At 45.7% G+C, this 415,813-nt stretch overlaps 30 protein-coding genes and 4 long non-coding RNA genes across 89 annotated transcripts in view; 16 read left to right on the top strand and 18 right to left on the bottom strand.

Annotated features, from left to right (window-relative positions):
• Positions 1-4,264: 4,264 nt before the first annotated feature.
• Positions 4,265-16,926, bottom strand: LOC144054043 (zinc finger protein 609-like). Of its 3 annotated transcripts, XM_077569083.1 has the most exons (9): positions 16,544-16,925; positions 13,852-14,551; positions 13,660-13,806; positions 10,986-11,202; positions 10,300-10,387; positions 8,073-10,221; positions 6,792-7,164; positions 5,949-6,281; positions 4,265-4,896 (listed from the first exon to the last, which is right to left on the bottom strand). In XM_077569083.1, the coding sequence occupies exons 2-9, from the start codon at positions 14,419-14,421 to the stop codon at positions 4,826-4,828; spliced, it is 3,948 nt and encodes a 1,315-aa protein (XP_077425209.1). In that variant the 5' UTR covers positions 14,422-14,551; positions 16,544-16,925; the 3' UTR covers positions 4,265-4,825. The 3 variants fall into 3 exon arrangements, with proteins under 3 accessions (XP_077425209.1, XP_077425207.1, XP_077425206.1); XM_077569081.1 differs by having other exon boundaries at positions 8,073-10,200; positions 13,660-14,551; positions 16,544-16,926; XM_077569080.1 differs by having other exon boundaries at positions 13,660-14,551.
• A 3,125-nt stretch (positions 16,927-20,051) lies between these two features.
• On the bottom strand, positions 20,052-24,147 carry LOC144054062 (myoblast determination protein 1 homolog 1-like). 2 transcript variants are annotated; one of them, XM_077569124.1, is made up of 3 exons: positions 23,356-24,147; positions 21,238-21,322; positions 20,052-20,712 (listed from the first exon to the last, which is right to left on the bottom strand). In XM_077569124.1, the coding sequence occupies exons 1-3, from the start codon at positions 24,130-24,132 to the stop codon at positions 20,480-20,482; spliced, it is 1,095 nt and encodes a 364-aa protein (XP_077425250.1). In that variant the 5' UTR covers positions 24,133-24,147; the 3' UTR covers positions 20,052-20,479. The 2 variants fall into 2 exon arrangements, with proteins under 2 accessions (XP_077425250.1, XP_077425251.1); XM_077569125.1 differs by having other exon boundaries at positions 23,557-24,147.
• Positions 24,148-40,906: 16,759 nt separating this feature from the next.
• On the top strand, positions 40,907-66,809 carry LOC144054255 (voltage-dependent calcium channel subunit alpha-2/delta-4-like). 8 transcript variants are annotated; one of them, XM_077569514.1, is made up of 41 exons: positions 40,907-41,087; positions 41,192-41,282; positions 41,427-41,851; positions 45,129-45,210; positions 46,116-46,232; positions 46,980-47,039; positions 47,119-47,281; positions 47,358-47,489; positions 48,004-48,064; positions 48,147-48,297; positions 48,384-48,458; positions 48,543-48,632; positions 49,261-49,374; positions 49,442-49,520; positions 49,594-49,727; positions 49,856-49,873; positions 49,982-50,059; positions 50,956-51,036; positions 51,141-51,215; positions 51,479-51,565; positions 51,629-51,700; positions 52,206-52,267; positions 52,340-52,407; positions 52,474-52,519; positions 52,968-53,065; positions 53,130-53,220; positions 53,286-53,378; positions 53,454-53,575; positions 53,652-53,720; positions 61,002-61,063; positions 61,674-61,688; positions 61,793-61,837; positions 62,111-62,173; positions 62,989-63,067; positions 63,222-63,274; positions 64,536-64,591; positions 64,999-65,019; positions 65,138-65,255; positions 65,685-65,805; positions 65,916-65,993; positions 66,297-66,809. In XM_077569514.1, the coding sequence occupies exons 3-41, from the start codon at positions 41,763-41,765 to the stop codon at positions 66,626-66,628; spliced, it is 3,450 nt and encodes a 1,149-aa protein (XP_077425640.1). In that variant the 5' UTR covers positions 40,907-41,087; positions 41,192-41,282; positions 41,427-41,762; the 3' UTR covers positions 66,629-66,809. The 8 variants fall into 8 exon arrangements, with proteins under 8 accessions (XP_077425640.1, XP_077425648.1, XP_077425644.1 ...); XM_077569519.1 differs by lacking the exon at positions 40,907-41,087 and adding an exon at positions 62,597-62,667 and having other exon boundaries at positions 41,143-41,282; positions 66,297-66,556; XM_077569522.1 differs by lacking the exons at positions 49,856-49,873; positions 64,999-65,019 and adding an exon at positions 62,597-62,667 and having other exon boundaries at positions 66,297-66,556.
• Positions 55,120-60,839, bottom strand: LOC144054258 (trophoblast glycoprotein-like). The gene is made up of 4 exons (XM_077569527.1): positions 60,468-60,839; positions 58,417-58,507; positions 56,793-57,446; positions 55,120-56,111 (listed from the first exon to the last, which is right to left on the bottom strand). Exons 2-4 carry the CDS (start codon positions 58,472-58,474, stop codon positions 55,633-55,635), a joined length of 1,191 nt encoding a protein of 396 aa, XP_077425653.1. The 5' UTR covers positions 58,475-58,507; positions 60,468-60,839; the 3' UTR covers positions 55,120-55,632.
• Positions 66,810-67,877: 1,068 nt separating the features above from the next.
• On the bottom strand, positions 67,878-81,535 carry slc7a10b (solute carrier family 7 member 10b). Of its 4 annotated transcripts, none has more exons than XM_077569523.1 (11): positions 81,326-81,535; positions 79,840-80,044; positions 75,604-75,755; positions 73,288-73,413; positions 73,022-73,175; positions 71,625-71,748; positions 71,344-71,447; positions 71,187-71,283; positions 70,876-71,025; positions 70,533-70,710; positions 67,878-70,206 (listed from the first exon to the last, which is right to left on the bottom strand). In XM_077569523.1, exons 1-11 carry the CDS (start codon positions 81,405-81,407, stop codon positions 69,839-69,841), a joined length of 1,740 nt encoding a protein of 579 aa, XP_077425649.1. In that variant the 5' UTR covers positions 81,408-81,535; the 3' UTR covers positions 67,878-69,838. The 4 variants fall into 4 exon arrangements, with proteins under 4 accessions (XP_077425649.1, XP_077425650.1, XP_077425652.1 ...); XM_077569524.1 differs by having other exon boundaries at positions 71,187-71,262; XM_077569525.1 differs by having other exon boundaries at positions 70,002-70,256.
• A 757-nt stretch (positions 81,536-82,292) lies between these two features.
• Positions 82,293-84,725, top strand: LOC144053064 (5-hydroxyisourate hydrolase-like). The gene is made up of 4 exons (XM_077567083.1): positions 82,293-82,361; positions 82,846-83,001; positions 83,680-83,815; positions 84,083-84,725. The coding sequence occupies exons 2-4, from the start codon at positions 82,871-82,873 to the stop codon at positions 84,170-84,172; spliced, it is 357 nt and encodes a 118-aa protein (XP_077423209.1). The 5' UTR covers positions 82,293-82,361; positions 82,846-82,870; the 3' UTR covers positions 84,173-84,725.
• A 376-nt stretch (positions 84,726-85,101) lies between these two features.
• On the top strand, positions 85,102-92,515 carry afg3l1 (AFG3-like AAA ATPase 1). Of its 2 annotated transcripts, none has more exons than XM_077568231.1 (16): positions 85,102-85,355; positions 86,184-86,268; positions 86,380-86,477; positions 86,958-87,107; positions 87,184-87,258; positions 87,398-87,522; positions 87,596-87,866; positions 88,160-88,297; positions 88,861-89,014; positions 89,121-89,228; positions 89,657-89,782; positions 89,872-89,982; positions 90,051-90,166; positions 90,224-90,424; positions 90,505-90,699; positions 91,560-91,701. In XM_077568231.1, the coding sequence occupies exons 1-16, from the start codon at positions 85,242-85,244 to the stop codon at positions 91,569-91,571; spliced, it is 2,079 nt and encodes a 692-aa protein (XP_077424357.1). In that variant the 5' UTR covers positions 85,102-85,241; the 3' UTR covers positions 91,572-91,701. The 2 variants fall into 2 exon arrangements, with proteins under 2 accessions (XP_077424357.1, XP_077424356.1); XM_077568230.1 differs by having other exon boundaries at positions 85,103-85,355; positions 91,666-92,515.
• A 2,270-nt stretch (positions 92,516-94,785) lies between these two features.
• dus2 (dihydrouridine synthase 2) lies at positions 94,786-103,268 on the top strand. 3 transcript variants are annotated; one of them, XM_077567975.1, is made up of 16 exons: positions 94,857-94,921; positions 95,664-95,794; positions 95,871-95,916; positions 95,998-96,089; positions 96,157-96,200; positions 96,289-96,349; positions 97,054-97,101; positions 97,207-97,272; positions 98,157-98,227; positions 98,299-98,385; positions 98,790-98,958; positions 100,826-100,947; positions 101,193-101,339; positions 101,411-101,498; positions 101,577-101,650; positions 102,622-103,268. In XM_077567975.1, exons 1-16 carry the CDS (start codon positions 94,885-94,887, stop codon positions 102,815-102,817), a joined length of 1,479 nt encoding a protein of 492 aa, XP_077424101.1. In that variant the 5' UTR covers positions 94,857-94,884; the 3' UTR covers positions 102,818-103,268. The 3 variants fall into 3 exon arrangements, with proteins under 3 accessions (XP_077424100.1, XP_077424101.1, XP_077424099.1); XM_077567974.1 differs by having other exon boundaries at positions 94,786-94,867; positions 101,411-101,650; XM_077567973.1 differs by having other exon boundaries at positions 101,411-101,650.
• LOC144053483 (uncharacterized) lies at positions 97,753-102,872 on the bottom strand. The gene is made up of 2 exons (XR_013294444.1): positions 101,704-102,872; positions 97,753-101,616 (listed from the first exon to the last, which is right to left on the bottom strand). It is a non-coding gene; the product is annotated as an uncharacterized LOC144053483 (long non-coding RNA).
• A 900-nt stretch (positions 103,269-104,168) lies between the features above and the next one.
• Positions 104,169-113,479, top strand: LOC144053945 (nuclear factor of activated T-cells, cytoplasmic 3-like). Of its 5 annotated transcripts, XM_077568903.1 has the most exons (12): positions 105,006-105,073; positions 105,610-105,677; positions 105,753-106,041; positions 106,228-106,542; positions 107,258-107,629; positions 108,283-108,445; positions 108,734-108,939; positions 109,832-110,004; positions 110,075-110,215; positions 111,261-111,316; positions 111,401-111,728; positions 113,230-113,479. In XM_077568903.1, the coding sequence occupies exons 1-12, from the start codon at positions 105,021-105,023 to the stop codon at positions 113,349-113,351; spliced, it is 2,286 nt and encodes a 761-aa protein (XP_077425029.1). In that variant the 5' UTR covers positions 105,006-105,020; the 3' UTR covers positions 113,352-113,479. The 5 variants fall into 5 exon arrangements, 4 of the variants coding, with proteins under 4 accessions (XP_077425030.1, XP_077425029.1, XP_077425031.1 ...); XM_077568904.1 differs by lacking the exons at positions 105,006-105,073; positions 105,610-105,677 and adding an exon at positions 104,169-104,832; XR_013294554.1 differs by lacking the exons at positions 105,006-105,073; positions 113,230-113,479 and having other exon boundaries at positions 105,180-105,677; positions 108,709-108,939; positions 111,194-111,316; positions 111,401-111,502.
• Positions 113,480-113,692: 213 nt separating this feature from the next.
• Positions 113,693-115,796, bottom strand: pdcd2l (programmed cell death 2-like). Of its 2 annotated transcripts, none has more exons than XM_077568912.1 (2): positions 115,241-115,796; positions 113,693-114,614 (listed from the first exon to the last, which is right to left on the bottom strand). In XM_077568912.1, the coding sequence occupies exons 1-2, from the start codon at positions 115,752-115,754 to the stop codon at positions 113,989-113,991; spliced, it is 1,140 nt and encodes a 379-aa protein (XP_077425038.1). In that variant the 5' UTR covers positions 115,755-115,796; the 3' UTR covers positions 113,693-113,988. The 2 variants fall into 2 exon arrangements, with proteins under 2 accessions (XP_077425038.1, XP_077425039.1); XM_077568913.1 differs by having other exon boundaries at positions 113,693-114,599; positions 115,241-115,793.
• A 401-nt stretch (positions 115,797-116,197) lies between these two features.
• Positions 116,198-119,151, bottom strand: immp2l (inner mitochondrial membrane peptidase subunit 2). Of its 3 annotated transcripts, XR_013294557.1 has the most exons (6): positions 118,205-119,151; positions 118,021-118,124; positions 117,877-117,942; positions 117,248-117,276; positions 117,042-117,210; positions 116,540-116,594 (listed from the first exon to the last, which is right to left on the bottom strand). XR_013294557.1 is itself a non-coding variant. In XM_077568915.1 (5 exons), exons 1-5 carry the CDS (start codon positions 118,412-118,414, stop codon positions 116,457-116,459), a joined length of 621 nt encoding a protein of 206 aa, XP_077425041.1. In that variant the 5' UTR covers positions 118,415-119,151; the 3' UTR covers positions 116,198-116,456. The 3 variants fall into 3 exon arrangements, 2 of the variants coding, with proteins under 2 accessions (XP_077425041.1, XP_077425042.1); XM_077568915.1 differs by lacking the exon at positions 117,248-117,276 and having other exon boundaries at positions 116,198-116,594; positions 117,042-117,144; XM_077568916.1 differs by lacking the exon at positions 116,540-116,594 and having other exon boundaries at positions 117,187-117,276.
• Positions 119,152-119,425: 274 nt separating this feature from the next.
• znf277 (zinc finger protein 277) lies at positions 119,426-126,923 on the top strand. Of its 4 annotated transcripts, XR_013294555.1 has the most exons (14): positions 119,426-119,490; positions 120,220-120,442; positions 120,725-120,813; positions 120,891-120,973; positions 121,036-121,127; positions 123,067-123,177; positions 123,252-123,384; positions 124,611-124,678; positions 124,774-124,870; positions 124,970-125,012; positions 125,105-125,279; positions 125,650-125,759; positions 125,894-126,421; positions 126,711-126,923. XR_013294555.1 is itself a non-coding variant. In XM_077568911.1 (12 exons), exons 1-12 carry the CDS (start codon positions 119,463-119,465, stop codon positions 126,889-126,891), a joined length of 1,323 nt encoding a protein of 440 aa, XP_077425037.1. In that variant the 5' UTR covers positions 119,426-119,462; the 3' UTR covers positions 126,892-126,923. The 4 variants fall into 4 exon arrangements, 2 of the variants coding, with proteins under 2 accessions (XP_077425037.1, XP_077425036.1); XR_013294556.1 differs by lacking the exon at positions 125,650-125,759; XM_077568911.1 differs by lacking the exons at positions 125,650-125,759; positions 125,894-126,421.
• An 800-nt stretch (positions 126,924-127,723) lies between these two features.
• On the top strand, positions 127,724-146,074 carry ankrd27 (ankyrin repeat domain 27 (VPS9 domain)). Of its 11 annotated transcripts, XM_077568898.1 has the most exons (27): positions 127,724-128,008; positions 130,419-130,526; positions 131,940-132,050; positions 132,133-132,459; positions 133,850-133,909; positions 134,629-134,682; positions 134,752-134,817; positions 134,887-134,963; positions 135,665-135,786; positions 136,357-136,435; positions 136,524-136,656; positions 136,738-136,818; positions 136,914-137,035; positions 138,006-138,088; positions 139,029-139,144; positions 139,270-139,362; positions 139,845-140,078; positions 140,468-140,533; positions 140,648-140,773; positions 140,841-140,885; positions 141,462-141,569; positions 141,665-141,889; positions 141,952-142,071; positions 143,419-143,779; positions 144,093-144,156; positions 144,265-144,325; positions 144,482-146,074. In XM_077568898.1, exons 2-27 carry the CDS (start codon positions 130,425-130,427, stop codon positions 145,592-145,594), a joined length of 4,149 nt encoding a protein of 1,382 aa, XP_077425024.1. In that variant the 5' UTR covers positions 127,724-128,008; positions 130,419-130,424; the 3' UTR covers positions 145,595-146,074. The 11 variants fall into 11 exon arrangements, with proteins under 11 accessions (XP_077425024.1, XP_077425025.1, XP_077425021.1 ...); XM_077568899.1 differs by having other exon boundaries at positions 139,881-140,078; positions 141,695-141,889; positions 143,419-143,592; positions 143,686-143,779; positions 144,093-146,074; XM_077568895.1 differs by having other exon boundaries at positions 141,695-141,889; positions 143,419-143,592; positions 143,686-143,779; positions 144,093-146,074.
• Positions 146,069-148,960, top strand: tmed6 (transmembrane p24 trafficking protein 6). The gene is made up of 4 exons (XM_077568914.1): positions 146,069-146,488; positions 146,640-146,766; positions 146,933-147,084; positions 148,263-148,960. The coding sequence occupies exons 1-4, from the start codon at positions 146,069-146,071 to the stop codon at positions 148,488-148,490; spliced, it is 927 nt and encodes a 308-aa protein (XP_077425040.1). The 3' UTR covers positions 148,491-148,960.
• Positions 148,961-150,393: 1,433 nt separating this feature from the next.
• On the top strand, positions 150,394-160,512 carry rfwd3 (ring finger and WD repeat domain 3). Its single transcript, XM_077568907.1, has 13 exons — positions 150,394-150,872; positions 151,976-152,247; positions 152,988-153,232; positions 153,310-153,362; positions 153,608-153,799; positions 154,627-154,718; positions 154,819-154,933; positions 155,012-155,243; positions 155,733-155,883; positions 156,901-157,077; positions 157,575-157,789; positions 158,618-158,832; positions 160,025-160,512. The coding sequence occupies exons 2-13, from the start codon at positions 151,976-151,978 to the stop codon at positions 160,166-160,168; spliced, it is 2,103 nt and encodes a 700-aa protein (XP_077425033.1). The 5' UTR covers positions 150,394-150,872; the 3' UTR covers positions 160,169-160,512.
• A 1,242-nt stretch (positions 160,513-161,754) lies between these two features.
• Positions 161,755-186,734, top strand: LOC144053944 (Golgi apparatus protein 1-like). Of its 2 annotated transcripts, XM_077568901.1 has the most exons (26): positions 161,755-162,233; positions 167,393-167,422; positions 167,493-167,579; positions 168,603-168,818; positions 169,289-169,492; positions 171,150-171,221; positions 172,226-172,412; positions 172,474-172,685; positions 174,124-174,245; positions 174,458-174,559; positions 174,631-174,784; positions 175,491-175,532; positions 177,798-178,022; positions 178,816-178,878; positions 178,945-179,058; positions 179,197-179,285; positions 179,794-179,911; positions 180,234-180,326; positions 181,041-181,178; positions 181,252-181,375; positions 182,440-182,582; positions 182,671-182,772; positions 182,848-182,955; positions 184,418-184,538; positions 184,773-184,879; positions 185,415-186,734. In XM_077568901.1, the coding sequence occupies exons 1-26, from the start codon at positions 161,904-161,906 to the stop codon at positions 185,580-185,582; spliced, it is 3,471 nt and encodes a 1,156-aa protein (XP_077425027.1). In that variant the 5' UTR covers positions 161,755-161,903; the 3' UTR covers positions 185,583-186,734. The 2 variants fall into 2 exon arrangements, with proteins under 2 accessions (XP_077425027.1, XP_077425028.1); XM_077568902.1 differs by lacking the exon at positions 175,491-175,532 and having other exon boundaries at positions 161,756-162,233.
• Positions 186,735-189,630: 2,896 nt separating this feature from the next.
• fem1b (fem-1 homolog b) lies at positions 189,631-194,893 on the top strand. Its single transcript, XM_077568908.1, has 4 exons — positions 189,631-190,694; positions 191,556-192,519; positions 193,271-193,594; positions 193,674-194,893. Exons 1-4 carry the CDS (start codon positions 190,447-190,449, stop codon positions 194,016-194,018), a joined length of 1,881 nt encoding a protein of 626 aa, XP_077425034.1. The 5' UTR covers positions 189,631-190,446; the 3' UTR covers positions 194,019-194,893.
• Positions 194,806-197,051, bottom strand: LOC144053953 (uncharacterized). The gene is made up of 2 exons (XR_013294558.1): positions 196,797-197,051; positions 194,806-195,911 (listed from the first exon to the last, which is right to left on the bottom strand). It is a non-coding gene; the product is annotated as an uncharacterized LOC144053953 (long non-coding RNA).
• A 435-nt stretch (positions 197,052-197,486) lies between these two features.
• On the bottom strand, positions 197,487-213,566 carry LOC144053922 (troponin T, fast skeletal muscle isoforms-like). Of its 6 annotated transcripts, none has more exons than XM_077568832.1 (14): positions 213,328-213,566; positions 209,047-209,087; positions 208,348-208,361; positions 205,676-205,792; positions 204,217-204,234; positions 202,269-202,287; positions 202,139-202,184; positions 201,061-201,177; positions 200,758-200,835; positions 200,571-200,684; positions 199,148-199,260; positions 198,421-198,511; positions 198,293-198,333; positions 197,487-197,716 (listed from the first exon to the last, which is right to left on the bottom strand). In XM_077568832.1, exons 1-14 carry the CDS (start codon positions 213,382-213,384, stop codon positions 197,680-197,682), a joined length of 903 nt encoding a protein of 300 aa, XP_077424958.1. In that variant the 5' UTR covers positions 213,385-213,566; the 3' UTR covers positions 197,487-197,679. The 6 variants fall into 6 exon arrangements, with proteins under 6 accessions (XP_077424958.1, XP_077424959.1, XP_077424960.1 ...); XM_077568833.1 differs by lacking the exon at positions 213,328-213,566 and adding an exon at positions 211,535-211,625; XM_077568834.1 differs by lacking the exon at positions 205,676-205,792 and having other exon boundaries at positions 213,328-213,565.
• A 499-nt stretch (positions 213,567-214,065) lies between these two features.
• Positions 214,066-222,648, top strand: prr33 (proline rich 33). Of its 2 annotated transcripts, none has more exons than XM_077568999.1 (2): positions 214,066-214,140; positions 219,777-222,648. In XM_077568999.1, exon 2 carries the CDS (start codon positions 219,792-219,794, stop codon positions 222,504-222,506), a length of 2,715 nt encoding a protein of 904 aa, XP_077425125.1. In that variant the 5' UTR covers positions 214,066-214,140; positions 219,777-219,791; the 3' UTR covers positions 222,507-222,648. The 2 variants fall into 2 exon arrangements, with proteins under 2 accessions (XP_077425125.1, XP_077425126.1); XM_077569000.1 differs by lacking the exon at positions 214,066-214,140 and adding an exon at positions 217,234-217,330.
• LOC144054002 (uncharacterized) lies at positions 218,513-245,587 on the bottom strand. 2 transcript variants are annotated; one of them, XM_077569002.1, is made up of 13 exons: positions 245,138-245,587; positions 230,648-230,788; positions 228,291-228,552; positions 227,685-227,815; positions 227,348-227,612; positions 226,539-226,652; positions 225,255-225,298; positions 224,623-224,704; positions 224,403-224,543; positions 224,224-224,301; positions 224,032-224,118; positions 223,850-223,952; positions 218,513-219,049 (listed from the first exon to the last, which is right to left on the bottom strand). In XM_077569002.1, the coding sequence occupies exons 1-13, from the start codon at positions 245,194-245,196 to the stop codon at positions 219,027-219,029; spliced, it is 1,530 nt and encodes a 509-aa protein (XP_077425128.1). In that variant the 5' UTR covers positions 245,197-245,587; the 3' UTR covers positions 218,513-219,026. The 2 variants fall into 2 exon arrangements, with proteins under 2 accessions (XP_077425128.1, XP_077425127.1); XM_077569001.1 differs by having other exon boundaries at positions 224,224-224,319; positions 245,138-245,583.
• On the top strand, positions 231,715-240,095 carry LOC144053085 (uncharacterized). Of its 2 annotated transcripts, none has more exons than XR_013294324.1 (2): positions 231,715-233,600; positions 237,210-240,095. It is a non-coding gene; the product is annotated as an uncharacterized LOC144053085 (long non-coding RNA). The 2 variants fall into 2 exon arrangements; XR_013294323.1 differs by having other exon boundaries at positions 231,715-234,181.
• Positions 245,588-250,596: 5,009 nt separating the features above from the next.
• Positions 250,597-254,983, bottom strand: LOC144053170 (troponin I, fast skeletal muscle-like). Its single transcript, XM_077567299.1, has 7 exons — positions 254,719-254,983; positions 253,757-253,789; positions 253,619-253,655; positions 253,001-253,129; positions 252,581-252,670; positions 252,337-252,510; positions 250,597-250,830 (listed from the first exon to the last, which is right to left on the bottom strand). Exons 2-7 carry the CDS (start codon positions 253,762-253,764, stop codon positions 250,753-250,755), a joined length of 516 nt encoding a protein of 171 aa, XP_077423425.1. The 5' UTR covers positions 253,765-253,789; positions 254,719-254,983; the 3' UTR covers positions 250,597-250,752.
• Positions 254,984-255,602: 619 nt separating this feature from the next.
• LOC144053167 (troponin I, fast skeletal muscle-like) lies at positions 255,603-262,717 on the bottom strand. 2 transcript variants are annotated; one of them, XM_077567297.1, is made up of 10 exons: positions 262,460-262,717; positions 262,287-262,333; positions 261,890-261,942; positions 260,128-260,211; positions 259,427-259,457; positions 258,172-258,211; positions 257,978-258,106; positions 257,018-257,107; positions 256,466-256,639; positions 255,603-255,790 (listed from the first exon to the last, which is right to left on the bottom strand). In XM_077567297.1, the coding sequence occupies exons 5-10, from the start codon at positions 259,432-259,434 to the stop codon at positions 255,713-255,715; spliced, it is 519 nt and encodes a 172-aa protein (XP_077423423.1). In that variant the 5' UTR covers positions 259,435-259,457; positions 260,128-260,211; positions 261,890-261,942; positions 262,287-262,333; positions 262,460-262,717; the 3' UTR covers positions 255,603-255,712. The 2 variants fall into 2 exon arrangements, with proteins under 2 accessions (XP_077423423.1, XP_077423422.1); XM_077567296.1 differs by lacking the exons at positions 259,427-259,457; positions 260,128-260,211; positions 261,890-261,942; positions 262,287-262,333; positions 262,460-262,717 and having other exon boundaries at positions 258,172-258,307.
• Positions 262,718-263,252: 535 nt separating this feature from the next.
• On the bottom strand, positions 263,253-270,949 carry LOC144053166 (troponin I, fast skeletal muscle-like). 2 transcript variants are annotated; one of them, XM_077567294.1, is made up of 7 exons: positions 270,908-270,949; positions 266,193-266,225; positions 266,072-266,108; positions 265,445-265,573; positions 265,057-265,146; positions 264,485-264,658; positions 263,253-263,404 (listed from the first exon to the last, which is right to left on the bottom strand). In XM_077567294.1, the coding sequence occupies exons 1-7, from the start codon at positions 270,925-270,927 to the stop codon at positions 263,327-263,329; spliced, it is 561 nt and encodes a 186-aa protein (XP_077423420.1). In that variant the 5' UTR covers positions 270,928-270,949; the 3' UTR covers positions 263,253-263,326. The 2 variants fall into 2 exon arrangements, with proteins under 2 accessions (XP_077423420.1, XP_077423421.1); XM_077567295.1 differs by lacking the exon at positions 270,908-270,949 and adding an exon at positions 267,334-267,429.
• A 511-nt stretch (positions 270,950-271,460) lies between these two features.
• LOC144053169 (troponin I, fast skeletal muscle-like) lies at positions 271,461-275,862 on the bottom strand. The gene is made up of 7 exons (XM_077567298.1): positions 275,759-275,862; positions 273,269-273,304; positions 272,932-272,968; positions 272,691-272,819; positions 272,528-272,617; positions 271,969-272,145; positions 271,461-271,776 (listed from the first exon to the last, which is right to left on the bottom strand). The coding sequence occupies exons 2-7, from the start codon at positions 273,277-273,279 to the stop codon at positions 271,696-271,698; spliced, it is 525 nt and encodes a 174-aa protein (XP_077423424.1). The 5' UTR covers positions 273,280-273,304; positions 275,759-275,862; the 3' UTR covers positions 271,461-271,695.
• A 281-nt stretch (positions 275,863-276,143) lies between these two features.
• LOC144053165 (troponin I, fast skeletal muscle-like) lies at positions 276,144-291,512 on the bottom strand. Of its 5 annotated transcripts, XR_013294346.1 has the most exons (9): positions 288,493-289,468; positions 288,334-288,414; positions 287,033-287,223; positions 281,157-281,192; positions 280,580-280,708; positions 280,424-280,513; positions 278,326-278,502; positions 276,363-276,517; positions 276,144-276,292 (listed from the first exon to the last, which is right to left on the bottom strand). XR_013294346.1 is itself a non-coding variant. In XM_077567291.1 (8 exons), exons 1-8 carry the CDS (start codon positions 288,566-288,568, stop codon positions 276,419-276,421), a joined length of 879 nt encoding a protein of 292 aa, XP_077423417.1. In that variant the 5' UTR covers positions 288,569-289,468; the 3' UTR covers positions 276,319-276,418. The 5 variants fall into 5 exon arrangements, 4 of the variants coding, with proteins under 4 accessions (XP_077423417.1, XP_077423418.1, XP_077423419.1 ...); XM_077567291.1 differs by lacking the exon at positions 276,144-276,292 and having other exon boundaries at positions 276,319-276,517; XM_077567292.1 differs by lacking the exons at positions 276,144-276,292; positions 288,334-288,414; positions 288,493-289,468 and adding an exon at positions 280,990-281,026 and having other exon boundaries at positions 276,319-276,517; positions 287,033-287,132.
• Positions 291,513-292,005: 493 nt separating this feature from the next.
• On the bottom strand, positions 292,006-296,420 carry syt8 (synaptotagmin VIII). Its single transcript, XM_077567288.1, has 8 exons — positions 296,272-296,420; positions 295,266-295,438; positions 295,097-295,192; positions 294,869-295,036; positions 294,127-294,294; positions 293,220-293,337; positions 292,429-292,562; positions 292,006-292,349 (listed from the first exon to the last, which is right to left on the bottom strand). Exons 1-8 carry the CDS (start codon positions 296,378-296,380, stop codon positions 292,113-292,115), a joined length of 1,203 nt encoding a protein of 400 aa, XP_077423414.1. The 5' UTR covers positions 296,381-296,420; the 3' UTR covers positions 292,006-292,112.
• Positions 296,421-298,879: 2,459 nt separating this feature from the next.
• dld (deltaD) lies at positions 298,880-308,599 on the bottom strand. Its single transcript, XM_077567287.1, has 15 exons — positions 308,499-308,599; positions 304,775-304,894; positions 303,849-303,924; positions 303,660-303,739; positions 303,346-303,414; positions 303,190-303,259; positions 302,995-303,095; positions 302,782-302,925; positions 302,601-302,702; positions 302,324-302,514; positions 301,350-301,520; positions 300,903-301,092; positions 299,859-299,996; positions 299,693-299,782; positions 298,880-299,336 (listed from the first exon to the last, which is right to left on the bottom strand). Exons 2-15 carry the CDS (start codon positions 304,811-304,813, stop codon positions 299,271-299,273), a joined length of 1,527 nt encoding a protein of 508 aa, XP_077423413.1. The 5' UTR covers positions 304,814-304,894; positions 308,499-308,599; the 3' UTR covers positions 298,880-299,270.
• A 2,004-nt stretch (positions 308,600-310,603) lies between these two features.
• Positions 310,604-356,340, top strand: LOC144053162 (receptor-type tyrosine-protein phosphatase zeta-like). Of its 4 annotated transcripts, none has more exons than XM_077567284.1 (30): positions 310,604-311,004; positions 325,132-325,194; positions 326,623-326,802; positions 328,269-328,420; positions 328,502-328,597; positions 331,958-332,027; positions 332,112-332,269; positions 333,920-334,070; positions 335,663-335,847; positions 336,560-336,686; positions 340,543-340,583; positions 340,931-343,391; positions 344,730-344,868; positions 345,372-345,451; positions 345,539-345,624; positions 346,859-346,879; positions 347,183-347,279; positions 348,138-348,223; positions 349,175-349,309; positions 350,037-350,171; positions 350,338-350,501; positions 351,136-351,271; positions 351,510-351,656; positions 352,236-352,329; positions 352,415-352,488; positions 353,269-353,400; positions 353,501-353,659; positions 353,738-353,880; positions 353,949-354,084; positions 355,451-356,340. In XM_077567284.1, exons 1-30 carry the CDS (start codon positions 310,926-310,928, stop codon positions 355,646-355,648), a joined length of 5,925 nt encoding a protein of 1,974 aa, XP_077423410.1. In that variant the 5' UTR covers positions 310,604-310,925; the 3' UTR covers positions 355,649-356,340. The 4 variants fall into 4 exon arrangements, with proteins under 4 accessions (XP_077423410.1, XP_077423409.1, XP_077423412.1 ...); XM_077567283.1 differs by having other exon boundaries at positions 310,605-311,004; positions 350,335-350,501; XM_077567286.1 differs by lacking the exon at positions 346,859-346,879 and having other exon boundaries at positions 310,605-311,004.
• A 258-nt stretch (positions 356,341-356,598) lies between these two features.
• LOC144053863 (uncharacterized) lies at positions 356,599-367,417 on the bottom strand. Its single transcript, XR_013294536.1, has 3 exons — positions 367,285-367,417; positions 365,743-366,159; positions 356,599-358,443 (listed from the first exon to the last, which is right to left on the bottom strand). It is a non-coding gene; the product is annotated as an uncharacterized LOC144053863 (long non-coding RNA).
• On the top strand, positions 357,398-366,651 carry slc13a1 (solute carrier family 13 member 1). Of its 2 annotated transcripts, XM_077568710.1 has the most exons (14): positions 357,398-357,523; positions 358,284-358,412; positions 358,973-359,288; positions 360,218-360,251; positions 360,339-360,489; positions 361,062-361,204; positions 361,299-361,418; positions 361,484-361,582; positions 361,858-361,959; positions 362,025-362,116; positions 362,250-362,344; positions 364,197-364,358; positions 365,855-365,992; positions 366,063-366,651. In XM_077568710.1, exons 1-14 carry the CDS (start codon positions 357,419-357,421, stop codon positions 366,195-366,197), a joined length of 1,821 nt encoding a protein of 606 aa, XP_077424836.1. In that variant the 5' UTR covers positions 357,398-357,418; the 3' UTR covers positions 366,198-366,651. The 2 variants fall into 2 exon arrangements, with proteins under 2 accessions (XP_077424836.1, XP_077424835.1); XM_077568709.1 differs by lacking the exons at positions 357,398-357,523; positions 358,284-358,412 and adding an exon at positions 358,458-358,600.
• The window catches only part of LOC144053861 (calcium-dependent secretion activator 2-like), a 92,380-nt gene continuing 43,800 nt past the window's right edge, over positions 367,234-415,813 (top strand). Inside the window, exons 1-13 of the mRNA XM_077568717.1 lie at positions 367,234-367,916; positions 379,500-379,613; positions 385,401-385,733; positions 386,442-386,522; positions 388,303-388,536; positions 389,486-389,607; positions 393,143-393,254; positions 393,330-393,469; positions 396,634-396,700; positions 397,575-397,683; positions 397,763-397,966; positions 404,262-404,401; positions 414,829-415,016. Of these exons, the coding sequence (XP_077424843.1) occupies positions 367,251-367,916; positions 379,500-379,613; positions 385,401-385,733; positions 386,442-386,522; positions 388,303-388,536; positions 389,486-389,607; positions 393,143-393,254; positions 393,330-393,469; positions 396,634-396,700; positions 397,575-397,683; positions 397,763-397,966; positions 404,262-404,401; positions 414,829-415,016 (2,510 nt within the window). The 5' untranslated portion in view covers positions 367,234-367,250. The remainder of the gene's footprint in view (positions 367,917-379,499; positions 379,614-385,400; positions 385,734-386,441; positions 386,523-388,302; positions 388,537-389,485; positions 389,608-393,142; positions 393,255-393,329; positions 393,470-396,633; positions 396,701-397,574; positions 397,684-397,762; positions 397,967-404,261; positions 404,402-414,828; positions 415,017-415,813) is intronic.

Here is a 415,813-nt window from a genome sequence, read left to right as displayed (position 1 = left end):
TTATTCATGTCAAACTATCGGGCTCTCTTTTTTTTTTTTTTTAATCATTTTAAATTATGCAAGTAATGACCTGATTAGAAAAAGGAGGATGAGCATGTGCAGTGGGTAAAGTTTTTTGAAGACGTCCTCATGACATTAAATGTCGAAAAAAAATCAACACGTAACAAGAGCTCTTTAAATTTGGTGGGCAAAAAATGTTGATGAAAAAAACCTTTTTAATTAAGCGATAAATCATGATGAATCAAAATTCGAAAATGTGATGACTGCAATCGTTTGACGGCTCTACTTTAAATCGAATTTCTTCCGCATGCTATTAAAGGGATACTCGACTCTTTGAGCCATTTTCAGAAGTAAAAAGTGAATATTTTGCAATGCCTTTCTACTTTTCACATTCATACCTTTAGAACAGGGGTGGCCAAGTTGGGTCCTCGAGAGCCCCCATCCAGCCTGTCTTCCATGTCTCCCTCCTTCAGCGCAGCTGATTCGAATGATCAGCTGACAACTCGTGATGGGCAAAGGAAGCTTTGGTCAAGCACTGAACCACTTGAGCCAATTGTTTTGAAAATAGCTTCATTACTCCAAGCTTCACTTACAGCGACCTCTACTGGTCAACTGCAAGGCTGCATCTTTGCTTTGAACATTCTTTGATGGACTCCCACTAAGACCGAATAGCACGTTCATGTTCTGTTGACAAATAAAGACGGATGAATGTGTGCATTTTGTTATTGAGGAGAAAGTGCTGGTCAAAGATGCCATAGTTTGGGTGTGCTTGTGTAACTGGCAGGGGGTCATGGGGGACACTCAAAAGATTTTTATTGAGGTGCATTTATTTTCCCACTGTTTTTGGATTGAGCCGGCTTCTTTTTTTGCTCACAACTTCTCCACATTTAGAGAAAACTCGCTCGCACGGGACCGACGATGCTGGCGGGCATCATAATTACATGTACGGTTTCTACACGTGCACCTGACTGAGGTCAAATCAATTGAAGAAAGTAAAAAAGGTCAAGCCTATTTACAGAAGCTTTACAACCAAACCTGCCACTCGGGTAACTCGAGTTCCATTCCCGTCCAAGTCAAAACGTTTTTTTATTTCATTTGCGCCTCGAAAAAAAATGCCCTTCGAAAAAATCAATCAATAAATAATTGTCCCCAGGGGATAATGAAAGTTTTTTTTTCTGATTTTGATCTATATACATAACTTTAAACAGCCAGCACACCGACCTTATCAGGAGTGATCGGATTGAAGTGTTCCCGCATTTCAGAACAACCTTCCTTGCTGCCTCCAAATGTAACAACGCAAGGCAATGACAATTCAACAGCAGCCACAACCCACGAATAGTACATTGTTTAGAGCGGTCATAAAGGGTTGACGCTCAAATTCAAAACTGCTTCAAGCTGTCAGCTGTCAGAATCGGGAATCACGTGATTGGACCGCGAAGCAGGCATGTGATTCATTCGGGCAACCAATCAGTCGCTGCTTCGGACGTCACATGTCACGTGATTTTTTCCGCACCAAAACAAGCTTTGAAGCAGGGGTTCTATGGAATTGTAGTTCAGGGTTTGAAGCTTGTATCGAAGCTTCAGTGTCGCATTGCCGTCACTAGTAAATGCTTCCCTGCCGTGGTTTGCGACTCCGCCCACCTTGATGTCCTTCCCGAACAGGTTGGCGTAGAAACACAACCAGTTTGTGGAGATGAAGAGCCGTCCTTGCAGGAGCGCGCACGAGTAAACGACGCACACACACACACAAGCGCACAAGCGCACAAAATTGAACACACGACATAAGAAGAGAAAAGATGAAAACAAAACGCACCTTTCATTAAGATCTCATCTTGAGGGAGCAGCTGGAAGAGTTTGTGGTACTGATTGTTGTACTTGTTCACCGTCTGGACACAACAAAAAGCACAACAAAGCCAAATGACAACAACAAATGATGACAAAAGGAAAAACAAGATGGTGTCAAAAATCCTCTTTGAAATATTGGGACACAGGTTGGATTCCATGTTGATTTGTCAAGCGCAAGCCCATCTTTAAAACTGCTCTTCAAATACATTCGGTAGTTTTGTCATGTTTTTGGTCTTATTGTTTGTTTGAAGTGTATGGCATATTTTTTTCCCTCCATTTTCACAGCAACAAGCGCTTAAGAAAAGAAAAAAAACGTCAAGTCCAGCTGAGTAAGCCACTGCGGGTGTCACACCGCGGTGAGGCTGTCTTGTCATTTCCTGTTTTATTGTGAAAAGTCTGACTCCTCTCGTTTCAGGTCACTTGCCCTTCCTCGTGTGGTGTCTGTGTCAACCCTGATCCCTGATTGTTTCCACCTGTTCCCCTCATGTGTTAAATAGTCTGCGTTTTCCCGGTCTTGTGCCGAAGTGTTTTCGTTTGAGCCACTGAAGCCTGCCATAGACCACAGCCTTGATACCCAATTGCCTTTATTTGCCTTGTCTCGTGGGAGAACCTTTGTTTGTAATTTTGTATAGCTTAGTTTTGTTTAGTCATAGAGTGATTTTTGTTTTTGAATGTAGTTTTGAACTTCCTCCCTTTTGGAGCGCTTTCAGTTCATGTTTGTATAGTCTTTATTTTCTCCCTCTCATTGAAGAGCTTTTGTTTTGTTCATTAAAAGCTGCTTTACCCTCCACCTCTTCCTCTGCGTCTGAGTCCAAAAACAGCCTCGTTGTGTCAGCGGGGATAGAAACGTTGCGCTTCGGGATAGGAAACAAAAGATGAACTTGATGAAAATGTCTTGCAGCAAAAATTCTAAAGCAATTGCTCCTAAATAAAAGGTGTTTTTTTGTTTTTTGTTTTATCTCATGAAAGAATGGACCATATGCCACCGAGGAGGCGGGACTTCCGACTTGCGGCTTTTCACCCATCAACTTTGTTTCCGTTTCCGGTTTGCGACGTGCGGGCCGCGTCCCATAACTTGCGTTTTCGCCTTTGTGCCCCTCGGTTGCGCGTTCCCGTCGACGGGTGCGAGGGTGCGAGGCTGCGAGTGTGTAGCGTCCGTCTCAGTGTCGGCGTTTCAGAAAGCCGAGACTCCCTCCCGCCGATGAGCGGGGGCGCAGGGGTGGGGGTGCGAGGGTTGGAACGCGGCCAGCAGTAAACGGTGCTGATGTGTAGAACCCGGAAGTCCGCGCCATCGACCCCACTGAAGAGGGTGAAGGCTTTTTGTACGTTTCCCTGGCGGACCACTAGAGGCCGCTCGTTTCCAAAACTTTTTTTCCTTCATTTCTATTCAATCATCTACACTCACTAGTCATTAGAAACGCAACAAAAACATAACTCAAACTATTTCATGATTCGAATAAATTGCTTTACATGTTTCATGCTTTTTCAAAGAATGAGCTGGAACGTGAATTGAGTTTTAAAAACCAAACAGGGACCCTGAGCACAAAATGAAATCCAAAACTTGACTTACTCTCTGTAACACTTTTTCACATCCTCCGTGGACGAATCGTCGATCACGTGCAGCCTGAAACACGCACACGCGCACGCACACGATATGCAGATAAATGCAAATGAGGTCGTTGAGCCCAAAACAAATCAGCATGCAAAGAAACCATTTGTGACTGTTTGTGCTCAAGCAAAGAAAGGAGAGTTTTGTGCACACTGCAAAAGGAGACGTACACGTATAAGTTTAATTAAATAAAACACTTAACATTTTTTTGTCGTCTTCACTCTTTGTGTGAATGTTCGACCATAATGTGACGGAAGTTGCTTCATCGATGACGTCAGGTCAGGTCATTGTTCCACAACGGAGCTTTTTGGGCGCCACGGGCCACTCTCACACATACTTGTGAGAGAGAGGCAGAACAAAAACAAAAAGTTGACATTCAAAATAGTACAACTCGCCAATCCAAGACTGAGATGCCAAAAACTGCATTTAAGCAAAGACCATTTCAAATGGAGCAACAAGTTTGCAACTGCTTTAATCTTTCAAAATTGATCATCTTGTCTTCTAATTGTTCGTCACTGTTTAAAGACAAAAAAGGTTTTCATTTATTAGTTCCAGCGTCCACTAGTAAAGCTAGTACAGTAAACAAAAATACTTTTTGTTGAAACACTATTTTATTAACATGTCACAATTGTAATGAAAGAAAAAAAGGATCAAATTTGTCTTCAAATTGCAAATTGTACGTAAAATTTAAATCATGTATCAGAAAATGGGCAGACTCAAAATAATTTGTCGCTTCTGAAAATAGTTGTGGATTTCACGCTTGAAATGAATCGCTTGCATGTCGGACGCTAAATAACGGAAGGCAAAAAGTAAGAGGCAGGCAACAGCTTTTATTGAGTGCTTGCTGGTGACATCACAGTGATGTCATTGAGGAGGCGGGGCCTGGGCTTGGTTGGCCCAGCTACATGATTTTAATAATATGATCAACAAGAGTAGAAAAACAACAGACAACAACAAAAAAGTAGGAAATGAAATAGCATCCAACCTCTTAAAAATTATTCCCCTGTACACTATTTACATGCACACACACACACACACACACACACACACACACACACACACACACACACAACTACAGTACAGCTCACACTGGGAGGAGGAACGCGGCAGCGGCGGCGTGTCAAGTTTGTAGTCCTGATGGCGCTTGACAGCGTCTCTTCTTCCTGTTGTTTTGGGTACAAATGACGAAGGAGATGAAGAGGAGGAGCAGGTTCCGTCTTCCAGCAGTCAAGCTGTTGATGGGGGCGGGGCTAGCTAGCCTGCTAGCTAGCTAGCTGGCGCCAACCCGCCCGCCATCTTCGGCGGCCGCTGCGATGGCTTTTCCTCGCGCGGCTCGCGCTCACGTGAATCCCGGCGGCCGAGAGGCCTTCCTCACCTCCGCGGGGGCGGGTACATGGACGGCGCCGACGCTTGCTGACTGGCCACCATCGCCGACGACAGACCTGCACGACACACGACGTCACCACCATGCTAGCCAAGTTGGGCTAACGACGTGACAGGACAAAACGTCTCGTGGTCACGATGGGCAACGTGCAAGGAAGGACGGAAACATGGAGGGAAGGACGGAACATATACGTCATATTTGCTTGGAAAAAATTTTTTCACTCAGAAATTCAAAGTACATTTCTGGGAGGAGAATTTTGAGTACGTTTGACTAGTTTATTAAAAGAAGAGAAAAAGAAGCTAAGTAAGCCTTGCGGAACAAGCTCATGACCTCCAGCGAGTTTGGTCGATGCGGCCAAGCAACCCGAGTCATGCCACTCTTGCCGGAACCCGAGTCATGCCACTCTTGCCGGAACCCGAGTCATGCCACTCTTGCCGGAACCCGAGTCATGCCACTCTTGCCGGAACCCGAGTCATGCCACTCTTGCCGGAACCCGAGTCATGCCACTCTTGCCGGAACCCGAGTCATGCCACTCTTGCCGGAACCCGAGTCATGCCACTCTTGCCGGAACCCGAGTCATGCCACTCTTGCCGTTTGCCACCACACTGGCAAAATGAGACAAAAGCCGTCTCTTGGAGGTACCACAATTCCTGACTGGAGTGGCATGGCTCGGGTGGTAGAGGGGCCGGCACCCAAGCTTAAGGTCATGGGTTCGGTCCTCAACGCTTACGAAGATTCTTTGTTTTTAAAACTCAGCCTGTAAAAAAAGTCAATATTATACTTCTTCTTTACAGTGAAGGAAACTAAATACGGAGATCAAGTGAAGCACGAAGAACAAAATAAAGTGTGAAGGAAAGAAAGGAAGAGAACGAAGGAAAGAAAGGAAGAACGAAGGAAAGAAAGGAAGAGAAGGAAGGAAAGAAAGGAAGAGAACGAAGGAAAGAAAGGAAGAACGAAGGAAAGAAAGGAAGAGAACGAAGGAAAGAAAGTGAGAGAACGAAGGAAAGAAAGGGAGAGAAGGAAGGAATGTCACAAAATACGGACGGATGGAAGACGGAAGAAATAAAGAAAAGCAAATCGCAAAAGGCGGGAAGGCTGCGGCGACGTCACCTGAGGCGTAGGCCAGGTCGTACTGCCCGGCGAGGAGCGGGTAGGCCAGGTGGTGGTGATGGTGGTGGTGCGAAGCCGGCGGCGGCAGCGCGCGTTGAGCGGGCGAGGAGCGCGGCCGCTCGCCGTCTCGTTCTCGCTCGTGCGGCGTCTTGTCGGGCGACTTGCTCTTGTAGTGGCTGGCGTGCTGCTGCAGGAGATCCAGCGCTTTGGCCTCGCCGCCCGCCGCCGCCGCCGCCTTCACCGTGGGGCTGGAACGCGACGACGCCTTGTCGCCGGCCTCCTCCGCCTTGCCGGCGTACGGCGAGAAGGAGTAACCGGCGGGGAGGTAGGACCCTGGGGAAGCACACGCGGCAGGTCACGCCCTCATTTCTCATCTCCTTTTTTTCCCGCTTCCCACCAACCAATCAAATGCAGGTAGCAAATATGACATCATCACAAAAAGTCAACGGCTGTCGTGTCAATTTCAACCCCCATCGTGCTTTTTTTAACGCATCATATCACTTTTTTCCCTCCGTTTCATGTCTTTGTTGTCTTTTGTCATCGTCATCTCCGTTGTGTTTCCGTGCAGCCATTTTGATTCCAATTTTTCAAGAAATGCAAAAACGGAACCAATTTCGGCTTTCATTTTATTTCGGCCAAATACCGAAAATGCTCATTTTTGCCATTTTCGACGACAAAAATTCCGGTCGCTGCGAAGTCTCAAAGTGTTGAACGAGCGAATCAGTCTGAAAAACGTTCCCAGTTTTGAGCCCGTTTTTTGTGTGCGTTTGATTTCCATCATCATCAACTTCCTGCTCATTTTTGATCTTGTGCCGAGTGTGTTTTGCGCGGCGTTTGTCTCACCCGGGTAATTCTGCATCATGACGGCCGGCACGGCCCGGTAGCCGGCGGGATGTCCGGCCTCGTAGGCCTGCCCGTAGGCGTAGGGCCCGCCGTGCATGTACGGCACGTAGCCCTGGTGCTGCGTCAGCGGGGCGGCAAACTGCACGTGCGGGGGGGGCCGCGCCTCCTTGGCCCGTTGCGACGCCGGCGGCGGCTCCTCCGGCGGCCCCCGGACATCCGGCCCCTCCTTGGCCTCGTCTTTGTGCGCCGGCTCCTTGGGCCGCGGACGCTCCTCTTTCAGCTTCCTGTCGCATTCGTCCTCCTGCGCCTTGGCGGCGTCCGAGTGCGAGTATTTGCTGGGGTAGACGTACGGCCACAGGCGGGCGTCCGGTTCCTGGCAGAGGACGAACCGCGTACAACAGTTACAGCCGGGAATTGGTTCTGATGGCGTCACATCCTCCCGAAAATCCTCAATATTTCACTACGGCGTGAACGCAAACAAATTGATAGAAAGGCTGAAGTTCAACAATCACATCAATGATCTGTCCATGAATGTGATCGGCGATTAATCCAGAAATTCTGGTAAGGTTCCAGGTCCAGCAGAAGCTAAAGCTAAGCTAACGATTTCCCCCCTAAGCCGCTGCCAGCTAGCTAGCGTGGCTAAACAACCTCACTCGCCATTGTGACCAATCAGCTACACTCTGGGGCGGAGCAGGCGGCAGATTGGGACGGTAGGATCATCTGGAGCCAATTTCAGGTCTTCAATGGATTCTTTTCAAACTAAATCTATTTGAGCCGCTCCGGCAAAAAGCTGCCAAAGGTCACCATAATGTGGCTGTGGACTGCTTCAAAGTGTTGAGCGTCAACCACGACCGTCACAACTCCCGCCAATCTGCGTCCAGCCAGGAACGCGCCCCCAAAAATTCCAGGAAATGCGACGACACCCTCACATGCAGTTCATCAGCTAAGAGACCAACAATTGGTCAAAACAAAATCACGCATCCGCTTTCCCGGCTTTAAAGGTAAAAAAAAAAAAGCCTCTAGTGGTAGAAACGCAGTACTGCACTCCCAGCCTAAATGTTTGATTGACTTAATCTAAGCTCTCACATTTTCTTCCCCTGATTTAGCAAATGTTCAAATTGAGTTAATTGGACGTCGTGGGCAGCTGGCACGACCTTCTCGGACACAGTTTCATTTTTTTTTTTTTTTTTTAAGTGTTTGCTGCCTGTTGCCAAATAAGTTGCGTTGGAAAATTTTGGACTTTTGGTGCGAAGCGATTGTCGAGGCGGCGTGCGGCAATACCTGTCTGTACCACATGGCGGCCTCGTCCTTGCCATGATGGGCCGCCTCGCTCAGCTTCATCTTCAGCCCTTCGGGCGGGGCGGCGGCGGCGGCGGCCTTGGGGTCCTCGCCCTTCACCATGATGACCGACTTGGCCTGGTCGGGCCCCGTCGGCTCCTTGGGCTTGACCTTGGCCAGCTCGGCGAGGGCGGGGGCCGGCGTCAGCGTGGGAGGTCCCGCCGAAGATTTGCCCTCCGCCTTCTTGTCGGCCAGCCGGTGGCGCTCCTCGCACTGCTGCCGGTAGGCGGGGCTGGAGGCCAGCAGGTGGGCGTGGTAGGCCTGGTCGGGCGAGTACGAGTAGGGTTGGCCGTAGTACTGGTTGTAGTAGAGCGGCGGGGGGGCGTAGACGTTGGCACGGTGCTGGATGACCGACGGCTGCGGCGGTCCGGGTTCCGGCTTCCGCTCCTCCGGAGGCTCCGCTTTCACCTTGACCTCCTCGGCCGCCTCCGCTTCCTCCTCTTTCTTGGGCGGCGGAGGCGGGGCTGCGGCGGAAGCGGGGCTGGCGCCGGTGTAGGCGGCGGTGTAGTAGGCGTCGTAGGTGGGGTAGTAGGCGGCGGCTTCCTTGGCGGGCGGCGCTTGAGGGGGGAACAGCGCCTTCTTGGGGTCGGGCTCCGTTTTCACCTTGACGCCCTCCGCCTTTCCTGCGCCGTCCTCGCCCTCGTCAGAAATGTCCGAGTAGGCGGGGCTGCCGGCTTGGCCCGACACGCCGTCGGCGCCCTCCGCCCTGCCGCTGCCTCCCAGGGAGGGGCTGGGCGCGTTGTCCGAGAAGCTGTAGACTTTGTCGGCCGCCGCTTTGATGCTGGCCAATCGGCTCTGCTGGGCTTCCGAGGAGCCGTTGAGCAGGGCGTCGCCCGCCTCGGCGCAGCCCTCCTCTGGCCGCGCCCCCTTCGGGCTGTCGCCCTCCCGTCTCTTCTTGTCTTTCTTCTTCTTGTCTTTCGGGAGGGGGCTGGAGGCGGGCTCGACCAGCGAGGGGGGTTTTGATTGGCCGTTTTTCGGGGCCGCTTGCACCAGCGAGCCCGGCGCGGGAGAGGCGGCCCGCGGGTTGTAAGAGAGGGCCGCGGTGGGGCCGGCAGGCGGCGAGGGCCGAACGGACTTGCCGCCCTTCGGAGTCATTTTGTCAGTTTTCCCGCCGGCTTTCTTGGCCTTCCTGTCATCCACGCCGTCGTTACTGGCCTCGTCCGTCAAACACTCGCCGTCGGTGCCGTCGGGGTCGCCCTCGCCCGTCTTCTTCTTGCCCAGCTTGGGCGGCTGCTTTCCCGGCGAGGGGGCGTCGAAGCCCCGCCCTTTGGGCGTGGCGGAGCGGGCCGGTGAGATGGCGGCGCCGTTGCAGGAGGCGGCGTCAGGATGGAGGCCCGACTCGTCGCCGTATTCGCTGTCGGCGTCGTGCTCGTGGGGCCGCCGCGGCTGGTACTTGTCGGCGTCGTGGTGCAGGTGGGCGCTCGGGGGCTGGTACTTGTCGGCGCTCGGGGGCTGGTACTTGTCGGCGCTCGGGGGCTGGTACTTGTCGGCGCTCGGGGGCTGGTACTTGTCGGCGCTCGGGGGCTGGTACTTGTCGGCGCTCGGGGGCTGGTACTTGTCGGCGCTCGGGGGCTGGTACTTGTCGGCGCTCGGGGGCTGGTACTTGTCGGCGTGGTGCTCGTGGTGGGCGCGCGCCTGGTGGTACTTGAGGCCGTTGACGTGCTTGTACTTCTTGTTGCAGTTGGGGTGGGGGCAGTCAATGAGCACGGGCGAGGGGCACGTGCGCTCCAGCGGGTTCGACTTGCCCGCGGGCAGCGAGTGGGCTGCGCCGGTGGAGTTGCTGCGCATGCGCTTGGATGCTTTGGTGTCCTCGGAGCTGGAGGTGGGCTCCATGTCGGAGGCGGGCTTGCTCTTCCTCTTGGCGGAGGAAGGGCTGGCCTTGGCGTCCTCCACGCCACCGCTTGCCGCCGTCTGGCTGCCGCGCCGCCCTTTGCCGTTGGTGCCGGCGCCCCCGCCGCGGGTCTTGCCGCTTCCTTTGTTGTCCGACGACGTGCTGTTGTCGTTGGCGGGCACGCCGCCGGCCGGGCGCATCCGCCGGCCCCGGCCGCGCCCGCCTCGCATCTCCACATCGCTGGTGGGAGAATCGCAAAACCTGAAAGATATCGGCAGCGCGCGCTCAGCACGTGGCGGCCGCTCGGCTGTCAGCGTTGGGCCGGCGCCGCAAACCAACCTGGGCGGGGCCCAGTCGTGCCGGGTGCAGTCCAGCAGGGTTCCCACGTACGTCTTGTTCCTCCACGTCACGTTCACCACCAGCATGCCTGCGCCGCCGCACAAACGCAGCAACATATTTGATGGCGACATTTCTGGCAAGAAAGTACGCAAGCACGTGGAATGACGTGATGTCGGACGAGAGTTGCAGCAAATGTGGAAAATGGACGTGAGCTTCATCGAGAAAAATGTTACGCTTTTGGGACACGCTTTGAATAAGCTCAAGTTGAATACGGAATTTGGAGGTCATGCGCAAAAAAAGGTGGAAATTGGAATGGATCGAAATGGGCGGGGAAATGTTGAAGAGCAGAATAAGGTCAAATCATGTGTGAAAAATGTGGATTTTTTGGTTGGAAATGTGAACTGAACATTTTGAAGTACGAATCGAGTGGCGTTGAACGGCTCGTGACGGAATTTGGGAGTTTGAGGTTGGAATTGTGTCAATTTGGACAAAAGCCAAAACCAACATCACGCAAACGTGCGAGCGAGTTGGAAGGATTTCGAAGGGGTGGAGAAATGTGAAGAACGCCGTGTGAATGCTTCCAGCATCGGCAGGAAGACGCCGCGACGCCAACGAACGCGAGCAAACGAGCCGATGGACGGACGAGCAAAGCAATGGCGGCGGCCCCCGACAGCGTTTTCACCGACCGTCGTCCGTCTCCTGCCACACGATGCCCTCCAGGTTGACGCTGGTTCCGGGCTCGCAGGGTCCCAGGCACTCGGGCTCGGTGGCCTGCGCGGCGTCGGCCGTGTTGACCGCCAGCGAGCGCGTGCGCACCATGATCTGCTCGCACGGCGACGAGATGTCGCTGTTGGCCAGCAGGTGCAGGGGGGGCGGAGCCGGCGTGGAGCCCGGGGACTCCATCTGGAAGGGGGCAGACGCACACAAAACACCAGCAGGGGTGAGGCTCGACCCAACTTGGAAGTCGCGACCGCCTTTCCATCACATGACGTCACTTCCTGACTTTTCATTAAAAGGCCGACTGTTTTGCTATTACAAGTTGGACACGCTCTGCTTTAACGCGGTACCAAAAAGTGTCACCAGCACTTCAATTCATGTCGTTGTCAACGTTAGCCGGTTAGCAAAGCGGTTAGCATAGCGAGGCTTCTACGTGGTAACCTCTTTGTGAGAATTTTCGATCCTCGGAACTGAAGAAGCTTCTCATGCGCCGCCACGGAGGTCGAAAGCGACTAACTTTGGAGGTCGAAAGCGCAACGTGTTCATGTGCAGCGTTAGCCAGCCAAAGCTAACCAAGCTCGTTGCTAAGATGCGACGCAAGTGGTAGAAGTGATCTCGCCTCGAGCGCTTGCAGGTGTTACGAACATCCCAGCCAAGCTTTTGTGTTCAATTTCCAGAAAAAACTTTATTTTTTTATCCGTGTTTTAATGATGTTAAAAGTGCACATTTAAATCCGCAACCTGCTTGACACAGCTGTCGCTATTTCAATGAGCCGAAAGGAGTACCCAGCATGCTTCGGGTTAAAAAAAAAAATAGTCATTTAATAATTATGGGTTTGTTATTTTAGTAAAGTTGTTCAAAGTAGTAGTATTTGTTCTTTGCATGTGCCCACCCGGTATTCGATTCATTTTCATTGATTGCAAGCGCTTCCGATAACGGTGGACGTTTGGTTGACTTTGGCACCGGAAGCTTGTCACGTATGGCGGCTGCTGCCATGTCCGCTTGTTCAGGCTGCCACCTGGTGGCAGGTGGCAGACAAACATGCTAATGCAATGCTTTCGTCCGTCCGTCAAACTAGCGTTTTCTCTGTCACGTCGTCTTTTTTTTCTTGTTATAGAGATTAAATAATAAGAATAAATTCATTAATTGTGTGCTTTATATAAAACACGCATTTGAGAAACAAATGCAAAAAAAAGATCATGAAAATTGCCATGCAATTTTAAGGAAAATTGCTATATATAGAGGTCTTTCTTTAAAAAGTCTTTTTTTTTTTTTAATCAAAGATACTACTGGTATCAGCACTTGGTATCGGTGACTGCTCAAGCGTTGGATGACTCGTAGTGGTCTCAATCTACTTGGAGAGCGGATCTTTGGGAAAAGGCGGCGCCTCCTCGATCCAATGGCAAAGTTAGTTGTCGCTTGCCACGCACGCTCCTCAAGAACTTCGACTAGCATTCGTGCGCTTTTTTGTTGGCAGCCATGTTGTTGCAAGTGCAAGGCTCAAAAGGTTTTCTTTTTCTTCATTTGGGAAATGACTTCTTTTTATGATGAAAGGGTTTTTTACTCAACAAAAAACATGTTTAAAAATGAGAATGAAAGGATGAACAATTGCTTTTGTTTTTCATATAATCAACAGTTTTGAGTTCTTAAATTCACATTGTGTAAAGCAGCCAAGTGTGTTCTTGTCTAGAAGCAAAGCCAAATACAAAAGCTACGCCAAATTCATTTTTGTTTGACAGAAACGTGTTTGGATGTGGACACAGAGATCGCACCAATACAATATTAATCGGATTTATTTTGTGTTGATTGTTATCTCTGCGGCATTTTTATCCTGTTTGATTTTTTTAGGGGCAGATACCATAAGATTCACTTCTCTCTCTATCTCTCTTTTTTTTTTTTTTTAAAAAGAATGAAATAAAAATTTGAATTGAGGTTAGACCTTGCCATGAAGTGTCTTGATTTGGTGCTTCATAAAATGTGTAATTGTTGAACTTTTGATTATTTCTTCTATTTTGTAGTACTCGAGGCGTAGGCACAGAAATGAAAAGTCTTTCGGTTGTATATTTATGCATGGAATTTGTTTTTGGACCGGGTTCGATGCTTTTTGTGCCAATGAACCCAATACATTTTCATTCATAATTGAAAAAAAATCTACTGACATTTTGAGATTTGAATGTGCAGACCCCAAAGGTCAAAACTGAAGGGTTAGGGTTGACCCCAACTAACCCGATTGCCCCCCCCGGCAGCTCTTTAGTGTCTGTGAGCTCACAGAGCGCAACAACATTGTCCGACGACGACAACATTGTTTTCATCTCGCCGCGCTGCGTTGGTGCGGCTGCGCGCGGCGTGCTAAGAGAAGCAGCGCCACAACGACCCACTCCAGGCTCGACGACCTGCAGTCGGTGTCGTGAGAAACGCACGTGCGTCCAGCAACTTTTTGGGACTGCCGATGATTCGGACGTTTGCGACTCGGTGGGTTTCCGCGCGCTGTACAATACTCGTCTTAAGAGTCGCTTATTTGGAGCCTTGTTAGCGGAGGTGGTTCACGATGGCGGGGAGGCGCTTAAGGCGCAAAAAGACCACAAATAAATACAAAATAAAGGCTCCCTCAAACCCCTCTAGTCGAAGGGGCCGCGGTCTCACCTTGTCCCCACACAGCATCTTCTTGAGATTGCCACATTCGCCGCCGTCCATCTCCTCCTCCTCGTCGTCTTCCTCCTCCTCAGTCGTCATGGCGACAGGCTGGCCCATCCCCACAGAGTCCAGGGCCATGTGGCCCACGTGGGCCACGTGGCCCACGTGGCCCACGTGGCCCACGTGACCCACGTGACCCAGGAGCTCTGAAGCGGCCTCGGAGTTCTGTTGGCGCTCAAAGAGCCCGCCACGGGGCAGGGGGGCCCCGACCGGCGGCTCCTTGTCCACCTCCATTTTGTCCTTCTTAGTCTTTGCCAACACGCCGTCCTTGTCCTTCTTGACAACCGGCAGGACCCGCGAGACTTTGCCGGACTTGTCGCCCCCCTTAGTCAGGGAGGCCGAGTTGAGGTTGTGGGCAGCCGCGGGATCTCCGGGGGCCCGGCCCGGAAGCTCCTTCTTGACGGCGTCAGGCGGCGGCGCGGCCGCTTTGCCGCCGCCGTCTTTGGAGTTCTTAGTGCGCTTGGATTTGGATTTGCTGTCTTTTCCCTGCCCGCCACCCACAGGACTGACAAATTTGATGTTGTCGGGCAGAGCGGCCACGGCGCCGCCCTCCTTGCTGCCGGACATCTCCAGTTTGTCCTTCTCCAGGTCGGCGTCCAGGTCAATGATCAGATTCCCCACACCGATGTCCCACTCATCGCCGCTGTCGTACGCGTCCACCGCATTGGAGTCCACACCTTTCCCGCCTGCAGGGCCGCTGCTGAGGGACATCTTAGTAGGGGCGTCCCGGAGCGCCGCAAGGGGAGGGGTGCCGCAGGAGGACCGCGCTGCTCCCGGTCAGCCGCAGGACGCCTGCTCAGGGCTGGACCCGGCGCCGCCGCCCTGCTGCCCGCATGGCCTCCTGCGGGACGGACACAAACATTTCAATGCAACTGCGCCTCATCCGCGGCATTTTCTACTAAATGGATCCTGATCACGTGCTTCCCTTAACATGAGTGCCCATTTTTGGGTGATCTTTTCTCCATTTACTTTACGATACTTGAGGTGCAACATTGAATCAATGAAGCCACAACCAATCGATGATGTCATTCATGGTTAACAATTTTGACCAGTTTCCCCCCCCAAAAAGCCCAACTTTCCACCACATAAAAAAAATTCTAGTTCTCCAATATTTTTGGTGCGTTGTATTCAGCTTGCCAAACAAGTGGCCAGTCCAAGCAGACGTTGCATTTGGACAGACTTTTAGGAAAGCTTGACACAACGTTAGTTGACGCATACAAAGTTGAATTGTCTGTTTTTACGTGTCAAAAAGTTTTTTTAATGTCTTCCTTTTATTTCATCAAAGTGATGTTTTGCAAATTGTCGTGAGGGAATACCCGAAAGTGACTTTTAACAAGTTAAGCGAGGACTTTGTACAGACTGGTGTCAACAAGAAACTTTTAGAGTGTATCCGTCGATCATTAACATTTCTTTGTACCTTCTGATACGTATTTGAATGGCGAACATTTAGAGGTGCTTCACTAAATTGTTGTTCAAATAACATCTGCAGTCCAATGTTGGAACTCAAAACAACTGTTGACATTTTTCACGTCAGCATCTTGTAGTTTGAGTACTTTCATAAGTGAATATTTGCTTTTTGTGGGGATTCACCTTTTGTCACTATTCTCGAGACAAATGTTGAGGCACTTTCACGCCGACTAGTCATGTTAAAACATTAACACAAGTTAAACGTATGACCAAGAAAAAGAATCAAGCTGAAATACTAAAATGCCCTCAATATGACTTGAGAAAGTCGCACATTTAAGTCACGTCGCTAGCGTCACATTAGCCACGTTTGGAACATTTGAAAGGAGCATTTTGCTCACAGGGGAACGAACCACTTGAACCGTCAACATTTTACCTTGCGTTGGCAAAACATGGCAAGTAAGTGCTAACGTGTGCCTTACTACCGCGGATGCCAACACCCAAACAGCTCGCAAGCTAAGTGGCTAACCGTTAGCATGCTAGCCGAGAGGAGCCGTCGGCCTCGCTGTCATTAATACGCGAAGCCACCGCGCACGCCGAGAAAAGCGCACGACTTCACCGGGAGTGCACTGCTGCCTTCAAGCACACGCAGCGATGGCGACCGATGCGGCCAAAATGGAATTTTGCCCCGGGATGCGGCTCCGTTTACGGACGCTTCCATCGAGGCCCGCGGCGGCCCGCTACACGGCTAGCGGGATCCATTATCGGACACGTCTGTTTGGCCAAAACATTCCAAGCTGAGCTTGCCAGTTGCGCAATTATTACACCAATTCCACGCGGTCGCATTTGGGCACATCAGTTGACGGTTTAAAAGGCGTGACAAAAGTTACATTCGGGCGTGCGCACGATATGTGAACCATCATCTTGTAGTCGTTTATGGCGACGTGACAAGCTGTCGTCACTTCCAATTGTGGCCATTCAACAAGCTCACAATTTAACTGTTAGGTGTAAACAAATGTTTGAACTTAGTCAATTTGCTCACTGGTGATGGTTAAGACAAAAATAAGTGCGCGTTATCCACCAGAGACACAACCGAGCAGCTCGCAAACTAGCGCGAGTGCTAATTTCGGCCCAAATACACCAAGTTGCCTTCACGTCATGAAGCCCGAGTGGCCCGTTCGTTTCCGCAAGACCCCACGCGGACAAATCGCACTGAAAACCCAACAGAAAGTGGTACAAAAGTGGAAGCGTCTAGAGCACGTATCGGGTTAGACGAGGACGTGTCCGACGATGGAATCATAGCCCTTAGCTCCCCGGCGTCTGCAGACAAAGACGGCAGCGGCTAGCGAGCGAGCGAGCGAGCTAGTTAGCTAGCTAAGCTAGCAAGTGAGCATCGACCGCCGCCTGTAGCCCGCCCGCGATCACTTACCCCGCTCACAATCCCGAAGCGCTTCGCTTCACGTGCACTCCATAAGCACCGGACAAGCCGGGCATGGAAGATGGCGAAGGTGCTCCCGGTTCGCTGGCTGGCCTCAGTGGAGCGCAGCCGTCACACGGCCACGGGGCCCCCCCGGCCTGCACGCCGTCGCCAAGCCGCACATGATGCCGCACTCACTCAGACGCAACGACGCAACGGGGGACGGAGCCCGGGTCCTCCATGGACGGCTTGGATGGTCACCGTGGACTCCAAAGTGCAAATATTCCCCTTGGAAACGCCACAAGTGCGCACGACAGAATGCAGCGCGGCGGATCCGCTCAGGACAGGTTGGTTGCTACAAAGCGAGCAAAACCCGGAACGGATCGCGTGAGCCACACGGATCCTGATCCACATGGCACCGGCTCACCCTCTCGCTGGAACGGATTCGACCGGAAGTTCATACGCGATTTTATTTTGGAATGAAGCCCGTGCATTTCCTGTCCTAACAGTCGAGCCGACCTCATTGCGGAGGTCTGCAGCCAAGTCCGGATTGATTCCAAACGTGGCTGAAGCCGCAAAATAGTGATGGAGGAACGACACAATTGAGTGTGGCGACATCTGCTGGATAAAATGATGTTGTGCGTTTCCATTCAACAAAAGCGCAACTCGGCAGTGTTTAATGAAAAAGTCAAATGGAAACTGCGATGACAATTATCAAATGATTTGGGGGGGGGGGGGGGCAAATCATTTCTGCAGCATTTGCTTTCAGTCAGTTCCTCTTCTTGCTGGTGATGACCTCTCCAGCTTTGGAGAAGTTCCTTTTGGTGATTTATGTTATCGATCCGTGTCTCGTGTGTGTCAATAAATTAATCTATTACAAATGAATCTATTGTGTGATCTCATCTATCTTCACGTCCACTGTAAAACATGGGGAGTGATATTGACTTGGGAAAAAAAACGAGGCAAGTTTTAATTTTTGTATTTAAATGATGTTTTATAAATATCCATTCTACAACGAGTTTTTTTTCTTTTCTTGTTTAAAGTCACTCAAGTGTTGAGGAACAAAGCCAAGCCAGCCACTCATGTGCCTAAAATCAGACTGCTGTCGGAGGTTCGAGGACTGACACCAGCAATTATACGAACACACCGCAGGGATGGCGTGGTCGTCCCGTAAGCGTCTTTCAAAGCGCATGCAGCCATTTTCAAATCATCCGCTTGCATTGAACGTTGTTTGGAATTTTCAAGATGCTGTTGACGCCCAAATCATCCTCCATAACAACACTGATTCAGTTGGGAAGGAGTTGCCGGGTCAATTCCCTCAAATGTCTGCCCTTTCGAGAAGCTTGAGGACGGACCCTTGCTTGGCTCTGGCTCCGCCCCTTCGTGCCGTTGGCGGAACTTGACTTGTTCTTGCTTGCCGCTTACTTTGAAGACAAGCCAACATTTCGTGGAATGTTTTGTTCGTTGATTCTTTGCGCATCCCTCGTAGTTCTCAATGGCATGCGTCACATGACACAATTCTCTGTGGCTCGTGAAAGCCCCCCAATGACCTCCTCAGAAGGAAGGAAGGTGGTTGCTGCAGTACCACGGCAGGCCGCACGGTGGCAATGTTGTCCACCAGACTGTTCGTTCCTTGCGACGTTGACAAATGAAAACACGCTTACATTTCTTTTGCTATTCATTTGACATGTATTCGTTTTGATGACATCATCACATCCAAATAAAAACATTTTCATTTCAATCTTGACTGTAGTAACAAGGATCATATTCCATCCATTTTCTACCGCTTATCCGGTGTCGGGTCGCGCAAGCAGCCCAGACGTCCCGCTACCCATTTGTTTATTGATTTCATTTTAATTTTAATTTGGGTGTGTATCTTTGTGTATTTCAGCGTCAAATCTCAATGCATTGTTTGTAAAATTAATACTAGTACCTACAGCATAGTCTTAAGTGCTTTCTAGCATCTTCAATCAAGTGGAAATGCAGAATCTGTATTTACCCGTCAAACGATCATTTTTTAAATCAGATGAATCACATTTTAGAATTTTCATGGATCACAAATAATCACGTCATTATAAAACCTTTTTTTTTTATATCAACATTGTTTGCCCGCCACATTTGAAGAGCAGCTGTTATGTGATCATTTAATGTTATGACATTTTTGGATCCACTGTGCACTCTCATTCTCTTTTTTTCCTAATACTTGCATCATTTAAAATAAAAACTATTTTTTTCCTAATACTTGCATCATTTAAAATAAAAACTATTTTTTTCCCTAATACTTGCAACATTTAAAATAAAAACTATTTTTTTCCTAATACTTGCAACATTTAAAATAAAAACTATTTTTTTCCTAATACTTGCATCATTTAAAATAAAAACTATTTTTTTCCTAATACTTGCATCATTTAAAATAAAAACTATTTTTTTCCCTAATACTTGCAACATTTAAAATAAAAACTATTTTTTTCCTAATACTTGCATCATTTAAAATAAAAACTATTTTTTTCCCTAATACTTGCAACATTTAAAATAAAAACTATTTTTTTCCTAATACTTGCAACATTTAAAATAAAAAGACGACCCCAGCAGTTTGACATGAACATATATTCTGAATGAACATTTATTAAATGCTTTATTTTAAAGCATCTATAATATTATTTTTATTGCTCAAACACAACCTGTGCTAACGTAACCATTCGCTGTCAAGCTAAAAGATCATCTGCGGTCAAAATTAATCGATTAATCAGTATTAATACATGATTAATGTCATATTTTTCAACAGCGCTAATTACAAAACAAATTTAGAGTGCAAACATTTAGCATATGCGTGCACTTATGAAACTATTTTCTTTCATAATTCCTAATACAGTACAGTAATCAAAGAATGTCCATGATGCAAATAAGACGCAGAGTAAGAGAGAGTTTAGTATAAATAAAGTATCGTTATTTTATTTTGGAGTGTCACTCGTTTGTATAAATAAAGTTGAACATTTTGTGTCACGACAAACAAACAAAAGCATTAAATACTTTTAAACAAACGTTCTTATTTACAACATCAGCTCATATGTATAAAAATGGTCCGTTGCTGCAGTGGAGCCAGCAAGCAGTCAAATAATCAATCAAGCAATCAATCAATCGGTGGACGGAGAAACTTTTCCAATTTGCAAGCAAACATCAGGACGCCTTTTTTCCTTTTGTTGTTGAGTTGAAGTCAAAATGGAGGCCGCGAAGGAAGCTTGAGGAATGTAAGCAACAACGGCAAATTGGCCTTTGCTGACACAATTGGCTGCGTGACGTCACCATCCAAATACGTCACGAGCAACAAGTCACACTTTCAATACATGATCATTTTTGGACTTTTGAAAACAGGTCACGTGCGTCATTAATGCAACCAATAATTCCTCTTTCAATCCATAGACTGCTCTTGTGACGATGAGGATTTTCAGGACATCAACAAGCCGGTCTTGCTATTTTTGTCGCTTTCAACAGGAAGTGACGTGTCCTCACGCATTTACAATTCACGCACACTAAGTTAACATTTTGTAGTTATGACAATTTGTCGTTTTTAATTTGCATTTTAAGGACAGGAATAATTGGTGTCATTTTTTGGAAGTAAAAAGAAGCGTTTGAAAACATTCAAGCGCGACAAACAACTGAAAACATTTTGACAAATATTAACTTCGTCATGATAAAAAGGTCGTTGCGCCGTTTGAGTTTTTGGACGTGATGCTTGTGCATGTGCGCATGCGCGTATGAGATTTTTTCGCAGTGAGCTATGCTAACAATGTAGGCCTTTATAGTTTCATAAGCAGAAAATACGGAAACATTGAAAAACGTGGAAGCGATCATTCAGTTTAAATAATTAAAATTTCAAATAAAAATAAAAAGTCAGCGGGTGAAAACTGCTCCTTTTCCTTGTCGTCGTCCTCGTCCATGTTGCGCCCCCTAGAGGACCTGATAGATGAGGTTGGCGTCCCTCGGGCCGCTCGGGTGGTCGCGGCTGTCCGCGGGGGGGGCGTCGGCTGAGGGCGAGGAGGCGTGGCCGTGCGCGTCCCCGCTGCCGCCGCCGCCGCCGCCGCCGCCGCCGCCGGCCACGATGGCGTCGGTGGAGATCCTCTCCACGATGCTCGACAAACAATCCAGGCTGGAGACCACCGACGCGCGCTCGCACTTGGCGCCTGCGTGTGCAAATACGTCATTCGGGATTGTGCATTTGGTCACTTTGGCTTCAGCGCGCAGCCAAAAAGGAAGAGCTGCATGCGGGACCACCTGCCGGAATGTTGCTTGATCGAAAAATTGTTAGCCGGGTCGGCCGAAAAGAGCGCGCAGTGTTGATATGATTGGCTGCAGGTGAGAAAGGGCGCCACAACTTGCGCTGGTTAAAAAGGTTCAGATTAGTCTGCAATCAGAAAACGTATAGTTGTAAGAAGTCGTTGAGCTGAAGAGGTCACAAATGTCAACATGTGACTTGATCTTCTGATTCAATTGAAAATGACGCACTCAGCTTCGCTTTCGATTGTGCTCAATTATTTAATAGCTTTGAAAAGTTTGCGAAAACGAATTTGCTTGGAAGATCACACACAGGCACGTGCAAGTCAAGCAGAAGCTTCGCATTAGTCGTGCTTAACGAAGCATGACAAATATTGAGAATGATAAAACAAATATTGAAAACGGAAGGCGTGAGTGACGTCATCGGGTCTTACCGTGCACGCTGTTGCCACTGAACAAGTTGCTGGCGTCAAAAGGGGCTCGCTTGGACGAGGGGCGGCTCGGCCCGCTGAAGTCCGCCTGCACGACCACAAGCGCTCTTTTCATCATCATCATCATCATCGTCATCAATACAAATTAAAAACATTCGCTGGATGAACTTTTCTCACACGTCAAAACTGCGATTTTCATTATTATTAGAGCTGTCAAACGATTACATTTTTTCATCAGATTAATCACATCTTAGAATTTTGGTATTAAAAAGGCTTTTTAAATCAACATTTTTTGCCCACCAAATTGAAACAGAACCAGTTACGTGTCAATTCTTTCAACATTTAATGATATGAGGACGTCTTCAACATTTTTTGAATCCACTGCACGCTCGCTCATTTTCCTCTTTTTCTAATCAGTTCATACTTGCATTATTTAAAATGGAGAAAAAATGACCCCGATATTTTGACATGAACAAATATTCTAAATGTGATACGCAAGCATTCATTAAATGCTTGACTTTAATACATGAAATGATGTTTATTGCTCGAACAACCTTAAACGTTGCCATCCGCCGTCGCTAACGTCCAAATTAATAGTGCGATTAAACTGCGTTAATTCATGATTAATGCGATCTTTTTTATTATTAATCAATCAACGCTTTAACTTTGACTGCGCTAATTATTATTAAAAACTAAAATACACATACGGCATCAATGGAAAAAAGGTTTCTGCTAGCTCATGTGCATTGTTTTGTAAAATCGACTTTCTTGACTGTCTTTAGCGACGATCATTCATTTTGATTGCAAACCCTCCAATTACCCAACAGCATCAGACTATTTGGTGTTCTTAATATACACTTGACTCAATATTACCTCTATAGTCATTTTTCATATTTTTCTTTTCGTCTCAAGGATCATGAAAAAAAAATTGACTGTTATTACCTTGGATTTGTATTTTTCTGCAAACGAACGAAAAACCCAAACTTTTTTTTACGATCCACTGTTCATTCAAGCACCTTTATTATATTATTACTTGAAAAAGACCAGTAATTGATCGATGATTGATCGAAAAAAGTCAATTCAGCGCTCGGTGCTGAATTTCTTCTGTTCAATCATTCAAAGAAAATCGTTTTATTTATTTTTGTAAAGAATTTGTTAATGGTTTGATCTTCAAATAAATAAATAAAAAAGTCGACCTAAAGATACTAATATTACATTTTATTATTAAACTGTGCAGTGTATTGACAACGTGCGATGAAGTTGGCCCCGTTTTGTTTATTAACTTGAAAATGAAATAATGGCAGCAACATTTTCAGAAGAACTTGGTATCATTATTCACAGCAATTAATTAAAAGTAATATATGAATCTTCCGCTCAATTGAGAAAACAGGCTAGTTTTTTCTTCCTCTAATTTATCGAAAAAAGTCAGCGGTATTGATTGCGATCGATTCTGCAATTGGAAAAGGAGATCCATCTTTGAGTCAACGTCAAGTGCAAAGTTTATCATGTCAGCAATTTAATAACGTGATTTTTGGGCGAAACGCAACAAATAGCGGCGACGTCATTTCTTTCCCTTTGAAACGAGACAAAGAAGAGCAGCAAGGACTGAAGGCCCTTTTTTTTCTTCCGTGAGAGGCCCGTTTCCGCCAGTGCATTTTTTGGATTGAAATAAAAATAAATACTAAAACTGTCAGACCTTGGCCATCTTCAAAGTTACAGCAAAACGTGAAACACCAACATAACGTGTGGATGCGGTTTACGTCCACGTGGCACTCAACGGGAAAGTCGAAAGCGACTTGAGACGTGCAGCAAACATTTGTTTTCTTGGTGTCGCGCCAGGCAAAATGGCAGGAACGGCCTTCTGACGTTTAAAAAAAGAAATCTATTTATACACGGAAACGGTCAAAAATAAGAAAAACTGGACTAACTCATTTTCCGTCCCTTTATATATATTTAAAAACGAAACAAAAAAACCCATAGTGGCATCAAAAGAAAGAAAGCAACATTTTGCCCTGCGCTCTAACGGGCTTCATTGTAAAAAAAATGTTTTTTGTAATTCCGCCGGGATCCCTTCCGGGTGAACTTCTGAGCAGAACTTGGCGTTTGCTCGCTCGCGCTCACCATGCCGTCGGAGCAGTTGGAGCGCGGGCTCGAGGCGTCCGAGTCGGCGCCGTAGCGCTCGACCAGCGGGTAGAAGGCGTCGCCGGGGGCGGCCGCCGCAGCCCCCCCGCCGCCGCCACCGCCCCCGCCGCCGCCGCCGCCCGCTCGCAGCAGCGCCTGCAGCGCCTCGATGTACCCGATGGCGTTGCGCAAGATCTCCACCTTGGGCAGCCGCTGGTTGGGGTTGGCCGACGTGCAGCGCTTGAGCGTTTCGAAGGCGTCGTTGACTTTGCCCAGACGGCGGCGCTCTCGCAGCGTGGCGGCCTTGCGCCGGTCGGCGTTGGTGGTCTTGCGCTTGCACGCCTTGCACGCCCACAGCAGGCAGCGGCCCGCCTGGTGGTGGCCGCTGGGCGCGCGCACGTGCTCGTGCTCGTGCTCGTGCTCGTGCTCGTCGTCTTCGCGAGAGGAGGACGACGACGACAACGACGACGAGTCGTCGGGCTTGCAGGCCGCCAGCAGGCCGGCCGCGTGCGCCAGGCGCGGGTCCAGGTGGGGGTCCAGGTCCTCGAAGAAGCGCATGTCGCTGGAGTCGAAGCACGGGTCGTCGTAAAAGTCGTCGCCCGGACAGGCCGCCGCCATGTTGAACGACATTTCCGCTTGCAGCTCCATGCTCGCCGCTCGCCGCCCGCCGGAAGTCGGCAGCCGCCGCCTCAACGCCTGCTCATGTGGGCCCGCGGGCTGGAGGGGGAAGGGGGGGACTCGGGGGGAATGTCCAGCATCCGCTCGCTCGCGCTTCATGTGGACCCCCGCGCCCGCCCGGGGTCTCTTATACCTGCGAGGTCAAACGAGGGCGGGATTAGGAGAGCCACGTGCGCCTGACGCGGGCCAATCAGGGGGCGGCGGGAAAGTTGTCACCGCTTCACGCCAATTAGGGTCCAGTTACACCCCCACCTCCTCAAAACAGCACACGCGCACACACGCACGCGCGCGCGCCTCAAAGTAAGAAAAGGCCTTCACCCGAAATTCCTTCGCAGTATTCGATCCATCCTCTGATGGACAAGAAAAATGGGGCCCATTTTGAGGGTCTTTGGTATATGAAGAGGTTGGGGGATTGAACCCACCGCCGGCTCCATGTCTCAGGTTGGACAATTCTACTATAGACACTGAGTTATGGAATTTCCACAACGTTTGTTAAAGTCCATTATAATTTGTCGTTTTAAAAACGTTATTTTTTTTACATGCACTCTAAAAATCAAAATAAGACCAACTTTTTTTTTTTACTTAAGATTTTAGAGCGAAACCCAAAAGCTTCTATAATACATTAATATAAACGCTTTCCACTAAAATGGAGGTTAGCTCCCAAAAGTAAAGAAATACAAATAGAAAATTAAAATATTCAAAAACATTTAGTTAGTAGTTCGATTTAATTGTGTACTAGTAAGCCAAAAGTGTGTGAGTGTGTTTGTGTGTTGGGGAGCGGTTGTCGTTAAATAACTACACACTCAAGCGCACATTTATTTGCCAGCTTTTATTGTGATAGAATATGAAGATACTGGAACAATTAATATTATTGTAGTTGAACATTAAAAGTCATTAAGAATAGAAAATCGCACTGTTTGTAGTCTTTTTTTTTCTAATCGGTCGTTATTTCTGCATTCATGACAATATTTCAAGTGACATTTTGACCCTCAAGATCAGTGAAATGTCTCAAATCAAGTTTACAAGAATAAAAAAGAAAGAAAGTCAAAACTAAAATGTAAATTCGACAAAGTTGAAGAAATGTTGACAATGATTCTAAATGTGAAAATGTCATTTTTCATGAGGTGGCGTTTGATTTTCTGTGGCCTATTTTGCAAGAGTTGAACTTTTTGAGCGGGCCTACGCCTGTGACGTCATCACCACGCTGTGCAGGACGGTGTGAGTTGCTGCCGCTCGGGGGCGCTGCAGAGACTCACGGCGGCATCCCAACGCTGCCAAAATCCCCCAATATTTTTTCATGCGTCGGATATCCACAACGTTGTCCTATTGTTAAAGCAGGAGAACATGAAAGGAGAGCAGCAAAGTAAGACGACAAGATGGTTTAAGACCAGGAACATGATGACAAAAAGAATAAATACATGTGGCAATATGACATTGAACTAAATGAGAACGCAATCATATGACGTCATAATGAGGAAACAACAAGAAAGCTTGCCATTATGACAACGTGATCGATCGATCGATCGATAGATGCAGAATTTTACAGGAAAACAAAGCCAACATGAAAACATGATTATTAAACATCACATACAAATGCTAACATGCTATGCTAACAGCTTTCGGATATGCTACCAGCATGCTATGCTAACATGCTATGCTAACCCTATCTGGTCAACACCACCAACCTGCTATGCTAACATGCTATGCTAACAGCATCCGGATATGCTACCAGCATGCTATGCTAACATGCTATGTTCACGCCATTTGCAAACCCCATCAGCGTGCCTTGCTAACATGCTATGCTATCACCATCCGGATACACCAATGCTAACTTACTATGCTCATAGCATCCTGATATGCCACCAGCTATGCTAACATGCTATGCTAACATGCTATGCTAAGTCAAGTCTGATGTCATGTGATCACTCTGATGAATGTTCATCGATAACACTGGCGATCCTCCCTTCTGGAACGTGTGGACATCTTGATGACCATGCGGGTGTGCAGAGGGATGTTCAGCAGCTTGCGAGGACCACCAGGGTGACGACATCGTTAGGGTTCTTCAGCTGCCCCCCTCGTTGCCCTAAAATGGACGCTCCCCTCTGGAGCTCAGCTGCGGCTCAAATGGCTTCCACTTGAAGGTAAACGTTGCGCTGCTGCTGTCACGTCACCCGGTCGAGGTGCACGCGCTCGCACCTTGACCGGGTGACGTGACGACCCGCCGCCTCGTTAGACGCGCGTTTCTTGCTACTCGCCAGCAAGACGTCCAACAAGACTCAAAAGGATCAAAAAGATCAAGCCTCGCGTTGCCACGGCAACGCCGGCAGACGACCAAAAAGAGTGTGTTGACTCAGCCTGGAGAGACTCGTCACCTGCGGGTTCAAAGGTTACAGACCACACAAGCGCCCGCCACCGCCACATGAGCGCGCATTTATTTCGCTCATGTGACTAGCGTGCTCACACACACACACACATTTTCTTTTTTTTTCTTTCCCATTTGAGTGTGTGCGTGGGGGCCATTTTGTGGCCAATGAGGGGCCGCAGAGGCGCACTGGGGCCGCCTCCCCCATTGCCACCCAGACAAGCACGTTAAAGCCAATCGTAACGTGCACCAACACGCCTTAACAATCATCTTCACGACCATGATGATGATGATGATGATGATGATGATGATGAAGACATGCTAAAGTGGTTAGCATGTGCGTGCGTGCGTGTGCTTGCAGTGGCCAAATGTGAACTGACGATCTTCATGAAGATTGTTCACACAACAGCTGAGGACCTAAAACCATCACAAGGCCCCCAAACAGGACCACCCAACATCGCACTACGCACAACTACACACAACTACACACAACTACACACAAGTACACACAAGTACACACTTTGGCCAACTTTTGCGGAATGAAGCGCAAGTTGAAATCCAAAAGGTCCCGTTTGTTGAAGCGTTATGAAAGAGCAATCGGATCCGTTTGTGACACGACGCCATCTTGTCCGACGCGACTTGAAGTCGAGAAATGAAGTTGCAAAACGATTGTGAGGGAAATGAAAGCAAAGGGCTTTTACATTTGAATTTTTAGATAAAATATTATTTAAATAAATTGAATGTTTCGATTTAAAAAAAGAATAATAAAATATTCAAAAATGTCAGAGTACACTCACGGAAATATTTCAAGCCTAATTAAAGATTCATGTAATTTTTTTACATAAATTCCCGTGTACTTTTTTTTTTTACACACAAACCTACTTACCAATTAAAACTGACATGATATATATTCATTAGTCTAATAAAACATATTTATTTGAAATACATATTCCATAGGTTTATGTAATTAGTATTTATAAAGTATAATTATTCTTATTATTTTTTCATATGTTCTTGGGTTGTCCGCATTCAGTTTCATCCCAAAAACAAAACAAAAAAAGCAAAAAAAGAGGACATAAGTGTTTTTTACATAGCAGTATATTTATCGTGTAACCTGATAACCTGATTATTGTGCAACTCAAACAATCTACTTTATGTATTTTGAATACTCTCATTATTATTAATTTAGTGCAATTTTATTTTATTAATGCTAAATACTTTTATTTATTATGCATTTCAAGTACAATCCATTAGTTCATATCTTTCAAATTGACGTAGGAGAAACATACGGTAAAAATACTTTTTCCTTTTACTCGAGTACATTTTGGAGCCTGTACCTTTGTACTTTTACTCGAGTAAGTATTTGAGTGAGTGCTTTTACTCAAGTAGAGAATTCCCATCTCTGCTCACCATTGGAGGAAGTGAAGCAAGCAGAAGTGACTTGGCGGCCATCTTACGTTGCTCTTTTCCATATAATACCTTGTGGCAATTTGGCAACATATGCTATGTTTGTAGCAACAAGCCTCCAAGTACGTTCGAACGTACTTCAAGTAGGTTTGAACGTACTTGGAAATGCGTTCCAACAAAAACGTTGACTCCGCACTTTGGTGCCGATTCACAAAATGACTCGGCAAAAAGATTTTGTGCCTCACTTATCGTATCTTCAAGACGACTGCTTTCAATGGTGTTGTGCGGGTCAAAGGTCACACGACCTGCCATTTCATCATGGGTGTGTGGACTTTTGCAATTCAGCGCGTGTGTGTGTGAACAATGCAATTTTGTGTGGCGACGTGGGCGCGAGTGATGCGATGTTTTCGTTTTGCAAAACGCAAGTTCAGCATTCGTCTCATTGGCAGAATAGAATCCATTTTTTTTCCCTCCCCGCCACCAGTTGGTTGACGTTGTGGCATTTGTGACATTTTTCATTGCCTGGCACTTCGACAAACACTTTTGAGGAGCTTGCGAACTACTCTTCGGTGTGTGCGTGCGTCAGCTGTCACTTCCACGCGGTTCTCTTCACACTCGGTGTGTTGATGGCGGCGCAGCACGCACAAGGCCTCACTTCCCACAATTCCTCTCTGACTGACCCCCCCCCCCCCCCACAATCCCCCTCCTCCTCATTTGCCGGCTTTGAAATGTGAAATGTCCCGAGGGTCCAAGCGAGACCAGTTTGCTGCCGGACGCTTCCCATCAGATCCCATTTGGACCAATCAAAACGCAGCTTTTTCAGTCACATGGACAAAAGCTTTGCAATGCCGACGGTGCTAATGCTAAGCTAACAGTGCGACTTCACGTCCTGGTTAGTGTTGATTTTGTCCGCCATTTTTAAATGTAGTCTCTGTTTTAGTCCAGTTTCAATCACACTTGTTCGAGTCAACCTCATCCTGGTTTATAAATCTAGCATTTTAGTCTTTATTTTAGTCCAAAGAAACACTTTTGTATTCATCTATTTTTAGACAATCGTTTTGACCCCCTTCCGAGACACTAGTTGACTTTTGGTCTCACGTGTACGAGTCCAAGTCTTGTGACGGCGGACTGCGGCGAGCTCGTGCGCTTTGACTTGCCTTCGCAAACATGCCGCTAATGAGTGTAAGCGCAACGTACACCAGCACGCTAGCGTGTTAGCAGCGCCGACGTGAGGTCCGCGCGCGGTTTCAAGCGAGCGCTCATGTGGGCTCTTTGGCACATTTTGTGGGGGTGCCGGACGAGCGGCCGCTTCGGGTTTCAGCGCATAAGCGCCCTCCGACACCTGTTGCCGGCCGTTAGCCGTTAGCCGTTAGCCGCGGCCGCGTTTTGTCTGGCTGGTGCCAACAAATATTTTCGGCGTTGTGTCACGCCGCTTCCCTGAGAGCTTCGCTTCTCGCTGGATTTAGTCCGAGCGCTGCGTCTAATTGCATTTTCCACTCTGGAGCTGTGAGGCTGGCAAGGAGCGCATGCAGCCCCCCCGTCCCCCCGTCCCCCCCCGTCCCCCCCGTCCCCCCCAACCCCAACCAGGCACTCAGCCGGGACGCCTGGGGGGTCCTCGGGGCAAGGAGGGCCCCCGAACACGCAACGTTGACAGACAAGAAGAAGCTGCCGCGACTTTTCATCTTTAAGAAAGAAATCCAAGATGGCGTCGTCAAAAAGCTTCTTGTTGCTCAACGCGAGAAACCTTTCAGTCGTCGCCACAATTTTCTTCCGCCGTCAAAATCAAAACGATGGCCTCAATATTTGGGCTTTTATGGACAGGAAGTCTTTTCATTTTTGAATTTGTACAAAGAAGAAGACGTTCGTGTGCGTCGAATCCCAAATCTCGCTGTCGTCATTTTGATATTTCCAACATTTATGCAATCGCGATGTCCAATTTTGCTAAAGTTTTCTGACATCACGCGACATTTTTCATGCCGTAGCGCTCATCAAATCCAAAATATCGGGCCGATGACATTTCCTGACAGATTGAGTGTGTTTGCGTCGACGACGGCAATTTGCACGTCATCATTTTACGGCGTGAAGCGTTTCAGGCTCCCCAAAAAGCGCTCGCCGTCGTTCCAACGCAGCGTCGACGACTTTGCGTGCTTGAAAAGTCGCCGAGTTCGGCATTGAAGGACTTCACAATAAACGCGTTAGCAGGCACTTCCAAAAAAAGTCATTTCAAATTATTTGGATTTTAAAATAATAATAATAATGCTGATGATGAGGGGGGGTCTCATATGTGTGTGTGTGTGTGTGTGGGGGGGGGGGGCATTTCTTCTGCTGACTTCACCAAGCTTGCGTAAGTTCCCGCATGTATTTTTAGGCCGGCGCCGTCTCCCGGCGACCGGGCCGGCCCCGATCGGTCGCAGCTGTCCTCGGAATACGAGCGGCCTGTGACACGTTGAGACGACGGCTCCGAACGCGTCTCCTACGTCATGCTGACGGACCGCCCAAATCGGCGTCCTGCACACGACGAAGACGCCGTCGTCGCTTAGAGGCACGCGTTGACGTGGGGTCCGCCGCCGACGCGTGCTCGATGACCGCCGCTAACCTGAAGTCCATGTGGCGAAAACCGGCAATTTGCGCTGACAGCGTCCGTGCCAACGCAACGCTGACATTTACCTGTCGTCTGCGTCAGCGTGACTCCGCCCTCTTTTCCAATCTTGTTCCCGTCTGGTGGACCTCAAATCTTCAGCAACGCAGCTTGGAAAAGGAAGACGGGAAGAAGTTGGAACTCCGAGAAGGTTCTGGATGGGTTTTCGCGACGTCACAAACAACATCCGACGACAACATCCGACGACAACATCCGACGACAACATCCGACGACTCAAACGTATTCTTGGCTGGTCGTGTACTCTGTGTACCGAATGTGTGCGCTTTTGTCTTTGCTACATTGTGGGGCCCAAACAGGTGTGTTTTTCCAGGTTGACCCACTATTGTGGGGACCGACTTGAAATTGTGGCGTTCCAAGACTTGACATTTTTTGTTGTCTCGAGCAAAATGAGGCTCGCGTTGACTTTCCGACACGTTCTACTGCACTACTTTTAGTGGTTGGATCGAAAATGGCTGCCGACACACCCAGAAGTTCAGTCGGCCGCTCCTGACCGGGTCAAAAAGTTCAATGACATTTGATGGCAGAATTTTGTTCAGGTACGTCTAGAAGTCTTTCATGTTTTTATTTTCCAAGCCACAATTTTGAAAACAGGCAAATATTGCGGCAAATATTGCGGCAGTTCTCCAAGAAGTGTTGAGCAGTCTCGGCCGTCACGTGACGACGAACCCGCGCGACCTGCTAACGCCCGACTCGCCACGGAGGAGAGACGGCGCAGACGGGCGGAAGCTCGCTTGCCGCTTCTACTTTGCAAACTGACATTTGCAACAATATCTCCATGAATTGAAAAAACAAGTGTTGTCTTGAAGCCCCGCCCACTTATAATCCACCGTCTGCTTGACACCTGCGTCATGAATAATGAGACTCACCTGAAAAGAACGTTCTGTGGGGTGTGCTCATTTTTGCAAAAGCCTCATTTGTTGTTATTCACTTTACTTGCATGTTATTCGTTAAAGCGACAAATTAAGTCGCGTCATCGTTTTGCAAATTGTCTTGTGCTCGTTGACATGTTGTGCCCTTTTTCAAAGGGGGTGTGCTCACTTATGCAGAGCACCGTCCAATAGTGGAGTAGAAAGTGCAGGATTGGCCTCACAGATCAAATCCTCACATTTCTACATTTGAGCACTTAACAATACCACTGAATAAGAAGCCTTCATAATAAAATACAAATAAGTTTGTTTTCACAATGAGAGCGTTACAAAATGATGTCATGCAATGTCAAGGGAAAATTCTTATTCTTTTAGGAGGGAATTTTTATTTACTAGTGGTGTCGATATCTGTGACTACTCAACAGTTGAGTATCGGTATCAGTCTGAAATTATTATTTTTTTTAAATGTTTGTATCTGTCTTCTGATTGGAAAAAAACCCAAGCCCGCCTTTGCCTGCGGACCCAAATTTCTTCAATCCGGCCCTGGTCGACCCTCATGAAGGGTGATTAGACCCAAAAAAACGGGACTGGTCGCCATCATTTGAGCTTGTCTAGGCTACATGGAGGCTAACATAACACACACACACACACGCACGCACACGCACGCACACACACACACACACACACGCACACGCACACGCACACACACGCACACACACGCACGCACACACACACGCACGCACGCACACACACACACACACACACGCACACGCACACGCACACACACGCACACACACGCACGCACACACACACCTGTCAGCCTGTCCGTCATGCCACGTCAGCACGGTTGACCCCATCAGAGGTGAAAGGTGACTTCCTCTGTGGTTGCGTCCTGGCCAATCGTCGGCCTTCCTCCCCCCGACACTTCTCAAGCCCCGCCCACCACCTGCCCAGGTCATCCACGACAGCCGCCGGTCTCCATCTTGTCTCCGTGGGCGAAAGCCGCTCCGGACCGGTCGCCAGCCTGTCCCAGAGACAAACCTACGACCGGTCGCTTTGCGCTTGTGACTTTCTTTCCGATCGGGATTGAAGGCAAAAAACATCAAGTCAAAGCTCGCCTGGAACTTCTCGCGCCTCAGCGGGACTGAAGGAATGCCGTTGACTGCGCACAGACAACTGACTACGTGCACACGCACACGCACCGAGTGCCCCCTGATTGGTCGGCGCTGTCGTCACGGAGACAACAGCTGTCTCCGGGCTGAAGAAGCTACTTTGAGGGTGCCAGCCAGTCTGCAGGCCTGCAACCCGAGAGTCCCGCTGGAGACGCGCACACGCACGCGCGCGCACGCGCACACGCCGCGGGGTTCGCGCCCTCCACAGCAGGTCTCGGCAACCGATTTGGTCCCTGATCTCAATTCAACCGTCGGTGCAAATAAGGTTTTCATGAATGGAAGATGCTTTTCCACCAACAAACGAAAGCCGTGAAGAGCTGACGGGTGCGTTTGATCAGCATTTTGCGTCACGTCACATGACTCAGGAAACAGATGAGCCGTGATCGGTCATGAGCGGAGCACCTGTGATGTCCTTTTCAGAAAATGGCAAAAATGAAACCTCAAGCCAAGAAAACAAAGATGAGCCGAGCTGGCTAAATTTCCATCTTGACCTCAATTGAAACTTCTTTGAAATGCTTCCATCTCGGGCTGTTCAAAAATAATAATCATCAATTTGGCGAGACGGCGCACAATTCTGGCATCGATTCAATATGCGCAATGCCGAAAAACCCCGAAATGAATGAACACAATCCAAAATCAAATCCAAATGAGACTTTTTTTTTTGTGTCAAGGAGCAAATATTTAAATGTGAAGAGTATGAAGTAGGAGGTAAAATATCTTCTCGGCAAATACTCCAAATGTGTACTCAAGTATTTGGACTTGGTCATGTGACTTGTTTGACGTTGCTGTTGTTTTGTTGTTCCAACTTCGGCATCGCAGGCGGCCAAATCGTCACTCATCGGAAAATGAAACGTTCAATGAGATCAGCTGAGAACAAATCCAAAACTGTCGTATGTGCGTGCGTGCGTGCGTGCGTGCGTGCGTGCGTGCGTGCGTGCGTGCGAGCACAATCATATCCCGTGTGTTGTTTTCCAGATAGCACGCGTTGCAACAGAACGCATTCCCATCGGCACCCGCCGCTGACGCAGCAAACGTGCACACGCACACACACTGAGGAGCCGCCACGCGGAGGCGAATGTCCGACGGCCCCACAGCAAAGCATGCTGGCAGCCATCTTGGAGTGGTGACCTGACAGGAAGCGTGACATGCAATGTGATGACACACTCTTGTCACACATCTACACAACACAAACACGCACGTGCACGTGGGGGAGGGACAGGTCAGGGGGGAGAACGAGCGAGCGAGCTTCAAGTCAACAGGTGGGACGCACACGCGCACACGCGCACACACGGGCCACCTGCCACACCTGTCAATCATCTAGCAGCTGCGGCGGGCATGTTTGCGAGGCTAGTGAGTGTGCGTGCATGCGCGCGCGTGTAATGTTCATCTGCGTAAATGCGACGGCAGCCATCTTTTCAAAGCGATGTGAGCGACGTCGACGCAGACGATTTCTACTCAAATCGCCTTCGGTCGTCGTCGTGACGATATGAAAGCAACCATCACGACAACCGTTTGGCACAAGTCATGACTCGGCAACTTTTCGTCACTCATCTGAACATATAACTTTTGAAGCCGCCATGTTGCTCCTCCCAGGATTTTGGTTTGCGATTTTGTGGCAAAGCAAAGCAGAGCACAAAACTTGCGCTTGCTAAAATCAAGTTTGGAAAGAAAAGCCTTTGACGGTCAAAGTTCAAACACGATTTGCTCCTTGGAGACCAAACAGCATCGGCGCGACAAAAAGAAAAGTTGCCTTGTGGGCGGCGGCCTTCAAAAGTCAGCGCAAAAAGTAAGCAAAAAAAAGCACCTTGCGAAAAGCGACCGGCAAAAAGCGGCCGCAGTTTGTTTTCTTGGCCGAACACGAGAGAATCGCAATTGTTGGGCGAGCTGTTGCCTCCCGGCAGCACGGGGGCGCCGTTGCGCACAGGATGTCATGATCGCCAAACGTCACCATCCCATAAACGGCACAATGTCAAGCTCGCCATACAATCGGAAGTTTTCACATCGCTTTTAGGCAACGTCATCAGCAGGAACGCCAAACGCGGCGCGCCTCCTTTTCGCTCGTCTTCTTGCGCTCGTCTTCTTCGTTGCTCATCTTGCGCGCTTGCTCGCCTTCATGTGATGCGAGAAGGATGGAAACGCTTCCAAAATGGCGGCTGACGTCATCTTTGCTCCTGAAATGACGGCAAATAATGAGTTGTACACAAAGTGTTGATATTTCTTGTCGCCGCCATCTTGAAACACCGAAATAAATGACCGCGTTCACGTGCAATTTTCAAGCCACGCCCACTTTGTGGAAGAAAAGAAAGTTGCTCGGGTCACTCGGCCGTTGAAAGCAATTTTCCGCATTCAAAGAAATGGTACGAAAATAAGCTTTTGCGTTTGCTGGGAAATAAACGCAAAAGTTCTTGATTGGAATTTTGCTGACATTCACAAAAAACAAGATCTTTTTTAAAAAAAAAATTTTTAAGATTTCCTCCCCAAGTCATATTTAGAAAATAAATGAAATATAATTGAAGATGTTGGCGACGTGACTTGGACATGATGCGCTTGATGCCCTCCCTGAACTTTGACCTCGCCTAACCATTCGAAGGGACGTCCCTCGTCCCGACGGTGCTTTTGTTTTGGTGGGGATGAAATGAGTCTTAAAGGGTCAATGAAGGACACGGACTCGAGGTGACGGGGTCAGCGAGGGCCGGGGGGGGGGGTCAAGTGTAAACTTTGATGTCTGCACCTTCAACGCTCACACGAATGTTTTCGTTTTTCCCAAACGATGTTGCTTTCCGATGTTGGTGCGTGACAATGCAATCTGGCATGCGTTTTTCCCGCAATGGCAAAGAGAGAAAGTGGGCGAGCGAGCGCCGACGCCACAGCTGGCGCCGACACGTTGGCCTTTGAAACACGAGATGGCCGCCGGCTAATTTGGCACAGCGGCGCGGACGGGGAGGACGGGGAGGACTGGAGGAGGAGCGGAACGGGGACAAAGCCAGAACTGGCTCCGGGGACGCTCGTGTCCCCTGAGGGACGCGCTCACTTACGTCTTCTTTTCCCATCGTAAGGACGACACAAAACAGACAACATTTTAACAAAAAATGGCATAAGAATTGAGATTTCATTTGGGATTTTTATTTAGTATAATTCTGAATAGATTTTTAAATGTTCCTGTTTTGGCCACTTGGGGGCAGTGTGGTTGCGCGTGTTCGGGTACAAGTTATGCCGATAAAAGTTGTTTTTTTGCATCGTCGGAAGAGCAGACGCCGGCGAGTCGCGCTAACACGCTTCTCCGCACACATTGCTGATGTGTTTTGCATGAATAGCCGTTTTTTTTTGGAGTGATGAAAGAGCTCATTAGCATTAGCGAGTCAGACTGGAGTCGATGATGACGATTCCTTGCGCATCAATAAATTGAAGCAGAAATCATTGTCAGTCAAATCATTGAGAATCGGAAAGTGATTTGAAATCCAAAATCGGTTCTGAATCAAATCGCATAGCCAAAATTTGGGAAGGAATGGCGAGACAGTTCGACATTCCCGCCCACACTCACTCGTGCCGCCATTACAGTTTCCACAAAGCGTCCCTGCTTGTACTTTTCCGCAAGATGAAAGAAAAGCTGAAGGCGTCTCTTCATGTTGGATGTCCAAGACCTTAAAAAGTGGACCTTTTGCAAGAAGTACACGAGGTCATGCCCGCACGCCAAAACCAAGCCCCGCCCCCCCTCCTTCTCGTGATCCCGTGCAGATGTTGGCGGGTGAGCGAGGGTGCGAGCGTCTCGAATGACGGCCAACTAATTGATAGGACAAGTTTGTCCGGGAAGCGCTTAAGCCCGTCTGAGCTCTTGTGTCCACAGAGGAAGACCACGACGATCCGGCCGGGACTTAAGCGGACCATGCGGCGCTAATAAATTGAAGAAGTCCTAATCCGGCCATCTGGACCCGCCCATTGTTCGATATTGACGTGGTTGTCTCTTCGGGGACGGACGAGTCCTGGTTTGTTTTGCTTTCATTTGCCGCCGACGAGCGGTCATCGCGTCGCCACGGGAACTTTCGAAACACAAAAGTTCGACCGCAATTTGGGATAGGCGCGTTCCAACAGCGGGTGTCGATCGCTGTTGGGATGACACAACCTTCTTTCAAGGTACTCGCCAAGATACGGGAGACAAAATCCTCCTCGTCAAATCATCGATTGAAAGAAAGAAACGTCTGCTGCCATTTACACAAGTGGACATTGGACACGTCAGAAAAAATGCATTTGTACTGATATGGGTCTGCATCAAACATCCTGCAATGTTTCAAAACAAATACAGATGTCGGCAAAGGTCAAAGGTCAAAGCAAGCAAACGGCACTGAAGCAGCGATCCTGTCGCATACCACTAGAGGGAGCCCATCGTACACTTTGACGATCGTTGGATCAGCCAATCCGATTTCAAAATTCGTCCTCAAATGGCTGCTGATGACATCAGCGTTTTCCCGTCCACTGATTGGTTGGTCGCCGCAAAGCTCGTATCTCCGTCCTCGATTGATTTCCGCCACAGCAGTTGCGACGCAGCGCGAACGTGACAAAATGACAAAATGAAGGCAGAGAGCAAAAGCACCCAATGTTGGTTTGAGTGGCGGCACCGTTTGGAGCGCGTAGCACGACCGCCGCTTCTCCGCTTTAAAAGAATGCACTCGGTTAGCCGTTAGCAACGAGCTAGCTTGCTCCGGTGGGAAGTGGCAAACTCCCGTGAGAACCGAATGGACGCCGTCTTGCCAATTGGAAATGCTCCATCTTTACATGTCAGGCCTCACTTGAGTCTTATTCTTGTTTTTATCCTTTTAGTGAAAAACAAGTGGTCGAAATGGCCCAGAATCTCGACTTGGGTGGAAAAAATGGGCTCCTTTTGTGTAAAACAACTCAGAAAGTTGAAGGTGAAAATGGAGCCAGAAAGTGGATGAGTCCTTTTTTTTTTTGGGCCCAACTGTTTTTAGGTGTGCAGAAGTGCTTCTTTTTATTCATGATATATTTTTGAAATGAATTTTCCATTTAATCGTTATTGGACTTTTCTTCTGACATTCGGAGCACATAAAAATCCTCTTGAATGACGCGTTCAAATCTGCTGCAATGCTCGCTGCATTTGGATTTGTTGGAGTGGCGTGTGAATGTGGAGTTCATTCGGGACCCCCCCCATCATTAGGACCCCGCCGCCCCCCCTGGGCATTCCGTGGCTTTTCCCAGTGGCGTGATGGACGACCCTGTGGCACTATTTTGAGGCGGCTGGCGCTACGTGACCTTTGGCGGCGAATTTCTGGTCCGAGCCTTTGGCGCACTGGAGCGCTGCTTCGGACGGCCGTACTCTCCGCAACATTCCGGATTCTTCCCCCGGCGGGGGCTCTTCCTGATGGCCGAACGCTTCCTCGGCCTCCTTTTGGACTTTCTCGCTGTTGCGTTGTTTGCCGACGCGGCCTCGGCAGGATTTCAAGTCAACGGGAGTCCACACTTCACTTCCTCAAATGATTTCTTCTTTTCCGGCTTCCCAATTTGACGGCCGATCCCAGGAAGAACCTGCGTCAGGGTTCGATGTCGGCGACGCCGTCCACCGCGGCAGAATGCCGACTCGTTTCCATTTTTTGGGGGAACAATTTGGTGAGCAAACCTTCAAGTGATTCTGTACACGGCAAAGCAGCGCCACCGCGTCCGTCACCGTCAGAGGCGGAGTTTGCCGTTCGGCAAGGCAGGCAATTGCTGGGGGCCCCTTAGCCAGCAGGGGCCCCAAGAGGGCCCGCAGACAAACCGCAAGGCCTTCACATGAGCAGTGCGGCAATGACAAGTGACCGCCTCAGATTACAAAGTCACGTCTTTTTTTTTTTAAACAAACATGTATCGTAAGGCTGATTATTTTTTGTATAAATGAACATGAATAGTAGTAAAGCTTTTATTTAAAAAAAACGAGCAAACGTTTTCTTTATTTACATTTTTTTTGAAAGGCTTTTTTAAATGTATTTTTACAAACGACCGTGTAAAGCGTTTTTTTTTTTTTGTTTTTTTGTTTTAAGCGACCATCCGATTAGTAATTTAATGTTCCTGTTTTCTGACTGACTTGTTGCTAAAGTTAAACAAACTAAAACAATGAATGAAGCACAATGAATGGCGATTGTTTCTTAAAGCTGCAGATGTGCAATTTGAAAATGACGAGCTACGAATGTCCGCCGGGCACCCCCACACCCCCCCGGGGGCAACCCCCCCCCTTCCCCAATCCCTTCTTGCTACGCCACCGATAATCATGTTGCTCTTTTTTCTTCCTTTTTTTTTGTCGCTACCAACCACAAATACTCAAAGAGCAGAAAGACAATTGAAATATATACATTATTTTTTCTTACCGTATGTATTGAAAAAGTATTAGAAGGAACATGCAACTTTATTTCTGCCTCTCGTATTGATGAATGAAGCAAAGCGGAAGTTCAAGCGCCCACAAGACAAAAAAGAAAAAGAAAAAGGTGTGTTCCGTCATCATGTTGGAATTCAGAAGGATCGTTACCAGGATTATCACATTTGAGATTGACAATCTCAAATGTACTTGAGATGGTTTGATTTTTTGGCACGAACTTGAAGACACGTGACGGCGCTCTTCTGTTGTTGTAATGCGGAATGTCAGCTGAGGGGGGCGCCAAACCTTGGATGGAAAGCTGAAGTCGAAGTATGACGAAAGAGGTGTGGGCGGGGTCAAACTTTTAGCCGAGTTCAAAAGACAAAAAGTGGAAAATTGTTTGTGTGATCAGTGCTCCAGGTCCGTCTCACAAGTTTTCTTTTTGTGTGTGTGCTTGGGCGGCCATTTTGTTGTTTTTTCTCTCCACTTGTGACACGTTTGTTCCCGCAGCTGAACTTGAGCGCACAATTTGTCCATTCTTGCGCCAGCGAACAGCTGCAGTGTCCGTTACACGCAAGACGGGGCCCACTTCAGGGGGATTACGTGCTGTGCTGTTGGGTTTGTGCGCCGCTCTTTGCCAATGAAAGTGTCAGCCAGCTGCACCGTGAAGACCAAGCGGATCGGGTTCCGGTTCCGATTCTGATTCAGCCCGCAAGGATTTCTCGTCTCCTCCGACAGCACAGATCAAAAGCACTTCAGGCATTTTGCTTTACAATCGGAGCCGTTTCAATTCCTGATCTTGTTCTGTTCACGTTGGCCAAAACTGTCGATTTGGAATTTGGTTGCACACAAAATGTGTCTTTTGATTGACAGCCGCCGGCACGTCAGCCGAGCGGGTGGCAGCTGGCTAGAGCACGTAGTCACGGGTGAGGCCGGCCTTTACCCCCCCTCATCCATAATGCCCCCCTTTCCCCCAGATGCCCACTGCTGACAGAATGGTCCTTAGTGGTGCGTTTGTCCGTGACATAAGACGCCCAGCGCTTCTCCTCACGGCCGGAGCGTGCCACGCAACAGCTGCCGGGTCTCCCCCTGCAGGCGTCCCTCTTCATGACCCCCATCCACACCACACGTGCCGAACTTCTCCTCAACGCAACTATTGTTCATCGCAACCTCCCTGTGACGCATTTCAGGACCACTTACACGTTTGCTTGTTGGAAAGGCAGAATGCATTTGCTAGCCCCGCCCCCAAAGCCCAACCATAAACCAATTCAAAGATAAACTCAAAACCCAAGTCTTGACCCTCAAAAAGAGGTCTAAACTTGTGGGGCCCTCCAAAATGGCTCCACAAGTCTGTAAAATCCCGGAATATATAATAACACACGCACGCACGCACGCACGCACGCACGCACGCACGCGTCGCAAACGGCAAGAAAACAAAATAAGATAAAACAAAACGAAAAAAATACAAGTAAAAACACAAATGGAGACAATATTGAAGTTTGTACTATTGAAAATATTGCCGCCAATCTTTTTCCTTTTGCAGCAAATGAAAATGTTCTCTTGTCGTCATTGCGTCATCGCGTCTGCTCGGAAAAATGATGAAGGTTTTGCGGCGCCACCGTGGAATGAAAAACGCCAAAAAACAATCAAATGATTGGTCATAAAAGTTAACATGACAAGATTGCCAATCAATCAATACGAAACACTTGCAGCTTTTTACTGGCATTTATTCTAAAAACAAAACAAAAACAAACCTACAAAGCAACGCTCCTCTTTATATTTATGTTGACATCATTTGAGTGTGACTTGAAGTGGACTCATTCTGACTACACGATATAAAAATAAAAAAGAAAAAAAAAGAACTGGAAAAATACAAAGATGTGCTCCAAAAAAAGTCGTGGAAATGACATCAAAATATTGTCCCTAAACTAAAGAGGAGGATTCATTTGGTTGGAGGTGGCAAGACGACATTTTGTCCTGTTTGGCCAAAGGGACGTTTGAATGTGGACTTTGTTGTCCTCTGGCGCCCCCCTGAGGCCAGCACTCCAAATGAAGGCAAACTTTCGGGCTCCATGACGAGCAACTTGCTCCGGAAGCTCTCGTTGTCACGGCAGCTTTCAGGGCGGTGTGCTTTTTCATTTTTTCTTCTTCTTCTTTTTTTTCAGTCTCTGATTGAGCAAAGGGGGCGTGTCCTCCTGCGCCGCACCTGATTCCCATCGCCAATCAACGCAATATAAGCAGTGGCCGAGTGAGCTCATTTGATGACGTCTTTGTTTATACGGATAAATAGGATTGATATTAATGATTGTACGGTCCAAAAAGTAACGGACTTTATTCTTCTCTTCATTTCAGATGTTTGTAAATATTAAATATGAATGCAACACGTGACATGTTGACGCTCGTGGCTGACAATGAGGACGTCTAAAAAAAGATGTGGACGCAGGTGTGTGTGAGGGGACATTTAAAAAAAAAAAAGCGTTTGTGAGGACATTTTGTGTGCGTGCGTGCAAAAACAATTAACAGTTATTGAATGCACAGGCGTGTGTGTGTGTGTGCACGCGCGTGTGCGCACGTGTAATCCTTTTAGATGAAAGGGAGCGTCTGTCCAATGAGGCGTTGCGTCCCGTCTGGTCCCGCCTGCCGCTTTCCCGCCACGGAGGAGGGCTTTTTAATCCAAGTGGATTATCAGGCAAATTGGGTGAGCTGCTGCAAAATGTCCAGCGGGACGCCGGCTTCTGTCTGATGTGGGGAGGACGAAGCGGCAGGAACCCGGAAGAAGACGCCCGAGACCTCCAGGAGCAGGAAGACGACGATGACGGCGATGAGGTCCTCCAAGGAGCAACAAGATGGAGCCCAGGTGACCAGGCGCCGTCCGTCTCTTTAAGTCCTCCTGACGAAAGCCCCTTGGTGGTCGGGAAGCAAGATGGCCAGCGGCTGCAAAGCGTACCCAATTCTGGGATTCTTCTTTCTGTGGATCGGCGCTCAAACTCAGATGAAGATTCCGCCAGAGACGTGAGTTGTTGTTTTTCTTCTGCCCAAATGAAGGAAATGGCTTCAATTTGCTTTCTGCTGCGTGTGAATGAAATGAAACCCCAAATGAAGGAATCCCTGAAAACGGCTTCCGATGTCCAGCATGTTTCCTGATGTGAACGCGTGAACCCGCTTCTGATCCTCCTCTCGACGTTTGACACGGACTCTGAGCTTTGTCTTCGTGTTTCTGCGGTGGAAGAATTCAATTGTAATCTTAATCCTAATGTAAATCAACCAAGCAGGTTCTAGACCTCAATTTTCCAAAAAACGGATTGGAAGTTTGTCTGGCAAGCAGTTGAGGGTGAACCTCGCCTATTGCCGAAGCCAGCTGGGATAGGCTCCAGCACCCCCGCGACCCTTGTGAGGGCAAGCGGTTAAGAAAATGGATGGAAGAAACGGGTTCTTACCTGGACCTCCATTTCAATGAATGCAATCCGAACCCTAGCCCTGCTGTGACAATCAAGTTCCAACTGGTTCTGATCTAGATCTTCTTGTTTCGACTGTGGAGAATTGAAGTCCTAATCCTGACCCTAACTCATTTTCCAACTAGTTCTGATCTAGGTGTTGAGCTTTCTAGTTTTGCTCTGCTTCAAATTGTTTCGTACCTGCAGTACATCCTCATTTTTCTCATGTGAACGAATGAAACTGGTTCAAATTTGTTCTGGCCCTGAACTAGAACGTCAGTACTTTAAATGACTGAAACTGGTTCTGACTTTGCTTCTTCGCATTTCAACTGCAAGGAACCAAAAGCCTGATCTGAAGTTGAAGACGTTTGTGATCCAGATCTTTGGCTCTTATGGTTCGGATGGACTTCTATGAATGAATGAAACCTACTGAAAAGGTTTCTGAACGAGAGATTTGTGCTTTGAATGAAAGCGGTTCAAAGTCCGTCAAGTTTGGACTGAGAATGATTTGAGCTTCCAACCCCGAAATGGGATCAAACCAATTTGGATTCCAATCACCGGAAGGTTGTTGTTTTTTGAACGCCATCGTTTTGTTGACGTGGGCTTCCCCAGTCCTGGTCCCGGAGGGCCGGAATGCTGCAGCTTTTGGACGTTAACGCCGCTGATTCCGATAATCGGCGGATCAGCAAACCCTGCCGAAGCTTGATAATGATCCCGATCTTCAGAATCAAGTGTGTTCTCTCCAGGACCAGGATTGGGGAATCCTGCTGGAGAATGTAGGATATAAAAATTAAATCAGTAATCGATAAGCTGCCTTCATCGTCCTAATCGTAACGATGGAGCGATTCCTCGTGGAAGTCAAAATCAAAGTCACAACGTTGACAAGACGCGCGTCCGCGTGGAGTTCGACATCCACTTGCACCCGTGGCAGGTGGGCGGCCTGACTCCGCCCCTTGCCGGCTGGTTAGGTCAGTGGCGGGATTTGGAAGGCTCCAACTGTCCCACATATTTAGCCGCCTCTTGTCCGTCTGCCATCTTGTCCACTCATCCTGCTAATCTGTTTAATCTGCGTGAGCGCGCCGCCGCAATCTGTGGGCTCTTGGCCTACTCGCAATTTTGGATATTCACAAGTATTTCACAATGTCCCAGCCATGTTCCACAATGAGCACAGAATGTCAACATTGGATTCTAGCAATATACAAGATCAATGCGTTGTTCTTATCGTATCAACATCGATCAACTGGAATGCTTCCAAAATGTGTTCTAGACCGAGGTAGCAAATCCTGGTCCAGAACGTAAAAACCCTGCCACAATTCGGCTCATATAGCTTCTAGCTAGCTAGCTAGTAGTCAGCATCATCGGCTAAAGTTAAACTGTGGCAGGGTTTTTACTTTCTGGACCGGGATTTGCTACCTCGGTCTAGAAAACCCTGCCACAGTTTAACTTTAGCCGATGATGCTGACTACTAGCTAGCTAGTTAGCTAGCTAGCGAGCTCCCTAGCAGGTTAACGAGCACCACGGGAGCTAGCTAGGGAGCTACCTGGGGCTAAAGCCAAACTGTGGCAGGGTTTTTACTTTCCGGTCCTGGATTTGCCACCTCTGGTTCTAGAATGGTGCAAGAGAGTCCCTTAAAGTTCTGCTCCAGAATTTCTCAGAAGGTTACATCATGTCTTGCAATGTTGTAGAACGTCTACAGAACGTCCTTGGTTGTAAAACGCATGACCGTTTTCTTGAATGGTTCCACAGCATTCTAGAAGAGTTCACAAGAGTTTAGGCTAAAATGGTTCCAGAATGCACCACAAGGTTGTCAAATGCTCCGAGCGAGACAGTGTCTCACAATGTCCTCAAACGGCGTCCAAATGTTCCGGCCTGGGTCCAGGATGACTGGGAACGTCCTCAGATGTTCCACAAATCTCCACAATGCTGCGTTGCGTGTGTCATAAATGCTGGCCACCTTCCCACCATGCGTCTCGCACGCTGATGCTACGCTACACGCTAACAGCCGCTTAGCTATCAGGGATGCGTTAGCCGCACCCTGTGAGCCAACGCGGCTGCTGGACTCGCGCCAGGCGCGCGGGTCACCTTCTACTGTCGTGACCCACTTTCACCATCCCGGACGGCCAATGCTGCGTCAAGCTAACACGCTAATGTGCTAACTCGCAGCAGCCTTGCCAATAGCGGGTGTTTTTTTTCCTTTCCCTTTTTTGTTCTTTTGCTGGCTGATGTGTAAAGTTGAGCTTGTGAGATTCGAGGATGAAAATAGCAAAAGTGAAAGATTCCACCCAGCAGGCACATTTGGCTCATTTCACGTGCACGCACGCGCAAGCGCTTCCGGCATATTCGTGACGACATCATCATGATTCGTTTCGGCGTCGACTGTCCGCCGTCTTTCTCGCAAGCTGTCAAACTGACAGTTGTGAAATTTTGTCTTCTGCATAGATTTGAAGACAAGATGAACCTTTTTAACTGGTTGTGATGACTTTTGCAATCTTTGTGTCTTCTTATCACGCGCGCTGCTGCTTTTTGTGGTGTTATATTTCATTTCTCGATTGTCTTAGTTTGTCTTATGTGTATTTTTTCCGTTGCGCAGCATGTCTTGTGTTGTCATGACATTGTGTTGCGTCATTTTTGGTGTTATTTTATACCGTGTTTTCGTTCAAAGTCAAAAGCCTGAAAGATTTGGACTTCGGGCGCTCGTACGAGCTCGTTGACCTGCCAGTTAAGTACGAGCACCTGCGGCTAAAGTCGCTCTGTGGTTGGGTTTGGACTTTCCAGGCCTGGAGTCCGCAACCCGGAAAATATTGCCGAGCGGCGCAGATGAACGTTGCCTTTTTGTTGTGTTTTTTGTGTCCCAGCGTGCAGCAGTGGGCGTCGACCTTCTCGTCGCAGCTTCGAGATCTTTCCACCAAATATTCGGGATCACTTCTTCTGCAGAAGGTACGCGTGGCCACGCCGTTGATCCGCTTCCACGCGGCTAACGGCGAGAAAGTGAGCCGACGACGGGAGGTCACGTGACATCCGACTTGGCTGACGTCTCAAAATAAGCGACACAAATCCCCGCTGCCTCACTGAAGCCGGCTAGCGTGCTTTGTTTAGCGCGCTGATAACTAGCACGTCTCGGCTAGCTAGCGCTATTTGTTAGCCAAAAAGCATTTACTGCAAGTATAAGCAGCGACGTTAACCTGCCCTCAATTCAAAAACTGCTTGGAGCGACTTCATTCAATTCTGAGTATGCGGCTGCATCCATTCATCGTGGAAACATTTTCGATTCGGGAAAAAAAGCCCAAAATTGGCAAAAACGTTTTTACGCTTGAGGAAGGAAAGGAAAATGCAAATTTTGGCCATGGAAACAGGTTTTGCGAATAACCGCTGGCAAGACCGCATATGACGTCACACGTACGTTTGTTTTCACAAAGCAACGTTTGGGGGGGGACGAACCGACAGAAATCTTTTTGGAATTCATTAATGAAGCGAATATTCATGAAGTTTTAGATGGAAAACAGCAAGGAAACGCTACCGTTTATTAAGAATGACAAAAGCAAAGTCATACGACGACGTCATCGCACGGCGCACTCGCTTCCTGGTTGTCTTCTTCTTCTTTTGATGACTGATGGATCCCATCTCTATGGTGTACAGCGCCACCTGCAGCAGCGGAGTCCCCTCGCAATATTGGCAAAAGAACAACAGATGGAAACGGCCGCAAGTCGCGTGTTCGTTTTGCGCAATTTGAGTCGATTTGCTAAAAAAGACGCAACAATTGGATGCAAAGCTGACTTGTGTCTTGCGTGTGTTGACGAGCGTCAAGCGGGTTGCTGCTGTGTCTTTACTCTGCGTGTGTCCAGAAACTGAAGGACGTGGAGTCCATCGTCAAGATTGTGGACGTGGACGGAAGCGATTTGGTGGAGGACTACGCTGAGCAGATAGAACGCATGCTGGGCAGCAAAATGAAGTCCGTCAAGGTGCTTTTTCGAATTCATGCACAAGACTTTTTCAAGCTCATTTTTGATCGGCCCGCGGTCTCAACTGGCGGGTCGGGGGCCAAACGTGGCGAAAAATGACGTGAAAACGTTTGGTTTGGACTTTTCTGCCATCATTGAAAGTTCCCACAGAATATCTTAAGTCAGGGACAGCAAAGCTGCCACTGGTTTACTCGGTAAACAAATGCAGTGCAGCTCAGCCTCTGCAAAGTGATGATGTAGTGCACTCTAGTTAATACAGAGCATTTAGTTTATGAATGTGTGAAAATGTGTCCGCTTTATTTCATGCACAATTGACGTCAGTAAACACACATTTTTAAAAGACATTTCAAAACAAAGTACGCAAACGAAAGATAGCTTACTAAAGTTATTGCAAGAATTTTATTTTTAAGAATGAACCTTAAAAATGCTTTAAAAGACGTTGAACCCGGACTTCAAAGCCTTCATATTTCTCTTGGCATCTTTTTCCATTTGTGTGCAGCATAACAGCTAAATGCTGCTTCGCCATGTTTGCTTTGAACTCCGGGCTCCACCGGTTGACCCGAGTGTTGCCATTCACCATCCAATGTGAAAAGCCTCTGGCTCGCAATCAGTCTGCCTAGCAACAAGTTGCAAACACATGTGAGGAGATTTTTTTCCCTCCCGTTGCAATCCAATCCTGATCGGACGATTTAGCGCACTCGTTAAAACCAAAACGTCGTCAGTCATCGTGATGTTTTTGTCTTCCAGAGGTTAGCCGAGTCGGCGGAAGATGCTGACCTCTACCACGATTTCAACACTTCCTTGGAGGTGCGTGCGTGTGCGCGCGCATACAATTGATCCTCAACGTGGAGTCGGACGGACGATTTGTCCCCGTTTTGTTCTTTAGTTTGACTACTACAACTCCATGTTGATCAACACGCTGGACGAGGACGGCAACGCGGTGGAGCTTGGCGGCGAGTTCCCGCTGGAGGAGAACGAGCACTTCAACAAGATGGCCGTCAACACCCAGCAGAGCACCGTGCAGGTGCCCACCAACGTCTACAACAAAGGTCGCTCGTTCGTTCGCTCGCTCGCTAGCTAGCTTGGCTTTTCTCACATCCGTCCGTCCGTCCGTCCGGCCGGCAGACCCCAACATCCTCAACGCCGTCTACAACTCGGAGGCCCTCAACGACGTGTTCGTGGGCAACTTCCTGAAGGACCCCACCCTCACCTGGCAATACTTCGGCAGCTCCGCCGGATTCTTCAGGATCTATCCTGGTAAGACGCCACACGGTGGGTGCGTGCGCACGCGCGCCACAAACGGCAAGTTATTTATTCATGTATTCATTTGGAGCGGACAAATGTCATTCATAAATGAAGTCACCCAAAAATTCCTAGATCATGGAAAGTAAATAAAAGAATGAATTTTGAGTTTTTATTCTGATGAATTGATGTCATTAAAATGAATCAACATTGTGTCTTTCAATAATAAATAAATGATTGTTTTATAAGAATGAATTCCGTTTTTCGTGCTATTATTATTAATGGTGTCCATTTAGAGAAGTTGTTTTTCTATCAAATGTAAAGTGGGGAAAAAAGTCGTTTTCTAATATTTCGGTCTCATTTTGTGAGTTATAACTAATTATTCATCAAAATGGATTTTTAAATTACGGCCTTAAAGAAACCAATTGTTATTTTTATAAACAATGGAATCAGAATTCATCGAGCAAAAAGCGTCTCCTCTCTTGCTTAGCGTCCGTTAGCTTAGCATGTCAACGTTCGTTGTTTCCAGGCATCAAATGGACGCCGGACAGCAACGGCGTGGCCGCCTTCGACTGCCGCAACCGAAACTGGTGACTTTTCATGAAGAGTTTCACAGGCAAAAGTCCATTTGTAACCTTCTGGTGTGGTGGCGCGCGCGCGTGTGCGCGGCAGGTACATCCAGGCGGCGACGTCGCCCAAAGACATCGTCATCATGGTGGACATCAGCGGCAGCATGAAGGGCTTGAAGATGACCATCGCCAAGCACACCATCAACACCATCCTCGACACGCTGGGAGAAAACGACTTTGTCAACGTCATCGCCGTGAGACGCGCGCCCGCCCGCCCGCGCACGCACACGCGCACGCACACGCGCAAGCACCACCCTCAGCTTTATTTGTGTGCGTGCAGTACACGGATTACGTGCGCTACGTGGAGCCCTGCTTCAAAGGGACTCTGGTCCAAGCTGACTTAGACAACAGAGAGGTGAGTTCCTCCTCCTCTTCATCATCATCATCATCATATGACGCATGACGTCATGCCTCGCTGTGGCGTGCGTGTGCGTGTCAGCACTTCAAGATGCTGGTGGACGAGCTTCACGTCAAAGGAGAAGCCAAGATCAAGAACGCCATGAAAGAATCCTTCAAGATCCTCAATGAGGTTCGTGTCGTTGGTTCACCTTGAAACTGCTTTTATTACTCTTTAGCATGAAAAAAAACCTCGATTTTTGAGTTGGTGACATGTCCACTAGAGTGGACAATGTGCATTTGAGCAAGTGATGAAATATGTTTGTAATAAATACAAATATAAATAACAGAAAATAATGTAAAGACCATAGAAAATGGCTGTTTGATTTTTAACATATTTAAAAACTATGGGGGTTCGTAATGAGTAAAGCTTTAGCTTGATGCTCCAAACTCGTTTCCTAAAGAAACTTCAAATACGTCCAAATTAAATTAACGGTACAAACATTCAAAAATGAATAGACGCTTATTCCTCCCTTGCACGTCCCATCTGAACTTCGGTCGGCCATCTTGTCTTGTCTCGGTCTTTTCTTCTTCTTTTTTGCACATACAAACGTTGACCACTGGATGGCAGTGTATGTCACGACTACACTCGTGTCCACTGGAGTGGCTAATGGCCGACTGTGGCAAAAAGATGCATTTCTAAATTGAAGAGAACAACAATTATTAAGATGGTTGCCCACTGTCGTCGCCACCATCCGTGAAAAGGCTTTTAAATGTCACCGCACGCAAGTCGTACCTTTTCTGCGTACGTGTGCGCGCAGGCGCGCGTGTTGGGCCAGGGCAGCATGTGCAACCAGGCCATCATGCTGATCACGGACGGCGCCATGGAGGACTTTGAGTCGGTCTTTGAGGAGTTCAACTGGCCCGAGCGCAGGGTGAGCAGCCCCGCCCACACTCGGCGCTCCGGACTTCCCTTGACGTCGTCCGGCTTCCTCGTTTCAGGTGCGCGTCTTCACGTATTTGATTGGCCGAGAGATGACCTTTGCGCAAAACACGAAGTGGATCGCCTGCAACAACAAAGGTCAAGGCGCTCTGCGCGTGTGCGTGTGCGTGCGCGTACGAGTTGATGTTTTGCGAACTGTGCGCGTTTGCAGGCTACTACACGCACGTGTCCACGCTGGCGGACGTGCAGGAGAACGTGATGGAATATCTGCACGTGCTGAGTCGGCCCATGGTCATCAATCACGACCACGACATCATCTGGACCGAAGCCTATATGGACACCGTGGTGAGAACCCCGACCCCCGACCCCTCAGAAAAGCCACCTCTCGGCACCGCCCCCATCCCCATGGTCTTCATCATGACCTCATGTTTTTTCATCTTCATCCTCATCCTCTTCATCCTCCTCGTGGTCAGCTTCCCAAAACCAAGGAGGTAAACGGCGTGCGTGCGCGTGCGTGTGTGAGGTTGATTTTCCCGAATGTCCCGCTGCGCGTTCGTCATTTGTGACGTTGTTGTTGTTGTTGTTTTGCGCCGCGTCAGCTGTTCAGCACCAAAGCGCAAAGTCTGCTGCTGATGACGTCGGTGGCGATGCCCGTCTTCAGCAAGAAGAAGGAGACGGTCAGTCGGGCGCGCATCATCATCATCATCATCGCACGCACGCGCTTGCTTGGCTGATATTAACCTTCAAATTTGGCCTTTAAACAAAATGAAGCTTTCAAATAAAGCTACCATTTAAAATGAGGTTATGTTTTATTTTTATTTTCTAAAAGTAGGCTTCAAATGTGTGTTTGAACCTTATAATGCCAAACGTATCCTATTTTAAAACCTCTATTTCATCATTGAGTTTTCCCTTTAAAACCCCGACGTGTTTGATCTGACACATGCATTGCACGGAAAATCCACTAGAGGGCAGCATCAGTCGGCAAGCTTGCAAGATCACACCAACTGAGAAAGCGTCATAAACTTATTAATAGCAGGAGATTTTTGGAAACGCTAACATGTTCATGATATGTCTGTTTATGTTCATATTTTTGACATTTGTTTGAATTTAAAGCATTGTGAGTGGACATATCAAATATGACACAAATCAAAAGTCATATGTGGAAGTTAATTCCAAAAAAATGGAGGACCAATAAATACTCTATTTACAAAGAATCTGAATTTTCTCTCATATAATTCTTGGCTCAGGCTTTATAGAGTAAAACTTGGGTTTCAAATGAGTTGTAAACGACAGTGTTATTGTTTCCAAATAGACTTTCCAGTTCAGGTTTTGAATTGGGGTTTCAAATGAGTCAGTTTCAAATTTAGGATTAGGGTTTCAATTGATGCTAAGGGTTTCATACTAGAGTTAGGGTTTGTGGTTTTAAACTTGAATGTGGATTTTTTAAAACAAGACTTTTACTTTTGAATTCTGCTTTAAAGCCAGGCTTAGTCTGTGAAAGTAGGGTTCGAAATCAGACTTAAGGTATCAAGTCCTAAAGTGCATCATCCGTATCGTGTTGTTGTGTGTCCAGCTGTCGCACGGGATCCTCCTGGGCGTGGTCGGCACCGACGTTCCCCTCATGGAGGTCATGAAGCTGGCGCCCCGCTACATGGTGAGACCGCGTGCGCGCCCGTCCTCGCCGCCGTCCCTCGTTGCCGTCCCCGCCATCCCCGCCATCCTCACGTCTTTCTTGTTATGCTTTTTGCGTCTCCTCAGCTGGGCGCTCACGGCTACGCCTTCCTCATCACCAACAATGGCTACATCCTGGCGCACCCCGACCTCCGACCTCTGGTGACCGGACACAATCCTTTTCTGGCAACAATAAGCATTAAATGAAAACTAAAGTACAGCACAAACTGTAGAATTTGTCATGAGTGGAGCTGTCGAGAAATAAATAAAAGTAAAGTGTATTTATTTTGACTTTGTAGTTGTATGAAAAAGTTCCAAACCAAATGGAAAATAGTAGTAAAAATGCCCAACTCAATTGTACCAAAAGGATTGTGAGAATGTTTGAAAAGCAAAACAATGGTCAAAAGGCTGTTTGCACTTTGCAGTACAAGGACGGCAAGAAGCTGAAGCCCAAACCCAACTACAACAGCGTGGATCTGTCCGAGGTGGAGTGGGAGGACGCCGACGAGACGGTGGGTAACCGCGGCGACGCTGGCCGGCAAGTCAGGCTGACTCTCCTTCTTGTGCGGCGTCAGCTGCGGACGGCCATGGTGAGGGGCGAGACGGGAAGCCACGCGCTCAACATCCGCGCGTCCGTGGAGAACGGGGTCAGCGACGAAGTGTCTTGCTGCCACGACCCCCCCCCCCCCCCCGAAAAAAAAAAATCTAAGCTTTGACATGAGAACGTCGGAACATTCACATTTCACGGGCTGTGAATATACAAAATGTCCGGCAGGTTCAGTCAACCTAAAACTTTGAATAAACAATAGACAAGGAAGGAAGACAAAGGACTAGAGTTCTTTTTGCTCATGAGGAGAATGGACAGAGATGTGCACAGATCACAACCTCCTTCCGCTCTGAGACACATTCTCCCGAGCCCTCTCTTTGAACTTTGTCACAGCGCGTGTAGATAATAATACAGACCAATCTTTCTTCAGCGCTCCAACAGCAAAACGTTTCAGTCCTCGTCTTGTGATACAAACGCATTTCCTGTTTTGCAGGATTTACTTTTTTTTGGGGGGGGGGGGGTTGGCAGCAAGACTGAGGCTTCCCTACGTTGTAAAAATGAGGACTCGTACCAAAGCAATCTTTTGTTGTGTCCGACATGAACAGAGGCGACCTCTCTTCCTGGTCAACGAATATTTCTACACAAACATCGACGACACTCCCTTCAGGTAAGATCGTTTCGCAGATCCACTAGAGGGCAGCATGGTGCCGCTTATTGTGATGTGTGTGCGTGCGTGCAGCTTCGGCATGGTGTTGACCCGAGGTCACGGGAAGCTGATGTTCGTGGGAAACGTGTCTGTGGAAGAAGGTGGGCTGGATTACCCACAATGCACTGACTGGCTCTCACGGTGAACTTTGACCTTTGCACCTGCAGGGCTGCACGACCTGACCTCTCCTGACCTCAGCATCGCGTCCGAGTGGTACGATTGCAATTTTTCATTCAGCCTTTTCTTCCCTCGAGTTCATTTCAATTCATTTATTGATGATTTGGATGAAAGAATTTGTTAGTTGATTGATCATAAATCATTCAATCACTTTTTTTCGATGTGCAGTTGAACATTAATTCATCCTCTTCCAAATGAGATGAAAGCTGTGCTAGCTAGCTTGATGCTAACATCTATGGTAAAGTGAATGGCAATGCGCAGCTTAGCAAATGCCGTCAACGATTGTAACTAAACATCGTTGAACGCGACAGCGGACGTAAAATCACGTTGAGCGCCGATCGCTTTGGGCAAAATATTTGTCCTTCATCTTCTTGCTGTCTTGAGCTTTGTGACTCGTTGCTTTCGGCGCCACATGACAAATACTTGCACCCGAACGTGGCTTGACGTTTGCGCTCACCTCCTGTCGCGGTCTCCGCTCTTTGAGGACGTACTGCGAGACGGACATCGACCCCGCCCACCGCAAGTACTCGCAGCTGCAGGCGGCCATCCGATACCTGCTGGGCAAGGAGCCCGACCTGGAGTGTAAGTCGCCCCCGTGCCGCCTCACCCTTGAAAAGCGTTTTCACCTGCCGTGTGTGTTGCCAAGGCGACGAGCTGCTGCTTCAGCTAACCTTGTTTGATGCGGTGGTGACGGCGCCCATGGAGGCTTACTGGAACGCCATCATGCTGGATGACAGGTCGCCGACCAAGCGCACGGACTCAAGCGGTCTGGGCGGGAATGCTGACGTGTGCGTGTGAACAGGGTGGAACCCGGCATGGAGACGGCGTTTCTGGGCACGCGTGCCGGCCTGATGAGGATGATGAGATTCGCCGGCGTGGAGACGCGTGTGGCAAAGTCAGGGCGCTTCCTGCCGAGCTGCGACCACTCCCATCGCACGGCGCATGACCGGGTGTGTTTGTCCCGTCGCAGGAAGTTCCTCACCCCCGCAGACAAGGACAACCTGTTCACGGTGGACCACTTCCCGCTGTGGTACCGGCTGGCCGTGGAAAACCCGCCGGGAAGTTTCTTCTACTACCCCGTCAACGAAAAAGGTCGCAGTCCTCCTATTTCTAAATGATCTAAAAATATGTAAATGTGACGCATACGTTGCCGTTGTCATCCTCGCAGGCGTGCGGTACGTGGTGGCCGCCACCTCGGTCACCGTGTCGGCGCAAGGGAAGACGGCCATGGCTGGAGGTGGGTTGGCCCTCCTCTTGAGAATGGTGCTTGGGTTCCGTCTGGTTTTTTGCACCCAACCGGGGTCCATTTCACAAAACGTGTTCGAGCCAGACTAAGCCTGAACAGCGAGTTGACATCGATCGAGAGAGGAAAGTCCGCCTTTTCGGTTCCAGGACAGCCGATTTGAGGTCGTTGCTAAAATAGTTTCACCTGCCGTTGCCAACACTCTAAAAAGCAAGGGTGGGCAAACTCGGTCCTGGAGGACCGGGCTTTTCTGATTCCAATGGACAGGATGGTCATCGGGCTTCTGCCGATGAGCTCGTCATATGTCAGCTGGAGCGTCCTGGAGGTTTTGCATGTTTCCCTTCTCCAACACAGCTGATATCTGCTCATCAGCACAAGCCTGATAACCATCCTGCTGATTAGAATCAGCTTGTGTTTGAAGAGGAAAACCTCCAAAACCTGCAGGACCCGAGTTTGACATCCATGCTATAGACTATAGTGTATTTACGCAAAAACTCGCCGCAGCAGACTTAATGAATAAGGAAATGAAATGTCATGTGTGGCTGAAAGGAGGCGGGGACGGAGAAAACCTCGAGGGTCGTCCTCTGCTTTCACTGACCTCCCTTTCTGAAAGGCAAGACGCAGAGTTTCCCGCAGAGTTTCCCGCAGAGTTTCCCGCAGAGTTTCCCGCAGAGTTTCCCGCAGAGTTTCCCGCAGAGTTTCCCGCAGAGTTTCCCGCAGAGTTTCCCGCAGAGTTTCCCGCAGAGTTTCCCGCAGAGTTTCCCGCTTCTCACTAAAGCTGCTTTGTGAACTCCACCCCTGATGTTTGCTTCCACGTCTCGTGTTTGCCGGTCCAGAGTGGATCCGAAGGCAGCTGGGAAAGACTCCAGCTCATGCAGGACTCGAAAAGGAAAATTGTTGGACCAAATTAAGATTACAAATTGAATTGTTGACCAATTTAATCAAATTGCTTCAATTGGTAACACATGATTAAACCATGAAAGCAAAGTGAAAATATTCATTCATTAAACTTCATATGTATTCACTTTGGAATCATTTTGCTTGAACTGAATTCAAGTGACGATATTAACTTTCATGAACTCATAGTTCATTGAATTTAATATATTCTCTTTGGTTTCATCACAATGAATGAATGAATTGTGTGTTACTAATTGAAGCATTTAAGTTGGTCAGCAATTGAATTTGTAACCTTAAATGAATTCCGCACTTTTCCCTGTACGGACAAAAACGTGCGCTCCCGTCATGTGAAATTGCATTTTTTGCTCCTTTTTTGTTTGTCTGCTTCCAACTGGATGGCAGGCAAGCAAGCTGATTGGCCATCACGAAGCTCCTTGTTCTTGATTGGCCCAAAACGTCGACTGGTTCAACTTTGGAGAAGAAAAGTCGCTTGAGACAAATAGATTTTATTGATGGAGATTTGTTCAGGGGGACAAAAATGGAGACTTTACACAGCGCACACTTTGTGTCCCACACTTGCTGGTCGTCGTCACCGCAGGTGCTGCTGATTGAAGCTGCAGTAGCTCAACGCGGGCTGTAGGTGGCAGTGTTGCTGCAGGAGCTTGCCGCAGGGTCAAGATGGGAGACGTTGGCGATGGTTGCCCACTCTACGCTCTCTCACTACCTAAGGATGAAAGGTCAACCCTGAAGCTGAAACCATCCCTTACGCCTGAATCACTACCTTGGGATTCGATTCAGTTGAGACACGATGATCCGCCGAGGTGTCATAACCTGGTCCAGACAGTCCAAACCCTGCCACAGTTGGGCTTTAACCACAGATGCTTCTTTCTACTCGACTGGCAGGTAAAGGAGGTCTTGAGTCGGCCCACCTGTGGCTGTGGCGAGGTCTTGACTATCTGGACCTGGTTTTGACACCTCTGATGATTTACAAAGAGAGATGTTGAGTCCATCAGAAGCTGCTGATGCGGTACCCGTGCACCACGCAGGCCTCTTTGGGCGGCGTCTCCTCCGGCGGTTGCCCGTCTTCCGGGTCCCCGTCCAGTCCGGACTGTGCCATGAGCGGCTGCCCGCGCTTCTTCAGGTGCCTCTGGTAGCGCGCCATGAGCGAGGCGTAGATGCAGCCGTAGGTGGCCGCCACCGCCATCATGACGCATACGGTCCCGCACACCACGCCCGCCACGATCTGCGTTCCGTGAGCCCGCCGGACGCTGAGCGGACGGTAGCGCTGCCGGACGCACTCGTCGGCGCCGCTCAGGCGGCCCGGCGGACACGAGGGCCGGCTCGGGTCTCCTGATGCCGACTCCCTGTTGCTGGAGTTCCTGGTGGCGCTCTGCGTGCAGTGGGCGAACATCTCGGCCGGCACCCCGCGGACGTCTCGGCCCAGCAAGTTCCGCGGGAGTCTGCAAGTCATGGTGTCTACCAGACCGTCTATGAAGACAAAAGAGAGCGTGGAAGCTTGGAAACAATGGCGAACAGAACTTTTCCCAAGGATCAACTCGTAATCCTAACGCCAATGAAACAAAAGCGGCCATGAGGCGGACCGCGCTGGCGGAAGAGTCCGCTTGCTGGGATTTCGTGCTGAGATACTTTAGTGGGTACTGAACCAAAAGCAACGCATCTCAAACACGAGAACGCCAACTGGCGCTCATCCACGGGTTCCGCTGAGCTGTTGCTTGGGCTTCGACCAATTGAAATGCTGGATTTAGTCTCAGAGATAAAAAGCAGGTCCAGAAAGTCAAAACCCTGCCAGAGATTGGCTTTAGCCACAGGTTCTTCTTGTAAGCACCTGAAGCTCAAGCCAAAGTCTGGCAGGATTTTGACTTTCTGCACCTGGAATTCCATCTCTGTTTCGTCCTAGTTTGGGAAAAACTGGTCAGGATCCAGTCACATGATTGTGAAGATTGCTAAGATTTGTCATTGGATGAGTAAGTGCACCTTCTGCTGTGGGCTTTGTTTGCGTGTGAGGTTTTCTTAGAATATATTCAATTTGGTGTCGGAAAAGTAAAAAAAAAAAATGGCATTAGGATTATGAGGAGGTCCTTCGACAAATGTCTCCATGGACCCAAAACATTTGGAAGACCCAAAACATTTGGAAGATCTGAGGCCTACCTCGATAAACCATCCACTCCATCCAGTGTTTGAAGGCCCTCATCTTACAGTCGCATTCCCAGCGGTTCCCAGCCAGGACCAGCTGCTTAAGTCCCATCAGAGGTTCAAAGGTCACCCTCTCCAGGACAGCCAGACGGTTCCTGGCCAGGGACAACCACGACAGCCTCTGGAGTCCGTCCAGCAGACCCGTAGGCAGCCAGGGGAGGCCGTTGGAAGACAGGTCCAGACCTCGGAGCCACCACAAGCCTTTAAAGGCCTCCCTGCTGAGACCCTGCTCCGCCTCCTTGCTAGTGTTGGCCGCCGTGGTCAGGTGCGCTCCGAGAAGGTTCGTTGACAGGTTGAGCCAACGCAGGCCGCCCAGATTTGAGAAGGCTCCCGAGGGCAGGCCGGAGAATCGGTTCTGGGAAATATCCAGGATCTCCAGGCTGGTGAGGTTGATAAAGTCAACGGTCGCCAGGGTGGAGAGGTTGTTCTGGAGGAGACGCAAGGCCACGCAGCCCCGACCCAGCAGAGGCAGGATGGAGGTCAAGCTGATCAGGTGCAGACCCGAACAGTCGCTGGTGTTCCCGTGGCAGGTGCACAAGCCAGGACAGCAGTGACCCGAGCCCAGCAGGACGGCCAGAAACACAGCCAGGGTGGGCGTGACGGCACCGGCTGAGAAGCAAACACAAGCGTCTCATGTTGTAGCGCCACGAGTGGGCCTGGCAATAAAAACCCTGCAACTGGCCGTGCAAACAAGTTCTCATAAAGCGGCGGGCAGACGAATCACACCGGACACACGAGTGCACAAATCGGACATCGAGTAGGACCTCCTCCGCAGAGGTTTGACACAAAGAAAGGAAAGTCTTACTTCACAACTTTTTCTACTTCTCTTAAAGGAAAACTGAAGTACTGAGCAGAGGTCACCAACTCCGGTCCTTCAGGGCCCTATCCTGCATGCATTTGATGTTTCCCTCCTCCAACACACCTGATTCAAATGATCAGGATCGTTCTGCAGAGCTCATCATTTCAATCAGCTGTGTTGGAGGATGGTCAACATGCAGGACAGGGACTCTCCAGGACCCAAGTTAGTGACCGCTGTACTAGCGGTATCGGTGCTTGTTGTCGGCGAGTACTCAAAGATTGAATACTTGTTCTGGTATCGGTCTGAGGAAAGGTGGTGTCAAACACCCCCAAAAAAGAATTGCAGTTTGAGAATCAATTTCACAGTCCACTATTATCAAGTCCTTTTTGTAGTGATCAGGGTTGGGGAATCCAGAAACCCTGAAACTTCGACTCAGCAGGTGCTCCAATGAGCTCGTTTTCCTGCCGCTTTAATAGAAGCGCTTGCGGCTGAAGGCAATCGGTGGCAGGGTTTTGACTTTCTGGACCTGGACTCCCCAACCCTGCTGGTGATTCATGTGTAGGGAACCGCATGAATCGGAATCATTCATTTGGAATCGTTTTCAGCGCGACAAGGACGAACATGAACAAGGTCCAAACTTTGGAAAGGGAGGCAAGAGAAGCCAAACATGTCAAAGTAGAAAAGCCGTCTGTAAACACAAGAGGAGGTTTGAGGTGGAAGAAGGTCCTGACATGCCCCCCCCCCCCCCCCATCATCATCATTGTGGTCCTCAAGACGCACCCAGAAGCTTTTGGTGGTTCTGTCGGCGCCGGTCCAGCCACCTCATTTTCGGCCACATGGATCACAGCAGGGTCCGGTTGAGCAGAAGATCCTGCCGAGCACACAGAAGCACATTTCAAGAACCTTGAAACAGAACCGCTCGACGTCCCACCGTCGTGTGTCATGGACATGCTACACGCTTCAACGTGGTACTGCGTGGACAACTAAAACTTTAGACCGCCTCCCCATTCATTGGCTACTTTCACAGCGCAGGCGGGCCAGGAGGTCCAATCCTGATGAATTTGTTTTGTTCAATCTGCAGCCAACATTTTCTCGTGCAAATCATTTCACGTTTTCTGCTCTTTGTCCGCCGTCTGTTTTGTTGAACTTGTTGTCACCTTTTGGTGGGACAAGCGCCATGTTAGTGTCCAGCAGCCACTCGGATTGGAGACCAATCGGATTCGTCCACATGCGAAAGTGGCCTGGATGGGATTTGAAAACTTCGGAATCGTACGGTTGCCATTAGAAATGAAAACATTCCCATATGTGACCCATTGAGCCCAAAAGGGACTTGACCTTCAGCCTGCATTCTTGACTTGGGTCCAAAGTGGACCATTTTCAACTCCCTCTTTGGATCTGCTACATGCTAACGCTAGCAGCTTGCCCCTTCCGGCCGAGTGCCGACCCTGCAATAAATTGGCGTCGCTAATCCTGAAATGAATTCAATAATCCTCGGAAGGCTTTTTTCCCCATCAGCCTCTGAGTGAGGATTTCAAGCGCTGCAGTTGCTGAAAAATCGGCAGCAGACGATTAAAAGCATCATCAGATTAGAAAAAATAAATAAATAATCCACTCGGCCTTCTTGCTCCATTTGTAAGGTGAGCCACTTGAGTGACGCAGCCCGGAGCGCTTTGCTTTGTGGCCGTCTGGCTTTGTCAGCCTGCCACAAAGGGTCCATCATGGCCGCCCGCCGGGGCCGCCATCGCCATTGAGCCACGCCGTCGCCGGAATGCAGACAAAACATCTGCCAGGCCCAAAAGTGCCGGCGGACGTCACAAAGCAAGCAAGCCTCACAACAAGACGGACGGATGGACGGACGGACGGACGGACGGATGTCACAACATACAGGACGGACGGACGGACGGATGTCACAGCATACAGGACGGACAGACGGACGGATGGACGGATGTCACAACATACAGGACGGACGGACGGATGGACGGATGTCACAACAGACACTCCAGATGGATGTCAGAAGACATCGCGGAATGATAACGCTGCAAAAAATGTGCTGGAGACCCCCGCAGGTTCAAACACGATCTGCCCCAGAAATTTGGGTTGTTGGGTGGATGAACCCTCACCCGAGTTCAAAACCCTCATTTAAAACTTCAACTCTGCATTCTTCATCCATCCTGAACACTCTCAATTCATTTGAACCCCACTCACGAACCAACACTAACTCTTGTTTAAAACCCTCATTTGAAACTCTCGCCATACATCGAAATACTAGTTTAATACCCGAACCCTATTTTCAAAGCCTACATTGAAATCTTTGTTCTTGCTTAAAACCCTCAATTGAAACCTTAACGGTATTTTCAAAGGCCACTTTGAAGCCCTAACCCAAGTTCAAAACCCAACTTTGAAACCTGACTTCAAAACTAAAACCCAGGTTTAAAACCCTCATTTGGAACCATAACCATAACAATCCAGCTGCTGTTCTGTGACACACACGACGGACGGATGTTGTGGCACACACGCGCAAGCGCACACACACGTTTGTTTTACTATCTTTGTGGGGCCATCTCATTGACATAATGCATTTGCTAGCCCCTCCCCCTAACCCCAACCATCAAAAACGATTGCCTACCCCCATTTCTTACCCGAACCTCAACCATAAGCCAATTCAAACCTAAACTCTAAAACCAAGTCTTGACCCTCAAAAAGAGGCCCAGCAAAATGTCCCCAGTTGGACGGGTGGGCCCCACAAGTCTGTGAAATCCCAAAATGTTGGCAAAAACAAGACCCCCCATTCCTCGCACACACACACACACACACACACACTGGTCACCCACCATGTGCTGAAGCCCCTCCAAGCAGGAAGTTGTCGTCACATCCTTGTGTGGTCGCAGTCTAGAGTGGATCTCCAAGACAGGAAGTGCTTCTTCAGGACAGGAAGTGCTTCTTCAGGACAGGAAGTGCTCCTCACCCGATCAAGTCTTGATCCACTTGCTGCTGCAGCTCAAACGCAAGTGCGCTTTATCGCTTTAGTGATGCTCCTCCTCCTTATCCACATCATCATCATCATCATCCTCACCATCATCATCATCATCGCTGCTCTCTCAGCTGCCTCACACACAGACACGCACGCACACACAACCTGCTGCCCGGGGGTGAGCGAGCGTCATGTGATTCAAGAAAAAAAAAAAGGGAGGGAGAGACGACATATGCTGACGCACAGCTGCCATTAATGGTGTGTGTGTGTGTGTGTGTGTGTGTGTGTGTGTGTGTGTGTGTGTGTGCGTGTGTGTGTGTGTGTGTGTGTGTGTGTGTGTGTGTGTGTGTGTGTGTGTGTGTGTGTGTGTGTGTGTGTGTGTGTCTATTTTTAGCTGTGGGCCTGCAGATGACCTTGGACTTACTGGAGAAGACTTTCTGGGCCAATACCAAGCAGGTGAGTGGGCACGCACGCACACGCACACACACAGCTGTTTGTGTGGCAGATGTGAAGTAGGCGGGGCTTAATGAGAGCAGACAGCTTGTGATTAAATGTCTGACTTTACATTTTCATGCTCCTTCTTGCCGCTCACAGCAAGTTGTTGTTTTCCTCCAAGCCAAAAGGGGGCAGCGTTTTTCCTACCTTCACTTATTACAGTGGAGCCCCGAATGGTCACAGGTTGGATTCACCGAGCTGCAGACTTTGTTTTGCTTGTTTATTTATTTATTTTTAGGCTTTATTTGAGAAAACGCATATTAGAGGTTTATCAATCTTTTTGGAATCATTTCTGTTTGAAAACAAAAAACGTTCTTATTGCATTTCAATGGGCGTCAATTATTGGCATACGTATTGGTGGGCGTTTGTTTGGGGCACTTTCTTTTTTTTAAATTTAATTGAATTTTATTGGTGTTCATTTTTTCAAATGTGTTTTTAATTTGAAGAGTAAATGTTAATTCTCAGTTCTGCCCCCAGAGGCACAATGAGGTACTGCATTATCTCAAAAGTAGACAAAGTGTCATAAACATGTGATCACTATCATTCATTTCTAATTCTTTTTTCCTATTAGGCGAGCGACACAGACGTGAGTGTTTCCCATTTTGTGTCTTTGATTGTGTCTTGGCTACAGAGTTAGCGCACGCGTGTCGCTAATCAACGGACATGTTTTTGTTTGCGTGTGCGTGTCAGTGTTCAAACGTGGAAGGAGTGTGTCCCCTCAACTGTGAACGGAACGTAAGTCGCGACACGCCCATCACACGACGATGTGTCAAAATTGCCACCTCAGAAATCCGAGTTGCATTTGCATGCATAATACGTTTGTGATGTCATCGTCTGCCGTTAGGACTGAAAGCGACAGCAAAGAGTTTGTTTGCATCAAATTAGCAAATGCATGAAATAGCTACGAGGCTAATTAGCACATTACAGTGATTTAGCCCCCCCAAAAAAAAGAAAAAACAAAGTCCCGTCACATGAGCCGCCCCGGTTAACACGATGTGTCGTTTTCAGGATCTGAGGTGTTTGTTGGTGGACAATCACGGTTTCATCCTGCTGTCCAAGGAGAGGAAGGAGGTGAGAGGTCAAAGGTCACAAGTCCAAATGAGGAGGATTATTTCAAAACAACATCTGGATGATGAGGCGGGATTCGCTGAGCTAATCTTTACCGCTGGATCGGCCGCACGACCTTCACGCTCACCTTGGACTGAACACACGCACGCACATACGCACGCACACGCGCGCACGCACGCACGCACGCACACACATGAGCGTAACCGCCAATAGAATGAGATCATTTGATTGGTTGGGATTACGAGATGGCCACGTCACAGCAGATTAACCACATGCCGTTAAAACACGCCAACGCAGACTCGGGCAAAGTTATTGACCGCCGTCATCCTGTTAAGTCGACAAAATAAATGAAGAAATAAGAAATGACATTTTCATCTTGCTGATTCTTTTTTTGGCATCGCCTTTTGTTTGTTTTTGTTTTATCAGGTGGGTCGTTTCATGGGCGAGATTGACGGCGCCGTCATGGCGACGCTCATCAAGATGGGCGTGTACAAAAAGTCCGTTTCCAGGGAAACCGCTGCACACACGCACACTTCCGTTTTGATTGATTGATTGATTGATTTTCAAGAAATGCGTCACTTGACACAGGAAGGATTTCCAATTTTTCATGAGAAAAAAAGATCTTTTTGACAGTTTACTTGGTAGGTTTGTGTTGAAATGATGTCTAAAAAAAAGTAAGTGGGAATTTGTCATGTCCAAAAATGACATCAATCATTTTCGGCTTGAAATATTCCTGTGAGTGTTAATGACTGCCGAGCGGCGCCGGAGCCGGCGTGTGGGCTCGACGTGATTGTTGCGGATCTTGCTGTGCTTTTCAGAGTGTCGCTGTTCGACTACCAGGCCATGTGCAAGAACAGCCATCATCACGCCAGCGGCGCTCCCAGGCCTCTGCTCAGCGTCAGTCTGCAGCACGCACGCACGCACGCACGCAAATCCATAATCAATTGTCTGACTTTCATGTTGACGATGGCGGCCGTCCTTTGGGCCGGTTGACCCTCGAACTTGCGCCGGCTGCCGATGTTGACGTCTGTGGTTGTTTTTGTGTGCGCAGCCTTTCTACGGCCTGGCGGCCATCGTCCGATGGATCTTCTCCAACGCGCTCATGTGAGCAAGCAAACGTTTTGCTTCGCAGGCAAACCGGTCACTTTGCTGCCGTACAGCGGACAAACGCACGCAAACACATTCACACACTTTTTGTTCAATATTTTTAAAAAAACAAGTCACACGTTTTGTTTGTGGAAAAGATTTCTTGAATATATAAAAACCTAATTCAACAGGAGAGGTTAAACACACAAAGAAATGTTGCAAATACTCAGGGATGGTCGAGTACCGATGCCAGGTATCGGTATCAGCCAATACCGAGCCAGCCTTATTTGAAGGTATCGATACTCGCAGTTGCCCTCTTGTGGCCGTTTTGTGATCAGGAGCCAGAAATGAGGATAGAAAATAGTTCTTGATTTCATGTCATTTCAGTGGCCATTATTCAAAAATTGCTTCCTCCTACTAAGAATCAATGTATTCAAAAATAATAATCCTGATGTACTTCATCATAAATGTGCATGAAAAACCTATTTAAAAAAAACTATATATATATATATATATATATATATATATAGGTCTTTCTTTAAAATGAGTTGACATTGGTTGTTTTTGGGGTGGGGTGGAAATGTTAGGTATCAACAGTACTAGAGGTATCTGTGCTTGGTATCGGTGGCTACTAAAGAGTTGAGTGCTCGTACCGATATCGGCCTGAAAAAAGTCAAGTGGTAACTATTGCTAATGATGATGGGTGTCAATTAAATGGAGATTTGCTGTTTGTGGGCGGGGCCTGTCATTAGCGGGAGTCCAATCTATCACAACACCCTTGCCCATTTTTTTTAACTGTTTTTCATAATATATATATATATATATATATATATATGAAAAAAAAATATTAGCGATATTTTTTTGTTTAGTTTTTTCATTTTATATGTACATATATTTATATTTGGGTGGGGGTTATGTATTTATTTTTTTAGGCCCAACTTTGTGTATGAAAATTTGTGTGTGCGCGCGCAGGTTTATATCACATCATGGGGACCATTTCTGGGGTTTTACTATTGTTTTTACTATCATTGTAAGGACCGCGTATCCTTGTGGGGACATTTCAGTGGTCCCCATGAGTCCAAACCTCTTTTTGAGCGTCAAAACTTGGTTTAGAGTTTAGGTTTGAATTGTATTTTGGTTGAGTTTAGGATAAGGGTTCAGGCTAGGCGATCAATTGTGATGGTTGAGGTTCAGGTCAGGGACGAGGAAATGCATTCTGTCAATCACATGTCCCCACTAGAAATGTAAACCCAACGTGTGTGTGTGTGTGCGCCCCAAGGTTCGTGTTGGACTTCAACCTGTGCGGTTTGTGGCACTCGGATTACTTTGTGGACGGTAATGGTCGATGGATCGTCATCACGTTACGATCATGCCTCGACATACGAGCTCGACTTCTCCTGTGATCACGCTTGTAACTCAAAATATAAAAAAAACACATATCATAAATGATGGTTCCACATTGACATGAAATGAATCCGAAGACCACACGCATTCAACTGATTGAGTACCAACTAAATGAATCTCAAGTCCGCCATTGCAAGTTGAAGCAAAAAAAGAAAAAAAGAATGACGACTCGCATTCCGAAAAAGTTGGTTGACTCGTATGTCGAGGCAGCGCAATATTCCGGAAAAAATGCTCCCGTTCTGTCCTTGTGTGCTTCGTGTCATCGCTGCCCTCATATTTTTGCAACTATGATGTCATCATCATCATCATCATCATCATCATCATCATCATCATTAAAGCCAAGGCTGGATATCACACCAGTGAGTTCAACATTGACATCATATTAGTACGCCCCCTGCTGGATTTCATTGTGTTTCAACACGCGTGTGTGTGCGTGCGCTCATGTGTGTGTGTGTGTGTCTGTGTGTGTGTGCGCAGCTCACAAACAGAAGAAGGTGGAGGCTCTGGTCCCGTGCGAGACGGCCTATCCTGGCTTCACGTACGACGATTCCGTCAAGGAGGCCAACAGCATCATCAAATGCGGACGCTGCCAGAAGTACACACACAAACGCACACACTTACACACTCGACTGTGTCGAGTGCTGACGTATTTGGGGGAAGCAAAAGTACAGATTGAGGTGCAAAAAAAATGGCTTACAGCTGCTGAATGCAGAAAATTGAATTTCGAATCGCTACTGCCACCTGTGGCCGAAAAATGAAACTCCACACTTCACATACACACATGCGCATGACGTCATATCAACAGACAGAGGGCAGGATATTCAAACCCGAATCCGGTCCAGTAGCGAACGTGGTGTTTCCGTCAAGGTTGCACAAAGTCGCTAAAGGAAATCTTTGGGAGCACAAACAGCAAAGCAAAAATACACAAATAGACGCAATCCATTTTTTCACTGCCCCAAAATGTGTGTACCGCCGCCGATGACTTTTTTTTTTTTGTTATTGCGTTTTTGTTTTTGTCTTGCAGGATGTTTGTGGTGCAGCGCGTCCCGGACAGCAACTTGCTGCTGGTGGTGACGGAGGCCAACTGCGACTGTTCCCGCCAGTACAGCCCCATCCCGCTGGAGCCCAAAGAGATCAAATATATCCTTTCCAAGCACGCGCTCACGTGTGCGCACGCGCCCGTCACGGCGCCGCCTTGTGGCCGCCGGACGCAAAGCGACAGCGCGGCGTTTTCTTTGACGCCGGCCAACATAACGCCACCGTCAAGTGCAACCGCATGAAGTCGCAGAAAGTGCGGCGGCGCCCCGAGTCTTGCCACGCCTACCACCCCAAGGTCAGCCTCTGATTGGCCTGCTTGCTTTCTTTCATCATTTATCATCCTTTATCATTCCATAATTCCTATGAAAGATTCAAAGCGTTCCAACGTCAAACTGAAAAGTTTGGACCGACGAATGCCCGCCAAAGCTAAAAAAAAGAAGTGTTTTTTTTCCATTTTCTTCAAGTGAGTCTGACGTTGGATGTTGTTTCAACATTTCGATCCATTTTGTCATCTTTTCAGCATTCACTCGCATCTGCAGAGTTGCCCTCGTGGAAAAACGTTTTGCTTGTGAACATCTCGTCTTTTTGTGCGTGTCAGGAAAACGCCAAGGATTGCGGGGGCGCGTGCATCGTCTCTCTGTCCATCAGGCTTTTCTGCTCCTGCCTGCTGCTTTCGGCGACCCGCCTCTTGATGACGTAACAACAACAAGCGGCCAATCAGGAGGCGGCAGCAGGGCCCGAAGCGACAAATCCATTCCGAGGAATATTTTGACAAGAACACTCAAGCAGCTGATGAACAAAGATGACATTTTACAGGCGATATGGCGCCCTCTGTTGGACGGATTTCTTCATAGCCTTTACTTCTGCCATAGGCTTCATGTCAAACACCAGAAATTATTGGAAAGAAAAACAGGGGTTGACTTGTACTAAAATCAAAAAATTTTAATCTGAAGAACCAATGGGCCAGTAGGTGAAGTCACAGGTGCTGAACGCCGAGTATGCAGGAGTTGGTCCACTGTCTATTTTTTCTTCTTCTTGTCATCGCTTTATGCAAACTATTTTTGAGTAGCTAGAAAATTGCTATAAATAAAAACAATATATTTATATCATACCAAGTTGAACATATGACTGAGGTTGTTCTTTTTCAATTCTACAATGAACCTTAAGCAAACCACGCCCCCAAACGGCCAAGGTCCGTCAAGCTCGTGTGCTTGACATTGAAATCCATTGTAAAACTGCCGCGAGGTTCTAAAATAAGGATGGCGTGGCTGAAAAGTCCAATGCAATGTCCCCATTTATTGGAAAAGAAGTCACTAAATTCACAAAATGTTTCTCTGCCAAAAACCTGATGCTGGCCCTTTTTAACCACTTAGGCTCCTCCCCTAAACCAATTCGTTCATAAAACAGCCGTTTTAGCCATCAACACTACATTCCAATAATCAACAGTAATATCAATAATTATAGAAAAATACGATTGTTTAACCTAGCGTATCCCTGCACTCTCAGACCGCTCAGGAACAAAAAGAAAATGATAGTGTTGTAAAACCCTGTATTTCGTATGCCGGTAGTGACGTCACATCGACGTCACTACCGGCTTCCCGCACACGGCGGCAAAATCCGAAAGTTACCGACAGTCCAGGCACGTAAACGTCGGGCGGATACTAAGAAAAAGTTTGTGCAACTCGAGGACAATGGCGAGGACGGTGGTTTAATAACGGCTGGACTGACGTGGCCACATTACAGATGATGTGCGGAGAAACGTAATGGCCGACCGGGAGATGACGTATGTGGAAAGCAGGCGTGTGGCGCGCGTGCGTGCGTGCAAATGTGTGCGTGCTGCGTGGACTAAATGTGGTTGGCGGCAGCACCTGAGCGAGCAAAAATCCATCCAGGAAATGTATGTCATCTTAAATAAAAACATAAACGAACAAAATGGTGAAGCCGGCACGTGCCCATGGATTGTTTCAATTGGACATCCTGATAGTGATGGCAAAATGAAGCTTCATGAAGCACTTGTGTTTTTTTTGAAGTCCCCTAGATGGTGCTCTTGGTTTAAATATAAAGCCTCGTGCAATGGAAACGTATTCAATTTCCACTGCATCTTCCAACCAAGAACACCATCTAGAGGACTTGAAAAAAAATCACAAGTGCTTCATGAAGCTTCATTTTGCCATCACTACTTCCTGACAGTTTGTCAGGTGAAGTCTCATCTCATCCTTGGCCAAAAACAAAGCCGAAGCCGTATGTGGACGTGACCTCGGCAGCCAGTTTGATAATCGTGATTGACTCGAGGGACTTCTTCACATAATCAATCGGGTACTTCACTAGGCAGAGCTGTTCGGGAAAGGCGGGACTTACTGGACAATACTTGGAGCTGATTGGACGATGCGGCATCTTTGCACATTTTGTTTTGAACAATCACGGCGACGGCTAAAAACCTCGTCTTCCGTCTCGCCTCATTCGCCTCAACCCGCCGGCCGTCTCCAAGAGAAACCAGCATTCCTACGTTTGCTCCAGGGTAAGAGCCTGTAAAGTGGCTAATGGGCTAAGCTAACGCCATATGGCAAGCTAGCAACCAAGTAAGCCGTTGTCAAAGTCACTTCAGCTCTACAGGCAAGAATATGCACAAAACTGGACGCCAAAGTTATACTTAGGATGATTTAATACGATCAGGAAATCCTCATCATCCAGTCATCACTCATTTTTTTCAAATCAGCGAGCGCTTCCGCATTTGACGCGACGCGGACTCAGAAAAAACATCTTGACTCGACGGACGTCAACTTGCTGCAGTCCGTGAATTTTTGCCAATCTTTGCAACATACTCGCTAAGTTTGTCTTGACGGTTGTTATTAATGTTAGCTTAGTAACTAGTTTACGCTTGCTCTCATCATACGAAGGCTGTGACGATTCGTCAATTGACACAAAGTGGACATAGCATCGTACAAGCAGCACACGTAGCATTTTGGCTTGCAAAAAACACATGTAATGACTTGACAGGTACATTTCTTAAAAATAGGAATTCTTTTGTGGGATTACAATTTGGGAGAGAGACTCCGTTGTTTACTTCAGACTTATCTTGAGACTTTTATGCTTTAGCCTCAATCGTTGTCAAGTCTGATTTAGATGGCGGACCAGGAAGCGTCAACTGAGTGGGGCGGGGCTTTTGCGAAAGGTCAAATGCCTCATTTTGGATTACCAAATGCGGAAGTTGAACTTGTCGGGTTAAAACGTTTAACTTATCACATTAATTCAGTTAATTATTTAATGAATTAAGTTGCAATGTAAAATGTATTATGATAAAGTGTGGAATTTATCACTTTGAAACATAAACTTTATCACGCTACTAGGGATGGGAATCGAAAAGATTTTCCTGATTAAAATTCCGTTTTTGATTCTGCTTAACGATTTGATTCTTTATCTCTTATCGATTTTTTTTTTTTTAAAGGGTGAATAAAAAACATGGATTCGCATCCACTTGTTTAGGTTTTAGTTGCATCTGTAAACAAGAGACGTGTTTAAAAGTAACACGGCCTTACAAACCCAACAGTGACGTTTTAAGAGGTCCACGTTCGAGGACTCCTCAACGGGGGTCCCCAGAAAAAAAAGATTTAAAAATGAAAACATAACTACTGTACATTTTTTTCCAAATGACCTTCTGTAGAAATGTACAAAATACAACCTAGATTATTTTGTGACAAACTCCAGTAACATTTCAACACTAAGATGACCTCCAAGCACGGAAAAACTCGTCCTTCCTGCCTCAGCCATTAAAACAGTCGCAGCCAGTGGAGTGAAAAATAAAAGTTGAATAAAAATCACGTGGTTAACTGAGCAGATCAATTCTGCCAGTGAGCTGGTTTGACAGGGAAGCAACGATTTCCAACCACTCTGCATGTTAGCATTAGCATCAGCATCATCACATGTGCCAAAGTCAATTAGCCAATTTGAATTGGCATCGCGAAAAAAAAAAAAAAATCACATTTGTCAATTAATTGAGCATGATCATTATTTTAGTTGATGTACTTTTTGTTATTTGTTGTGCTGCGGGATTTTTCTGGTCAAATGTGCGCCGCCTCGGCTTGATGTCGTAACGCAAGGCAATGTGGCTAACTTAGCATTAGAACTTGGTCTAAGTGCCGTCTAGAAGGCTGACAAATTTGCCTGCACTCGTTTTCTTGTAAATGACTTTTGCGTGGAAACTCGAGTGCGACGTCGAGGCCTTCGTCGGGATGCCGCGCGACTCCTTCGTCTTCCGTTTGAGGAGACGCTGCTGACGTGAGCAAGTTGAACTTTGTGCGCTGGCGAGGAAAACAACATGCAAAAGTCTGAGGAAGCAAAGTCGTCCGCTTGGCTGAAGTCCGTCAATGTCACACGGGGACGCTTGGGCGCAGCGCAGGATGAGGCGCCTGCGAGGAATCCAAACAAGATGTGCGCACGTGCGTCCATTTCTAGGAGTTGGCGGACGAAGTGGACGGCGGTGAAGCCTCGGCCGCATCGATGGGGTCCAACTGAGGAAAGACCACGAAAAACAAGCGCTGGCCCACCAAGGTCGCCGTCTCTGCACCACAACAGCAACGTTACCACAATTGAGTGCAATTTGTGTCTGTCTCGTGGACATGGGTCCAAATCTGACACAACGTCATCATCACCATCACGAGGCCAAAATGGCGGTTTGAAAGCAAAATGGCCGACTTCCCCTGTCTTTTTCAGGAATGGCTTCTGGTTGACAGCATTTCACATGGCAAAGTGACGCTAGCTTTGAGGGTGGAATTTTCCTATCATTGTTTGAGTAACTTGTGTTGGTGCGCGCAGGTTTGTTGTCACGGCGACTCACCAATCAAGCGGTTCAGGCACTTTGGTTTTGCCCTCCAACGCATGCCCAGAAAGTAGACGGGCACGCCGGTGAGCATGATGACAAGACCCACGCCGCACACCAGCGGCTCCGAGTAGAGGCTGAAGCCCAACAGCAGCGCCCAAAACATCAGGTAGCACACGGGCACCAGCAAGCGCACCTGCGGGCGGAGGGGGCGCCATTCGGGAGATTCACCGCCGGCAGAATAGTCGAGACGTAACAAATGTCAAGCGACGTTCTTCGCACGGGGGTTTAGCCACTACACGCACGTAGCCACGGACGGAAGGGAAGGGAAAAAAAAGAAGACGAAGAAGCGTGACGGGACCTTGATTGGGCGGTGGAGGTCGGGCTTCTTCCAGCGGTAGAAGAGCAGACCTGCGATGGTGACGCCGTACGACAGGTAGTTGATGAAGGACACGTAGTTGATGAGGTTGTGAGTCTCGCCGATGCACAGGATCACCATGGCGGCCGCGCACTGCAAGCGGCACAACGTCCATGAGATGGGGCGGGCGGGCCGGCGGGCGGGCCGGCGGGCGGGCCGGCGGGCGGGCCGGCGGGCGGGCCGGCGGGCGGGCCGGCGGCAAGTGGCCGGCGGCAAGTGGCACGCTTGCAGGCCAACGGCGAGCTCGAACGTACGCAGACCAGCAGAGCAGGGATGGGCGTGCACTTGTTGACGTGGATCATCGCCAGCAGGCTGGGCAGGTGACCTTCCCTGGCGCCCGAGAAACACAGCCTGTCGGCGCCAAGGAGGTCAGCGTTCTCGTGACGGACGCAAAGGGGAGGCGGCACTCACCTGGAAGACGTGAACAGGTAGCCGTTGATGCCTCCAAAGGTGGACAGCGCCACGGAGATGGGCATGAGGACGGAGAACATGCCGAGCAGCTTCTCTCCGAATGTCTGAACAAGAGGAGGGCTCGGTTAAGCCAAGCGTGGGAAAAAAAACGTCTAGAGAGTCGGCTACTTGGACCTGCTCACGTTGACAGATGTTTCATTAGGAAAAGCTAACTGTATTATGATGATGATATTATCTTAACTGCCGTGCTAGCATCGATGCTAACATGCTAGAAAACTCACAACAGCGACGGCGTTGGAAGAAAGCAGCTCGTCAGAAGACATGGACGAGAAGTAGGCCATGTTGGTCAGCGCGTAGACCAGCGTCACCAGCGGGATGGAGATGTAGATGGCGCGAGGGAGGTTCCTGAACACACCACCGACAGGAGCAGACGGCAAACATGAAACCAGAAACCTCATCCAGGTCTCCATCGTCGACTGAAAAGAGGCAAATGGAATCCTGTTGGATATTGAAGACGTTTCGCCTCGCAAACAAAAGTCTTCTTGAATCCAGAGTTGGGCGAATTGCAAATCCTGGTCCGGGAAATAAGTTCGACTCTAGCCACAGGTGCGTCTACGCCACAGGTGGAGACGAGCGCATTGACCTGCCAGTTGAGTGGAATCACCTGTGGCTAAAGCCAAGCTGTGGCTAAAGCCAAGCTGTGGCTAAAGCTAACCTGTGGCTAAAGCCAAGCTGTGGCAGGGTTTTTACTTTCTGGACTTGGATTCCCGAAGCCTGCAAATGGGACATGGAAGAAAAATACTTGACTGACTCCACGCGTTCAACACAAAGGTCAGTTCTTCACCATCCATGATGTTTCTGGCTCGACCCGCTTGGGTCAGGTTTGACTGCCTTTTGCATTAAACAACACAGAAATGGGGAATGGCTCCAGCAGACTGTGAGTGAGGTCCAGAAGAACTTACAGCCCACCACTTCAGAATATTTTTCTCCCTTAAGTGCCTTGCAAATGGGGCGGGCAGGTGGTCTGGCGGGAGTTGCTGACAATGCTGCAGTCTGGCCGTCCTTGCCCAAGCATCGAAAACTTGGCTCTCAAACGCCGGACCTCCAGGGCCTCAGTTCTGCATGTTTTTAGAGCTTTACCTCTTCCAACACACCACATTCAAATGATCAAGATCTGACCTATGACCTAAAGTATCTACACTCTTCTACAGCAACCAGTACTGGTAGAGGAAAGAAGTCCCCCTTATTGATATTCCGGGGGATGTTGACGTCTGTTGATGGTCACGTCGGGGTTGTTGTTGTTGTTGTCAAGTGCAGCTGGTCAACAACAGGGTTCACCAATTCCGGTCCTCGAGGTCCAGACTCCTGCAGGTTGTAGATAATTCCGCCCACTAGCACACCTGATTCATATAATCGGCTCATCAGCATGCCTGATAACCATCCTGATCTTTAGTATCAGGTGTGTTGGTAGAAGGAAATATCTAAAACTTGTGGAACTTCAGACCTTGAGGACCGGAATGGTGAACCCTGCTGGATAAAATCCGGTCCGTCGTTCACCACCAGCAAGAATGAAGGGAAGGTCACACAGAAGGGTTGGCAGTGACGAAGGCTTTTGGACGAGCAGTAAAACGTGTTCAACACGAGTCCAATTCCTGCAAGAAGCAACGGCAGCAGTCACCTTCTGGGATCCACCACCTCCTCCGTCACATAGTTGAGGAAGTTCCACCCGCTGAAGGCGAAGGAGGCGTGCAGGAAGGCCAGCGCCATCTGCCCCAGCGAGGGGGTCCGCTCCATGGAGAAGACGGCCTGAGGAGTCAGCGCCTCGAAGTTCCCTAGAGGGTCCGGAAGACGATGGCGGCCGACGGTCAGCTGGCGGCGGACGCTCAGCTGGCGGCGGACAGTCAGCTGGCGGCCGACGGCGGCGAGCGTGACGAGAAAACTTACCCTTGAAGATCTGGAGCAGCCCCACCGCGATGATGAGGCCCAACGCCAGCAGCTTGCCCACCGTGAACACGTCCTGGATCCGGGTGGCCATGCGCACGCTGCAGCAGTTCACCCACGTCAGCAGAACTGCACAAACACACACGCAAATGCCGACACACTCGTGCCCACTTCGACACGATTCTTAGAAAAGGACAAGGTGCCACGACTGTGAAGTTTTTTGTAGAAGGAGCTCCTCATGTGGTGGGCGGAGCTACCACGTTGGTGTCTGTCCCACTCACACCATGACAAATAATAAGCGGCTACTTTTGGGATTGGGCGTGTTGCCAGGCCGGTCTGGAGGGCGGCGGTGTGCAAATGGCAGCGGGCGCCCATTTCGCTGCCCCCAAACGACGCCCACCCCAGCTAGAAAGGACAACTGGACTCCTTCCTCCTCAATCCTCGCCCCCTCCCAACATGCTAACCCTTGTCCATCCTAGCCTTCCTTTGCGCCATCCCTCCATCTTTCCTCCCTCTGCCCCGACTGGAGCCCCGACTGGAGCCCTAATGTCCCCCCCGCTCCATCCATCATCGTCTCTGAGATGCTGGCCGTGTCCCCTGTCGCCGCTTCATCCCTCCATCACGGGGGTGTGGCTTGCTGGTGTTGTGCGGAGCGGGCGGGTCTCCATGGTTGGAGGAATGCGCTGTGCTCGGGTCTCATCCATCAGTGTCATGCGCTCTCACGGTGGCCCGGCTCGCCGGCACAAAGAAACGCTTGTCTGCCTGGCCAGACGGCTCGTTTCCGTTGCGAAGGACCAACAAAACGTGAGCGCCCCGCCACAAAGCCCGCCACCGGCACCCGAGGGAGGCCATGCTGACCTTTGGCTGCCAACAAGACTTTTCAGCCATCCAAAGAGGGATCGGCGGTCCGCAGGTAGCAATTGGCTGAGGTGGGGACCCCCGTCACACCACCAGACTGCAGCCAGGATCAGGAGTCACGTCGGAGACACGTCAGAGACACGTCGGAGTCACGTCGGAGTCACGTTGGAGTCACGTCGGAGTCACGTCGGAGACACGTCGGAGTCACGTCGGAGTCACGTCGGAGTCACGTCGGAGTCACGTCGGAGACACGTCGGAGACACGTCGGAGACACGTCGGAGACACGTCGGAGACACGTCGGAGACACGTCGGAGTCACGTCGGAGTCACGTCGGAGACACGTCGGAGACACGTCGGAGTCACGTCGGAGACACGTCGGAGACACGTCGGAGACACGTCGGAGTCACGTCGGAGTCACGTCGGAGTCACGTCGGAGACACGTCGGACCCACTACCCTTCATTGGCTACGGGTGAGTCCGCATCACACAGCTGCAGCTCACACTTCATGCTACGCTCTAATAAAAGGTGAGTCAAAAATGGACCCAGCCTCGACTTGGGTCAAGTTGACCCAACTTTGAGTCAAGAAATGGATCTTTTAGTGTAAACCAACTCGTAAATGTTGGACAGATCCTTTACTTGGGTCAAAAATGGGGTCATTTTGTACAAAACAACCCAGCAAGTCGGACCCATAAAGTGGATCGCTTCATTTTTGATCCACAATTGGGTTACTTTTGAGCCGACAGTTTTTAGAGTGTGCTTAATAGCAGAGGTGTCAAACCCAGGTCTAGAAAGCAAAAACCATGCCAGCGTTTGGCTGTAGCCGCAGAGAGAAGAAGCACCGAACGCTGGCAGGGTTTTTCTTTCCTGGACCCGGTTTTGACCGTTGACACCTGTGCTTATTACCCACGCTGCTTTGCGCTTTGACATTCAACAGCAGCCCAAATATCACCGAATGTCTTCCAAGTGGGTTTAGCTTTTTTTTTCTCGGGAATCCTGCGGGTCACGGGTTCAGCCTCTAACACAGATGAACCAATATCTTGGTCAGAACAATTTGTAGCGGTTGGCCCAATCTCCAATAGACATCGCTTGAAAACAGCGATACCATTCAAGAGTTCTTCTTTTAACCAAATGATCTGTCGGACACGCATCCAGCAGCTCGATTGGTCGGATGTAACCCTTTTTTGGGGGGCGGGGGGTCAATACCTCAACACTCCACTCAGGGAGTCCATCCAGGGATCATTTCACCAACAACCAATCAGAGGAAGGTTTTCCATCTTCAAATTGAGCAGAGCAGCCGTCCACTCACAGCAAAGCAGATTCCCGCATCAAAGGTTATTGAATGAAGGTTTTCTGCAATCGCTCGAAAATGCTCATTTGCTACTTGCAAAAAGTGCGGCGTGGGACCTTTCAAGGTGACCTATGTGCGTTTTTTCCTGCCGGCAGGACGGCCGAGGGGACTCACGGAGGCAGGCGGCCGACAGCACTCGCGTGGCGGCGTACGGCGGCGCGCACTCGGGGAAGACGGGCTGCAGCACGTAGCTGGAGAAGGTGAGCGCGATGACGGCCAGCGTGGTCGGGTACATGATCAGCACGGCGCTCCACAGCAACAGGAACCTGCCGGCGGCACAACACCGCAGCCACAAGGCAGGCGCTTTGTTAGCTAGGTCGGCGGGTCGCCACGGAAACCAGGACCACAAAATCAACTGTTTACACGTGCGGTCAAGTCGGAATATCAGCGCTGAATAATGAAGAATTTACTCTTTACTTTAAACAACACAATAACAGACCCAGAGGGCCGATACATTATTATTCAGGTGACTATATTTAATCAAATATATACACTTGCTAATTTATATGCCCCTAATAATGATGATCCGGCCTTTTTCCATGAATTTTTCTCTCAGCTGTTTGATTTAGCAGCGAACTCTACTATTATTATTGGAGGAGACTTTAACACAGTCTTAAATCCATTAATTGACCGTTCTAATAATACAACATGTAGACGATTACAATCTACTAAAGTAAACGGGGAATATATGGATGACTTTGGCCTCGACGACAGCTGGAGACTTAAAAACCCAAATAAGAAGGAATTTACCTTCTTTTCCGCTGTGCACCGGTCTTTTTCAAGAATCGATTATTTTCTTACAAATAACTCTATTGCTGATAAAACTGTTACAAAAATACATCCTATCATTATTAGCGACCATGCACCAGTCTCACTTTCCCTACAAGTTGATTATACCTTTAAACCACCACCGACATGGCGGTTTAACATCTCACTGCTAAACGATGCAGAGTTTGACAAAATTATAAGGAAAGAATGGGCAGACTTTTTGGAAATAAATGACTCTCCAGACCTATCGCCATCTCTGGGAAAGCTGGAAGCTGGGAAAGCAGTAATTAGAGGTAAAATTCTATCATATTCATCTTATAAAAAGAAACAGGATCAAAAATCAGAAAAAGACTTGGAAGATAAAATTAAACAACTGACGGATGAGTACGCAATAAACCCAAATAACCAAATATGGACTGACTTACAAAATACAAAAATACAGTTAGATGATATGCTAACTAAAAAGACAGAATTTATAATACAACAATTGAGATATAACAACTTTGAATATAATAACAAATCCGGTAAATTTCTTGCAAACCAACTTCAACGCAATCGGGAAAAGTCTCTTATAACGGCTATCAAAGGGACAACTGGTGAATGCACACAATCACCGGAAGAAATTAATTACATTTTTTATAACTATTATCGTAACCTATACTTAGAAACTAACAAGCCTAACCCTGAGCATATTGAGGCATTCCTCAGTAGCTTAAATATGCCTCAGTTAACTACTGAATATAAAGACATGTTAGATGCGCCACTTACTATAAACGAGTTGTACAGTGCTCTAGATCGTATGCCTAATGGCAAAGCACCTGGCCCGGATGGTTATCCGGCTATATTTTTTAAGCACTTCTGGTTAATGCTTGCTCCGCTATTCTTAAGAGTAGTAACAGAAATTAAAACTAAGGGTTACATACGCCCACACATGAATACAGCAGCAATTAAACTTTTATTAAAGCCAGAAAAAGACCCCACCCTTCCATCAAGTTCCCGTCCGATTTCACTAATTAATACTGATATTAAAATTATCACTAAGGCTTTCACATCTAGACTAGAAACAGTAATCTCGACAATCATTCATAGCGACCAAACAGGCTTTATTAAAGATCGGCACTCTACTAATAATATTAGGAGACTCTTTAACCTTATTAGCATGTCACAGCGGCATGATAAAAAGGCAGTTATTATATCATTGGATGCAGAAAAAGCTTTGGACAAAGTTAACTGGTCCTTCCTCTTTGCTGTTTTAAATCAATTTGGCTTTGGGAAGTCATTTATCCACTGGGTGTCAGTATTATATGAGTCTCCCAAAGCTACAGTTACTACTAACGGGATTATATCTCAGAGCTTTACTTTACAGAGAAGCACAAGACAGGGATGCCCACCATCCCCTTTATTATTTGCAATATTTATTGAGCCACTTGCATTAGCCATACGCCAGGAAAGAAGGATTCAAGGAATTCACTCTGGGGTAACAGAACATAAAATTCATCTATATGCCGATGACATCTTACTTTATTTAGAAAAGCCGGCTACACATAACAAACGGAATTTTTTTACATTATCTGCAAGTTAAAAATATGATAAAGAAAAAAATTCCAACACTTCGGGGTACGCTCCAACCGCCGGTTTTAGCTAAAGATATTAACAAGCTTTCTCCGACAACAACCAAAAAACTTTCAAAAATATATAAGCTACTTTCATATACGGATAAAATGTCTTTACCCATCTCGAAATGGGACACAGACTTGTCTATAGCTCCGGAATCTGACTTTTGGATTCAAGTTTGTGAAAACGCATTTAAAATGACAAAACACACAAATTTACAACTTATCCAATATAAATTTAATCACAGAACATACATTACTCAATATATGATGAAGAAAATGGGACTCTCAGACTCCGACATTTGCCTCCAGTGTTTACAAAACACTACAGACACTTATGTTCATGCTTTATGGTTATGTACTCCGGTTATGTATTTCTGGACTAAAGTCTTAGAAAAACTTTGCGCTATTTTGGACTGTAGGATACCTTTATCTCCAAACTTGTGTTTGCTAGGTGACCTAACAACAACTGACTTACCACATAAACAATTTCAATCTACACTTGTAGCCCTTACTATCGCTAAAAAAACAATTCTTGCAAACTCTGAATATCGACCAATGGTCTAACCTCCTCATAAATCACATTTTAATGGAAAAAATATCGGCCTCAAATAAAAACCAAATATCGAAATTTATAGAAACATGGTCTACGTATATAGAATTTTTTTAACCTAATTCTGGTTACTTAATTCTGTCTTGTTAGCGAGAGCCACTACATCGTGATAACTTACATTGATGTTTCTGCATTTGGCAATTTATTATTACATTATATTATTAGTATGGGATTTTTTTTAATGGGCTTTAGGTGAACTGATGAATACACACACGCTCGCACGCACGCACACACACACACACGCACTTACACATACTCACCCACATACAAAAATATATATATATATATATATGTGTGTATATGTATATATATGTATATATATTTAAAAAAAAAACATTTATTAAATTTTTTTAATTTATTTGTTTTTTTTAAAAAAGGAGAGCAATGATGATGTCAAATCGAATGAACAATACTGAGCTCTCCTGGAAGAAAAAAAAAAAGGAATATCACCGCTGATTGGGTTTTTGTGTGAAGTTTTTCCAGTTAGGAGCTGTCACGGGTTCGATTTTTTTTGCTTGCCTGTATGTGTATTTGAATCCAAAATACCTGATAAAAAATGTAGTCATGACATCATTGAAAAAAAATTTCAAGACGCTGGTGTGCGTGCCTTGGCCACATGGGGGCAGTATGAGACAGGCAGATCCGATTCTGTTGTGCTGTTGTGATGAATCCCACTAGAGGTCTTGGCAGGACACGACAAGCTGCAATATGATTGGTTGCTGAGCCGCTACGCCCGAATGGCGCTAGGATTCATAATAAGTTGTCAGTACGGTCGTTCTGTGTAGAGGATAAAGAACATATGTTAACATGTGTTATTATATTGTCATAGTACATGTTGTGAAGTTGTGGGTTAAAGCACTGCAACATCTATGCTAATTGACGCTAGCATCAATCTAGTGGACTGGAAGTCCAAAAGTATGGAAGATAGGTTTTTGGTTCCGTTTTGGAGTCAACTTCAGCTGGGAGTGGCTCTGAACAGTTGTTGACTTCACTGCCACCGCACAGCGCTCGTATCTTAAGTCTGAAAAATTGGCCAAATGACTGCTCATATCTGGAAAAACTCTCAAGCGGATTCCCTCACATCTCAAGGTACTGCTGTGCGAGTAGATTGAGCTATGAGCTTGGTTCTTCTCATAAGTCAAGGCTGTGCATTGGATCAATGAGCTCATCGGGCCCAAGTCCGTCACACTTGAAGAAAAGACGCATGATGGATAGTCTTTTTTTTCTTTCTTTTTTCCCCAAAACAATCCTTCATTCTTTTCCATCTGGGGAGGTTGTAAATTGTGCACAAATTCACGCCGCCGCTTTTTTTGTCGCGATGCGGGTTCGGCGGCAAATGAGGAAAAAGCAACTGACCCCACCAGGCCTCCGAAAATCTCGCTGACGTAGGCGTAGTCGCCGCCCGACTTGGGGATGGCCACGCCCAGCTCGGCGTAGCACAGCGAGCCCAGGGCGGCCACGCCCCCGCCCAGCAGCCACACCAGCAGCGCCGCGCCCACCGAACCCGAGTGCTCCAGGACGCCTTTGGGCGAGATGAAGATCCCCGAGCCGATGATGTTCCCTGCAGGGGCCCGTCCCAATTCGACACGTCAGCCACAATTGAGACATGACAACCGTTTTCGGCATCCATTTATCCTTTTCAGACCTTCTTCAACTTCAAAATGGTCCAAATCCTCAACAGTAAATCCTTAAATCCCTAAATCCTCCCTAAATCGCATTTCTGTCGTCCTCCAGACGGATTCATTTTGTGTTTGGATTTGAAAAAACACAAAAAAGTTTGTGCATTTTCTGCACGGCCAATTTCAAATTTTGTCCGTAAAAGCGACTTTCTCACCAGCTGCTTTTCTAACGCTGCATTGCGGGACGCAAAAGTTGTTCTTAGGAGATGGATGGGGGGCCCAAAACGATACGATATGAAGCTCACGATATGATAATTATCATGAAATTGTGGGAAGGTTGGCGATATAAAAAAAGTCACAATTTTGTAAAAAAAAAGAAGAAGATAAAAACAATTTCTAATAACGCTTTATATTGAGGCCCTCATTAGCATACGTCGAGTTGCTCCACAAACGTCTTACGTTCCGCTTCATCTGATGATTAGGGTGGATTTTAAACATAGAAGGACCAAAACATGCCTGATGAAAATGTCAACGGCTCTAAAACAACAAAAACTAACCACCAGGGGGTGCTAGAACTGCACAAATGGAAATCAACCTGACTTTTTGAGCAGCTTTTAATATCGTGGCATGACCACGACGACGTTTTATTATCACGATATTGCTCTTATGGTTACATGCCTAATATAAAGTATTCAAAAGTGCGATTCACACGAGGGGTGCACCGATCACAATTTTCTGTCTGATCACTGATCTTTAACAAGTCTTCTTATTTATTTATTTTCATAACCAACAGCATAAACCTTCAATGTCGAAGACTTTGAACAACATACGCGAGATCATACCGGCTTGTTTGAACTGCAAAGCTGTCAAATGAAAAAGAAAAATCCGATTAGTCGACTTACTAAGAGAAGACAGTGGCGGAATTTTTCAGACGTCTGCAAAGGGAGATGAAAAAGTTGGCTTTTATTTTAAGAGATCGGCCGATCCAAATGAAGGAAATCGGCGCCTATTCCGATCTGTGCCGATTGATCGGTGCACCCCTAATCCACACGCGGGACGTTTGCACATCCGCCGGTCGTTCATTCCAAACGAGAGCGGCCTCCACCCGGGCGCCGTTCGCCATACAGGAAGTGAGCGAGTTCCAACTTTGCGACTTCCACGTTGGCCGTGAATGGAGAAGCGCTCGTTGACTAACGGCGAGGAAAAGAGGAGGACGAGCTCACCGATGATGACGGTGCAGGCGCTGAGCAGGCCGATCTCCTTCTTCAGGGTGACGCGGTCGGGGACCCGAATCCTGTCGTCCATGGCGGCCCGGCCGGCTGGGCTGAGCTGCTGCTGCTGCTCTGGCTCGCACCGTGGCTGGTCCCGCGCGGTCTGGCTGGTTGCTTGGCTGGCGGGGGCCACTGGCGCTCCCAGCGCTGCCAGCGCTCCCCTCTCTCGCCATTCAGGCCTCCTCAATGGGCCGCGCTTGCGCAACAACCTGACGCTGCTCGGCCTTGAATGTTAAGTAGCCGCAAGTCGCCGGCAGGCGTTCAGGGACACCTCAGGGGGAGACGGCGTGTACGGTGGAACCTGGATTGAACTACCGATTCAACTGACAGAAAATGGCCATGACTGGACGGGAAGTGTGCGGACTGGTCGCCATGATTGGATGGGACGCGAGTGACTGGTCGCCCTGACTGGACAGCACGTGCCGGTTGGGGGTCACCACAGCGCCAGGCCACGGCTGCTGACCTTGCCGGTGTCAATCATTTGACTGCATGCAAGTTCCAGATGCGTGCGGTGCTTGTGAGTCAGGGACTCGGGTCCCGTCGTCACGATTGAACTTTTTTGTTTTGTTTCTCCTGTAGCCACCTACGGCACCCTAAGCATTCACCAATTTGGCCAAATGGCTGCGCTTTTGTTTTGCTGCGAGGTGGAAATGAAGCGCTAGCTTTAGCACGTTTTCAAAGCTTGCAAGCAAAATGGAAGCATGTCATGATTTTGAAAAGTAGAAATTCAATTTCCACGAGAAAGTGTTTAAGTTTAGTGATCACAAAATGCGGTTGAAGGCCAGAAGCAAACGCTTGGGATGACGTGAGTGTCATTTCCTGAAAAAATGAGCTAGCATTGATGATTAAACCGACGAGCGCTGGCTTGTTTGTTGACTTTTCTGGGGGGGGTTCCATTCCAAAGACGACGACCTTTGACAGCAAACAGTGCACGTCTGGCCGTCACGCACCAACGGCACAGTTTGAGCAGCAGACGACTCATCAGCAGGTAAACACACTTTTTTACTATTCACCTATTTGGATCTTGGTCTTGTTTTCAAATGGACTTCTCGAGGCTGTCAATTCGTCTTCTGTTGTTTTCGTGCGCTCGTTCGTGCCACGCTTTCATTTCGGATTTGGCAGCAAAAACGATCAGAAATGTTGTTAAACGAATCTGAAAAACCAAGAACAAATGAAAATGTCATTTCTTTTGTGCTCCCTTAATGAACACTCGCAGCAATAAAAATATGAATATTTGACTTTTACAAGATGTTGGTTTAACGTGAATTCAGAGAAAAAATTGTCTTTTTTGGGGGGGGGGGTTAATGAATGTGTTCATGTGGAAAAAAAGCTACTAAAACTGACTTTTAACAACACAGCTGCTTTATTATAACCACTTAAAGTTTTTCACATTTCGCTTCACACAACATTTGCTGCCTTTCCTTTTTGTATGCGTGTTGATTTGCCAACGCATCCATTGACGCTTTCTGGAGGCGGTTGCTGTTGCTGCGGTGGACGATGACGTCAGAGCGCAGCCCGCTCACCACGCACGTGCTCAACACCAGCGACGGCGTTGCGGCCGCACGCGTGGCCCTCAGCCTGCATCGACTGGACTCGCAGCTCAAGCTGTGGAACCTCCTCAACGTGGGGTACGCCGCGCACCCCGCGACACGCACACGCGGCTCCCTCTAGTGGCACACAAAAGAATCACATCAAGGAAATGTTCCAACATGTCGCGGTGACTTTTTCTTCAACCGCGCAATACATTTACGTTTCGTCTTTTACTACTTTACCTCAATACAATTATATCTTCTTCTTTTTTTTGAGTACATTGATGGTGGTAGAACATTTTTTTTGCATGTTATTGAAATCAATAGTAGATTTTTAAAATGAATTATTAGTTCACCGTTAGATGGCGCAAAATTTTACACACTGAAGGAATACATTCAATGTACAGAATATTGATTTTTTTTATTTACTGTACATAAAATAATTCATTTAATTAAAAAAATAACAAAATATATTCATAATAATGATCCAAAAACAAATGAAAGCTAATCTTTTTTTCTTTTTTTTAAACACATGCTTGGGCTGGCTCATTCATCGACTTCATTAAAAAGAAAAATGCAGTTCAATTGCGTTGTAAATTGTAAACAGAAAAGGAATAAATAAATGTGGACTGAGCAGTTTGAGCGGCAAACGTGCAAATGACATTCAATTCCGTCGTAAAATGGTTTGTTGGGACATTGTTTGCCTCCTGGTGCGATGCCGTCCACGTTTCCAAGACATGATTCTCTTTGTTTGTTTGTTTGGATGTCCTATTTCAGGACGACGGACGAAGACGGACGCTGCCCGGGTCTCATCAGCCAGGAAGCGTTCGTCCCGGGGATGTACAAGTTACGCTTTGAGACCGGCTCGTACTGGACCCGCCTGGATCGAGACTCCTTCTATCCCTATGCTGAGGTCACATTTGCAAGGAGACAGTTTTTGCCCCCCACCAATTAAAAAAAAAACAACAAAAAAGACCTTTTGTCCTATTTTAGGCTTGGGTAGGAAGCCAAAGAATTGACAGCTCATTCTTTGGCGCTCACTGAACTGCACTTTTGTATGACTTGAGGCCAATTTGAACCGAGTTCCCAATCTTGCGATCTCAGGGGTGTTGAGCTTTTCGGCTTGAGTGTCGTTCATAACGATTGTAATCATCTTTCTATCCACGTGTGTGTACCACAGGTGGTGTTCACCGTCACCGATTCAATGCAAAACATTCATCTGCCGCTGCTCATGAGCCGCTTCTCCTACAGCACGTACATGGGAAGCTGAGGACCGCTGACACGCACACGCACACGCACACACATGAAAAACAATACTTTTTTTCTGTTTGCCATGTCATCAATAATACATATTGATGAACTTGGATTTGGAGCCACCACAGCAGTGTGTGCCACTGACCCAATTGTAAACTTTGATGTTGTGAGTGAACACACGCCGTCCGAGGGCCAGTCGGTGGCCAGGGTTGACCCCGACAGCGACAGGGGGCCACCCATGTGGACTTGGTTGCCCCCCCGCTACGAGCATCAAGTTACCCTGCTAATCATGTGCTGGCCATTTTGATTTTTCTAGTCAACAAATGGGCCACATGTTTTGCAAATGAAGCCTACAAAAGTATGTAAAATTGTACAATTGAATTGAGTTCTCATTTTCTCTTGTGATTATTGATAATTAATTTACTTTGAAACAATCAACCAATTTTATTTTATTAAATCAACTAGTTTTAGAGAGGGGAAAACGTGTTTTTTTGTGTCGTGGCCTTCACGCTCACAGATGACACGAACGTATTGTTTTTGTGATTGTGCTGACAATAAATATATTTCATTTAAAATAAAGTTTTATTTATTTTTATGTATTTTTTTTTTTACTTTGAATGGATTGATGTTGTAGTCTGGGTATTAAAAAAAAAAAAAGCACAGTCACGTTTTGTTGCGTTTCAGGGGCGGGCGATTCTTTCTCTCCACCAATCAGGGATAAGTTCCACAATGAGGTTCCCTTGTTGATTTGTTGGTGCCTGGTCTAAATGAAACCAGGTTAGACTAGAATAAAATCTTAATATAATTGTACAACACATAAATATGTTGTAAAACAGCGAATAATCAATGAATAATCATTAAAATAGCTTAACGCGGCTATATATGCTTTTTATTTCTCTATTTCTCGTCAGGCGTCCGAGTAGGCCACCCCTCGGGTCTTTGCCTGCTTTCGGTTGACATTTGACGTTGCTCCTCGTTCAATAACAGCACAACGATGAGCTAAAGAAGGCGAGCTGCGTCTGAGCAACTTCGACCTTTTGTGTGCTCCCGTTCGCTCGGAGCTCGCACGGAGCTCGCACGGAAGGATGTCGCCGCTCTTGAGGCTTCTGTCGGCGGCCGCTCGGCCTCTGTGTTGCCGGGCTGCCCTTGTCGCGACTCGGCTGCGCTTCGTCGGCGGATCCGCGCGCTTCGCCGTGCCGGTAATCGACTCTTGGCGCTTGTTAGCGGACTTTTCTGTTTCTGTTCAGAAAGCATTTGCTTTTTCTCATGCGGTGACTTCATTTGGAGAAGCGATGTGTCAAAGTACAGGGACGGTCAAATGTCTCCTTTTGCTCCCAATGGCTTCACATTTCGCAACAAGGAACGAAACGAAGCAACTTGAACGTACACGACTTGATGAAATGTGAGGGCGGACGTTTCGTGTCCATGAAGCGAATGACGGATGATTTCATCTCAACTTTCTTCCCCCTCCTTCATATGCACTTTTGGACGCCAGCAACTCGTGACATGCGATCGTGTCACATCTCACTTCATTGCGCACCACAAGCAAATAAATCAATAGATGTGCAAAAGTTGTATTTCCGACTTGGCTGACGTCACTGCCAAGCGGACGCAAGGCAAGCAAAGTGCTGACGTAACAGCTCATTGATGTGGAAGGTCACGTGACGTCAGCGTGGTAGCTCATATGGAGAAATGAAGAGCTGCCGTCCTTGTCCCGATCGTTTCTTCCCGTCATTAAGCAGAATTAGGAAGGAATGTGATAGCTCATGAATGAAATGGAATTCGGTTCCACGCTTGTCTTCGGGTTGGCAGGCAGTCCAAAGCGTGACTGTAGCTACTAAATATCCAGATGTTGTTGACAAACGCCGTTGAAGGATTTTGTTTGAGTTCACATCTCGCGCTTCAGCTTTAAAGATTGGATGTGCAACTTCAAATCAAACACATTTTGTAGGATATTAGAATACATTTGTTATTCTCTGCAGATTGCGTCAAGATTTGAATGGGTCTCGGTTCCGTTTTCTTTTCAGAGCGCGTGTCCACCCGCGGCCAATTTGGTGTCCACGCGCAGCTTCCGGCTGGCTCAGCGACGTCTTTATTCCGGCGAACCCAAAGGTGAGCGCCCGCCTGGACGCGATCCGGCGCGGACGTCTTGCCGTGTCTGGCAGCTGCAAAAAATGCCTTTGAGTACATGAAAAAGTCAGCGGCTTTGTTTGTGATTTCCAGATGGCAAAGGAGAAGGCGGAGGAGGAGGACGAGGAGGACGGGCGGGAGGCGGCAAGAAAGGAGGAGCAAAAAAGGACTGGTGGAGTCGAATGCAGAAGGTTCGGCGCATGAAATCCGTGTCATCTTTGATTGCGTCTCGGCCTCAGCAGACGGGAAAGCGCAGGCTTGCCTTCGCCCCCCCCCGTTTCCTTCTACCTTTCACACAGCGTAGTGACCAGGAAAATGGGTGGCGTTGATAAGCAGTGTGAAAAGGGATCATCGTTTTTCAACCATAATAGCATTTGAGAGAACATGTATGAAATGGATCTTATTTGAAAAATGGCAGCAAAAAGAAGAAGTGAATCACAGAGGCAAGTTTAAAAACACAACGTGTGCAAATGTTGGATTTTTGCCAGGAGCGCGCGATGACGTTCGTCTCGGGAACCAATTTCAATATGTGACGCATTTGTTTGCAGTCACGCCGCATGTCAACTTGATTCAAATGTGCAAAATATGCCCGAAAATAAACAAAGACGCCAGATGACGACTCTCAAGTGAACTTCCTGTTGATGTTGCGGCACTTCCTGTTTGTTGTTGAGGGCGACTTCCCGTGGGACGAGAAGGACTTCCGCTACCTGGCGGTCGCGGCGGCCGGCGCCGCCTCCACGCTGCTCTACTTGTACTTGCGCGACAACGGGCGCGAGATCAGCTGGAAGGACTTTGTGCAGCGCTACCTGGGCCGCGGCGTGGTACGAACGCCGTCCTGCTTGGCCCGCCACGTTGCGCTTGATGGCCACTTTTTTCTTTTTGCGCGTGTGCGTGCAGGTGGATCGTCTGGAGGTGGTCAACAAGCAGTATGTGCGCGTCGTCCTGTTGCCCGGCGCGGACGCCGCCGAAGCGGTGAGGTCACGGACGGAAGCGATGAAGGTTGAGCTTCCGCGTGGATATCTTTTCTGTCACTTTTTGACCTTGATGTCCTCATTTTGGCTTGCGGCCCAGCTCTTTTTGACCTTTGACCTGATTGTGATTGCGCGTGCAGAGCTACGTGTGGTTCAACATCGGCAGCGTGGACACGTTTGAGAGGAACCTGGAGACGGCCCACCTGGAGCTCGGCATGGAGTCGTCGCGCCGGTGCGCCGTGGTCTACGGCTCCGAGAGCGACGGGTGGGCGCCGCGCCGCGCCGAACCGCCGCAGGTCGCCCGCCCGCCGTTGCCGCAAGGTTTGTCTTTTGCGCAGGTCTTTCCTGATGAGCATGATCCCCACGCTGCTCCTCATCGGCTTCCTGCTGCTCACGCTGCGCCGCGGCCCGATGGGCATGGGCCCCGGCGGCGCCAGGGGCGGGCCCTTCAGCATGAGCGAGTCCACCGCCAAGATGATGAAGGACAACATCCAGGTCAAGTTCAAGGACGTGGCGGGCTGCGAGGAGGCCAAGCTGGAGATCCTGGAGTTTGTCAACTTCCTCAAGAACCCGCAGCAGTACCAGGACCTCGGAGCCAAGATCCCCAAGGTACTTCCCATCAAATCGGGTCTTGCCGGCATAAATCCCGTTTCCAGCCCAAGCCACAATTGTGTACTTTGAGACGACATTTGAAAAGACGGCTTCGAGTTCCTTTCAAACGCATTTCGCAGGAGACAAAAAGCATTTGAAGAGAATATGAAAATCAATCAAGCGATGTTTTCAATCCGTTCTTTGCTTTTACTGTCGAAAAAGAGGACGTGAATGTAAGTTTGTTGTTTTGGTCCAGATGTGCGCATAAACACAATCCTTAACACGTCCATCAATTGCGTGTCTTTTCGTAGGGGGCCGTGCTGTCCGGACCTCCCGGTACCGGCAAGACTCTTCTGGCCAAAGCCACCGCCGGCGAGGCCAACGTTCCCTTCATCACCGTCAACGGCTCGGAATTCCTGGAGATGTTTGTGGGCGTCGGCCCCGCCAGGGTGAGCGCGGGAGGCGGGACGGTGCACCTTCAACAAAGACAGACTTGACTCGTTGAGACAAAATTCAATTCCATTCTTTCATTCTTTATAAAAGATGAAAGGGGACAGAAAGGAGCCAAACGTCCGATATCTGTCCGATATCGATATCGATATCGATATCGATATCGGCACACAAAATAAATGACCGCAAGCAGTCGACATGTTTTCAAGGTGACAATTCAAGAAAATGATTCAACAGCATGACATTTCCGCAGCACAGGTGATGTCATCTTCAGCAGGTGGGGGGAAAAAAAGAAGACTTTTTAAAGGTGTTAATGATTTTTGGATGAAAAGTGACGTTTTGGACCAAATCCGATCTCCTTCCTGTTGAAAATGCGACAATGAGTCCAACGTCTCCCTTTGAACGTATCCTTGTTAAATGATCCTTTCAAGCTCAAATAGGACAAAAGTGTGACTCGGGCCACCGTTATTTAACCGGCAAATATCCCTTTGAGATTGAAAGCCTCGTTTTCAACGGCGTCCTGGCCTACGGGACGCCGCTGACAGGAAGGCTTGATTGACAGGTGAGGGACATGTTTGCCATGGCGAGGAAGAACGCGCCGTGCATCCTCTTCATCGACGAGATCGACGCGGTGGGCCGCAAGCGAGGAGGCGGCAACTTTGGCGGCCAGAGCGAGCAGGAGAACACGCTCAATCAGCTGCTGGTGGAGATGGACGGTCAGTGGGCGTGGCCGGCACGCGTCCTCACCGCTGGCGTCCTCTCATCGCTGGCGTCCTCTCATCGCTGGCGTCCTCTCACCTTGGCCGTCTTTGCCGTTGTCAGGCTTCAACACAGCCACCAACGTGGTGGTCCTGGCCGGGACCAACAGACCGGACGTCCTCGACCCCGCCCTCATGAGGCCCGGACGCTTCGACAGGCAGATCTACATCGGTGAGACGGCGACGCGCGGCGACTCGTGGGAAGGAAACTCTCTCTCTCTCTCTCTCGTTCTTTCTCTTTCTATACCTCTTTCTCTCTAACTCTTTCTATGTCTCTCTCTCTATGCTATCGCTTTCTCTCTCTTTTCTTTCTATTCTCTCTCTCTTTTGCTCTCACATGTGGCCTCTGTCATCCATTCTCACTCTGTCTCTCTGAAATTGTCACTCTCTCACATTGTACCCTTTCGCTCGCTGACTCTCACACGCAGACTTGCACGCCCTCTCTCTCGGCGCCCAATTGTCGCTTTTTCTCTCAACTCCCAAAACTCTCCCACGCCCTTCCAGGCGTGACACGGCACGTGTCAAGCAGCATGCAGTTAGCGGAAGCAGCCACCAGGGGGCGTCAGAGTAAAACCTGTGCTTGTTGTTGTTGGCGTTCAGGTCCTCCTGACATCAAAGGGCGGGCGTCCATTTACCGAGTGCACCTGCGACCCATCAAGTTGGACCCCAACGTGGACAAAGACATGCTGGCCAGGAAGATGGCGGCCGCCACGCCCGGATTCACCGGCACGTAACGGCGACGAGCGCACGTTAGCGCCCCGCCCGAAACGAAAGGTGACGATGAAACGTCTTTGTGTGTGTGCGTGCGCGCGCAGGGGCCGACATCGCCAACGTCTGCAACGAGGCGGCGCTCATCGCGGCCCGACATCTCCACCCGCACGTTCGCCACAAGGACTTTGAGCAGGCCATCGACAGGGTCATCGGAGGTCAGGTCGGGCCGCCGCCGCCGCCGCCGCCGTTTCCTTGCCTCCTCGTCCTCACGTTTGCGTTTCAGGTCTGGAGAAGAAGACGCAGGTTCTGCAGCCCACGGAGAAGAAGACGGTGGCGTACCACGAGGCGGGCCACGCCGTCGTGGGCTGGTTCCTAGAGCACGCCGACCCGCTGCTCAAGGTGACGTGATGCGGCGGAGGGTGGGCGGGGCTCCCGCTGACGCGTCTGGTTGCGCAGGTGTCCATCATCCCCCGCGGGAAAGGCCTGGGCTACGCGCAGTACCTCCCGCGCGAGCAGTTCCTCTACAGCCGCGAGCAGCTCTTCGACAGGATGTGCATGATGCTGGGAGGTCGCGTCGCCGAGAGCGTCTTCTTCGGACGCGTCACCACCGGCGCGCAGGACGACCTCAAGAAGGTCACGCAGTCGGCGTACGCGCAGGTACGTGCGCGCGCACGCACGCACATGCTAGCAGCGGGCCGTGTTTTGAAGGTGTCCCGTCGTGCGGCGGCGCCGCTCAGGTGGTCCAGTTTGGGATGAGCGAGAAGGTGGGCCAGGTGTCGTTCGAGCTGCCGCGCCAGGGCGAGATGGTTCTGGAGAAGCCGTACAGCGAAGCCACGGCCGAGCTCATCGACGGCGAGGTCCGCGCGCTGGTGGAGCGGGCCTACGCGCACACGCTCCGGCTGCTGCAGGACAAGAAAGACCTGGTGGAGCTGGTACGTATCGCAATATGGGACCGGGCAGCCGTCGCCATCTTGCTCCTCCCGGGAAACCTTTCTCGACATATTCTGAACGTTTACGGAATCCAAATTGATGAATATTTTATTTGCAATTTGTTAAACATCAACAAGAGGACTTCAGACATTTGACAACTTGTCTTAAATACATGGATAAATGATATACTTAATTCACTTGCGGCCATTTTCACTGAAGCAACCCCCTTTGCTCCCGGCTGTTTTGCTGGATTTGGACTGATTTTGCAACTACCGCACAATATTGTGTTCTATTGCTCTCAAAACATGGAATTTAGCAAAACAAAGATTAGAGTCTCTTCTTTCATCAGGAAAAAAAAGTATATTTCTATCTGTTTCCGTTTTGCAGCAATGAGCATTAAAATATAGCTCGGTTTTATCATTATTCACAAATCTGTTTAAAAACATTTAAAATAGAACCTATTTATACGTTTTTGGGAGCAAACGAGTTAATGATGTTTCCGCAAGGAATCATTTTTCTTAAAGAAAGAATTAGAACTAATTCAACCTAAGATGCCAAATCTAATATTAGGCTCGAAGGTCTAAGAAAAAGGGGGTCTTCAAAGCAGCACATACCGTCCACATTTTTTTTTTTTCACTTGTTAAAAACTGGTGACCACCCCCCCCCCCCCCCCCCCCCCCACACACACACACACACACACACACACAGCCCTATACTGACTGCCTATGAGCTGTGTATGTCTAATCTTTTAAAGTTTATAAAGTAGTCTGCTCGCGGGATAGGAGGAGCAAGATGGCCGCCCTGTGGCTTCAACGGCTAGCATGTGCGTGCATGGGCTTCGGCTAACCAGTCATATCTTCAGATCAGTGGTTGAAATCCATCAGCGGCATTATTTTCAAGATGGAGTGCAACTCAATGGACAAAAGTGGGCGTGGTTAGTGGAGTTGTGTGTCGGCTGGTGTGCTCAGGTGGGCAAGCGTCTGCTGGAGAAGGAAGTTCTGGACAAGGCGGACATGTTGGAGCTGCTGGGCCCGCGACCCTTCGAGGAGAAGTCCACGTACGAGGAGTTTGTGGAGGGCACGGGCGGCTTGGACGAGGACACCAGCCTGCCCGACGGCCTGCGGGACTGGAACCGCCCGCGGACCCACGCCAAACCCGACGAGCAGCCCGACGAGCAGCCCGACGCTCGCGACAAGCGGCGGGCCGCCGAATGAAACCACCGAGCGCTCGCGGCGATTGAAGGACGCGTCCGACCTGTGGACAGTTTCTTTTTTTCTATTTTCTTATTATTTATTGTCTGGAAGTCGCTGAGCGCGTCGGACTTGAAGCGCAAATGTTGTCAACCCTTCAAGGCAATTGAAAGCTTAAAGGTGACTTCTTCTTCTTCTTTTTTTCCATCCTTCCCTTCAAGGATCAAGAATTTTGGACATTTCATTTAGTTGTCGCGGTGGCGAAATGGGCTCGTTTTACGGGCGGTTCCGCCTCACGATGCGCCAGGCCAAAGGCGAGGCTGGATTGGTGTTGACGCTGCAGCACTGCTTACCTTTTGCTTTTGGCTTTTACTCAATTCACCCGAAGTGTCTTTTTGGCTCCGGAACGTCATCGTGTTCATGATGTTTGCTGTGGGGGGTTTCTTGACATTTGCTCCGCTGTGATGTCACAAGCGAGCAAAATCACATTTTCCAACTTCACAAATGATGATTCGGGGGACGTTTTCTCCACATGATGTCACCTTTATTCAAATACTGCATTTTTTTTAATGTACATGGACTTTGTATTTAGTGCTCCATTTTTCAAATAAAATATGTGTGACCGCCACTTTTTTTTGGACAATTTGAACATTTTATTTATTCAAGCTGTTTTGGATTCCGGATTCCAGAATCAAAAGTCAGTGACAAAACATTATTTACTGCAACAGAACATTCAATATACTATAAAATGGTATATATCGGGTGGGCAAACTTTTTGACTTGCGGGCCACAATGGGTTTGAAATTTTGACAGATGGGCCGGACCAGGAGCATTTGGACCTCGTAGCACAGTAATAAATGTACAACCCGATTTACTTATAGTGTGCACTACGGACTGCGTTTTTCAAATGTGCAAAATCCACATATTTAAAAGAGCTTTTCCAATAGCTTCATTTTTATTGTTTTAGCTCAACTTTTGCTGTGTTTTTATGCTTTGTAAAGTGACCTTGGGTGTTCTGAAAGGTGCTGTTTTTAAATGAAATGTATTATTATTATTATTATGATGATGATTATAAAATAGCCCTAATCCAGGTAGTACGTTTGCCTCAATGAATATGCGAGATGCGGCATTTACACACTATTTGGCAAAGTGGGAGCAGAAATGTAAATAGATTATAATAGCTCATACACTGTGATCTGTCAAACCTGGTGACTGCATCTATTATTAATAGATTTCAATTCAAGGCGTAAAGTTACAGAATTTTTTTCCATTGGCCCACCCATTTTGAACCCGGGCCCACAGTACGTGTGACACCTGCGGCTGCACGATAGCCGCTGCTGCCTGTCACGCGCTGAGGACAAAGCGCGTCCATCCAATCCGTCTCTGACCGCTTTTCCATCTCCGTGGGGGACGCATAGCACACGCGGTGTTTGTGCAGCAGCTCAAAAAGAAGCCAAAAGCCAACGAGGAAACGCTCATAGAAGTGCTCGCCGCACGCCCCGGGGATGTCTTCACCGATATCAACCGTCTCCTGCATGCGCGCTCCTCACCTCACCCATGACAACACGTAGAAAGACAATCTTCAGCTGTCAAAAGGATCAAAACACGCAACAGTGCCACAATGTTGACTGATAGACTGAACTCTTTGTCCCTGCTTTCTTTCAAAAAAGAATTGACAGATTCTCTGGACTATCAGGACATTATTGCTGTGTTCAACACAAAACCGTGCCGTCTCCTGCTGTAAATGTCCAAATCCAATAAGATAAGATCCACTGATTGTCACACCCACCTAAGTGGGGCGAAATTCGTTCTCCACATTTGACCCATCCCCTGAGGGAGCGGTGAGCAGCAGCAGCGCCGCGCTCGGGAATCAAGTGGTGATCTAACCTCCCAATTCCAACCCTTAATGCTGAGTGTCAAGCGGAGCGGCAAATGGGTCCCATTTTTATAGTCTTTGGTATGACCCGGCCGGGAATTGAACCCACAACCTCCAAGTCTCAGGGCGGACACTCTAACCACTCGGTCACTGAGCTGAACAAAAATATAAAAAAATTAAAATAAATAAATAAATAAATAAATAAATAAATAAAGTAAAAAAAAAAATAAAAAATTGAAAAAATAATAATGAATAAAATTAAAAAAATAGAATTTTTTTCTAGCCTTATTGGATAAGTTCGGCGGGCCGGATTGAAACGCATAACGGGCCGTATTTGGCCCGCGGGCCGGGTTTTGGCCATGACTGGTATATATTCATCCAAGAAAATAAAACGATTTGAAAAGGAAACAGATGTTTGTTTGTTTTTTTTGTGGCCAGATGTAACCCCCCCCCCCCAAAAAAAAAATGCTACCTCTCACTATCATGACTTTTTCTTGACTGAAAATGAATTTTTATGAACGTTTTCTTAAAAACGTCTAGTGACAGCAACTGTATAACACTTGAATGTATTTATTTGAGATGTTTTCAAAGCAGTTGCGATTTAAAAGGAAGGCGCACGTGCCCACAATTGAACTGCTTTGTTTAGTTGAATATGGATGACAAACTTATCACCTGATAACTTGTCATGATAAAATGTGAAATGTATTGTATTGTAATGTGGTCGTGAATTATTTTTTTCTGGTGTGGCAGCAATAAACTTTCCTAAATGTGCACATTTTTTCTACTGTAAATTATTTCACGTCTTAAAAACGCAATATTGTTATTTTTTGTAAAACGAGTGCAATCACATTCTATTTATGCTTCTAAACAGGAATGGTTTCAAGCCACATTAAAATTGCAACTATTTACATTTACGACGTGTTCTTACTTTAGTTTTGATTACTTTTCCTTTTTTAAAGTAAACTTGTTGAGATCAGTCGTCTCGATGTTTGTTTTTTGTAATCGACAGTCTGCACGCACAAGCGTGATGACGTCACCTGACCAGGAAGTAGCGCAGCGCTGCACGAGTGCGCCACTTTTGCCCAATCGGACGTTTTCATGTTGGTGAGTCTGCGAAGCACATGCAACATCGTGTCGACGCTCTTTTGTACCATTTGTGTGAGTCTGATGTAACGTCGTGTCGCTCCGGTGCCAATTGAAGGAGCTCAAATGCGAGCATTTAACTCGAACTGACTGAGCCGCCAAACGCCACTCAGAAGAGTTCGACTTTTGATTCCGTTCGAGATTCGACTTGCGAGCAGACAAAATCTTTTTGACAACGTTACGCCACAGTTGTTTTGGCTTTTGCTTTGCTTTGCTTTATCTCATTTGATTCCGTTGAAATGTGATTTCTCTTTGGCAGAAGTCTCATGTTCTGATCTGTAGTCAAATGCTTCTACTGTTGGTAAAAGAAATATAGATGTATTTATTGATCTATTCATAATTGGCACGTGTGAGCAAACGTTCCTACTATTCGGCGTAATTGAACTTCTATTTCAGCAAATTACAATGATGTGGTGCGTTCAGGGACGCGACGAGTTTTGCCCGGATGTTGTCATTGAGATGAGGATGAGCAAAGTTTCGCCGTGGTTGTGACACGAGACCACATTTGAAAGGTCTTGGTCTTGTCTCGGACGCCACTCCTGGTTTGGACTTTGTTCATGTTTGGTCCCAAAAAAAATACAAAAAATCGTCGTTTCAAATTTTCAATTCATGTGTTCCAACGTTTTGTGGTCTGAGGCAAGTCTTGTTGGCGGATAATGCGAGTCTGCCTGATTGGTTGACCTCCAGTTGGTGAAATATGTACATTGCGATCAAACATCCGACTTGAGTCCATTTTATGTTCTGGTGCTGCGTTCAGGGACTGACGCGGACATGGCTAACAGGCTGAGTTTTGCAAACATCACCGCCTTGGCCCCCATGGTGCGGGTGGGCACGCTGCCCATGAGGTTGCTGGCGCTGGACTACGGGGCTGATGTGGTCTACTGCGAGGTGAGGGCGGAGACAGAGGTCAGAGGTCAAGGGCCGCTTCCAGCCTTCATCTGCGTTTCTTGCGGTTGTCTTGCAGGAGCTGATTGACATCAAGATGGTGCAGTGCCGCAGGGTGGAGAATGGTGAGTGACGGCGCCGGGAACAGGAAGTGTGTGCGCGGGCGTGTGTGACGGGCGTGGCCTGTGCGTGCGCATGCTTGGCAGAGGTTCTGCAGACGGTGGATTTTGTGGCGCCGGATGACCGCGTGATGTTCAGGACGTGTGAAAGAGAGAAGCGGCAGGTGGTCTTCCAGATGGTGAGACGAGACGTGACGCGACGCGCACGCGTTCCTCTTGACGGCAGACATGTTTGTGGCGTTGCAGGGTACGGCTGACCCGGACCGAGCCCTCGGCGTGGCCCGACTGGTGTGAGTTCTTCATCTTCCTTGGGGGCGACGTGTCATGAAAATCCAAATGTTTCTCCATCTCATCAAGAAAATTGCGATTGTGTTTCAGGGAAAAGGACGTGGCGGCCATCGACGTCAACATGGGCTGTCCCAAAGAATATTCCACCAAGGTCAGTTGAAGAGCGTTCGGACCCAGCAATGCATCGCCCCCCCCCCAAAAAAATCTGATTTCTAATTTGAATCCGTTCATTTTGTTGTGAACACGCAAAAATGCAGACTTGGGCCTGGGCCATTATTGGCGCCGATATTGGGCATTTTGACAATTTTTATTTTTATTTTTTTAATCTGACGGCCGATGTAAGGTCAATCGAAAAGCATTTCTTTCAATTTGGAGTTTTCTTTGGATGCTTCCGACCCGAGGAACCTTCGGAACCATTTGTTGTTGTTCGACATTAAAACTAAGAAATGCGCACGTTTAAGATTTCAGCTATTTGTATTTTTGGGCCCAAAATATTGACTTGCTTTAAGTTTCCTTTGAACTTTTGAGGACGTTCTGATAACGTTGGGAGCTCTTTTGTTAGAAATGGAAAAGTTCTACGTTTGGAAAAGTCTGACAACTTGTTGACTAAACAAGCTTCAACAGAGTCAAGATTGGCGTTTGTATTTTGGAAAACGAATATTTTCATGCCCTTTTTTCAAATTTTTATTTTTATTTTTTACTGCAAATGAATATCGGTCTCCTTGACTACTAATAATCGGCAACGTATCGGCCCTGAAAGCAACCCATAAGGTTGTAAATGTTTGTCTTGACGAATGTGGCCGGATTTCAACGCCACCGCTTTGCCGTTGACGAGCGCGCCGTCTTGTGTCGCAGGGCGGGATGGGCGCGGCTCTGCTGTCGGATCCCGACAAGATGGAGGCCGTGAGTGTTGTGCGCTTTCCGACAAGGCGCTGGTCGTCGCTGGCCTCCGCTGGCCTCCGCTGGCCTCCGCTGGGGACGTTGTGACCTCCGTCCCTGTTCCTGCAGATCCTCAGCAAGCTGGTGGGCGGCGTGTCCTTGCCCGTCACCTGCAAGATCCGCATCCTGCCCTCGGTAAGCGCCAGCGCTCGCAATTCTCAACACTTGGTTCTGTCGGGTCGGCGCTGCGCCTCGCTGACCATCAATGACAGCAAATCGGGCTGATGTCACCGTTTTTAAACAGCACGGCACAAAATGAAGCTTCGAGAGAGCAGAGGCCGATCCAGTTTCATTTTGAGGAAAAACAACTTTTTCAGTCTGTCAACAAGTGGCTACTATGGCGCTATGCTAGCAGCTAGTAAGTTAGCCAGCATTAGTTAGCGGTCGGATTAACATTCTTGTTGGGACGTTCTAGCCATGAATCCGCCCGCTGTCGGTCCCATGTGTTTGGGCATGTTTTGAAAGGGGGGGTGTCACGTGACTGTGTCACGTGACAGATGTGACAGATTAGCAGAGACAGGATTTGACAAAATCATATATTTCTCGTTTGTCTTCATCAACTAAAACGTCCATAGGTTTAAGTCCAGTTTTTATGAAGTCACGTACGTTTTCGTCTCGTCTTCATATTGATTCAGTTCCATTTATTGTTTATTAAAATAAGGCTTTTAGTCTTGTCTAGTTTTAGTCCAATGAAAAATGTGTGTTGACCAAATGATTTTTGTTTGTTTTTTGTTGACGAAGACAAGTGTGTTTTTGTTTTTGTGTTGTTTTGTGGCTTTTCAAAGCGATGGTGTTCCAATTGCCCGGCCCAAAAACTTGCTCAATTTCACATTTGAAGGCGATAAGTTTGACTTTGAGCAAAACAAAAGCAAGCGATTGCAGTTCAAGTCCTTCCTATTTTTGATGTCTGCTACTAAACGACTTCCGAGCTACGCGACGATGCTGCCCTTCTTCTCGATATCGTACTTCCCACACGCACACACAAAAGGCATATTTCCAAAAAAGACCCACGATTGCAGCTGGAGGACACGCTGACGCTGGCGCGGAGGATCGAGAAGACGGGCGTGGCCGCCATCGCTGTGCACGGCAGGTGAGCTGACGGCGGCGCAGGCGCAGGCGCCATGACGCCGCTGATGTGTCCTTGCGCTGGCGAGCGTGCAGGTTCAAGGACGAGCGGCCCAGACATCCCGTCCACTGCGACTTCATCAGCGCCGTCGCGCACGCCGTCTCCATCCCCGTCATCGCCAAGTAAGCGCACAAAACGCGCCTCGGTCACGCCGAGAGAAGAGAAGCGCAAAATGAAAACTGAAATGGGGAAGAAAAAATGAAATCCAAGAAAAATGAGAGAAAATGTTTGAAAAACAAACAAACTGCAATGACATGAGTTCTGTCACTGTTGAATCGTTTTACAATCGATTCCTCTACCAATTATTCAATCAATGAATCAACTCAACGGATTCATTTTCGTTTTGCATGAAAGTATTACAAAAGCATATTTTTCCCTTTATGAACTAGTGATAGATTTACTTTACAGTAAAAATGCTCTTTTTTAAAACTCCGCTTCTAAGCTTAAGGCATGAATGTAGACATTTAAAGCCCTTTTTTGTTTTTTTAAAGGTGTAAAAAGATTTCCCACGTGTGTGCGTTTTCAGCGGGGGCTCCCTGGACCTGGTGAAGACCCACGACGACATCCAAGCCTTCAAGGAGGCCACGGGCGCCTCGTCCGTCATGTTGGCGCGAGCCGCCATGTGGAATCCGTCCGTCTTTCGCAGCGCCGGACCGCTTCCTCTCCACGACGTCATGATCCACTACCTCCGATATGTGAGTCCGTGGAGCGACACGTCTTCTTCTTCCTTTTTCTTCCTGTCAAAACAAAAACTTTGGAGAAAACGCAATGCTGATGAATCCGATCCGATATTTTGCTGCTGCAAATATTTCATTTTTCATGTTTGGTGTCAATCGGCAACGTTTGTGGCCGACGCGCCAAAACCAACGTAGGGTTGATTTTGCAAGATTGATCGGACCCTCGTCTAATGTTTGTAAAAAGCTAACAGACAATAATTACTGTGTACATGAAAACCAAAATTCAAAGCAAAACAATTTTGACAATTTCCCACAAGCCTTTAGCTGCCCAGCCGAGGTGCCTGATGTCAAATACACAAATTACAAATGCAGCAATGACTCATTGGGGCAGCGTTTTTTCCACCTGTGATATTTCTGTCCGCTATCTTCATCTCCAACGTAGGCTTCCATGTGTTTAACCCCTCGGCGCTAATTTTATTTTGATTGAATTCTTGTAATTTTGCCAAAATCCGGCATTTCCTTTGAAGTGAGATAACTTAGTCATTTATGAAGTGTTCACTGGCATCAGAACTATCTATTCATATATAGTTTTAAAAAGAGAGTTTTTTTTTAATGCCCCCTATGGACAACAATAGCAGTATTATGCTAATAGCAAGACTAACTATGCTATATATATATATAAAATAAAATAATAATTTGAATATTTCATATGACATATTTAGAGGCTTGAATAAGTCCATAAGTCATAACACTAGAATTTTTTATGCATGCCCAGTTTTCACACAATGGCAGTTTTCCGAATAGCACAAAACTCTTGTAATTTTGCCAAAATCCGGCATTTCCTTTGAAGTGAGATAACTTAGTCATTTATGAATATTTTTTCACTTTCAACCTCTCAAAATGTTCAGTGGCATCAGACCTATCTACACATATAGTTTTTTTTCTTTTTTTTTTAATGCCCCCTATGGACAACAATAGCAGTATTATGCTAATAGCAAGACTAACTATGCTATATATATATATAAAATAAAATAATAATTTGAATATTTCATATGACATATTTAGAGGCTCAAACAAGTCAATAAGTCATAACAATAGAATTTTTTGATGCATGCATTTTGTATTCATTTATTAGCCTTTGGCGCCACCTAGTGGATTTTTGTGTTAACACTCTAAAGACACAAATTCCTCTATTTTCATGTTTATGACTCGTCAAAGAAGCGATTGCATCAGTAATCACGGAAAATGCATTATAACACATCAGGTTTACAGCACATCAAAAACTGTGATTTATAACGGGAGTCAATGAGCCAAAATCGGGCATTATTACAACAACTTGGTGTGAATCTCTCCCTCCTGTTTGGTAATAATTATAAATGACAGCATGGCGCCAATTTGAACTTCTACATTTTTAAACAATCCTGGTAAAATGTCAGGTCCCTAGTGTATTTTTTTCAAATGCTTTTTCTTAGATGAAACACAGAAAGACATAAAAAAAATGCCAGAAAATGGACAAATAACGCCCACGGGTTTAAAAAAACAAACAAAAAAAACGGCGACCACAAAATCCACGTCGGGGGAAAATAAAAAATCCACGCCGGGACCATTTTCCCAAGGACCTCTCACTTTTTAAAAGACACCAAATTCAGGAATTTACAACAATGACCTCTTGTGAAGAATCCATCTTTTGCCAAAGTGTCACCACATTGGAGGGGCAACGCTCTGTTCTGTTGTGGTAATATCAAATTATAGCCTAGGGGGCGCCAAAAGTCACACGCTACAGTGGACTGGACTGGTTTGGATTTTCGCCACAGAAACTTGACTCAGTTGAAAGCTGCGCTGCGGACGCCGTGATGACGCCGTCCCTCGACTTTCCGTCATGCAGGCGCTGCGCTACGACAACCACGCCTTCAACAGCAAGTACTGCTTGTGCCAAATGCTGCGGGACAAAGTGGAGTCGCTCGTGGGGAAACGCGTGCAGGCCGCACAGAACAACCGGGATCTCAGGTCGCACCCGTGCACAATCTGCAATACGGGAGCTTGCGAGGTGGCAAGTCCACATCCAGAAAGTCCAGAACTGCTCATTTACCTGCTAGCTAGCGAGCTAAAGCCAAAGTGTGGCAGGGGTCGGACTTTCTGGATGTGGGTTCGCCACCTGCGGCGAACCCGTTTTTGACCTCCTTCAAAGCGCTAGCAGGAATCCAAAAGTCTTTCAGGTGTCAAACGTGCTCAAGTGTGCTTGCGCGTTCCAGCGAGGCGTACGGTCTGGACGACTTGTTCGAGCAGACGCAGACGGAGCAGGAGGCCCGACGCGACGCCCTGCTGAGTCCCGAGCGGCGGCGCGACGACGTCGTCGCCATGGACGGAGACGTCGCCACCATGGCGCTCAAGTTCCAACGGTACCGTTGCGCTCGGAAGGAGGAAGAAAAGCAAAGCCTTGAGTGACGTGATGTTTGTTTGTGGGAAGCAGACGAGAATATCCGCCTCAGCTCACGCCCAAGATGTTCCTTCTGGAGTGGAGCCGGCGGCAAAAGATGGCGCAGCCCACGTATCAAACTGTAAACACAACAAAAAAGAGCACAACTTCATTCAATGAGAACAAAAGGCAGCAAAATCTTTTCCCAACTTCCATCCAGGTGCAGCGTGCGCAGGATCGAGCATTCCAATCAACTGTGACTGTGGAAGACAAAAAGTACAGATCGTCGCTCTGGTCAGTACGCGGCGTCGCCATCGCGGCAACAGTTGGATGTGATTGCGCAATACCTTCGTTCGCGCGTGACTTGTGTCTACTTTGGGACGGAAAAACATTTGGAACTTGCTCTAGCGCACAGACACAAATTGATCAGTTGGCTTTTTAAAAAAAAAAAAATTACCCAAGATGCACATGGAAAAAACGTGACGAAAAATAAGACATTAAGGATGGCCAGCAGGTGGCAGCATTAGGTCTCTTAAAAGAGACAATGACATGCTCAACAACATGGCGGATCTCTAGAATTGTCATTCTTTACCAGCAGCTTGTGATGGATCAAAGTGATTGTCATGCTAACAAACGAGAGAAAAGATGACAGCGATGAGTGCAATTTGGAAGTGATGACGTCATGTACGCACATACGCACGCTCACACGCACTCGATGCATCGTCGAGGTCTCGGCAGATACTTAAAAACAAATCACTCGCAATCGACGGGGACGTCTCTAGTCTAATCTTTCTTTTTGTTGTGTGTGTGTTCGCGTATGTGTCATAGAAGATCAGTCGGTACGTTCCGTTTTTGTTTGTAAACAAGCGTGAACCGGACATTTGGCTGCCGTTGCTTTGTGACTTGCGTTCTGTCGAGTGGCAGTTAGCCGTTGAATGACGTCACTTGGGGCTCACCAGGCCAAAGCAGTCGAGCCAAGCAGCATCCACCCAACGCCAGCCACTCTTGTTCAACTGGACCCTTCCAATCGATTGCTTTGGTCTGCCGTCTCTCAGCGAGCAAGACATGACGTTTTGTAGCGCCAGATTGAATTGACAGCCGAATATCGAAATGGCATCTGAATGGCGAACGTTTCAAGTTGTACATTGAATACTTTGATGGTAGTGAGATTCCGCGTTGGTGAATTGGATGGCACGAATACGCTTCGGTCGAGAAGTCAATGGAGGCGGCCACCGTTTGTTTTTTGTTTTTTTGTCCTCTCCCAGGGAAAAGTCAAAGAAGTTTGCCGAGCAGGCGTCCGCCGTGGTTTGTCTGCGCGCTCTGGGAATTCCGGAAGGTCGCGTGGGCGAGGAAAATGGCGGACGGCGGGAGAAAAGGAAGATGGCCGACAACCGCGACTCGGACGAAGAAAAGCGGAAGAAACAAACGGTGGACGGCGATCGGGACACCGGCAGCTTGTGAAGGCAGAAACGTGGAGCCAATGCTGCACGTTGGACTTGTTTTAATGTCCTATCATACAAACAAATATGGGCAACATGAAAATGCTTTCCATTTTGTCACACACACAACTTGAAACTCTCACTCAACTTACTTACGACTTGAATTTGATTTCGGGAAGGTGAGATATGTGTGTTTGTGTGTGACCTAAATGTCAATTGCGTTGTAAGCGTACAAACGGCTGCTAGCGTTTGATTTTGCTGGAACTTTTTGTTGTGCTTTAGCCTGCAATGTGCACATGTGGCCGACGGGGGGCAGCATCATTTTGTGTGGGAGAAACCCCAGTTGAGCTCTCAAGTCAACTTCATAATGCAACAACGGTCGAAAAAGATCGATTTATTTTTTATTTTTTTTTGGTCTAAATCGTGTACCAACATCTGCTGAATGTTATGTTAAAATGAAATCCTCCGTTTGACTTGTTTTTCTTTTTTCCCCTTCTCCCTATTTTAGCAAAAAGTAGCTAACGTAACGGTGTTGTAATCAAACTACTGATCTGAACATATGAGTGGCTAGCCGACAGGCCGCCATTGCTCCTACCAAGAAACGTTTTAGCGGCATACCGTCCTATAAGTTTACAGTATCCAAATGGCCTATGTGCCACGGAGGAGGCGGGGCTTCCGGGTTTTCACCCATCAACTTTGTTTCCGGTTTGTGACGTGTGGGACTTGTGCCCCGCAATTGCGTGTTCCCGTCGACGGGTGCGAGGCTGCGAGTGTGTAGTGTCCGTCTCAGTGCCCGAAGCATTTCAGATAGCCGAGACGAGCGGGAGCCCCGGAAACGGCGCTGACGACGTGTAACACCCAGAAGTCCGTGGCATCGACCCCATTGGAGAACAGGCTGAATAGGGGGACTCCAGGACCGGGGTTGAGAACACTAGAGCAGTGGTAGGGAACCCTGGTCCTCGAGAGCCACTGTCCTGCCTGTTTTCCACGTCTCCCTCCACCAACACACCTGATTCATGAACAAGATCGTTTTCAGGCTTCGCTGATCATTTGAGTCAGCTGTGTTGGAGTAAAGAGACATGGAAAACCAGCAGGACAGTGACTCTTGAGGACCAGGGTTCCGAAGTCCAAACAAACCTACATGGGAAATATTTACCATTGATGAAAAGAAAGGTGCAGAGAGACTAAAACATTTTTTATTCTCCGTTGTGAGGTCATCTATATTTCTTTTTTGTTTTGTTTAAAGGTTAACGATGATACGTCACATGACCAAACTCAGACGGGTGAGCCGTGATTGGTCCTTCCCTGTTTCCCGAGCACCTGGGATGTCATTTTCAGTCGACAGGGAGTGGCAAAATGTGTTTTTAATTATACGTGAAAACTAGTGAAGTTATCAAAGTACTTCTAGACAAAATACGAACTTTTTATTGCTGAAAATGGCTACAATGAGTCAAGCACACTTAATCAAATTCTGATCGGAGAACACGCCCGATCAATGACGTCACTGTCGGGCCGCTTCGCGTGGCGTTCACACCCCTCGGGACTGTCAAAGAATGTCGCAGTAAAATGAGGACAAACGGCTGAGTGAATATTATTTAGAGACAACGTGTGATGTCCTTCACATTTTACATACATGAGATACAAAGTTAAGTTGGCTCGTGTAGCTAAATTGTAATTCAATTAATTCCACGCTGAAGCGAGTGTTAGCCGACCGAGCCGACCTGAACGCAGCAACTCAGCGCGAGGGGTGCAAATGAACTTGTGTTTGAAGTTAGCGTAACAAGTCAAGTCATCCATTTGGACGTCCCTGCGACCTCAAATTGGCGTCACCGCCATAACAAAGTTGCCACTGAACCTCTTGGAAGGTCGCACATCGATTGACGTCACGTCCCACGTTGTCAGAAGTGAGAAACGAGCGAGACCGACACAAACTTTTGCGTGTGTTTTGGGGACTTTCGGCTTCGATGTCCTCCTCAAAGTGCGCGGAGGAGTTGGACTTCGGACTCATCTTCGAGGAGGACAGCGGACAAAATGAAGGTTAGTCCGTTTGGGGTCCTTTTTCCAACTCGTTTGAATTCACGTCAAGTGGACGTCACTTTGCCTTAATTGGGCCGGATCTTGCAAATGGGGTCGTCGGCATAAGGGAGAACCCCGAAACAAAAATTCAAAACGTCCTGAACCTGTTCGGTGCGTTAGTTTACATCAAACTATTCTTTTGGGGAAATATGTCCTGCGATGTGCTCGTCTGCGCGGCTCCTGGTCGAAACACGTCGTCCAAGTATGCTTACGATTTATTTTGAAAGGTAGAAGAGGAAGTGCGGAGGTCTTGTGTCGTGAATATGACACGTCCAGCTGTCAGCTGTGGAATTCTGCTCCATTTTTAAATTGCGACTGGTGGGGGTTGACTTGTCACTTGTACGAGTAGTTTGTTTGTTATGATTGTCTTACTTGACTGGTGGATTGTTCAGTGAACTTTCTTGCATTTTTGCACGCTTGTCAACTGAGCAGGCGGACAAAAGCAAACTTGCAGATTTGGCTCCAAATATCACAACTCTCTCAAAATTCATAGGACAATGTTTTCCATGTTATAAATTCTATTCCATCAGTCAGAGCAGAGCTTATTTACAAATATCAAATCATATCCAAGATTCTCGGCCTGTTTGAGATGCCAGATTTTTTTGACCAATTAAACAGCTTGGAAAAGCACATTTTCTGGACATTGTCTGTCTTGCTTACCCAAATGATTTTGTAAAACTAATGAATGGACATCAAAGGTTCTAAATCAATAAACAAATGGTGTCATTGGATGTTTAGGGTTATTTGGCCCGGCGCCAGTTTGTCAACGCACTACTTGTGTTCGATTGTCTCCAGGATGACATCATGTATGTAAATGTCGCTCCCTGCTAAGCCACAAGTTTGCCATGCAAATGTTGACGAGGGTTGCCGTCTCCTGCCAGGTCTCCATCATCATGTGAGGACGCCACCGTGGCCTACGCCGGCCCCTCCCCCCTACGGGCAAGACGCAGGGTCGGCGTTCGGCGCCCAGGGGAGCCCGCTGGCGTTCCACTGTCCCAGCATCCAGATCACCGCCATCGGCGCCCCCAACGGCAACAACGACGGTGGCGGCGGCGGCGGCGGCAGCGGCGGCGGCCACCCCCAGTTGGGCGCGCAAGGCAGGGCGTGGCCCAGAGACCAGCTGTACCTCCCCATGGACCCGTGCTACCGTGACTCCACCTTCTGCCCAAGGTACAGTCAGATACAGTTGACCCTCAGCAACATCTGCGGATTTGCATATTGGTCGATAAAAACAAAACAAAACGTATCTTCAAATATTTTGGATTGTTTCCCCCGTATTATTCGAAACTTTCCAAATGAGCCAACTTTCTCGAAGATGCACGCCAAGTGGAATGTTGTGGTTTGTCGTTGCCGCAGCCCGTGCAGCAGCCTGTCGTCACGCAGCTGGATGTCGGACGTGTCGTCCTGCGACTCGTTCTCGCACGCCGTCAACGAGGATGTTGACGGCGATCTTCGTGACGCCGCCCTGCGGCTGGCGATGGGCTCCCCGGGTGGCGGCGGCGGTGGAGTAGGAGGAGGAGCCGCCTTTGGGGTGGAGCTGTGGCAGCAGAAGTACCAGAACCCCCAGAACCCGGCCTTCAGCCCAGCGCTGTCGCCTTACCAGTCTCCTCAGCACTCGCCTCGCGCCAGCGTCACCGAGGACACGTGGATGAACCGCTGCCCGTCCTCCAGGTCGCCACGGTTACGGCTAACATCTTTTTAACTCTGTGTTGCTAATCGTATTTTATGGCGCTGATTCCCAAATATGACGCTGTTGGAAATCATCCAATTTCACTTTATTGATCCGAAACTCGTATCCTTTATTTATAACGATATTTACCGGCATATCTTTTGTTATCATTTGCCAAAACCCACACATTTTATTGCAATTCCTCATTTGGGTGTTATACTGCCCCCTGGTGGCCAAAGCGAGAACGCCAGAGCGAGCAGCACAATGAACTGAATTGCAGAACTAATTGCAGTTTTTCATTAGTTTTATTGTCATGGATTTTCAGATAAATCATGTATTTACTGTAATTAAGCATTAGTTTTGGTTTGTGATTTAATTGAAACGTTCAACATTGAAGAAGAATTTGTAGGCACAGAAAGCGAGTACGGTTCAATATTTTCTGTACATTCTTAATAGGGGGGGTTAATTTTTTTTTTTTTATTGACAGTCATGCATTAAAAAGGTAATGAAGCGTGTATATGAAAACCACTTTCATAAAAGCAGAAAGCGAAGATGCTTCATCTCAAGGTGCGACTGCGCCGCGTTAAACGCCAATTGGAGTGAAATTGGATCCTTGTGATCAAAGTTGAGCCAATGAAAACTCTGATTGAAGCAGACAGTGACGTCATCTTGATGAAGTAAACATGGTCCGTCCCTCCGTCCGTGTCTCCCGTGCAGACCGCGCTCCCGCCCCACGTCACCGTGCGGGAAGCGTCGTCACGCCAACGCCGACGCCTTCTCCCGCTCGCCGTCCCCTCAGCGCTCGGCCAGCGTCGCGTCGGGCGCGTCACCGCTCGGCAGCGCGACGGACGACGCCTGGCCGGGACCCTGCGGACACTCCCAGCATGAGCTGGACGTTCCGTCCAAGACCAGGAGGACGTCCGGGACGCAGCAGGTGGGAGATTCGCCGCTGGAGGAAGTGCGTGGCGGCGGGGCGCCCCCAGCAGGTGAGGAGTCGCATGACAGCGGCGGCCTGGCTGAGCTCTTCCTGCAGGTTCCCGCCCACTTCAGCTGGACCGCCTCTAAACTTGGAGCCGCGCCCCTTTTCAGGTACTCAACTCTTTCATGTGGTTCATACATAACTCCCATTGGCTCCTGTTCATGGCCAGACGGGAAGCTGAAACATGGCGGCACAGGAAGTAGAAACTTGAAACTTCAAAGAGGGAGAAAAAGTCGACGGGAGGCAGAAACGTAACTAAACAGGAAGTCAACGGGATGTAGTAATACCACCAGACAGTAAGTAGAGACATGGTGAGACAGGAAGTAGAAACATTGCACGAGAGGAAGCAGACAGGAAGAAGACAGATAACAGGAAGTAGAAACACAAGCAGACAAGCCAGAAGTAGGAACATTATCAGACTGGAATCATAGCCAAAACTAAACAGGAAGTAGAGAGACTGCCAGACAGGAAGTAGAGGCAGGAAGTAGAAACATGACTAGAAAGGAAATTGGAACTTGACTAAACAGGAAGTGTAAAGACTATACCTATACAGGAAGCGGAACCACAGCCAGACAGGAAGTAGAGGCAGGAAGTAGAAACATGACTAGAAAGGAAATTGGAACTTGACTAAACAGGAAGTAGGAACTTGACTAAACAGGAAGTAGAAAGACTATACCTATACAGGAAGCGGAACCACAGCCAGACAGGAAGTAGAGGCATGCCAAGACGGGAAGTGTAGTGATTCCCGGGCCGCTTCTCTCAGAGCGTCGTCTCCTCCCCCTCTGGACTTTCCCCTCCCGAGCGTCTTCGGGCCCAACCGGTTAAGCGTGGAGGCGGAGCCTAGGCCGTACCACCGCGCCCACTACGAGACGGAGGGCAGCCGAGGGGCCATCAAGGCCAGCGACGGAGGACACCCCCGAGTCAAGGTGAGGACCGCGGCACGGGCGAGTTGTCGACAAACGCGACCGGTTGCCGGGCAGCTTTTGCGTAAACCAAACGTCTGCTGCGATTGGCCAGCCTGCAGGTTTTGCCATTTGCATGCCAAATTGTCTTTTGGCCGCTTTCCATACGGCCCCGCCTTCATTTTTCAGTCAGCTCAACATGAGATTGCTGCGTTTGTCTTCATTCCGACAACCTCGCCAGCGTCTGCCCTTTGAACCTTTTGTCTACTTGTGGGACGCCAACGCAGGTCTTTTGCGGTCTTTTGCGGGCAGCTGAGCGGTCCGTGCTGGCGCGCCCCCGCCAGCCTGCTGCTGTTTATGGGCACGGCAGACGAGCGGCAGGCCGTCCGCCCGCACGCCTTCTACCAAGTCCACCGCGTGACGGGCAAGACGGTGAGCACGGCCTGCCAGGAGAAGATGCTGGACGGGACCAAAGTCCTGGAGATCCACCTGACGCCCGACAAGGACATGACGGCCACGTAAGTCCACCTGGCCAGCACAACAAATGTCCCTCCTCCCTTCGTCAAATCACGTATGTCCCTCGTTATGTCTCACATATTATGTCTCCTGTCGTGTCCCCTTGAATTCAGTTATGGCTTCTAATCCATTTATTTTGTCCTCCAATGATGGCCCACGATGTAAGTCCCCGATGGACCGTCATGTCCCATTGTGTCCCCCATGATCACGTTCCCAAAAATATCCAAAATTGGGAAAATTGTTCACATTTCACACAATACCAAAATTCCAACATATGTGAAATGTCCCAAATGCGTGTCATCTACAGTGTTTTTATTGCATTAATTTGCAGCCATTTTGACTGAAGCAACCCCCTTTGCTCCCGGGTGTGCATTTTGACTGATCTTGCTATCAAAACACGAAACCTACCAAAAGGAGGATGAGTCTCTTCTTTCAATAGTTTCGTCATTATTCACCAAACTGTTGAAACCGTGGGGGAAAGAGCTTTTTTTGCAAAATGGCCCTGGTTGATCTCTTGTACTCGGCTGCCTCCTGCTGGCTGTTTTTTGTAAGAACTACCACTGCTTGAAGCGACTTCTTCAGGTCTGATGCTGCATTGAAGCCTTCTGTATGCTCTTGAATAAAATCGATATGAAAAATGTATCAATCCGATTTGTGATTAATGATAAAACTTGGCTATATTCTAAAGCTAATTGCTGCAAAACGGAAACTGATAGAAAGATCCTTTCTTTCCTGATGAAAGAAGAAACTCTCATCTTTCTTTTGGTAGCTTCCACGTTTTGATACAACACAATATTGTGGGCCTTGCAAAATCCGTCCAAATCCAGCTGGGAGCGAAGGGGGTTGCTTCCGTCAAAATGGCTGCCAGTCAACGAAACGTTTTGTGTTGTTCAGCATGGACTGCGCGGGAATCCTCAAGCTGCGCAACGCCGACATCGAGCTGAAGAAAGGCGAGACGGACGTGGGCCGCAAGAACACGCGTGTTCGCGTGGCCTTCCGGGTGGCGCTGCCGCGCTCGGACGGCTGGACGCTGTGGCTGCAGACGGCCTCGCTTCCCATCGAGTGCTGTGGGTGGCGCCGCCGGCGTCGTCCGGCCCCATGGCCTCCTCGCCGCTCACGTTTGTTGACGCCTTGCAGCGCAGCGCTCGGGTCAGGACCTCCCTGGCGTGCACGAGTTTGCGCCCGGCAGCTGCCGGCGGGAAGGAGGACGGCGACTCGTCATCCGGGGATCCAACTTGTCGTCTCGCTCCAGGGTGGTCTTCGTGGAAAAAAGTCCCGGTGAGCGCTCGTCAGCCGTCGTTGGCGTTCTCAACATTTTTCAGGAATGGGCTCTCACCTTGACGTCGGTTCTGATCGTTGGCAGAAGCAAATGACAAAAAGCGCAGACATTTCAAACATCTTTTTTGCTGCCGGTATTTAAAGGCATACTCGGCCATTCATTTATTATTATTATTTTTGACGTACAACGAATGAATACCTTCAAAAACAACCAATCACGGCTCACCCGCGTTCTGGATTTGCTCATGTGACGTTTGCCAGCCGAGCCGTGATTGGTTGTTACCTGACGGTCTGTGATGTCGTTTTCAGTCGACAGCATTGCAACTATTGACTGACAATTTTTTATTTGCTGGGTTTTACAACAAAGACGAAGATTGGGAAAAAAATTTTTTTTGGACTGATGAATTATGGAGCAATTAATTTTCTTGTGTTGTCAACGTATTATTCCTATTTTTCCAGGGATTGACGTTTTTGCCGACTGACTACTTTCCCATTTGATGCAAACCGTTTCAACTGAAAGCGATTCCAGAAATTGACACATTTTTCACCTGCAAAATTCCCAACCATTCCCAATGAGACATTCAACAACTTGTTGCCCTCCCAAATTCAAAATGTTGAAAATTCATCAGCGTGGCAAACATTTCCAACCGTCCCAAAATTGCAACGACAAAAAATCACTTGTGCGTCTTATCTTTTGGATTTTTATTGCTCTCCTCCTTCAAACGTGCCAACGACGAATTCGTCATCGCTTTTCCCCAAATTGTCCCAATTTCCCAATTCACAACCTCCGATTTTCACATTTCATCCCTGATGATTCGTCCACAAATGTCAACATCGCGACGACGACTTGAGAGCAGCTGGGCTTTTATTTTGAAAAGCCTTGTCTCAAGCTTTTACGCTCAACGCGACCACATTTTTCCCCTTTCTTGCTTTTCGCTGGACTGAATTTTGAATTTGGGGTCAAACGGGTTCATACAGAAAACAGGACGCAAGTCAAGTATGAGCTCTACAAGGGGCGTGTCCTAACTCACTCGCTTGCTGGCAGATGGGCGTGTCCTTTGGGAGACGGACGCCACGCTTGTGCCTGAAACCAGCAGCAGTGTAAGTGGCGCTCAAAACATGGACGTCCGCTACGACCGTCACCTGATGATGACATCAACGTGTTTTTGTGTGTGCGTGCGTCAGTCCAGCCTCACAGCGTTGATTCCCGCGTATGAGCGCGACGCCAGCGTTCCGGTGCACGTGCTTTTCTACGTGTCCAACGGCAAAAGGCGGCAAAGTGCTCAGCAGAGTTTCACATACCTGCCGGGAGAGCCGTCAAAGTTGACGCCTCCCGCCCCCCTCCGCAAACAGGAGCCCTGGGAGGTGGGGCCGGCGAACTGCCACGGCGGGGCCCTCCGTCAACACCCCGGCGAGCCGCCGTGGCACGTCGTTGAACGGGAAGCGGAGGACGCTCTGCCGGCTTCTCTGCCGGCTTCTCTGCCGGCACTGCAGGAGATCACGCTCGACGACGGTAAGATGGCATCCTGCTCGTCATCTTCTTTTTCACAACGTCGTCCTTTCAATGTGTGACGTGTCGGTCGAAAAGAAGTCGCTAAGTCAGCTGACGGAATTCACATTTCAACGCAGGTAACAAAATCCAGAGCGCCAACGTGATTAGGGCCCGACCGATATGCGTTTTTTGAGGCCGATGGTGATTTTTGGCAGAAATAAAAATATGGATTGACGATGACAAATTAATCTGCAGATTATTAACCAAATGCATAAAATGATCCCCCTCCCCTATTCCTTTTCAATAAATATCACTTACGCACACATTTTCGCTATTAAGATTCTCTGCTTTGATGACAAGTCCATATGACCTTATCACAAAATTACTATACAAGGTTATTGTATAGATTTGTGTCAATAATCAAACCATTCTTACTTGTTCACAACTACTGTTCTTTGAATCCTTGAAATATCAACTTTAAATATAACTTGAAAGCACAATGACAACATACAACACTAAGAAAGTGAAATAAGAATGGAATAAAATAAAAATAATGGCAACTGAAAAAAAACGGTAAGAAATAGACTGTTCCTGTGCGTTTTGGCCTCTTGGAGGCAGTGTGGTGCCGTGCAACCATGATGTACACACTTAATGTGAGTAAAGAAGATAGAAATGGAATTCTATCAAAATAACTCGTCTTTTACACATTGGGAAGAATTTGTGCCCTTTGTGTAGTGTTATCTCACCCGTGGGTATGTAGTCCTGCCGCATTTGTGCGTAAATATTCGTTATTTGAAGTAAAAACACTCCCGAAGTCTATGCTAACTTCCTGTTAGCATTTGAACGGGATCCTCCCTTTGCTTTTAGCATTAGCGCCAGGCTAGCGCTGTTTTAAAAACGAAGCATGTTTTGTATTTAAATATACAATGAATGTAATTATTATTGTCGTGTGTTTAGTTTTACAGTTAACTCCAAATGCGGTGTCATTAAATAGCTTAAAGGATGCTTAGGGACAACAGAATAACCAGAATAACATACGCTACACACTTACTAGTTGCTAATGTACGCAAGAAAAATGGTACATTCAGGGTACTTTCACAGCGTCGGAAACTTTCGGTTTTTTTCTTCGGTAACGTTTTAAGGGGAAAATAATTGGCCATTTGGCCGATGTTTGAAGGCCAATGATTGTCTGATTATAATTGGTGACCGATTAATCGGTCGGGCCCTACACGTGATGGGGACTTTTGGTGGCTGGAAGTTATTGGCAGACTTCGGAAGTTACGGCACATTCATCGGCTAATGATAGCTCGCAGGCAGCTAGAATGTTCTGCTAACTTGCTACATGGGAGAACATTTCGTTCCTAATCTGGACTCCTCACCGACATGCATCGCTGTCACGTCACAAAAGGAAGACAAAAACAAAACATTTGAACTTGCAAATCAATTTCATGTGAATCGTTCAACTTATTGATGAGATTTTCATGTGAAATGGATCACAACGTCGTTTCCATTTTGCGTGCAGTCAACGAGATCATCGGCAGAGACGCGTGCGGCCTGACCGGCGTCGACCCGTCGGACCCGTCGGACCCGTACCGCCAGAGCGACTGGGACTGCAAGTCCGCTGACGCCGCCTTTCGTTTCTAGCGCCCGCTGGCGGCCAAACGCTTCCAACTTTTCTATTGGCCGCTTCCAAATCCCTTTTTCTACTCCACTTACTGTTTGTGCGCCTCAACTGTTTGCTGTGTTCACAGATTAAAAGCATTATTTCATTACCTTTGCGTGAAATGAATGACAAATTTCCATTCTTCTCATTTCTAGTTTCTGATATCGGCCGCTGTCACGAGTACCGAGACCTTGAAATAAGTGCTGGTGTCGACCCGATACAACTTGCCCATCACTTTTTGAAACAAGGTTCTTAATGTTACATTCAAAAGAAAATAAGTCACACTGCAAACAAGGATGTGTGAGAGACTCTTTGAAAAAAATTGGATATCACTCTACATTTCCAATTTATTTGATCAAGACATGATAAAGTATCAGTTTCAATCAAAAGTAGTTTAAATAAGAGGGGACATTTTAGAAATGTGCACTTTACCAACAAAAGATACAAATAAATAATTGTACACATTTTTAAAAAATCTTAGTATTTGCTGGTCAATCTTTGATCATATCATCACATCATCTTATTTCCTTCCACGTGTGTTTCAACAAACAGGATGTGAAAGCGCGACGAGCTCTTTTGAAAGCAGGCAAAGCAATCTGGCCACCGACAGGCCTGCACTCATTTAAAGAGCTTGTGGTCGGGGTCCATCTGGATCAAGCAGAACTCGGGGATGGCTCGCCGCTCCGGCGCTGCCATCCAGCAGCTGCGAGCGCAGGTGTAGACCAGCACGGTCCCAAAGTCAGGCGGCGACCGCTCGCCGCCCGCCGCCGCCTCCTTCCAGCTCAGCAGACTGACCAGCGCCGGCATGAGCTGCAGCTCGAAGGTCCGCGGGCCCCCGCAGGACGCGCACGTCGCCGCCAGCCGCCGCTCGTCACACGGAGGTTCCGAGATGAAGAGCGGTCGCCCGCCGCGACAGTAGCGCAGGATCTGCCGTGGGCACGTGGAGATCCTTTTGCGGAACCTGGCGAAGGTATGGTCGCCGTGACGCGCTCGGCTCTTCTCGTACCTCTCGCCGCCGCCGCCGTCCGGCTGGCCCGCGACCGCTCCTTCCCTCCTCTCGTAGTCCCTCAGCAGTTGCTCGGCGTGCGACCGCTCCTCCTCCTCATCTTCTCCCCACGCGTCCTGCTCGTCCAGCACGCTGATGAAGAACGGTCGCAGGACGGGGACGTCTGGCGGAGGGTCTGCAAGATGGAGGACGTCCAGTCGGCCGCTGATGACGTCCTCCGGAACTAAAACAACATTTGCTTAAAAGCGTACACAGTCAAGTCAGTCGCTCAATTTGTATTTGCTGTGGTTGGCTCCTAAAAAATATATATATATATATATTCATAATATATATTTTTTAAGCTGTATAAAAGTACAAAAATCCATATAGAAATATTCATAGTTTGATACATAAGCCAATTAGCATTTCTATCAGGTTTTGGTTGAAAATGGGGTAGATGCCACGGACTTCCGGGTTTTACACATCAGCGCCGTTTCCAGTGGCCGCGGTCCAACACTCGACCCCACCCCCACCCCCACCCCCACCCCCCATCGGTGGCATATAATCCATTTGTTGTCATCGTCTTAAATGGAATTTGACATCAAAAATACTACATAGATTGGTGAATATTCAAAGAGTATGAATCACGTATCAGTAACGAGTCACTTTGAGAGAATCACTGGCCTACGTATTTTTTTTCTATCAAAAAAAGAAACACTAGCTAAAAATGTTACATTTGTTGTTTTCCAGTAACATTCCTATTTAAATGAATCAACGTCCTGATTGACGAGTATGAGGGCAACTGGCTTTTCGCGCCCCCTGCCGACCGTTAAAGGTGACGCAGTAGTAAACAAACTGCGGCGGGGTTTTGCGTTGCTTCGTTACCTTTTTGTTCCTCCGGGACGGGCTGGACGTTGTCGTCGTCGTTGTCCTCCTCAATGCCCCAGTCGTCGGCGGAGCCACACCAGTCACTAGCCGACAGAGGAGCGTCCTTCGTCGGCTCGGGCTCGGCGGACGCCCGCGCCGCTCTGCCGGCGACGTGCAGGCTCTGAGAGCGGAGCGCGGTCCAGCTCTCCTGCCGGCCGGCGCACTCGGCGGTCGGGCAGGCGAACAGCTGGAGGCTCCTGTGGTAGGGCGACTCCTCCAGGGGGCAGTACACCTGCACCACGTGCGCCAGCGGGGCCGAGCAGCGCCCGCAGCGGGGACTGGCGCGTGGCACGCCGGGTAGGGCGTCCGGGAGGCCGCCCACCTTGTTGGTGAGGAACGACGTGCGATACTTGGACTCGTCCAGCTCGCCGTCGCAAACGCCCAGAAGGGGAGACGACATCGTCACGCGTTCCCGGCACACGCACGACTTGTTCGCTCTACTGAGCTCACGAGGCCAAACATAACATTTCATTTCTTCGCTTGGTGCTCACTGCTGCTAAACGTACGCTGGCGCCATCTACAGTACACGAGCGGCATAGATGGGAGTATGGTACTTGCTGTTTTGAGTTTCATTTTTGGAGGAGCAAAATCAAACTTTGAAATAAAAATACGTATAAAAAAAAAGAGTTTTAAAGCATAAAACAAAACAAAACCCATTTAAAAAAAAAATACTAATCAAGTACACGGTGCAAAAAACATTCAACACCTCCAAAAATAGTCCGTGCAAAACAGTTAGACTTTAAAAACAATTGTGAATTAATTCTACATCTCACAAAAATAATGTAAAATATGAAACTGCTCAAAAAAAATAGCATAAAGAAGTCAACATGAATAAAAATGCAGTCACATTCAGTGTTAGGAAAATTCCGTGGTGGAAAAAAAGTCAGACCCAATTTATGACCATCAAATCAACTTGATTTATTGTCAAAAGTGAGGTGGAGCGGTCTAGAAAATGGATGGAAGTCAACATGATGATCAAATATCTTTCCTCCCATCCTGATAAAAACAAATAAGTGTCGATACAACAGCAGCTTGTCCCTCGAAGAAACAAACAAGCAGAAGACGTAAAAACGTGGTCTCGTCGTACCAAATGATGACTTCGCCGTCATCGTGACAACAGAGCCTCCCGCCAGCAGGAGGCGCACCAAGTAGATGCCGCGTTCGCTTGATGCGTTCACTGGTCTTCATCACGGTCGTGCTCGTGGGTGAAGAGCGGCGCTCGGTTTGGCGGGAGACGAGCTCGGATGCGCTGCCAGCGGGCCGGAGGCCAGATGATGTGCGACGCGCGGCCGTGCAGGAGAGCCAGCGACACCTCAGGAACGACAATAAAGTTCCTGGATTAGGCAGGGTGTGTGCAATTATGCAAACTAAAACATGTTCCCCCGCTATATCACAGTTCCTCATTTTATGTGTGAATTTCCGTTTGGAAATTTAGAAGCGATGCCTTCATGAAATACCATGTTGGGCCACAACAGGACGAGTGGCAGCACTGAGCTCTCGCAAACAGCCCAAAATAATTGCATTCAAGAAGATGTTTTTTTTATTTTCTCCACTGTAATTGATTGACTATTCCCACGTTAGCGGGAAGCAATGGCGTATATTTTACCCTTAACACAATTTCAAGCAATTTCCAGCATTCTTTAGTGTCGATCAGACAATTCAAGAAGAACACGTCACCTACATTGTTCCATGTTAATTGACTTTGGAATGGGTCGGAGCCTAACAGGAGGCACCGGGTTCATGTGGCAGTTCCGCTTACCGGGCCGAAGGTGTTGCTGTCTAGACTGTGACCGTGGTGGTCCCCCTCGATCCACAAGTGACCGTCAGGAACGCGCACGTGTCGCTTCTTGTAGCTCAGAGTCCTGCGCCACAACAAAGTCCATCAAGGTCGGCTCGCCGTACTTTTGCTCGTCTTCGCTTTCGGGTCGGCGTGCGTTCAAAAAGGGTAGAGGCGGGCCACATGCGACATCAGGCCACGTTTATTTGCAAGACTCCTATAGAATAGTTGATACATTTACTTGGCCGTTTCTAAAATGGCTCAAGAAGAAATGTATTTATTATTTTGTAATCATTTGTTCATCATTCATTTTTATTGTTCATAATGAAAATGTTAAAATTGTGTGTGTGTGGGGTGGGGGGGGGCACAGTCAACAACAAAAAGAGAAAATTTGTGCATTTAAATACATAAAAATATTTTACAAATAATTTGAACATTATAAAAAAAATTGTTAAATGGTAAGAAACAGTGTCACACATTTAACCTTTTGAAAATGTATTTCATAAAGTAATTTGTACATGTATTGATTGTAGACAAACAGCTATTTTACAAATACATTTTCAAAATGTGAAAATCATTGTGTTAACTGGTCAAATCATTTGAAATGAATATCATGGTTCAAAAGAGAATGTTGTAAAAGTGTTCGAATGAAAGAATTTAAATGTGGCTGTTTGAAAGCTCAAAGTTGGCCCCGCCCCTTACAGGTGCAGCTTTTGACAGGAAGAGCCCTTCCACTGACTTCCCGTTCAATGCTAAGCATGCTATCTAGCTTAGCATTCCATGAAAGGAAATGCATGGCGGTTTCCACGGCAACTACCTGATGAAGTCTCCCTCTAGGCCGATGACACGCTTGATGATCTTCTGCTCGGGATTCTTGGGAGACCTGAGAGGACACGCAGCAAGCCTCTAGCGCCATCACGTCATCTTCCAGAAGCTAACATCACGTTTGGAGTGGACTCACATGATGGACACGATGTCTCCTCTCTGGACGTGGTAATTCCTGACGTTCCAGCGGTTCAGCAGAACCACGTCACACTCGGACGCTCCGTCCGGGTTCAGGAACGGCTGCAACAAACAGGCACAGTCATTTCCTGCTTTTGTTACACTGATGTATTTTTTTTGAGGGGGGGGGGGGGGGGGGTCACCTGCATGGACGCACCCTCCACCCTGGCCACGTAAGCCAAGCGGTCCAGGACGGTGACGGTCACGGGCACGGCCACAAAGAAGCCGCTCACAAAGGCGCGCAGGTAGCGCCGCCCCCATCTGGCCCCCTGAGCCATTCTCACCGGGACAGGAGGCAGACGGGAAGCTGCACAGGAAATGACATCACAGTCAGGCCAAGCACAGTCCTGCATGTTTTCGAGGTTTCCCTCTTCCGACACACCTGAATCAAATAATCAGGATCATCATGAGGTTTTCTGCAGAGCTTGCCGATGAGCCGATTCTTTGAATCAGGTGTGTTGGAGGAGGAAAACATCTAAAACATGCAGGACTGCAGCCCACCAGGACCTATGACCTAGGAATTTGTGAGTGCCCGCTACACTTGCAAAACACCCTGTATCTATCTATCTATCTATATCTATCTATATATATATAAATATAACAACAAAGAAAAAAACACAGCAACAGGTTTGAAGTTTGCAAAAGAGAGCCTGTTTTTTTATGTTTCCTCCAAATATTCATAAAGTACTTTTCAAATTTCACAACCCACTTTTATTTTACACAATAATATGAACAATGATTCGTTAACAGTTAATTAATTAAAATAATGAATGTTAGGACAAATCTTTGACTTTTGTTGTGTGTGCGTTTTTTTTTAATAAACTAATGTGACCGTTTTGACCTCAACATCATGAATGTATGTGCATTGTGTCTTAGGAGCTAACAGTTAGCCACGTGGCTAACAAGAGCAGATGGGAGATTTATTTATCAAACAGGTCAAATAACATGGAGTAAGTAAGATACGGATAGCTGAAAGCGACGCGGATGTCATTTTACTATCAGTCAACTTTGACAGCAAAAGAAAATCAGTGACAACTAATAACTAAGTATGATGAGCTCCACTATGCTAAGGCTAAAGCTAACGCTAATACACTCACCAGCATGAACCCCGGCTTCCTGATGCCGCGGAGGAAGTACACTCAGGGTCCTAAAACCGTCAGAGGCTCGTCCTTCAAACTCACATCCCCCCGTCTTTTAATAAAAGAAAAAAATAAGTCAATGTATTTACATTATATATTTTACCTTAGTGGAAATTGACTACTATTTATTAAATAATGTTTAATTTATTTTACGTGACATGAATTTTGGTCAAACTGGCAGTGGGTGACGAAATAAATCGTGTGCGTTTCGTGGCCACTGATTGGTCAAGCCTGTTGCTGTTTGGTCACGCGGCGCAGCAAGATGGCGGCCATCGACAGCGGCGATGATGGTTTGTTCAACTTTTAAAAGTCATTTGAAGCATCTTTTCGATTTTTCCTGGGGTCTTATTAGAAGAAAGTCGAATGACGAGATATTGGGTACCGAAACCACCAGAGACACCTTCTACATGGCTTGTGTTTTCGACGTATTTAGCTGCTTGTGCTAGGATAAGCTAACTGTTTACCGTCTCCAAAATTAGCTCGATGGTCAAAGTGCAAATTTGTTATTTTGGACTGTAAACCATAGCGAATACGGGCAGCTTTTTTGTAGCCTCATCATGTAACTCATGTCATACCATACAGTTTTTCCGTATTTATGTCAGCCTTTATTTTGTTTCGAGAATCTCTGTTGACTTTCTTGGATAAATAAAGGTGATTTTTTTTTATTAATATCTAAAAAAACAAACAGGACAAGCACTCACTTATTTAAAAAAGAAAAGAAAAAAAAGCGAGATTAATGTCAATCAAGACGTGCATTCAAGGACACGATTGGAGTCGGAACACAAGCGGGCTGGCGGCTGTGAAGTAGCGCCTGACTGCATGAAGAGGCCGTTTTTTTCCTCTTGCGTCCCCCAACACACAACTAACACTGTCTCATAGTCACTTGATAGAATATCAGAGGGAGAGAACGAGAGAGAAACAAGCTGACCCTCGCACCAGTGCAGCAGAATGTGTGTGCTGTTAGAACTTAACAGAAGAGAATGCATACGTTCCCGACTGCAAAGAAGTCTTTTTCTCAGGCGCGGGCCACATCCTGGAGCCGCTGTGTTTCCCCGAGCAGCCCGAAGAAGCTCCTTATCCCGGCGATCCCGACGGCCCAGACTGTGACGGCGCCGAGACGCTGCCTTGTCTCTTCTGCTCAGAATCGCATCCTGTCCCGCAGAAGGACAATCTCCTCAAGCATCTCCTGCTCAGGCACAAATTGGTCATCGCCGATGTCAAACTCATTGCGGACCTCCCCAAGTAAGCGTTGCACGCAAGCCTCACGTGTCCATAGTGTGTGTATGAGGACCGACGTGAACACACATGCCGGCATTTGGCTGAAAACGCCTCTGTCAAGCTAAATGTCCACGTTTTCACAAATCTGCACCATTGGTCAGTCCACATGTTTGTTGAGGACGTTGGAGGTTGCCTGGTGCAATGATGTGCATATTCAAGTCCATCCGATATGCAAAGTCTTAGTCTGTTGTTTTAGCAACGTCATCATGACTTTGTATGCATATTTGGATCATGTCCGATGCGCAGGTACCTGCTGTACTGGAAAGGTCGATTCTTGGAGCAGCCGGTCAGCGATTTCTGCAGTGAGATCCAGACCAACTCCACCGGGCCTGTCGGTGAGTGCACGACGGCGCCTTCTGGTTCCCGCGTGTGACATCCCGTGACGTGACGTGAGCGTCCAATGACCCTGCAGAGAAACGGGAGCGTTACTTCCTGCTGTGCGACGTGCTTCCGGAAGACCGCGCCCTGCGAGAGAAGCTCCAGCAGAAACGTCTGGTGAGAAGCGCCGCGGCGCCGCGATCCGAAGCGTGATCGTTCCTCCTGCTTTGCGTTCTCAGGAGGAGGCGCTGGAGCAGCAGCAGAGGGAGCGAGAAGATCGCAGCTTCCATCGCGTGTGCATGTTCTGCAACGACGAGTTCACCGGGAACAGGTCAGACGTCACGTGACGCATCGGACTGAAAACAAACAAACTTGTGTATTTGAAACGACGCAAACAAACACACGACGGGAATCAATGTTTGTTTTAAGATCGTGGACGCTGTCAGGTTTCCGTTCTGTCGGGGTTTTGTCTCTTATGGTTGTTTTTGTCTGCGGTTGGTGGTTTTTGTCTTGCGTTCCCGGTGTCTTCCCTTGTCTCGTGATGTCGAACCACGTCCACCTGTGTGGGTCTTGCCTTCCTCGTTACCTGTCATGTGTGGATGGTTGTGAGCGTAGCCTTCGTCACTGCCAAGTCATTGCCACGGTCACGTCATCGGCACGTCATCGGCGTCGCAGCCAAGAAGCCGTAGCCCGGGTCGTCGGGTCACTCCACAGCCAGTCAAGTCCAGGTGACCAGTTTACCCGCATCCCATCCAGTCGTGGCGACCAGTCTGCTCGCGTCCCGTTCAGCCGTGGCGACCAGTCTACTCATGCCCGTTCAGTCGTGTGACCAGTGTACTTGCGTCCAGTTCAGTCGTGGCGACCAGTCTGCTCGCATCCAGTTGTGGCGACCAGTCCAGTCACATCCTGTCTACTCGCGTCCCGTCCAGTCGTGGCGACCAGTCTACTCATGCCCGTTCAGTCGTGTGACCAGTGTACTTGCGTCCAGTTCAGTCGTGGCGACCAGTCTGCTCGCATCCAGTCGTGGCGACCAGTCCAGTCACATCCTGTCTACTCGCGTGGCGACCAGTCTACCCATGCCCGTTCAGTCGTGTGACCAGTGTACTTGCGTCCAGTTCAGTCGTGGCGACCAGTCTGCTCGCATCCAGTTGTGGCGACCAGTCCAGTCACATCCTGTCTACTCGCGTCCCGTCCAGTCGTGGCGACCAGTCTACTCATGCCCGTTCAGTCGTGTGACCAGTGTACTTGCGTCCAGTTCAGTCGTGGCGACCAGTCTACTCGCATCCAGTCGTGGCGACCAGTCCAGTCACATCCTGTCTACTCGCGTCCCGTCCAGTCGTGGCGACCAGTCTACCCATGCCCGTTCAGTCGTGTGACCAGTGTACTTGCGTCCAGTTCAGTCGTGGCGACCAGTCTGCTCGCATCCAGTCGTGGCGACCAGTCCAGTCACATCCTGTCTACTTGCGTCCCGTCCAGTCGTGGCGACCAGTCTACTCATGCCCGTTCAGTCGTGTGACCAGTGTACTTGCGTCCAGTTCAGTCGTGGCGACCAGTCTGCTCGCATCCAGTCGTGGCGACCAGTCCAGTCACATCCTGTCTACTCGCGTGGCGACCAGTCTACCCATGCCCGTTCAGTCGTGTGACCAGTGTACTTGCGTCCAGTTCAGTCGTGGCGACCAGTCTGCTCGCATCCAGTCGTGGCGACCAGTCCAGTCACATCCTGTCTACTCGCGTCCCGTCCAGTCGTGGCGACCAGTCTACCCATGCCCGTTCAGTCGTGTGACCAGTGTACTTGCGTCCAGTTCAGTCGTGGCGACCAGTCTGCTCGCATCCAGTCGTGGCGACCAGTCTGCTCACCTTTTTTCCCCTATGGTTAACTTAAGTTCCATGCATGGAACTTGATTATCAACCAAAGTTTCCCTTCACATACCTGAGACCAAAGAAGAATCTTAACGCTCTTAAAAGATGTAAGAGAGTCTGTTGGTGTTTGTCTTCCTTGGTCGGGACAAAAGGAGCCCATTCTGCGGTTATAGTCAAAAAGGAATGAGAAGAATCCGACCTTTATGTCTCCGCCACTGAAATAATCAAAGGAACGGACGGACGTCCACTTTGTAGCCGTCACAAGTTTGTGAACGCTCGCCATTTTCAGCGTCTCTAAACTTTTGCCGACCGGCATGATTGAATTGATGATGGAGCGACTCGGTCCTGCCGACTCGGTCCTGCCGACTCGGTCCCGACTCGGTCCTGACTGCGTCCTGACTGCTTTCCAGGTGCGATCTCCTGAACCACATGGCTCACCAGCACGCCTTCAGCATCGGCCTCCCCGACAACATCGTCTACTGCAAGCAGCTGCTGGACACGCTGCAGGACAAAATGGACAAGTGCGTCGTCCTTTTTCCTTTTGAGCGCTCGGCCCCACGTCCGTCCCGGTCTCACCGCGGTCTGCTTTTGTCAGCCTGCAGTGTTTGTACTGCGAGAAGACGTTCAAGGACAAGATGACGCTGAAGGATCACATGAGGAAGAAAGCGCACCGCCGCATCAACGCCAGCAACCAACAATACGACCGATTCTACATCATCAACTATCTGGTAGGCGGAGCCTCACGTCATCGGCGCTCGCTCACTCACCTGGCCGCCGGGTTCCACTTTTTGAGCCTTCCATTAGCGTTATTTCTAAGGAAAAACAATGTCTGAATCTCGGCAACGCAAAATTTGAAACGTATGATGTAAATAAATAAGGATGAGCAAGTACGATACCAGGCCGGTAGCAGCCCTCATTCGTACAAATCGGTACTCGGAGCAACAGCCGATATCAGTATCAGCTGCCCTCCTACAATCAGAAAATCTTCATGTGATTTAAATTGGGATATGAACAGTAGGTCTTAATTTAAAATGATCTGTTATTGTTTTTTTTGCGGGAAAGTTGTATTAAAAGTTCTAGCGGTATCTGTACTTGGTATTGGTATCAGCAGTGGGGTTTCCACCTCCCCATTTTATTTGAAGCAATGCAAAAATAAAACTGAATGGAAACACTAGAAATTCATAAAAGGGCCCACATTTTATTTTTAGGCTTCGAGGGGGTGAATTTGGAAGCGTATCGAAAAAGGGAAAATGCCGTTTTTGGCTATGGAAACAGCTTTTGCAGCTACTCAAGAGTTGAGTACTTGTACTGGTATCAGATCGGGTAAAAAGTGGAATCGAGTATCACAACAAAAACTGAAAAATGACAATCAGACTTGTGAGTAAAAAAAAAAAAAAAAAAGTGATCCATTTTCATGAAACTTTTTGTTGTTTACCATTTAACCGGTCACAATGAATTGATTGATGACTTATCAATTGAACAACGGTTTTGACAATTAATCGTTAAAGACAAACTGTAAATATTCTCCCATTTCCAGGAAAGCAGATCGATTATCTTTCATTTCATCAAACGTGTTTTGAAAACAACGCTCAACATTTTTGCCGATTTTCCGACTGAATTCACAAACCAAAGCAGTAACTGGATCGTCATCAATTCATGTTTGCTGCATTTTTGACAACAATAAAGAGATGGAAATTCCAACGGTTTTTTTTGTTAAGTTATTGGGAGAAAGAAAAACACGTTGAAGAATCCTTCACTGCGAGAAAAAGTGTTTTATTTCCAAAAGCGTGCGCATTTGAACTTGATCCCGTAAAACATCTCGTCTTGTGGACCACTTTTGGATTTCCTCTCAATAAAAAGTGCAAACGGCTCCCAAAAGCGCATCCATTGATCACGTGACTTGCTCCCGCTGATCATGTGACTCGCCGCTGACGTGTGGCGGTGTGGGCGGCAGGAACTGGGGAAGACGTGGGAGGAAGTGCAGAGCGAGGACGACCGCGAGCTGCTGGACGACAAAGACGAGTAAGCGGACAGGTCGCCGGCGGGCCCACGGGCCCACGGGCCCACGTCCTCCGTGTGCGGCCGGCGCTCGTCTGACCACGTTTGTCTCTCGCCAGCGACTGGTCCGACTGGCGCGCTTGTCCCATGTCGGCCGTCTGCTTGTTCTGCGACGATCGGCGCCACACCATGGACCACGTCTACGCTCACATGAAGGTTTGAGTTTGCCACTAAACTTCAGCTGGGACCGGCACTCGACAGCTTGAAGACACGTTGAAGCTGCCCAACACTTTTCTTCCGGTTTGTTTGCTGCAGGAAGTCCACGACTTCGATCTGCCGCGTCTGAGGACGGAGCTCGGTAAGTCCGTGACCGTCATTGGCCTGCGCGGCCCCGTGCGGCACCCGTGCGTGTAAACGTGCGCTCCTCCTCCTCCTCCTCCTCCCGCTCAGGTTTGAGGTTCTACCAGCAGGTGAAGCTGGTCAACTTCATCCGGCGGCAGATCCATCAGAACCGCTGCCACGCCTGCCACGACAAGTTCAGCTGCCGGGACGAGGTCCTGCGACATCTGCGGGAGCGACGGCACGCCATGACGCTGCCGCCCCGACGCACCTGGAACCAACCGCAGTGAGTCGTCCTCAAAAGTCAACGCCGATGATTCCCATTCCCTTGAAATGACGCAAATGTCATCCGGCCAGTCGGTCTTACTGGGGCGATGGCGGGTTCGGGCCACGTGTCGTTTTATTTTTTTTCAAAGGGGAACAATATTCGGAGGGGAAAAAAACTCAAAATTTTGGGGAAAATTTGCAAGAAATCAAATGAAAAGTAGGTCCAGCTTGAGGAAGCAGAATGTCCGTATCTGCCAATAGCAGAAAAAAGCTTCCCACTTCTCCTTAAATGTCTTAATGCAGCCATGGAGTGAAAATCGAGTTTTTTTCCAACTTTAAATGAAAAAGTACTTCCTTCATCCACAAATCATGCGATGCTGGCTGACAAGTTTCCACCTCCAACGAGCGAGTCCAGTGCTAAAGGCTTCTTCAGGGTCTGCCCGGTACGGGTCTGTCGGGAGGAGCGCCGAAGAGAACCCGCAGCCAGTTTGGACGGAAGGTTTGGCTCGCTCCAAAACACGTCGACGATTACAAATGTCGCCAACCGCTGGAGACGTTTCAGACCAGCTAGCTTTTGTGTCACGTATTTGATCAGAAAAAGCACAAATTGAGGACGAATGGTTTCATTTGCAGATCACATTCCGCCGTTGCTCTTCAGATACGCAAGTCGTCTTTTCGACTTCTTTGAAAACCATCCACCGCCTTTGAAATGATTCCATCAAGTCGACTGAAATGCTTGGAGTCTGCGGAGGGTCCGATCCCAGCGCGGCATCCAAAGCGCTTTGTGGAGGTCTGCTGGGAAAGTACGGGGACGCTTTCTTGACGCCATCGCCAGCCTGTGGATTAAAAAAAAAAAGAAAGGAAAAATGTGAATTTGGTAGATCACACTTGGATTATAGGTCCAAAAAATATCTTTCTCAAACCAGCTCATTGGCCTTGTGGTACAGTGTCCGCCCTGAGACTGGGAGGTCGAAGGTTCAATTCCCGGCCGGGTCATACCAAAGACTATAAAAATGGGACCCATTGCCGCTCTGCTTGACACTCAGCATTAAGGGTTGGAATTGGGAGGTTCGATCACCATATGATTCCCAAGCGCGGCGCTGCTGCTGCTCACCGCTCCCTCAGGGGATGGGTCAAATGCGGAGAAGGAATTTCACTTAGGTGGGTGTGACAATCAGTGGATCTTATCTTTATCTTATCTTATACAAATCCCAAAGTTCTTTGTCATACCAAATTGTGAAGGCGATATCACTAAAGTTACACTTTTAGTGTTGGGCAAGTTTGGTCGTGCGTGTTTTCCGCGTCTCCAACCCGCTTTAGAAAGTTATTTTTCTCTCTGAATATTGCAAAACGTGATTGATGAGCCAACCCGATACCGATACCCGATACCCGATACCCAAGCGGGATGTGTGAAGTTGACTTTGCGTTTGGGGCGTTGCGACCCGCTCAGGTATTACTTCCCCACCTACGAGAACGACGGCCTGCTGTGCGCGCTGCCCGACAGCGACGGCGAGGAGAGCGACGGGCGGGCGGGAGAAGACGGCGTCCCCGTCATTGCCGAGGACGTGTCGGACGCCGGCCTCGTCAAGGAGAACAGCGTCCTCAGGAACCTGCTCAGGAACGCCACATGACTTTTTCAATAAACACACCCACTTTGCTCTCATCACTTTGCGTGTGCGTTTTGTCACATGTTGGCGCCCGCGTCAAGACCATTTTGTGCTGAACATTTGACACTTCCGTTGGATCGTTATGGAAATACATTTGTGTGTGTGTGTGTGTGTGGGGGGGGGGGGGGGGTTCATTTCACGCTAAACTACGTACAGTAACTATGCTGCTCTTTTATATTACATTTATTTTAATTTTTTAATAATAAGGTCAAGTGTTTGAGATTTAAAAAGCTGCCACAGCCATAAAACTTAATAGGACTCCGTCAGTCACTGGAACTGGAAAGAACTTCATTTTGGTTTGTGAATGTGGAAGTCAAACTTAACATTACAAACGATCACTTCTTTTTTTTTACGAGAAAAAAAAAAGAGTACATGAAGTCAAAATGTGAAAGAAAAAGTCATTTGACATAAATAACGTAAATGCAATAAAAGTTGAAAAATAGTGAAATAGAATGAAGTGATGATCGGAGAATGAATGAATGAAAAAGTGAGATAGATATTTATTGGCGTGGTCCTAAAACTGACGTTGCAGATATTTGCAGGCGAGTCGTGATTGTTGGGACAGATTCAAAACTCGACTTGATCAGAATGACGCTATGTAAGGGCAGACAGCTTTCACTTCTCTCTGCCTCCTTTCTTAAAGATGAATGATTAAATGAAACGATACCTTAAATGTGAAATGACAAATAGTCGCAAGACATTGTATATAATTCGATTATTATTATTTTTTTACCCCAACGAAACCAGACCAGAAAGAAACGAACTCGTTGTCCCCATGCAAGCCGACAGAGGGCGCTATTGCTATTTGGCCATCTGCTCAGCGCTTGTCATGGCGCGTCAAGTGCTGCTCGGCTCGCTTGATTTATTCGACGTGTTTAATGGAAAAAGGAAGGAAGGACTGAGGCACGTTTTCCTCCTCGAGTCTCCTCAGGCCAGGACAATAATGGCGGTCACTCAGCGAGAGGCGACTTGACTGCGCGCGACTCGTTCGCCGCCGCTGAGCTAGGCGGCTAACGGAGCCGCACCCGCCAGCGACGTGACGTGCTAGCAAGACGCCGGATGAGGCGAGGACGTCGACAAGGTAACGGCGAGCGAGTCGACAACCTTCTTTTGTGTCTCGTCGTCTTCACATCACACACGTTGCGGTTGCCCTTAGGTGGGTGCTAACGACGGCGCTTTGGTTGTTAGCTGCTGGCGAAGCTAATTGTGCGCACTTCCGGGCCCGGTTCGGATTGGCCGAGTCACAGCAGCCGACAACACACAACAAAAGCAACATCATGTCGTCCGAAATCCACATTCGTCAACATCACAAAGCAACTCCGCGTCGTCCTTTGGATTTCACTTGACGTGGTCAAGTCTCGACGAGCTCTGCCAGAGAATTCATTACACAGAATAAACTTCAATTCATGAATGTCAGACGTATTCGTATTAAAAATCCTCGGCAAAGCAATCGATCAGCTTTATTTGCATACAGACTCGAGGTTGCCAGATACACAAGCACATTATATTAAGCAATTCTATGCAAATATATACAAATAAGAATGCTAATAAAAGAAAGCACTCGCACTCACACACACACACACACACGCCCACGTGTGCCCAGATGTCTCATATTGGCGAATTGTATATATATATATGTTATAATCAATCAGATTTTTCCTTCCACATTTCATAAACATGAGGTGTAACTGTAAATGGTGCAATTAGTCCTCATTGAATGTTTAGATGACTTAGGCCCAGTACTACACACACACAAACATACACAAACATTTTTCTCATTTTGTGTTTCTGGGGTTGATGAAGATAAAAAAGAAAGAAAGAAGAAGGCAACAGATTCAGTCTCATTGAAAGTGTGTGCCGATAATCTCAACGCGCAACACTACATGCATGCTGCAAAAGTTCTGTTCCAGCGCCAATATTGAAACTTGAAAGTCCTCCAAGGCACAAATCGCATGTGATCCAACGTGATCGCACTAAAGACAAAGACGAGCAAACATGACTGGAAATGTTGCGTTCATGTTCCTTGAGTGTTTGTGAGAAGCAGCAGGAGCGTTTTAAACATCAAACAAAGACTTCTTTATTAAGTAATTGAATGGAAGCGCTGACGATCAATGAAGTCAATGAATGAAACTGTGAAAGCATCTTACAGAACCAGCTGTGATCATCATGTGATAATAGCAACGCGGTTGCCAAAAGTAGTTGAGTGGCGCCTGCACAAACGCCACATATAATTGACGACGGCCATTATAATGGCAGTGGATCCGATTTTTTTCTAATCCCCCCCAAATTGTTGACTATATTTCCTCAAACTGCTTTTCCCCTCATAAAACTGCCTGTAGCACCCCAAAAAACGTGAACATATATTTTTCATTTTAAAAACCAGCATTTGTTCTCAAGACAATCACAAATCCCAAAAGCAAACCAAAAAACGAATTGTTTTGAATGTTGAATGTCAACCCCGTGCTTGCGTGGCTTTTCACCGGGAACTCCGTTTTCCTCCCACATTCCAAAGACACGCGTGGCAGGTGAATTGAACACTCCAAATTGTCCATAGGTGTGATTGTGAGTGTGGATGGTTGTTGATCTGTGTGTGCCCTGCGATTGGCTGGCAACCAGTTGAGGGTGTACCCCGCCTCCTGCCCGAAGCCAGCTGGGATAGGCTCCAGCATCCCCGCGACCCTTGTGAGGAAAAGCGGTCAAGAAAATGGATGGATGGACGGATGGGAAAGATTCCAAATGGAAAAGAAATGTGTTTTGCTTTTGTTTTGTTTTTGCGCGGGAGGAAACAAAAGGGAGCTTTTCATTGAAGGCCTCCTGTGAGGTCACCAGGAGGTCACGTGGCATCCACGGACGTCATGGCTGGTGCGAGCGTGTCCCGTCACGAGGGCTTGGGACATTCCGGGCTGGCCGTGGCGTCACGTGATCTCATTCCTCACTTTGATCCCAAGTGAGGAGCAGGAAGCAGCTCAGTCAGTTTGTAGAGGACGGTGGTTACAAGTGTGTGCGTGCGTGTGTGTGCGTGACACGATGACGCTGACGTGTGAGGAGGTGAGTGAGCGCACACTTTGTCGTCGCACTTCTCAGTGTCACGTCTTGCTTTTGGTGGACTTCTCCATTTCCTGCTTCCTCTTTGCGTGTGTAACAAATGGTTGCATTCATTTATTGTGTGTGCGTTGGAGGCATTTCTTTTGTCGTTATGTTCAACGAAAACCACAACATATGTTGAAAGGTTCCTCAAAGAAGTTATTTTCGAGCCCGTTTGGGATTTTGATCAGGCAGTGTTGCTTATCTTTGTCAACTTTGCTTGTCAAGTCCCCTTTGATGACGGCCTACACAAATCAACTTGGCTAACTAATATTTCGATATAAAACCACGCAAGATGCTAAAAGTTAGCAAGCGAAAGTGTGCCAATGAACCTGCGTGAGGAAAACTCCCGCCCCCTCCAAGGTGCCCCCTGCACTGATTAGCACCCGCATGTGTCTGACTTGCAGCCCCCCATGGCGGTGTACGACGAGGACATGGCCAAGAACCCGTTCTTCGTGGCCTTGGAGAAGCTCAGACCGGACCTCTGCGACCGCGTGGCCCAGCTGCATGGCATCGTAAGAACTTCATGTCCGACACAACCAATCAACTTCTCGTATTTTTCTCATTTTCAATTCAATCTAATCTTGCGGTCATCTTGTAATCTTTTTGTTGTGTGTTTTTCCCGGGGTTATACGTGAGCACGGCTCGTTTTTGGGTCCTTGTACAAACCGTGACAGATCAGAGTTTGTCCCGCCTTGCCGGCAGAATGTTGGGTTGGCTTCCATTGAGGTTTGGCCACTTCTGCCCTTTGTCACGCGTTCTGTTCCGTTACGCACACGATTCGCAGGCGCAGTCGAGACGTTGAGGTTCTCCCATTTGGCAGCCTCAGTAACGGATCTCGGGACCCAAGTCTGGGCTACCCTGTGAGGGCAGTCGTACCACAAGCGTATCGCTCCTTGAAAGCGTCCCACGAGCAAGGCATTTTGTTGCTGGGAGCTCAAACATGAGTTTGTCATTTCCCGGAGGTTTGATTAATTGTCCTCATTTCCTCTCTGGCTTTGAAGACTCGAGTTCAAACAGTTCATTCAATGAAGATAAGATCCAAACGCGGCTCTTGGCGGCACTTGAAAGAACACGTCGGCGTGACACCGAAGCGTCCCGTCATCCAAAAAGGCGCGTTTCACGCCGCCAAGCTTGGAAGTTACGAGCGCGGTTTTGCTGCTTGACGGTGGCCTGCCGGTCTGGAAAAAGACATGCGCGCAAGCTAAATGCGTTTCCGCAACAAACTGGCCAATATGGCCGCCTTGTGTCACAGAAGCATCTTGTTTTTCTGGACGTCGGCTTCTTTCTCGCTTCTTCTGACGTCGGCGCCTTTGGTGTAGCGAGCGAGCCGCATTAGCTTACCCACAATCCTTGCGGCTTTTGCCTGTTGGTTCGGCCGCTAGCTAACAAACGCAACATCATCTGCAATACTATTTGTTTGTTTGCACAATAGACTGCTGAGTTTTATCTTGAATTTTGAGATCTGTACAACAAATGTTCTCAAAATCACATTCTCGTTTTTTTGGGAATCTGTTTAACTTTTGCTAACGAAACCATGCAATTTCAGAAATACTTATTTGACACATTGCAGTGAAGATATGTCCAATATCAAATCTCAAATAATATCAATGTCCATCCCTGGCCTTATTTGAATAAATCAAAAGTGAGAAAATATTAAGCAGTCACTTAAAAAAAAACTACTAAGCTAAATATTGGTGCTGTTGTGTTTGTGTTTTGGCAAACAGAAAATGCCGCTGCCGAAATATCCAGAATGTTCCCGAGAAGTGCTGAAAGTGTCGGCATCTCTGATTCTGACCTAGCATTTGGCTACATTAGCTTGTCGTTGAAGTGTTTCTAGCCATAAATGTCGCAGCTTAGCGACGTTAGCATGTTTGTAGCGCTACAGTGGACTGCTAGCTGTATTAGCTTGTGGCTACATGCAACAGGTTCTGGTTCCGTGCTGCGGAAGTCTAGAGGGCAGCATGTTGTCGGAACTTCACTTTGACAGCTACGTGCTTCAACCCGCGGACGACGGATACCAGACGGCAGACGGGAAGGTCGCCATTTCTTTTCTTTTCTTTTTTAAATTTATAATAATCCACTCTTAATCCTCAACATCGTTTGCACTTTTCCTCGCAGGAGGTCCGGATCCATGACAGGCAGGTCCTGTTGGGGTCGGACTTCCCGTCCCCGGTCTCGGTCCCCATCCTGTTTGAGGAAACCTTTTACAACTCCAGGGAGGAGAGCTACAGCATCCTGTGCATCTCCAGGCCCGTGGACGCGGCCCAGCCCGACCCGGCGCCGGCGGCGGTGTCGACGAGGGCACCGGGGTCGGCGTACCACCTCAGGAACCTAGAAGAGGTCAAGGAGTTCCTGGGCCGCCACAGCCACAAGTTGGACAAAGTCCTGGGAAACTTCAGTCAGGCCTTCAAGGAGCACGACAGGAAGGGACTCCGGCACCACATAGTAGGACGCCTTCTCAGCCTTTTGTCACGTGACGGCTCAACAATCACACGTGTATCTGTCAGCTGATGTGGCGAGACAACGTGAACTACGATGTCGATATGTCGCATGAAGTGGCCATAACATGAGACGATGTTGATATGTCACATGGTGCGGATGCCACACCGCACACGACCACGACACAACATTTCTTGACAATAATATGCTACATGTTAGCTCACAAGTCCGAACATGACATTCGGATGAATATGCAGCAAAATCCAGCCCTTTTTACGCATCTCAGGCGGCGGCCATTTTTGTCATTTGCTGTCGACTACCGATGACATCACAGTTGCTCAGGCAACAAGCAATCACAGCTCACCTGTTTTCTGAAGCTGAGCTGTGATTGGCTGTTACCTGAGCATTTGTGATGTCATTTTCACTCGACAGCGAGTGGCAAAATAGCCGCCTTACGAAATGGATCAAAACGGCTGGATTTTGCTGCTTAACTCATTAGGGAAGTAACGATAACGGCAATATCGCGATATCGCGATATTGAAACTGCCACATTATATCGTGTCGTCAGGTCACGATATTAAAAGCAGCGCATCTTTTCAAAAAGTTGGCTTAATTTCCATTGATGCAGTTCTAGCACCCTCTGGTGGTTAGTTTTTTCAGTGTAGTTGAATTTTCACAAGGCATGTTTTGGCCCTTCTGTGTTTCAAATCCACGCTAATGGTCGGATGAACGTCGTATGTCAATACGATGTTGTCCAAATTGACAAGGCTGGGTCCTCGGAAGGCCGAATTTGTCGGCTGCATGACGTCACTCCCAACGCAACGCGACAGCACCGACTTATGACGTGTGCTGGCATTAGCATATATATATTTATATATTTTTTATATATGATATTTTTCCTTGCTGTAATGTACAAAAGCACAATATTGTGTGTTTTTTTTTTTTTTTTGTATGAGCTCTTTTTTTTTTTTTTTTTACAATATTGTGACCATTTTTTGTGTCGCCAACCTCCCCACAATATTGTGATAATTATCGTATCGTGACCTTCATATTGTGATAATATCGTATTGTGATGTTTGGATATATCGTTACATCCCTACAACTCATATTACACTAACCAGAATGCCGTAATCAGACTAGCAGGGCTGCATAGAACATATTAGTGTCAACACATTTTGAGAGGGTTGACTCCCCCTTTACTATATTTAGCCCCTCCCCCCCCCACACACACACGCACCTCAGTATGGCACCATCTGTGACCACATACCGTTAAAAAACAAATTTTGGGGATGAATTTGGTGACAGTAAGTCAAAAATGACCCCATGCTAACGATGTGTCACATGACGTGTGTGAAATGTTTGTCCGGCTGATGCTGTTTTTTTTTTTTGGTGTCAGGACTCGGTCCACGGCTTGTACACGCGTTGTCTTCAGTGTGTGCTGCGAGACGCTCGCTTGGTAAGTACAAAAAAAACGAAACAAAAGCTCAACTCGAGTTGACGTGCTTGCTGATGTTGACAATCACCATCTCTGTCGCCGTGCGAAAACCTTGCGACGCCGCACAAACAAGTTGCACTGTGCTCTTGATTTTAGATGATTAAAAATCATGTGAGGCTTCTTCATCATCATCATCATCATCATCATCATTGACATTTCATCTTATCCTTTTTTAGAATTGAGCCTGAAAATGATCACGTGGATCCAAACGGATCTTGGCTAGAAAACGCTGTCCGTGCAGGTGGTCGTTTGGCTTCGTGGAAACGTCTTTTGGGATTCTAACCCAAAAGTCCGAATATCCTGACGGGCAGAGGTGGCAAATCTCGGTCCGGAGAGTAGAAACCCTGCCGCGGTTTGGCTTTAGCCCCAAATGCTAGGCTAGCTCGCTCCATTGGTTTACTTGCCAGAGATTAGAAAAGCAGGTCAAGAAAGTAAAACACCCTGCCAGAGTTTGCCTTTGGCCACACGTGCTGCTCGTGATGATCTCGTGTAGCTGCTGGTCGAGTACAAGCGAGAGTGTTGGCAGGGAGCGCGAAAATCAATTAGTGGCGGCCCGTCACAGATAAATGGGTCATGTTAAAATGCGCCGATCTCTTCAATGACATTACAGCCAATTGCACAATTTGTTGATGATGATGATGATGATGATGATGATGACGATGATGTCATGCTGTGTTCAGAAAGTCCTGGCCAAGCAGGATCTCCAAATGACTCTTCTGAAACAAGCAGTGGAGGTAATGAAGAAGAAAGTCCGTCAAGTATCGTAAGTGGCGGGCTCAGCGTTCTGTTTGTCTTTACGTCAGGTGTACGTCCATCACGGCATCCACTCGCTCATCTTCAACCTGGTGGGCACGCTGGAAGCTAGCCAGGTGGGCGGAGCCTAACTCTGTCAAGGCGACGGCCACCTGACGCGCCTCGTTCTTCCGTGTGTCCGACAGGACGCCGCCTTCAACAAGACCACCAGGAGTCTTCACGAGCTGCAGCACGAAGACGTCGGCGTCAAAGCGCACTTCAGGTGGGCACAAACACAAAATCAACCGGAGGACTCACCGGCTGATTATTTGCTTTGCTGCTGAAAGCAAAATCATTCCGATAAGATGTGATGCGCCATCCAAATGTATTTTTGTTGAGCAAAGGTCGTACGTGGTCGAGGGCCGCCATGCGCTTTTGTCTCGGGCCCGACCGACCGATCGATCAGCAGGCCGATTCAATTGGCTCATTTTGGCCTTTCGAGCAAAATCATCTGCCAAATGGCCATGTTTGTTTTTAACTTGATGTACTGTAACCATTTACAGCACTTGTAACACTAGCCTCGTTTATGACATAAGATTGTATTTGTAAATACTGACAATATGATGAAATGTGCTGATAAGGTCATTCTATGGATCAAAACAAAGCAAATCTTTCAAGGTTAGCAATACAAGTTGTGCATGGAATTGACCTCGATGTCAACATTTTACACGCAGGCTAACGTCCGAAAAGCAGATCAAACACAAAATGTGCTCAATATAATGACTGGTAAGACAAAAACACATTTGAGAAGGATTGGTGTCCACCAATAGACAAACGATCGAGCGGTCGTCACAAGGCAAAGCCAGCTGCCTGTTGTGTAGGATGCTAGGTGCTAACGAATGCTAACAGGTGCAGGCGGTCCCAGGTGGTGACGCGTGCCGCCTTCTTCTCTTTCTTCTCCTCCTCCTGTCGTTGTGCTTTCAGCATCAACTTGTCCGCCGCCAAACGGGAGCTGAGTCAACTCAACCGGCAGACGTCGCCGCTGCTCAAGCTGCTGTGCCTGCGCAAAGTGGCCTTGACCGCCACCCGCACGCCGGCCTCCGCAGGTAGCGTGGCGCCACGCGCGAGCACGTCACGTGCCTCGCAAACCTCACAAGCAAGCTTTGGAACCCGCATCCCTTTGGATTTCACGTTTCCACACACGACTGCGATCAGCACGTCGCCAAAAGAAAGATGAGGCCGAACGATGATGTGCGTGGGCGGGATTATTTAAATGAGTCACATTTGCGACGTCAAAGTGAGGCCGAGTTGAGAAGAAGGGCACGTTCTCAGTCACTTTTGTACGACGACGTTTTCAAATTTCAAATGATGTCATTTGATATATTTTTGAAATTTGCCACTTTATAAAGTGGCAAATGTGTGAAGAAGAACTTGCGAGAAAAACCTGCAGCGGCTGCGAACTCGTCAGATGTTTGTTGGCACCCTGGAAGTTACAATCCCCTTCAAATGATACATTTTCTCCGTTTCAACTTTTGACCTGTCCAAATATTGAAATTTGGCACTTCCACATCATTGTGTTGACTTTTTATTCACTTTTCGTGAATTGTCTTTGTATGTATTTTGCACGTGCGTGTTTGACTTTTGTGTGTTGTGTGCGCTTGTTGACATTTGTGCAGTCAGTATGGAGGCGGTGTGCGCCGACGACCTGCTGTCCGTCATCCTCTACCTGCTGGTCAAGATGGAAATCCCCAACTGGTGAGTGGGCAAGACGCTGGAGCCTGGAAGGTGCCTGCAGGTCATGACCTCTGCGTGCGTGCGTGCGCGCGTGCGTGCGTGCTTGCAGGATGGCCAACCTGAGCTACATGAGGAACTTCAGCTTCAGTCAGTCCAGCAAAGACGAGCTGAGTTACTGCCTGAGCACCTTCGAGGCGGCCGCGGAGTACATCAAGCTGGGAAAGCTGCAGCACGCGCTCTCTGTGCGTACACGCGCACGCACACACACGCACGCACGCACACACACGCCTGCACGTGCGGATGAAGGTGCGTGTTGTGTTCAGGGTTGCCCCGATGCCAGCAACAAGCTGCATATGAACGTGGACCTCGCCGGCGCCTCGACGCCCATCAGCCGTTTGTTGGAGGTCAGCCGGCGGCGGGACCTTCCGACCTTCCGACCTTCGAGCTTCCTTCACTTCCGTGGCGCCGGTCACTCACGTGTGTTTGCGTGTGCGTGCAGCACGTGGCCAACGGGAACGAGGCGGAGGTGGAGCGTCTGCTGAGCGAAGGCGAGAGCGAAGAGGACGTGCGGCCGTGTCATCCTTTGTGCTCATGTGACCTCTGTGACCTCCAACTGTCCGGGTCAGTCTTTTTGCAAATGTGCAGTACGCAATCAAATCAAGCCAATGATCTGTCTTTTGCGTCATGAAGTTGCAAATCGACATTTGTGTCCCGCTTATTGTGACAAATCATCAACGTGAGCAATTTCTTCACGCAAACGGATATTGTTGATTCTTAGTTAAAGGTCATTTGAGCAGAAGCGTGTTCGTGTAACTGCTCGTCTTGGCATTAGTCAGGACCCCCGAAGATGCTTTGAAAAAGGTTGCTGACCTCCCGATCAACTCATTTCCTGAGTTCCCGCCGTAATGCTAGCAGACGCTTTCAAAGCCTCTCAGCATATTTTCCACGCTCGCAATAGAAGCAACAAACGTGGCAGACAAAAGCCTACGCGCTCTTCTTTCGCCAGGAAAAAAAAAAGTTTGTTTCTAGTTAAGGTTTTTTTTTTTTCTTCTGCAGTAGATGATAAGGTTGCGTTTGTCTAAAAATGCCGTTTCTGACCAGAAAGCAAAAAAGGGAGCCGGTTGTATTTCATTCAAAATTTTGGCCTTTTGGGACCCTTAAACCAGCATAAACAAGACGAGCCTCACACACTGTGTGTAGGAGTGTGAGATGCCTAAACATGTCTGACATCCAACGCGATGACCTTTTTATTTTTGACATGAAAATTCCATGCATCGGCGCCATCTTCAGGCGTGTGTCAGCCATTGCAGTGCTTGTCAAAGCTGAATTTGACCAACAAGCTGGCACCGAATGAGTGAAATGTGGAAAGTATTCTCCACACTGCCCCCCCTTGATTTGCAGCGGTACTGCAATGTTGAGTGGCGTGATCGCACCTGGCCACCTAAGTGGAATGTTTTCTCTGAAATTTCACCCCAAAGCCAAACGTTCCCAATTTTGGGGCGCAGTCGACGGCGCACGCGTGACGTGGAATGCGATGCGATTGGTCGCTTGTTAGTGGCGAGCGTTTGACTGTCTCGGCTTGTGTTTGCAGGAAGTTGAACGACCCGTCCATCGTCACGGCGTCCTCCAGAGACGAGCGAGGGTACACGCCTCTGCACGTCGCCGCCATCTGCGGTCAGCTTCATTTTTATGTCTGTGTGTGTGTGTGTGAAAGGGCAACTTCTTACACTAACATGGGTGCGAACTAAGGGCCGCTTGAGTTGTCGGGATGCAATTCATCGCAAATGTTTACAATATTCCATTATTTTTTTCTCACTGGCAAACAATCATATGCAAATTTGATGTCCTTTTTTTTTTTTAATTAGCCAACATGAGTGCAATCATTGTCATTTTTTGTGTTTGATAATGTAGGCAGTCATGAAGTCATTGACTAGCAGCCGGTTTGACTGAAGCAACCCCCTTCGCTCCCATCCGTTTGATTGGATTTCGACAAATTTTGCTAGGCCCACAGAATATTGTTTTCTATTGCTATAAAAAGAAACATGGAAACTACCAAAAGAAAGATTCGAGTCTCTTGTTTCATCAGGGGAAAAAGTATATTTGTGTTCTTTTTCTGTTTTGCCTCAATTAGCATTAGAATGTAGCGAAGTTTCATCGTTATTCACAAACCTGTTGAAAATACTTTTTTGCCACATGGCCCTAGTTGAACTTCCACCTGCTGGCCGTTTATGTAATAACTACCGTTGCTTTAAGTGACCTCTTCAAGTTAGAGGCTGCATCAAAGCCTTCTGTATGCTGGAGCATCAAAAACGTCTAAATACGTTTTTGGGACCACGGTTATATTTGAAATAGAACGCATTTATATTTCAATCTTTCATGCAAAGGTCAGAAATCTGTTTTTTTTTTCAAGAGGAGAAAATCTTTCTGGAAGTTTGCTCTCGGGAGAACTACAGCAAAAAATAAAAAAGACGCAGCAAAAAGTCCATTTTGATGACGTCGTCGTCTTGATCATGACAAATGTGGATTTGGGATTTTGAGAAAACAATTTGACATCCGATGAGGGAACATCCCCCCCGCTGCCCACGCGACATCACGTGTGTGCGTGTGTTTGTAGGTCAGGCGCAGCTGATTGACCTTCTGGTGTCCAAAGGAGCGCCGGTCAACGCGAGCGATTACCACACGCTCACGCCGCTGCACCTGGCGTGTCAGAAGGGACACCAGGGAGTCACGGTACGCTCTCAAGGCGCACTCTTGCGAATCGGCCCCGAGCCACACGTCGCCCCCCCAGTTCGGCAAACACTTATTTAGTGTGCGTGTGCGTGTGCGTGTGCGTGTGCGTGTGCGTGTGCGCGCAGCTGCTGCTGTTGCATTACAAGGCAGACGCGGACGCTCAGGACAACAACGGCAACACGCCGCTGCATCTGGCCTGCATGTACGGACACGAGGACGTGAGTCGCACCTTCGTCACACTTTCATACTCGCCGTCAACGGGAAAAAAGATGTGCTTCTTTTGCAAATGTCACATGACATCCAAACGGACTGTTTGAGGTTTGAGAGCTGCGCAAGCTTTGAAAGTCCAAACGTGACCTCGTCCGAGCGTCTTTGTCCTCTTTTGCGTGGCGGCTGATCGGCCAGCGTCACTTTTGAGGACATTCGGCTCCACTTTTTGTCCTGGCTTGCAAACAAAAGCAGAGCCGCAAAATGTCAATGGCGGTCGGCCACGTTTCCACGGCAACTGACGGCATTGATATGCTCACGGCCGGTCGCCGTCATCGACCTGAAATGAATCGCCATCGCTCAATTTGCTGAAAACAAAATGATGGACACGAATATGAAGATCGTTTGGATGTGAAAATGAAACAAGTTAAAAACGTAAAAAAACGCACGTGCATGCCCGGCAGTCGTGTTGTGTTCTTCTTGTCATTGAAAGTGTGTGACGGCGCTGACGGCCATGTTTGCGCGGCAGTGCGTGAAGGCGCTGGTCTACTACGACTTCCAAACGTGCCGCTTGGACCTGCCCAACGACAAAGGCGACACGCCGCTGCACCTGGCGTCGCGCTGGGGTTACGAGGCCATCGTCGGCGTTCTGCTGGAGAACGGCGCCAGCGTGCACGCGCTCAACAACAACACGCACACGCCCGCCCACTGCGCCCTCAACTCAAAGGTCAGCGCGCGTTTGGAAATCCAAGTGAGGCCGCCTCCCCAAAGCTTGCCGTTGCCAGTCGATGCCACAAGATGGCGCCAAAGCGGTTCCAGTGCTTCGTTCAACGAAATGAAAACCGTGCAGAATTTTGAATTTGACTTTTGAGATTTGGACGGTCAACGTTCTCCAAATCTCATCTTTTACTTAAAAAAATCAATCAATTTAGCTTTCACAAATACTGCAAAGCCATTTTGAGCACTTTGATATGGCGAGACTTTGCTTGCGCTCCTTTTCATGATAAGAAGTCGGAATGCTACTGGTCCAGGCACAGATCCTTGGGGGACGCCTTAGCAAAGTGCAAATGAGATTGCAGGCAGTTAGTTGAAGTTGACGCGCTCGTTGGTGTGCAGGTGTTGACGTTGCTGCAGAAGGACGAGGAGCAACGCTGTGGGAACGGCGGCGGCGGCGGCGCTCATGTGAGGACGCCACAAACACACACGTGACGACACGTGACACATTCAGCTCGCTTCATCCGTCTCGTCTGTGGCTGTCTTGGCCCCGCCCACCCCCCACCCCCCCATCCCCGTCAGTCACCCGCGCGAGTTTCCCCTCAGACGAGCGAGCGCAGCGGTCGGCGGTCGTCCACGTCGAGCAGCGCGTCGTCCTCACCGGGCTGCGAGAGAGCGCCCGAGAGAGCGCCGGTGCGACATCGCCAGGTGACGCCGGCGTTGGCCCAACTGAGCCGCTTTGTTGCCGTGGTGACCGTTGCTGTGTGATTGACAGGTGGAGAAGCTGCTGCGGGCCGTGGCGGACGGAGACGTGCAAATGGTGACGGCGCACGCACGCTCGCACCCTCGCACCCTCGCACTCAATTTTGTTCGTTTTTCTCTCTCGCTGTCACACGCTTTCTCTTTCTCTTTTCTCCCAATTTTCTTGCTCTCTTTTTTGCTTCTTGCTCTCTTTTGCTTTCTGTCTCTTTTGTTTTTCTTTCTCAAACACATATTCTCTCCATTTCTGTCTTTCTTTCCCTTTTCTCTCGTTCTCGTCCAATTTCTGAATTTCTTCATGTCCTTCGTCCTCTCTCACTTCTTTTCACTCATTCTTTCGTCTCTTTTTGTCTCCGATTTTCTCTCTTCCGCACTATTGCTCTCTTTTACTGCCATCTTAATTTCTGTCTTTTTTTTTATATCTTTCTCTTTATCATTCTCATTTACGTGCTTGTGTTTGTCTCACACTGTTTCTTTAAAATGTCTCCATCTTTCTCTCTGTAGGTCTCTTATTTCACTCTCTCCCATTCCCTCCGTCTCCATCTGCTTTTTCTTCTCTCTCTCTCGTTCCTCTTCATTTCCCTCTCTCAACCTCTTCTCTTATTCACTCCTCCTCACTTCTGTGCGTGTGTTTCAGGTGCGTTACCTGTTGGAGTGGACGGACGAAGACGAGGCGGACGCGTCGGCCGAGGCGTCTCTGTGTCATCCTCTGTGTCAATGCACGACGTGCGCGCCGGCGCACAAGGTAACGACGTTGCAAACGTTAGCATTAGCACGAGGGATGCAACCGTCTCATGGTTCGATTTTGTTCTTGTGCTAAAATGCTCATTTGTCGAGCAGCCGCCATTGATGTGTGTGCGTTGTCTTCAGGCGCGCGCGGTCCCGTGCGGCGCGCTGTGCGTGACGAGCGCCAACGTGAACGGCGTGACTCCCCTCCACGTGTCGTGCATGTACGGTCACGCCGAGCTGACGTCGCTTCTCGTCCGCCGCGGCGCCGACGTGGACGCGCGGACCGACCGCAAGGCCACGCCCCTTCACCTGGCCAGCCAGAACGACCACCTGCAGGTGGGCCCGTCCCGTCTCGGAGCGATTGGCAGCCGTTGACACACCCGCGTTGGCGTGTTCAGGTGGTGAAGTTGTTGCTGGAGTGCAACGCCAAGCTCAACAAGAAGGATCGCTACGGCAACACGGCCTTGATACACGCCTGTCTCCATGGCAACCTGGACACGGCAGCCACACTCATTCAGGTGGGCGTCGACATGGCAACAAACGCGCCATCCGACAGCATCGGCGTGTCGAAGTCGCTTCAAGCGCGTCCGCGCGCGTTGTCGCCGTCAGTCGGAACGCTCGTCTGCGCAAATCGGCTCCATTTCTCAAACGGACGCCATTTTTTTTGAACTTGTGTTTTGCCTCTTCCTTGACTGCACGGCAGCTGCGCCGCATTATGTGGCCTCAAGATCAAGGTTGTTCTTCGAAACAAAAACAAAAGAAAAGAACTCAAACCAAAGTCGAAACAAACATTTTCCTTCATGTAATAAAATGAGGTCAGCCGATTAAGATTTGTGATCATAATTGATGGCGTGACTTCAATCAATTCATCTCAAATTTGATATCTGTTCTAAATGAACGAGTAACAAGTGCTCTCCGTTTTTATTTGTTTTTGCCAAAGTAAGATGTGAGCCCGTCGGAGCGAGGTCCGTCAAGCCACAAATGCGCGCGGGAACGGAACAAGCGCTGGAAAGTGCGAGCGATCGAGTCCGCTTGAAAACTTTACGACGGACGTCAGCACGCTTGCTGGACTTGAGTCTGTTGGACGCGACCTGGATTGGATTTGGGGATGCTGAAAGTAGCACTAAAGAACTTTTACACCATAATCAAATATTCTCATAACGCTTGTGATGAAACACGGACTTCGAACCAGTTGAAGGTTCCTTTGCCGTGGTTTGAGGGCTTCGGATCATTTTTATTGGCACGACGCCACTTTGAGGAGACGAACGTGCTTGATGGCATCCGTGACCGCTTTCCGCATTCGTTACAAAACCGGAAGTCCGTTTGAATGTTAACGCGTGATTACTGCAGAAGCTGCAAAACAACTGAAAAAAAGCAAAAAAGAAGCGACCCAGACAAAAGGACAGTCAAGGATCAACATGGGCCCGGATTTCATCCTCTGGCGTGAGCTCAAAAAATGCGCCTGTCCTCATGGGAAATGCGGTCTTCCTTTAAACATAATGATACCGCTTTTGTCCATATGGTGCCGCCGTAATCAAGCTCAACTCAAAGTTACTTAGTGTTGCTTTAAGTACCTCGGTGATAGAAAAGCACAATACTCGAGAAAACACGTTGACATCCAAAGGAAAAGCTAAAAAAGCTCAAAAATAATCACAAAGCAAATTCCAAAAGTGTTTGAACCTCGTTCAGCGCTTAAATTCTGGATTCTTTTTTTTTTTGGGGACAATAAGCCAGATTTGTGTTGTGTTAAAAATGCGTCGTTGAGACCAGAAGGAGTCGGTCGGCGCGGTCGGCGCGGTCGACGCGGTCGGCGCATCTGGCCTTTTGATGTTCTCATCTTGTGCCGACGTCGACGTGTGCTTCAGAGCGAAGCGCTGGTGAACGCGCGCAACCGTCACGGCAACACGGCGCTGCACTGCGCCGTGCGGGCCGCCCACCTGGTCTTGGTGGATTTGCTGCTCAAGGCCGGAGCCTCCCCGCACCTGCGCGACAAGAAACACAGGACGCCTCTGGACGCCGCCTGCCAGCAAGGCGGGAAGGTGACAACCCCGCCCCCCTCAGGCCCCGCCCCCTCGCTGGCCGCAAGCAAGCGCATGTGTGGGCGGCGTCCAAACTTTGCTGTGCTTTTGCAGAACACGGAGATCGTGCGATCGCTGCAGAGAGCGGCGGGACTTTCTCCCGATGACGAACCCATCAAACTTCTCTCTGTGCCCAAAGGCACTCTGGGTAATCCACAACACAAACAAACGTCACCTCTCGCTTTGTCCTCTTCTTTCTCTTCCGTCCTCAATTTTTCATCTCTCTTTTCTTTCTCGCTCTCTTTCGTTTGTCAGAAGTGCAAAACTTGAACGTGGACTTCCTGCATCGACGAGCTCTCATTTGTGCCAGTTTCCAATTCAAAACTGCCGCTTTGATTTTTTGAATGCCGATAAGAATCAATAGGAGAAAAGATATTGTAATCTTTTCATTTTTTTGGCCGTCAATTTCTTGCGGAAAACCAAACGTTTCTTTCTCTGCTTTTCTGTGTGCTCGTTTGCAGCTCACAACTTCGTTCAGCGTCTGCGACTCAACGACGCCGCTCGCCACAAGTCGGCCTCCGGCAGGTCGTCGCCTCTTCATCGTCGTCCTCCTCTTCATCGTCGTCCTCCTCTTCATCGTCGTCCTCCTCCTCATCCGCGTCCATTCATGTGCTTTGGTGTGCTTTTCTGCAGGATTCAGCAGATGAAGAAAACGGCGTGCAGTCCAACAGGGCGCTCGGCGGCACCCGAGCAGGTCGGCCGCATCCACTACACGCACACACAAACGATGCGAGTGACAGGTTGTCACGCCCGCTTCGACTTTCCTGGACAAATGACCACAAACAGAATTCAACCACAAAAGTCTGTTAGCTTAATGCTCGCTTGGAATGATGTGCATGCACGCGCGCAGGTGAGTCCCCACGTGAGGAGGCAGCGGCTGCAACGCGGTGGCACAGTGGACGTGGTCGGCCCGTCCGCCAGCGCCGACGGCACCCCTCGCTCCAAGGGGCGGGGCCTGGCCCGCTGGCACACGCTGGACTCGGGAGAGGAAGCGCCACAGCCGGCCGTGGACGTGCGAATGTGGACGAGACGTCACCACGACCACGCGACGCACGAGGGCCTCGCCTTTGTGATGACATCACCGTTATCAGACGGACGGACGCCGCACGCCGCCGTGACGGAGCGCTCATCAGACGACGACGGCCGCCGCTGTGACGTCACCTCCTGTTTACCCGCAAGGCCCCCGCAACAGGTGAACGCCAACAACTCGCCTCACATCAAAGACACATCCATTTCTGGTGACACGTCTGACATCAAAGACAAAAAGCTCACGCGGGACACGCCCCTTGCCAGTGAAATACTCAATACCAGGGAAATACTGCAGATCCAAGACACGCCACATGTCACATTCAACACCAAAGACGCGCCCCTCCCCTGTGTTATGTCTCACATCGGTGAGGAAACCCGCACTCAAGACACGACCCTTTCAGGTGATGTACCCCACACCCAACACACACTTATTTCGGTTGACGTGCCCGGCATCAAAGACACGAGACTTTCTAGTGAACAACACAACCCCAGTGAATCGCTACACATGCCAGACACGCCCATTTTCAGTGTCATGTCCGACATCAAAGACACAGACCCTAAAGCAGACATGTCCCTCTCCTGTCACGCATCCCGTAGTGAAAACACGCCCCACAATTCGAGTCATGTGGCCTCCATCCAAGACACGGCCATTTCCCATCACACTGTCAACATCAAAGACACGCCCCTTTCCAGCGGCGCGCCAAGCTCCGGCGACACGCACCACATCCAAGACACAGCCATGTCAAATGACGCCAACATCAAAGACACAGCCCTCACTTGTGACACGCCCCTTTTCAGGGACATACACCGCATCCCAGACATTTCCACAGTCTTGCGTGACATTAAAGACACGCCCCCCTCAAGTGACACGCCCCCCTCAAGTGACACGCCCCCCTCAAGTGACACGCCCCACCTCAAAGACGCGATGCAGTGACGCGCTCAACTCACCTGCTCACATTTGGCTTGCTCGCGAACCTCAACATTTGGAAGCGTGTGCATGACGTCCACAAACAAACAGGAAGTGGCGAAATGGTTGCGCTGCCTTCCCATTGGTCCGTCACGTCAAGCCAGTCCACCGGTTCAAGTCTGAAGGGGGCGCTCTCACAAACCGGGACTTTGCAAACTTTGTAGTGTTTGCCAACAGGGACAACAAGGGATGGAGACGTCTACTATGTCCTTGGTCGTCTTCGTCTTGTGTGTCCTTCCTGGTGCCTTATTTGATTGACGCCTCAATAATAATCTTGACAAAAGCCCAAGCGGGAAATCAGCTCAGTACTTCTGCAAAACTGTGAATACTTTGTTTTTGTTTTTGTTTGGAAAGGCACAAAATGTTTGAAAAGTTGTCCGCACACTAACGAGTTTTCTTCTGGTCGTCTCGTGTTCGGACTGCAAATAAAAATCATCTTGCATGTTGCGCCTTTGCTTGATTTTGGCCATCAAAGTATTTGTACTCAGTTACTTGACACTTGCGAGTGAAAGTGTGGTTTGTGTTATCGTTGCGTTTGAGCGGCTGTCGGGCCGCTCGGCCTTCCCAGCCCGTTTAATGATTGGCTCGCCACGCGGTGGCGGCCGAGCGAGCGAGCGAGCGAGCGTCTTCAATCAGTCAGACATGAATCGGCACGCGCTCGTCTGCTTCCTGCTTCCAGTGTTGCTTTGGGCCTCGGGGGCCTGCGGGGGGCCCCTGAGCGGCCCCCGCCCCAATATGACGGATCAGGAGCTGTTCTGGGGCGCCGACCAGTACGACTTCTCGGTGCTTCTGCCCGCCGCCGGCACGGATTGCTTCTGGCACTTTGCCCACCACGGGGAGAAGTTCTACCTCAGCTTCATGGTTAGATGACGGACGGACGGACGGACGGACGGACGGACGTTCTTCGCTTGCATCACCCACCGCTACTAGTGCCACTTGCGCTTAGTAGGCTGCAAGTGGCACTAGTAGCGGTGGGCGATGCAAATGTTGTTGTTTTGCGGCGTTGTTGCAGGTGCAGTGGGTGACGGGCGTGGGCCACGACCGCCACCTGTCCGTCACCGTCAACGCTCCCGACGGCCTCCTGCTGTCCACCGTGGACGACGCCAACGGCCAAGTGGAGCTGGACGCCCGCGAGACCGGTACGTCGCTACTTGCGTGCAACGCGTCCCGAAGACGCTCGCAGTTGGACTCTGACGCGATCCGAGCGCGCGGCAGCCGCTCGCGATCCCCTCAAGGGGGCGCCGGCGTCCACTTGCAAGTCCTCTTTGACATGTTTTCATTTCATTTTGCCTTTGTGCACATCAGGCTTCTACCAGATGTGCTTCAGCAACTTCCACAACCTCTTGGGCAGCATGCAGGTGTCCCTCAGCTTCGGCGTTTACTACGAGCGCACCCCCCAAAAATTGCAACAGGACCACAACGCCGGCGAGCTCAACGGCACGCTGAGCATCATCGAGGTCCGCCGTCGCAAACTCGTGACAAATGTTTCACTTTTTTATCCGGCCTGAAAATGACAACATTGAAAAGGTTCTGATTTGAATATCAAATTGCTTCAAGTGAGAAATGGAGGTCGACGGTCTGAAAAATCAGGCGTGGTGTCATCGACGAGCGCGTAGCAACATCGCTAACATCATGAGAACACAAACAAAAGGAGCTTTTTTCCATGTCCAGATCAATCCAAATCCAGGCGTTGTTCCACTTTTGACATGTAGGGGGCAGTCTGCACTTTTCCAGAAGTTCATATACTGTACACCCAAATCCCTTTTTGACAAGTATTGACAGTTTTATGAGAGTCGTTTGGAAGTCGAATATAGGCAATCGTATCAATGTGAAAGTGTGTGAAGTTGGCTTTTGGATTTCCATACTTGCATTTATGAACACATTTTTTTGCCCTAAGTATTAATTAAGAAATGAATTTGAAAAAAAGTTACTGTATCGTCATTAACGTACTTCCTCAAAAAAACCAAACTATATTTTCCCATTTCAAGGAAAAGTCTCTGTAAAGATGCGCGTCGGCAAATGCGCTCAAATCTTTCCAGAAAGTCCGAGTGTGTGCGACGATCCAGAAGAGACGTTGAGCTGTCACAAAAACAGCAACTTTAATATAATATTGATGTCAAATTTTCAAGCTCACTCACACTTCCTTGACTTTATTTGCATGTAAATACATATTTGAAATAGACCGGAGCTTTTTCCAATTAATGTCTGCAACAAAACAATTCCAAGAGGACGAAGTGACAATATTCCTCCGAAAGACAGCACGGATTTTCTCATGACCGTCTTTACGTCGAGTCAAAGCGAGAGGATCCAGAAAAAGGACAGGACATTACAAAATGATTCTGGACTTTGGCCAACTCTCTTTCGGCAGGGTAACAAGATGGCGTCATGTGACCAGCCCGATCACAGGTCACATGACATTCGGACGCCATCTTGTTACCCTGCCGAAAGCGAGTTGAGCAAACTCTATCGACGGCTCTTCCCGACACTCCAAAATGCAGCAAATTGAGCAAAATGCCACAAACGGCCAACACGTGCTCATCACTGGCGCCATGTCAAGCGACTGCTGCGAAATGAGCGCAACGTCGTTGGCCCAACGGAAGTGAACGGACGCGCACTGACTTGCTTTCCCTCTCAGGCGTGGAGCCGGCGCGTGGAGAACGCCGCCTTCCACATGTTCCGCCACTACAACGCGGGCCGCCTGCGCCGCGGGGCCGACCACTTCCTGCTGGCGTCCAAGCAGCGGCGGGTGGGCTTCTGCTCGGCCGCCCTGGCCCTTCTCGTGGTGCTGGCCGGATATCTGCAACTGCGCTTCCTCAAGAGCCTCTTTGCGCCGCGCCAGGACGGCGAGCCGCGCGCCTGCTGACCCGCTGACCTCTTGGTTTGCTCGCCAACAGTCGCCTCCAAAATACAGGCCTGTTTTTTTTTTTGTCCATTTTTCTCTTGTGGCAAAAGCTCATGACTTATTTTGGCTCCCAAAATGCCATCTCTGCCACTGACGATGACGTCTAGTGACAAGTGGAACAATGCCATTGATTTCCACTAGATGGCAGAAGAAGCAATGAATTTGTATACTCACTAGTTGACGTTCACGCAAGGGTTCGATAGCAGTTGGAGTATTCAACTCTTGAGGAGTCGTTCATACACCTTCTACTTTGGATTCATCAAATTTCTAAAAAGCAACATTTATTGTCAAATAAAACAGATTTTGTTTTAAAGAAAGACATATCCGTCTCTAAATAGCATTTGCCTTCAAATTGCATGAAATGGATGACTTCAAAATGATTATAATTCATGATCCTAAAATGGCGGCTGATGCTCCAACGTACCAATACCTTGAAAAAAGGCCTCATTTATTTCCCAACTTTCTTTCTCCTTTAACAGCTGATGCCAGAATTTGCTTTCATCAAGTTCAACGGAAACAGTCTTTGATGGATACGGTTTGTCTCCGTGTGTCTTTGAGGTGCCAAGAACGGTTTGAAAATGCCTGTTTGATCAAAATCATGCACATTTTCGTGCGCTCGCATCTCATTTTGGTTTGCCGTGACTTAGCTCAACTTGTAACAGGAGTTTTGATTTGCTCTCTCCCGACCGTCGCTTTATTGCCTTATTTTTGTGCAAATGACAGAAAAACAGAAAATGCCTTTCGGCTTTGTTCTTTCCATTTGTTTGTTTTTTAAAATGCACATCTAATTTGACAAGCGCAGTTCAAATTGGAATTGTTCGCAAGCCGATTCAAATCACGTTTTTGCGTCAGGGCTACCTGAGCCAAAAAAGGCCGCTTTGTGACGACATCACTTCGCAAGGGCTCGTAGCGCGCATGCGCTATAGGACCCGCCACAGGGGGCGCGATTGGCTTCTATACAATTCCAATTTGAACTGCAGGTATGTTATGCAGGTCTCAAATATGTGCACTTAAAAAAAAAAGAAAAGGAAAAGAACAAAGCTAAAAGGCGTTTTTTGCTTTTCTGTCACTGCAACAAAAAAAAAAGGCAATAAGTCTCGATCAGTCCTAACATTGCAGTCAATAGAGCACACTCAGCACGGACTTGAAATAACTGGCGATTGCTGCACTCAATTCTCAACCGATTTTCATTGTTGTTGTTCGATATCATACCACAGCTATGCTGCATGTAGAGAGAAAAAAGTCCACGTGGATTGTTTTCAATCAATCCGTTTGTAAATCTGTCAAGAATTCCACAATTTATGAGTAAGAGCATTCCAAAGAGAAAAAACAAAACACAAATATCAACGAGAAATGAAAAACGTCTTCACTTTGGTTTTGCAGGATGATGACGTCAAAATATAGTGATGGAAAAGTGTGGTGGTTCTCGGGCGTCCTCTAGTGGTACGAAAATGAACCGCTGCCCAGGTTGAACCTTTTGGGGGTTTGTTTTCACGCTTTTATGTTGAATTAAAAACGCTTGTGTGTGATACATATCAATTTCTGCAAGTCGCGTGTTCATGTCCAAACATAATAAAACCACATATTTTCATAGCAGCTTAATCCCAATCGTGTAAAATATCTTTACCTGCCGGCGGTACTCGGAAAGCGACGCCTTTTTGGGGTTGAAAAATGTTGGCGAAAGTTCTGCTTGAGCTTTTCGAAAACTGATTTTTCGTCTCGTTTTATTATTGTACACCGTGTTTTCTCGTTAATATTTTGACTTTATTTGTAGAAAATGATTATTTTTTTCCTATAATTTGACTTCATTTCAAGCAATGTGACGATGATGCTTGATAAGAATACAAATCATTTCCGGTCCCTTTTTTTGCTCTTTCTTTTGCGTGCGTGTGAGACCTGCTGCCGATAACAAGCGATCTTCGCTGCAGACGTAACAGGAAGTGCACAGCAATTGCGAAGCCCGCGAGAATCCCACTTCCTTGTGCGAGCGACTGGCCACTGTTGACACTTTTGCTTCGGCCTCCGGTCCGCTTCATTCCGTCAGCATCTCCCGCGGGCCCGCTCAAGCATGAGCGGAACGGCACGAGCTGAACGGCACGAGCTGAACGGCACGAGCTGAACGGCACGAGCTGAACGGCACGAGCTGAACGGCACGAGCTGAACGGCACGAGCTGAACGGCACGAGCTGAACGGCACGAGCTGAACGGCACGAGCTGAACGGCACGAGCTGAACGGCACGAGCTGAACGGCACGAGCTGATGGTTGAGGTCCTCAACCGCACCGTCAAGGAGCGGCTTAGCGGCCAACATTGAGCTGGTGTAGTGAAGAGCAACTCGTTAGCAAGTAAGTTTAGCGGCTCTTTGGTGGAGGTTTTGACGACGTTTGACTTGAATTGGTCTGATCCTGTTTACGGTGGACCCGCGCATGGATGCATTCGCCCCATTTTCAATGCACTGTTGTAACGTATTCCCGAACGCCTGTGAATAGCGGGGACGAAGTGCACAGATAACATTTCGGAAACGCGAAACTGTCTTTACAGTAGACAACTTTATGAAAGAAAAGCTGTGCAGCCACTTTGGCCTGTCCGTTTCGCATTCATATGAATGCATGCTTTATGGCCAAACAAGATGGAGAACACCAGATTGGTCGTCTCACCAAGCTGTTTTGTGCCGCAGATGCCAGTTTTGCCGATAGTGTCCTGCTAGCGTTGTTTTACATGTAACGCTCTCATAGCTCGATCAGGTGTTCCCACGGCCCCGTGGTTGGCTACCCCTGGAGCTTTTCTCGCTCAGATGCGGAAGAAGGTCTAAACCGAAATGGTTGTAGCCACGCCCACATAGGGGGGCAACTCCACCTAGCATATGTGACGTGGGCGACTCAGTGCTCTGAACTAGATTCCACTAGTCACATTGCCAAGAGTGCCATACACAACAGCCAACATCACGTAAGCTACTATATGTAATTATATGTGCCGAAGAGGCCAAGTCTCTCATGCTGTGTCAAAAAATGGATTCTCATTTAGTACCATTCAGAATCGATTTTTAAAAGTCCCCAAATCGATTTTATTTCTATTATTTGATACTGTCTTGCCCTTGTTTGTGTGTTCCTTTATTAGAAGCCTTGTTCCTGTTTTACACAATTTGGCCACTGAGGGGCAGTGTGGTTAGAAAGTAGAAGCAAAAGTCACACTCAAGTTATGCCAATGAAAGTTGTTGTTTTTGTGCAGCGTACGAAGAGCATGTGCCGCTAAGATGCGTCTCTGCATACATTCCTCAAGCATTTTGCATGGAAAGTGCCGCCATTTTCACTTTTGGCCATCCAAATATCAGTCATTGGCCTCCTCGACTGTTAGAAATCCGCGCCGGCCCTGAAAACCAAAAGCATGTCGGAGTTATTGCGTATTTGAGCAAATGGCGTGCAGCTGACATCATCAATGTATTCATCAGATGGACGCCATGGAGGTGGACCCCGTCCAGCACAGCGCGGCTGCCGTCCCCGCCACCGCCGCCACCGCCGCCACCGCCGCCACCGCCGCCACCCCACTCATCATCTCGGACTCGGGCAGCAGCACGGAAGTGGACGAAGATGAGGAGGAGGGGGGGGCGCGGGGGGCGGCCCCGCTCACACTTCTGGCCACCTGGGCCTTCAGTCACAATCAGAGGAGGGCGGGCCGAGGGAGCGCCGCCGCGCGCTCGTCGCCCGTGCACAGGCGGGTTAGGTGAGTTCCGTCCTCCCCCGACCGTCGGCCGGCTGCGACTCGTGGCGTTCTCCGATGCCAAATTGATGATCTTGTCACGTTATGTCGGACACGATAACGGAACAAAAACCTTCGAGGCGGGACGACTACAGATGCTGCAACTGATAATTACTTTTACAGTTGATTGTGTTTTTGGGGGATTCATCGACGAATTGGACAAAAGCATTTTTTGTTTTTATTCTTTGATCAAAAAACAGATCGTGCAGAAAATCGAGGAACCCGAATTGATGATGAATCATCGGAATCGGTTCATTTGAATCTACACGAACGGGAAACGGTTGCGTGCCGTTCATTCACTCGTTCATGGACACCAATAGCGTCTCTGTATGTTCAGTAAAATCCCGCCTCCGTCTGACGCCGGCTGCTGATTGGTCGCTCGCCAAGCTCGCCAGCATGACCGCGGCGGAGCTCAAATGAAGCGCGAAAGCATTTGTTCTTCTTGAACAAAATGTTTGTGAGCGACAGCACTAGAATCACTTCCTGGTTTGTTGGAAATGACTCCAAAATGTTGATGATGATGTAAACGCTGATGTTTGCGAATGTTATTCAAACAAAAAAATGCAGTCTGCTTTCATGGCGGGCTCCAGAAAGGAGAACGCTTGCGCCTGCTGAGTCCTCCGTTGTCTTGTTTGTCCAAACGCGTCGTCCTTGTGGACGGGTGACGCCACCAAATGAGATGTCCGTTGTGACGGCGCCTCCAGGCAGGGCTTCCGGGTGCGTTACTCCAGCCAGACGGCGACGCCCTCCAGAGGCTTCCCCGACTTTGTGCTGCGAGCGCCCGCCGCCGCCGGGGCCGAGCGGCCGTCCAGCGGCACCGAGGCCAGCGAGTCTGACGAGGAAGGGCGTGCTGAGGCGGCGCCCGCCGCCGTCCGACAGGCCCCGCCCACTCCCCGGCGCATTCTCCATAGCGCAGACGAGAATGCGCCAGCTGCCGCCGCGTCGCCTGGTGAGTCACTGGCGCTTTCTGATGGCAAGATGGCGCCCGCCGCGCTCTTTCCCTTCAACTCGTCTCGTTGTGTTCAGCTGCCGACGACCGGAGAGAAGAAGAAGGAGACGACGGACGTCCTGGTGTGCAGGTAACATCATCAAAAGATCAATTATAGACAGAACATGCGACTGCTTTACAGTATTTTGTCCTTTAGTTTTCAAAAGAGACAAAAATCGGCCTTGCTTTTCCCTCCACTTTTTGGCGTCGTCATCTTTGTCTTATGTTGCCAAACGGCCCCAAAAAAACCATTTGACAGGATCCGATATGGGCCGATGATATCGTCCCGCCGATGAATTCAAAGTAAGTCTCAAACGTCCTGATGTGCGCTTTCAGCCGCCCGCCGCGCCGACGTCCCCAAGCCAGGCGGGCCAGGCGGGCCAGGCGGACACGTGCAGCATCTGCTTCGAGGCGTGGACGGCGGCGGGCGAGCATCGCGTGGCCGCCTTGCGCTGCGGCCATCTTTTCGGCTTCGCCTGCATCCAGAGGTGGTTGGCCGCTCAACGCTCTGCTGCCAAATGTCCGCAGGTCGGTCACGTCGCCGTCTGCATTTCGAGGCTCGCTGCGTTCCGTCTGCCCGCCGCGGGGGGTGTGTTTGGGGGGCGGGGGCATCAATGACATCATCAATTGGTCAACATCAACTCGCCTGTCATCACCTTGGCATCGACTGCAAAAACTTCACCCCAAGTGCAGACGTCGGCAAACTGAAAGCGACTTCTTGGCCGCTGATGATGCAAACCAGTTTGATACAAACTTTTCAAAACAATTTGATAACGCTTTAGCATAGCAATACTGACCTTTCAACTATACTAGTTTTGAAAAGCTTTATTTATTTATTACATTTCCAAAAAACAAGAGCAACAGCTAAAAAAAAAAGAAAAAAGTGTGACGCAGCTCACTGGTGAGCTTTGTTGTTGTTTTTTTAGAATAGTTTATAAATACAAATATATTTATATTATATATAAAATATTTATTTATATTTTGGTTATTTATATGAATAATTAATTATGAATATATTAAATGATATATATATATATTAATGTTGTTTGTGAAATTCGAATATCATAATAAGTATTATATTAGCAATATATATCAAATACAGTTATATTAATATATAATATATCACAGTTCATATCTAATAATTATATATATATATGTATTATAACTTTATTATAATTTTTTTATTTTTAAAAGGAGAACAGCAGCTAAAAAAAAATGATAGTTTGACGCAGCTCACTGGTAAGTTTAGTTATTTTATTTTCTGGAATATGAAGGTCAAGCAATTTCCGTAGGCGTGTCCTCAATGCGTGTCCTCAATGCGTGTCCTCAATGCGTGTCTCGTGTCCACCCGTCAGTGCAACAAGAAGGCCAAGCGCTCGGACATCGTGCTGCTTTACGCCCCCAAGCTGAGAGCCGTGGACAACAGCGAGCACGAGCGCCTCAAGAGGTGAACGCACCACGACGGCGCACATCGCAACATCTGCCTGATCGCCTTTTGCGTGTGCGCATGCGTGCGTGTGCGTGCGTGCGTGTGCGTGCGTGCGCAGGTCGCTGGAGGAGGAGCAGTCGCTGAGGAGGAAGGCCGAGCTGCAATCGGCTCAGTACAAACTCAAACTTCAGGTGATCACCAACAAATACGGTCAAGCCCAGCAGGAACTGCAGGTATCTACTTCCTGTTTCCACAATAAAAGCTGCGGTCACGTGCGGACGCCTGACGGCGCGTTTCTTTGTGTCCGGCAGCAAATGCGAGCGCAGGTGGTGCAAGGCGGCGGGAGCTCATTTGCCTCCTCGTCCTCGTCCTCGTCCTCGTCCCAGCCGCGGTGTTTTTCCGGCTCCCAACCGGCGGCGCCGTACAACTTCTACGACGCGGTGCTGGTGTCCGCCAACGGGGGCTGCCGAGTTCTGGCCCACTGCCAATCGCTCAACTGCCTGCTGGCCTCGCAGCCGTCGCCGCAAGCCGCGCTCGTGCCCGGTCAGAACGCCAGCGCTTGTTGTGCCCAACGCTCCCTTTTCGTTCTCCTTCCTGCACGACTCCTCCTCCTCCTCCTCCCTTTTCTCCTCCTGCTCTTTCTTCTTCCAACTTCCAGTTGTTGCTCAAAGATATGAATCACACGTGTCTGAATTTGCAGGTTGCCTACATTTTCCTTTTCCTGATCTTTTTTTTTATATCGGCGGGCAAGAAAAACAATTTGCAGGCGGCCTCAATTTTCCTTTTTCAGTTTTTTTGTCAATTGTTATTATTTGCTCGTCCTCCTCGCTCTTCTCCATCTTTTCCTTCTTCACCTCCATGTTTTGTCTCCTCCTCCCCTTTCTCCATTTTCTTTTCCTCTTCCTTCTCTTCCTCCTCTTTTTGTATCTTCTCCTGCTCCTCCACCGTTGTCATCCTCCTCCGCCCTCTTCTTCACCTCTTGCAATCTGCCGGTGTCGCAATGCTGTTTGTGTGTTTGTGTGTTTGCGTCAGGTTGGGGCGTGAAGAAGGTGAGCCTGGCGCACCTCCGCTCCAGCCAGTACGTTCCCATCCACGGCGCTCAGATCCGAGCCTTGTGCTTCAACCGGCAGAGCGACGGGCTGCTGCTGTCGGCGTCTCTGGACAACACCCTGAAAGTCACCAGGTGACGTGCGCCTCGTCGCCCTCTGTGGCGTGGAGGACCAAAACTGATAACGTTCAAAATGCATCAATATACCACAAAATAAATGACGTGAAAAGAAAAACAGATGTCAAAAAATCTAAAATTAATTACAACAAATAAATATAAATGGAAATGAAAACAACAACAACAAAAAATATATATATATACAGGTATATCCCTAAATAAATACAAAAATTACAAACGAGATTCAAAAAATAAATATAAAAATGTCAAAATAAATAAATGACTAGAAATGAAAATAAAAAATACAATTAAAAAATGTAACACAAAAAATGAATAGAAATAAATAAAAGTAAAAAATAAATACAAAAATAAAAAACAAGATTTGAAAACTAAAAATATAAAAATAAATGTCTAAATAAATAAATGACTTAAAGTGAAAATAAATATGGATGTAAAAAATATAATTCAAACATTAAATACAAAAAAATAATATAATTGAAAATAAAAACAAAGCAAAAAAATAAAAATATATATATACAGTATATCCCTAAATAAATCAATAGAAGTAAACCCACGACACACTTAGGACCGCCCCCTCAACTGAATAAGATTTCGACCTGACAGAGCGATTGCAGCATGAAATAAATAAATGTGAGAGCAGAGCCTTTTTATTGATTGATTGATATTTAATTCTATTTATATATGTATTTGTGTATTCATTTCGATTTTTTGCATCTAGTTTTTTATTTTTATATTTTTACATGTATTTATTTAGGCACATATATTGTATTCAATTCTGGAGTTCTATTTTTTATATGGGTTATTATTTTCACTTCAGGTCATTTATTTCCTTAAAATTTTGGCCGTTTTGCTCCTCCAACCTCTTGTGGAGAGCAACTTCCTTTCCTGCCTTTGAGTTCTTTCTTTCTTCCTGTTACTTGACGGCGAAAATGTCCTTGTGGATTGAGTTGCCGTGCCTTTTTTTGCACGAGACTTGCTGCCTGCTTGCCGTGACTGAGGCGTGCGTTCTTGCAGCCTGCCGGCCAACGCGGCGGTGCAGACGTACAACGCGGGCAAGCCGGTGTGGAGCTGCTGCTGGTGCGTGGACAGGCCCAACTACGTTTACGCCGGTCTCAACAACGGCTCCATTCTGCTCTACGACATCAGAGACACCACCGCGCACGTGCAGGAGTTGCGGCCGCTGCGCTCCAGGTCAGATCGCCAGCATGAGTTAGCGCCGGGGCTAACGTTGTTGCATTCACGGTCCCTTATAATCATCATTTCTTTTTCAACCTTTCACCTGCCTGTGCCGTGTGTTTGTCATGTTGCGCTCGCTGGCTGCAGATCTGGAAGGAGGTGTGTCCGTGTGTGTGTCACATGACAGATGAGCAGAGACCGCATTTGACAAAATCCGATGAAAACGGTCTCCTTTTTCTTCATGAACTAAAATGTTGTCCATTGATTTTAATCCACTTTTTAAGAAGCCAAGTTCATTTTCATTTCAGTCGACGAAAAATGCATACTGACTTAGTCCCAGTTATTCATTTTTAGTTGAGAGTTTTAGTCCGGTGAAAAACGTGTGTTGACGAAATTATTTTTTACTTTTTCATTTTATTGATGAGACTAAAGTAAGAGAAAGTCCAGTCCACTTCTTAATTGTCGTGCTCGTTTTTTCTTTTGGATCCAAATGTCGAAGTTGTGTTCTTTAGGACCCCGGTGGCGTCGCTGTGCTACATCCCTCGCGCGGCATCCGGCTCGTTCCCGTGCGGCGGGCTGATCGCTGGCACGCTGGAGGGCGGCTACTTCTGGGAGCAGCTGGACGACAGCACGTACAAGCCGCACATCCTGCCGCTGGAGGCGGGAAGCTGCACCGACATCCAAGTGGAGACGGAGAGCCGGCATTGCCTGGTCACGTACCGAGCCGGTGAGGCGCCGGCGCCGTCGCCGTCTAATCCCATCACTTCTTCCGTCCAATCGGCATGAGGAAGAGTTACGCACACGCGACCACTTTGCAGTAATACGACGCCAAGTCTCATGCCGAGTCAAAAGAGAAAGAAAGAAAGATTGTTTTTTTTTAAGACGAGTTCTAAAAATAGACAGAGAGGGGGCGTGCCCAACATTTAGTGGGAGGGGATTCCAAAGAGACCTGAGATGTTTCTTGTTTGCTTTCACGTCAATAATCAGACAACAATGTGAATAGCGGCTAATGATTTCATTTCATTGAAATGCAATAGAATAATAGCAATAATAATTCAGTGTTTTCGTTATTTTAATTTAAAACAGTAATTACAAATATTAGTAATAATTGAAAATATTAGATGGGAAAAAAATAGACACATTAGGACGAAGCATATAAATGCAAAAACAAGAGAAATTATTCAAAAGTATTCTATCAAATGAAATGATTTAATTTAAATGTGATAGAATAATAATAATAAATAAATGTTTATATTCATCTTAATTTCAAACAGTATGTCATTACAAATATTAGTAATAATTACAAATATTGGATGAGAAATACGCACATTAGAGCAAAGAATGTAAATACAAAAACAAGACAAATTATTCAAAACTATTCTAAATATTACACAAAAAATACAAATCAATCAAAAATGCAAATGTTAGACCAAAACATGCAATTTTATATGCTATAAAAATATGACACAAAATATTTACTGAAAATACTCACAGGAGAATTTTTTGTTATTATAATATATATAAAAGTCAGTCATGCAGATTTGTTCCCACGCAGGTCGCCTCCACCCGACCACGCGCGCCGTCCTAATGGCGCTGACACGCACGCCGCCGGGGGACGCCGGCGAGCCGCCCGGCTGCTCCTGCTCGCCCGTGCAGACTTTTAGCGCCGGCGCCTGCTGCAAACTCCTCACCAAGAACGCCGTCTTTGCCAGCCCGCATGGAGACGGAGCGCTGGTGTGCGCCGGGGACGAGGCCACGCAGTCCGCCATGGTACGTCCCCACAAAAGCACTTTTGGTGCTGCTCCTTTGGCAATGTCTTCAACTTGACAACAGAAAAGTCTGATGGGATTTTTTATTTTATTTTTTCTTCTGAGGGGGGGGGGGGGGTGTCCTTACACTTGAGGAACAAAAACATGAAGTTAAAAGCTGTTGACATTACATTGGTGCAACAAGTGAAGTGATTGGCCACAGGAGTGACACTAGTGGGCTTTCCATCCAATTGTTTCCCATTTTTTAAGCAAATTGACTGAAAATGCGCAGAACGGACGATGATGCCACTTCTGCCCGTTTTCATCTGTTCTTCTTTTGCGAATATTGATTAGGGGACCTCCGCCGCTGTAGGTGGCGCTATACACCATACGGATGTGATCCAGCAGTCATTTAAAAGAGAAGAAGAACGACAGGAAGTGACTGCACCATGCGATGACGTCGTATGAGTTTGCTTTTGTAATTCTTGACCAAGCGTAGCGTTTCTTTGCTGTTTTGCATCTGAAATTGCATGAATATTCGCTTCCTTAAATAATTCTGTTTGGTTGTCCCTCCAAACGTACCTCACTTTATCGTCCGACATTACAAACGCACGTGCGACGCATATGCGGTCTTGTTGGCGTTTACTCGCAAAACCTGTTTCCATTGCCAAAATTTGCATTTTCCTTTTTCCGATACGCTTCCAAATCCGCCCCCTTCTAACTTTTTTGCTAATGATGGGCCCTTTTTGGAATTTCTAGCGTTTCCATTCAGTTTTATTTTCACATTTCTTGAAAATTGGAATCAAAACGGCTGGATGGAAACCCCACGACTGTCAAGCTACCACGGCATGTCCTCAACCTTCGCTTCCTGTTTGAGCGTCCACTACTTCCTGTGGCTGTCTTGAAAGAATATCTCACAACAAGCACAGGAGCAACCTGTCAAAGCAGCTCATCAGTGAGAGGGCATTGGGATTTACTAGGAATGTTGAAAAGAAAAATCAAGCATTACCATGTAATATTGATCTGTTTTCTAAGAAATCAGTGTCTTCACATCAAATAATATTTTTCATGATCAAAAATAACCAAATTGAAGTTATTTGATTGATTTGCTAAGTGTGTGTCAAATTGGTAGCCCTTGAAATGACTGGCTAGGCCCAGGGTGCAAAATGTTGCCAAGGTCTGACCTGCTGGAATCTTTTCATGTTGCCGTGGAGGTGTGGGAGGCGTCCAGCGGCGCTCTCCTCCAGAAGCTTCCGGCCGACCTCCCCGTGCTGGACATCTCGCCGTTTGCCGTCAACGGCGAACACTTCCTGGCCACGTTGACGGAGAAGATGCTGAAGCTGTACAAGTGGAAGTGAGAAGGCGCCCGCTTGATGACCTTGTTCATCATGTTGAGCGTTCAGAGGCCGTCAGTTCCCCTGGCTTTTAATTTATGAACATTTGTTGAATGTTTGAACGCCAGCAAAGAAAGTTTCAGGCACGTCAGAGCGGCCAGCGTTAAAGTGCTGATGGCCGCTTTGGACAAGAAGACAGCCTTCCAAAATGTTCCAAATCATTACGCCAAAAGTGACTTTTGCCTCACAACTTGAAATCCGAACAATGTACAGTGTGTATGATGAGTCATGTTTGTTTGTTTTTTTATGTGTCATTCATTCAGGTGTTTGTTTTCCAAGTGAATAAAAAAAGATATTTTTCAGTTTGACTTGGTTTGAACTTTTGATGGGGTACATTTACAAAACATCATCCGCTAGTTTAGGTTTATAAAAGAAATTGAGAAATTCAGACCGACTTTGAAAATGATTAAGTTAAATTTGATTTCTAAGGTTTTGTTTGTGTTACTCTTTTAGTTATACTTTTCTTAAGTACTGTTCTGTATTTTCCATGTTTCACTGAGAAGAGTTTTGCCAGCTCTCAGATGACTCGGGTGAGGTGAAGACGCCACACTTCCTTCCTCGACAAGACGCATGCGCAGACACGATTCCCATCGCGAATGGGTGACCCGCCGCCTTAACAGAGTTGGAGGCAGAGCGCAGTTCGAGGCGTGCCTCAACGTCGGGCGGATTTAAACGTTTGACTCCGCCCACACGGATTTTCGACCTCAAAGTCTTTCTTTCTGTCTGTCTGTGTCTTTCTTTGTTAAACATAACCATAACCCTACCACATAACGATTACAGTATGTTTTGAACATTGAATTGAACAACAAAAATTAAAAATTAATCAAAACCCAAATACTAACCTCAACCGTCCAGGGATGCGCTTTCTGCTGGTGACATGTAGTACTGCACTTTTCGCCTCTTTCTTAAACCGTTTAGTTAGCTCCGCCCCGACTGACTGAGGCTTGAGTGTTTGTCATTTTCGATGCTCCTTAATGTGTTTAAAATAAAAATAAAAACAATAACTTTACGTCATACGACGGCGCGTCATTAAATCTGCAAATTCTGTTTGAAAAAAAAAATGTTTCAACCATTTTTAAAAAGTCATGTGGGCGGAATCAAACCTACTGCTGCCTTCATGTGATATCGAAATGATGGTAAATACCACATCTAGAGTAGAAAATTGCACGTGAACGCCCCCTCATGTCGTATTTTCTACTGGACAACTGGGAATTAATTTTGATACCCGAGTTTCCGAGTTGAGAGAACTATTCAAGTTTCAACAACATGGCGGAAAGAGCAAGATTTATAAATGGCAAGAAATATTAACACCTAGAAGGGCGTTAACTTCCGCTAGCACATCAGGTTGTTTTAGAATCTACACAATTACGTAGCATACACAATTTTGGTATAACGACAAAATCAAATGAACAGAACTCGGTCGTAATTAGGAGTTTCCGAGTGCTAATGTCAGTCTTTCCCATAGCACGTGAAGGCAAGAAGTCCACCAGACGCAGAGACACGCCTCGAACTGCACTCTACATCCAGGGCGACTTGCCCGAACCCACACGCGCACGCGCTCTTTAATTATTCATGAGGCTCCTCCCGTCAGCCAGCCTGGCTAAAGAGCGGAGAGCGTCCGTAGCTCTTCCCACAGCAGGCCGCCGGGTACCAAACATTCCCAAGCGGCCCTGAACGCAGCAGCAGGAGCGGTCTGAAGATGGCGGACTGCATACGTGTTCCTCACCTCTTGCTTCTCTTGTGCGTCTCGTCGCTTTTCCGGCCGAGTCGAGCGGAAGGCAACGTGCCGGCCAAAGTGTGGCCCGTCGCCGCCAACCTCCAGAACCTGCCCGGCGCGGCCAACGCGGCAGCTCCCGCCGCCGAGAGGAACCCGTTTGGCGGCGGCGGGGCCCTGGCGCCTGGGAGGCGATCCGCCGTCTGGAAGTTGTCCGAGGAGGCGGTGTGCAGGGACGACCTGACGCGCCTGTGCGCCAAGGAGACGTGGAACAACAACCTGGCGGTGCTCGAGTGTCTCCAGGACAAGAAGGAGGTTGGTTGGTGCTCGTTTGGGGACTTTTTAAGATGCGGGGAGCGGGGAGTGCCAGCTAAAGCTTAGCTGCTTCTGTTAGCCACCTGCTAGCCCACGCACACACAAACCCGAGCGCCATTTGGACCATTCGAACTCTTCGGCGCTTTAGCACGACTAACATTACGCGGGCAAGTTTGCTCAAAGCGTCCCACAGGTGTCCACGCTCCTCGGTTCCGTTCGGCCTGATTCCATTCTCACCAAAGGCTTTCCTTGCCGTGTTCTCGACGGCTCTTCGCCGAAGCAGGATGCAGGATAAGCTTGATGAGAGACGAACGAGACGTCTCGGCTCATTTGGCAAAATGTAGACACCGAATCGATCCAGCCTGTACGCGATCGTGTCTGTTTTAGGCCGTTTTGTGACAGTAGCAAACTCGTTCAGGAGTTCGCTGAGCTCGAAAGTTTGCGAAAGATTCCAACAGGACCGTCGAAAATGGTTCAAAAAAAAAGAAAAAGTCCTTATGTCAGAAAACTGCCATCAGTCGTCACCAACATTCACGTGCACGTCTCTCTACTCGTGTCCATTTTAACCTCTCAAACGATTAGAACGGTCGCCTCAATATTTCGGATTTTATGTACAATAAGCAGAAAAAGCTTGACATTGCTGCAAATGTTCACCAAAGTTCATGTGGGCATCTCTACCGATGCCCACTGCAAGTATTACAACAATATTTTATGATTTTATATCCGTTCATTTTTTTCAATGTTATTTATTAATTATTATGATTTTTTTCTCTTCTCGCATTCAATCACACGCGCGCGCACACACAAACTTGGTCTCCCAGCCGGGGAAGCGAACCCACGCCAACCTGCATCGAACGGTAATCGTTTTCGACTGTCCCAATGGAACAGGACAGACGTCGAGCGAATGTGCTGCACAACATGTCACGTGACTTTCTTTCCAAGATGCAAAAAGTTGTGGCAAATTGTTCAACTTTTCAAATGTTTAACATGAAGCCAATCGTCAAAGCGCGTAACGTGACGATGACAAACTCCTGACTTCTGCCATGTTGACCACGTATTTGTGACTTGGCTGCACATACCAGAATGTTAGTCCAAAATCTTCTCTTGCTCTTTGTATGCGCTCGATTGAAGAACGCGCATTGTATGCATTTGTCGGTGATCGCTACTTTTTGCTAACGTTGAGATTCGAAGGAGAAGATTTTTCTGTGCCAGCAAAATTACGTTGAGAATGCCAATATAATCCGTTATTGTCGTAAATGTTGGCGGACAGTCACGTGACATCGTCTCATGAACGATGTGCATTGGGTTGACTAGAGTCAGAGCTCCATCTAGTGGACAAATGGCACAAGGACACCATTCGAAGTACGCTCCACAGCATTTAGCGTTGCATCAAAAAGTAACAATCTAGTGGTTAATTCGCAAAACTACTGACGATTATGATTACTTTCAAAAGGGTTCATATCTGCTGAGAAAATATGCCAAATGATTCATCAGTGGACACTGTTGCCCCAACTCCATACAAGCCAAGCCTCCAATACACGTATTACGTGTTTTGAAAGCTTTCAGCTTTATTTACAGATCAAGGTCCAGGACACACAATACACAACCCAGAGCAACTTACTGGACAAATATACGAAGAAAGCACACTTGGCAATGAGTCCAAATGTTGACGGTGTTGGGCACGCCCCCTTAACGGTGCAAATGTTGACTCTGGCACGCCACGTTTACGGCGGAGCGACTACGGCAACCAACATCACTTTGTGGCTTTCTAACAGCCCAGGCTTCGTTCGGAACGTCGGAAAGTGGATGCAGAAATCGCAAGAAGAAGGAACAAAATGACTCCTTTGACGCTGGCTGACGGGCGTTCCAAACTCCAACTTTTGTTGTTTGGCAAATTGTTGCAGTGCAACATTGCAAGGGTTTTGTCGGTTTTTGTGTAATCAGTTGACTTCAGGTTGACGGGAGGAGAAAAAAATCACAGCAATCGTGTCAATGGGATTTGATTCACAAAAACTTCTTGAGCCGCATTTGGAATATTTTTAGAATCGAAACGTTACCAATGATCTCACTTGATTCATCGGATATTGTGATTAAAAATCGATTTTTCGTATCCAAAATACATGCACGCGAGCTGCAGGTCTTTTTTGTTTTGGGCCACTTGGGGTCTCCCTCCTCACGTCGCACTGTCGCATCTGTGACTTTAGCGACTGCTTTTCCCGCTCTGCTTTTGTTTGCAAGTTGAAGAGCTAAACGGAAAATAATGAGGTGAAGAAGGCCCGACGTCAGTTGAGGGCAGCGAAATCCACGTCAGCTGTGACTTGCCGTGCGTCAGCCTGCCAATTTGATGCCGTTTGGACACAAGCAGTTCCTCGCCGCCGGCCGGGTTGCGTGGCGGTGGCAAAGAACAGTCGCCACGACCAACCTATAGAATCATTTGACCAACACGTAGCATTAGCAGTTGAGCCACTGCTAGCTAGCAGTGCAGCAGTCAATCGTTTTGTCTTGTTTGCCAAATTGCGCAAACACACAACACGTAATTCACGTTTTTCTTTTATATTCTTCTACATGTGTTGTGTAACAAATATTTTTCTATATTCATCTTTTTCATTTTCTTTTTTAACAATATACCTCGTATGGAATACTGTTGTAGTAAAAAAAAAACAATTTTTTTTTTTAGTGCAGATGCTTTAAAACTGACAATTTAAACCAATCTAAGAAAAACAAATTTTGTGATAATGAAGATCCGACAATCTGGAAAAATAATTGTGATCTTTTTTCTTGCTGGGTCCAAGTGAAATGAATGGAAGGGCAGCGAGCGAGCGAGCGAGTGGGCGGTCAGGCGGGCGTGGCGTCTCACCGCTTTTAGACTTTTGGGTGTGTGTGTGTGTTGTGGTTTGGTGTACGTGGAGTCCAGTGGGAGGAAGACGATGAAGACTTTGGTGGCGAGAAGGCGTCTGCTCACATTCTCGGAACGATTTCATCATGGATGCAAAATGACCCGCTTTGATGTTTTGGTCACTTTGTGCAACAACAACTGATTTCTTCGACACACATTGAAAGAGTCGACGCTCCTATTTTTAAATGCGTTTATGACTATTTCTAGCCACGGCGAGTCGGCAGAGTGACGGAAGAGTCACCAAACGCAACGAGCGTCATTTTCAACAAAGACGAAGTCGCTCGGTCCGTTCCGAAGAACAACGCGATGCAAATGCTGGCGTTTCCACTTCAAGACGGCCCATTGGCTCATTTGGATGCGTTTGATGTGCTTGAGTGTCGATGTTGAGATTCGCACACTCAATAAGAACAAAACCTTTCTTGTTCTAATCTTTACCTTTGGGATCTGCCGTAGAGAAAATCTGGTTTTCCTCCTCAGCAGTAGTTGGTGCGACTCTGCGGCAGTTTGATACATCAGCAAAAAAGAAATAAAAATCAGATAGACTGATTTTTAAAAACAAAAACCAAAAAATTTAGGGCTGATGCTGATTATTAGTAGTCAAGGAAGCCAATAAGCGATATTTGAAGCCGATACTCGTTTTAGTAAAGAAAAAAAAGAGGGAATGCGTGAGGACAATCGGTGTCAAATGATCTAAATCTACAAGATGCATTATTGATTATTGAACACATTCTCAGACTTTTCCAAATGTTTCAAAAATATAATAATCATTTTTTTGTCTTGGACAATAGACTAGATTGCTAAAAAAAAAAAAAAAAAAAAGGTTCAGGGACTCCCAAGGTTATCAGTATGTCTTAAAAAGTTCAAATGAAACGTAAATAAGTAAATATTGTAGCTCTTTATAGTTTTCTACAGCAAATATTTTTTATGTCCAAATGTAAAAAAGCTTGAAATCTTAAATGTTCCCATTTCTTTGTTTTAATGTGAAACGAAAACAAATGGTTCGGAAGGTTCTCAGGGTCAGGTCAGCAGCAGCTCTTATAAAGCTACCTGAAAATGTAAATAAATAGTTCCCTCGGATTAAAATGGTTTTATCTTTTGAAAAAAGCCCAATATCGACACGTCAGTCTATCCCCAATTTTTTATTTTTTTTTATCTGCCTCAGAACGAAAGTTTGTTGTTCACAATTGTTTGTCATTGTGTTCAATGAAAATGACATTTTATATATCAAAAGTACGAGCGGTATTGGTACTCAAGGAGTGAATACTTGTACTGGTATCGGTCTGAAAAGAAGTGGTATCGAGTGTCCAGCATTGTTGGCGTGCTGCATCAAAGTCGTCCCACCAGTTTTTCATGATGAGAACTTTTGCTCCAAGGGCTTCTAGCATGTCGTCTTTTTATTTTTTATTTTTTTTGGAACAGTATATGAGTTTGTTTATTTTTTTTTCTATCCCGTCATCCGGCTGTCTTGCCTTTGCAATTGATCGGCTTGCGATTGTGTCGCCTTGTTGTCGAAACTCGTCATCGAAATGGCCATCGTGTGACTTTGCGCACGAGGAAGTCGTCGGTACTTGAGACAAAAGCGGAATGACTTCTTTCTTTTTTTCCAAAATGGACGCACGCCTCATTGCAAGAATGCGCCAACATAACTTGACCTTTTGTGCCTCCAACACAAACGGCAACTAAGATAACTTTAGTTGGAGGAATTCAAAAGTGGCCTTTCCCGTTGTTCAGTTGCAAGATTCAATGATAAGTCAAGACTTCTTTCATTTTGAAAAATGTCTTTTTATAAACAATAACTAGTATTTGCTAACACAATGATATGAAAGTAAACTTTTGTGCAAACAAAGGATAACTTTTGTTTTTAGTATTCGACTATGCTGGTTTTTTTTCTTTTCAATGAATCTGATGAAGAAAAACATTTTCAATTTTCATGCCTTCATTCAAAAACTTTTCAAAAATTCACAAGCATAAATTGATTATGATTCAGTTATTGCTTGAAAATGTTGATCATTGTTTTCCAAAATCAAAGCCCAAGTTTTGGAAAATGTACAAAAATGATCAGCTTTCATGGAAATTGCGTGACGTTAAATGAATTTCGTGCAAAGTTCGGGAGACGTTTCATTGGTGCCGCATACGCAGGCAACTTTGTTGAAAAAAAGCAAAACAGTTCCTCATCGTTTTGCGCGAGCAAGTTGGGGGGCTTAAAGAAGCTTGTGGAAGCTTGGCCCGTCGCTTGACTCTTTGTGTCTTTCTTGTCTTTCAGGAGACGGACATCGCAGCCGAGTGCAGTCATGTAAGCGTGCGTGGACGGAAGGGCTCGCCGCCACAAGGCTCCCTTTTCAAGTGACTTTTTTTTGCTGTAGCTGCTGTGGAACTACAAGCTGAACCTGACCACCGATGCCAAGTTTGAATCTGTGGCCGTGGAGGTGTGCAGGTCCACCATCTCCGAGGTCGGTCCACTTGCCGCGTTGTTGTGGGAAAGCAAAATGAAAAGGACACGTGAGCAAATGCAGATCGCTCGCTGGGCTTTTTGTTTGTTGTGGTTCGAGTTGGGCGGTAACGTGGCGTCGTTGTCAAAAAGCTGTTGGCCGAACCTTTGTCAAAATGGGGGCGGCGCCACGCGGGGACTCGGCAACATTAGCACCGTTCCAATAATTCAAATCAATCTCTTTCATATATTGTTAATGTGTAGTGACATTTATTTGGAATAACTCTACTAGCCAGTTAATTTATGCAAAAGTATCAACTATCATTTTAGTAACATTTTTATCCAATCCACTTAAAGTCTATAGCACATTTTTATAAACAAGCGTTTCCAAAGTGCTGCACATCAAATCCAGTCAAACCAACTATCAAAATCAAAACTGCCAATAAAATAGGAAAATACAAGAGTTAAAATATAAAAGAATACATTCAAATAAAAATACAAGTTAAAAAGAGCCCGAGGACCTCACAATTCACAATTTTATTGCGTTGACAATGAACCAAAAATGAGATGTGAATAATAAATCAACAAATGAAAACATGAATAAATATATGTTTAAGTTCATTAAAAAAAAAAAAATCTAATTTTTGCCTTTTACTAAAGCAACCAATTGTTACAAAACTGTAATAGAACTTATTCTCTTTAATTGTACTATTGAAAATTAAATACCCTATTTATGTCATTCAGTAAGACATTGTTAAATAAATACTTAATGTTTTTTTGCTTTACATTTAACCAATCAGACAGTTATTTATTGGGACAATTGAATACAAAAATAATTGTAATTATTGATAAATGACTACATTTTAGTCAAGCTAACTAACTATGAAATAAACGGGTGTAAAAATGACAGCGCTTCTAAAGCGGGCCTGATGGAAAAAGAACGGCGCACCCTTGTGGTCATCCGTTGCAGCTGCGTGCAGCGGCTGAAGTCACGTTGCGTGTAAATGGCGTGACGAGGCGCGCGTGCTCGCTGGTTGTGCTGCAGATTAAAGAGTGCGCGGCGGAGGAGCTGGGCAAAGGCTACCTGGTATCGTGCCTTGTGGAACACCGCGGCAACGTCAGCGAGTACCAATGCAAGCAGTACATCACCAAGATGACCAGCGTCATCTTCAGCGACTTCCGCCTCATCTGCGGCTTCATGGACAAGTGCCGGGACGACATCAACACGCTGCACTGCGGCAGCATCAGCTCTGGAGACAAGGTGACGACCCATTGACCTTTTGACATTGAGGAGCACTTGCCGGGGACATAGGGGCAAATCCAGGTCCAGAAAGTTAAAAGCCCTGCCGCAGTTTGGCTTTAGGCCCTGGTGCTAGCTAGCTAGCCATTGATGCTAGATAGCTGGCTAGCTCCCTAGCAGGTAAACGAGCACCATGGTAGCTGGCTAGGCAGCTAGCTAGCTAGCACCTAAGGCTTAAAAAGCCAAACTGTGGTAGAGTTTCTACTTTCTGGACCTGGATTTGCCAGCGCTAGCTAGCGAATCTTTTAGCCGTCACCCTCATTTGGGGATGGCGGCTCAATCTGGTCAATTTGGGAAAGTCATAAAGCAAAAGAATCCCTTGAGCTACTGCGTTGGCTGTATATTTTAATATCAAACAATTCATCAAAGATCAAGAATAATGATTGATGTCAATTGTGGCTTCCTGCTGGCGATGTTTTGTTTCTGTGCAGGACGTGCACTCGCAGGGCGAGGTGATCGCGTGCCTGGAGAAGGGCCTGGTGCGGGAGGCCGAGGAGCGGCCGGGGGCGCACGCCATCAAGGACGAGTGCAAGAAGGCCATCATGCGGGTGGCCGAGCTCTCCTCGGACGACTTCCACCTGGACCGACATCTCTACTTCGCCTGCCGGGACGACCGCGAGCGCTTCTGCGAGAGCGTGAGTTCGCCGGCGCCGGCCGTCTGTGTGCACGTTGCGTGACCACTTGAGCAACTTCCATTTTCAGAAGCCCACTCAAACTCGAAAAAAAAACAAAACAATTCTATTCAAAAAATCAATGTTGCCTTCCAACAGATGCTCATGCGTGTGCCCATTGTTTAAAAAATAAAGAAATAAAAAAGTTCTACCGATGCCAATTATTAATAGTAGTGATGGCAAAATGAAGCCCCATAAAGCAGCCAAGCCCTGCAGGCAATACTTCACACACGTCGGGGCTTCAAGATGATTCATTTCCTCGACTACGCCATCATGTGGACAGAAAAATGTATAACATGCAATCAAATGGTGGGGTGTAAATCATGCTCTGAATACAAAGAAATTTATATTTGAAGAGTGTTTTAACATGAAATGTTCTGTGTTACTTTGTCTAAGTTTGTGCTTATGCAACAAGTGAAATAAGGAGGTAAAAGAAAGTGCTTATTCATTTTTATTTAAAAAAAAAAAATTCCCAAAGTTTTATGACTCAGGCGGTTTCTTTTTTTGCAGAGAATTTCACCTGCTTTTGAAAAAACTCTTTCACATGGTACTGATGAAGCGTTTGTTTGCCGCTTTTATTTCGAACTGCACTCAACCCTAGCGAATCATTTCCTCAATCAGTCACGTGGTACATCGGCTTCGCGGGGCTTCAAACGTCACCACGTACGTCATCAACACGCGCATCGACTCGCCGTTCATGAACCTCTCATCTACATTAGTCGGCACACGCTTCAGGAATTCGACCCGAGAAGCACATCACTAGTTAATAGTTAAGCAGGCCAATAACTGATATTTGGAACCGATATGCATATGCAGTTAAAGTAGTCCCTGTCAAATAGGGGGCGCGGTATGACGCCAGGGGCGGCGGCACGGGTGGCCCAAGGGAACAAGGTTGCTTGTTTGTTTGTTTTGGGGGGCTGGGAGCTATTTTTATTATTGTATTTGTTTGATTGTTGTTTTTTGCTTTACCAGAATCAAGCGTCATTGCACATCTACTGCAGTAGGTGGCAGTGGCACTTTCATTGTCAGAAAGCGTTCAAGGAGCATTTGAGGCGGGTTTGCAACAATTTAATGTCTTTTCCAACAACAATAGCAGGGAGCTCTCAGGCAATTAAAAAGTTGAAATATTAGAATACTTGAATGAGTAACTCACATTTTTGAAGGTCACTTAAAGGGATACACGCTTCATTGAGACATTTTCCGTAGTAAAAAGTTCATATTTTGTCCAGAATGAATTTGATAACTTTATTGTTTTTCTTGTACAATGAATACCTTTTAAAAACTAATTTCCCTTTTTGCTTTCGACTGAAGATGGACGACAAGCAGAGAAATGAGTTTTGAAAGCTATTCATTGTTTACGGAAATGATGAAGTTATCACATTAATTCTGGACAAAATAGGAACTTTTTACTATTAAAAATTTTTTAATGTCTTCCCAAATGTCCTTCATGACTCTCGCATTACCAATTCCGACTCTGACCCCAGAATAAAACGCCATTGAGGGAATTCATGCGCTTCATCTGCAAACGCTTGACGACAAATTTGAATGCGATCCAAGTGGAATTGTGTGTGCGTGTTGAACTGGCGTGTGCGCGCGCCGCCTCTCTTGTGTGTATGTGCAGACGCTGGCGGGCGAAGGTCGCGTCTACAAGTGTCTCTTCAACCACAAGTTTGAGGAGGCCATGTCGGAGAGGGTGAATAAAACGCTTTTCAAATTGATTGCTTGCCAATCACACATTCAACAAAAATCGTTACCGTTCAAAATACCTTTGCTATTTTCATGCATTCAATTCTCCACATTTATGCTTATTCTGCATTCTTTCCTTCTTCCACATTCCAAAAATGGCCACATTTCCCTCATTGCTCATTTCCCACTTTCACATTAGCGCTCATCCTGCGTAATTTCCTCGTCCTTCTTGACCAATTCAAAACTTCATCCAGAAAATTCCCAAATCTTTTTCCTCATTTCATTCTTTTGACTTGACTTGAGCTTTGCCGCATTTGCACGCAATTCCTTGACAAATGTCGCGATGGCGTTGACGACATGTTAAGCGTTTGGTGTCAGAGTCCGGTCCTCGCATGTTTTCGAGGTTTCTCTACTCCAACACACCTGATTCAATGATCAGGATGGTTATCTCATTGACTGGCAGCCATTTTCACGGAAGTAACCCCCTTCGCTCCTGGCAGTTTTACTGGATGTTGACTGATTTTGCAAGGCCCGCAGAATATTGTGTTCTTCTTTCATCAGGAAAAAAAAAAGTTCTGTTTTGCAGCAATTAGCATTCGAATATAGCTAAGTTTCATCATTATTCACAAATCTGTTTAGAGCGGCGGGGAAAAGAGCTTTTTGCAGCATGACTGTGGTGGATCTCTTATACTCTGCTGCCACCTGCGGGCCGTTTTTGTAATAACTACCACCCGTTCTCTGCAGTTGAGGCTGCATCAAAGTTTTCTGTATGCGCCACCATAAAACAAAAACCTATAAATACTGTGTCTGTGGGACACATTTGAATTGGAAGGAATTGATAGTTTTTTGGGGAGCAAATGAGTTATCGGGCTCCTGCAGAGCTTGCTGACGACCTTTAAATATGAATCAGCTGTGTTGAACGTGGGAAAAGCATGCAGGACTCAGGCCCCCGAGGACCGGACTTTGACACCACTGGACTGTAATAACGTGCGTTCCCTGGCGTGCGTTCAGTGTCGCGAGGCGCTGACCACCAGACAGAAGCTGATCGCTCAGGACTACAAAGTCAGCTACTCGCTGGCCAAAGCCTGCAAGTTGGACCTGCGCAAGCACCGCTGCAGCGCCGACAGCGGCGTGCCCCGCGCACGCGAGGCGCGACTCTCCTACCTGCTCCTCTGCTTGGAATCGGCCGTGCATCGAGGTACACGCCCGCCCGCCCACCGCGGCGCACGAGGCCCCGGTTTGATTGTGTTTGCGGGCAGGTCGCGTGGTGAGCGGCGAGTGCCAGGGCGAGATGATGGACTACCGCCGCATGCTGATGGAGGATTTCTCGCTCAGCCCCGAGATCGTGCTGCACTGCCGCGCCGAGATCGAGGGCCACTGCTCGGGCCTGCACCGCAAAGGCCGCACGCTGCACTGCCTCATGCGGGTCGGCCGCGGCGACGCCGCCATCGACCCCGACTGTCAGCGCGCGGTCAGTCCACGCGCGCTCTCCAACCTTCAGGCCGCAAGAGGCCAACGGGAGCCCAAAGGCATCCGAAAAAATATGCGTCGGCGACAAAAAACTCACGCACAAAAAAGCCACAAACTCACAAAGGAAAAGAACACCACAAAATGACACGTGCATAAACGGAAAAGCCCAAAAGACGAGAGGTTTTCTGATCACTCTTTCATCCTGCCAATTCCAATAACCATCATCCGTCCATATGTACTAATAATCTTCTCATACGATCACATTGATTAGACAGTTTTCCATTTTTAAAGAGGCTCACTATTTTTGATCGGTTTTTTTCCCCCCCGTTAATTAACCCATTAAGGCCTAAAGCGCCTGACAAAAACATGCCTCTACAAACATCGTCATTCAGGACGTTTACAATTTTGATTGATTTTAATCGAACAAACATTTATTCATTCAGTCATTCAAAAATAATTCCTGTGCACAATGTTCAGACAACAATAATGTATACTGATTGTAAATTAGATTTAACTTCAATTTAACATTCATCGTTTGTGTTTAAATGTGACAATGAAGTCGTTGGTAGCTCTTGTAAACATGTCTCGCTAAGCACCCATCCAGCATTCTGACCATTTAAAACCCAGAAGAGCATATTTGGATTATTGCGCGCGTTTACGTGGCCTTTTTGAAGGAAGGCGTTATTGCCTGCATGCAAACGTAGTCCGTGGCACATCTGCGGGTATCTTTACCCGAAACACTGGATCGGCGCATCCAGTGCTAATTATTCGTCGTCCGTTCCGTTACAAAGCCCTCGAAATTTTCAACATCCTCAGCGTCTACAAACACATTTCTTAACAAAATGTCACTGTTGACTGGTTCGAAGTCTTTCCGCGTCATCATTCTTTTCATAACTCCTGCAAATTTACGTCTACTCTATAATATGCGAGCATAATCTGATGCATTTCTACGGCTAAGAGGCCAAGAATTGGTCACAACAAAACGAAATAATGTATGCGCTCTCCCGGCTTTAAAGGTAGGTAGAAGAGCGCTCTAGTGGTAGAAATGCGGTATTGCGCTCACAGCCTAATGGGTTTATGGATCTGATTATAAAAAAGAAAAGTTCTATCCAAATGTCCTTTTTTTCTTTTAAATTGCTAGTGCCAAAAATGCACAAAGCTAAATTCTGATTGAGTTACTAAAAGTCAAACATGGACGGACGGCGTGCCAGTCGCATACTTTCCCATGGAAATCAGCTGATCACCATCAGTGGCTGATCAATGGGAACGCCACTAAATAAAATAGTCACACCCAAACAAAGTTGCAGAATGTTGAGGCTGGCTTCCGTTCACCTTTTGCGCCTCCCGTAGACAAACATCCGCCGCTTGCTCGCTCAAGCTTACTTGATTCGATTGAAGGACTTTTCTTTTCTTTTTCTTTTTTGGTGTTCCTCCCTCAGCTTCAGACGCTGATCCAGGAGGCGGACCCGGGCGCCGACTACCGCATCGACCGCGCGCTCAACGAGGCCTGCGAGTCGGTCATCCAGACGGCCTGCAAGCACATCCGCAACGGCGACCCCATGTCAGATTTCGTCCACAAAATAAGAGCCGCAGAAAAGCCGCGTCCGTGCTTGTTCTTTGCGTGTCCTTTCCTTCGCTTTGCGTGCGTGTTAAGAGTCCTTCCAGATTGGATGTGCAAGTGTGACGGGCGCCGGCGTGGCTTTTCTCCGGCAAACGTGCAAATTTGACAGGTTACGGGCTGCGCCGTCACCTTTCTTGCCGCTTGCTGTTCAGGATCCTGTCGTGCCTGATGGAGCACCTGTACACGGACAAGATGGTGGAGGACTGCGAGCGGCGCCTGCTGGAGCTGCAGTACTTCATCGCCCGAGACTGGAAGTAAGCCCCGCCCCCACAGCCCCGTCCCGCTAAGTTCCTGCAGCCACTAAGCGCTAACCTCCCCCGCGCAGGTTGGACCCCATCCTGTACAGGAAGTGCCAGGGCGACGCGGCGCGCCTCTGCCACACGCAAGGCTGGAACGAGACCAGCGAGATGATGCCGCCCGGCGCCATCTTCTCCTGCTTGTATCGGCACGCTTACCGATCGGTGGAGCAGGGCCGCAGGGTGAGTGAATCGCTCGCTCGGCCAGACGGGAACTCCCGCTCGGGACCCAACTTTTAAAATGGCTACAAATCAGCCACTTTGATTCATTTGTGCCGACTTTTTTATTTTTTTATGAATTTTTTTAAACGCATTACAAGCTAAGACAAAGCTAATGACATTCAAACAAACAAAAATTTGTTGATGTTTTTTCTTTTCTTTATCGCAATGCTAAATACTGAAGCGTTTTTTGAAAACAATTTTGAACATGCGTAGGTTCAAGTACAATATAGTAAAACATCCAAAACCGTTAGAAATAATCAATACAACGTAGGAAGGTCATAATAAAATAGCAGCTTATACTTGTTCCAAAAGGAGTAGGAAGTATAAACGTTTCTTTTCTTACCCACATATATTTATTTCGTTGTTAGTATATTTCAGTATTTTGGAATAATCATATACATAAAGTATAATATGATCCAATACACAATATTCCTCTTTACAATACATTTAGTTGATTCATATCATATTTAACCAGCATATGTTCTGTGTGTAATTAATCTGGAATTTCATTCTGTGAAATATGGGCATGGGCCCCAAGAATTCCATATGGGCGGGACCCAACAATTCCATATGGGCATGGGCCCCAAGAATTCCATATGGGTGGGCCCCATGACGTAACCTAGCAACCGTGTCGTGTACGCATATTGACCGCCACATGTTCTCGTAGCTCCCTGTCCGTGTCCGTGTGACTGAAAAAGAAAACACCACCGTGAGTACTTCCTGCTCAAATGGTGGTGATGATGATGATGATGATGATGATGATGATGGTGCGTGCGCACAGTATGCAGTGAACCCCGGTTTATTGCGGTCTACATCCCACAAGCGAAAAAGCAACATTGAGCCCATCCTCTTGTTGATTGTCATTCGACGGAGCCTGAAGGCGTCGTGACGAATCGAGGAACGTTTGAGTGACAGCACTCGGATGTCGTGATGGCCGATGATGACGACGTCTTGCGGCCTTGCTGGATGAAAGCTCGCAACAAAAAGGCTCCCTGTGGGCCACGACCACGGAACAACAACGCAAACCGCCGCGTTCCGTTCAGCAGTCCGTCAATGAAAACCATCTTGGCGGTGTAGCAACGTCTTTGGCCTCTCACGCCCCCTGGTGGGGAGAAAAATCCCAAAATACCCACGTTAGGTTCAAATCGGAATCGAAACAATTGTCATGCCAACCAAGAGGCGGGGCCTCATCAATTCATGGCTTCTTTCTAGAGCAGGATTGTTATTTGTTAGTTTGCGTTTTGACTTTTGCCAACCATGCAAATGTTCTCAAAATGACTTTATTTGATTTGATGAATTATTCAAAAAAAGAGAGAGGAGAAAAAAAGCAATTTAGCATTGCTAGCATTGCTAAAGGACCACACGGCCTTGTATGCATGCAAACGTTGCAAATGTTGCTGAGACGCTGGCATGTCTGCTTCCAGGGGAGCTCAGTGCTGCCCCTTGTGTTGTGGCACAGAGTGGTACTACACGTGATGGCGCGCCATGAACCGCAATATATCGGGGAACACTGCAATTCTTTATTTTCTCTTTTTTGCCGTTTGCAAACTCAAATCAACTTTGAGGTGGCTGATAAATGACTTCATTGTGTCAACACTTGCCAAAAGTCATTTTTCAGCATTTATGGTTTTCTTGTGCATTGAATGGAAATGTGATTCTGGAATCCGATCTTCAGGCTTGCGATTGGCTAAGATGCTTTTTCATTTGAGGGGTTCACTTGACTTCTCGTGTCCAGACCATCTTTTTGTGTGTGGTTTTTGTTTGTGTGTTTCTGGCTTGAATTCAAATTGATCTTGACGCTTGGGAAACCAATCGGTGACTCGTAATTATGGCGGTGAGCTTCTTAAGGGTCACAATGATGTCATCGATCGACCCGCCTGGTACCTCGACTTACGAGGGCCGCCCCCGACTTCGCAGTTTTTCAAGTGGTGGACTTTTTGGAGTGACGAGCGAGCTTCAGATGTGACGTGAAATCAAATGTGATGAGTTTGACAAACAGCCAAATAGAAAATGACAACACGCATGATGAGCTGCTGCTCACAAGGACATTAACGGACCAACCCGACTCCAGATCCTGATTCTATCGCACGCACTGTAATTACGCTTTAGAGGAAGCAAAGTTCCAAAATAAGTGAAAACATAAAAATCTGTGGATTAGAAAGTAGTGAATTTCCGTACAAATAAATTGCATTATAAAACGTGCACGGTAGGTACAGTGCTGTCTTGAGATGCAAGCTGGCTCATATCTTAAAGCGCTAGTGTCACACACGAATCCTCTTTCCCATTTGAAATGAATGAAAAATGGGATCTTTTCTAAACAGAAAAGCACTCAACAGTATTGTAAGGTGTCGCATACGCTTTCATATCGTTGCACAACCTGACGGACCTGAACTCTCTCGCGTGTGTGTGTGTGTGTGTGTGTGTGTGTGTGTGTGTGTGTGTGTGTGTGTGTGTGTGTGTGTGTGTGTGTGTGTGTGTGTGTGTGTGTGTGTGTGTGTGTGTGTGTGTGTGTGTGTGTGTGTGTGTGTGTGTGTGTGTGTGTGTGTGTGTGTGTGTGTGTGTGTGTGTGTGTGTGTTTACCTTAACTCTGCCGAAACCTGCAAACACACCAAATATGAAGGCAAGACTCGTGTGTCTTAAGTATTTTCATCGTCTGTGGTGTCAATTTGCGGATGGCATTGTGTAGTTTAAGTCGCATTAGCGCCACCAACTGATCATTTTCTCCCACTGCAAGGACGGCAATTCAAATGGGTCAGATGTTGTGAAGTGCGCTGCTGCCGCCATCTAGTGGTGAGGGTCCAAAGTGCACTCGTGCGCTCCAATTTTTGCTCACATCTCAAGACTACGGAAATCAGGGTTAGGAACCACTTGTATCTCGACAGTCCCAAGTCAAGGCACTCGTATTTGTGAAATTTGGTGTCCTGTCCAATCATTCCGCTTGTTGCGATTGCCAACGTGGATCTCGGCGCCGCAGCTGTCGCGGGACTGCAAAGTGGAGGTGCAGAGGATCCTCCACCAGAGGGCGCTGGACGTGAAGCTGGACCCTGAGCTGCAGAAGCGCTGCATGACCGACCTGGGCAAGTGGTGCAGCGAGAAGACGGACACGGGACAGGAGCTGGAGTGTCTTCAGGACCACCTGGAGGACCTGGTCCCGGACTGCCGCAACGTGGTGGGAAACCTGACCGAGCTGGAGTCCGAGGTAGGCCACAATTAACGCCATCTGCTTTTCAGCGCAAAATGCTCAAAGTCGCGCACACTGCGAGTGATTTCCATACTGCGACATTATTCTTTCTTACGTGATGCTAACTTTGCGCTAGCAGCTTCCCGAGATGACACCCAAACAAACCATCGGCTGTATTTGCGTCCATATTTTTTTCTTTAGATTGTTTCGTTAAAATAAAGAAATAAGACATTTGTGTTTATTTTTACTAAAAGATTGCGATCATCTGAAAATGATGCGATTGGGCCTGATTTTGGATCACGTGTTTGGGATTGGGACATCCCTCAAATATTTCCAGACATATTTTTATGCCACTTGTTTTTGTTTTTTTCCACATATTAACACGTCATATATTGAGTGCGTGCAATAATTGACAAAAATGTCGTATACTGAATCTCGTCCTTTTACAGCAGTGGTCCCCAACCTTTTCTGTACCACGGACCGCTTTAATGTCTGACAATATTTTCACGGCCCAATTTTAGTGCCGGCGTGCTGCCCTCTATTGGTTGACACCCGAAATAAACAGAATGCAGAACAAAGTCCAATTCTCAGGTGTGCCACAGAAGAAAAAAAAGATCAGCGATGTCGGAGGACCACAAACATGAAACCTTCACTTGAGCCACTCCAACGGGATTTTTAATTCACAAATGCTCATCGATTCCAAAAGCAAACGGCAGCAAACTTGACTTAAGGAAGTGCTTTCTTTCCCCCCCCACAACACGGATGCTCGTCACCGTTTGTTATCTGGCGTTTGGTCGTACGTCGTGGTCAGGACATCCAGATGGAGGCGCTGCTGATGCGAGCCTGCGAACCCGTCATCCAGGCTCACTGTCACGTAAGTGTCCGTCCTCCGACCGCCGCCGATGATGTCATCCCGTGGTTGATGGCGGGCGCTCGGCAGGAGGTGGCCGACAACCAGATCGACTCCGGAGACCTGATGGAGTGTTTGGCGCGCAACAAACACCAGAAGGAGATGAATGACAAGTGCTCGGTGGGAGTCACGCACTTCCAGCTGGTGAGACGGGCCGCCATTTTGACTTGATTCCATTTGATTTTATTTATTTATTTTTACGTCTTTTCAAATGTCACAAGCATTTGCTACAGCCTCTCTCTCTCTCTCTCTCTCTTTTCTTTTCTTCTTCCATGCTCGCAGATCCAAGTCAAAGACTTCCGCTTTTCCTACAAATTCAAGACCGCCTGCAAGGAGGATGTCCTCAAACTTTGTCCCAACATCAAGAAGAAGTAAGACCCGCCCACTAAAATTTCAAGCACACACGTTAAGTGCAATTGTTAGTCATTCGCCAATCTTCAAATTTATTCAGAAATGTTGAGATAAAATGTGGAATTAATTGTTATTTTAAGTTTTAAAACTGATGTCAAAGAAAAAATCACTTACGTTTGTCCATTTTTTTCCCCTTTTTTGGGATGTCTGCATTCATTTTCATCCCACAAGCATAAAAAGGACCAAATGCGTGTTTTTCACGGCAGGACAGCGACAATATGCTCAATGTCATTTCTAAAATGAAACTGGAGTGGATTGAACCCTGCATGCGTGCGTGCGGCCAATAATGCGCTGCGCCTTATGCTGGTGGGGAAAAAAATGTTTTTTTGGGGGGGGGGGGGCAAGAAATCTGATGATGTAAATGTTTGTGGAGTGCATAAAAGAAGGCGGCAAGTCATCCGCAGTCCGCGGGCCGCACCTTGCTCCGTCATGTTTTGTGGCGGTGGATGACGCTGTGCCGCTCGCCAGGGTGGACGTGGTGATGTGTCTGAGCACAACGGTGAGGAACGACACCCTGCGGGAGGGCAAAGAGCAACGCGTGTCCGTCAAGTGTCGCAAGCAGCTGCGCGTGGAGGAGGTGGAGATGGTACGTGCCAACGCTCGCCTGCGCTCGGCCCGTCTTTACCGCCATTGGGGCAGCTTTCCAGACGTGGTCGCAAAGTCACGCTTCATAACTTCATCACATCGTCGCCATCGCCAAATGATCCACGCAACACATTGACTTCTTTTCAACTCCACTTTATTTAAACGGCGCTTTCACATATGACGCAACGTGATCAAGCATTTTGCCCTTCAAATTGTATGACATGTGATGATCATTCCCGATCGTGAGAGGGCGGACGATGTTGCGAGTAGCGATGACAGCCACAGCCGCTATCGCGTGACCACTTCCTGCGTTTTGTCGGCAGTCCGAGGACATCCGTCTGGAACCGGAACTGTACGAGTCGTGCAAGCAGGATATCGGCCGCCTGTGCCGGAACGTGGCCTTTGGAAATGCGCAGGTCAGTCAGTGGCCGTGCACGTGGCGTCGTCATGTGACGTCATCCGTCACGTGGCGTCGTCATGTGACGTCATCCGTCACGTGGCGTCGTCATGTGACGTCATCCGTCACGTGGCGTCGTCATGTGACGTCATCCGTCACGTGGCGTCGTCATGTGACGTCATCCGTCATGTGGCGTCGTCATGTGACGTCATCCGTCAAGTGGCGTCGTCATGTGACGTCATCCGTCACGTGGCGTCGTCATGTGACGTCATCCGTCACGTGGCGTCGTCATGTGACGTCATCCGTCACGTGGCGTCGTCATGTGACGTCATCCGTCATGTGGCGTCGTCATGTGACGTCATCCGTCACGTGGCGTCGTCATGTGACGTCATCCGTCACGTGGCGTCGTCATGTGACGTCATCCGTCACGTGGCGTCGTCATGTGACGTCATCCGTCACGTGGCGTCGTCATGTGACGTCATCCGTCACGTGGCGTCGTCATGTGACGTCATCCGTCATGTGGCGTCGTCATGTGACGTCATCCGTCATGTGGCGTCGTCATGTGACGTCATCCGTCACGTGGCGTCGTCATGTGACGTCATCCGTCACGTGGCGTCGTCATGTGACGTCATCCGTCATGTGGCGTCGTCATGTGACGTCATCCGTCATGTGGCGTCGTCATGTGACATCATCCGTCATGTGACGTCATCCGTCATGTGGCGTGCGTGCCAAGGTGATGGAGTGTCTGAAGGAGAACAAGCGTCAGCTGACTCAGCGCTGTCGCCAGAAGATCTTCAAGCTGCAGGAAGTGGAGATGGTGGACCCCGAACTGGACTATCAGCTGATGAGGGTCTGCAAGCACATGATCAGGGTGCGTCCACCACACGTGCTCGCTTGTGCGTGTTTGTTTGCCGTTTATAACGTGTGACCTTTGCGCCCGGCAGCGCTTTTGCTCCGAGTCTGAAGGCAAGAACGTCCTTCAGTGTCTGAAGCAGAACAAGAACAGCGAGCTGATGGACCCCAAGTGCAAGCAGATGATCACTAAGCGGCAGATCACGCAAAACACGGGTACGGGCACGGGCACCGCACGGCTTACCCGAGCAACAACTTCCTTTTTTTTTTTTCATCATTTGAGTTCATGCAAACGTAATGGAAGATTACGAGGCTCAAAATCTGAGCTCATACGGGCAAAAATGAGGGCCCGAGCCGTTTGCGTCTGCCCATTATTTCAAAATAAGAGATATCATGTGTAAAATGAAAAAAGAAGAAATGAAAGGGGACAGAAAGAAGTAAAACTTAGCATATCTGCCCCTGTCAAAATAAAACAATAAAAATAGAATATACTCAAATAATAGCAAGTGAAAACACAAGAACAAATAGGCCAACTGACTGTTCCTGTGCATTTTGGCCTCTTGGGGGCAGTGTGGTGCCGTGCATCCATGGCGTACACGCTTAAAGTGAGTACAGAAGAAAGTTGCAATTGAAATAACTCATTTTTCACACATTGGGGAGAATTTATGCCTTTGCGGAGTGTGATCTCACCCGTGGGTATGTTTTGCCACAACATTTATGTGGGGATGTTCGTTATTTGACGTCAAAACACTCCCAAAGTCGATGCTAACTTGTTGTTAGCATTTGAATGCGATCCTCCCTTCGCTTTTAGCATAAGCGCTAGGCTAGTGATGTTTTAAAAACAAAGCATGTTTTGTGTTTAAATATAAAGTGGATGTAATTTGTTAACGTCGTGTGTTAATTCCAACTGGAATGTCCGTAAACAGCTTAAAGGACGCTTTGCAAGAACAGGATAACCAGAATAACCAGAATAACCAGAATAACGTACGCTACAGCGACACACTTTCTAGTTGCTAATGCTACGCAAGCAAAATGGTTCATTCAAAGTGCTTTCGCAGCGTCGGAAACTTTGGTTTTCTTCTATATCGTTTTAAGGAGAAAATAATCTGCCATTTGGTCGATGGTTTTGGCAGATGTTTGAATCGACCGATAATAATCGGTGGCCGATTAATCGGTTGGGCCCTAGCAAAAATTGCGCAGGGTAGTCCGAGTCGACGCGTCGCCGTCACTTGCCCTAAAAATGCACAGAAATCCTGAAAGTTGTCTGCGTTGTTGGTCAGACTTCCGCCTGAACCCGATCCTGAGGAAGTCGTGCAAAGCCGACATCCCCAAATTCTGCCGGGACATCTTGAACTCGGCCACGGCCGACGGCGAGCTGGAAGGACGAGTCATCGCCTGCCTCAAGCTCAAATACGCCGACCAGGTGAGGACAAAACTGCCGCTGAGCGCTCCTTTTTTTTTTTTTTTTAAATGATCCTCCTTTTTTCTTTATTTTTCATCTTTTTTTCCAGCGGCTGTCGTCGGACTGCGAGGACCAGATCCGCGTGATCCTGCAGGAGTCGGCGCTGGACTACCGACTGGACCCTCAGCTGCAGCTGCACTGCACTCAGGAGGTTTCCCAAGCGTCCGTCGTCTTCATGCTCGATGTCGGCCGCTCGCCAGCTGTGCTAAGCTAACGCTTGTTTTAGATCTCGCATCTGTGTCCTGAGGAAGCGGCGGCGCAGGAGCAAACGGGTCAAGTGGAGGAATGTCTGAAGGTCAACCTGCTGAAGATCAAACAGGACGCGTGCAAGAAGGTGACCTCATTGTTGATTGCTTGATTTTACCGATGAAACTTGAAAGAAGCGATCAACATGGCTGCCAACAGAGGCCGTCGTCGTTGGTTTTTTTCTTTGAAGGAAAAACAACTTTTTCCATTCTCATGTTTTTGCATCGTAGCCGAGCGGAAGTCTTCACACTCAACCTTTCAAAACATTTGACCCCAAGTTAACAAGGCTAATTTAAGATAAAATAAAAAGGACATTTTTTTTTTACGTCTAAGACATTTACCAGTAATTGGGGCTTGTGAAAAAATAGAATCACTGATTTATAGCGCATTTCATATGCAACTCTGTAATCATCCAAAGTAGTTACAAATACAAGTTAGAGAGATTACAAAGTCAAGAAATGCAAAAGAGTTCCCTCAAAAGTGCTCAAATCACTTCATCCAGTGGTTTTCAGTGCGCCCCCTAGGGGGACCCAACTTTATGACGGGCTCTACCATGAACACTTTTCATAAAGTTCCAGCCAGCAGATGCTAATTTTACTAGCATACATCTTTTAAAAACAAAGTAAACAATACAAGAACAAATTAGCATGGACAAGTTTGAGAGAGGAATAAAAAAGTAAGAAAATCATTTCAGCTGCAAAGAAAAAGTTTGGGCCTTAATGATCGTCAGGAGAGAAGATCCTTTTCAACCAGGAATGAAATGAATTTACACTTTCAATCTGTATTTGTTCCTATTTTGCACTAAAAACGGCTTTTTTCGGGGGGGTGCGCGTTATTTACGGGATTTGATGGCATTAATTGCGGGGATTGGCCAGGAGGGGGAGCTGCAACAAACTATGACAGCAAATGTCCCGCCGACTTTCAAGGGAGAACAACCCAAAAATGCAGGAATTGTGTCAAATTTGTAATGGTCTCAATCTTTAAAAGTGGGAGGGGCAAATGTATTTAGGAAACACTTTTCATGCACAAGGCAAGTGCAAATGTTGGTTGGTGTCAAAATGGTGCGTCTTGTTTGCGTGTGATGGATGTTGGGCCGCCTTCATGAAGTGAAGTGCTGCTTTTTTTTTCCCTTCTTACCGTTGTTGACTTGCATTCCAGCCTCGTAATTGGTGCGAATTGCCTCGAACCTGGCACGATTCGATTCATCACCATACAAGTTGATTATTGCCTTTTTTTTTTTTTTTTTTACAACATTTTGCAAATGCTAATCAGTAATGATAGACAAATGAAGCACTTGCGATATTTTTGGACTCCTCTAGATGGCGCTCTTGCTTTAAAAGATAACCTCAACTAAGATGTTTTGTCGAATATTTCCATCCAAAATTGATGTTTAAAAACCGATTTGTCCGCGTATTAAACCGATACGACAATTGCGGGCTGTAAGGTGGGGCTATATCGCCGAATCCATTTTTTTTTTTCAACACTTGACACGATGGCGCGAGTGTGAAGATGTTTTTTTTTTTCTTCTTCTTCTTGAACGTGGCTTCCAGGAGGTGTTGAACATGCTGAAGGAGAGCAAGGCGGACATCTTTGTGGACCCGGTCCTGCACACGGCCTGCGCGCTGGATATCAAGCATCACTGCGCCGCCATCCCGCCCGGCAAGGGCCGCCGTGAGTGCGCACGCACACACATTCGCCAGCAGATGTTGATGTGCGTTGTGGGCCGCCATCTGCTCGCACTTCAACTCGCTTTCCTGCACATCCTTCCAAAGTTCTTGTTGAACTCCGTTGAGGTCGCACTCGCCGCTCGCGATCTCGGCTCGCCGTTTGATGCCGCGGAAGCTTGACTTGATGTTGTGGCGAATGCGCGGCTGGGCGGCCTGCTGAAATGTTTTGTGTGCGCAGAGATGTCGTGCCTGATGGAGGCGCTGCAGGACAAACGCGTGCGTCTGCAACCCGAGTGCAAGAAAAGACTTCAGGACCGCATCGACATGTGGAGCTACGCCGCCAAGGTAACTCTGGCGACGCCGGCAAAATGGCGTCTCGTCAGCTCACAAAACGCGACCTCGGTGGTTTTGACGTCTGGTGCCAAAATGCGGCCACGTCACAAGTGCGTCATCGTTGTTGATGTCGTCGCCGGGCAGGAGCGCCGAGCCCGACAACCAAAATACGAGAGTTGCTGATTTTTATTGGACGCGTCTCTCCTGAAAACAAAAGAAACTAGATTGAACTTCAAAATTGTCTTCACATGACAAAGATTCCATTTGAAAAATAGGAAAGCAATTTTTTCTCGTCAACACAGTACAACAAATAGCATTTTCAGCACTAAGAAGTTCATATTTTGTCTATAATTAATGCGATCACAAAAACAATGAAGTCATCAAATCGGACCTTTTTGCTGCTGAAAATGTCTCAATGGGTCAAATAAAACAAAGGAACAAATTTGTGCTCCACAAACCAAAGCGGATTGCGTAATTGGCACATTTCCGCCATGTTGGATCACGTGAAGGTTCTCACAAGTGGAAATGGTTGTTGCGTGTGTGGCAGGTGGCGCCGGCGGAGGGTTTCTCAGACCTGGCGGCGCAGGTGCTGACGTCGCCGTCCAAGAACTACATCCTGACCATGATGGGCGGCGGCGTGGCGCTGCTCTTCCTCACGGGTCTGCTGTGCGGGAGGTTCACCAAGCGCGTCACCCAGGAGCTCAAGGACAGGTAGACCCCGCCCACGCCAGGCTCTGGACACACCCACAGGAGGAAGCCCGCCCCTCAAAGACCCTCCCGGAACATTCAAAGTGGATGTCAACCACTCTTTTAGCCCCGCCCACTGTCAGAGGCCTTTTTTCTTCTTCTTTTTTATCTCCCCTGTGTAGGTCGGGATGCCACTCGGTGGGAGGGTCGTAGGTCAAGACGTGAGGGAGCCCATTGTGTAAATTAAAAAAACAAAAAAGAAATGTCACATGACCTGCTCATCTGCGGCGCGCTACAATGATTCCGCCTCGTTTTGGATGCGTGCGTGTGAGGTGTTTGATTTATCGCCATGTGACTGCCAGATGGGCGGTGCCAAGCCAAAGAAGAAGAAAAAAAAAATTATTCAGCTTGGCTTGGATTTTGCTTAAAGACTTTTTGTCCCACGTCGCCTCTGTGTCATAAACGCCGCAGCGCAAGCAGGTTGTGATGTCATCATGCCCCGCCCGCCACCTCTGATGACATCACCGGCAAAAAAACAAGCACTGCGCTGTGATGTCGCTTTTTTTTTTCTCTCCAAAAGTTGTGAAATCATTTGTGGCAGCCGGCGCGCTGCTGCCCTCTGTGGGCGGGGCGAGCACACTCCAGAAGATGAATGATTATTATTTTTTCTTTTTTTAAAGCGTGAAGGTCACGCTGGAATCATTGCACACTCGTAACAAACAGTCGCTAGTTAGCTGGTTAGCCTTATTTATTGGTTTAGGTGGGCCGTTGTCTTGCGTGCGCCGCCGCCGCCGCCGCCTGCCTTCCAACAAACGTCCCCTGCTCTGATTGGACAAAAGTTTGTGACAACGTTGAAGCCAATGGACGACTGGCTGCGAAGATGCCACCGTCCGTCCGAGTGATGATGTCACTGCGCCGTGATGTCACGCTGGGCTCTTGCAGTCGTGTTGATGTCGTTGAGCGGACGCCAGCGCGCGACGGACAACTTTGGTTTTTCTCCTGGTTCTTGTTGTGGCGAGTAGACCAGCTTGGTTTTGTGCTCAACTAAATGTTTTGCAAAGGATGGTGGGATGTTTTTTTTCTTTTTTTTGCTTCTGTTTTTTTTTTCAGTTTTTGTTGTGTACAGGATTGAACATGAGCAGTTTGTTGACAGTAAAGTCTGCAAGATTTTCACTTTGTAGCCGTTGCTTCAACTCGCATATATATAACATATGTCTAATGCTGGTGACCGCCTCTGCCATATATATTCAAATTGTACACTTAATTCCCTTTCAAATGAAATCTAATTCATGGACAGTTACAGCAATTTTAACGTTGCCGTGTTGCACGAGTGTGAGGAAAAACGGGTTTCAAGTTTTGGTCCTTGCATCTTCCAATTGTCCACAGCAACCAATAGCTTAATTAGGAAAACGATATCAAGCCCAAATAATCGGCCGCCGAAAGAGCTGCTAGCCCATAGCTGCTAAAATGTTCACCTTGAAGAGCATTCATTCACGGCGAACGCATGGCGTCCTGCGCAATGCTAAAGTCCACGAGCTAGCCGCCTGCAATCCGGACCCTTTTGTTAGCTTGGCCAAGGCTAATGCACTGATCGGAAGATACCACCGGATAGTCCAATTTCAGTCACGCAGGGAAATCAACCTCATCCCGTTTTTATTTACTCCTAATCGACTCATCTAGCATTTTAGTCCAAGAAAACATTTTCTAAGTCTAGTTTTAGTCCACAAAAACGGACGCGTTTTAGCATGTTATTTTGTCAGCAGATAATGTTGAGCGCTCGAGTCTGTAAAAATGCAGACGCACTCAATCTAATCAGCTCATCACTTTGCAGATAGCTGGTCATGAATCAGGTGTGTTAGTGGAAGAGAAAAGGGGGGGGGGGGGGGGTCTCTCGAGGACCAAACTAGGCCGCTCCTGGTCAGAAGTGGAGCATCGTTAGAAGCTAAACCAAATGTAAGAACTGCGAACAGGTCTACACATTTTTAGCCAAAATGTCTTGTCGTGTTGCCAACTTAAATGTGGGTGGGATTCGCATCTCCTGGATGGCGTCTCCATGGCAACGAGATGATGTGCTGTGCTGCTCAAATGAAATGCACACATCGGCGGCTTGGCACTTTATTGAGAAAGCATGTGATGAAAAGGCCGCCGTCGGCGGTTGGCACGAGCGCACGGAAGAAAGGGCTTCCGGCCGGGAAAAGCCGTTCTGGACCGCAAGCGAAGGACGAGCACCCGTCGCCGCCTCTCACTTGAAGAGCGCCAGACAGGCGGCGGCCAGCAGCGGCACCAGCAGCGGCATGCCGCCCACAGCCAAGGCACCGTTACACATGGTTTTCTTGCAGCAGGCGGTGCCGCCGCCGCCCTCGCAATCCTCTTTATCTTTACAGCCCTTCTGGATCACCTCGCCCTCGCCTGCAAGCAGCACAAAACAGCAGCAGGTTTTGCCAGCCGTCGCGTGGCCCGTTTTCCGTCGGGCTTTTCGGCTTCGGCTTCAACTCGCCATTCTTGATGTTGAAACAGAAGCCGCTGGCGCATTGGCCGCTCTTGGCGCAGTTGCTCAAGGTTTGAAGGCAGACGGTGCGGTCCGCTTTGTTGGCGCACCGGTAGCGTTCAAATGTGGGGGAGCCGCCGCCGCTGCTGTTGGAGGGGGTCTGAACACAAGAGACAAAATCTTTATTTGAATGAAAGACTTTCAGGTTTTGCTCAAATCCTGTTCAAAGCAAACACGAAGCACCGTCGTCGCACTTCTCTCCACTGCAGCAGGCAATGCCGTCGACTGCTGCTGGCGCTGCTGCAAGTCACATCATCACCTTTACAGTCCCTCGCGGTCACCGCGCCTTCTGCAAGCAGCACAAAACAGCAGCAGGTTTTTCCGTCCAAACGCTTTCTTGTTCTGTCTCACAATTGGACAATAAATGTCATTTTCTTACAGAGGAGGGAACAAAATGGACATTTGCTTTTTTTGTCTTCATACCAAACAAGCTGGATTTGTTGTTTGAAACGCGTGAAAGGGGAACACAAGAAAAAGTCCTACAGTATTTGGAGGATGTGATTTGACAACAGTAGAATTTGATGAGAATACAATTCTGTCAAAAGGACATTTTGCTCATAGGAAAAAAAAGCATTCACAAAAGTAAAAAGCCATATTTTCTTGGTGGGCGTTTTCAACTAAACATTGCCTTTAAATTGGAACGAATCCGAATTGTTTCCATGAAAACGGGATTTTTTTGGGCTTGAAACAATTTCACAAAAGTCGTAGTTTCAAAAAGACCATTTGGTTCAGAAAATTGGCTTTTGTGGGGGAGTTAAGTTCAAATAAGTTCACTTTATTTGTGAAAAAAATATCTTTTTGTCTATAGTTGCTCGGGAGACGGGAAGTCTGATCATTTTTTGTAAACAAGACATTAAAAAGACATTTTTTTTGAAAGGTTGTCACATTTTCTCACAGCCAATATTTTTCTTTTGCCAGGAAAAAAAAGTGTTGCGCGCAAAAACGAGCAGCCAGCAGGATTTTGGTGGTGTTTTAATGCAAACAGAAAGAGATTTGTTGCAAACTTGCGTCAGCTAAAATAATAATAATAATAATGAATCGAGTTTGGAAAGAAAAGCCTTTGACGAATGCACTCAAGAGAACAAAATGTGCTCCGGCAGAATTTGGAGGCCAAATATCATTAAAAAGCCTCCAATGGTGTTGATCTTCTACAAAACATTTTCTTAGAATTGTCATGAAATATCAATTAATAAAAAAGAAAACCCATTTTTAAAAATGAATTACAGTTAATTGAGAGAAAAAAAAATCTATTTTCAAATGTTTTTGGGCAATTCATTCACTGAGAAAAAACAACGGTGTCTGGAAGTGACTCCATTTCATTTGGTCAAGTGGTTGCACAAAATAAAATCAACTGGATCCAGATACATTTTACAATCACATTGATCATTGTAGTTTTCAAGAAAAAAGACAATTTTTCGGACAAAATGGAAGTTTGTGAGGGCAAAAATGATTTAAAACACATCACATTTTTCCAAAAACAAAGCGTTGGCTTTCAACATTTATCCCCATTAGGCTTTAATTTTGAAGAAAAGGTCACTTCTTTCCTCAGATTTTTTTTTTTTTAAAGGCATTTGTTTTTTTGTTTTTACCGTCGGTTTGAAGTTTGTGTGTCAACTGGAGCGTATTGCTTTTATTTACGTCGTTAATCCTGATTTTCTGAGTAATTTTTCTCGGTTTGGGGCTTTTGATTGATTGATTGATTTCTGTTTTATGGATACATGTATGAAATTCATATTTTACATTGTATATATGATCGTATACTATTAAGTGAACGCAAGTGTTTTGTTTTGTTTAGTTTTCTTGGAGCCTACCCCGGAAGTGTTTCAGATGAGGAACTTTTGACTGCGAACGACGAATTTTCCAGTCGGACGTATTTTGGCGTCGGACTTGACTTCCGGAAAGTTGCTGGCCATCCTAAAGTAAAACCGCTGCTGCACCCGGATTCCTTTTAACAACATTTCAAACGTTTTTATATCTTTTCATTTAGCACAGCAAGAACCTTGTGCGGTTCTTGTGACGACGAGGAACGAGTCGGTGCTTTTATTTGTCTTTTAAAAGTGACATTTGCGTAGTTTGACGGCTCCCTCTGCCGCAAGCACGCTAGCATCTCGGCTAGCCGAACCGCCGCGGGGCGACCAGCACTTCCGCCCGTTCCTCCTTTGCCCTCGCTCGGACCATCAGCGCCACGGAGGCGCCCCGCGGCTTTCCATGCGTGTGGGGGGGCTCGCCCGAACGTTTTGATGGGCTGCTCGCCGGCTGGACGTCGCGGGCAGCACCTGGGGGGGCGTCGGCTTCGGCTTCGGCTTCGGCTTCGGCGGCGGAGGACGCGACGTTCGGGGCCCGCATGGAGTCTCTGGCCGGCTCCGTGCACAAGGCGGCCGGCGAGGGTCGCGTCCTGACGCTGGCCGCGCTGCTGCTCAATCACAGCGAGGCCGAGACGCGCTTCCTGCTGGCCTACGTCAGCCAGCAGGCGGGCCAGCGGTCCACGCCGCTCATCGTCGCCGCCCGCAACGGCCACGACAAGGTGGTCCGCCTGCTGCTCGAACACTACCGCGTGGACACGGAGCAGACCGGCACCACGCGATTCGATGGGTAAGTGGACACGGGCGGCGGCGGCGGCGGTTCGACCGCTCCAGCAGGCGCAGGGCGCGGGAGACAAACGAACCGGTCGCCCGCCAGCCAGCCAATGTCAGAGCCGATATGACGGTATGATAACAACTTATCGCGGTTGCGCGGTATTAACATTTCAGCTCATCAGATTTTTTCGATTTTTTTTTGTGCGTAAATAGAGCAGTATTTTCCCATTGAACACAATCGAGTTTATTTTTAAACAAAAGAAAGAAATATGTCCCATGTTAAGTAAATGCATTCTTCTTTTGTTTTCCTTCTTCTTAGTAAGTCACAGTGTCCCATCAGTTCAGTGGTGAGCTTCCCCCCCCCCCCCTTCCATTGGTGACTTGTGTTGTCATTGGGGCTCGCTAGCCTGTTGGCAGCATTTTATTTCTTTTTTTTCCCCAGCAGAGCAAAACAGGCATCCGTGTTTGCACATGAAAAATAGTCAGTCGACTTTCAAAATCGGTTGTCTGGAAGTTTGATGTTTCTACACGGACCTTTTTTTGCAGATGCACACAGCGGACAGGAAGTTGATTGTAGCTAACAGGCAGCTAGCTCCACTCACTTACCTTTTGGAGCATCGTGTGTTTAAAAATGGAAATTATTTATGACGCGCGTGTGAACTTAAAACGGTAGTTTGTTGATAATTACTGATCACGATTGCTAACCGTTTAGCATAGGCTAATTTTGTTGGCGTTTAATGGGCAAAAGGTCGTAAATAACGAGTATTTAGATCTACTCATGTTCAACCTTAGTGGATTCGCACCCCCCGCCCCCCAAAAGTTGATTTTTGGGTCTAATAATTATTGAAGGAGTTGTCCCCCTTTTGCGTCCCCGCAGCTACGTGATCGACGGTGCGACGGCGCTGTGGTGCGCGGCGGGCGCGGGCCACTTTGAGGTGGTGCGGCAGCTGGTGGCTCACGGCGCCAACGTCAACCACACCACCGCCACCAACTCCACGCCGCTGCGGGCGGCCTGCTTCGACGGGCGGCTGGACATCGTGCGCTTCCTGGTGGAGCACGCCGCCGACGTGGCCATCACCAACAAGTACGACAACACCTGCCTGATGATCGCCGCCTACAAGGGCCATGGCGACGTGGTCCGCTTCCTGCTGGAGCGCGGCGCCGACCCCAACGCTAGGGCGCATTGCGGCGCCACCGCCCTGCACTTCGCCGCCGACGCCGGCCACCTGGCCGTGGTGGCCGAGCTGGTGCAGCGGCGCGCCGTCATGGCGGCCAACGGCCACGGCATGACGCCGCTGAAGGTGGCGGCGGAGAGCTGCAAGGAGGATGTGGTGGAGCTGCTGCTGGCGCACGACAGTTGCGAGCCGGCGCGCCGCGTGGAGGCGCTGGAGCTGCTGGGCGCCTCCTTCGCCAACGACCGCGAGAACTACGACATCGACAAGACCTACCGCTACCTGCGCGCCGCCATGGACGAGCGCCGCCGCCACGGCGTGCCGGGCAAGGAGCCGCCGCCGCCCGCCGAGGCGTACGGCGGCCGTCCCGAGTGCCGCACGCCGGCCGAGCTGGAGGCCATCCGCTCGGACCGCGACGCGCTGCACATGGAGGGCCTGATGATCCGTGAGCGCATCCTGGGCCCCGACAGCGCCGACGTGTCGCACCCCATCATCTACCGCGGCGCCGTCTACGCCGACAACATGGAGTTTGAGCGCTGCGTCACGCTGTGGCTGCACGCGCTGCGCCTGCGCCTGCACGGCCACCGCAACACGCACAAGGACCTGCTGCGCTTCGCGCAGGTCTTCTCGCAGATGCTGCACCTGAAGGAGCGACTTGACGCCGACGCGGTTTGTCTTCCGCCGCTCGAAAATATTCGCACCTTTTGACGTCTTTCATGTGATGGCCGTCTTTGATCACACGCTTTGCCAATTGGTGGGGTCGGGGGGGGGGGGGGGGGGGGCGGATTGACGTGAAGGCAAAGTTGAAAACCCTCGCGGGTCACGTAAATCGCATGTGTGGGAACATTTTGGCGTGAGGCGGCGACCTGCGTCATTCGCGTACCTCAAATTTCAAAAACAAGAAAAAAAGCTCTTTTTTTTGTCTCGTCAGCGGAACTGCAAACCTCCTCAGAACGTAACGTGTTCAACATTAAGATCACCAAATAATGCATTGCCACCTTAGCAGGCTTTTCTGTTTTTTATTTAAAACCCTACTTTGAAACCCTAATTAGAAGCCGTCGCCATTTGACGAAATCCGACTTTCTCCCAACGCTCATTCAAAAGCCCAATATTATTTTAAAAGCCTACTTTGAAAGTCTACCACAATTTCAAACCCCAATTTGAAACCCTGATGCCAGTTTACGAACGCCACTTTTAATCTCTCTAACCCTCATTTCAAGCCCCACTCTGAAACCCCAAGCCATGTCTAAAATGCTATTTTCAAACCCAAACCCTATTTTTTTTTTTCACAAGACGCATGTTTGTGATGATTCCACCAACGTCGGCCGTCGTGCGGTTGTTTGTTTCGCTTTGTGTGTTAATTTCAAGTCGCCGCCTCCTCATCGATTGCTCCTTTGGGCTCATTTGTGCGCTTTTGCAGGTGGAGCAGGTTCTGGGCTGCAGCGCGCTGGAGATCGGCCACAGCATGACGCGCGCCCAGTCGGCGCCGGAGGGCGAGCTGGCCCAGGCGGTCGACAACTACGAGTCCAACGTCTTCACCTTCCTCTACCTGGCCTGCATCGCCACCAAGACGCCGTGCGGCGACGAGCGCCAGCGCGCCCGCATCAACAAGCACGTGTACGACGTGCTGCGACTGGACCCGCGGGCCCGCGACGGCGCCACGCTCCTGCACCTGGCCATCAGCTCCAGCACGCCCGTCGACGACTTCCACACCAGCGACGTGTGCGGCTTCCCCAACGCGCAGGTCGGGCGGTCGCGTGCGCACGCCGGCGCCGGCTAACGTGGACCTCAACGTGAGCTTTGCCTTGTCTCGTCCGTCTCAGGTGACCAAGCTGCTGCTGGACTGCGGCGCCCGCGTGGACGCGGTGGACCACGAGGGCAACACGCCGCTGCACGTCATCGTGCAGTACAACCGTCCCATCAGCGACTTCCTGACGCTGCACGCCATCATCATCAGCCTGGTGGAGGCGGGCGCGCACACGGACCGCACCAACAAGCAGAAGAAGACGCCGCTGGACAAGAGCACCACCGGCGTGTCGGAGATCCTCCTCAAGACGCAGATGAAGATGAGCCTCAAGTGCCTGGCGGCGCGCGCCGTGCGGCGCCACCGCGTCCCTTACCGACACCAGATTCCCGCCAGCCTCGAGGAGTTCGTCGACTTCCACTGACGTCCATCTTGTGATTTGAGGCGTGCTATGCTAGCATGCTAACGCTCACGCCACCACAGTGTTGTTGTTGTGTTCCAAATGAAAGTTCTTTGCGGTGATGACGGGTTCAGAATCGTTCCTCGTTCCCGACTCGCTCTCCGTTTGCGACTCATTTCAAATACAAACAAGTACGTCATGATTAACGCACAGGATCAACGTCGGCCAGCGTGTTAGCGTCCTCGTGGGGACGCACGCAAATCCAACAAAAGTCACCTACGACGAAGTCGTCGCTGTTGACTTGTCGGCCAATGTGGCGAGTGTGACACCTCACTCAGAGACTCCGCCCACAGGGACCTCATCTGGTTAAGTCGCCACCTTGGGTCATCAGGAAGTGCGTGACCTGCTCTTCATTCGTAATTGACAAGCTGATCGTGCGACTTGATTTGAAGAAGAAAAAAGAAAGAAAAAAGTTTCCAGTTCCTCCAACAAAGTGCCTCCAAAGTGCTCTTGCTGACGACAAAAACGTCTGCCGCGATGCAATGAAAATAGCTCCCACTTTTTTTTTTTTTTTTAACTTAAGACAACACAACAGTGACAAAGACATGGATACAAAAGACAAAAATGACAGCAGACAAAATAACAGTCGAGACACGAACCACAGCAGTGACGAGGACAACGACGACAAACGGACGACGGCGATGCCATCAATGATTACAAAAACGACGACCACAATATCAACTTTCGAAATTTGAAGACAATTACATGGACAAAAACAGTAACAACCACAAGACAAAAACAAACAACACCATCGACGGCAATATGTTTTATTACCAAAATGTAAAAGAATTTATAACATTTTCAAAGTTATTAAACAAGTGACGGTCTTCATTCTTAAAGTGTCCTCGATGTTTTGGGCTTTTCGGTTCAAATGCTGCTGATTTCAAGAATCACGAACGCGCATGAAGCAAGCGCGCCTTCATGGCGGCGGCACCACACATTCTGCTAATTGCTAAAGCTAACGCTGCTAAGTTGACATCAATGTTCATTTGGTGAAGCGACTTTTTCCCATCAGAGCAAAAGTGAATTTTGCTGATTTAACACCAATGCTCATCTTGACAGCTAATTTGGTTAAGTTGAGCTCAATGCTCATTTGTTGACTTTGCTTCATTAGCATTAGTGCTCTTCCACAGCCAATTCTGAAGTTGAGCATCACTCTGCGTCCAGTCGGTCACTCTTCAAGAATGGAATTCAAATGACGGCGACCGAAAGAAAAGCACATTTGTTGTGGGCCGTCCTCATTTATTTGAGCAGAACAATGTATGGTATGGAGTGCGGCGTCGTCACCTGGCAGAAGAGCGCCGATCCAGATGATGAAGTCGAAGCGCAAAGAATCCATGTGAGAGAGCTGCCGCACGCACACGCACGTGCGCACGTACGCGGGTTCAAATCCAATCTCCACACTTGCCCGTCACCCTTTTTATCTGCAGTGGGCGAGGCCTAACCGCACAACACCCCTTCAACCCAACCCGCCTCACTGTTCCTTCCCTGGCCTCTTACCTTCTTTAACCGACCCCCCCCCCCAAAAAAAATCCATTTATTGTTGTAATAAATCTAATTTTGAGTGTCGTTGCTTCAGAGAAGGAAAAGTCCACTTTCTTGCATGTTGCTTTTTCTTTGTTGCTGCCAATCAATCCGCAAAAAAAGCTGATGTGTTCGTTGTCGTCTAGTCGTTGTGGAGGCGGCCTTAAGTAGTCAAAAAGGCCGTTTACAAAAAGAGACCGCATTGGCACCAAAAACGTCTTTTGGCAAGCAAAAAGTCAACGTTGAACTTGTGCTTTTCTGATTTTTTTCCCCTTCTTCTTCTTTTTGGCCGATCAACCGAGAGCGTTCAAACCATCGGGTGCACGTCGCCTTCTGCTGGCACAGGGGCAGCACAACCAGGGTTGGGAGGGTTACTTTTCAAATGTAATCCATTACAGTTACAAGTTACCTGCTAAAAAAAATACTTAGTAACATAATCCAATTACCATAGTATTAAGGTAATGTAACTGGATTACTCCAATATTGAGTATGCTCATGAAGACAAAATAAAAACTAGAAAAATTCCTGCGGAAATTTTGAATGGGACTGCTGGAAAAGACGCATGTATGTAGTACTTGTAGCAATAGTAGTAGTAGCACTTGTAAAAAAGCTGTATTTAAATGGCAGTCCATTCCATTTAATAAAAAATAAATAAATAATAATAATAATGTTGTTTTTTTTGAAAATGTACTTAAAAAAATGTAAATGAGCTGAACAGTTTAAAATTTAAACGGCTGGAATCGGTCAAGAAATGTGGAAGTTAACCATAATCAACATCAACTAAAAGTATCTTACTGTCGCTTTAAGAAACATGCACGTTCACGCACACACATTGGAACTTTAACATACTGGAGACGTCACGCACACGCATTCCATTGATATTGTATGAGAGACGCACACCTCAAACAAATAAATATCACCACAATATATATTCTATACAATGTGCCAGTGATAGGGACCCGGGCAGCCAACAAGAAGCAAAAATCCTTGTGTAATTAAAAAGCATGTAGGCTATTGATTGATTGATTGATTGATTGATTGAAGGCCATTTGCTGTTTTCGAACCGTCACTGAAAGCAACCACGATGGATGGATGGATAGTCATCTCCAAAATGAACTTTTAACCCAGTCACAAGTTAGTTTAGCCGCGTATATGTTGTGTATGATGTTTAAATAGTGAATTGGTGTGAGAAAGATTTGTTTGTAAGGTGTAACTCACATTATGCTTGTATGCTAGCGGGCTAGCGGGCTAGCTAGCAAGAAGCTACAGCGCGTAGCATGCCGCCAGACTCTCAGCTTAAACGTTCGCTCCAGTGAAGACCGGTCGTCATTTCCTCTTCCCGTCCGTGAAGCTTTTTCAAACTGCCCGCGTGTGGACGACACGACTAGTCAGTTCGTTCGTCCCCAACCTCCCCGACAGGCAGCAACGGTCCCACTCGCGTGCGCGCGCTCTCTCGCTCTGTGTCTCTCTCCCGCTCGCTCTGTGTCTCTCTCCCGCTCTCTCTCTTTCTTTCTCCCGCTCTCTCTTTCTCTCTCTCCCTCAGTAATCCCCATTTTAATAAATGTACCTGTAATCTATTACATGTTTTTTCCTGTAACTGTAATGAAATGCAGTTACATTTTTTTGGGCAATCTGATTACGTAACGGCGGTACATGTTTTCCGTTACTCCCCAAGCCTGAGCACAACTGTTAGTGCTAACTGTTAGCATGTCAAGGATGTTTAGCATCGTTAGAATTAAGCTAAGCAGACAGTAAGGCAAAGTTTTGTTGTTTTAAGAGTAGAATGTAATACTCTTGTGTGTCTTTTTCAGTTTGAGCCATTTTATTAGCGTCCTAGTTGTGCTTCTTTAGCATCTGTGGCCTCAGTCTGCCTGTTAGCATCGTAGAATGACGAGAGGCGCAAAAATGTCATCTTGAAGAGTCAAACTTTATTTACAAAAATACTGAGAACCAAACAGTGCAGAGCGAGGGTGTCCAACATGTTTTATTGCTATCTTTAGCGGCTAACCGCTAGTGGCTAGTGGCGGCCGATGGCGATGCATCCTCAACGCGATGACGTGGTGCGTCTTCTCAGCAAGACTAACTTTTTTGCCGGCGGCGTCTACTTCCTGCGGCGGGAGGCGGCTCCCTTCTTGCTGCTGTGGAATGGACAAATGAAGCTACGTTAGCATGTTGAAATTTGTGCTTAACTTGAAACTTATATAGGCTACAGCTTGCGATTCATCATTTTGGATCAATGTTAAAAATAAGTAGACATGAACATGGAGTTGAATGTAGCTACTGTAAAACCGCGTTAGCAATACGTTAGCATCCAAAGTAGCTAACAATAAAACTTTTACAAAATTATAATAATACCTTCTTGTTAGTGATTTTCCAGCAAGTGTGCTATCATGTCATGCAAACTTGTTTTTATGAGTTTTTGTTTCCAATTTTCAGGGTCAGTAATAAGTCATCAAAATCTGAACTTGAAAAACATTTATCTTTTGTACACTCCAGATGATAGTGTGAAGCCAAGTTCACAATTCGGCTAATCATTTCATAGCTACCGGCTAAAAACAGACATTTAGAACAGAAAAGACATCATAACATTGCATAATAAAAAGATCTTAAACCATAATAATAATAGTAATAATAATGTAATAATTGAAATGGTGTAATGCGTCATCCTGACCAGCAGTGGCGCTGTAATCCCAACATGCTAAAATGGTACTTACAACTTGCTGAGCTCCTCCACTCTCTTGCGCAGGGTGGTGACCTGCCGGGGCGCAAAGATCCCGTCCACGTTTAGTTTTTGACCTTTTGACGTGATTCTATGTTTGTTGCGTGCGGTTTTGACACCCACCTCGTACTTCTGCTTCTTCAGCCGCTCCGTGTGGTCGAACTTCTCCGATTCCAGCTGACACATCCAATCGTGCAACTCGTTGATCTTGTCCCTGGAACACGATTATTGATGGACCAAATGATTATTGATTGACCAATTGGAGGTTGTGCGACAATTGATTTTCATTGGAAAACCATAAACTGCCTCGACTGAAGGTAAAACGCGTATTAAGTAAAAAACCTTAAAAAGCATTGGTTTCAATTGAAATCGACAAAAGTTGAACAATGACGATGCGATTTGCCAGATTTTGCCATCAACGATGATAAGCGCGTGAAATCATACAAATCGATCCTAAATTAAACGTCAAAAGAACAATATACTATATCAAAATGATGGCTTTTTTTTGGCATAAAGCATTTGATCAATTCGTTGGGAGTTCCACAATCGAGTAAGGCAACAATCAGATATTGTGAAATTTGAGGATGGATAATGATGTGGACGATGAAGTGATAATTGCTATGTTTTGTCATATGTGCGACATATTGCTATACTGTAGCTCGCGAGGGAAAACGCTAGCATATGTCGCTTAACGGATTCAGATCAACGTCAATCTTGGAAACATAAATGACGTGTTTTGACAACAATAATTTGGCAAAATTGGATATGATGGGAAAAGCTATGATATTGCAATATATAATGAAGTGAATGTTGAACAAGCTGATTTGTTGTATTGGCGTATGTATTGAACCTGAGCTTGTCCTCGTTAAGATGGTCGATGTTGAGTTGCTTGCGTCTGGCGGCCAAAATTTTCTTCTTCTTCTCTCTCTCCGTCTCTTTCTTTCCTCCTCGCTTCTGGTCCGCCTGACGGAGACAAAAGTCGCACTGAGGTCAGCGGCTACGTCCCTTCCTACGTCCCTTCTTTCGTCCCTTCCTTCGTCCCTTCCTTCGTCCCTTCCTACGTCCCTTACTACGTCCCTTCCTACGTCCCTTCCTTCCAAACGTCCCTTCCTTCCAAACGTCCCTTCCTTCCAAACGTCCCTTCCTTCCAAACGTCCCTTCCTTCGTCCCTTCCTTCCAAACGTCCCTTCCTTCGTCCCTTCCTTCGTCCCTTCCTTCCAAACGTCCCTTCCTTCGTCCCTTCCTACGTCCCTTCCTACGTCCCTTCCTACGTCCCTTCCTTCGTCCCTTCCTTCGTCCCTTCCTTCGTCCCTTCCTTCCAAACGTCCCTTCCTTCGTCCCTTCCTACGTCCCTTCCTACGTCCCTTCCTACGTCCCTTCCTTCGTCCCTTCCTTCCAAACGTCCGTTCCTCCGTCCATCCATCGTCTAACTGTCCTCCATCTACAGTATACACCGGACGGCCCATCTGGCTGGAGTCCGTCAGTCCGTCTGCACATCCGTCCATCCCTCCCCCCTCCCTCCCTCCTTCCTTCCTTCCTTCCTTTGAGATGGCTGCCATTGGCACACCATCAGGCTAAAGCATGAACTGCAGCTATCACAGATATTTTTTTTTAAACATTTTTTTTCTTAATATTTTTGCAAAAACATTTTGAAATCGGAAGTCAACCTTAAGCATTTCTTGACAATATTATACGTCACCTCACTAGTCTAAATATGACATTCTGATTAATAATACAGTACATTTGTGGAATACGAGTAATGAAGTCAAATCCAGCTGTTTTTGTCCATCTCAGGGGGCGGCCATTTTGCCACTTGGTGAATGAATATTGACGTCCGTCGACAGCAAGTGGCAAAATGGCCGCCCCCTGAGATGGATAAAAATGGCTGGATTTTGCTCCATAATTCATATTCCACTAACACAATGTCAACCAGAAGACCATATTTAGACTAGTGACATCACATATAACAAATTATTGTCAAGAATTGTTTTTGGGTTGATTTGCCATTTTTTAGGGGGATTTCCAGTTTTTCGTGGAAAACGTGCTGAATGTTTATCTGCATTTTATTTCATCGCTGGTCCCCCCCCCAAAAGAGTTTGAGTTAATTTTCAGCGTTTTGTGTAGAAAAATATTTCCATAGTAACACAGTCACATTTTGAAGACGAGTTTGTAAGCGACTCGTACAGATTGCTTGCGGTTCCGTTAAGGATGATGCAAAAGGAGAAGATGAGGTGTTTGGTCGCCGTAGTGACGGCGCGTGCGTGCGTGCGTACCCTCTGTAGATGGCTGCTGTAGGTGGCCCCCATGTTGGACAGAGCGGACTTCTTCTTGGCCTCCTCCCCCGCCTTCTTCTTGGCGTCGGATTCCTCCTTGATGCGACGCTCCTCCTGCACGCACAAAAGCAATCAGGGGCCAGGTGAGGGATGGGGGGGGGCGTGGCAGTGGGCGGGCTGGACAGACCTCCCGCCTGGCCTGGCGTTCCTTGTCCTTCTCGGCGCGGACCCTCTGCTGCTCGGACCTCTCGGCGCGACGCTTCTCCTGCAGGAAGTTGAGCCACATTGAAATGCAACTTTCGAGTCACCGCCACGTTTGGCGACGTCGCAACTCACGGGACGCTTCGTTAGGTACACGTCATCAAATGACATCCAATTGCTTCCTTCTTCCTTCATATGACGCGTAAACACAAACGGATGTCTTTTGATTGGGTGTACCTAATGAAGTATCCCAATCAGCAAGTGCAACGCGATTGGTCGCCACACTCACAATCCTGTCCTTGAGGGCGATGAGCTCCTCCTCCTCCTTCTTCCGGCATTCAAAGTGGGCGTCGATCAGGCCCTGCAGCTCCACCAGGTCTTTGTTCTGACGCTTCTTCTGGATGTCCTGAACGCATCCAGACCGCCCACCGTCAGACTGGAGCCCCGCCCCCACATCTGACCGACTTTTCACGTTGAAAACGTTTCTCGTGCCAATCAATGTAAACGTAAACGAAGTCGCTTCTATTTTGCTCCCTTGAAGTTCTTTCGGTCTTTGTTGGGAAGAAAATGTCATGACGAGATTTGAAGTCATCGTGATGTCGTTTAAGGCATTCACTGGCAGCCATTTTGACTGAAGCAACCCCCTTCCTTCGCTTTACTGGATTTGGACTGATTTTGCAAAGCCCACACAATATTGTGTTCTATTGCTTTAAAAACATGGAAGCTGCCAAAAGAACGATGAGAGTCTCTTCTTTCATCAGGAAAAGATTTCTATCCGCTTCCGTTTTGCAGCAATTAGCATTAGAATGTAGCTAAGTTTCATCATTATTCCTAAATATGTTTAGAATTGTGAGTAATTGAGGTTTTTCTCAACATGGCCATGGTTGATTTCTTCTACTCGGCTGCCACCTGCTGGCCGTTTTTTGTCATGACTACCATTGCTTTGAGCCACCTCTTCCGGTCAGAAGCTGCATCAAAGTTTTCTGTATGTTCTAGCATAAAAAAAAAAAAAGCTTTAAAAAAACGTATTTCTATGTTTTTGGTTTGAATGAGTTAAAGTTGTCATGACAACGTGAAACTTACATGATAAGGTGAAATTCATCGCATTTTAATGTGATACATTTTCCCCCCAAATGTTTTTTTACGCCTTGCCGGTTTCCTTCTCGGTACGTTTACGACAGTGACGAAGGCAAACGTGAGGAAGAAATACCGAGAAGGGTTGACTGCGAGTAAAAGTGTGGACGTTTCTGATTCTACAAGATTGTTCGATAGATTGTTAAAGTCAAGTACGTACGGCCTTGACTGGACATGCTTGAGACGGACTTTTGCCACAAATGTGACTTAGCTCACCTGCGCCGGCAACTTACGTCAAAGTCGACTTTCTCGCCATCGGGAATCTTGGGAGCGCTCATCCTAGGATGACATCACAACGTTTGCTTTCATTCTTTGGCTTTTGAAAAGAGGTGAGCTGAAAGGTTTCGTGGTCATGTGACTTACTTGAATTTCGGCTTCTCCTCTGCAGGACGCAAATCAAGATGGCGGCGGCGGCGGTTGAAAGAGGGAGGGGACAAGTACATTTAATGCTGTTAGAAGCCAAACCTAATCAAGTCTCTCAAGCGTTCAAATGATTAATCGTGATTAATTGTGATTAGAGTTTCAAGGGGAGAAGGAGCAAACATATTAAAAGGTGACGACAGTGAACCCCTGCACATTTTTAAGCCGTGGTTGTGTGATGAATTTTTACAGCCTACGTTGGCGTCGTGTGCAATCAGTGTAGTACCGTGTTGTGCCACAACTTGCCAGTTGGCAGCACTGAGCCTGACTGCTAGAGATGCCGTGTAAATAACAGCACCAAGAAGAATGAGTTGTAGAAAGTGACTGAGACATTGATGCTAATTTCCATTAGCCTGTCTATAGTGCTTACAGTGCATATTAGCATTCAGCTAGTGGACGTTAACTACATTTTGTGGTTTGGTTGAACTTTTTTTCCTATTGAAATATACAATGTTGAATGTTTTCAGTATTCTTCAATGGGCAGATTGAAGCAAGCACGATTTGCCTCTTCTTTATTTCTTTTCCTCTCCTCGACATGATGTTATAAAATAGTCTCTCATTTCTTGACTGCAAGAAAGTGAGAACGAGAGCAGCGCCTTTTCATGACTCTCGATAGCTCACAGCCAGCCACATATTTTTGTGCTTTCTGTAATGTTGCCACAAGATGGCGCCAAAAGTACCTGCTCCTTGGAAGGTGCCATGTTGGCTTGAGGACAACTGCAACATTTCAGTTGAGCTCCGACAGGAAGGTCAACTTCTCAAGATGATGCCACAAGAGGTCATGAAGGTCGAGATGAAAACTGATTCATTTTTTTCATCTCCATGTTCGTAGTGGCAGGCACAACAACTCTATACTCGTCCACTAGATGGCAGAAGGTACATCATTAACCTTCCATCCATCCATTTTCTTAACCGCGTGTCCTCACAAGGGTTGCTGGAGCCTATCCCAGCTGGCTTCGGGTACACCCTCAACTGGTTGCCAGCCAATCGCAAGGCACACGGAGACCAGCAACCATCCACATTCACAATCGCACCTGGGGCCAATTTGGAATGTTCGATGAAGCTGCCGCGCATGTCTTTGGAATGTGGGAGGAAAGCGGCGAACCCGGAGAAAAGCCACGCAAGCACGGGGAGAACACGCAAACTCCATCCAGAAAGGCCGAAACCCACTCCATCTCACGTCCTCTGCACCGGGAGGCGGACGTGCTAAGCCGTCAGCCGCCTCATAATTAACCTAACAACGGTTAATAAACAGTCATTGGAAAATAATTGTTTCTCTGGCAAAATACATTTGTATCCAATTATTGGAGTAATCGATGATATAACAGAATCATTGGTTCTAAAAATATTTGATAGTGACTGCCCTGTTGAGTCAAAAATGTCATAAAAGGGCTGATAGGAAAGTAGTAATTGTTAATTTAGCTACACACACGCCAGGGTCCTCGCACTCGCGGTGCCATTTTCAAATCAATTCATGTGAGTAATGTTGTAAGATGACTTTGAAATGTTTGTTTCCGGGTTGAAATATTCAAGTAAGCAATGATCAAAGCAAATAAATCCGTTTCTATAGCAAGGGTTCACTGTGTTATTAATATTCTCCTCTTCAGCTCACTGCTAACAAAATGTGTGGTGTCTTTTTTCGTTCGTTGTCATCTTCTCTGTCGACGGGACAGGCAAGGTCACATGATCACAAGGGTCCTCTCCCATTGGCCGGCTGCTTCATGCCATGCAGCTGACGAGGGGGCGGTGGGGACTCGTTAGCGTCTCATATTCTTTCACCCTTTTTCTCCGCTAACGCTTTTGTCTGTTTGGCACTTTTTGACATTTTGGACACGGTTGTGCGACGCTCCAAAAAGGAAATATGAAAAGTTTTATTGTGAAAAGAACGTACCTTCCTCTTCAAAGGCCTCTGCATGCAGCAAGCGTCCAGAACAAAAGCAGAATAGAAAATAAAAGTGTTAGCTTCGGTGCTCGGGGAGCAGCAAAAGTTCCACAAGCAAACTTGAGCCAAATGCTAAAAAAGCTCAAAGCTGGCATCCATTTTGTGCTGATGATTGCCGTTCAATCATCTACGTGGCGACTAGCGCTATTATTAGCGTGATTAGCGCTACCGTCACGGCTAACGTGCTTAGCGTATTAGCTTGTCCAAAGCAAAACAAATCTGAGGTTTGATTGTTTTGTTTGCTTACATGTTGTGCTAAACAGCCGTTTATTTCCTACAAGAGCGACAGCAGCTTTAATTTGGATGACGACACGCCGTCCCCTCATCAAAGGACAAAACGATTAATAAATCAACTTTAATTTTGATGATTGATCACAGAGAGGAAATCATCTTGAATTCTGATTGTCACCATCACATCGATGATCGATGTCGTCATCAGATTGAAGCTGAAGCTTTAATTGGAATGATTTCCAGTATGAAATTATCAAAAGAACAAAGAACAGCTTTAGATCTTCTTTTTGTTCTAAATCACGCAAATGGTGTGTGTGTGTGGGGGGGGGGGGGCTTTGATTCTGATGATGAATTCTTATTGTTACATCAAATGACAAAGCTTTCGTTCTGATGATGACTTGTGATCACCGAAAGAACGTTAACAGAATCATGCAATCATGAAAAGGAACAAAACAGGTGTTATTATCTTTAAAACCAGCTTTAATTTGATGACATCATCCAGGAACAACAACAGCTTTCCTTCTGATGATTGTTTTGTTATCGTGAGCAGATCATCGAAGGAATAAAACTGCTTCATTTCTGATGATTTCAGCAAATAGGGTTTTCATTCTCATAAGTTAATTGATCAGATAACCAAAAAGAGCAATGACAAAAAAAAAAAAAAAAAGCAGCTGAGGATGAATCTGGGATGACGAGCAGAATAAAAAGCAATTAGTATGTACGCTAATGTGAAAATGCTAACAGTTTGAATTTCTGAAAGCGTCAGAACGTCAATGATTTCAATGATTTCAATGTTTTATGACCTTGAGCCGGCAGTCCAGAGCTTGAAGGGAAACGCGTGTGCAACACACGGGATTGTCATGAAGCGGTTTGTCATGAAGTGCTTTTCAGTGTACAACCACCATTTGCAAAAAATCAAATGTGGAAAAGTGGTTATCAGTGAAGAACAACGTCTTTACTGTTATACATGGCATGATATGAAATGACCCATGAACGTCTACATGAAGCTAGCAAGCTAGCTGTGAGTCTTTAACTTTGCTCAGAGGTGAAAGGAAGGTAAGTTAGCATTAGCATTAGCATGACTGGAGCGCACATTTGTTGTTGGGAAAGGATGATAGAATAACTCCCCGCCCGTCCGTCCGTCCCCGCCCGCCCTCCCCCCGTCCATGCCACATACCTTCCGGCTCATCTTCTGCTTCTGCTTCAGGTTCTAGCTCAGGTTCTGCTTCCGGTTCGGCTTCTACCTGGGCTTCTGTCTCAAGGGCCACCTCTACCTCCTCTACTAGCTGCTCCGCTACGGCCGCACCACATGCGGTTAATGGAGGCAAAGAGACGGAAATTTAGTGCGGGCTTTGGCTCTCAAACTTTTTGGGTCCGAGGATAATTGTTTTCCCCAAGAATAGGCTAGATCAGAGGTGGGCAATCTGGGTCCCGGAGGGTCAACGGGATCGTTATCGGGCTTATGCTGATCAGCTGATCAGATATCAGCTGTGTTGGAGAAGGGAAACGTCCAAAAGACCAAAGGGAAGATTTACAAAGGGACAAGGAATTGGCACTCTTTTGTCGGCTCCTTCATATTGCTAACAGGCAATTCAATATCATTAATCACCATGTGTGGTAAGATTTGCAAGAACAATTTGGGGATCGAATGTCATACATCATCTTTATATATCTATATTAAAAAGTCCTATTTTTCCAAGACACGGCGGTGCCTTGGCACGTGAGGGACTCGACCCATACGTTTTTTCGCTGAGTGGCAAAAGGAGGCTTCAAGCTACTTAGTGCCTCTCCCAGCTGAAGTTTACTCTCAAGCTAAACATCAAAGACAACTAAACCGTGTGTATTGAAAACAAACACAAAGCTTAGCCTTTCAGTCAGCTAGCTTAACATTGACGCTAATTAGTTGCAGCGAGTTAGCGGCCACTTTTTGTGATTCTTTCCCTCCTTGTAGGGTTGTGCCATTAATTAAAATTCAATTACAATTTCAATGACGACACTCCACAATTACAAAACCGGCATAATCGTAAACAGCAATGAATGATTATTCATACTAATTTTCAGTTGTTTAAATGTATATATTTGCATATATGTATTTTAAAATGATGAATTAAATCCATCTTGTTTGGATCAAAAGGAACTTGCATAATTATAGTGTTTGTTTAAACATCTTCTTTTTTTGTACAAAAAACCCAAAAGATTCTCCGAACTGTGATTTCAATAGTTACCAAATGAATCGTGATTAATATTTTCTTCATAATTGAGCATCCCTACAAAGCTGCTTGCAGTTTTCAAGCAATCAGATTTTTGTGCTTGTGCGTGCACTACAAAATGCATTTTGCAAATTGTTCTGTTGTCCGCGTTTTTGGGATCCACCCTCACATTGTAACAAAGTATTCTTTATCCTCTACAAAGAACGACTCATCTTAGCGCTGTACTGATCAACTGAGAGGAGTTAAGACGACTCAATGAACAGCGTATGTGTCTGTTTGTCTTGAACTGCCCCCTGTTGGCCAAAAAGAGAAGCACGATGACCATACAATTGATGGAGTGTGGCAAAAATGGATTCATTGTTTTTAAATGTTATTCTGTTTAATATTGCGTTGAATACGAGTAAAGCAGCAAAATGCAGCCCTTTTTAACCATCTCAGGGGCGGCCATTTTGCCACTTGCTGTCGACTGAAGATGACATCACAGTTGCTCAGGTCTCAGGCAACAGCCAATCACAGCGCAGCTTCAGTAAACAGGTGAGCTGTGATTGGTTGTTGCCTGAGCCCTGAGCAACTGTGATGTCATCTTCAGTCGACAGCAAGTGGCAAAATGGCCGCCCCCTGAGATAGACAAAAACAGATAGATTTATCTTCATAAATCCACTAACACAATATTAAACAGAATGTCATGTTGAGACTAGTGAGGTCACGTAGAAGATATTATTGTCAAGAAGTGTTGAAGGTTGACTTTTACGTTAACATTACGTCATGATATTATGACGACACACCTTACAACAATTGTTGTTGTTTTTGGGGGGATGGAGTGGATTAGAGTCAAAACATTCAAATAAAGACAACTTTATTCTAAAAAAGACTAAACATGTTGGGGACAAAAAATGTGCCTCTTCTTCTGGTAAACAACTCGTTACCGCTAAGTCATTTCTTGGGAGCTTTGAATTGGCCAAAGCCCAACGAGGGAACGCTCATGGCTTTGGAATGAGAAGTTTTCTTTGTGCCGTGATCATGTCAGGACCCCCCCAGTCATGCCGTGATCATGTCAGGACCCCCCCAGTCATGCCGTGATCATGTCAGGACCCCCCCAGTTTGAGAACCACCAGCAGAGAAGCAGCAAGTTTAGGGGAGGAACGCCAAGTGGCGAGGACCGAGAGTCCCGCAGGCTGTTAGGAAGCTCCAAGGTGTTGGAAGGGTTTGAAGGCGGCGGCGGCGGCGTTAATTAGCAAGACAAAGTCGGGTTAGTGCGAGGGTCTTACCATCGTACTCTTCACGGCGGTCCGAGAAAGAGAGGAAGCAGAAAGACATTTACAAAAAAGATCCCACCGGCGTAACCGCAGTCAAACAGCTCGGGTACGCCGGTGGGATCCATGCGGGCCGTCATGCCGAGACGCCGATGGCGGCGGCTACGACGCCACGAGCGACCGCAGCCGCCGCCATCGGCCTGAGGAGTCAAGCCAGACCGCCAACAGCAACAGTGCACCAAGACAGGCGACTGGTAGGGACCGTGACGACCGTGAGGACTATTGTGATGATGATGATGAGGATGATGAGGATGAGGATGATGAGGATGAGGATGGTGTTCGTGGCGAGAGGAAGAAAGAAGCCCCAGATGAATGATAGTACTTACCCTCTGTCTGATCGCTGGGGACACAAGAAGACACAGAGATGAGAACAGGGGAGAGCTGGGGATGACAAGAAAATAGACAAAAGAGGACAAAGAGACGCAAACGGCGGCGAGCAGAGAAAAGAGAACACAGAGTGAGGCAAAAAGGAATGAGGAATAAGAAGACGCAAGTAGAGGACAAGAGGATACAAGACGAGAGAAGAAGAGAGGACACGTAGAAGGATAAAAAAAAAGGACACCAGTGGAGACAAGACGATACAAAATTATACAAATAGAGGAGACCAGGAGAAGAAAAAAGAGGACACAAGATGAGAAATGAGGTCACGATGGCGGACGCAAAATGAAGACACAAGAGGAGACAAGTGAAAAGAGGACACTAATGAGGACACAGAAAGAGGACGCAAGGACAGGAGAAAAAAAGGACACGACAAGAAGATAGGAAAGGAAACAAGTTGAGGACGCCATAGAAATCAGACAAGACAAAAGACGACTGAAAAAAAGGACACAAGAAGAGAGGACAAAAGGGAAGACGTCGAGGGGACAAGGAGATGAGAGGAAGTTGATACAAGAGCAGAAATAAGCACAAAAGGAGGAGACAAGGACAGAAAAGAGGACACAAGTTGTTAGGAGAGGAGACAAAAAGAGAGACATAAATCGGCGACGCAAAGGAAAATCCGAGTGTTGTTGCACTGTGGGACTTACTAGTCTTCGGTGTCAGACATGTTGAAAGTGGACGTTACAACCTGTAAAAGTCAAACAAGAAAACTGGACGTAAACGTCAACATATTCAAACTTGCGGCACAAAATTGAATTGCGCCGGATTTTCGCGAGGAAACGCTGACTTTTTTTGGACGCGTCTACTGGCGACGTCTTGAGTTGAAGCGACTTGCCAGCAAGCCGCCTTTATTTAAAGCTCAGCTTCTAAATAACTGAAACCAGCAACCCCCCCTCCACCGCACACACATTTGACCCCCCCCCCATTTCCAAACCAAAAGCAGCATTAAAATGTGCAAGGTTTCCACTGGTGTCAGATGACACAAGGTTCGAGTTTGCAAAAAATGGTCAACAGTTTAAAATTAGACAGGACACGAAACTCCACCCACGAACTGTCGACACCCCCAACAACAACGCTCCAATTTCACATACAAGACACCGTTGTATCGTATTTTATCGTTTCATATGGTTGCACGTAAATAATGGCGTAATATAAAACAACAAATGCTAACATTTAGCACATGCTATCACGTCGCATCCCGTATCTCTCACACGACGATATCGTATCGTATCGAGGTAGTGATTAGTGTGCCCGGCAACAGTTGATCCAATCAGATGAGAGCGCTGCCATAATGTAATCTAAATCTTCATCTAAAACTAATGTAATAGCCTCGTACGGCGTGGTTGACATATCGGAACGTAATGCAACATATTTTATCTTCGCAGCAACTGTTCATCCAATTAGATGAGAGATTAATTGCACAATCGTTTGAACTTCGTGTTGTATCGCGGCTGCCATTCGTTTAGCCAGGAAAAGTTTGCCCAATCGGAGGAGAGGACATTTGCCGTCATACAAGAGAATACAACATGATGTCATCTTGCACCGTAGCTGTGGTTAACTTGCCCGGCAACAGTTTGTCCAATCAAACGACAGAGTAGCCATAAATTGAGTATCAGAACATTTCGTATTGAATCGTATCGTGGTGATGATGAATTGAATCGGCAAACAAATGGAATATTTGGCATGGTGTTGCTAATTGAATCAAATCAACTCAAACAGATTCCAAATGGAATCAAGTATCATATCGCGGTGGTGATTAAGATGCCCGGCAACAGTTGAGCACATCAAATTGACAGGAACAACATAGCTTAGCTTAGATGCTACGTGTGAGTGATAGAGTGAAGAGTTGATCCAATGAGCAGAGGAGCTTAGCCACACATTATTCCGATTATCACGTTCCTCCGTCTATTTCCGAGTCGCAGCTGCGCGGCGTTCCGCCGGCGTTCCGCCCGGCTCGAGTTTCCCAAAACGCCCAGCCAGGATCCGCTTCCATCCTTGGAGGCGCCGCCCACCGTCTCCTTTTGCGGCGGCCTGCTGGCTTCCTTCAATCACGTCGCATCTTGACCCGAGCCCAACATTCAGCTGGGAAGGTCAAAGGTCCTGGCGTCCCGTCCCGCCTCCCCAACGCCGAGCATGGGAATGTGTTGACGTCTGGAGAAGTTTTGCCGGCCGCCTGGGCGCTAAAGTGTTGATCCTGCCGCCATGTGGCTGCGTGCCACGCCCATTTGCAGCCTGGCAAATGGATGCTACCGACCCTCGGGGATGGCAAAGCCGGGAAAATGACACCGTCGCAAGCATCTGCCGTTGATCCCTCAAGAGGCAAACAAATGCTTTGACTGCGCCAACAAACATTCAAAGCTGACACTGGAAGTTCGACTTAACGGGCCGATGCCTACCAAACGATCCAAGGCATACCACAACATCAAAGACAAGGCAGGAATCTCAAGAAAGTAGAAGTCGAAGAAGAGTAGAAGACATGAGTGATATTTGGACCCGACACAGGAAGTTCTACTGGAAGCTTGAAATCCGAGGACGGCACACTCGTGAAATGAACTCAAATGACCTTGAAAGATTTCATCATTTCAAGGGCTAGAAAACAGATGGATGCCAAAGTGCGATACTTGACAGTCGTAGGAAATCGCAATGCGCCGCGACTGCTGAGCTATTTTTAGAATGGGCCAGCAGGCTGCTCTTGGAGGCCACCATGTCGGTGACCCCTGATCTAAAGAGACCCTCCCAAGCTGCCCACGCAAAGCAACGACATCGGAATCCGCAGTTGAGCGGACCGATACTTTCCGTAGAATCCAACACCAGCGCTTCTACTAGAACCTCAAACTGGACTTGACTGACAGCTGACCCCTTGACAACATGGCGCTCGCTCGCTCTGGCTTGCCTGGAGTGGTTTTGAGCGGACACAGAGCCGGACGACTAAGGTTTTATGACCGGGACTACAGGTTCGGGACCAGGATTACCGGATCGCTACACATCACTAGCATGGATCGTTGAGCAAAGGCCGAGGATTGGTTGGCAAAAATCATTGAAGACGTGATGACGAATCACTGGATTATGTGACTATTGGATTTTAGGACTGGAGAACCAGGATTTGGATTAGAATTTGGATTTGGACTTCCTTACCTGAGCTAAGCAGAAGAAAAACCGGAAGAAGTGTGAAGCCTGGAGGTCCGCGCTGGCCAAGAGCGGCTGTCAGCTTCTGCAAACTTGCCGCGCCGATTATCTTCTTCTGTTATAGCGACACTCGAGCCGTCGGCCATCCTCATTGGCCGAAGAGCTGGGCAGGAGGCGGGGCCCTGGTGGCGCTAGCCCCGTGTCCCCCCGTGTCCCCCCCGTGTCCCCTCCTTCCTTCTCAAGGTCCTCAATAAGGAGATGCCAGCACCTGGGCGGGGAGGACGCGGCGCTGGCTCAAGTTTGGACAAGAACCAGCACACGCTCAAGTCTTTGGGCTATTCTGGGAACACGGCATGAGGCCAGCGCATTTCGCAATCGGCAAGAAGAAGAAGAAGAAGAAGCAACAGTTGCTCTCCAAATCAGGCTTCCTCACACCTGCTCTTTGAGAGCAAAAGTCCTGCAGCTTTGAGATGTTTCCCTCCTCCAACACAGCTGATTCCAAAGATCAGGATCGTGAACGGGCTTCTGTAGAACTTGCCGACGAGCTGATTTTAGGAATCGGCTGCGTTGGAGGACGGAAATGTCAAAAACTTAAGGATCAGGAGTGAGGAAGGCTGAAATGACAACATTTTTTTTGTGCTCTCATCTCAAAGTTCTCCTCTTACGTAACAGTCTCCGCTCAGGGTTCTGCCCTGAATGTCATCTTCAGGATTGGGGAATCCAGCAGGTCCAGAAAGAAAAAAAGCGAAGCACTTTGGCGCTTCCAGGCAACAGGTGGAGATGAGCTCGTAAAGCCAAAGTCTGTCAGGGTTTTTCTACTTTCTGGACCTCCTGGATTCTACAAAACTGCTCATCTTCCTCACCTTCTCCAACGTTGGACCTCTCAATCTTCTTGAAGATCCTCCTCTTTCCTTCTCCTCTCGATGTTCGCCTTGAATGTCTTCATTCTTGCGTCTACTCTCGTTGTCCTCTCAAAGTGCTCCTCTAAATGTTTCCTCTCGACGTCCTCTCAACATTCTTCAAGCTTCTCCTCTTCAACTTCATGCGCTCCTCTCAAGAATCCAATCGAAAGTCAATGGAACCTTCTCGTTTCCATGTCGTCCTCTGCATATTCTGTCCTCAACATTCGTCTCCTAACATTCTCCTCTCCACATTCTTATTGTATTGATCGAATGGTGGACGGTAAACATTTTTAGTGTTGGGAAAATGGATGCTGGGTGGCTTTGAAAGTCCTGTGACGACAGAGCTCACTTCTTCCACTAGGGGGTGCTGCAGTAGCATTGTATGAAGCGAGTCGACAGTGAACACGTCACGCACACACCTTTGGGTTACATGCCAGTGGACTCCATAATAAATGAACAATAACATAAAATAACACAACGCAGCAAAAGATCTCATGTAATATTAAGTAGTGTAAAAATGGAGCAAACATTTTTGACTGGCGAATAAACTTGAACGTATTTGCAAGTATGTTTAAATCCATTTCAACGTATTTGTGCTGTCCTCGCTCCGAAGCTTCGCGATTTCACCAGCGAGACAGCGAGTTAACGACGTTCCAAATAACCAGACTTTGTTTTCCTTTTGGGCTGTTTATTTGAACAATGGCCTCTGACCATTACCCTCTTTAGGTCGTCTTAAAACTAAAAAAAAAAACAATAACAATGTGTATTAGCTAACTGTACACGACACACTCTCATGCTAATAGCTAGTTACATTACACAACAGTCTCTTATCTCTAATACTGTCCTAAATTAACTAAAATGAATACACAGTGTTATTTTCTTGACATCACATGTACTTACGGACAATTCTTGTCCAAAGCAACAACGAAACAGGATCCAACAGTTCGCGTAGCACATCAACGAGTCGGCGTTGCTGCTGCCACATTGGAATTCTCTCTTCTCACCAAAACAACGAACAAAGCAACCGCTGGAGGGCGCTCTAAGGTTGCACAAACTCAAACGGTGAACTTCTGAAGGGCAGAATAGTTTTTGCAAACATACAGGTCAGCGCGACGCATATTCTCCCACAATGCAACGGGGTATCACGTGTACATGTGCAAGTTCATACCCTGTTGCATTGTGGGAAAATATTTCAAACTTAAATCATGCACTGTTGACATAATAATAAATCATAAAGAATGTGCATTTTCCACCCATAATAATAATAATAATAATACATTTAATTTGTAATGCACTTTATATTTTAAAGAAATCTCAAAGTGCTACAGAGGAGGATTAAAACAAATGACTATAAATAAAGCAATTATAAACCATAAAATCTAGCAATTTAAATAAATAAATACATTTAAAACATGAATAGGCCTTTTTTTTTTTTTAACTTAGGTGTCAAACTGCGGTCCTGGAGGGCCGGAGTACTGCAGGTTTTGGAGGTTTCTCACTTCCAACATGAGCTGATTCCAATCATCAGGATCGTTATCAGGCTTGTGCTGATGAGCTGGTCATAAATCAGCTGTGTTGGAGAAGGGACGACTATCTGAAAGGCCCCGCGGCCCGCGGGGGGGAGTCTGGACCGAGGCTGGTGAAGGCGGAGGAGGCGGAGGAGGCGGAACCGAAGTGTCGCGTGGCATTTTGGAGGGCGACTAATCGACTGAGGTGGGCAGCGGCACTTTGATGAATGCATTTGGCACATTTGATGACGTATTCGCTATTGAATTGGCAAGCCGAGGAGGGATTTTAGGTAGAGATGGGACAATGAAGCCTTGTGAAGCTTTTGAGGCTTTCGGCTGATTGATTTGGAAAAAGAGTCGAAGTTTCAAAGCCCCATAAGATAGATCGTACCGGTGACATCTGGTGGTCAGCTGGAGTCATAGCAGCTCTAATCTTCAAAGTGATTCGCCTGATTGATTTCTATTCCAACATAACACCAGTACATTCAGTCTTACATTTGTGTCTGTCGAATGATCATCAGGTACACATGGAAGTGTTGCAATATTTTGACACCAGTAATATGGTTCAATGTGATGTCCTGTTACTCATTCCATTTTTAGAAACATGATTTGGATATGACACAAGTGCGCTGTGAAGCCAGATGACAAGTATTTCAACATCAGTCTTTGGGAGATGTGACTGAGGGTCTTGGAGAAGCGCTTATAGCAACTCGGTGGAAAATACTTGGGTCAAGCCTGTATCTTCTACACACCATTTAAAAATAATGCATAATTGGAAACTTTAAAATGCATCATTGTGGGAGTACTTTTGTTGGAAACATACCGAATAACTAACTTTTCCAGGGGAACATAAAGTGAAGCAAATATCGACATGAGGGAATTGTGCGCCTGACACCGCGCCAAAAGGTTTGAATCAGTTACGTCATTAGCGCGCATAAAGCCGCATACGTCATCAGCACGTGATCACGGAGGTTTGATCGGGGCTGCAGGCCGGCGCTAGCCCACTGGACTATTTCTCAGAAATAGAGAAATTTGTCCAGTGGTGTGACCGGAATCATCTTGTGCTCAATGTGGGGAAGACAGAGGAGGTGATATTTGATCCAAAAACTGTTGGTGACCCCGACGGGCCAGTCGTCATTAAAGGCAATCCCATCAGCGGGTATCTGGGGGTCCACATCGACAACACACTCAGATGGAGGGTACACGTTGGAAGTCTCTGCTCCAAACTCCAACAGCGTCTCTATTTCCTACGCAGACTTCGGGTCTATGGAGTGGAGCAGAGGATCATGCTGTTGTTCTACCGGGCTGCATTGGAAAGTATCATCAGATACGGCATTGCGGCCTGGTACGGCAACCTGACTGTGCAGTCGAGGTCACAGATTGCCGGTCTGGTGCGGACTGCCGTGAAGATCATGGGGGTCGGGAATCATCCTTCCCTACAGATGCTTTATGAGCGGTCCGTCACCGGACTGGCACAGAAAATTGGTACTGACCCGACTCACATTCTGCATCATGAGTTGCAGCTACTGCCTTCCGGCAGGAGATTCAGGGCCCCCAGAACCAGGCTGAACCGCTACAAGAACTCATTCCTGCCGACATCCATCAAATGACTTAATAACCGACATTAACTAAGTGGTGCAATATATATATATATATATATATAGGAGTGTGTGTGTATTATTTATTTGAATTATCTCTCTCTATTCCGTTGTTTTTCTCACTGTAAACTACTGCTGCACTTCTTATTTAATTTTGATTTGATCTCTTTCTATTCTGTTGTTTTTTCCTTACTGTAAACTGGGAAAAAGTTCCCCACGGGGAAAATAAAAGTATATCGTATCGTATCGTATTGTTTCGAGCAGTCGGTCTCACTCGGCTGACACACGCTCCGGAGTCTCAGTGTCAAACGTCCCATCTCTAATTTGAGGTGACGTGGTCATCTTTGCGTCTCCTCATCAGCAGCACAGTTGTGGACGTGCTGTGCTTTGGGAGGCTCTTGCCCGGCCGGGGTCCCGATCAGGAGGCTTTTACAGGAGTCCAACCTGGAGGAGACGAAGGCGTGGATCAACTTCTCCGCATCCGGTTGCGAGAGAGGGGACGAATTGTGGCAAAGTTTTTGAGGTGATGGAAAGAAAGCTTACAGAGGTGACGGATGTGAGTATCGCATGAGAGACGCGAGTCGCGCCTGACGACCAGGTTGGAGGACGGGGGGATAGTGAGGGCAAAAATGCTAACTCCAGGACGTCCCGTAATCAAAGACACTCCACAGTAGGTTTGAAATGCGTCCCATTTGTTTTCTTTGTCTTTTTTGTCCAGTCAGCAAGCCAATTGTTTGAGCCGGGTTCCACAAGTCACATGACTACCAGGCGCGTCTTCCTGAATCATGGGAAATGTAGTCCTACTAGCCTAACGTTGCGGTTGCCGGTCAGACCCAACGCAAGGCAAACTTTTCTGCCGGCATATTCCCAATGTTACAACGCGGGACGGCGCCAGATCAACAACACAGTCAGCTTGCAAAAAACTGTTGGGACTGAGCACATCGGCTTGATTAGCCCCGTTGAAATTTCACCCAAAATAGCATTTAGCATCCGCTCAAGCAGTAACACCACCACTGACTAGCCATGACATTTGTTAGCTCTTTGACTGCCAGACGTTTTCAGAAAAGGGATGCCGTGGGTGCCAGCCGATTTTAAGCATTTTGACTGATCTTTCAAGGTCCATAGAAAATTATGTGTTTGGACTATGGAAACACACATACTGCCAAAACGAGATTGGACTCTCATCTTCCATCAGAAAAAAAAAGTTTGTTTCTACCTTATTCCATTTTTGAGTAATCAACAATAGAAAATGGTTAGTTTCACCTGTTTTGAAAAAAAACGTCTTTTAACGTCTTTGGCACTCCTCCATAGGATTTTACGAAACGTTATTTAACGTTTTTGGCAGTCAAAGAGTTAGAAATAGTTCCTGCTGAGAATGTAATTGTCGATTTTGATTTGGAGTGAAATTGCGGCGTCCCGATTTTCATTGGGAAAATCCTGCTCACCGAATGTGATGTCGCATACAAGAAGAGAAGGTCGTTAAGGTTGATGTGTGTCAGAAGGCTGAGCTGGGGGCCTTTTGCAGGTGCAGTCAGCTCCCCTGGGGGGCCCTCCGAGCCCGCTTTTGGAGCCAGGTTGGGGGGGTGAAACTTAAGGTTCAGAGCTCGCATTTGCAGCCCGGCGGCCGGCGGCTGTCACTCCGTTTATTTTGGGACTCTGGCGTGCGATCCTCGCGTTCAAAGGCAGGAGGGGGGGGTGGAGTGGGGCGCCACGCGAATCAGCCGCTTTGACACTCCGGGCTGCGACAAGCAGGCAGCAGCCGGACACACGGCCGCCCCCCCAGCGCCACTGCAGCAGGTAAACACACCTTTACTTCTCTTCTCCGGTTGGGAGGGGTTCGGGGGTGGCTCCCAGTCCAGCCGTCCGACCTCCCCACCTTGCCACTGTTTGTTGTCGGGGGTGGGGGCGCAGGCAGGGAGGGGGGGGGGGGGCTGCAGCATGGCATAGACCTTGAAAGCTTCACATATTGTGCTTGCTATGTGACTTGTCTCGCTTGAAGGGGAACCTGCCTGCCGCACTTCAGCCGCCAGCCGGTAAGAAAATGTCGGGGGGGGGGGGGGACCGGGGGCTTTTTGGGTCCGTATCGGTCATTGTGGACCACAACGGCTTTTATGACACGGCTATAATTACTCTTTCCACTGTTGACGCCAACCTTCTAGTGCCTTAAAAGGGGGGGGGTAGGGGGGGGGACTCATTTTTTTTAACTGCGGGGAGGGGAGGGGGGGTGGGAGGGGTGGACTTGCTGGCCTAAATTTCACCAACAAGTGACAGCTGATTCTTTACGATCTTTGGCTTTTTGAATATTCTTAATTATTCTTAGTTCTTGCTAACTCCTCCTGTAATTGGATGGGCTGGGTGGCAGCCAATCAGCTGTCAGGCAGGTGTGATGTCATCAGTCACATGATCACAAACTATTTTGGCACCTCAGCACATAGGTGAGTATAAATACACACATACTGTACGGTCAATGTAGCTTAAGTGCCAGGACGAAAGATAATAAACGTCACACTCGAGACATTGCAACAAATCCAATCGCTTTTTAAAAACAACAACATTTTGATAAATGGAACGTTTCCTCCAGTTAAGTGGAACGCCAACCCAACAAATGTACTTCTAAATGAATAATATGTATGGCATTGTGATGAATATTGCGTTTGTTGAATACGAAAATCGTCCTTAAGGTTAAAGATTTTTCATTTGCAAAGAAGACACGAATACTTGACACGTTATAACCTGACATGCGAAATGAATCGTGTTGAACATTTGATTGTGGTGTGACAACAATACGCTTGCATTAGACATTGTCAAATATGCATGAAATTGTTTTCTTTCAGATTGTTTGTTTTGGTGTGATGGCGCATAAATGGCAGCGTGTGCAAATGTGCGCCTTTATTTAGTCCTAAATGAGCAACATAAAATAAACACAATCAGTGTTCACGTTCGTTATCAAAAATATAGAACTTTGTTCCCACAAAATGGTGACAATATTCTTCAAAATGGTTTACTTTAAAAATAGACCACATTCATCAAAAAAAGGTCACTCTTGAAAATATGACGCTAATATAAACGATTTTAAAACATCATTTCTGTAAAACTTCAATATCAAAAACATGCACCTTTTTAATCTTCAACCTAAAAAATCTACAACTGATTTAATATAGATTGGTAAAAAGATTATTGCAGTATAAAAAGATTTGAATTGACTTAAAAAAAGGGCGTTACAAACTCATACAAGCACAATTTTTTTTTTTTTAAAAAGACCTCAGTGATTGCAAAGTAAACAGGAAGTGATTGAACAGCTCAGATGACGTCAGCAAAGACATGAACGAACGCACGACTGCTGCCGGCAGATGCACAACATCACAACATGTCACACAACAACGACTACGGGACTGACCGTCTTTAAGTACTGTAATAAAGCGGGGGCGGGGTCAGTGTGTGTTTTTTTTGGGGGGGGGGGGTGGGGGGGGCAAGCTGGAGAAAGGAGAGCACATCAGTAGCGACTTTGACACAAATCTGGAAAAGACACAAAAAAAAACATTCCTTATTGATGATGGTGAAAAAAAATCTTCACTGTCACAATAATGATCATTTTTTTCAGCGTTACAAATCAAATGGGGCCATTTAAAAATTTAGAACAGCCAGAAAACCAGAATGTTAACGAGCGGGGGGGAAATGAGTAAAAGTCAAATCACCAAAGTTAATTCAACAATATATTATAGTTTGACTTTTGTTTGTTCAATATTTACAAGACAAAATAAATACGTTCGGTTCAACTTGTCGTGGGTCAAACTGAAGTGTGATTTTTATTTTTATTTTTAGGTGTAGCAAAGAAAAAACATTTAACTAAAACTTTTTAGTTTCTTGAAAGGAGCAATCAAATTGAATCCTGTTTTTATTACACGGGCAAAATGGACACATTTTAAGGCCTAAAAAATGTAATAATTAAGAATGTAATCAATAAGTCTAAAAAATAAAGTTAGACATTTAACAACGATGAACAGCCAAGTGAAAGTCCAATCTTGGTCAAAATGTAGTTTTGAACGTTTACTTTTGGTGGTTTAACTTGCGATGTCAAAATGAAAACCTTTTTGGTGCAGCACTTTAGGTTTTCATTTTCTTTTTATGGAACCTCCATTATTGGCTGAAAAACTGGTCTCAGTGTTACTTTAGCATGCTAAGCTAATTGTATTTGCATGGCGTATATACTTGAGTCTGACACTTGCTGCGCTTTGGTCTTCAGGAGGTGGAGGTGCTCATGGCGGTCGCTTACGGAGCCGCCATCCCGCCTGGATTCTTCTCCCTCCAGTACCCGCCCCCCTTGTTCCCCAAGCCCGGGAAAGACAATGCCCGACTCCAGAAGCTCCTGAAACGCAACGGCAAAAAGAAGACGTCCCCGCAGGCGTCGCAGGCGGCCGCCCCTTTCCGGTCCAGCCTGTCCCCCGTCAACGAAGCCAGCCCCGACCTGGAGCGCAGCGACCACGCCACGCCGCCCAAAACGCCTGAGGTGCCGTATGCGCGCTACGCCGCCCAGCAGTCGTCTCGCTTCGCCGCCCGCCCGCTTTATCAGCATGTGGCGTCGCCGTACCCGCAGCGGGCGGCCTTCTCTCGAGCGGGCAGGTTCTCGCCTCAGCCGCTCGCCTTCTCGCAATACCCGCAACACGGCGCCGCCATTCTGTACCCGAGTTCGCCGCAACAAGCACCACCCACTCCGATGGTGCCCGTCCAGCCGGGGCCCTTCCAGCCCGTGGCCCCTATAATCCCTCGGCAACCTTCTTCTGTGCCTCAGCTAAGCGTTCCTCCTCCAGAGTCAAAACCCCCAAATATGAGTCCTTTCCAAGAAGCTCCCAGACTAGCTGCGGGCCCTCCAACCAAGCCAAAACCAGTCAGCCCCAATCCGTTCTTCTACCCAGCAGCGGGAGCTCAGGCTTTGATTAGGCCTCTCACTGTGCTGACTCAGTTCGTCAAGCCCAAAAGTCCTCGTCCAACATTCAAGGCCTCCGAACCTTCCAAATCTCCCAAGACCATGTTTGAGGTCCCCCAAATCCGCCAGTACACGGCGAGCACCTCCTACTACGAGACATCCAGGACGCCACCAGTGTACGACACAGTGGCCCTAATTGCCATCGGCTGCACCGTCACCACTGAAAGCAACCAAGAAGCAAGACCGGCATTTGAAGCCGGGAGGTCCATCACCCCAAATCCTTTGGTCAGCTCGGAGCCGCAAGCAAAAACACCCAGCGCAGACGTGGGAAGAAAAACTGCCAAAGTTGACATCAATGCTGCAGTAGCTCCAAGCATCGAGATAAGGAGAGCCACGCCCACATCCCAAATGAGGGTCAAAACCCCAACCCGGGAAATGCAATCACCGCGGTGCCTCTCAGGGCGTCCGAGAACCCCGGCAAAGCGCGCTGCGACGCCCGTGTTTGAGGTTTCCAAAGCTAACCCTCTGTTGTTTGCCGTGTCGCCAGTGACGACGGAGCCGGACAGGTCCAGAAGCCCCAAAATGAGAGCCAAGACTCCAGAGATCAACGTGCTTACGACGGTTCTGAACGGGGAGGTCCAGGAAAGCTTCCCACAGATGGTTACAAAGTCCAAATCAGAACCAGATCTGAGCAGAAGAACTCTGACAGCTGAGCTAACATCGGCCGTGACATCCTTCGGGTATCAGAGGCCTAAAACTCCAACCTCCGAGGCATCCCGGCTGCTAAGCTCGTCTCCAGCTTTCAAAAGACCAAGAACTCCCACGTACGGGCTGTCCCTCCAAGGTGGACCGGCGGCAGCCTTGCAGAGGTCAAAGACCCCAACTCTAGTGGGGCCCAAATCCAAGTCTGCCTACCGCGGGCTGATGCCTGGAGAGTATGCCGCTTACGGTGGAATCCGAACGCACGCAGCGGCCTTTGAGATGAGCGGATCTCAGGATGCAACTCACGAGGAGGCCGCAGACACCCGGAGTCAAACACCGACCCGAGAAGTGGAAGAAAGCAAGGACAAGACCACCTCGTTAATTCCTATGATTGTTGTCTCCCAGACACCAGACAACTCAGCAGTGACACCACAGCCTGAGGTAAGGACGGTTCCTCCAGCGTTCCCAGAGAAACGACGACAACAGATTTGTGAAACACCAAACATTAAACCGCCAACCTCAGACAGCAGAAGTGCCGTGCACCAGAAGACGGACTTGCCAAAACCTTCTGTGGCCAAACAAGCTCCTCCAACTCGTGAGAAGGACCCTCTGTTGGCAGTCAGAAAGCTCCTTGGCAAAGACAAAAAAGTCCTGCCCGCCAAACCACAAGATCAGGCAAAGGTTGAAGAGCCGGTGAAAGTCAATGAGGTTGAGAAGGTCAAAGCCAAATCTGCCCAAAGTCAAAACAAGGACAACAAGCCCGGAAGACTTGCAGGAGCCGACAAGAAAGATGGCGAGTCGCCTAAAACCGTCCAGAAACCAAAGGCCTTGAAATCCAAAATGAGCGGCTGGTCCAGACTAAAGAAGCACATGGTAGTGGAGCAGGAAGAGCCTTTGTTTCCACAAACGGAGGGGGCGGGTCAGGACCAGAGCCAGGACCAGAGCCAGGACCAGAGGCAGGACCAGAGCCAGGGAGGCCACGCCGCCGGCTCCACCCCCCCGAAAGCCACCAAGATGTGGGACGCCGTCCTCTTCCAGATGTTCTCCAGCAAGGAGAACATCATGCATCAGATCGAGCTGAAGAAGAAGGAAGAGCAGCAGAAGACGGACGGGAAGAAGGACGAGGACAAGAGCAGGGAGGAGGCCAAGGAAATCCCATCCTTTGCGCACCGGCTGCCCATCTTGCTCTTCAGCCCCAAGTTTGACGCCAAGAAGCTGAAGGAGGCGGCCTGCAGACCCCTCGCCAAGTTCTCCACCGTCTTTGAGATGGGCCTGATTGCACGCAAGGCAAAAGAGGACGAGCCAAAAGACTTTAACAGAACCGCCAGAGGCTTCAGCTCTTCTTAAGAAGTCAATTCGGGAAAGGTTCGAGTGTGCGCGGCCGTGTGGACTCATCAGGCCTTGAGGAGTCGCCGGGTCCTGCTTGTGCTCGTTTGGCTTTCACGTCAGCACCTCGTTTGTCTTCCCATTAAAAGCTTTGATGTTTCAACGCCTTAACGAGCCTCCCGTTTGTTCCAAATCTTCCTTTGGTGGTCTTTCGTGCCCACCTCGCTCTTCCTCCAGTTTCCTCAAGTCGGATGCTTTCTTTTTGACCTTCTAGATTGAGTCACAAAATAGTCACGTTTACGCTGTTTGTTGTGTTCGAGATTAGATGGAATTGATTCCAGAAGGAGAAGGTTTGTGTCAAGAGAATGTCAAGAAACTTGAAGGTCGTCGTGAAAGTTGACAAGACGAATAGTTGGAAAGTCAAAAAGCGGGCTTAACTGCCAAAGTTCCTCTGCATGTTTTGTTTTTTTTGCGTGTGTGTGTGCGCGCTCATCTTACGTTTTTAAATTCTAAATCTGAATTTCTACCTTCACTTCTCTGAGGGAATTTCAAAATAAAACAACCAGGCAAAGTTTTTCACCTGTTGCCAATTTTTGTCAATTCGATATCATGAGGTTAGGGTTTGGGATTTTCAGCAGGGTTCGGGATTTCTTGGCTTTGGGTTTGGGACAGGGGTGGGCACTTCCATCGGCCCGTCGTTGATGGAGTCCCAGCTTTGCGCTTGCGAAGCCTCGAAAAAATACACGGGCTGAACACGGACTGAAGTAGGTTTTGGTCCGCCCAACTGGGTCAGTACAGATGGTCCTTCTCAATCCATTTGGTATTTTTGTGTCAAAACGCCCGCCGTTTGAAAGGTGGACGTTAACAACAACGGGCCGACACAACAATGGAAGTGGCCAAGTCTGCTTTCGGGGTCAAGTAGGTTTAGGATGAGGGCTTTCAGGATGGATCTGAACGTCAGATATTGAAGGATTTCAGAGCTAACTTTCAAAAGTATCTTCTACGTTGTACTTTCAAGAGCCCTTTTCCGCCATTTGCGACATTTGCTGCAGCCACTTCTGCGAGCTCATTGATTCGATTTGCTGAAATGTTATTTACATCTACGTACCGAGGACTTTTTAGTTATAGGTACTATTTCTCAAAAACTTTGGATCCTGGGAATATTTTAGGACAAACGAGAAGAGCCCGCTGGGAGGGGAGGCCTAATACTTCAAAGATGCCCAGGAACCAGTTTTCCCCAAAAATGGTGGTTATAATTTTAAGATTAAAATGTAGCAAGAAGTAGAGTTTGGTGGCCATTCACAGTACAAAAGTGCCTCTAGTTTTGTTTCCAGTGTATTTCAAGTGGGCGTGGCTTCTCTCACCAGACTTTCCATTGATGGCAAGTTCCTGGTCCACAGACATCTTCTGGTACTTGCCGTGTCCCGTCACCACAAACGTGTACTTCTTGCTCACTGCTGCCGAGCCCTGACGAAGACGCACAACAAACATCAACATGCGTCGCACAAAACAACACGCATAGCATGTTAGCATTAGCATGCGTTACCTTGACGTTTGCGGTGGGCCTCCCTGAGGAATCTCCAATGACCTCCCACATGTTCTTCTTCTGCATCACATCTCCACACTTCACATCCTGACAATCCAGCGTCATCAATGAACGCTTAGCTTAGCATGAAGCCGTTAGCGCGACTCCCACATTTGGCTTCCTTTGTAGACTCCCGCGGACGTTGTTACTCACCGCCGCGCGGCTCTGCAGAGCTCGTCCGCCGTCTGGTTGGCCCTTCACCCACTGGGTGATCAGGTTGGCCACGCCCACCTTCAACCCGTCAGTGTCCTGATTAGTGAACCCGTGAGAGGAGAGCAGCAGAAATCAGACCTTTCTTGAGAAAATAAATACAAGGCTTGAAAAAGTCGTACCCGACAGGAAGCGCTTTTGGGGGGGCTGCTGGTCCGCATCTCGTTAGCTTCAAACAGGTTCTTCTTGGAGGTGACGGCCTCCAGCGAGTTGGGAAGGTCCGCCACCACCGCGGTCTTCGAGCCTCGAGGTTCCTGAGAATTCTGGACACGCAGACGATTAGTAACTGATTGATTGATTGATCTTGACCGTCTGTCTGTGTGTGCGTGTGTGCGCGCGCACCTCCACAGCGTGCGCGTACTGCTCCATTTTGTCGTCGATGTTGCTGACGAGGACGAGCGCTGGCGTCTTCTTGAAACTGTTACTGAAAAGTGGAAGACCACAACAGAAGATGACCTGGTTGCCATGACAACAAGACAAAAGCCTCACGGAACGTTAGTTTCTTGGAACTTAAGAAATTCAAAAAAAAAAAAAAAAAAGGTTTGTGCTCGTGCATATTTAACTCATTCAGTGCCACTGACGGCTAAAGACGTCAAAAATTCTTTTGAACTATTTCTATTAATTTGACACTTTTTCCACTTTTCACAATTTGTGATTAATCGTGAGTTAATTATTGAAGTCATGTGATTAATTACAATTAAAAATTTTAATCGCCTGATGCGATTTAAAAAAAGAAAAGATCATTAAAAATTAGGGGCGTCAGGCGATAACATTTTTTAAATTGCAATTAATCGCATGACTTCAGTAGTTCAATTTTTACATCTGTTCTAAATGTACAATAAAAAAAATTCTAGGTTTTCACACTCTTGTTAACAAAAGTGAATTTTTTTTTTTTATAGTAAATAGTTCAAATGAATTTTTGACGTCCAATGGCAGTGAATGAGTTAATATGTTAATATGTTAATTGTCGTCACCTTTTCTTCAGCGAGCGGCCGAGGCATTCTGTCCTCTCGGTGATCTGGAAGTCACAAGAGTACATGATGTCATCAAGTTCTAAAAATGTGGTCTTGAATACAATTCAAGCCTTTAGAAAGCATGTTTGGAAAGTGTTTAGACTGAGTGATGTTCAAATGTGGGTTTGAACGTGTTTACATAACAGCGTCTTTACATTTTCAATCCAACATTCGAAAAATGCTCACAAGTCTTTAAAATGGACCAAAAGTGTTTCAAAGTGATTGTTAGCCGCCCACAAGTCGGTTGGAACAAGTCTGCTCGCTTCCTTTTGTAAGCTGGGCTCTGATTGGTCCAATCGGAGTGAAGCGCACGCACATAATTGCAGGGCTGGTATTTAAAAAGTTACCCCAAATGAGCGACTTGATGTCGAAAGCTTCTGAATCGACGTCCCGTGAGATGAAATCATGAAATCTTGGTCACGTGATGACGTTTAGTAAAAATTCCAACAAGCAATTCATCGGCCAATAATGAATAAAATGATTTGTTTTTGGTCCCCGACCACAACAAAGAGCATTTGAACAATGACTTTGTCCTTTAATATTAGTTTGAAAATAAATGCAAATGTTTCAAACTTTTGTTAGAATGTTTTAATGTTTGTCTTGTGTTAAAATATGTTAATGTGGCAAAAAAAAAAGGTCATGTCCCCCCCCCCCCAATTTGAAAAGGTCTAAGGTCTTGGCTCGAACCCCCCAAACCCAAGATGAAAATAACGTTCATGTAAATCCAAATGAAACATCTGCCGCGCGGACAGTGAAGCAACATGCGACGTTGGACTTATGAAGGCGGCGTTGGGCTGTGGAGCAACAACGCACCTCATTGGTCCGTCCCACAACGTTGGTTACTACGTTGACCAATTATCAGCAAGCGCTCGTTGCTAACTCCTCCCTCAGACACTGCCTTTGAGGAGCTCAATGTTGCTAGCTGGAGCTAAAGCTAACATAGCGAAGTATTGTCGAGCAATCTTTCCAATAGCCGATAATAAGAATTCACTTTAAAATCATTATACAAAACCATTAACATTGTTATTGTATTACTGTGAGGATATGAATGAAATGATTTTTTAAAATGCTGCCAAACTTCCCAGCAAAGTCCCAGCAGAGACACAGCACAAGTGACGCAACCTCGGACTTCACAAATGCCCTTTGACTTCGGCGCTTGTATTTTTTGGTGGCCACGGAGACGTGACGCCATCGCACCCGTCGGCCCCAAAAGTCAGCACAGGTGGTCGCTAGGCAACTCTTTACTCTGTGCGTGGGCGTCCTGATGGGGCGGAAGTTCTCGCCCTCCACCGCGTTGCCGCCACTCAACATTTTCGTCCTCCTCCTCGCCACCTCCTCCTTCATGCGCCCGCGCTCCTCCTGTCAATCAAACATCAACAAACCATCAACGGCTTCCTCTTGCCGATCCCAACAAAGTCATCAAATATTATTTTATTGACTATTTGTTCTTTTTAAAGTCTTTAATAAACACATTGAATATATTGAGAGATGTCGGCGTAACACAAAACTATTGTACGGTGTGAGTGAAGATGCGCAGGATTTGTTTACCGCAAGCACAAGATGCCGTTCATCAAACCTCCTTCTGCTTCCAAACGAACAAACGTACGATTTTGCAATGCACAGGACAGCAATAATCCTGCTGACAGATTTAATTAATGCCGCAAATCACTCCATGTAAGTCCGAGCTGTCATTTTTTTATTTGTATTTTTCTTATGATGGTCTGATCGCATCACACGCTGAGCGGCAGGCCTTAAATAAATGATTCATTCATATTTCCCGCACTGTAAAAACAGTTGGGTCAAAAATAACCCAACTATGGGTCAAAAATGGAACGATGCTCTACTTTGAGTCAAGAAATGCGTCTTTGAGTGAAAAACAGCTCATAAAAATATTGAGGAGAAAATGGGGTCAGTTTGTATAAAACAACCCAAAGTTGTGTCAAATTGACCTATAAAGTGGATCGGTCCATTTTGGATCCATAATGGGGTGACTTTTGACCCAACAGTTTTTTCGAGACATTGCACAGTACTTGGATGAAGGCCATGTGACTCACCTCCTCTTTGGCGAGGCGCTGCCGCTGCTCGTCTTGCCGTCGCCGCTCGTCTTGCCGTCGCCGCTCCTCCTCGTTTGGGAGGCGCGTCTTCATCTCCCTCCTCCTGGCCAGCTCCTCCAGCTCCTCCAGCTCCTGCTGGGCTCGGGCGTGTCGCCGCTCCAGCTGCTCCAGCTCCTGCCTCTCCTTGTCCCGGAGGCCCTGCCGGACCTTCTCCAGACAACGCTCCGCTTCCAAGATGGCCGCCGCCTCGCCCTGCTGGCCGCACCTGACGCATCGTATGCTAATGCTAATGCTAATGTTGTTCATTGCCGTCGCTGTGTAGCACGTAAGTGTGTACCTGGCGGACCCGCTCTTTGATTGCTTGCTGGGAGGTGATGTCACTTCCTGTTGGGCAGAATCTGCTTTGGAGTCTTGGAGAAGGAAAACGTTGGCTGTGGATGAGACTTGGACTTGTTGTCGTTTCTCCACCTGGACGCAAGAATCGCACAAAATGCAAACATGACCTACATGGGAACAACCACACACAACGGGTCTTGTAAAAATCAGTTAAAATCCAGTAAAAAAGCCGGGAGTGAAGGGGATTGCTCCAGTCAAAATGGCTGAGAGTGAATGCGTTAAAAAACACACACACACACACACAAGAATAGCAAAAGAACCAACCAGGAAGCATTCAGGAACCCCACGAGTCACGCAAGAACCACACAAGAACTGTTGAAGGAGTGCACCAAAAAAACAAAAAACATACAAGAGCCAAAAAGGAACCATTCAAAAACCTCACCAGAACCGTTGAAAAAGAACAAAAGAAAGCACAAAGGAACCCAAACGGAAAGAGCCAAGAACAAAACAAGAAGCAAGCAGGAAGCACAGCAAAAAAAAACTGTCAAGAAAGTTGAAGTTGTGCTCAACTGCAACGTGAATGACAAACAACAAAATGATCGGTCACCTGACTGGGCCCAGGTGTGGCCGTGCCGTTTCGCTTTCCGTCTTCATCGTCCTCATCGCGCTGGACGTGAGTGGATGAAGACCAAAACGTGCAGGATGTGTCTTCTGGCGCTGCTCGGTCCCGCTCGTCCCCGTCCCGTCCTCCCCCGGCCACCTCCTGGAGGCGCCGTTGCCTCCTCTGCTGTCTGCGCTGCGTCCAATCGCTGAAGCCTTCGTCTTCCTCCAGCGGCGGCGAACTGCCAGCTTTCACCGACTCGTCGAATCTGCAGGAGGGACAAATGGCGTCGTGAGCCGAATGGTCGCCGACAAGCCAATCGGTCCTCGTGATGGGGAGGTTGGGAAAGAATTTGTTCGGGTTCTGCCCCAATGGCCCGCTCCTACGCCATCTCACACCTTCGCATGTCGCCGGCAAATAAAACATCCAATAGAAAAAACTAAAGCGAGACGGAAAAGGTCACAGCCGCCCAAAAGTGTTCGTTTGTTTTTTGACATTTCAGACCCAAAAACTTTGAAACCGGAAGTTGCGATGACGCCAGAAAAACTGGACTAAAGATCACGGAGCAGGGCTGGCCTCATTTGGCCGTCTTCAGTTATTATACCAATGGCAGCGGGACCACAAAATTGCAGCAATGCAAAGTAACGCTTTGACGCCTGATTTGTCGCGCACAACAATTATGGGCTTAACGGAACTTCATCCATCGGAGCAGATTTGGGACATCGCGCGACAACACGGACGTGTTAAGACTTGTCAGAACACGGCAAGCGACCAACCTCATTCAAGCTAATGAAGCTAATGTTGAGCGCTATTTGTAATTAAGGCCTGGCCAATTAAGTGGTCAATTAGGGACAAAATAACTAGTCAAATTGATTCCCCCCATTTTTTTATTTATTTGTTTTTATTTTATTTATTGACAAACCCAATATATTCTTCAAAAAACAGTGACAAGTTTTTCACACAAAAAAAAACAGGAGGAAATTGAAATCCCTTAAAAGAATGGGGAAAATCAAAAATAAGAAAACAAATATTGAAAACAAACAAAAAAAAACCCACTAATCTGCAGGTGCAGAACTGCAAATACGCAGGGGTCGACTTGTTTTAGTTTGTAATATCAGCAATTGCCACTAGATGGCAGACATGTCTTTTTTTTTGAAGGCGTTGATTTCGGAGGGAATTTTTTTTACAAAATTTTAACTCATTGACTGGCAGTCATTTTGACTGAAGCAACCCCCTTTGCTCTGATTTTGCACTAAAAAAGGCCCACAAAATATTGTGTTCTATTGCTATCAAAACATGGAAGCTACCAAAAGAAGGATTCTCTTCTTTCGTTAGAAAAAAAGTATATTTCTATCTGTTTCCGTTTTGTAGCAATGAGCATTAGAATAGAGCTAAGTTTCATCATTCTTCACAAATCTGTTTAAAACAGTGGGGAAAGTTTTGATTTTTTTTGCATGGCCCTGGTTGATCTCTTATACTCTGCTGCCACCTGCTGGCCGTTTTTGTTGCTTCAAACATTCTCTTCAGTTCAGAGACTGCATCACATGCTCTAGCATAAAAAAAAAAAAACGTCAAAAAAATATGTCTTTGGGAGCAAATGAGTTCCTTCATTTTTTGTTCAACAGTGATACGCCAAGTAAATCATTTTGGGGGAAGATGCGATTTCCAGTTGATCCCGACTATTTGTGAGGAATCGGCATCAGGCTTCACGCCAACATCTTGTATTTTTTCCCGCATTCTCTGTTTTGCCAACCTTTTGGTGTCGTTATCTACCTTTTGTTTCTGCCGTTCGATCCCGCGTGTGTTTCGTCTGCTTTGGGGTCCTTCATACATTTGCTTTCGACAAACTGTAACATGTACATGATGAAGGTTCGGGGCCAGGGACGCTTCTAGCAGGGCCAGCACAACTTGGCTCCTGGTCCAAAAAAAAAAAAGTCCCCAACCTGTGCATGATTCAGCCTGTGTTTGATACGCAAACATTTGCAAGCTGTTTTTCAATTTTGTCTTGACCTCAACTTTTAGTGTATTACCTCAGCCAAGGAAGACGTCGTCGACCTTGTTTTGCTTGCCCAAAGTTGGAGTTCATATTTGTTTTCAGTGTTTGCCACAAAGAAAATGCTCCAAACGCAGTCAAGCGTTCAAAATGGCGGCAAGATGAAAGACGGCGACATTCAACAAACAACTGGTCGCCAGTTCATGTCAGGTTGCATTTAGACAAACAATGGACTGGTCGCCTGTCAGTGTTATGAGCGAGCGACAACACGGCAGACACGACGTCATCTGCATTCTTTGGAAGTTGTGTCACAACAGCTGGCGTGCGTGTGCGTGCGTGTGCGTGCGTGCGCGTGCGTGCGTGCACGTACGCGTGTTGGTTGGCCGTCCGGTCGTCGGCGTGCTCGACGGGCGCCGCGTCGCTGTCCCCGTGACACGACTGGTCTCTGGCTCGTCTGCGGCGTTCGCGTTCGATTTCCTCGGCGTCCTCCACGCTCCGCTGAGCCGTCAACCTGCCGCCACATGCTCATGTTTAGTCACATTTACGAGGACGCCCGCTTGCGTGACTTTCTGTGACTCGTCCAGTCTCAACACACATAAGGACGTCAAGTTTGCTTTTAAAGGTCCACCAATATAAAAAAAAAGACTCTGAAAAGGCAAAATAAACTAAAAGGGTCTATGAAGGCCACCTGCTTGTTTTGTTAGCAACATGTCAGAACTTGTTTGCACGTTGGCAGACGCGAATGATGTCACAAGCGTAAAAAAGTAGGACAAGTCGTCAACGACATCAAAGACATGTTGTCAGCCACGATAAAAATAATAATTACAGGTCGCGCACTCAAAGATGAGATGATGTCATGACGAGTCACGACTTGCCGGCAGACATTTGTCATCACGCTTCTCGGCTCGCGCTACCAGCTAACATTCCTTTCTGCTAAAAACATTTTCAACTTTGACTTCCCGACTGTGAAACATTAACAACACACAACTTGTATGAAAACATACACTTTAATGTCACATATCATTTCAGAACAAAGCTATGTAGCACAAAAGTAGGCTCACGTGTAGAAACTGTTTTTGCACAAATGTAACTATATTATTTTTAATACAAAACTAAGATTGGAAACTTATGACAATCTATGTATGCTAATATGCACACAACCTAACCCAGGTTTTTCATAAACATAAAAAGCACAGAATTTGTATACAAATATACATGTTAGTATCGTATATTCTTTTAACACTGCTATGTCGCACAGAACTAGCCAAGTATGCTAACACTAGCTAAACACGATAACATGTCAAATGCATTTCTTGTTTTATCACTACAATTTTTTTTTTTTTTATTACCAAGATGAGAAACACTAAAGTAAAGTAGGAACATACAAGCTAGCTAATTAGACTGATGCTAATTGGCTAAAGATGCTAACACTGAAGACATTTGATATTTTTAATTTGTGGGTTTACTGTTTTTCAATTTACTTATAGACATATAGATGTGATATAATCATGAGTGTTTAATAGAATACAGTGGAGTAATGATTTTGTGAACTTAATTTGATCTTTGTACCCTCAAATGCTGTTAGAGGGGCAATGTGCATGATGTGTCAGAGTCTCTTGTCATTTAGGGACTGAAGGTCTGGGGTCAGATTTTGATTACTTCTGTTCCCCCAATCAAGAAGGGGAACTGTATAGAGATGTCTGTTTACCATCAACCTTACACCTTTGTTCAATCTAGGAGATGACATGTCTGCCCTTTGTTCAATCATGAGACAGGAGGAGGAACCTTTTAGTTTTTTGTATAAATGTGTCGATGTTCTGTAAATTGTCACACTCTTGAGGTCATCACGTTGCATTCAGACGTGGTGTCTTAATGGTGTCTTTGGAAGCTTCTAAATAAATTCTTGCAGGAAAACTTCTTCATCAGATCTCGGATACAATGATTTTGAACACGCAAAGATTACACTTAAAATAGTAATCATACAATTCCTTCATTTTGGTGAACCCGACGAGCGACGTTGCGAGCTGTGGCGTTCACGGACGGATGCAATTCCAGGCGCCTAATTAATTACGGTGAGTGGACATTTATCCACGTTTGAGGAATTGTGTCTGTTTCGAGTCGCTGCAGCTGGTATTCGTCTTGAAAAATTACATTGTGATGAGATCTGTGTGAAAAGGTGTTAGTAAAATTTGAAGTCGTTGTGTTGGACACGAAGTCCCTGATTTCGGATTTTACTACGGTGTTCGAACTGTACACGTACGTGGTGACGACAGCATTGTTTACGGAAGTGTCGTTACGTTGGTTGTCTCGCTGAAAGGGAAACACAGGCAGACGCAGCGGGTTGCGCCGCTGCTAAGAAGTCGAAAGATTCTTGAATAATTTTGATATTAAAAAGTATAAATGGACACAGCGTACGTACGCCGCTGTTATAAATTTGGTACTGAGAGGCACAGGTAGACGCAGCGGACTTCTCGCCGCTGTTAAGAAACCGTTAGATTCTTGAATAGATTTGTTCAGCTGGTAGACACATGCGCAGATGAGGTACGTAACGTTACGATGATGGTGCACAATTAAGCCGGATTGTTGCAAACGGGCTGAAGCAGGCGTTTTATTAAAAATTACAGGAAACACACGGCAGTCTCGTTCTGAAGGAATTTTAGAGATTGTAAGTCCCTGCATTTCTGAGGCAATTGTTGAGTACTTGTAGAGTTGGAAACAACTTTTCGCTGCGAAGGAGCCAAGAGACTGCTTTGTGATCGTCTTAAAGCAGTATTTTTTCCGGGCTACAGGTTGACGCATAGTTTTTATTGTTTGTGAATGCTATTGCTAAGAAATCGAGAGATCGCGATATTTTTGTTTTTGGATAATTTTGTTTAGCTGAAAGGAGCGCTCCGCCGTCTAAAACGGCATATGATATTGAATTTCCACGGCGAATATAGGAGTACTGCTGTGTGAGAAGTGAGTCCGTGAAGTTTCAGGATATATTTATTGAAGTCGCGCGAAAGGTATTTAATATCTGTTTCATTTTCGTCTTGTTTGTGTTTGTCTGTAAAAAGAAAAAAAAAGGGAAGTTTTTTTTTGAGGGGGATTAATGAGAATATTTTTTTGATCTGTTATATCGTAGTATCATAAGTGAGACGTCACTGACTTTATAAATATTAAAAACGACTAATTAATACATATAATGGACGACATTTTTGATCAAGACTCCGGCTGGTTTGATTTGCATAAACTTCCGGTCCATATTCTGAATCTTTCGCTGAGCGAACAGATAAAGGCTGCAACGCTCGTAATGGTTGAAGCGCTCCCACCACGCCAGAGAAGTAAGTCGAAAAATCTTTTATATGAATGGATGCGTACTAATTGTGATGATGGTTGGTTTCCATGTCTGGAGTCTAAGGTATGTTTGATTGCATTAATGAAATCCGTGGAGCTTGCGTGTGTGAGACAACGCCGGGTGTTGACTAGCTCCGTGAAAAACACATCTATATTTTCTTCGAATGGAAGGAAAGTTAGACGACAATGTAAGGTCGTGGACCAAATGTTGGTCAACGCTAGAATGCTTGCTTTGGGCAGCTCTGTGAAAGTTGCTCGAAAAGCTGTGTTGAGCGAGTCCGCTAGCCACGGCTCGGCTAACGGCAACGTGTTTGATGACCGCATGGCTGACGCGAGGTTAATGACTCCTCCAGCGTATGCGGAAGCCAGTGCGAGTGTTGAATGTGGTCCTAAGAACCCGTTTACTCAATCACCGTATAGTACGGCTATTCAGATGCTACAGGATTTGCAAGCTCCTATATTGACAGTAAATGGTGGTAATCTCGATGTGAAATGGGAGTCGGGGAATCGTGACGAGGCGTTAACTGGCGACTCCGTTGAGACGGCGGCTAGTGAATTAGCTGCGGGCGTAAGTGCTTCTATTAAACAGATGGAATGGGATTTGAATAAATTGTTAGGCATGAGAAATGACCCAGAAGACAGATTGAATAAGGCAAAAGATTTCGGATTGGAATTGGCTCGGCATGCGGAGATTCCACAGTCTTTGCGTTCGAGATGGCGTACTAATCTGATGCGTTTCGAAAAGGCCGCTAGAGATGAATTGGTTGAACAAAATTGTGCATTGAGGGCCGAACGTGAGGAATTGATCCGACAGCGAGAACATGAGATGACTGGAGAAGTTTCTGTTAGCTGTCAAATTGAAAATATACATAGAAAATTAGCGAAGCTAACATGTGCGGTGGAGAATGTTGCTGGGTCATGTGACCTCAGCGTACCAGATGGACTTTTAGACAGTGCTTCTAATGAAATAGTGACTCGCTCTAAGTCAAGTTTACAGGCACCCATGTTGACGAAAGTTGATCCGGCCACTGGAACTTCTGCTACTGTATATAAGCCATTTCTGCCTACAGATCTGAGCGTGTTACTACAAAGACTGCCGCCATTACAAGCGGGGGGGGCAGAATTGGCTGAGGTCTTTGCAGAGAGAGGTGGTAGGTCAGATTTTGACAGCGGGGGATGTGCGTGCATTGTTGACACAGGCGTGTCCCTTGTCTCAACTTGAGACCTTAATGTCTAATTCTGGGATGCCTTCTCTACTAAATGAGGAAGCGCTAGCACGTGAGAATTATTTATCACTTTTTGAAGTATTAGGTGAATTATTTCCGATTCCAGAAATTATCATTTCGGATTTGTTTTTTACTCAGAAAATTGATGAGGACGCTGCTACATTCATTGATCGGGCACTTGTCGAATTCTCCTTAAAGACTGGACACTTGCCAACCGATTCTGTATTGTATTCACAAATTTTTCGGTCTGCAATTCTAAAAGGAGCTCCAAAACCAATTGTGCAAGCTATGGAAACCAATCCGGACTTGCCAGGCGCCGAACATGTAAGGTGGTTGAGTCATCTTAAACATCATTTGAGAAGGTATGCAAAAGATATCGTATCAAAAAATGATAAACTCAAGAATACTGAATCACAATTGACAATGCTACAATTACAAAATTTGAGAAAACAAGAGGAGGACTTTGTGAGTTCGGCTTCCGTGGACATGTCATCCCCTAATACTGTTGGATCAGATTTGATTATGTTTCAGAATGGGACGTCATATGATCGGAATCGTTGCTATAGTTGTGGAAAAATGGGCCACTGGGCAGAAACTTGCCGGAAGGAATCAGTTGTCAGCCGCAGAGGTCGGCGTATGCAACGAGGACGGCAGAATGAAAGGCAGAGAGGCCGTGGCTTCTTTCACCAGAGGGGGCGTGGAGCTACACGTGGCTGGTCAGCGCCACGACAACAATATCCCTCTATTCCCAACCAGGAGTTCCTGCCGCCAACTAGAGGACAATATCCGCAATGACTGAGCTCTGAATCTGCTCTCTCAGAACCGATGATGGATATTAAGATAGGGGGCACAACTCTATCATTTATGGTGGACACAGGAGCACGACATTCTACCATAATGACATTGCCGCCAGAATGCAAGCTCACAGAAAATGACATTTCGCTGGTTGGATTCAAGGGAGAAAAAACTGTCCTGAATTTGACGAGCCCCATACAAACTCAATGCTATACACAAACTTTCCTACATGAGTTCGTCTATGCACCCAACTGTCCGGTGAATCTAATGGGACGGGATCTGCTCATAAAAACTGCGCCACTGATCCAATGTGGATCGAAAGGACTCTCGCTAAAATTCCCAGATGGAAATACCTTCTACTGCAGCGGAGCCACTACCTCTGAAGTCTCCTCCCAGTTGCCTGTGATACCTCAACACGCCATGTCCTGCATCTCGGCTGACATCTACTGGGCTAAAATCGACACTGATTCCTCCGGTTGGGTGAATGCTGAGAATTTTTGGTCAAAATGGTCAAGTTGGGTTAGTAACCTCCGAACATATGATGTCGTGCCAGATTGTATGCATTGTACTCTATATTATGACAGGACAGGCGATGACATGTACAGTGAAGCCTTCCAGAAAGTTGTGGGCGACACATGGGAATTGCGGGTAGGTGATCTGTTCGCAGGAAGGCCTGGTGTTGCATTTTCTGTGAATCTGACTGAGGAACAAGCTCAATGGTATGTGATGACAGAACCACCTGACAAATCTGTGCCGGCATGCCATCCTCATATATCATTGAGGGTGTCATCCCAGCACACGGCAAAAGATCTGGGTCCATTTGTCCTCGCATGCACAAAAGCAACTGATTGGCAATGTTCAATACACTTAGATTTGCTGTATTCAAAATCGCTTGACGCCTATTGGATTAAATCTGACATGTTTGCTCCAATGTCTGTTTTAGAGCATCAGCTCTTAGATCGGCATCACGGAAGAGAGTCATCCGATAGCGATTTTGCTGTTGAAATGTTAAAAACCTTGCCTGATGCATTCTGGTCCACAGACTCGACAGATGTGGGCTTATGTGACATTGCTCCGCTAATCTTTGAAGTAACACCCGACTCCGTTTGGGTGCCGCAGTACCAAATGAAACCTGTCGGAAGAGCTGGCATCTCAGAAACAATTGCGGGATTGCTAAAAGCGGGAGTTCTTTGCAAAATTGATAGGTCTAACTACAATACTCCTATTCTCCCAGTAGAAAAAAAGAATACCGGAAAATTTCGCATGGTACACGATTTAAGGGCTATCAATTCTAAAGTTTTGACACCTGCCTTGCCGGTGCCAAATCCTCATTCTGCGCTGTCACAAATCAGTCCTCTGCACACCCATTTTACCTGCATTGATCTGGCGAATGCATTTTTCTGCATCCCTCTTGACGCGTCTATGCAAAAGTATTTTGCATTTACGTGGAATAACGAGTGTTATTCATATACTCGTCTGCCTCAGGGATTTGTGTTGTCTCCTGGAGTTTTTAATGCTTCCCTAAAACAGTTGTTGTCACCTTTACAACTCCCTAATGATGTTCTCCTGGTGCAGTATGTAGACGATCTGCTCCTGGCTGCGCCATCCGAGGAGTCTTGCCTGCAAGCTACACAGCTCTTGCTCAGCCACCTGGCTAAAGTCGGTTTGAAATGTTCCAAGGACAAACTCCAAATTGCCCGACCACAGGTTGCATTTTTGGGACGTCTCATATCAAAACATGGAACAGGTATCTCTCCATCACATAAAGATGACATCTTGCACCATCCCAAACCGACAAATGTAAAGCAAATGCTATCTTTTTTGGGTTTGTGCAATTACTCTCGCCATCATGTTCCTGATTACGCGGAACTGACTCATTTCCTCAGACAATTGGTGAATGAGAAAGGTATGAGAAACCTGTCACATGTACTTGATTGGACCCAAAATGCTGAGACTTCTTTTGTCTTGCTAAAACAATTTCTGTCATCAGCAGCGGCTCTGGTCGTTCCTGATTACACTAAGATGTTTTATTTGGACGTTTCTGAAAAGGCATCAAGTGTATCGGCTGTACTATTCCAAAAAACGGTGGATGGCAACAGACAAGTCTGTTTATACGCATCAACACCTCTTGAAAAATATGAGCAGCGTCATCATTTATGTGCAGCATTTTCTTCCGCATTAGCACGATTGATTCAGAAAACATCTCATATCGTGTTACACCATCAATTAACGGTAAGAACGTCACATAGCACAATACAATATGTGACTAGCCAAGCGTTCACGATGACAGGGGGAAGGCAGAGAAAGATTGAGTCCGTTTTGACACAGCCTCACATTTTGTTTATACACGAAGGAAGAAATATGGCAGATGGTCTTCTCGAGGGTCAACTGCACTGCTGCACTCAGCGAACTCTACAGGACAACTCACTGAGAGATGACTTCTACGACATCCCACTTGCCAACCCAGACTTGACGTTATTCACGGACGGCTGTTGCTTTAAGGGAGAGAACGGACTTCAGTCAGGGATTGCCGTAATGCAAATGACAGGTTCAACTTTTGAACTAAAAATGGCAAAGAGACTGACAGGGACACAATCGGCTCAACGGGCAGAAATCATCGCCATGACTTCCGCATTAACACTAGCAAAAGACAAGACTGTTAACATTTATACTGATTCAGCTTATGCTCATGTTGTTTTGCATACTGCCATCCCAGAATGGCTGAGAAATGACTTTATGACTGCTTCTGGGACTCCCATTAAACACCAACGAGACATTTTTGATTTAATGGATGCATTATTATTACCGAGAAAAGTAGCGGTGATTAAATGTAAAGGGCATTCAAAAAATGATGATTTTGTCTCAGTAGGGAATGATTCCGCAGACAGAGCTGCGAAATACGTGGCCGGATACAGCCCAGAACTTCAACTTGTGGTGAGCGAAGGTGAATTAGGAGACAGACAAGAAATAACTCCAGAAACAATTAAACAGTGGCAGCTGACTGCAAGTCCGGAAGAGAAGAGTGTTTGGCTTACAAAAGGAGCGAAACAAAATGATGCAGGTATCTGGCTGAGAAAAGGTAAATATATCCCACCACAGAAACACTTAAAAATCCTAATTTCTGAAGCCCACGGAATATGCCATGTTGGTATAGACGAAACTTTGAGGAGGCTACAAAATTGGTCTCATCCCTACATGAAACAGATCGTGAAAAGTGAACTGCAGGACTGCAGTGTTTGTAATAAATTCAATTGTATACCCACAACCAAACCCCCTCCGGGTACTCACGATCCCGAAGTCACAGCTCCGGGTCAAGTAATTTCAATGGATTTTACTGATATGTTAAAGCCAGTTGAAGGTTACCGGTATTTACTGGTAATTGTGGATTCCTTTTCCGGATGGCCGGAAGCATATCACTGCAAGTCTGAAACAGCAGAAGTTGTGGTAAAACATTTAATTAATCATTACATACCGTCACATGGATTCCCCAGGAAAATTCGGTCGGATAATGGCAGTCATTTTAAAAATAAGCATTTACAAGAAGTTGAAAAAGCATTGGGGTTGAAACACACATTTGGCTCTGTTTATCATCCTCAATCACAGGGACAAGTTGAACGAATGAATAGAACTATCAAAGAAAAATTGGCAAAAGCACTAGCTTCATCAAAATTGAACTGGTTGCAGGCTCTGCCTGTCGCGTTGATGAATGTACGCATGTCGTTAAATTCAGCTAAAGGTTGGACTCCGTTTGAGGGTCACAAAAACAGGCCATTTCCCGCCCCCAATGTTTCGCTGGGAGAATCACAGGTTACCAGGCCCCCAGTAATTAAGGAGATAGTATCTACATTCTCCAAGCTAACAGATAACCAAACAGAGGTTCCTTCAACAATAAATGATTGTGAATATGTGTGGTTGAAAGTGACTAAACGTAAATGGTCTGCCCCCAGGTGGTTAGGGCCATTCAAGGTGAAAGAACGTACATCCTGTGCGGTGCGCCTGTATCGGAGAGGGGATACTTGGTTTCATCTCTCGTCTACCAGGCCGGCTGGCTCTGGCTCAACGCTGCCACCAAGGACAACCATCTGCTGACCTACGCCAACACCAGTTGGAGCCATCTAACGGATCCCACCACACCCGGTTCCAGTGTCTACCTGACAAGCTGCCCAAGGACAAGGAGGAGGTCGCTGAAAGAAGAATCATTGGAGTGCCTTTTCCCTGGGCACACGGAGGAAGTCGCTGAAAGAAGATTCATTGGAGTGCCTTTTCCCTGGGCACGGATTGACACGGTTGGAAAAGCTGATCAAGTGTCAATCTGCTGGTTGAAAGGGGGAAATCACTCAAAAACCCCTTTTCATCAATTCACAAGGATAGAGTCACACTGGGAAAGAAGTCCCGTGACCTTTCCTTGGATCGCTGGCAGTGAGCCAGGGTTCAGAAAGAGGCTGACAACGCCTCTTTCTTTCTTTCTTTAAAAAAAAAAAAAAAAAAAAAAAAAAAAACACAAATCAACCAACGCTCAACGGAAGAACTTCGTCTCAAGATGGCTTCGAAGAAGAACTCTTCTATTAATTACTGCATTGTGATAATTTTTCTCTTGTTAATTGTTTTTCCATTTTGGTTTTTCATGAAACCCCTTGACGTAAGTTCAAATACAACACACCGTGATAAAAGAAACGTTATTTCTACCCAAATTCCATGGATAATGTCCTGGGCATATGATAACTCAATTGTCTTGACCGTCGCTCCTAACACAAACACATCTGTCAGTCTCCCAATTAAATCTTTGAAGGGATTTAGTAGTGGAGGGCCAACTAAGGGAGGTCTCTGGCTTAAGTACTGGTGGTATCTAACTGGAAGTGTTTTAAGACTAGACTGGAGTACCATAATTACTACTCAAAGTGGCCGATACTGGCCGTCAGGTTCCAGCAGGGAGGCAGTTTTCTTTAGCAAGAGAGTAACATTGCGTAAAATAGGAGTTCAACTTGAATTAACTTTGGTTCTTCCTGAAGGTGATATCCGGCCACCTAATGTAACCATAAATAACACCTTCTGTTATGGCCTAATGCTGTGGGCATGGTTCTCTGGTACTGATCCCTATTTTCCAATTTTAATTTGCATTGATAAAACTATGACTAAATCAGAACAACCTAAAATGACTAAATACACATTGGAGTCTGGTGTAAAGGCTTCTAGCTTCCACGTAGACGGAGTAGTTGAATGGTTTCGGGTGACAACGGGTCTGTCTGGTGGCAGTAACAATTGGCTACTGTTAGCAAATGAAGCCGCACATGCTTCCGGGAAAGATTGCGTCGTATGTGTGGGCCCAAGACCTTTATTAAGGGTAATTCCTGCTAAAATAGAGGATAAATGTGTAATGGAACTGATGAATAAAACTGTCCCCAATGATAAATGCTCTAAATGGGATAAAATCTATCCACTGGTTGATTGGCAAAAAACTAAACCTATTTTTTCAAATAAAGTGGCGGAGGGTGATTTTTCATGTATTAAAATGTCAGGTAATGGGAAACAATTGGGGAAACTGAATCACACCACTCACTGCATTTCAGCGACAAATGTGGGTAGTAAATTTCAGCCTCAATCCAGAGCTGACATATGGTGGTGGTGTGGGGACAGCCGGATATTTGATAAGTTACCTCTGAATATGAAGGGATATTGTGCTCTCATCACCCTCCTTCTGCCAGTAGATATTTTCCCTACATCGGTTGATAACCTTTTGCAAATTGTTAATACTTGGCAACCAAATTTTTCTCATTCTTTTCAGAGAGCCAAAAGATCCACTTGGCAGGATCAAAATGTTCCCACATACATAGATGCGATTGGGGTGCCACGGGGGGTTCCAGATGAGTATAAGATTGCGGACCAGGTGGCTTCAGGTTTTGAATCTTTGATTTGCTGGTGGTGTACCATTAACAAAAATGTAGATAGGATTAATTATGTACATTACAATGTTCAAAGACTAGGAAATTGGACTCAAGCAGGTTTTGAGGCTGTACACGGCCAGTTGTCTGCCACATCTTTAATGGCATTTCAAAATCGTATAGCTCTTGATATGTTACTTGCCGAAAGAGGGGGTGTTTGTTCAATGTTCGGAGAACAGTGTTGTACTTTTATTCCTAATAATACTGCACCGGATGGAAGTTTAACCATTGCAATTGAGGGACTCCGAACACTTAATAGAAAAATGAAAGAGCAGTCCGGTATCGATACGACAATTTGGGATACCTGGATGGATGCTTTTGGAAAATATAAAAATTTGGTTTCATCAATTTTAATTTCTGTATCTGTTTTCGCAGCTTTTTTAACAACTTGTGGTTGCTGCTGTATTCCTTGTTTAAGATCGTTGAGCCAGCAGCTTATTTCCGCCGCCATAGAAAAGCAAGATGTAAAAAACATATCGTCTTATATGATGATGGAATCTGTAACTTCTAAAGCTATGACCGCTGTTGCAACATCCGATGAAGATCCAGCTGGAATTTTCCTTTAAGACCGTTGTTGAGGGAATAAATGTCTGTATTTTGAACATATATTTGTTCAACTAAGGGACTGAAGACATTTGATATTTTTAATTTGTGGGTTTACTGTTTTTCAATTTACTTATAGACATATAGATGTGATATAATCATGAGTGTTTAATAGAATACAGTGGAGTAATGATTTTGTGAACTTAATTTGATCTTTGTACCCTCAAATGCTGTTAGAGGGGCAATGTGCATGATGTGTCAGAGTCTCTTGTCATTTAGGGACTGAAGGTCTGGGGTCAGATTTTGATTACTTCTGTTCCCCCAATCAAGAAGGGGAACTGTATAGAGATGTCTGTTTACCATCAACCTTACACCTTTGTTCAATCTAGGAGATGACATGTCTGCCCTTTGTTCAATCATGAGACAGGAGGAGGAACCTTTTAGTTTTTTGTATAAATGTGTCGATGTTCTGTAAATTGTCACACTCTTGAGGTCATCACGTTGCATTCAGACGTGGTGTCTTAATGGTGTCTTTGGAAGCTTCTAAATAAATTCTTGCAGGAAAACTTCTTCATCAGATCTCGGATACAATGATTTTGAACACGCAAAGATTACACTTAAAATAGTAATCATACAATTCCTTCAACACACATACATTTTGAGGGGAAACAGGAAATAAGGTGAGAGGACGTGTGCTGTGTTTATAAGCCACAGACACCACGGCGGGGGGAGGGGCCGAGTGAGGGTATGGATGGGGGGGGGGGGTCTCAATGCCCTGTCAATCAATCTGATAAAGAGAAAGAAAAAAAACATTCCTCAGGCACTTATCTGCCTGTATCGTAAATGTGTGTGTGTGCGCGTGGGATGGAGGGGGTCAAAGGTCGCAGTCTGTTTACAGCTGTTCTGCTTCCCTTACGATGACATCATCGCCATACTGAGATAAGCACACTCACTCGCTGGCGTTTATTTGCCTACCAAATTCCAAAATAAAAGCCGATTCTGAAAGCTGTCAAAATAAAAGTGATCAAGTTGGCAGCTCCATTCCATTGGCATGACTGGCGGCTGCGTCGCCACGGCAACCCAAGCGACCAGCCATCTTGTGGCTCTTTCATCGATGACATCAGCGCAAAGTGACGTCACGGCAATCACTGAGCGAGTGACACCTGTCTGGCCCCGCCTCCTGCTTTTATCACTCAGACGCGACTCACAGACGAGGCGTCGGCACGTCGCCGTTGATGTGGCGCTCAGTGATGACATCACACTAACAGACGCGAGCATTCGCGCACAGCAGCCAACTTGACTCGCCGTAAGTCACCATTAAAGTCAAGTTTTCTTTTACTATTCACTTTTTTCAGACCAACACCAGTTCGAGTGCTCCACTCTTGATACCAATACTAAGTACGGATACCACCAAGTACTTTTGATACATAAACGTTGCAAAAAACTAAACAATCAGATGATTAATATGATTAAAAAATTTTATAATAATTACTAGGGCCTGACTGATATTGATTTTGATTCTGATATCGAGCAAAACCCAAATGAATGGGCCGATTTTCAAAAATATATAAAGGATAAAATAGCTTGTGTGGACAATAAAAATTTGAATTACAGGCAGAACATTTGAGGGTTTTGCAAGTTTGACAATACTTTGTCTTTTAACATTTCTCAAACTTAAGAACATTTATTTTGAATTTCATTCTCTTTCTCTGGCGGATTAATCGGTGGCTCCTAAAAAATAGTCAAAATCCTCACAGCAAAAGTTGTAATTATTAAGAGCCAACCTGATTCATGGCTGGATATTTTTCCCACATGAAACCACAAGACAAAAAGAATGACATTCAAAAGATTTTGAAAAAATGACAGCTTTTTGACGCTTTCCTATTTGAATTTGAAACTTTGAGTCACGAAGAATCCAAAAAGAATCGTGTTTTCAAAAGATTTTTCTCAAACTTTTCTCCTTTGCAGACGACATCAGCGGGTAAACTTTGACCTCTGAAAGCGGCACCGCTTCCTCCTTGGACCGCCACAAACAACAAAGATCTGGCTTTTGTCCCCCAATGGATGTCAACATGTTGTGGGCCGTCGCTTTCCAAATCCCTCCAACCCTAAAACCTGCGTGACCCACAAAAACCTCTGGCTTAATCCCAGCGGGCTCTCAACGCCACAATCGTCATCCCGAGCGTCCACTTGCACCTCAGCGCAGGAACACCTTTGCATCTTCGTCAGGGTTCTTCGCGGTCCAAAAGTTCTGCTGCTGAGCCCAACCTTCCGCAAATGAAGAGCTGACTTTTCGACCCAAAAAACGTCAAGAAATTCCGTCCGACTGAAAACTTTGCTGAGCAAAACCAAAATCTCACAGCAAGACGTCAAATACAGAATTTGGGCCTTCCAGGAAGTCAACAGCGCTCGATAAAGTTCAATGAAAAGTTGAAATGCAGAATTCGCTTAATTGCGTTTTCAGCGCCTGAATGTCCTTTGAAGGTGAATCTGCCCAAATGTGTGCGCAGTCAAATTCATGCCAGAATCATCTTCAGGATGCTAAACTAAACACAGCAAAAAGTTTTGAGTCCACAACGTTTGCTTTAGGTTTGAAAGCCAATATTATCTTTTGATGGCTTTAAGCAACATGAATTTTGCTTTGCAGGTCTACCAAGATGAGAACCACAAATGAAACAGGCTGTCGGCCATTTTGGTATGAATTGTTTATTTTCAGGCTTCCTCCAAAAGTTAACTTGTTTCTTGTTTGTTTGTTTTTTGTTTCCCGCATTTTGGTGATAAATGTGTGTTTTGGGTGAAACTGAGCCAAGTTCTACTGCTGATTTCTTAAGAAGAGCAAAAGCCACAAAAAGCACAATTCCAAAAGAGTCCTCTCTTTTCTTTGGCTGGGTTTGATCCTGATGCTATCTAAACATCATCAAAACGAGTGCCAAGACTAAGAAACTTCCAGAAAGTTGCCTCATCAATAAACAATAATGACGCAAATGAAATTGGAATTTGAGTGTGTGTGTGTGAACGGACCTGATGAGGTTCTGGAGACCTTGTTTGCTGGAGTTCCTCCTCAGCAGCGCGTTGGACATCTTTACGGTTCTTCCTCTCTGAAGCTGGCGAACGTCCTCGGGTTGCCTTGCGCTGCTTCTTCTTCTTCTTCTTCGTCTTCCGGTTGTTGAGCCGCTGCTGGTTCTTGTCAGGTTCTTTTGAGGTTCTTGCGAGTTCCGTTGCGCTCACGACGCCGCTGCCTCTTTTGTTGCCACTTGCTCGCTTCCCTCCCCTGCACGCACGGCGTGTCGGGAATGTCGGAGGGTGGGAGAGTCTGTGGGGGGTGGCGTGGGGTGGGGTGGGGTGGGGGGCAGCCAGGGTTTAGTCATCACATTCAGACCCCCCCACCCCCCGCCGCACCCCCCTTCTGTTGTCCTACATGTGGTTTCCGTTGAGAGCAGCTCAGCATCCTTCTGGTGCTGCGTGTGTGTGTTTGCGGGGGGGTGAAAGATGATTCCTGCCCCTCATTCCAAACCCCCCTTCAACATTTTCATCTGCCGGCGATTGAAAGCAGATGCCAGGCAGGCTAAAGTGTTGTTGTTGTTTTTTGTTTGGATTTTCTTTGTCGGTTTTTAGACATTGTCATGTGGCTGTATTGGACTTTGTTATCAAAAAAGGTTGGACGGCACACTTTCAAGTGTGAGTGCGACTTGTTGGAAAACTAACTTCGCACACGTCAAGTTTGCAACATCCTTCTTCTGTGCAGGAAGTGACGTCACAGTCAAAGCAGGAAGTCAACAGTGTCAGCAACATCTTTTATTGTTTTAACTTTGTAGAGTTTAGATTTAGATCAATCATCTGAAATTAATCAAACCGTTTTATGAAAAAAAAATTGTCCATATGAAAGCAATATTTGAGAGAGTGACGTCAACGCGAGGACGCCTGTCGGTCGCGTCCCGAATCGCAATTAGCGACCCCAGACGCTGACGCACCAAAACAAGTCATAAAACGCAAGATGACAAAAACGCCACCAAAGCAAAGAAATCCGCCAGAAGACCCAAAAAGGACGAGTACTCGAACCTTTGCGCAGGTTTTTGTGTGAAAAGTTTCTTTCAGAGGAAAAACATGACTTCAAATAGAAGAATTTATACGTTTCCACCTCCTTTTATGAGGAAAACCACACAGAAAAGTCATGACTGAAAAGATGCAGAAAATGTGCATAATATTTTGGGAAATTGTTTCCCTGAAATGAAATTTGACAGAATTGTGAAAAAGTACCAGATCGAGCAGGTATTTGTGTGAAAAGTTTCTATGCGGAGGGGGGGCAAAAAGAAAAAGTCCTCTTCCTTCTCCTCCTCCTCCTCCTCCCTGACCCGCGACCCGGCGAGTGTTCCCTCCCCCCTGGCACTCATCACCTGGACTGGGCTCCTCCGCACCACAAGAATTTCACTCCCTGGACAGGCCCCTTTCTCGCAGAGAGTTTGCATCTTCCTGCTTTGGAGACAATGGCTGCATTCTGACCAACGACGGCACTGAGGCAAGGAAAAAACAAACATTTGCACTCATGATAAGTTTTCTTCAAGCATGAAATCTTTCCCTTCATCTCCATTTAAATTTGGTTTGAGTCAGCCTCATTTCTTTTTAAAATCACTAAGATTGCTCGCAACTTCATTTACTTTGAAAAAAACAATAACTGATCTACGATTCGAATAAAAAGGTGGAGCAACATATCTATTGAAAGAGATACGAGATTGAAAAGTTCATATTTTGTCTACAATGAATGTGATCACTTCATAATTTGTCACGTACAATGAAGAAGACATTTTGCCACAAATGACATCACAGATGTTCAGAGTTCCGGAAACGACCCATCGTGGCTCACCTTTTTTGTGGGTTTGCTCATGTGGCGTTCACAAACGGACTCATGATTGGTTGTTACATGAGCGCTGAGCACATGTGATGTCATCGACAAGTAGCAAAATGTCTTTTTAAAGGTATTGATTGATTGGACATGAAAAATAATGAAGTGAATGACATTAGACAAGCCAGGGTCCACCTGAGGAGACATGAAATCCAATCTCAGAACACTCCGTCGGCGTCCAAAGTCATCAAAGCAGCAAACCTCCTTACAAGTTGTGACATGAAGGATCCGAGAAGGTTCTGGTGCAATCTAGAAGACGCAAAGTGCAGACATGACGAGCTGAAGGACCTTCGCAAAGCTTGAGGAGACATTTTCACTTATGGAAAATGACGGCCAACACTTTTCAAGGGCAATCGCAACAAGATGTTGAAGGCAGCAGGGGCCAAAGGTCAGATGTTTCCACAGCCAGCAGATGTTCTTGCCGCTGATCGGTGGACACACTGGCCCACTTTTCAACTTGTCCCTCAATGCTGACTTTTTCTTCAGTGACTTTTGGATCCTGTTCAATGTTGCGCTGAAGAAACCTTTCCAAGCTGAAAAAGTCTTCACGGGTTCCTGCTTGGGAGGAACCAAGCAATCGAGCTTGATTGGATGAGTCCCGACACGCGAGAGGGACGTCCACCATCTTGGTGTCCATCTTCTCCAGTCACATTGCACTTCCTCTACAGATTTGAGCATCATCTCTTGGGAACATCGCTGGAGAAGATGGACAGCAACGCTACGGAGGCCGTTGAACGTAGGACAAGGAACCTCAGACTTTTTTTCATCAGATGATGGACAACAACATGGAGGGCGTCCCTTCACATCAATGTTGTCCATCCTCTCTTGAGATCTTCAAACATGAGCTCCTTCACTTTGGTGACATTACAACATTTATGATGTCAATTGATTCTCCACATTGGCGTCCATCTAGTCCTGTGACCTGAAAACACTTTTGAAGGACCACCTCAAAGTTGTTATCATCTTCTTTGGTGGCATTCCAACATTTTCCAGGTAGCTCCGCCATGTTACTTGTCCATCATCTCCTGTCATGTTCCAACTTGATGTGTGGGCCCCAACATTGCACAATTTTGAGCGACCTCCTCAATGTTTGTTTAGATTACTGGTGGAGGTCAATGAAGACCTGGTTCGGACTGAAACTGATGATGGTCACGAAAGCAACCTCCGGAGAGATTTGTAGAAGAAGAAGAAGAAGAAGAAGCTTGTTTGAGAGAATATGATCCGAACTTGAGGTCGTCTGACATCACAGGCAGGTTCTCGTGTAGACATCTTGTGGCTGGTGCAGCCTTCAGTGGCACATGTGACATTTTGTGACATTTTGTGACATTTTGTGACATTTTGTGACATTTTGTGACATTTTGTGACATTTTGTGACATTTTGTCCGCAGAGCTTCTCAGGGTCGAAGAAGCGCAACCTTGCACACGTCAACAGCAGAGCAAAGACGCCCCCTACTGGCTAGACATGGCATGCCCCTACAAATGAGGCTCGATGGTCACACGTGTTCTCCTCCAGGGGGCGCTACAACATCTACTTGCCAACTTCTTGTCAACTCTTTCACTGCCCAAAGGTGGTTTGCTTTCTTCTAGAAAAGGGGTGAGCACACTCGGTCCTGGAGGGCCGGAGTCCTGCAGGTTTTGGATCTTTGCCTTCTCCGACACAGCTGATACATGATCAGCTGATCGGCAAGCTCTGCATCAGCCTGATAGCCATCCTGTTGATTGCAATCAGCTGCAGTTGGACAAGGGCAACCTCTCGAACCTGCAGGACCGACGTTTGCCCACTACGGTTCTCCAAGCTTCACATGGTAAAGTAGCGGCTTGGTTCTGCTGCCCTTTCAACTGGGTTCCTCCGAGGCAGACTCATTTCAACTTTAACCTTTTCAAATATCCTCATGTCAGGCCATCACAGAGAATCTTTTAGAAGCCAACGGCTGAACCGTGAATTTTTGCTTGTTCTGGAAAAGTTTGCTTTCAGTGAGAAGCATGACATTTGGTGGGCGGGCCGATCATGGGTCGAGCCACAAAAAAGATGTTTACCTGGACCAGAACATCGGGTCGTGACCGCAACAGACCCACGAGTCCTCACATTTTTCAGAACCCTCCAGGGACATTTTTATCACATTCACGCACGACATTCCAGAAGATTCTTTGATGTAAACAACAAGTTCCCGTGCCCAGTTCGTTCCGAGTGTAAAAGTTGTTCGGGAGCCAAAAGTGCTGATGGAGGCCGAAGGTCCAAATATAACCCGGAGGTGTCCCCTCACACCCTCCCGAAACCTCGTTCGCCTCCTCCAGAGGCCCGCCGAGAAGGTTAAAGTTAGATTGTGCTGGAAACCTTAGAACCTTGGACCCCTGCTAGACCAGTACCATCTAAGGAGTGACAACCCAAGTACATTTGAGCAAAGTGCTTCACATACTTGCATGTAGAATACGTTCATAATGTAAAATACACAACGGTGCCATTTTTCAATCAGTGCTAGAAAAACACGACGACAATTGAAATGAAATTAAACAATGTAGTCATGCAAAAATGTTTGCCTCATCCGATGTGTTTTCAACCGCTTTTAAAATGGTGTGCAATAATTGTAAGCGTGTCTTCTCGGTCAGGCTGGAGCACCTGCAGCGGATCCATCTTCTTTCTCCTTGGGGTTGTTTCATAGGCTGCACTTCACACTGCTGCCTGCGGGGGCACTGCAGGCTCATTGGGAGTATTTTTAACACATGACACCGGAGCTCATTGACGTATCAACGTGCTAGTGATGATGGAAGCAGATCTCCAACAAAGGTTTTTACTTTAGATTCCAAAAACGTCCCCTGGTGCACTCCTTGGCAAGTTTAAAACATTTTAAAAAATCAGGCCCTGACAGCAATCGGGAGGTTGACACCCTCCAACATCAGTCACAGTCGGCAGCACCAAACTGGCAGACGTCCAGAATACGCACAAAAAGGGCACAAGGAAGCACGCCCAATATTGAACACAATGTCGGCCATTTTGGTTTGAGGCAGCCATTTTGGACAAATTCTCTCAGTGACAAAAATAAAAATATGCAGGAAAAAGTCTCCAGGACCCAACTTGAAGAGGAAGTCGGCCATTTTGTGAGGGTCCGTGAATGACAAAATAAACCCCAGACACTCAACAGCGGTTTTATCAAACTGGACCAAATTAGGTGAGCGTGTCCATCATAACGGGAAGCACCAAAAAGTCTCAAGGACCCATAAGCCAACTTGAAGAGGAAGTCGGCCATTTTGCTTCCAAACAGCCATTTTCAGGCAACACACATGATCAATTAATCAACAACAAAATGTCATCTGGGAAAGATCACAAATATTTTGGGTAAGAATAACGTCATTGTAGTTATGTGAATTGATATTTTACGTTGTTCTGTATCATCTTATTTCATTTCATTTAGTTTAACGATGTTGGTGTTGATTGAAAGTGACAATGTCATGAAACTCAAATTAAGGTTGTGTTCGATGGAGGCCTGCTGGACACCAATTATTATCATCTCATAATAATAATTATTATTATTATCATCATCATTATTACTATTGTTGTGTGATGAAAAGACATGAATAGAAATGAACCCAACATTGAAAACTTTATTGTGCATTTTGTGTGATAGGTTGAAGGCTTGTTTTCATTTCAAAACAAACAAAAGCCATCATTTGAAGCGGAAGTCTCATCAGACACGTCACAAGGACACGCGGGAAGTTCATGACAATGTGAAGAATCAGCTCAGGACGACTCAAACATCTTCTTCCTGTCGGCTTTGTCTTCAATGTTCTTACGCCAGTCGCCCACCGCCTCCGTGGGCTGAACACACAAACGCACACACGCACATGTTTACACTACACACGTGCATGCGTGCGTGTCTGCGGACAGATGGACGAACGGACACAATCAAATTTGCTCGTACTTCCATCTGATTCATGGATAGTTTGACAGGGTGAGCTTGACAGAGGTTGTAGAGGTCTTCGATACTACCGATACTCATCTCTTCAGTACTCACCAATGCGGAGAATGCACCGATACCATTAGTACTTACTTTACATCCATAAAAGAAACAATGACATAACTTTGAAGTAAGACCTGCATATCCCAATATAACAAATGTCCTCCAATGCATGAAATGAATGGCAATTTTCGATCGTTTTCATTTCCCCTCCATTTGTTCATAAAAGAACACACAATAAAATCAATTTCCCAAAAGAAATAAATAAAATGACTGAAATAATTCAGTGGCCAGAAAAAAGTCCCAATCCAAATATGTGCCAAGAATTAAATTGAACACAAGAGTGCTTCAAACTAAATTGAGGAATGTCTGCCATTGAAATGGAGTTTGCAACTGTGGCGTCTCAGTCCGACCACTAGGTGGCAGTGGCACTCGTGTAACCACGTACGTCAAGAAGAAGAACTGATCTGACGTCATTTCAATAGCGCTCGATGCTAAGCTAAAAATGGAATTTTCACATTTTGACATGATAACTTTCATGTTAACGTGATAATGATCAGGTCAAAACGTGATCGTGTAATAACGTGATATGCTTCTTTTTTGTTCTTTTCTGCTGTGGCAGCAAAATGCTTGCATAAAAAAATGAGATTAAAAATGTGAATCAAAAATGGATTCCAAACTGCTTGTTGAGAATTGCAATCCCAAATGTTTGGTACAGAAACCGACAGTGAGCCCCGCCCACCATGAAACGATTTGCACCGATGGGAACTGGAAGCTAGATGCTAATGCTATCGAGCTATACTGCCACGCCAAGCTTTTACCTTGAAAAAAAAGAAGCACGTTTCCGTTGGCAACGAAAATGGGACGCAACAAAATCATTTCCTCAACAGATTTTCATGAGGCCATTTTTTTCCCGTCAACGCCAAAGTGTGCGCCAGCGAGAAAAAAAAGGTGGTAGATCATTTTTGTTTTTGGTGACATCCACTAACATGAAAAAAGGCAAGATTTTGCTGGTTTCACATCGTCGGCACCGCTTCCAATCTCTCGGTTCCCAGAATGCATTGCATGGCGCAATCTATTTGAATGAATGAGCTGATCAGGACGTTCATCAATTTGTCACGTTCGGACTGGAATGACATCCATGTCCTTCCTTCCTGATTGAAAAAGGGCCTCAAGAGTGGCGGCCGATACCAGTATCAATCCTCGTTGCCAGTACCGATACCGTGAAATATGGCCTGGTATCGGCCCAATACCAGGAAACGATTGCTTTAATTGACGAGTGGTCGCTTATTTGGATGGACGCTTTGATGTTTACTTTTTGAAAATGACGTCTTTTTGTGTGTGTGCGTGTGGCGTGTTATTCTGACCTCCTCCTTGACTTCCTTCTTGACCTGCTTGAGGTTAGACCTGAGGTCCATGGTGACCTTGTGTCTGGAGCCCAGCAGAGCTTGCAACATGGAGTCGGCTGACATGCGCACCTTCTTCAGGGCCGGCTTCTTCACGCCACGCAGCTCCACCACTTTCATGTTGAGGTCTTCCAGCTGGCCGATGACGCACAAGCCACAAGTCACGCTCCTGCTCGCGCCCGCCCGTCGGCCCGCCTTCTCTTACCTCCTTGTTGGTCTTGCTCACTTTGGCCTCGGCGTCGTAGCGTTCCTCGTCCAGCTTGTCGATGGCGGCGTGAAGTTTCCTGCACATCTCCTGAACGTGACAAACAACAAGCTCACTTAGCTTAGCTTAGCTTTGAGGCTAAATGTCGCGCTTCTTCTTCAGCTCAAGTCAAGGCGGAGGAAATGATCCGCTGGCGACGATGGACATGTGACGCGTCCAACACAGCAACATCATGTCAACAAGATCATCACACACAATCGTTGTCACTTTGAGACCAACAAGAAACGTGAAACTTGCTTTGGCTCATTGACCCCAAAAGCATACAGAGTTATTGATCTGTGAAAACGGCTAAGCTAACAAGACTGAATATCAGAAGTGATCAAGTTGCTTTCCCACAATGCCTCGGTGTCCAACCCTTACCATGAGCGCGGCCTGGTCGCTGCTCAGGTTGGGGGCGGGGCAATGTTCCGCCATGTGAACTTCCTTCTGCTCCGCCAAGCTTTTCTTCTCATCTTCTAGCCAGCTAAAAGCGATCTGCAGGATCAGACTCTGCACCGCCCACCAAAAAAACACAACAACAACAAAAGAGCACATGTTTCTTTCATGTCTTCAAAGATTCTTGATCAATTCATGATGTCATTACTAACGATCTCAAACAGGCTTTCACTACAAAGCAAAACAATCCTTTTTTTTTTTAAATATCATTTTATACCATTGATATTAATGCGTACATTAGTGTAGATTACATTACATATGAAAACGTCTGATTCGATTATCTTAAGGTAATTGTTAAGATACGATAATAGACTACTACTAACTTCTTACATTTTTCAAGTAAAAATATAAAAAAAACGTTTCCCTTATTATTTTTATCATAACTTAGGAATAAAATAATAGATCAGAATTTAAAGTTGTTTTGTTTTATTTTTATTTTATTCAACATATAATCAGACCCAAACATGAAAACATCTTCTTCTTCTTTTTAAAAATATAAACCAGCAAAATGAAATGAAGTCAAACAAAAAAAAAGGATGTCACCTTGAGGTGATGCCTGCGGCTCGAGGTCATTTTTTTACTGCCAAAAGAGAAGAATGCAATCATCAACGCAGCAAATATTGAATTGTGCATCCAATGTGGAATTCAAGCGGCGGTGGTCGCCATGACGACGTGACTCACTCCGACATGTTGCCGTGTGTTGCGTGTCAGCAGCTGCACACAAAAAAGGCAAGAAAATGAAAGCTGACGCGCTGATTGACGGACGGCAACTTTTTGAGGACGCAACTCGAGCTCCACACGTCGGACACGCCTGCGCACTAAACTGGGACCCTCGCTCGGCATCGGGTGGCAGCGAGACACGTTTCCGTCCCAAAATACTGCAAATTGCAACCATTCCAATCGTTTGCTTTTGCCAATTTGTCCTCTTGCTACGACCGCAGACGTCTTCAAGTCCATCTTTGCTGAGATGTTTCCGTTGATCACATTGGAATCAATCAATCAATATATCATCGGAAAGCCTTCACTTTGATTTTGGAAACTGGTTGCATTTGATTGTTTCACTTTCAAAAGTAAGAGCACAAGATAGCTAGATAGTTCATTCATTTGAATGAATTCATTGATTGTTTGGTTTGATTGAGCAATTTACATTTGTGACGAGCTTCGCCAAAAATGGGGACAAGCTAAATAATGAGGAGAAAAAAACAAAAAAACTTTTTTTGAAATAATAAATAGATATATATTTACGAGAATTTCGTCCCAACTTATGGTTGTTGTTTAGTTTTTGTCGCATGCAGCAAAATGGCCTCCTGTTTGCAAAACGTGGCGAACGGCCCACAAATCCGCCGTCAACATTGAGACCAAAGCAGAGAAGACAAAAACAATTCAGAAAATGCAACATTGCAGCATATTGAATCATTTGTTTTGATTAATTCAGATTGCAGTCTGTGAAAAAAAACAAAAAAACTAAACTTTTATGTGAAACCGGTGAGGATGGCAATGAAGTTTGCTGATGTCTTGGCCTCGGACATTTTTTTATTATTGCCTTTTCCCAAAATGTGACCACGCTACATTGAGAGGAGAACACTCGCTAGTAAATGGAATGATTTGGTTTGAATCCAACAAATGTCTGGTTGTGAACTCACCTGAGTGGAGGAAGAGGATGAGGACGTGAAGCCGCTGCCAAGTCGGCGGCGGGGCGCTGACGTGCGCTTTATATACCGCACGCGGCCTGTTCATCCTCCTTATGGAAGCGCATTCCCGGGAAGGCTCCTGAAATACACCCCAGCTCGGAACCCCCCCAAAAGCACTCCTGTCAGGCTCATCTGACACCTCAACACTTTCTTGACTTCAGGAAACAAGAAGGCGCTTAATTAGGAGCTCCAATCAGCTGGCGATCTTCAATCCGTCCACTTCCACTTCCGCTGCTGTCAATTCACTTGGATGTGTCTTTTCTTTTGCACGTCTTTCTCCGCAGGATTTTTTTTTATTTTACATTTGATTTTACTTTCTAGTTGAAAGATTATTATTATTAACTATTTGCAATTTTAAATGTCATTTTTCTTACTACATTCTATTTGAATCCTTGATATTATTGTGATTATTAATTTTACATTTGCTAATATTTTTAATTTTATTTTAATTGACTAATTTTACTAATATTTTTTTTCTATTTCTTTTATTACCAATGTATTATTATTATTATCATCTATGACTGTTGTGTAAATTTTTCACATTTAAACTTTAATTGTTATTGTTTTTCCTCCATGTGTCAAACTCAACTAAAATGAGCTTTTTAAATGTTATTTTTCACATTTTTATGGCATTTTATTTTTTTCCTCAATTTGAATTATTCTTAACAGTTAACGTTGCACATTTTAGAATATTTTTTAAATGATTGTTACTCTTATTTCCAATGTTTTTGAAATGAAGATGGCTGTATTAGCCCCCCCCCCCCCCCGCCCCCAATGTCTACTTTGAAAATTTGGAAACTAAGTTTAAAAGAAGCACACTGAAATTTTGCAATCTGTTGAATGAAATAAATCCTTTTTTTTATTTTCTGTTTTGCGTGTCCAATATGAAAACTGTTTTGGGGGAAGCATGATAACAGAAGTGGTCAAATGTTATTGTTTGTGATTTTTAGGAGGTCTCAAACATCTTCTTCCTGTCGGCCTTGTCCTCGATGTTCTTGCGCCAGTCGCCTACTGCCTCTGTGGACTGAAACGGACAAGGCACGTGTTAGCGTTAGCACCAGCAGGCTATCTTTAGTGTACTTGTACATCCAGACCAGGAGGGGGCAGCGTCTCGCTGTTATTTGACAATTGAGTAACGGCTGCTGTCACATGACGTCGTGCTCCGCGTATGTCGATATCAACACGACTGCACGGACTGCTTGGCAAAGTGACTTTTTTCATGTTTTTAATGCCGTTTACACGTATTGAATTTGTTCTCTACTGTATCCAAATGGATTCAAACAGAACTTGATCGATTCAAAACGGAACTGAAGTGAATTAATTAGTAAGTGAAATGAAGTTCAATTGAATCGTGCCACAAAGTAAGTGACTTTAAATGGATTCAAATCAAAGAGAGCACATTCAAGATGTCAGTAAACTGAAGTGAGTTCAGTGTCACCGATTAGTGAGCAATTCTCAACTGAACTGATTTGAACCGATCACCACCGAAGCGATTGTAAACTGAAATTCAAATCAAATCAATTGACTGCGTAACCGATTATGAAGTGATTTGAAATGCAATGAACGAGAACGTCGTCGTTTCCCAGCTGGACTCGACTCAAAGAACAATTGACATGGAATGGAATCGTTGAGTCAAGCGGTCGGATGTGCCGTTGGGTGAAAAGTTGTGCTGGTGCTGGTGCCGGTGCAGTTGACTGACCTCCTCCTTGATCTCCTTCTTGACCTGCTTGAGGTTGGACCTGAGGTCGATGGTGGTCTTGTGCTTGCCCCCCAGCAGCGCCTGCAACATGGCGTCGGCCGACATGCGCACCTTCTTCAGCGCCGGCTTCTTGACGCCCGCCAGCTCCACCACCTTCAGCTTCAGGTCCTGGATCTGATCCCGATCACATTTGCATTTCGTCACAATGGCCGACATGCGTTTTCGTCAAGCCAATTGCCACCAACGCGCTTTTCAACGTACGCGTTGCCAGACAACATTTTCATTTGGAGCAAAATTCAGAGTGAAGTGTGGGGGGGTCTAGTAATAAAAGTACGGCGATGTCCTGGCATGTGGGCAAGGCGAGCCACAGTCACCGATAAAATTCAGTCATTTAAGGAAAGAGACCCTCACAAATTCGCTTTGAATCGGGTTTCAATTCATATCCATGCTGAAAATGGATGGAATGAATTCAATTGAGTTTTGAGCTCGGTCACGGAATGGATTCAATTTGTCACAGAATTTTTTTTATTTGTATTTTTTTAAAGACGTCACCTCAATGCTGATCTTTTGCACTTTGGCTTCGACGTCGTAGTGAGCGTCATCGATCTTGTCGATGGCCGACTGAAGCTTCTTGCAGATTTCCTGTTGGCAAACAATTCAAAATGGGCTAACATGAGCGCTAGCAAAAATAAACGCAAACATAAACATCACGCTTTTACTTTAAACGGAATTTTCAAATCTGCTAACACCAGCAGGCTAACGAGCATGCTAACGTTGCTTTGCGGGTTCTCTGTTTGTTACTTATGACAATGCTACCACTGCTTCTCAGGTTTTCCGTCTGAATTTAGCATTTCTTAGAAGCTAAAGCTAATAAAAATGCAAAAAATAAAGTAGTTAAAGTTAATTAAAAAGTTAGTACTGTAGCAATGCTTACACAGTTTAGCACATTGAAAGGCTAACACTTAGGCCAAGTAAAAGCATATTTTGCATTTGGCTTGTTGTGAGGCTAAGATATTATTATTACCATTATTTAGCATCTTAGCAGGTTTTCGCTTATGGCAATGCTACCATGTTTTTCAAATTCTTCATCTACATTTAGATATTTTTTTTTGCAGATTTAAGGCTCATCATGAATATGAAAAAAAAAAAAAACATTTGGCCTGTTAGCCTGCTAGCACTAATGACAATGCTAACAATGTTTAGCATTTCAACAGGCTAACACCTTTGTCAATGCTACCATCGGTTATCAGGTTCTCCATCAGGCATTTATCATTGTTTGCAGACTAAAGCTAACAAAAATGCTTTATTGAAATGTTTGGATTGCGATTCATTTTCATTTCTTCGTTTTGGCCTGTTAGTAGGCAGGCTAGCACTCTTTAGCGTCTTAGCAGCCTGACGCTAACGATGACGCAATCTAGCTAACAAGGTTTTTCATGTCCAGGTCTATGTTGTCGTCGTTCATTTGAACAGCAATGGGATTGGCCAGCAGCAAAGAGGCGGGGCTTAACTCACCACCAGGCTGGCCATGTCTCCGCTGAGGTCCGGTTTGGGGCAGTTCTCGGCAATGTAGGCCTCCTTGGCCACCTCCAGGTCTTTCTTCTCCTGCTCGATCCAATTGGCGGCAATCTGCAGCATCAAACTCTGCGGGCCGATTCAATTCAAAGCTGTTGTTAGCATCGTTAGCATTATTAGCATTGTAAGCTTACCTTCAGATGATGCCGGCGACTGGATGTTAGCTTCTTTGTCCTGTGACACAAAGTCTTCATGAGCTCAAATTTATCGCATGCTAACAGTTAGCATAGTCTCACTGTACATAAAAAAAGGATGATGCTTTTTCTTCTCTTTTATTAATTTTACTGGGAAAAAAGTTCAAGAGGAATTTCGAAATAATTGGGGATACATGCATACTATTAGTGATATTGTCACTATAAAAAGTTCTAAGAAAAAAAAAAGACATGTTAAAAACACATTAAAAAAAGAAAAGTTTCATTTATGAGCTTTCTATTTTGTATTATTATTATTATTATTACTACTACAGTACAATATCCATCCATCCATCCATTTTCTTGGCCGCTTTTTCCTCACTAGGGTCGCGGGGGTGCTGGAGCCTATCCCAGCTGGCTTCGGGCAGTAGGCGGGGTACACCCTGAACTGGTTGCCAGCCAATCGCAGGGCACACAGAGACGAACAACCACACTCACATTCACACCTAGGGACAATTTGGAGAGTTCAATTAACCTGCCATGCATGTTTTTGGAATGTGGGAGGAAACCGGAGTACCCGGTGAAAACCCACGCAAGCACGGGGAGAACATGCAAACTCCACCCAGGAAGGCCGAAGCCCGGACTCGATCTCACGTCCTCTGCACTGGGAGGCGGACGTGCTAACCAGTCAGCCACCGTGCTGCCACAGTACAATATGATTATTATTATTTTAATTGTTTAAATATTTGTAAAAAAAAATTGTTAAAATGTTAAAGAAGTTATTATTATTATTATTTAAAAAGGCCCAAAATACAAGATCCACCCGGTAACATTTCATGTTTAGCAACGTTCCAAGAACAAGCCATGCTAGCAACATAGCAGTAGCGGCAAACCATCACAAGGGATCAAAAATGTTCTTTAAAAAGTGCTTTCAAGTCAAACTTATTTTAAAAGCTATTTAAAAGCTATTTAATCATTATTTTAAGGAACTTAGGGAACTTTAAGGAAAAATATATTTTTTTTTTAAAACATCAAAAAATTCTGGAAAATGTATTTTAAATAAGTGTCTTTAAAGCTCTATATTTTGTTTAAAGTTAATAAAAACTCTATACAAGCACAAAAAAAAAACATATAACACATGACGACTGGCAGGGAGTTAGTTTTACTTTTAGATGAACATTGTTATCATTATATCCGCATTAAAACAATTTTAAAATGATTTCCCAAATGATCTTGATTTGAAGGACGTGCGACTCACTCAGCCATGTTGACTTGTTGTTGTTCCGCGTCTGTGGAAAAAAGAACAAACATCGGACGTCAGACTGGCTGCTGAGAGAAAGTCAAGCCCCGCCCACTTCCACACCACCTGCACCCGCGACCACAAAACAGCTAATTCGGGTTGAAAAAAACCCGCCCCTCCCTCTCCATCCACCCCACGCGAAAGGCCACGGAAACAGCCGCACCACATGGCGGTCAACACGCGCGCCACGGCCGTTAACACCAACACACACACACACACGTTGGGTTTACATTTCTAGTGGGGACACGTCATTGGCATAATGCATTTCCTAGCCCCTTACCCGAACCTTAACCATCACTATTGATTGGCTAACCTGAAGCCTTCTCCGAACCCCAACCAAAACCCAATTGAAGTCTAAACTGTCAAATCAAGTCTTGACCCTCAAAAAGAGGTCTAGACTCATGGGGACCACCAAAATGTCCCCACAAGGACACGTGGTCCCCATAATGACAGTAAAAACCCAGAAAAGCGTCCCCGCGATGTGATGTAAACACACGCGTCGGAAAAGGTGTCCTGATTGAAAGGTCAAGCAGTCGATCGCATTGAAAGAAGAACAACCAAAAACAAAAACTAATGAAGACGACGAATGAGAATTGTTGCTGATTAACATCAAAAGTTGACTTGGAAAAGGCGGGTGCGAAAACGGGGGCCATCCTGACCTGTTGTGGCGTGCCACCTGCTTCCCGGCCTGTTGGCGAATGAAGACGACGATGGCGAGGATGATGAAGAGGAGGAAGAGGAAGCTGGCGAAGGGGATGAAAAAAGAAGCGTTTATTGAGGGCGCGCGGCGGCGTCAGCAATACGGACGAGGCCAGGAATGGTGGCCCCGCCCACCAGCACAAATCGGCCACCTGTGCCATCCGACCGACCGACCGACTTTTCAGACCTCCTAAAATGTCCACTGAAAATCCGCTTGAGGTGAAACCATCAGCGAACATTGTTAACGTTTGACAACATTCGTGCTTTTTATAGAGCAGTGCCTTGAGATCAACGTTATTACAATTTGGGAATTTTCATTTTCAGTTGGTTTTGGTTTCAAGAAATGCTTGATTTTAGTTTACTTCACTATTAGTTTTCGTTGCTTGTGCGCAATATTTAATAAACACCATGAATGACGCATTTCTTACCTAGTCTTGTGAATCAAAACATTCGTATCTCAAATCATCTTTCCCACTGAAATGAATGCAAACGCCATGAATCCGTTCCAGCCACCAAAAACAAAACGACAACAACAGAGACTCATCTAAAACGTTTTGAACTATTTATAATGTTGTAGAAGATAAAAACATGCAAAAATGACATGACTAGAAAGTTCGGCTGTAAACATTGGACGGACCTGCAAACGCCGAAAGTCGCATTTGTGAATGTTGGAAAAAGGGACTCGTGGTCGCCACTTTCATTTTTAGTGGGACTTATTTTGGCAGTTTTGGGAATTGTGTTGCCATGGTAACAGAATATTCTTAATTTAAAGACAATAGTGCCGATTAGCAGATACATAAAACAGCTGGTTGGATTTTTTTTTTTTTGGGAACAGCAGAATAAGAAAGAAGACTGATAAGATTGAAATGCATAATCAAATAGAATGCAAACCATTTTTGGCTTCAATTCAATTTAAGAGACATTCTGCTGCTCCTTCTGTTGGCCACAAGGGGGCAGTATCATATAAACAGATTGACATCCTCAACATCGAGACGTTGGCAAATCTATTGACACGATGCTGCGCCGTTGCAGCTTTAATGTAAAGTTTCTTTTCTTCCCAAAAACGTTTTAGTACGTTTCAAAATGATCATTTGCAACTTACAAATAACTTTCATTTTCAGATGTTTATTTTTTTTTAAAGATAACATTTTGTATCACCATCACGTTTAATAACGTCAAAAAGAAAACGAGAAAACTGACTCACAGTCTTGAGAAGGGCAGGCTGCAAGTAATCTGATTACTTTGGAGGCAAAGCAAGGAACGTCAAAGAGCATCTCTAGTGACATCTGTTGGTTTATTCAGTTCATTGCAGTCGAACACAAGCCCGAATGAAAAATGAAAGCGCAATAAAAAATAAAAGCATCTATCCATTATCCGAAGCGCTTATTCCTCACAAGGGTCGCGGGGTTGCTGGAGCCTATCCCAGCTGTTTTGGGGCAGTAGGCGGGGTACACCCTCAACTGGTTGCCAGCCAATCGCAGGGCACAGACAGACAAACAACCAATCACACTCACAATCGCACCTCGGGACAATTTAGACACTGCGCTGAATCACTCCCGATTTTTATACAGTAAACAAAAAAATGAACGAATCCTCCCAAATCACTATGTTGGGATGATTTCGTCAACGATGTAATCAACTATTAAAAAAAAAAATCGACTAATTGTGGATTTGGGAATGAATGAATGATTCTCAACACAAGCAGTGTGTCATGTGACTGACCTCCTCCTTGACGTTGAGGTCCACGGTGACCTTGTACCTGGAGCCCAGCAGTGCTTGCAGCAACAAAAAAGAAAGGAAAAAGTTTCTTTTTCTGACCACAGAAAATGCAACAAGGAAATGTTATTTTGGGCCAAGACCAAGTTGAAAAGGAACAATCGTTCAAGTGGCCTGACATGGAGAGATTAGCATGTTAGCTTAGCATCTACTATGATTGGCGTGGATGGAACCGGGGCTCATTTAAAGACCAGCATTAGCATTAGCATTATTATACAACAACAACAACAAAATGTCGAGTCACGCATGAAAAAAACGTGAGAAAGAAAATGATTTCAGATCAGAATAATAGCAAATGATCATAAAATGTATTGTTTGAAGAATGAAAATGATTAGGACGGACCTTTTTATCGTAAACCTTGTTTTTCGTCTGCTTCACAGCACCTGGAACTACAAACAAATTACATTCAACCCAATGACATTTACACCCCCCCCCCCCCCCACACACACACACACACTAAAAAAAAATCGTTAAAAAAAAAAGTGAGAATAAAAAATTGAATTAAAATAACTTACCTTGAAATTCTCCATGAGATGTGATGAACGCCAAACTGGCTCATTCATCCCATTTGTTGCGGTGTTTGTTCGGTGCAATTAAAAAAAGAATTATGTTAAGTAAAGTTTAAATGTCATTGATTTCTCAAGCAAGCTTCAGTTTCACGAGAAATCAACGGATCATTCGCTTGCTAGCGCTTGACGTCATGACTAGAAACAGGAAGTGCTCTAGCGACATCGTGTGGTCAAATACGATCACGGCAGCAATTACACACACGACGTCACACGCCGTCCATGCTTTTAAACACTTCATGATGACATCACGTGTTCTAACGCACAAAAGGATCATTGGACACAAAATTAGAGACATCTTGTCATGACAAAATCCAATAAACACATTGTTTATAATACTGTACTACTTGTTATTATTATTATTAGCATCCATTTTTATTTTTATTAGTTTTATATTGTCCATCCATGAAAAAAGGGATTTTTTTTTAAATAAAAGGCAAAAGTTACATATTAATGGTGTACCTAGTGGTTTGGCCTCTGAGTGTGAAGATTTTTATGTACTTTTTTTTTGAAGTTGTGATCATTTTTACCAAATTCAAAGTAACCAAAACTCATGTTCAGTCTTGCAAATGGAAAACATCATATTTGCTGTTTGAGTTTGTAAACTGAAGTTGAATTTAATGTTTGGATTCACATTTGACAATCACAATCAAACACATCCCGATTTTAACCATTTAATAAATGCTAACTTCTAAAAGTTGTGTAACGTGTGTCTACAAAGCATTTGTACAAAGTCACGTGGCAGAGTTTTACCTTGGCAAACATTTAATGACACAACAAACATTTCTTGGATGACAATAAATGCAAAAATGCTTCTTAGGACGACTCAAACATCTTCTTCCTGTCTGCTTTGTCCTCAATGTTCTTACGCCAGTCGCCCACCGCCTCTGCCGGCTGCACGCACGCACGCACGCACGCACGCACGCACGCACGCACGCACACGCACACGCACAGAGTCAACTAAAGTGTACTACGCACATTACGTTCTACTTTTTTTTCATCTTCAATGTTGTACATCAAATGTCGCACATTAGAGATTGTACTTCAAGTTTCTTTTTTGAAGAACTTTTTGTTCTACATTTGACATAATAATAATAATAATGATAATAATAATAATAATAATGTGTCCGATTTATATGGCACTTTTTTGCACGTGCCCCCACCATATTACATGCTCTGAATTCCCGTGCATGTACTGTGCTATTTCTGTGTTCTACATTCAATGTCCCATGTTCTACACTTAACAAAAATATAAACACAAGACAATCTTTATCTTATGTTGTAATGTGCAAATATGTAAAAAAGAAATAAAAGAAGATAATAAATATATACAGTTTTATTTAATTTATGTGTTCTGTCAAAGTTAAAGTGTTAACTCGTTGATTAATCACAAAGAATTATCGCAATAATCATGTAATAATGCAGATTAATTGCTCTATTAATTTTGACCAGAGATTATCTTTTATCTTGACAGCAAATGCTTATGTTAAAGGTAGCACAACTTGTGTTTGAACAATAAACATAACTATATGCAATTAAGTCAAGCATTTAAAAAATGTTTGTGTATTCAGAATATTTGTTCATGTCAAATTACCGGGGTCGTTTTTTGGTCATCTTAAATGAATGAACCGATTAGAAAACGAGGAGGATGAGCGCGTGCAGTGGATCCAAAAGAGTGGAAGACGTCCTCAGAACATTAAATGTCAAAACAATTAACACGTAGCAGGTGCTCTTCAAATTTGGCGGGTCAAAAATGTTGATAAAAAGACTTTTTAATTAAGTGATTAATCTTGATTAATAACATTTCTAATATATATATATATAAAAGAATAATTCAAATAATCTGCAAAATGAGGCGCATTTTTGCAAATGTAAAAAAAGCTATTATCGGCCAATGAAATCGTCCGGCCAAAGTATTGGTTGGAGACCCGCGAACGACACGTTTGTCATGCATCATGTGACTTTGTATCTGACCTCCTCCTTGACTTCCTTGTTGACGGGTTTGAGGCTGGCCCTAAGCTCCATGTTGACGGTGTGCTTGGAGCCCAGCAGCGCCTTCAGCATGGCGTCGGCCGACATGCGCACCTTCTTGAGGGCCGGCTTCTTCACGCCCGCCAGGTCGATCATTTTGATCTTCAGGTCCTCGATCTGCACAAGAGGACCAAGCGTGTCAACTTGCCGTCGTTAGCCGCGTGCTAACCACAAAAACGACAAACTCCTCGCGTCGTACAAACGCGCTTCAAAGCAATCATGCTAATGCTAATGCTAACCTATCCCATACACCGGAAGGCCCGACCGAGCACATATCGGAAGACCGAAAGTCAGAACCGCCGTCCGGGCAGGCGAGTTACCCACTAGGACACCGTGCGACCTATCATGCTGGTGTGTAGTCGATGAAGTAGAAGAGGATAAAGGGTAGAAGAAGACGAAGAAGATGAAGAGGACGACAACCAAGAAGAAAACAAATAAGAACAAGAAGACAACCAAGAAGAAGGAGGAGGAGGAAAAGAAGATGGAGACAGCGGCGAGGAATACGCGGCGCTTACCTCTTTGTCAGCTTTTCCGACTTTGATGGACAAGTCGTACCTCTCCTCGTCCACTTTCTCGATGAGGGCGTTCAACTTCCTGCACGTGTCCTGCACGCATCATCAGCAGAGCGCAACGTCATCGCACGACATCATCATCTACTAATGATGTCAACAAAATGTGACGTCATCGTCATGCGACAACCTTTTATGACATCATCATCATTGCATGTTTTTCCAAAGGACAACATCATCAAGGCGCGACAAAAAAGTGGCATTTTTCTTCCCGTGCACTCGTTTGCGCCTCCCCGTTCGCTGGGAGGGGATTTCACTACGGGAAAATGCCCCCGCAGCCACGCCAAGTTGGAGTGAAGAGTGCGTGTGTCGGTGTGAGTTGAGGCGAGCTGACCATGAGCGCGGCCTGGTCGCCGCTGAGGCTGGGCTTGGCGCAGGCCTCGTCCACGTAGTTCTGCTTGGCCACCACCAGATCTTTCTTCTCCTGCTGGATCCACTGGGCGGCGATCGACAGGATCAAACTCTGCAAGCGAGCCGGCAAGGAAGGAAGGAAGGAAGTTCACAGGCGGCCTTTTCCTGCGACGTGTTAGCCGCTAAGTTAGCCTGCTAGGCTAGGTTTGGCACTCTGCTAGCTTGCTTAGCAAGGGCTAGCATTTGTCAATAAATTGGGCTCCTATCAAGCAATCGGAGAACTTCATCGTAATTGTAGGATTGTAATAACATGTAGCAAGTTATCAGAAAAGTAAAGTAACAGTTACTTTTAAAAAGGCTATTGAATAACCAGTAATCAGATAACTTTCCAAAGTAAACGGTGGCAGTACTGACAATGTCCTGCTGAATGTAACTGATAAAGTCACTTGTAATCTAAATGATTTGTTTTTAAAATCAAGTTGAGAAACGTAACAGTTATTTTTCACTGTTACTGCAGCAAAACGTAGAACACGACTGCCTGATGAATGTAACTAATAAAGTTGGAATGTAACTTGTCGTCGGTCAAGTAACTGGAGTGTGTTTTGCGTACCTTCAAGTGATGCCGGCGGCTGGAAGACATCTTTTTCCTGAAGAATTGGGTCGAAATGAAGAAAGAAATGAGCGTAATGCCTTGACCAGATGTTGTGACGTTTTGAAATCTTGCAACTTACTCAGACATTTTTGCTGGTGTTGGGGCCTGCGAGCTGGAAACACAAACAAGAAGAAGAACACGTCGAGCAATTAGAATCAAACCCGCTGGACGCGCCAATCTATTTGCGAACTTTGGACTTTATAGCAGCTGGGGGTCAAATGTCGCCCGCGATAATCTCTTCAGCGGATGGTGGGAAATCAAATCTGACGGGGGAATCCACACCGGCCGCACTCCTTTCACGGGAAAGAATTTGGTGAAGAAAAGCTGCCGCAGCAGCGCGAGCGCCAACGCCAAACGCGGCGCCGCCGCCTCCTCCACTAAAAATACCAACAAGCTTCATCAAGCATCATCATCTTCATCATCATCAGCTTCTCTCATTCCAAAGCTGACAAACATCAAATATGGAGAAAAAGAGCTGAGCTGTCGACGGGCATCTTCCAAACGTTGCCACGACAACAACATCATCTCAAGTCCACTCAAAGCAAATCAACAAAAATGCATACAACTAAACACTTACAAAGCATATTCCTCATATAAAATAAAAATGTAAACATTTAAATAAAATAAAAAAATCTTAAAAATCAAGGGGAAAAATAGGATGGATTCCAAAACTGTCTTGGTAAAAAATGAAAAATAAAATGCAATATATCAATAATCGGAATGAATAAAAATGAATACGTTAAAAAATAATTAAAAAACAATTTAAATCAGAAGGATTTTGTAAGGAATTTAAATGTAAATATTTTATTTTAAAAAATATGTAGGAAAATATTTAAAACATAACTTTAAAAAAATAAAAGTTGACTTAAAAGAAATACGCTAAATATTTGTAGGAATAAAAACTATCGAAAAGAAACAAAAATATCCAAACAATGCAAAAATATCAAAAAATGCACTTCAAAAATACAATATATTAAAATCTTTCGTTGAATGGGAACGCAGACTAAACCAAGTGGGTCACTCTGAGCACGACAAACATCACCGTCATCATCTTCATCATCATCATCATCATCATCATCGCATTTCCGCCTGAATATGACGAAGGTGAAAAGCGTTTCCGTGGATTTAGCGACAAAAGAAACGCATGCTTCCAAATTAAGGCTGGAGGCCCAGCGAGGGTCAGGAGGTCGCAACCCTCGGCCGGGGACGAGCCGGCTCACCTGTGCCGAGGAACGAGAAGAAGAAGAGAAGAAGGAGCAGCAGAGGCAGCGCTAAGAGTGCGCCACGCTCAGACAAGCCAATATATACGCCCAAAGATTTACATAAAGCCGCAGCAAAAGACATGCGGCTCCTCTTTATGGCAAAGCTCCGCCCTCAGAGTCCGAGCCGACGCTCATCAAATATCAACCGCCGCCCAACGCCCATCCTCAGGACACTCCAAACAACGACACCCCCCGACACCCCCATATTGCCCCCCGACTAGAAAAGGATGAGGAGGAAGTGGAGGAAGGCAGAAAATGAAGAAGCAGGCAGCAGCTTTTACGTCAATGCTGCAATTTTTTTGGCGTCTATTCTATTTTATCTTTGATTTTTTTTTTTTATAAACATTTTTACATGTTCCTTTTAGGATTTAAAGGTTATTCTTTTTCTTATTTTTTGTGCTTTTGAAAAATACTTTGAGAGATTACTTAGTTACTTATGTTTCCTATTATTTATTTTCTTTTGGTTATATTTTTGAAGAATGTGAGGAAATGCATTTTCTTTTCTTTACATTTACAGATGGCATTTGATTTTTTGTCTAAATGCTCTTTTTTTTTATTTACATGTTCTATTTCACATTTGAACATGAAACAGAACACACTAAAACATGAAAGATGCCATGCCAACAACTTCTGGGTCATTTTTCATACATTAAGAGGAAAGAAAACCTTCAAATAATGCCAACAACTTCCTCTTAGTGCTAGCATGTTAGCTTGAACATGATTTCTAGCATCTAGGTGCTAACCCCCCAATGCTAACAAGTACTAGCAACTTGTAAGGCTGTCAAACGCAAAAACAACAACAACCAAAAGAAAAAACATTTGAGTCCAAATAATGTTAACAACCTCCGCTGAATGACCTCGACCATTAGCATGCTAGCTACAAAGAAGCCTTCCGCCATCTTGGCGCTAACCACCTGCGAGGGTGTTTAAAGACGCGTGAACATTAACAGCCTCCAGCTTGCGGGCGAGCCCTTAAGCACGTTAGCTTCGACACGTGTTTGTGCCATTTTGCCGCTAATGACGACTAGCAACTTGTGAAGGTGTTTCAAGCAAAAGGAGCGTTTTGAGAACGGCGATGACGATTAAAGGTTTGAATGAGACAACACTGCCTAGAAAAATCCCGGTTATTGGGTGGATTTGCGTAGCGTGGCGGAAAAAGAAAAAACAAGGGGAAAAGAAAACCAGGAAAGAAAAAAGGAAACTAAGAAGAAGAATGTTGTCACTATAAAAAGTGTCAGGCAGCAGATTTGCGCTGGACTTTGCACCTGGATAACATTCGGTAGTTAATTACTTGGAGCTCCACTTGCAGGGAACGTTCCAGATATTTTTAGCGTGAACATTGTCTACATAGTGAGGCGGCATCGTGTCCTAGCGGTTAGCACGTTTGTCTCGCAGTTGGGAGCGTCTTGAGTTCAAATCCGGCCTTCCTTAAATGTGCTCTGGCACGGACTAGCGAGCAGTCCGTAACCGACTTGAAATCGACCGGCATCGAGTCCATTGTTTGTCTCTATGAACCCTAATAGCGACCAATCTGTTGTATTTGTCGACCTGTTCTGACATCATCTGCTCTGTAGACAAATTTTGTTCGCCAGCAGCTGGTCAATTGGTTGACAGGAAGAGCATTACAGACAGCCGATGAGGTCAAAGTTCATGGGTTGACAAGCAAATGTTTTCCATTTGCGTGACTGGAACCTCTGGAATGTTCCGAAGTCTCCGTGTCACCTTACGCCAACAACTTACTGACCGACTTAAGGTTTTAGCCACCGTTTTCAGCTCAGAGGAGCATCTAGTGGCCGTCTAAAAAAGTGCACGTATTCATGAAATAATTGTGACGTCGAGTGCTACAAGCGGCGTCATGAGAGTGGGGGGACATCTTGTGGTCGTCCTAGGAACTGCAGCTAGCTCATGCTCTTTGAATTCAAGAAGATTGTCAGCATTTAAAAGTGGTTAGCATGTCCACAGAATGTTATTAGCATGATCTTTGAGGACTGTTAGCGTGATCTTTGAATACTGTTCTCGTGTTTTTCTTTTTTCTTTTTAAAAAGATGCTTAGCATGTTCAGATTACATTGTTAAGCCAGTTTTTGAAAATTGTTAGCATCTTATTTTGACATGGTTGGCGTGTCCCGAGAATGCTATAAGCATGTTTTTTTGAGGATCGTTACTGTGCGCTTTAAAGATTGTTATCATGTTCTTTGAAGACACGTTCAGGCTTTGTTGAGGATTGTTTACACGTTTCTTGACTATCCTTAACATTTCCACTGAAGATGTTCTTTGAAGACGCTGAGTGGCTTCATAGAATGTTTTTACTTTATGAAGATCTTTAGCGTGTCCACAGTAGATCATCGTCATCATCATGTTTTTGAAGATTGTTAGCATGTTCTTGGAAGACTCTTAGCTTGCTTGTTGAAAATACTGTACTTGGAGCTTGTTCACAAAATGTCTTCACGTGAGAACAATTGCAGGTAAAAGCATTTGTTGATATCTTTAGCGTGTTCTTTGAAGACCCTTTTGCACATTTGTAGTCAACTCAACTGACCCGCACATCTCACGTGTCGTGTTTAATGATGTCACTTAGATGCCAACATGTCAGGTTGACAAGCGTCCCTTGAAATACGGAATCGTCCCGTATAAGGGACGCACACGCACTTTGTCCCGTAATACCGAGTCAAAAAGAGGAGAACAGAAGGAGCAACAGCGCCCTCTATGTGGCAACTTACGCTAACGTGCTTTGTGACCAATGGGCCGCCAGCGCATTCGTTGGCGACACTGAACTGTACGTAAAACTGGACGGCTGATCGGCCAAGACTTTGGAAGCCGCCATATTGCTTGCTCCTCCCAAGAAACATTTCTCGGCATATGATCCTAATCCTGTACATTGACAGCATCCAAATTGGACAACATTTGAGAGCACACTTACTAGAATCTGCAGGATTTAGGATGTCTTAAATTTGTTAGACATCAACAAGAGGACATTTTCCAACTTGCCGAAACACATGAATCAATGATATGTTTGCAGATGTTTGCAGGAGCAAACGTGTCTCACTTTTATGAAAGAATTATTCCTGTAAAATGCCTCTGCCAAATCTAATATCGGCATGGAAGGAAAAAAGGGCTCTTCAAAGCAGCGTCTACTTTTTCAACATGGGCCACACGTGTTCATATCAGTCCAAAAGATGAACTTCCGGTTAAATAGAAAAAAAAAATCCCGGCAGCAAGATTGAAGGCAATCGGGTCAGTCGTCCTTGTCGATGAGACGTCCCTTATTTCTTTTTCAGGCAACACGTGTTTATTAATAGGACTAATTAGGCTCCAGCGGCGTGCGTTAAACGTTTACGAACATCGAAGGCCACTCGGCCGCGGCATTATTTGTCACGGTTATGTGACACGTTGACGCCAACCTCTTAAGACGACCGGAGACGTTTACGGTTTGGCGACGTGTTGGAATGCCACGTGTGGAAATAAAATCTCGTCCTTGAAATAAGTCACAGTCGGAGGTCATTGCGGACCGCGGTGATGAGAGACAAACTCACCTGCCGATCGAATCTCTCATTTTACACAACACGCGATGTAGTTAGCATCACGTTCATCTGTAAAGACGAAAGATACCAAATATGAATAAACAGAAGTCTTGCATGTGAAACACAATGGAATCAAGTTGACGACTTACCTCGTTCAATTTGTAAATCCACGTACAAAATATGTCAACTTAAGTGAAGGCATTTCCATGGATGCTAACTGCTAAGTTAGCCATCAGCATTTGAGCAACAAACAAAATAAGAACAAAACATTTACAGTCGATGCTTCTTCATTAAACGTGTTGAGCTTGGACTTAGCAAATTACTTTATTTCATTTGTCATTGATGCTTAAACTGGGGCGACCAAATGAGTCCTCTTTTGGGAGGACAGACCATTTTCTTACGTCCTGTTTTTTGGATAAACTCATAAAAATGGCGGTTGGCAGTGCGTGACTAATAGGAAGTGAAGTGCGACTGGAACCACAATTTCAAGGCCAGGGCAAGCATCCTCTTATTTTGGGAAATGGGAATATGGTCACCGAGAAAAAACCCCATGAAGAAGCAGCAATTTGGCTCAAGCACAAGAGTTTTATTCCAAACACAAGAAAACACGCTAGCTTGCTAGCCTGGTGGCTAACATAAAGGCCCAAGACACCCTCATTTTTTTGAACTTCCTGTCTTCCATCCCAACGTTACAAAGCACCCATCGAGAACTTTCCTTGAAGCTCAACTTTTTGGGCTAAAACTCTTGAGTTTGGACGAAGAGAGCAGAAGCTCGAGTGTGTCGTCGTCGTCGTCGTCGTTTAGCTGTCGAACATCTTCTTCCTGTCCGACTTGTCCTCGATGTTCTTACGCCAGTCGCCAACGTCGCGGAGCTGCTTGTCCTGAAAAGGCACAAAGTCCGTGTCAGCGCGTTGCAAACGTCGACAAAGTTCGCAGACACGTCCCATGGAAATGTCTCGACTCCTTCAAACATCCTCAGACTTTTGCAAACGTCTTCATCAGCCTCCAAACCTCCTCAAAAACCTTCAAACATGGCGTCTCCAAACATCCTCAGCCATCTTTTTGCTCCTCACCTCCTCCTTGACTTCCTTCTTGACCTGCTTGAGGTTGGACCTGAGGTCCATGTTGACGGTGTGTTTGGAGCCCAGCAGCGCCTTCAACATGGCGTCGGCCGACATGCGCACCTTCTTCAGGCGAGGTCTCTTGAACTTGCCCCTCAGGTCCACGATCTTGATGTTCAGGTCTCGCACCTGCCGGACACAACAGCACCAGGAACTTGAAAGGCGCCAGCATACCAACTTAGCATGTTAGCATCCTCTCAAGCTTTCCTAAAGCGAAAAGTGCTAAAAGGGAAAGTGTCTTCTCGCAAACAAGGACAAGAATTTGTCTTCGATATCGTCTCTCCAGCCGAGAAGAAACGTTACTTTTCTCGTAAAAGGCAAATGAGAAGAAATCGTTTCGGAATTGTTCTCCCTTCTCACAAAAGCAAATTGACCGGAAAGTGCTCTCACAAAGAGACACTGGCCAGAAAGTGGAAGCGCTTCAGGGAATGGATGGACGCTTTGTCACATGACTTGTTTCCTCTTCTCATAACCGGGAATCGCACCCACAAATCATTTGTCATGGTCTGACCTCGTTGATGACCATGTTGAGCTTGAACTCGATGCAGTAACGTTCCTCCTCGCTGGCGTCGATCTGCTGCCGGAGATTCTTGCAGAGCTCCTGAGGACGACACGGCGGGAACGCACGGTCAGCACGCGAGCACGCGGCGGGCGCGAGACGTCCGTCCTCTCACCCGCAGCTCGTCGCCCGAGTAGGGAATGTCCGTGGAAGGACATTTGTCTGCCAGGAACTTCTCGCGCTCGCCGGCCTTCTCGGTGGCTTCCGCCTCCAGGAGGTTGTTGGCCACCACCAGCATGCAACTCTGATGGCACACGCGCGCTCACTTAGTATTATTAAAAATAATAATAATAACAAAAAGCAGGAAACCACGTCAACGGGTCAACGCAACACACGTCCGCACGCACGCCTCCTACCTTCAGAGTGTGCTTGCGTCTGGCAGAAAGTCGTTTCCTGCAAACATCACAACATGAAGGACGGCTGATTGACTGCTAACATGCTAATGGCTAGCAGACATTTTTAGCATTTTCAATTTCGAAGGTTAGTTGTTTTGTTTTTTTAACCTTTATGTGTTAACCCAAAATTGCTATCTTGCTATATGTTTGCATGTTAGCATTTAGCAGTCGGCTTCATTTCTTTAGCTTCTGTCAATGTAGGCAAGTTGCTAGCAAATGAAAAGTGGAGGTGTGTGCAGGTAGTTAGCATGCTAAATGTTAGCATGCTTTGCAAGTAGTGAATGTTGATGTCACTCACTCGGAGGCCATGATGGCTTTTCGGTGCAGAACTGAACTGCAAGACAAAAACAGGAAGAGATGATATACATAGTCCAGCGTAAAACAAACCAGAATTCAGTATTATATTTATCTAATTCATGCAATTGTGAAAGAATAAATGACAACTTTTTTAAAACACTGCTTCTTTCTTGGTGTGAAGATGTAGAAAATTCAAAGTTGAGCGGATTAGCGCTAGCCTTAGAATCTTAACTGCTTCTCCAATTGTCTCTCGTGAGTTTATTTTGGGATGTGAAGATGTCTCAAGTAATCCCCATGGATTCAATGTCCCCAATTTAATTTTAGAAAAAGACACTTGTTGAAAAGGCTCCAGCTGATCTGGGCTAGCAGTCAAATGTTTCAGCGGCTAGCGTGCTAACGTTAGCGCGAGCCCATGCCATGCCTTGTGTGCTGCATGCTAGCTGCCAGCGGTCGGCGACTAAATGTGAGCGAGAGATATTTGTAGTGCGGAATGAGTGATTACAATTAAATCGGAAGTCCAACATTTTTTTTCCTTCACTGGTCTAAACAGTCTTCTTGTTAACATTTAGACCGTAGAAGAAGAATTGAATGCATCTCTTTTCAGCCATCGCGTGAGGCTGACACCAACGCCCCCTTGCTGCCAACTGAAATTGAGGTCAAAGCGGCCTCGGGCTCGCATTGTCGGCGTTACGGCTCAACTGATTGTGGCTTTGGTCATGTGACGTTTGCAAGCCTGAGGACTCGTAGATGGCAATTTTACACAAACATAATATTAATCACATCACAAAATGTTATTGCAAAGATTATTTTTGGACTTGATTTTTCCCTGTAAGTATCAGTAGCTGTATCGGCAGCCTTCACGAGTACCCGATAGCTTGAAATAAGGTCCATTAGGAAACCTGAATAAACTCGGATTACAACTGCTCATGTTGTTCAAGTGTTGGATTCATGCAGTTATTTAGCGTAAAACAAGGTGACGAGGCGGTATGGCAAAGGTGGCGGTGGGGCAGCGGGGGCGGGGTTTAGCGTCGGCCGGAGGGTGCGCGTCTATTTGCGGACACTCAGCTGTCGCCGAGGAGGAAAAAGTGACGCGGCGGCGCGCGTCTTAAGAGAAGAAGTCTCACCGGCGCTGCTGGCGGGACAACAAACGGCTGGCGTCCGGGGAGGGGAGGAGGTGGGCGTGGCTTGCAAATGTATTTTGGGAGGCGCGAGGCGGACATGATGCTGAGCGACATCTGCGGACCGACGGGATTGTCTGCGTAACCCAACACGCACACGCAAGATGCTTTCATATGAGCAAAGAGAAATAAATAGAAGGCAGCTGCTACCCGAGCCGCCGCTCGGCCGCCATCTTGTCCCACACGCTTTTCATTTTTTCGTCCTCCTTTTCAACATTTTCTACATTTGTCCTGACATCAATTTGACAAGCTTCCACTCTTACGTTTGGAACTTGAATTTGTTTGGTCTGCGTTATGAAGATGCGAGTCGGCCTCGTGGCGCGTGTTGTCGGCGTTGCCGTGACGACAGAGACAACCGAGACGCTTGAGATGATCATGTCGGCCCCACCCCCCAAAAAAACCAAATGCTCGTGCGTGATTTATCAAAACTTAAGTTTCACATTTATTACATGTTTAGTTTTTTTTTTGACTGTAATTATTTATGGATAACGAAGCAAAGAGTCGAGTGCAAATTGTGTTTGAGGGATTACGGTATCATGAATTCAAACATTTGTAAAATGATTTTTTTGACATGAAAATATCCGTTTCTATTATTGATGACGGCAGAGAAAACTTGAATCCATTTTTCACCGTAAGCAGACGTTGTCTCAAATGTTTTTCATGGAGTTTGCTTTGGATTTGATTGAAATGAGAAAAAACATTAAGTTCACAAATAGCATATTTGGAAACCATGTATAAAATGCGACTTTTTTTTTTAACCACTAAAGAACGTACGCGCTAATTGTCACAAAGCATCATTTTTTGTTTAGCAATTATCAAGCAAATATTTGATTTGAGCCTAATTGTTTGTTTATTTGCTTTACAAATGCTTTACTTTTCATTTTATGGAAATAGGACACCACCACAAATGGCTGCTAAAAATATATCATTAATATTTCTTTCATATTTGATTCTGTGTCCAGATTTTTTTATTTTTTATTGAGATGATTTATTTTGACTTTGAGACGCCGGCAATGCGGAAAAAAAAGTTCCTACTCACTATTGTAGTGTCCATTTTATCCCTTCATTCGTCACATATCTCATTTGCAAATGGAAGATATTTCATAGTTTTCATTGAAATGATGGATCTGTTGTTTTTTTAAGGCTGAAGTTCGACACCACCGGCGACAACTTTAGAAGGTCCGACACATGCTAAGCCGTCCGCCGTCACGCTGGCCGACAATCACGTTTCAAACTGATCGCATTCTTTTCCATCCAGTTGACCACATATGAAGCAAAGTGAGGATGAAGATGGTGAGGATGAGGATGCTTGCCTGTGGCGCGGAGTCGCTGGCCTGCGGGGGTGCCGTCGGTCGGTCGCTGGGTCGCTGGGCTGCCTCGCTGGCTGCTCTTGCGCTCGGGATGAGCTTTAAATGCCACGCTGGCGGGAATGCGCCGTCTCCTCTTTAGGGAAGCGGATTAACCGGCAGGCCAATGGCCACGCAAGGTCGTGTAATACAACGCACGCACGCGCGCACGCACGCACGCACGCACGCACGCACGCACACCCCTCGTATAAATAACCCACTGACCTTTAACAACGTTTTCATCTTCTCGTCCGATTTGATGACGATGACGGACGCAATGTCAGCACGTGCAAGATGAGGATGAGGAATGGAAGGAAGACCTGGATGAAGATGAAGTGAGGAACATGATGAAGATGACGAAGAGAAACAAGAAGATGAAGGTGAGGTACTTGACGAGGATGAGGATGAAGATGAAGCTTGGTGAAGGTTCAACTCCTGCTCCAATTTCCGTCCATCTTTTCAACTCCACGGCAACTCGTGATTGTTGCCATGGTGACGTCACTAAAGTTAAGAATCAAAGCCATCAATTGAAGGTTTTTTCGTTTATTGCATGAAAGTAGAGCTTATTTGCCGTGTAGCTCCGCCTTCCGCTCAGGCCTGCCGTCCAACCCGAGGCCGTCTCGCTTGTCACTGGGCGTCAGCCTCGAACATTTTCTTCCTGCCGTCCATGCCCGACTTGTCCTCGATGTTCTTGCGCCAGTCCACAACGTCGCGCAGCTCCTTGTCCTCAAAATTAAAGCAAAAATCGATAAGAACGACGGTCATCAACGTCATTTTATAGCAACGTAAACAATTCAATGGCAAACGAAGATTTCTTAATATAAAATGCATAAAACAATATACACACGATAACAAGAATAGAAAATAATGCAATATAGATAACGTATAACAAAATGTGACTTTCATTTCACTTTGATTCATCTTAACCATCGTAACGTAATCAATTGTTACCAATAACTCAATTTATTGACAAACACAGAAATAGCACAGGTGTATTAAATGTGAAACAAATGTCAAGAACAAACAAAAAAATTCATTAAGAAAATATAATATTACAATTAACTTTTTTTTTTTTTTTTTTTGAAATAATTATTTTTAGTTTTTTTTAATTAATTTATCAGGGACAAATAGCTCAAAAAATGTATAAAAAATAAAATAAAGCCAATTACACAATAATTAAAAAATGATCACAAAATCTAAAAAAATATTTAACATAAACATTATTTTTTAATGTACCTAATTAGATGAAATTAAAATATTAATTCAAATGGAAAAAGTGAAAAGCATATAAATATAATGCATGAAACATGTTTTTTTATATAGTAAAAATGTTAACATATCCAATTTGAATTTATAGTAATCCCCATTTTCAAATAAATGTGTTCATAATGTTTCTTTTATTGTTATAAATACATGTAGAATTAGTTTTCATCATTTTTCGTTAGACATTGGTGAAGCGTGCTGCAGGTGTGTCGGAGGAGTTTAAAGTGGAGGTGGGACTACATCAGGGATCGGTTCCGAGCCCCTTTTTGTTGGCTATGGTAATGGACAGGATGACGGACGAGGTTAGACAGAAATCTCCATGGACTGTTTGCAGATGACATTGTGATGTGCAGTGAGAGCAGGACACGGGTGGAGGAGAAGCTCCGAGCGTGGGTGGAGGAGAAGCTCCGAGCGTGGGTGGAGCTTTGCCCCGGAAAGGAGGGGACTGAAGGAAGTAGCAAGACGGACTACCTGCGAGTAGACAGGAGGGACCCCAGTGGAAGAGTCCGCTTGCAGGGAGAAGAGACCAACAAGGTGGAGGAGTTGGAGTTGGAGTTGGAGTAGTTACGGTCCAGAGCGATGGAGAGTGAACAAGCGTGTGACGGAAGACTTTCAGCGAAAATGGAAAGAAAGCTTTATTGAGACCAGTCGTCTTGTTTGGTCTGGAGACAGAAGACGGGAGGCGGAGATGAAGATGCCGAGCTTCTCTTTGGGAGTCACCAGGATGGACAGAATCAGGAAGGAGGAGATGAGAGGGACGGCGCGTGTTGGAGATCAAGTCAGAGAGGCCAGACGGAGATGCTTTGGACACGTCCAGAGGAGACAGGAAGAAGGACGCCGAGTTTACAAATGGCAGGCAGAAGGTCCAGAGGAAGAGCAAAGAGGCTGTTTTTGGATGTAGCTAAAGAGGACATGAAGGAAGTTGGTGTGAGAGCAGAGGACGCAGAGGACGCAGAGGACGCAGAGGACGCAGAGGACGCAGAGGACGCAGAGGACGCAGAGGACAGGGTTCGATGGAGGCAACGGATTGGCTGTTGTCGGATTTTTTTTAGGAAAAAAGCTCATTTGAGGTTGACGTAACAAGTTACAACCCAAAATGTTATGACGCTGAGCAAGAAAAAACTAAGCTACGACGGTTCCATTTGTCCAACAGAATTTCTGACTTTGTCACTTTGCGACTTTCACAAATGACATGATCCCACTCCAGATGAAAGCGCAATAAAGAATGTGTTGTTTTTTTATGTTCCTATTTGCAAAGGGATCAGGCTGACCTCGTCCTTGACCTCCTTCTTGACCTGCTTGAGGTTGGACCTGAGGTCCATGTTGACGGTGTGTTTGGAGCCCAGCAGCGCCTTCAACATGGCGTCGGCCGACATGCGCACCTTCTTCAGCGTCGGCTTCTTGAACTTGCCCGTCACGTCCTGAACTTTGATCTTCAGGTCTTCGATCTGGACAAATGGAAACGCAACATTCCAATTACAGGATTGAAAAGATGTCATTTAATAACAATAATAATAATAACTAGAAAAATTCCCGCGGAAATTTTGAATGGGACTGCTGACTCTTTGGTAATGAGCTGAACAGTTTAAAATTTAAACCACTGGAATCGCTCAAGAAATGTGGAAGTTAACCATAATGAACATCAACTAAAAGTATCTCACTGTCCCTGAAAATGTATTTCAAAAAATGTAAATGAGCTGAACAGTTTAAAATTTAAATGACTGGAATTGGTCAAGAAATGTGGAAGTTAACCATAATCTAAAAATATGTCACTGTCACTTTAAGAGCGCACACACATTTTTGACTTGGAGCCGTCACGCGCCCCACATTCCATTGAGATTGCATGAGAGAAGCACCCCTTGAACAAAAGCCTCTCACGACTTAACGGTTGAAGATACAGATTCAAGAAATGGCTCGTTAGAACGGCAAGGGTTTGGGGAACACGAGCATGTTCGCATTTTTTTAATCGGATGAAAAATGACCAAATGAGAGCAGGTTGAAAACTTCTGATTTAGCAGAAATGAAGAGCGAAAGGCGCCTGAATTTAACATGGAAGAGATAGGCGAGTTGGTCCGACTTGTCCGAGCTTAAAGTGAAAATAAAGGTACTAAATGACACCTTAGCCAAATAAAAGTTAGTTTGTCTGAAAGAAGACACTCGTGACTACAAAATGTGAGAATTTGATGTGTAGTGAGCAAAGATTGTGGCCATGGTGACGAGTTGAAGTGAAACTTTTGGAAGTACATTTATTTGTTCCCGCCACTCTAAAGTTAATTGCTCCACTCTGGCACTTGCAATACACAACAATGGGAGAAGGCTATTTGCTTACTGTCTTTGAACCCGCACAGAGGGGAGAGCTCACATTCCTTAAAAAAGATTTCGACACTGAGCTAAAGATGGGAAAAATCCCTACAAAATGAGCTAAAATTCGTATCGGTCGGATAACGTATGCGTGCGCAGCGTGTCTTGGAAAAAGGTGCTTGATCTGTCATTTGTTCCCCCTTTCTCCATTCATTTCCTATGGGAATTTTTTGGGAGTTTTTGGGGAATTGCGTCGCCATGGTAACTCGGAATTCCTAGAAAAGTAATGCCGCGCCGAGTCAGATCGAGCCGCATCGTTTGATACCTCATTTGTCCCGGTGCGATCTACGGTACGGGCCGCATTTTTGCGGAAAAATCTCGGGATTTTCTAGTGTGGAGAGTAATATGTGCTGCTTTCAGCAGTCCCATAATAAACCCCTTTTTGTAGGATAGTAATATGTGCTGCTTGCTTGCTACGTTCAGCAGTCCCATAATATTACATTTCTTTTGTATAGCGCTTTTCAAGGTACTCAAAGATGCTTCGCAAAAAGTCCCAAAAAGATCGAGGACTATATTAAAATGAGTACAAAACTAAATATTCAAGATACTAACATTAGGTGCAACAATGATCTCATTCGCTGCCATTGACGGCTGCGGACGTCAAAATCAGTTATTGACATGATTGCGTGGTGGTGGACGCCATCGCCATTCCAAAGGGATGTTTGCAAATTATCATCTGAAACAATCGTATCCAACTAAAAACAGATATGAACAACCCAACAACGGAAATTGGACTTGCATAATAAAAAAAGTAAAAAAACCATAAAAGTAAAACAAAAAAACACTCCCACAAATACACATGAAAAACAAGTGCACTTCATACCTCTTGTAGACATTAGACAGATGATGCAATTCTGATTTACAGTCCAGACCGGTTATTTATTCACAAATGTTATTAAATTCTGCGGAATTTGTTGATGGATCCGTTGAGGGTACATCGAATCTTTCCCAATTGAATCAATCTCCCATTCCAACGTCACAACGTGACAAGAAGATGTCTCGACTTACCTCCTTCTTGGCCTTGTTGACCTTCATCTCAAGGTCGTAGCGCTCCTCGTCCACCGCGTCTGTCTTGTGCTGGATCTCCCTGCACAGCTCCTGCACGCGCACACCTGCGTCACCGCGCTACTAAGCTGTGGTTTACAAACACGCACACGCACGCACCTGTAGCTCTTGCACGGTACCGGGAAGCACCGGCGGAGGGCAGCACTGAGCCATGTAGCGCAGCCGCTCCTCGTCGCGCTGCCGGGCCTCGTGCTCCAGGTGACCTTTGGCGATGGCCAGCATCACGCTCTGAACGCGCATCAAACACAACATGATGTGCAGAGTGCTGGAGCGTGTGCGCGTTGACAAGTGTACTGTGGTGCGTTCAAGTGCACTTTACAAGCATGTAGTAGTGCACGGTTGCGCCTGTCAAACGTGTCGTTGAGTAATGGACTCAAGTGGATGTCGTGCGTACGTAGCTGTTGGCAAATGTAGAGTTTGGAGTGTCGTCTAATCTCGTGTGCACGTGTTGAGGTGAAGCATGTCGTGTGTACATCGCAGAGTGTCGAATGTGTGTCGTGTATTTGTACCTTGAGGTGATGTTTACGACTCAAAGACATTTTCTTTCTGAAAGAGCATTTCAGGTCAAAACAAAAAAACGTCTACATGACAATAATCAAATACATAAAATGTTTGGTTTCTTGTATTTATTGCTTTGACATTACAAGAGGAAACCATATTTAAATGTGTGACTTACTCCGACATGCTGCAGGATGGAACGATTGTCTTCAAACTGTGAAAAATGAAAAAGAATGGAGCTTGCAAGTCATCAACTATGATGTTGTCGTATGATTAGTTTCACATTTGATGATGTTACGAAGTTCGCCAACAGTCAAAGCAATTATTTGAAATTCATAATTAAAGAGAAGAAGTTTCAGCACAAGAAAAATAACACCAGATTGAAAAATGATGATTGAAAATGTGCGACTACACAAGCAACAACTAACTGCACAAAATGAAATGTAAAATGTAAAACAAAATCATTCTTACCTTTGAGGAGAAGAACAAGAGCAACGACAAAAAAAACGAAATAACTTTTAAAACGTGGATTTCGTTCAGTCCTCTTTCTCTTTATGGACGTTGATTTTTTTCACCAGCCAATCAGCTGTCAGCACCCTTAAACCCCGCCCCTCCCAAAATAACTTCCCTTCGTGCTTTTATTCCCAAAGTCCCACCCGGGCTGGAAGTGGAAGAGAGGACAGCTTGAGGCGCTTCCAAACGCTTACGAGAACTTTCACGACTTGTAACGCCAACTTGGCAACAAAAAAGAAAGATGGGGAAATAATTCAACGTTGTTACGCTCGCTGGAATGCTGGAAAAAACACGCGTGGTGAATGTTTGCTCACTTGGGTTTAGAAATAGAACCAACCAGAAAGCAAATAAGCATTATGTTTAAACGTCGCCGTGGGAACGACATCCGTCGGTCATCTGGCGCTTAATGTGTTTATTTCTGGGTGGGTGGGGGGGGGTGGTTACTGACAGACAAAATGCAACGTCTGCAGACAAAATGCACACCAACATGAGCTCAACAACTCTTTGCTCATTTTTAATTGTTCAAAAAAAAAAAAAAAACTAGCAATATTAGGTTGTTTTTACCCCTGGGCGTTATTTTATTTTGAAATGTCAGAACCAACAAAAAGCCCAAAAATGGTCAAATAACGCCCAGAGGGTTAAGAGCAAAGAATAGATATCTTTTTTTGAAGATGCTCAACCCTTCGTAGTCAGTTTGCACAAAAAGTCAATTATGCCAGTCAACAAGAAAATTGCAGCACTAAAACATTTGTCTCAAATAATTTTGGGGGGAAGATTATGAATTCCTATCGAGTTGTTAGCCTGCATGAGGTTTTACTCCCAATTTCATAAAAACAAAACAAAAAAATCTTTTTTTTGATGCAAATATAAATTGGAGATGATTTTCCCCCCCACAAGAGCCTGATGATTATGCAGCATTTACAATATTTCCAAATCAATCAAATTGTTATCGTGTTTGATTTATGACTTCTGAAAAATTCCAATTGTTTTTTGAGAGACAATCATTTGTCAGCTGTAAACAAAAATGTGGAGAAGCATTTTTGTGGCCCCTGATGATTATACAGCATTTATTTGACTTGGATAAATATAAAGAAGTAAAAAGAAGAAAAAAAACATGTTATCACGTATGTCATCTTTTATTGAATGAACAGTACAACTGAGAAATCACCTGAGAACATCGAGGAGAACCAAGTTCACGTTCACCAAAGACGTTAGCATAGACGCAGAAAAAGATGAAAAAATAGTCGCTAATATTATATTCGAGCCATCGTTCACAAAAGCTCACATTTGCACGCAAAAAATGTAAGTCACAAATTGAACGGCATAAATCGAGAAAGGGTGCAAATGTCACATCACAAAACCAACCCATTTTGTCGCCATTTTGTTTTGTTAGCATAGCTGCCGCTAGCCACTGCGACCGATGTTAGCATCCTGTCGCCTCAGTTGAACTCCTCATTTGTGTCAATATTTGCATATATTGGAAACGTTTGTCATAATGTGGCAGGAAGACGAACGCCGCCTGCACACTTGAAGAAATGTTAGCGGTTTGAAAGTCACAATTTGCCACTTCGAGCGAACTTCAACTTTGAAGGAATATTAAAGGTGACTCCAAAAATAAGTGGGAAAAAGAAAACAAGAAAGAAAGTTGTATTTTAAAAGCAAACTCAAGTTGCACCACAAACTGAAAACATTAAAAAGAAAAGTCAAAAAAAACAAAGTTTTATTTTAAAAGGGAATAAAGTCGTTAAATGAACAGAAAAAATAGTCAAGTTAAGTTTAAGATTGTGGGAACATTTGTTATATCCTCATTATTAAACCGAAGACTTTCATTTCGTGTTATCACTTCTCCCTGCACGCATTTGACTTTTTTTCTTTTCTTTGCGGTGTCCCTAAAACTTCTTTTTTTTGCATTTTCACCTCAAACGGTTTTGGCGCTGGTGTCAAACCAAATCAAATTTGCTGGAGTGAAGCAGAAGAATTTCACAAACAAATTCACATTGTGTGCTTCTTGCAAATCACCACAAAACATCAACGAGATTCACGCTAACCCGTCCACAGGTCCAAACAGTGCACAGCAGAACCGAGCGAGAGTTCTTCCTCACAGAGGACAGCTCGGTGTGTTTGTGTCCACAATGGAGCACATGGGATCAGAACATCAACACAAAACCCGGAACCAGGAAGGTCAAACCAAAAGAAGTTTCTGAAGATGGGACACTGCGCTGAACTGGACCACCAGGTACCACAAGCACGTCTCCCCAGATCTTGTGATGGAGATAAAAGTCCACTGACCTTGGAGAGAAAGCGCTCATAAAGCACAAGCTCATCTCCGATCTCGAGATGTTGTGACGGAGATCAAGCGGAGGTCCACAAGACCCCACAAGTGCATCTCTGGAACCAGAACCGCGCCACGCATGTCTTGAGACGGAGCTACAAAGCCGTTGTTAACAGGAACACTCGCAAAAGGCTCACATGGACGATAATCCATGCATGCAATACCACATCTCTGGGACCAGAACCGGCTCTCACACATCTCTGGAACCAGAACCGGCTCTCACACATCTCTGGAACCAGAACCGACTCTCACACATCTCCTGAGTTATTGTGAAGAACCGCCACCAAAGATCAACTGGACCAGGCACTAGCGAGACATCTCCTGAGATGTGGCGATGGAGCCGGCCGGCACCTGGTACAAGAAGAACACCTCCGGAACCAGAAGCAGGCTTCACAAATCACAAAGGATTTGGGGATGGCGCTCCAAAACAATTCTTAGGTCTAGGGATGCACGATAATATCGGTGGCGCAGAATTATCGACCAATTTTGCGGTCATACAAATAAAGCGGATAATAAAGAGACCGGCCCATAATAATCCACTTGCCGCGTTGGTTCATCTGTTGTGGCTCAACTTGTGACGTCATAATGCGCGCCACCTCGTGTTGACAGAAGATGCGTCGTGTGGGCTTTCTTGACGCTCCCCAAAATGTTACCCTCGCAGTTTTTTTTTTTAAAACATGACTCTTTTGTTCTGAGTTACTTGTTGTCTTCGAAGCAGCGATATCACTCAAATTCATCTTTACTCAATGTTTCAACGTATTTGTACATGTTAGACTTGTAGTAGGATTCCAAAGTCTATTTGTATTCAAATTCATTTTGCAAACATGGGCTTATCGGTTCTTGGCACTTTTGACATTTTTGGTTTATCGCTTGAAAACCGCATTATCGTGCATCTCTATTCTTAAGTCTAGCCATAAGAAATGGGCTCGTTGCACAAATCCAAGACTTCCTGAACTCAATAGCACTCCTTCGTTTGCTGTCTTTGATGAGTGGACAAGTCGATGAATCCAGGTGCGTCTGGCCTTTGTTGTGGCGGTTTGTGAGCTCAGGCACACCTGGATTCATCCACTTGTCCACTCATCAAAGACAGCAAACGAAGGAGTGCTATTGAGTTCAGGAAGTCTTGGATTTATATCAAGTGGAGAGTGAAAGGTCGCCTTGCACCAAAAACGAGTTCCACACGTCTCCTGAAATTTGGGGGCGGAGCTAGAAATCACTTTTTAGTAAGTAAAGGTTCAACCATGTGGTTCCAAATCTCTGGAACTAGAACCACTTTTCACTTGTCTCAAGCCCCCCAAAAAAAAAATCTTTGGGAAAGGGCCGTCCACGAGACCTCGCCGGACCACCTGATACTAAAAGAGTCAATCCAAAGAGTTCTTTAGGCGGAGGTCCACGAGACACCGAGCGCTACGATGAGAAGCGGCTCTCTTTGAAAGGAAGCGGAACCAGTTGTCAGACATCTCCGGGACGTGGGCGTGAATTCCCCACAGCGCTTCAGGTCCAGGCCACCTTCCTGGAGATGGCCTGCTTGAAACTCTCCGGGTCCACGTCCCCGGGCCGCAGCGCCCTCTCCAGGCTGACCAGCAGGTTGCGGTGACACTCGCGGATGTTGACGGGATATTTGGCTCGGAGGAGCTCGTAGGCGGCCATCAGCCTCATGTTGCGTTTCAGCATCAGGTACTGGATGACGCAGGTGGGCGCCAGCGAGAATCCGTCGCCGCAGTGCACCAGAACCCGCTTGCGTTTGCCGGCCGAGGCGTGGATGCACTCGTTGATGTCCTCGAAGCAGCGCTGCTTGACGTCGCCGATGTCCACCTTGAGGCGGGACCAGCTGTGGCGGGCGCCACGCGAGCAGGTGCAGGGGATGAGGCTGAGGGCGGGCGCCGCCTGGCCCGGGGCGCCGCTCATGTCGATGATGCTGTCGATGTTGTTGCGGCACAGCGCCCGCCCGTTGTACGCCGCGTTCAGGTTGCCCACGTAGATGTAGTCCGTCACCTTGGAGATGACCGGCTCGAAATGCTGCGGGACGCCCCCGCCGCCCCCGTCTAGCTCACCTCCGGGCTGCTCGGGGGCACCCGCCGGGCCCGTGGCCGCCCGCCTGCTGTAGTTGCGCAACTTCTTGGAGCCGGAGCGAGACGGCGGGTTGGAATCCGACTCGGAGCTGACGTTCCACGGCGGAGAGAAGAGCGAGAAGCGCGTGCTGGCCTTGGACGGACCCCCCGGGGCGCAAAAGAGGGACGCCCGCTCCAGGGAGCCCGTGCTGCTGGCGGCACCTACGCTGTGGGCCTGCTCCATCTGATGATGATGATGATGATGACCACATTAGGGACACATCCATTATCGGGTACCGGCTGGGCCGATATTTGACATTTTCACGCAGACTGATATTAACCTTTTTTTTTTTAGAGAATCAGCCATGCAATAAGAGACCTTTTTAAATTTGGGAAACCTCAGGCAATTATTTAATTAATTAATTTCCACTTAAGAAGAAAAAAAAACATTCAACATGTTGCAAATGTCAAAATAAGAACAAAGTGTTGGGAGTTTGTATTAGTCTGAAATAATTTCTTTTTTACCGCAAACGAGAATTAGCTCCAAATATCGGCTTGCTGGATGACTAATAATCGGTACCGGACCAGAAAATATGATACCGGCCTATTTTGAGATGAAAACATCAAACAATGTCACACAAGCTCATTTTTACGACTTTTCTTTTGGTTCTCAACTTTTTGGGTGCCTTTTGTTGCCCCAATCGAAAATGATTTTATTTCATTTCCTTAATTTAAATATTTACTTCTTAGGCATCGTCTTATTTTTAATTCAAATTCAACCAAAATAAAGATAAAGATGCGCTCTTGAAAATAAAAATAAATGAAAACCGAGAATAAACATGTCTGTTATAAGTCTTGGAATATTTCCCGCAAAAACCTGAAGCTCTTATGAGTAAGAAGAAGAAAAACATTCAACATATTGCAAATCTCAAAATAAGAACAAAGTGTTGGGAGTTTGTATTAGTCTGAAAAAGGCGTTTAAGCCTGAAACATCAGGAACTGAAATATCGAGCAAGAATAATATTCCGACCCATGACTGAAGTTGTACTTTCTCTTCATCATATATCTGAGATTTTGGCGTGGCTGTGCCCAAAAAGGTGAATGGAAATGAAATATTCAATATTTCCACCTCCCTCTCGTTGTGATGTGAGTGCGCACCTGAGCTTTCAGGTTGTTTTTCCACTCCTGCGTGTCGAGCGCTTTGAAGCGTCCGCTGCTGTCGGACGACACCGACATGCAGAGGGGCCGATGGTGGGCCCGGGGTTGCAGCTGGGGGGTGAGGGCCGCGGGAACGGCGGGCGGCGAGTCCGCCGCGTCTCTTCTACTCATCCTCAGATTGGGACACGAACCTGAAACCCACGTGGATGATATTCATTTCCGACAGGGTGCTTGTGTCGTGCATCGATGCTGATTTGATCAACACCCAAGTTGCCGATGTACAAAAAATACGACGTCATAAATCTAATGTTTGGATCGTTAGCAAATGATGCAAACAGTGTCAAGTAATAGTAATGCTCACCAAGATGGTGGCGCTTACGGTTGGAGTGTTGATTCATGTCTTATTGATTGGCAATTTGGTGTGTTCTTTGAACTTGTCGTGTCAAATCATAGCAGACTCGCAACTTAAAGCTTGAGGCCAAATGTACTGAATTTGACCAAAGCAAGCGTTCCTGTTACGGCCCGTGGCCAGTAGCGGCAGGTACGTGTGTACGCAGGTGTGGCGTCCGCAGGAGTCTTCCAGCAATGGCAACAGAGCGGGGAAGCTCTTGGCTAGTGGACACGCCCATCCCATGAAAGAATATCACAGAGTCCCCTCCGCTTCCTGGTCCCCGCCCACCATCTTCACCAGTTGCTGACAATCTCGTCATTATTGAATCCCTTCATTCAGCAGCATCAGACATTCGCGCTATTCGCTTTTGTCTGGTCTGATCCCCAAGTAAGTGTGGGTAAGGAGTAGTTTTAGTATCGTTTTGATTTGCATCAACAGTTTCCTTTGTCTGCATTAGTTCCACTGGGTTTAGAGTGGCACCCTTGGTTGTCATGTTTTAAGGTTGAGTTAGTGCAGTTAATTACACTTTTTCTTTGTTGCTAAGAGCGCGTCCTTTTTTTTTTTTAATATTCGTCACGCCTCAGTTCGCTTTAGTTTCGAGGGTTTCGGGGATCTTGAATTCAGCTAGCACTTTCTGTTTGGATTGTTTGTTCTTTTAGGGTGTCGCTAGCTGCCCCGCTTGTACTTGTATCCATTCTCAAGCCAACCCTCATTGTTGTAATAAACCTAACTCATTATCTCACCATTGAATTTTCTTCTGTAGTTACAGTCCGCACGTGTACGCCGAGCCCGGGCGGTAACATTTCCTTAACACGCGAGTGCCATTTTGGGATAACAAGTCTGTTTAAACGTATGCGCGGTTTGCTTGTGATGGCAGGCAATAAAAACATTTGCATGACCAACGACGTACCGGCACATTCCAGGAGACCGATGGATTGAATGGTGAGTGTGTTGCGGTTGCTGGCGATCTTGTGAAGGTTGCTCACGAGTCCTGCTGGGGACAAGGAAGCCATGAGGAGCCTGCATAACCATTTGGCTCAAGGAACAGCGAGGAAGCGACAACACTTACCGCCGCGGCGCCCATCGCGCTTCCTACTCGAGCCCTTCTCGGCAGCAAAGATGTCGCAGTGCAAGCGGGCGTCCATGTCGGGCCTCCTGCGCACAAGCACACGAGCGGCAGCCGCCAGCGCGTCATCTTGTTGGCTGAGCCGGGCGACGCGACGCCCCCATCGGACGGAGGCGAGCGCACGAGCCGCTAACGTTTGAAGCAGCGAACTTCAACTGGGCGCGTGCAAGTCATGTCGTCGAACATAAGCGAGCGTCGCCACCCAAACTAACTTGGTAGTCAAGGACAATGATGGCGCTAATCATTCATTCGCCGCTAGCAAGCGTTGCGTCGTTCTTTCACAGCCCCTTCCGCGTTTGGTTCCGATCGAGAAAAGACAAAAGAGAAAATTGAACTTCGGCGAGCTGCGATTAAATCAATTAATTGGCTATTTAGCTGGAATAAATAATAGTCGGCTAGCTAACCAGCCAGCCGAGCAGCGGGAGCCAACCCGGAAGAGTTTGATTTTTCTTCTTTTTCGCGTTCGTCTTCTTTTGATATCCGGTATGATTTTTGGCCTGTGCTGCCCCCAACAGACTGGTGGGAGATTTGCTGTTTTGGAAGCTTCTGAAGACTCATTTAGCCATTTTCAGCAGTAAGAAGTTTTGTCTCTAATCTTGTAACTTAATTATTTTTCATGCGCAATTAATACCTTTAACAATACATTTTGCCACGTTGACTGAATTTGACTTCACGTGTGCTCAGGACTCAGATAACGACCAATCATGGCTTCGTTTGCAAACGTCACATGACCAAACCCAGAAAACAGGTGAGCCGGATCGGCCGTTATCTGAGCTCTCAGCACCTGTGATGTGATTTTCAGTCGACAGCAAGTGGGGAAAAATGTGTTTTTAAAGGTATTAAATTTGAACATGAAAAATAATGACATTATCCAAAATAATTAGACAAAATATGGATTGACTGCTTTTAAAAGACGTCCACCTTTTTTTTTTCGAAACTGGTGGAGGAAAGCCTTGCCCAGCTGTGGTGAAAGTTTCAAGCAGATCTAGTGAGCCTAATGACTATTGTTGGCCCCTAGGTGGCAGCAATGAGTCTCTTTTGACAAGATTGGGTCGGCGTCATCGGTGATGATGATGGTGACTCCGAGGTTGACGGCGAAGTTGGGAGCGCTGACGCGGCGGCTATGACGACGTCATAAAAGGTTCACGGGCTAGCGATGCTAACACCGGAAAACGCGGAGCACAACCGAGCACGCTCAGGCGGACGTTCGATCGGACGACGAAGAGTGCCCCGAGTCCAATGCATATTCATCGGAGGAGTGGGTACAGTCTGCTACTTGCTATTCCCCGGAAAAGAAGGCCGTCAAGAAAGTGTAACGTCTGCACGCGAAGCGGACAATCGAAAGTGAAGCTAATCTGTTGTGCAAATCCTGCTCCGTCTCCTTGCACGCAGGAGAGTGTTACAAAAAGAAAAGCTGTATTTGAAACATCCACATAATTGTAAGTAGTACCACAGTTGCACACATTTGTAAATAGTTTGTGAAATTGTTTTGTCAAATTGTTACACTGTTGAATGGAAATAAACATATTTTGCAATCTTAAAACACTTTTTCATTGTTGGTGAAAGCGTTTTACAGAAGTAAAGCACTATTTAGGTGTTTGTGGCATCATTCATGGACAAAAAGAAGTGTACAATTCACTAGAGTGCATGAAATAACATCGTTTCACAAAAAGCTCTTTTTCTTCAAAACAGAGCATTTGGGTGAAACTAACCATTTTCTATTGTTGATTACTGAAGAACGGAATAAGGTAGAAACAAACTTTTTTTTCTGATGAAAGATGAGAGTTCAATCTTTCATTTGGTAGTTTGTGTGTTTCCAACATTTTCTGTGGACCTTGAAAGATCAGTCAAAATGCTTCAATTGGCTGGCACTGGCGACATCCCGTTTCTGAAAACGTCTGGCAGTCAAAGAGTTAACAAACATATTCATTTCTTACTGCTGAAAATGGCTAAATGATTCGAGGAATCCATTAAAATTTGGCAGCTTCGAAATTCCAGATTTAGTGAAAAAACACAAACCATATAAAAATGCATATATGCAAGTTTAAAGTGAAAAAGCAATTCAAAACTCTTTATATTATACACCCCACAACTCCCCCACCTCGCAGGCTGGAGAGAGATTTCGGTTTTGGCACATTTGCCATTGAAGTGAAGGAAAATGAGGCAACGTGAGATGAAGAATTAATTGACCAAGGAAACACATTAGCGATGAAAGTGACGAATCGTGCGAAAGATGAATTAGGATTGAAGGAAGGAGAAGATTACAACTCACTGTGTGTGTTTGCAGCTTGTCCGAGCGTCTGCCGGTTGATTGAAGCGTCACTTTCAGTGTTCTGTTTTTTTCTCCTGCTACACTGTGTGTCATTGGACTGGTAACCTGGTAACCTGATGTCACAACTCATCCTCCTCATTCTAATCAAGTGCCTTTGTCAAGTCGCAAGCCAGCTTTATGATCACGCAAGCGTATTCCCTCCACCCCAATTTGCACATGCTTATAGAGCTCGTTTGCTCCAAAACAACTGACAAACACTTGAATAAAAGAAAGAACGTTTTTGTATTTAAGCTATTCTTGTCATTGCTCGGATGTGACTGCGTACATTTATATTTATTTTCTTGTTACGTTTTAAAACGGATCTATTATGCATGTCAACAATGTTTCAAAATGTTTTTATTTTTTTTAAGTCGTGGCAAGGTATACTATTAATGTTATTTTTCACCTATAAATAAAATAATGAATTGTGATTGTTCCAATAAGATTGAATTTCCTTCGGTGCATTTTGTTAGTTGTTGTCAATTTTCTCCATAACTCTAAATTTCATCTAATTTTTAATTTAATTTAATTTCTAGATGAATTTCCGTTTCCAATGGATTTTTTGGGGGGAGCATTTTATTGTGATTTGTCCATGAAAAGGTGTTGAAGTGGGTCCACAAAGTGTCTTTAGCGCCCCCTTGGGCCATTATCGACACTGCACGCAGCTGATGTGATTAGTGTGAGGCGCTCTCGGGAGGCTTGAAGCAGCTCAAAGGAGAAGAAAGTGGCCTCAGCAGCTCAGCAGCTCAGCTGTGAGTGCTTCGAGGGCTCGCTGGGGACGCAACAACAATGATGACTCCTGAGGGTTAGGTTTATAGGAAAGATAGGATTGTTTTATTATATAGCTTTAATATTTTACCATTGTTTAGATTATTTTACCTTTTTTTTTTAAATTCTCTCTCAACAAAGTGTCCTTGAGTGCCAAGAAGCTCTAAATATCATGCATTATTACCATTATTATTATTATATGTTTGTAGTGGGCATTAATACTCATTATTGGGACTATTATCATTGAATTTATAATAATCATTATAATGTATATAATTATTATTATTAGATTATAATTTACGTGGAAGTTGATGCAAGTTATACCCGAGGAAGAACACTGGTAAACATTTGTTTCTGTAAAAGGAGGAAACAACGCATTACACTGAGAAATTGGATTCATGTGTGAATAAGTCATGAAAAAAACGTTTTTGATGTTGTCTGCGAGTCCAGTGTCCAGATGGCCCCCCCGATGCATGCGGTGTGGTCAGAAGGGCAAGTTGTTGGCGAGCGGTATCTTCTTCTTGAGGGCAAGGGCGGCGTTGACCTGCTGCGCCGGCAGCAGCGCGTGCCACTGCGCCACGGGCCGGCGCGGGTTGGCCAGCATGTCGGCCCAGTGCCTCAGCTGGTTTCCCGACGCGTCGCAGCCCAGGAAGATCTTGCCCGTCGGGTCGTTGGGGGTCACGGGGTCGTGGTCCCACACCGAGATCACCACATAGACTCGCTGGCCGCGCACAGTGTACGGACAGGCATGTTGGTAGCCGGACGGCTGACGCGGCGCGTGGACGGTGACGGCCCCTTACCCGGATTTGCTCCATGCTGACTTTGAAGGTGAAGGCCTCGTTGTAGTACGGGTTGAGCGTGTTCTTCTTGATGGACGTCTTCTTCTTCTTCCACTTGCGCTTGTCCAGCGCAAGCTGCACCTTCACGTACGGATCTCAACAACAACAACAACAATTCACTTTCAGCAATAACACGCCGGTTAGGACAACATGTCTGCATTGTTAGCATTTTTTACTATGACTTGAGTTATAACCTAGTCCTAGCTAGTTTACTTCAGGAGTGACCAACCAGTCGATCGCAGTCTGAACTGATCCCAATTGGACCGCGAGGTGTGTAAGGGGGATCCGTCCAAATCGTTCGAAAAGATCATAAATCCAGGGACATTACATCCTAGAGTAGAAAGAACCTAGACCAAGTCACACTAGAGCCAAATTCTAGTTAGACAAGTACCTAAACCTCGTTTTACTAGAACCTATAGCCGCTCTACTAGATCGAGTTAGACTAAAACACGGTCCTAGTTAAATGACATCCTAAACCTGGCTAAGAAGAGTACCAAGACGTAGTTGGTCCGGGATTAAGACCAAGTTAGAATATGAACAAAACCTCGTTTTAAACTATTTGAACCAAAGACCTACTAAACCTAGTTAGACTAAAACCTAGTCCCAGTTAGATTTCATCCTAAACCTAGTTAAACTAGAGCCGTACCCTACCAAAGGCAAGCACACGGACAGAACACTCAGCCAATCGGATTGCTCCAGCTACAGGCCCCGCCCCCTCGAGGATCGTAGTAGCGATGATCCAAAGCACTAACCTGAGGTTCCGTCCAGGTCGGTGCTCTTGAGGTTTTTGGCCTCCATGACGACGACCGTCAGCTTGTTGGATGTCGGAACGTAACGCAGAGAGAAGCAGATCTCACCGAGGTTCTCCTCCTGGATTCAGTAGAAAATTGCAGGCCTACTTTCTACACTCGTTTCAGCAGAAAAAAACACAAATACGTTTGTCTGCTTCCTTTGAACCCTTTTCATGTACTTTTAGCTTTAGCTTCTAGTTCATCTAACCCAGTGTTTCTCAACCCTGGTTCTCGGGGCACACGATCCAGCCTGTTTTCCATCCCTCCCGATTCCAACGCAGGTGAGGATCGGGTTCTCCACAGCTCGCTAATGAGCTGTCATTGGAATCACCTGTGTTGGGAATAGGGACACATGGATAGTGTGCCCCCAGGACCAGGGTTGACAAACACTATTCTAACCAACCCCTAACCTGCTCGGACTACATCCTGGTCAAATGAGGCCTAGACCAGGGTTCACCAATTCCTTGAGGTCCGGAGTCCTGTAGCTTTCAGATGTTTCCAGCGACTAGTACACCTGATTCATATAATCAGCTCATCAGCATGCTTGATAACAATTCTGATCGTTAGTATCAGGTGTGCTGGCAGGTCTCCGGGCCTCGAGGACCGGATTTGGTGAACCCCGGCCTAGACTATAGTCTCAATATGGCTACACTGTTGTCTAACTAGGTTTTGGTTAAAGTCTAACGCTTTACAGAGAAGTTTAACTAGCGCTCACTAGTTTTAGTCTCACACAATTTAGGATTTAGTGTAGGTCTAGGGTCTAGTGTATTCTAGTCTAATTAGGGTAAAATACTAGTCTATGGCTGTAGTCTAACTAGGTTTAGGTTATGGCAAGCTAAGTCGGTCTAAGTTTAGGTTTAGGAGTAACCTCCACGTCGGCCGGCTCTTGGAGGTCCCTCCACTCCTCCATGACGTGATTCCAGTCCACTTGTCCTAGTTTTAGACGCAGCTCTCCGATGATGTCGTGTTTGGAGAAGCGGTCAAAGTCGAAAACCTGAAGGACAGCCGTCGACTTCGCCAAAGTCGCCTTGGAGAGCTGACAACAAATTGAGGATACATTCAACCTTTAACTCCATTTGGCTTCTTGGCTACTTGTAGATAAAGTAACAAAACCAGAATAGTGGCTATTTAGTTCTAACTAGGCCTGACTAGTCTAACAAATTCTAGGTTCTAAAGAAAGGTTTTAGTGTAGTTAGATTTAGGCTCCAGTGCAACTGGATTGAGAATAAATGTACCCAGATGAAGATTATAATAGTCTAACTAGGTATAGGTAGTTTTCCTGCTGGACATATGTTCTAGTTTAGGTTTATTTTTAGGTTAGGAGTCCAGTCCAACTAGGGTAGGATGTTCCTTAGGTATGGTCTCTTGTCTAAAGGGTTTTAGGTTATAATTGACCTAGGGCTAGGTTCCAGTCTAACTAGGTCGAATCAAGTTAGATTCAGGTCCTCATCTAACTTGGTACAGGTTCTGGTCCAAAAAGGCAACCGAGCCTAGGTCTGAGTATGAACAAATACATAAATATATCGAACTAGATTTGGCTTGAAAACAAACCCGCTGAATTAAGCCGTGCTATTTGTAGCTTTTAGCATTAGCATGTCTCCTGGTGCTACCTGGAAGCTGAAGGTCTCGTTGAAGGTGGCATTGAGCGTGTTCTTCAGGACTTTGGTCTCGCAGGTCTTGGTTTTATCAGGTAGAATGTAGACCTTGACGTAGGGGTCAGAAGTTCCTCCCAGGTCCATGGCCTTCAGGCTGCTAGCTTGCTTCACACCCACTATTAGCTACACGCAAGTACATGGAGTTAACTTGAGAGGCCTGAACATCAGAAATCATTTGGTCACCTCGGAGAGAGCGGCGTTGAACTCCAACGAGTACAGCAGTTTCCCTCGCGGCTGTTTGCTGACACCGGATTTGACGTCACCCGCGCCGGGTTGAACCTGATGGCAACAAACAAAAAAACACGAGAACGTTTGGAAAACCACATCGCGATTGTCTGAGTGTTGTTCTCACCAGCTCGCTGCTGGTTTGCCCGCCGTGCGGCTGAAGTTTCACCAAGGCATCCGCTGACTTCTGCCGCCGTTTTTTCCTTCGGATTCTGCAGCAGCACGCGCACACGCAACACACCACAAGCAGGAGCACGATCGCACCCAACACCGACAGTACGTAGACGGCCCACTGAGGTACTGTGACGCACACACGCACATATTTTAATGTCAACTCTCAACTCAATTTGCTTCATAATGTGAATTGTGAAATACTGACACCTACAGGACTGGAGGAATATATATCAGCTGTTTTCCCCACAATTTGACTTGGGCCGAGTCTACCTAGGTTTTGCTCATAATCAAACTCGATTCTAATGATGTTTTTGGTTCGATTTGCATGAGCGCCATCTTCTAATAGAAAGTTAACTCTTTGACTGCCAAAAACGTTAAATAACGTTTCGTAAAATCCTATGGAGGAGTGCCAAAGACGTTAAAAGACGTTTTTTTTTTTTTCAAAACAGGTGAAACTAACCATTTTCTATTGTTGATTACAATTTCAAAAACGGAATAAGGTAGAAACAAACTTTTTTTTTCTGATGGAAGATGAGAGTCCAATCTTGTTTTGGCAGTATGTGTGTTTCCATAGTCCAAACACATAATTTTCTGTGGACCTTGAAAGATCAGTCAAAATGCTTAAAATCGGCTGGCACCCACAGCATCCCTTTTCTGAAAACGTCTGGCAGTCAAAGAGTTAAGGAAGGTTGAGGTTCTAGTCCAGGGTTCACCAATTCCGGTCCTTCAGATTTGAAATGTTTCCGCCTACCAACACGCCTGATACTAAAGATCAGGATCGTTATCAGGCATGCTGATGAGCTGATTATATGAATCAGGTGTGCTCATGGAAAAAAACATCTAAAACCTGCAGGACTCCGGACCTCGCGGAACCCTGTAATTTGAACTTGGTCATTTTTAGTACTTTTTTGGTCAAGCTTGTAGTCAGGCGTGTGCGTGCGTGTGTGCGTGTTACCAACATGGAATTTTCTCAATGATCCCGTGTACAACGCCACTGGCTGTGGTGTTCGTGTTGAAGATGTCAGAGATGATTGAAGAGGGTGAGGATGATGAAGGCAACAACTTCATGTTGAAAATGACGAGGATGAGAATGACGATGATGAGGGATCTGGAGGTGAGACGGGAAGACCATCAAAGCGCTTCCCATGTCGACATCTGCTCAGACTGCTCTGGAACTTGCAATGATTTGGATTTGTACTTTAGTTAAGGTACAACCTAACCCTAAATATGGACGAGTAAATCTAGAGCTTATATAGTTAGACTAGAACCTTGGTGTCGTTTGAGCAGAACTTAAATCTTGTCAGCCTATGATTTACACCTAACCTAATTCTAGCGACACTAAAACCCAAATGTAGTCCAGTCCAGTGTAGAAAAGGTGGAATTAAAGATGACTTTCTAGCCCACCAAGAATGTATATGATTAAAACTCCTGTAAAATCTGTTACATTCTTTATCCCCATCTTTTTTTAATTCTCCAAATCTACATGATTTCAATTAGTCATTAAATGAATTGAATGATTAATTGTAAATAAATAAGTTGTAAACAAAAGAGGAGCTATTAAATCTAACAATAAAAAATGATCTTGAATTATTTCATTAAAAGAAAAATATATATTTGTTGCATTACTATAAAATGTCTGGATTTTTCTAATGAAATATTCTTCTGTTGATTTCTTTCACTGAAATTTTTTTGTAAATAATCAAATAAGCTTATTTCACATTATTCATTTTTTTTAAAATTACTTTCGGATGATGACCATGAACTAAAAATGACAAGGAATTCACAGTTTATATAACTATACCATTTATTCAAGGACAGTTACTTTTTTAAAATAACCATTAATTTCCTGAAATTGGTTAGCCAAAATGTATGAACTTTTTATGCCAAAATGCACTTTGAAACATTTTTTTCTTTTTTTCGAAACCGAAGATCTCTATTTTGTGTCCATTTTAAAAATCAACTGTAGCCAACGAGCACAAAAGTTTTCCCTTTCGCGGCCGCCAACATAAATGCCGTTAGATGAAGGGGTAGACCCGAAATCAAAGGTACGGTCACATTTTTATCACACTATTCATGAGCAACACATTGATACAAGACGTTGTATGGTTTGAAGATGAAATGAATGAAACTCAAACTGAAAAGCTTCGACATCATCAACAAACACGCACTCGAAAGCGCACACGCACGCACGCACCACCGGGAAGTTTGTGCAGTGAAGTCTTTTCTGGAACAAGACAAACATGTTCCTTGACTTGCCAGCGCGCATTTGCCAATTTCAACAATACAAAGTCAACATAGAATTGACTCACAGATGTCACGGGAACGTCAACGAGGGACGCTGAGAAGGCCTTCGCTTGGAGCACGACGGGGACGAGGAAGGGAGGACGCCACGTCCAGCATGGAGGAGACGACGCTGCTCAAAACATTTGAAGAACGTCCCGCGTAAGAGCAAACGTCTCCTCGCTCCTCAAACGGCAGGAAGCTCTCAAGATGCCAGTCCAAGTCGGGGCTGATCTTGTTGCCTAACAAATGTATATTTCACGCCGCTCTCGTTCCTTCTGCTTCGGATTGAACCTGCAGCGTCGGCGGCGGAGGCGCCACGCCTGCTCAGCACACACGCGCTACTCAAACAGAGGAGTGTTTTGTCTCAGGGGAGCAAACGGGTAACAACACTCGCGGGGCAGATCAGCTGAATCGAGACTTGAAAAGGAGTTGCTGCTTGCTGAAAAGCTGCAAATTGACAAAACTGTTGCACATCATATTTTACATTGGTAATATGTATTTTAATTAGGCAATTAAAATGTTTGATCATAATTAATCGCATGACTTCAATAGTGAACTCACGATTAATCGCAAATTTTACATATGTTCTAAATGTACAATCAAATCTTTATTATATATATAATATTTATATATAAGTTTTGATACTCTTGTTAACATAAAAGTGGGGGAAATAAAACATGGCTGCATCTTTTAGTCATCGATAGTTTCATAATAATTCATAAAATTGAGTTACAGTTAGAAACGAATGCAATATTGATTTTTGTTGAGGTCATTTTTCTGCCACTAGGTGGCATCATTGCATTTGTAAGATGTTGGTGACAGCTCAGTGCATTTTTATTTTCTTTATTAGGAGCTATCTAATCTTGAACATGAAGTAACTTTTTTTAAAATTGTAAAATACAACTTGACCGCAGTCTCCACAAATATGTGCATTATTATTAATTGTTGACGTGGACGTGTCTGCTGCATTAATTGGAATCCCCCCCCAGTACAGTCTTTCCAAGTAGGGGTGGTCATTAATCGCACGTCAAAAAGTTAACACACCAATTTTTACACCGCTAATTTTAATATGTAGTTCACCTCCTAAAACTCAAAAGTCACTCACCAGCAAAACAAGAAGTGTTTGTTTCCGCCATGTAGCACACATGCAGCAAAATATCTTCCAACTTTTTCATGTCCTGATCTACGAGAGAAAATCAAAACTAGTAAGTCTTCTCCAACATGTGGCATTATTGTGATGTCAGCGCGTTGTAAAGCTGAAAAAAAAAAAACATCAGGCAAGGGTGTTGACCACATGATGTATTTATTTATTTATTTATGCAATTGGAATAAATCTCCTAAAAGTCAAAGGAGTGCCGGCTAGCGCAGCGTGTGCTAAGCGCCATCATACAGGAAGTAGGAATAAATAAAAGTGGTGTGATGCCAATTGACAACTTTGACGGATATTTCTGCCTCCCGACACGATGACAAAGTCAACTTCGAACCTTCAACTGGAAATAATAACAAACAAAAAACTTGCCCTCTCATAGTAGTTCTATTGAATATGTAAATGAGTATGCAGGAAATAAGAGTAGAAGAAGAAGCTGGGAGGTCTTCTGGAGTAAGAAATTGGATGTGGGACTTTCCTGCCGGCGCAACTTCCTGTTCCCGCACGTGACGACGACGACGACGACGATCAGAAGTTGATGGCCTTCCCGAAGGAAGCGGCCAGGTTGGCTTCTCGGAACGCCTCCGACACCGTCTGCAACAGGAAGAGGAAACCCAGAAAAAAAATAGCCATTCATTTTCTGTTGTTCAAAAGATTTCCCAGGTGGCAAAATTGTCATCAAAGTAGCACAAGGATAAAAAAATTCAAGGTCCAGTTACATTTCAGAATGGTTCTACTCTAATTCTGATTTGGTTCTCGTCTACTTGAATCGGGAGCTAGTATTAGTCTAGGTACAGTCTAGGGGCAGGGGTCACCCACGTGGTGCCTGCAGTCACTGGACCTATCAGCACCCAAGGACCACATGAGTAGCAAGCAGGCGGTTCTAAAAATAGCTCATCAGAGATGGGACATTGTGATTTGATGGACAGCTGATGTGAGCCATGACGTACCGGGTGGGCGTGGCAGACTCTGGCGATATCCTCGCACGACGCGCCGTACTCCATTGCGAGGGCCGCCTCATTGATCATCTCTCCCGCCCCCTACAGGCCGCAAGTAGCGTTAGACGGGAATGCAAGCGTCGGCGGCGTGAGGCCGGCGCGCGGAGGGAGGTCTTACGGTTCCGAGGATGTGCGCGCCCAGCATCCTGTCCGTCTCCTTGTGGCCGAGGATCTTGACCAGGCCGTCCGTGTCGGCGTTGGTTTTGGCGCGGCTGTTGGCGGCAAACGGGAACTTGCCCACTTTGTAGGGAACGCCCTGAACAGTGACAATGTTACAGCGAAGAGCAGACATTTTCAAAAATAACAATGACGTCATCTGGTACAAGATTACACTTTTTTTTGTCTTAAATATAACCTGATTGGAATTCCTCCATTGCTGGTTTATGATGATTTTATTTTGTATTTAAACATTTTCCAATTTCGATTCAAATCGATTTTGTAAAGTTTAAATTTGAATAACGTTTAGGACGCCTTTTTAAAAAATAAAAAAGTACAAATATTTTTTTTTATTTGGAACCCCCCTGCTTTTTAAGTTTAATGACACTGAATTGTAAACAAAATAATCTTCTAACGAGTGGTGCGACGGATCAGAAAAGTCACGGTTCGGATCGGATCACGGATTTGAGTCTGAGACTTACAAGTCCGCTTATGTCAGAGACTTCGGTCGTATCATACAATGGCGGCATAATTAATTAGCGCTTTCTTCGCGTCCTAAATTAGTGATTGAACATGAGTTTGGGATAGCGTTGTGTTGATGTTGCTCGCAACTAAGATTGTCAATCAACTACAATTATAGAAACATCTAAAAGGGAAGTCAAGTTAGCCATCGTGCCACGACGTGGGCCAACTTCAAAGTAAAAGTCTACTAAGGCTATTTGCTTTGCCGTCAATGTATTACTGCATTTGGTCAACTTTATTTTGAAGTTAGTCTTAGCGTGTTACATTGAGTAGGTTTCCTTGACATGTCAGAGTGGTATCGACTGTGAACGGCCATAAGGCCCGCCCCCCGACCATCCGTTCCACCACTAAATCTAAGCCTTCCTACCCGTCTTCCTTCTCCAACTAACAAGCATGAGTGAAAGCATAAAGTACGACACTGTTGACGGTCAGGTTGGAGGGAAGAAAACATCGGATGACAATCGAGTTGGTGAAGCGTGCTGACCTCTTCCTTGACCTGCTCCTCGGTCTTGCCCACCCAGGCCACCTCCGGGTGCGTGTAGATGACGAAGGGCACGCAGTTGTAGTCGATGTGCACGGCGCCGCCCGCCATGCCCTCCACGCAGATGATGCCCTCGTCCTCCGCCTTGTGCGCCAACATGGGCCCCGCCACCACGTCCCCGATGGCGTAGATGCTGCCGCCGCAAACATGACATGTGACATTGGCAGCACAAAAAGGGAACCTGATCAAATTTGCTACACTTGCTGAAAATACACAGAAAACGTCACCAGATGGTTAGGGCTCTCCTTTTCAAAATGGGAGGGGGTACATATTCCTCCTGTGAGAATTTGTATCCCCACCCCAATGACTTTTTGGGGAACCTGTTCAACAATAGCTTACAATTGTAATTTTTTTGGGTGTTTTTATGGGCCAGATGACGAAGGGACGTACCTGGGCACGTTGGTCTGGAAGCGTCCGTTGACGGGGATGCGCCCGCGGTTGTCCAGCTGGATGCCCGCGGCCTCCAGGCCCAAGTCTTGAGTGAACGGTCGCCGGCCGATGCACACCAGCAGCACGTCGCACGTCAACGTTTCATTCTTGCCGCCAGCCGCTGCCTCCACGCTGAAACCGCACCAAGGGAAGAAACGTTAACCCCCTACAAAATGCCCCCATATTTTGTATACGCTTTTCATAAATAACACTTATGGCATCAAGAAAAAACACTTTTTACCTAACATTATTTTCAAGGAATAAAAAAGGTGTATTATTTTCTTTATTATTATTCCGTTGCTTTCCCCCGGCCAAATCTAATTTTAGAGATACTGTGTAACGTTGGCATTGACATACAAGTTTAAAAGATTCCATAAAAAGCTATTAATCCGTTCCAGCCTTCCAAATAACAAAAAATGTTGTGAAAGAAGCCATCTCGGTTCCTCAGTCGAGCTGCATGATTATGGCCAAATTAATCATCACGATTATGAATTACAATTAATCTGTATTTGTATTCCATGGCTTTTCAACAAACATAAAGTGAAGCATTTTCAGTGCAAAATCAGATTTAATAAATGTACTTGTAACATCTGCACAGGCTCCTGCCGCTGGTGTGCTTGCTTGTTATTTAAGCAGCTTTAACGAAGCCTTTAGCATGCATTCGCCCCCTGGTGCTAGGCTGACTACCGCTTAAGAAAATCCTTGATTAGATATGCAGAATTTGACATGTAATTATCATCTACAATAATAGTTCATTTAATTGCGGCTGCCAAAATTGTGTTAACGATTAAAACTGAATTAATTGTGCAGCCCGACTCAACAGCGTTCTTCGAAGAGGATCAAGAATATCATACAGTCGGCCTTAGAACGGCTTACAAGCACCGCCTGGCGTCTGGCCGTGCGGACGGACGGGAGAGGGAGGCGCCACTACTCACGCCACGTCCATTTTCCCGTCAGGCCTCCGAGTGGCGCCCAGCACTTTGGTGCCCAGTTTGAACTTGAGGCCCTGCTTCTGCAGGATGCGCTGGAAGTTCTTGGAGATCTCCATGTCGATGCCCATGCCGCCCACGTGGCCGAGGAACTCCACCGCCGTCACCTTGGCGCCCAACCGCTGCCACACGGAGCCCTGCGGCGAGTCAAGGAGGAGGAGAGGTCAGCGGCGCCCGGCCCCATGACGGGGCGTCACGTGACCGCGGGGGGGACGACGCGCACCAGCTCCACTCCGATGACGCCGGCGCCGATTACGATCAGCTCCTCCGGAACTTTCTTCAGGGACAGCGCGCCCGTCGACGACACCACCGTCTCCTCGTCGATCTGCCCGCCAAAAATAGACGACAAGTTTGACACATCCGGGCTTCCGATGTGGAGTGTCCACGCTTGCTGGAGCACGTACCTGAATTCCCGGGAAGGGCGTGACTTCGGAGCCAGTGGCGATGAGGATGTTCTTGGTGTTGATAACTTGCTCGGCGCCGTCAGCTGTCGTGGCCGTGACTTGGTTCTTTCCCGTCACCTTGCCCAAGCCGTTGACATGTGTCACCTGACGGGAGGAGACGCCACGTCACCAGGACCCACAAAGATTGAGGGCGAAGAGGGAAGGAGGTCTCACTTTGTTCTGTTTGAAGAGATGCGCGATGCCCCCGGTGAGCGCTTTGACTGCCCCGCTTTTCTGCGCCATCATCTTCTCGAGGTTGAGGGAGATGCCGGAAACTGAAAAAGAAACCGACGTCGGCGTTGATTTTCTTGGAATGAGAAGCAGTCGGAGTACCAATCTGTCCTGTGTGACGTCGGCCTTTCATCTTACTTTCGATGCCCCTGCTCTCAAAGTCTTTGCCATGAGCCAAGTGATACAAGTACGAGTTGTTCAGGAGCGCCTGCGCACATTTAAGACAACCGTGGACATTCAGCATTACCGCGCATGTCTCATCGTAACACAAAAACACAATTGCAGGTGTCTTACTTTGGAAGGGATGCAGCCAACATTCAGGCAAGTTCCACCCAGTGTGGCATTTTTCTCCACACAAACTGTCTGTCAGGAGGACACGAAGATCTCATTTGTCACACACAAAAAAAAGTAAAAACGCATAGAGATCACAAGTATGTGTCGTATCACGAAGACACAAAGTACACAAAAAACAACAACGTGAAGACCCGGTGAAAAGTGAAACATGTTACCTGCCTTTTACTTGGAAAAGGGCAATATTTCAACAATGACAAAGTCTCCACCCAAACCCGGCTCGTGTTGAAAAGACAACATTTGAGGCATTCGTTTACCTTGAAGCCGAGCTGTGCAGCTTTGATGGCGGCGACGTAACCACCTGGACCGGAACCGACAACTGTGACGTCCGCATCGACTGTGACACAAGCAACAAACACAAATCAACGAAACATCACAAAATGTGTAACTCTACTTTGTCAGGTGGTAGACTTTGCACAGAACGGGTAGTGGCGGTGTTATCTTACTGGCTGCTTTATCAGCGTACGTTCGGACCGACAACACCGCTACTCCGTGCAGCTTGCATGGGAGCTGATGACTTCGCTGTGCGATGGCGACAACACAAAAAACAACATCACAAAAAGAAGTCACAAGTGCTGATGGAAGCAAATCCAACTTTTGACACATTGCACAAGTGCTGCTACAGCTACCGCATTAGCATTACTGGAACAATAATAACAATAATGCACACAAGAATTGAAGTGTCATCAACACAAACGTGAGCACACCAATCGTGTCGTAACAAGTGTGTACTTGTACAAATGTTCCATAGTAGGTTGTGTCCTGTGTCTTTTTGCCATTGTGTTGATATTAGCGAAAGATATACTTAGGCTCTAAGAAAGAATACAAATAAAATTGGTCAACTTGAGTTTGAATCCAAGCGTCACAACGTAACAAATTGTGTAACCTTAGCTTAGATGTGCCAACTAGCCTTTGCGCTAACGTGTCAATTAATATTTATGACTTCTCGTGGAGTATTGTGTCACTAATTGATCAAATAGCGTTTAGAAATGTAGACAAAGTGTCACTAATTGATCAAATAGCGTTTAGAAATGTAGACAAAGTGCGTTCAGATAGCAACGACTTTAAGTACTTCTTGGACAGGACCTGCAGAAGGCTATCGTGAACTTTCTGCCAAAGTATATACACTTAACAGTTTATTTAATATCGGCAGAACTAACACAAAAAACGGGAAAGTAATATCAAGGCACGTTCAAGTGAATATTTTCAATGTTGAAGTATCAAAAGGGGACAACTGCGTGTTTTCCTCACCGAGTCTGGTGTTATTAGCCGACTAGCTAGCCGGACGGTGGCAAGCGACAAAACAACAAAAACAAAAACCTCCTCAGCCGACAACGAGTGTAGTGATTCGGGTTACGAGTGGACTTCTTACCGTGGCGAGAGTTCGATATAACTGCGTCCAAGTGTGCATTTTGTCGCTGTGCCCTCACGTCAAAGGTAAGTTGCTTCACCTCCACAAGGCCCAGCAGAGCAGCCAAGGACTCCTGACAGCCTGGCGCACGGATATGACGTCAGTAGTCGCCGACGGTAAGGAAACGTTATTCAAACTAGTCAGTAATAAGTCACAACCGTTATCATAAAGCTGCGCGCAATAAAAATACAAATACAATCAAAAACATAAAAAGAACAGTGACCTTAACAAAGGGAGGATTGACTCATTTGGGGCATTTATGGCTGTGTGCTGACGTCATATGACCAAACCCCCAAAAAAACAGGTGAGCCGTGATTGGTCGTTACCAGGTTTTTGAGCACATGTGATGTCATTTTCAGGCGACAGCAAGCGGCAAAATGGGACAACTTTCTACTACTGAAAATGGCTAAAAAGTCAAGTATATCTATAAGCGACTCCCTACAGTGAAGAAATGTGGACATTCATGTAACACTCGTGAACATTTCTATTCATTTTTAAACAAAATAAATATGTGATCATTTTTATTCGTTTCTTAAATTTAGTTAAAATAGCAGCTTATTAATCATTGGCAAGATGGTTACTTACATGGTAAATAGTAAATGGACTACAAATATTCATTTTGTTATACATGGTTTGTACATTGAGAATGTTTAAACAAGAGAGAAATGTGAGAACATCTAAGTGCCTCAATGAGAAAAGTGTATCAAATGTGCGGTGAGGGGTTTTAGAGCCTTATAACATTTATAATAAATATAAAACATAAAACTAACTACTTTGCACAGACTTCATTTATTTCGGCATTTTTTTTTAACCTAACCCCAGCGGAAAATGAGGGAACACTATATATATATATACACAAAAACAAAAACATCTGGCAGCCATTTGAGAAAATTCCAACACTTTCAATACCCACACGATATTGTATTCAATAAGTATATAAACACAGAATCTGCCAAATGACAGAATAGACTCTCTCCTTTCTGCCTTTTTCTGTTCTTTTATAATCAACAGTAGAAAAATATAGGTTACACAAAATGGAGTAATTTCTCCCACACTGTGTTTATTTCATATAAAGTGGGACAATGATGTCATCTACTGGTGGTGGATCAATAAAGTTGTTTCCAAGTTTGAAATTTACAGTGGAGCAGAATCAGATTCCCCCCACCTGTCTCTGGTGGGGGAAAAATGGAATTGACAAATATACTTGTCAAGGGCAGTGAATGAAATATGTCTGTTTTATAAACCACGTAAACATTACAAATTGAAATGATTATGTTTGCAGAATCTTACATTAATAAACTGGAAAGTGGAAATTCATTATCTTTTTCAAATCTGCCTGCAGTTTGAACTATTTTCCACTAGAGGGAAACACTGCCTTTTTGTTTGTGCTTTGTGGAACGGTTTAAAACTCAAGTCGAGGTCACACATTCTAACAGCGGAATTTTTGCACACAAAACAACTTTTAAAAAATCGCTACTCAAGAATCAGACCCTTTGAAACCTTGCTTTCAAACCCTGACTACTTTAAAGCTTTCACAATACGTTTTCATCCTTTGTTGTCTTTTTTTTAAGAAAAGCTATTTTCTTAGCATTTGGCCTACGTTATGCCAGTATGTTAGAAGGCAGTAAAACAGGCCAAAATCCAGATGTTAGGGTGTTAGGAAGGGCAAGAGTCAATTTGCATACTAGGTATGATTGAAATAAATGTGAGCGTGTCAAAATAAGTTAGAATCGTTACAAAGGTAGCCGCTCAAACTTCTGGAGGTACGGGAAGCCAAATACAGAATGTTCGTGAGCGTGCAGACTTCCATTTAGCTCTCCTAGTCACAAAAAGACTAGCATTTGTGTGTGTGTGTGTGTGTGTTGCAATATGGAGCAAGTGCCCCCCCCCCCCTCCTGAGAAAAGGGCGTGTGTCGAGTTTATGCTGTGCGCTGAAAAGCCCCAAAGAGCTTTGAGGGCAACTTTGAAGTGACGGCACACTTCAAAGTTGTGTTGGACTTTATGAATGATGCATTGGCACCTTTTGTTTTTGTCTTTTGGGAGGCGGGTCACACGTTACAGTGGACCACGCAAGTTGGCATGAAAAGTGTTGGAGAAAAAAGTTCTTTTTAACACAAACTTTGCTTCAGTGTGTCGGAAGAAAAGCAGAATGTCAGAAAAAAAAGTCAAAATGTTGCTCGGAGACACAACAACACAAAGTGTGTGTGTATGCGTGTACTTGTACATACTACATTGTGAGGACCAAAATACGTCTTTAACCAACGGATTGAGGACATTTTTGTGAAGTGAGGACATTTTGGCCGGTCCTCACAACTCAAGACTTTATTTTGAGGGTCAAGACTTGGTTTTAGAGTTTAGGTTTGAATTGGGTTATGGTTGAGGTTAGGGAAGGAATGGGGACAGGCAATCATTTTTCATGCTTGGGGTTAGGGGAAGGTGCTAGGAAACGTATTATGGCAATGAGATGTCCCTACAATGATACAAAGACAAGTGTGTGTGTGTGTGTGTGTGTGTGCGTGTGCGTGTGCGTGCGTGCGTGCGTGTGGTTAATGCGGATCATATTGTGGCAATGGAAGCGTTTGTGCTTGTGGAGCCCTCGAAGAATGTGAAGCGTCCTCCAATGCGCCCGGAATGCTGAGAGTCGTTGTTAGCGACGCTCAATCTTCTCCGCAGTTCGGCGGGCCACAAAGAAGCGGGCGGGCCGGCGGGCGGGCCGATCGTTCCCCCCCACCACACACACACACACACACACACACAATGAGGGCCCGGCTTCAAAGCGGCACGGCGCCGCTGCCGGACGGTTCCCATCAACTAATATCAACAACTTGCCAAACACCGGATCACTGCCTACTTTCTAATCAGTCACAACAGAAAAAAAAATTCCACAAGGTTGACTATATAGTTGACTAATATGGGCTGAAACGATTCATCAAATACTTCCTAATGAATGTGATTTTTATGTCGTGGACCATATTGTTGACTCTTGGGCTGAAACGATCAATCGTGGACTACATGATTAACTGTAACAATTGATCAAGTCCTTCTTAGTAATCACAATCTCCTGGTGATGTTGATATGGATCTGCTGAGGACCATTAGCTGGTATCCGACCTCTGACCTCTTTGTGGGTGGGCGGGGACTATCATCGAGTAAAGTGTAGCGGGTGTGGCGGATTACTGGGGGGATGTGTTCAATGACACCGCAGGCTCTTCTGCATGACCTGGTTACCTCAATCCATGTATTGATGTTGCGGGGATTATTACACACTCGACATCAACTCACACACGTGTGCACGCGCACACACACTCATGCGCACACATACACACACACATCCATACACACACTTGTTAAAGTGGCAGTTACATGGTTTGGAATTACTGTAACAGCCGTGCTAATTTCCGTTAGCATTTAAGCAGTTCCCATTTGATGTTAGCATAAAGATAGCAAACTTTCATCAGGATATAGTTTGGTTGAATATGTTGAGTGTTTAAATAGGCAATGTTTGATTCTATTTTGTTTTATGCCTCAGTTTTGTCACCATCAACGGTGAGTAACAAAAAGGTTGAAGCAACAGCGTTTCCAACTCAAAGTCGTTTTGTGGCATTGAATGAAGAAAAGAATGAGCATGTAATGCGTACACGCGCAACAAAAAGCAGATGTTCTTATCTGATTTGCGGTTTTGTCACCTTCAATGGCCGCCGCCACTTCCCATGTAACTTCATCTGCGGGCGGAGACGCCGGACAACACCTCTCCCTTTCAAAGGTGGAGGCCAGTCGGCTAGCGTGTCACCACCAGCAAAGGAAAAAAAACAGAAAAAGGTCAGTGAACATTAGGGAAATTTGACAAAACGGATTGATTGAATCACAAAAGTGCATCGCCGGCAGCAAGGCTAAAATGAGAGCAACTAGAATCGCTGCTAAGTCCATCGAGTGTGCTGCGTATTCATGGCAATTGACAAGACACCAAAATAAAATGCCCATCACAGATGTGTCGTGTTCAGGCTAACATTAGCAATTAGCATACCATGGTCATCAAGATGTGTGCGCGTGCGTATGTGTGTACTTGCTCAAATGTAGGCTAACATGAGCACATTAGCAAGTAGCCTAGCAGTGGTGGTGAAGTTGATGACAAGTCAATGATGCAACACAATCGTAAGAATTTTCAGCCAATCACAGAAGGTGTGCGTGTTAGCGGTGAGGCTAACATTTAGCAATTAGCTCGTCTTTTTACAACCATCCGAAATCTTTGTTCTGTCGTAGAAGCTACATCACCAAGTGTCAACAGGGTGTTGCGGCGTCGCCGTGGTAACCGCTTCCCGGCGTCGCCGCGGTAACCGCAGTGCCGCTCATGCATGATCAAGCGGGCGGAGCTTGAGGAGAAAAGACTTCAACAGGCGAGTCGCGTTTTTCAAAAATAAAAGCTGATGACGACCACGTCTCCTCAAATGGGATCTTCTCTTTTTTTTAAGGGGAGGGGGCACTAAGTTTATCGACAACACCCCTCCAACCCCCCACTGCACCCCAGCACCCTCTCCACCCTTGTGAACATTGATGCTAACAAGTGGAAAGCAGTTTTTGCATAAATTAGAGATAATCCAGCGTAAATTATGCAAATGTATTCGCTGGTTTCAACTTGGAAAATCTTCACGCACTCAAAGACGAAAAGTTGGAAAACACATGAACGAATGAATATATACCATTATAATATCATCCTGCTGCATGATATTCATTTCAGAATAAATACAATAACATGCCAATAAGCACATCAAGAAACAAAAGAGGTTGTGTAAAAACACTTAATTCAGACAAAAAGTAATTAAAATTCACCCAAAAATGCATCCATTAAAAAGACATCAAATGTATCAATAAATAAACATTGTCTATCGATCTCGCTCTTTTCAGAGTTGAAAAAATCCTGCACATGTCACATTAAACACGGTTTGCTTTGCTGTCTGCTCTTGTGTGAAAGCAAAAAGGCTGCCACATCCTGGCACTTAGTTGACAGATCCCTCTGGTGTATTGCGTCAGCATCATCAGGCTGCAAAGACAGCAGAAAAGCAGAACAAAACAAAAATGGAACCCTTACCACATAAAATGCATTTGCGTGACTTTTCATGAAAACAAAAGTGAGAATAATCCAAAAAGGGAATCAGCATAGTCAGGAAACATGAAAGTTGATTTGCGACTCGTCATGCAAAAGACATTTTGGTGTTCAAAGTGGGAAAAATAGGACTTTAGAACAATGCTCCTCAAATAGGGGGCGGGCCCCCCATGGGTGTGTGTGTGACCTCAGGGAACTTTTATTTTTTATTTTTTAACCCCTACTAGAACGAAGTGTAATTGCACTTCCCCTACAGTAGGAGGCAGTAGTGCTCAATTGGGTTGGGACCAAAAATGGTATTTTTCTTCGAAATAATTCTAACCTATTGAGTTGTCATGACGTGTACTGGACGTTTGTGTTGTTTTGAAATGATTACATTTTGTATCACGTTAAGTTCTCTTTTGTTTAGTTTTTTGTTCATGTTCTTGTCTCACTCACAGTTAAGGTTTTTGTCTCGACCTGTCAGCCCTGTTCTTTGTGCAGCCCCTGTTTCCAACCAATCGGCTCTTGCTCAGGTGTGCTTCGTTGTCACTGGACTATTTGCTTCATTTGATTGATTTACTTGTTACAATGAATTGTATAGTCTTTTATTCTATCGTTGTATTTCTAAGCGTGATCCTAAAATCTCAGTTGATCACGGAAGCGATCACAGAAGCTGGTGTGCTTTTTGTGGTTGCGTGTAGTCGTGTGCGCGCGCAAGGGGGCGGGGCATGCAGGCGCGTCCGCGACTTGACGATTGACAGGGGGGGAGAAGAGAGGAGAAAAGAAGCGGCTTGCTTGTGTGTGTCCGCAGAGAAGCAGAAAGAAAGAAAGCAAGAAAAGAGGAGGAGAAGCAAGAAAAGAGGAGGAGAAGCAAGAGCAAGAGCAAGAGGAGGCGCATCGCGAGTGGACGCGCAACGAAAGCTCCGAGGTTCCGAACGTCATGGATGTTCTGTGAAGGTTCGCTCTACTCGTTCCACTTTGCTGTCCCGGGAAGGAATCCCCTTGTCCCCCGCCATCCAGTCCAGCAGACATGGATGCCAAAGTCGCCTGCACCCTGCGAGCCGCGCTGCACATCATCTTGACCCTCCAACAAGGTCAGACTGCACTTGGCAAGTTCACTCGCCTCACCTCACCTCAACTTTGCTCACCTCAACTTTGCTCACCTCAACTTTGCTCACCTCAACTTTGCTCACCTCAACTTTGCTCACCTCAACTTTGCTCACCTCAACTTTGCTCACCTCAACTTTGCTCACCTCAACTTTGCTCACCTCAACTTTGCTCACCTCAACTTTGCTCACCTCAACTTTGCTCACCTCAACTTTACTCACCTCAACTTGACTCTTCAACGCACGACTCGCAACTTTTGAATTCAAATCAGCTCAATTTGATTTCAAAAGCAACGCACCTGAAGCAGGTGCTGAAATTCAAATTCCGCTTGAAGCAAACAATGGTCATGATGACGGCTAAGTCTGAAACATGGGGGGGGGGGGGGGGGGCGTCTCGTCTGTGGCTTATGCTGGTCAGTTCTAAGCCAAGTGGTTGGTTCTGATCCACTTCTGCTTGTGCTGCTAGTTGGTCCAGGATGGGTGGGCCTGACTGACGTGATTGTGTTGTACTTGCAAAAGTGGTTTGGGCCTTTTTGTAAAAGTGGTTCAGCTCCAACTTGTTCTGGCCTAAGTGGTTCTTTTTTCTTTTTGTGTGTGTGTCTTTTTTGGGTGAAGTGTTTTTGTGCGCACTTCCCAGAGACTCTGGAAGTCTGATTGAACTTCAACCAAAAGATGGTCCGAGTCCTTTCTATCCATTTGTTTTCATCTTACTGGTTCTGGTTTGTGTTTTTGTGTTTCTGGCGCACACCTAAAGGTGGTTTGGCTTCAAAATGGGATTGTGTTGCTTTGTGAAACTTTTCTTGTTGTTTTGTTTTTGCTACAAGTTTTCCAGTCTTGTTTGCTCCGAAGCAGTTGTGGGTCCAAATTGTTTTATTCAAAGTCGAGCTTCTACAGACTTGCATCCACATCATTTTTTTGTTGTTGCGGCCCACTCAAGCCAATCAAGTGTGTTTACTTCTTCTTTCTCTTTTCACTTTTGCAAGCAATTTGAAACAAAATTGAAAAGTTTCTTTGTTTTTTACCCCAAGAAAAATAACATTAGTCTATAACTTTCAAAAAAGCATACAAAAATATAACATAAAAATGAGAGGTTTTTACTTGACTTATATGGACATTGTGCTGCTCCTTTTGTTGTGCTCACATCTGCCACCTGGGGGCAGTATAACACAGACAAACGTGTAGGATGCAGTCAAATTCTGTATTGGGATATTTGAGAGGTGCAAAAATGACGGACGCTTTTGTTAGCCTCTCTTTGGCATTTCCCATCACGTATTAGCATTAAGCTAGCGTTTTGCTGCTTCACAAGCTTTTGTAAAGCGATTCTGATTCGATGTGGAATCTCCACTTTGTCTTCTCGGGCGATTCAGTCTTATCAGGCAAGCGCAGCTCTTTGTCTCGCCCTTGTTGGCGTGATGTGGCGACATGCGTGGACATGTAGCGTGTTGTAGATAATCTCGTGTGTGTGTGTCGGGAGCAGGAGGAGATTAAAACGTCTGCGCCATGTAGACGTGCTGACACACCAGGATGCGGCGCGTGTGCGTGTGGAACGGCCTCACATTGAAACGGGACGGACGGACAATTTAGTTGTCGGCAGTCACGCTAACGAGATCGTGGACTGTGGAAGGAAAAAGTTTGCATTTACTTGAATCTTTACTTTGGTAAATGCATGTGTAAAATGTTTGACTGTTTTCTTGTATTATTTCAAACCAATCAATTCATCTCATGAGATCAATGAGAGGAAAAACATGTCAAATACAAAGAATTTTATTCAAATAATAAATGACTTTACAAAACAAATTGATTTTGAAAATGAAAATAGGATTTCTTTCTTTTTAATCATTCAACATAATTATTATCATCTAACCAGTTATGTCATTCTATCTTTTAATGTGTAAAATTATATTCAGTTATTTAACGAATGAAAACATTTGAAGCCATCAATATTATGAAAATGCATGTGATTGAGTGCAGCAAATACTTTCGTCGTCATGAATATTTCAGTTTTAATGAGCACGTGGTTGTTGAGGGGGAGGGGCCACTCGGGGTCTGGCCCGCCTCTTTTTTTCAGGAAGATTAAGCCAGAACTTGGCAAAGTGCGTGAAGAAGGCTTTTGTTGGCGCGCCAGCAGTGACTTTGAGTTTGGGGGTCCCATCGTCGCCGGCGGGTTTGGCACATTTCGCCGCTCGGTTCCCCTCCTTCCGACACGCCGGCTGTCTTCACCATCGCGGACTCGGTCTTTACTCCCATTTTGGACCGACGGGCTTGCCGAGATTCCCACTGCAAATCCTGTGATTAAATCATCCAACATCCTTTTCAAAATGGTTGTCATCAGTCCGGATTTTGCCAACCAACCATCTTACGTTCTCGTAGGGCTGCACAATAAAGCCAACGGAGGAGGCGGCTAACCCTAACCCTAACCTAACCCTTTGCTCCCGGCCGCGTCCCACTACTTCCGCCTTTGTGCCCTTCGGTTGCGCCTTCCGGTCGACGGGTGCGAGGCTGCGAGTGTGTAGTGTCTGTCTCAGTGTATGAAGCATTTCAGATGAGCGGGGGCGCAGGGGTGGGGGTGGGGGTGCGAGTGTTGGAACGCGGCCAGCAGTGGCCGGAAACACCGCTAATGTGTCAAAGTCGGAAGTCGGTGGCATCTCGTCCATTGTAATCACCATCATGACGTTGGCTGCCAGGATGAAATGAGTCTGATTGTCAGTGACATCATCCAACCAGCAGGGGGCGAAGGCGTGCGTGAGGCTTGATCACAAGCGAGCGCCACTTGCCGTCAACTCCAAGTCATGACGAGACGAAACAAGAAAGTACAGTAAAAATTGGAGCTGAGGCGCTGGTGCCTCCAACGGGATCAGCGTCTGTCAGCGTCCGTTATCTGGACGACGTCAAACAGGACTAAAGCGTGTTTATTCCGTTAGTCTCTGGTAACGTTTATTTTTTTGTATTTGTTTTTTTTAATTGTAAAATAATAAGCCACTCATTCTAAAGTTTGATTTTGCACTGACAGCTGTTGACACATTGTTTGTTGAAAAGTAGTAGTAGTAAAAGCCCAGACGTTTTACTTTCTAGATGATTAATAATCGTTATTTACAGTATTAATCAAAAATAATCCTGATTACCATTGTGGCCCTTTTTGCTTGTTTGTTGATGAAACAGTAAATACTGTTCAGCGTTGGAGTCGCTCCTTGCGTCATTTGTCCACTAGATGGAGCTCCAACTGCGTTGAACCCACTGATCTGGATCGCCGATAGCCGATAGCCGGTAATCAATACAGACGAGCGATTCAAGCCACTTTCCATCTTGCGTGCGGCAGCGTTGATAACGACGGCGGATTATCGTGTCGTGTTTTGCCACAGCCGAATCTCCTGAGCATTATTTAGCTTTTCGGCAAAATCTTCTGCTTGTCACTGTCAGCCATTAGTTGAGATGGACAACGGTAGCGAACACGCGTCCTTAAATGCATCGTTGCCCCTCCCATCGTCCGTCTGTCTGTGTCGCCGTCTCACTGTACGTCCCGTTGACCATCCTAATGTCTGACCTTCCGCCCATCCTTTTAACCGTCTGTCTGTCTGTTCCTCCACCCATCCTGCCGTATGTCCTATTTTCTGTCCTGCCATCCATCCCGCCATCCGTCTGTCCCAACGTCCATTCTACGGCTTCCTCAGGCCCGAATGATGCTGTCGCAGTCGAGATTTGTTCAGGACGAGTAGCAGAACGGGAGGTGGGGGGGGGATGGGGGGGTTCACCTAGAAAAGACGGGGTGAGTTTCACGGGGGGGTCGGGGGGGTCTTTAACCATTTAAGCATGACGGCACCACCATTTGTCTCAAGGACGCCGTCACTTACAAAAAACAAAAAAACAAAACTCAAGTGTTGGTTGCAGCGGGAGGAGGCGGCGACGGTTTCGGGTTAAAGGCCTCGTCAAGCGACGTATTCATTTGTCTGCCTTAACAACCACAACCACTTTTCTGTTTTATTTTTGTCATTCTCATTGGATTCCGTTTCAGGGCCTCCTTGTAAGTTAAGAGTTATTATTAAAATACATTCATACATAAAACCCAAGCATCCTTTTTGTGTGTTCTAAATTGAAAGTTACTAACCAGTTAACTAAACTGCACTGATGTATTGCTGGGAAAAAATAAGGCCGAGGACTGTATTTGAAAAAAGGTACGATTCTAAAAAGAAGACACGCAAATGGACAAAAGGGCATGAAGACAATTGTAAGGAATTGCTTGCTAACTTCTGACATTAAATGGTACGACGTATCGTGTTGTAAGTTTGAATGTGATTCGTCGTGGGTCGGGAAGCCCGCCTGCTGTCCCGCCTGCTGTCCCGCCTGCTGTCCCGCCTGCTGTCCCGCCTGCTGTCCCGCCTGCTGTCCCGCCTGCTGTCCTGCCTGCTGTCCCGCCTGCTGTCCCGCCTGCTGTCCCGCCTGTTTTCCACGTCTCCCTCCATCAACACGCCCTGGTTATCAGGCTTCTACGGAGCTCGCAGATCAGCTGATCAATTGAGTCAGCTGTGTTTGAGGGGGGAGACACAGAAAACAGGCAGGTCACTCGCTGGCTCTCCAGGACCAGGGTTCCGTTCCCATACTGTCATAGGTTGTCAAGTCCAAGTGTGGAGAATTTTCGGCCATCTAGTGGTGAACTAATAAATCATTTGCCAGTACTTGACCTATTAGAAAAATGTAATAAAACATATTTTTTGTGAAATGAAAACGCATGACGTGATATGTTTTAATGCGAACAGGTTAAAACGTCAAGCATGTCTTGTGACATTCGTCGTGTTCAAATGTGCCATCGGGTCAAAATGGGAAAGTTGACACATGAAATTGTGATAAATGTTCTAACGTGCCATTTATCATGTTGCAAGCGCAGGAAATTGTTGGAACTTCATTTCCGTATGAAGGCAAAGTAAACGTGAGAGCGTAAGAAAATCCCGCCTTTTTCCCCGGGAAGTCATTTGAAGGCGCCGGTTGGTGAAAAGCAACTTTTGTGGCCGTCGTCATTTCTTCTCTTCGGCTTCTTTTCTGCCGGCTCTTCTTAAACTCGTTTTCTTTCCTCGTGCTTTCACATCTCTTGGTCTTCTCCTTCCGTTGTGGCGTTGTCCCGCCCGGGCCATTCATCTGCACCCCCCCAAACCCCCCCCCCCCCGCCCCAACTCGCCCCCTTCGTGTTTTTAATCCTTGTTTGTCTCCCGTGTGAGCGATGAGAGCTGTTGAGAGCTTTTGGGTTGGCCGAGCAGCATCTTGTCTTTGCTGGTGTCTTCCTGGCACTCGGCCAACTTCACACTCCAAATACACGCTGGATGCTGTCATTGCTGACAATTTTTTTTTGGGGTGGGGGACAAAATGGTGACAATTGTTCCTGCAACTGTATTGTAAATATTGTCATGAAAACATCTCGTGATAACATAGTTCGGTAGAACAAAAAGAAATGTACGACTGCCACATATAAATGTATTTTTTTTAGAGGGTGGGGGCATTATTTTGAAAAAAAACCTCACAAATTTGCCACTTTATTAAGTGGTACATTTGCAAGGGAAAAAAACTCATCAATTTGCGAGTTTATAAAGTCACAGATTTGCGAGAAAAAAACTTACGAGAAACACACCTAACATACTTCTCGGATAGTTTTTGGTCGGCTTTTAAAATAAAATAGACTATAGCTACGCTACGTGTATTTGTTGTAAGTTACGTTTTTTTTGCCACTTCATTGCGAGTTTTTTTCTCTCTGAATATTAGCCCCCTCCCTCTGAATTTTAATGTTTATGTGCTTCACTTCAATGGACATTGTGTTGTTCCTTCTGGTGTGCATGCCCTGGCCACTTGGGGGCAGTAAAATACAGATAAGGTCTTATAATGACATCATTATAAAACGTGTTAAAATGATGTGTTAAGAAATATGAGTGGAGGAGAATTTCTTCTACCTATATTCAGTGTGTTTTTGGGATGGGGGGGGGGGGGGTTGGGGGGGGGTCGGTTGTTATACAAGTGGAGCCTCCACAGGGAAGGTGGTTGAGAGTCGTTGAAGTTGTTGTCCACTTTTCTTCCTTTTGAGTGAGTGGTCGGTGGTCTGTCCGAGGGGCCCGGGACACTCCGAAAGCTGAATGTAATGAGTACACACACACACGCACGCACACGCACACGCGCACGCGCACGCGCACGCGCGCGCACACAAGGCTGCGTGCGAGTGGAGGTGCTGACGGCAAGCAGAAAGTGGCCCGCGACATTTACGTTTTACACTCCAGCGGTCAGGGTCGTGCTAATCCTTTACTTTGGGTGGTACCCCCCCCCCCCCCCCCAAAAAAAAATATCAGCGGATCAGCAAAAACAGTTTGGCCCGATAGGCAATTGTTACAACACAATAGTGCTGATCACATGTGCACTGCAGCACACGAAATTAGCTGCGTATGTTGCTTATTTCGTGTCGGGCAACGAGGAGGCCTGCTGGAATGTCCATTGATGGGTGGCGGCGCTGCAAAACAGCAAGGGAAGGTCCCGCAAAGCATGCTGGGAAACTTCCTGTGGCGAGGAATTGCAGAAAGCGAATTGCACTGAAGTCGCACGCACGCACGCACGCACGCACGCACGCACGCACGCGCCGCTTCCACATGTGCAAGACATTCGGCTTCTTTCAACCACAATTATTAATTGACTTTTCTCACGTCATGGGAAACCATTTGGTGGGAAAAATGTTCTGGGTGGAAAAAAAAAATCGGAGTAAATGAAATGATATTGGCTTCAGGCTGCAAAATCTGATTGATTGATTGATCACAATAACCTTTACATGGAAAGGCATTTTAGAACCCAACCCCCTGTTTTTTTTTTTTTTTAATCCACATACTCATTTCAAACATCCAATCCAAATGAATTTATTATGCTGTCTAAATCTGACTGATACTAAATTAAAATGTGGAAACCTGATTTAAAACGCGGCCAAAACCTCCTTTGAAATGTTCTTTAAACTCCACTTCAACTTCAAATGCAATTTAAACCGTCTCAGCTCTTTTGCAACTCTTTCCAAACGGATCCGAATTCAGACGAACATTGCTGTAAACTCATTTGAAACCGTTTCAACCGGATTGACACAAATTCAAGTTGATGAAAAGTCTTTTCAAATGCAGCCTAAACCTAATGTCAACTTTGCAATCTTATTCCAATCCTGATTTACTGTAAAGAATGAAGAGGAATGAGAAAATTCTCTCAACATTTCTTTCCGCTTGGAATTTGTTGTGCGCTTCCCAAATTTCTTTCCACTCAGCGTCTTTTTATGGAATTTCCTGGAAAGACACGGTCTGGTTTGAGCCTTTTCCAGCACATTCTCATTTCTTCCTCGTGAATGTCATCCTGGAAAAAAAGTAGAAAGTAAAACATTCAACTAACATAAAACTTGACTTTGAAGCTAACTAAGTGTTGGTTCACTCGAGAAGGAATTTTTCTGCTACTACACGAAATTGTCGTGTTTTTTCAATTTTTTAAACATACTGTGTACTTTCTAATTTAGTTTATTTATACAGTGTACACACACACTATATAGTGATGCCTAAAACAGAAGTGACCTTTGCCTTAAGTCGGATAGCTTAATGCTAACAAGTAATGCAAAAGGCTTTGGACAAGCTAACAAAAGTAGCATTGATGTTACAGTATTAGAACCGTTAAAGCAACAAATACAATCAGTACCAAAACAAATGCAGACACGCAAGAAGTGTATATTCTTTATCCTGTGCAAAGAGCAGTTGGCCATCGCTCGTCACAAGCTGTTTTGTTTAGAATTTTTGCCATGACGTTTTCCTGCTCCAAAAAGTCATCAAATGTTGAAAAAGTCACAATGTGATTGAAAAAGTCCAACAGAAATGTCCTTTTCTTCCCCCGGCCTCGTTCTGTTACAAATTGGTGATGAAAATGGCACAAAAACATGACAAATGTCCTTGGCGGAGGTCATTCATCAAAGTGCTAATTGACATCTTTTTCCAAAACGATTTCCTCATGAGAACAAAAGTTCACGACAACCGTGTTTGCTTTGGCGACAAGCGAACGTCGGCCTCCATTAAGGAGAGAGCGCAAGTGTGTCAAGGTGAGAGAAGGACAACGAGGCACATCCATTATCTGCTCAACTCAATCAGGTCGCACCTTCAACTAGTTCAACTTCCCCCAAGGCGCCGCCGGCGCTAAATGTTGCCCGCCGTCGTCTTCATGAGTCCCACAAGAGAAGAAAAATAAAAAAGGAATGAAAGCTGTGGGGAACTTTTGATTGGATTTTTTTACTTTGACGTTCGGCGGACTGTCCTTCAAGTCTCGAACCCAAAACGGGATCTTCACGTGCTTGCTTGCGTGAGTGGCATCGTTTGTTTGATTGAAAGCAGATTAGGAAACCTTTCAACTGTTTGATTGACAAGACAGAAGGGGCGTGTCCGAATTTGATTGACAGCACCATCCCTTCCTTCCTTCCTTCCTTCTGTCCTGCCTTTCCATCCTGCTTCCTTTCCTCCGTCCTTCCTACCATCCTATTGTTCATCCTCGATTTCATCCATCGTTCCTCCCTTCCAATATAAAGTTTATCCTACATTCCTTCCATCTTTTCTTCTTTTTTCCCGTCCATCCTTATTGACTTCCTGTCTTCTTGGTTTCTTCCTTTCTTTCTTCTATGTACTGATAAAATGATCAGTACATCACAAGAGAAGTATTTTTTTTCTTTTTCTTTCTCTTGCACACTTTTTCAGGCCGCAACGTAAACATCCCGCCTGTAAACATGGCGAGCGTTTTGGCGAGGAACGTCCGTCTGGTTTCGAGACACGGCCAGGTGCAAAGGCTTGAGCGAGCGCTCACGTCGTCAAGTACTTGGCGACAATGTAAACACGCCGGGGTCACATGATCAAGTGTCTGATGTCATCCGCCGATAAAAAGCAAATGTTTTCACAGTCAAACATTTCAAAATCATCCTCATCTTAAGTATGCTTTTTTTTTGTTGTTGCGAGGACTGATTTCAGTTTTGGACTTAATGTCGGTGAGACGAGTCATGAAATCTGTGGATGTCCAGTAAAGGTGCTGAAACATCATTGAGTTAATCCTGTGGAGTGCTTTTTCTTTTTTCCCTCTGAACGGAGAAGACCTTCCTGGCGAAAGACTCCTTTTAGGGCATCGGCGGCGCCGGTCTTCATGTCCATTTATAGCGAAGAGACGCGGGCGTGCGATCGATGGGTGGCAGCTTTACGGCGTTTTTTTTTCGGCTTCTCCGGCGGACCTTTGAATGCCTGGCAGCGGCGAGATGAGCCCGGCTTTGATTTCCCGTCCCAGGCGGGTCTCGCAGCACAAAAGCAGCGGCGGTGAATCAGCGGCTGGCACAAGCTAGCGTGCGGCCGCCGGCTGTTTTTCTTTCGTGCTTTGGCTTCCGGGAGAAGTTGTGGACGATCTGGACGGGACTTTTTAAGTATTGATCAGACGCCGAAGGCGGGAAACGTTTGTACACTTGTATTCTAGTCTGCACATTTTTTTTCATATCAGAGTTGGGAGGACGTTGATTTCAAGTTCTGCGCAAGTTTCAAGTCAACTTGAGTCAAACCTACAAACTCCAAAATCTGTCAACAAGTTGGCGTTTCGCATCTCAAGTAATGAGCTTTGTTGAAATCCAGCAGCGACTCCAGCAAGGCCGTATTCAATTTGCGCTGTCCACATGTTGATGCGACGTAAACATCATGCATGGCTGCCAATGGAAAAGCTTCCCCTTCATTTCCTGATACTTGCAGACAGCATTAATGACGCCGATATCTCATTTCAAATCCACTGCGGTGATGTTTAGTGGCCAAAAGAAAAGAATTGTGCCCGTGCCCGAATATTTTGGGGAACTGACGACCACACATGCTAAAACCTCCATACACTGCTTACCTCCTGCCTAAAGTGACTGATCAACACTGTCAACAGATTGTTATGACTTGTGACTTGCTCGCTTAACTCAAATTATGACTTGGCTCAAATTTTGAAATTCAGCCGTAATTCCATTTATTTGATTTTTGTTAGGGTCACTTGAGTCTAGCTTGAAACGTAAATGTCCAAAACTCCAAAAACGACAATCGTCACCTATCACGGCTTCCCCCTGGAGTGTTTTTATTTTATTTTTATTTCAATTCAATGTATTCACATCAAATCAAAATCCCACCGTTTATTATTATCATATTATTATTATTATTTTTCATGAAGGTAACCGGAAGCTCCCGATGTTTTCATCCTGTAAACAGGCTGGACTTACTTATGACTTATGATTTTTTTTGCCAGGAATTTGCTTGAAACTTGAACGTTAAGACTTGACTTCCTTCCGTTTGTGCTACGCGCTAACCTCGAGATTTTACGGCTACGTCTGCAGCGTCATGGACCGTCTGCTTTAGGACCTGGATGACGTCCTCGACGCGATCTGCGGGACAAATTGGCGGACTTTTTCAGGCCGCAGCGTCGGGGTTATACGCTGACACAATGGCTGACGATGCGGCATCAGGTTGCCGGCCGGGCTTTATGTGTGCGAGGACTACAAAGTCAAAGGTCACCACCGGCTCTTTGGATCCCCGTCAAGTCCATATGAGCAAAAACATGGTTGGGGGTTCACCATGAAAGACGTGCCTGCTATTTGGTTTCAGAGGCTTGATTTGACGAAAGCCTCGTCCAGTTTATTCAGCTGCTTTTTGTAACCAAATCTTCTGTGTGAATTTGAGCCCTGCTTTTATTCTAGAAGGTTTCCACTTCCTGATTGGCTTCCATTGCCATCCACTTGACGTGATGCTACTGTATTGCGACGCTTTTTGTTTGGGATCATCTTTGATGAGTTTTATTGTGTTTTGTTTCCTCTTCCTGTTTCTGTTCCATCGCTGCGGACTTGACAGAACCCCCAGCCGGCATATGAACCCTCTTTGGAAGCAAAGATTTTTGATTGGCGTCTTGTGCCTGTTTGTGATGATTCGCACTTTGAAGACTGTCATGTTAGCATCTCATGCTAGCTAGCTAGCTAGCTGCTGACTGGTTGGCTGCCTTTCGCTTGTCCCCGGTTGTGTGGGTGTTGCCTTTTTACATGACATTAGTGGTGCTGGATTGTGTGTGCGTAAATCCACTTTCTTGTGGCCAGAACCGAGGATGTGGGGTGTGACGGGGTTTTGTGTGTGTGTGTGTGTGTGTGTGTTTGTGTGTGTGGGGGTACATTCTGGAAGAAGAGAGAAAGAGTCCAACGGATTCCACGCAGTCTGGCCCTGTGAACTTGACCGTGTGAGTGCAGCCGGCCCGTGGAGGTCCCGCCAGCCCCCCGCCGTCGCTCGCTGAATAAGAGGATTAGCCCACTCCCAGGCCACGTCCCCTTGGACCCCCCCATCCCCAATCCTAATGTTGTCAGCGTGGCAAGAGGTCCGCAAAGCCCAATGACATCACGGCTCAAGTCCTGTTGCATTACGCGTCTGTCATGTTGGGAAAATATTTGCTGGGATAACCGGCACAGTAGTCAAAACATGCCTCATTCAAATTAAACTGCAATAATAAATTAACCAGCGGAGGGTGCTGGAACTGCACAAATGGAAAACAACCTGGTCCTTTTTCACAGATGAGCTGCTTTTAATATTGTGACATGATGACGACGATATCAATTAATATCACGATAAGCATCCGAATGAACGGTACTTCCGGTCATCTGTGTGCGTAATACTGCCTGTACAGATTTCATTTCAAGAATTTTGTTAAAAAACATTCACATTTGAGATTGTTTTTCATGTTGTGCATTGAAGAGTTGCAGACATGTTTTTGGCAGGCAATTGTATGGACAAGAAAATAGAAATCAAAGTTCTTTAAGTGTCGCTCTCGTCGTAGTCTGGGCTTGTGCCGGTCTTGCTCCGGGCTCGTCTCGGATAGCGAGGTCATGAGCGCAACATCGCCGCTCAATCGCACCTCTTCTAAATAAAAGGAAAGCAACCGTGGGAACGGAACAGCTGGAAGTTTTTTATTTTGACTTAAGAGAGGAAGCCGACAAGTTGGAGTCAACTGAAAGCTTCGGCAGGACAGCGGCTCGCAATCATCATCAAATAAAAGTCATGGCGGCCTGCGTTGCGTCAGCGCGGCTTTACGGGGCCCACCACGTGCGCGCTCGTCGCATAAATAAGAGAAACCTCCAAAGTGGCTCCGCCCTTCCATAGACCAGCTCGTGTCCAGGAAGTCACTGAAAGTGCTGCCCGAATCCGACGGGGACATTTTTAATGGCGTTATTATCTCCGTTTGCTATCATTAACATTTTTTTATTTTTTATTTTTGGCCTTTGTCTTACAGTAATCCACAATTTGGTGTTGAAGACGCACTACAATGTCAAATGAAAAGTCATCCGTCCAAAATATTTCTTCCTGTGAAAAGTGGTCTGTGGCAGCAAAACATTTCGGGACTGAAAAAATGAACAATCGACATTGTTGAACATTGACAACAACTTTCTTTACATTATAGTCTAATACAAAACAAATCTTTTAATAAATCATGAGCTTTTCCGTTTACATATTTTAACATATAAGAAAAGGCCGTATGTATAATTATGTACAACTGAGTCCGCAACGTCGTAGAAGAGAAAACATGAAAGTAGCACTTGGGATTTTGATGGGAGCGTTGAGTCAATGGAAAGACATGAAAGTGACAGGGCCCCCTAGTGGCCTGGCATGCACTTGCACGTTCAAATGCCGGCTGTGGAGCCAAACTTCTTTCTTTCTTCCTTTCGAGTTTCTTGCTTGTTGCTGCGGGATCCTAATCTTCGCTCTCCTTCTCTGTCTTGATGCTCGGCCGGTGAATCGTGGGAAAGCGGCGGGTGGCGCGCTGCTGCCTCAACTTGCTTCCATTTGCCGCTCGGCCATTTGTGAAAAAGAAAAGCTGAAAATGGAGTTTTGCCGGGTCGCTGATCATCGACGGCTTCAGTCTCAGCATGTTTTGTGGCGTGCGAGACGCAAACGACGTCGCGCTTCTCTCGCCTTTTGGCTTCTTTCTGCAAGTGACCTTCTTTGTCGACCAATCCAAGCGGGCTCCTTTTCTAATGAGCCGGGTTTGATTGTCATCGTCTTCAGGTAAAATAGTTTGACAAGGTTGAGGAACAATTTGAGTGGACTTTTGTCGGAATCGTTTGTCTGACGTTGTCGATCCGAGCGACGGCTGGGCGGCCTGTTAAACGTTAAAAAGTGGCGCGCGGGTCATTGAGGGGTCAGCAAGGGGACGCGGCGGGACGCGGCGGGACGCGGCGGGACGCCTCAGCACGCGCAAGCTGGCCGCAGCTTGACAGGATTGACTTGCAAACACACACACACACACCATGCGTGTGTGTCATGTGATCCAGTTACCCCCCCCCCCCCCCTCCCATATTGAGCCAGCAGAGATTTGAGTATTTTGCAGCATTAATAGTACTTGGGATACTTTTAGGGAGTATTTTGTAGATGCAAGAATATTTAGCTAACTCTTTTAAGGAATATCTCAGTAGATTTAAGAGTGGTTATTTTTAAGAAGTATTTGAATACATTAAGGAGTATTTGGTTAACTTTTAGGGAACGTTTTTTCAGTTTGTTTAAAAGTAATCAGGTATTATTTTTTTGATTTGCATTTTGCAGATTTGAGAATATTTGGTTCACTTATGGAGTGTTTAAGTAGATTTCAAAGTATTTAGGTAACTTTTACGGAGCAATTTTGAGTATTTTGGGAACGTTTTTTTGAGGGAATGTTTCAGTAGATTTATTTTGTTAACCTTTAGGGCGTATTTGGAAGGTTGAAGACAATTGAGGTCAATTTGAGAAGATATTTTAGTCCATTTTTGAATGCATCGAGGAATGTTTCGGGCAGGGGTAGGCAAGTCGGGTCCGAGAGAGCCGCCCGCAGTCCTGCGTGTTTTGGATGTCTCCCTCCTCCAACACAGCTGAGAGGCTCCAGAAGGTAATGATGATGATTTGAAGCACCTGGGTTGGAGGCAGGAGACACCCAAAAGAGGACTGCAGCTCTCTAGGACTCGACTTTTGGATATTTGGGAGACTTTCAGTCGATGTAAAAGTCTTTCGGTAACTTAAGAAGTCTTTGTGTAGATCCAAGAGTGTTTTGGCAACTTTGTGTGTTTGTGTGCGTGACTTTGTTTGTGTTTGTGTCTTGCAGTGGGAGGTTACACGTACAGGAACCAGCGCAAGTTCACCGAGGACATCGACTGGTCGTACGCCGGTAAGTCACAAGCGGCAACTGAAAATCGTTTTCGTTACACTTGCAATTTGTTTTGCTTGAACTTTTGTTGAAGTCGTTTTTACTGCACGTTTGTTCCTTTTTCTTTTTTCTGGAAAGTCTTCTTGGTTACTTTTTATTACTTTTGGTTTATGTGGACTATTTGCGTGATAAAGCAGGGCTACCGCTAACATTTGTTTTAATATTCCATTAATGTGTCAATTTACTTTATTTATGAATCGACGACATGTTTGACTTGATTCATTTTTTTTTTTGTGTGTTTTTTTTTTTTTTTTTTTTTTTAGAGCTCAGTATTGTTCATTCGGTAATTTTACCGATTTGACTTGATTCATTTGTAATGACGTATTAGTACATGTTTTAATGACTTGATTGTCGTTTTTAAAGACTATTTTGGACCTTTCATTTTTGGATGTTTCTTGTATTATTCCGTCTTTAATCATTTTAAAATTGTCTTTCTTTCTTTCCTTCTAAAATGTCATCATTGCTCCTATCAATTTTGGAGTGTTGTTTTCCCCCACAATATTGCAATTCAAGCTGCTTTTGAGGCTTTTTTTCTTTCCATGGACTTTTTCCAAGCATTTGCGGGAGAATTCCCGAGCGCGTCGACACGCTTGCGGGCTTTTTGTGACATGTTCAATCTGTTGGCGTCTTTCCGCTTTGCGGGCGCCGACGTCCGTCTTCGCTCGCACTTCAGCCCTCAAAGCCTCGCAAAACTTTGACATTCTTCATTTGGATTCTCTTTGGACTGAACTTTTTCAAATTCACGAATTGTGAAACATGATCGACCTCCGGCACTTCTGCGACGCTTGCGAACGGGACGTTGTTCATTTAAGACTGCGGCGACATTCTTGAAGTCCGGTCACAAAACCCTCGCAGCGATTCTTTTGGTCAGATTTGCTCCCGCGTCCTCCGAGTACGAGGAGCAGATGTTGAAATGCTGCTGCGTGCCTGCTGCTAATTTGCTCCGAGCCGCTAATGACTCCATGTGACCTGCACCCCCCCCCGTGACCCAGAAGCCACCTTGACCTGCCCGACTTGATTGTGCTCCTAAAGCTGGCGATGCGGCGACCATTCAAAAGGGGGTCTTCCTGCTCACGTGAGCGCCAAGATCATTAACGGCGCGGCTGCCGAGCCGACAGGCCGTGACAGGCCACATCCGGCCCGGCGGCCGCTTTCACGGCTCCCAAAATACGCTCGCTTGTCACTCGGAGTTCAAAGCAAAATACATGACAACTCTTTGATGGATTGATGTCATTTATTACAAACAAATGCTTGGCTTGACTTGACACTTTATGTTATGTTTTGAATCTTTATTCCTTCTTATGACTCACATTGACAATGAGGAGGACCAGCACATTGGGGACGGTTTTATCCAGCACAAGTACTGACCTTGTGCCCCGCCCACATCAGGAACGCTGAACCAGAACAACTGGGCCAAGAAATATCCGGCGTGCAGCAGCGCCAAGCAGTCGCCCATCGACGTGGAGGAGAACCTGGCCCAGGTCAAGCTGCAGTACCAGAAGCTGCGATTGGACGGCTGGGAGAACCGGACGGGCCAGCGCACCACCGCCAAGAATGACGGCAAGACCGGTAATCGCCACCACAATCCTTTGATTTCAAATGGACCGCCCAAGTCAGACGGAAGCCAGAAGCACTTCCAAAGTCAGCGGTTGGCCGAGTTGAGCTCGTCCGTTAGCACACGTTAGCATCTGTGATGATACTGAGAGGGTTCACTTAGCTGGGCCCAATTGGAAAGCGTCTTTAGCTGTTAGCATGCGAGTCGTGCATGAGCACACGTATGACGACGCCATCCTACGCAAGCGGCTAACCCACATGCCTGCGTGGCGGCCATGTTGGGAGGGATGATTTTCCCAACAAAGGCAACGCATGAACTTTTGAAATGTAGTCGTTACTTCGTCGTTCTCATCCAATTTTTATGAGGTTTACTTTTGCCACATAATGTGTCGTCATCCCTCGTTTTCACTTTTTTCTTTCTGGAATTTGCTGACAGCTTTGCGCCTACTAGCTTAGCATCGCCGTAGGCACGTAGCCCAAAAGGGGCGTGTCGTACCTACCTATGCTTATATATATGACACTGAGGCTAATGGGCAAAACGCGCGATGTAGCCATTGTAGGCGTTAGCTTAGCATCTTTATGTATTGAATGGCAACTGGAGCGAATCGAACGGAAATCAAGCCCGACTTTGATGTTTGCTTAGTTCAGCATTTACTCACTGCAGCCGTATGGAAAAAACGGATTTGGATGTTAGCTTAGCTTATCTTAGCTTAGCATTCACTCTTGTGTGCATACAGCAGGCTTTTTTTCCTAAGCACTCGCCTGCCGTCAACCTTTGTGGATGATTGTTCAGCTTCATAGCAAGATTGTCCCGTTTATGACACAAAATGTCTATTGTAGTACGAGAGAAGATTTAGTTCATCATTTTGTGTTGTGGGCACGGAAACGTCAACGTTACAAGAATCTTCCTTCCTGCGTCTCGTGTTTCACATGGAACAGTTTTTTCTTTTCTTTTCTTTTTGGGTTCAGTTTCAAGTCCATTGAGCGGACTGAGCCTCTTTTGTGTCTCGTTTGTCTTGAAGTGGCGCGAAACACGATAACGTAGATGAAGTAAAAGTGTGGAAACGATCACGTGTTGTTAACGATGGCGGACGGCGGTAGTTGCCATGTGATTTTGTAGCCGCGCTTGCTCTTTGGAAGCCTCCAAACGACATTTGAAACGAGAGCCGGGTCGATGCTGGCGTCTTTTCGTGCAGGACAAAGAAAGTTGTCAACGAGACTCGATCAATTTCACACTCAGTCAATATTTGCTTTCAACACACAAACTAGAAAAAAGGCAGTGGACAAAATGGCTCCTAAAAGGGACTTTCAATATCATCATTATTAATGATTTGGGGCTGGCCAATAAGCATTTTTTTTTTCCTTTTCTGGACTTGGATTTATTTTGTCCTAATACCAAAAAAGCACACACACACACACTTCTCTGTGGGCTCATTTTGTCCCTTGTCCCTGATGTAAACGTCTTGACGTGTTGCGTTCAGTGGCGCTGGACGTGGACGGCGACTTCTACATCAGTGGCGGCGGCCTGGGTTCAAAGTTCAAAGTGGGTCGCATCACCTTCCACTGGGGTCGCTGCAACGCCTCCTCGGAGGGCTCCGAGCACAGCCTGGATGGCGCCAAATACCCCCTGGAGGTGAGAACGGGGAACTACCAGGAATGGGCCCGTAATGATCCGCATTGAAATTTGCGTTTCTTTTCTTTTTCTGCCTCTCAGATGCAAATTTACTGTTTCGAGCCGCAGCGCTTCGACTCCTTCCAGCAAACTGTCAAGGCGGGCGGACGGATCACAGCTCTGGCGGTGCTCTTTGAGGTGTGTGCGCACGCCGCTTACAGTAGTTTGAATTCAAAAATAAAATACAATTCAAATTAGAATGAACAAATTCCCAGTTTGTTTTCATTGGTTTTTTGAGCAAATTGGTTCGTTTTCCTTTCATAAAGCGGACTTTTGTGAAATAAACCATTTTGACTGGGCTAGGCCATTTCAACGTTTCAGTAAAATCAATACTTTGTGGCATTAGGGGGGAAAATGTCATGTTTTTCGCATTTGGCCGACATTTGACCAATATTTGCAAACAAATGTCCCAATATGCTGGAACAAGTTTGCGCAAACAAAGCTTGTTTACTGCGCATTGACAGTCGTCAAATGCAAAATCCATCTGTCGTTTTCCTCACGACGCATGCTGGAGCCTTCGAATGCAAAATGAAAGAAAAACAAAAGGTCACTGCAATAACGGCAAATTGCAACTTTCAACTGACAGACTTCCAGCAATTCCCAAATAAATACATTTCAAAGAAACTCCAGTTCTCATGCATGATCATATAAATGGACACAAATGAAAACATATTTGCTATAAATGGTTGGTTTTATAATTAGATGTTGTTTCAGTTTGTTTTAGTTTTAGAACATTTTCAATTTTATTATATTTAGTTAGCAAAAATCCATCCATCCATGAACTGGCTTTTTTTAAATTGGAGTTTTCATTGACCGTAGTAACCTTAGTGTGTGTGTGCGTGTGTGCGTGTGTGTGCGTGTCTTTGAGATCGTTTTCCCCGTCTGTGTGTGGCGCACAATGGCCGCCATTGACATGCAAATGAGCATCTGCGCGCGCTCGGCCCAAGAATGAGCAGCGCGCGGAAGCGGTTTGTGTGCGAGTTTGTCAACTTTGAGCTTCGGCTCCGGTCGGACGCGTCGTCGGGTTACTCGGCCGATTTCACGCAGCGGCCGAGAAAGCCGACGCCGGACACGCCGCCACCGTTGTTAGCATCACAGGGAGCCGGCTAGCGCTCCGTCGGAAGACGTTCTCGTTATGGACTGATCCCCGGGTTGTTTTGAGCACCACCAGTGGGCCAAAAACAGAACTACATCAACATGAGGCCATCGTGTCAAGTTCAACACTTTCAACTTAACAAGCGGGTTCTAAAAAACTAAAAAAGACAAAAATGATACAATAAGGAGCAAATTCGTTCGTCTTTATCTATGTCTGCTGGCGGCCATTTTGCAACTTGCTGTCAACTGAAAATGACATCTGGGTTGCACAAGCGACGACCAATCACGGCACACCCGTTTTCTGAATTTGAGCTGAGCTTGATTGTTACCTGAGCAACTATGATGTCATCTTCAGTCGACCGCAAGTGGCAAAATGGCCGCCCCCACAAATGGATACAAACGGGTGGCTTTTGCTGTTCATTCGTCACAATAGCACGTTTAGACTCACGCTGGGGGGCTTTTGCACAGAACATTTTGGAAAGAACATTTTGGGCTTTACATGCCCTTTAATTCTGCTTTTAAGTTATATTTTTTCAAGAATAAATTATTTCATTCATTTATACTAAAATAAATAATTGTCAAAATCATGTTTTTTTAATTTATAATGTTGGAGGGGGGGGGGGATGGTCTCATTACTTTATAAAATTAAACTTTAATATTTCTTCTTGGAAAATGCAACTTTATATTTTCTTATAATTTCATTCTTTACTCATTGTTTAATTTTTAATTCTAATAATAATTTATTGAGAAAATGTGATTTTATTCTCTTGTTATGGGTCTCGATGTTGGGATTGAACCTTTAACATCGAAAAAGGAGACCCGCATCCGATACCTACATAGAAGTGACCTGGACCCGAAGGAATGGCTTCGGTTTGTTTTGCCAAATGCGGAAGGCAAACTTATAACATTTTAACGTGATGATGTCAAAAAATATCGACACTAGATAAAACATTTGGATTTTCGTCTCCTGCAATTCTTGCAGCAAATGGATCGGTTGGCTTCCAGAAGAAGACGAAAACAACAAAACCTCGTCTCGCAATTCTTCAAAGTGTTCGCCGATTCCCATCAAGGCTGCCTGAAGGCTAAAAGTGCTTTTGCAAAGCTGCCAATTTTCCAAACGTTTGCGAACGAGCGTCTTCGTCTTCACGAGGAGGAGACGCAAGTCAAGACTTGCGCTTATTATGCCAGTTTTTTTTCCTATCCTGTGCACTTGATGTGCGTTTGTGCAGATCGCGGTGAGTCACAATCACTCAGCTGGCGTGAATCAACGTCTGCTTGCGTCGGGCTTGCTTTTTTTTTTTTTTTTTCTCAGTCGGTCGGTTGTTGTTGCCGAGTGCGTCGACGCGGCCTCGGGCCGGCCGGCGTGCTGCGACCGGCAGAGGCCGCGTTCCAACACAACAACAGCAAAAATAAATACAGGCTTGATAGTTAATCGTTTTTTGCAGTTGGCAAGCAGGTCGTATTTGGGGTGCGTTCAAGACACCTGGCAAATTGGGAATCTGAAAAATGAAAAACATGAACCTTCATGATTGACTTCCAAGTCGAACATCGATGAACCACAGACATGAGATGACGATGGTGAAAGTGGAACCTCATCTGAATCACAACAGAACCTCGATGACACAAAACAGAACATCCACGACCCGACTGGAACATCTACAAACCCAAATGGAAGCAAAAAGAGCCTCCGTGAAGGTAAAATAGTACTTGCATCATTCAAACGGAACCCATATGATCCAAATAGAACCTCCCTGGCAAAAGCTGAACCCCCATGAACCCAAGTAGAACCTTGACGAACTGAACCAGAACTTCTTACGGTCAAAACTGAACTGCTGCAAACTTGATGATTCAATTAGACAAAGCAGAACATATGTGACCAAAGAGAACCGTTTTAAAGTGAAACACAACAAGGCAAGAACAGAACCACTATGAAGCAAAACAGAACCTCTGTCAACCAAAACAGGCTCACCGCCAACCAAACAAACGAACCGAAATATGGTCAAAGAAGAACCTCTGTGACCCAAAGAGAACCTCCTGCGAACTGAAATCGCTTCTTCATGATTCAAAATAAACCACTATGAACAACAACAGAACCTCAGTGAACCGAACCAGAACGTCTATGTGCAAACAGAACCACTATGAACCTTCTTCTTCTATCAACTCAAATGAAACAACCCACAAATCAGAACATCTGCGATCCAAATAGAACCTCTATAATTCAAACCGAACCTCTTTCGGCAAAGCAGAACCAAAGACAACCACCACGCGCGGAAACAGAACTTTTATGGTCTTGCCTCACCTGGATTCTTGACCACAGTCGGCTGGGACTCGCACCCTGAATAGAAAATGCTGGATGATAGCTTGTTAGCATGGATGCTAACATTTCCGACCGTTTGTTGCCAGGCGAGCTCAGAGGAGGACAACGCCAATTTTGCCGCCGTCGTCGACGCCATCAACAGCGTCAGCAGATACGGTACCGCGGCTCGCTCTCTTCATTATTTTATTTCTTTTTTTAAATGTCATCACAAGTCCACATAATCCAAATGTGGTGGTGCAGGTAAGAGCGGCCCGGTGGCGCCCTTCACGCCGCGGGCGCTCCTGCCCGACTCCACCGACAAGTACTTCATCTACAACGGCTCGCTGACCACGCCCCCCTGCAGCGAGACGGTGGAGTGGATCGTCTTCAAGAACACCGTCTGCATCTCGCCGGATCAGGTGAGAGCCGCCGTGCTAAGCTAACTTTGCGACTTGCATAGAAATGTCCGTGAAGAACTTCTTCGTGACACTCAGAGGAGCTCTTGCGACATTCCTGCGTGCGCTGAAGACGACTGACAACTAAAAGGGACACTTGAACTCAGTAAACAAAAACGTTACAAATCAGTCAAATATGTAAAAAAAAAAAAAAACATTTCTGAAGGATTTAAATGATTAAAATGTTTAATCATTATTAATTGCATGACTTCAATAGTTAACTCACGATTAATCGCACATATTAATACATCTGCTTTAAATGTACAGTAAAATAATTTTTCCGAAGTTTTCATACTCTTGTTAACATAGAAGTGGGAAAAAAGTAATAGAAATATGGCTGCATCATTTGATACAGCAATTTCATAATTCCTAATTTTTTTTAAAGTACTGTACTGTAAAAAATGAGTGATATTGAGGTTATTTTTGTGCCACTAGATGGCATAGTTGCATTTTTAAGATGCATTTTCTTTTCATATTCGCAACTTGTGAAATTCTGCACACGACTAAAATTGTCAAATCCAAGTTGACCCCAGTCTCCACAAATATACGCCTTCTTATTCCTGCTAAATGTTGCCGTGTATGTTTGTGCTGCCTTGCCACGGGAATTCGCCCGTTGCAAGCTTTCCGAATATCATTAAAACAAAAGAGTGGTGGGAACGAATGCAGACCAAATTGATTGTGTAAGTTTGAATCCACACGCGAAATACAGCACAGCAACGCTAAACTCGCCACAATCGGCGTTCAAGGTTCTGGCCGTTTGCCTCCAAAAAGCTCCGTCGGCGCCAGGTCTGGGCTCGTCGACGTTCCGACTCGGGGCGGAGTCAGAAACAATGTGTGACGTCATCATCGCCATTAGGATGTTGTGAAAACAAACAGCAGTCCAACGTTTGATGTGTTTGTGTTCTGAGGAAGCGTCACGCTCCCGTCACGTTCCCGTCGCGCTCCCGTCACGTTCCCGTCGCGTTCCCGTCACGCTCCCGTCACGTTCCCGTCACGCTCCCGTCGCGTTCCCGTCACGTTCCCGCCGCGTTCCCGTCGCGTTCCCGTCGCGTTCCCGTCACGTTCCCGTCACGTTCCCGTCGCGCTCCCGTCACGTTCCCGTCACGTTCCCGTCGCGTTCCCGTCACGTTCCCGCCACGTTCCCGTCGTGCTCCCGTCACGTTCCCGTCACGTTCCCGTCACGCTCCCGTCACGTTCCCGTCGCCTTCCCGTCACGTTCCCGCCACGTTCCCGTCACGTTCCCGTCGCGTTCCCGTCGCGTTCCCGTCGCGTTCCCGTCACGTTCCCGTCACGTTCCCGTCGCGCTCCCGTCACGTTCCCGTCACGTTCCCGTCACGTTCCCGTCACGTTCCCGTCACGTTCCCGTCGCGCTCCCGTCGCGTTCCCGTCACGTTCCCGTCGCGTTCCCGTCGCGTTCCCGTCACGTTCCCGTCACGTTCCCGTCGCGCTCCCGTCACGTTCCCGTCACGTTCCCGTCACGCTCCCGTCACGTTCCCGTCACGTTCCCGTCACGCTCCCGTCACCTTCCCGTCACGTCCCCGTCGCGTTCCCGTCGCGTTCCCGTCACGTTCCCGTCACGTTCTGATGTGTGTTGCGTGTTTGCGTGTGGTCCAGCTGGAGGTGTTCTGCGAGGTGATGACCATGCAGCAGGCGGGTTACGTGATGCTGATGGACTACCTGCAGAACAACTACAGAGAACAACAGCGCCACTTCATGGGTCAGGTCTTCTCCTCCTACACCGGCACCGAGGAGCTCCTCACGCCGGGTACGCCGGGCGTGCAAAAGCCCACCCTCACAAACGCAACATCCAGGATCCAAACACTGCTTACCACAACAGAACCTTCATCAAGCAAACACAACATACGCAAAATAAAATACAACCTTCCTTCAATTAGGCCCTGCGACCAAATAGAATCTCCGGGACCCAAATAGAACCTCTATCACCTCAACAGAGTATCCTGTGACCCAAACAGAACCTTTATGATCCTTATAGAACCTCGCTTGTCAAAGCACAAACAGAACATTTATCAACCCAAATAAAACCACAATATCCCCAAAATAACCTCAATTATTTAAATAAAACCGCTATGGCCCAAACAGAACCTCAATAACGTCAACAGAACTTTCTGTGAAGACAAACAGAACCACATGACCTATATAGCACTGCTATTGTCCAAACAGAATCTCTATGACACAAACAGAACCTCAATGATTGAAATGGAACATTTCTTGCCCAAATAGAATCTCCGTGCCTCAAATAGAACCTTGTTAAGCTGAATGGCACATCTTGTGACCTAAACAGACCCCACTACAGCCCAAACAGAACCTCCGTGACACAAATGACCCATGATTCAAATAGAACTTTCTATCATCCACTCAGCACATACATCAACAGAACCTCTACAAACCTGCACAATTCAAAGCGATTCTCTAGCTAGACCCCAATAAAACCTCTCACGACCCAAAGAGAATCTTTGTGGTCCAAAGAACATCAATGAAGCCAAATGGAACGTAGGGATGTAACGATAACAAAATGGACACGACATCGTCGTCGTCATGTCGCAATATTCAAAGCGGCGCATCTGTTAAAAAAGTCAGGTACCGTTTTAGCACCCTCTGGTGGTTAGTTTGTTAATGCCGTTGAATTTGAATTAGGAATGTTTATGTTATCACTCTTATAAATCGGTCATATGAGCAAATATTTTTCAACATCTCTGCTGTGATGTTAATCGTATCGTGTCTGGATATCGTTACATCCCGAATGGAAAGTTGCGTGAAAGCCGCCATGACCCGAATGGAAGCCGGCTGACCCGAATGGAAGCCGGCTGACCCGAATGGAAGCCGGCTGACCCGATTGGAAGCCGGCTGACCCGAATGGAATCCCGGAGGCAGCGGAAGGAAAGAGGAAGTTGCGCGGCCAAAACATCGACGTTTCCTGCTGCTCGATCATTTCTAATTAGCCAAATCAAGCCACATGACACACAAACGCACAATCAATCGGTCATTAGTGGCACCGGCGGGTGCCGGGGGGGTCCAGAGCAGCGGCGGCAAGGAACCAAGTACGAATACTTATAGTTTCTGCTCTTGCTACATTTGTCAGTCATCCATTTAGATGGAGTCTTTTTTCGTACTAGTTTGTGATGCAAATGTCACAATTCAAGTTCTCACGCAAGCAACGGTTAGTTGAAAAGAGCAACATTTGCGTCACTCTGCCCTCTAGTGGTTGTAGGTGGACATACTTGTACATGCCAAATTCCAACTGTTGACGGGCTGGCAATGAAATGCGGTCAGAGTATCCCAAAAGTGTACTCGAGTACAAATGCGGTGATTGACGGACGTTGCCGATGTTTGGGTCAGTGTGCAGCTCGGAGCCGGAGAACTTGGAGGTGGCGGCCTTCAACGCCAGCAGCCTGATGGTCACGTGGGAGCGGCCGCGGGCCGTCTACGACTCCGCCATCGAGAAGTACTCGGTCGGCTACAAGATGGCCGACACGCAGGACGCCGCGCCCTTTGAGTATCTGACCGACGGAGACCAGGATGTGGTGAGCTCCGCGCGGCGGCCTCGGGTCACAAAAACGCATTCTCCAATAGCGCCGTTGAGGTTAGGAATGAAAAAAGAACAGCACGTTTTGTCCACCGGGAGTCCGACGAGACCCGGAAAAATGTTTCACATTTTGGTGGTCGTTTCCATGCTTGCCCTTCGTGTGGAATTCTTCTGGAAATTCACCCTTCAAAGCCACTTTTATTTATCGCCGTCAAATTTGGTCCATAATTCAAGCCGGCAAAAAGTCAGCCATTTTGCTTCCAAGCTGCCTTTTGAAAATTGCGCTTGCGAAGGCGCTTCCACTTGGCAACATGTCATTTGGTGGACTCGCTCATCATGAGGAAAAAGAGCAAAAAGTCGCAAGAAGCTACGATGGCAAAAAGTCCGCCATCTTGCTTTGGAGTGGCCATTTGAGTCGAACTTGCGGGAAAGTTTGGAACATTCAGCCCCGCCCCCCCAAACCCCAACATGAACTTTGATACCCACAAAATAGTCTCGAGAAGCCATTCCAGAAAGTCGAATCGAGTCTTGTGTTTTAGTTTGTGGCCAGTCAGCAAGAAATGACCTCATTTGTCGCACGTTGACTCTCGACAAAGCGCAATTCCTGAAACGTTTCATTAAAGGCAATTCTGGCAGATTATGCAGATTTTGAAGCATGAAGTGACTATGAGACTATTTTGATGAAGCCACGCCCCCCCCTTCCCCCCCAGGGCGCCATCCTGGATGATCTGACGGCCAACCGCAGCTACGTGGTGCAGGTGGTGGCGGTGTGCGCCAACGGCCTTCGCGGCCGCGCCAGCGACCCCCTGACGTTCGACGTGCCCGCCGACAGCCCCGGTAAGAGCGAGCGCCCCGTTGTCACGCTCGCCACATGACCGGGCGGCGTTTACGAAACGGACCATCAACGTGTAACAGTTTTACATCCGTTTCAAATGTAACACGGCGCTACCTTGACTTACTTTTTCTTTCGTTTTTTTAACATATTAAGAATAGATCGCTTTGTTTAAAAATAACAAAACTTCATCGTCAGCACGTGTTGAGCTCAATTTAAAAAATAAGCAAGTAAATAGTTCATTAAAGTTTTGCACTGTAAATAGTTTTCCAAAATGTCAACATCATTTGTTCATTTTATTGAACTATTTTTTAAATATTTTAATAATAAAAAGTGTGGGCAGTTCCCAGTGTCAGTATCAGCTTTCATGAAGTGGAAATTCAAATAAATCCATAAATCACCGATTGACAAATGCCGGCAAAATTGCGAACGAGCTGGCAGCTCATTTGGGGTTTTGGTCAGGGTTGGCAAAAGATCTTTGCAGACAGCGAAAAACGGTCTGAATATGTTCCAAATGTCTTTGCGGCAAGTAAAACTGGTTTGTGAACATCTTCCAAATCCTGATGAAAACCCTGAATTTGCTACGTTCGCAAGCATTCGTCGCTCAGCGAGAGAAAGGCCGGCTTTATCAGCCTTGGGATTTGTAAAAAGGCATTTTGACGAAAATCGGCACCCGGACCATAATCGGTCTATCCCGAGCTTGGACTTTCCAGACATATCGTGCAAGTGACTTGCTAAGTTTTCTTTTTGTTGCTCATGAAATGAGTGCAATCATTTTGAAGCTCAGCCGCTTGCTAACCTGGAAAGTCATTTGTTGAAAGCTTCGTACGTTTTCCTTCTTGTTGGATGAAAAATCTTGAGCCACTTTGCTGCCGGGTTGCATCCTCAACCCAACGTGCTGGGTGGCTATAAATAACCCAACCGAGCATTGCTTTTGAACTGGGTTAGCTATCGTACCCAATTTGGGTTACTTTGGAGCAAGTTGTTTAAAAAAAAAAAAATAATAATAATATTTTGTGTCCAAATATAATGAAGAATTTGAAAAGAGGAATTGCTAAATCAAGGTCGCCGTGTCGTTAGCTGTCCTGTGCTTCAGTGTCACTCATCATACCCGATTGTTTTTCGTTCTCTTCATTCTCAATGTTGACTTTTTGTTTCAACGTTCATCTTCTTTTGTCACCACTTTCTCTTCTTCTTCTTCATCCTCCTCCGAGACACTCGTCGTCGTCGTCGCCATCTTTTTTTCGTGTACTGCTCACAGTAAGACCACTGTTAGCTTGTAGCTTCATGTGACACGCACACACACAAACACACACACACACACTTGATAAAACAATAACACAAGCTCTTGAATGCACCTTGTGGAACATTAATTTCACACCCCAGACCAACAGGGGGCAGCATAATACACACAGACCATTTCAATCGAATACTGTACAAACAAAATAAAAACAATACTTGTTACTTTGTATCGATCTAAATCTGCCACTTGTTTATTTAATTGAAGTGACTGTAAATCCAATTGCAATCTTTTTTTACTTGGCTTTCTAAACAATCAATCAGATTTTTTTCATTAAAAAAAAAGAAAACAAAGACAATGGCATTTAATTTAAATGAATGATTTTCAATCATTTAGACTTTTTTAAAATAATGTTTTCAAAGGGCCCCCTTTGTAATCCTGATGCAAAATAAACTACTGTAGTCGAAGCCTCCAATTTAAGTGTTGTCGGTGAAAATGTTGTCATGGTGTAACAAACGTAGTCATTTATACATAAAAAAGTTGTGAAGTTATGACAATAAAGTTGTTGTTGTTTTTTCACAAAAATGTTGTAACCTTTGAAATCAGCAACAAAGGACTTTGTCAATATAAAAATCTTACGAAGCTCAAGTTTGATTTCTCCAAGATAAAGTGCTAATATTTTATTTTTTTTTTTTTTATGTGCGGGTTGTGTGTGTGCTCATTAAAAACCTTTTAAAAATCCCATACTGCTCACCTAAACCGAATACTTCAGAATCCCGCTAGAGTCGCGAAGTTGTCCGTAGACCCGAGGAAGGATCAAAGAAAAGTCAAATCCAGCAGCGACCAGACATCACCTACGACCCAGCGGGTTACCGACCAAAATCTTTCACCAACCCCAGAAACATCTCAACTTCAACCAATTAGGGAGACCTCAAGAGACCAAAGGAAAGACTAAAGAAAGGAAGGAAGGACAGACGAAGCAGAGTGAGATCCATCATGTTAAAGTCAAAGTTGAATAACATCACATTTTAACAAGTGAATTCCAAAAATGTAACTTTATTTGCCCAATATTAGGCCTTTTATTTTGGAAAAAATATGGCTTCATTAAAAAGAAAAGAAAAGAAAAAAAGACTATGCCAGAATGTCAGATTCATGTGATTATGCACGACAATTACACCTGAGCTTTAATTTGGCCAAAATGAAGTCTTTTTTCTTGTTTTGTTGTATTATTATCATTATTATTATTGTTATTGTCGCCCAATTCCAATAATGAAGGATTGCACTTTTTAAAATGACGCGACATTCTAATTTATTGCAAATGATTTTGTCTGCATCAGTCGTGTTCATTTCGATGCATGACTTGCGACTTCCTGAAATCGATCCCAAGTCATCACTTGTTTTCTCCCTTTGATCAACTTGTAAACGTCACTTCACGCTTCGCAAAGCCGTTTCAACCGTGCCACAGAACAGGTAAGAAGCAAGCCCCGCCCCCTTTTGCCCACCGGCCGCATTTGCAGAAAGCGCCTTTTTTTTTGGTGCGCGTTTGTTTTCCGCCTGCGTGGCGGCAGACGGGCGGAGTCCAAACGTGCGGCCGAGCCGTGGAGGAGGACCGAGCGCCAACGCATCGACTGCAAATGCGCTTTGGTGTTTTCGCACCCGTGTTGGCCAATCCTGGCATGATGTTGTCCTTTCAGCTTTTGATAGCATGGGAACGTTTCCTTCTTCACTTTCCTGCTATTCGTATCCAAGTCGAACATTTCTTTTCGGACGATTGCGCTGACCTTTTTTGTGCGTGTGTTTGTGATTGTCAGTCATCCTGACGGTCGAGGGAAACCGCAAAAGTTGAGTGAGGGCAACTTGTCTTGTTGTGAAAGCTTCTTCCTTGCCGCTTTTTTTTTGCCAATTTGAACTGGTCTACGTTGTTGGAAGGTTCTGCAAAGTCATTTGAACGTATTGATGAAGTGGTTTGAATGTCTTCTTAAAGTCATTTAAAAACGTGTTCCGACGTCTTGATAACGTTTTTCAAACATTTCGTCGGAACGTCTTGAGCAAGTTGTTCGAACGTACCGCAAACTCATCCAAATGTATTTTAAAATTGCTTGAACTTCTTTGCTTAAATGGTAAAAGTTCAAATGTTTCGGTCAAATGGTTTGAACGTCTTGCTAAAGTCTTTCAAACATTTTGGTTCCGAGTCGAACATCTGGACCAAGTGGTTGCAACTTATGAGTCAAATGTAGGCCAAACGGTCAAAACCTCTTTTTTCCCATAATGCCGCGGTGCATCGACTTGCAAATCCGCAATTGTAGCATCAGCCGGCGGCGTTGTCGTGCAAAAAGCCGCTTCTGGCATTTGTCGACGCATTCAAAGGACTTTTGCAAAGCGTCCAAACGACACAACCCGGTCCAAAGTGTTTCCTCCCGATTGGCACTTCCGGGCTGCCGACACATTTTGGATGGAAGGAGAAAAACAAGAGTGCAATCTTTGCGGATGGCGTTCTTGGCGTTTCTCCTCCAAAATCAGTTTGTCTTTCCCGCCTCACGGCAAATGATTTCCTTTGAACTTAACGAATACTTTTTGTTTGTTTCAACTCATTTGCTTTTCAATCTGTGTTCTTCTTGCAGGAAATATCCTGATCCCGGATTCGATTGAATTTGATTATGAGGTAAGAAATGATTATTTCTTGAATTCATCTTTCAATTCAACTTGAAGGCACTCGAGTGGACCTCCGCAGGACCCGAATGCCCGCAAATGGCTGATGCTCATTTTAATTGCAAAAGCGTCCAATTTTGGAAAACGACATTCGAGAACCGCTTATCGAGTTTTAAACGGCGCCGAGGTGTGATTCCAATCAAATCACAAGCAATGAAATCTACTTTACTGATGATGATCCCTGAAGGGGGATTTTGGCTCGTTACATTTAGCAAATGTATCAAATTCAAGTGAATTTAAAAGATGCTAATGGGAAAAATGTTCCCTTCCTAACGATTGAATATGATTTCTTGCCACTAGGAGGAGAACTCCCCACCAGATCCATCGTCAGATGAATCTGCGCAAACGGAAGATTACCATCAAGCGGGGATTCCCACAAAAGCGCCCGCAAGCTCAACTTCGGGACCACCTCGGCGCCCGCCGCAACAAGGCGTCGCGGCCACCGAGACAGAGTCAACGACCGTTGCTGCAACCTCTTCCCGGCGCACTTCCTCCAGTCGGCCACCAGAGGCCTCCACCGCTCCTCTGTATGCAAACACACAAGACCGCCAAGGCGGAGTCAAGCCAAAGTCCTCGGAAAACACTCAAGCCGACCTGAACTTGACAGTGCCGACAGTAAGCAGTTCTTGGATGAACGGTGCTAACGGTCTACCCTTAAACGGCACCATCAGCACAACTTCAGCCTCGAGCAAGACCATGACCGCCACCATCACCACGGCAAGGGAAAGGACTCCATATTTTACCGCAAACAAGACCGTGACTACGAATAAGACCACAGTGACCACAAGCACGACTTCAAACATGACTAAGAAAATGCCGGCAACCACAAAAAACACCACGACCAGGACCCCGCCATCAAACAAAACCACTAGCATGACCAGGCCACTGAACAAGACCACAACCATGAATACGACGATGGAACTGACGAGAAACCCGACCGCAAACAAGACCACAACCAGGACCCTGCCAACGAACCAAACCGTGACGATGACCGGGCTGTTGACCAACACCACGAACAAGACCATCATGAATATGACGATGGAAATGACGACAAACCCAAACGCAAACAAGACGACGACTTTGACGCCGCCAACCAACAAAACTGAGACCACGAATACCAAGATCGCAACCGAGATCATGAACAAGACCACAAATGTGTCTACAAATACAACCACAAACAAGTTGTCAACTTCAAAGCAGCCAATGAACAAAACCACAACCAAGACTCGACCACTGAACAAGACTACAACCGAGACCAAAGCCAAGAATCCGACCACGAACCTGACCCATCTTAGCGACCAGTTGATCACACCATCATCCGTCCACATCGACCCATACGAAGGTCCAACCAGACCCGAAGCCGACGATAAAAATGGACGACCTGACGAAGATGGGGTACAGGTCCAGGTTGGGCCCCCCGGGGACTCTCTTCTGCGAGGGCCTTCAACTCCCAGCATACCTCATTTTTCAACCGCAAGCACTTGGGTGTGGCGCAGCGGCGTTCTTTTGCAGAGCACGCCGCCGCTCTCGACGGGTGAGCGCATGTCTGTCCTCCCCCCTCCTTCCCTTCTGTATGATGTCACAGACCCCCACCCCAGTCCCCGACCTGTCCCCTCAACCCGCTTGCATGAGCTGACCCCTCCCTCCTCCCTGGACTCCGCCCCGCTGCTGCCTGGCCGAATCCCTGCTTCTCCCAACCCTCACCCTGCCACTTCTGTCGCTGACGACTTGGCGTCTTTCTCTTCGGGTGACGACGGCGAGGTGGTGGAATTGGGGGCATCCCTTCCAGAGGTCTCGCTGTCCCTCAGCGCCACCCTGGGTGCTGGCACCGCCCCGATTCCTCGCCAAGACCCCACTTTTCGTCCCACTCTCTCTTTTGCTGACGACTTGGCGTCTTTTTCTTCTGGTGACCCCGTCGAGGTGTCGGAATGGGGCGTGTCCCTCTCCGAGGTGTCTCTGTCCTTCAGCCCCACCTTGCGGCCATCGGTTCTCTTCACTAGCGACTTCCCGCGTTCTGCTGCCACTCCGGGTCTGACGCCGTCGTTCTCTAACGAAGTTGAGCTCTTGGGCTATGGGACCGGAAGTACGCCAGACTCCTTCCTGCCTGAGGTTGGTGATGGCGGCTTCTCGGACACCATATGCGGTTGCTCCCTGGAGCCTTCGGTGTCCTGGCCCCACTCCTCGCCCCCCGTCCCCCTTGGGGCCTCAACCTCGGGTGTTGATGTGGATCTCTTTGCGAGTTCTTTGGGTGTCCTTGTCAGTTCTTTTTCTGTGGCGGCTTCTGGTGACTTGGTGGTTTTGCTCTCGCCCTCCTCGCCAACGCCCGCCTCCCCTCCGGCCACTCACAGTGCCGCGTCCGAGCCATCGCTAGCTCCCATCCTCACGACGCCCACCTCCGCAGACCCCAGTAATGGCGTCTCGGGGTCTGACGTGGATCAGGAGCGGGATGGCGTCCAGGTGTCGGCCTCGGTCGAGAGCACCCTTCCTCACTCCGCCGACGCTCCTTCCGCCACTTTGGACTATGGACGACCGCCCGTGGATTTGGACGACCGCTCCTCAGCGTTCTATTTTGACAGCGAGAGCGGGAGTTCTGCCGGATCCGGGCGAGCGGGCGCCGCTTCGCCGAGCGCACCTGCGGTCCCCTCACCCACCCCCACAGAGGACAGCGGCTCGGGTCAGGCCGAGAACCTTTACGACAACGACACCTCCTCGGACTTCAGGATTCCTGAGCGAACGCAGCAGGACTCGGAACCAGTGGCAGGTAACCACGCCCACGCCCGCGGGAGAAATCGGGCGTCGGTCGTACCCGAGACCGCTGACGTCATGCCGACGGCCGCCAGTCAAAGTCTTCATGCATGTGAAAGCAAATACATTTTAGAGTGACTTAGGGAAACATTCCATCATTCATCAAAAATGCATGCATTTGGAAAGATCATTGTCAGACTTGTTGTAGTACCAGAAAACCACCACTAGAGTAGAATCACACATACAAAATATAGATTTAATAGTAGTCAGGTTTCCATTCAATTGTTTCGAATTTTTAAGCAAATTTACCGAAACTGCGCAAAACGGACATGCGACTTCTGCCCGTTTCCATCCGTTGTTGTTTTGCGAATATTGAGAGACGACTCCGCCGCTTTCGGTGTCGCTGTACACCATAGAGATGTGGTCCACCACTCATTTAAAAGAAGAAGAAGAAGACCAGGAAGCCACTGCGCCGTGCGATGACGTCGTATGACTTTGATTTTGTCCTTCTCATCATATCCGGTCTTGCCAGCGGTTATTCGCTAAAGCTGTTTCCATCGCCAAAATTTGCATTTTCCTTTTTTCAATCCACTCCCTCTAAATGTAAAAAAAACGTTGCGGCTTTTTTTAATTTGCGCCGTTTCCATTCAGTTTTATTTTTTGCATTTCTTGGAAATGTGAATAAAACTGGATGGATGGAAACCAAACTAGCTTGAGTTATTCAATAGCAAATATTGGAACCCACAGCAATGAAGGATATATCATAAATGAAATCCATAACATACGATATCATAGCACTATAAACGGGGAAAAAAGCTGTCAAAAAGTTCAAAAGATGATCAACTACATCCATCAGCAAATCTACAACTAAAACACCCAACTTGCGTTGTCTTTTGTGGCCACCAGAGGTCAGCAAAGCACGCTCAAAGTTGCTCAAAGTCCCCTTCAATTTCCATCATGTTGACAAATTGTGTTTTTCATCAATTAGCCGTCCTGTTTTCATTCATTTTTTTCCATTGTAAGTTCTAATTTGCAAGCTTAGAATCAGGTTTGAAGCATTCAGAAAAATCCCGTTTGCCAGGCAGGCTGTCATCTTCATCATCATCATCATCATCTAGTCCTTGACTTATTGATTTTCTCATAACAAACTTCTTCTCTTGGAGTCACGATCTTTCTTGTGGTGATCATTTTCTTCGCCGTCGCTCGCCGTCGTGCGTTCACACTTTTGACACTTTTCGCTGCAACCCCGTGAGAGGCAAGGGGGAGGAGCCTGGCGACCCGACGGCCTCGCATCCTGGCCTTCTGGAAGCGCGTGCGTCGGCTTCTCCCGTAACCACGACGTGCGTGTGTGCAGACGTGAGCAACAGCAGCCACGAGTCTCGCGTGGGCTCCGTCGGGGACGGCGAGAGGAAAGCGCTGGTCCCGCTGGCCGTCATCTCCACGCTCACGGCTCTCGGACTCGTCGTCCTCATCGGCATCCTCCTCTACTGGAGGTCAGCTTCTGCTTCCTACCATTCCTCCCCCCAAAACGGTTTCACTCAGCAACATGGAATTGGGTCGGCACGTTGATCATGAGCAGACCCACAAAAAAGTCTCAGGGACCCATCCTTGAAAAGGCACAGGAAGTCAGCCATGTTGGTTTGAAATGAGGGTTTTTGGAATCATTTTCAGGTTTCTTTACACCCTGAAATTATTGAAAAGAATTCAGCCCCCAAATTTAGTTTCACTTTGAAACGTCAAATTTGGTAGGCATGTTTATCATGATTAGTCCCACAAAAAACTATAAGCCTTAACCTTTTTTTTAAGCTGCTGTATGAAATACCAGAACGTTTGAGAATGACTTTTTCTCTCGTAAAAATAGAACTTTATTCAGATCAAATTGCAACAAACGACATCTTTGTTATTGTAAAGATGACAACTTTTTTGTGAGAAAATGACTTTATTCCCATCATCAAAAAAAGGCCTGTCGTGAAGTTGGGCCACTTTTGTCCCTCAGGTTGTGTTTCCAGACGGCGCATTTCTACGTGGACGAAAGCGCGTCCGCCCGCGACGCCGACACAACCGCCTTCGCATCCGGTAACCTTGGCGCCGATTCTCCGCCAATTCCGCTAAAGTGAAAGTCCTCCGAAAGATGTTTCACTTGCGCTTGGTTTTGCCTTCCAGACGAAAAAGCCGCACTTCCGGTCCAAGATTTCGTCCGACACGTCGCCGAGCTTCACCGAACCAACGGATTTCAGCGCAACTTTCAGGTGCCTGCAAACTTTCTCTTTCTTGCTTTTCTGCAGGTAAGGTGCGCGTGTGTGCGTGCGCGCGTGCGTGTGTGCGTGCGTGCGCGCGCACAACAGCATGCGTTGTGCTTTTGTTCATCGTGTGTGTCGCTTGAAAATGCCCACAAGTCATTGATGCTACAATCGAAAATTGTGCAAGATTGACACAAATTTCCGAAAGAGTTTTTTTTTTTTTTTGAAAAACAGTTTCAGATTTTTCAAATATAGTTAAAAAAAAATGTTGCATGGTTTCATAAAAATGGATTTATACGATCTGGTAACTACGTTGAATGTTTTCAAATATAGTTGTATAGTTCTAGAAAATGGGTAGCGCATTTCTATAAAAGTTATATTTTAAAAATAAAGTAGCATACTGTGTAATTTTTTCTTTTAAGAAGTTAGCTTGTTTATAATGTAAGTCGTATTTCAGACAAAAAAACTATTTCATGTAAAAAAAACTGATTTACGATTTAAAAATGTGCAGTAGCAAATTCCTCCCCGATACTGTTGTATATTTCCATTTTTTTCAAGAAAAAAATATATGTTCAGAAAAGTGCTATATTTCCCCAAACTTTGGATAGTTACGCAAAATGAATCGTGTAATTCTGTATAAGTCACATATATATTTTTTCAAGTTTTATATTTAGCAGTTCCATAAAAGCCATGTATTTCAGATTTATTTTTATTTTTTTTTACACACACTTTATTTTAGTGTAAATTTTCGCCCGCCAAAAACATTGAATGGTTCTGAAAATGTCAATTTTCAGAAAAAAAAAGACATATACTGCTGAAAAAAAAAAGAGTTTTGTAACATATAAAGAATGTCACATGTTTCCGGGAATTTATTGGAAAAGAAAGAAATCTTTTCCCCAAAAATGTAATGAAATGAGCCCCAAATTTTTTTTTTTTACATTTTGTTAAACATACAACAATTCTGCTCTTTGCCAAGTTTTGCCAAATATTTGCTGCTTGGGTGCACATACCTCAGGTCAAAAGATTCCAAGTGGCTTTTTCTTAGCGAGCAAGCGGATCATTTGTCCAACGTTTGTAAAGTTGCTGCAGTGGGATGGCAAAAAAAAAAAATGCTGGCGAGCAATCATCGATCGATGGAGTGCGTTGTTGTTGGTCCTCACGTCAACGTTGATTGTCGTTCTTGTGTTGTCATGGAAATGCCCCCACCGCTCCCCTGCTCCCAAATCTTCCTCCTCCCGGCTAGCTGCTAAAAGAGAGCTATGAGGTAAGACGCCCCCTCCTGGCGACCGTTTGCTTGTGCGTGTGTGTGTCTGCCGCCATCTTGTTTGTCTGTCTTGCCACATGACCTCATTGTTGCCTTCTGAAACCGAGATTCTAACAATATTTTTAAAGTTTTTTACAAAAACGACGCTGGCCTGTTTTGCATACTTCTTTTTATGGAATTGTTTTGAACATATTTTGAATTTTTATATACTTCAAGCATTGAACATTTTGGCATGTAACAGCAGGGTTCACTTTGGGAATTTGTGTGTGTGTGTGTGTGTGTGTGTGTGTGTGCGTGCGGAAGGAAGTGCAGTCGTGCACGCCAGACGTGACGATGACCTCGGAGACGTCCAACCATCCCGACAACAGGAGCAAGAACCGATACAGCAACATCCTCGCTTGTCAGTTGGGACAACACATTTTTCTTTTTTCTTCTTCTTCCAACTTGATTTCCTTTTAATTCAAATTACAAAATGAAACATTGAAACATCATCCTGCCTTCTGGAGCTAACATAGCAACCTTTTATTCCCCCCCACCCCCCTTTTTTTTTAAAATTTTGATTTCATTTTAAATGAATTTGAAATTCAAATGACACATATATTCTTCTTCTCAAATTTAATTTCATTATGATTAATTGTGGTATAATTACATTTCAAAATAACTTAAAAAAACAACCCTATCAGTCAAACAAAATTCAACTCAACTCAAATGATATGAAATTTAAATAAAATGTAATTATGAAATAATTATAAAAAATCCTTTCTGTTTTAAGTAAAATTTTTGTATGTACAATTAAATTACGAAAGCATTCTATGAGATGTGCTAAAAAGCTTACAGGGACTCTTTTTTTATTATTATTAATTTTTTTTAACCTTTAAGTACTTATGAATTAAATTACAAAAATAAAATAAAAAAAGATTCAGGCTTTTTTGTAATTGCAATTTTACTTGAGTTTTTTTTAATGAAATCAAAGAAATTTTAATAAAAAATGAAATGTCATGAAATTTAAAATGAACATAAATATGTGGGACTTGACGGCAATCCTTTATTCAAATGAATTTAAAAGTGAAATGACAAACTCTCCTAATGAAAAGTAGAATTCCGGATGAGATTTGCGGCCCACGGAAGTGCGTGAGCGTTACCGTAGCAACCAGCAACCAGCAACAAGCAACCAGCACTTTCATCCTTCATCAAATGCTTGAGGTTTTTTCTTTTTTTCCGATGTTGACACATTTGTGTTGTTTTTGTTCCGTTTCAGTCGATCACAGTCGAGTGCGCCTTTCGACGCCCGCGACCGACCGGGACGGCGGCGCTCGAGATTACATCAACGCCAACTTTGTGGACGTACGTGAGACGCTCGGGCGCTTTTCTCCACTTTTGTGTCTCTCGTCAAAGTCAAGACTTGGCGTTGGCCGGCTTGCGTTGAAATCCCAAACGCTGACCTTTGCTCATCTTCTTCTCGTCGTGCGCTTCCGATTTGGCATCAGTTGAGTCGGTCGGCTAGTGAGGTAAAGGTTGGTCGCTCTTGTAGGTAGTTAAGAAGGTCACTAGGTTTGTCGGGACTGTCGCTTAGTCAGTCAATCGGGTGTTGGTCATAGTCAGTCAGTTAGGTGGCTCGTTGGTTAGCAGGTCAGACAGTTTGTAAGTCGTTGAGTCCTGCTATTAGTTCGATAGTTTGTTGCGTTCATGAGCTCACCAAGTGAGTTAGTTGTTGAGTTAGTCTATTTGTAAATCAGTTAGGTGTAAGCCGGTTTGCTGTTAATTCATCAATGAGGTCATTGGTGTGTTAGTCACTAGTTTCTCACACACTATCAATTAGATAGTCATTAGGATAGTTAGCTAGTCCATCAGTGATCGGTAATCAGTAAGTTAACCAGTCGGTCAGTTGGCTCAGCTAAGTCATTAATCAGTCATTTGAGTTGAAGTTGAAGTTAGTTAGTCAGTGAGTTGCTTCTAAATCAGCTCATTATTTAGCATTTTTAAATGAATGTGTTTGTCAGTAAGTTAGTTGATTGCTTGTCCACTTAGTTTGTTAGTATTTTCATTCAGTAGTTAGCCAGTTAATAAATCAGTAAGTTAGTTCTGTTCTGTTAGACAGTAAGCCAGTGAGTTGGTTAATCACTAATTTAGTTGGTCACCCAGTCTGTTAATAAGTTTGTTAGTCCGTTAGTTAAGCCCCAGTCACTTAGTCTCTTAGCGAGTCCGTTATCAAGATTAAACCAAAAGATGGCCGGCTGAGAAAGCAGATGAAGGTTTGGCTTGAGGAGTCAGTCGGCAAAAGATTTTGTGTTTCAGGGTTACAAGATGCGTCGCGCGTACATCGCGGCTCAGGGTCCGCTCAAGTCCAGCACCGACGACTTCTGGCGGATGATCTGGGAACAGAACGTGGGCGTCATCGTGATGATCACCAACCTGCTGGAGAACGGACGCGTGAGTGGCCGCCAATGTTGCCGCCAATGTCGCCGCCGATGTCGCCGCCAACGTTGCCGCCGACGTTGCCGCCGACGTTGCCGCCGACGTTGCCGCCGATGTTGCCGCCGATGTTGCCGCCGATGTTGCCGCCAACGTTGCCGCCAACGTTGCCGCCAACGTTTCCGCCAAAGTTGCCGCCAATGTTGCCGCCAACGTTGCCGCCAACGTTGCCGCCAATGTTGCCGCCAGTCCGCCACGTTTGATTTGAGGGCCAGTTTGGAGCTCGTGTCACAAAAACTCAAAGGCTTGAGACTCACGCCGCTTGAAAGATTCAGGACTTGAATTGACTTACGACGTGATGACTCGACAGACTTGATTACAGAAAAAATGACAACAAAAATTGGGCTTGAACATTAAGACTTGACGAGTTGAGATTTGAACATTAAAATTTGCTTGAGAGTTGAAAGTTCAAACTTGACATTTACTTGACACTCGACTTGAAGGCTTGGACATGAGATTTATTTAATTATTACTTTAAAAAGACTTGAGACTAAAAGGTCACGATGAGATTTGAACATTGTCTTGAGACTTGCTTGAGATTGAGAATAAGTTTTCTTTTATTTAATGTACTTTAGACTTGAAGGTTAAGACTTGAGCTGGACTTGAGCTTTCAACCTTGACTGGGATCGTCATCATCGCCCGTAGCAGGAAGTCATCGTGTGTTGCGTTCTGTGCACGTCCTCAGAGGAAGTGCGACCGGTACTGGCCCACTGACATGCACGAGGACTACGCTGGCCTGGTGGTGGCGCTCAAGAGCATCCAAGAGCTGGCCCACTACACTGAGCGGACCTTCACCGTCACCAACACGCAAGTGAAAAAGGTCCGTCCGTCCGTCCGTCCGTCCGTCCGTCCGTCCGTCCGTCCGTCCGTCCGTCCGTCCGTCCGTCCGTCCGTCCGTCCGTCCGTCCGTCCGTCCGTCCGCTCCATCGCTGGCGGCTCTCCATTTCTGCCATCTTTTTGATGGGTCGCCTTCTGTCCCGCAGCAGGGTTCTCAGAGGAGGAGGGGCCAGGAGCGAGTGGTCACGCAGTACCACTACACGCAGTGGCCCGACATGGGCGTGCCCGACCACGCCCTGCCGCTCCTCAGCTTCATATGGCAGTCCTCGCGGGCCAGGAGCGCCGATATGGGCCCGCTGCTGGTGCACTGCAGGTTTGTCACTTCGGACGGCCGCGGTCACGTCACTCGGTCCTCACTCGGTCCTCACTCGGTCCTCACTCGGTCCTCACTCGGTCCTCACTCGGACCTCACTTCCTCATGGGGATTTTCCTCTCGTTCCAAAAATAGAATCGAATGGAATCTTTATTGTCATTGAGCATTTAAGTGCCAAACCAAAACTTTATTGTGGAAAATGTCCTTTGTTTTAGTGTTCGGTAATTGATTTAATGCATGAGCCTTTGGGGATGATTTTAAATGCGATTAGCACAAGTCAGACAATTTTTTACTAATACTGAAATGAACTAAAACGAAGCATTTATGAAATAACTCATAAAAACTAACAGAAGCACCCTGAAAACAAAATGTCAAAAAACGAATTTCAAAACGAAAATCCCAAAACTATAATAATAACCCTGGTTGAGAATCGGTCCTCATTCCGTCCTCCCAAATCGTTTTTGAGTGGTTCGGTGCATTCCAAAGTGTCGCACATGGATGACATCACACATTGGATGATGAGGCTGAAATTGTGAGCCGCTTTCAGTCTGTGGCCGTTCCTCAGTTCGCGTGCATTTCGAGCTTGTGGCACGTTGATGACATCACCGCGTGTACTTCCTGTTCGTGCGTTTAGCGCCGGCGCGGGCCGCACGGGCGCCTACTTGGTGCTGGACAGCATGCTGAGGCAGATGAGACACGAGGACAGCGTGGACGTGGACGGATTCCTCAGACACATCCGCACGCAGAGGAACCACCTGGTCCAGACGCAGGTCGCCGTTACGCCTTGTCAGCTTTCCGCCTTCCGATCTTCTCATCTGGACTTTTCTTTTTTGGTTCCTTTCGTTTCCCCGCCTTCTTCCGCCTTCATGCCGCCTCCTTCTCTTTCCAGTCTCTCCGGCGGCACCGCTTTGCCACACGCAACATGGCGCCAATATTTCAGGCTCCAGAGTTGATTTTGTGGCAAGCGTGAACTCTAGTAACCCCGCCGCCGCCCTCCTCCCCCTTCAGGAGCAGTACGTGTTCATCCACGACGCCTTGGTGGAGGCCATTTTGTGCGGGGACACGGAGGTGGCGTCCTCGCGGCTGCACGCGTACGTGGAGCGTCTGCTGACCCCGTCGCGCGATGGCAGCACGCCGCTGGAGCAACAGCTGGAGGTGAAGCGGCCCGTCGGCGCCCTCCGAGTCCGTTTCGGAGACGGCGCTCGCCAGCCGAGGCGACGTTTCCGATGACCGCAAAGGAAATGAATGACTTTGCTTTTGTCGTGTTGAATGAACGACACCCGTGCGAACGTTGCGCCATCTGGTGGAAGACAATCAAATGTCTCCGCTTGACAGAAACGCGTTCTTTGTAGTAAACGTTAATAATTAGCAAGCAATGCAATAGTCACGACTGCAGCTTTATTTTTAGGAGAAGAGTCGTTGAAATAACAGAATATATTCAAAGTTGATTTTTTTTTCTTTAACTAATATTTTCAGACAAAATCGTATTTTTCCCAAGAGAAAGATGATTATAACATTAACATTAACAGTATTTTTAGAGAGTGGAAAAAAAAGTCATATTTTACCACAATAATGTTAAAAATATTAGTGTTATTATTACGTATATTATGATTGCTTTTTTTCTTATGTTTGCAAGAAATACATTTTTTGAAGAAACTGAAGTTGTAATATTACAAGAAGTGGTCATATGATGCGTACGCACAAGTTAGCTTGACGTTAGCATTGCGTTTGCAGCTGCTGAGCACAGAAGCGACAAACGGCGGCGACTTTGCGACCGCTCTTCACGACGACAACCGCCACAAGAACCGAAGTGGCTCGCTGCTGCCGGGTGAGCTAGCGGCCGCGAGCCTGATGCTAACGCTTACTTTCTACTTCCTGTTTGGCTTGATGTTCTTTTGTGTGTGTTTTTGCAGCGGAAAGGTCGCGAGTGCGTTTGTCGCCGTGCGCAGGCGAGACGTCCGATTACATCAACGCGTCCTACGTGGCGGTAAGGCCGCATAAACGGGCTTTTTCTTTTGACGCTCCGAGGACCGAAACTGCTCAAATTTAAAAATAAAAGTACAAATAAAAATGGATATAAAAAAATATAATGCAAAATTTAAATACAAAATATAACTAAAAATGGAACAGAAATATATATATCCATAAATATATCTATTTTTTAAATAAAGACGGATATAAAAAATATAATTAAAATAAATATAATATATCCATAGATAAATGAATACAAGTCAAAATAAAAAAGTCGATTGCAAAAATCAAAATAAATGCAGAAATAAATACCAAAATAAATATATAAATAGAATTTAATATCAATCAATAAAAAGGCTCTGTTGTCACATGTATTTATTTCATGCAGCAGACGCTCTGTCGGGGCGAAATGTTATTCAAATGAGGGGGCGGTCCTAAGCGTGTCTTGGGCTGGACTCAAGTGAGCGGGTCGGCGAACAAGGAAGTGTCGCCGGCCGGCTCGCGTGGAGAGCTCCAGCAATGGAGGACCATCTTGTCCACTGTCACCTCAACTTGTGAAGTTGTGATGATGGGACATTGTGATTTCCTAGCAACGTCATACAGATGATCGGATAAAAATGTCAAGTTTTAAAGACTTATAAAAACAAATCAAGTGTTGCATATTGACACTTATTGTGAGAAATGATCAATTTGAAGCTCAGCTTTACTTTCCAGTCCGATTTGTGTTGATCACGTGACCGAGGCCGCACATGCTGATTGGCTTGTTGGCGTTTGCCTGTCGCGGATGCGCTCGCAGGGCTACAGGCAGAGCAAGGAGTTCATCATTACCCAGAATCCTTTGCCAGGCACCGTCAAGGACTTCTGGAGGATGATTTGGGAGCACAACGTGCGCGTCATCGTGTCGCTGCCGGGACCCGCGTGCGCTCAGGTCACATGACACGCAACACTTTCACGCCACATCAAATTACGACAAACTGATTATCTTAAATGAATCGGCGGCTTTTTGTTGCCGTGTTGTCTGCGCTCAGGATGACGAGGAGGAGGCGGAGCCGTGCGTCTTCTGGCCCGGGAAAGGCGAGCCGATCAGCTGGGAGACGTTGACTGTCACTCAAACGTGCGAGAACGTCATCTGCCTGGCCAACGAGGACGCGCTGGTCGTTCACCACTTGGCCGTGCACGCCGTGCAGGTGCGAGATCACAATGAAAATGGGGAGGGGGAAAAAATTGTGCACGTTAGAGTCAAAAGCGGTCTTGTTTGCCTTCAGGACGACTTTGTGGTGGAGGTCCGCCTATACCGCGCCCCCCGCTGGCCCAACCCCGACGGCGCCATCAGCGACACCTTCCTGCTGGTCCGGCTGCTCCAGGACGAGACATCCGCCAAGGAAGGCGCCACCGTGCTACTGGACCGGTACGCCGTCCGCTCGCCGCCGCCTTCCGAGAAGAACGTGCTGCCATTTTTCTCTTTTGCCGCGGCAGTGTGGGCGGAGCCACCACCGGGACCTTCTGCGCGCTCTCGTCTCTGATTGGCCAGCTCCGCCACCAACGACGGGTCGACGTCTTCCGAGCGGCCAGGATGACCAACCTTGCCAGGCCTGGAACCTTCCGAACCCGCGTGAGTCTGCAACATGACGCCGCGTTGGGTCGCACTTTTTCTTTGGTTTGCAGCATGTTGACGTTTCGGAGCTTTTCGCAAACAAGTCCTTGACTTCTTTGATGTACAAATTTTGGGGGGCAAACACGACTTCTTCAGAAAGACTTTTTTCTCGTAATATTGCAAGGAAACTAACTGCAAAAACATTTGACTTTTTTTTACTTACATTTTTTACATATCTACAATCCAAAAAAACCTTATGTGTTTTTAACATAACTTTTTAAAACAAACATCATTTTAAATAATTATGTAATAAAAAAATAATGATATCATTAAAAAAAAGACTTTTTTTAAATATTGATTTATTCTATTATTTTATTATTATCTGCGATTGGCTGGCAAGCAGTTGAGGGTGGACCCCGCCTACTGTCCGAAGCCAGCTGGGATAGGCTCCAGCACCCCCGCGACCCTTGTGAGGAATAAGCGGTTAAGATGGATGGATATTATTATTATATTATGTATGTTATATTATTATTGTTAATAATAATAATATATTATATTATTAATATTATTCTTAATATATTTATTTTATTTTATATTTTTTTATCTACTTTGGAAATGTGTTCATTTTTTAATGTTTCATTAAGAAAAAATACTTTTCTCAGTTGTATTTTCTTGTATTTTCACTCAAAAATTCAATATTTATTTTTTTAAATATAACAATTAAACAATTTGCTATCCTGTAAACTTGAAACAACAAAAATCCATTTTTTTTTTATTTAAATACTGTTGTTTGTAACCTTAAGAAAGACTTTTCGCAAGTGTTTTCATGAAAAATAGAATGTTTTTTTTAAAATAAAAATGATTAGAAACAAATAAAAAGTATTTTTTTAAATTCATGTTTTTAAAAAATATATATACTTTTTTTCTCAGCTGTATTTTTTTGTGCAACTTGCTTTGTTGATTTTTACATTTGACATTTTTTTTCCGGTATTGCAAAGTAACTTTTGAAAATACAAGATCTATTTTTGAAAAATACTTTATCTTGCAATGTTGCAAAAACAATCAAATTTTAAAGAAATTCCAAAAAAGAAAACACTTTTTAAATTTCTTAAACCGATATTTTGTTCATGTCCTAAAAAATGAGATCTTTCAATGTATTTTTTCAATCAAGAAATTCAGCTTTGTTTTTCAGCAAACCTACTTTTTTCAAATGTGATTTGTTTTAATCACACACACAAAAATGTCAAGTATTTTGTCCAAAATGCAACTTTTCCTCAGCAAGCCACCAGACGAGGTTTTGCCAACGCGCTGGTTAGGTGCGAACGCCATCAGCGGCGGCGTGGCTTTGCTTGAGCGCAATTGTGTGTTTGCGTTTTGCGGTCAGGACGGCTTGGAGTTCCTGTACGAGGCCTTGCTGAGCGTGCTGGACGAGCCGCGGGAAGAAGAGCCGGCGGAAGACGACGACCGAGGCCAAGAAGAGCGCCGGCCGAGGTGGAGGAGCGCCGCAGGTCAGGAGCGCAACGGCGCCCCCGTGCTGCCGGGAGGCCACGGCTCGCCTGAGGGCTTGGACTCTCTCGTGTGATCCAACAAAAACAAACTTTGAGCAAGTTCACCCTTGCCTTTTTGCTCACCAAGAGATCTTTTCGAATCGTGCCTTTGCTTTTCTTACTCGTTGTGGCGACTTTTTAGGGTCGCCGCGACGACCACACACAGGCCAGACGACAACTAACACGTTTTTGCGTCTTGACTGGCAGCCGCAACAAAAACGCAACGCGGCAGCAAGAGCGACTTTTCTTCTTCTCGTGTCAAGAATATTTTTGGCCTCCAAGAAACAAATTGTATTTCTGCCGGAGCACATTTTGTTCTCTTGAGTGCATTCGTCAAAGGCTTTTCTTTCCAAACTCGATTCATTTTCATTATTATTATTATTATTATTATTTTAGCTGACGCAAGTTTGCAACAAATCTCTTTCTGTTTGTTTGTCCTCTGCTTCTTTCGTTTGCCATTAAAACACTTTTTTTTCCTGGCAAAAGAAAAATATTGGCTGTGAGAAAATGTGACCTTTGAAAAAAAATGCATTTTGAATGTCTTGTTTACGAAAAATGATCAGACTTCCCGTCTCTCGAGCAACTAAAGACAAAAGGATTTTTTTTTTTACAAATAAAGTGAACTTGTTTCTTTTTCTAAAAGAAAATATTTTCTTAAGAAATAGGGTGAATTAAATTCCCCCTCCCCATTAAATAAAGAATTAAAAACTGAGCTTTTCTCCTAAAACTGCTTCATGACATCTTTTATGGAAAAAAGCCAACAATTTGTGTTTGAAGAATTGGAATCGTTGCGTAAGCTCTTGACTGCCTCATACAAAAAGTTTTTTATCTTTTCAAATGAGACTCTAAGTCTCAAAATAAATCATTTCCCCCCCCCACAAATGACAATTTTCTGAACTAAATTGGCTTTTTTAAACTACGACTGTCAAAACTTGTGAAATTGTTTCCACAAAAAAAAAACGGACTCATTGTGGATTCATTACAATTCAAAATGAAATGTTTAGTGGAAAAAGCCCGCCAAGAAAATATGGATTTGATTTGAAAAAGAGTTTACCTGCTCAGCTCAATATTGGTCAAAAAGCTCGCAAGTTACCAGAAAAAAAGCAACATTAAGAAAGTGTCAAATTTGCAAGAAACACTCATGAGAAATAAACTTGCAGAATTGCGAGAGAGAGAAAAAACTCGAGCCCGAGTACGCGGTCTGCAGATGATTACAGCTATTCATTCAAAAAAGAAAAAGAAAAGAAAAAAAGAGGTCAATCGGCGCCTATCACAAATGGCGCCGTTGACCTTTGAACAGGGCGCGACGGCGTGCGCAACGTCTGACTCCCTTTTCAAATGTCAGGCTCGGGTCTTTGAGGTTTTTCTGCTGAGACGAACATCACGTCAACATTTCATCCGTCAACTTTGCTACATTTACACAAATGAAGTCTCGAGGTCATATTTAAGAGAAAACATGTCGCCTGTGCGGAAACGTGTTCCGTGTTGCTTGTGGTCCTTCTGGTGCGGACTTTCTTCAAGCGTGGGAGACAAAGACAAAGTTCAAAGGTCATCGGGTGGACAGCTGGCAACTGTTTAACTGGAAGACGATAAGCGGAGAAGACAAAGCCACGCGCCCACCGAGCTTTCAAGCCGTTTGGACGACGTCGCCTCAGGTAAGACGGGGACCTTCGCGTTGCGCCTTTCAACGCCTTTTTTTTTCAGTGTGGGGGGCACAAAATGCACAAGTTGGCTTAAGAGGCTCCTCGTCCCGCAGTTTGCATGCGCTGGTGACCAGGCCACAAGAGCAGCAAGTCGACGGCAGGATGTGGAGGAGCTTGCGAGCTGCGACGTGGAACTATCGCCGTTTGCTCTTCATCATGGCCACGCCGCCACTGCTGCTTCCTCTTCCTCTCCTGATTGCCACCAAGGTCATCATCATCATCATCATCATCATGTTTGGAATCCGCTTATTGCCAAATCACCCATTTCTGCCAAAACTGAACACGTGGCTCTTTCAAATGAATGAATATTGGAAAAATCTAAAAATTCTACTCACTGTCCCTTTAAATGAATTCATGATTTAGACTTTAAAAAATATATAATAATATTGAAAAAATGTCAGAGTCCAAATTTCTAAGCTGTCAGAAAAAGAGAAAAGAAAGGCAGTTGAAACGTTTTTAAAATTAAATTAAAAGTTACCATAAAATGTCTAAAAAGGAAGAGGAAAAGTAGGAAGTGACCATAAAATGTCCACGAAATTGCCCAAAATGTCAGAATTGGAAAAAAAAAAAAAGACAAGAAAATGACGATAAGATCTTTGGAATTGAAAAAATAAATAAATCAATCTCTGATTTTTTTTTAAGGTAGAAAAGAAAAGGTTGAAAAACAATATAAAAAAAGTAACCCCGAAAACTAGCATAGAATGTCCACAAAATTGCAAAAATGTCACAAAATTGATAGCAATTATTTTTTCAATAAATAGCCATAAAATGTCCAGAAAAGGAAGAAGAGAGGCAGAAAATTAGCATAATGTGTCCATTAAATTACAAATGTCAGAAATTTGACAGCAAGTCAAAGTCTAAAAGTATGAAAACAAATTCAAAACCAGGAGATGAAAAGTCGAAGACAAATGAATGTTGCAGTGCGCAGGTCATCTTTCAGTCACATGACCTGGTTTGCCTTTTTCAGGAATCCAGCTGCGCCTTCGTTCTTCTTCTGATGGCCATCTTCTGGACCAGCGAGGTCATCCCGCTGCCAATCACCGCCATGTTTCCCGCCATCCTCTTTCCCGCTCTTGGCGTCATGACGTCATCGCAGGTCACGCTCACCTTCCCATCTTTGCGCGCTCCTGAAAAACAGCGCGTGCGTACATTTGTGACGGGATGTCACATGTATGGCAGTCGACGGTGTTTCTCAACACAAGATTATTTCTTTGTGAGACGTTTGTATTTCTGAAACGCATCGTTATTTGACACGTGAAATGCTGAATGGAAGACGGATGTTTTGTAAGTACTGTATATACAATAAGTGCATGTAAGTAGCCAATATTAGTGTGTTTTTGCCATGCAGCGATGTCGCTATTTTTTCTTTTTCCCCCGCTCACGATCACTTGTTGCTTATGCCCACATTTAAAGTAAATGACTAAATAAATGATTAAGTTAAAAAATACCATTTAAAAATTAAATACAAAAGATAAATATAAATGGAAATGAAAACAAAATGTATATAAAAGTAAAAATAAATGTAAATATAAAAAGGAGATAAAAAAAAAAAACACGTTTCTAATTTTGGCAGTTTTGGTCCTCCGTAGTTGCTAGCCAGCATTCAGCCCAGTCCCAAATAGCAGATCTCATGCTATGAATTGATGTGGCCATCAGGTGGCGATGGCGTACTTCAAGGACTTCCACTTGCTGTTGGTGGGCGTCATCTGCTTGGCCACGTCCATCCAGAAGTGGGGGCTCCACCGCAGGGTGGCCCTGCGACTGGTCGCCGCGGTGGGCGTCAAGCCGGCCCGCTTGACGCTGGGCTTCATGTCTGCCTGCGGCTTCCTCTCCTTGTGGGTGCACAACACTTGTGCCGTTACCATGGTGATGCCCATCGCAGAGGCCGTCCTCTGCCACATGGGGGGGGCCGAGCAGCGGGCCGACGGGGGGCCCGAGCAGGGACACGACCGCCGCCACCTGAAACTGGACGGTGAACCACAACTTTTTGAACACAAGACAAATGTTAATTAGGACTCTTAATAGCTTTTAGTTGCTGTTTTGGTTAACAACAGAGTTGCAACAACAATGTCATGTGGGGCAAGCGTATTTTCGCCCCGCATGACTAAGATAAGTTTGAGTTTTTTTTGTTTCTAATTCATCAAGTCCATTATTTGATGGCGGCGTTTCATTTGAATTCATCCTCAAGCAAAAATGCATGAAAGTTCATCTGGACAACATGCGGGGCCGTAAAGACTATTTGAGGGAGGCGTTTAGTTTCTTCACTTTACGTGCATCTCAGGGACTGTTGAACGATTTTGACTAATTGGGTCATGGTGTTTGTTTGTTTGATTTGTTGTATTATTTTTTTCCTTTCGGACACATGATTACATCGATCACATCGTATGGTTTGCAACATTGACATCGGGAAGAAGCCACGAAAGCCGTCCCCGTGGATTCTTACTATACGCATCAGTCATTCATGATCATGTGATTGATTGATATTGTTATCAATCCCCGACTGAAGCCTGCATGCTCCTCGCTCAGTTCATTTTGAGTAAATCCCAAATGTCAACAAAATAGTTCGAAGTCGCCAGCGAGTGCAGGAACAAGTACAGATGCGTCCTTGATTTTTTTGTCCATTATCTTTTTTTTTGTCCATTATTTGTGAAAATTAGCTACTGTACATTTTACACAGAGAAGTTATTAGAGGGAAAATATGATCTTCTTTTATGAGCCAATTTTCCTACCAAATCATTGGCTTGGTTTTAGTCCCGACTGCTGTTGCGGTTGTTTTTGTGCAGCAGGTGCAACGGATGACTCATTTTTCATGCTGATTGCCATGAAATGATTTACGACAATGCAGGCATTCATTCCGTCTGTGTGTGTGTGTGTGTGTGTGTGTGTGTGTCTCACATGCAGAAGTCCATGTTGAGAAGGAGAATGAAGTTGTGGGGTACGTTTTGTTTCTTCAATATTTTGTTGTTGTTGCTGTCATGCTTAATGTTCAGGAAAACAAAATGTTGCAATTTCTTTTTCTCAGGGATGAGCAGAAACTTCCAGAAGAAACATCATCATCATCATCGTCATCATCATCATCGTCATCGTCATCGTCGTCGTCGTCGTCGTCGTCGTCATCGTCATCGTCATCGTCGTCATCGTCGTCATCGTCGTCATCGTCAGATGTCACTCAGGTGCCAAAAACTCAATGATGACTACTTTTTCAACGATCTTTTTTCCGAGCTGCAGACTTTGCAGCAGAAAGCGGAGCATGACGAGTTGTTGCAAACACGTTGTCATGCGTTTCTGCCAGTAGGAGACGAGCCTCCCAAATGTCTTGTTGCAAAGTGAAACTCGCTTCAGGTGCTGGATTTTGGAATGAAAGATCCTTAAGAATGACCCTTAAACCATTTATTAATTTTTTTTTAATTGATTTGTTGGATTTTTTTTTTTTTTAAAAAAAGGAGAGCAATGATGATGTCAAATCGAATGAACAATACTGAGCTCTCCTGTAAAAAAAAAGAAAAGAAAAGAAAAAAAAGAAAAAAGAATGACCCTTAAAAGTGTTGCTTCAAAACAAAATGGCGGACTTTGTGTGACTTTTTGAGCAGGGCTTGTTGAGACTTTTTTTTGGTCTCCTTAAGACAGATACGCCACCCAAATGTCATCGTGCCAAGTGAAACTGGCTTTGGGGGCGGGATTTTCAAACGGATCCTTCAATTTAGCAGCATCTGATCTACCGAATGTCCTGAATGCTGACTGTCAGGTGGCGTGTGTGACAGCGCCCCCTAGGGACCCGCAGGTGGGCAAGGCCATGTGCATCGGCGTGGCCTACGCCTCCAACATCGGCGGCATCGCCACCTTGCCGGGAACGTCGCCCAATCTCATCTTCTCCGAGTACCTTCAGCAGTGAGTCGTCTTTGTTGCCACGCGTATGAAATATTCAAATGAGACGATTCAAATATGTGCTTTGTGTTCTGCTGTCATCATCATTGCGGTGGAGGATTTACCCAGAATGCAACTGCATCAATTTTGGCACGTGGCTGGCGTTGTGTTTGCCCATCAGCGTGCTGGTGTTGCTGCTCACGTGGGCGTGGCTCTGCTGGCTCTTCATCAGCTCCGAGTGAGTCACGTGTCTGATGTTAGCGTTAGCGTTAGCCGCTAACTGTGGTCTGTCATCCAACGTAGCGTTCGGTCGCTATGGCGATGCCGAGGACAGCATTCCGAGAGGGAAAAAGCCGCCAGGAAAGTCCTTCAGGATGAGTACCGAGCGCTTGGGCCCATGAGGTGACGACTCATTCATTCATTCTAGCATTAAAAAAGAATGCTCTGATCAGTTCACTGTTCATCCACTCACGTCATCAATCGTTCATTTTGCCATTCATGTTCATCATTCATCCATTCATGTGTGCATGCTTAGGTTTATTCATTTCTATAATCAACCAATCATTAATTCATGATTATTATTATGACGTCAGCTGTTCCTTCCATCATCCAGTCATGTCATCAACGACTCACTCATCCATTCATGCAAAGATTCACACGTTCATCCGTGTGCTCAGTGGTCAGGAGATGTTCACCCAGGTGGTCTTCTGCCTGATGGTCTTGTTGTGGTTGACGCGATCTCCGGGCTTCATTCCGGGCTGGGCCGCCTTCTTCCCTCAGTGAGTTGGTCCTTGCCGCCATTTTGTCCGCCCCGCCGCTGACTTTGCTCGTCTTGGCCTCGCAGTCACGCCGACTACATGACCGACGCCACCGTGGCTCTCGTCCTGGGGGTCCTCTTTTTCCTTGTGCCCGCCCACGGACCCTCGCGGAAATATGGTGAGGACATGAATGGAGGAAGGAATACGACGACGATGACGATGATGACGATGACGACGACGATGACGACGATGACGATGACGACGATGATGACGATGACGACGATGACGACGATGATGCCTTCTCCATCTAGAGAGCATGATCTCGTGGGAGGAGTTTCAGGCGTCCATGCCGTGGAATGTATCACTTCTGGTGGGCGGAGGATTCGCCTTGGCTGAAGGTGCAAAGGTCTGTAGAGTCAACCCGCGCATATTCATGCTACGGCATTTGCAAATGAGTTGATTTGCAGAATTTTTGGGGAACTTATCCTCCGTTTTTCTCTGAAAAACTCTGTTTTCAGTGGCGCTATCTTATGGCATCTTGATGTTAAGGAACTGTGTTGGAATGAGTTGAAGAGTTTCATTTAGGTTGTCATGTTAGGTTCATTTCTCAGGAACAGTAATGATGTTCCCGGGTCAATTTGACCCGGTTATGTTTAATGATGGAAACGTATCCCAAATATTTGAAAGTTTCATCATCAATATAACTTTAAAATGTAAATGAGTAGCCCGGGTCAAATTGACCCAGCCTATGTTTAATGTTCCAAAATAAACATTAGTAATCATTCGAATTGCAAATATGTCAAAGTGAACCATTTTTATAGATGAGAAGTTTCATAGCAAAAAACTACTCATTTGTATCTTCAATTTCAAATGGGTCAATTTGACCCGGGCTATATTTAACGTTCCAAAGGCATTCCGGACAAATATTTAATTGAAAAATCAAAGTGTCAAAGTGAAGCATTTTAATTGTCGGTCGATGAGAGGTTTCATACTTTTATTATATATTTATACTTTTTCACTCTTAAAATGGGTCAATTTGACCCGCAATGTTTAATAGTCCAAAATCAACCCAATAAACATTGTTTGTAACTTAACCGTTTTCATTGCCCATAAATCAAACTTAACCATTTGTTGATGTGAAGTTTCACAACCACAACAAAAACTCTCTCGGGTCAAACTGACCCCGGGATATGCTCAATGTTTTGAAAGCATCTTAACAGTTTTCATTGCAAATATGTTCAAATGTACCTTTAAAAAAGAAAAAATTCTCTGTTGGTGTCAAGTTTGAATTTGTTCTTTAACTTGAAAGTGGGTCATTTTGACCCACAACATAACAGGGAAAAAAATGCCATTAATCCATTAAGTAATGATGAATCCAGAGAAACATCAACCAAAAATATTTATGTATGTTTTCTTTTATGAAGAAAAATAGTGTTCCACAGTATTGTACTTAATCAAAAATATAGCAAAATACCATAATTGAATCGAATGTAAAGAATGGAACAGTTTTTGCATCATGATTTCATGCTTCAGTAGCCATTGAAATTGAACCTCTCCTTCTGCTGTGCACACCTTGGCCACCAGACGGCACTATAATACCGATACACACACATAAAACAAAAAAACATGAAGATGGTCAAGCTCAGCAAGTTGCACTCGAGAATTAAAAATAGATTCCAGTAAGTATGGTTGTAGTGCCATTGCTACAACAATACTACTGCAACTTTGATGCTAATTTCCTTAGCCCATCTATGGCATTTCCCATTATCTGTTAGCATGAAGCTAGCATGTGCTTTGGCTTAATTCACATGAAATTCTTTGTTTAGTTTGACAAGAAACTTGGAAAAATGTTGCCATCTTTTTCCAAGAATTGTTCACTTTGTTGTGTACGCGCGCGTGTACTGCCTGTGATGTCCACAAGAGGGAGGCTGCGCGTCCTTGCGGTGTGCTGCCTCCGAGCAGGAAGTAAGCAAACGAAACCGGTCGGACTCGTTTGAGGTCCATTAGGCCTCATTTGCATATGCATGAGGAGAAAACCAATGCAAAAACACACTCAATTCATTACGCCTGCTAATGATGATATGAAATTTGCTGTATCTAATGAAGTGTCTGTCGTGTGTGTGTGTGTGTGCGTGTGTGTGTGTGTGTGTGCGTGTGTGTGTGTGTGTGTGTGTGTGTGTGTGTGTGTGTGTGTGTGTGTGTGTGTGTGTGTGTGTGTGTGTGTGTGTGTGTGTGCGTGTGTATGTGTGTGTGTGTAGGAGTCCGGCTTGTCCCGGTGGGTGTCGGAGCTTCTGTCCCCTCTGGGCGACCTCCCTCCATTGGCTACCGTGGCCGTGGCTTGCATCATCGTCACCATGGTAACCGAGCTGGCCAGCAACGCCACCACCATCACCATATTCCTGCCCATCCTCTCGCCTCTGGTGGGCACGCACACGCGCGCACACGCATTGACACGCATGGACACTTGAATTGGGCAATGACTTAAAATTGAATCATGATTTGGATTTTGGCTTCTCACCATCACCCAAAAATATTTTCGGCTTTAGTTCCTTCTAGTCGGGGGTCGCCACAGCGAGCAATTCGTTGCTCGCACGGCAAACATGTAACCTTTTTGTATGTGATACTATAAAACTAAAGACACAAGAAAAAGAATTCAACACATTGCATGTTTACATAGACAACATGGTTCGTTTATAAAACATCGCTTGAGCTAATGCTAAAGTCAATGTAGGATCCCATTGGCATGCTAACAGGAAATTAGCATCGACTTCCGGGGGTGATATTTCTTCAAATAATAAACGCATACAGAAAGGTATCACGAGTTCTATTTATAAAGCTCAAGTGTAGTGTTCTTCTTCTACTCTTATCGCAATATCAATCCTGTAAATGCACGGCGTCACACTGCCCCTAAAAGGCCAACGCCCGCGCAGCAGGAACATATGGAATTTATTTGTATTTATACTTTTTTGTTGCCTTTATTTTAGTTTAGGCTTGCAGGAGCTAAAGTGCTAATCTGGTAAAGTGTTAGCTAAGGTGCTAATCAGTCAATTAGAAGATGTTTGAGTCACGAATGGTCAAATAAAAAAAGGCTATTGTAAAGATATTTTTAGAAAAGCAGAAAAGTAAAAAAAAAAAAAAGTGTTTTCAATGATTCAAGTTTTTTTTATTATCATATCAACACAAATGTCCATATGATATGTGGCACACAATATCTGAGCTATTTGGTTTGCCTTGTGAAAATAAAAACAAAATCAAAACCAAAATGAGTAAAGAGAATTAAGTGTGAGTGAGATCCTTATTCACGGTTTGAATTTGTGTAAATGCGGATGCAGCAGAGTGAAAATGAAATCAATTGAATTGCGCATGATATTTGATATTTAGCTCATTTTGTACCTGACCCCAAAAAAAGTGTAAAGGATAAAATGTTTACTATCCAGGGATGAATCGGCGTGGGTGGGACTGATGGTAGTTTTGAGTAGTGCAGTTTTGAAATCAACGAAAAATCTTTTTAATATATATATATATATATATATTTCTTTCCATAATCGCACAATGCTAACAATTCTGACATGCGAGTATATGTGACGCCTTCATGCAAAGACTTGTACACACAATAGCAGTTTTTGGCATGTGCAATACGTGTGGCAGCTCACAGGCTGGCATTTCCCAAAAAGAAAAAAAGTAGAATATGTGTTGTGTGGTTTTTTTTCTTCTTCCATATGCGTCCGCGGAATGAGGAACAAGGAAGCGGCCGTAAATAAAAACAAACATGTCCTACCTGAAATATGAATGATGATAACTGACCTGAAGTTTGCTGAAGACACAAGAACGTCCCCTTTCACGCTGTCTTTTTTTCCTTATGGATTTTTCCATCCCGATGCCACCATCATCATCCCCCCTCGACATGTCCTCTCAGGCGGAAAGCATCCGCGTCAACCCGCTGTCCGTGCTGATCCCGGCCACGTTGTGCACATCGTTCTCCTTCCTGCTGCCGGCGTCCAATCCTCCCAACGCGGTGGTTTTCGCCTACGGACGCTTCAGCGTGGCAGACATGGTGAGCGTGACAAACATTTCAAGCCGCTTGTCTTTTGCACCTTGACCTCCGTGATGTCCCGCGGCTCCAGGTGAAGGCGGGGCTGGGCACCAATGTGATCGGCCTCCTCGCCGTCCTATTGGCCGTGAGCACCTGGGGCGTGCCTTTGTTCTCGCTGGATACGTATCCTGATTGGGCGTCGCCGATCAACGCCACCGCGCCGTGATGGATCACCGGCAAAAACGTTCATGTTTATTTTGTTCTTTTTTTTTTTTTTAACTAATCATTTTTGGGCAATATTATTGTAAGAAATACTTGTAAAGAAAACACGTGTTGGAGAAATTTTTCAGCATAAATGCAAAAAATCCAGTACAATATCGCAGTTCAGTTTTCACGTCTGGTTAAATTTAAAAACATTTTTTTTTTGCAATTATTATTCCAGTTGTTACTCTATTTTTTTTTATGTTTGAGCAATATGTTTGTGTCATCCATTGTTTTTTACATATTTTTTAGAGCCCTTAGAACATTTTTCGAGTGCCATAAATGTTATTAAAAAAAACATTCTTAGGGTGTATTTCAATAAGGTATTGCCCTATCATGGAAGATGGATGGAGGAGTTTTCCGGATGCTGCTGTTACATTAAACATCGAGCCGCCTAAAGATGGCGATTTCCACAACAACACGTTTCAAGTTTTTCTTTTTGGGCTGTCAGCGGAAAGCTGTGTTAATAGCAAACTATAGTAATGGCAGTAGAGTACAGTGGACCCTAATAGCAAAAATCCATCTATAATTGATGTCCATTATGATTACATTTGTAACGTGAGGGTTAACGGAACACTCTTTCTAAAATGAGAAAGCAGAATTTCTTCTGGAACAACGCGGTTTAGCGGTTTACTCGTCCCACACGCAACTAGTGTACAGCGACAACACTTCCTGCACAACTCATCAGCTGACCAACACCAACCAATCAGGAACTAGCAAACTTCAGGTAAATGCAAGTGAATTACAACAGCAGATTCGACATAAATACCAAACTATATAAATGTGTCAATAATTCTAGAAACATAAATGTATAAGTAAATCTATATTTTAACAAATTAACTTAAATGACTCCTTTCTAAACCTCACACATTGTTACCCTTGAAGTCATATAAATAAGCATAAAGTAAATTTCTTGAATGAATAACGATTGATGGCCAGAGAGAAAAAAAATACAAGAATAAGTGAGTGTACGTGTGTCGAACCGCGAATATGTAAGACTGGGGAGCACTGCACAGTAATGCAGTTGTGTGCCGCTGCTACAGGTTGCTCACCTGTGAGTCGGCGTGCACGCGCCGCCATTCCGACAGTGCGCGGCCGCGCTGACCGAGCCAAGCCACCAAAGCGACCGAAACCTTCCAAGCGACGGAACCGAGCCGCCTTCCGGCCCAAGCGAGACAGGAAACACTTCCCGCCGGCCGGGTTGGACGAGCGCACCTGCTTAGGCCACGTCGACTCTCGAAAAGTATCCGAAGAACAAACAGTCGCTCGCTACTCGCACGCGCCGGCCATGCTGGACCCGTCCTCCAGCGAAGACACCGGAGGGGAGTCCGACCCGGAAGTGTCCCGGGAGCCCTCCGGGAAAGTGGACGGCTCCTCGGCGGTCAAGCCGGGCGTCGACAGCCGAGCGGGCGGCCGGCAGCGACAGCACACGCCACCGCAGAAGCAGCGACAGTCCGCCGCGGTCGCCGCCGGAGCCTCCGCCAGCCAGAGCGGCGGCGGCGGCGGCGGCCAGAGCGGCGGAGGATCCACAGGTGAGGAAGAGGAGAGGCGAGAACGCCAGCGAGTCCAGCGGGAGGAAGAGGAGCACAAAGTCAAATTGCAGATTTACGTCTTCGTCCTGAGGTGCATCGCGTCCCCGTTCAACGCCAAGCAGCCCACCGACATGACACGCCGGCAGCAGAAGGTGAGTCCAACCCGGGCCTCCCTTCATCAAGTCGCCGTTTTGGACACGACCGGACTCTAATTGGCACACGTATCACGTAAACGCACGTTCCTTTCACATCATTCCCCTTTGGAAGCTCTTGGGGGCAATTCGGCATGTAAAGTCGTCAACACAAGTGTGAGTTTTGAGCAGAAAGTTACTTTTTTTGTGGTGGTTTCTTGCTGGAAATTTGTCAAATACGAATCGTCCATATGAGAATTCCAGCGCACTGACTTCCAGCATATCAACAATAATGGTTCATTGATTTCTGTAGTCCCCCGCGAAAGAAGACTTTTAAGACATTTACAAACATCTCTTTTTACTTTGGAAAACAATGACCGAACCGGTAACACAGTACAACATCAACCCCCCCCCCCCTTTTTTTCCCTTTGAATCACTATACGAATACGAAGGGCAAAATAAACACCAATCACTAATTAGGGGAAAAAAGTTTTTTTTGTAATACACTTTAATCCAAAATTAAAATGAATCTAATTAATGGATTGAATAGTTGATAGATTCATTGATTCTAAAAATATTCAGTCGTGACATCACCACAATGAAAAATACACATTCTCTATTCAAAACAACGGCATGGCTGGGATAAAGTTATCATTTGAGGAAAGTTGTAATTTCCAGAGATAAGATAAGAGTTGGGGAAAACCCCCAGAAAAAAATGATTAATGAACACGTAAAAATAAATAAATACATTGTTTAATTTTCAGTGAGTAAAATCAGAACGGTTGTCCAAAAAGTTGTAATTTTGAAAGGAAAACGTATAATTTTTCAAGAGGAGTTGAAATTTATAGTAAGTATAGTAATCGTATAGTGTATAAAGTAAAAAAAAAAAGAAAAAGTAAAACCAATAATGTCATAATTTTGCAAGTATACAGTCACAACATACAATGTTTTAAGAAATACATATTTATCAGGTTAACAAAAAAGGCCATTTTGGGAAAAATTGTCATAATATTCCAACTTTTTATCAGAAAACTAAGTTGGATTTTTATCACCATTTTCTCTTGATTGAATTCAATTCATTTTCATTCTTAATCTTCTATTTGAAAATATCATCTTTGTATTGTTTCATAGAGCACACCGATTTTATAATGTGCACTATTTTAGATGATTTTTTCCATTTAAATACACATGACATCTTTTTGGGTTGGTTTTCGGGGCAAAATTGGAACGGATTAAAAGCATTTCCATTTGTTGCAATGGGAAAAGATGATTTGAAGTTATGAGCATGGCCATGGAACGAGTTAAACTCGTATGTCAAAGCACTGCTGTGTTTGTGTGCCATCACAGTAAACCTCCCATTATCCGCTTATTTATTTATTTAAATTCTCTTTCTGACGGTCTGTCTTTCTTTCTTTCTAATAATTTCATCCTGCCTGTCCTTCATTTTGGGTATAATTCCACTTCCGGCCACTGGATGGTGGCACACCTTTCAAGTTTGACACAATGTCAATTTGAAAGAAGGCATGTGAAAACAGGAAGTATTTCAAGATCGGCCTAGTTTTTGCTGAATATTATTGTTGCCTCCTTCAGGGTTTCAGCGGCTCGGCCCAGACCGCAACGAAGCCGTGTTGTCGTTGCGGCATCCCGCCGGGAAACTCGTTAATGAGCCTCTCACGCTGCCTGATTTCAATATGCAAATGAGCTTTGGTGCGCCACAGACGGCGCGCGTGGGAGTTTTTATGGGCGCACCCGCAGAATTCAATTAACGAGACGGACGCTTGAGCCAGCGGGAGGGAATGGCTCGGGATCGATTGTTGGCGTGATGCCAACCTGCGCCACCTGCGGCTCCGTTTTGGATTGATTGCCAGCAGGCGCTCGGGTCGAGAAGCTTTGCGAGTGTCGCTACGTAAATAGCGCTACATCCTTGCGTGCTAACATCTGCAGGGCACCGACGGGTTCAGCAAATGTGGTCAACTTGATCAAATTGGCCCATGAGAGCGACTGTCCACAAAATCCCAAATATTGAGCCCATCGTTTGTATATTTTCCGAGATTTGGCATAGGTAGAGATGCGCACACGGATTTTGGTGATGACTGGTTGCATTTTTTTTAGCATTACGCGGCGTCCAAAAAGCGCTACCAGTATTTGTGACGTCAATATTGTTAGCAAAGTTTATTGTGTTGCTAGCATTAGCTGTGGTTGGTTGGAAAGTTTGTGGTTTTATTTTCGACGTTTGTAGCGTTGCTTGCGTTGCTTGCGTTGCTTGCGAAATTCCTTGTGTTTTGTTTTATTTCTTTGTGTGCTTCGTCTCTTGTTTGTAAGTTTGTGATTTGTTTGCGACTTTTGTGTTGTGTACTGGATTTTTCTTTAGATTGTGTTTGTGATGTTAGCTTGTTTTGTTGCGTGGTCTATTTTTGTGTTTCTTGCTTTTTATGATACTGTCTCCGTTTTGCAGTTGATTGTTTGCATACAGTATTTTATAATTGTTGCTATCGGTTGCGCAGGAGGAGGCAAGTGGAGACAATTTCTTTCTCAAGGGAGACGTTTGAGTTGTCGTCTTCAGCTTTCCCGTTGCCAAAGCAACACGACGTCATCCAATTTAAGGCCACGATTTCGCTGGAGCGTCACAAGTGCGCAATCGATGATGAGCTCGATGTTATTGTTATCGCTTTTTCTGCTCCCAAACGACACCGCGTTGCTTCAATCACGATATTGTGACTCTTTGTTTACCTTCAATGAAAAGAAGCATCCGTTTTTTGATTTTTTATTTATTTTTATCAAGACCAATCAATGAGTTTAACACTCGGTTCAAATCAAATCAAAGACCCTTTCGTTGACATCCGAGATAATTTTGCCCATAACAAGCGTTAACACACATGCATGATTTTCCTAAAAGAGACTTGCCAATTCATGACATGTTTTCAACATCAAAGACTCTTCAAACTTCAACATTTTGGTTAAAAACCTCAAAAACACATTTGCATTCAATGTAACGTTATTGTTAACATCCAAGACAATTTTGCTTTCAACAAACATCACTTGCATCATTTTCATCTCGTCAAAGGCCATTTTTGTTTCCATTTTTTTTTTATCCAATTGACAGAAAATGTGCAAAACGGACGAGCGACTTCTGCCCATCTGTTGTTCTTTTGTGAATGTTAAGCGCGGACTCTCTCGCTGTAGGTGGCGCTATACACCATAGAGATGTGATCCACCAGTCATTTAAAAGAAGAAGACCAAGAAGCGACGGTGCCGTGCGATGCCGTCGTATGAGTTTGCATTTGTAGTTCTTGATCAGCCGTAGCGTTTCTTTGCTGTTTTTTCATCTTAAATTGCTTCTTGAATTCAAAAAAGATTTCCGTTTTCTCGTCCCCCCCAAACATTATTTTATCGTCCAACGTTGCTTTGGGACTCCAAACGTACGTGTGACGTCATATCCGGTCTTGCTAGCGGTTATTCGCTAAACCTGTTTCTACAGCCAAAATTCTCATTTTCCTCTTTTCGATATGCTACTTTTTTGGGGCGCTTTTTTTTAAAAAAAAAATTAATTTCTCGCGTTTCCATTCAATTTTATTATCGCATTTCTTGAAAATGTCAATAAAAGATGTATAGATGGGAACCCCACTAATGAATCGTAACGCGTGCTTTTGTGATCGTCAAAGACAACCTGCTTATCCGAAAAACAAACGACTGTCAGACTGTCGGCGTTTATTTTATGGGAGTTGTTTATTTGGTGTGAGGGTGTTGACGCCATTCGTTGCTGACTGTTGATTGGTCGACAACGAATTGTTAGGATGGGTCTCAAACGGCTTGATGCAAAAATGTATTTCAAACAGGCAAGCGAGTCGGCCGTAGGAATGCGCCGCTAGCTTCATGCTAACACGCCGTGGACGAACTCATGAATAACATCCGTAGTAATCTTCTATTGACGCTTTCAGCAACAGACGGCGGCTTGACATGTTGCTAGAAATTGTTGCTTTTTATAAAACCAACCCATTTGTCTTTCATCTCTTAATTCATGCTTCACTTTTCTTCATATTGCTTGTATCGGCGAAACAATAATCGTCCATTCAATCGCAATATCAAGTTGGGGGGGACATTATTTTTCAAAATGGTTGAAGCCAAACGTCACAAAGCCCCAAAAGTGAAAAAGTGAATAGAGAACAATTACTAAATAGAAGCTTCTTTTTTTTTCTCGTGAGGATGAGCAACGTAGCGGTAGCTTGTTTAGCAAACTGCACGACGCGAGTCGTTTTAAAAGTCTGTCCGATGCGATCAAACGGTGACGACTCGCAAGTCCAGCAGAAATGTCCTTATAATAAAGTCTCATGTCAAAATAGAAGCAAACACTTTAATTTTGGCTGAGAAATGCAAACGCAAATGTCATTCTAGTGTCTCACATGCTAGCATGCAATGAGCTACTTTCTCATCCTAACGACAACAATTCTCGTTCTAATCAGAAAGTTTCTCGTTATTTCTCATGAGGGCGAGAAAGGTTTTTTTTTTGTCCTTATGGAGTAACTCGTTTTAATTAGAAAGTTTCTCATCCTACTGAGAGTTGTTTCTCGTTTCCCCGCCGCCACTTTAGGGGCTCCGTGTAATATGGCGTTCTGCTTTGAAAAGGACTTCAAAAGACCTCACAATTAATTAAAATTTTTTTTTATTTTTTGGGTGGGGCTGCAATGGATGAACAACATTTCAAAAGGGAGAATTGATTTGATTCACGAGTTCCAAGCTCGGTCACGAACCGAATGAAACTTGCAAATGGCGGTCCTGCCGCAGTCGTGGTCATTTTCTCAAGTGCTGAGTCGTCACAAGATTTTCCACTTGAGTGGAAACTCCCACCTGTTTGTCTTTTGGTGGCGTTTGTTTCTGTTGCCGCCTGCTAAACTCACAACCCCCCCCCCCCCCCACCTACTGGCCCACGCAGCCCCCCAGGGGCCGCCCACCCGCCGTGGAATTCCCGTTGGAGACGTTGGAGCTGATGCTCGCGAGCTGAGACTTGTCCACGTCTCAGAGGACGCTTTCATTTCTTGATTTTCTCGTCCGGACGCTGGACGCCGGACGTCATCCGTCCGTCTGTCCGCGCTACTTCCAGGGCGCTTCATCGCCCTCCAACAAATGGAAAATGTTTGTCAGTTGATTCTTGTAATATGCATTTAAGAATTTTCCCAATGATTGCAAACCTTCGTCTTGTGTTCGGGTCGGCAGCGACCCGTTTTTAGCTTTAACATGCATAAAAGAACCATATCAATTAGTTGATTGCATCAAGGCTTTTTGACTTTGTCAGGAACTTCTATTTCAACAAAATAAAACAAGCAAAAAAGGTTTTCACTAAATTCTAAAATGCTCTGGTTGAAATGATTGCATTTGTATTGTTAGGGTCGTTTTCGACCCAGTTCTAAAAATAAGATTATAAAGCAATAATTAGAGCCAAAGCTTCGTAATTGCACTGACAGCCGCCAGCTCCTCTCCCGATCCTGTGAGCTGGAGGGGATTCTCCTTTTGCCGTGTTTTCCAGCACACCCGCACAAAAACAAAACAAACAGAGATGGGCATGTCCTGACATGTAAGGTCAATTCATTCATTTGACTTGCAGAGTGCACATCTCCAATTTGCAGCATACGAACATGAGAAGAAGATTTTCAACCACACAAGTTGTGGATAATCTTTTTGATGAAAATGAGGAAGAGGACACATAAGCAGCGTAGCGATGTGGATGAGCAGGTTTCTGAGGAGGAAGACAATGTGGAGTATCATCCGGAAGACACAGACATATCTGATGAGTCTGATGAGGAGGTCACTGGTGGCGAGGCTCCTCCCACTGAAGATCCGAGTCCAAAAATGGTAAGATCTTTTGGAGCTCAGTACCTCATGATGTACATGGCAGCTGCTGCAAATGTCTGAAAAATCACCCCTGGAATCACAAGGTTTGCTGTGACAAGAAAGAGTCAGTGACATCGGGACATGTTTCGAGCTCTTCATGCCATTGTCACTAAAAAGAGTCATCATGGCTATGACAAACCTCGAAGGAAAAAAAAGTCCATGACGACATGTGGAAAGACGTTGATGAGGAATATCTGGATGCTTACGTTGGTCTTCTTCTTCTTGCTGGAGTGTCCAGATCCTGCGATGAGGCCGCTGAGAGTCTCTGCATCAACAGGCAGAAATATTTCCCGGGCAACAATGTCACTTCAGACCTTTCGAATGATATCAAGAGTCCTCAGATTTGACAACCGAAATAGCAGAGCGAGATCTGACAAGCTCGCCCCCATCAGGGATGTCTGGGAGAGATGGACGCAGCTCCTTCCACCGATGTTCAACCCGGGGCCGGAGGTGACAGTCGATGAACCTTACCGAGGAAAACGCCCCTTCCGGCAATACATACCCAGGAAGCCAGGGAAGTCCGGCATAAAAATGTGGGCAGCCTGCGATGCAAAACCCAGCTATGCATGCAAGCTACAGATTTACACGGGCAAAGCTGCGAGTGGCATTCCTGAGAAAAACCAAGGAAAACGTGTGGGCCTCGATATGACTCACAATATCACTTGCTTTTCATTTTGTGTTTATATTAAAGTTCTACTGCTGAAAAAATAATTTTTTGCATTTTTCTTGAAGTAAATATACATGGGTCGAAATCGACCCGTAACACCATAGATGTTACTATAATCGATAATATTTAAATGAATAAATAAATAAAACAAATTAATTTAAGAGATGTGTTCTAATAGCCCCCAGTAATATTCAGGTAACACAACAACCTTTTGTTTATTTATATGATTCTCTTGGTGTTTATTTTACCTTTTTTTTTTTAATTGAAATCAAGGGGTATACCGTACTGACAAAAAAGGCCCAGAAGCCCACACCAAAAACATTAAAACTAATATTTTCATGGATAAGGAAGCCTAACAAGCCAACCAAGAGATGAGAAATAAATTGGATGATATCGACTTGTTTTTAGTGTATTTTACAGCTGATTTAAGACACGGGTCGAAACCGACCCGTTAACATAAGAGTTGTTAACACAAGACGAAGGATAATTATGACAACTTAATTTTTTTTTTCTTGGAAGAAATCTGAATTATTACATGACTGATTTCTCTTTTTTTTTTTTCTTTCGTCTTTGATGATTGCAAAAGAGGATTCAATGCGCTTTTCAATATGTGGCTTGCGAAACCATTCAAGGACATTTCGATTTGAAAGTGGAACGATTCCATTTCATTGGATTAAAATGGGATTATACAATTTGATCCGATACGGCTCAGTTGGACTTTTTTCTCGTCATTCGACAAACATTTGAATCAACTTGTCAGTACTGAAATTGGGCCATTTCCTTCTAAGATATATCCCGCCACTAAAAGATGATTCCATATTCGTATAAATACAAAGCCAATTGCCAAAAAGTTGGGACAAATTGTGAATAAAAACCGAATGCAATGATGTGGAAGTGCCGAATTTCAATATTTTGATCAGAATAGAACGTAGATGACACGTCAAAGGTTTAAACTGAGAAAATGTATCATTTGAAGGGAAAAATATGTTGATTGTAAATTTCATGGTTCTGATTAATGGGACACCGTTTATGAAAGGAAAAGGCAGGATGGAGACGGATTTCTTCTGAATTGAAACTTTACTCGTCATACGCGGCAGCCAGAGCGACAACACTTCCTGATCAGCTGACTAAACACGAACCAATCCCAAGCTAGCATACTTGAGGTCAATGCAAGTGAACGACATAGAGCGGCAGATTCCACACATCAACTTACCTACTTTTACAAAAGTATATCAAAGTGTATGAATGTGTAAAAAATAATTCTGAAAACATAAACGTACAAGTCAATATCCATTTGAACAAATGAACTTAAATGCTTGATGGTCCGACTGCGGACTTTCACAAAGCGAGGCGTCTCCAAAGAGCGAATATGGTTCACCCTAATTCGCCGTTGTACTTTTCTCATTTAAATGTGAGATTTAATTCTGGAAACATGGCTTTTTGTACAAAAAAAACAAACAATTTAAAATGAAATTTTTTTTCGAAAAATAAAAAAAGGTGAAAAAAAAAAGCCGTTTCTTCTCCCAGGACGACAACTATTCCCATGCATTGGAGAAATATATTTGTTATATAAAGTATACTTTTATCCCAAAGACTAATTGCTTGAGTCTGTGAATGTTTGCCATCCATTTTGGCGTCCTCTTGTTCCTGCGCGCCATTTTGTGCGTCGGCGTGTTTGATTTGTGTCCTCCTTTGAAAAGGGTGCCATTAAAAGGAAACCCCACGTTGTCTCTTTTTGTCTCCTTCCCACACGTGAAAAGCGCATTTGCATCCTGCTCTCATCAAGTATTGAGGAAACAAAGCAAAATGACTGGTCGCTGGTTGTCAATCACGGCTGTCAACGTTGGTTGACGCGTGCGGTTTGTCTCGCGGTGGCCTCGAGTCGTCGGGGAAACCACTTTTTTGGGGGGAAACAAACGGCACTTTCATTTTCTCTTGCATGAATTGAATTGGTCAATATGGGGTGTCTTATTGTTATGGACACTGGTGTGTATATATATATATATATATATATATAAATGTATTTCTAAATTTCTACTACTCAAGTTGATAAATGTCATGCAAATCAGCTGGATTATTTGTCATACTGGTCAATATGGAGTGTCTTATTGTTATGGACAGCAGGTTACAGTTGTTTGACCGTTTTGATTCTGTTTAGTTTGTGACTGTGCAGTTAATACAAGCTGTGTTGCTGCTGCAAAGGAATTGTTTACTTCCTTAGCATTGGCTTATTGTTGATGCTTTGAAGCTTCAAGCTCTCTTTATATTGAGTGTGTGTGTGTGTTGTAAAGGCAGCACATTTCGTGCCGACTTTGGTGTCGGGACATTGTCTTCGGGGTTTGTCATGGCTGCTTCTGCTCTCTGCTGATAAAACGCCCACGCACGCACAAACACGCACGCGCAAGCTGGTTTCACCATCTGCAAGTTTATGATGCGGAGCGAAGGATCCTCCTGCTGAGGATGCGGATCTGCTTCCCAGTTAGTAAAAGTCTGTAACGACCAGGAAGTGTTGTTGTCGCTTCTAAATGGAGGCGACAATCCCGACACTTTAATTGCCGGCTAAATAAATACTTATTAAGGCGGACACTTGCTGTCGTCGGGTGGAATCCTCACATCTCCAAAGGTAATACAAGTCACTATTGTATAAGTGTAAAAAAAAAAATCAATCAATGAGCAAGTGGACGGTTTGTGCTGCTTTCAAGACCGCTTTCATCTTTTATCGCTCACTTCCTTCGACTCCAATATTCGATTTGGCAGCGGCATCTTTTGTTGGATTACATTTAGAATTCTTTAATAAAAATGCAAATATATCCAAGTTTTCTCCTGTACACATCGTTAAGCATATCATTTATACATGTATTTAAGGCAAGTTGCGAAATGTCTTCAGACATATGTTTAACAAATTGAAAACGTTATAAATCCTGCTCCTTCTACTCGGTACTGTCTAAATGTTCTCCAATTTGGGTTCTGTAAATGCCGAGAAACCTTTCTTGGGAGGATCAAATATGGCTTGAAAAGTCGTGGCCTATCGGCAATCCAGTTCGATATTCCAATCAGTGGCTGAAAATGAATTCTTCAATGTGTCTTTCTTGAAGCTGCAGTTTGCCACCATTTTTGTTGATCACTGCCCCCTGCAGGACTGGAGAATGTTGGCACAGCTTTGGTTGCCCACGTCAAAAGACGCATCAGGAATCAGGAACGTTTTTCCTTGGTGGAGGTTTGCGCTCTGCTCAGTGACGACTTTTCAAGTCCGACTTTGTGACGGCACCGCCAGAGTTCTAATAAAAGACTTTGGACTCGACACAATTGATTAAATGGCGGCGCGGCAGCGGCGAGGCAGGCGGCGGGCTCGTTCTATTTTTATCTCAAGTCAGAGCTGTCATGGCTTCTCCACTCTGCTCGAGTCGTCTTCTTCAATCTCATTGCTTCCCTCCTCATCCTCCTCTTCCTCTTCTCTTCTCTTGTCACCCACTTGAGGCTGATGAAGACGATGACGCGCTTCCCGTTTTCAAAAGCGGTCGTCTGTATTGCCGTCACGTCCGTTGCCATCCGTGGCCAAAGTCAGCAAACGTTTCCCGGTTTGCCGGCGGAGACGAACAATACCAGGAAACGGCTGACAAACGATCCGCTCTTGACGTCTGGCCAATATTTTCTTTTTGATGAACATTTGTTTGAAAAATGCGCAACGTAGCAGATGAGCTTCACATTTGATGACGCCACATTTTGCCGGCATATCTTGCACAGCCTCTGAATATTTTGTTCTGTCACAACAAAAATAGACTCGGTTTGTTTTTGCGATTTTCACATTCTTGAGTAATCACAAAAGAATGTGCGGTTTCCGCCGCGTCGTTTCTTCTGGTCAACTGGAATTCAAACATTCACCGCCGCAGACGAATATATTTGCCAAGTGCGTTTTTCAGCCAGCAGGCGTGAAAGGCCAGCCCGGCTCGTTTGTGAAATTGACATTTACAAACCGCTGTCATGCAAAACAGATCCCTGTAGATGGCGGCATTGCATCACATCACTTTACATTTGAGATGAGCAGAAAATGATTAGCTGGCGAATTTCCGGTTGGCGGTGAGAAGTCGGACGACTTTCAGCACCTCACGAAAGTCAATAATAATAAAGCCAAAGCCACGAATGTGAAACTTGAGGCGTGAGGTGAGTCAGCCGAATTCACGGTCCCCCCTTTTTTTTATTTTGTCGTGTGTGTGTAAATGATTATTTCCAGTCTTGTTTTGGTTGTTTTATAGTTTTAGTTTTATAGAGCTTCTACTTCTCATCACTGAAAAACAGAGTTCGAATCAAACTTTTTTTTTTTCCTGGTGACAGAACTCTTCAATTTGTATGATTTTGGTGCATATATTGTGGAAGGGCGCAACATTTTGTGGGTGTCGAAAGATGGCTGACAATGTTTTGAAAATAATTTCATTTTATGTTTTATACTCATTTGCTCCCCAAAATATATGCAAATGTTTTATTTGAAATATGGCCATGGCAGATCAAGAATTTGTGAAGATGTTTCGATGACACGTCGTAGGTGGATGTTAATTTGGCCGTACGGATAATTTTTTTTTAATGCCTGAATGTTGACTCACTCCCTCGGAATGCCTGCGGATGCTCGCGAGAGGCGACGAGCCGCACAAGGAGCACTTTTAGACGGTGCCGCATTGCCAGCAGGAGAAGAATGTTTTCATTTTGCCGGCTGGCTGCGGCGGCTCATTCATATGTGGAAACAGATTGATGACCGTTCATTTCTTTCCCACCTCTGTAAATATTTCTTGTATCCGGCAGCCGGCAGCCGGCACTCCATTGCTGCCAATTGACGAGCGCGTGTGCCAGTGATGGATGGTCGTGGAGTATAAGTCTCTGTTAATGGACTGATTGTTGACGGGTGTGCAGACAGGGAAGCCCCGAAGGAATTGCCCCTGGCGGGATAAATAAAGTTGTCTGAATCTGAACCTTCAGTTTGTAAAAATTGTCCGTCTGGGATTTTTTGTGCTCCCTCGCAGGACAATGTTTGGATTGTAAACGTTGTGTTTTGTCGTCAGGTGAACAGGCAGCAGCTGCAGGCGGTCAAGGAGCGTTTCCTGGCCTTCCTCAACGGGGAAACTCAGATTATGGCCGACGAAGCCTTCTGCAACGCCGTGAGGAGCTACTACGAGGTACGGCCGCGCACGCCCACCTTTCTAACTGTAATCCTAATCTCCAACCTGCCCTTAATTCTAATCCTAACATGAACCCTGAGCCTCAACGAAGGCATTTGCCACACAGTTGCAACATTTATTGATTGAATTATTTTATTTTTAAACGGTGCTTTTAATTAAATTGTTCTAAAAATTGTACAGTGTCTAGCAAGGCGCCTATAAATAGAATGTATTATTATTATTATTATAAAAAAAAAAGTATCTGGAACAGTCACAAGGAAATCTTGTGTGGTTTGCCAAAAAGAAAATCAGATGCTTTTTGGAGTGTTTCCTCAGATCAATAAACACACAATTTTCAGTCGTTTTCACTCGGTTGCTCCTTTTTTTTTTTTTTTTTTTTTGGTCTGTCACAGACATTGCCTTGAGATTCTGGACTTCTTGTAAGTCCCCTTTTTCGACTTTGCATTTAGCCGCGACTTTCTTAAACAGGATTGAAGATGTTCAATAATCTTCAGCAAAAACTAGGCAGAGCTTGAAATACTTCCTGCTTTCAATCTTCTTTCCAAAATAGTGTCAAACAAAATAGTTTTCTACCATCTAGTGGCTGATATTAGAATTACAACCAAGAAAACCGCAAGGGAGAACAAAATAGTTCTTAACTGTACAAATGGAAATAGTGGGACCACAAACCCATTTACGCACATAAATATCTATTGTTGGTGGCTTATTAAATAATTTTTTTGTGTCCGAATTTTCCACTTCCATGTGAAGATATAGCAAATTTTCTTGCCAAGTCTTTTGTGACAGTCTTTGACTCGCTGAGCAGACGTCGCAACGGTTGGAGACGGACGTCACATCCTGGTCTATATTCTGCTTCTGCTGGCGGTGGTCGGCATGGCGACGGGGCGCCACAAGGACATTAAGGGGCCGATGAAAGCCAGAGTTTGATATTTGTGGTGAAAAGGCCACAGGCGTGACTGAGGTCAGCTCGCCGTCATCCGCCGCTGTCGGGCCTCCCGGATCGCCCTGACGTGATATTTTTGGGCTTTGGTTCTTTTTTCTGTATGACACGAAGGTGCGCTTCATTTGTGCAGCCATCTCAGCTGCTTGATGGCGAAGTCATGGAAATCAGAATTAACGGCGCTATTAGTTGCTGATTTTTGAAATAGAGCTCAGAAGGAGGTGGAAAAAACCCAGCCGTGAGATGAGCTGGTAAAAAGGTGGGAAACGGCACAGATCGGCTTTCAAAGGCCAGCGGAATCGTCACTGGCGCGTAAAAGATCAACCGTGACGTCTTGGTTGAGCTTTTGTTCTTTGGCGGGGAAAAGACGGGAACATTTTTGAAATTGGGGAAAAGATGATTTCAAAAAATATTTTCAAATGGGGGGTGTGCAATTAATCAAAATTCAATTATGACATTCCACAATTACAAAATTAGCATGATCTTCAAAAAAAACTAACACATTTTGAGTTGTTAAAATTGATACATTTGTACCTTTTTATTTTATTTTATTTTAAAATAACAGAATCTTTAAAAAAAAAAAAAAATAATCCAACTAAAATAACAGAATGTGCGGCACGGTGGGTGACTGCTTAGCACGTCCGCCCCTCAGTGCAGAGGACGTGAGTTTGAGTCCGGGCTTGGGCCTTCCTGGCTGGAGTTTGCATGTTCTCCCCGTGCCTGCGTGGCTTTTCTCCGGGTTCGCCGCTTTCCTTTCAGGTGCGTACACAGGTGCGTAGTAATCAGGGATTTCACAGTATTTCCTGACCAAACCGTGTTTGAGTGGCAACCTCATTTTTGAGGCAAAACAAAACATCTCCGTTGCCGTTTTTGTGAACAAAAGTTCTTGCATTTGCCTTGGAAGTGAGCCCTTTCCTGAGCCCCCCCCCCCCCCCCAAACCCCCCAAATGGTTTTCCACCAGTGATATTTGCGCGCGGAAGCTGTCGGCGCTGGAGCGGTAATTGAGCGTCGTAACACGGCGGGAGTCGGGCCAGCCGGCGCTTCAGGTGGCTGACATTTGCCAGGCCCAGCGGGTGGCCGCCGCCGCTCTCGAGCTTCTGTTTCTCTTCTGTTCATGATCAGGTCATGTGACACGCGTGACCTCAGGTCCGCCGCCACATCGTCGGGGGGGGGGGGTGAGGTGTGTACAAAGAACGTTTTCAAGTCATTCTCATCAAAAAGTTGCACGCAAAAATCCGCTTCCAAGCTGACTAAGACGGCGCATATTAAATCAGGGGAAAGCTTTGAAATGACTTAACTTGGTTTGGGTTGTTGTTGCTAGCATATGAACAGGGTGGCTTATTGTGTCAGATAGTTGTTTGTTAGTAGTAGTTAGCTTGGTTAATTGAGTCGCATGGCTTTTTGGTTAGGCCATGTTTGGCAGAGCTCCCATGGTGCTCGTCTACCTGCTAGGGAGCTAGCTAGCTAGCTAGCTAGCACCTGGGACTAAAGCCAAACGGTGGCAGGGTTTTTACTTTCTGGACCTGCGTTTGCCACCTCTGATGTTTGGTTAACAAGTCTTTCTGTAGGTTAGTTGTTGATGAATCACTTTTGATCATTTTTGTCAGTTAGTTGGATGGTTAGTTGGGGAGGGGTTGCTTGCGTAGCTATTTCTTGTGTTTTGGCTAGTTGGTTCATTTCGTTGTTGGCTCGTTATTTGTAGGTTTAGTTTGACTGGTTTAGTGGTTGGCTATGTATTTGTTGTTGTTGTTAGATTTTTGTTTAGTTGGATGGTGAGTCCAGTAATTGGTTGGTTATTTCATTTATTGGAAAATTGTTGGGCAGTGGTTCAATTGTTTGACTTGTAAGAGTTTTTGTTGTTGATAGATTTGTGGTTAGTTGCTTCAGTTGGTTGGCAGGATTTAGGTAGCGTGTGAATTGGTTGGAATGGTGGTTAAACTGGTCAATTTCGGCATTTGTTCAACAAGTGAGTTTGATGATAAGAAGGAATATGGAAAAGATGCGGCTGCTTTCCACTTGCTCTGCCAACAACCTTTGTTGTCACCTCCGGTGAGCCCTTTTGTTGCTTTCTTTTCTGTCGGCGTGCATTTGAAGTCCGCCTTCCGGCGGTTGCGTGTACGAGTGTTCGGTCCGAAGCCCTCGCGCCAAACCACAGCAGGGCACCGGAGTTAACGACGGGCGTCAGCGGGTGACCGGAGGCGCTTCATTCATCGGCGGCCGCCATTAGCGTCCGCTTCTGGACTCGTTGGGAAGTCGTCATCGCAACGTGCGTCGCTCGCCACAGCCGCATTTCAAAGCGCACGCTTTTCTTTTCCACCTTTCACGCCGCACGAGCGTCTCTTCTTTGCATCTCCAAGGGAGTTAATTGCGTGTTAGTTAGTGGGCGAGTTGGATTGGGAGTTTGTGGGGTAGCGTGTTGGTTAGTTCAATAACTGCTTTGTTGATTTGCTTGGTTGCTGCTAGATAGTTGGCGGTTGGTCAGTTGGGTACTTAGTTAGTCAGCATTTTGGGTAGTTGACTAATTGGTTGCTTACTAAGGTCACGTGTTTGTTGATTGGCTAGTGTCTTGTTTATTTGGGTTGCCTATTGGTTTGTTAGCTATTTGCTTGGTTAGCTTGTTGCTTAGTTAAGTCATTGGATGTTTTCTCTCTCCATTGATCTGTTGGGTAGTCAGTCACGCAGATTGTTGGTTAGTTAGGTAATTGCTTTGTTGGCTCCTAGTTATTTAACTGGGTGGCTTGATTCGTAGTTGGTGGGTTAGCTTGGTAGTAAATGCATTGCAGCTGCTTACAAGCGTGTTGCCTCCACCAAGGTGCTTTTGTTCTCATCTACCAGGGCTTGTTTGTTTATTTTTAAACCAGCTTCTTAAGGCGGCGCTTTTCACATTCACTTTTCTTCTTCTGCGGCGTTGCGCAATCACAGGTTTATGTTGCCAAGAATGATGATGATGTCGGCGGTTAGAGTTAGCGCCCCTTTTAATTTGCTCCCTCGCTCTGCTGGCGTGTAAATAATTGAGTGGGATTTTGAAAGGGCAATTAAAAGGAGCCGCGGGAAAGGGGGAGGAGGCATTCCTGAGTAAGAACGGCTAAAAAACATTCACAAAACCAACAAGTCTTCTCTGTCACGTACACTCAACCACTTATGCTTCAAACTAACGAATCCTGAAGCCACATTTGAGATGTCCCCTTTTTTTTTCTCTCTCATTAGTAGTGATGTCACATTGGGAAGCAAACCCGAGTGCTGCTATTGTTATTTGGTACGGCACGTTATCAATTTAGGGAGCTGAACGCTGCACAGTTATTGACATACATATCCATACAATTTAGCTTTTATTATTACCTAATTTTGATTCAAGTTGATTATTTTTTTTAGGGAAAAAACAGCTTCACAAGAATATAGTTGTAATCTGAATCTGTAAGAATGTTGCAATTTTCGAGAATAAAGTTATAAATTTATGAGAATATTTTTTTTTTTCCCAAAAAAGCTGAAATAATAAGAGGTTATAATTTTTGTTTTATGACAATATTATTTTAGTTTTACTACTTTTTCGAGGCAAAAAAAAAAGCCAAAATATTCCAGGAATTATGTTAGTGATATTAAAGTAGCATTTGGTTGTTTTTTTTGAAGGAGGAAAAAAGTCACGAGCTTCCAAAAATAATAAATACAAATGTTAAAAATAAAATAAAAAAGATCAAAGCTGCCCATCTCAACTTTGTACCTGGACAACACTGAAGCTTTTTGGAAGTTCCTTCTGTGGGTGACACATGAGTCCAAAATGGAACTGTTTGGTCACAACTAAAGCGGCCATGTTTGGTTGGTGAAAAGTCAACACTGCATACCAGCAAAAGAACCTTCACCATCGAGTGAAGCGTGGGCGGGAGAATGTTAAGTTCTGGCCTGGCTTTTCATCCTCAGGGCCTGGAACAACTCCACATAATCCAGGGAATCGTGAATTCTGAAGAATATTTTGAAATCCTGTATGTGTGTGTGTGTGTATTGAAGGCATTATTTGATTACTTTATTAAGTGTAATCTTTTGCGTGTTCAAATAAATTGCAGAATTGAGATCGTATGAAAAAGTTCCCTTAAGGAGTTTATTTAAGAGCTCTCAAAGACACAAGAGAATGGCTTACATTCAAAGGTGATGTTTAAGCCTCAAGTGTGTCGAATATGAAAACATGCAGTTGCTTCATACTTGAAAAAAGAGCATACTCCCGCCCTTAGGCTTGACAAAGAACTAGTGTTTCTTTATAAGCAGACATGATGATACTGATAATATTATCGAAGCTCTCGACCAGGCACCAAGAAATTATGTAGACCGCCTTTGACCTTGGACCTTCAGTTTTTACGACATAATGAGTAATGGCATGAGAACTTGACTACCTTTAAAACATACACATTCTTATCTCAAGAGCTGGAAGGGAGTAAAAAGTTCCAATATATTTCACAACAACATTATCACAGTGTTATTCCTTTAACTACACAGTTATATGGCATCTATATACTTATAAGTCAATTCATAAACAGTAAAAATAGAAATTGAAAATGTTAAATGTCAACAGTATATATATATATTTATATGTGTCTATCTATATATATCCTCTCTATCTCTAACTTAATTTTGTTGCTCATTTTGTAGTGTAATTCTATTTTTGACCACATTGGCAGCACAGTGTTGTGTATAACACTGTCAGTTGTAAAGACGAAGTTATTTTCCCCAAAAAGTTGTATTTTTTTAAAGGCAAAAAGGGTGTAATTTTTGTAAGTAAAAAAAAAAAATAAAATCTTTGTCAAGGAAAATGCGGTGATCCAAGATGACTTTTTTTTTTTTTTTTTGCGGGCAGGCCTTCCTGAAGAGCGAGCGCGTGTGCCGCATGGTCCAGAGCGGCAGCTGCTCGGCCAGCGACTTCCGCGAGGTGTTCAAGAAGAACATCGAGCGGCGCGTGCGCAGCCTCCCCGAAATCGACGGCCTGAGCAAAGAGACGGTGCTGACCTCCTGGATCGCCAAGTACGACGCCATCTACAGGGGAGACGAGGACATGCGCCGGCAGCCCCAACGGCCGCACCTGGGCGCCGTGTCCGAGCTGATCCTCAGCAAGGAGCAACTCTACGAGATGTTCCAGAACATCCTGGGGGTCCGCAAGTTTGAGCACCAGCTGCTCTACAACGCCTGCCAGGTCGGCGCTCAACGCTCACTTTCTTAGCTACTGCTGACATCATTTTCCCGCTTTTTCCCCCGCCAGCTGTCATGGCAAAAAAAAACAACGAATAAAGTTGTCAAGTTGAGAGTAGTTGAACGGAAATATACAGTAAGTGGATGACAGCTTGTTGCATTCGCACCGAAGAAAAGTCACATTTTTACAGGGACAACAAATTGTCATCTTTGGAGCTTATTTTTATAATAGATTATTCATTCATTGTTATAATATCTTATAATATAATTATAATATTAATATTACAATTTAAATAAAAATAATTCAACCCAATTTAAAAAATGAATTGTAATTATAATACTAATAAAATTATAATTGTCATTTTACGGGAATGCAATTATAAAGACGTCAAGTCGGATAATAAAGTTGTAATCTTGCAAAGACTCGTTATTTTATCAGAAGTCGGAACCTTTCTTTTTACAAGAACAGAAAGAGGAATAAAGTTGTAACAAGCAGGTTTAATATGTACTTGGCAAAGAATGTTGTTTCATTAAAGTTAGTTAACTTCAATCGTTAACTCAGGATTAATCGTTCTAAATGTAAAATTAATTTTCCCCACCAAGTTTTCATACTCATCAAGATAAAAGTGGACAAAAATGTTAAACTAATGGAAATATTATGGCTGCATCTTTCACTAATTGATTGAACGTGATTGACATTTTTCTTTTGCAGCTGGACAACGTGGACGAGCAGGCGGCGCAGATCCGCCGAGAGCTGGATGGACGATTGCAGCAGGTGGAAAAAATGGCCAGGGTGAGAAGCAATCTGCTCCCAAACCTTTTCACACTGCACTTGGTTTCAGATAGAATCCACTTTGAAATGAAATGCTGACAGCAGTTAAACAGATTGCCATGAAATTGGGTGGGCGTGTCTATGTCGACCATAACAGGCCATAACAGGACCCAAAGCGAACGGAAAGTCGGCCATTTTGGTTTGAAGTGGACATTTTGGGTGCATGTACACTCAACAAAAATATAAACACAAAACGTCCTCAGCGTCTTCTTTTGGACACACGTTTCGTTTAGAGTTTTGTTTTTTAATTTAGGTTTGTTTTAATTAGTTTTCAGGCTGGTTCTGTTAGTTTTTATTACTCTTAGTTATTTGATTAGTTTTAGTTCTTTGATTACTTTTTAGTGATTAGTATTAGCTTAGTTTTACAGTGAAACCTCGGAGTTTGAACGTCTCGGAACTCGTACGATTCGTTTTTGTTTTTTTTTTCAAAAGTTTTTGGAGCCTGGGAACGGATTAATTGCATTTAAATTATTTCCTATGGGAAATTTTTTTGGGGAGGTTGAACAATTCGGACTTTGAACACTTCACAGGACCAAATGATGTTCAAACTCCGAGGCACCAATGTAGTTAGTTTCAGTAATAGTTTTTGGGTTAAAAAAAAAAAAATATATATATATATATATATTTTTTTTTTTAAATGTATATTACAGGGATGTGATTTTTCCGCTAATTCGCGGAATTCCGCTTTTTTTGTCTCCCCCCCCAAAAAAAAAAAAATTCCGAATATTTTTTTTATTTTTTATTTTTTTTGTATTTCATTGTGTATGCACATGACTCCGACAGATAACATCTTCTGCTATAACAAAGACATTTGTGGTATGCTCTAATATGAGTTACTTTTCATTTGGTCATGATACAATTATTTGTTCATGAAATTTGAACTCTTCAACATTATTTATGTGTTAACTTAGTAATCACATTAGTTAGATATGATGATATTCTCAGTGATAGTTTTTAAAAGCAAAGGCAGTCCAATGTTTTTGAATGTGACTGATTTTGAGTTGACTAAAACTGCCATTTTATATGGGATAGTTCAATATACATTGAAAATTTATGCTGTTGTTTTGTCTATTTCTTTGTCATGTGAGTGCATTGAAAGTACTTAAAAACACGGAAAACCCATGAGCTCCGGGGGGCTTCCCCCCCCCCCTTGTCCCCCCACCAGGGCACTGCCCTGGACCTAGCTGGGTGCCAGCGGCCCCCAGACCCCCGGCTAAATTTTCAGATAATTTCACTTTGGTCAAATCACATCCCTGATATTCCTTGTGTGCAGAGGTACGGTTTTTACTCTCTGGACCTGGATTTTGCCACCTCTGCAATATTTAATAAACATCATGAGAAAAACATTAGAAAAGTAACAAATTTCTTAGCTAGCGTTGCATTTGGTTGTGGTCTCGGAGCGACGCCATCTGAAGGTGCTTCCTACAGTATTTATTGGCTGCTGCTAGATGAGGTCATTTCGGTGGGACACTTTCAAACATCCTTATTCTGGTTAGTATCAAAATAAATCTACTTCGTTTAAAAACATCCCCAAAGGTGCATTCAATTCATTACCAAAGACTAAAACAAAGGACATTTTTGCTATAATCGTAGTTGGTTTTAGTTGGCTTTGTAAACACAATGCAGTTTCAGTTTTTTTTTTTTTTTTTGAAGCATTTTCGTTTTTATTTAATTGAGTCCTTTTTGGGATTTTATTTTCTGTTAGTTTTCGTGGACTCCCAAAACCTTGCTTGTCCCGCAGGAGAGGCGATGCCCCAAGTTGGTGTCGCCCGAAATGGACGCGCTTTACGCCGACGAGTTGCGCTCGTCCATCAACCTGCTGATGGCCAACCTGGAAAGTCTCCCCGTGACCAAAGGAGGAGCCGACTTCAAGCAGAGGCTCAAGCGCTCGGCCCTCAACAACTCCTTCCTGGACCTCGGCGACGAAGTGGACGTCCTGTCCAAGTCGGACGTCTTGCTGTCCTTCACGCTGGAGGTGAGGCCACGTCAGACGCAAACTTTGGCTCACCGGGAAGCTTCCTTTTGGCAGATCTTGCCTTGAAAATCCAACAACGGGAATTTGGTTGGCGAATCTAACATGAGGGAGCCACAAAAAAGTTTTTGTATTTTCAGCCACGCTTCATTCAAGCACAAACTTGTCGGCAGGAATGTTTGGAAAAATCATCCCAAAAAAAACCATTTTGTGGGCGCCCCATTCTTGTAAAGCCTGCACTGAGGGAATTCCAGTCGCAACGCAGCAGACACGCCCACCTCAAAATTTAGCAGTTCTAAACTTCATAATAATGCATTTAGTTGTGGGTCAAGTTGTGTTTAAAATTTGAAAAATGTGCAGAATTTCACAAGTTACTTCATGTTTTAGATGAGGTCACTCTTAATATGAAAAGAAAAATGCACTGAGCTTTTACCGTCTTACAAATGCAATTATGCCATCTAGTGGCAGAAAAATGACCAACACAAATCAATATCACACTTCCTTTTTTTTTTTTTTTACAGTGTTGCAGGACATCTTTTTAATTTTAACTGAATTGTCAGAATTGTGAAATTGACTAAAAGATGCAGCCATATTTCTATTAGTTTTTTTTACTTCTGTTAACAAGAGTATGACAACTTGGAGAAAAACATTTTATTGCACATTTTAGTGTACATTTAGAACAGATATCAAATTTGCGATTAATCGTGAGTTAACATTGAAGTCGTGCGATTAAAAAATGGAATTGTCTGACACCCCTAATCTAAATACACGACCATAACAAACCAATGACCCAAAACACAGCCACAACAGTTTTAGTGTCACTTTCCGATGGTCCAGGGTTAGAGTCGGGTTTTTGTGCTCTCGTCCGTGTGCCATCCAATTTGAAGCCCGCCAGACACATCAAAGTCCAACCGGTCGTCTTGACAAACTGCTGCAAGTCTGATGTGTTCAGGTGGTGATCGTGGAGGTTCGGGGTCTGAAGTCGGTGGCCCCTAACCGCATCGTCTACTGCACCATGGAAGTGGAAGGCGGCGAGAAGCTGCAGACGGACCAGGCCGAAGCCTCCAGACCGCAGTCAGTTCCTTTTTCACCTTTCACCTGTCGTGCTGGTGCGCTGCCTGCGTGAGCAGCGCTTGAGTGGAACGAGACGTGATTGCGTTTCTCCGGTTTAACGGAGGCCCGCCGCGCCTTCCCTTCGCCTTGTGGCGTCGCCGCGCGCTCGCTCTAGTGTGGCGACGGCGTCGGTCGATCCGGGAGATGGCGAGGCGCTTGCGGAAGCGCCTGAAACAAACGCTTCGCATCAACGAGTCGTCACTGGCCTCTCGAGTCACAATCAACAAGCAAACCCGGAGTCCTTCCGTCCGGCGGTCTCGAGGAAGCTCCTTTAGAAGCTGCAGGTCGGCACCACGGCCAAAACGCGGCGGGCAAGCACGGCCGAAGCTTTTCGGAGTCGACGGCGTCCAGGATGCGCCACAACGGAGTGCATCCATGCGTTCGGGAACGAAGCTCGTTCCAGCGCCCGTTCTCGCTTCACCAGCTGGCCGCCGCGTTTACCCCGACGCCGCTGTCAACACCGACGCCGCTGTCAACACCGGTAGGAGTTGTTTACGTTTTTAGATCCCGCCCCCGTAAAGAGGTTGCCGGTTGCCTTTAGGAATAATGACTACCGCCGCCGACGTCCACTTCCATTCAACAATCATTTCCTTCCGCCGTCCGTCATCGGGCAGACACGTCATCACGCGACGTCGGTGCAAATGGTCAATAGTAGAAACAATTTAGGACCCAAAACTGAGCCCTGGGGTACACCACATGTGACTTCAAGTCTATTTGACACGTTGCCTCCTATTGTCACATATTGATATCTTTTAGATAAATAGCTTCTTTTCCATTCTAATTCCAATTCTCTCTCATTTTTTAAATAATAATTCATGATTTTCTGTATCAAATGTTTTTTGTTTTTTTTAAGATATGGATACAATAGCATTCATTTGTGGCTGTTGTAACGAGCGCACAAAACAAAATGTTGTGGCTTTCAAATCGTTCCCATCAACAACCTGGTTGTATGGGTCAGCAAATGGAGCGCACCTTTGCCTGAAACCAAACAATACGTTAAGTTAGCCTTTCGAGATAAGGTGCGTTTCATTTGCTTACCCAACTGTCCATGAATGATATTATTATCACAATTAGCTTTTTGTGCTGACATTCTACCCAATTAGTGTTTTTCTGTGCGTGCACCACATTGCAAATGAGAGCCATGTTTTTCGACTTTGTGCCCATTGTTGATTATTTTGCGGCCACAAATTCATACTTCGTGCACACGTTGTCTTGTGGCTGCAATTTCATGCGCATCTGAGTTACGAGTACGAATGTTTCCGGCAACGGGGATGTATTTCTTTGCGCTTTTCACGTGGTGGACCGCCGGCCGCCGCGTGTGTGGTCTGTGGGGGTCCGTGCGGTAATGAGGCTGCCCTTTCACGCCCCCACTCGCACCCGCGCAGACGGCAGCACTGACGGTTCTCAGAATATCTCCATGACGAGAACATTCGTGTCGTGCTTCAGATTGCCGGCAATTAGCTGACACTTTCTTCAAATGTATTATTTCATGTGACTACAAACTCCTGCAATTGTGCAAAAGACTACTTAAATGACCACACACAAAAAAAAAAGGACCACAAATAATAGGATTTTAAAGACTACATCTAATAAATACGCACGCACACACGCGGCCTCCCTTCTAATGGAAACGCAATGAATTGAATGTGATCTTAACCAACGAGCAAGTCAGTCTTTCTTGAATTATTTTAACTCTGACTGCCAAAAACGTTAAATAACGTTTAGTAAAATCCTATGGAGGAGTGCCAAAGACGTTAAAAGACGTTTTTTTCAAAACCGAGGTGAAACTAACCATTTTCTATTGTTGATTACTGAAGAACGGAATAAGGTAGAAACAAACTTTTTTTTCTGATGAAAGATGAGAGTCCAATCTTTCATTTGGTAGTACGTGTGTTTCCATAGTCCAAACACGTAATTTTCTGTGGACCTTGAAAGATCAGTCAAAATGCTTAAATCGGCTGGCACCCACGACATCCCGTTTCTGAAAACGTCTGGCAGTCAAAGAGTTAATGTTGTTTTTAATAAATGTTCTTCCTGGTCAGCAAGCAAACCAAAAGAACGACGTGCTGTAAAAAAAAAAAAAAGAAAAAGAAAAAGAAAAAAGCCACGGTTTACCCCAGAGCTCTGCAAATCTGTGCAGGTGAAGATTAGGCTTCATAAAAATAAAAAGATTACAAATCCATCTCCTATGAGTACTCGTCATTATAAACGGCACCGGAATAAATATCATCATCTTATTAGAAAAATTCCTATGAGTTGAAATGGGCCTCAAATAACATTAAAGCCACATGAGGAGTCATCAATCGGCTTGCAAATAAGAAAAAGTCTTCCGGCACTTTATCTTGTCGAGTTTCATGATGAAAAGCAGGTTGACCGCGAAGCCTTTGAAATTGCACGTGCGTTGAACGAACCGTCTTTTCTCAAGCAATGCAACCGATTGCGGCGTTTTTGACAGGACGTCATCCCTCAATACTGAGCTTTAACTTTCCTACTGAGAAAGAAATGATGGACGTAAAAAGACTCGGCCCGCAAGTAGTCTCGTTTCGTTATTAAGTTTAGTTCTTCTATTATTAAGCCCTTAACTTCTATTTGTACTAAATCACTTGGAAGTGGTTTAATACCAAGAGAACTAAAAATTGCAAAAGTAGTTCCAATCTGTAAATCTGGTGATGATCGTGTATTTAATAATTAGCGCCCCATTTCTGTGTTGCAATTTTCCTCAAAGATCCTATAATGGAACGATGGCGCACTTGCAGGAATGGAACATTTTCTATGAACATCAGGATGGCTTTAGGAAGAAATATTCAACTGAAATCGCTTTACTTCAGTTGGCTGACAGAATTGATACCGCATTTGACAAGGATGAATTTGCCTGGGGATTTTGAGGGGATTTATCGAAAGCCTTTGATCCTGACAATTATAATATTTTTAGTGCAGAAACTGTTACATTATGTTTTTTTCTGGAATTACACATGCATGGTTTACAAATGATATTTATGATAGACAACAGTTTGTGTGTACAAATGGATGTGTATCGGACCGTGCCACCCTTAGATGTGGAGTACCTCAAGGCTCCATCCTTGGACCACTTCTATTTCTTTAATTATGTCAATGATTTGCCAGCGGCCTCTTCTTCTTTGTTTCAAGCCCTTTATTTCACGAGTGTGATATTTTATGTCCCATTAAAACCCTGACGTATACGACCTGACACATGCATTGCACGGATAATCCATTAGAGGGCGCTATCACCCAGCTGATGCCTTTTCCAGCGACCTTGCAAGATCGCCCCAATTGAGAAAGAAAGGAGAGACGCCTACTAATAGTGGCAAATGTTCCTTCCACCGGATGTATCAAATATGACACAAATCAAAAAGTCATTTGTGGATGTTGATTTTCAAAATAAAAGTAAAATTGTTTGTTCAAAAGGACCAATAAATACTCTATTTCCAAAGAATCTGAATTTAGAATTCTGCTGTTTCTTTTTTGTGCGTTTGAGGTGGGCCACGCAAGGCGACTTCTTTACGACGCAGCCGCTGCCCTCCGTCAAAGTCAAGCTCTTCATGGAGAACACGGGCGTTCTGGCCCTGGAGGACAAGGAGCTGGGCCGGGTGAGTCCCGCTTTTGGACCTTTTCCGTCGGCTGGTCTCACGCGCTCGCGGTCGGCCCTCTTCCTTCCCTTTCAGGTGGTCCTCAACCCCACCACCAACGGGCCCAAGCAGGCCGACTTCCACCGCATGCTGGTCCCCAAGAACAGCCAGGACACGGAGCTGAAGATCAAACTGGCCGTGCGCATGGACAAGCCGCCCAACGTGAAGCACAGCGGGTGAGTTGGCAGCAGCACAACGCAATGTCAATCGTGGCATCGTCCGATTGTCCCTTCATTGATGACATCTTTAACTGCGGAGTCCATTTGCCAACCAAAACGGCGTAAGCGCATAAATGGTAGCTTGGAAAGTGTCCTCACCGTTTTTTGAACTTCAGTGTGCAGACGTCTCCCCCTGCTGGGGAAAAGAGGAAGCATCAGTCATAGCACCAAAACCCCCCAAAAACACAAAACAAAACACAGCCTGTAATTGGACACCAATTTGGCATTTTGTTGAAGAATACGAGTCCTGCGTATTTTAGCCCCCAAAATATTTTGAATGAAGTAAACAAGGTGCTACTATTTCATCTTTGTAATATTATTTAACAAGGTATTTGGATTATGACCACACAAAAAAGCATTCATTGCAAGCGCTATCAAAATGAAACGCCAATTTCCATTTCTTTAAGAAAAATTAGAAAAGGTATGTATTTTAATATGATAAAATTGTTGATTTTTTTTATTATTTATAAACAAAAATACCTAAAGTGACAAAAAGATTGTGTATTTATTAAGAACAGATTTTTATTAACTTCAGTTCTCTTGCGCTGCTGCAAATCAATATTTTATTACTTTTTGTGACGTTAGAATTCTTACAAAAATAGATGTTAAAATATACATGTGCTAAAATGTCGTTTTTTTTTTGTTTTAAACAAATCTTTTTTTTTTAAAGTATCAACATGAATTTATTTTTTTTCTGACAAAAATAAATTAACCTAAGCTTAAAAAAATATCCACAACTCTTAAATGTGTTGGATTATTTTTTTTTTTTTTAATCAAAAGCATACCTGGAATATTTATTATATTCAGAAAGTACAAGTACTGCTCTGGATTTAAAGGAAATAATTCAAATGTATAAAGAAAAAAGACACTTCTTCAAGCTTGGCTGCACAATATATTGACCAGTAGAGGGCAGCAAGACATTGTTTTCAAATCTAAAAAAAAAAAAAAACATGAGAAAGGGCCTGTCTGTGCACTTGATGGCGTAAGTGGGCCTTCAAAGTGTTGAGTTGCCATGGCGACAGCAAGTTCATATGTCTGTTTCCCATGCAGGTGGCTTCTTGGTGAACTAAAATGGCGCATTTTCAGATGGAAGCAATTAGCGCTTTTGCACTCCCTTTTTTTGTTGTTGTTGTTGACATTTGCAGACGCAATTTGGGCGCGTCGCGCTGCAGCCCAAGCAAGAAGCGAGCAAGAAGCCAGCAAGAAGCCAGCAAGAAGCCAGCAAGAAGCCAGCAAGAAGCCAGCAAGAAGCCAGCAAGAAGCCAGCAAGAAGCCAGCAAGAAGCCAGCAAGAAGCCAGCAAGAGCCTCCTTGTTTACCGCCGTGATTTTGTCAAGTCGTCATTCAGCTGCCTGACACCCTTGCCGCTCCTTTTTCTCTTTGTCGGTTTAGTCAAGTAGATTTGTCAATGTCTCATCTCGAGATACGTTAGAAAAATCAAACCCATGTTGCCGGGACAATTTGCCGGCTGGATTTGTTAGCGAACAAAAGAAAAGCCGGCGGCACTTTCCCTAACTAAGCAGAAACTGCACTTGCTGCATAGAATTGTCATTAAACAAAAAACATGGATATTTTGAGGATGGGTCAAACATTGGGAAACTCGGGGGGGTCTCAATGTCGGCCATTTTGATGTGAAGCAGCCCCCTTCTCTCATTAGTGCCCGCTAGATTATTATGATTGAGTTTTGAATCAGCCAAGCTGTAGTGATGGCCGCAAAACGAGATCACAAAAGGACCCGTGAAGAAAATGGCGAGGACCCAAACTGAAGAGGAAGTCGCACAAAGGCCCGCCAGACATTTTCCCCCCAAAATGCCGATGACGTATTTTGGCTTGGTCTTCTCGTGCGTTTTCATCTCGCAGCACGTTGGAAACACGTTTTGATTCAAGGTCACATTGTGACGAATCAATGTTTGATTGCAAATGAAATAAAAGTGCGCGACTAAAGCAAAAGAGCAAAAATGAAAAGATCATTCCTGTTTGTTTTCATGGCTGCTCTAGTTTGCAAAATGTATTTTGACCTTTTCCAGTTGAAATGTGAACATTTGTGCTAACAATATTTTTCTGGAAACGTCATTTTCTTACAAGATATTTCGTTTTTGTTTTTTGCATTATGTTTATTTGATATCATTTTTTCCTCAATTCTTGATCTTTCCAGTGTTGTTTTTTTATTTGGCTTTTTTTTGTACAAAAGTCTTTAAATGTATTTTCAGAATGATGACAATATTATGTTTTGTTTTTTTGTGGCGGGGATTTTAAAATAATTATTTAACAGCTATAATGAGATGAATGAACCTGATTTTTATTTGACTTTAATGAACAAAGACGTTTAATTTTCGGAGGTTCAATGTCAAATACAGCAAATATTTTATTATTTAAAGTCATGCTGCTTCATATTTCCAATGTATTTTGTTATGAAAACAAGGTCCATTTTTAGGCAAAAGTCCCAATTTTTTGGGTTTGAATTCTTAATGAAGAAAAGATGAAATGTGCTGTTTTTGGATGTGCAAATGTTTTTTTTCTTTCCCGGCTGGAGCGTCTGACGAGATGACGCGTGTTGACCCGCTTTGCGCTCCGGCCTTGACTGCCAGCCTTTTCTTCCTCTTTTTTTTTTCTTCTTCTTTTTTTCTTCTTCTCAGCATTTGATCGATTTTCTCTCGGGCTTGCGGTGACGCCGACCGCTTGGACTTTTGCCAAAGGCCCGCTTCATTTCCGTGTGGAGCGCGTCAACATTGACGACATGTTTGTGGTGGGAAATGCACAGAAAATTTGAGAGCTTCGAGAAAGGGGGGGGGGGGGGGGGCAACGAAAATCAATAAGTCAAGATTATTGGAAGCTGTATTAACATTTTCACATTTAGATTGTTAACATGAAATTAAAAGAAATAAAAAATGAATAAAGAATGTTCATTGAATTTAACGAGCTATTAAAATGAGAAAAAATTTGGACGTTCAACTAATGCAGTTTTGAGAAAAGTGAATTTTATGCATGAAAAGTACTTGTTTGTATCGGTGACTACGCAAGAGTACTGCTTGGTAAAACTAGTGGTTTTATTGAATACTATGAAGTATTTATTAATGCAAGTTTTGTGTGTTTGTGTGCGTGTGTGTGTGTGTGTGTGTGCAGCTACGTGTACGCGCTGGGACATCGCGTGTGGAAACGCTGGAAAAGGAGATACTTTGTTCTGGTCCAGGTGAGCGCGTCACTTCAAACGCGTGTGAGCGGACGTAGCAGTACCTGCAATGTCACTCAAAATGACACTTACCTTGATCAAAAATGTTACTACTACTAATAATGTCATTTCATTTATTTATGACCTTTTCAGGTGGCTCATAAAAACAAAAATTGGGGTGTTAAATGATTCCGAGTTGATTTCTACCCCCAAAGAGTCATTTTTACACGGTTTAAATGGAGGTCAGTGTTTTGAGTTGGTTGATTTATTTAGTGTGAAACCAACTGCAGAGAGTTCATCAAAACAAGCTCCGCCCACTTGATTAGGACGGTTCTTTGCAAAGACTTCTGTGAGTGTGAAAGTTAAAAGTAGCTGCTCTTTTTTTTTTTCCCTCCCATTTAATCGTATTATGTTCATGTTTTTTTTTCCAACAACCAAAGATGTGTGAGGTTCACTGTTAGATCAAAGTTTTGCTGTTGTGACCGTTACAGTGCATGTCGCATCTTAGCATATAATCATTTCCTGAAAAGATTTTTTTGTTACAATATTGAATGACATGATTGGGCTTTATGACATTTCTGATTAAGTGCAAATCAGAGGTGGCAGATCCACATCCAGAAAGTAAAACCCCTGCCACAGTTTGGCTTTAGCCCCTGATGCTAGCTAGCAGCTAAACCAGCACCATTGAAGCTAGCTAGCTAGCTAGCTGTCTAGCACCTGTGGCTAAAGCTAAACTTTTAACATTTCTGGACCTGGATTTGCCACCACTGGTGCAAAATGTATTACATTTTCAGGTGTGATTATGGAGCGCAACAGTGTAGTTTGTGGCTAACGCTGGTTGGCTAGCACGTCCATTGCGCTATTTGGTCAGCCATGTTTGCGTGCGTGCGTGCAGGTGAGCCAGTACACGTTCGCCATGTGCAGCTACCGCGAGAAGAAGCCCGAACCTCACGAGCTGCTGCAGCTGGAGGGTTACACGGTGGACTACTGCCCCCCGCAGCCAGGTCAGAAAACCTTTCTGAGCGTTCCACACGCATGCCTTCTCACGGCGCGGAATTGCGTGTGTGCGTGCGGCGCTCGCAGGCCTGCAGGGCGGCGGCGCGTTCTTCAACGCGGTGCGCGAGGGCGACCTGGTGGTGTTCGCCTGCGACGAGGAGCAGGACCGCGTGCTGTGGGTCCAGGCCATGTACCGGGCCACCGGGCAGTCCTACAAGCCCACGCCGCCCCCCCACCGCAACACCGCCAACGACTGCGGCCCCCCCGGGAGCAAGCCCGCCTTGCCCGTCGGTAAGCGCATCTTCTTCTCCTTTCTCGTGTGCAGTCTGACTTTTCATGTCTGCCTCGTGTGCCTTCCATTCCTATAGCGCCAACTACTGGCAAGGAAGACTTACTTCAAGTCAGTTTTTTTTTTTTTTTAGTTAGTGGTATCGACATCCTTGTGTTTTTTTTAAAATTGACATCATGTGCGTTTTGCTACTCGTAGATTTAACGTGACAAATCCTTTCGACAATCACAATGTGCCTGAAACGGCGTCGAGATGCCGCCGTCTTGTCCAGCTTTTGTTTTGATACATGCTGAAATCATCCAAAAGAGTACAATGATGCCACCTGCTGGCCATATTAAGGTGTTTTTTTTCTCTTCATTTTCCCATTTCCATTTTGCAGCAATTGGCATTAGCTCAATTTCATCATTATTCACAGATCTATTTAGAATTGTGAGTAATTGAGGGTTTTTTTTCAACCCGGCCCTGGTTGATCTCTTTTGCTCTGCTGCCACCTGCTGGCCGTTTTTGTAATAACTATCATTGCTTGAAGCATTCTCTCGCGTGCGCGTTTGAAGCAAGCAAAAGCAGCAGCAGGCCAAGTTGTCGTCCTATCGAGCGTTTGTGTCGACTGGCTTGATTTTGACAATGAAGCGGGAGAAAATGCTGCTGCGCATGCTAATGAGGACGAGCGCACACTTGACACGTGTGACCCGCCTCCTTTTGTTTGGTGCGCAATCAAACTGTTTTCCTCTTTTCGACTCATCATACAAATGGGCGCCCTCACACAAACTTGTTTTCAATTCAACAACTTGAAAAGTCTTCTTTTTTTTTCTCTCTCTCTCTTCCGATTGTTTTCCGTTCAAAGCAATTTGTGCTTTGACATCTTGCTGAGGTTGAACTTTTGCCTTTGTGAAGCTTTTGAGTGGCGTCAAAGCAAATGTTTTAATTAACTTTTGACAAAAGTCGATTGTCACTTGCGTGTGAAGCCGTTTTTGACATTTGTGAGTTTTGTCTTTTGTCAAACTTCACACGCACGTTGACAAATTTCAAATGCAAATCTGCGAGTTGGTCCACTTCATCGACCCAAAATAAAAAAGCTCACTTACTGTAAATGCCAAACTTCCAGGCAGGGCTTCCTTACAATTTTATATGAATGAATGAGGAGACCAAAATCATTTTTTGGAGTAGATCAGCTGTCTCCCAATTTACTGGACTCAAGTTACTAAATGGCTTTTAGACACTTTTTTTGTGGGTCTCCCAGTGATAGACAAACCTTCTTAGGTTGGCCAAATTTTCAAAACTCGTTTTGTTGTCATGGTTATTGTTCAACCTACTAATTTGTCTTCCACCTTTTTGGGCCAAATTTTCCTTGAAATCTGACCTGCAAATTTTGTGTCAAGGTTCTGATGTGGACGACAAAAGACAAAAATCGAAATTGACAAAAGCACCAAATTGGGTTGGGTTAGTTTTAAGGGTGCAACCTTTTCTGGCCGATGACTGACCGCCGATCTTTAAAACTCCTTCACTCCCAGCAGCCATTTTGACTGAAGCAACCCCCTTCGCTCCCGGCCGTTTGACTGGATTTGGACAGATTTTTGCAAGGCCCGCACAATATTGTGTTCCGTTGCTATCAAAACATGGACCCGACTAAAAGAAAGATTCGAGTCAGGAAAAAAGTATATTTGTATCGGTTTCCATTTTGCAGCAATGGACAATATGGCACGGAGGAGGCGGGACTTCCGACTTGCGGCTTTTGACCCATCAACTTTGTTTCCGCTTTGCGCCGTGTGGGCCGCGTCCCATCACTTGCGCTTCGTGCCCCTCGGTGGCGCCTTCCCGTCGACGGGTGCGAGCGAGGCTGCCGGTGTGTCGTGTCCGTCTCGGTGTCGGAAGCGTTTCAGAAAGTTTGCTTGTTGATGAATCGTGTCGCCGCCGGACTTGATGTTGTTGTCGGATGACGCGATGACGCAAACGTTCAACGGCGGCCAAAACCGGCACGCGTCCTGTCGTGTTTTTTTAGCCGGCGACGCGGGCCAGCTGCGTCGTTGCGCCGCCTCAACTCTTTTCCCGCTCGCATCGGCGGCTCGTCCGATATCGGCCGGCGACCTGTCGGTCCTCATCTGCGTCTGGGCCGCGTCTGGGCCGGTCCGGTCGTCTCTCATTTCTCGCGCCGCCGCACCTGAAAGCCAAAGGTCGCGCGTCGATAAGCTGCCGTCGGCCGGCGCTTGTCACATGGATGTGACCGTCGGCGTGACGAGCGACCCACGGGAACAAGATGGAGCCACGGCGCGCTAAACGCCAGCATCACACCTCGGCGCGGCGCGTCTCGCTGACATCTCTCATATTCGTCAGTGGGAGACGGACGCAAAACAAAAGCTGACGTTTTTTGTCTTTTTCTTTCAACAAAAATCCAATTTCTGATTGGAGTTGATTTTCCAATCAACAAACGACAAAAACATGATTCAAGGCAAGTTTTCCTTTTTTCTTTTTTTCCTTCCTCTGTGAAGGCGGCGACATCAACAGGCCGTCAAATCGTTTTACTCTCTCGCACGCTTTAAATACGCGTCAACTACAGAAGAGCATTTTTTTTTTCATCGTTCATTCGTTATTGTTCTTCAGTACTCGTCATTCTCTCGCTGCCAAGAAATCGGAAACCAGTCGGCGCAGTGCTCGGACCGATCCTCTTTTTGCGTCTTTGAGTGGAGAAAAGGCTCTTTCAGTGTAAAACAACTGATAAATATTGGTCGGATCCTTCACGTGGGTCCAACATTTTGTATAAAACAAGCCAGAAAGTTGAAAAGCAAATTGAGCCATAAAGTGGAACGGTTCATTTTTCATCCATAATTGGCTTACTTTTGATCCAAATGTTTTCCGATTGCGAAATCGTAAGACTGCAGCGTTCTGCGCCGTTCAGCTTGTTTATTTGTCGGTCCCTGCAAAACCATTTCGACAGCAAAATCTTCTACCAAATAACATGAAGTCAACTCAAACTGTGATTGGACGTCTGCACATTTGATGCATGAATTCAAAAAAGTAAACATTCTCTCTTCGGTAATGTGCTGAAAACGTTGTCAATTTTCTTTTTTGTGCACAGTACGGTTCCCGCCGTGTCTTGAATTTAAATTTGAATTGAAAAATTTGCTAGCGTATGCGATGTCTTTGTGTCCCATTTGTCCTCAAAAGTGTCATTTAAACGTTGGCTCCCCCCCCCCGTTTATTTTAGAGACGCACCCATCTGTTTTTTTCAGGGCCGATACTGATTCTGATTATTAGTAGTCAAGGAGGCCGATAACCGATACTCGATCTTCAGTGAAAAGGGGTCCAAAATATTGCCATCAACATTTTTTTAAATATAAATGCTAATCTGGATTTGTGAAATGTCTTAAAGCAGGGGTAGGCAAGTCGGGTCCCGGAGAGCCGCAGTCCTGCGTGTTTTTGATGTCTCCCTCCTCCAACACAGCTGAGAGGCTCCTGCAGAACGGAATGATGAGCTGATCATTTGAAGCACCTGTGTTGGAGGCAGGAGACCCCGAAAACAGGCAGGACTGCCGCTCTCTAGGACTTGCCTATTTTAAATTTCAAAAAAAAAAAAATGTGAATGGGAGCTATCAAGGTACGTCTTAAAAAGTTCAATGGAACCTAAAAAGGCATCTCTTTGTTTTAATGTCGAACAAAAACATATCGTATGAATAAAATTGCATCTCATGAGATGCAACTGGTTTTATTTTGACCTTTTATCGGCTGTCAGATATTGAAAAAAGGGCCCTAGTGATATTTGGCAAAATGCCCAAACTCGCCATCGCTAATCGGCCATGCCGAGTTTATTGCCGGGAAACCCCTTGAAAGAATCTTGTCAGCCAGGGATGACGCCACGCTGGGCGCCAATGACCCGGCGGCGCCGTTTCTTGTTGGCCCTTCAACATTCATTTCATCTTTGAAATTCATTTAGAAAGATTTTTCCTACGTTCGCTTCGGGAGAGAAAAAAAATGCGCTTGCAAAAGATTTTCTTATTCCCCAATAAATGTGTGTGTGTGTGTGGGGGGGGGGGGGGTTGTCCCTCCGTCCCTCCGTCCCTCCCTCCCTCCTCCGCACGCTGCCTTGAGCTTGTCGGAGGTAATAAAAAGCCGTGGGCCGCTAATCAATAAGTTGATAAGTCTTGTTTGACCTTGCAAGCGCCTGGAGTTGCTTCCGTCCCACTTTAATTGTTCTTGGGCGCCTCCGAACGCCGCCGACGTGGTGAGTGCGGACAGACGCAGACAATGTGGACCAAAAGGCGCCATCTGGGCCAGGAACAGCACCCCCCCCCCCCCCACACACACGCACACGCGCGCAAGATAATAGCTGAAAGTTGAAGTTGACAGGCATCAGCGGCATCAATCAATAGACGGCCCCTAACACGACACCCCCACCACATTTATATAGAGAAATAAATATATAAAATGGGAGGTTCCATTTATTTTTGAATATTAAAGTTTGCATTTTTTTCATAAAGTTGATATTATATCCTGTTAAAACAGATTGTTTTAAGATGAAGCATTGACAAATTTGTCATGTTAAGGAAAAAAAAAAATCATAAATCTTTTATTCAATGAAAAAATGTGCCGTTAAGTTGTTACTAAAACGATCAATCAACTTGATTGCAATATTTTCCATTTGAAGCGTTTTTCATTCGTTTTCTATCTTTAGTTTGTTGAGCTTTTGAAGCAAAAATGTGCAGTTGGTTGATTAGATTGTGTTGAAGGCCATTAAGAAAGCAAAGTGACCTACATCGGAATTGGACGGGAGCCCCCCCCCCCCCCCACGATGACCTCGACCCCATCACCCCCCCCCCCCCCACCCCCTCCACAGCATAAGAAAAAAGCAGATGAGTCGCTGATTGTGGAAATTTCACTTTTGCTGTCTTTTCTCCCGCGTGGGACAAAAGCCACAAAGCCGGCAAATGTGTGTATGAGTGCATGCGGGGGTGAAGGGGGGGGGGGGCAGCAATGTCTGGCGGGGGCCTCTTCCTCTTCTTCTTCTTTGAGAACGACAAAAAAATGGCAGTGTTGATGAAAGATGAAAAGAAAGCAGGAGTCCCGCAGGGCTCGGTCGCTCTCGACGTCTTTTGTGTGTGCGTGCTCGCTGTCTTCCCATCTGGGCCGGCCAACGCCACACGGCCATTAAACCACTGCAAGTGAACCCGGCCAGCCTTTCCTCCGCTGGAGATCATGTTTTGCTATTTTCCTACATTTGAAAAATGTCTTTATTTGTTGTTTGTTTTGCTATTTTCCTAATTGTGCGCCAGAAAATCCCACTGGATTCCAATTTGTTGCCGTTGTCAACGTGAAGGCCACATTGGTTTCGGACCCGGTCCGCTTCCGTGTGCGGGCGGAAATGGCATCGCATCTTGCAGCAAAAGTGTGTACGTTGAGCACATCAAAAGTTGCACAGCAAAGTTTCCGTGCGAAAGTGTTGCCTTCAGGGTCCCCTTGACAATTCTTTCTGGACCTTCCCTTGACATTTCCTGTCCGTGTGGACGCGTCACGCAGGCCCGTGTTTTCCCGCACGTAACAAAGCTAGCGTGTTGGGGAAAGGACAGCACGTGTAGCTTTAGCCGCATGCTAGGCCGCAAACAAAGCCAGCGCAGCTCAACCTCTGGCGCCGAGGACATTGTTGCGCTTGTCTTCTTGTCAATTCTTGATGATGTCACTTTGCTAACAAGAAGAACTTTCTATCAAATAAAAACAATGTTTGTCCACTTTCCTAAAAAGAAAAGAAAAAAGAAGACGTATTGACATTGAAGTTCCCCAAAAAGAAGATCAATGATTGCTTTTGCACTTTCCTAAAACGAGGACATTTGCATGGAGTCGATTGATATTTTTAGATTTGAACAAGAGAAACTTTCCGATTGAAGTATTTCCTCTTTGTTACATCGTCGCCGTTGAACTTTTTCTCAAATATTCGCCACATTGACAAAATTGCTACTTTTGAGTAAAAACTACGAAATGAGGTTGATGGATCGACATCAAAGTGCGAGTCGTTCCAACTTGAAAATCTTCCCATGACTTTTGCTCCATTTTCAGGTCCAAATTCACAATTTTGAAGATTGAGCTCTTTCACAACATTTGCCATCAATGCCACTTGTTGGCAATTGCGCACAAATTTCCCAACGAATGCCGACATTTCCTCCCGCTTGCACATTTCTGCACGCCAAAAGTCTCCCACGTGGCCATGATGGACGTGCGAGAGGACGTCTGGTCCCGTGTCCTCATTGTGGAACGTCAGCAGGCACTTTTGGAGACGCCGGGCAAATCCTGAATCTCGTTTGTTTGTTTCAGGCGCGGACGGGTGCGAGCGGCGTCAAGGCGTGGACCAGCTGGCGTCGGCGGCGCCGTGCCGTTTCGACCACGCTCGTCTCTTTGCCGTCTTGCAGAAGCAAACGCTCAAGCACCGCATGAACGACTCCTTCTCATGCCTGGTACGCAACACGCACACGCGCACTTTCTTTATTCTTCATTTGTTTGTAGCGAGACAACGTACTTGGATTGAAGGCTAATTTGCATTGGCCGCCCCCCCCTCATAAAAACATGCCTAACATAAAGCAACAACAAAAAACATCAAATGAATAATATGGTCACAGTACGAACTAGGGGTGCCACAATTAGTGCCGTCAATTTAGGTTCATTTCAAGTTCCTTTAATGCCACTCATTTTTTTTCTTTTCCTCTTCCATAAAAATGCATAAATGTCCAACTAGCAACCGTTTTGAAGGAGTTAAGTGAGCCAGTTTGCAAGTTGTGTACTAGCAAGCTGTTGCTGGCCTGAAATGACCCGGCAGCCTTGCTCCGCCGTTTAGGGCAAAACACAATTGGACCAAGGATGGAACCCTGTGGGACACCCGCGACCAAAGTGCATTTTTTAAATATGGACTTGAACACACTGAGAAAGAAGGCGTAGTCAGATGTGATTTAAACACTCAAATTGAAATGGAGCAAATCTAGCCATTATTCAGAACGCCATCTTTTCTAAAAATAAATAAATAAATAAAACCTCAACTAAATGTCCTTTAAAAAAAAAAAGAATGACATCACTTTTACTGACTGAAGTGTTTAGTGTGAGCATTAAAGAGATGCTAATGGCGGTGTTGGCGGGCGCGTTTGTGACTCATTAGGACAACGCGACTTTCAAGGTGACAAAAACAGCACAAGTTGTCATGACGCTTGAAAAAGAAAAAAAAAAAACTCTAAATCTCCATCTTTAAAGCTGATTCAAGCAAGCAATTTATTTCCATTCTTTTTATATATCTTTTAAATGAGAAAAAAATGAGGCCGTACGTTATATTGTTGACATTTTGAAGTGTTGGGTGTGAAAAAAAGGAAAGAAGCAATTTGTTGCAGCACTTAACGAGCTCTCATGCGCTAAATCGTCCATCCAAGACCATGCCAAGCAATGGGGGGGGGGGGGGGGTTGTCTGGCCAATGGGGGGGGGGGTTGTGGAGGTCTACCCCTTCTTTTTCTCCTTCTTGCGGCTCAGCGGGGGGCGTTTGTTCTAATCAATACTTTCCTTGTCGGACCATGAGCCTCATGGTCAAGCGGCGGCTCGCTTCAATGGGGAGGCGGGGTGGGGGGGTTTGGGGGGGGGGGGGGCTGGGCGGAAACATTTCTGGCTTTTTGTGTGAAAGCAAACAATCATCAACTAAGACTCGCAGCCCTTCACGCACTCGCTCATCATTTCACTCGCCAATCACGCCAGCCACACAAAACAGCAACTCGGGCTGGTATCGGTGCAAATGTCCTCGATTGATTCCATTTCCATTCACAAGAGTTCAGTTCCATATTGATTAATTATGGAACATCAATTCTTCTTAACATGAAACTCCACAGACATCAAATATAAATTCAAAGCATTATGAGTTGTCCTTAAGTGCCACAAGTCGGCTCTTAAAATATAAGAAAGGACTTTGAAATTCACGTCAACGGTAAATTAGAAGAAAACGGTCAAATAAAAAAAATTGGCCTTTAAAATGTTATTTTGTTGTTTAATTTATGGGAAAAAGAGATATTGAAATAATATCGATATCACGCTCGATGCAATATGGATTATTTGATTTTTAAAACCCAGCCCTAAAATAAACATTCTGCTCACCTTTTTGTCGATGGATTATTTGTCACAATAAGCGAGTGTGTTTGCTTTTTTTTTTTTTTTTCAAATCATTTTCATCTTTCCGATACGTTCACAAGCTGATCAAATGTTAGTTTGATGTTTGACCTTAACAAACGTATCTTTCCTGCTCAAATGTTAAAAGAGGTCAGATGAAAAGATTATTGAGCGATCAATACGTGTGACAGGATGTCCTTCTTTCCTTGCATTCTATTTTTAGTGGTGAAAATGTAAAAATGTCCTTTTTTATTTCACTGATGAAAAGATGAATCGTATCCACATGAAGACGCACGTCAACTTGCCGCTTTTTTCCAAAACGATTTTCTTTTTCAAATACTATACATGGACTCTTGTTGTTTGCTCTGAAAAAGGAAGAAAAAAAATCTGCAAAAAAAAAAAAAGTGTTGCCTTTGATTTCCAGCTGCCAAAATTCCCAAGACAGCAAATTGAAGCCTTTCAATGACTTTTTTGTCAACTCATTGATTTTTGTTGTCTTCAATTCAGAAGCCAAAATCCTTGCAGACATTTTGGACAAAAGAAGGATACGAGACCAAAAAAACTGTCTTTTTGTAGACTTGGGGGAAATCAAAGGAGCCATCAGGAAAAGCACAACATTCCATGACTTTTTATTTTATTTTTTATTTTTTTATTTCGGAATCAAAATAAACGTGTTAAAATGCCGCCACCGCGAGAAAATGGAAAAGATGCGCCACGCGCTTTTCTTTGGTGCAAACGGGAAGACGAGTTTGCGTAGAAGAGAAGCGAGACCAAAGACTTTAGTATGACACGGCAGCATGAAAAGGCCCAAATGACAAAAGCGTCGTCGCTCCAAATACAGACCGACAATTACGGCAACATGACAACTTCATCATCATCATCATCATCATCATCATCATCATCATCACAACACAATCACTCCATGGAGCAACCAAACAGTCAGAACAAAGTCATTTACAACAACATTTTGATATTATTGAGGGATTATGTTTTTTTTTAACAATTATATTTCACCTGTTCTTGTAGACAACAAATATTGAATATTCATCAGTGTTTTTGGAAGAATTATTTGGCTTTGTTAAAAAATCCTCCTTTTTTGGGGATTATTTATTTTAATGAATCAACAAGCATGATTTGCAAGCATGCCCATATATGGCTTTAAAGCTCATTCGCTCAATAGTAATTGTCTTTTGTTTTTGGTGGGCGGAGTTAGACATCAATCGCTTGTCTTTTTAAGTGTGGCATTTTTTTTTTAAAGAGCTGTATATAATAATAACTATATCATTTTTTTTTCTTTTTCTAATAATATAATTAAGCAATAATATAAATAAAATCATATAATAATGGTAATAATATAAATAAATCAAAAGAAATGATAATTATATAATAATAATGTGAATTGGTGTTGCTTGTTTGGGGCCGTCAAATTCCTCCTGCTGCTACCAGCTAGCTAGCGCGCATTCCACGTCAGACGGAACGCGATGCGGGCGCGCGGGCCTTTTTGCGTCCTTCCCGCCTCTTTTGACTGGCCGCTTGGCTCGGCTTCCCGCCAGACCGGAATACGGCGGCGCAGCGAGAGACGGCGGCGCCACAAGATGTTCCTCCGCCACTAGCAGATGGCGCCGCTCGCAATTAGCCGCCAAGCGCACGCACGCCTCGCTCGCTCGCCGCTCTTTCCCGGGAAGCAAAGTGACCCCGCCGCTGAGGAAAAAAAGCGGGAGACGGAGGGCGGACACTACAGGCTGGTCCAAGAATGACGCCATTTTCTAACCCGGGGGTGGAGGGGGGCAGTCATTGCTTCCCTTTGATTAAAAACAAAACAAAAAACTGCACAGATTGGCCAGCTCATTCAACATGTGGAATTATGAACTCATTCACTGCCATTGACGGCTATAGACGTCAAAAATTCATTTGAACTATTTCTCTTAGTTTAAAAAAAAATAAAAAATCCACTTTTGCCAACAAGAGTATGAAAACCTAGAAAAAATGTTTGATTGTAAATTTAGAACAGATCTAAAATTTGTGATTAATCGTTAGTTAACTAGTGAAGTCATGTGATTAATTACAATTAAAAAAAATGTAATCTCCTGACGGGCCTAATTTAAAAAATATATATAATAAGGGGTATTTAATCATAATTAATCGCATGATAATTTTATATCGGTTAATGTACAATAAAAAAATATAGGTTTTCATAAAAAATGAAATTGAATGAAAAATTGTTGAACTAATAGAAATAGTTCACATGAATTTTTGACGTCTATAGTCGTCAATGGCAGTGAATGAGTTAAAGAAAAATCTTTCTCCTTTGGATATATTGTTAAGCGTTTAATTCTAATAAATTCATCAATGATTTCATAAAATAATGATTGTAAGTAATGTCGTGTTTGATTAACCCCTGGGCGTTATTTGTCCATTTTCTGGCTTTTTTCAGTTTTTCTGTTTTTCATCAAAGAAAAAGCATTTGAAAAAAATACACTAGGGACCTGACATTTTACCAGGATTGTTTAAAAATGTAGAAGTTTCAAATTAGCGCCATGCTGTCATTTATAATTATTACCAAACAGGAGGGAGAGATTCACACCAAGTTGTTGTAATAATGCCCGATTTTGGCTCATTGACTCCCGTTATAAATCACAGTTTTTGATGTGCTGTAAACCTGATGTGTTATAATGCATTTTCCGTGATTACTGATGCAATCGCTTCTTTGACGAGTCATAAACATGAAAATAGAGGAATTTGTGTCTTTAGAGTGTTAACACAAAAATCCACTAGGTGGCGCCAAAGGCTAATAAATGAATACAAAATGCATGCATAAAAAAATTCTATTGTTGTGACTTATTGACTTGTTTGAGCCTCTAACTATGTCATATGAAATATATAAATTATTCTTTTATATTATATATATATACACCATAGTTAGTCTTGCTATTAGCATAATACTGCTATTGTTGTCCATATGGGGCATTCAAAATAAATAAATAAATAAAAACTATATATATGTGTAGATAGGTCTGATGCCACTGAACATTTTGAGTGGTTGAAAGTGAAAAAAATATTCATAAATGACTAAGTTATCTCACTTTAAAGGAAATGCCGGATTTTGGCAAAATTACAAGAGTTTTGTGCTATTCGGAAAACTGCCATTGTGTGAAAATTGGGCATGCAGAAAAAATTATATTGTTATGACTTATGGACTTATTCAAGCCTCTAAATATGTCATATGAAATATTCAAATTAGTATTTTATTTGATATATATATATACAGCATAGTTAGTCTTACTATTAGCATAATACTGCTATTATTGTCCATAGGGGGCATTAGAAAATTAAATAAAATAAAAACTATATATGTATAGATAGGTCTGATGCCACTGAACATTTTGAGCGGTTGAAAGTGAAATATTCATAAATGACTAAGTTATCTCACTTCAAAGGAAATGCCAGATTTTGGCAAAATTACAAGAGTTTTGTGCTATTCAGAAAAATGCCATTGTGAAAAACTGGGCATGCATAAAAAAATTATATTGTTATGACTTATGGACTTATTCAAGCCTCTAAATATGTCATATGAAATATTCAAATTAGACCTTTATTTTTTTCCTTTATACAGCATAGTTAATTTTGCTGTTAGCATAATACTGCTATTATTGTCCATAGAGGGCATTAAAAAAAAATTTTTTTTAAACTATATATGAATAGATAGTTCTGATGCCAGTGAACATTTTGAGCGGTTTGAAAGTGAAAAAAATATTCATAAATGACGAAGTTATCACACTTCAAAGGAAATGCCAGATTTTGGCAAAAATTACAAGAATTTAATCAAACTATAATAACGCCCGGGGGTTAATTTAGTTTTTAGACTGATGCCGGTACGAGCAGGCTACTCAACTCTTGAGTAGTCATCAAATACCGATACCAAGTACCGATACCACTAGATACATAACATTTCCCCACAAAAAATGAGTGCTAATTAAAAAATGTTAGCGGTCATGAGTACAATACCATTATTTACAAAGATTTTTATTATATATATACAGCAAGTCAATTGTAAAGGTTTATTGTAATCATGAATAAAGATAATAATAAAAATAATACTAATGCATCAGATTTATGTAGCGCTTTTCGGGATACTCATACGCTTCCCAATTATTCACACGGAATGAATGATGAAGCAATCACTCTTTGTAATGAATTATTCAATCAAGATTATCATAACGAAGCAATAATGTAACAAGTCATTGTCAGATTTCCATGTGAAATTTTGCACATTTGGCTCAAAGTACAATTATGATGAACCAAGAAATCTCTTTCTGATTACAAAAAAAAGAAAGGAAAAAAAAACTGCTGTAGGCCAAGCTTACATGCCAACCCGACTAGACCACGCCCCTCAAAGGCGCACATCCAGCACACCAGTCCGTACCGTGGTTCGAAAACATTTTTTGATACAATTGATATGGTGTCGTTTGCTGGAATGCGTTTGAAGATCCCAAAATGCAAGTAGCAGCAGTGCCTCATTTCCCGTCCGTCCGTCCGCCGTTGTCGGCGGCGTTCCTCCTAATTGGCGAGCGGCGGGCAGAAAGCGACAAACGTGCGCACGCATGCCAGCTAAGCATTACGCCGCCGCCGCCGCCGCCGCCGCTCGGGTGGAGGAGAGAAACACGCGCGTGCAATCAAGTCCAAGTGGGACTCCTGTGGATTTTGAGATTATCACGCCATAAATATTTTCAAACACGGCCGGGGAAAAAGAATGAGATTCCTGCGGCGACTGCTCATTGTTTGTCTTTTTCTTTTCTTTTTTTGTGATTTTGTGCTCTTGAATTCAACCGAAACCTTTTCTAAATCTGAGGCCCTTCACCTTAACCCGATCCTTGAAAGTCCTGCCAGAGTCGTGAAGTTGTCAGGAGACCTGAGGAAGGATCAAAGGAAAGAAATATCCAAACAGGAAGTGGCTTTTGTTGCACTCCTTTTGAGGGTGTTCAAGGCCAATTCTGATATTTGGCACAATTGGCAGAATAAAATTCCACCCACAGATGAATCATCTTGGTAATAATAATAATAAATGTACTTTATTGAAATAGTTTTTGCAAGGGATGTTTGATACTATTCTCTAACTGATACCAGTACGAACAGGCTACTGCTCAACCTTGAGTAATCATCAAATACCGATACCAAGTACCAATACCACTACTAAAAATAGTGATCATTTAAAAAAATAAATAAATAGTGATTTGAAATTTTATTTGATTCAATGTTTTGAATTGAAAAAAAAAACCAAATTAGATTGACTGTAAAACGGCCACAAGAGGGCAATCGTAATCATCCTGAATGGCTGGATTTTTTTTGGGTGGGGGGGTTTAATTTTCCGCCCAGCCCGAATGCAGACGCTGTTGCAAACTTGATCAAGCCGACTGGACATTTTTCTTTCACGTTTCCTACAAAAGAAAATGTTACCTTCTGGTGACCCGGGCGGGAATTAGCAGAGCTAAATGTCAATAATAAAATCAAAAAAGTCTTCTTCAGGCTTGTTTGAGTGTCTTTTAAAAGAAGGTTGTGATGTTATTTTTTTCTTCCCCTCCCACAACGTCCTTGAGGTGTTATTGCGTTCTTTGTATTTACCGCTGCTTATTTGCGCGCTGACCTCGCTGGCTTTTGTGCGCCCGTCAAGCACTTTGTGACCTTTTGGCAGGCAAGCGGAGCCCGGGAAAGAAATTGCGCTCACTCCAGCGTCGGCATTGAAGCACCTGTCGTACTTGAATATTTACACGCTGAAAAGGAGGACGGCCACAAATCGCTCGCTCGCTCGCTCGCTCGGGGAACAAAAAAAAAAATCAAGCGCAGGGGAAATGATGACTTTTTCATCTTTTCAATGGAAGTGAGGGGAGAAAAACAACAATTTGTAACGCAAGCGTGTTGATCTTTTTGTGTCCTTTTCAGCTGAAGAGAAGCAAAGCGATTATCGGAGCGAATTTCTGCATCTTCCAATTACATTTCATTTTTTTTTAAATTTTTTATAAGGGAAAATGGCATTGTGTTATTTACGGTCATCCGGCGCTAATTGCAAGGGCGAGGAACCGGCGCGCCGATATTCAGCATTTTTAACCAATATCGGCAACGGCCATTTTGAAGAATCATAAAGCCGACCCATTTAAAAAGAGAAAGTGTTGACTTCAGGGAACTCATTTAAATTTCTTCAATTTTCAGAGATGCTGCTGGGAACCCTCGGCACCTTCTGTTTTTCTTTGAAATTAAATGAACTTCGATCCGTCAAAATGTAACACTTCAGCTATTTTGATATTTTGGAATATCGTATTTACTATCCAAAACATTTAAGTTTTGATGTCACTTGCAACAAAAGCTGCTACGGCCCCTGGTGGGAGATCTTGAAAAACAAAGATGTCTGCGGCTCCAAATATCGGTTATCGGTGTCCTTGACTACTAATAATCAGCATCGGCCCTGAAAAAAAAACATATCGGTCTAGCTCTAATATACGGATCCTCGGAAAAAAGGGTTGAATAAAGCGTATGGGCTGACCGATGATGAGAATAAATCCCAAATTTCTGCCAATGATGTGTTTTCTTACTTTTGATGAAACCGTAAATGCAGTTCAGTGTTGAATGATGTCCCTGCGCCATTTGTCCACCAGATGGAGCTCTAATGGCATTCAAGCCATTAATCGTCAATTCCCGTCCGATGCTGCTGCTCACCTTTCGCCGGCTGAAAGCAAAGCAAAAATTGCCCAAATGAGAAGAAGCGTGCGTACTCACCCCGATGGACGGACGTGAACCCGCTTCGGCCGCTGCTCGTTCTGGCGTCGGCATCGACGGGAAGCGACGATTAAGGCGAGCGCCCGGCTTTGGCGTTGAGCGCGCGACCGTGCCCAACGTCGCCGACGGCAACAAAGGCGGCGGAAGCTCCTGAGCAAGATTTTCCAGCAAAATCTGCTTCTCACAACAGTATGGAACTCGCGTTTCGAAATCCGTCGTGTCCAACCACCACACGGGCAAATGCCAGAACATTTTGGCTGAGATTCAGAATTTGCATGGCAAGAAGCTACGGATGTAAAAAAAGAACGAGGAGGACGAGGAGGAGGAGGAGGTGCTCCTTTCCGTCCTTCCTTTTTTCCTTCCTTTGCCTCCTTCAAGTGACATCTGCTCTTCTTTCCCGTCTACCTGGCTGCAATTAGCGGCGTCTTTTCTCCTCCTTCCTTTCTCTCTTGGGCCTTTTGTAGACGGGCTTTTGTGCTCCGCAAACCGATGGTGACAGGAAAGGAGATGAGGAAGGCGGCGGCGGCGGTGGCGGCGTTGGAGGACATCTGTTGACAAGTGGCTGGGATTGGTGCCGGGGCCTCGCGTGGCGTTGTATTCAGCGGCGGGTCAACCACAACAAGAGTCTTTAGACCGCAAAAGACTTTTTTTCTCCGCAACAAAAGACAAGAATGCTCTCGTGTCTTCTTATTGGTCGACGCCATCTGGCCACATCTCGCGCTGTCAAAACCAAACTCCAGCTTTGGCGTCGTGCGATGGCGTTGCTCTCGTCGGTTGTCACACTTCGTCATTATAACAAACCCAACCTGAGTCGGCTAGCTTCTCGCTAACGAGCCGTTATTTACGTTAGCATTTGAGTTGCTTTCACCAAAAAACGCTGCTAGCGGCCGCGAGTTGGAAAAAGTGAAATTCCAGCGCAGCGTTGAGGTCATGTCAGAAGGCGCATCCAATAGGAGGGGGGCCGACCTTTCTTTGGTCCTTCCTCGGGTCTCCTGACAGCCTCACGGCTCTGGCTGAGTTCTGAAGTGTTCGGTTTAGCTGAATGTATGGGATTTTTAAATAGGTTTTAGGTGAACTAATGGATACACACACGCACATACACATACTCACCCACATACAAAATAAAAATTAATTTAAAAAATATATATATATAAAAAAAAAAGAGGGGGGGGGGGGCCGGCCCGCAGCTTTCAGAGTGCTTAACAGATCCCACATTTTGGCAAAAGAAGTTTGATATTATTTATAAATCCAATCCTTTTCACCTCATCAGATCATCACATGATTGGATTGGGATATTTCTACCACATTTCTACGTTTTAAAAAAGGAGCAATGAAAAAATATCTAACAATGTTACTTCTGTGCTACCGATTCATGTCAATGGCTGGCCTTCAGCCTGAATTACGCGTCAATTACAAGCTCGTCATGCTCTGACTGCAAATAACAATTTTTTGGGGGTTTGCTCCGTAACATGTCAGAAAATGGAAAAGTCAAAGCTGATGTTTGCAAATGGACTTTTCTTTTTTTTTTATTAAACCGAAAAGGTTTTCTTTACTGTTGAGAGTGCCAATTTTAAACTTGACAACGGGTCCAAACAATGAATTGATGATCAAAACGGTTGTTGATGAAGAATTTGCTGAATGATTAATTGTCAATGAATTTGGAGGCCTCAAATGTCGCTTTTTGATTTGGTGTTTTGGTAGCACGTCCGTGTTGTTTTTTTTGCTGTTCCCAAACCACCATTGAAATTCTTTTGTCTCTGGATGCCGAATGTGCGCGCCAAGCGCGTTGCGGCAAATGCCGTCTCCCGCGGCAACGGCTCTGCGTGCAACCTGACGTATTTTCAAGCCGTGCTTCCATTTTGGCGAGGATCCAAAACAAATGGAGCGTCTTCAAGCGTCCACTCGAAAGTCTGCCGCCGCCGACGACGTCTCCGGCAAAAACCAAAAGTCAACTTGTGATTGCTTGTTGCCGTCTTGCAGGGTTGGTTCAGTCCGGGTCAGGTGTTCGTTCTGGACGAGTACTGCGCCCGCTACGGCGTCCGCGGCTGCCAGCGCCACTTGAGCTACTTGAAGGAGCTGATGGACTTCTCGGAGGACAACACGCTGGTGGACCCCATGCTGCTTCACTACAGCTACGCCTTCTGCGCCTCGCACGTGCACGGCAACCGGTACGGCGCAAACGCCAACTTTGCACTTTCCGGGAGATCCGTCGCAATTTGGGGGGAATTTCCATGAGCCTTTAAAGGCACACTTGAATTATTTGTCCATTTTCAGCAGCAACGCGATCATATGAACTTGATCGCCACCTCATTCTCTTTCTTTTCCACGTGCTCAGGAAACCTGCAACGTCAATCGCGGCTCAGTTTGCCAACGTCACGTTGACAGTTGACGTCACAAGTAAAAGCTGTCAAAATGAATCGAGCAAATAATAAATGATCAAATTAAGCGACAACTACTTTAATCATCGAGTAATCATTTGGAGCCATTTTTTTTTTTTATTTCAAATGGTCCAAATCCTCAGACAGTAATTTTTGTAGTCTTTTATAAAAGAAAAAGAAAAATAACGATGACATAACTATAACTATTTAGCATGTGGTAGTAGTTGAAACAGGTGACTTCCCGTTGAAATCAGGTGACTTCCGGGTCACTTCCTGTTGAAATCTGCTCACTTCCTGTTGATTTAAAACCACTTCCTGGTCACTTCATGTTGATATCAGGTCACTTTTTTGACAGTATCTTTTTTATACTTGATTATTTTTTTAACACTTCCATGCTAAATAAAAACAATCAAATAGGAATTATGAAATAACAATCACTGGTTAATAAACATGAATTGGGGGGAAAAAAATGTTTTTCTTCATACACTTTAATGCAAAATTCAAATGAATCCATTTTTTTGATTGATTCATTAATGATTGAATAGCGACAGCACTAATCGCAAGTTGACATCCATCCCATAAAAAGA

Source organism: Vanacampus margaritifer, chromosome 6, assembly GCF_051991255.1.
Source record: "Vanacampus margaritifer isolate UIUO_Vmar chromosome 6, RoL_Vmar_1.0, whole genome shotgun sequence".
NCBI classification, from domain to species: domain Eukaryota; kingdom Metazoa; phylum Chordata; class Actinopteri; order Syngnathiformes; family Syngnathidae; genus Vanacampus; species Vanacampus margaritifer.
This window is presented reverse-complemented; position numbering and strand designations above follow the sequence as displayed.

Coding starts and splice junctions, on each gene's coding strand:
- pdcd2l (XM_077568912.1), bottom strand. CDS start 115,754: ATGAAATGTTATGTTTGGCCTCGTGAGCTCAGTAGAGCGAACAAGTCG. Junction 114,615..115,240: donor CGTCCCGGAGGAACAAAAAG/GTAACGAAGCAA, acceptor TACGCTTTTAAG/CAAATGTTGTTTTAGTTCCG.
- LOC144053945 (XM_077568903.1), top strand. CDS start 105,021: ATGTCCTGCGATGTGCTCGTCTGCGCGGCTCCTGGTCGAAACACGTCG. Junction 107,630..108,282: donor GGAGCCGCGCCCCTTTTCAG/GTACTCAACTCT, acceptor CGCTTCTCTCAG/AGCGTCGTCTCCTCCCCCTC. Junction 108,940..109,831: donor GACAAGGACATGACGGCCAC/GTAAGTCCACCT, acceptor TGTGTTGTTCAG/CATGGACTGCGCGGGAATCC.
- LOC144054258 (XM_077569527.1), bottom strand. CDS start 58,474: ATGTGGCCGAAAATGAGGTGGCTGGACCGGCGCCGACAGAACCACCAA. Junction 57,447..58,416: donor GAACCACCAAAAGCTTCTGG/GTGCGTCTTGAG, acceptor TTTGCTTCTCAG/CCGGTGCCGTCACGCCCACC. Junction 56,112..56,792: donor GGAGTGGATGGTTTATCGAG/GTAGGCCTCAGA, acceptor TTGTCTTCATAG/ACGGTCTGGTAGACACCATG.
- LOC144053167 (XM_077567296.1), bottom strand. CDS start 258,231: ATGAAGACTTTGTGTCACAGGACAAAGAAGCTAACATCCAGTCGCCGG. Junction 257,108..257,977: donor GAGACATGGCCAGCCTGGTG/GTGAGTTAAGCC, acceptor GTTTGCCAACAG/GAAATCTGCAAGAAGCTTCA. Junction 256,640..257,017: donor TGCAAAAGATCAGCATTGAG/GTGACGTCTTTA, acceptor GATCGGGATCAG/ATCCAGGACCTGAAGCTGAA.
- slc7a10b (XM_077569523.1), bottom strand. CDS start 81,407: ATGGACGACAGGATTCGGGTCCCCGACCGCGTCACCCTGAAGAAGGAG. Junction 80,045..81,325: donor CGCCTGCACCGTCATCATCG/GTGAGCTCGTCC, acceptor GGGCCCCTGCAG/GGAACATCATCGGCTCGGGG. Junction 71,749..73,021: donor GAGGTGGTGGATCCCAGAAG/GTGACTGCTGCC, acceptor TGGTGTGTTCAG/GAACCTCCCTCGCGCCATCT.
- LOC144054002 (XM_077569001.1), bottom strand. CDS start 245,196: ATGTCCAACGCGCTGCTGAGGAGGAACTCCAGCAAACAAGGTCTCCAG. Junction 224,544..224,622: donor AGTACGCGCACGCTGTGGAG/GTGCGCGCGCAC, acceptor CTGCGTGTCCAG/AATTCTCAGGAACCTCGAGG. Junction 224,119..224,223: donor CTCTGCAGAGCCGCGCGGCG/GTGAGTAACAAC, acceptor CTGGATTGTCAG/GATGTGAAGTGTGGAGATGT.
- znf277 (XM_077568910.1), top strand. CDS start 119,463: ATGGCGGCCATCGACAGCGGCGATGATG. Junction 120,443..120,724: donor CTCATTGCGGACCTCCCCAA/GTAAGCGTTGCA, acceptor TCCGATGCGCAG/GTACCTGCTGTACTGGAAAG. Junction 124,679..124,773: donor CTGCTGGACGACAAAGACGA/GTAAGCGGACAG, acceptor GTCTCTCGCCAG/CGACTGGTCCGACTGGCGCG.
- LOC144054043 (XM_077569080.1), bottom strand. CDS start 14,421: ATGTCCCTCAGCAGCGGCCCTGCAGGCGGGAAAGGTGTGGACTCCAAT. Junction 7,165..8,072: donor CCGCCATGTGGTACAGACAG/GTATTGCCGCAC, acceptor GTCCTCTGCCAG/GAACCGGACGCCCGCCTGTG. Junction 4,897..5,948: donor CGACCTGGCCTACGCCTCAG/GTGACGTCGCCG, acceptor TGTGTCGTGCAG/GTCTGTCGTCGGCGATGGTG.
- LOC144053166 (XM_077567294.1), bottom strand. CDS start 270,927: ATGAGAGATTCGATCGGCAG. Junction 266,226..270,907: donor ATGAGAGATTCGATCGGCAG/GTGAGTTTGTCT, acceptor TTGTGTTTCCAG/CTCGCAGGCCCCAACACCAG. Junction 265,574..266,071: donor GCCGCCGGCATCACTTGAAG/GTACGCAAAACA, acceptor GCTCGCTTGCAG/AGTTTGATCCTGTCGATCGC.
- LOC144053169 (XM_077567298.1), bottom strand. Junction 272,820..272,931: donor GACGCAAGCACACTCTGAAG/GTAGGAGGCGTG, acceptor GTGTGCCATCAG/AGTTGCATGCTGGTGGTGGC. Junction 272,146..272,527: donor TCAACATGGTCATCAACGAG/GTCAGACCATGA, acceptor TGTGTCCGGCAG/GTGCGAGACCTGAACATCAA.
- fem1b (XM_077568908.1), top strand. CDS start 190,447: ATGGAGTCTCTGGCCGGCTCCGTGCACAAGGCGGCCGGCGAGGGTCGC. Junction 190,695..191,555: donor GGCACCACGCGATTCGATGG/GTAAGTGGACAC, acceptor GCGTCCCCGCAG/CTACGTGATCGACGGTGCGA. Junction 192,520..193,270: donor AGCGACTTGACGCCGACGCG/GTTTGTCTTCCG, acceptor GCGCTTTTGCAG/GTGGAGCAGGTTCTGGGCTG.
- tmed6 (XM_077568914.1), top strand. CDS start 146,069: ATGTTGCGCCTTTGCTTGATTTTGGCCATCAAAGTATTTGTACTCAGT. Junction 146,489..146,639: donor AGTTCTACCTCAGCTTCATG/GTTAGATGACGG, acceptor GCGTTGTTGCAG/GTGCAGTGGGTGACGGGCGT. Junction 146,767..146,932: donor GCTGGACGCCCGCGAGACCG/GTACGTCGCTAC, acceptor TGTGCACATCAG/GCTTCTACCAGATGTGCTTC.
- dus2 (XM_077567973.1), top strand. CDS start 94,885: ATGCAACATCGTGTCGACGCTCTTTTGTACCATTTGT. Junction 97,273..98,156: donor AGATCCGCATCCTGCCCTCG/GTAAGCGCCAGC, acceptor CCACGATTGCAG/CTGGAGGACACGCTGACGCT. Junction 98,959..100,825: donor TGATCCACTACCTCCGATAT/GTGAGTCCGTGG, acceptor TCCGTCATGCAG/GCGCTGCGCTACGACAACCA.
- LOC144053170 (XM_077567299.1), bottom strand. Junction 253,130..253,618: donor GCCGCAGGCATCACCTCAAG/GTGACATCCTTT, acceptor TGGGCGGTGCAG/AGTCTGATCCTGCAGATCGC. Junction 252,511..252,580: donor TGAGCAAGACCAACAAGGAG/GTAAGAGAAGGC, acceptor GTCATCGGCCAG/CTGGAAGACCTCAACATGAA.
- dld (XM_077567287.1), bottom strand. CDS start 304,813: ATGCACACTTGGACGCAGTTATATCGAACTCTCGCCACG. Junction 302,703..302,781: donor CGCCCTTCCCGGGAATTCAG/GTACGTGCTCCA, acceptor TTTGGCGGGCAG/ATCGACGAGGAGACGGTGGT. Junction 299,783..299,858: donor GCGCGCACATCCTCGGAACC/GTAAGACCTCCC, acceptor TGCGGCCTGTAG/GGGGCGGGAGAGATGATCAA.
- syt8 (XM_077567288.1), bottom strand. CDS start 296,380: ATGAAGTTGTTGCCTTCATCATCCTCACCCTCTTCAATCATCTCTGAC. Junction 295,439..296,271: donor GATCATTGAGAAAATTCCAT/GTTGGTAACACG, acceptor TGTGCGTCACAG/TACCTCAGTGGGCCGTCTAC. Junction 292,350..292,428: donor TCAGCATGGAGCAAATCCGG/GTAAGGGGCCGT, acceptor GTGCGCGGCCAG/CGAGTCTATGTGGTGATCTC.
- immp2l (XM_077568915.1), bottom strand. CDS start 118,414: ATGCAGGACTGTGCTTGGCCTGACTGTGATGTCATTTCCTGTGCAGCT. Junction 118,125..118,204: donor TGGAGGGTGCGTCCATGCAG/GTGACCCCCCCC, acceptor TGTTTGTTGCAG/CCGTTCCTGAACCCGGACGG. Junction 117,943..118,020: donor GGAGACATCGTGTCCATCAT/GTGAGTCCACTC, acceptor GTGTCCTCTCAG/GTCTCCCAAGAATCCCGAGC.
- LOC144053922 (XM_077568832.1), bottom strand. CDS start 213,384: ATGTGCTACGCGAACTGTTGGATCCTGTTTCGTTGTTGCTTTGGACAA. Junction 201,178..202,138: donor GCGAGAAAGTCGACTTTGAC/GTAAGTTGCCGG, acceptor GGATGCGTTCAG/GACATCCAGAAGAAGCGTCA. Junction 198,512..199,147: donor CTTAACGAGGACAAGCTCAG/GTTCAATACATA, acceptor ATCGTGTTCCAG/GGACAAGATCAACGAGTTGC.
- LOC144053162 (XM_077567283.1), top strand. CDS start 310,926: ATGGATGCCAAAGTCGCCTGCACCCTGCGAGCCGCGCTGCACATCATC. Junction 332,270..333,919: donor TCTGCATCTCGCCGGATCAG/GTGAGAGCCGCC, acceptor CGTGTGGTCCAG/CTGGAGGTGTTCTGCGAGGT. Junction 351,657..352,235: donor CGCTGGAGCAACAGCTGGAG/GTGAAGCGGCCC, acceptor TTGCGTTTGCAG/CTGCTGAGCACAGAAGCGAC.
- LOC144054255 (XM_077569514.1), top strand. CDS start 41,763: ATGGCCAGCGGCTGCAAAGCGTACCCAATTCTGGGATTCTTCTTTCTG. Junction 52,408..52,473: donor AAACGTGTCTGTGGAAGAAG/GTGGGCTGGATT, acceptor TTGCACCTGCAG/GGCTGCACGACCTGACCTCT. Junction 53,066..53,129: donor CAAGGAGCCCGACCTGGAGT/GTAAGTCGCCCC, acceptor TGTGTTGCCAAG/GCGACGAGCTGCTGCTTCAG.
- prr33 (XM_077568999.1), top strand. CDS start 219,792: ATGGCGGTCGCTTACGGAGCCGCCATCCCGCCTGGATTCTTCTCCCTC.
- slc13a1 (XM_077568710.1), top strand. CDS start 357,419: ATGTGGAGGAGCTTGCGAGCTGCGACGTGGAACTATCGCCGTTTGCTC. Junction 357,524..358,283: donor CTCTCCTGATTGCCACCAAG/GTCATCATCATC, acceptor TGCCTTTTTCAG/GAATCCAGCTGCGCCTTCGT. Junction 360,490..361,061: donor CATCGTCAGATGTCACTCAG/GTGCCAAAAACT, acceptor GCTGACTGTCAG/GTGGCGTGTGTGACAGCGCC.
- rfwd3 (XM_077568907.1), top strand. CDS start 151,976: ATGGACGCCATGGAGGTGGACCCCGTCCAGCACAGCGCGGCTGCCGTC. Junction 153,800..154,626: donor CTGCTGCCAAATGTCCGCAG/GTCGGTCACGTC, acceptor TCCACCCGTCAG/TGCAACAAGAAGGCCAAGCG. Junction 157,790..158,617: donor CCTGGTCACGTACCGAGCCG/GTGAGGCGCCGG, acceptor GTTCCCACGCAG/GTCGCCTCCACCCGACCACG.
- ankrd27 (XM_077568888.1), top strand. CDS start 130,425: ATGGCGGTGTACGACGAGGACATGGCCAAGAACCCGTTCTTCGTGGCC. Junction 132,460..133,849: donor AGGGACTCCGGCACCACATA/GTAGGACGCCTT, acceptor TTTTGGTGTCAG/GACTCGGTCCACGGCTTGTA. Junction 137,036..138,005: donor TGTGACCTCCAACTGTCCGG/GTCAGTCTTTTT, acceptor TTGTGTTTGCAG/GAAGTTGAACGACCCGTCCA.
- LOC144053944 (XM_077568901.1), top strand. CDS start 161,904: ATGGCGGACTGCATACGTGTTCCTCACCTCTTGCTTCTCTTGTGCGTC. Junction 162,234..167,392: donor GTCTCCAGGACAAGAAGGAG/GTTGGTTGGTGC, acceptor CTTGTCTTTCAG/GAGACGGACATCGCAGCCGA. Junction 182,773..182,847: donor AGCTGCACTGCACTCAGGAG/GTTTCCCAAGCG, acceptor CGCTTGTTTTAG/ATCTCGCATCTGTGTCCTGA.
- LOC144053165 (XM_077567290.1), bottom strand. CDS start 288,568: ATGGACGCCCGCTTGCACTGCGACATCTTTGCTGCCGAGAAGGGCTCG. Junction 287,224..288,333: donor CGGTCTCCTGGAATGTGCCG/GTACGTCGTTGG, acceptor CGTGGGTTTCAG/GTTCGTGTCCCAATCTGAGG. Junction 286,119..287,032: donor AAAACAACCTGAAAGCTCAG/GTGCGCACTCAC, acceptor CATCATCATCAG/ATGGAGCAGGCCCACAGCGT.
- LOC144054062 (XM_077569124.1), bottom strand. CDS start 24,132: ATGAAGCGCGAGCGAGCGGATGCTGGACATTCCCCCCGAGTCCCCCCC. Junction 21,323..23,355: donor CCAACTGCTCCGACGGCATG/GTGAGCGCGAGC, acceptor GTGGTCGTGCAG/GCGGACTTCAGCGGGCCGAG. Junction 20,713..21,237: donor CAGTGGCAACAGCGTGCACG/GTAAGACCCGAT, acceptor TTGCACACGCAG/GCGCCAAGTGCGAGCGCGCG.
- LOC144053064 (XM_077567083.1), top strand. CDS start 82,871: ATGACGTCAGAGCGCAGCCCGCTCACCACGCACGTGCTCAACACCAGC. Junction 83,002..83,679: donor TGGAACCTCCTCAACGTGGG/GTACGCCGCGCA, acceptor GTCCTATTTCAG/GACGACGGACGAAGACGGAC. Junction 83,816..84,082: donor CCTTCTATCCCTATGCTGAG/GTCACATTTGCA, acceptor TGTGTACCACAG/GTGGTGTTCACCGTCACCGA.
- afg3l1 (XM_077568230.1), top strand. CDS start 85,242: ATGTCGCCGCTCTTGAGGCTTCTGTCGGCGGCCGCTCGGCCTCTGTGT. Junction 88,298..88,860: donor TGGGCGTCGGCCCCGCCAGG/GTGAGCGCGGGA, acceptor CTTGATTGACAG/GTGAGGGACATGTTTGCCAT. Junction 90,425..90,504: donor CGCAGTCGGCGTACGCGCAG/GTACGTGCGCGC, acceptor GGCGCCGCTCAG/GTGGTCCAGTTTGGGATGAG.